This window comes from Eubalaena glacialis, chromosome 15 (assembly GCF_028564815.1).
Source record: "Eubalaena glacialis isolate mEubGla1 chromosome 15, mEubGla1.1.hap2.+ XY, whole genome shotgun sequence".
In the NCBI taxonomy this organism is placed as follows: Eukaryota; Metazoa; Chordata; class Mammalia; order Artiodactyla; family Balaenidae; genus Eubalaena; species Eubalaena glacialis.
Window position 1 is genome coordinate 84,235,294 of NC_083730.1, and position 548,889 is coordinate 84,784,182.

Consider the following 548,889-nt stretch of genomic DNA (forward strand, 5'->3'; position numbering starts at 1 on the left):
CCCAATCTCCCAATCCATCCCACCCCATCCTCCCGTCTTGGTATCCATATGTTTGTTCTCTACTTCTGTGTCTCTATTTCTGCTTTGCAAATAAGTTCATCTATACCACTTTTCTAGATTCCACATACATGCGTTAATATACGATATTTGCTTTTCTCTTTCTGACTTACTTCACTCTGTATAACAGTCTCTAGGTCCACCTATGACTCTGCAAATGGCACAATTTCATTCTTTTTTATAGCTGAGTAATATTCCATTGTAGATATGTACCACATCTTCTTTATCCATTCCTCTGTTGATGGACATTTAGGTTGCTTCCATGTCCTGGCTATTGTAAATAGTGCTGCAGTGAACATTGAGGTGCATGTATCTTTCTGAATTATGGTTTTCTCTGGGTATATGCCCAGGAGTGGGATTGCTGGGTCTTATGGTAGTTCTATTTTTCTTTTTTTAAGGAACCTCCATACTGTTCTCCATAGTGACTGTACCAATTTGCATTCCCACCAACAGTGTAAGAGGGTTCCCTTTTCTCCACACCCTCTCCAGCATTTATTGTTTGTAGATTGTTTGATCATGGCCATTTGGACCGGTGTGAGGTGATACCTCATGTAGTTTTGATTTGCATTTCTCACTTCTCTTTTTTAAATTGAAGTACAGTTGATAGACATGTGGCCAAGTTGTCCTTACCATCTGCAATTGACATAGAGCCAACTGCCAGACATGTCAATGAGACCATCCTAGACCATCCAACCCCAGTCAAGCCAGCCCAGAATGGAAGAATTATTCAGTCAACCCACACAATTTTAAGAAATTTTAAAAAGTTAATTGTGTTAAGCCACTATGTTGGGGGTGGTTTGTTACACAGGGAATGCTGATACACAAATACTCAGAATGTTCTTTAAAAGGCTTGTGTAACTTAAAAAAAAAATCATGTGTCTAGATCATTAGAAATTGCAGTAATAGGATTTCTGAGTCATTTCCAGGATACCAGAAGCCTATCAATTGCTTACTGCTGCATGAAGACTTGTCCTGTATTGACCCTCTGAGGACAGAAATGAGCCACATGTGCAATGGAAGAGAACCCTGATCAAAGGAGAGTGAAACCAACTCTCATAGGGACTCAGCTCCGACCTCCTTCAACCCTGCAGAAGGCTGGTGACTTAGAATAGTTCCCCAAAATGCCACTCGTGGTTTCTTGGCCCCAGTGCCTACAAGACCACATCACAAGCTATTAACTGCATTCATCCAGTGCGTGAATGCAAACTGGGCAAATCACATATGATGGAGACATGTGGGTAAGGAAGGCTAGCTGTTCAACTGTCCCCATCACTGCCTGGAAATGCTTGGGTCATTAGGGGGTGACCTTGATGTTGGCCCCATCATTGTGGCCCATGGCTGGTAGCCATCAGCAGGTCTGAATAGGAAGCATATGCCATTTCAAGCTCAAAGAAGCAAATGTGTATAAACTGAGAGTTAGTCTCTGTCAAATCAAATCAACTCAAGTTTATTAAGTGCTTACCACATACAGATGGACTCTGTTTGGGTGGTGGGAGTGAAGGGTTCTACCTGTTTCTGCAGCTCCTATATTTGACCAATATGGCATTTCAGAAGAAAACAATACAAACGTGGCAGAAAGGGATGCAGGGGTGAAAAGTTCCTGAAACAAGCCTTTCTTTTCCATTTCTATGTGACCTAGGATTGACTGCTTAGAGTTTGAGAATGGCAGTATGTGGCTGAATAAAACAAAATTAAAGTGGTAGAGATAGTAATTGATCTTACTTTGGGAAATGAGAAAGGGCAGTACCCAAGGTCAGCAGCGAGTGACCTTGGATAGCTCATGCCACTTTTCTGTTCTGGTGTTGCCATCCCTATAATGGGGCAGTGCCAAAGGAAACAATGCAAATAAAAGGGTTTTGTGGGAGTTCCCTGGTGGTCCAGTGGTTAGGACTCGGCGCTTTCACTGCTGTGGCCCTGGGTTCAATCCCATAAGCCTCCCACAAGCCACGAGGCATGGCCAAAAAAAAAAAAAAAAAAAAGTGCTTTGTAAACCATGAGGTGCTATACAAATATTAGTTATTCCTACTGATGTCCTAACATGTTATTTTGTTATTTTTTTGGAAAAGGTAATATACAAGGTATAAAAGGCATGGTAAAATAAGTTTTCAAACAGTGTAAAGGGTCCCTAGTCCCCTAGTGTCAATTTTTTGTGCCTCATTTAGAGATATTCTAGATGTATGCATATATACACAGTAAAAAAAAACCCACACACACACAAACACACACACACTCACACATACTTCCCTTTTGTTTAACACAAGTAGGTGTATACCATACAAAATATTCTACACATTTATGTTTTGTTGTTTTGTTTCATTTTTTAATTTTCTGCTTTTTGGCTTACCAACAGGTCTTTCTTCCCCTCAGCTTTTTTGAGGTACAATTGACAGATAAAATTGTATATATTTAAAGTGTACAACGTGATGGTTTGATATATGTAGACTTTCCAAAGTGATTACTGCAGTCCAGTGAATTAACACATCCGTCACCTCACATAGTTACCTTTTTTCTTTTTTTTAACAACAGGTCTTAAAGATCCTTTCAGATCAGTGTAAAGATCTATGTTGAACAGCTGAGAATATTCCATATTCCATTGTATTTGGGACACCCTACAAGGCATTTATCTGTCTGCCGCTGATGGAGTTTCTATTCTTTGTTCCAAACAACACTGCAGTGATTATCCTTGTACATTCATCCTTTCACCCTTATTGGGCGAAGGGGAAGGTGCAGTGTCACTTTTGATAGGCACTGCCAGCTTGTCTCTTGCAGATGGTGACTTTTACAATAGTCAGTTATTTCTCTAATCAGGAAACAGGCAGTAATCTGTGGTGCCAGCTCCCTAGAAGATTGCATTTGATGAAACCAAGGAGATTAGTTTATTTTTCCCAGAGAGCCAGCTTGGGCCATCACTATTTCAAATAGCAAAGTGGTTTAGAGTCCAGATGTTGGAGACAGACTGCCTGGCCTCAAATCCCAGCTCTGTCATTTAATGAGTCTAAGTTTAGGCAAGGTGACTTACACTCTCTGTGCCTCAGTCTCCCCATCTATCAAATGGAAATATAATAATCCTGTCTACTTCATAGGGTGAATGCAGGGTTTCTCAACCAACCTCAGCACCACTGACATTTAGGGCTGGAAAATTCTCTGGTGGGGGCTGTCTTGTGCATTGTAGGGTGTTTAGTAGCATCCCTGGTCACTACCCACAGGATGCCAGTAGCATTTCCCCTTCAATTGTGACATCCAAAAATGTCTCTCAAGATTGTTAATGTCCTTTAGGGCGAGGCAAAATTCTCCCCTCCCGACAGGAGTCAATGGATTGTTGTGAGGATTAAATGAGTTATTATGCAGAAAGAACATAGAACAGAGCTGGCACACGGTACCTGCTATAGAAGGGACTGCAATTATTATCATCATTAACATTCTCAAGTCCTGGCTTACCTTATAGAAAAGAAATCGTTTTGATAATATGGGAGCTTAAGTAAGACAGTGGGTATTGTTAAGTCTGTATGTGTTCCACTTCCAAATAAGAATCTAAGTCCCTCTTCTAAGATCATAGGTCAGCAATGTCAGTATTAATTATAGTCTGATCCCTCTGGGGTTCCACTGTAGGGCTCACAGTATCCTGTAGCAAACTAACAAGATCACATGCTAAAGGCCAGCTCAGCTGTCACCGGTGCTGCACGCATCCATTTTAAATCCCATCCTGCATTCTCCAAATGGTGCATACCTCACATCTTTGGCTATCCATAAATCTGTGGACCCTGAAATAACAGGCTGCCCAGGAAATTCACCTCCCAAAAAGAGGGTGAATGAAAACAGAAAGGGAGAACCAGGAAAAACAAATGGCTGAGTTTCTTTAAATTTCTGGCTCTGCACAGCACAAGCATTTCCAGTGAAAAATAAAGAATTCTTTCTTTTGTGTCTATTTCAGCCGGCATCCAGCTTTTGCCTTGTGAATAATGTCACCGCATCATTATTCTGTCCCACAAGGTAAAACAAAATGAGCAACTTAACAACCAGAAGTGTGCTTGTGTGGAGGAAATGGCTCATTTAAAAGCTTTTCAAATAATGTTGCTGTGTTCCCTATTTTGTCACACCCTCCTCAGTTTTTTCAAACCTATGGGAACGTAGTTACTTTGCACACAAGGTGTGTAAATAATGCCCTCCTGGAAGCATCATACCACACACTTTTTCTTTCTTTCTTTCTTTCTTTTTTTATCGCCTTTAGTCTTTTGGGATTCCTGGAGTGTCTACAAATAGATTAGCCTCTAAGAATTCTGAGTAACCATGGTTAGAAAAAAAACACTGGTTTAATTAGCGATGGTCCTATTTTTGAAATTACATCTGATCTTTTTTTTTTTTTCAAGTCTATGCAAAAACTTGAAGAGGATGGGTTTGGCGGGTGCACGTTAGTTTTGATTTGAATTAATTTTCATGCTTTTGAAAGAGAAATCAAGAGTATTGAGTGAATAATGTATCATCATACATTAAGCATGTTCAAATGAAGAGAGCTGAAAAGAAATGATTGCAGAAAAATGAATTGCTGGAAATACTGGATCATCTGATGTGTGCTGCTGTACTGAGTGATCACAAATCACTCTTCCCATTTCTGTTTTGCATGGCTATATCACTTTTTCATCTCCAAATCCTCAGACTTGATTACTCATTGCTGTGATGAAAATTAAAGGGCTGTGTGGCTCATTGAAGGGTCACTGAAAATCAGAAAGCAAGTATAGAAACCACAGGACTGGATTCCCAAGTTTGAAAGTCTTTCTCTATATGGTTTCTCACTTGATGCTTCTTTCATTTCTGAAATAGTGGTTGAAATGGCCACAGCTATTTTTGAAGTATTTGAGCAATACTTCTCTATATCTGAACTCTTTCAGGACAATGTTCTTCACTGTCTTCGATGACAACTCCCCAATGACACTTGTTGGTTTTGTTTAAACGGCTACCTGAAAATCATTTGGGGTGGGGGAAGCATTCAAAAATTCAACTTCTATTGGATACAATGTTAGTTCCTGACTTCAGCATTTGTCTTTAAAGAATTCTGAATGCACACAGAAATCATAGGAAATGCACTTTTTTGGGGGTTGTGTGTATTAGTTATCTATTTAATTAATTAATTAATTAATTTTTGGCTGTGTTGGGTCTTTGTTTCTGTGCGAGGGCTTTCTCTAGTTGCGGCGAGCGGGGGCCACTCTTCATCGCGGTGCGCGGGCCTCTCACTGTCACGGCCTCTCTTGTTGCGGAGCACAGGCTCCAGACGCGCAGGCTCAGTACTTGTGGCTCACGGGCCCAGTTACTCCGCAGCATGTGGGATCTTCCCAGACCAGGGCTCGAACCCGTGTCCCCTGCATTGGCAGGCAGATTCTCAACCACTGCGCCACCAGGGAAGCCCATGTTATCTATTGCTGCATAACAAATTATTGCAAAACTTAATGACTTAACAAGAGTTAGGAGTCTGGTACGGTTTAGCTGATTGTCTCAGGCACAGGGTTTCTAACAAAGCCTAATAAGGTACATTGACCAGGGCTAGAGTCATATCAAGGCTTGATTGGAGGATGATCCTCTTCCAAGCTCACTCACATGGCTTGTGGGTGGCCATCAGGTTCTCGCTGTGGTTGGAGACATCAGTTCCTTGCCATGTAGACCTCTCCATAGGGCAGCTCACAACATGGCAGCTAGCCTTCTTCAAAGCAAGTGAGAATGGGCAATCCAATACAAAAGGCACAGTTTTTGTAACCTAATCTTGGAGTGAAAACCCATAATTTTTTCCAACTTTTTGTTAGAAGGAAGCCACTGGGTCTTGCTCATATTCAAGTGGAGGGGATTTCACAGGGTCTGAACACCAGGAGAACAGGATCATAGGGGGTCACTTTAATGGCTGCCTTCCACACTATTTTGTCTTTTTTTGGGGGGGGGCGTGGGATTAGTTCCCCGACCAGGGATCAAACCCAGGCCCCCAGAAGTGGAAGGTCTGAGTCCTAACCACTGGACTGCCAGGGAATTCCCACACACCATTTTGTCTTACGGTGCATTATCCTGGCATTTTCATCTAAAGCTAAAGCCCTCTGACATCACAGTTGTTGTTAACCATGTCTTCAGAGATCCAGAATTCAGATGAAGGGTTTGCAATAAGTGATATTCCTTCATTTTGGGTGGTGATCCTCCTTCCACAAAGAAAAAAAGGGGGCTCTATAGACTAGAATCAACAGTAGAGGTTCCCTTGGTTTCTATTTTAATATAAAAACAGAAATCAAATTTTTTTTGTTTTTTTTGTTTTTGGCCACACCGCATAGCTTGTGGGATCTCAGTTCCCTGACCAGGGATTGCACCCGGGCACGGCAGTGAAAGCCCAGAATCCTAACCATTAGGCCACCAGGGAACTCCCGAGAAATCAAATTTTAATGATAAACTCTCAAACATTCCAGGTGTGGATGTATTATAAACTGGCACAGTCACTTCGGAAAAGAGTTTGACGGTATCTTTAAAAAGTTAAATTTAAATTTACCATATCACCCAACATTCCATTACTAGGCATCTGCTCAAGAGAAATAAAAACATATGTCTACATGAAGACATATGTTTACAAATGTTCATAGCAGCATTATTCATAATAGCCCAAAACTTGAAACAATCAAAATGTCCACCAACTGGTGAGTAGATACACAAAATGTGGTATAGTCATCCCTCAGTATCCTCAGGGGATTGGTTCCAGGAACCCCATGGATACCAAAATCCGAGTACGCTCAAGTCCTCTGTATAAAATGGTGTAGTATTTGCACATAACCTATATACATTCTCCCGTATACTTTAAATCACCTCTAGATTACTTATAATACCTAATACAACGTAAATGCTATATAAATAGTTGCCAGAGCTTGGCCAATTCAAGTTTTGCTTTTTGGAACTCTTAGGAATTAAAATTTTTGGGGGGGAAACTCCCTGGCGGTCCAGTGGTTAGGACTCAGCGCTTCCACTGCCAGGGGCCTGGGTTCGACCCCCGGTGGGGGAACTAAGATCCAACAAGCCGCACAGCGTGGCCAAAACAAACAAACAAACAAACCAAAAAACAAAAACAAACCAAAAAAACCTGTAAGAAAAAAAATTTTTTTCGGGCTTCCCTGGTGGCACAGTGGTTAAGAATCCTCCTGCCAATGCAGGGGACACAGGTTCGAGCCCTGGTCCGGGAAGATCCCACATGCCGCGGAGCAACTAATCCCGTGCACCACAACTACTGAGCCTGCGCTCTAGAGCCCACGAGCCACAACTACTGAGCCCGCGCACCTAGAGCCCGTGCTCCGCAACAAGAGAAGCCACCGCAATGAGAAACCCGCGCATCGCAACGAAGAGTAGCCCCCGCTCACCGCAACTAGAGAAAGCCCGCGCGCAGCAGCAAAGACCCAACGCAGCCAAAAATAAAATAAATAAAATAAATAAATAAAATTAAAAAAATTTTTTTTCGATCCATGGTTGGTTGAATCCAAGTATATCCATACAATGGAATACTATTCAGTGATAATAAGGAATGAAACCCTGATACATGCTATGACATGGATAAACCTCAAAAACATGTCAAGTGAAAGAAGGCAAAGAACACATTGTAAAATCCCATTTATATGAAATGTATACAGCAGATAAATCCACTGAGACAGAAAGTAGATTAGTGGCTGCTGGGGCTGAGGATGTTCCGGGAGTAACTGCAAATGGGTAAAAAGGATTCTTTTGGGGTGATGGAGATGTTCTGCAATTAGTTGTGATGGTTGCACAACTGAGCAAATATAGGGAGAATCACTGAATTGTACACAAAATGGGTGAATTTCATAGTATGTAAGATATATTTCAATAAAGCTGTTAAAATATAGTTTCAATAATAATAGGTGAAAACTTCAGCTTTCTCAGCATAAATGAAATCAAGTTTAGCTATGTCAGCTTCAGGCCTTCTTGTTCTACTTTCTTTTTTCCTTCTATCTGTGTGGAATTTGGTCCTAACATTGAATTTTGGGACCTTGGTCCCAGATATGGCTGTCAAATCATTAAACCAGAGAAAGTTGATTGTATTTCTATTATGGTCCTTCTATTTTTTTTTCCTCATCCAGTTTTTTAGTCTGTTTCCTTTGGGTTAATTTTTCAAGGATTTTGCAACTGTTGGCTTAAAAGAATGCTCTTTCCCTCCTCAACCTCCTTTCTACCTCAGATGGAAGATGAAGTTGATATCCCACTTTTCAACTGTTTGCAGAGTATGATAATCATTTTTGCCCAACTATCTAGGAGATTTTCAATTTGGCTACTGGAGGCTCATGGCTTAATCATTTTCTAAGTTTCTCTACGTCTTTACCTTTATTTGACAATTCTGGGAGACTGAGGTACATGTTGGTGTTTCCTCCCTATCATTTCCTGAAGTAATTTCACTTTTTAAAAAACTAGATTCTTCACCAAGGGAAACAAAAGTTACCTAATCGCTTCCAGTTTAATTGCAACACAGTAAAAAAATAAAAAGAAAGAAAGAAAGAAAAGAAACACGGATTACTGTGCTGGCTACAAAGCTAAGTTAAAGTAAAACTTCTAAAGGGGCCAAGGTCTAAAGTTCGCACATTCTTGTGAGATCTGTTCTGTCTCCACCGAAGGAAACCCCATTACCAATAGCTCTACCAATCATGTACACTTCTTTTTGAGTCTCATGAAGCAGGAAAAAGAAGTTCAAAGTGAGGGAACATGGGTTCAGATGAAGGTCAGATACCCAAAAGAGTTTTCTGGTCAGTGGTGCCGGGGTTGGAAAAGCGGGGAAAAGGTAATCAGATGTGGGTGGCCCCGGGAGGTTGTTCGATTCCTACCCTGTTGGTCTTGGCAAGGAAAGACAGGACGGCCTGTCTTTGACACCCGGCTGACACAATGAGAGCCTACTGTGTGCCAGGTGTCGGGGATACAAAGAAAACTATGGGAGGCTTGTGTTCCAGGTGCTTTATAGGTAGCAAGACAGTCTCCGCCTTGAAGACACTCGCAGTCCATTTTCGAAGTTGCATCAGGTGGGGCAAACACGGATTCTCCTAGCAGCCTGAGAACGGTGAACGCTGCGCGGGTGAGGGGCACCCAGAAACACTGCGTTTGGGTTCTCTACACTAGGCCGGCCCTGCACGCGAACACAGACACTCCCTCTCCGAAGGGCAGACCCGCCTCGAAGAGGGCGGATCCGGGCAGGGCCGGCCGCCGCCGGGCCCTCACCCGACCCCAGCGAACGCGGCCCTGCGCGGCGCCCGCTCCTCACGTGTCCCTCCCGGCCCCGGTGCCGCCTCACGTTCTGCTTCCGCCCGACCCTTCCGACTTCCGGTAAAGAGTCCCCATTCCGCACCTCCGCGCCCACCCGGCGTCGCCGCGCGGCCCTTCTGTGTGTCCGACCCCTGATGCGCTCGGCGGCCGCAGCTCCTCGGGGTCCCGCGGCGGCCATCGAGCCTCGTCGCTTCGCCGCGGCCAGGTGGCCCGGGAGGCGCTCGCTCCCGCGGCCGGCGCGGCGGGGCGGGCGGGGCTCCGGCAGCGGCGGGGCTCCGACACCGTATCCCTCCGCCGCCCCTCCCCCGCCCAGCCCCGGCCCCCCTCCCTCCGGGCAACGCTCGCCTCCCTCCGCCTCAGACTGTTTTGGTAGCAACGGCAACGGCGGTGGCGCGCCACAGCCCGGCTCCCGGCGGCTCCTCGGTTTCGGCGGGCCTCCCCGCCCCTTCGTCGTCCTCCTTCTCCCCCTCGCCGGCCCGGGTGCCCCCCCCGCCGCGCTGACCCGCGCCTCCCCGCTCGGCGCCCGCGCGTCCCCGCCGCGCTCCGGCGTCTCCTCGGCGCGCCCGGCTCCCGGCTGTCCCCGCCCGGCGTGTGGGCCGGTGTATGGGCCCCTCACCATGTCGCTGAAGCCCCAGCAGCAGCAGCAGCAGCAGCAGCAGCAGCCCGCGGCCGCCAATGCCCGCAAGCCCGGCGGCGGCGGCGGCCTTCTCACGTCGCCCGCCGCCGCGCCGTCTCCGTCCTCTTCCTCAGTCTCGTCGTCCTCGGCCGCGGCTTCCTCCTCCTCCTCCTCCTCCTCGGTGGCGGCGGCGAGCGCAGGCGGCGGGCGGCCGGGCCTGGGCAGGTGGGTGTCGCGCCCCAGCCCCCTACGCTTAGGGGCCTGGACCAGCCTGGGCCTCGCGTCCCCTCCCCCGCGGCCCGCACCGCGGTCCCCGCCCCGTGACTGCCTGGGCTGGGGGGCGGGGTGGGCTGGGGGCCTTCAGTGGGGGTGGCGCTCCCGTCTAGAGCCTGGTGCGGTAGGGTGAGGGGGCGCCGCGGAATCCCTCTGGGAATGTCAGGCGGTGTCCATCCTCCTGCAACATCCCCACCCCCTCTCCCAAACGGTCAAGATGGAAGGACTCGGCAGCCTCCCCCTCTCCATTTAAGTGTTCGGGAGGCTTCACAGGTCTCGGCGATTGTCAGCCCTCGATCACCTTCTTTAAGGCTCCTCCGCCCCCAGTGGGGGGGGGGGATGCTTGGGCAGCGCTCCCACCTCCTTTAAATATTAACGTGGAAGGGTCTTTAGGTTTAGGTTGTCTCCCGAAACTTGCCAACTCCCCCGTTTGGGAATAACGGGGGGGGGGAAGTTAGGGCAGTGTCCCCCCCCGCCTGTTAAAGGGGCAGCCACAGTCTCAGCTGGAGTCATGAGGGTCTGTGCAGTCTCCTTACCCATGCCCTTCCCTGCCCAGGGAGAGATCGAAGGACCGGGTGGAGGTGGGTGGGCAGTGACCCCCGCACCCGTTCCCATTTAAGTCTGAGGCGGCGGCGGGGGCCCCAGAGCTCCGCGGGAATCGTGGGACTCTGTGCAGTTTCCCGCAGCGTTCCGCCCTCCCCCACGTGCGGAAGGGATGGGGGAGTGCCCGACCCCCACCCGGCCTCCCTCCTTCCCCCGCGAGGCCTCTCTGGCGCGCGTGGCGGCCGAGCCGCATTGCTGTTCCGAGGCCGCGGAGGAGAAGGCGCCTTTGAATAGTGGTGGGCGAGGGCCGGCCCCAGGCGCGCGGCAGAAGCTCAGGCCGGACCGGGGACGTAGCGGGTGTTGGCGGCAGGGGGCGGGCACGCTGTGTGTTTTTTCCCAGTCCTTGCCCCGATTTATAAATTTCCAGAGAAGAGGGATGTCAGTAGGAGGCACGGTGGGGTTCCGGAAGGCAGAAGTGCGGTGTTTACTTGCGTCGTCTCCCCCACTTCCCTCTGACCCAGGTTTGTGGTACAGACTGGGGGCTCACGTCGCCTCAGCCGACCGGGTCTGGCTCTGGAGGCCTGGTGCGGGGTGCGTGGGGGTGTGGGGGTTGTCAGCGTTTCGCGAACTAAGAAAATGCTTAGTGTTCAGACGGGGCAGTAAATGTCAGTAGATTGCATTCCATTGTGGCCAGTGTCCTTAACTTGGGGAGTGCCGCCAGAGATCACCAAGGGCAGGCCAGTCCACTTCCCCTGTGCCCCGAGCCCATCCGTGTTGCCAGCACTGCCGTGCCTCCCCTTAGGCCTAGGCAGGGTTGGCAGGCTCGGTGATGAGTCCTCCTTAAGTAGACCTCCTGGCTTTAGCAGGTGGTGGGATAAGAGTATTTTTTGATGCAGAGTTTTCTCTTTTTCTTTTTCTCTTTTTTCAGAGTTTTCTTTTTGAAAACATGTTTTTAGCAGTCCATTTCCAAAGAATTATCATTTATGGCAGGATAACTTATCCATCAAGATGATTCAGAGCTGATTTTTTAAAAATAAATTTTAAAATTTTATTTTATTTTTGCAGCGGTGCCGGGCTTCCCATTGCGGTGGCTTGTTGGGGAGCACGGGCTCTAGGCACACGGGCTTCAGTAGTTGTGGCTCGCGGGCTTAGTTGCTCCGCGGCATGTGGGATCTTAGTTCCCCGACCAGGGCTCGAACCCGTGTCCCCTGCATTGGCAGGAAGATTCTTAACCACAGGGTCACCAGGGAGGCCCCAGAGCTGGTTTTTTAAGGAATTCTGCCTTCAGTGTGGGACAGTCAGGAACATTGGTTTTCTTGACTTCTACCCTCCCCCCCCCCCCCCCCCCCCGCCCCCAACTCTCAGTTTCGCCTTTGAAGCATCTACAATTGCTACCTATCAAAACTAGTTCAAATGAAGTGCTTATTTTCCCAGCTCTGTCCACATACGATTCTGTAACTTCAGTTCCCCTTTCCAGTGGCATCCATAGTAAAAAACAATTTTGGAAAAAATTTAAATATAATTTTTATGAAGAAGGATGCACTGTTTTTTCCTTTTTGGGATCAGATAGAAATCTGGCAGATATATTCAACTTGTTTAAATAATTAAAAATGAAAACTAAGGCTTTTAGGTTGCATCAGTTTTCCTTAGGCTTAAAAATTATAACAGAATTTGTTCCAGAGTGGCTTGAGTGATCAAAAATATTTGGAATGTTTTAGTACCACAGATCTTTTTTGTTCCTTGAGACTTCACAAACATTTAAGATTAGATTCTTGCTTGCTTTAAGTTCTTTTCTTTGAGTCATAAATTGTATGTAGCCCTTATTCTTTTTGATGAATATGCGAAGTTTCGTTTAATGTATTGGATTCATATAGTGTGAAATTTTGTTCTTGTACACGTTCTTTAGTTAATGTACTTGTAGAATTCCTTTCCATTTTTAATCACTGTTACTGGGTTCTTTATAAACCAATTACAGTTTCTAGAGTTTCTTCACTTATGCTTGTGTGTATCAGCAGTTGAAATGTGTTTCTGGGACCAAAGGTGAATAAAAAAAAATGCAGCATTGGGTTTGCCATGTTTAGAGACAGCAAAATATTCTTGAAAGTCTAGAAATTCACATGTCTGCTTTAAATAATACAACATTTCATCATATTTGACTTTTGTTGTTGTAAATAGTGGATTTTCATGGCTTTCAAAAATTTATTGTCTTTAATTGTCATATGCTTTAGAAGGTGGCTGTTTTCTCTTAGATTAATGTAAGCACAGTGTTAAAGTGTGAACAGAATTTTACCTTAATCCAATTCTTATTTTTGCTGCTTTGATTTTTATGTGGTTTTAGTGATTGTGTATGTTATTTTGTGTTCAGCTTTTTTCTTCTTAGCACTGCATTATAAATTTTCTTTTTAAAGTTTCTGCTTAACCATTCTATTGTGGGGATTTGGGTTTCCACATTTTTGCTATTATAGATGGTGGTGCAGTAAACATCTTTATACTAAGAGCTTTTTGCTTCAGTCTAATTATTTCCTTAGAGAAAGTTCCCAGGAGTGGTTTTACTGGGTCAGAGGGCTTCAAGTTTTTTATGGCTCTTGCTAGCTGTGCCATAATACTCTTCAGGAGACTTGTGTGAGTTTCCAGTGCTGAAAAGGTGGCTCTTTTATAGAACGGTTTTTTGTAGTTTGTCAGACACTTTGGGGGATTTTGAAGGGAAAAGTTGCATTTACTGTCAAGTGCATACATAATTAAGTGCTTTTATTAATTACCTGTTTATCTTTCAGTTCGGTTTCTCTGAGGATTTAATTAAATAATGAATGTGAAGGTGGTTTGAAAACTGTTAACTGTTAATACTAATGAGGATACATGGTATATCTATTGTGCTGATACTTCTACTAAGTAGAGGAATGACAGTCCTGAGGAACTTATTGTAAAACTTTGTTTTGTTTTTGGTTAACCTTCCTCGTTCATCTAAAAGTATTTTTTATTAGCTACTAGTATAAGATCAAATTATTTTTTGGTACCTTTTTTTGTAATTTCATAGCACTATTGGGAATTACCACTGGTTAAGCCGTATCTCTTTCTGTTCCATGTTTCCTTCCCTGTTAAAAAATATATATATGTGGTGCATGTGTATGTATCCATAGATAGATAGATAGATGTAGATACAGGTTTATAATCCTATTACTGTATTCCAGACCCTAAAATAATACAGTATTAGAATTTCTTTGGATACAGGATTAAGTGTGAATGAAAACTTTCTTAGTAATTTTCAGCTTAGTACTTTCACTGCTTCTTTCTCTTAAGGCATTGCAACTTAGAAATTATGCTGCAGTTCATTGTAATTGTTCATCATGCTTCCATTTAAATATTGGTGAGATTTTTGTCTCTTTAAATTAAGTTTCTTACAGAAGAGCCTAAAAAAAAACTACATTCATTCAATACATAAATTTATTGAAAATCTATGAAAAACGGAGAGGTAGGTGCTTGGGATATATTAATGAATAAAAGGAAAGATAGCTGCCCTCCAGTCATTTACATTCCCGTGTGGCAATAAATGAGACATTAAATTAGCAAACTGTATATATTAGCAAACTGTACATATTAGTTAAGAGCCATAGGATTAGAGGAGAGCAGATTAAGGATATGATATGGGAGTGTGGGGGAAGGGAGTGGGTTGCAGTTTTAAATGGGTTAGCGGAGGCCTCTTGAAGAGATAACATTTGAGCAAAGTTTTGAACGTGAGGTAGTTAGCCATTTGCTTTTAACCTAGATTAATTAATCATATGGCCCCATTTGTAATTTATAAGGTTTAAACTGTATCATCCCTTGCTAAGTCATTCTTTTATGTGGGTATTGATGATAGTCAAATTTGAAATTAATCCAGAGGTAAACTATAGATGGCTGTTAAAAGAGGTACCTTTTTGTGTTTCTATTGGGCTTTTTAATTTTACCTAATCAGTTTAATTTTCATCCCAAGTACCTAAAGAAAATATACGTTAAAAAAATTTTTATTGCAATATAGTTGATTTACAATGTTGTGTTAGTTTCAGGTGTACAGTGAAAATACGCTGTTTAAGATTGGGCAAAAACCTACAACAAATTGCTTATCTTTGACAAAGGTAAAAGTAAACCTATAGTTGCTTAAAGATTTTGCATTTTGAAAAGTCAACGCATTGCATGGTATCAGTCATGGTGTTTCTTTTTTGGTTAAATGTAAACTTGTATTTTCTGTGTTTCTATACTTTTTACGCAGGGGATGTTAACTCATATCATAGCTATTTAATAGCCATATGTTTCAGCTTTAAGGAGTTTTTTTTTTTTTGTCTAAGTAGCTACAGCTGTGTTAGTACTTATTTTCACCATTGCAAAGTGTTTACCTTGAAAAGGATTTTAAGTTTTTATAAGATTTTTTCCCTAGAATTGTAATTTTCTATTTTGGCTAGATAATAGTAGTATTTTGATATCATTTTAAAGAGTTAAGCCTAAACAAAACTCTCTCTTTGTAGCTATTTCAAATGATTGTGACTTCAGTGGAGATACAGTTTACTAACAGGCCTACCTGCTACTGTATTTTTTTAATTGAAAGTACTTGCCTTTCTTTTTTTTTTTTTTTTAAGCCTATCTGGGTCATCTGTGAGTGTTAACCATACCAAGATTTAAGAGGTCCATATTTTTTAGCAAGAGTGTCATTAAAATAAAAGTAGATTGCTCTTTCTTCTTGAGGTCTTTTTGCCTCCTTAGATGTTAGATTTCAAAAATAAGGATGTGTTGGGACTTCCCTGGCAGTCCAGTGGTTAAGACTGTGCTTCCAATGCAGGGGGCACGGGTTCTATCCCTGGTTGGGGCACTAGGATCCCGCATGCCGCAGGGTGGCCAAAAGGGAAAAAAAAGGGGGGGGGTGAGAGTGTTCATCAGAAAATTTACTCATCAGTGAATATGAAGCTGGTATCAAGCTTTTGAAAGATTGTAGCACCTAAATCTAGAATTTGTAATGTAGACACTTTTGATCCCATAACTTTACTAACATTACTCATGATTAGAAACAGGTTGACCTATATCTTAATGTGTTTTTTTTTGTATCTTTAAAGTATACTTTTCTACTCAAAACTAATTTCTTTTATATATATATGTGTGTGTGTGTGTGTGTGTGTGTGTGTATATATATATATATATATGTATATGAAATGTAACACTTTGGGGCATACAGACATGTATAGAATGTGGTCCACACTGCTTATATTATAATAGAGATAAGAGCTGTACTTAAACCAGTGTCCAAAACAGATTCTTTCTTCAAATTAATAAATTGAGAAAGTCTTTGTATAAGTATTACCTCATTTGTATTTGAAAGTTCTGTCTTTTATCATTTGAAAAACAGTATGCTTTAAATACTTAATGTAGAAGAGTGCACAGAATTTAAAAAAAAAAAAAAAAAAGGCCAAACTCCTTTAACATTAAAATCTCTCACAGTCTTTCCTTTGAGATAACCACTATTAGAAATTTGGTGAACATTTTTTCCAGACTCTGTGAAAATGAGATCATATGGTACCTACTGTTTTGGATTCAAGAGTATATATTTTCCTTTTAAAGATTTATTTTTTCCCTAAAACTGTAGAATTTTAGAGCATAACAAAATAACAAAGTCTTGTCTTAAAATAGAAGGGAAAAAATTTTAAGCTTTGAGAGGTGAGGGGACTTGCCCAAAGCAACGTATTTGTAGAATTTCGTTACATCCTTCCCTTTAAATAAACGCAGAGATAAACAAGATCATACTGTTTGGGACTTCCCCGGTTGTCCAGTGGCTAAGGCCCCGAGCTCCCAATGCCTGGGGCCTGGGTTCGATCCCTGGTCAGGGAACTAGGTCCCATGTGTGCGCTGCAACTAAAACCCAGTGCAGCCAAATAAATAAACAAATAAATAGATCATGCTTTGTATTTTAAAGAAGACACAGCCACAGACAGTCCTTGCCCTTCAGGATAGCTTTTGTAACCTTGAGTTTGGCTGGATAAAATAGAATGTCTGGTTCCTTATCTTTTAAAATATATATATAATTTTGTACATATGTGGTGTGAAATCTACTTAAATGTGAAGTCCTTGGTTTTGTTAGTTGTAATTGTTTAGTATTGTTGTGGATCTGGGGGCTTTATGAAAATTTGCCACAACTATTAACCTTAGGTTTTATTTGCTAAAAATTATTTGCAGTTGTAGTCATGTGAAAATTTGAAATTCCCTTTAATTTAAAATAATACTTAATGTAGATTGCTTGTACTTTAAGCCTTGAAATTGAGTCAAGTGGCCATACAATAACAATTTCATGCCATGATTAGTAGCTAAATGCATTTTGGGAACTGGATAAAATGGCATGCTGTAATGGAGTCTTTGTAATTCTCACCAGTTTGTGGTATGTGGCTTATTTTTATTAAGAGTTTCAGAACTTTAGAATGTTGTCCTCTTGAAAGTATTACCTTGAGAGACCTTAACAGTGTTGTCAATGTCAAATATTTTTGATTGCCACTTTATGTTCATATTGCTTTTTATAAGTCATATGTTAAAAGATACTCTTAGCAATAATTGTTGTAAATGGAGTATCTTGATTATAGTTTTATTTTTATTTATTTTAAAATTTTATTTATTTATTTTTAAAAGTTTATTTATTTACTTATTTGGCTCTGCCGGGTCTTAGTTGTGGCACGTGGGATCTTCATTGTGGCATGTGGGATCTTTAGTTGCGACATGCATGTGGGATCTAGTTCCCTGACCCGGGATAGAACCCGGGCCCCCAGCACTGGGAGCGCGGAGTCTTAGCCACTGGACCATGAGGGAAGTCCCAGTTTTAGTTTGAAAGAAAGAAAAGGCTGGTTTTGAATCAAATCGTGCATTCTTCTTTTGGGGCTCATAAACATTTTTTGTGGACCTTGTGTAGTTATCTCCTTTTCATTCCTGAAACACACTTGAAAATCAGGTAGAGAAAAAACTTAAGGTTGAAGCTTGTGCAGATTACAGAAAGGGGAGCGCTTCGGGGCCTTTTTCACTTTATACGTGATTCTGCTTAGCTTGCTTTTTTGATTTACAGATTGCCAGCAAGTAGAAAGGTAAAACTTTTAGGGGCAAACACACTGGTAGCGATGAGAAGTAATAATAGTATGATAGAAAGTTAAGAGATGGGAAAATTATAAAAAAAACACACAAGAGCTCAAAAGTTTACCATCAAAGGCTGTAAGTGTATAGCTCCATGCCTTAGTAGACCCCAGAGGCATTACTGTTCTATGGCATAATATATTTAATTGATGTGCTCATAATGGTGACTCATAAGACAAGGTTAAATTGTTTTTCATATCTTTCAAAGAAGTTATTTTTCAAAGGTTAGGTGATGACCCCTTAGTAGATTGTAAAATCACTTTAGTGGGTCATGACAAGCATTTTTAGAAAAAATGAAAAAAGAATAGAAGATATTACAGTGCATTGCATTTTAAGGGTAAGAATTGTTTTAAGGAACTTCTGTAATGTATATATACTGTGTTGCAATTTAAACTGTAATTTTTCATTGGTGTAGTCAAAGTCACTGATTTAGAGGCACCAAGATGCAGTAAAAGGATTGAGGAAGGGTTTTGCAATTTTTTTCTACGTTAGGGTTGCCAGATTTAGCAAATAAAAATACAGGATGCCCAGTTAAACTTGCATTTTTTTTTTTTTTTTTAAGAATAGTTGATTTACAATGTTGTGTTCATTTCAGGTGTATGGCACAGTGATTCAGACGTATATATTCTTTTTCAGATTCTTTTCCCTTATAGGTTATTACAGAATATTGAGTATAGTTCCCTGTGCTGTACAGTTGGTCCTTTTTGGTTATCTATTTTATATATAATTTAATTTTAATATATAATAGTGTATATAGGTTAAAACTCGCAAACTCGTAATTTATTCCCCCCTCCCCCCAACTTGCATTTCTGATAAACGACGACTGATTTTTTGGTATAAATAGGTCCCAAATTGCATGGAGCAAAATTATTATTTATCTGAATTTCAAATTTGACTGGGTATCCTTTATTTTATCTGGTAACCCCAGTCTGGGCTAGAATTGGGATTCACCCCCTGGTGACTAAAATTTAAGCTCTCTGAGGGCAGGAACTTCATTTTGTTCACGATTGTATCCTAGTCTACTGGAACAGTGCTTGGCACTTAGTAAGTGGTCAAATGTTTGAGTGAATGAATGGGCAAGTTACTCTCAGGCTCAGTTTCTGTACTTATTAAAAGGGGGAAATAATACCTTCTTTAAAAAGTGAGATACTAAATTTTTATTACATGTCATTCTTGACACATATTAAGCTCTCAGTATTTGTTTTGGCGCGCCACGTGGCTTGCAGGATCTTAGTTCCCTGACCAGGGATCGAGCCTGGGCCCTTGGCAGTGAAAGCGCGCAGTCGTAACCACTGGACCGCCAGGGAATTCCCTCAGTGTTTTAGAATTATACAGATCTGGAGTTGGAGGTGGCTCTGCTGAGTTTTTACTTCTCATTCTCTTTACTGATGAGGAAACTAAGGCCACAGAGATTATTTGCCGGAGTTCTCCCATCATCTTTGGCTGCATAACTGGCTTTGGAATCTTGTTCCCTCTTCTTTGTAATATGTTTCTTAAGACTTATTTTCAAAATTTGATACTCATTTAGTAATCTAAGAAAAGATCCACCTATCCAGAAAAAAATTTTCTAAGTATTTCAATTAGCAAAGGGTCTACTCTGCTATTTTTTTTAATTTATTTATTTTTTATTTATTTTTGGCTGTGTTGGGTCTTCATTGCTGCATGCGGGCTTTCTCTAGTTGCGATGAGCTGGGGCCACTCCTCGTTGCAGTGTGCGGGCTTCTCACTGTGGTGGTTCTCTTGTTGCGGAGCACGGGCTCTAGGCACTCGGGCTTCAGTAGTTATGGCATGCGGGCTCAGTAGTTGCGGCACTCAGGCTCAGTAGTTGTGTCTCATGGGCTCCAGAGCGCAGGCTCAGTAGCTGTGGCGCACGGGCCTAGCCACTCCGCGGCATGTGGGATCTTCCCGGACCAGGGCTCAAACCCATGTCCCCTGCATTGGCAGGCAGATTCCTAACCACTCTGCCACCAGGGAAGTCCCCTGCTCTGCTATTTTTTGTTTTCTGTCACATTTAAGTGGAAGAGTGTCTCTTTAGTCCTTTTAACTTAGGAACTTGAATCCAAAATGAAATTCCTCTGTTTCTACCAGGCATTCCTTTCCTCTGTGACTATCCTTTCTTAATCTTGAACCTAGCTGGCAAATAGGTTTCACTTTATCTGGTAATTATGATTGATTGTTGTGTTGTTTGGAGGATTCTGAGATTTTGTTTGGCTTTAGAGAAGAGATGTAGGTAGAGAAGGGAGTGGGTTGAGTCTTTATCATGGGCACTGGAGGGATTTGCTGACTGTAGCTTAGCAAACTTTCTGATTGGTCTCTTTATGCCTAGATACTTCCTATATACTCTATAGCCATAAGAATCCTCCCCCCGACCCCGCCCCCTAGCAAAAAAAAAAAAGGAATCTCCCCCAAACATCTTTCATTGTGTACTGTTTCTATTAAGAAACTTTTAGTGGCTCTCATTACTAGCTGAATCAAATTGAGACTATTCATGAATAGTTTTAGTCAAGTCCCTCCACAGACTGTGCATACTGTATTCTCCAGAATAAATCAAATTATGTCAATCTAGTCATCTTGCCCTCTTAAGCATAAGATTTTGAAGGCTTAGCAAGATCTTTTCTTGCACAGTCTCTCACCATATTTACCCTAGGAAAATGGGATTCTTCCTGTGCCCCTGTAATTTTTGGCAAGTATCATTCCTATGGCATTCAATGTACAGTGTCTCTTTTTTCCCCCATAAATTTATTATTTATTTATTTATTTATTTTGGCTGCGTTGGGTCTTTGTTGCTGTGCGCGGGCTTTCTCTAGTTGCTGTGAGCGGGGGCTACTCTTCGTTGCAGTGCAGGGCTTCTCATTGCGGTGGCTTCTCTTGTAGCAGAGCACGGCCTCTAGGTGCGCGGGCTTCAGTAGTTGTGGCTCATGGGCTCTAGAGCGCAGGCTCAGTAGTTGTGGCGTACAGGCTTAGATGCTCCGCGGCATGTGGGATCTTCCCGGACCAGAGATTGAACCCGTGTCCCCTGCATTAGGCGGATTCTTAACCACTGCGCCACCAGGGAAGTCCCTCCAATGTACAGTGTCTTGCATTTAAGTGCAGCAGCTCCTCCACTTACAAACTTTCTCCTTAGGATGAACTCTGAGATTAGGAGCAGAGCTACACCACAGATCAAAAGTGGGTTCATCCCACCAACAGATGGCCTTTTTTTTGTTTTGTTTTTTCATTTTTTGGGGTGGTTTATGGTCATTTTGCAGTCAGCCATTCTTGTCATTTTAAAATTCTCTATGTGTTTACTGTGTTTGAGTTTAGTTTATCGTTGTTAAAGCTGTCATTTTCAAAAAGTGCAGCAGCAGTGAGTACTGATAGTGCCAGTCAGAAGAAATGACTTAATTATGGTAGAAATGAGAGATTTTTAAAAATTATAAGTAGTAGGAAAATGATGGCTTGGGATGGGACGAATTATTCTGAAGGACAAAGAGCAAAAAGTACCATGCATATTTAGTCAGTAATAATCAGCAAAAGATAAGGAGAATTAGTGGATGAAATGGAAAAACTTGGAAGTTTGCAGCTAGTGGTGTTAATTTGGGAGAAGGCTAAAGTAGTTAAAATGCTATTGCTGAAATTTTTGTCAAGACCTACAAACAGTGCTACAGGTTCACAGTACTTTGAATAAAGAGTCTAAGGCATCTCCAGTGACGTTGGAAAAGATTATTAAGAGGTTGTCTTTTGGGAAAAGATGCCAAATAGAATGTTCGTATATTGGGTCTATAAGCGTTCAAACTTCCTCCTGTCCATTTTGGACTTAGGATCACGTGGATGTACAGAGGAAACTTTAAAAATTTCATTGTTCAATGTGCCGTGATTTCGCTTAAATTGCGAGACAGTTACTGTGATAGATTGTATTTTAATTAGACGTATTGAAATATAATGTACAAAAAGTAAAGTTCACCCTTTTTAGTGTATAGTTCTTGAGTTTTGAAAAACGTACAGTCTTACACCACCACCACAATCAGAGTATCATCCCATAAATTTTCCTTGTGCCTCTTTTCAGTCAGTCCCCTTTCTCCAAACCTGGTAATCAGCGATCTGTTGCCTAACATTATAGTTTTGTCTTTTCTAGAATGTCATATACATGGTATTATACAGTATACAGCCTTTTGTGTTTGGCTTCTCTCATGTAACATAATGCTTTGAGATTCATTCATGTTACTGCATGTTAACAGTTTCTTCTTTTTTTCTTGCTGGGTAGTATTCCATTGTGTGCGTGTACAATGTTTGTTTATCAAGTGATGCACTTTTAAGTTGTTAGCAGTTTTGGGCTATTATGAATAATGCTGCTGTGAATATTGATGTACAGGTTTTGTGTGGTCATAACAATTTCATTTCTCTTGATTAAATACCTAGAAATGGAATTGCTATGTTGTATGGCAAATGTTTATTTAATTTTAAAAATAATTGCCAAACTGTTTGCTAAAGTAACTGATTTCTAATTGCTCTAATTTCTTGGCAACACTTGGTATGCTAGTTTTTAGTTTCAGCCGTTCTGGTGGCTGTGCAGTGGTATTTCATTGTGGTTTGAATCTGCATTTCCTTATGCCTAATGATATTGAACATCTTTTCATGTGCTTGTTTGCCATTTGTTTATCATCTTTGGTGATGAGAAACTATCAATATTTGGGATCTAACTTGTTTGAAAGTAAAGGAGCTTCTGTATTTGCATTGCCTGCCTTCTAGATTTAGAACATCTTGAGGACAGGGACGAGTGCTTTGTACCACTTTGTATACTTAGTAAGTGGTAAATTCTTTATTAACTGCATGAGCACTGGTCTCATTATTAAGCAGACGAGTTTACCCTGCCAAGGAAAAGTTGTCATCTCAAATGGAACATGGCATTTATTTTATAGGCATACCATAGTTAAACTTTTTGAGTACCTCCTGTTTGCCAGGCTCTGGGGACACAGTGGTGAAGAAGCCAGATGAGGTCTCTCCCTTCCTGGAGCATACGTACTAGTAGGGGAGACAAGGCAGAAAGTTCACACCTTTGCTTCCCCTTTTAGCATGCTTCTATCTTACACAATATGGGAAGTCTTTTAGATGAAGGGGGAAAAAAGCTTACTGCTTTATCAGAAGATAAGTCCTCTTACGAGTAGTCTAGTATGTTGCTAAGGGTCTTATTCCTTTCAATGGTTTTGGGATAGCCACTCACTAGTCACAGAAATCAGTATGTTTGAGAAGCCTCCTGGTCTAAGCTTGTGAAAGCTGACTAGGGTCATAATTGAAAGGGAGAGGGAAAACTGTATTTGAGTGGACCCACCATGAGCTTGTTCTGCTAGGGCATATACATACATTTTACATATATATAATATATATACTTTCTTTCTCATTTGATTATCACACAGTCCTGTTAGATAATCTGTTGCCCCATCCCATTTTACCCATGAGGAAACTAAGGCCCAGAGACGCTAAGTGACCTGTTTTAACTTTACTCAGCTAGAAAGTGGCAGAGATGGAATGACTTACTATTGTTGTATTTAGGATCTCTGAAAAGGTGTATGCAAGTGAGAATAGAAGAAAACTGGTGATGGATTTAAGGAATGTTAAAATTAGTTTCTTACTTTAATTGACCAGAAACCTGAGTCACTAGCTTCCCTGGGTGAAGGAATGTAAGTCAACAGGCTCCTTAGGATGAAAAGTGGAAAAGAAAATGAGGAATTTGCATTTGTGACAGATAAGGAATTTAGTTATTCATAGTCTGTAAATGTTATATAGGAAGTCTGCATTAGTTTTAGCCCAATCTAAAAGGTTAGAGAATAAATGAGAATTCTTATTTATTATTAACACCTTTTTTCCTGTGTAAAACATGTTAGAAAAAACTAGCATTTCTGAACCAAATGGAAGCCATTTTTCTGAAGAAAAAAAGTTTAGATATGTATGTATGATGTGAAAACAGTTTATGAAGAGCTTTCTGTTTATATAATGATGGTTACCATTTATTTTGTGCCTGTTAGGTTTCAGGAACTGTGCCAAGTGCATTACTTATATATCCTTTAATCCTTACAACAGCCCAGCCTGTCAGGTTGGTAGTGCCATATCCATTTTAAAGATGAGGGAATGGCACTTCAGAGAAATTAAGGAACTTGCCCAGGGTCAAAGGGCTAGGAAGCGATGAAGCTGAGATTCTAACCCTGTAAGACTTCAGAGCTTTTGCTTTTTAGTAACTGTGCTCCACTGCTTCTAGGCTCTATGGCAAAACAAAAGCAGATAAAAATCAATGAAGAAAACAATTCAGTCATCATTGTGAGCCATAAAATGGCTTCCACTACCCATGCCTTAATCCTGGCAGTTCTATTTATAAATGAATCTGGTTCCAAAAGCTTAAGATTTTTATTTTTAAATGTGTAAACAATGTTATAAATGGTGGCTAGTTTTCTGCACCTATTTTATCAGATAGTTGTTACCCATAATTAATTTGAACTAAGTAGTAGTGTACTGTATTGTGGGTTAAGAAGGCATTTTTGGCTTGATCTAAGAATTCCAACACCACTTAACGATGTTTCTGTAGGAGAATTAGAGTGCTAGAACCCACTTCTCCACTCTCCCTGTCTTAGTCAAGTTGGAGGCTATATAGCCCTGGGGCTAGAAAAACACACTGAATAAGACTTCAGCAGCACACATTAGTCCTCCAAAGAGAAGGGATTAAATAGTTGAAGAAATGATACCTATATTTTGTGGCTTTAGGGAAGTTCCTGGCTATGCTGCAGTTATTTCTATGGGCCAAACAATCATGTTAGGCAATCATACATTTTATTCTTTTTTAAAAAATATTTATTTATTTATTTATTATTTTGGCTGTGCTGGGTCTTAGTTGCGGCATGTGGGATCTAGTTCCCCGACCAGGGATCGTACCTGGTCCCCCTGCATTGGGAGTGCGGAGTCTCACCCACTGGGCCACCAGGGAAGTCCCCATTTTATACTTAATTTTTGCAACACATTAATTTTGCCCACCTGTTTAACCTAGCCTTCCTTTTGCTATTAGATTTAAACTCTACTTTTTTTGGGTAACCCCTCTGCTCAAAAATCATCCTATTCCCAAGCCTAAGATCCTTTTCACTCTCAAGGCTTTCCATCATCTAACCCAGGGGTTGGCAAATGTCTTCTGTAAAGAGCCAAATAATAAATCTTTTAGGCCTTGCAGGCCACATGTAGTTTTTTTGCATATTCTTCTATTTAAAAAAAAAAAAAAACAAACTTTCTAAATGTAAAAAGCATTCTTAGCTCTGAGCCATATAAAAACAGGCCACAGGACCATGGACATTTGCCAACCCCATTTTATCTTTCCGGTCATGTTTTCCATCAACTCTTCAAAACGTGACCTCCATTTATATCAACATGGTCTCCTTTTCTCATTGCCTCTGCAGGTATCAAGCTCAGCCTCTACTGCCTGCCTGCCTGCTCTTCCATCAGTATTCTCCTTTTCCACATCCTCATACTTATCCTCTAAGATCTAGTTCAAATCTTCCGTAAAGCTAATTCTCATTTATTTTTCTTTTTATTAACTCTTGTAGAACTTAGCTTGTCCCATATGTTAGCTTTCTTATTTGAGAACATGTTCCATGTTTTTTCATAGTAGCTTGCTATAAACTACAAGAATAAAAAGATTCACATTTTCCCTCAAACAATTTTCTGGTGAATATCTAAAGTTACTATTTCTTTTCACAAGACAGTCTTCCTTCTATGTGGCATCCTATACTCCTCCGCCAAATCTGAATTTTAGAATTGGAAGCTTGCATTTGAGATCATCATGACTCATCCTCTTTATTTTGGACAGGAGCAGGAACTTTAAATGACTTGTCCAGAGTCGCACACAATTTATTTAGCACCCTAGGCCTTTTCTTACTTAGTGGCTTACAGCAGATTATTTCACTTGTGCTTGAGTTTCTGCCTCTGTGAAATGGGGGTGATGAGGATTAAATGAATTATATGTATAAAGTGCTTAAATCAATGCTTGGCACGTGGTAAGTGCTCAGTAACTTTCAGCTGTTACTGTTAGCATGTTTGAAAATCAGTAAAGGGCTTTCCTGGTGGTGCAGTGGTTAAGAATCTGCCTGCCTAATGCAGGGGACACGGGTTCGATCCCTGGTCCGGGAAGATTCCACATGCTGTGGAGCAACTAGGCCTGTGCCCCTCAACTACTGAGCCCGCGCTCTAGAGCCCGTGGGCCACAACTACTGAGCACATGTGCCACAACTACTGGAGCCCATGTGCCTAGAGCCCGTGCTCCGCAACAAGAGGAGCCACTGCAGTGAGAAGCCTGTGCACTGCAACGAAGAGTAGCCCCTGCTCGCCACAACTAGAGAAAAGCCTGCGCGCAGCAATGAAGACCCAACGCAGCCAAAAATAAATAAGTTAAAAAAAAGAAAGTCAGTAAAAACTACCTGAGCAAATCAAGGCTGAAAACTGCTTGTTGATGGGTTTGGGGTAATGCTATATTAGTAGACACAGTTTAGCATTTTGTTGAGCTTGTATGCATACTGTTGATTAATTCAGTAAACGTTTGAAGCTATCAGGATGGGATAGTTAAAAGATGAATGAAGCATCTCTGCTTCCAAGTTAACCAGTGAGTGTAGTGGGGGAGGGCAGGATGCAGGTAGTATAAACTGGTAGCACTGAGAAGCGAGTAAATGACTGACTGCTTTGGGTGGGTGGTGAAGAAAGTGGTGAGTATTGAGATGGATCTTAAGAAATGATAAGCAGTTTCCAATGAGGCCATGGAAGAGAAGAGGAAGTTCCAGGCAGGGAAAAGTTTGTGCCAAATTACAGAGATGCTTGTAAACATGGTTGTGGGTTGAAAAATTTGGTTCACAGTGTGGTAGAAGAATTGGAGGAAGTAAGTATTGAAAGCAGGGAGACAGATTTGGAAGCCCTTGTAGTTAGAGAAGAAACGAAGTGAGCTTGAAACAAATGCTAATGAGAATTTTTTTAATAAGAATTTTTTAATAGAAAATTTCAACATAGATAAAAATAGAACAGTTTAATGAGCCTATGTATCTGTCACTCAGTTTCAACTGTTATCAGTGAGTGATTCATCTTGTTGCCCCTTATTCCCCTCTTCCCCATCATCACTTGTAGTCTTTTGAAGGGGAGTGAAGTTGTTTTGAGGCCCTAGGAAAGATTAATGACCAGTGGGTAAAACCACTGGGAGAGAGAGTAGAGTTCACTATAAGGAAGCACTCTTGGTGTATTAGAGGGGATGGATGCTTTGGAAGGTAGATAGCACCTACTCCTGGAGAAGCTCAAAGAGAGGACTGGAACTGCACTGTCCAGTATGGTAGCCACTATCCATCCGCATCTGGCTATTTACATTAAAAAAAATTTTTTTTTAATGTGGCCTGCATTTTAAATTTGATTAATTAATTTATTTTTGGCTGCACCACACGGCATACAGGATCTTAGTTCCCCCACCAGGGATCCAACCCGTGCCCCCTGCAGTGGAAGCGTGGAGTCTTAACCACTGGACCTCCAGGGAAGTCCTGTTATTTACATTTAGAATTAAGTTAATTAAAATTTTAAAAACATCAGCTCCTCAGTCACACTAGCCATATTTCAAGTGCTCAGCCACCACATATGCCTAGTGGCTACCATATTGGGCAGCATGGATATAGAACTGTTTTTTTTAATTCATTATAGAAAGTTCTGTTGGACAGCACTGAACTTGAGCACCCAGGATTCCTTTTTTTTTTAAATGGCTGTGTTGGGTCTTCGTTTCTGTGCGAGGGCTTTCTCTCGTTGCGGCAAGTGGGGACCACTCTTCATCGCGGTGCGCGGGCCTCTCACTGTCGCGGCCTCTCTTGTTGCGGAGCACAGGCTCCAGACGCGCAGGCTCAGTAATTGTGGCTCACGGGCCCAGCTGCTCCGCGGCATGTGGGATCTTCCCAGACCAGGGCTCGAACCCGTGTCCCCTGCATTGGCAGGCAGATTCTCAACCACTGCGCCACCAGGGAAGCCCCAGGATTCCTTTTTATCCGAGTCTTCCAGAGCTTTTGGTATGTCTAGGTCGTATCTAATTGTGCATGGCTTTATGGCTAAGCCCCCTTATCCCTTCCTCGAAGTAAAACTTCATTTGAAGAATTGTCCCCGCCCCGCGCCCCCCCCCCCCCCGCTGCACAATTCTAGTGTGTGCTGTAATATGAGGAAAATAATTGTATTAGCTAACAATTATTAAGCAGTTAATAATGTGCCAGGCATTGTTCTTAAGCCAAGTTGTCTATATGGAATATCATTTAATTTTCACAACCTAATGAGAAGTTATTATTATTTTTTTTGAGAACATACTATTTTTGTCACCATTTTGTAGATCTTGAAATTAAGACACAAAGAGCTGAAGTCATGAGGTTAAGGTCACAGAGCTGGGAAGTGATAGGGCCAGAATTCGAACCCAAGGAGTTTGCAGCAAACTGAAATAAGTTCTTGTGGGGATGGTTCTTGAAACATTGATTCTAGATGATTATGTGGCTGCATTAATCTGGCGGTTGTTCTGTGTGAATTTAGAGTTGCCAGCCCTCAGTTTGCTAAAAAAACTCTAGCTTTTTATTATGTTTGGGTTGTCATGACCTGCTCCCTACTGCCATCTTGTTTGACTCATCTTTTCAGTGAGGAAGTAGTTATTCAATAAGTATTATAGAATTTCCCTTTCTAATAAAAAGACTGAAATGGGAAGAACAAAATGACTCACCTAATTGAGTTAACTTTAAGAACTGGAATTAGATTTCTAGTTTTTAGTTAATTGTCCTTTCTCTTGACAGCTGTAGTTTTTCTGTATTAAAGAGAGAAATTGAATTAGTCAATATTTGTCATAATTCACATAAATTATACTATATACTTAATTTATTCAACAATTCAGAGTACTTACTTTGTGCCAGGCTCTGTTCTTAAGCCCTGGGCACTCAGTGGTGAATGAGACAGAAGTGTTTGCCCTCATGAGGTATATATTCTGGAGGTGAGGGATGGACAGAGACAGAAAGAAAATAAAGGAACATGTAATAAACAAAATTTCAGTTATTAAGTGCTGTAATATACTAAGTATTAGTTACTTAAGTACTAAAACAGTGATATAATAGTAGTTGGGGAGCTACTTTTGATGGGTTGGTCTGGATAAGCCTCTCTGAGGAGGTGACATCTAAGTAACAAGAAGCAGTCAGCCATGTGAATATTTGGGGGAACAACATTATTCCAACTCTACTGGAAGGGAGTTTGAGGTATGTAGTATTCTTACTATGCCAAAGAATATCAGTTGTATCCATACAAGTAGTCTGGTTCTAGAAATTTGGATCAGTGAAGTATTTTGACTGTGTACATTTGTCACGCAGGCTTGTTCAAATAGTTGTAGAAAATGGTGAATGACATGTATAGGTGCCGTGTTGAAAAGTGGTGACGAATGACCAGAATGGTGAAAAATGAAAAAGTAAACAGTTCTTCAATTACATTGTCTGTTGGCAGTACCAGTAGAAATTGCATGTGTTCCCCCCACCCACCCCTGGCCCCACCACAAATTTTGAAACAATAATGGAAGGGAATTTTATTCTTAGATTATTTAATGTGTTGCAGTTATCAGGTGTGCTCTTGGATTGTTTATATATATTTTTTATTTGATAATTCCAGTGGTGAATGAGACAGGTAAGGTATACATATGAAAATATGTTTTTAATTTTCTGTCCTAGACATAACCTCTGAAGTGTAAGCAGCCGAAGGCAAGGCTGTGTTCATCTTGCTTAGTCAGTAAATATCTGTTAAATGTAAAGTTTTAAAAAGCCACAATTTTTGAGTGCTTCCTCTGTACCAGACTCTTTGTTTTTAAATTTTACAACCTTAATGAGGTATAATTGACACACAGTAAATCCCACATTTTAAAGAGTACAATATAAGTTGTAATAAATTTTGACCAAATGAACGTGTATCTTTTGCATATTATTTGATCCTCAACAACCTTGTGACCTTTCTTATTATTTCCATTGTACAGATAAGCAAACTGGGAGCCACAGTGGTTAAGTAATAACCTTTCTGGGGTCACAGTAAGTGGCTGAGCCAAGATTTGAAATAGAGTTGTCTGAAAAGTGGCCCTTTGCCTTTTAGTATGCTCTCTGTTTTTCAGCACTGCACTCTGGAGTCCTAGTGCTTTCGGTTTCCCTTAGTCAGGGAATGTCTGAAATCTTTATAATTTATCCACAGTCCCTTCTTACTTGTTTCTTTTGCTCTTGGTGTATTGATGTTGTCCTTTGCAGCAAAAAAGAGTTTTAAATCTTGATCTCAAGTCCCGTTTATCTATTTTTTCATCTGTTGTTTGTGCTTTTAGTGTCATATCTGAGAATCCATTGCCAAATCCGTTGAAGATTTATTCTCATGTTTTTTGCCCTAAGAATTTTATAGTTTTAGCTCTTACATTTACATCTTTAATCCATTTTGAGTTAATTTTTATATATGATATGCAGTAGGGGTCCAGATACATTCTTTTGCAGGTGGATATCCAGTTGTCCCAGCACTATTTGTGAAAATACTAATCTTTCCCCATTGAATTGTCCTGGCACTTTTCTCAAAAATCAGTTGACCATAAATGTAAGAGTCTATTTCTGGACAGTTAATGCTATTTCATTGATCTGTATGTCTTTGCTTACGCCATTACCATGCTGTCTTGATTACTCTAGCCTCCCTAGATTATTTTGAAGCAATTCCTGACATCATGACATCTCTTCTGTAAATATTTCAGTATAGTATCTAAGAGAATGGAAACCATTATCACATTTAAAAAAATCAACATTAATTCCTTAGTATATTTTAATGTCCCATTAGTTCAGGTTTTCCCTTTTTTGTCTCTTAAAAGAAAAACAAAACTCCTTTACTGAGGTATAATTAACATACAGTAAAATTCACCAATTTTAAGTGTATAATATAATGAATTTTTAACTTCACATTTATTTGGTTATAATTTACATACCATCAATTTCATTTTTTTTTTTAATACTATGTTTATTTATTTATTTTTGGCTGTGTTTGGGTCTTCGTTGCAGTGCATGGGCTTCTCACTGCAGTGGCTTCTCTTGTTGCAGAGCACGGGCTCTAAGCGCGCAGGCTACAGAAGTTGCAGCATTGTGGGCTCAGTAGTTGCAGCACGTGGGCTCTAGAGCGCAGGCTCAGTAGTTGTGGCGCACGGGCTTAGTTGCCCTGCGGCATGTGGGATCTTCCTGGACCAGGGATCGAACCTGTGTCCCCTGCATTGGCAGGTGGATTCTTAACCACTGCACCACCAGGGAAGTCCCTCAATTTTTTTTTTTTAAGTTTAAGTTTTAGGGTTTCTTTGGATCTGCCTTTAGTTTGGGGGGGGTGTGGCAGGTTTTTTGAGGTATAATTTACATACAGTAAACTCATCCTGTTTAAAGTTCTTTTTAGTTTTGACAAATGTGTATAGTCATATTGTCAATAACACAATTAAGATATACTACCCTATAAAGTTCCCTCTTGTGCCTTTATATTAATTAAATCCCCTCCCTTGACCCTCAGCCCTTAGAATCATTGATCTGATTTCTACATCTGTAGTGCCTTTCCAGAATGTCATGTAGATGGAATCATGGATTATGTAGCTTTTGGTGTTTGGCTTCTGCTTAGTCAGTAAACACAATGCTTTTGAAATTCATCCATGTTGTGTGTAGTATGTATCAGTAATTTGTAACTTTATAACCGAGAAGTATTCCATTGTTAAGGATATGCTACCACAGTTCGTGTATTCATTCACTAGGTAGTGGACATTTGGGTTGTTTTCAGTTTTTGGTTATTATGAATAAACTAGCTACTAACATTCATATTCATTCCTCTTGTATAATTACCTAGGAATGGGATTGCTGGGTTTTAAAAGTATGTTAAACTTTATAACAGACTGCCAAACTCTTTTCCAAAATGGCTGTACTGTTTTCCATTTCCACCAGCAGTGTATGAGAGTTTCAGCTTCTTGGTATCCTCACTAGCAGTTGGTATTGTCAGTCTTTAATTTTACCCAATAAATCTTATTTGGTTAAATGACTGTATAAGCCTTTTTTGCCCATTTATTGGGCTATTTGTCTTTTTTAAAAATATTTATTTATTTATGGCTGCATTGGGTCTTTGTTACTGCGTACGGGCTTTCTCTAATTGTGGAGAGCGGGGGCTATTCTTCGTTGCGGTGCATGGACTTCTCATTGCGGTGGCTTCTCTTGATGCAGAGCATGGGCTCTAGGCGCACTGGCTTCGGTAGTTGTGGCTCGTGGGCTCTAGAGCACAGACTCAGTAGTTGTGGCGCACGGGCTTAGTTGCTCCGCGGCATGTGGGATCTTCCCGGACCAGGGATCGAACCCGTGACCCCTGCATTGGCAGGCGGATTCTTAACCACTGTGCCACCAGGGAAGTCCAGGCTATTTGTCTTATTAATAAGTTTTTTGTATATTCTGGGTAGAAGTCCATTATCAGACATATTTTGCAAATACTTCCTTGTCTGAGGATTGACTTTTTATTTTCTTAACAGTGTCTTTTAAAAAATTCTTTATTGGAGTATAAGGTTTTTTTTTTTATACCGATAACATACATTTTACCATCCTAACCATTTTTTTAAAATATTTATTTATTTATTTATTTGGCTGCACCGTGTCTTAGTTGCGGCACTAGGGATCTTCATTGCTGCATGGGGGATCTTTTAGTTGTGGCATGTGGGATCTTTAGTTGTGGCTTGCAAACTCTTAGTGTCGGCATGTGGGATCTAGTTCCCTGACCAGGGATCGAACCCAGGCCCCCTGCATTGGGAGCATGGAGTCTTAGCCACTCTACCACCAGGGAAGTACCCCAGAGTATAGTTGATTTACAATGTTGTGTTAGTGTCAGGTGTACAGCAAAGTGAATCAGTTATGTTGAATACATATACATATACCCACTCTTTTTTAGATTCTTTTCCCATATAGGCCATTACTTAACAGTGTCTTTAAAAGCACAGAATATTTTAAAATTTGATGAAGTCTGATTTGTCAATTTTTTGCTTTTATGGTTTATATTTTTTCTGTCTTCTCTGAAACCTTTGCCTAACCCGAGATCATAGAGGTTTACAACTATCATATGATCCAACAGTTCCACTTCTAGGTATTTATCCAAAGAGAATGAAAACACTTGAAAAGATATATGTACCACATGGTCATTGCAGCATTATTTACAATAGCCAAGATATGGAAACAATCTAAGTGAAATATATGTATACAATGGAGTATTACTCAGTCATAAAAGAGAATGAAATGTTGCTGTTTGCAACAACATGGATGGACCTCAAGAGCGTTATGCTAAGTGCAATAAGTCAGACACAGAAAGATATTGTAGGATCTCTCATATATGTGGTTATCTTAAAAAAAAACAAACTAAAAAACCAAGCTCATAGATACAGAGAGCAGATTGATGATAGCCATAGGCAGGGGGTGGGGGGTGGGAGAAATTTTTTTTAAGTTTTATTTAAACCTTTTATGATTAGGTCATTGATCCATTTTGAGTTAACCTTGCTAAGCTTTCTTCTAGTAGGGTTGTTTTGGTAGATTCTCTGCATAATAATCGTGTTGTCTTTTATTAAAGACAGTTTTCCTTCTTCTTGTCCAAACATTGTGCCTTTTATTTCTTTTTCTTACATTATTACGTAAGCTGGAACCTCCAGTTCGAGTGTCTCATCATTTTATTTTTCTTTTACAGTTTGTTCTAATAAGGGCTCACGTGAGGTTCACAAGTTGTTTGCTATGTCTCAGGTCTGTTTTAATCTACAGTTTACCTTACCTCTTCATCATTTTATCCTGGGTGCTTTTGATTTGGTGGTCACTACAAAGTCCTTGTCTTTCTGGAACTTGCTCATAGTATTGTCATCAAATGTACATTAGTAAAATACCTTAATTTTTTTTTTTCCCCAATAGGTGGATCGACCTCAATTGAATTGCATTGTAAGACCTAAAAATAATTAAATGAGAGCAAGAGTACTTTCATGACATTTCTCAATTATGTGTACATTAAACTTTCGTGGAAAGTATATAGTGCTAGTAAGTTTCTTGTAGAAGTACTAGTTTGTGTAAAACAGCAGAAGACTTTATTTTTTTTTATTTTTATTTTTTAATTAATTTATTAGGCTGTGCTGGGTCTCCATTGCGGCGCTCGGGCTTCTCCAGTTGCGGCGCAATGGCTGCAGAGCGTGCAGGCTTAGTTGCGGTATCGTGGGATCTTAGTTCCCCGACCAGGGATCGAACCCGGGCCCCCTGCATTGGGAGTGCGGAGTCTTAACCACTGGACCACCAGGGAAATCCCCAGTAGACTTTATTTTTAGATTGCACTTATTGACATTGCAGCCACATTTTTTCAGTTCAGAGGTCAGCAAATTCTGCTTGTAATGACCCAGATATTTTAGGCTTTATGAGTCGTGTAACTTCTCCGTTGCATATTGTTCTTGGCTTTTTTTTTTTTTTTAATGCTTTAAGAACTTAAAACCATATTCACTCAAAGCCCAGACAAAAGCAGGTTTGTGGGCTGTAGTTTGCTGAGGCTTGATTTAGAGAATTATTACAGATGGTCCCTGACTTAGGACAGTGTGAAAGCGATAAGCGTTCAGTAGACACCCTACTTCGAATTTTGAATTTTGATCTTTTCCCAGGTTAGCTTTATGTGGTATGATACTCTCTCATGATGTTGGTCAGTGGCAGCGAGCTGCAGCCACACGATTACGAGTGGTAAGCACTTACAACCATTCTGTACCCATATAATCACTCTGGTTTTCACGTTCAGGACAGTGTTCAGTAAGTTACATGAGATCTTCAACACTATGATAAAATAGGCTTTGTGTTAGATGGTTGTGCCCAAGTGTAGACTAATGTAAGTGCTCTGAGCACATTTAAGGTAGGCTAGGCTAAGCTATGATGATCGGTAGGTTAGATATATAGATGTATTTTCGATTTTCAGCTTACACCATAGGTTTATCAGGACATAATCCCATCATAAGTTGAGGAAGATCTTTACTTTGAAAGCTTTCATGTTCATTTTTTTCTTTCTTCTTTGACTGGGCTTGTTAATTCGTTAAATATTTATTGTGTATATCATATGTGAGGCACAGTTCCTCTGTGCTAATTTTGGTAGATGGTAAAAAGATGGACAAGATCCTGTCTGCCAGTCTTGGTTATTTAGCTTTCATTTCATCCAAGAGCTCCTGATTGAGGCCACAAATGGGTTTTGAAATCCAGGAGTTTCTTTGGCTACGTAATGTGCCTTTTGGGATGGCATCTGTTCTGGTACCTCCTAATTTTCTCAAAGGCATTGGCTGCTGACCACACGGTTTTCTCTAGTGTGGGGCTGTGACTCCCTGGAGGAGCCATCATTATCTGCTTTGCACAAAAGCACCATGTTGTCAGGTGATGGCCCTGAGTAGTGGGCATATGATAGGTTCACTGGTAACTATAATGCAGAGCAGATTATGCTAAATTCGAGTCTAGAGAGTTGAAGAGAGCACCATGTATTTGATTGGGATGGCATAATCCAAGGAAGGCTTCTTGAAAAGGTGGCATTTAAGGCTGGGCAAGTTTTTTTATTACAAAAATTTAAAGATATTTTGGACAATAAAGCAGATAGAAGTTAATGAATCATTCACAGTTCCTAATTTTAAAAAATTTTGTTTATAAATAACTTTAGAGTTATAGAAAAATTGTAACAATTGTACAAAGAATTCTTCTATACTCTTCACCTATATTCTTCAAGGAACTTTTCACTCCATTTTTTCATTTTCTCTCTCGTTAAAATTAATACATACATATATAATTAATATAAAATTTAAGTAGTTTTATTAAACATATGAGAGACGTGCCCCTTAGTTCTAAATACTTCAGAGTGTATTTCCTAATAACAAGGGTATTCTCTTACAAAACCACAGTACAATTGTCAAAATAAGGAAATTAATATTGTGCCAAATTATTATCTGTTGACCTTATTCAGATTTTACTAATTGGTCTTCTAATGTTCTTTACAACCCCCCCCCCGCCCCCCCAAAAAAAATCTGGTCTAAGAACCAATCCAGGTTTATATGTTACATTCAGTTGTCATGTCTTGTTGGTCTCCTTTAATCTGAAGTAGTTCCTTAGTCTTTCGTGATTTGACACTTGGATATTGCAGGTTATTTTGTAGAAGTCCCTCAACTAGGGTTTGTCTGATGTTTCCTCATGATTAGATTCAGTTTATACATTTTTGGCGAGAATACTGCAGAAGTGATGCATGTGTTCTCATTGCCTGAGAGGAGGTGAATGATGTACATTTATCCCGTTGCTCATGCTGTTAACTTTGGTCACTTGATTAGGATGGTGCTGGGCTCCTTTTCTACAAAGTTATTTTTCACTTTGTCATTAATCAGTATCTTGTGACGAGTTGCTTTGTGATTATGTAAATATCCTGTTTCTACTTTACTAGATTAGCATCCATTGGTGATTTTTGCCTGAAACAGTTATTACTGTGGTGGTTACCAAATGGTATCCTTCTAATTCCATCATTCCTTCTACATTTATTAGTTGGAGTTCAGTTGTCAGGTTGATACTATGACAAGGAAATGGAGCATGAGACAACTCTCTAGGTGAAGGAGCAGGGCTCTGGGTCAGGATGGTACAGATAATTTCTGTGAAGAGTTCATCTCCAGTGGCCCAGGACTTATGTGAAAATGGCACACAGAGTCCAGCTGGAATGCCTCTTCCTTCTTCCTGATGAATTGACCTTTTTATCATTATAAAATGTCCCTCTTTATCTCTAGTGATTTTTTTTGTTTGTTTGTTTTAAAGCCTATGTTGTCTGATGTTAGTATACCCACTCTAGCTTTCTTGTTTGATGCTATGTCTTTTTCCATCTTTTTACTTTCAATCTATTCAGTCTAAAGTATCTCTTTTATAGACAGTTTGTAGTTGGATCTTCTTTTTTTTTTTTTAAATCAAGTTAGCCTATGTTAAGCAATGATTTTACCAATTTACTCTCAGTTGCCTTTGACCACAGTCTGCACTGTTTCTGAGAGCACTCTTAGGCATGAACTTCTCTACGCACTGTTGCAAATGAATTTCATTTGGAGCTTACCTTTTTTTAAAAAATTTATTTTTTTATGTTTGTTTGTTTGTTTGTTTATGTCCCCTGTGTGGCTTACGGGATCTTAGTTCCCTGACCAGGGATTGAACCCGGGCCCTCGGCAGTGAAAGTGCAGAGTCCTAACCACTGGACCGCCAGGGAATTCTCTGTTTTTTAAAATTGTGGTAAAATATACATAACACGGAAGTTACTGTTTTAACCATTTTTAAATGTGTGGTTCACTGTCATTAAGTACGTTCCAGTTGTTGTACTACTACCACCTCTATTAAGTTCTAAAACATTTTCACCCCCAAAGGAAGCCCTATACACATTAAGCATTTGCTTCTAATTCCAACAGTCCCCCAGCCCCTGGGATCTACCATTCTACTTTCTATTTCTATGAATTTGAGTACTCTGTGTATCTTACATAAGTAGAATCATGTAATAGTTGTCTTTTTGTGTATGTCTTATTTCACTTTGCATGTCTTCAGGGTTCATTCATGTTGTAGCATGTATCAGAACTTCATTTAAGACTGAATAATATTCCATTGTATGGATGGTACCACATTGTGTTTATACATTCGTCAGTGGACATTTGGTTTTTTCCCACCTTTTGCCTTTTGTGAATAAAGCTGCTATGAACATTGGTGTACAAATATATGTTAAAATCTCTGCTTCCAGTTATTTTAGGTATACATTCAGAAGTGAGATTCCTGGATCATATGGTAATCCTACGTTTAGTTTTTTGAGGAACTGCCATACTATTTTCCACAGTAGCTGCACAGTTTGGCATTCCTAGAAACAGTGTACAAGAGTTCCAGTTTCTCCACATTTTTGTCAACACTTGTTATTTTCTGTTTATAATAGCCATTGTTTGTTTGTTTATAATAGCCACGTAGCTCATTGTGGTTTTGATTTGTATTTTCCTAATTACTAGTGTGATTTGAGCATCTTTTCATGTGCTTATTGGCCAACTGTATAAACTTCTTTGGAGAAATGTCTATTCAAGTCTTTTGCCCATTTTTGAACTGAGTTGTATGTTTTTTTTGATGTCGAGCTGTAGGAGTTCTTTATGTATTCTAGATATTAACCCGTTATGAGATGTATGCAGGTATTTTCTACTGTTCTGTGGGTTGTCTTTTTACACTCTGATACTGTTTTTTGCACAAAAGTTTTTAATTTTGATGAAATCCTTTTTATACATATTTTTTCTTATGTTGTATGCCTTTGGTGTCACAGTTAATAAATTATTGCCAAATTCAACGCCGTGAAGATTTTCCCTTTTTTTTTTCCTAAGAGTTTCATAGTTTCAGCTCTTAAATTTAGGTCTTTGGCGCCTTTTTTTTTTTGGGGGGGGCTGCATTGGGTCTTAGCTGCGGCAGGTGGGATCTTTCATTGCAGCGCGCAGGCTTCTCTCTAATTGTGGTGCATGGGCTACGTTGCCCCGCGGCATGTGGGATCTTAGTTCCCCGACCAGGGTTCAAACCCGCGTCTCCTGCATTGGATGGTGGATTCTTAACCAGTGGACCACCAGGGAAGTCCCCAGAATCATTTGTTGAAGAGACCTTCCTTTGAATGATCTTGACCCCCTTGTTAATAATCAATTGCCTGTAAATATGAGGGTTTATTTCTGGGCTCTGTATTCTATGCCATTGGTTTTTATGTCTGTCCTTAGGCCAGGACCACACTCTTTCGATTACTGTAGCTTTGTGATGAGTTTTGAAATTGGGAAGCCACACTTTGCTTTTGATTTTTGTGTTTCTTTAAATGTATAACAATTTTTCCTGCACATTTTGTTTTCTTCACATGCCATTATTTGTTGAAGAAACTGTCATCTCTTAAGTCAAATTTACCACATTCTGGATTTAACGGACTTGTAACCTCATGGTATCAGTTAATTTACTCTTCTACCCAATGTTCCCTGTAAATTGGTAGATCTATACACTTGATTAAATCCAGGCTTCCATTGTGTCATATCCGAAGGCTTTTTTTTTGACTTAAGGAAATTGTAAAAAGCAAGAAGAATGATATAATGAACCCCTGCACACCCATCACCTGGCTTCAGCAGTTACCAACTCATGCCAGTCTTTTTTCATTTATAGCCCCATCTATTTTCTCCCTCCTGTATTATTTTGAAGCAATACGAACTCTTTATTATTATTTTTGTAAATTTCTTTATATTAATTTGACTAGCATTTTGAATCACATTTTAACCTCATGTTCAGTGGTTATTGGAAATTTAGAATCCTGGATATTGTTGTTTTGCTAAATCTGATCTGTCACATTATAGGTATATTTAGGACTAAGATATGATCTTAGCTTTTTTTGAGAGTCTTTTTTTGTTTGTTTTTTACTGTATGAAATATTAGAATGCTTTTCCTGAAATACTAAAGGAAAAGAGTAAAAGTCAAGCATAATCTGAGTGGATCCAAAAAAGAAAAAAACAAGAATGAACGTGGGCTTTACCAGTTTCAGAGAATGTTACTGTGGTATGCTAACATTCCCTTTGGGTGTCCACCCACCTGGTAGATCAGTGGAAATCAGTGGTTTCTATACTGATTTTGTACCACTTTTATATCACTCTGAGTCTTTTATTTTCCTTACTGACCAGTTTGTTCTACTAAGTAAACTGTATTGTTGAAACAATTGCTCTTTATTAGTCAAAGATACAACTGTACAATCAATAAAAAAATAATGTGACTTCTGTAACAGAGTTTTATGTTTTACATTCTTTTAAATAGTATTGTGGGGATGCTGCATAAGTTTAAGGGCACTTAATTCGTATCATTTGCTTAAGTCTTTTAACTGTGGCATCACAGCAACCACTAGGATAAGATAAAATGGCAAGACGTAGCCATTATTTTATAGTCTTTGACGGGACTTCCCTGGTGCTCCAGTGGCTAAGACTCCATGCTCCCAATGCAGGCGGCCAGGGTTCAATCTCTGGTCAGGGAACTAGATCCCACATGCCGCAAGTAAGAGTTCGCATGCCGCAACTAAAGATCCCACACGCGGCAACGAAGATCCCGCATGCCACAACTAAGACCCAGTGCAGCCAAATAAATAAATAAACAAATAAATAAACAAAATCTGTTTGTCTTTGGCTGCAGACTACAAAGAAATAGAAAAACAGTACATTCAAATGGTATTTGAAAGATGTAGAAATTGGGTTAGGCTTTATTGTCAAGTTTATTCCTTGTGATACAATGTCAGAAAGGCAACATAACCTAGAAATGAAAAGTCTATACTTTGGATCACCTGGTTTAAATACCAGCTCTACTGCTCTTGAACTGGATGATTTTGGTCAAGATATTTAGCTGCTAAGGTACAGTTTCCTTACCTGTAAAGTAGGGGAGAGATTTGACATAATGCTTACCATAGTGTCTGGTTTGTAATGTTTTATAAATGATAAATTATTGGTCGTATTCCTTAGACTTCAGGAATTTCTCTATCTGTGCTGTGTGAGAGGTAGAATGTTAGAAGTGGAAGGAATCTCAGGTGATTTGATTGAAGACATTATTTTCTTTCTTTCTGTCTTTTTTTTTGGCCATGCCACATGGCACGTGGGATCTTCCCCGACCAGGGATTGAACCCACGCCCCCTGCATTGGGAGCACGGAGTCTTAACCACTGGACCACCAGGGAAGTCCAAAGACATTACCTTCTAGATGAGAGAAGGTAGATGAGAGTTGGAGACAAAATCAGCTGACATCAGAGTGCTAATATCAGTCCGGCTTTTCTGAGAATTGGCACCATTCATACTGCTGGGCTTTTTCACCTGAATTGTGCTTCTCTTTGAATGTTTGAAGTTTGTGGCTTTATTTGAGTGTTGTGATTATTTTATTAGAATGAGATTCCAATACTGTTACTCAAGAGTAACTAATTTTACTTTATTAATTTTTTTTATCATTTCATAAAGGGCCTGATTTTTTCCATTGGAGCAAGCCTTACAGTGTATTATGTTTTCTAAGTTCACTTGAAAATAGAGTTCATGTTACTGGAAATTACTTGACAGCTGATGTTGGTGTACTGCACTATTTCAGAGGGAGGGGTTTGGCAGGGAAAGGCACTTGCTATATAGATCCTGACAGAGGCACTTATTATTTAAAGTGAAAGTTTTTTGAATGATTCAACTTATTTTCAAATGTCTTTCTGCAGTTGTAAACACAGTACCTATTTTTAGAGGTGAGGGAAAAATATGGGCAGTAACTTGATGTTAGTCAAATATGTCAGTTAAATCAGGAATATAATCTATATTTTGCTCCTGGGTAGCTTTTTATAACAGAGTGAGTGGTTACTTTTGGAGTAGAGATTATTATATTTGGTATTGGTTATTTCTTTAAATAGGTTGTTTTTATTTTTACTTTATTTCATTTTGATTGTGGTCACATTTCTTTCCTCCTTCCTCCCTCCCTTGACCCCTACCTGTTCTGGGCCTCTGAGCCAGCAAAGCGCAGCGAGAGTCATACTTATGTAGCCTTTATACTTAATATTAGATGAGCCCTCCCCACAGATAGCCTGTGTGTTTTTGGATGGAATTATAAGATATTTCAAATTTGAAAAAAATTTTTAGCTTGTTTAGCTTGTTGAAATTTCATAAATATAACATTTAATCTTTTCAGAGGCCGAAACAGTAGCAAAGGACTGCCTCAATCTACGGTGAGTAACTTTAATGTTACTTGTTTGGAAATATTGATAACTAAAATGTGATTTCTAAACCACAGACCAAAAGCCAAGGCCAAAAAATACATAAATAAATTGCCTTCTATCTCAGATAACCTTTGCAGATTAATACGGTTAGCTGTAAGACCATTAGCTATATCTGTTGGGGTTTTTTTTAATATAAATTAATTTATTTATGGCTGTGTTGGGTCTTCGTTGCTGCTCACGGGCTTTCTCTAGTTGCGGTGAGCCGGGGCTACTCTTCGTTGTGGTGCGTGGGCTTCTCGTTGTGGTGGCTTCTCTTGCTGCAGAGCATGGGCTCTAGGCGCGCGGGCTTCAGTAGTTGCAGCGTGTGGGTTCAGTAGTTGTGGCTTGCAGGCTCTAGAGTGCAGGCTCAGTAGTTGTGGCACATGGGCTTAGTTGCTCTGTGGCATGTGGGATCTTCCCGGACCAGGGCTCGAACCCGTGTCCCCTGCATTGGCAGGCGGATTCTTAGGACTTCCACCTGCCACCAGGGAAGTCCTGTCTGTTGTTTTTTAATGGTGACTCCATGTGTAAAATGCAGAATTATCTGTAAATTATATTTTTATTTTTCATGCTTAATAATAACAACTCATTTGTTCTTTTATAAATGACTAAAGGCAAATATAAATGATTAATGAGATAAATGGAACACTAGGACTGGAGTTTTCAAAACTTTGGGGTTTTGTTTTTGAAATAATGTGCTATCTTCTATTTCTTTCATTTTTCTCCCTGGAAAAGGGCCTTCTGGTTTTAAATTTTGGAACTTTATCAGTGAAATTAAACTGGGCACAAAGGACAGAAGGTGCAAGTTCCACAAGATGCAAGAAATACAAATGAGAAGCTGTCACTATTTTTTGAGACTTCGCCTTTATTGTGGACAGATTTTCTTCTTTAGAATCAGGACACATGCTTATGTAGTGTGTAATAAGGAGTGATGTGGTTTATTATACCTTAGAGCAATATCATTGATTCAGATATGCTAAGAGAAGATAGTCAAGGGTCTTCTACAGAGGTTCCCCTTCCACCCCATTTATTTTATTTTGTTTTTTAAGCATAGGATTGATTGATTGATTTATGGCTGCATTAGGTCTTCATTGCGGTGCACAGGCTTCTCATTTCAGTGGCTTCTCTTGTTACGGAACACGGGCTCTAGCCGTGCAGGCTTCAGTAGTTGTGTCTCGTGGTCTCCAGAGCTCAGGCTCAGTAGTTGTGGTGCATGGGCTTAGTTGTTCCGTGATATGTGGGATCCTCCCGGACCAGGGCTGGAACCCGTATCCCCTGCATTGACAGGTGGACTCCCAACCACTGAGCCACCAGGGCAGTCCCTACCCCATTTATTTTTTAAGGTATATTTAACCCGATTTAGTGTACAGTTCTGTGAGTTTTGATGTATACAATTGTGTAACCACCATCACAGTCAAGGTAATAGAACAGTTTATCACCTCCAGAAATCCCTCATGCCAGTTTGTAGTGAATTCTACTCTTCAGTCATTGACCTGTCTTCTGTTCCTGTGGTTTTGTCTTTCCTTATATATGGAAGTTCACTTTTGCTTTTTTGTATCGTGTATAGTCAAAACATTGTTAGTTGTTATGACTGATTTCACTTTTGAAAACTTACACTCCATAAGGAGGCAAAAGATTGTAGTAAACCAAATCTCCCTTTAATGAGTGTAAGGTATTATAAACCTAACTAAATATTTTGTAACAAAAGAAGTGTTAACTTTAATATATATACAAAGATAAATAATGAGTTCCAATAATGTTTTTTCTTAATATTCCAGATTTCTTTTGATGGAATCTATGCAAATATGAGGATGGTTCATATACTTACATCAGTTGTTGTAAGTTATCAGAGTATTGGGGAGAAACTGCCTTGTGAGTGGAATAAAATAATTTCATGAAGTTAAAATGTGAATGATTCTCAAAGTAACATTTCTTAGGTTATGTTTAATCAGGATGATTTAGAAAACAGATGAGAACTCTATTCAAGCCATTGCAACTCACTATAAAAGCGTTCTTGTTAACCCTGCTGTGTACGAAATAATGTTACTAGTTGATTGTCTTTAGTGCATTATTTTGTCACTTAATAAAACTGGAGTCAAAAATACTAAATTTCACTACTTAAACTTATACTGCAGACTCTGAGCAAGGCCTCCTGAAGAATTTTGAGAATTTGGTGTATTAATGTTTTAAAATTTTTTTATTCTGTCAGTGGTTACCTAATATGTTGAATGAAGCTATTAAAAAGCAAAATGAAAGCAGTTATCCCCCATGACTGCATAGCACAGTGTTTCTTTGATAAATTAATTGTATGTTTTTAGGGATCCAAATGTGAAGTACAAGTGAAAAACGGAGGTATATATGAAGGAGTTTTTAAAACATACAGTCCTAAGGTAATTTTTACTTTTTTTCTTTGTTTTAAATGTAAAACCCCTTGAATCATCAACTACTGTATATGTTTGTGTGACTTCCTTGTAGTGTTTATTAGTTTCTGATTTAGCAGTTTATAGTTGTGAGGCAGGTATGTTTGTCACATTTTCATGCTTAGTACTTTACCTTTAATATGCTTTTTAAAACCACTTTGAATGATTTCGCTCTTCAGTTTCAAGTACTGATTACTTTATAGACGGGTTTGTGTATTCAAAAAGACTTCTTGCTCTTTTTGCTTATTAAAATATTTTTGTCTTTGCAAGTATTATGGACTGGAAGAGTGATCTGGCGTTTCATTGTTTTCCTCTTTACCACTATTGTGCTTAAGACAGACCATGGTAGTAAAGACCAACTTTTAGATGAGAGGATTTTTGAATATTGGAATAGATAGTAGATCATATTTCTGAGAAAAAGGTATGATTATAAGGATCTCTTGAGATAATTTTTTACCAAAGGCATATAAGAAATAGTACCTTGATGTGCTAAAGAATTCATGTCAGATTTTATTTTATAAATATTTTGAATATTTACTTATGTTATTCTTTCTAGTGTGATTTGGTACTTGATGCTGCGCATGAGAAAAGTACAGAATCCAGTTCGGGGCCAAAACGTGAAGAAATAATGGAGAGTATTTTGTTCAAGTGTTCAGATTTTGTTGTGGTACAGTTTAAAGATATGGACTCCAGTTATGCAAGAAGAGGTGAGTTTTGATTTCCTAAATATGCTTTATGGTTTATTAGATATATTCAGGCAAAGACTCTCTGCACTGATCATACAGACTTTTCTTTTTTCTTTTTCTTTCTTTCTTTTTTTTTTTTTAAGAAATAAGGGCTTTTTTGATTAAGACAAATGGAAATATTAATGCACTTTTGCTGGAAAATATTTAAAACCTCGGGGGAAGATTCCTTGGTACTTTTGGTAGGATAAATAATGAGAGTTTGTATTCTATTAAAAAACAGTTTGTAAAGAATTTTCTAAAGTTTTATGATCAAGAATGCTACTGATTATACTCAACTAAAAATTTCTTGTCCCATTTGACTTACAGTGTTTTAGTTTATACGTTTTTAGTTTTATAATGTTTATAAATAATACTTATAGTTTTACTATGCTTGTTGTTCTATAAATAGTTTTTTAATTTGTAAAGAAATCAAAGCACAGGGCTAAGGGAGAAGGGCAGAGAGCTATGGATAGAAAATGATTGTCTAATGAAGTTGAAAGACGTAAGGAAGTAGAACACGTATACTGGAAGAAACATTCAGAGTATGGGACTATGTTTTAAGAGTATAAAAGCAGTGATGTAGTTATGTTAAAATTTAGTCTGTTTCAGGTGTCTATTGAGGAGGAAAATATGGGCATTGCTGTTACTCATTTGGAGAGCATACTCCGCAGTATTGAGTGTTCAATAACACATTGAAAGGCTCTCCTGAGCAATTTTGAAATTGGTTCTAAAATTCTCAAATGATTTTTTTTGGGGTGGGGTTCAAATTCTGTAGTCATTTCTATTGCAAATTATAACAGCAGTTTTTGATTTTCGTTATTCAGTCTATACCAACAGTTGTTTTCATTGTTGCACTGATTCTTCTATGCTGTTATTTAGAAATTACAAGCCTCCAGAAAGTTAAAGCCTTTCTCTTGGACCTCTTAATAAGGTTTTCACCTTTAGTTAGATTGCTTTTTCAGAAGCTAGCCAGGCTAGGTACTCTGAAACTGCTTTTGCGTTGCTGATGAAAGCACTGTGTCCTGATCTTGTATTTTCCTAAATGTCTGTGTCTTTGATTCACAACTCTTTGTCTAAGAGTCCTTCAGTGGCCCGTACAAGGAAACAAGTCTTTTTTTAGTGACTGCCTTTGGAGTTGATTATGTTTATGTCCAGGAGCACAAAATTATTTATATTTATACTTACACTATTGAAGTATTTCACTGTTTTAAATTTAAAAAGTGACTTGGATCATAAGTCAAAAGGAAAAATAAAATTTTAGTTGAATTTATCACTTAGCACTCTGGAAAAAGTATTGGCAACAACAGCAACAGATGTTCCCTGGTCTATTGGGTACCAGGCCATTTAGCTAAAAGCCATTCACAGTATGCTTTGGTTTTTGTTCTTAAAGGGAATTGGCATTTCCCAAGTTTGGAAAGGTAAATATTACTTGAAGACATGTATAGTATCCATCCCATTCATTGATCCTCTTAAACATTTATGTCTTTAAATTTTTACTTTATTTTGTTTATTATTTTATTATGCCTTTATTTCTCAGGTAATTTGTGTTTATTGTAGAAAGCCAAGAAAATACAAATCAGAGTAACAGCTTTGACAGCGTTCAGTACACTCATAAGGGGATGAATGTATTTTACTATGTACATAAACAGTTTTTTTGATGAGGACATCTAGTAGTGGAGTAATTTCTGGTATTTTATTTAAAGACTGTAGTGGTTTAGTGAATTATACAATTCTGTCCAGTGCATAGTATCCTGAAAATAGTATTAAGTCATGTGTTTAGGATTTCAGTTCTCTTAATCCTGATTCTTAACACTATCCTGGCAGAAGTTGCCTCTATAAAAGTATTATTTTGGAGATACTATAGAGAAAAATTTTTTAGAGTAATTAATTGGCATGATTTATTGTGAAAATTAAGGCACTTAGTACTGCTTTTAGATTTATATTATTTTGTGTTAAACACATACTCAGATTTCTAGTCTCCTTGAGTAAAGGAAGGTAGGATTTAACTAGTGATTCTTAGTGCTGGTTTCACATTTTAGTCTCCATGGGTTTTAAAAATTGCCTAGTTCTGACTTTTGGAGATTCTGATTTCATTGTAATTAGCCTGGGTGAGGCACTGAGTATTTGATTCTGAGGTGTAGTCAGGCATGTGAGCCATGAGTTGCATACGATAAGATCCTAAGAATGGCTCTGTTCTGGAGGTCATGAGGATTTGTACTTTCTTTCCTTACCTCACAGTGCCCTTTCTGTCTCAGAATTGTAGATTATCTTGAATAGTCCCCACTGGTATCAGTTTGATACCACTTTGCTACGTTTTAAATGGGTAGATGGATTGAGGTTTTTTTTTTTTAAGGATTAATGGAAGTGAATGAGTGATAAGAACAAAAAAACTAATATTACATCGTAGCTTCCTAAAAGAAGAGGGAAATTTGTTTCCTTTCTGAGCTTTTATCTTATAATTCTATTCTGTAATAGTACTGTCAAAATCTTAAGTTGATCATACGTAACTAAAATCAAGTTCTATTCTATGTGTTGGACTCTGTGCTAAGCATTTTATGTGCATTTTTTCATTTAATCATCACAACTTCTTTCTGAAATGGGTGTGATTATTATCCACATGTTGTAGGTGAGGGAACTGAGACATGATTAATTAACTTGATAAAGTGAGGACACAAACCCAGATGCTCTCTAACTCCAAGTCATGTTCTTAAACGTTGTCCTATAGTGACATAAATTATGTGGTCTAATTTATTGTTTAGCTGAGCTGGTTCAGAATTAATTTGGATTTACCTTAAAGGATTTCCCCACAAATAAAGCCAAAAGTAAAAAACAAAATTCTCATGCAGTATAAATATGCAGATTATTATATTGTTCAAAAATTCTTTTCCTTTTTTTTTTTTTTAAAGTCTTTTTAAAAAATTTTTTTTAATTTTTGGCTGTGTTGGGTCTTCATTTCTGTGCGAGGGCTTTCTGTAGTTGCGGCAAGGAGGGCCACTCTTCATCGCGGTGCGCGGGCCTCTCACTATCGCGGCCTCTCTTGTTGCGGAGCACAGGCTCAGTAATTGTGGCTCACGGGCCTAGTTGCTCCGCGGCATGTGGGATCCTCCCAGACCAGGGCTCGAACCCGTGTCCCCTGCATTGGCAGGCAGGTTCTCAACCACTGCGCCACCAGGGAAGCCCCCTTTTCCTTTTTAAATGTTTGGCTTTCTTTTGGGGAAAACTTCTTAGAGTTAGTAAGGTCAATGTGGCTTTTAAGTTTTTAATGCTAACTTCATTGATTTTAATAAGGTTTAAAAGTCATTCATATACACATGCAAATGAATAATAGGCGTAGAAATAATTGATATCTTAGAATATGGTGAATAAGTTTCATCTGACCTCTTGAATGTTGTACACATACCAGTTTGATTTATGGGCACAGTGAAAAGTAGCTTTACATCTTGCAAGCCGTGGGTTCATGTTGCACATGTGTAATTAGAAGAGACCATCAGATTATCACTGGAAAATTAGTGTGTGTTTTATCTTTTATTTGAATTCCAGTGCAGACAGATCTGGGATGCTCTCATTTTCCCCTTTTCATTTTGCCATCTATTTTTTAGGGCATTCAACTGCCTTTGTGTCTGTCTACCTTGGAATTGGCATATTGTCGCTACTCGATTTTTACTTGGTTTTCTGTCTCCTTCCAACTTCCCTTTCTCATCTCCTTTTTTCCTTTATTCTCTTTCTGCTCTTCCTATTGCTCCTTTTTTCATATTTTGCTCTTTGATTTAATACCCCAACTCAACTGTATTTTAGTTCTGTGGCTTCTCTTCTTTTGTACTTCCTTATTCCATTCTCTCTCATGCTTCTTTCTACTGCTTCATTTCCTTTGTACTATTCTCAGCCTGTAGAACAGAGATCAGCAGACTTAAAGCCAGTGGACCAAATCGACTCATCAATAAATAAAGTTTTGTTGAAACACAGTTATGCCCATTCATTTATGCATTGTCTGTGGCTGCTTTAATGCTACAGCGATAGAGTTGAATAGTTGTAATAGAGACTATATGGCTTTCAGAGTCAAAAAATGTTTACCATCTGGCCCTTTATAGGAAAAGTTTGTCAAGTCTAGACCTAGATTATTTTCCCTACTGCATTTCAGCTGTTATGGTTGTTCAAAAATACATATTGTACCAGCTTTAGTGAAATAACACAGAACATATTTTGTCTCAACACTCATCCTTTGACTCTAGATTCATCTAGTACGGTGTAATTTCATCTAATTCCTTATTTCAAGTTAGATTTAGTCTTCAGAATCACTTTTGCTTGCCAGCTCCTTTGTCACAGTAAGTGAAAAACCATACATGAGAAAATTGGTTATTGGGAATGCTCTCTATCATCAACTGTCTGTCCCCTCCCCCATCTACAGATTTATCTTCCCCCTTGCCATCATTGTTCTCTTTCCTTTGGCTTTAGTAGAGGAGATATCTCACTTCCTGTTTAATCCCAGCTTCTCCAGTCATGCCCTTGACTCTGTCCATTTTACCATTCCTGGGTTCTTGCTCTTTTATGTCACCTCTCTGTGTCCAGACTCTTCAACCTCTTCCTTTCCACTTACTCTTTCCCTTTAGCCTGACAACCGGTTCAAGTCCTTCTCATCCTAAAAAGGATCCTTTTTTATCTTGAATTCTTCTAATTACTGTTCTGTATTCCTTTCTTATCCAAACTTCTTAACTAGCATTTTCTACTGACTCCTCCCATGAGGAGTAGTCTGCCTTTTATGCTCACAACTTGGAAACTTCTGAGGCTACCAGTAACCTCTAGTTGCTAGATCTTTTGGACTGTTTCAGTCTTTACTGCTGCATTTGACACTGTTGATTTCACCCTCCTTCAGAAGCTGCTCCTCTGTTTTTCATGGGTCTTATTAATCAGTTCTTTCCTGCTTTATTCTTGGGCTTCATTTCTGTCACACTGCCCTTCAATGTGTTTGTGTTCCCCTAGTGTTTCTTTTTTTCTTTCTTTTCTTATGACATGAACTTTTTTTTTTACTTTTTTTAAAATTTTTTTTTTTTTTAAATTTTTATTTATTTATGGCTGTGTTGGGTCTTCATTTCTGTGCGAGGGCTTTCTCCAGTTGTGGCAAGCGGGGGCCAGTCTTCATCGCGGTGCGCGGGCCTCTCACTATCGCGGCCTCTCTTCTTGCGGAGCACAGGCTCCAGACGCACAGGCTCAGTAATTGTGGCTCACGGGCCCAGTTGCTCCACGGCATGTGGGATCTTCCTAGACCAGGGCTCGAACCCGTGTCCCCTGCATTGGCAGGCAGATTCTCAACCACTGTGCCACCAGGGAAACCCGAACTTTTTTTTTTTAATAATTTTTTTAATTGTAATTATTTGCTTGAGTGTCTCTGTCTCACTTTTTCCCACCCCTTTTTTGTTTGTTTGTTTGTTTGTTTTGGCCATGCTGCACGACATGCGGGATCTTAGTTCCCCGACCAGGGATCAAACCTGTGCCCCCTGCAGTGGAAGAGCACAGTCCTAACCAGTGCACCACCAGGGAATTCCCTGACATGAGCTTTTAAGGTTTAGTCTCTTTAACAACTTTATTTATTTATTTTCTTTCTTTTTTTTTTTTTTTTAATTTTATTTTTTTATTTTTGCCACGCCTCGCGGCTTGCAGGATCTTAGTTCCCTGACTAGGGATTAAACCCGGGCCATGGCAGTGAAAGTGCCGAATCCTAACTACTAGACCACCAGGGAACTCCCTTTCTTTCTTTGCCCAGTGCTCTTACCCACATGTCAGTCGCTTATATACTCTCATAATATCAACTATCACATAGACGCCTCCTCTCCATCATTGCCCTTATACCATGTTGTATTATAATTAGATGTTTCTGTCTCCCCCATTATGAGTTCTTTGTGTACGGATACTGTATTTTTTTCATCCTTGGAGCCTAGTATGGTGTTTTGTCACACAATATGCTCTCAATATAAATGTCTTTTTTTTTTTGGGCTGCATTGGGTCTTCGTTGCTGCGTGCAGGCTTTCTCTGATTGTGGCGAGAGGGGGCTACTCTTTGTTGGCTGTGTACGGGCTTCTCATTGCGATGGCTTCTCTTGTTGTGGAGCACGGGCTCTAGGCGCGCAGGCTTCAGTAGTCGTGGCACATGGGCTTCTGTAGTTATGGTGCACGGGCTTAGTTGCTCCGCAGCATGTGGGATCTTCCTGGACCAGGGATCGAACCCGTGTCCCCTGCATTGGCAGGTGGATTCTTATCCACTGCGCCACCAGGGAAGTCCCAGTAAATGTCTTTTGAATGAATGAAATTAGGGCCTTCATATACTTTTAAAGAAGCAGTTTCATGCAAAGAACAAGAAAGCCATAAGTGGTCTTATGTCTACAGCCAGGCAGCAAATGCTTACTGAGCTCTGTAATGTATTCATTGCTATGCTAATTGCTATAGACAGTACAGAGAAATTCAAGACCTAATATATTTTGGGTCCCTTTTGAGAACTTAAGGATGCTGTATACCCTCACCCTACACAAAATGCATACACAGAGACTTCTACATTTAATTCCGTGGTGTTCACTGTTTCCTAGGGAGTTCATGTACTCCATGTTAAGAAGCTCTGCTCTAGACATTTTCAGAGTTGGAGATACCAAAGCATGTGAAAGAATTCAGGAAAAATGGAAAGTTGAAATTGGTGGCATTGAATCCCAAATGGAGTTCAGAGACATGAAAAATTGTGTATGTTGTAGTAGTTGGAGGAAGTCGAGTTGTGAATGTGTGATTAGAGAGCAGTGAGAAATAAAACTGTACAGATTATTTTATTCTGGTGTTGCACTGTTTTGTTTTCATGTGGTCATCCTGTATGTCTGATAGGGTGGGGTCCTATGAGTAACAAAGAGGGATCTTTTCTGAAGGGCATGACATTAGGAATGCCATGTCAGTCATCTAAGGAAGAGGCAGATCCCAGAGCAGGATATGGCCTGAGAATCCTTAGATTCTGTGTTCCAGATTCATTCCTGGGTGGTGCTCTAGTATGGCGGGGCTGGCCACAGCCTTGCAGCTGAGTAGGCACATTCTTGGAGCAAGGAGTGCAGTAGGTTCTATAGATGGTCAGGAGGTGCTAACGTTGGACAGGCAGGCAGCTCTAAAGCTGGAGAAGTGATTGGGATCGACAGCCTGCCCTTTGGGCAGGAGGTAGGATAGGCCCTGTGGTAGGCAGGCAGGTGGGGTGATAGATAGGCAGGTGGTCTGTGGCTGGGGGCTGTCCAGGAAGCTGAGCAGGAAAGCCCTGTCAGGGGGTTGTCTTGGGCCTGTGGGCTTTGGGAGTAGCTTTTCTAAGTAAGTCCATGTTCTAATAGTCTTGTGTTAAAACTGTACCATTAGAAAGTTTACTGCCTCAACCTTGCTGTGGGCTAGTTAGAGAAGGATGTATGTCCATGCCGGGGCCAAATAGTAAGTGGAGATCCATCAGCATTTACTGAGGCCAGTATGGAGGTGGCACAGAGTTTATTGAGATTAAAAAAATTAAACAGGTATGGTGGAACAGGTGATGGAAACCTAAACAGAGTAGTTTGAGGTACGTAATAGGGAAGTATTGCATGCTAATTAAAATATATGCTTTCATTTATTAAAATTTTATCTCTATGTTTTTAGAGCATACAGAAATTATCTGCTATATTCTTCATGTTTATAACTCTTCTATTTTTAGTTTTTCAAGGAACCTCCATACTGTTCTCCATACTGGCTGCACCAGCTTACATTCCCATCAACAGTATAGGAGGGTTACCTTTTCTCCATACCCTCTCCAGCATTTATTATTTGCAGACTTTTTGATGATGGCCATTTTGACCAGTGTGAAGTAGTAGTTTTGATTTGCATTTCTCTAATAATTAGTGATGTTCAGCATCTTTTCATATGCTGTTGGCCATCTGTATGTCTTCTTTGGGGAAATGTCTGTTTAGGTCTTCTGCCCATTTTTTGATTGGGTTGTTTGTTTTTTTGATATTGAGTTATATGAGCTGTTTGTATATTTTGGAAATTAAGCCTTTGTCCGTCTCATCATTTGCAAATATTTTCTCCAATTCTGTGGGTTGTCTTTTCATTTTGTTTATGGTTTCCTTTGCTGTGCAGAAGCTTATAGGTTTGATGAGGTTCCATTTGTTTATTTTTGCTTTTATTTATTGCCTTGGGAGACTGACCTAAGAAAGCATTGCTACAATTTATATCAGAGAATGTTTGTCCTGTGTTCTCTTCTAGGAGTTTTATGGTGTCATGTCTTGTATTTAAGTCTATGAGCCATTTTGAGTTTATTTTTGTGTATGGTGTGAGGGAGTGTTCTAACTTCACTGATTTACATGCAGCTGTCCAGCTTTCCCAGCACCACTTGCTGAGGAGACTGTCTTTTCTCCATTGTATATTCTTGCCTCCTTTGTTGAAGATTAATTGACGGTAGATGTGTGGGTTTATTTCTGGGCTCTCTATACTGTTCCATTGATCTATATGTCTATTTTTGTGCCAATAAAAAAGGTAGCATTCCTGAACTCCCTAGTAGGTAATTCAGACAAGTCCAGGACATTTTCAGGAAGACAGTTTACTTGGTAGTATTGTCTAATGCAAGTATACCCAGTTACTGTCTGATTTTTTTTTTTAATTTTTAAAAAAATTTTTATTTATTTATTTATTTATTTATTTATGGCTGTGTTGGGTCTTCGTTTCTGTGCGAGGGCTTTCTCTAGTTGCGGCAAGTGGGGGCCACTCTTCATCGCGGTGCGCGGGCCTCTCACTATCGCGGCCTCTCTTGTTGCAGAGCACAGGCTCCAGATGCACAGGCTCAGTAGTTGTGGCTCACGGGCCTAGTTGCTCCGTGGCATGTGGGATCTTCCCAGACCAGGGCTCGAACCTGTGTCCCCTGCATTGGCAGGCAGATTCTCAACCACTGCACTACCAGGGAAGCCCTACTGTCTGGTTTTAGTATTATTTTTTCTCTTGCTCTGCACAGTCTCAGTGGAGTCTTATGAACACCAAATATATTAAAAAACTAGTAATAAAGCAGGGCAATAAAGGAGTGTGGATAAATTGTCTCCACCTTAATTTCTATTCCATCTGACTGTAAATAGAAATTGATTGCTTTTTTACCCAGATCAGACCTGGCAAATAGTTTTAAGTGAGAATGTGCACTTGAACAGTTGGTCTTCTAACTTACACTACAAAAGAACAGTCTGAAAAAAAAAAAAAAAAAAAAAAGAATAGTCTGAATCTGTAAAATGTTTTATATATCTGCCGAGGAAACAGAATGGTGTTTGTATAGCTGTTTAAGAATTGGAATTAGTTTTGTCTACTAACTTTTTCTTAACCTATTGCCAAACACTTTTGCTGTGAGTTTAAGAGTTAGTTGTAAAAAGACTACTGTATTGGCTAATAGTATTGGAAGACAGTTCCCACATTCTGTTTTCTGATTCCTGAATATTTCTGAATTTACCTTGGATTTTTTTGCCCTAAATCTTCTATAAAATCACTTTCTTTCCCCTTTCCTTTCTCTGTCTTCCCTTAACTTTTGAGATGAAAACAGTACCGTTTATTAAAAAAAACCCTCAAACAAAATCAGACCATTTCATTCTTTTGGATGGCATAGGCTAAAGGCTCCTCCTCCCCCCTCAAAATGGGGTACTGAACCAGAAGCCTAATGGAGAAGCTGAAAACAGAATGTTCACCTCTGGATACCACTCTGCAAAGTGTATCTTTCTATTGAGGTCTTTGTTAGAATTTTGTCTGACCTATTTTGGAGATAATGTAGGAATTAGAAATCTAATGTTCTGTGGCATCTTATCACCTTGTTTTTTAAATACAGCAGGCCTCATGAAGTGGACTTCGATTTTTCTCTTGTTCTTCTCTGTTACATTAATCTGGCTTTGCTGTAGAATTGGTTGTGCATTTGATCCTGTGGAGTCTTGACTACTGATCTTCATTCAGATCTTTCAGAGGAATCTGGTTTGTGGGTTTAAATTTTTTTCCCTGGTATTTGGTTGATTTTTTTTTTTTTTTTTAAATGAAAGCTTCTTTATTTCTTTCTTTATTTTTGGCTGTGTTGGGTCTTCGTTTCTGTGCGAGGGCTTTCTCTAGTTGTGGCAAGCGGAGGCCACTCTTCATCGCGGTGCGCGGGCCTCTCACTATCGCGGCCTCTCTTGTTGCGGAGCACAGGCTCCAGACGCGCAGGCTCAGTAATTATGGCTCACGGGCCCAGCCGCTCCGCGGCCTGTGGGATCTTCCCAGACTAGGGTTCGAACCCGTGTCCCCTGCATTGGCAGGCGGATTCTCAACCACTGCGCCACCAGGGAAGCCCTGTTGTGTCATTTAAAGCTTGTGTTTCCTTATTTATTTTCTGTTTGGATGATCTGTCCACTGGTGTAAGCGGGGTGTTAAAGTCCCCTACTATTATTGTATTACTGTCGATTTCTTCTTCCATGGTTGTTAGCATTTGCCTTATGTATTGAGGTGTTCCTATGTTGGGTGCATAAACATTTGTAATTGTTATATCTTCTTCTTGGATTGATCACTTGATCATTATGTAGTGTCCCTCCTTATCTCTTGTAACAGTCTTTATTTTAAAGTCTATTTTATCTGATAGGAGTGTTGCTACTCCAGCTTTCTTTTGATTTCCATTTGCATGGAATATCTTTTTCCATCCCTTCACTTTCAGTCTGTATGTGTCCCTAGGTCTGAAGTGGGTCTCTTGTAGACAGCATATATGTGGGTCTTGCTTTTGTATCCATTCAGCCAGTCTGTGTCTTTTGGTTGGGCCATTTAATCCATTTACATTCAATGTTATTTTCGATATGTATGTTCCTATTACCATTTTCTCAATTGTTTTGGGTTTGTTTTTTATGGGTCTTTTCCTTCTTTTGGCATTTCCTGCTTAGAGAAGTTTCTTTAGCATTTGTTGTAAAGCTGGTTTGGTGGTGCTGAATTCTCTTAGCTTTTGTTTGTCTGAAAAGCTTTTGACTTCTCCATCGAATCTGAATGAGGTCCTTGCTGGGTAGAGTAATCTTGGTTGTAGGTTTTTCTCTTTCATCACTTTAAGTATATCTTGCCACTCCCTTCTGGCCTGCAGAGTATCCACTGAAAAATCAGCTGATAACCTTATGGGGATTCCTTTGTACGTTATTTTTTGTTTTCCCTTGCTTTTAATATTTTTTCTTTGAATTTAATTTTTGCTTGATTAATATGTGTCCTGGTGTGTTTTTTCCTAGGGTTTATCCTGTATGGGACTCTCTGTGCTTCCTGGACTTGGGTGACTATTTCCTTTCCCATGTTAGGGAAGTTTTCCACTATAATCTCTTCAAATATTTTCTCAGACCCTTTATTGTTCTCTTCTTCTTCTGGGATGCCTATAATTCGAATGTTGGTCTGTTTAGTGTTGTCCCAGAGGTCTCAGAGATTGTCTTCAATTCTTTTCATTCTTTTTTCCTTATTCTGCTCCTTGGCAGTTATTTCTGTCATTTTGTCTTCCAGCTCACTTATTTGTTCTTCTGCCTCTGTTATTCTGTTATTGATTCCTTCTAGTGTATTTTTCATTTCAGTTATTGTGTTGTTCATCTCTGTTTGTTTGTTCTTCTAGATCTTTGTTAAACATTTCTTGTATTTTTTCAATCTGGGCTTCCGTTGTATTTTTGAGATTCTGGATCATCTTTACTATCATTACTCTGAACTTTTTTCAGGTAGATTGCCTATTTCCTCTTTGTTTATTTGGTCTTGTAGGTTTTTACCTTGCTTCTTCATCTGTGACGTATTTTTTTGCTGACTCTTTTTTTTTTTTTTTTTTTTTTTTAATGAGTGGGATTGTGTTCCTGTTTTACTGGTTGTTTGGCCTGAGGCTTCCACCACTACTGGGTAGAGCTGGGTAGGTTATTGGGTAGAGCTGGGTCTTGGTGCTGAGATGAGGAACTCTGTGAGACCTCACTCTGATGAATATTCCCTGGGGTCTGAGGTTCTCTGTTAGTCCAGTGGTTCGGACTCGGAGCTCCCACCGCAGGAGCTTCTGCCTGACCCCGGGCTCGTGAATCAAGATCCCGCAAGCCGTGTGGGGCAACAAAAAAAAAAAAAAAAAAAAGAATTAAAAAGAGAACAGTAACAAAGTAAAAAATAAAATTAGACTAGGAAACTAACAGATATGTTAGAAAGAATGTAAAAATAATAGTATAGATGAATCAGCAACCAGAAGGTTCATCAGTACCGCAGTAGTAAAAAAGAGAATGAGGGAAAAGGAAAAAAAAAAAAAAGGGTTGGGGGGAAGGCCTTGGCCATGGAGAGCAGGGCCTAAACAAGGGCGAGGTTTGGGTGGTGGGCGGGGCCAATGCTCAGGACCCACAGGGCTGGAAAAGGCCCTGTGGGGGGTGGGGCTTAGGCTCAAGGAACAGAAGGGGCCCAGGCGTGCCCCCCACCCCTGGTGTCAGGGCAGGGGACCTCACCTGGGAGCCCAGCAGCCTTCCTGGGCTCGAGTGGGCAGGGCAAACGCCCTCCTCTCCTCTCACCTGCTCCTCTGGTCTGATGTCTGGGAGGGCCCCTCCCGCCTGCCTCTCCTGATCTCTTGGGCCTCCCTCCTATGCCCCCAGGACCAGTGTGGCTGCATGGGGGTGGAAGGGAGGGCCTTGGAGGGCAGGGGACTGGCCTGGGAGCTCAGCAGGTTCCCCTGCCCCCAGTGGGCGGGGCAATCGCCCTCCGCCCTTCTCCTGCTCCCCCTGGATGGCCCCTCCCGCCTTCCACTCCTGATCTCCCCGGCCTCCCTCCTGTGCCCCCAGGACCCACGTGGCCTGGATGGGGCTTTGGAGGAGGGGAACCGGCTTGAGAGCTCAGCAGGCTCCGCTGCCCGAGTGGGCCAGGTGATCGCCCTCTGCTCCCTTCCCACTCTTCCTGGAGAGCCCCTCCTACCTGCCTCTCCTGATCTCCCTGGCCTCAGGGGCACTGATCTTGTTTGGCCTCCACTTCTTTCCCCTTGGTCCCCCTACGTCCTACTGGTTCACTCTGGGGTTCCTCCTGTCTCCTTGGGGGTCAGAGTTCCCCACCAGCAGCCGGCAGGCGCCCTAGTTGTAGGGAGATGCTAAGTCCACGTCTTCCCACACCACCATCTTGACTCCTCCCCCCAGCAGCATTTTAAGTGATAAAATTTCTGAACAATTTCAGCTCAACTTTTGATTTAGCCAATTTAAGGTTTTAAGAAAATTGCTTTTCAAATGTTAAATTACTAATTACAGTGCCTTTATGTTACATAAAGAGCCTAGTAAAACTAAGGTGAAATATTTTATCTTAAAAATGTTTTATCTGAAGTTTTAACTAGGGAATCCAATTTGTACATCTTACAGAGTTTATTAGTAGGGGAAATAAGAACTATTGCATATTTATTTATTTATTTACTTTTGGCCATGCTGTGCCACATGCATGCATGCAGAATGTTAGTTCCCGGACCAGGGATCGAACCCTTGCCCCCTACAGTGGAAGTGCAGAGTCTTAACCACTGGACCGCCAGGGAAGTCCCCAGAACTACTGCTTTTTAATATTTAAGTAGGATATATTTTTCTCTCAGGAATATTTTTTTTATCTCATTTTATCATAGTACTATATAATTTTGTAATTCGTTTTGTATAGGAAGAATATCAGGTTTCTTCATTATTGATGCATTCTGGTGCAGATTGGCGCTGCCTAAATAGAGCTTCTGGGTCCAGTTACTTTATTCAAACTTGTGATAAAGTATATTGTAACATCAAAAGCATTTGTATGGTTGTTTACTGTGGAAGCCCTGTATCCTTTGCACTTTCTGAATGGTGCACCGATCGAGATGTCTGTCCTGTTGTTTAGTCATATTCTAGGCTTTTCCGTTGGTTTTCATCAGAGGAACAGAAACACAAATTAATTTGCAAATTGTATTTTTAACAAAACAGAACTTAGGTATTTGCTTTTCCACATCAGTTGATTCTTTCCAGACTTTGGTCAAAGGGGTACCTAGGTCAGATCTCAGAAAAGAACAAAAGAAAATGATTTGGGTGGTTTGGTTTGATTCTAACTAGAAAACCATAGAGTCTCTCTTTAAATTTTTAATTAATTTATTTTTAACACAAGGAGTGATGTTTGGACTGAAAATAAGAGACTCTTAACATGATACACTGTACTTTTCCTTGGAGCTGCTTGTTGCTCAGGAAAGAACTTCTTCACGTGGCGTACTGTGTTTCTTAGAGCTCATTATTGCTGCTTTTCCTCTCCTGTATTTGCACTTTGGAAGCTGACATCCTTGAGCTCTCTTGCCTACTTCAGCTGTTCCAGTAGTCTCCATCTCAGTTCTCTTGCTCAGGCTCTGTCATTTCTTCCTTGAATGGTAAATTTACTTTGAGTTTCAGGACTCAGAAACTTTCTGTGATGATCACAGTCAAAATAACTATTGCTCTAGGCTATATTGTTTTGTTGTCAGACATCTCATCCCTTGTTAAAAAATCTACAGTGACCACTGTGGCTTACAGAATAAAGTTGGGATGCCATACCTTGGCATTCAGGGCCCTCCCCAGTGGAACTTCTCTTTTTCAACCTCATCTCTCATTATTCCCCAGTATTAATCCACTTCTTGACCTAAGGTGGCATTTTCTGCATGCTAGATATTCTTCTCTCCATTTTTGAGCTTGGTTATCTTACTGCTGGATTTATTCTCCACTCTGAATATCTTCCTTCCTAACTAGAATTTTAGATACTTTTTCAAGACCAAGCTCAAATCTCCTTTCCTCTTTAGTCTTCCCTGACCTTCCCAGCTCACTGTGGTCTGTTTTGATTGCCTATAACAATGGCTTCTAAGCTTTACTACATTTTATTTTCAGCACAGAATAGTTTGTTCCCCCCACCCCCAAGGAAATCTCATGCTGAATCCCACTTATAAGGCAGTGGGGGGGGAGGGGATTGGGAATTATCCTAGAACCTTATTTATTCAGCTTTTGCTCTGTCTGCTCAGGTACCTTTAAGAAATCAGATTTCATGGAGCACAGTTGAAAAATCAGTTGTCTTACCCCATGTACTGAACACTCAGCTTTACAAAGCAGTGTATATCTTTTTGTGAGTGTATTTTGTCTCTCCCAATGCATTATAATTTTCTGGAGTTCAGACATCATGTTTATAGAACCTAGGGATGTGTATACCCTGTGGTATCTAGCATAATGCCTTACAGATATGTAGTAGGTACTCAACGTATACTGATTGTTTCAATTGATATTTTTAAAGTTTTATAGGTCTTTACACACACTACACCCAAGCCAGGGAAAAACTAGTAGTTTTTGGTGTTTCTTTTTTTTTCTTTCTTACATAGACATTGCCATAGACAACTGGTAATTACCACTCATTTCCAGGAAACTCAAGAAAGCAGTTACTCCTAGCCAGACTAAAAGCAGCTTTCCTACAACATGACATATCCAGAGTGTATTTTTCTGACAAAAGGTTGCTTCTTGTAGGCATTTTAATACCCTTTTGAAATACAGAAAACAAAATCCCAGGTGCTAACTTTGAAAACAAGGCCCAAATGATTCTGGTACAAGTGAGAAAAGTCAGAAGCACAGGTAAGGGAGTGAAGTATTAGAACATGCATGCGGGCTGTTTTGAAGGTCTTTTAAAGTAATTAATTTGCCTTAGTTGCTGTGTATGTTAGAAATGCATACATACTTGAATTTATGTCAAAGGACACAATGTATTCATTTGTGAAGAACAGTATGAAATCAACTTTACTTCGGTTCAGTTTGAAATCACACGAGTAAAAGATACCACACCTTAGAGATTAGCTTATTTTATTTTAGTGCTAACCAGGGTAGAAATAAACTCCTTTCTACTTATGGGTCACAAAACTCATTTTCCTTGTTCAAGTACCCTAGAGGCAAAGATATGATTAGGTAGTTCTCTGTTTGGAAAAATGACATTCTTTTCTAGTAAGGTAAGAAATTATTTTTAAAATTATTGGAAATTTTGAGTAAAATGCGGGGTGCAGGTGGTTGGCCTATTGTTCTTAATTTTGTCGTGTTGGTCTGTCCTGTTCTGTGGAATGTTGTTAGGTGTTGTATGGATTTGCTCACCAGTGTGTTCTCCTTTATTGTAACATCTCCATCTACTAGAAAGTCATGGTTTTGCCATTATTGGCTTTTATTTTATTTGCACAAAAGCCTTTTTTTAAAAATTTAATTTAATTTTTTTGGTTGTGCCCTGTGGCTTGCAGGATCTTAGTTCCCCGACCAGGGATTGAACCAATGCCCTTGGCAGTGGAAGTGCAGCATCCTAACCACTGGACTGCCAGGGAATTCCCCCAAGAGACTTTTAAAGACAGGTGTTTGGTCAAGAATTCTAGCTGCTGGGACAAGAAGAGATTATGAGCAGGGGAGGCTTTGTTGCCTGTTCGTAGGGGACATGTGCTACAGAGATGAATCCTAATTTTCTGTCCTGACCCTATCATGTGTGAAGTCAGGATGACCTATGTTTTGTTTTTCAACACTTTATACTAGTTCTTCCTGATTCATTTTCTCCTTTAAAGCTTAAAGTTGAAGAAAAAACTGACTTTTGTGGATCTAACCTCAAAGACTTGAATTTTGTGGATACGTAACTGTCATCATATGGTGTATCAAACAAACCACTTCCAACATTTTAAATATTAAATAGTTCTGCTTAACAGGCCCAGAATTATGATTAGAAAATAGTTGTGGTTGTTCAAAATGAACATTATCCACTTCTGCATTTTTTAATAGGCAAGAGCTATTGTCTGATTCATTTTGTAATATAATTATAACTTCTTGGTATTTAGAACAGAGGGGTATATACATTTGGAATGTATTTAAGTTTCCCATAGTTTTGTGGCTAAGACCCTTCTTATATCTTCAGATGTTAGTTTGCAAATGATAGATTTTGCAAAATTTTATTTTCAAGTTGATCATTTGGAACAGAACACTATTCCTGCAGAAATTTAGCTCTGTTACTTCAATATCATTCATTTCCATCTTATTTTAGCAGCCTGCTTTCATGACTTTGTCATCACTTGTAACTGCTTCTCTTCCAGAATGCCTTCCAAGATCTACTCTGACCATAGCCACCTTGACCTTTACTCTTCTACTCCTTTTCTTGTTACCTCTCACAGGGCTCTCTGACCCTTCCCTGGCCTTCCATTTTTAAACTCCTCTCTGTCTACTCCTTCAGCTAAGTAAAGGAGTGTGGCTGGGGAAAATACCATTGTGGTGCTTGTTAGTTAGGAATGTAGGGTTTCTAGCTCTTGGCTGGAGATTCAGCTCAGCAGACCCTTTTCTAACCTGTTTCTGCAACCCTAATTAATGACTACCGCCTCCAGTTCCTTACTCTGTTTACCTCGTTTCCTTTATCCACAGCAGAATGCTCTTTCTTCCTGCTTTTTAGAACACATAGCCAGTGTTCTTAACCTGGATCCATGGATTTCCAAATGGTTCATGGATAAGATTCAGGGCATTGATGAACTTGGGTGGGAAAAAATATCACATCTTTATTTTCATTAATCTTTGATTGAAATGGAGCGTTTCTTTCCGTTATTAATGCAGACAACAAACCACTAGTGTTAGCAGTATCTGTGACTTCCACGCCTATAGAATTCAGTTAATTTCATATCACTTGTATAGATTTGGATTTTTTTAATTAATTAATTAATTAATTTGGTTGCGCTGGGTCTTAGTTGCGGCAGGCGGGCTTCTTAGTTGTGGCATGCAAACTTTTAGTTGCAGCATGCATGTGGGATCTAGTTCCCTGACCAGGGATCGAACCTGGGCCCCCTGCATTGGGATCGCAGAATCTTAATCACTGCACCACCAGGGAAGTCCCTAGATTTGGTTGGGTTTTTTTGGTTTTTTGTTTTTAATTTTAAAATTTTTATTTTTTTTTAATTTTTTTATTATTTATTTTTGGCTGCGTTGGGTCTTCATTGCTGCACACATGCTTTCTCTAGTTGCAGTGAGCGGGCTTCTCATTACAGTGACTTCTCATTGTGGAGCGTGGGCTCTAGGAGTGTGGGCTTCAGTAGTTGCAGCGCGTGGGCTCAGTGGTTACGGCATGTGGGCTCTAGGGCGCTCGGGCTTCAGTAATTGTGGTGCATGGGGCTCAGCAGTTGTGGCTCATGGGCTGTAAAGCGCAGGCTCAGTAGTTGTGGTGCACGGGCTTAGTTGCTCCGTGGCATGTGGGATCTTCCCGGACCAGGGCTCGAACCCATGTCCCCTGCATCGGCAGGCAGATTCTTCACCACTGCACCACCAGGGAAGCTCTCCTTTGATTTTCTGTGTATTTTTTGCATTTAAATCCATAGGCTTCCTGCAAATGCTGAAGGGGTCCATAGATCAAAGAAAAAGGTTAAGAATCCTTAATCTAGAGGCTCCCTGTGCCCCATTTCCCTGCAGTTTTCTCTTTTTTTTCTCTCTCTTGCCTGAGGACAACACCTCCACTTGTCCCTTTGCTTTTGTTGTTCCGTTCCGCACACCCTGGGCCCTTACTGTGTTCATTATTCCCATCTTATTTGTTTATCCTATTCTTTAATACTGTGTTCTTTAATATTATCTGTATAATAAAATACATGGTTTAGTATATATTCATAGTGTAAAAACTTACATAGAACGTAAAAGTATAAAATAAAAAGGGTAATCTCTCCTCTGGCCTCAAATTCCATTTCCCTGGGGGAATCCTATGGACTTTTGTGCAATTCAGAAAAATATTATTTTTAACTCTACTCTAGTCTGTATTAGAACACCTTTTACTTCCCCCTAAATTATATTTTAGCACTTTACACGTTAGATGCTAAAAGATTTACTCCACCTCTGTAATTATTCTCCCTTAGCTGGGAGCTTCTGCAGGAAAAGACGGGGATTGTGTCTCAGTCAAAAATGAATCCCCAGCTCATCCAAACTGAATGACCAGCACGTACATTATCAGTACTCAGCAATGCTAAAATTGAATTAAAAATGGCCTCTTAGTTGCTAGGTTGGTACCCACTGTAACTGATGCTCTGTTGTGTATAGATTGGTCCATATAAAACTCATGGTACATGATGAGAAAATATTTTTTTATTTTTTTAAAATTATTTATTTATTTATTTATTTTTGGCTGTGTTGGGTCTTCGTTTCTGTGCGAGGGCTTTCTCTAGTTGCGGCAAGCGGGGGCCACTCTTCATCGCGGAACGCGGGCCTCTCACTATCGCAACCTCTCTTGTTGTGGAGCACGGGCTCCAGACGCGCAGGCTCAGTAGTTGTGGCTCACCGGCCTAGTTGCTCCGCGGCATGTGGGATCTTCCCAGACCAGGGCTTGAACCCGTGTCCCCTGCATTGGCAGGCAGATTCCCAACCACTGCGCCACCAGGGAAGCCCAAGAAAATATTTTTTTTAATTGTTGAAAAATGTCACAGTATTAATAATTGATCAGAACAGAACAGTATCATTGAAATAAGTTTTTTTATTTATCTGGAATTTCAGTGTTTGAGAAAAAGTTTAATTGAGAGGTGAAATGGGTAGCTGAGGATTTTGGTGAAGACTTTTCTGAAAGTACATTTGAGGGCTTCTGATGTCAAGTCTGATAATGATTTTTTAATTTCATTCACTTTTATGTCATTTTGTAGTTTTAATTTTAAATTTATTTTTATTAACTTAAAGCATGTCACTAGCACATTACTTTTTTCACCACTATTCTGGCCATTTAAAAAAATCTCAGACAATTTTGATTTTTCACAGTCCTAATTGACTGAGGATATATTGATAGAAGAGGAAAAGTTGAGCAGAGAACATTTATTTCCTGGGTGTGGGGCTGAGGAATGCCTAAGAGAGAGGCTGCGCATTGGTTGAGACATTTCTTTCTGATTACCACCAGGTGGCAGCACTGGCTCAGAACGACTGGGTTTCTGCCCTGAATCAGAAGGAAGGGAAGGTTTAGAGGCAGGGGACAATATTATGCCCTTTCCCTCTGTCTCCCCCTTTCCCTAAATTGGATGTCATAAGGCAGGGAATGAAGCACATCTTCGTTATATTTTATTATCTGATCATTTTATTGTTTTTTTTTCTTTCTGTGCTTGTAGTTCCTTCAGAAACAGGTAACGTTTTTCTGCCAGTCACATTGTATTCTTGCTTCTTGCTTTTATAATGCTTTTGCTTCTTATCATAGAGGATAATGGAAAATTAATATATTCTGACTTTATGGCATTGGAAAATCTGCACACAAATTCACACAATTGCAATTAGATTATAGCCAGTTGATTTTCTGAATTTTGCAGAAATCCTGGCAATAACATTTTACTATTTAATACCAACAATGATTTTTCAAAAATCCGAACATGGCTGTTAATAAAATAACATATTGAGGATTTACAGTAGTAGATACTGGTAATAGTGTAGAATGGAATATCCAGGTCTCACTTCCTTCTAACTAATGATACTATGTTGACCTGAAATACAGTATTTAGGATCAGGCTTTTCCCCGCCATCTTGACACTTTAGCCTCATTTTGCTGATTCTCTACTTCTGCACATCTTATGCACGTCTTTCCCTAAACCATTTGCTCATCTTTATTTATTTATTTTTTGGGGGGTATTTATATCAACTTTATTTCAACTTTGCATATTTTTTATGACATGTGCATTATTGTTTCATCGCTTTCAAACCTGCCTCATGTTTTTCACAGTTAACTTTGATTTATTCTTGTGAGCAGACTTGAATCAAAGCACTACATTTACTAATGATGGTAGATTCTTCTGAAGCTCTTTTTTATAACATCTTTATTGGAGTATAATTGTTTTACAATGGTGTGTTAGTTTCTGCTGTATAACAAAGTGCATCAGCTATACATATATCCCTATATCTCCTCCCTCTTGCGTCTCCCTCCCACCCTCCCTGTCCCACCCCTCTAGGTGGACACAAAGCACCAAGCTGATCTCCCTGTGCTATGCAGGTGCTTCCCACTAGCTATCTATTTTACATTTGGTAGTGTATATATGTCCATGCCACTCTCTCACTTTGTCCCAGCTTACCCTTCCCCCTCCCTGTGTCCTCAGGTCCATTCTCTATGACTGCGTCTTTATTCCTGTCCTGCCCTTAGGTTCTTCAGAACCTTTTTTTTTTTCTTTTTTAGATTCCATATATATGTGTTAGCATATGGTATTTGTTTTTCTCTTTCTGACTTACTTCACTCTGTATGACAGTCTCTAGGTCCATCCACCTCACTACAGATAACTCAATTTCATTTCTTTTTATGGCTGAGTAATATTCCATTGTATATATGTGCCACATCTTCTTTATCCATTCATCTGTCGATGGACACTTAGGTTGCTTCCATGTCCTGGCTGTGGTAAATAGAGCTGCAGTGAACATTGTGGTACATGACTCTTTTTGAATTATGGTTTTCTCAGGGTATATGCCCAGTAGTGGGATTGCTGGGTCACATGGTAGTTCTATTTTTAGTTTTTTAAGGAACCTCCATACTGTTCTCCATAGTGGCTGTATCAGTTTACATTCCCACCAGCAGTCATTTGCTCATCTTTGAAAAGGGACTTTCTTTGGGGGAAATTTTTAAATTAAGGAATATCATTCCTTACTAATAGATACATACTTTTGTGTTTTCCCTGCCCCGCTTTTCTGCCCTGAAAGGAAAATGTGATGCTAAGTAACATCCTGTGAACAGTTAATTCCTTTATAAGGTTGGTATTGTAAACAGAAGGTTTAAGATGAAAATGTAGCATTAAAAAAATTAGGTTGTTTAATAATGGCCTCTTAATACCACCTAAATTGTAATTAGCAGAGTATAGCTTGGTTCAGTGAAGTTTTAAATGCTTGCTTTTTCACATTGGCTCCCTGTTCGGGATTCTTTTTGATTTTGTTTAAAATAATACTGATAGAAATATATTTAAGCTATTTTTATTGTATATTTCAGTCTTTCAATTTGAGGACAGCTTGGCTCAGTCCCTAGTCTTTCCTAAATACTTTGACATAACACACGTACCCTCCAATGATAAAAGTCCATTTATGTGATCTGTTAAAAAAAAATCATCTATTGTTCTGGGTTTTAATTTCTTGAATAAAAAAAATATTTAATGCTGGGTTTCCATCTAAGTAAATGCTTTACTCATTTAAATACATGCTTTTCAAAAACTAGTGTGATTAAAACATTAACAGGATCTTAAATATGAATTAATAATCCCACTACTTCTTGTAGAACAGCGGTCCCCAACCTTTTTGGCACCAGGGACCAGTTTCGTGGAAGACATTTTTCTAGGGGTGGGTGGGGGATGGTTTTGGGATGATTCAAACGCATTACATTTATTGTGCACGTTATTTCTATTATTATTACATTGTAATATATTATGAAATAATTATACAACTCACCATAATGCAGAATCATTGGGAGCCCTGAGCTTGTTTTCCTGCAACTAGATGGTCCCATCTGGGGGTGATGGGAGACAGTGACACCCAAAGTGTGTTGCTTATGTCCAGTCTACTCTGTGATCTCGTTTTGGTTGCTGTCACTGCAGAAAACCCCGCTTCAGAAAGATAGGATGTTGGAGATGGAAGCAGGCTTTTCAGTGCTTTTGTGGCAGTCTCAGGATATTGCACCTTGACTTTAATAATCCAGAACGTATGGAGATTTGAAGTTGTCTCAGACATACTTTTAAGGCCACTGTCATTTGCGATCTCAAGCAGTTGATCCTCTTCTAGCACGAACAAAGTTGATTCACCTCGTTTATTCACAAATGGGTCGCGGATCCATTCCTTCCCAGTTCGGGGGTCTTTTGTGTTTGGGAAGTAATGCTCAAACTCTTTTGAAAGCTGAGATAGGTGATTATGCACCAGCTAGGAGAAAGAAGACCCTGGCTCAGTTTCTTTCAAAATCTCTGCTAATGTTTGAAACATGTCAAAAATCCCAGTGTTCACTTGTTGCCCCCATAATTCCAATTCAGCTTTGAATGCAGCCACTTTATCTGCCAACTTGAACACAGTTATTCTCCCTTCAAGTGACAGATTGAGTTTGTTGAGCAGGTTGAATATGCCACACAAGTAAGCAAGTTTTGCGACCCATTCTGTGTCACTGAAATGTGCTGCCAGTGGTGACTGTTTTTCTAAAAGAAATCTCTGGAGCGGCTCTCATAACTCAAAAACTCTGGCCAGTGATCTACCTTTAGAAAGCCATCTCACTTCGGCGTATAAGAGAAGACGTGTGTGCTCTGCGTCCATCTCCTCACAGAGTTGCGTGAACAGACGTGAGTTAAGGGCATGTACTTTAATGTGGTTGATCATTTTAATCACATCCTGCAAAATGTTAAGTTCAGGTGACATTTTTTGGCTAGCCAGCATTTCTTTATGGATGACACACAGTGTATAGACTCACATTCAGAAGAAACCTCTTTGATCCGACTAGTGAAACCAGAAAACCGTCCAGTCATGGCAGCCGCTCCGTCCGTGCATATACCGACACAAAATGACCAGTTGAGTTTTCCTGATGTGTAATCATTCAAAGACTTGAATAGTTCTGCAGCTGTGGTGTTGGTTGGCAACAAAAGTGCACATAACATATCGTCACGCACATCCTCCTGAAAATTATATCGCACAAAAACAAGCGTTGTTGCCTTGTCTACATCGGTAGACTCGTCAACCTGGATTGTGTACCACGGCGACTCATTAATCCTCTCTAACAATTGTGCCTCAACATCCTCTACTATTTCATCAATTCATCTAGTTATAGTGCTAGCCGAAAGAGGAACATGTGCCACCTTTTGAACTGCAGCCTCTCCTAAAAGTTCACGACAAATGTCCTTAGCAGCAGGCAGGATCAACTCTTCACCAATAGTAAAGGGCTTCTTAGCTTTAGCAATGTGGTTTGCCGCTAAGAATGATGCTCTCAGTGCAGACACATTTGATGAAGTGGTGGCCTTCAGTAATTGCTTCTGTTCTTCGTGTTCATGTTTTTTTCTTTTGAAAAACTCCAAAGGCTTGTCTTTTTTTTTTTTTTTTCTTTTATAAATTTATTTATTTATGGCTGTGTTGGGTCTTCGTTTCTGTGCGAGGGCTTTCTCCGGTTGCGGCGAGCGGGGGCCACTCTTCATCGCGGTGCGCGGCCCTCTCACTGTCGCGGCCTCTCCCGTTGCGGAGCACAGGCTCCAGACACGCAGGCTCAGTAGTTGTGGCTCACGGGCCTAGCCGCTCCGCGGCATGTGGGATCTTCCCAGACCAGGGCTCGAACCCGTGTCCCCTGCATTGGCAGGGGGACTCCCAACCACTGCGCCACCAGGGAAGCCCCAAAGGCTTGTCTTTTAATGCAGGGCGCTTGGTCTCCATGTGGCAAAGCAGTTTTGAAGGTTTCATGGCTTCGTTGGATAGCTGGTCACCACATATTATACAAGTGGGCTTGGAGAATGTGAATCACCTGTTGCAAGGAACCCATAATTTAAGTAGGACTCTTGGTAATTTCTTTTCAGTGCAACTTTCTTTTTGTTGGCAGTCTCAGAGTCTTCTGCTGTCTCATCATTGGGTCTTTCCCCCTTTTCAAAGAAGCTCTCCAGTGATGTTTGTTTTCTACTCATTTTGGCTAGGGTTAGCTTGTGGGCTTACCAAAACTGACTGAGACAAGTGCACAGTGCGGGAAAGAGGCGCAGATGGAAGTGGTAATTAAAATAATGGGCGGGTCACGCACGGACTAAAATAAGTGTCGGATTCTGACTTAAAGCCTGCCACCAGATACAGCTGTACAATTGAAGTACATCAACTCACTTGCCCCTATAAAGCCTGCCACCGGATGCAGCTTAATTGTCACTTGCCACTCACCGACAGGGTATTGATATGAGTCTGCAAGCACTTATGGTCTCTGTGCAGTCAAACCTCTCTGCTAATGATAATCTGTATTTGCAGCTGCTCCCCAGTGCTATCATCACTGCCTCAGCTCCACCTCAGATCATCAAGCATTAGATTCTCGTAAGGAGCATACAACCGAGATCCTTCGCATGCGCAGTTCACAGTAGGGTTCGTGCTCCTATGAGAACCTAACGCTGCCGCTGATCTGACAGGAGGCGGAGCTCAGGCGGTAATGGGAGTGATGTGGAGTGGCTGTAAATGCACATGAAGCTTCTCTTGCTCGCCTGCCGCTCACCTCCTGCTGTGCAGCCTGGTTCCAGTACCAGTTCATGGCCCTGGGGTTGAGGACCCCTGTTGTAGAAGATAACATGACTGGTTTGTAATTTTTCTGTGGTCTAGTTTTCTGTTCTAATTTTGTGAGAATTAAAGTAGGGAATTTCAGCCACCTAATGTAAGTCATTATTTGATGTTTTTCCTGGAGCATTTCACATTCTTGAAAATACATATGGCAAAATCAGTTTTACCAAGAATTTCTGTAACTTTAAGATGATGTAGAGTAGAACTTGACTCAGGCAAGTGTCATATAAAGCCAAGTTTTTAGGGCCATCAGTGGCTTACAGCTGAAGATGGCATTATGAAGATAACATCAGTGGTTAGAACCTCTTAGCTTTTCCAAAATGCAGTCATCTTCCAGTGAATGCTAATCCCACTCCCAGCTGAGGCGTGCTGCTTTGGGGATCCCCCTTGGTACGCTCTTGGCTCTTATATAATTGCTAGCAACGGGTGCCATGCTGCCTGATAGAGCTGGCAGCTAAGCCCATAGGTGCAGTTATGCTTTTATTCCCTAGTGTGCATGAATACACACCCATATCCACTTATCCACCTGTAGTTTGAGATGAGAGGAGGTAAGAGCTAGCTAGGCTTATTATAGTGCCATGCCTAAATTTGCTGGCTCAAGTTTCTTATTTCACCATCACCTTGCCCACTGGGGAGCCAGTGACAGTTATAGAAACAGTACCAAATCAAAAATCCGTCTGGAATTATCTCTTTTGAAGGAGACACAGGTGTCGATTTTTTCCCTTCCTCCTCCTCCTTGATGGCAGCTTGAAGTAAGGGTGAGGGTATGGTGACTGGGAGCCAGTACTCTCTAGCAGAGCCAGATCAGCAGAAGTATTACTCCGCAGCCCTGTGCTAGGTGATACCCTATAGGTCCAGACATCTAAATGTAAGCTGGTATCTCCAAAGCATTTCCTAACACTGTCATTGCCCAAGTAGACCTTTATTTAGCTGGGTCCTAACTTCCAACTAGAGATTTTCTTTTCTGGACAGCAGCTATGATATAGATAGTTCCTGTCAGGTGAGCATACTAATGCCATTCTGCTCTCACAAGCTAGTGCTTCTCAGTAACATTAGCAGAGGAGGAGAGGATACATTAGGTGAGAAAGTATTGACAGGAAGTCCAGGTAGGCCTGCCACCTGAACCTTCTGGGGACAGATAACACTGTGGGGCCTGAGCTTTGTATTGGAGTGGCTCTAGGGAAATACGGGTTCTGTGTGGGGGTGGGTTACTTCGAATGGCTTTAGTTACTTAATGGCAATGGTATGTTAGGATACTGACCCCTGCATGTAGACGTGGATTTGGAAAGTTAAAAGATCAACATACGTTTGGCTGAAGGAGCTCTGAGGGCATATCTAATTACTGGGTCTGTTAAACAAAAGATATCTTGTTTTAGATGGATTGACAGAAAATTTCTGGATCAATTCTGAAACATAAAGCAATTATTTTTAATACAATTTATGACTTGTGTGAATACATTATAACATTTCATGTGGCTTAAAATTATATGGGTAAAACACACCTTCACCAGTAATCATCTGTGATGCCATTTAATGAATTAAGTTTTTTGAAGGTTATAGTATTAGAAGCATTACACATCTGAAAGCATACTGTTAATGAATGCTATTCTTTCTGTATCAGAAATTCACTTTTCATAATTATCTTTTAGCATACATCTCTGTTGATAAATCCATGTATGTATTCACATAGCCCATTGTCTGGTTGTATGATCTTTCAACCAAAACCATCCTTTACAGATGCTTTTACTGACTCTGCTATCAGTGCTAAAGTGAATGGTGAACACAAAGAGAAGGACCTGGAGCCCTGGGATGCAGGTGAACTCACTACCAGTGAGGAACTGGAGGCTTTGGAAAATGATGTTGTAAGCAAAATCTTTTCGATTAGTAACGCTATGGTCATGTGATATGGTATGACATCCTATCACTTGGTTTTAATTTAAGTATGTTGTTGTGCATATATTTAAAGTAGCAGTTTTATTGTGTAAATAGAGACTTCGCCCTAGGCAGTATATACAGAAAAATGTTTCTTTGGGATGCTTATGAATTATTTGTATGTTTTTAAAGTAAGTCCTAATAAGCAACTTAAAAATTTAAATTGGAAACCATGGGAAACTAGAAATGCTGGCATGTTTTGCTTTGAGTACTCTGCAGAATAAGGCAGCCTAAGAAAAGTGGTGTCTTGTCTGTTGACTTTACCTAGCGGTGAGGTCAAAATGTGACTTTTAGGCTTCTTGTCTGTCAGAGAGGCACTCATTATTAAGATATATTGTTAGATTACATTAGAATTAAAGCAATAAGTAAATTTCTTTGTCTTAAAATTGGGAACATTCTCTACAAAAATCTATTTCCAGAAGCCTCTTGGCATATATTATTTTTACTTTTCGCACAACACATCATCTATAAATCAAATACTTAATAATGATTCTGTCATTAGGATTCTGTAAATTCTGTTTCTAAACTGTGGAGATACAAGCAAAGTCTCTTGCCAAAAATGAGTGTTTAGATAGTAAAATTTGAATGGGATGGGGGACTTCCCTGGCGGTCCAGTGATTAGAACTTTACCTTCCAATGTAGGGGGTGCGTGTTTGATCCCTGGTCGGGGAGCTAGGATCCCACGTGCCTCATGGCCAAAAAACCAAAACATAAAACAGAAGCAATATTGTAACAGATTCACTAAAGACTTGTAAAAAAGTGGTCCACGTCAAAAAAAATCTTTAAAAAAAAAAATTTCAAAGGGATGAAGAATCTTTCATTGAATATTACAGAAAAGTCTTATTTAACAAATCTGCGTTTGATGTTTAAGTCATTGTCTAGTTGCAAAACTGGAAATACATAGTCAGCGTATCATTATTAATTTTCAAACTTTTTAAAGAAGCATATATAACTGAATGTGAAGGTTCTCAGGTTTGTGCAGCACATCACCTCTGTGGAGGATATGGAAAAGCAGGCACTCTTTTTTTTTTTTTTTCTAATTGATAGCGAAGCAGTTAAATTGATAGACGCTTTCTAGAGAGCATTCTGGCAATGTTTATCAGAATTTAAAACACACATACACTTTATTTATTTAATCTACTCTGGGTCTTAGTTGCGGCACGCGGGCTTCTTAGTTGTGGCATGCGGACTCTTAGTTGCGGCATGCATGTGGGATCTAGTTCCCCAACCAGGGATCGAAGCCGGGCCCTCTGCATTGGGAGCGTGGAGTCTTACCCACTGGACCACTAGGGAAGTCCCCACACATACACTTCGGACCAGCAATTCTACCTCTGAGAATTTATCCATAAGACTTTCAAATAATTATGTATGAGGATGTTTTTCACAGCATTTTATTCTAATAGTGAAAAATAGGAAACATCCTAACTGTCCATCAATAGGGCATGGGTTAAATAGATTTATTGTACCTCCGTTCAGTTGAAGTACTGTATGTCCACTGGAAAGAAAGATATTCTGGGAAGATATCTAAAACTTATTGAAAGAAAAAGCAAGTTGCAGAGAATTTTCAAAAAAGAGAGCTGATGATAATAATCATATTCTTACATATGCACAGAGAATGTCTGGAATTATGCCCAAGAAGTTGTTAATGGTGGTTATCTGTGCACACTGGGATTGTCAGATTTTACTTTTCACTGGATGTCTTTCTGCACTGTTTAAATTTTTTACATGGAGTATATACTAAAAGAGCATATTTTAAAGCTTCCATAGGTAACTGATTTCCTACCCACATGTGTTAGGCCGAAGTAGTTGATTTAGTGGTGGAATTACATTATAGTTTTATCTGGAGTAGCACAGAGGGAGCCAAGGTTAATGGGTGACCTTAGAGGCAAGTTTTAGTCTTGAAATTGCCATGAACATTGCTCAGATGATGCTGTGCCCTCTTCTGACGTGGATAATGATAACCCCTTTCTATCAGTCAGACCTGATGATCAGTCAACTCAAAGAGATTTCAGGTAAATACCTTGTAGAAAGGTCACCGTTAGGGAGTAGGGAAAGGAGAGAACCCTGACCTGAGGCTATTTTATGAAGTAACTAAAATGTTCTGAACTTTTACTAATAACATCTCAAATAATTGTTTCGTATACAGTTGACCTTTGAACAGCACAGGTTTGAACCACACTGGTCCACTTATATGCATTTTTTTGCAATAGTAAAGACTGTAGTAATGCACTATCCCAAGGTTGGTTGAATCTACAGATTTTCGACTATTCCTGGAGTCAGTGACCCTAACACCCCACCCCCTGAATTGTTCAAGGTTCGACTGTAGTTATTTACCAACTTGTAGGGGCTGATGTGTAGAAGAAAGTTTTTCCTTAAGACATTTTTAAAGCAAATTTTTGCCTGTTTTTTAATTTTGCTAGATTTTGCTTGAATAGTATGAGATATTGTTAATGTAGATATTGAGTATAACTGAATTAAAGAAGACAAATACTTTGTCATTTTGAAAAATGAGCTTCATTTTCTTCTAGTCTAATGGATGGGATCCCAATGATATGTTTCGATATAATGAAGAAAATTATGGTGTAGTGTCTACATATGATAGCAGTCTATCTTCATATACGTGAGTTTTAAAAGTTTGCTTTTGTTTTAATACATATTTGCCTTTGATTTTCATCAACTTAAATTATGATGTTGAATAAATGTTTCTGTTGGATTTTAAGTTAAACGATTATGTGAAAGAATTATCCTTTTACTACCTACGCTGATAAATTCCCATTAAAACAGGGAAATATAGTTTACTTATACCCTAATTTTTTGCTCTAAATAAATTTTGTTTCATTTTTACACTGTAAAAACTCTAAATTGGTAAGTGCAGAGGTCATGGGGGAATAGTCAACTTAACCAGTTTTGGAAATGTTATATTCCTCTAGGGAAAAGGTAACAGAAGAAAAATCAAGTTTTGATTTATAAATAAATAGATGACTGTAGCTCTCTTACAGTTTTACCAGCATTTTAAGCTCTGAACTCTCTTAATAGTTGATTGTGACAGATATGTAAACTATGACTTAAAGAAACTCACTTTGCTTTTTCTTTTCGTCATGTTCCAGGGTGCCCTTAGAAAGGGATAACTCGGAAGAATTTTTAAAACGAGAAGCAAGGGCAAACCAGTTAGCAGAAGAAATTGAATCAAGTGCCCAGTATAAAGCCCGGGTGGCCCTGGAAAATGATGATAGGAGCGAAGAAGAAAAATACACAGCAGTTCAGAGAAATTCCAGTGAACGTGAGGGCCACAACATAAACACTAGGTATTTAAAGGAAATCATGATGCAGTATTTTGGATACACAACTCAAGGTCTGTGTGAGAAGGTGTATTATTATTACTATATTTCATCTTCCTTTAACCTAGCTTAGGTAGAGAATGCAAATGGAGTTGGTTTCAGGTTCTGTTAGAGAAAAGATTACAGTAATCTTGGAAAGTATTTTTTGAGCATCACCTCTGTGGAGCCAAGTGTTGGATATACAGTGATGAGCAAGTCGAGGTCTGGAAGAGCTTGTTAAGGAATAATGAACGGGTTGTGGGGGGAGTACATATAATTACAGTTCATTATGATTTCCTAGATTAGAGGGGTGGTCAAAGTACTAGAAACATGCAAGTGAGGAGGAACTAGCATAACTTCGTGGGGTGAGAGAATGCCTAACAGAGGAGGCGATGTTTTGTGATAGGATAGTAGATCTGTCTGCCACTCAAAGAGACATAAAACAGAGGAGTTCCTTGCATGGTGAAAGACAGGTGAAAGAACTTGTCCAGTTCAGGGAAAACCTAGTTGTTTCATATATCTGGAATACAGGGTGTATGTTGAGGCTGCAGTGGTAACAGTTGGTGATAGGAACTGAGGTAGTGAAATTCTTCCTGTGTCATGTTAAAAAGCACACTGTAGATAGGGGATGGCATGAACCAACTATGGGACATTGAGAACTGGCTGAGACATAGAGATCAGTTATTGTATTGAAATAGTTCAAGTGTGAGAACTTGGTAACCAATGAGACCAGAACCAGTGATAGAAAGGTTAGAAAAACCAGGGATGACCCTGAGTTTTATTTGATAACCAAGCAGATTGGTGGTTGTACTGGTAATGGCGGTAGAAAACATGGAGCAAGCTTGAGGAGAGATAGAGTGAGTCCATTTGTGCAATTTACTGCATTTGAGGGGCTCACAGGTCTTCTATGCATTTATTCATAAACATGTTGAGAAACACCTGCTACATACCTGGTAGAATAAGATACACATTCTGTCTTCAAGGCACTCACAGCTTAGGAGTCGTGATTTGAATTAAAGTGTTCAGGGAGAGATGTTGAGACTGTGAGACTGACAGTGTGGATTTGGGGGATTGATGTTGAAGCCATGAATAACTAATGAACAGCCACCAAGAGAAGAGATCACAAAGAAAACAAAGTAGAGAAAACCAAGGAAGATCAGTTTCAAGAAGACAGATGATGATTGATAGAAACAGCCATAAAGAGGCCAAGTGGATAAGAATGAATACACATCTGTTATATTTTGTCCTTAGCGGGATTATCTGAGGGAAAGGAAAGGCCAGAGGCTAGAGCTTAGAGTAAGATGGAAGAATAGGGGTGTCTGGAAGTGGGGCCGTTTGGTTTTAAGTGTTTAACCTTTTAATAACAAGCATTCCCTTCTGCCTAAATTACTTTTAGATATGTTTCATTGGCCTGGTATCTATTAGGATAAAATGATTTAAAGGATCTCTCATTTTCAGGGAAAATAAATATATTCCTCCTGGACAAAGAAATAGAGAAGTCATATCCTGGGGAAGTGGGCGACAGAATTCACCGCGTATGGGCCAGCCTGGATCAGGCTCCATGCCATCGAGATCCACCTCTCACACTTCAGATTTCAACCCAAATTCTGGTTCAGACCAAAGAGTAGTTAATGGAGGCAAGTATTTTGACCAAATTTGTCAATGTCATTCATCAAATACAGTTTTCTGAATATTTACAGTTTTACATCGTTGATAAGAACATGCATACCTTTAATGATTTCTGTGGAGTAGTTTTCACTTAATTTAAATTTGCCTTTGTGGATATCAAATTAGTAAAATTAGTATGTTATTGGCATATACAGCATTTAGCATGATGAAATACTCATGTATTAAGATAAAGTGCTAAATGTAACCAAAGACATTCACTTGGCCAAAAAAAACACTTCACATATGTGAAGAAATTGGAAACTTTGGGTAGGTTCTCAATTTTAAAAATACTGGATGATAAAATTATTTAGATATAGTTTACATGGAAAATCCCAATCTGTGTGAAACACTCAGTGGTTAATATAGATTCATTTTTATGAACTGTTTGTTTATATATTTATATTCTGCTTACTTCAAGAAAGGATTTGAGGTAACTTGCAATACAAGACACAACCAAGAGTCATGTGAAGATGGTGAAGAAAAAAAGTGCTTAAAAAAAAATAGAAACAACTCTTAGTGTAAGGGTGAATATTGTAGTTTAGCTTAAGTAAAATACAGAAACTTGCGTCTTTGGTAGGAAGATATTTTTTTCTATTCTACCTCTGTATCTAGGTTAAATATAGCTCACGGGTCATGGATCTCTCATACAAGTCAGGGGTATTGGACACAGCAGTGCCATAGACTGTATGGAACCATGGTAATTAATAATACTGTTGGGGGACTTCCCTGGCAGTCGTGCTCCACTATTTACAGTAGCCAGGACATGGAAGCAACGTAAGTGTCCATCGACAGATGAATGGATAAAGAAGATGTGGCACATATATACAATGGAATATTACTCAGCCATAAAAAGAAACAAAATTGAGTTATTTGTAGTGAGGTGGATGAACCTAGAGTCTGTCATACAGAGTGAAGTAAGTCAGAAAGAGAAGAACAAATACCGTATGCTAACACGTATATATGGAATCTAAAAAAAAAAAAAAAACAAGGTTCTGATGAACCTAGGGGCAGAACAGGAATAAAGACGCAGACGTAGAGAATGGACTTGAGGACACGGAGAGGGGGAAGGGGGTAAGCTGGGATGAAGTGAGAGTGTCATGGACATATATACACTACCCAATGTAAAATAGGTAGCTAGTGGGAAGCAGCTGCATCGCACAAGGAGATCAGCTTGGTGCTTTGTGACTACCTAGGGGGGTGGGATAGGGAGGGTGGGAGGGAGACGCAAGAGGAAGGGCATATGGGGATATATGTATACATATAGCTGAAAAAAAAAATAATAAAATGGGAAGCTTTTTAAAATTTATCAGCCTAAAATTAATTTTATCTTATTATTTGAAAGTAGTTATAATGCCAACTCATGGGATTCTATTTATATTACTATTAAAATTGTAATTACTCATGGAAAAAAAAAAAGACTCGGTGTTCCAATGCAGGGGACGTGGGTTCAATCCCTGGTTGGGGAACTAAGATCCCACATGCTGTGCAGCACAGCCATCATCATCATCATCATCATCATCATAATAATAATAATAATACTGGTGGTGTGTTAGTTACTAACTCAGGGCTAACAGTGGACATTCAATTTTAGGTATTTAAGTTTGGAAAGTTAGAAAAATAGAGAACACTAAGTTTCCAATTTCATTTGTTTTCATTGAGTCTTTCTCCAGAATTCCTCTCCAATGAACACTCTTGAGTATTCTATACATTTGTATTGGGGGTGAAATTTCTTTGCTCACTGAGTAAAGAATTTTAGTTGTTCATGAACAGAATTTTCAAAATAAAAAACCTGAAAGGGGCTGGGAAATGTATGATACTCAAGTGTGTGGAACCCTATGGAGAGGAGACCTGGACTGTTTCCTAAGATTAAGGTAAGTGATATGTCATGTTACATGTTAGCTGTATTTTGACCTGTGCATATCCCTCAGTGTCAGTTTATTTGGTGATGACTGCTTTGTAGTTGCATTGTTTATTAAGCAGTCTCTTAGATGAATGTTTAACTGCATAAATTATTTAGAAGGTCCCCTTTTTCTAATTTGATAAGATTAAAATATGTGTTTTGAAAAGGCAATGAATATTAACCTGTCACTCCTGTGACTCTAGAAAATAGTAGAAGTAATGTTGTATTTCTACTTAAATGTACCTGCTTAATGAGATTTCAAACTCAACCTTACATTAAAGTATAAACTAGATGAAAACCACAGACAGTTTATAAGAAACCAGCATTTTTAATGAGATATAATAGCTGATGTGTCAAGCTAAAACTTTTAATTATAATCTTATTCCTGAGTTTTGTGATTTATTGTGTGAAATTATCTGGTGTATGTTATACTCCTTTTAACAATTGATTACCAAGAAACAGTTATAGAAGCAGAATTAGTAGGCAAAGTCTTAACTGTCTTCTTCAGTAGTATGTGTAGATCCTAATTAACCCTTTGGGAACGTGTATTCATTTAAACAGACTTAATTTTAAGGAGGTTAAAGTAAAATGTGAATTTATGTCAGTTAAGTTATGCTAAAACTTATCACAAGTCAAATGACTGTCCTCAAAGGGTTAAAATGTACAAGAAATCATTTTTGTCATTTTACTTTTTTTTCTGTTTACTTTTTTCCCTCATTTTTTTCTTTAGTTTTTATACTTTCCTTCATATCATTTGTTCTGTCAGGTGTTCCCTGGCCATCGCCTTGCCCATCTCCTTCCTCTCGCCCACCTTCTCGCTACCAGTCAGGTCCCAACTCTCTTCCACCTCGGGCAGCCACCCCTACACGGCCGCCCTCCAGGCCCCCCTCGCGGCCATCCAGACCCCCGTCTCACCCCTCTGCTCATGGTTCTCCAGCTCCTGTCTCTACTATGCCTAAACGCATGTCTTCAGAAGGTACAATACCACAATTTGTTCATGTTTTTGTTTGTCTTTGTTTAACTCCTATGTGAGTTTATAATTACAAAATAGTTTCCTCTTCATTATTTAATAACCTATAATTTCTGTGTTTTAACTTCAGTTTATTAAAACTATTTCTATTAACCTTTTGTTCATTAGAGAGAAATTTGATAAATGCTGTGTGAAGCTATGAACTATCCTGAATTGTAAGAATGAGGGTTTTGTCTCTGCCTGGTAATGATGCTCTTTTACAGCCCAGGGCCTTCTCCCTTCCACTTTACAGTGTATACAGTGGTTAATGGTAAACAGTGAATTTTCTTCATCAGTCTTGGACTTTTTGTAGAACCTATCATTTTATAGCTCCTTGGCCAAGGTACTAGTGAATTTGCCTGTTGGCCATAGGCAGGAGTGATGGTTTAGGGGTCCTTTTTGAGAGAGACATTACATGTAGCTGCCTTTGTGTGTTTACTCTTAGATTACAATACAGAGTTTAATTTTGTGTTTGGGGAATTAAAAAAAAAAAAAGTTTTGTAATATTTCATAGTGAAAGTCTTTAATCTGGAAGAAGTTCTTGATCTAAGATAAAATTTTTATCTTAGAAAGCTATGTATGAATCTTTAGGGTTTTATTTATTTATTTATCTATCTATTTATTTATTTCCCTTGTCAATAAAAAAGAATAAAATCCTGTAGTTCTCATTCATTGATGCTAAATCCACCATTGCTACATATCAGATACATGGATGTGTTGTAGAAAGGTCACATTTTAATCTAAATGTCGTGCATAAGTAAAAAACCTTTTTTCTGAATGATAATGACCTTTGACATTATTTCGGAGTATTTGATATGTTAAAATTTTAATCTGATTTGTTCATTAAAATTACAGTTGATATTGCTTATGTTGAGACTAATACAGTTTTCTGGCATAAAATGCTTCCCTGGAGAAAACTAGTTGGCTGTTTTTTAATAAATTGTTGTCATCCAGGCAGGGAGGTCATGTGATCTTGACTAAAGCAGCTAACCTTGTTAGCTGTTGAACAGCGTGTTCAACAACATGTTGAAAGCATGTTGAACAGCATGATTTTCAAGGTGACTTCCTTATTCAGAAGTGCCTGTGATGGTGGCCTCTAAATGAAAAGCTGCATTCTGTTGACATATTTGTTGTGGTCTATTGTTTGCATAAGTGATGTTCATGAGAATATGTTAGATAAAATAGAACTCATTAGTGAGTGTGAGCGTGTTCACGACAGTTAGATGTAAGGACTCACACAAAAGTACACCTTCTGCATATTCAGGGATGCTGTGTTATTCAGTTTTTGTTTTTAAATAATTTGAATTAAAATATGTTTTCTAGTCATGTAGTTAGGTGACACTGAAGCATTTTTAAAATGTGAACTTCAAAATAAAACTATTAAATATAGTGGTTTTCTGTGTTTAATATAGAGAATATATTTTGTTTCTGAAAGAATTTTACATATTGCCAAAGACTGAATTTTTTTAAGTTAGAGTTTGATTTCATTGAGCTATGCCAGCTGTCTTTCTTGGTCTTTTTCTGTAAAGGGACGTAAAAATTATGTATAAATATGCAAATACCCAGTTCTTAACTCATTCTTCAATATAAATTGTATCTCCGGTTGAAAATTATATAACATTAACATTCTTTGTAAGATCGTGCCCATGATTGAATTCCTACTGAGGACACAAATTAATTTGACATTCTAAAGAGTTTGGTAAGGGACTTCCCTGGCGGTCCAGTGGTTAAGACTTCACACGTCCACTGCAGGGGGCACGGGTTCAATCCCTGGTCAGGGAACTAAGATTCTGTATGCCACGTGGCGCAGCCAAAAAAATAAAATAAAAAATAAAGAGTTTGGCAAGGTAAGGGTAAGGGGCCTTGGCTTTGGCATTAGGAATGAGTTTTGCCAGTTATCACTGTCAGGTTTCTATGGTAAGAGTCATTGTGTCCACTGTTTTCGCCTGACAGTTTTGTTTGAATGCACAGTAGACTTCTTTATAAATAGAAATTGCTAATGGGGTGACAGAATTGATAGATGTGGAATTTTGACAATTCGTATAGTGCAAATTTCTTCCCCAAATGTCAGTTATTCTAGTCTATAAGTCATGCTTTCACAGTAGAATTTTCAGTTCACAGCCTGTTAAGTATGAGACACTTCCTACAGGTGAGGACTGTTGTAAGACATGGGTCGTGAAATTGTTCACCATGGCAGAAGAGGTAGATAAATTAAGGTTTTGGAGAAATTTAAGAAGGAAAATGTGCATCTTTTTACTAGTACAAAGACATATCGTGGTCAATAGTTTGTTGTTTAAAATTTTTTTCCCCGAATTTTAGAGGTAATATATTGTAGAAAATTTGAGGGAAAAGGCTAGAAGTGTATGTTAAAATAAAAATTATTGCGTCATGTAGCTATAACTCTATTAACATTTTATTATATTTATTTTTATATGCCTACGAATAATAGCTATAGATTAAACAAATTGCTAAGATCTTTGAAGAGTTATGACATCTTATTGTTTGATTTCTTACCACCAACTGCATCCCTCCCTTTCTTTAAAAATAAAGGGAAATAAAATAAAATTTATTTGTAAAATTTTATGGCATTCCACAAAATAATTCTGAAAGAGTATGGCCAAAAATATATGTGGTGTTTGTTTCCTTTTTCTTAACCAAGAAGAAATGAGAGAGAGAGAGGGAATGTGTGTGTGTGTGAGTGTGAGTGTGTGTGTGTGTGAGAGAGAGAGAAAGAGAAAGAATGGTCTATGTGTATTTAGCAAAAAAGTAGTACTGATGGACATTGTGGCATTCATGTGATGTTCACGGTTTCTTTCTTAGGGCCTCCAAGGATGTCCCCAAAGGCCCAGCGACACCCTCGAAATCACAGAGTTTCTGCTGGGAGGGGTTCCATTTCCAGTGGCCTAGAATTTGTATCCCATACCCCACCAAGTGAAGCGACTGCTCCTCCAGCAGCAAGGACCAGTCCCGCAGGGGGCACATGGTCATCAGTGGTCAGCGGGGGTAGGTAACACTTGGCTTGAAGCATAATGACAATGTTCATTTTGTTATTCTACTAGATGTAAAAAGGGCTGAGCTTGAGCTATGTTTGAGGAACTCTAAGTATATATATGAAAAATAGTGGAGTAACGAGGAATTGGGAAAACTATTTTTTTTTCTGGGCTCTACCACTTACCATATGTTAGGGCAAATCATGTGATCATTCTGAATTTCAGTTTTCTCGGTGAGTAATCTTTAGCTAATCTACTTTATGGTCTTGTGATGAAATTCATGTGGGGTTCATAAATAAGAATATACTTTATAGTTTTATAAAGTACCACTCAAATGGAAGGCAAATATAGTACATAACATTTGGAAGGATCATATTTCGTGTCTTCTTAGCAACTTTGTTATTGATTCATTCCACAAACATTTATTTTGGGCTTAAGGTGCTGTGTTCCCCCCCCGTTTATTCATTCCATACATTTTTATTGACATCCTACTTTATGCCAGGCAGTATTCTGGGCCCAGGTCCTTGTGTTTCTGTAGCACCAATATATGGCACTAATTCCTGACCATATTTCCCTTTTAAGGACTAACAAACACGGGGGCCCAAGTTTTATCTGTGATTAGTCTGAAGAATGTGCTGATGGCAGCTATAAAAGTGTGAAAAATATACTTTGACAGGATCTTACAATTAAGTTAAGACTGCTTTTGCTACTTAATATTGATGTTTTGCTTCCATGATAACTAGAGTTTGAGCATGCGATGATTGTGGTTTTCGGTCATAATCTATCTTAATCAGTGCATAGAACTTATAAAAGAAAAAGATCTTTAAGCTTAAACAAACAAAAATATACCCAGCTCCATTAAATATCTTTAGTTGGTACACATTGCTCACCTTCATATTGGTATAATTTTATTGTAAATTCCTTTGAACTTTCTGTTTTCTTCTTTGGTCTTCAATTACAAGGAAATGATTCAATTAACAAAAATAGAATTTCTAAAATCTTTATTTCTTTAGTGTACCATTAATTGTTTGACATTACTCAGATGGTCTGGAAATGAATTTTGAAAGTGACAACATGATTATAGAAGTGAAAGAGTAAAATCACAGTTTTGGAGATACAGAACTGTGTTATAGGTTTGCTCTTTATACTAATTAGAAAAATGACAGTTGTTGAATAATACTTTCCTTCCATGACCCTTTTGACTTAAAAAAGTAAAGAACCACTAAAGTGAAGCAAATTGAACCATTTTTCTCTAAATCTTTGAATCTGAATAGGTTTATAATGGCATATGAAACCTATTAGATATTTATTTTGAAGTCATGTGGAATTTAAACCCCTCCTTGGATTAGCTTCCCCTTTGAGCTAAATTGAGTTCCCAATTTCCTTAGTTACTGCAGAGTGGATTTTGATGTGGTAAGAAAGAGCATGTAGGATTGGCTGCAAACTGCTAAAAGGTGTTTGAGTTTATTATTTGAAGGAGGGCCAAATAAGCCTACTTCTTAGGGATTTCCCCCCCCCGACCACCACCACCACCTATTTTAAAGAAACAGTCTCACTTTTTAGTAGAGAATGTTATCTTTATCCTAAAAAGTAGCATTTTTCCTGCCTTAGAAATCCAGTTTCTAAATTCATTTAAAATACTTTGTTTTAGAATTAATATAATTAATTAGGAGGGAAAACTACTGTTGGACATAGGTATTAGTAATTGCTTTCATTCTTCAGATATTTGTATTGTCCATCATCACTGCTATTCCTGAGACTTTGGAAAAGAAAACAGGGTGATGGGATAAAAAGTAATTGGGGAGGAGGTCAGATAGAACTATTTTACCTAGATCTTCAGAAAAGCCTTTTTGAAGAAGTGACATTGAACTGAGAATATAATGGGTAACTTTTCTCTTTCTTGTAGTTCCAAGATTATCCCCGAAAACTCACAGACCCAGGTCTCCCAGACAGAATAGTATTGGAAATACTCCTAGTGGGCCAGTTCTTGCTTCTCCCCAAGCTGGTATTATTCCAGCTGAAGCTGTTGCTATGCCTGTACCAGCTGCATCTCCTACGCCTGCCAGTCCTGCATCCAACAGAGCTGTAACCCCATCTCTTGAGGGTATGTAAGAAAGGGCTTCCAGATCCACAATGACATTTGTGAAGTTGAGTGTTAGAGGTTTAAAAGTTTATGAAAAATGGCTATGTTGTTTTATTCATAGGTATGTATCAATATTTGAGGGTACATTTAAAATTTTATGTAAATGAAGTTGTTTAAGTAATGCTACTAATTTCATATGTTATTCTTGAATGTGTGTTGTTAAGGTAGTTTACATTCCTGGATAGTAAATGTCAATATAAATAAAATTATTGGTGTTTCATATGTCTGCAAAATTGGAAAGCCTCTGTTTAAATGTTCTTTTCCAAAAACATAGGATCAAATTTGTTGAATATTTTCCCCTTTTACTTCTATAGCTCCTATCTAACTTTGAGTTTTTGTAAAATATTATTTTCTAGCTAAAGATTCCAGGCTTCAAGATCAGAGGCAGAACTCTTCTGCAGGGAATAAAGAAAATATGAAGCCCAGTGAGACATCACCTAGCTTCTCAAAAGCTGAAAGTAAAGGTTAGAGCTTTAAAAAGTCTTTGGGTATAACTGTAGAAATAAGAAGGAATATGTCTTACTCTCATGCCCAATACAGAGTATTTTTGGTCAGTACTTTTTCTTAGGATTGTGCATATTTAAATGCATAATTTAACATGTCAAAATCTATAATTAACATTGAAATTTTTATTATTTTGATAATAGAGTTTATTTTCATTTCTAACATCCCATCCTAAAAGAATTTTAAATTAAAGATTAGAAATAAATCTGGATCTAACACTTCTTAATTTTACAGGTATATCACCAATTGTTTCTGAACATAGAAAACAGATTGATGATTTAAAGAAATTTAAGAATGACTTTAGGGTAAGTATCGTATTGACTAATGAATTAGAATTTAAAAAAAATTTTTTTAAGCGTTACTAAAAATTCTTATATCATCCATTTACAAAAATGCATTATAAAAAAAAAAAATGCATTATATATACACCCAGAAAAATCAAACCATGTGTGTAGAAAGCTAAACATCTTTTTCTTTTTTTTTTCCTTTTTAATTTATTTATTTTTTGGCTGTGTTGGGTCTTCGTTGCTGCACGCGGGCTTTCTCTAATTGCTGGGAGCAGGGACTCCTCTTCGTTGAGGTGCGCGGGCTTCTCTCATTGCAGTGGCTTCTCTTGTTGCAGAGCACAGGCTCTAGGTGCGTGGTCTTCAGTAGTTGTGGCACGTGGGCTCAGTAGTTGTGGCTCGCGGTCTCTGTAGCGCAGGCTCAGTGTTGTGGCGCACAGGCTTAGTTGCTCTGCGCCATGTGAGATCTTCCCGGACCAGGGATCGAACCTGTGTCCCCTGCATTGGCAGGCAGATTCCCAACCACTGTGCCACCAGGGAAGTCCCTAAACATTCTTAAAGTTGTCTTTGCGTATTCTTAAGGTTGTCTTTGCATATGCTTTAAGTGAGGTAACTAAAATCATGAGATTTGGTAAGAACAATACAGATATTAAATGAAAGAGAATGTAATTCTGACGTCGGAAGTCACCATAACATAAGTTATTTGATATTCATTTGACTACTTTATTCAGTGACAGTAGAGCAAGGCCAAGGCATTGATTATCTGATGTGGCATGTGGAAGATGTACTGGACCCTGGTTTTACAAAAGAGTTGCAGATTTACACTTCATGCACAGATGTATTGTGGTAGACATCCTTCTATAATATCATTTCTCTCCCTTAAGACTTGCTGGATGTACTCTGATCTCTCCTGGATGACCGTTTCATTCTTTTGCACAGTATTTACTGTAACATATTGTGCATATCAAGGTATATTTTGAGACCAAATCAAGAAATCATCCTGAAACTTAGCTTCTTAATGGGGGAAAATCTGATTATCAACCTTTGAAAAAAGACTTAAAAGATGAATGGATCAAAAGCAAAAAGCAGCCTTTTCCTAGCCTGTGTTCTAGCTTCCTAAAAATTAATAAGTTTTCGCCAGTAGCTTCATTCCTGACTTTTTGGCACCGTTTAAAATATTAAATATTATTTCATACTTTAGCACATTTATCTATTCAGCTTTAATGCTATTAGCAGTTGTAGATTTAATTTTTAATTTTTTAAGCTATAGTTAATGCATGGACACAATACAAAGAATGCCCAGTGACTGAATGCCCAGATGCCCACTACCAGCTTAATACATCAAGCACTCCAGCACAGTTAAAGTCTCCTGTGTACTTGCCCACCTCAGCTGCATCCTCCTGCCAGAGCAAAGGGTATCTTTCCTTGCAGTTCTTCACACTGCATATGAAGAGATCCCTAAGCAACAGATGGTATTATTTTGCATAATCTTCAGTTTGATATAAATGTCATGTTCTTGCCCATACTTTTATTTCTTCAGCATTATTTTTTACAGTCAGTCATTCATTCCCTTCTTATAGTACACTTGAATGAATTTATTATGTTATGAAGAAAAGAAATTTTTTTACTTTGAAGCATATTAGAGAGTATGTTTTTTGTAACAGTTTTATTGAGGTATAATTTGCATATCATACAATTTAGCCGTTTAGAGTGTACAATTTAGCAGTTTTTAGTATATTCACAGGGTTATACAATCATCACATAAGCCCTTAGCAGTCACTGCTTATTAGTTTTCAAACACTCCTCCCCCCAACCCCCATCCTAAACAACCATTAATCTGCTTTTTGTCTCCATGGATTGCCTGTTCTGGACATTTCATATGAATGGAACCATACAATAAATGGCCTTTTGTGAGTGGCTTTTTTTCACTTACCATCATGTTTTCAGGATTCATCCATGTTGTAGCCTGTGTCAGCACTTCACTCCTTTTTATGGATGAATAATATTCCACTGTATGGATAGACCATATTTTATTTATCATCAGTTGATGCCTCTTTGGGTTGTTGCCACTTTTTGACTATTACGAATAATGCTGCTATGAATATTAGTGTACAGTTTTGTGTGGACATATGTTTTCATTTCTCTTGGGTATATACCTAAGAGTGGAATTTCTGGTTCATCTGGTAACTCTATCCTTAATCTTTTGAGGAAAACTTCTGGACTCTTTGCCAAAGCAGCTATGCTATTTTACATTCCCGTCAGCAGTATGGGAGGGTTTCCGCTTCTTCACATCCTTACCAGCACTTGTTACTGTTTGTTTTTTTGATTATAGTCTTCCTTGTGGTATGTTGTGGTTTTGACTTGCATGTCTCTGATGGCCGATGATGTTGAGCATCTTTTTAAATGTTGATTGCCCATTTGTTTTTTGTTTGTTTGTTTGTTTTTATCTTTCTGCACATTTTAGTGAAGTAATTCATAACTACTGATTTTATTAGGAGACATATGTTGATGAAAGCATCCCCAAACCATCACTCATGAAGATCATTGCCTGCCATTTTTCACAAGAAGTTTCAGCCTTATACATAAGATGTTTACATATAACAGAACTGACATTACCACAGTATATTATACATCAGTATTTATAGTCACAATATGGACATAAATGTCAGCATCTATCAAATAATGATAATTAGATATCTATGTGAATGTCCTTTTGCTTGTATTTCCTTCTATTATTAGACATACTAAATAATCAACTAATTATAAAGTAATAAATGGGACAGGCAAAATGCCAAAAAATACTTCTAGTTATAAATTAAGGAAAATACAGTCATGATAATTCATTGCCCATTTGTATGTCTTCTTTGGAGAAATGTTTATTCAGATCTTTGCCCATTTTAAAAATTGAGTTGTCTTTTTATTGAGTTGTAAGAGTTCTGTATATATTCTGTGTACAAGTCTTGCATCAAATGTGTGGCTTGCAATTTTTTCCTCCCATTCTGTGGGTTGTCTGTTCACTTTCTTGATGTTGACAACTAAAGCACAAAATATTTTAATTTTGATGTAGTCCAGTGTATCTATTTTTTCTTCTGTCCCTTGTGCTTTTGGTGTCATATCTAAGAAACCATTGCCTAATCCATAGTCATAAAGATTCACTCTTATTTTCTTCTAAGAGTTTCAATTAAGGCTGTGATCCATTTTGAGTAATTTTTTTTTTAATTTCAGTGTAGTTGATTTACAATGTTGTGTTAGTTTCAGGTGTATAGCAAAGTGATTCAGTTACACATATGTGTGTGTGTGTATATGTATTCTTTTTCAGATTCTTTTCCATTATAGGTTATTACAGGATACTGAATATAGTTCCATGTGCTATACAGTAGGTCCATGTTGTTTTTCTATTTTATATATAGTGTGTATCTGTTAATCCCAAACTCCTAGTATATTCCCCCGCTCCTTCCCCTTTGGTAACCATAAGTTTTCTGTGTTTGTGAGTCTGTTTCTGTTTTGTAAATATGTTCATTTGTATCATTTTTTTAGATTCCACATGTAAGTGGTGTCATATATTTGTCTCTGACTTACTTCACTTAGTATGATAATCTCTAGGTCCATCCATGTTGCTGCAAATGGCATTATTTCATTCTTTTTTATGGCTGAGTGTGTGTGTGTGTGTGTGTGTGTGTGTGTGTGTGTATACATACACACCACACCACATCTTCTTTATCCATTCGTCTGTCGATGGACACTTAGATTGCTTCCGTGTTGTGGCTATTGTAAATAGTGCTGCTGTGAACGTCGGGATGCACGTATCTTTTCATATTAGAGTTTTTGTGTTTTCCAGATATATGCCCAGGAGTGGGATTGCTGGATCATGTGGTAGCTCTAGTTTTAGTTTTTTAAGGAACCTCCATACTGTTGTTCTTAGTGGCTGCGCCAATTTATATTTTGAGTAATTTTATTATTTTTTTTTAAAATAAATTTATTTATTTATATATTTTTTTGGCTGCATTGGATCTTCGTTGCTGCGTGCAGGGTTTCTCTAGTTGCGGCGAGCGGGGGCTACCCTTCACTACGGTGCGTGGGCTTCTCATTGTGGTGGCTTCTCTTGATGCGGAGCACAGGCTCTAGGCACACGGGCTTCAGTAGTTGTGGCACACGGGCTCAGTAGTTGTGGTGCACGGGCATAGTTGCTCCGCGGCATGTGGGATCTTCCCGGACCAGGGCTTGAACCCGTGTCCCCTGCATTGGCAGGCGGATTCTTAACCACTGTGCCACCAGGGAAGTCCCAATGATCTAGGTTTAAATCTTGCCCTCTGTACAACATTTGAGGCATGTTGTCTGCATCTCCCAAGCCAAAATGGGATAATTGTAGAACCTACTTCATCGTGTTCTTGTGAAAATTAATGAGATACTGCCTGTAAAGTGTTTAATATAGTTCTTGACACATAGTATATACTCAATAAATATTAATTTTTATTACCAAAATATAGATGAACCAAAGTTGTACCGGCAATCACAGGTTTCTTTTTCTCTGAGTCACATAAGAATTTTAGTTTTCCCATAAAAATGTCCATTCTACCCAAAGCAATCTATGGATTCAGTGCAATCCTATCAAAATTCCAATGGCTTTTTTCACAGAAATAACGCAAACAATCCTAAAATTTGTATGGAACCACAAAAGACCTGAATAGCCAAAGCAGTCTTGAGAAAGAACAAAGCCGGCGGTATCACGCTGTCTGATTTCAAACTGTATTACAAAGATACGGTAATCTAAACAGTATGGTATTGGCATAAAAACAGAAACAGATCAATGAAACAACAGAGAGCCCAGAAATAAACTCATGCATATATAGTCAATTAATTTATGACAGAAGAGCCAAGAATATACTATGGGGAAAGGACAGTCTCTTTAATAAGTGGTGTTGGGAAAACTGAACAGCCACATTCAAAAGAATGAAACTGCACCACTGTCTCTTTTTTTTTTTTTTTTAATTATTTATTTTTTGGCTGCGTTTGATCTTCGTTGCTGCGAGCAGCCTTTTTCTAGTTGTGGTGAGCAGGGGCTACTCTTGTTGTGGTGCGTGGGCTTCTAATTGCGGTGGCTTCTCTTGTTGCGGAGCACGGGCTCTAGGCATGCGGGCTTCAATAGTTGTGGCTCGCGGGCTTCAATAGTTGTGGCTTACGGGCTCTAGAGCACAGACTCAGTAGTTGTGGTGCATGGGTTTAGTTGCTCCGCAGCATGTGGGATCTTCCCGGGCCAGGGCTTGAACCCATGTCCCCTGCACTGACAGACAGATTTTTAACCACTGTGCCACCAGGGAAGTCCTGCACCACTGCCTTATACCATACACAAAAATCAACTCAAAATGGATTAAAGATGTGACAGTAGGATCTGAAACCATAAAATTCCTAGAAGAAAACATAGGCAGCGAGCTCCTTGACGTTGGCCTTAGCAGTGATTTTCTTATTTGACAATAGAAACAAAGGCAACAAAAGCAAAAATAAACAGCTGGGACTACGTCAGATTAAAAGTCTTCTGCACAGCAAAGGAAGCCATCAACAAAGTTAAAGGGAACTACCAAATGGGGAAAGTATTTGTAAGTCATATATCTTATGAGTTAATATCCAAAATGTATAAAGAACTCATACAACTTAAATAGCAAAAATACAATCTGATTTTAAAATGAGCACAGGATCTAAATAGACATTTTTTCCAAAGAAGATGTAAAGATGGCCGACGGGTCCATGAAAAGATCCTCACTAATTATTAAGGAAATTATTAAGGAAATGTAATGATTAAGGAAGTTATTAAGGAAACGTAAATCAAAACCACAATGAGGGGACTTTGCTGGTGGTCCAGTGGTTAAGAGTCTGCCTTCCAATGCAGGGGATGTGGGTTTAATCCCTGGTCAGGGAGCTGAGATCCCATATGTTGCGGGGCAACGAAGCCTGTGCACCACAAATAGAGAGAAGCCTGCCCGCTATAACAAAGAGCCCACGTGTCACAACTAAGACCCGATGCAGCCAAATAAATAAATAAATAAACAAATATTTTAAAAAAACAAAACCACAGTGAGGTATCTCACACCTGTTAGAATGGCTATTCTCAAAAATACAAAACAAGAAATAACAAGTCCTGGCCAGGATGTGGAGAAAAGGGAACCTCTGTGCACTATTGGTGGATAAATTGGTGCAGCCACTATGGAAAACAGTATGAAGGTTCCTCAAAAAATTAAAAATAGAACTATCATATGATCCAGCAGTTCCACTTCTGGGTATTTATCCAAAGGAAACGAAAACACTAACTCGCAAGATATCTGCATGTATGTGCACACACACAATGGAATTACTCTTCAGCCATAAAAAAGAAGAGTAGTTGCCATTTTTGACAACATGGGTGGCCCTTGAGGGCATTATGCTAAGTGAAATAAGTCAGAGAAGTTCAAATATTGTATGATCTCACTTATTTGTGGAATCTTAAAAAAAAGAAAAGAAAACAAAACCCAAACTCATCAGTACTGATTGGTGGTTGGCAGAGGCAGTGGGTGCAGCAAAATGAGTGAAGGTGGTCAAAAGGCACAAACTTCCAGTTATGAATAAGTCATGGGGAAGTAACGTACTGCATGGTGACTGTAGTCAATAATACTGTATGGTATATTTGAAAGTTGCTAAGAGAGTAGGTCTACATAGTTCCCACCATAAGAAAAAAATTTTTAACTGTGTGGTAATGGCTGTTAACTAGACATTGTGATCATTTTGCAATACATATGTATATTGAATCACAGTGTTGTACACCTGCAACTAATACGATGTTATATGTGAATTATTTCTCAATAAAAGGAAACAGTGGTTCAATTTTGAAAAAATAAAAAGGAGAATAATCTCAGTTTTCTTTTATGTTTAGTATATTGCAGATAGGAAATACAGAAGAATGTTCAAAAGCATGAATTGTGCCTTATTTTCCTCATTTATAAGATTGCGCTAATAGTATGTACATCAAATAGGGCTGTTATAATGACTGAATGATGAGTTTGTAAGTAGTTTAGAACAGTGTCCAACCCATAGTGAGTACTGTAGGTATGTTTGCCATTATATGAATAACAACATCAAAAGCCTTATTTTTGCCTCGCTCAAAGACCCTTGTGACAAATATTTAAAGTTTTACGCAGTACACAGTTGGTCCCTTACGCATACAGCCTCTACTAAACATTAAGTACCTATATTGTGACTTAAACTCCCACTGTGTCCAAATGTTGCTTTCACCTTCTGCCGTCAACTACTTGGAGACTTTATATTGGTGATGCCGTGAAGCTTGAGAAGCCCCTGAGATGTGTGGTGCTGCTTGCCAGGATACCAAGGGCTCCAGTAGTGAGACTTTGACAGTGGTCCGCCTTTCCTGAGGCTGAGGAGGTAGTTTGTCTCTCTAGTCTTGCAGCCCCTTCTGCTGTACAATTGCTCTTTAGCTTATTCTCACTGCCTAGGGCTGCTGCTTGGATTTATTCTCATTTCCACCATGGCTCCTTCTACTTGCTGCCCTTTTCTTCTCTTTTTCTTGTCATTTCCTTCAGCTATTCCTGTTTTCTTTCTTCTGTGGAGTAGGGCATCTTAAATCATCATCAGACAGTAGTAGCATTGACTGCTTCTGTTCTGCAAACTTAAAAACCCCATCACTTATTTTACTAACATTTTTGTCTTCTGCTCTTCTTGTTGGTGCTTCTGTTTTGTGGTTTCCTCTATGGGTTACAAGGTCTAACTGACGTACATGTCTAGCCAGGTCTCCCTCTGAATCCACCTACTTCAGACTCCAACTCACCACTTCTCAAGGTCAAGCCCAGGTCTTAGTCCAGCCGCCATAATGGTCTCTCTACACTCTTACTTGGCTTCCTGCAGTTCATTTTCCACAAAGCTGCTGTGCTCATCTTTGTGAACTATTAATCTTCTCAGTCTGTACCTGCTTAAAATTCTTCAGTGACTTCTTATTATGCTGAGAACTAAAAGTTAGAGTTCTTAACATAGCTTTCAAGTTCCTTTATCATCTCGTTCCTCCTGGGTGAATTTGTCATTTCTTGACTCATCTTGTGCCCACCAGTACTTTTCTGTTCCACAGCGGGGCCATCTTCTCCCTTTCCTATGGGTCTTTAAACATGCTGTTTCTTGTACTTAGACTGTTAGTCCCTTTTCCAAACTCCCCCGCAAACCCCCAATATCTTTCACACTTTAGACTAGATGACATTTCCATTGAGAAGCCTTCTCTTTCCGTGAGTTGCTTTTTCCCTTGAGATCCTATAGCATTTACCCCAGTTTGTCAAGTGTCTAATCTCATCCAGATGGAAAGCTTTGGGAGGATAGGAACTATTTCATATTTCCATTCCTAGCACACACAATTTCTGACACATGGTATGTACTCAGTAAATATTTAACTTTTCAGGCTAGGACATTTGAGTGCTTAGATGACTGTAGTTGTGTTGTATAGACATTTTGTTATTGTTGCCTTATAATGAAAACATTACTCGTAAAGTACGAAAAAAGCCTTATTCAGTTTGTGCTCGTGGAAAAACATTGATTACTAGAGTTATTTAAAATATTTAAGTATAATTATTTCCTTTATTTAGTTACAGCCAAGTTCTACTTCTGAATCTATGGATCAGCTGCTAAACAAAAGTAGAGAGGGAGAAAAATCAAGAGATTTGATCAAAGACAAAATTGAACCAAATGCTAAGGATTCTTTCATTGAAAGTAGCAGCAACTGCACCAGTGGCAGCAGCAAGCCGAGCAGTCCCAGCATTTCCCCTTCAATCCTCAGTAACACAGAGCACAAGAGGGGACCTGAGGTCACATCCCAAGGGGTTCAGACTTCCAGTCCAGGATGTAAACAAGAGAAAGATGATAAAGAGGAGAAGAAAGACGCAGCTGAGTGAGTAAACCTGGAATTTAGCACGACTGTTATTTACTTAACTTTTCCTTAAGGTGTCCAGAGCCTTCCAACTCAAGAATCTATCTAGACTTTTAGACTGCTTTATAAGTAGCTCTCAACTTACAAAAAATTGGTCTAAACAAATGACATCTTAAGTCAATTAGGTCATTGCACCCTATACTCTTCTTCCCTCCTCCACCGTTTTTCCACCCTGTGGCAAAAAAACCCTATGCATAAATTAAGAATGGCTTATTTATAAATGTACAGGGAGTTGAAAAATCCCTGGCTTTGGGACTGATATCCCCTGTATGCTAGTCAGTACCCACCTCCTGGCTGTGCTACTCGACTAAGAACTTCCACTGCCAAAAAGAGAGAGAAGTCTCTGGTGCCCCTACTTGGAATTCAACGTGTTTTCCCTCAAAAAAAAAATAAGTTTTAGTTAATAGTTAGATTTGTTAAGATAGAATTAATTCTGCACATCCAATATATTATCAGTTAAATGGGCTTTTGTGGGCTAGTCTTGGAACCTAACCACACCACCATTGATTTATTTGTTCTGGGTTCCATACAACCCAGTTACAGATGAACTTTTGGAATGCAAATGTTGATAAGTCAAGGAGCACTTATTCTTAATTTGAGGCAAAAATTTTTTATTAGAATCATGATTTTTCCCAAGATATTTCATATAGGAAACAATTTATCACATAAAAAATACTGCATGCTAGAGAATTGGTATATTAAGGATTGCTTTTACGGATATTTTATAAGGGGCTACTGTCTTTTCAGTTCAAGTTTTGTTGATTGCTTTTGAGAAAAGCATTCGTATTACACTTTTTAAAAAATTTGTCCTTTTTTGGCTAGTAATTATCAAAATAAGGGGTGGGAATTATGTATATGTGTGTTTTAATGAAGAGAATTAGTGATCTTCTAGTGAGAATTGTTTAAATGTTTAGCAATTTAAAAAAAAACTGTCAGATATAAAAGACTTTACAGTAGCATAAGTTGCATGCAGATTTCACTGGGCTTTATTTTTTTTCCGGTGTAGGCAAGTGAGGAAATCAACGTTGAATCCCAATGCGAAGGAGTTCAACCCGCGTTCCTTTTCTCAGGTACGTTTTTCTCTCTCTCTTTGAAATAATCTAGCCTCTTAAAAAAAAAAATTATTAGTAGTAATATTCCCTTTCCCATACCTGCCATCTAAATTCAGTTATAGTATTCTAAAACAACTTTTAGTTTAAGTTCTTTTTTCTTCTGTAGTCATTAATGAATATTTTTGAGCCATAGGAAAAAATGCTAGTTTTGTCATCAATTAGATGTGGTCTGGAGCAAATTTTTTAATCTTTCTGACTCAGAATTTGAAGATGGTTGGCCAGCGAGGCTCTCAGGTTCACAGATATACAGTTATTATTCTACTGACTTTGTAAGATGATGTGTTTATTTTTTAATTTTTAAAAACAGTCTCCAGTTCCTTAAAAATCACCACTGCTATTTTTAATAGCATTGTTGATTAATTGGTAACAGTAATCAACCAATAATACTTGGTAATTGGTAACATAACCAAGTATTTTTTTTCTTTTATTTGAAACATGTGGAAGTTTATTTTCTGTGAAATATTTTCATTAAGAGGTACTACTAATCAACAGTGAGTAAAACTGAGAAAGATGGGGGGAATCAGTCCTCAAATTGCAGTAATGGTTAGCTTTTCACCTTAAGGTAGTTGATTTTTGTTTTTGTAGCCAAAGCCTTCTACAACCCCAACTTCGCCTCGTCCTCAAGCACAACCTAGCCCATCTATGGTGGGTCATCAGCAGCCAACTCCAGTTTATACTCAACCTGTTTGTTTTGCACCAAATATGATGTATCCAGTCCCAGTGAGCCCAGGAGTGCAAGTAAGTCATAGAATTTGGTGTTCATTTACCCTCTCTAAGTTATTTGTATTTGACACCAAGCACTCTGTAGGTATGCAGTGATTTGAGGCAGTGATGGTATAACAGAGGTATTTAAAAAGTGGAAGCTTGCAGTGTGGTGTGTTGTTAGTATAAGGACCTAAATCTGAGAATGTTTCTGGTAAGAAAGATGATTTAGATTTACTGTAGTTTGGGGTTTGTCCTTTTAGCTGTGGGTGTGATTTTATTTTTTAATGACTCATAAAGAATCAGGAAACCTCAGAGCTAGCTCTCTAGCAATATGCAACTAAGAGAGAGTGGTAAAATACATTCTTAATATCTTGAGAGCCTAATCTTCAGTTTTTGTTTTTGTTTTTTTTATTCCCTTAAGCCTTTATATCCTATACCTATGACGCCCATGCCTGTCAATCAAGCCAAGACATATAGAGCAGGTAAAGGTGAGAATAATCCTGCCTGTATTTGCTTGTAGTCTGCATGCTGCATGAATTAAATAACTCAATTTATAATGAATAAATATTTGTGGTTCAGTTTTGACTTTCAGTGAAGCTGTTCATTGACTTCTGGTGCTCAACGTTACATCAGGTATTTAGATGCATTTTTATGAACAAAAACAGGAGGAGAAAATACCCATCAGTTGTGAATTTCAGGATCCTCTTCACAAAAAATAATTTAATTTTGAAGTTTTCAATGTTAAATTTGGAAAGAGGGTTTGCTACATTAATTAACTGGTCGCTGACGGTCTTGTTTTATATAATATATGATTTTTTCCCCCAAAATTTAGAATTTCTTTTTGAGCAGAGATGGCTCACTTCAGAAACCATCAAAATGCTATTAGAGGAATGTTTCCTCATCTTTAAAATGAGAGTGTTGTATAATCTAGTATTCTCTGTGTAGAAGAGCCTTCATAGAAAAAAAACACATATTTATCTTAAAAGGAAATTTCTTAATGTTGAAAAATGCTAAAGGGTTCCCCTCTGTTGCCATTTAGGTAATTGAGAGCAATTATTTGCTATAATTTTATTGAGAGTAGAAAGTAGAATGGTTAATATAGTAAAGTCATTTCTCAGTGCCCAATAATTACCCCCATCACGCAAATTTCACTTCTTTTTTTCTTTTCCATTATAATTTATTGCAAGGTATTGACTGTAGTTCCCTGTGTTGTCTGTCTCTTTCATATATGATAGTTTGTATCGGCTAGTCCCAGGCGCCTCATGTGTCCCCACCGCGTTCCCCTTTGGTGACCATAGTTTGTTTTCTGTGTCTGTGAGTCCGTTTGTTTTGTAAATAAGTTCGTTTGTATCATATTTTAGACTCATATACGTGATATCGTATGATATTTGTCTTTCTCTGCCTGACTTCCTTCACTATTGGTATGTAATCTCTGGGTTCATCCATGTTGCTGCAAATGGCATTATTTCATTCTTTTTAATGGCTGAGTAATATTCCATTGTGTGTATACCACATCTTCTTTATCCATTCATCTGTTGATGGACATTTAAATTTAAGTTGCTTCTGGGACTTCCCTCGCAGTCCAGTGGTTAAGACTCTGCGCTTCCAATGCAGGGGGCGCAGGTTCAGTCCCTGGTCAGGGAACTAAGATCCCACAAGCTGTGTGGCACAGCCAAAAAAAAAAAAAGTATGATATCCTTTATCTTTCCTTAGAACACTGGAACCTATTGGAAGAACTCTACCTTAGATCATTTAAAGTTATCTAGTTATAGGGTTAATCTTAGTCTGAGGACCTGCCATTTCATTTCTGCATACTTCGTGTGTATCATATATAAAAGTATGGATATTTTTGTTAGATAGCCAGAGTCTGTTATCACACTTTATAAAAATAAACAGTAATTCCTTTTTATCATCTAATAACCATCATCATCAGATTACCCTGACTGAGCCAAGAATATATTTTTACAGTCCGTTTGTTTTGAATATGGATCAAAATAAGATCTTCACATTATTATTATTATTTTTTTTTTAATGAGATTCTTGTCTGCTTACATTCTTTTTTTTTTTAATTTATGTATGTATGTATGTATGGCTGTGCTGGGTCTTCGTTTCTGTGCGAGGGCTTTCTCTAGCTGTGGCAAGCGGGGGCCACTCTTCATCGAGGTGCGCGGGCCTCTTACTATCGCGGCCTCTCGTTGCGGAGCACAAGCTCCAGACGCGCAGGCTCAGCAATTGTGGCTCACGGGCCGAGCTGCTTCGTGGCATGTGGGATCCTCCCAGACCAGGGCTCGAGCCCGCGTCCCCTGCACTGGCAGGCAGACTCTCAACCACTGCGCCACCAGGGAAGCCCAAGATCTTCACATTATTATATTTGTTACATGTCTTTGTGGTTCCCCTGCTGTTTTTACCCCTGCTGTTGCTTAGTGGCGGAAACCAAATATTACGTAGCATGTCCTGTATTCTAGATTTGTCTCTTTACTTCTTGTGATGTCATTGTTTACATTCAGGTTTAACTTTTTTACGGGAAGAGATAAGAATACTTGATAGATATTTGTGAGTACTCTATATTGGATCATTCGAGAGCTGTACAATGTCTGGTCCTACTTTGAGTTATGGTAAGATTTATTAAGGGCTCAGGTGGTGATAGCCTGATCCTCCCCTCCCCAATCGTAAAGTTTTCTATTAGTCTTTCATCTAATTCATTAATGATTGATACTTAACATCATCTTTTCATTGGGCTGTGGTTCTCAAAGTTTAGTGTACATTAGAATCACTTAGAGAGTTTGTTAAAAACACCAATTGCTTGGCCCCATCCCCAGAATTTCTAATTCAGTAGGTTTGGGGCATAGCCTGAGAATTTACTTTTCTAGTGCAATTTATAAAAAAACCAATTCCCTAGTGATCCTGCTGGTATAGGGCCATACTTTGGAAATCACCGTAATTAGGAGTTTGAAAACAGCGATTTCTGAATTTCTAGTATTTCTTCTCCGTTTATTAGCTAGAATCATTCTGTAAGGGACTGTTCTTTTTAACGAGGGCTGTTTGGGTATCCTGAAATAGTTTGTACAAGAAAGTTATGAATACATGGATTTTCATATAATTTTATATATTCATTGTATTTCAGTCAATTATTTTTTTTTTGCTGCTCTCATTGTCCCATCTTTGATCGATGGTAATCCCTTCAAGTTGGCTCCTGTGTCCTTTGGGTGCTACTCATTTGTCTCTGATAGCTTCCTTTCTGCTACAAATACGATGTCTCAGGCTAATCTTCTAACTCTAGACCTGGATCAGTAATCCTCCAAGCAACCCTCATTCTCTTTGCTGGGAAATAGTATTTAGAAACCATTTTCTGGTCATTGGATATATTCATTGCTATTGAGTTAATAATATCTGTCTTTGAACAAATTACCACAAAGCTTAGCTGCCTAAAACAACAAACATACATTATTTCACTTAGTTTCTGAGGGTCAGGAGTGCAGGAGCTACTTAGCTAGGTGGTTCTGCCTTAGAGTCTCTTAAGAAGTTGCAGACAAGATGTTGGCTAGAGCAGTGGTTATCTGAACTGGGGCTGGTGGATCTGCTTCCAGATTCAGAGCTGTTGGCAGGATAGTTCTGGTCATAACATGGCAGCTGGCTTCTCCCACAATGAGTATTCAGAGAGAAACTGACCTAAATGGAAGCTACAGTTTGTTTAACAATCTAACCTTGGAAGTGACATATCTTAACTTCTGTCATTTGCTATACAGATCAAGCAGAGCACATCTGGTGCATGTGGGAGGGGACTGCATAAGGGTGTGAATACCAGGAGGTGGGATCATTGGGGGCCATCTTAGAGGCTGGCTTATTTACATTTTCCTATAACGTGTATTAGATGTTTCCAAACTATTTGTTGTCTAACTCCTGGACTACAGAATAAAATTTAAGATTTCTTTAGTATCTGTTTCACTAAGAATTCTTTAAGTGCCAATTTTCAGAGTCAGGAGTTGCTACCCTTGTTACTTCCAAAATACCGTTCTCTATAGTCACTGAGTTATGTCCACAGTTTGACACATAGGTAGGTTAATCTGATTGAGTTCGTTATCATTTGTAAGGATAGTTTTTTTATTAATTTTATTTTTTGTGTGTGAAATATATATTTTCAAAGTGGAAATTACATAAAAAGATTATTCAGAGAAGTCTTGCTTTCATCCCAGTCTCTTCATTTGTCCTTTCCTCATCACTTCCATCCCAGATGTGGATCATCCCTTCCATCACCAGCAGGTGATCATTTAAAGTTACTTTCTATGTATCCTTACAGTGTCTATTTTTGCAAGTATACATTTGTTTCTTTGCAAATAATATGTTCTATTTTTTTTAAATGGTTCTATTTAGATATATAGTTGACCTTTGAACAACCCGGGGGTTAGGGATGCTGACCCTCTGTGCAGTCAAAAACTGAATATAATTTATATTCAGTCCTCCATGTCCGCAGTTCTAGATCAACCGACAGTGTATCGTTTAGTGCTGTAGTACTTACTGTTGAAAAAAATCTGCGTATAAGTGACCCACACAGTTCAAACTTCTATTGTTCAAGGGTCAACTGTAATTTGAATGCCATAAAATTCATCCCTTTGAAGTATACAGTTCGGTGGGTTTAAGATATTCTCGGAGTTGCCCAATCATCACCACAGTCAATTTTAAAACATTTTCATCACTCCAAAAAGAAACCTCATACCTTTTAGTAATTGTTCCCCTCCCACCCCATGTGCATATACACTCATACCGTAGACATGCTAATCTACCTTCTTTTCTCTGTAGATTTGCCTATTCTGGATATTTCATATGAATGAAATCATATTGAATGCAGTCTTTGTGACTGGGTTCTTTCACTTAGCATAATGTTTTCAAAGTTCATCCATGTTGGAGCATATATCAGTACTTCATTCCTTTTTATGGATGAATAATATTCCATTGTATAGATACCACATTTTATTTATCCATTCATCAGTTGATGCTTCTTTGGGTTGTTCCCACTTTTGACTATTGTGAAATAATGCTGAACATTAGTGTACAGTTTTTGTGTGGACTTATGTTTTCATTTCTCTTGGAGTGGAGTTAGTGTTGAAACTGCCACACTGTTTTCCAGAGTGGCTGCACCATTTTTTATTCCTACCAGTAGTGTACAAGGGTCCCAATTTCTCCACATCCTCACCAGCACTTGTTGTCTGTTATAATCCTAGTGGTTATAAAATAGTATTTCATTATGGTTTTGATTTGTATTTCCCTAGTGACTGATGATGTTGAACATCTTTTCATGTGTTCATTGACCATTTGCATATCTTCTCTGGAGAAATGTTTATTCACATATTTGACCTAGTTTTTAATTAAGTTATTTGTCTCTTAATCACCGAGTTGTAAGAGTTCTTTATATAGTCTGTATACAAATCTTTTATCAGATACAGGATTTACAGGTATTTTCTCCATTTTATGGGTTGTTTTTTTACTTGCTTGATGGTGTCCTTTGCAGCACAGAAGTTTTAAAATTTTGATGGAACTTCGATTTATTTGTATTTTTGTTGTTGCTTTTGCTTGTGGTGCCATACTAAGAAACCATTTCCTGACTCAAGGTCACAAAGATATACTGTGATTTCTTCTAAGAGTTTTATAGTTCAGCTCTAACATTTAGGTTGTGATACATTCTGAGGTAATTTTTGTGTATAGTATGAGGATGGGGTCCACATTCATTCTTTTGCATGTGGATATCCAGTTATCCCAGCACCATTGGTTGAAAAGACTGTTCTTTCCTCATTAAATTGTCATGACATTCTTGTCGACATTTATTTTTCTTCCCTCATACACAAAACGAAGCACACTATATGTACTGTTCTGCACCCATGAGTTTTTTTGTTTGAAGACATCATATTCCTAGAAATTACTATATATCACTGTATCAAGATTTTCCTTATACTTTTTTTAATTGAGTTATCTTACTGAGTTGTAGGAGTATGGGTTAATATAATTCCTTTTTCTGTATTTCAAACATTTTCTTGTAGTCTCTGGCTTATTTATTCATTTTGGAGTCCATTTGATCAATTTTTCTTCTATGGTTGTGTTTTTGTTTCCTATATTTGCATACTCCAAGGTTGCAAAGATTTTCTCCTGTGGTTGTTTTTTTCCTAGAAGTGTTATGATTTTCTGCTGTGATTTACCTTTTGATTTTTTGGTTTATGGTTTTTAAGATTTTTGCCCACTCATGTATAGTAAAAGAATTCATATGTTTTCTAGAATTTATATAACTTCCTCTTTTTTACATTTAAATTTCTGATTGATTTGGAAATTACCTTATGCACAGTGTAAGGTATGAATCCAGTTTATCTTGTTCCAAATGGCTATCCAAAATTTTTAACCAGTTTTATTGTTCTGTAATTTACATACAACAAAATGTCTTTCTTTTAAGTGTACATTTTGATGAAAACTCTACTCCAGTGCCACCCACTCCAGGCAACTACTGATCTACTTTCTCTTACTGTAGATTAGATTTGACTTTTCTAGATATTTTTTATTTAGTAAATGGAATCATGTATTGTATTTTTTGCATCTGGCTTAAACAACATAATAATTTGAGAATATTTCATATTATCATCTGTATCCATTTATTCCTTTTTATTGCTGAAGAGCATTCCATTTTTATGATTATACCACAGTTTACGCATTACCAGTTGATGGGTATTTGGATTATTTTCTGTTTCTGGCTGTTCTGAATAAAGCTGTTAAGAACATTTTTGTACAAGTGTTTGTGTGAACATTTGCTTTCATTTCTCTTGGTTAAATATCTAGAACTAGAATTTTTGAGTTGTATGGTAAATGCAATTTTAAATTAATAAGAAACTGGTAAATTGTTTTCCAAAGTGATTGTGTCATTTTACATTTCAACTGATCAGCCATGTATGAGAGTTACAATTGCTTTGCATCCTTGCCAGCAATTTTCTGGCTTATTTATTTATTTATTTATCTGGTTGCACCAGGTCTTAGTTGTGGCAGGTGGGCTCCTTAGTTGCAACTTGTGGGCTGGGCTCCTTAGTTGTGGCTCGCCAGTTCCTTAGTTGCGGCATGCGGACTCCTTAGTTGTGGCATGTGAACTCTTAGTTGGGCATGCATGTGGGATCTAGTTCCCTGACTGGGGATCGAACCCAGGCCGTCTGCATTGGGAGCATGGAGTCCTATCCACTGCACCACCAGGGAAGTCCCTTGTCTGTCTTTTTAATTTTAGCCCATCTGATGAGTGTGTTACGCTACCTCACTGTGGTTTTAATATGCATTTCTTTAATGATTACTGATAGTGAACATCTTTTCATGTGTTTATTGGCTGTCTCCTTTTGCAAAGTGTCTGTTCAAATCTTTTTCCTTTATTTACTTTTGGTTTGTTTTCTTACTATTAATTGTAACCGTTATTTATATATTCTGGATACAAATCCTTTATCAGGTATAGGTATTATGAATATTTTCAAAGAGCCTGTGTTGTTTATTTTGATGAAGTCCCATTTATCATGTTTTTCTCTTATGATTCATGCTTTGTTATAACTAAGAAGCCTTTGCCTGCCCCAGGTTGTGAATATTTTTATGTTTCTTCCAGAAGTTTAATACAAGTTTTAGCGTTTACAATTAGGTGTATGATCGACCTGAAGTTAGTTTTTGTGCAGGGCATGCAGTTCGGTGTTGTTTTTTTTTTTTTCCATGTATATATATCCAGTTTTCCCAACACCAGCCTCTGTTTTGCTGTTAAATTATCTTGGCATCTTCATAGAATTCAGTTGTCTGTATATGTGTGATCTATTCCTGAACTATTTTGTTGTGTTAATCTGTGTATCCTCATGCCAGTACTCGCTTTTTGATTATTGTTACTTTATAATAAATCTTAGAATCAGTTCATGGAAATCCTCCAGTTTTAGTCGTCTTTGTTAAAATTGTTTTAGCTATTCTAGGTTCTTTACATTTCCAAATAAACTGTAGAATCAGCTTGGAATTATCTGTGTCTGTATCTGAAGATCAGTTTGTGGGGGAATTGACCCCCTTTAACAATATTTAATTTTCCAATCCACAAGCATGTTGTATTTCTCCATTTATTTAAGTGTTCAATTTCACCAGTATTTTGTAGTTTTCATTGTATAAGTTTTGCATTTGTTTACTTAAATTTATCACTTAGTATTTCATATTTTTTATGGCATTGTAAATTTTTCAGCATTTGTTTACTTAGTATATAGGGATACACTAGATTTTTTACTATCAACCTTGTGTCTTGCCACTTTGCTAAACCCATCTATTGTTTCTAATAGCTTCTTTTTAGACTTACTTAGACTTTTCTGTGTACACAATCATAATCCAGTCAGTATATCTGTCTTTTTTTTACCGTACTGCACTGGCTGGGTCTTCTAATACATTACTTACTGAATAGAAGGGATGCATTCCTTACCATGCCCCTGATCTTAGGGGTGAAACAGTATCTTTCACCCTTTGGTATAGTGTTAGTTGTGGTTTCAGTTCATAACTTGCTGAGGATGTTTTTTGTTTTGTTTTGTTTTTTAGTGATGAATGGTTATTGAATTGTGTCAAATACTTCAGCATCTCTTATGCTGATCATATGGTTTTTCTGATTTGCTATGTTATTTTGAAGAATTACATTGATTTTTTTTAATTGAACACCTCAGTGGCTTTTTTTTTTTTTAAATACATTTATTTATTTGTGGCTGCATTGGGTCTTCGTTGCTGCGCATAGGCTTTCTCTAGTTGCAGCGAGCGGGGGCTTCTCTTCATTGCGGTGCACGGGCTTCTGGTTGCGGTGGCTTCTCATGTTGCGGAGCATGGGCTCTAGGCACGCAGGCTTCAGTAGTTGTGGCTCGCAGGCTCTGGAGCGCAGGCTCAGTAGTTGTGGCACATGGGCTTAGTTGCTCCACGGCATGTGGGATCTTCCCGGACCAGGGCTCAAGCCCGTGTCCTCTGCATTGGCAGCGGATTCTTAACCACTGTGCCACCAGGGAAGTCCGATTGATTTTTGAATATCGAACCAGCTTTGCATTCCTGGCACCCCATTTATACGCTTAGTCATGGTGTATTATCTTTATATGTTTTCCTGGATATGACTTGATAGTATTTTATTAAAGAGGTTTTTGTCTGTGTTCATGGTGGATGTTGGTCTGTAGTTTGCTTTGCTTTGTAATGTCTTTGTAGGATCTTGATACCAAGTTAATGCTGGCCGTCTCATCTAATTTACCAGATTTAATGGCATAAAGTTGTTCATAATATTCCTTTATCTTTTTAATGTCTTTAGGATCTGTAGTGATGCTCTGTCTTTCACTTCTGGTATTGATAATTTATGTCTTTTCCCCCTTTTTTATTGATCAGTCTTGTTAGAGACTTATTGACCTTTTCAAAGGCCAGCTTCTATTGGCTTGGCCAAAAAGTTCCTTCGGTTTTTAAGTAAAAATAAGACACAGGGAATTCCCTGGTGGCCCAGTGGTTGAGAATCTGCATTTGCGGGGGACACGGGTTAGATCCCTGGTCCAGGAAGATCCCACATACCGCGGAGCAACTAGGCCCGTGCACCACAAGTACTGAGCCTGCGCTCTAGAGCCCGTGCTCCGCAACAAAAGAAGCCACCACAATGAGAAGCCCGCGCACCACAACGAAGAGTAGCCCCCGCTCACTGCAACTAGAGAAAGCCAGCACGCAGCAACTAGGACCCAACACAGCCAAAAATAAATAAAATAAAATAAGTAAATTTATTTATTTTAAAAAAAGACACATTTTTCATTTTCACCAAGAACTTTATTTGAACAACATATTCACCATTTTGTTCCACTGCCTTCTGCCATTTTTCAGGCAACTTCATAATTCCAACTTCCCAAAACTTTTTACCTTTTTGAGCAAAGAACTGTACCAGGTGCCTTTTACAGTCTTTGAGGGAATTGAAATTTTTTTCCATTAAGAGAACTTTGTAAAGACCGAAATAAATGGAAGTCCGAAGGTGCAGTGTCTGATGAATACAACAGATAAATCAGAACTTCCCAGCCAAGCTGAAACAGTTTTTGCCTGGTCATCAAAGAAACATGTGGTCTTGCGTTATCCAGATGGATGATTACGCTTTTTCTGTTGACTAATTCGAGATGCTTTTTGTCGAGTGCTGCTTTCAGTTGGTCTAATTGAGAGCAGTACTTGTTGGAATTAATCGTTTAGTTTTCCAGAAGGAGCTCATAATAGAGGACTCCCTTCCAATCCCACCCTTTACACAACATCACCTTCTTTGGATGAAGACTGGCCTTTGGTGTAGTTGGTGGCGGTTCATTTTGTTTGCCCGACGATCTCTTCCATTCCACATTATTGTACAGTATCTACTTTTCATCGCCCATCACAATTTGTTTTAAAAGCAGAACGTTTTCATTACGTTCAAGTAGAGAATCGCATGCGGAAATACAGTCAAGGAGGTTTTTTTCGCCTAACCTATATGAAACCCAAGCATCAAAGCGATTCACATAACCAAGCTGGTGCAAATGATTTTCATCACTTGATTTGGACATTTTGAGTGTATCGGCTATCTCCCACATGGTAGAATGTTGATTGTTCTCAATTAATGTCTCGATTTGATCGCTATCAACCTCAACTGATCTACCCGACCGTGGAGCATCATCCAGCAAGAAATCTCCAGCACAAAACTTCGCAAATCACTTTTGACACGTTCAGTCAGTCATAGCACCTTCTCCGTACACTACACAAATCTTTTTTTGCATTTCAGTTGCGTTTTTACCTTTCTTGAAGTAATAAAGCATAGTATGCTGAAAACGTTGCTTTTTTTCTTCCATCTTCAATATTAAAATGACTACACAAAAATTCACCAATTTTGATAAGTTGTTTTAAAAATGCATGCTGATGTGACAGCTGCCACAATACAATCTAACAAAATTGTTTCGAGTGAAGTTATAGGCAGCTAAGCGCTACTAGAGCCATTGTACAGAACAAAACCAAACAAACTTTTTGGCCAACCCAATACTTTCATTGATTTTTCTCTTTATCATTTCCTTTCTTTGTTTTCTTTGGATTTAATTTTCTGTTCCTTTTCTAGTTTCTTAAGGCAGTTGCTTAGATCATTGATTTTAAAACTTTCTTTATTAGAATAGAAGCATTTAAAGCTATACATTTCTGATCATTGCTTTAGCTACATCCCTAAAACTTGATGTGTTCTATTTTCATATTTCATTCAAAATATTCTCTGTCTTATGATTTCTTCTTTGACCAATGGGTTATTTAATAGTGTTTTGTTTTGTTTTGTTTTTTAACATCTATATTGGAGTATAATTGCTTTACATTGTTCTGTTAGTTGCTGCTGTATAACAAAGTGAATCAGTTATACGTATACATATATCCCCATATCCCCTCCCTCTTGCGTCTCCCTCCCACCCTCCCTATCCCACCCCTCTAGGTGGTCACAAAGCACCGAGCTGATCTCCCTGTGCTATGCGGCTGCTTTCCACTGGCTATCTAGTTTACATTTGGTAGTGTATATATGTCAGTGCCACTCTCTCACTTCATCCCAGCTTACCCTTCCCCCTCCCTGTGTCCTTAAGTCCACTCTCTACATTTGTGTCTTTATTACTGTCCTGCCCTTAGTTTCATCAGAACCTTTTTTTTTTGTTAGATTCCATATATATGTGTTAGCATATGGTATTTGTTTTTCTGTTTCTGACTTACTTCACTCTGTATGACAGACTCTAGGTCCATCCACCTCACTACAGATAACTCAGTTTCATTTCTTTTTATGGCTGAGTAATATTACATTGTATATATGTGCCACATCTTTATCCATTCATCTGTTGATGGACACTTAGGTTGCTTCCACGTCCTGGCTATTGTAAATAGTGCTGCAGTGAACATTGTGGTACATGACTCTTTTTGAATTATGGTTTTCTCAGGGTATATGCCCAGTAGTGGGATTGCTGGGTCACATGGTAGTTCTATTTTTAGTTTTTTAAGGAACCTCCATACTGTTCTCCATAGTGGCTGTATCAATTTACATTCCCATCAACAGTGCAAGAGGGTTCCCTTTTCTCCACACCCTCTCCAGCTTTTATTGTTTGTAGATTTTTTGATGATGGCCATTCTGACTGATGTGATGGCCATTCTGACTGGTGATACCTCATTGTAGTTTTGATTTGCATTTCTCTAATGATTAGTGGTGTTGAGCATCCTTTCACATGTTTGTTGGAAATCTGTGTATCTTCTTTGGAGAAATGTCTTCTGCCCATGTTTGGATTGGGTTGTTTGTCTTTTTGATATTGAGCTGCATGAGCTGTTTGTATATTTTGGAGATTAATCCTTTGTCAGTTGCTTCTTTTGCAAATATTTTCTCCCATTCTGAGGGTTGTCTTTTCGTCTTGTTTATGGTTTCCTTTGCTGTGCAAAAGCTTTGACGTTTCATTACGTCCCATTTGTTGTTTTTTTTGTTTTTATTTCCATTTCTCTAGGAGGTGGGTCAAAAAGGATCTTGCTATGATTTATGTCATAGAGTGTTCTGCCTATACTTTCCTCTAAGAGTTTTATAGTGTCTGGCCTTACATTTAGGTCTTTAGTCCAGTTTGAGTTTATTTTTGTGTATGGTGTTAGGGAGTGTTCTAATTTCATTCTTTTACATGTAGCTGTCCAGTTTTCCCAGCACCACTTATTGAAGAGGCTGTCTTTTCTCCATTGTATATTCTTGCCTCCTTTATCAAAGATAAGGTGACCATATGTGCATGGGTTTATCTCTGGGCTTTCTATCCTGTCCCATTGGTCTATATTTCTGTTTTTGTGCCAGTACCATATTGTCTTGATTACTGTACCTTTGTAATATAGTCTGAAGTCAGGGCGTCTGATTCCACCAGCTCCGTTTTTTTCCCTCAAGACTGCTTTGGCTATTTGGGATCTTTTGTGTCTCCATATAAATTTTAAGATTTTTTGTTCTAGTTCTAAAAAAATGCCACTGGTAATTTGATAGGGATTGCATTGAATTTGTAGATTGCTTTGGGTAGTATTGTCATTTTCACAATATTGATTCTTCCAATCCAAGAACATGGTATATCTCTCCATCTGTCTGTGTCATCTTTGATTTCTTTCATCGGTGTCTTATAGTTTTCTGAGTACAGGTCTTTTGTCTCCTTAGGAATGTTTATTCCTAGGTATTTTATTCTTTTTGTTGCAATGCTAAATGGAATTGTTTCCTTAATTTCTCGTTCAGATTTTTTGTCATTAGTGTATAGGAATGCAAGAGATTTCTGTGCATTAATTTTGTATCCTGCTACTTTACCAGATTTATTGATTAGCTCTGGTAGTTTTCTGGTAGCATCTTTAGGATTCTCTATGTATAGTATCATTTCATCTGCAAACAGTGACAGTTTTACTTCTCCTTTTCTGGTTTGGATTCTTTTTATTTCTTTTTCTTCTCTGATTGCTGTGGCTAAAACTTTCAAAACTATGTTGAATAACAGTGGCAACCTTGTCTTGTTCCTGATCTTATTGGAAATGGTTTCAGTTTTTCACCATTGAGAACGATGTTGGCTGTGGGTTTGTCATATATGGCCTTTATTATGTTGTGGTAGTAGTGTGTGTTTAATTTCCAAATATTTGGGTATTTCCATTTTTTATTTTTCATTCCATTATGATCAGAGAACAGACTGATATGAAATGCCATTTTCATCATATATTAAGTGTCCATGTGTAGTTAAATCTATATCTGGATTTTCTCTTCCATTCTGTTAAACTATCTATCTGTTAAGACTACTTTCCCATCCATCCACTCCCAACATTGATTTTCCCCCCCTCAGGTTTTCTTGACTTTTTTCTTTCTTGTTTATTTTTCCATATGAACTTGATATTCAGGTTGACTACTAAAAAAAAATCAGTTGGCTTTTAAGAATGTTTTTATTACTGAAAATTTCAAACATATACAAATAAGCAGTTAGACTAGTACAGTAGTGTAAAAGTACTCATCGGTCAGCTTTAATAGTTAGAAACTCATGGCCAGGACTTCCCTGGTGGCGCAGTGGTTAAGAATCCGCCTGCCAATGCAGGGGACACGGGTTCGAGCCCTGGTCCAGGAAGATCCCACATGCCGCGGAGCAACTAAGCCTGTGCGCCACAACTACTGAGCCTGCGCTCTAGAGCCCACGAGCCACAACTACTGAGCCTGTGTGCTGCAACTACTGAAGCCCCTGAGCCTAGAGCCTGTGCTCCGCAACAAGAGAAGCCACAGCAGTGAGAAGCCTGCCCACCGCAACGAAGAGTAGCCCCCCCTCGCTGCAACCAGAGAAAGCCCGCGTGCAGCAACGAAGACCCAGTGCAGCCAAAAAGAAAATAAATAAATAAATTTATTAAAAAAAAAGAAAGAAAGAAACTCATGGCCAATTTTGTTTCATCTACAGGACCTCTCTCCTCTCAGATTGTTTTGAAGCATATCCCGGATACACCATTTTATTTGTAAATACTTTATTTTAAAATTCTTAAAGATAAGGGGTCTTATAAAAACAAACATAAAACATTACAATACTGTTATCACACCAAAAAGACTTAACAAAGTAATTCCCTTATACTCTCAAATTTCTGTGGCTATTTTTTAAAAATATATTTTTTTACAGTTAATTTGTTCCAGTTAGGATCCGAATGAGATTTACAAATTGCATTTGTTTATCATGTTTAAGTCATTTTTTAAAAATTGTTTTACGTTGTGGTAAATTTTTATTACGGCAGTTTTAAAGACATGTTTTGTTCATTCATACCCTCACAGAGTTGTGGACTCTTTCTTTTTTTAAACCATAGTTAAGATACCATTTTTCACACCTAAAAAAATTAGCAGTTATTTCTTCCTATCATATGTGTAGAGCACAAGTTTTTCTTACTGTCTTATGAATTTTTCTTAATAGTTGGCTTGTTGAGCCACAATCCAGAATCCACACTTTTCATTTGATTGGTTTCTCTCTCTTAATGTTAACTCTCTCTTATAGGTTTCTCCTTAGTTTTTTCCCTTTCTATCTTATTTAAATCTAATTTGTTCTGTCCTATATTCTTTCCCACCATCTGAATTTAATGGATTGTGTCCCTGTGATATTGTTTAAAGTGTTCCTCTGTCCCCTGTAATCCTTGTGAACTGATTGTAGATAAGAAAGATTAGTTTGTATTTTTTAAAACTTAACCTGGATTGTTTCATAGATGATGTGTGTACTTTTATTAGGAGTCAGTGTCTTACCTCTGTCTTTTTTTTTTTTTTTGGATAGTAGGAGTAACTTGGCTGCCTTATCTATCCAGGATAACTTTTCATACCAGTTCTTCTCTGTTTTAGCAGCACTGACAATCACTGTCTAGCGCTAGATTCATTATTTCATTAAGGATTGCAAAACGGCATTTTCATTCTGTCATCTCTTTTTCAATTATTAGCTGGACTATTTCTATAAAGAAAAACTTTACCTTGTCAAACTATTTGGTTACCGTGAGGTACAGTTTGTGAAAGAAAGGCAGCTAAACTGCCCATCATTTCAAGGCAGTTCTCAAAATAATGAGTTCGTTTCCTGTTATCCCTAAAGGTTGACCAGTGAGGGTTTGTTGTTGTTGTTGTTGTTGTTGTTCTATTAGTATGAACTCCTGGGTTTTAATCTTCAGTTTGCCAATTGGCATTTTCATTAGAACCACATTAAATTTATAAATATATAATTTAGAAATTAACTTAGAGGAGAATTGCTATCTTTATATTGTCTTCCTATCCACGAACAAATGATGCCTTTCTGCTTGTTTAAATCTGCTTCTCTACCTTCAGTAGTTGTTTTTTTTGTTTGTTTGTTTCTTTTTTTTATTTATTTGTTTTTATTTTTGGCTGTGTTGGGTCTTCATTGCTGTGCACGAGCTTTCTCTTGTTGCAGCGAGCAGGGGCTACTCTTCATTGCGGTGCACAGGCTTCTCATTGTCGTGGCTTCTCTTGTTGTGGAGCACAGACTCTAGGCACATGGGCTTCAGTACTTGTGGCACGTGGGCTCAGTAGTTGTGGCGCACAGGCTTAGTTGCTCCGCGGCATGTGGGATCTTCCCGGACCAGGGCTTGAACCCGTGTTCCCTGATTGGCAAGTGGATTCTTAACCACTGCGCCACCAGGGAAGCCCCTTCAGTAGTACTTTTAAGTTTCTCTTAAAGGTTTTATGTGTTTCTTCAGTTTTTTGCCTTAGGTTTTTTTTTTTTTTTTATTGTTAATGTAAAGTGGGTTCATCTTTTCCATTGCATCTTCTATGTATATGAAGGCTATTTGCCATCTTTATGTTAATCTTATATCCTGCTGCTTTACTCTTCAAATAACAGGGAAAATTAAGGACTTGCTTCTGAAATGCAGCCATAGATCATATAAGGCATATCTTTCCTTCATGATAGTAGTGCCTTTTTGCACAAAACCACCTCTTTGTCTTCTTGGTGCGTAATGCAGTGTTATCATTTTTGCGTCCTGTGAGAAAAATTGAGTTGTATTTGAAAATATGCTGAAGTCAGGAACATTTTGGGACAGATATTCTTTGTGTGTGGGGTTAGACTGGGGTGGGGTCTGTGCATTATAGGATGTTTATTAGCATCCCTGGCCTCTACCCATTAGATGCTAGTAGTATCCTCCCCTTCTCTAATTGTGACAACCAAAAATGTCTCCAGATGTTGCCAAATGACCCTTGAAAGGCAAAATTGCTCCCAGTTGAAAACCATTGACATAATGAAATGGCTGAAGTATGGCCAGTCTAAACTGTGGTTTAAGATTAAGGTAGATTCAGTTTGGGTGGGTGGGGGGTAATACAACCATAAAACCAGGTATATCTCTGTATACTTTATCTTTTAAAATTTTGTTCAAGCATTGTTTTTTTGTTTTGTTTTTTGTTTTCTTTTTTAATTTTTAGTTTTTGGCTGTGTTGTGTCTTCGTTGCTGCGCGCAGGCTTCTCATTGTGGTGGCTTCTCTTGTTGTGGAGCATGGACTCTAGGTGTGCAGGCTGCAGTAGCTGCAGCACATGGGCTCAGTAGTTGCGGCTCGCGGGCCCTAGAGCACAGGCTCAGTAGATGTGGCGCACAGGCTTAGTTGCTCCGCGGCATGTGGGAATCTTCCTGGACCAGGGCTCGAACCTGTGTCCCCTGCATTGGCAGGCGGATTCTTAACTACTGAGCCCCCAGGGAAGTCCCAAGCATTGTTTTTATAACTAGAATTTTTTATTTTTAAAAATCAGTAAACTTGAATAGCTTTTTGAAAAAAAATTTTAATATGTGAGGGTTGTAAAGTATGAAAAGAAATAGTGATAGTGAGTAAGTTAAGCTTATTTAGCTTAATTAGACAAACTTTCATGTGATAAAAATGATATTTGAGTTTGGGGTGGCTTTTCTTTACTAGAAGGGTGTGCTTTTTCAATATGTGGGAATCTCAAGATTAAATTCAGAACAATATTACCTAATTGGTTTTCTCTGTTTTCAAGTTTGCTTTTCTGACTAGATAACACAGTGTATAACTAGCTCTCCTAAGTATCAGCAACAGTCATTAAATTTTTAGCAAAAAATCTCAAATATTTTTAAAAAAAGACAAATTCTGTCTCTACATTAGCAGTTACCTGTGTAGTCAGTTTTGATGATTTTGTGAACATATGAAGTTACACATTCTTTGTGTCTTGCTGTAAGCAGTGGTTCACAGCTTCTTCCCTCAAGTGGCTTGGTTAACATAGCACCATAAACCCATCACAGACAAGAGTCAGTGCTGTAATAAACATGTGAGGAAAAGGTACACAGAGCATGCAGCTAGCTCTTTTGTGGGGGACTGGGAAAGATGATACAGAGGAGATGACAGTTGAGCTAAATTGTTAACTAGAGCTTTAATGGAGCGGATTATAGGCAGAAATTTGTGTGGAATAATAAAAGACAAAAAGTAATGTTTTAAAAGAGCTATTACAATTTTTTAAAAGCGCTACATGGTAGTGTGTGATGCTGTGTTTGAGAAAGCAAGAGTTCACTGGTAGGAAATTTAGAAAGATGGAGTTAAGATAAGTGTTGGGTCTGTTTTGGCTTTTTTGTTGTACTTTTGTTTTTCTTTGAATAAAATCCAGTGCCCTTCTCTAGCAATGGCATAATTCAGTGTCTCAAACAGGGATTATATGAGAAGTATGAGGGTAATGTTGTTTCATAGTGCTGTAAGAGTCTTGTAATTACAGGGACTTGATGAAATCTGGGGGTCATCACAGAGTATCTCTCTGAGAATGTTGCTTTCAAGCTGACACTTGATGGACAAGTAAAAATTTTCCAACCTGGCAGTAGGGGATTGGGGTTTGAGTCTGAGGAATAGCATATATGATAGGAAAACAGCCCATAGTGGCTGAAGGGGGATGGGTGTGGTATAACATGGCATCGGAGAGGTAGGCTTTGACCCAATCATGCAGAGCCTTATGGACCATGTTCGTGTATTTTATGCTAATAAGGAGCTGCTGTGTTCTAATATTACGTCGTTTTTTCCTGCAGTACCAAATATGCCCCAACAACGGCAAGACCAGCATCATCAGAGTACCATGATGCACCCAGCCTCAGCAGCAGGCCCACCAATTGTGGCCACCCCACCAGCTTATTCCACACAATATGTTGCCTATAGTCCTCAGCAGTTTCCAAATCAGCCTCTTGTTCAGCATGTGCCACATTATCAGTCTCAGGTAAGTCTGATATGACCTAATAACTCTTAATTGTTGTTCCATTGAAGTAACTTTTAGTATGGTAAAGGGGTTTTTCCTTTATATTTTGTGCTATGCGTTAACGGTGGGGTAGGCAGCTAAGGATTTGGGGGTCGTTTTTAACCTAATAGAAAGTTGCTGATCGATGTAAGTGTTTCAAAGGCTAAATCCTTTGTAGCCAAGAAAGGATTTAGAATTTTAGGAGTTGTTTCTGGAAACCTGGAAAGCATGGAGTTAAGACATAACTAAAATCTACTTGACTATATCTGGTACTTTAATGTTTTTCTCTTTATTTTTTGTTTGAACACAGCATCCTCATGTCTATAGTCCTGTAATACAGGGTAATGCTAGAATGATGGCACCACCAACACATGCCCAGCCTGGTTTAGTATCTTCTTCAGCAACTCAGTACGGGGCTCATGAGCAGACGCATGCGATGTATGGTAGGAAGCACTTTGTTTGTCTTTTTCAGTGTGTGTGACTATTCTTACTGTGTTTTTAAGCTCTGAAAAGATGCTCTGTTTAAGAATAACTCTGCCTTTTATGACATTGAGGGTCAAGAATCTAAAGAAAAGATGAATCCATTTCTCTCTCCGACCTGCTCTATAAGTCTTGGCAAATCATTTCTACTTTGAAATTTCTCTCTGTTCCATTGTCTCTCTTTAACTAAAATGTAATAATGTGTGTAAAAGCATCTTTTGTGGAGAAAGGTATCTTTCTCCTCTTCCTCATCAGTAACATCATTTGGTATACCCTTCCTAAGGCATGCAAGAAAGTTTTACCATAATGAAAGCAAGAAAACATTCTGCTTCACTCCTTACCCTGGGGGTCACTGACATTGCATATTTTATTGCTATTTGTTACAATGCTACTATGTTTCTGCATCATGCTGTATTTCAAGTGGTCGGAATTGTGTAATATTAGATCTGCTTTTGACAGATTCATACTTTAAATGAGTATACAGTGATAAAATGAAAATGAAAAGTATTCTATATAAAATTAAACGATATATATGAGTAATAAGCTGAAATTACCATCTTAGTTTTGTGGCCGGAGAACTTGGTGCAAGTCAACTTTGCAACTGTCTAAAGTAATAAAATAATATTGTTTTCAGTGTTAGAATTTAAAATAAGATTTCCGCTTATATTTTGTAATATAGAATTAATGGGTCGTCCCATATTATATTTTTCAAAATGCACCTTTAATTAGTACCAGTTTTATTAAGATCTAAATTTTGTTCTGAACTTTTCTGAGGACTCCTGTACTGTCATTTAGGTTTTCCCATTGGCATTTCAGTTTTTTGGAGAGGGAAAGAAATTTAAGTTTATTCATACAATTGAAAAGTGAACCACTATGAAAATGAAATTAATATTACATGTAACTACATGGACATTTCATTTTTTAAACCTCTTTAAACTTTTTGAGTGACTAATAAGAATATAAAGGCGTTCATTTTTTTTTAACTTTAGATAACAGTTTATAACATTTTGTAGGTTTATAGGAATAGGACTCAGGCAGCAACAATCATTCTTGTCACCTAGAACCCACTGCTAATGTTTTCTTTCTGGAGGCATGCTCCTTTACCACTGGTTCACAAATGATAGGAATTTTACATGATTAAAGGCTTTTTTTCTTTAATAAAATACTTGTCAGATCTTAATTTTCCACACTTAAAATTTTCTCTTGTTGATTATGCTCTTTAAATTAAAATGATGTGATTGCTCCATTTTGAAAAACATTTCTTTCAAGAAGCCCATCTATAATTTAATTGAAAGATTGACATACTGATTTGGCTTATGATTTTGGTTGTGATCTCCTATCATTGGCTTGTCTTTGGTTGTCTTAACCAGGACTAAGTATGTGTGAAAAGGCACCACTGATTTATCACACTAACTTTTATGCAATTTGTATACATTTCAATAATTTTCCAGTTTGCTAAAGTCTTAGGTGACACAGTTTATTAAGATTGTTTATTATACATATTATACATTTCTGAATACATCTTGACGTAACAAGTGGAAAAAACATTTCTTTCTTCCCATTTTCTGGGATACTCCCCTTGGAATAAGATCTGAAACTTGAGTTAAAATTTCCATTGCTTTTAGAGAATAGCTATTTGTGTGCCCACACCTTTGAGACATTGTAGTAATACTGTGATGTCAAGCAGAATCTTTCTCCTCAATGTATATTCACTCACTACCAACATCTGACTTTGTCTGTTGATTGGATGTTCATTGGTTTGAAACAGCCAGTACAGTAAATACTGTATTTGAGGCACTAATGGTTTTTATAACTACCTTCCCAGAATATTTCCATTTGAAAAGCAGTTGGTCTTGGACCCTGAAGTCCATTCAAGTGTGGGTAAATAGTAAATATTGCAAAGAAACAAAATACTAGACCTAATGTCCAGTGAAATCTGGAATGAATTAGTCATCAAAGCTAGTTCTTTGATACCAGGAGAAAGTTGCTCAACCAAATCTGAATTACTCTCCTGCAGTTTACACAGATTTATTATATTTCATTGATGTGTGTTGATGAGGGCAGCTAGGGGCAAAGCTGTAGATTTGCTATGATTGTTGCTGGTTCTGTTTTGGATACTTCATACCCTAAAGAGAACACTGGGAAATGAATTGGTTTGTTCCTTACCACAATAAGCCATAATTTAATCTGCTGTAGCAAGCTCATTAATTCTTCAATAATTTATTTCAGTTATTTTAGATCTTCCAAATCCAATTATGCCAAATATAGACAAATTTTAAATACGTTATTTTAAACTATAAGACAAAACTTGCATAGAAATGCTAATTTTATATTCATTTCCCTTGAACAGTTTATATTTTATATTCCGAAAGGAACCAAATATTTTGAGTATGAATTATATTTATTCTTAAGCTACATCCTATCTAGGTTTTTTTAAACTTTTAATGCAAACAAAAGAATATGCACCCAGATGTTAATGACAATTGTATGTCACCTTTTTGTCATTCATTAATTGTTATGGTCATAGCAAAAGCCTTTGCGAATAGAAATGACTACAAAATGAAAGCCTGGTTATTGTTTTTAAATTTTTTGGTGTATTTAATATAAATATGCTAACAGATCACTGAACATTTAAATTATTAGGAGATACATTCTAAGAATTGTTGACCTTGTACTCTTTCTAGATATCTTAGGAAGGACTTTGATCACAAACTTCATCTCTTTGACTTTAACTTTAACTTCACTTTCATCATTGCCTCTGCCCTCTTCCTCCTAATAAGTTACTCTTTGTTTCCTTAACATCTAGTCTTATAATTCATCTCATTTTGTTTCATTCATCTAACTTTGTTTTCCCTTTTAGAAACAGTAATAATGAAATTTTCTCTACTCAGAAAGAGTTAAATCCAGAATCCTTTTTTTGGTTTATTTTTGGTAGTTTAATGCGGATAAATTCGAAAATACAGTAGGCAAAAAGATTTAAAATGCACCTATTAATCTTCTCCCTTTCAATCACCGGTTAACATTTTGGTGCATATCCTTCCAAGTGTACTTAGACACACACACGCACACACCTTTATGTAGACAGTTTAATAAGAAATGATATCGTACTCTTGTTTAATATTATGTTTCTGAATTTTTGGATCCATTACCAGATGCCTAGTAAACACCTTACAGAATAAGGTGTAAGGTGACATTTCTATTAATGATTTGCAAAATTGGATTAGTCTTTTAAATTAAACTTGGTAAATATTATTTTGTTTTGGTACATTATTTATATCAAGGTTGTTCAGTGGAATGCAATGTTGGTCTTTTTATTAGATAATAACTTTATTCCGTTCATTTAAGTAAGTGAGCATGTGGTACTTGACAACCCAATACAGAAGAAAAGTGTCTTTTGCTTCAGCCCTATCTTATTTAATTTTGTAGTGATGTTTAAAGTGCTTGTCATCTCTTGTAAAATAAGAAAAATGAGTTATGCATGAATACAAAAAGAAATTACTAAATATGTCAACCTTTCCAGAAAATTAGGAAAATGCACACCTTAAAAGGCTAATTAACCTTTCTATTTCCCAAATTCAGCATGTCCCAAATTACCATACAACAAGGAGACAAGCCCTTCTTTCTACTTTGCCAGTGAGTTGGGTTTTTTATACTAATTTTGATTGAACAGTAAAACACTTTTTAAAGAATACATGTTAAGGGAGTAGACTTGTTGAGCAATCTTTTCCTTGTGCCAGACAAAATCATTAAAAATATACATATATGAAAATAATTCAGAGTTTTTAAAAAGGAAATATAACCCAGCTTAAGAAAGCTGGAGTTAATTTAAAAATTGAGTTGTTTCAGAAATTAATTTTTGCATACCAAGCAAACATGTGACTGTTTTGGAAATGCCTAATACTCTCCTTGTTCAGAGAAACTTTTCCCGAACAGCCGTTTTTAAAACAAAGCAAAGCAAGCCACCACAAGCTTAAAACATTAGGGTTTTTTTTTTAGTATCCTGGTAAGAAAAAATTTATCCTTACAAGGATTTTTAATTGAATAGGGTTGAAATACTAGGGGGGGAACGTTTCTGTATTTTCAGTCTTTGCATGACTGCAGGTTTATGATATTCAGGTAGCAGACACCTCATGGATGTCTTGAGTTTAAGCAGGAAAGCATGACCTAGCAACTACCAGAGATTATCTTTGGCAACACCAGCCCCCTCTCACCACCAGTGGAAAGGTGAATGATTGCTCCTAAATGGAGAAAGTCTGAGCAGGGATTGCTTTTGGAAATGAACTCGTAAGGTTTGTTTTCTCTATTTGTAGGGAAATTTTTAAATAAGGCTTATTCATGGGCTTTTGGTATTTGGATGGGAAAGTCACTAACTTGCAGGAATCCTTTAGAAATGTATGACAGTATAATATATGTCACTTTATGTGAAATACTATATTCTAGGGGATATTAAGGATTAAAATTTTATGTTAGAGACTAAATTTTAAATTATTTTAGAATGACTGAATGTCTGAATATACTAGATGCCAAATTTTAAAAAGCATTTAGAAAACATTTTGACTTAAATTTTCATTAATTGTGCCTTGACTTGGTATCCAAAAATAAGTGCATACATATTATTTATTTGGTGCTAGGAAATGTTAACAAATTTAATCCTTTAATAGATGCTCTTTAAAAAGGAGTCTTGCTGTATATGTAACTGTTAAAGGGAAACTATGTATGTGGTATAGTATATAAAAGACACTGTCAGTAATTCTATTATGTACTCAGTTTGAGGTCTCAAATGTAGTTATCCTCACCATCTTACTGTCTCTGTTAGTAGTTTTGGAGTCAGTTTCCTGGTAAGTAGCTAAAAGGTCCTTAATCATCACACCTAAGCATTAACTGCCTTAGCACAACTTTCCCTAAAAGAGAATATCAGTACTTTTAAAAGAAACTAACAGTGGGGCTGCTATTTGTAATTTAATTTGCTGTTTCATACCCCACCCCCACCCCCTTCTAAGCATTTTGTCCTGGTTTGTTTGATCTAGTTGCCTTTTATTCCCCTTTTAAAGAGTTTTCAACTTTTCTTTACTTCCTTTTTTCTGAATTTAACATCAGATTTAAAAGTTGGGAGATTTGTTTTGTTTCATTTTTAAAGGTTTGCTGTGCTGGTGTTCTCTCATGTCTTGTGCATCCAAGGTCAAAAATGACAAAACCTAGTTATTAAATTAGGTTTAATTTAATAACTTCTATATTAAATTAAATGCACATCTCTATGGACTGCATTGGCTTCAGTAAGATCATGGCTTAAGAAATGATTTTTGGATTGTGGTTAGTGTTTTGAGGATTTGACAAATCACATAATTAGAGTTTTAAACATTTATATCGAGGAACACAGTGAGCGGGAAACTTCTGGACTGGGTCTGGCCCAAAAAATTGTTATTTCTTTGATTAGCTTGAACTAATCCAGGTTTCATGAAGGCAACTTAGGTTTTATAAATAGAAGTTTAACTGATGGATAGCTAAATCAGAATTTGGAAGAAAAATCACTTTATTTTTAACCTCTCTGGAATCTTTAGCTAATGAGCATGTATAATAAAAGCAGTTAAATGATAGGCTTAGCTCAGGAAAGCCCAGAATTTACTGCCTTTCACGCTCCACTTCTCCCTTTCCCTAATTCTCTTAGATTTTTCCCCTCATTTACTCTATCTTCGTTCCTTTCTCTTATCTCTCTCTCCCCCCTCCACTCTTCCAGCCTTCCCCCCTGCCCCTCAGCCTTTTAATTTCCCTCTTATCCTACTTGTCTTTGTCTCCTTCTTAACTGGCCTTTCAAGGAACCAAAGTATATTTTTGTTGTTTTTACTATTAAAGTGTATAAGTTCCACATTTTCCCCAATTAGCTACTCAAGTTTCATATTTGAAGGAGGAAAAGAATTCCTGGGTAAGGTACTTGCTTAGCAAACATCTTTAAGCAAGATGATGAACAAAGGAAGATATTTCTAATCAAACATCCTCACATTTTATTTGTTAGCCTATGATGTCTGTTTAAATCTGCTTAATTTTTTTTATAATGCATTGCAGTTTATTGGTGTTCAGATAGGGAAAGGATGGTTTTTTTAAACAAAAGCCTATGTAGATGCATTCAGCTTGGATTACTTGAAGTATTTATGCTATGAATGCAAATGACATACAGATTAGAATACTCTATCTTATAGCCTTTCAGTATTGGTAAACTATCACAGAGATGCCTTTTTTAAATGCATAGTAAAAAATACTTCCATCTTTAATTCTCTCCAAATAATTTCAAGATTTTAACATTTTTCTAATTGATGAATAACTTAATTATGAGACTTCATGGGTGTAATTATTCTCTTTGTGATGGCCATGCTTTTTTATGTATGAATATTAATAAAATAGCACCCAGCTAGAGTTGATTATTGTTACTTTTTATTTCCTTAATACTTTGCTTAAAAGGTAATTAAAAATGAAATTTAAAACTTTTTGGTACAAAAGTTTCTTGAATAAATAAGGTTAAATAAATAGAAACTCTGAGATTCTGTACTCTATGAAACCTCATAAATAGAATTTGGATTCGGGAATTGCATTCCCCCAGACAGATTAGAACTGTTACAAATGAAACATTTAAGAATTTATAGTAGGGAGGATTTTAATGCAAGTGGCTTGAAAATAAGGGAGCATGAATGACTCTAGATATCACTATTCAATAAAACTTTCTGTGATGAAGGAAATGTGCTACAAATAATGATGTCCAATCAGTAGCCACTAGCTACATGTAGCTGTTCCAATTATTTAAAAATAAATTTGAAAAATAAGTGTAAGATTTTTACAAGAACAAGGGTTCAAAATTTATCTCAAGTCTTTTAGACTAAGTCAGTGCCCAGACAGTTTTGGGGGTCAGAAGCTTAACTTAATGAATATGATGGTGAAGAATGGCCTTTTAATAAGCCAATGAATTAGAAAAAAAGACACTGACTACTTTCATAGATTCATGGGACTGTGAAACTCAAGAAAGCTGTTAGCACATTATTTTTCCCATGTCCCAGAAAACTGTCACTGACTTCTTGAAAAACACCCAAAGAATACGTTGCCAGTTTTCCTTGTTAATATGTTGCAGTGTATGTTAACTGTTACAGCTAGGGGATTTTCCCAGTGTATAAACAAAAATGCTTTGTTTAATCTAATCTGGAAGTTAACTTAGTATAGATGCCCACTGTGGTGTTGGCAGTGGATGCACAGGTGATGCTAGCACTGCTCTTTGCCTCACCCTTCTCTCTTTAAAGGATACATATACAGTTGAGGAGATGACCAGTTGGGCTGGAATGTTGGTCCTTGGCCCTACAATGTCAAGCATTATAGAATTGTTTCCTGTGCCTAACCCTCTGCATAACATTTACATTGGACGCATCCAGAGTCATCTATGCTGGTAACTCTCAGCAGCCAGCCTGTTAGACTGCTGTTGTTAGGGTACCTGATCCCAAAGCAGTGTTTGCTTCTCCCCATCAGTCCCCTATATGTAGCAGCATACGAAGAATGTGAAGAACTATTCTGGAATTGACACATTGACTTCCAAGAGGAGATACATCTTGAGAACATTGTCCTCAGCTCATTGCCACATCATGGTTAGATTTGTATCAGTGTGCTATCAGTAATCACTGGAAGCAATGAACCCATCTTGTGCTTTTGATTCTCAAATTGCTGTTTGGGGATGACATGAACAAATGAATTTATACCTCATCTCCCTGTTTTGTGCCAAGGTATGGTCTGTGCTGAGATTCACAAAGAATTGGCTTTGGGTTCTTAGCTATAATGAACACATTTTTATTTAAACTAGCTCATCGTATTTCCTTTGAGGTTACTCTAGCTAGTAAAATTCTTTTTAAAGGCTAGGATGCTTTGAAGGGAATTCGTTTTTCTACATAGTTTAGGTAATCCCATATACTAGATTTTATAAAGCAAAGGTGAGAGATCTTGAGCAGGGAGGCCCAGAGAATGAACTGAGTGGCAGAGTGGCTTCTATGATCAGCTGAGAGAGATTGTGGTCATTTGGCCCTGAAGATAGAGCCCTGACCTTGCCACACACCTTATCCAGCCCCTTACTACAGCCCTGGTATAGTCTGTGCCCACGGGATACTGCATCAGGTCCAGGGCAGTAGCATGGTGAGGTTAGCCAGATGATGGCCTTGAGCTAAATGTGTGTGTGTAAGAGAGAGAGAGACAGAGAGACAGAGACAGGTCGCAGAGAGGGGATTGTTTGAATTGTTTCTGTCTATGCTTTTAAGTTGCCTTTTCAGGAAACCTAGTGACTGTTTTAGAAGTAAATTTAAACTAATTAGATTTTGATATAATGTGTACAGCTATGTTATATGAATAAAATGCTAGTCTGACTGTTAAGCAGTAACTTCCCATTTTTTTAAGAAGCGGGTGGTTTAAATGGAGTCAAATATAGAGATTGGTTAGGCATTGAGCATCAAGAAGACTGTGGATGAGCTGAAAGTTGATGAGGCATAGAGGAGCGATTAAGAGCATGACACCTGTCAATTATACACATTTCTTTTCCTTTCACTTTAGTTTCCACTGGCTCCCTTGCTCAGCAGTATGCGCACCCTAATGCTACCTTGCACCCTCATACTCCACATCCTCAGCCTTCAGCTACTCCCACTGGACAGCAGCAAAGCCAACATGGTGGAAGCCATCCTGCACCCAGTCCTGTTCAGGTAAGGAGGCACTGAGAGGCCTTCACCAGAATTGCTTCATCGTTCTATTTATTGAGTGTTTTCTTCAGTGCCAGGCAAGATGCTAGGTACCACGTGATCAAAACACCGAGCAGCCCTGCCTCATGGAGCCAGTGTACAGCTCTGCAGGCTGTGCCCCCAGGTTTAAATCACCTTAAGGTACATATTGAGAATAAGGTGATGGGGTAAGTTCTGGAAACTTAACCAATATTGAAAAATCTAACATAAAGTAAGGAATTGGCTTGGGACTTTTAAAAATCTCATTTCTAATGTTTACATGAGGAGGGTGTTTGTTGTTTTTGTTTTTTCCTATTAGCTTCTTTAATTATGTTTGTTAAGAAGGTGCTTAAGGAGCTCTTTGACATCTGTCAGGCCCCTGAAGCAGTAGTCCTGTTTTACCACTGCTGGTTGAGGGCTTGTAGGCTGAGAATCAGGCTTGCAGCCCAGACAGGAATGTTTGTGAACAGGAGGCACCCCCCACCCCAGCCCTGCTTCTACTCCCTGTATATTCTCTGGTACCTGCCATTGCCCCTCATCTTAGATAGGCCCAGAGGGAGCCTGTTGTCATATGCAAAACTCAGCTTTGTGTGTGACCCTTAAACTGCTCTTCCTTAAAGAAGATTTTCTCAATTCTTTCCTGTTACTTTGCAGCACCATCAGCACCAGGCCGCCCAGGCTCTCCATCTGGCCAGTCCACAGCAGCAGTCAGCCATTTACCATGCGGGGCTCGCACCAACCCCACCTTCCATGACACCTGCCTCCAATACACAGTCGCCGCAGAATAGTTTCCCAACAGCACAACAGACCGTCTTTACGATTCATCCTTCTCATGTTCAGCCGGCTTATACCAATCCACCCCACATGGCCCATGTACCTCAGGTAAACCCGCTTTAGCCAACTTTCTGTGAAGACCAAGTAGGAAATGAAGGTGGTCAGATAAGCAGCAAAGAGCCAGGTGCTCTTCAAGCCAGGAACCCCTGTGTGTGATGCCATTTGCTTGTCTCCTTTTTTCCACTCAAATACATGTGATCTGGCCCTAAATGAATGTTTGTGTGGTTTTGTAATGGGATCAGTGAAGTTGCTGATTGGTCAGTCTTTTAACGTTTCCCAACTGAGACCTTAAAAATATCTTTGACTCTGGAATGCAACCTAATTCTTTCCTTGCTGTATCTGCTTTGCTATGTTTATATAGCTTCATTGCTATATATACGTATACATATATATATTCTCCCCCCCCAACACACACACATACACACACTCACACACACACACACACACACACACACACACACACACAGGTCTGGCAAGGAGGATGGGATTTCACAAATTCTCAACTCTGAGGTGACTACACTGGGCCTGACCACTTGAATGTTAGTCCCATGAGTTCCTAATCTGTACTTGTTTTCCCTGGCTGTTCCTACATCCGCTTTGACCATATGTTGTACTTCTTGAAAGGGCTTGGCCTTGTACGTTCGTGCAGTGTAACTTGAAGCTGGAAGCACCCAGGTGTTCCCATTTTTCTTAAAGAGCAGCCCTGGAAGCCCTTTGGAGCTCACCTCCAGCATAAGCTTCTAAAGGTTGAAAGGTGTGGTTGCTTTCTGCATCAGCTGCTGACAAAAGTCCAATGCAATCCAGGGCCAATTTGGATTGTCTTAATGAGGAGAAGGAGTTGCACCGAAGTTGGGCTCCAACACTGTCCTTTTAGGCCCTCCCTGGAGCTGTTAAGGGTGAATCGGCTGTATTTGTTGTCTCTTTTTGCTGCTTTCATAACAGAACTCTCTTCTGGGTCTCAGTTAGACTGCCTCACTGAACTCTGTTTCATGTCAAGCAGTGCACCACTGAGGCTCTGGTGTGGTGGGGCTGGAGATGGTGCTCAGTTGGAGCTGACTCTCAGGAGGCGGCCTTGTAACTAGCGTTCCACAGCTCTGGGAAGTTTGGGCATTCTCCCCAGCAAACGTGTAGGTTCTGTAGTGTGGCGCACTGCAGTGGATGATTTGCTTTTGATGGTGGGGAGGGGAGCCGGTTTGGTCAGGTGTGGGGCAGCATGGTTTGGCTGAACCAGGAGCTTCATGAGACCAGGGGGCCTGTAGATGTCTAGCAGAGGCTGGTGGCTAAGTAGGTATGTGAATTTACATGTAAGTTGGGGTTCCTAAAACCTCACTTTTGTGCTTTTGTGCTGAAAGAGCAAAAAGGTTAATATTTGCAGGGAAGCCCAGATATGCCCTGGGTCCCTTTGAACATGTAAGAGTCAAAACAGCATTTCATTCAAGGCTTATCCTGGTCTAGAACAGTGCACAGCATGGGAGGCAGGAAACGAGGGCTCTTCCTGGCTCTGCCAAATCCCTGCAGAGCTGCGATCCAGCTATTTGGGCTGAGTAAAACCTTTCCAGCTTGACAGTGAGACCAGGTTGAACTCACTATCACCTGGTACAGAGAGACACTGGGCTGGACCAGATAATTTTAGATTACCCCTTCCCACCTCACTGGAGCCATTCACTGCAGCTCCTGCTGCTGCCCTATCGGCGTATCTTTCAGCAGAGCAAAGGGGCCTGAGTCTTTTCTCACTGCCTTGACTCATTGTTCACTGAGGTGTGCTGGTGAGCAGGCAAGAAGCAGAGGGGGAAAGGCAAAGAGAACCTAGAACAGAAGTTAACAGTCCCTGCTTATAATGTAATAATCTGCTTTCTTACTTGAAAGAGATGTTACCTGTAAAACTATTCAGGCCCCACATGGAAGCCAGAGTCTAAAGCATCATTGCAGGTAGCCTCCTATTAATTTGAGAAAGCTGCGCTTGGATCAGGGATCTTTGTGAAGACCTTGCCCCATACATAGAATCCAGTCCTCAGAAATGTTGAAGGCTAGGACACTGGAGCCCTGACTTTTACCCAGGCTCGCTGGGTGCCTGCTCCCTCAGCCTTGCAGGATCTGCCAAAGGGTGAAGCATGTCTATAGGTCAACTGAGGGATCCACTAGGGAATGTCCCCAGAGGAAAGAAAGGGCCCTGAGGGCCCACTGTTGCCCTTTCCTGAGAGCCCCAACCCAGTGAAAGGGACACAGTTGACATGTTGTTTAAGCTGGAGATGTTGCCTGTATGCGTAAAAGAGCTCTCTGTTTCAGGCTCATGTACAGTCAGGAATGGTTCCTTCTCATCCAACTGCCCATGCGCCAATGATGCTAATGACGACACAGCCACCCGGCGGTCCCCAGGCCGCCCTCGCTCAAAGTGCACTACAGCCCATTCCAGTCTCGACAACAGCGCATTTCCCCTATATGACGCACCCTTCAGGTGAGGCGTGTGTGTGCAGGGGCCGCCGGGCACCCCAAAGCATTCTGCTCGCACAGGTCGAATGGCAGGCAGGGCCAGCGCTTCAAGCCCCGCATCTGAGAACTAGCAAGCCCGTCAGAGTGTACACAGTAGGGACTGTGATGATCAGTTCAGTGTCAGGGCCTGAGGCTTCCGGGAGCCTAGTCTGTGTGTGTTCTCATGGTATAAAGGATTTGGCTTGATGAGAAGCAGCAGCAGCAGCATTCCGTGTAGCTGATGCATGCTTAGGACTCAGTTGGCCTTCCTTGTTATGATAGGTTGGACAGGGCAGTGTTTTCCTTTCTGAGTCCCAACAGTCTGACACATGGGGGGTTACTACCATGGCAGAGTTTGATTGTAGCTCTGGAGACTACTACTGATGAGAAAGTGCTGTGTATGGATTGGTTTTGAGTATAGTATTAGCTCCAGTCTATGCCCTGACAGGTAGAGAATGCCCCGTGATTGTGCTCTAATACTTGATGGTGGCCATGGCGATATTTCACAGTCTAACCTGTTATTCTGAAAGCAGTACTGGTGCTTGGCTATTATTTGGGGAGGGGATATGTTAAGGCCTTTTTTGTACCCCATGAGCAACAACTCTTCTGGGAGTTTTATCTGAAATGGTTTTATGTCTGACTGGTTTGTTTCTACCCACCACCTACCTTCTCCCCCTTTTGGTACAGATGCGGGGGGTGGGAAGGGTAAAGAGTGAATTAAATTTTGAGTCTTGTTCAGGTAGCACAAGGATAGCTTACAGACATGTGCTGCAGAGACACTAGGCTAATGTGCGGTGTTGCCAGTTTTCTGTTTAAATATTCACTTTTCTTTTTTACAGTACAAGCCCACCACCAACAGCAGTTGTAAGGCTGCCCTGGAGGAACCGAAAGGCCAAATTCCCTCCTCCCTTCTACTGCTTCTACCAACTGGAAGCACAGAAAACTAGAATTTCATTTATTTTGTTTTTAAAAAATATATGTTGATTTCTTGTAACATCCAATAGGAATGCTAACAGTTCACTTGCAGTGGAAGATATTTGGACCGAGTAGAGGCATTTAGGAACTTGTGGGCTGTTCCATAATTCCATACGCTGTTTCCAAGTCCCGCAAGTACCCCAGCTCTGCTTGCTGAAACTGGAAGTTATTTATTTTTTAATGACCCTTGAAAGTCATGAACACATCAGCTAGCAAAAGAAGTAACAAGAGTGATTCTTGCTGCTATTACTGCTTTAAAAAAAAAAAAAAAATCAAGACTTGGAACGCCCTTTTACTAAACTTGACAAAGGTTCAGTAAATTCTTACCGTCAAACTGACGGATTATTATTTATAAATCAAGTTTGATGAAGTAATCACTGTCTACAGTGGTTCAAGTTTTAAGTTAAGGGAAAAAAAACTTTTACTTTGTAGATAATATAAAATAAAAACTTTAAAAAAATCAAAAAATAAAAAAAGTTTTAAAAACTGATATCAAGTTAATGTGTGTTTGTATGAGCTATTTCCATTATAGGATACTGAATATCAGGGCAGGAGGGCTGACTCTGCTATCTTAATACCCTCGAAGGTTAGCTGTCAAATGATTTTTCTTCTTCACCTTTAGTTCTGGTTCAAGGTATCTCTAGAAAAAGACAAGACTGAGAGATGTTCTCTTTGGTGGCTAGAGGTCTGCTTCAGAAGGAGGAAGGCCGGCCAGAGTTGGGCAGTGCCGAAAGTCCACATCCTCACCCTGACGCTGATTCTGTAAGCTTCCTTTTTAATATCTCCTGAACCCAAATGAGTTAGTCAGAAGTTGTCCTGATTCAGGCATCTGTCTGTTTTACCAGTAGGGGGCAGGAGACACACACACACCTGTAATAAAGAAATCCAGAGGGCTGAAAAGATGCAGCGATGTACAAAATAGCGTACTCCTGTAGACCCCTAAGCATTTGTTAATGTCTTCAGTTTGTGGGAGGAGGACAAACAGGAAAAGCAAGTGTTTTGCAGAGACTATAGTCATAATAGATAGATAGAGCCTTTAAATACTGTGGTACCAAATCAAGATTCTGAAAACTTTGTTTTAATTCACATGTAGCAATTTGTACATTTTAGCAAAATTTGCATTCTTCAAGAATAAGTTACTTATACAGTACATAAACAATACATTAAAATTTGCCAAATACCTTCTGCCTATAATGATACAAGATGAATCCATTTTCTGTGTTGTCATTACAATGTGCTGCTTATTCCGCTAAACACTGGATGTCAGACGTGTCCTTGTTAAGAGTCAGTGGATAATAAACTATCAAGTTCCTCTAGCCTGTGGGAGATGTTAGCGCTCACATGACATTTGTGATAACAGACTTAGCCCTGAATAATAGCATAAAGGAATCTAAGGCAACCCTCAGGGACGGGTTCAAGGCCTTGATTTTAAGTTAAGAAACTGTTATGTAAAAATAGTGTTTTCTGGTTTAAGATTTTAATGATTGCTATTCCTTTCTCCTACACGGTCCAGAAATGATCAAAGGCAGAAGATTTATACCAGATAAAGCCATATGGATTGCTGGTCTAAAATTCAAGGCAGGTTAGTTGACTTAATTCTTTGGTGCTGGTGACTGTTAGTTTGTAAAAGTTCATTGAAGTCAGGCGAAGGAAGTGGTGATGCTGGGAGCAGTTAAGCCATCCTTGTTGTCTGTAATTAGAGACAACTGGAGGGCTTGTGATGCTTACTGTCCAACTGGCACTCAGAGTCTGGCTCTCAGTAGAGGCTGCTGGCTTGGCCTCTTGCCGCCAGCAGTGGTCACATTGAGGCTGGAAAGAGGGTGGTGGAATGTGCTATGACTGCGGTGGGCTGGCTGCAGCCGTCAGGGTTGCTGCCTCACTGCCTGTGACGGCATCAAGCCCAGGGACCCACTGCTCCCGTTCCTCCAGCTCAACCTGCTCTAGCAGAAAGAAAAGGCATTGACTTAGTGTCGCTTCTTCCCAGGCCATGAGGGGCCTTTTTGTCGGAATGTATTTGAGCTGTCCTGGTAACTCAGACACATTTAGTAAAGAAATGTTTTTCGTGAACATTTTATACTGAAGCAGTCTGGAAGTGGGTGACTCTGTCACAGATTCTGAGCTTGTACTTTGTAGCCAGTCGGTCAGAGCTGCTGGCTTGCTGTGCCTGGCTTGCCTTTTGGCACTACCTGAGAATTGTATGTTGAGAGACTGTTAAGAAGTGAGTGCCCCTGGCTTGTGGATATCATATCCCAGATGTTTGTTTACCCTTCTGGTTGGAGGGAGGGAACTTACTTGTTTGGTTCATTGTCTGCTTGGCCCCTTTCCTGTGCAGAAAAGGGAAAATCTGTACCAGTGACTTGTCAGCATTGACTTTCTATGATGAGCTTTCTCTTGTAAAAGAGAAATCCAAAACAGTGCTTAACTCCTGGTCTACACTTTGCTTAGCATTCATTAATCAGACCTGCTTGATGTGTAGAAAATGTGGCCCTTAGAAATAGACCATAACTCTAGATCAGGGTTGGTTATGCTTTACCGTCTGTGAAAACACCCAGGACTGTTGGTTTTATCTGTATATATAAGGTGGGGGGAGGGGCATGCCACACAGCTTGCAGGATCTCAGTTCCCTGACCAGGGATGGAACCCACACCCCCCTACAGGGGAAGCACGGAGTCCTACCACTGGACCACCAGGGAAGTCCCAGGAGTGTTGGTTTTAAAAGTGGAAGAGAGGTGGCTCCTGGCCTCCCTGCCCCTCCCAAAGTCTGACCTCTGACCTCTTGGAGTACAGAGAATGGCTGGAGGGAACAGACACACGCCTCACCCCAGATAAGGCAGGCAAGTAGTTAGTTTAGGCCAAGGTTTAATTTTAGCTTTTGACTGATGTATCTATAAATGTTAAGCTGTGCTGAAGTCCCAGTTTCCTAGAAGCCACTTCGATGAGCCCAGCGGCTATATTGAACGGCTCTGCTCGCACCCAGAAGCAGCTGACTCCACTCGGTCACTGCCTCCCTTGTTTCTGAGCCTCTGCATGAAAGTTCTGGGAGGAGCCAGCCCCCTATGAATTGTATCACTTGTGAAAGGCAAGTACAGATGGAGATTTGACTGCAGGACCTCCCTGCATGGTAGAGGTTATGTGTGCCTATGTATACATGCACACACATGCTTCATCAGATGAAGCAGTGGTTACTGCTGGAACAGAACACTGATTGTGGGCTATTAAAGGAGTTTCTCATTAGCTGTGGCACCAGATTCCTAGCTTCCATTTTGGCTCAAGAATGAGCCTAAAACCTTGTGGGATAATTTAATAAGCCTTTAGACACTTGGAGGCTCTAAGCCAGCCCCGTTGGTGAAGGATTTACTAGAAAGGGCCCAGCAGCCCTTTTTTCCTTTTTGCTTGCCCCTCCCTTACCCCTCAGTTTAACTCTCACCATAAAGCTGCTGTAAACCAGAATCCAGTTTTTTATTCATAAGGCACCAGGGTGGTATTGTTCCTTGCCACCCTCCTATTTCAGTAATTGCCTGAATTTCCCTGAAAGGGTGACACACTTCACTTCTCTACATTTAGGAAGGACAGTGGCTCCTCAGCAACAGGTGACTGTCCTGAGGATGCAATAGACAAGGAAGCCAGGCATGCTGGCTCGAACCAGGAACTGGTCAAGTAGGATTTGCATAGCTGTCTCTGACTACAAAAATCGCATGGGTATTAGTTCAAACAGTGCAATGAAATAAGCAGTGGTTTAATTTTGAAACCTGAATCGTTTGAAAAATTAATCTGAGGTAAAAATGTTTAAAATCATTTTTGACCTTTAGCTTGTCCATCTGCCAGAACTTTGTCCTAAAGTTGAGAGTCGAAGCAGGATAGGTGTGGTCACCTGTGGCTTGGGTACAGCAGACCCACCACGTGGACTGAAGCTATAACGGGAAAAACCACAGGAGAATCCAGGGCTTGTTAGTGTTTTGGGCTCCCTGATGGGCCCCCCTCCCCCCTCCCCAAGTAGAAAGTCTGCCAGCTGGGACAGTGTCAGTGAAAAAGAGAACAAGTTTCCACTGCCAACTCTGGCCCTCACCCCACCGCCCCCTCTAAGAGTGATGGGGCCTGGTCCTAGGGACCCCGGGCAGGAGCTGGCGACATCCACGAACAAGAACTACATCTGTAAACAATAAGGAGAAAGCCAGGTGAGAATGGAACTTCTAGGAGGCCCTTTAACAGGCCTAATTGAAGGGTCACATCCAAACTGGAATGAACAGTTAACAGTGTCCCTTAAATCTCTCTCTGGAAGGAAGGAAAGAAAGTTACGTTCAGAAGTTCACATCTCTGCTTGCTTGTGCTCCTCGGGGGCCTCTGGGAGGCCTGTCAGAGAGGCGTGTACTGATTGTCTATGGCCCGCAGGTGGCTCCGGGAGGAGGAGTCCATTTCATAGTCCGAGTCCCGGGCTCGACTGGTGGGCTCGGGCTCCAGGTGCCGCAGGCTGTTGGCCAGTTCCTCAGGCGAAGGCACCAGGTGGAAGATCTGCTCTGGGGGTGAGGACCGGCCTGGGAGACCCTCTGGGCCGAGCCACCGTGGACAGCCAGAAGCGCTAAGGTGGGGAAGGCCCAGCTCTGAATCCCAGCGAGAGAGGGAGAAAGGGAACAGGACAGTGTTGGAGGAACCTGGGGGACAAGTGACCAAGAGAGAGACCACACTGTCAGTCTTAACGGGGTGGAGGCAAGTGTTGGAAGGACACAACACGAGGTCTTGGTTCCCAGTGCCACCACCCCCTTTATCAAGGGGCATTAGGGTCACACCTGGCGGCTGGGAGACGACTACCACATAGCTGGACAGCCGGACGTCACAGGCAGCCCCGCACTCGAGTGGGATGGGTGAGCGCTGGAAGTGGTGGAGCATGTCCACGACCGAGGGGAAGTGGAGGTGTTGCACGCGGCACTGGCCCCGCTCGGTCAGTGACAGGCGCAGGTGCTGCAGGAGAGGAGGACGGTAGGCTCAGGCATTGGCCCCTAAGGGCCTTGAACCTGGCCAGGGTGCAGCCCACCTGCCTTGCCCCATACCTTGGCTATGCCCTGGAAGTTGAACGTGAGCACGTACTCCCCACGCCGAGTCTCACTCTGCCGTACCAGGAACACTCCGTGAGCGTCAGGACCCTGCAGCTGAACCAGCTGAGCTGCCTTCACTCGGGAGATGGGGCCATGGAACCAGGGGTAGCAGGACAGGAAGTGATCTGTTTTCTGGCAGGCTGGATCCAGCAAACCCCCAGGAGAAGCACCTGATAGAGAAGGAGATGGGTGATGATGATCCTTTGTGTGTGCCTTATGTCCTGGGCTGAGTTCTGACATACCGGAGGACAAAGGCCCTGACCCCTCACCTTGGTTCAAGGAATCTGTGCTTCCCCTTGGAGAGTTAGATGTGCCGGGCTCTAAGGCTGAGGGAATATGCATCTCGGGGTCTGTGCTGAGTCTGCTGGAGAAGGGTTGGGGTTAAGAATCTGGGTAGGTCAGGAGGAGCAGTAAAAGCTGTGCCAGGAGTGGGGCCCTAGGGTCTCACCCTTGGCCTGCGCACTCCCGGAGCTCAGCCATCCATGAATTCAGCTGCTGCTCATCTCCCACCTCAAAGATGATGTCTGTCCGATCCTTCACCTGGCAGGGAGGAAGGGGAGAGCTGTGTGGGATCCCTGAGGTCTGTGTCTATTCCTCCCGGGTGTGGAAAGCTGTCACTCACCTTCAGCACAAAGGTGTAGAGGTTGTCAGGCATCTCGAGACGTGTGCATCGCCGAATCTCCTGGATGCTGGAGCAGGCTGCTTGTAGCTTGGGCTTTGAACTCTAGGAGACCAAGGCAGACGTTCAAGGCCTGTCCCTGATGGCCCTTCACCCACCCAGACCTCTGCTCTTTTCCACAGTCTCCCCAGGGGCTAGCTTGCTGAGTGCATGCTCGTGGTGCTGCTGAGCAGGCACCCCAAGCCTGGAGTGGGTTCTAGCATTCTGCCTTTCTGGAGCCTGCGGGGGGCCCTCTGTAGCCACAGCACCATCTCCCCCGACCCGCCCCACCCCACCCCCACACACACACACAGAGCTCCCCAGCACCCGATGTGGCCTAAGGGCCAATCTCTGCTTCACCTGGACCTGTGGACATTCCAGCTCTGACGTGTCTGTTGGCTGACGCCTGTTTCTCTTCCCACTGGTGGAGCAAAACCCCCCAACCCTGGCCAGTCACAGTGGCTGCTGGCCGCCTCATCGCAGTAAACCCAGAGAGGGGACGTGAGGGTATCCAACCCAAGTTCCCTCTGTGGTGCTGGCTGACTCTGCCTGGGGGCCCAGGACTTTATCATACCTTTAGCTCCGCTCCTCCCCTCCATTGGCTCCCCACCAGTACGGGTCTCTCCCAGCCTAACAGCAGCCTTAGGAAGCAGATACTACCACCACATCTTAAAAAGAAGAAACTCAAATCTTGGAAGTAAAGTCATTTGCCTGAGGAAGTGGCGATCAGGTTGTGAACCCTTATCCAAAGCATACAGCCTACTTAGAACCTCAAATTCCCACACCTAGCTAATCTGTCCTGCCTTCAAGTCTTAGGACAAGGAGGGGGTTGGCAGAGTAGCTTAGCTATGGGCTCTTGGGGCTCTTTTGCCAATGTGCCCAAAGGGGCAAAGCCTGGCATGGCTGGCCTCAATTACAGCCAGCCAGAAACCCACACAAAACCTGGGGCCCAGCAGTCTCCCATGACATTGAACACACGTGGGGTTCAGAGTGGGTGGGAGATGACCCCCTACCCTTTTGCCAGCAAAAGGGTCCTTACTGAACCTGGCTGACCCTGCAGATGTTTGTTCCCAGGGCCCAGGAGCTCTCATCGTTTTCTCGGAAAGGAGATCACCCCTTCAGTGCCCCCATCTCCTCCACTTCCTCCTGTGATAAAACTGGTAAGATTGTTTCTCTGGGGTCATGAGATGATCGATGGCTGCTTCCAGCAGAGGCCGAAAGAAGATAAGAGTGTGGGGGAAGGAGCAAGATGTGGGGAATGGACAGAGGAGACCCAACTGGGCCCTCCTCCCTCCAGCAGCTTTTCCTAAGAGCCAGGAGACAGACAGCAAGGCGCACCTGGAAATACCACAGCTCCCACCAAGGCAGTACCGGCTGGGGAGGAGGAGACAAGAGGCAGGAGCAAAGGTGAGTTCCAGGCACAGTGGCTTTGGCGGACCTGACCTCCATGATGGGCTGACTTTTCAAAAGGTGGTGCAAGAGTCAATCCTCAAAGCCATACGCTTAACCATGCTTCAGACACACAGGTGCCAGGGTTCTGATAGAAGGATGGTGACCCCAGGACTGGGCAGCCTGGCAGGAGAGGGTTGGTCAAACTGGGGCTCTTCCTGGTCCAGTCCCACCCCCAGAAGGTCTTGGAGCTGCCAGTCCTGCCCTGGTGGTTGGACACAGCAGTCTGGGGAGAACAACTCTGGGAACAAGCTCAGAGAGGTTGCACAACTAGTAAATCCCAGCCCTAAGTGACCAGCACCAGCCAGGGCATCTTCACCCTTCAAGTTCTTGTATGTCCCCCACGACCGAGTTCCTCAGCCTGGGAGCCTCGCTTGGCACCTACACAAGCACTGGACATGCTGGAGCGCGTGGGAAGCAGGGCCTCTGCTCTCCCAGCAGCTTTCACTGTCAGCCAGCCCCTCTGTCTCTATTTCCCGTCTGCAAAACGGGTTAGGTGCAGAGGGCTCCTTCCTTCTCTTGCTTTTGCAGTTGGCCCTGCCTGGACCCCCAGCCTCCCCACTGGCTCTGGGCCCTCAGCATCACTGGGAGGAAGCAGGCCAGGCCGAGAGGGTAACAGGCCTCGCCTCCCTTTCAGTTCCGCCCTGGGCCCTGGGCCTTGCCCCCAGTGTGAGTGCCAAGATTACTGGCAGAGCCTGGTTTCACTCTGAAAGTGGGGCCCTCCACGCCAGCTTCACCCCCAGCAGCTGAGGAACCGCTGACCTGACAGGCAGTGAGGAGAGCATTCCCCTCCTCTCCCCACAGCCAACCCTGGCCGCACAGATGGTGGCCAAACTCGTCCTGGCTCCCCTCTGCCTGCTGGCTGAGCGTGATACGGGTTCTTTGGTGTCTTCACGGTGGCCCAGGCTCACACAACTCCAGAGGCTGAGCTGGGGGCTGAACCCCAGCCTGCCAAGGACCAGAGCCAGTGCATCTAACCTACCATGCTGCCTGGTGGGGGAAATGCCAGGGGCTCTGCCCAGATTGGAGGGGCAATTGAGAGCACAGGGACAGACATCCCCACCTATGGCCACAGCCCTAGCTGGACAGTCCAGAGCAGGACTTGTGAGCGCTGGTCACTGTGTGGATGGACCAGTGGGTGCCTTTCTGACTGAAAAATGTGGTGGAACTGAGCTGTGGTGGAGAGAGCCGAGCCCGAACCGCAGCTGCAGGAACACTTGGGGCTTCAGGTTCCCCTCCTCTCACACATCCTCTATTCCACCTGCAGCGCAGAGCAAGCCAGGCCAGCAGCTGCTCTCTGGACCCACCTCAGAGCCACACTGCTTGGGTGATCAAAATGACCAGACCATCCCAGTGTTTGTAGTACAGGCAGTAGACTGTCACCCGCCACGTCCTGCAGCATCCCTCCTGGGGAGCTGGTCTTCTCCTTCTTAGCTCCCAGCATCCAAAAAGCCAATGGCCACTGGGCCTCCAGTGGTAATCCATTTCTTTCTTTGCTCTGGCTGCTAGGAAGCTCAAAGACAAAGATGTAGACCAGCTCTGACGCTGTCCTCACAGTAGGGCTTGCGTTTCTAGAGCTAACTAACTTTATCCAGGCTTTTTAATTTTTCTTATTCTTCTAGGCACTAGGGTTCAGACTTGACCCTACCCTTCTTGTATAACCTTGGACAAGCGACTCAGCCCTCCATGCCTTAGTTTTGTCATATGTATGTATGGTGGAAATATTTAATAGTCCCTCTCTTTTCACAGGGTTGGTATGGTGATTGGGTGAACTATTGCAAGTGAAAGAAATACCTGATAAACAGCTGTTGTTAAATTTCCAGGCTGGGGTCTGAGGCCAGCCAAGATGGGAAAAGCCTGCTTGGGTTGACTGCAGCGTTACAGTGCTCCTGTGTCACGTACGGTACTACAGCTTCCCCTGAGCACACACCTGCTTCCTCCCAGCCTTACAGACCCTGTTTGTGATGTGCTCCCTTTCTACCTGCAACGAAGTTGACACATAATATAACCTCCCTCCCTACATACATACCCTAAGTAAGATAAAAGGGAAGTAATGGAATGTAATTGATACTAAAATAAAATGTATTTCACTGTGACTATGCATACACACAATGAACTACTCAGGTGCTTCTGGGTTTGAAGAGATCAAGGACATGAAGGTGCCAGAGGGTAGGGTGAACCCTGAAAGGACAATTAGTCTGTTCAGTGGACATGGCGGGAAGTTCCACGTGCTTCTACATAAGACAGAGCAAAATTCTGGCCCTAGGTTTGTTCTCGTGCTTTTGGAGGGCGTTTTGGTCAGCTCTGCCTAGCCCGCGGGTTCATCCGGTCCGCCTCAGCTCCCACTGTCCAAGGACTCCTTTCTCCCGTGGCAGGGGGCCGGGGGTGGGCGGCCTTTGGGCCTCGAATCTGCCTGGAGGGGATGAGAGGATGACTGGGACCAGACCTGGTCTTTCTCTGGAGGCCCTGCCTTCCCTAAACCTGCTGCCACTCCCTGTGTGCTCAGGGGCAGGGATGGCCCATCCAGAGTCTTCCAGGGCACTGGGCTGTACCCTGCTCTGCCGTGTACTCATGGCCATTCATACCCACAAGACCCCGGCAGAGGTGCCGGTGCCCCAGCAGGAACAAAATACACACAGGATCACAGAGCTTCTGAGAGAGCTCCCAGAGAAGGCAGACAGACAGACACCCAACAGGCAGGGAACAGTAAGGGCCAGGACAGGCGGGTGGGAAGGCAGTGAGCTTCCCAGGTGCCAGGATGACCCTGGCAAAGGCCCTGAGGTGGGGAAGCACAAAGGCGCACTGAGGTGGTCCCCACGGGACCTTGAGGCTGTGGGAGTCTGTCGGCTTATTCTAAGGTGGAGCTGTGGAGGTGGGCAGCTGACGCTCACATTAAATACTTGGGCAGAAGCAGGCCAGCTAGTTGGGCCAGACCCCGCTCTTACCCGCCGCCTCTGTGGGAGGCTGGAGGGGAAGACAACATCCAATTCACACCCAAGCAGTAAAGGGCCTGGCACGGAGGGTCCCATGGTATGGGCAGGCTGAGCCCTCACAATGGCCTTATTCCATCCACTGTAGGGGCCTTTATCCTTCAAGGGAAAGCCTTGAGGGGAGACCTCCCACCACCATCTGGAATCCCCCAGGCCACACCAGCCCCTTAGCAGTCTTGCCTCTCCCAGGGTTTTGGGACCCTCATTCCTGTCCTATAAAGAGCAGCAGTGGGACAGGAAGTAGGACATAGTGTACGGCTGAAGGTCTAGGTCCAAGCCACACTCCTCTGCCATGGCACTCATGCCCTCAAGGTAGCATCCCCGTGGCCTGGAGGCAAGGTTAGACGAGCCCTAGCTCCACCACTTATACTACCTTTGGGATCTTGGGCGTGGCACTAACGGCAGCCTCAGTTTTCTCTTTGGTAACGTGGGGACGGTAAGCAGACTCCAGGAGGAGGAGGATGGGAGTGCAGTCTTCGATGGGGGGCTGAAAACTTAAAGGCTCAGAAGAAATTCTAGATCCCAGTCATGGATGACTGAGTCCCCCAACCCCAGGCCACAGCCCAGAATCGATACTGCCTATATGGATGAATGAATGAACAAATGGACGAAAAAACATTATGGGAAAGGCTTAATCATGTCTTACTGACTGTATCAAAACAACCTTAAAAAAAAAAAAGAGAGAAAGAAAATACCCTGTCTTGTTCCAAAAATTTTAGTCGGGTTATAGGGATACTCAGAGTGGGAAGGGAGACAACTGCTAGAACACAGACCAGAGTTTCACTTGCCACCAATTTGATTCTGAGCTTCCTGGCAGCCAGTGCAAAGAGGGATTCCCCAAGAGAAGGCAGCTTCTTGTGCATGGAGAATCACGTGCACAGTAGTCCATTAAAGGCTCTGAGAAGGCCTGAAGCAGAGGAACCTGAACCCATGTGTTCCCCAGACTTTGGCCACCCTGTGTCCTGCTCAGAAGCCTCTCTGGGGTCTGCACAACCACCGCAAGCAACATTGCCATCCTGATTTTTGGGAATTAGACAGTCCTGGCTTGAGTCCCAGCTCTGCCTCATCCTCCATGGACAAGTGACTCACCTCTCCTAGCCTCAGTCTCCACTTTTGTAAGGTGGGGTAATAGTGCCCCTACCTTCCATGAGAATTTGGCAATACAGTGTGTGCAGGGTATGGAAAGGTCCCTGGGGACACGGCACAAGGTGGGGATGAGCACAGGGCCTTAGGAATGCAGTCTTAGGAATACCTGATCTGCTCAGAAGCAAACAGCCCCTCCTGAGGAAGCTTTCAGCTTTCACAGCTATCTTTCCACAACAAGACCATGAACCCAAGGCGGCCTCCCTGCTCCCTTTCCATCTTTGTGTCCTCTGCAGGGCATAGAGTTAGCGGCTTTAAATGTTTGCTGAGCACTCTCCAAAGTGGAGAAGGTGGAGGAAAAGGCACTGGAGGCTAAGGGTACGGCAAGAGCTAACATCCAGAGACCAGAAAGTACAGCCAAATCCACAAGATGGTAGGGGAGTTGGCTGTGGCTAGAAACGGTACTAACAGACCCCCTCACACCACCCTTTAGTGAGCACCTACTATGTACCAGGCACTGGGGCCTGGGCTATCCATCCAGGACGCCTTTGAACTGTTGAATTCAGAGGCCAGCACCATTTCCAGAAAGTTCAAATTTCAAAGAAAAGAGCATCATATTGAGGAACGGAGGTGCCAGGACCAAAGAAGTAGGAAGGTCATTGTTCCAGAGTGGAGAGCAATCCTTGACATAACTATGGTGATACTTTGAGACCATCCTGCTCTGGGGCACCTGTCTGAGGAACAGTGGTGGGTGCCTCCCATGACCCCCCTCAACAGCCCATGAGGCTGGTGTTTTTATCCCCACTTCACAAATGAGCCAAGGCTAAGAAACCTCCCGGAGGGACTGGTCACAACACAGAGGATGCACAACCAGCGGGCCTGGATCCTCTGGAAGTCAGCCCGGCATCCGTGTTTAACGTGGGCCCTGGGTGCGTCTGGAACCCACGGCATCTGAGGGGAAGGCTGGGCAGGGGGGCCACACCCACTTCCCTCCCCTGCCCCCCTTTCCCCAGGCACAAGAGACTTGGAGGAGGGAGGGCTCAGTCCATCCCACAGCGGCAGAATGGTGGATGCTGGGGCAAGGGCTCTGGAACCAGCCGGACTGGGGGCAAAGGGGGCGCTCACAGGGGGCCCCCACTAAGCGTGAGGCGTCAGAAAACGGTGACACCCTGAACCCCCTGCGAGATGGGCAGCATCAAAATTGAGTTGCTGTCCATCAGTCCCGCCATTGCTACTCCCAGACACATCCAGAATACAGCTACTTCCCATCCCCCTCCTCTGCTCAAAACTCTCCTGTGGGCCCCATCTTGCTGGTCCTCACCGTGGCCCGTGAGATGCTGCATGACCTTGTTCTTGTTACCTCCTCAGTCTCATCTACTGTTCCTCTCACTCACTCCGATCCAGCCACACTGGCCTCCACTGTTCCTGCGATGTACCAAGCACACTCCCACCTTGGGGCCTTTGTACCTGCTGTTCCCTCTGTCTGAAAGGCAGTTTGCCCACATTTTCACAAATCGGGCTCCTCTCGGATTCAGGTCTCAGCTCAAGGGTCACCTCCTCAGGAAGGCCCTCCCTGACCAGGTGTCTAAATACACAGAGTCACCATCACAGAACCCCTTTACTTCCTTCACTGCACTTATCAACCGGTGAAATGCGCTCTGTGGGGACTTGTTCTTGTGGCATCCCCGGTACCGAGCACGGTGCCTGGTAGGTTGTAGATGCTCACTTTCATTCCTATACAAATATTCATCACAGGCCCTTTGTTTGCCAAGTTATCGTGAGTGCTGGGGATAAGTAGCGCCCAGGATATGGCCCCCACTGCAGACCGCCCATCGCCACGAGGGCTCTGGAGGAGTGGCAGGGATACGTCAAAGCAGGGTGATCGGGGCGAGGACGGAGGACACGGGTTTGGGCCTCCAGAGGCTCAAGCCGGCCAGGGGAGAGGACTGGCTGAGAGGAAGGCTCTGGACACCTCACGGAACACATCAAGCTCGTGTTACAGATGGAGGAACGGGGACCCTGAGAGGCAAAATCACTTGTCCCCAGCCACGGAGAAAGAAGCCAAGAAGAGCTGGGACTCGGACCCTCGCCTGCCCAGCCCCAGAGCCCACACCACCCGCCCCCATCCAGCCCGTTCCTCCCAGCTCATGTTCTCTCCCACCACCCGGACTGACCCAAACTGCGGGTCTCAGCAGAGAGAACCTCCCCTCCTCCAGGGAGCCTTCTCTGATCACCAAGTCGTGGTCAGTGCGATTCCTGTGCCTCTCCCTCGGCACGGGGCTTATCAGCCCTGGCCATAATTTCCTGAAGGTGCAGCTGCCCCCACCGCCTGCCTGGGAGTTCCTCGGGGGGTGGGGACAGGGCACCAGGCCTTGTTCCCAGCTGGGGCCCAGCACCGGGTCCAGCCCAGAGGAGGTACTTGGAGAGGGTTTGTCAGATGGATGGGTGAGTAGCTGCTAGGTGCCTGGGGCCCCAGCCCTCATGTCTCGGGAGCAGGGGCAGATGCGGGGGGTGTGGTGAGTTATCTCACCCCCTTGTTCCCCGGCTCCCTAGGGGGCAAACCGAAGGCAATGAGCCCGTTCCAGGGGCTGAACAAATGTTGGAACTACCGGCCACAGGTCACTTCCTTCCTCTGCCCCCAACCAGAGCCCCGCAACACACACACACACACAGGCCCTTCGAGTGCCTGCTTCAGCCGCTTTTTCTCCGCATGAGCCTGAGCAAATCACTTCACTTCTCTGTGCTTTTGTTTTCTCATCTGTAAAATGGGGGTGATGTTGGAGTGCACCCCCAGGGCTTCTGTACGTGAACCTGCCTGTCGCCCTGAGTACACGGGAGTCTCCCAGGTCTCCCCCTTGGTCTGCTCCCTGTTGCCTCAAGCTCCCTCTCCCCGCGGGGGAACAGGAAAGGGATGGGAGAAGCTTCCATAAAAGCCACATGGATCAAGTCAGCTTCCCCTTTCTGGCAAGTGAGAGCCCGCCAATGCCAGAAGCAGAGCTTCTCCAGAGCCGATACTGACATGGTGAGACATCCCCCAAAACATAACCACCCTGCTCCGAGTCGCCATCATTTCGCCTCCCTCCTCTGGGTGGCAGCCCCAGATCCCACCCTGAGCGACCAAGCCTGAGGGTGGGGGCCTGCGCCCCCCACTATCGGACCCAGAGAGGCCCTGTAGGAGGGGTAGCCAGCCAGAGATGCTGAAACAGACGGGCTGGGGGCTCGTCTGAAGCCCCACCTGCAGTGAGCTCCCCCTCAAGCCTGTAAAAGTCCCCCCACCCCGACAGGTCTGAAAGACAGACTCTCAGTGACACAGACACAAAGCCCCCTCTGAGAGAGATGGCGACCACCCCCCACACACACAATCACAGTGACTGGGACACAAAGCCCCTCTCAGATGCTGGAGCAACCATCCCCTCAGAGACAAACTCCCAGAGACAGAGACCCCCATAGAGAGAGACAGCCCCGAACACACACACACAACCAGTCTGGGATCCCCTGACAGCCACGCAAACCCCTCCTGAGACGCGGGTGTCCTAGTTCACGCCGAGTGGCTGAGTGTGGATGACCCAGCTGTGAAGACGGGCAGGCACTTCCGCTCTGAGGCCGGCCGGGTGGGGGGGTCCGTGGCTTAAGAGGGACCACACCTGGAAGTCCCACTCCCTGCACCCCGTCACGGGCATGGATGAACTGGCGAACCAAGGAGCTTACGGACCCACCGGCACCTTCGCTAGCTGACCTCGCCTCCCCCCTCAGGGTGACAGTGGTCCAGGCCACATGGCCCGGCCTGGGGAGGCATGTCCTGGGATGGGGCCTTGCAGAGGCGGGAACAGAGGAGCCAGTGCCACCACCCTCACTAGCCGGGCCACATGCCCACAGCTCCTAGGCCTCTCCCCGCTACACCTTTCCTCCACGCGGGGCACCACTCCTGGCCAAGACCTTTGGCAAATTAGGACCAACCACTTTACAGGGCCTGGAGCTGCTCAGCAGCCAGCCTCCATCAACTCCCCTTCCGTCAATTACCCGCTGCCCTGCCTGAGACGGTCTTGAGGACAGAGCGGTGTCTCTGTCTGGGAGCGCTGAGCTGGCACTTGGGCCTGGGCCGACCGGGGGTCCGGAGCAGGGTCGGGGCCCAGCCAGAACCCCACCCCCACCCCCAGACCCCCGCCGACTGCAAACCAGCTGCCGCCAGCCCACGCCTTGAGCGACCACATCCTGCTCCCAGCATCCCGCCAGGAATCCGCCCTGCCCCACGCGGCCGAGGAGCCGCAAGGCCCGTGCACCCCGTCCCCGTCCACCTTCACGCAGGCTACGCCTTCCTCTTGTGGTGCTGCTCCAGCTACCTCGGTGCCAGGACACCCCGGGCCTCACGTACCGGGCTCCCCGCCACGTGCCCAGGCCCCGAGCAGGAAGGGGCACGCCCGGCCCCGAACCTGGCACTGCTCCCCAGGCTTTCCTGCTGCACGGGAGGGTGTGCTCAGTGCTCTTGAGGGGAAAGCAGAGGAGCACCTGAGTCTCACAGGGCCAGGGGTCCCGGAGCTGGCCGGCCCCCCAGGGCCTTTTGCGGCGGGCCCACCTCCCGGCCCCTCTGCGGAGCCAGCCCGGTGGGGGAAGCCCCTCGCCCCTGCAGCACAGCCCTCAGCTGCACCCTGGGCCCCGTGTCTCCTCCACGCCTGGTGAGAGTGGAAAAAGATGTGGTTAAGAAACAACAAATAACCTCTGTCACCGGCCTCCGGTAGGGGAGTGCACCGGAGGGAGGGGGGGGGTCTCGTCACCACCAAGATCCCCAAAAGCCCCGACGGTGGCCACCGCCTGCCTTCGAAGAATGATGATTCAGAAGAAGAGGTGAAAGCGAGGGCCTCTGGGGCTCAAGGAGCTGCAGGGACGCCAGCGAGGCTCAGAGTCAGCTGAGCAGAGCCTCGGGCTGAGCTGACAGGGAAACCAGGGTGAGAGCCCAGGAATCTCCACCCTTCCAAGCTCAATCTGTCGTGAGCTGTTGTCATTATCCTTAGCCCACGTCTAGTGATACGCCTTGACGCACAGCATCTCACTGACACCAAAAAACAACAGGAAACTGCACCAGCCACAAAGAATAAAAGCTGGCTGGATTAAATAATTAAATGTGAAAAATAAAACCAAGACAAAACTGGAATAGAAGAACCTAAATAATTATCTGATCCCAGGGTCGGGGAGGCCTTTCTAAGCAGAAAAAGCAAAGAACAAAATCATAAAGGAAAAGATCACTGTATTTCACTGCCCAGACTTAAAAACCTCCATAGGCCAAGAAACTCAGGACCAGTTGAAAAGCCAAATGGCAAACTAGGGAAATATTTGCAACGTGTGACAGAGTGCTAATGTCAGTGTAAAGAGCTCCTGCAAGTCAACAGGAAAGAGGCAGGCAGTGCAGCAGAGGAGCACACAGAGTTAATGGCCTGTAAGTCACAGAAAATGTCTATGACCAAGAAACATTGGAGAAAGAGTCAAAATCCACAGGGACAGAAAGTAGGATCAGTGGTTGCCAGAGGCTGGGGGGACGGGGATGGGAATGGGGACCGATGCTAACAGATACTGGGTTTCTTTCTGAGGGGATGGAAATGTTCTGGAATTGGATAGAGGTGATGGTTGCACACACAGTGAGTATACTAAAAACAACGAATTGCACTTTAACATGGTGAATTTTATGTTATGTGAATTATATCTCAGTGTTTTTAAAAAAGAAAAATGGTTTGTTCCATTCATAAGCAGAAAGGACAAGATAACCACTTCACCTAGAAGTTGGCAAAGGTTTTTAAAATAATAGCCAGTGTTAGCACCACTATTTGAAGATAGATGGGTATAACCTTCCTAGAAGACTATTTGGAAAGGATATATCAGAAGCATTAGAAATAGCTAGTGAGCACATGAAAAGATGCTCAACATCATTAGCCATCAGGGAAATGTAAATCAAAGCCATTCACACATGCTAGGGTGGCTACAATCAAAAAGATAGATAGTAACAAGTGTTGGTGGGACTTCCCTGGTGGTCCAGTGGTCAAGAATCCACCTTCCAATGCAGGGGGTGCGGGTTTGATCCCTGGTCAAGGAACTAAGATCCTACATGCCGCGGGGCAACTAAGCCTGCGCGCTCTAGAGACCGCACGCCACAACTAAAGAGAAGCCCGCTGCCGCGACGAAAGAGCCCACATGCTGCAACTAAGATCCGACGTAACCAAATAAATAATAAAATAATAAAAACAAGTGTTGGTGAGGATGTGGAGAAATTGGAACCCTCATACATTACTGATGGGAATATAAAATGGTGCGGTACTCTGGAAAACAGTTTGGCAGCTCTTCAAAATGTTAAACGTAGAGTTACCATATGATCCAGCAATTCCACTCCTAAGGTATATACCCAGGGAAAAATGAAAACATATGTCCACACAAAAACTTATTCACGAATGTTCGTGGCAGCACTATTCACAATCGCCCAAAAGTGGAAACAACCTAATGTCCGTCACTGAGGAATGGATAAACAAAATGTGATCTATTCATACAATGGAATATTATTTGCAGTAAAAAGGAACAAAATACTGCCACAGGCTACAACACGGACGAACCTTGAACATGTGATGCTGAGTGAAAGAAGACAGTCGCAAAAGACCACATATTGTCTGATTCCATTTATATGAAAAGAACAAACTAGGCAAACCTATAGAGACAGAAAGTATTGATAAATTAGTGGTTGCCTGGGGGTGGGGGAGAGGAGGGATGCGGAGTGACTGCTGATGAGCACAAGGTCTCTTTGAGACGATGAAAGTGGTCTAAAATTAAATCGTGGAGATAGTTGTTCAGCCTTGTAAATATACCAAAAATCACTGTACCCTTTAAACTAGTTAATTTTATAATTTGTAAACTATATCTCAGTAAAGCTTTGAGAGAAAGAGAAAACATGAGAAGCACTCACAAAGCCTTCCACCCAGCACTTCCCTTCTAGGAATATGCTTCTAAGGAAATAATCAGAGATGGGCAGCAAGATTTACGTACAAGATGTTTGTCACAAGGTTGTCCAGTTGAGCAAAAAACTTAGAAGTGATTGAAATAGGAGTCTAGATAATCATAGACAAATATATCATGGCCTATCTGTGTAAATGAAATATCGTGCAGCCAGTATTTTTTTTAAAGACATTCTTGAAAAATATTTAAGAGAACAGAAAAATGTTCAAGACATGTTAAGTGACAAAAAAGCAGGTAACAAAAAAGTAGGATGAGTGTCAGTCCCACAAGGGCTGGGGGTTTTGTCCAAAAGTTTCTGCCTATGTTTCCAGCATACCTGGCACACAGAAGGGGCTCCCTAGCTAACTGCTGAATGAAGCATTAGTGAATGTGGACGGAATTGCAATTTGGGGGAAAAGTTAGAGAAAGAAATACAAGACAGAAGATTACAAAGACATCTAGTGAAATGGAAATGCTCGTTCTCTCTGGGTAGTAGGATTGTGGGTGGTTTTTCAGTTACTGTTCTATAATTTCTGCCATGAGCTTTATTAATTGAAAAAAACAAAACCAGAAACACTAGGAACTCAACCGTGGAGGCCCTCGGTAAGGTAGACAGTTTCCTAGATTACACGAAGATTTGAAAAGAGACACAGCGGGGCCTCCCATTCCAGACGGTTCCCTGGAGAGAGGTTTCTCTCTCTGCTGCGCCATGGACTTCAGACTGGGCCGCAGTCAGGATTCAGGTCAGGCCCAGGAGGGGAGGATCAGCCACAGTGAGGGAGGACCCAGAGGCCAGGTGCCACCGTGATGGGCCCCCTCCCCCGTACGCCGTCACCCACCGGTGCCAGAGGCTGAGCAGTCAGCGGGGTCCACGGCCTGAGGAAAACAGTGGCCTCTTCCCCAGCCCAGAGGGGAGAGAGGAAAAAGGGGTGTGGGGCCCCAAAAAGGAAGCTGAGGCGGCCCCTCCGGCCTTGGGGAAGGAAGCTACCTCCGCCTCCACCCCCGGGGAGGGCCAGCGCTCGGAACCCAGAGATCTCTGCTGGTGCCTTTTGCTTTCCTTTTCCATCCGCAAAGAAGTGGGTGGGGGATTTCCAGCAGGCCCGCCTGGTGGGCCCGCTGTCGGCTGGTGCCCGGTCCAGGCTACTGGGAGTGCTGGCCAGGTTGTTGCCCATCCCAGGGAGGGCATCTGGGGACCCACCCCTGGGGTCTGGTGACTTCCCACGCAGCAAGCCCCTTCTTCCGCCTCTCAGGGAGGAAACACATCATGTCAGGCCCTCCCAGAGCCTATTTTCGACTCAATCACCCAGCAAGGCCAGTACTGACATTCCACTTTCCAGAATGGGAAACTGAGGCTGAGACAGGCCGAGTTCTCAGCCCAAAGCCACGTAACACGGACACAAGAGCCAAGATCTGAACCCAAACCTGTCCATCTGCCCTTCTCCCCGGCCGCCAAGCCCACGGCCCAGACTCTGCAGCTTTGTGTCCCAATACCCAGTCCCCCAAACAAAGGAAAACAGAAAAGCAACTTCCAAGAAGCTGGCGACAGCTAACAGGCCCCGAGGAGCAAGGGCGTGGGGTGGAAGCAGCCCCCAGAGGCTCCGAGGTGGGGGGGGGGGGTGATGATAAATGACTGTCGTTCGCCACCCTCCCCCTGTTGGATTCGGGGGCACTTTCCAGTCTCTGGATTCACAGAATTTGAGCTGAAAGGAAGCAAGCCGATACCATCTGCCCGTGGTTTCAGTGTGGTTGGGGGTTTCTTCTAAGCAGCGAAGTACTTTTCAAAAAACGACCTTACACGAAAGCCCAATAAGGGGCAGATGGGGCGGCTGTGTGTGTGGCTGGGGGCCCCACGGGAGCCACGGGAGCCCTGCCCACCACCACCCCCTCCTCCCTACCCCCACCAGCCCCGGAAAGCCCGGATCAAGCCCCCTGGTTGCCCATTTCACAGCTCAGAGAGGGGCAGGGACCAACCTGGGTCACTAAGCAGCCCGGGGCAGAGCGAGGACAGAAACCCCACTCTCACCCTGGGAGCCTTCAGCCCCTGGTCCCCCTGGGAGAGGGTGGGATCAGGGAGCCACTGGCCTCCAACGCACCTGTCTCCCCCTGGGACATCAGGGCTCTCGCCGGCCCACGAAGACCTACCGGGCTGTAGGCAGAGGGTGGGCAGTTTCTCGGGCTGCTCAGGGGCTAAACACACCCCCTGGCCTTGGCAGGCCCACACCGGCCTCCATTCCTGCTCTTCCATCTCCCAGCTGTGTGGCCTTGGGCAGGTCTCTCTACCTCTCTGTGCCTGTTTCCTCATCTGTGAGATGCCTTCATCACTGTTCCCGCCTCCCAGGGTTTGTGGTAATTGCATGGGATGTGTCAAATGTAGTGCCCATCGTGCTGAAAATGACTAATAAAAAATAACAACAACTACATGGGACTTCCCTGGAGGTCCAATGGTTAGGACTCTGCGCTTCCACTGCAGGGGGCACGGGTTCGATCCCTGGTCGGGGAACTAAGATCCTGCATGCCGCTCAGCCAAAAAAAAAAAAACTACAGCAGCTAAGACTTGCTGAGACCACCTGCGCCGGGCACGGCTCCCAGCACCATGCGGACAGCAGCTAGTTCACCATCGCCCCGATGTGGGTGCCGTCACTCAGCTCTTTTTACTTGAGGAAAATGAGGCACAGAGAGGGTGAAGTGCCTTTCCCAAGGTCACACAGCTCAGAAGGGGCAGAGGCAGGACTCAGGCCCAGCTCTGTCCGGGCCCCAGGAGGCTGCCCCTCCCGCCCGCCCGCCCGGCCGCTTCCTGCCCAGCACTCCTCTTCCTCCTCGCGCTCCTGCCTCCGAGAGGAAACCGCCAGGGCCCCCGGCGGACGTCCCTTTCTTTCTGCTTCCTCTTTCCCACACTTGGGGCACGGGCTCCGGGCTCGGGCCCCCAGGGTCCAGCAGTGTCTCCTTCTGTGTCTCAAAGCCTCAGTGTTCTCATCTGTGAAGCAGGCACAGTGGCCATGCCTACTTTGCAGAGTCAGGGGAGCATTGAGGGGGCTAATTCGGCACCACGCTCGCCCACGGTCAGTGCTCAGGACACTCAGCCCCTTCATCAGCCGGGCTGCTGGGAGCACCTACTGCCCACAGGCTGCCCGGCCACACTCACACCCAGGCCCCTCACCTACCCAGTCAGCACGTACTGTATCCGCAGCCTCCCCTACACGTGCAGGCACTGGGACCACCCCCATTTTACAGATGAGGAAACTGAGGCCCAGTCACTTGCCCAAGGACAGCTCAGAAGGAGCAGAGGGGGAACGGCTCTGAACCATATTGCCCAACTGGCCCCCGGCCTAGGTCAGCCTAGGTCAGGCTCTCCCTAGGACCAGCAGGTCCAGCCACTGCCAACCAGACCACTTCTTCCTGGGGGTACTAGAGGCCTGTGGTACAGGAGGGGAGCTCAGGGATGTGGGGTGAATCCCCTGTGAGTCCCCGCCCCCCTTCCTCTACCTCTTCTCTGGGCTGAGCAGCAGAGGCCAAGGGCAGAGCACACTGGGTCCACCAAGTCTTACATGCTGGGTGAGAGGGGTACTGGCCAGCCCCCTCTGGGCCTCAGTGTCCCCATCTTTAAATTGGTGGCACTAGAAAAGATGGCCGCAAGGAGCCTTTCCTGGTCTGAGAACTCAAAACAGACGCACCCCCCCCCACCCCCCCCAGGTAGGGCCACTGGCTAAACACCACCAGCACCACCACCCATGATAATAAATCCTTCTGGAGACCTGCTAGGCACCAGGTGCAGCCCGAATACCTGGGTCCCAACCCCATCTCAGCTGCTCAGAGCTATGTGACCTTGGGCAAGTCACCTACCTTCTCTTAGACTCAATTTCCCCATCTGTGATATGGGGGTAATCACAACAGCACCCTCACAGGCCTGCTGTGAGGATTAAATGAAGCCAAGGCAGTAAAGTGCCTAGTATGTAACAAGTGCCAAATAGACGCTGGCTAAAAAGGCATTTTTTCAACAACAGCTACTAGAATTCCATCATTACCCCCACTTTAAAGATGAGAGAAGCTGAAGCTCAGCCCCCGGACCCAGTAGGGCTGGCAGGGCTTTAAGACCATCTCAGCCAAACCAGGCTTGGACATGTGGGGAAACTGAGGCCCAAAAGAGCAAAGGGCTGGTCCCAAGGCCATGGCCAGCCCAGATGTGCTCCATTTGAAAATGGACCCCCAGCTCCCGGCAAAGCTCTGCCCTAAGGCCAGCCACCCCGGGCCTGGTGGCTGGTCCTGTGATCTCTCCCTGACCCTGGGACAACCCCCCGACCTCCCAGTCAGGCTCTCCCTCCACAGGGGCCAGGCTGGGATGCACGTCGAGTGATCCTGGCCCAGCACTGCCAAGTCCACCAATTTATAAGAGAAACCAGAAACTGGGTTCTTATATGAAATCTTTCCATTTTATGGTTTTTAACTATTGGCAACCAATCCAACTTTCTTGTTTTTAACTGCTGAGTGGGATGGCACGTCTCAGGCCTGGCCGGCCGGAAGCTACTGCTCTGCACCCCGTGGCTGGAGGGAGGCCGTTCACAGTGTGGCTGGGGGCTCAGGAGCAGGGACCTGTTGGATCAGGGGCTCCGATCTCCTTAGCAGCATGATCCTGAGCAAGTTTCTTTGCCTCTCCCAGCCTTGGTTTTCTCATCTGTCAAATGGGCCAACAAGCTTGACCTCATGGGAAGGACTTGAGGTCAAGTGTTTAGGGCAATGCCTGGCGCACAGTAGGAGCCTACTTAAGGTAGTAAACATACTGTTCCCCCATCCCAGCCTGGGCTCAGAGATGCCCAAGGAGAGGGAGATGCCACAGGACAAGCGGACATGGGGACCAGAGGGTCTTCCAGGAGAAGAATCATGCCACACTCTCCCGAAGGCCAGAAGAGCATAGGCAGCCCCAGAGGGCTCCTCTAGCCCACTCCTACTGCTGGGTAGGTGTCCCAGCGCCTCCGGCCCTAAACCTCCAAGTGCTCCCACTGTTCTTCGTGTAAAACCTAAAATCCTCACCATGCTCCATAAGGCCCCAAGTAATCCAGCCCCATCACCTTTCCAACCTCATCCCTCCTTCCTCCTTCTACTCCAGCCCCTGGCCACCTGGTTGTTCCTCAAAGTCTCCTGGTTCGTGCTCACCCCAGGGCCTTTGCACTTGCCATTTGCTCAGCCTGGGACTCCTTCACCCAGATCTTCCAGGATCGGCACCTGCGCTCATCCCAGATGTCACCTCTTGCCAAGGGGCCTTTGATGACCACCCCCCAGCCGAGGCAATCCCTAGCTTCCCCCGAGGGCCAGCGCGCAGTACAAGGAAGGGTTGCCCCACCTCCCGTCCATCTGCAGTGATGTCACTGAAACCAGACTTCAGACTTTGGGAACTAGTCACACATGTCTCCTCCAACCGCCCTCCAGCCGCCCACTGCAGCAGCCTGTGGCCTCCGCTTACACCCCGCCTGTCGTGGCAAGCTCCCTCCCACCACAGCCCTCACGGTGACCCTCGACCCTTGGCTGCTGCTATCACCCCTACTTTACAGGTGACTAGACTGAGGCTCCGAGCGGGGAAGTGACCGGCCCAAGGTCAGAGGTTCTGGTCAGAGGCGGAGCTGTGACCCAAGTCCAGGTGAGGCTGACCCATGAGCAGCTGGCCACCTGGCCTCAGACTTCTGGGTGGCGTTAGCTTGGCTGAGGCCCGAGTGATGTCCCTGGGCAGCTGCCCGCTCTCAGTTCTCGTCCTCCAAGCCTCTCCCCACTCTGGGCAGCAAGGGCTTCTCCAAACAGGTGCTGAGCACCCTTCAAGTGACAGAGCTCGGGTATGAACCCAGAGCTCAAGCCCTGGCTGTCAAACCTTCCTTTGCCTATGTTTAAAGCTGCTCCCATAGACAACTCCAGGGTCAGAGGTTGGAGGTCAAGGCTACCCTCCAGGCAGGCACACTCAAGACTTCTAGTCTAGGTATCCTTGGACCAGAGACTGGACGCTCCAAGTCACTCCAGGAAACATTCAGGAAGAGCCCCAGACTGTTCCAAGCACAAAGGGAAGCTGTCAGCAGCCGACGGAGCTGGGGCCTGCAATGTCAGGCCAGGCACTCTGTGGAGGGGATGGGAGAGGCCCCACCAGGGCTGCTCACTTGGTGGGGGACACCCCAGGTCACACAGTGACCACCAAGCCTGTGGCAGAGGCCCAGGCGGCCTGGAGAGAGGGGCGAGCCTCAGGGACCCAGCTGCCACTCCGGGTCCCGCTTCTCCAAGGCCAGACACCACTTCTGAGCCCTGAGGACTCTGACCAGGGCCCCACCCTCAGAGTTCCCAAAGAACAGGAGCCTTGATCATGCATCCCAGCTGGGCACTAAGGGCCCAAACCAGCACTAGAAATAAATCTGCATCCTTAGCCCCCAAATCATTTCACTACCATGACAACCATAATAACAAGGAGGGCCAGTAACAGTGAGCCTTCCCTGTGCCAGGCGCTCAGTAGATGTGCCCTCCCAGTTATCACAACAGCCACACAAGGTGCGAACTCTGAGTAGCTCCACTGTACAGAGGAGGAAACTGAGGCCCAGAGAGGTGACGTCACTTGCCTAAGGCCCCAGAGCTGAGAAAGGAGCTAATCCATTGTTTGAACCTGGGTCCATCTGACTCCTGACACTGGGTTTTCCAAGATGGTTTATTTTAAGCAGCAGCAGTTGTTTTTAAAGTTTTATAGGGAACCCCACCTTATCATGCAGATAAGATCATGTGTCTGGGACGTTATTTGCATTTCATGGTGTCGGAGCCTTGAGACGTTTTAAAAACGAGTAAAGTTTTTATCTGCACTTGCGTTTTTCCAAAGGCTTCGTGTTACACTTGGAATAAAATACTGACTCCTCACGGGACCCTCTACCCGCACATCCTCCCGCACGCCCCATCTTCCCCGTCTGTGCTCCCAACACACTTCTGTTTTTCTTTCTTAAAAACATGCAAAATGCTGGGGACTTCCCTGGTGGTGCAGTGGTTAAAACTCCATGCTCCCAATGCAGGGGGCCCAAGTTCAATCCCTGGTCAGGGAACTAAATCCCACATGCATGCTGCAACTAAGAGTTCACGTGCCACAACTAAGGAACCAGCGAGCCGCAACTAAGGAGCCTGCCTGCCACAACTAAGACCCGGCGCAAATAAATACATAAATAAATAAAAATAAATATAAAAAAAAAAAACATACAAAATGCTTCCCATCTCAGCACCTTTGCCTATGCTGTTCCCGCTGCCCAGAGATTCTTATCTCAGTATTAAGATCTCAGTTCAGAAGTCACCTCCTCAGTGGGAATTCCCTGGTGGTCCAGTGGTTAGGACTCTGTGCTTTCACTGCTGAGGGCACAGGTTCAATCCCTGGTCAGGGAACTAAGATCTCAGAAGCTGCGTGGCGCAGCCAAAAAAAAAAAAAAAAAACTCACCTCTGCAAGACTCACTGTTAAACTTTAGTGATTAAGAGAGTGTGGTGTTAACATAAGAATAGACACATAGGCCAGTGGAACAGAAGGAGGGTCCAGAAGCACACAGATATACACTAGATTTAGGATGAAAGTAGCATTGCATGCAATCCAATAGGAAAGAGAGAGTCACATCAGCATGTAGTGCCAGAAGTGGAAGAATTGTGACCCCTACCTCACACCATACACAAAAACTAATTCAGGATGGATCTTGTGAAGGCCCATCAATATGATTCAGCCCAAACAATAAAGCTTCTAGAAGAAAAGACAAGGGACGTCCCTGGTGGTGCAGTGGTTAAGAAACTGCCTGCCGGGACTTCCTTGGTGGTCCAGTGGTTAAGAATCTGCCTGCCGGGACTTCCCTGGTGGTCCAGTGGTGAAGAATCCGCCTTCCAATGCAGAGGATGCAGGTTCGATCCCTGGTTGGGGAACTAAGATCCCACATGCCGCGGGGCAACTAACTAAGCCCAAGTGCCACAACTACTGAGCCCACGCGCCCTGGAGCCCTCAGGCCACAACTAGAGAGCAGCCCGTGTGCCACAACAAAAGATCCCACATGCCTCAACAAAGATCCCGCATGCTGCAACTAAGACCCGATGCAGCCAAAAAAAGAAAAGAAGAAAAGAATCTGCCTGCCAATGCAGGGGACACGGGTTCAAGCCTTGGTCTGGGAAGATCCCACATACCATGGAGCAACTAAGCCCGTGCGCCACAACTACTGAGCCCATGTGCCACAACTAATGAAGCCCGCGCACCTAGAGCCCGTGCTCCGCAACAAGAGAAGCCACCGCAATGAGAAGCCCGCGCACTGCAACAAAGAGTAGCCCCCACTCGCCGCAACTAGAGAAAGCCTGCGTGCAGCAACGAAGACCCCAACGCAGCAAAAAAAAAAAAAAAAAGACAAGACAAGAAAGATCTTCATGACCCTGGGTAGGCAAAGATTCTTTAAATGGGACACAAAAAGCACTAACCATACAGGAAAGCAACCGATAAACTGGACTTCATTAAAGTTAAGAACTTAGGTTCATGGGACTTCCTTGGTGGCGCAGTGGTTAAGACTCTGCACTCCCAGTGCAGGGGGCCCGGGTTCGATCCCTGGTCAGGGAACTAGATCCCGCATGCATGCCACAACTGAGAGTTCGCATGCCGCAACTAAGGAGCCCACGAGCCGCAACTAAGGAGCCCACGAGCCGCAACTAAGGAGCCAGTGAGCCACAACTAAGACCGGGTGCAACCAAATAAATAAATAAACTAGTAAATAAAATAAGTATTTTAAAAAAAGAACTTAGGTTCATGAAAAGATTCCATTAAAGGAGTAAAAAAGACAACCACAGAGCAGGAGGTCATATGTACGATACAAAGAAAGTGCATTCAAGTGTGCTGAAGTACATTCAGGTATAAAAACTTTTATAAATCAATAAGGAAAGGACAGACAACTCAATAAAAATGGCAAACACTTGAAAAAAGAGTCAATCCCAATGGCCAATAAACACATGAAAAGGTACTTAACCTCATGAGTCATAAGGGAAATGCAAATTAAAGCCAAGATTTGAGATACCAGTATACATCCACTAGAAGGGCTGGAAAGAAAAAAGACTCATACACTGCTGATGGGGATGCAAAATTGTGCTGCCACTTTGGAAAAAGTTTAGAAGTTTCATATAAAATTAAACTTGCACTTCCCATATGACCTAGCACTTCTAGGAATCTACCGGAGGGAAATGGACGCGTATGTCAATACGAAGACCTAAGAGCAAATTTCATTATAGCATGACTTGTAAAAGTCCCAAAGTGGAAACAACACAAATATCCATCAACTGGTGAATGGATAAATAAACTGTGGTACATCCATACAACAGACTGGATTTACTCAGCGATAAAAAGAAACAAACTCTGATGCACCCAAGAGCATGGACAAATCTCTAGAACATGCTGGGTGAAAGGAGCCAGACACAAAAACCAATATACTATACGATTCCATTTATATGAAGTTCGAAACAGAGAAATGCCATCCATGGGGGTGGGAGTCGACGTGTATGGGAGGGGAGGGGTGCTGACATGGAAGAGGCATGAGGGAGCCCCTGGGGCACTGGGCCACCGGGTGTACTACCACAGGGACACTCGTGGAGCTTCAGACACACTTCACACGCCTCAGCGTGCGCATGTGACTCCACAATGAGGTTTGAAAGGAAAGGTACTTCACATAAGGGGACTCCTTGACAACACCCCATCCCAACCCCCAAATCAGGGCCCCTCAGTTATCCTCCCAGAGGCCCCATTGCTTTCCTTCAGAGCACAAAATACAATTGATAATTTCATGTTCATTTGTAGGTTTAGTCCTTCAATAGCCCCACCAAGACGCCAGCTCCCCTAGCACCTAGTGTGTGCCTGGTACAGTGTAGGTGCTCAACAAGTATCTTTTGAATGAATGAATAATCGTTTGGTCTCCTCCACCCAGACCGTGACCCCTCAGGGCTGGGATCTGCTTTGCTCACTCTCTAGACCAAGGCCCTAGGACATAACAGAACCACAAAGAGAAGAGAAAGGAAGACCACATGGTCCCATCAACTTGACACATCTGGTCAAAGATGGAGTCCGGCAGGTGTGTAGACCACAGTGACCTTCAGCCTCAACTGCACCACTGGAATTAAGTGGGATGCGAAGGAAAAAGACAAAAAGATTTAAACTTGAAAGAAAATAAGACATCCACAAAGCATGGGAGGCTCCAAGGAATTCCACGACGGTTTTGAACTCCCTAGGAGAAATCCTCCTGTTTGTCAGGGTCAGCTGGGTCAGGGGTTTCAAGGACCTTGGACCAGGCTGCCACTAGCCCACATGATGCCCATGTATGGTGTCCCTGGACATTCTACAAAATCCCTGACCAGTGCTCCTCAAAACTGTCAAAGCCATCAGAAACAAGAAAAGCCTGAGAAACTGTCACAGCCAAGAGGTGCCTAGGGAAACATGACAGCTAAATCTAGCATGGTGTCCTGAAGCAGAAGAGGGACATTAGGGGAAAACTAGTGGAATCCAAAGGAACCTCGGAGTTCAGTTAACAGTAATGTACCAATGTTTGTTCCTTAATTATAAGACGGATGTACATGGTACTGTAACATGTTAACATGAGGCAAAGCTGGGTGCAGTGTATAAGGGAACTCTGTACTATCTGTAAACGGAAAATGATTCTCAGAGGAAAAAGTTCACTTTTAAGAAGGCGCGCTTTCCGCCGGGCACTTTGTGGCCGCCTGCTGGAAAAGTGTCACCACCCGTACCCACGTAACCACGTGCGCGGGGTCTTACCTTGGGCGGGTCGAAGAGCTCCAGCAGGCGGTCCGCGCCGTCGGGGCCAGCACGCCGCAGCGCCAGCCGCCCCCTTTGCCAGCGCGCCCCGCTGTCCATGGAGGCCTCGTCAGCCAGGCTGTACCGCAGCGTCGCCTCCTTGAGGGCCTCGGGTGGCGGCTCCCGGGCCAGGCTCCAGGGCAGGAGCTTCCTGGCCAGGCCGGGCCTGGCCGGGGCCTCGCCTGCCTCCCCTGCGGCCGCGCTGGGGGCCGCGGGCAGCTCCCCGGCCGAGCGGTGGCGGAAGATGTGGCGGAGACTGTGGCGCAGGTGCTGGAGGGAGCAGGCGGCGGCCGGCCGCGGCGGGGCAAGCTCCTCCGAGCTGCGGGCCTTGGGCAGGCCGGGGGCGGGCACGGGGGCGGCGGGGCCCGGCTCGGCTGGGGACGCCTCGGCCTTGGCCGGGGGCCCGCGGCCAGTCTCACGGTAGTCGCGTGCGGGGGCGGCGGCCCGGGTGCCCGACAGCCCAGGCGCCCGGCCCTCGCGCACCTCGCGGCAGAAGTAGCGCTGGAAGAGGTCGGTGAACTGCAGCGACACAAGCTCGGCGCGCAGCGGCGCGTGGTGCGGGTGCTCGCGGGCGAAAAGCCAGTACTGCCGGGCCAGCTCCCGGGCTGCGGCCACCGCGTGCAGCTCGCAGAACTCGCTCCAGCCTCGCGGGGATGGGGCCGTCGCCGCCGAGGAGGCCGAGGATGTGGAGGAGGCCGAGGAGGACTGCAAGGTGGGCCCGTTCATGGCGGAGACCAAGGTAGAGCGGCCGGGCTGAAAGACACAGTGGGGAGTGAGTGACAGAGGAGGGAGCGGACGGGTGAGCAGACACCCACTTAAAGCCACCGCCAGACACGCTAGTCACCAGGCACGTCAAAAAGTGAAAATTACTGTTAATACCCAGTGCCGGCGAAGATGCAGCAAAACGGGCACTCCCTTCAGTGTTGCCGGTACTGTTAGAGGTACAGCCTTTTTGGAGGGCAATTTGGCAGGATCATTTTCAGACCTAGTAATTCCACTTATAAGTATTCAAGGAGAAATAGTTGCCCCCATGCGCAGAGAGGCATGTACAAGACAATCCCCTGCTAGGCGTTTCCTGCCCCAACATTTATAACAGGAAAAAATAAATACAACCTAAAGCCCTATCAGTCAGAGACTGGTGAAATAAACTGTGGTACATCTGCAGGCTGGAATATGCTTCAGCAGTGGAAAAGAAGGACGAAGATCTATGCTACCACCTTGGGGAATCTCCAGGGCACAGCATTAAGGGAAAAAAGCAAACCACAGAGCAATACAAACCGTGCGATCCCATTTACGTGAACACACAAAGCAAAACTACCAATTCTTATGTGTACATAAATGTATTTAAGTGGTGGGCAGGAAAGATGTGGCTGGAGCAACACCATCCAGAAACAGTGGTGACCTGTGGGGAGGAGCCAGAATCGGGGGTGCAAGGGGGGAAGTAACCAAGGAAAACTGTTACTACTTGTCTCTAGAAAATATGGCTAAGAACATGGCGCCTGGAGCCTGGACTCAAATCCCAGCATGAACCGCTTACTAGTTGTGTCACCTTGGGTGTGTGATTTCTTTCTGCCTTGCTTTCCCCATCTGTAAAATGGGGACCATGACTGCACCTACCTGATAGGAGTGTTATGAGGATTCATTGAGTTAATAAATGTAAAGGCCTTAGAACCTAGGAAAAGCCTAATAAGGCTTGTAATGAATGTTACAATAAGAGTGTATTATTAGTGTCAATGAAAATAAATATAGGTAAATATGGGGCTTTCCTGGTGGTGCAGTGGTTAAGAATCCGCCTGCCAATGCAGGGGACACGGGTTCGAGCCCTGGTCCGGGAAGATCCCACATGCCGCAGAGCAACTAAGCCCCTGCGCCACAACTACTGAGCCTGTGCTCTAGAGACCGCGAGCCACAACTACTGAGCCCGCGTGCCACAACTACTGGAGCCCACGTGCCTACAGCCCCTGCTCCGCAACAGGAGAAGCCACCACAATGAGAAGCCCGCGCACCACAACGAAGAGTAGCACCCACTCACTGCAATTAGAGAAAGCCCGCGCGCAGCAACAAAACCCAACGCAGCCAAAAATAAATAAACTTATTTTTTAAATAAATAAATATAAAACAACGAATAAAAAGGGATAAATTAACAAGACTCACAAGGAGTGCAAAGGTACTTCCTGTTCTGATGGGGGAACGTCAGAACAGGCAGACCCTTGCCTGCTCATCCCAACTGGGGCTCCCACACAATCAAAACGCAGAAGCCCCCTACCCTCTGCTGTCCACGGTGCTGAACCCTGGACCTCTCTAGTTACCATCAGTACCGTCCGTCCTTCCAACTAAGCCTGGCTGGGCCCGGGCCCCTGCTGGGGACCACACAGTCATGGCTGCTCATTCACACACACACACCCCCACCCAAATATTACTGAGGGCCTACTGTGTGTCAGCCACTGTGCTAGGCCCTGGAGATGCAGCAGTGAACCAGAAAGAAATTCCTGCTCTCCTGCTGCTACATTACACACACACCCACACACCCACACACACAAGTATTGGCTGTGTGCCTCTGACTGGACCTCTCTGAAGCCCTGTTTCTTCATCTGTCAAATGGGGAGCAGCACAGTATCTACCTCCTAAGATGGCTGCAAGGAGTCCTTGAAAGGGGACTCAAGGTGAAGATCTGAACCTAGAAACGGGTTCTTTCTGCCACACCCCACTCCACATCTCCAGGCCGTGGTGGTGACCCTGCAGCCGATCACAGCAAGACAGCCCAGACGGCACAGAGTGGGTGCCACTGTACCATCTGGGAGGGTGCTGTGCACACACTCGACGTTTTTGCATATCACAGGGTCCTTGGCACCTATACACCGTAGGTACTTTGTACACAGTGGGCAGAAGGGAAGGGAGAGGGGCCACATGTGCCCTTGGCCACCACGCTCTGCCAAGAAATCCACCCCTGTTGGTGAAGAGGAGGGTTTTACCTGCATGTGTGGGCGACCTGTCCTTGGTTAACCCCTCGGCCACCCCACGCCTTGACACAGGTGAGGCCAGCACTGTCCTCACAGGTTGGGGAAACCAGATTCCAGACCCAAGCTCCTGTCCCATCCACGAGACCCCGTGTGATGTGCCCTCACACCAGCTGCCTCTGGACAACTGCATCAGGTGACCCTTTGCCCTGCCTGCTCCCAGTCTGCTTCCAATCTCACTCAAGAGAAGCCTTCCCTGAGCTCCCTGGCGACTGAGTCCAGAACTTGTCTTTCAGCACACTGGTCACGTGCTCTCATTCAATACCAATGATTGTTTAATTAGTGACTATCTCCCCACCAGACACTGAGCTCCACTCGCCAGGAGCCACTCCCAGCTCCATCCCCAGTTCCTAGCATGCAGCAGGAGCCCAACAAATGCCTGCTGAATGAATGAATGTAGGAATGCAAGAGGTCGGCTGGATTTGCAACCTCTGGCTCCTCTGGCAGATGTGTGGTGGCCAGCACCCACCAGCGACCACCTCTCGCTGGGCCAACCCACCTCCTGGGCACCCAGGCCTATCCCTTTGCCTGGAACACCTGACCCTGTCCACCCATGTACATCAGAGTCCTGAAGCCCAGCTGCAGGACCAAACCCTGGTAAGAGCCTTCTCAGAACAGCTGTGCCTGCTCCCAGCTCCCTCACCGCCCAGGCAGTGGCTGGCAGCCCTCCTCACCAGGCCCCCTATTCCAATTCTCCATAATAGTGGTGTGTACTCAGCACGTGCTATACCTCAGGCGTTCTTCTAACTGCTTTTGCAAAACATCAACTCTCCCAAGCTTCACAACAGTACTAGGAGGTAGGGCCAGTAATTGCTCTCATTTTACAGGTGGAGAAACTGAAGCACAGAGGTCCCACAGCTAGCAATTAATGGAAACCCCAAACACAAGGCCCCCCAAAACACCTGATCAATGCCCAAATGCACACCACAAGGAAGACTCACTGCCCAGTCAATGTTTATCCAGAGGAGGGGATATAAAGGTCTCATTCAGCTCCTGCTGGAGTCAGGAGGCCTCAGCTCCTCCGTCCAGGCCATAAACGCACCAGGTGGTTGGAAAATAGCCACAGGGCGAAAATTTTAAAACAACAATAAATGACACTATTTCACGCTTTCTATGTGCCCTGTTCTGTGCTAAACACTTTGCATTTATTCACTTGTTTATTCCCCACCAGAGTGGGCATTCCTAGCATTATGCCCATTTTATGGATGAGAAAGCCAAGGTGTGGGAGGAATGGCTTGCCCAGGGTCACGGGGCCCTCGAGGGGCAGAGCTGTGATTAGAACCCGCACGCTCTGCTGGAAGCGCCAGCTATACATGAGCAATACTGCTCACTGCCCATCTCCCTCAGCCCGGGGTGTCTGCCCCCAGCAGGCCGAGGGCCATCGCACTCCTGCGCACTCTGCAGGGCCTGGTCAGAGCCGGTGCTCCAGAAATAATAGTTGCATGAATTAATGAACTCCTAGGGTGGAGGCGGGCTGCTATTTGACAGTCGTACTCCTGGAATCATGCTCCTGACCTTTGTGGACTGACAGAAAAGGCTGAGGGGCTCCGAGAAACCCACCACCACAGATGACCTCTCTACGGTGGAGCTACCAACCAAATCTGGGTTCACATCCTAATTCTGCCTCTTCCTCGCTGTGTGATGCAGAAGAGAGGGCTTCCCTCTCTGAGCCTCAGTATCCCCATCTGTAAAGTGGGCTAATGTTCTTGGCATTCACTAGGAGCATTCTAAGAACTGATGTCTGAGGGGTGCTTGGCACAGGGCTCAAGAAACAGGTGGCTGTTGCTATTTTATTACTATTATTGTTAGAAGAGAGGAGCGCCTGCTACAGAGAATGTCAGGCCTGCCTGCTGCAAGAAGCCACAGGCAGAGCCTGGCTTCATGGGCTAGGCCAGGCAGGGAGGGTCACGGGAGCCTGAACACAAGGCCTTTTCAGGGGTGAAGCACTGCTCAGGCAGCTCCGGGCAGGAGCTCGAGGCAGGAAGTCACCAGCCAGAGCACTCAGCTGTGGCCTGTGCCGGGGAGGGGGCCATGCCTGGGAGGTTTCCTGGCCGGGGCAGGCAGCCAGGCCACAGGAAGGTGGTCCCCTCCTTGGGCCTCGGCCCAGGTGGAAGCATTTATTGAGTGTTTACTATGCGCCAGACACAGAGGAAGAGCAATTGATCAGATCACACCAATCCTGGGAACAGGGCCTAAAAGCTCTTGGTAGGAAGCAACTACTAATCACCTGGGGGTTCCCAGGAGCCCCCAGGCTTCAGCTAGTGGGTACAGGGAGTAGAGGGATCTTTGGGGCATTTCTATCCCCTCCGACACCCCACAGGAGCATCTGGGAGCCTGGGCGGCCAAAGGGGTGAACAGCCTTCCACAGAGAGGGGCCTGCAAATCCAGGGGGTCCCTCCCACCTCCTCATCCTGGGCTTTTGGGGCAGGGAGATCTGCTGGGTAAGGGAGTCGGAGTCCAGGATTTCCCAAAATCCCACAGCAGGGTGAGGGACAAGGATGATGTGACGTGGAGCAGGGAGATCAGACTGCATCCCAGCAACCCCCCGCCAAGTCCCCACAGCAAACACATGGAGATGGAGGCGGCTACCTCTGTGCCCATCCTGGGGCTCACGTCAGGGCGGGGGTGGGTCTGCCTTTCAGGACCCCAAGTTTAGAACAATTGTGTCCACAGAGTCCCTGCTCAGGGCAACCTGGTAAGGGCTTTGAAGGCATAGCCAGTACCTGGTGTCCCCTGTTCAAGCATATACATCCTACACCAAGCCGGGGAGAATTCAGGCTCTGAACAGCTGGGAATCCTGGCTCTGAGTTGTGGGGCTCACTCTAACCCAGGACCCCAGAGATCGACGCTCATCAGCCTCTCCTCTATCCAATCACCCTGGGTAATAATGTAATCTCGGGAAGCTAATATTTCCTGTTTAATTATCAGGCCCAGGTGCAGAGAAGGCCTTTACCCACCTGTGGGAATTTCACCTGCCAAGGCTTGGGGAGAATATTTTAAATTGTGATAAGTGAAGTTAAAATGAGCCAGTCCAGAGCCTCCATCCTCCCCCAGGTCCACAGCTCACAGATGTTTGGGCAGGAAGTCTTATACCTTCAGAGGGAGACACCTCCTCCAGGGAGCCCTCTAAGTTCACTCCAGGCTGCTGTAAGTATTTCTGCCTTTCCTACCCACAGCACCAACTTCTCCAGGAGCCCAGACCACCCCCCTCCTCCCCGTCCAAGGAGGCCCAGAGAGTTGAGGGGATTCCAACACACACTGCCTGGCAGGAGGCCCACTGCCCTTTCACACCACTCGAGCTGGCCAGACTGTGTAGAAGCCTACAGGCAGTACAGAGCAAAGGTTCTGGGGCCCTGGGGAGGCTGAGCAGTGGGTTCTGCTCTAGCCCATCGGGCAGCCAGGGGGCCCTGATGCACTCTCGCCGGGGTCACCTAGTGCCTGAGGACATTTATCACACCAGCACAGTCTGCCAGAACAGGAAATGTCCTCTGGCTTCCTCTGCCCCCACCCTCAGCCTGACACCCTGGCCAACAGCCTTTGGGAGGTGGGGAAAGCCAGGGCCACCGAAGAATAGGCAGAACTCTCTAAGCCACCCCCATCCCAGCATGTGACTTCTTCCTTTAACTGCCCCTGGGTTGAGGGGAGAGAGGGGAAGCCTCTCAGTCAGCTCTGCACACCCCACGCCCCCAGACGGTGTTGCTTCCTCAGGGTATCAGGACGGGTGCCCTCAAGCCCTCCTGCTCCTGCGATGCTCTCCCCACACTCATCACCCTCTCGGGGCCTCTCCTCCCGCGAGATGACACCAGAGTGCCAGCTCTCTAAGGACAGATCCCATGCCGAAGGCCCTCTTTTGTGTCCACTCCCCTAATTGCATTTCCAGTTCCCCAGCCCCTCAAGGCCAAGGCCTCCCCCTCAGACACCCTTGTGAGTCAGCTCCCGGGTGAGCAGGGCACAGACTTCCTCCCTCCCAGGCCTCCCTGGGGACCCATGGGGCAGTGGCAGGCTGCCCTTGGCCAGCCGGGATGGGGGCCCACATCCGGGCAGGCCCCCAGGGGCTCCAGGCCTGGTTCATGAGGAAGCCTGCAGCCCGGCCCCCCTAGCCGACCCCTGACAGGGTGGCGTGGGAGGAAAAATCTTCCAGCCATCTGCGCAGCTGCCGGGTTTCCGGGCGGGGCGGGGCCGGGGGACGCCAGGAGGACTTGCTCTCCTGGGGAAGTGCCCCTTGCCCCTGCTGGGAGGAAGGATGCTGGGCTGAGCAGCCCAGTGGTGGCCAATGGGACCCCGGAGCCCCAACTGAAGAATGCTGGTCGTCCAGGCTTTGGGGCCCAAGTAAGCGGGTGTCCAGCTGTGGTTTGGACCTGCCCAGTCCCCGAGGGACCTCAGGCCCCGGAAGCCAGGGAGCTGAGGCACAGGGCTCCTGGGTCCAATTAGGACTGACTCAGCGAGTGACCCCAGCTGAGTCACTTCCCCTGGGCAGCCTGCCCGCCTCAGTTTCCTCAGGGAGGGCGGGTAGCTGGGAACAGGGTCTGGCTGGGAACAAGCCACTTGTATTACACCTCTGGACTCTCCAAGGCAGGCTTCTCTGTCTGCCAGATGGAAGCAGCTTCCTGCTCCGCCCAAAGATGCTGAACACCCGGAGCCCCTAGGGCCCATTTTCCCAGGAAACCTGGCAATTAAGTGCCAGCCCCCCTCTTGGGCATTAACAGCTTAGCTCTTATTGAGCACTGACTGCATGCCAGGCACTCTGCATGCCTCTTCTCAAAACAACCCTATTAGTATTCTCATTCATAGATGAGGAGACCCATAGCTCAGAGAGGTTAAGGGACAAGCCCAAGGTCACACGGCCATAGCAATTATACCCAACACAGTGTGAGTCCCTACTCTGTGCCAGACTCATATACTTCACATATGCACTCACATGCAGGCTCATATACCGGGGAGAAGCTGGGACTCTTGGCCCCCGCTGGGCAGGTGCGCCCCAGAGAGTTCAGGTAACTTGCCCAAGGCCTCACAGCTAGAAGCTGGCAAAGCTCAGATTTGGCTCCAAAACCCATGCTGCTACTGGGAGAAGCGAGAACTGAACAGAAGAGACCTCTCATTTTAATAATAATAACAACAACAATATCTATTATTAATTGAGTGCCAAGGCCAGCACTGAATGCTTTATGTGCCCTGTCTCCCCCACTCGGCATGGGCAGCGCTGGAACTAGCAGCTGGGAGGTCCCTCCAAGTGTCTCCAGCCTTGCCCCCCTCTGCCCTCGGGGAGACTCCATCCAGGAGGTGGCACAGCCAGATCCAGATATCCAAGGGTCCCCACAGGCTGAACTGCTGCAGGGCTACCCAGTACCTGCTGGGCCCAGGCTACCGCCATATCTGGAGTGGTTCTACAGGATCTAATTTGTATTAGAGAGTTCTGTTTATTGGAGAAGGATCAAGCCCAGGGTTCAGAAGAATGGGGGGGTGGGGGGGGTGGGGGGGTGGGCGCGGGTGGATCTGGAAGGAAAACGAGCAGAGCTAACATCCACAACAAACAAGATAATAACAATCTCATCCTTATTACTATTCTTCCTGCTGACCAAGCCACGCTAAATGAACACTTTGTGAATTCACTCATTCGTGGTTCCAATGACCCTAAAGAAGTAGGTACTATTATCACACCCATTTGACAGATGAAGAAACGGAGGCTGGGGTGGTTAAGCAAGGCCATATAGCCAGGAAGCACCATCACCTCATCCTGCCTGGGTCTCCAGAATTCTTCTCCCAAACACTCAGGAAACCCCAGAGCTGCACGTGCAGGTGGTGCTCAAGGGATGCTGATGAACAAACATTCCACAGCCAGTAACAATAACACTAATGGTGGTAATGATGAAAACCACCACCACCACCACCACCACCACCACCTGGAATTGAACCCTTTCAATGCCAGGCTTATTACATACCCTACCACAAACCTATTATTACCCCATTTCACATAGGGGAAACTGAGGTTCACAAGTATCACTTGCCCATGCCCTCAGCTGGAAAAAAGGCAGTGAGGGAATGGAACCTAAGCTTCCAGGACCCTCCTCTGCCGCTGCTGAGCCCCTGAAGGTCCTCAGACGCCAGAAGCTGATACTTTAGTCCAGCCCCTTCCCAGCTGGCTGCCTCTGTGGCCCACGGGGACTCACACAAGTTCTAGGAATGTTCACCCTTTGGCTCAGAAGGATTTTTCCCTCCCAGAGGGGGGTTGTGGGAAAAGGCTCAGAAAAAGTGTATTAAAAACCCTTCCAACTTCCCAAAACAGGCCCTGGCCTCTCATCTGCTGACCCCAGCCTGACAAGGCGGCCTCAGCCGGCTCTCCCCCCATTAGAGCTGGGTCTCTGGCCCCCGCAGGCCCCGGAGAGCCTCCAGGGCTGTTTCCGCTCTGGCAGCCAGGTCAGCAATGGGAAATCCAGATACAACTCGCACCCACAACCCCGGAGATCCATACACCCACAGCTCTGACAGGGGCCTCAGGGTTGGACTGTAAATGGGGATGGGCCAGCTGCCCCAGCTGAGCCTGGCAGCTGGTGGGTGTCAGAGGAGGCTCATCTCCCAGGCCAGGGGGTGCGGGTCAGATCTCTGCCCCTCCTGCCCCCAAAGCTGGACCTTGGCCCTTCAGACTTGGCCTTGCCAGGCCCTCTGTTCCGAAGCCCCCCGCCTGTAGCCCAATTTCACTTCCTCCCACTCGGTCCGGCCTGGCCATTCCCCTCCCTGGAGGCCCCCAGCTGCAGGCAGTGACCTCCTCACCTACATCATTGTGGCCCAGGAATGGGGAAGAGAAACAGGAGAATGAGGAAACTCAGGAAAAAAAGTGGAATGGCAGGCAGGCCCCCCCCAGTTCCTCAAATGCAGTCCCCATTGCCCCGAAAGCCCCCAGGAACAGAATGAGGGAAGGGAGGGGATTTCTGCACCAGGCATTAAGGGCCTCTGAAATACCTTCCCAGCCCTGCTGACCTATTAGGCCAATGACCTGTGTCCCATTTTTTTTGGTGGGAGGATTCCCCTGGAGCCCCAGGTCCAGGGTGGGAGGGTACCAGCCCAAAGAGACCTGAGCTGTGAGAGCCCTAACCCTTTTGAACCCCCAGATTCTACAGCATGGGGTGCCTGGGCCACCCCACCTCCCTGATGCAGGGAATGGGGAGAGGGGCTTCTGGAATGGGGGGGAGGGCTACCCTCTTAGCCACATGGCCTGGCCTGGGAGAGTGGGGAGGGGCCTGCGCCCCACTCCAAGAGGACTCTTCCATTCTCATGGGCTCAGTTTCACTACTTTCACTTTCAAGGTACCAAGCCGGGCCGGCCCCCCCCGCCCCCCCCCCCCGCCGCCACCAGGCGCAAGTTGACTGGTTGGGCTACGTTAAGAGGCGGACTGGGAGTATTAGCCATACCCTCTCTCAGCGCCTCCCCCACTGCCTCAGCTACCCCCATTACATCCCCAACACGTGTGTGGCTGGGGGTGTCGGCTGGCAGGGTGTCGCAGGAGCTGGGGAGCGGTCACCCCTGAACACCTCCATCTGAGTTAGCTTCAGGACAATATTTTAGGCTGTTGTGGGAGTGCACAGATACTGGGCAGAACTGGACACGGGGCCTCCTCTTCCCCCATTAAAGCCCTCCCAGCCCCGGCGGAGGGGAGCGCTGGGAAAGGCGGGCTTACCTGAAAGAGAGGGGGTCCGGGCCCGGCCGGCCCATGGCGTCGCGCGCCCCCGGACCCCCGAAATCCCGAGGGGGCGGGAGGGCCCCCGCCCCGGGCGCGTTCTCTCCCGCGCGCCGGCTCCTGGCTCGCGGCTCGCTCGAGCGGGGCTCAGGCAGGAAACCCGGGCTCGGAAAATGGCCAGCGCCTCATCATTTCCGCCGCCAGCGCTTGACAGTTGCGGGAGGATGCGCCTCCGGGCCGCCACCGGGGAAACTTTGCTGAGGCCGCCGTCTCCACCGCGGGCCGCGACAGTCCGGGCGGGCGGCCGGGCGGAGGCGGTGGCCCGAGCCCATGCCGCCGCGCGCCGTTATGTAAAGAGGAACCGGCTGTGCGAGCGGAGCCCGGCGGGGGAGGGCGGCCACGGCAGGGGCGGGGCCAGGGTGGGGCGGGGCCACACCAGGCCCCGCCCCAGTCCGCCCGCGAGCCAGACTTGGCAGGGGGCGGGGAGAAAACAGGCCCAGGGGCGGGGCCAGCCCTCGCCCCGCCCATCAGTCCTGCTCCTCTGCGACTAACCAGGTCCTGGGGTCTCAAAAGCCAGCCCGGGGAGAGGCGGGGCCTTGTAAAGCCACGCCCACAGATCACCCACCCGATTTAGTATCGCACAACCTAAAGAAGGGAATGAACGGCAGGAGGGGCGGGGCAACCTTGGCCCCACCCACCTAGCGCCAGGGGCCACCGGGTGCCTCCACACTGCGGGGGCGGGGCCAGATGAAGGAAAGGCGGGGTCTGAGGGCGGGGCCGGGCCGAGGCGCCTGGCCTCGAGGGGGCGCGACCCTGCCGACTCCCTCCTGCAGGGCCTTATCTGCGCGCGCCGGGCCGGTCAGTGCAATAGCGACCGCAGCTTTCATCATCAACCGGGGAAAGATCCCAACCCCGCCCGGCCCCGACTATCCGCGACTGTACTGAGCAGACCCCCATAGCGCCACCCTCAGCTCTGCTCTTGTCGCAGCCCATGCCCCTATAGACTGGCCTCTATGGGCCCATCCGTCCCCCAACTCCAGGAGTGCATCTTTCTCCAGGAAGCCCTCCCAGATCGCTTGCTCCCATAGCCTCTGGGCCTCCCTCTCTGCTCTCCCCGGGGCTACTTTCATTTTATCTATGAGCCTTATGTGGGGTGAGGTTCACAGGGGGGTCCCCACTAGCCTGAGGGGGAGCATACACCCAGCCAGCCCTTCCCCCAACACATGGGAGGGGGGGGGAGAGAGGAATGTCTGCTCTTCTCTCCCTCCCACAACAGGAAACAAGTCGCTCACACCCCCAGCTTGCAGGAGCCACATCACCCCTTTCCAGACAGCACACTCGTCCATTCCCCTGCCTCCCCCCTCTTACTAACCTTGGGCAAATGACTTGACTTCTCCGTACCTCAATTTCCTCATCTATGAAATGGAAATAAGAGTACCCATTTCACAGGGTCGTTGTGAGGATTAAGTGAGTTAATGCATTAAAGCACTTAGCAAGGGGCTCTGCCCAAGGGAAAACACTGCTGCATGAGTGTTTGTTAAACAATCAGGCCTGAGTCCTGCTGTTGGAGCTACAGGAAGGGGTTCCCCCAGAAGATGGGGATTTCCAGATTTCACCCAGATGGCGGAAGGGGGCCTGTCGGCTGTAGGATCCTTAGAGTTCAATAACCTTGAAGTAACTGGCCACAAACATGTGCTTTCCACAAATATGTGTGTCAGGCATTGTTCTAGGTGTTGGGGACACAGCATTGAACAAGACAGACAAATATCCCTGCCCTCATGGGCATCCCTTGTCCTCAGCTGACATTCTTTGAGGGGACACAGAGCTTAAATAAATAGGTAAATGGGATAATGTACTATGAAGATGACGAAACAGTTACAGGATGGAGAGCGCTTCCCAGGCTATCTTAGACTGGAGGCTTGGAGGACCTCCTGAGGAGCTAATATTTGGGATGAGACCACCTCTCCCCTCCACCCCACGATAAGAAGGATCCAGGAGTGATAAGGAACAGCAAGTGCAAAGATCCTGAGATGGGAATAAGCTTGGTGCATTCAAGGAAAGTCAAGAAAGCATTGGTGATGCCTAGACTGATAGATGGGAAGAGATGAAGGCAGGTCCATCACATGGAGACTTGAAGGTCCTGGTGGCAAGTTTGGGAATTATTTTGGGAGCAGTAGGGAGCCATGGAGGGTTTTGCACAGAAGGACCTGTTGAGCTTTGCATTCGAGCTGCAGTGTCTGAGTTGGCAACCCATTAGGAGGTGCCCCAGTGATGTTCACACAGCAGCTGAGGATGGGGGGCAAAGGGAGTAAGTTATCGGGGAAGCCTAACCTGATCGCCCCATATTATTATCTCTTTCTTATACTTGGGGAGACTGAGGCCCAGAGAGAGCAATTACTTGACTGCAGTCACACAGCTGCCAGGTGGCGCCAACAGAGCAGCCAGGTACACAGCAGTTGTCAAATGGTTGCTGAAATCTGCCAGCCACAAGCACTTTCCCTCTCACAGCAGCTCTGCTGACTTAAATGGAGACTTGTGGCTCTTCCCCTTTTTAATCACAGTGCAAGCCTTCTCTCGCGCCAGATTTCTCTGCGCCCCAAAGTGGTTTCCTTTCTCGTTTAATTTCTTCTCACCACGCGTCCCCTCCAGAGTCCAGTTTCTTGTTTCAATGCTCACCGCGATCGAAACTTCTCACTCTGTTTTTGTTTCTCCTTAGAAAGGCAAAGGGTTTACAGCGAATACCCCTCCACCGCCTTGCCCTAGATTTGAGAGCATCACGGCTCCTAGCAGCGATTTCATCTTCTCCGCGGGTAGGCTGCCCGGCCTTGGCTCCTCCCACTTCACAGGTCATTGGGGCCCAAAGGGAGAAAGAGGTTTATTCGAATTCCCCGGAAACAAGCAAAGCGGTCCTGGGGGAGCAGACCGCCCTTCCTTCCGGCCGTGAAAAACGCTGTTTGAGCGCACCTACTGCCTGCCAAGTCAGGGGTCAGAGACTCTCAGGACTAATAACAGTAACAAAACAGTAGTCAATAACTATTAGTAAATGCTTATTCGGACTATTAGTAGTGATATTAACAGCTGATATTAATAACAAAACAAAAGTTAGCCAGTACAGGGTTAATAATAAAAGGATCGATAGGGACATCCCTGGTGGCGCAGTGGTTAAGAATCCGCCTGCCAATGCAGGGGACACCAGTTTGATCTCTGGTCTGGGACGATCCCAAATGCTGCGGAGCAACTAAGCCCGTGTGCCACAACTACTGAGCCTGTGCTCTAGAGCCTGCGAGCCACAACTAGTGAGCTCGCGAGCCACAACTACTGAGCCTGTGTGCCACAACTACTGAAGCCTGCATGCTCTAGGGCCCGTGTGCCACCACTACTGAAGCCCACGTGCCTACAGCCTGTGCTCTGCAACAAGAGAAGCCACCACAATGAGAAGCCCTTGCACCGCAACAAAGAGTAGTGCCCGCTGGCCACAACTAGAGAAAGCCTGTGCCCAGCAACGAAGACCCAAAGCAGCCAAAAAAATAAAATTAAAATTAAAAAATAAATAAATAAATAAAAGGATCGATAACAATAAATATAATAATGTAACAATAATTATTAGGTCTAATTAATAATACTGTTAACTATTACAGGATTAATAGCAAATATAAAATAACAATAGGATATTAGTGGTAATAATATAATAATAATAGTTAGGTCTAAGGTTAATAGTATTAATAGTAGCTTATAATAATAATGGTGATAGGATTAATAATAATAAATATGAAATAACAAGAGAATAGTAATAAGATTAATAATCAATGTAACATCATATTAACAGTTCTAGGACTAACAATAATAGCACTTAATAGTATATTACATATTAATAATAAATATAAAAATAACAGGGACTTCCCTGGTGGCGCAGTGGTTAAGAATCCCCCTGCCAATGCAGGGAACATGGGTTTGAGCCCTGGCCCGGGAAGATCCCACATGCCGCGGAGCAACTAAGTCCGTGTGCCACAACTACTGAGCTTGCGCTCTAGAGCCCGCGAGTCACAACCACTGAGCCCAAGTGCCACAACTACTGAAGCCCGCGCGCCTAGAGCCCGTGCTCCACAACAAGAGAAGCCACCGCAATGAGAAGCCTGCGTGCCACAATGAAGAGTAGACCCCGCTCACCGCAACTAGAGAAAGCCCACGCACAGCAACAAAGACCCAACACAGCCAAAAACAAAAAAACCAACAAAAAAACCAATAGGCTAGAATAGGATTAATAGATGCTAATAGATATAATTACAATAGCTAATGATCTAGGATTAATTATAATGTGATTAACAGTTTTTGAGGCTTGCTTCATGCCATGTATTGCTCTCTACCAGTGCTGACAGATGGAACTTTCTGTGATGATGGAAATGTTCTATCTGTGCTGTGCAACATGGTCACCACATGAGGCTACCGAGCACCTGAAATGTGGCTAGTGTCACTGAGGAACTGAATTCATAACTTTATTTAATGTTAATGAATTAAAATTTAAATAGCCACACGTGGTTAGTGGCTGCTGTACTAGCTCTGAATGTTTTACGTATGTTAACTCATTTAAATCTCACATCAGCCTTGGGATAGGTACTATTATTATTATTATCCCTATTTTATGATGAAGAGACTGAGGCACTGAAAAATTAAATCATTAGCCCTGATAAGAGTCTCTCCCCACTTCAAGGGCAGGAAGCCATCGTCTGAGGGGGCCCATAATTAAGAATGAAGGCTCTAGGGGTCACTCAGACAGGTTTAGAATTGAGTGTTCAGCATCTTCTTAGCTGCGTGATCACTTAGACTCTCTAAGCCTCAGTTTCCTCATCTGTAAAATGGGAAAAATTACAATTACCTCATTGGGTTGTGGGGGAGAATTTGATGCATTAAGAGCTTGGGAGGTTGGGTGGCACTTCCGCAGAGCATGTGCTCAATAAAGAGTGTTGATTATAATCTATAATTGGATGTGAGTCATACATCCCTCAAGGGTTGTGAAGAGTGGTGGCCACACATGAGGACACTGAAGCTTGAGAGTCAAGACTGTTGCCCAGCCAGTGAGTGGAGGCCTTGGTGTCCGCATCTGTAAAATGTGCTTCTGCAGAGTGTTCCCTCCCTACTGAGAACAAGGTCTGGGCTGCAGGTGGGGAGGGGGCCTGAGTGGCTGGTCTGCTCCCTAGCTGGGTAATGACTGGTATAATTGCCTGAAAGTTTATATCCCCCCAAATTCATGTTGAAATCCTAACCACCAAGGTGATAGTATTAGGAGGTGGAGCCTTTAGAGGTGATTTGATCATGAGAGCAGAGATGTCAGGAATGGGATCAGTGCCCTTGTAAAGAGACCCCCTAGAGAGCCCTCTCTGCTTCTGCCATATGAGGTTACAGCTAGAGGACACCACTTTTGAATCAGAAACCTGGCTCTCACCAGTCACTGAATCTGTCAAAACCTTGATCTTGGGCTTCCCAGACTCCAGAACTGTGAGAAATAAATGTCTGTAGTTTATAAGCCACCCAATTTATGGTATTTTGTTACAGCAGCCCGAACAGGCCAGGACAGAACATCGGTACCGAGAAGCGGGGGTTCTGCTGTAAGAAATACCTAAAAACGTGCCAGCAGCTTTGGAACGGGGTGATCGGCAGACACTGAAAGAGTTTGGAGGTGCGTGCTAGAAAAAGCCTGCACTGCCATGAACCCACCATTAAGGGTGGTTCTGGTGAGGGCCCAGAAAGAAAAGAGGGATGCTGCAGAGGCCTGTCCAAGACAATGGAAGAATGACCCCACAGGCCTTTCGGAGCTCATCAGGGCTGCCCTCTCATCACAGGCCCGGAGCGCAAGGGCCTGTGTGGGAGGAGTATTTCGGAGGAGGGGCCTTCGCTGCAGGGCTCCGCTCTCCACACAAGGTGGGGGGACTGGGCACCGCTCCCGCAGGCCCTGAGCAGTGCAGCACGCGCTGCAACTAGCCAAGCTGTGGGGGGCATGGCTGCCTCCACCTGGACGTCGGAGGGGCTGTGGAGGCACCAGCCAGCCAGAGGGCCGCCAGCCAGGTGGAGCTACCTGTGCGATGTTCCAGCCCAGGAGAGCCCAGCAAAGCCATGGGAGCAGCATAGAATCTTGGGGCCCAACTCCTGCCCAGAAAAGTTCCGGGGGCAAGAACACCACCCCGTGTGTCCAGAAGGCAGGCCAAAGAGGATTATTCTGGAGCCTTAAGGTTTTGGACTTGCTGGGGACCTTTCTTCTTTCCTATTTCTCCCTTTTGGAATGGGAGTGCCTGTCCTATGCCTGTCCCGCCACTGTCTTTTGAAAACACATAACATGTTTGACTTCACAGCTGGGAAGGAATTTGCCTCAGAATGAATCATACCTTGAGTCTCACTCATAACTGATTAAGGTGAGACTTTGGGCTATAGACTTTTGGGTTGATGTTGGAAGGAGTTAAGCCTTTGGGAGCTCTTGGGATGGAATGAATGCATTTTGCATGCGGGAAGGACGTGCATTTGGGGAAACCGGGGGCAGAATGCAATGGACTGAATGTTCATGTCCCTCCAAAATGGACTAAGACAGCTGGTGCTGGAGCTTTCCAGGCCTGGGTTTTTATCCCAGCACTACTGTGTTACCTCTAGCAAGAGACTTCCATTTTCTGAGCCTCGGTGTCCCCAGTCTGTAAAATGGGCATCACAGTAGTGGGTAAAGGAAAGTGAAATTGTGTAGGACATTTAGTCCTTAGTGGGCACTCAGTGAATGCTCTGTATCTGATTGTTATCGAGGGATAACTGGATCACACTGGGCTCCTCACCGTTCCTCAAATATACCTTCATGTTCCCACTTCAGAGCCTTTGCACTGGCTATTTCCTCCGCCCAGAATGTCCTTCCACCAGATGTTTCCATCCCTCACTTCATTCACGCCCTGGAGGTCCCTGACCACCAAACCTGGAACAGACCCCTCCCCACTGCTGTCACACTCTATCTCTGGCTCTGCTTCTTTTTCTTGAAGCACCTCATGAGGACACTCAAACAGCTTTGTTGGGCGGCCCACGTGGTGAGGAACTGAGGCCTCCTGCCGACAGCCAGGAAAAAACAGAGACGCCCTGGCAACAGGCATCTGAGTGCACCATCTTGGAAGTGGATCCTCCAACCCCAGTCAAGCCTTCACATGAAGGGAGCTCAAGCCCATGTTTTGACTACAACCTCATGAAAGATCCTGAGCCAGAAACACCCAGCTAAACTGCTCCTAAATTCCTGAAATCACATGAAATAATAAATGTTTACCATCTCAAGCCACTAAGTTGGGGAGTAATTTGTTACATAGCAATAGTAAACTAATACAGAGCTCAAGACAGCTCTAGGGGTGTCCAACCACCACGTTCCCCACCCATCAAGGTCCAGCTGAGGCTGGAAGGTTCAGGAAAGGGCATCCTTGGCCAGAAAAGAATTATGAAACTGGGCCCTTCCTCTTTCCTCCTCGGCTGTCAGAACTCTCAGGGCTAGATTCCTGGGCTGGGGTCTAATCTGCTGAGCCCAGGTGCCTGATGCCATCTACACCCCCTGCTTCCTTGCCAAAGATTTAGTTCCCTTTTCTGTCCTCCCAGTGCTTTCCAGTCTAAAATTGCCCAAAGTCCCTGCCTAAAAAAGGAGTCCAGTTTTTATAATCTGGACTCCTTCTCCAAAAGTGTGTGTCCAGCTGAGACCACCACCGGCAATATTATATCTCTCCAACCCCTCCCCACTGTGAATGGTTTGCTATGAATTTCCCTACTTTTCAGATGATGAATCTGAGGCATAAGACAGTGAAAAAAGCCACACAACTGGCAAGTGATTGAAGCAGCTGGTCTAGACTCAGGTCTATCTGATTGCAGAACCGCAGCTCTTTAACTACCTACTATACCCAAGTAATAATAACGGTGATAGTAAAAACAGAATTAACTATTATGAGAGCAGTATGTGCCAGGCATCATTTTGAGGGCTTTCTATGGGTTTAACGATCCCAGCAAACCATATGGAGAGAATGTTGTTTCCCTCCATCTGACAGAGGAGGAAACTGAGGACGAGAGAGGCGAAGTATCCTAGCCGGTAAGTGGCCCAGCACTGATTTACACTCAGGCTCCAGAATTCAGACCTTGATCAAAATCGTCAGCGCCGGCCCCGCACCCCACGCCCACCCCAAGGACCCCCAGCCCAGGGAGCCGCGAGCCGCCCCCTCTTCCGCCCCGGGAATCTGGTTTCTGAGGGGAAGTGACTCAGTGGCCTGGGGCACCGCAGATAATTATTCACTTCCAATCCCGGTAATTAAAGGTCCTAATGGCTCTGCAGAGGACGTACAACCTAGTTACTCCAGCGATCCCCACCCCTGCCCGGGGATCAGCGTGGGGCGCACGAACTTCCCGGGCACGAGTTTGGCCGGAATCCCAGGCGGCGACCTCACGGGCTGCAGCGAGTTTGCTCGAGGCTCTGGCGCCCCCTGGTGGCCCTGGGTGGTGGAGGGCTGGGGAGCTGCTTCCTGGGCAGCCTTAGGCCCCCCAGTCGAGCTGGTCGTCCACCTCCTGGACCCCCTACGAAGAGTAGCCCCCGCTCGCCGCAACTAGAGAAAGCCCACGCAGCAACGAAGACCCAACGCAGCTAAATAAATAAATAAATAAATAAATTCATAAAAGTAGCATCAAAATGTTAACTAAAGTTACAGACCTCAAAGAATTGAAAACAGGTACTCAAACAGATACTCGTACATGAACGTTCATAGCAGCACTGTTCACAATAGGCAAAAGGTGGAAACAACCCACATGTCCATCAATGGATGAAGGGACAAACAAAATGTGATCTACCCTCAGCCATAAAAAGGAATGAAGTACTGACACATGCTACAGTGTGGATGACCCTTGAAACATTATGCTGAGTGAAAGAAGCCAGACACGAAAGATCATATTGTGATTCCATTTGGATATGATTCCATTTACGTGAAATATCCAGAATAGGTAAATCCATAGAGACAGAAAGCAGATAGGTGGTTGCCAGGGCCTGGGAGAGGGGAAGACATGGAGAGTGACCGCTGATGGGCACTAATGGGCATGGGGTTTCCTTTTCGGGTAATGAGAATGTTTCGGAAGTAGACGGAGGTGGTGGTTACACGACACTGTGAATGGACTACGTGCCACTGAGTTGTACTTTAAGGTGGTTAATTTTATGCTATGTGAATTTCATCTCAATTTTTAAAAAAGTAAAGAAAAAGTGTTAGCTAAAGGAGTGAGGATTTGGAGGGAGTTTGGAGATGTGCCCCTCCTATTTCTCCTGTTCCCCACACACCCCCATCCCCCCAGGCTGGTTTTGACCCCAAAATGGGCTGCTGGAGGCTGGGAAGTTGCTCTCTTACCCCTGTCCTGGCAGAAGCTGGGGATGGTCCCACTCCCACAGAGGATGTACGGGAGTGTGGGCCACTGCCCACCTGCAATCAGCCAGGCTGGCTCCCTGATCCCAGTGAACGTGCTGTGGCCATGTGACCACTCGCCAGCATCCAGTAATTGAGCCTGGCCTCAGGGTGAGCCAAAGGAGCCACAGGAAGCTTGTCCAGCAGGGGCGCTAGAATCAGAAGTGGCCGCAAGGCAAGCAGGTCCTCTCTGGAGAGTAAGACCTTGAGATACATAGAGAGGAGCAGAAAATGGCTAGAGGGTAGGAAGAAAATGGAGCCACAGGGTAGGAGGAACCTTGAGGGCAGAGGCTGCTGGCTAAGGAGGCTGCTGTCCTCTGCTATGAGGGCTATCAGGACCATTAACTACCCAGATTGAAAGGGATTATCTTCAGAGCCTCAGGCTGCCCGTCACTTCCCTTCAGCCACTGGGGAATCAAATCACCTCAGGCTATTCCCAGGCCAAGAGTTGGACTCTGGGGCCAGCTGCCTGGGTGCACCTCTGGGCTCTGCCATGTATGCTGGCTGTGTGACCTCGGGCAAGTTACTTCGCCTCTCTGAGGCAGTGGGAACCACAGGGCCAAGGAGAGGAGGAGATGAGAGGAGAAGAGTAGGGAGGGAAGTGTTTGGCAATACTTTTTAGAAGCAGAAGCAGGGAGCTGAGGGCAGAGGGGTGTGCAGAAAGCAGCTGAGCCCCACACTTCCATTGTCCCCAAGCTGGGCTCCCTTCATTGCTGAGATGGTTTCCTACAATTGGTAGCCATCAGGGTGGCTGCCTGACTTACCCTTGTCATGGTGGTATCAGGTAGCACCTGATTTTCCATGCAATCTCAGTTCAAGATGTTCCCTGGGGCTGATCTTCCTCTCTCACCCCCAATGATTGGTTCAAGGATGGGCAGGTCAACCCACAGACCCAGTGAGAATCAGTTTCAGGCTTGGGCAGAACAGTCTGATAAGAAAATGACTCATTCCATTCTCTTGGAGCTGGGAGGACATGAGCTCAGAGCTTCCAGGGGCCATGTTGCCCGAGAATGAATCCTCTCAGAGCAAAGCAAAACCCAGAGACTGGGAGAAACTGAGTCCTGACGATAATGGCTTTGCACCTAGATCCAGCCATACTGGAAAGCAATTACTCTTAGACTTCTCAGCTATGTGTCAGTTAATTCTCTCTTTGGCTGAAACCTGTTTGTGTGCAGCTTTTAGCCACTTGGCAACTAAGAGAGTCCTTCCAAGCATCTATGGGTCCTTCCAGTAACCATATCACCCACAGGTCCCTCATGGGCCACTCATGCCTGAAATAGGAGACTAGGATATGGTCCTGGGGTTGACTGGAGCACCAGAACATTTCCTATATGCCCTATTTCCCACAATGCCCTATATTTTGATTCCCTTACCCCAAATGACACATTTCCCAGGTAAGGACCTAGTTGTTTTAAAATTTTCTATTACTCAAAGATGTTTGAACTGCCAACCAAAACTTGTGAGCAGGAGAAGGGGATAACACCTAACAATTATTGAGCACTTACTACATGCTGGTGCTGTTCTGTGAGCTTTATATTATTACTCAGAGGGGCAGCAAGGCGTAGACTCAAATTCCAGGCTGCCTGGATTCAAGTCCACTTGCTCATGGTGTGAGTTCAGGCAAGCTATTTCATCTTGCTTTTCAAATTTGTAAAATGGGGATGGTAAAATTGTTCCTATTTCTAAGCATTTTCATGAGAAGCAAAACACACAGCAAGTGCTCAGTAAACATTAGCTATTATTCTTGAAATCCCTCATAACACCTTATGAGATGGGGCACTGTTACTTCTTGTTGTTTACAGATGAGGAAACCAAAGCACAGAGAGGTGAAGTGACTTGCCGAAGATCACACAGCTTGAAAATGGCAGAGTGGGGACTGGAAGCCACTTAAAACATTAAATCCATTAATTTCCAGCTCAAAGCATGGTCACAGGTTGCTTTATGAGTCTGGGGCTTCATAGGACAATGCAAGATCTCCCCCTGCCCTTCTGTAGTCCCGGATGTGGCTCAGGGACCATACCCGTCAGCCTCCTCTCCCTTCAGCCCCACCTGGCCAGAAAACATACAGAAATATACACACTTAATATACATACCAAAGGCAGCCATTCGGGCCTTCTGGGAAGGGGTGTAATTTATGTCTTGGAAGGGGCTATTAGTCCTGTGAGTTTTGCTAGGGCAGTACTGGGATAGGTTTCTTTGGACTTGAACAGGAGGTGGCCAGGTGGTTAGGAATAGGGGCTTTAGAGTCCAATAGGCTTGGGCTGTAGTCCTAGCTCTGCCCCTTCCTGTGTGACCATAAGCACGTCACTCCACTCTCTGAGCCTTGGTTTGAGGATTCAATATGAGGGTCTGTGTAAAATGAACTTGGCCCTGGGCCAGTATGCAATACATCTTGGTTATTAATAAGGAACAGGTGAAACTCAGAGGAGGTTTAAATTGCTCCTTTGGGAGAAAGCATTCAGGAACCACCGGGGGATCTGTGGACCTGTGGCAGACAGGAGGGTTTGGGGAGGGGGGATGAGAGGCCCCATAAATGATAGAGGGGAAGAGGAGTCCGCAGTGCCGCCTTTTTTTGTTTTTGGCTGCGCAGCATTCGGTATCTTAGTTCCCTGACCAGGGATTGAACCTGTGCCCCCTGAATTGCAAGTGTGGAGTCTTAACCACTGGACCACCAGGGAAGTCCACAATGCCACCTTTTAAGGCAGGGCTCTCAAATCCTCCCTTTGATGCTAGGGAATGAGATAGCAAGAAATCCCAGGTCTCCACGCCTTTAGCAAAATTCGTTCATACTCAGGACCCTGGCTCTGGGCTGGTGGTGCACAGGTTTTGTCCCAACAGAGGAGGGGGGCCCTTGAAGTCAGGGGACTCTGGCCCTTCCTATCACTCCCCCTTCCCCATGACCCTCCCAGTGTGTGGCCTGGGCTGACGTGTTTGTGGTGGAGGACAATTTCAGTTCCTTCTTGGGGCTGGTTGGTCCTGCCCACTTCTGGGGTGGGGCAGCCACTGTGGAAGGAAACTCTGCCTCAGACCCTACCTTGGACCACTGTCTTCCCCAGCAGGTGGCGAAGGGGGGGGGGAAGGATCAGTGGAAAGGGTTGGGAGCCCAAGATCTGGATGCAAGATGGCGGGTCCTATGGGCACCTGCCTGGGAGGACCGGTTCAGGCCGAGTCACGTCCCAGTCACCCAGCACCTACTATGTGCCGGACACTGTGCCAGGAGCTGGAGATGCTGCAGTGAACAAAGCAGACAAAATTCCCTGCCCTCAAGGACCTACCTTCTCCTGGTGGGAGGAGGGGGTATCACAGGTTAGGCAGAGCCATCAAACCCAGGTATGCTACCTACAGTTGGTTTCTCCCGGTTCTTCTACCTCATGTACCTTCTCACCTCACCTCATTTCCTCAGCCTCCTGAGAAAAGCCCACAGGTTTCCCTGATCTCACCTCTCCTCTCGCTCTCTTTGCTCCAGCCACACTGGCCTCCTTGATATGTTTCTTGCCTCTGAGCATTTGCATTTGCTGTTCCCTCTGCCAGGAGTGCTTTTCCCTCTGGATATCTGCATGGCTTGTGCCCTTATTTCCTTCAGGTCTTTACTGAAAAGCAGCTTCTCCACGAGGTCTTCCCTGGCCCCTCCTAGCTAAAATGGCAACTCCACCATCCTCATTCACAATTCATATGCTCTTCCCCTGCTTCATTTTTCTCCTTGACTCTTAACTTCACCTAATGTACTGTACAAATGTTGCTTTATATTTTCCCCTCTCTGGTAAGGGAGGGCAGGAGCACTTGTCTGTCATTTTTACAAGATAATTTATTGAGGTGAAATTTACACGACATAAAATTCACCATTTTAAAGTGAACAGTTCAGTGGCATTTAATACTATGTTGTGCAACCATCACCTCTATCTAGTTCCAAAACATTTTCATTGCCCCCAAATATAACGCTGTACCCATTAAGCAGTCACTTCCCATTCTCCCCTCCTCCTAGTCCCTGGCAACAACCCATCTGCTTTCTGTCGCTATGGACTTACCTATTCCGGATAATTCATACATGGAATCACACAGCATATGGTCCTTTTGCAACTGGCTTCTTTCACTTAGCATCATGTTTTCAAGGTCCATCCACATTGTGGCATGCATCAGTAATCCATTCCTTTTTATGGCTGAGTAATTTTCCATTGTATGGATGTACCATGTTTTATTTATTCACTCCTCTGTTGATGGACATTTGGGTTGTTTCCACCTTTTGGCTACTGTGAACGGTGCTGCTATGAACATGCATGTACTTGTCTGTCTTTTTAACTTGTATCCCTGGTGCCTCAGAAAGAGTAGTGCTCAATAAATACTGGTTGAAAGAATGACTGATTGGAGGAAACAAAGGCATCTGACTCAGCAGGGTGGGGTTGGGGGTCATATGCCTTCCCAGAAGGGGCGATGGCTGGGCGAAGGCTTGAAGCACCAGCCCTGGAAGGGGACCAGCACGTGCAAAGGCCCAGAGCATGGTGCATTCTGGGAACAGAGAGAAGCATCTGGCCGAAGCTGAGGGAGTGGGGATAGGAAACCATGCATGAGGAGGCTGGAGGGGGAGGCAGAGACCAGGACTATAGGGCCTTGTCACTCAAGGGGAGGAGTTTGGACTTGCTCCTGAGGCAGTGGGGAGCTATGGAAAGGCTCTGAGCAATGGAGTGCCATGACTTGATTTGACTTAAGTTTTACTAGGATCCCTCAGTGGAGAATGGACTCGGAGGGCACAGAGGTCAGAGTGACAGAAGGGAGACCCGAGAGAGGGCTACTGCCGACATCCTGCTGAGAGAGAGATGGTGGTGGCTTGGGATGGGGAAATGGTGGCTGAGATGGAGAAGTGACAGACTCGAGACATGGTTTGCAGGTAAATCATCAGGATTGGTAATGGTAGCCACAACCCAGTTCTAGTTGTCAAATTCCCCTTTCCAGTCCTTCTGAATCACTGTCCCAAAAGGTGGAAACAACCTAATGTCCATTACAGATGAAAGGATAAACCAAATGTGGTACATCCATACAATGGAATACTATTCAATCATAAAGGAATGAAGTACTGATAAATGCAGTAACACTGATGAACCTTGAAAACATTATGCTAACTAAAAGGAGCCAGACACAAAAGGCCACATATTGTATGATTCCAATTATATGAAATATCCAGAATAGATAAATCCATAAAGATAGAAAGTAGACTGGTGGTCGCCAGGGGCTGGCAAGAGGGGAGAACGGGCAGTGACTGCTAATGGATGTGGGGTTGTACTTTGGAGTGACAGACACGTTTTGGAACCAGGTAAAGCTGGTTGTTGTTCAAAATTGTCAATGTATCAAATGGTACTTGAATCGTTCATTTTATTTTATTTTTTGCTGGTGACTTTTAAAATTGGGGAGCTGTATCTTTTTTTCTTTATTTTCAGCTTTGTTGAGGTGTAATTGGCAAATAAAATTGTAAGGTATTTGAAGTATACACTGTGATGATTTGAAATACATACACATCAAGAAAGGATTCCTCCCATCTAGTTAACTAACATCCATCACCTCCCACATTTGTGTGTGTGTGAGAACATTTAAATTCTACTCTCTCAGCAAATTTCAATCATACAGTACAGTTATCAACTAGTCACCATGTTACACATTATGTTCACTTTAAAATGCTTAATTTTTTTTTAATGAGAATTTCACCTCAATTAAAAAAATAAATGATAAGGACTCCAAAAAAAAAAAAAAAAAGAAAAGATGCCAGGCTCTTGATCTCAGATTTCTGCCTTTTTTGCCCCTGTCAACCCTTGCTTCTAGCATAAGGGGCTCTGAGAACCAAGACTCATAGACTTCTGGGAAAATTTCCCCACACCAAGGCCCAAATGCCCATGTGCCTGACATTTTCCTTATCTGGCGAACATCCAGATTTGGGGAAATTCCAGTTTGCCTTTCCTGTCCAAGAAATTATGGCACCATCAGGTACAGCTGGATCCAGGGGCTCAGATGATATCAGATATCATCATGTATCTGTCTCTCCCTATGCCATGGGTCTTGGCCCTACTTGCCTCTGTCCTGGCTTCACTATCAGGCAGGCTCTAGAATTCAACCACTTCTCTCCACCTCCACTGCCCCCACTCTGCTCTTAGCCACTATCATCACTCACCTGGCCTACTGCAAGAGCCTCCTCCCTGGTCTCCTGGCCTCTACCCTTGCTCCCTACAGTCCATTCTCCCCACAGCAGCCAGGAACCGCGTTGAACCTAAGACAGAGCATGTCCCTCCTCTGCTCAAAACCCTCCCATGACTCTCCATTCCTCTCAGAGTAAAAGCAAAATCTTTTCCACGATCCACAAGGCTCTAAGCAACCTGGCTTTGCCAATCATCTCTAACCTCATTTCCTACTATTCTTCCACTTGGTTGATCGGCACCAGCCCCACTGGCCTCCTCCCTGTTCTACAAATATGCTCAGATGGTCCCACCTCAGGGCCTTTGCACTTGCTGTTCCCTCTGCCTGGGACATCCTTCTCCCAGATATCAACATGGCTCCCTCCCTCACTTCCTTCAGGTCTCTGCTCCTCAGAGAAGCTTTCTCTGACCACCTTGTCTAAAATTGCACTCACAGTCTTTCTATCCCACTACCATGGATTATAGTCTTCCTAGAGAGAATCACTTCTAGATCTCATCTTATTTGTTTGTTGATTGACTCAAGGACAGCACCTGGCACAGTGCCTGGCACACATAGGCGCTTAGTGAGAGGCTGTAGAATGAATAGATCATCCTGGTCTGTCCTGTTTCTCTCCTGCTCTCAGGCCAGGACTGGACAGTGATTGAGTCCTGGAAGGTGGTGGGGACGAGATAGCAAGAGCAGGAAGTAAAGACAGCTCTAGGGAGGTGGAACTGTGTTATTTTGGATAGAACAAAATGAACAGCAATTCCTGTTTATTGAGAGCATCTACTGTGTGCCATGCACTTTATATACTATGATTGTCTTTGTTTGACAGATGAGGAAACAGAGGGCTAGAGAAGTGGATTGATTTCTTTAAGGCCTCACAGTGATTAAATGTGACTTACTGGAACTTGAACCCAAGCCCGCCCAACTCCAGAACTTTCCCTCTTCACCTGGGGCCAGGGGTAGGGTTGCCAGGAATCCTGTCCATATAGAACAGTCCTGTATTGACTTTGTCATGACGCCTGAAATGTCCTGTATTCATCTTTTTTCAATGAATCACACGTTTTCAGCAGAGTTATTTTTCAAATTTAGCTGGGCGTTAAATTTGCTAAATCTGGCAACCCTAGCCAGGGAGGAGCTCGAACTCCAAACCTAGAGCTTGCTTCAGCGAGTGGTCTCGCCCAGGACCCCGATGCTTTTTCTGGACGAATTCGCCCCCTATACCTACCCCTGAGAGCGCGTTGAGTCTCCGGGATCTAATCTTCTTTCCCCCGAATAGGACACTGGGAATTCCTAAACCGGTTGCTGTTCCTTTAAGAGTGGTTTCGAGGGCGGGCCCACAGGGTGTGGCGAATCCGGGGGTGGGTCGGGGCGGGGTTGTCCAATCCGGGAGCGGGGTACGAAAGCGGGGGCGGCTCCGGCTCGGGCTGGTTGGGAAGGGTTAAAGAGGCGAGTTTGTGGGTCGCCGACGGTCCGGCTGCCCCCGCCTCCTTCCGTCTGATCTGCGCTCTCCCGCGGCTGCGCCGGCTCGGCCGCCCGGGAGACAAAGCACCGCCGCTGCCGCCGCCGCAACCGAACAGGTCCCGGGCCATGGCCGGGCCGCTCCCCGGCTCCGCGTCTCCCGTCCCGCCACTGCTGCCGTCACCCTAGGCCGCGCCGTGAGGTAAGGCCGGACTGGCGGGGGGACCTTCGGGCTGACCTGCGAGGGTATGCGGGACCGGGCTCGGGCCGCCATGGGCCTCGGGGTCCCCCAGCCGTCTGGAGAGATCTCTGCTGGGGATATGTCCATTTGCGATTCCACGCCAGTGGTACTTTTCCCATCAGGGACCCCAGCTCCAGGAGGCGAACTTGGCCGATGACCCTCCAGCCCCATAAAAGATCGCCGCCGCTGCGGGAACTCTGAGGACTAAAGCTCCACTTGGCTCCCACATTCTGCCGTTGACCACCTCATCCAGGGCTCTGGGGGTCCTTTAAGGAACACACCACACACAAAAGGATAGAGGGCAGCTAGGAGCAATGGCCTGGGATGGCGGTCCTGGCTTCCTTGTGGCCCCTGCCCAGGGCAGCGCTGGACAGGAACTCTTCAGGGTTCTCAGTACATGTTTTTCTGCCTGTACTTGCCACACCCTCTCCAACATGCCCACTGCTCGGCGACACTTGTGGCAGCTGGATCCAACTCCAGGACCTGTGGTTCTGGCTTCTTTCCTTGAAAAGAGTGGCAAAATGCCATGCCTCAGTTTCCCCAGAGTCCTGGTTTCTGGGCAATCTGTGTCCTTGGAGACCTGGAGCTAATTATTTGCCTTTTTGACAGCTTCTTGACTGAGTGTTCACTACCTGCTCAGCATTTTGCAAAATTTCTCTTCAGGATTAATCTTTTCAATTCCGAGAGGGATGGAATGTTAATATAGATGAGGCTGTGTTCTCAAGGCCCATCCAGCCTGGACTGAAGGAGGCGAATTGGCTCTGGGACCAGAGAGGGGCTGGGTTGGTCCCCGCCAGCTTCCTGCCTGGCCAGGGACTGTTGTATTAGCAGCAGTGCCCACAGCGGACTCTGAACTTCTTGGAAAAGAGTACGAGCAGGGCGAGATAAGCCGGGGACCAGGCCCTCCCAGAGGCTGGAGACTGTGCCCTTGCTGCTTCCTGCCCTCCCCTCCTTTCTTGCTGGGCTGGAGGAGGCAGGGCCGTGGGCAGAGAGGGGTCCTGTGCTGGCTGGTGACCTTGGGCTCAGGGTGGGGTGGCTGCGTGGAGGGGGAGCTGCTGAGTGTGAGGGAAATTGCTCTTCCTTTGGCCTTAATGGGTGGTGAGACTCCAAGATCAGCCCCTTTGGGCTGGTTGCCTAGAGCATGAGATTCTAGGCACAGAATTGTACCTTTGAGCAAGTTACTTAAGCTCTCTGTGTCTCAGTTTCCACATCCATGAATGTGGGATGGGGAAAAGACTCCTCATGGGGCTGTTGAAAGGTTTACGTAGATAACTGTTTGATTCATTCTACAGGTTTTTGAGCACCAACTACATGCCAGGCACTGGAATTCAGACAAAGAACGTCTGCCCTCCTAGAGCAGGCAAAAATGACCCAGGTAATTTCAGGCTGAGGTACGGGAGAGTGACTAGGGGGGTCTCTTGTATACAGAGACCTCCTCCTCCTTGAGGAGGTGATGGTCAAGCTGAAACTGAAGGATGAGGAGTTGGCCTTGTGACGATATGGGGAAGGCATTCCAGGTAGCGGGAACAGCCAGGGCAAAGGCCCCTAGGTGTTTGAGGAACACCAAGGAGGCCAGGGTGGCTGGAGCCGAGTGAGCAAGGGGGAAAGAAATAGGGGAAGGGAACTTGGAAGACATGGGGAAGAATGAATTTTATACTGAGAGAAGTAGGGAGCCATGGGAGGGTTTAGAGTAGGGGAGGGGTGTGATCGGGTTTAGTTTTAATAGGCTCCCTCTGTGGGGAATGGATCCTCTGGGGGGCCAGGGGAGGGGCCTAGGAAGGAGTTATGATCTTACCCTGAACAACATGGACAAGGAACGGGCAACGGTGGAGGAAGGGAGACCAGTGAAGAAGCTACTGTAGCTGTCCAGGCGAGCCACGATGGGGGGCCTAGAATGGAGGTGGCAATGAGCAGAGATTAGGCCACTGATTTGGAAGAGGTGGGGAGGGGATCAAGTGGACTTGATGAGTGATCAGATGTGGAGGTGGGGGGAAACCAAGGGCCTTTTGCCGAGACAGAGAGCACTGAGGGGAGCATTTGGAGAGGCTGAGAAGAACGTCATCAGCTACCCCAGCTAAGCATGTACAATGCCTGGCGCCGTGCTTAGCGCTTCTATGTAGCCACTGTGTCATCGTCACAACAACCCTGACTTAGGTGCTGTTATGATCCCATTTTACAGATGTGGAAGCAGAGGCCCAGAGGGGCTTAAAGCTTGCCCGGGGTCACACAGCCTGGACACTACAGAGCTGACATTTGAACCCAGAGAAGAGCAAGCCGAAACCAGAACTGAGCAGAGGGCAGGGAAGTGAGCAGTGGCCTGAGAGGTAGGAGGGAAACGGGGCGAGTAGGGTGGGTGGTTCCTGTGAGAAATGGGGCTGGGGTCCACATGGGAGTTGTTGGGGGGGGTAGGGAGGAATCCCTCCCATTTTGCAGAGAAACTGAGGCTCAGAGAGGGGAGGCCCATGTCTGAAGTCACACAGCTCAGGGATGTAGAGCAGAGATTAAACACCCTGAGTCTTCAGGGGTTGTGGCCTTGGTCAGGTCAGCTGCTAGGTCAGGACAGGCACTAAATCACAGCTCATGTTGCCTCTTCCAGGAAGCCTTTCTTGACTGTGTAGGCTGGTGAGATGAGGTGGATTGGGTTGGGAGCAATTGCCTCCTCCGCCCTGGGTCAGGTTGCCTGTCTGGGCCCCACTGTGGCTAGCTGCTCCCTGGAGAGCCACCACCCATATCTCATTCCTCCAGGTCCTAAGGCACTGCCCAGGTTGGGGAATGAACATTAACTGAGCACCCACTGCATTCCAGTGACTTTATATACTTTCCTTCTTGAACAATGTGGCCAATGTCCTATGTAGAGTGAGATTTTGAAGCAGGAGCACAAGGTACATTTGCAGAGTGGCCATGGAAAACCCAAAGGGAGGGTGTAGCCACCTTGGGGACCCATGTGCCACCTGAGTCCTACCTGGCCAGTGTTTCCTTCATCATATACTCCTTGGAGGAAAGTGGTAAAATCACTGTGGCCAAGTGCATAGAGTTAGATTCCTCTACTTCAAATGGGTGCACAATGCTCTCCCCCCAGCCCCTCCCTATAAGTGTGGGCCAAGCCCTGGGCCCTTTATCTGGATTATTTCCTAACAATCTTTTCTGCCACTGTGACTGCATCACCCACCTCTCCCCTTCCTCACTCTGCTCCAGCCTCACCAACCTCCTCAAGCACACTAGCAGGTTCCTACCTCAGGGCCTTGCACTTGCTATTCCCTCTGCTTGGCATGTCCCAGGGGCTCCCTCCCTCACCTCCTTCAGGTCTCTGCTCAAATGTCACCTTCTCAGTACAGCCTTTCTTGACACCGACCCCCCCCCCACCACCGCCTTTAAAATCAAACACTCCTTTTGTCCTTAACACTCCTTACCCCCTCCCTGTCTTATATTTTCCAGACCACTTAAGACCATCTGGCCAATCTGTTAAAGCACAGATAACGTACTTTATCTGTTTGTTAACTGTCTGCTCCCTTCACCTCTCACTAGCACGTCAGCACCAAGAGGGCAGCAACCCTCTCCATCTTGTTTACTGCTAGTGCCTAGAACAGTGCCTGGAACACAGCAGGTGCTTAATAAATGTTTGATGAATGAAGTCCCTACAGTCCTCTGAAATAGGTTCTGTTCATCCCTGTTTCATGGACCCGCAAATCAAAGCTAAGTTATGAAATCAGCAGAACTGGAACCTGACCACAAAAGGTCAGCTGGTCTGGAACCTGGGGATGATGGAAACAGCAGCGGCTGAAATGAGGCCTGGGTTTGAGTTTCAGCTCAGCCCAACTTGCTTTTTGGCCTTGGGCCAGTGACTAACCTCTCTGAACTTTGTTTCCCCATCTGTCAAACGGGGGTAACGCTAGTCCCTGCCACCTAAGGTTTGTTTTGCGATTAAATGAGTTAATATATATAAAATGCTTGGCATGCCCTAGGAATCCTCAACATTATTTGGGGGAGGTAGGACAGCAGGAGAGTTACCAGCCTGGCTTCTGGGGCCAGTCAGACCCGGGTTCGAGTCCTGGCTGTGCTCCTGAAGAGTTGTGTGAGTCTGGGCAGGCTGCTTCTGGTCCTTGAGCCTCAGTTTCCTCATCTGTGAAACGGGGGTGATGAGTGCTTTGGCAGCCGAGGGTGGTGTGAGATCACCCGAGGCGGTGGCTGCGTGAATAACCGCCGCCCCGGTGGGGACAGGTCCCGAGCCCCCAGGCCCCGCCGCCATGAAGCTGAACGAGCGCAGCCTGGCCTTCTACGCCACCTGCGACGCCCCGGCCGACAACGCGGGCTTCCTGTACAAGAAGGGCGGCCGGCATGCGGCCTACCACCGCCGCTGGTTTGTGCTGCGCGGCAACATGCTCTTCTACTTCGAGGACGCGGCCAGCCGTGAGCCCGTGGGCGTCATCATCCTGGAGGGCTGCACCGTGGAGCTGGTGGAGGCGGCCGAGGAGTTCGCCTTCGCCGTGCGCTTCGCTGGGGCCCGGGCCCGCACCTACGTGCTGGCGGCCGAGAGCCAGGCCGCCATGGAGGGCTGGGTGAAGGCGCTGTCGCGGGCCAGCTTCGACTACCTGCGGCTGGTGGTGCGCGAGCTGGAGCAGCAGCTGGCGGCCGTGCGCGCAGGCGGCGGCCCAGTCCCGCCCCGCCAACCCCGCGCGCTCCCGCCCAAAGAGAACGGCTGTGCCGTGTGGAGCGCGGAGACGCCCGTCGCCCCCGCCCCCGCCGGCGCCGCCCCCAGCCCCCGGCCCGGCCCTGAGCCCCCGCCACTGCCGCCCCGCCGGCGGGCCTCGGCGCCCAACGGGCCTCTCGACTCGGCCTCCTTCGCCCAGCTGCACGAGTGGTACGGGCAGGAGGTCAGGGCGCTGAGGAGCCAGTGGCTCCGCAGCCAGGCCCAGCCCTGAGGATGGGGCTGAGGGCCGGAACCAAGGGGAAGCGGTCAAGGGCAGCCCTGAGGTCAGCACTGGCCCTGGTTCTGGTGCCACTCCAGCCCCAGGCCCTGCTGTGACAGGCCCAGCCCTGAGACACGGGGACCTGGCCCTGAGGGCAGTCGCAGTCGGGCTGAGCCCGGAGGTCCCTGCCTGGTCTGCTCTCGGGGACTCAGGCTCTGAGAAGATGCTGGGTTCTGAGGGGTGCTTTGGGACCTCTGTCATTCAGAGAAAGCCCAGCCGTGAGGAGGCCATCGTGCCTGATCCTCAGGAGAATCCAGGCCCTGGGTGATCCTCAAGCAGCCGGAGGGCGGGTTTTGTGGGAACTGTAGCCCCCAACCCAGCCCTGCAGGTGCCTCGGTCGCCTGCCTCGAATCACCTAGCAGAGGCGTGTTGCTGGCAACAGGCCTCCACTGGGGCAGCTGGGACCTGTGAGGATCTGTGGCCTGGAAGGCACATGCCCAGTCAGCACTGGTCCAGAGGCTCCAGACTGGGCCTCGCGCGGACGGGAGGCCGGGCTGTGCTACACCGCACCTGGGCCTGACCCTCTGGCTCCAAGGCCCGCCGGAGGAGCTGCCTGCCTGCCGGCCGCCGGCTGCCTCCATAAGCGTGGGCTTTCCTGTGTGCCCAGCACCATGAGATGGCCTGGTCCCCGGGGCTCCCGGCCCGGAGTGAGGCCGAGGCAGGACTTTCCCCCGGGGCCTCAGCCAGGCCTCGAGGTGGTGCTCCTGGGACAGTAGCGGCCCTCTGGCCTTGGGCCATGTCTGTGTTCCTGTGGCAGCTCTCACGCTCTCCCAACACTCCTTAACCACATCCTCTGTCTCTTCCCGAAGCCAGCTCTCCCACCCCCAGCCTGGGCCGGGGCCTCTCGGGAGCTCGCCTGACCTTGTCCAGGCCTGGGCTGGGCAGCTGTGGCCTGAGCTGACTTTCCAGCAGGTTCCCCTCGGGAGGAGGGGCCATGAGCTGACTCACAGCCCAGAAAGGGCCCAGGTGCCAATCTGATAGGGGCAAAGAAGCAGCTGCAAAGCCGTATTTGGCTTCCAGAACCCTCTCCCTCCATCGCAGCCCCTCTCTGAGCTCACAGACTCAGCCCCCTTCTCGCCCACGATATTCCAAGAGGGAGACCAGGTCTCGCTTTGCTTCGAGACCAACTTCTGTTTTTCACTCACTACAGTGGCCATTCTTCATCCAGGGAGAATCTCGGGGGGCTGGGACACCCCCAGCCCTCAAGCTGGGTCATGTTTACAGTCCTCAGTGCCCCCAAAGTGGGACCCCCTGAGGACACCCCTGCCCTAATCTTTACTTCCCCTGAGGCTCCCTCTTGGTGACAGACAGACTCGGCCCTTAGCCCCTTCCTGCTGCCTTTGGAGTCCTTGGGGCTTGGGGAAGAATGGGGGGCTGTCTGTGTGTCTGGAATCACCAGCTCACTGCTGGCTCAGTTGACTGGAGCTTCAGTTTTAATTTAAATACTTAGGGTGTTTTTTTTCCTAGCAACAAAGCTTGGTGTTTTCACTGCTTTTGTTTCTTGTTGGCTGGTGGGAAGGGATAGGGTGCCCTGGTTCTGGGTTTGGCCAGTGAGGGAGGGGGGGATAGTTGGCACTGCCCCCAGGGAGAGGGCAAGGAGCCTTGGCTGGAGACAAAGGAACCTCAAGAATCTCACCTGGTTCTTTGCCTTCTCCCTGGCAAGCCCTGCTCTCCTGCAGGTGCTCTGGGGGTCTTGGTACGCTTTCCATGCCCCTCTTCCTCAAGTCCTCAGTGGTGGGGATGGGGATGGCAGCTCTTGTCCATAGGCTTTGGGTCTCAGGGGGTGTTAGGAACTGCCCAGTACCCATGTCCTGGCCAGACCTAGATGGTGTGGTGAGGTGTTGGCCCCAGTCCTGGTGTAGGTTTACAAGCACTAAAGGTACAATCTCCCCCCACCCACCCCCAAAGCACAACCTGCGGTCAGGCTGCCTCCGGAGTTGGGCAGGGGAGAGATATCAGGCAGCCTGGGAGAGGGCTATAAAGGCTAAAATAAAATAAACAAAGGTTTGTCAAGTAATGGCTGGTTATATCATTCTTTTCCCCCCATCAAAGTCCTGGATTGATTTGCCTGGCAGAGCCAGGAGCAGGCCCTACAAGAGAAGTGACTAGAGTGTGCTGAGTGCTCCCTGGCTGATGCTCTGTCAGGCACATTCTTACAACCTCTTATGGCAGATACTGGCCCCCTTTTACAGATGAGGAAACTGAGGCTCAGAGAGGTTAAGAAATCTGCCAAGTTCACACAGCTGAAAAGTGTCAAGAGCAGGGACGTAAACCTCTGGAATCCTGTGGAAAAAGGCAGAGTCTTTGAGAGGAATATGAGGAAATGGAGTCCCAAAGTTCCTTTTCAGGGGGGGGAGAGAAGGCAGGGGTAAAGGTGAGGATAAAAAGTCAAATGTGGGCTGAAGGCCTGACACTTGGGAGGGATGCCAAAGGGAAAAGCCAAAATTTGGCTCTTCTCACTGATCAGTTCCTGGTGGCTGCCTCCGGGCCTGGAGTGCGGAGGATTCCGGCACCAATGCTAGTTCAGAGGGAAATATCCTGTGATTGATTAGTGATGTCTGCTGTGAGCAAAGGGCGGATGGTGGCAGTATTTATGCTGTATATCTGTTATCTCAGACTCAAGTGTGTTTGCTGGGCTAATGGAGGATTTACAGATGGGAAGGGGCTGGCCCAAGGTCATCTAGTATGATAGACTAGGCCCTAGGTCCTCTTGATGTGGATCCAGAGCTTGGTCACATGTCTCTTGCCAGCCTGGAAAAGTCATGCACATTCAGGAAAATGTGGCTTAGGATGAGCAACCTACAGTCCTCGGTCTGCAGAACAAGTTCAAAGAGCAAGAAAAATACTAAGGTCAGGGAATCATGCTACTCGTGAGCAACCAGTACATGCTGAGTAATTCCTTCCACCTCTCCTGGGACCACAGCTGACAGACGGGGTTGGGGAAGTGCCTCCCCACATAGGCTGAGTCAGGGTGCTGCCCGTGGCATTTGTGACTGCGGCCACTGCGAGGCCTGAGGCACAGAATGGGGGAAATAGCCGGAGAGGCAGCCCCAAGAGGGAGGGTCACAGGTGAGCCCTCACCTGCCCGGCTTCTTACGAATGAAACGGGGAGGGGTGACAAGTCAGTCAGTACCTCAGTGGTGTGCACCCACCTGCTAACAGTGTTTCCTCTTGACCCCGGGGAGGTGTTCGGGGCATGAGCCTAAGGAAGACCACAACATCCCAGGAGTGTGACAAAGTTGAGGAAGTTGTCTTCACTTGAACAGTGTTTGGAGGATACTGTATGTGTTCAGAAGGAATATTCTGAGAAGCCACTTGGGGTAGGGGGTGAGAACCTCAAGGAGGGCAATTAGGCCAGAAGTTATGGGCTCACTGCCCAACATCCTTCCACGCTAAATGATTAGTCAAATTCTATCAGTTGTGCTACTCCCATTTGACATTCAGGGACTGGCTAAACTTGACCTGCTAAAGAATGGCTGTGTGTTGGGGGTGGGTGAAATGAGTGAAGGGGGTCAACTGTATGGTGATGGATGACAACTAGATTTGTGGTGGTGATCACTTTTAGTGTATATAGATGTGGAATTATTAATGCTGTGCACCTGAAACTTATATTTAAAAAAAAGATATATACAGGGAATTCCCCAGTGGTCCAGGGGTTGGGACTCTGTGTGTTCAGTGCCGAGGGCCCGGGTTCCATTCCTGGTCAGGGAACTAGGATCCTGCAAGCTGCAGCCAAAAAAAAAAAAAAAAAAAAAAATATATATATATATATATATATATAAAAAGAGTGAAAGGGTGTTCCTGCTTCTAAAAAGAGACACAATGAAGAGCTCTGGGAGTAAGTTATGTCTGAAGCCTGGAGCCATGGTAGCCATCTTGTGATCATGAAGTAGGCCACGTTAAGGAAAATATCCCCTGCTGAGTTTAGCACACACTTGAAAATATCCTTGACCTGCTGAATCAATGGACCTGAGAACCTGCCCTTCTTCTGGAAGTCTTGTTGTTTGAGGTAATAAATGTGTAAAGCTTTGAGGGGGACTTTTTTTGTTATTTGCAGTCAGAGGCTTCCTAACGGATAAGCTTGAGTGACTGCAGCTGTTCCCTTTAAGAAGCATGGCTCTGGGTAGCCAGCCACAGACAGGGCTGTTGTCAGCTCACTGGGGTGAAGGTTAGGGCTAGAGTGGGATTCTGTAGCACAGTAGAAGGGCCACTGTTTTCCTCATCCTTTCCATGGATGCCTTCCTCTCTCCTCTTCTGAGTGGACAAATATTGAAAGAAGAGCACTCTCTGCCTCCCCCACTTGTGGCTCAGTATCTTGTATGTTCCTCAACAGGGCTGTTTTGTCTCTACTCTGGCTAGATCTGGAGCCAACTGTCCACTCCCCCCTCACCCAATCCCTCCCCAGATCACCTTACCTCACCTTACACAAACTTTGTTATGGAAAAGGCCCTGTTACTTGTCCCAACTTCTAAAATCGCAGCATTCAAAATAACTCTTCCACGGCGGTAAAACGATAAACCGCTTAAGCCCAGCTGCAGGTTTTGCATTTTCTGTTGAGGACTGGGCCCATGAACTGTTTTTCACTCAGGGTTTCAAAACAGTTGCCCACTCCCGACAGAGGGGTCAGAGCTGCCTCGGCTTGGTCTACCCGTGCTTGGGGCCGTGGCTCTGTCTGTTCTTGCCAGGTGCAGCTCTGAAAGCACTTGGGCACCGGGGCTGCTGCCACTGCCCTCTCTTCATTGTTCAGGGGCACTATGGTCATTGTTTCTCTAGTTATGGGGCCAAGAAATCCTGGGGTGGCGCAAGTAGGCCCCCTAGACTGCAGCTCCTTGAGAGCAGGGACAGGTCTGCCTCCCATGTGCCCCCAAGGCCTGGCACAGTGCCCGGCACAGGTATGTCAAAAATTGCCTCCTGTGCCCATTCAGCTCACGTGATTCTACCCTCCCTGACCACAGCTGCTTGGGCAGGAGTTGGTCCCGAGACACAAGCTGAGCCAATCAGGGTCCAGGGAATTTTGAATCGGCGGGGAGTGAGTGTTGGGGGGGTGTATGGATGGACAGACTAAGTTGGGTATGAGGCGGCCTTAGAGAGAGAACAAATGGCTCAAGATAGACTGCAGTGTTCCGAAGCCTGGTTGAATTTCCTGCCTTTGGGTTTCACAAGGTTTACTCTGGATCTTCCCAATAAACTGTTTGCACATCTTTAAGTGGATCACAATTTCTTTCAACCCAACAGTTACCGACTACACCAAGACACCCAGTGAATGTTTGTTCTGTACTCCTATGCTCTTCTGTTTCACCAGCATACTTCGTAGGGCCTGGCACACACAGTGAGGCCAAACAAAGCAAAATGAATTAGAACTGCCTCCCATTTACTGAGACCTATGATGTCTGAGTCAACTGGCGGGGGGGTAGTTCTTAAAATGCAGATTCCTGGGCTCTGGCTCCAGGAATTTTGGTCAGGAGGTTGGAGCAGGACCCAGGAATCTGCATTTTGAGTAGGAAACAAGGGATTTTAGAACCATAGCTTAAGAAATGCTAATTTAATCTTCAAAGAAACTTATAAGGCAGTGTGGTAGCCAGCCTCCCTGATGATCCTTGCCTTCTGGGGTACACACCCTTGTGAAGTCCCTTCCCACACTGAATAACGGCAAAGCTGTGTAGCCAAGAGGTTACTGTGGAAGCGACAGTGAGGCTTCCAAATCTAGGTTATAGAAGACACCACAGCCTCTGCCTTGCTCACTCTTAGCTGCCATGTTGTAAGGACGCTCAAGCAGCCCCGTGGAGAAGGCCACTTGCAGAGGAACTGAAATGCGCAGCCAACAGCCAGCACCTGCTCACCCACCATCTGAGTGTGCCTTCTTGGGAGTGGATTCTCCAGCCCCAGAACAGCCTTCAGATGACTGTAGCCATGGCTGACAGCTTAACTGTAACCTCATGAGAGACCAAGAAGCCAGAGCCACCCAGTCAAGCCACTCCCAAATTCCTGACCCACAGAGATTGTGAGATAAACGTTTATTGTTTTAAGCCACTAAGTTTTGGGTTGTTATGCAGTAATAGACAACAAATACAGGTAGATACTATTATGATCATGTCCATTTTACAGATAAGGGAACTGAATCTCATTAAAGGGTCCTCAGGTTACCTAATAGTAGAGAGTCAAACCCAGGCCAGGATGAGTTCAAAGCCATTGTTTTAAATAACTATACCCTAGGGGGCTCGAGAAGGTCACAGACCATTAAAGAGATCAACTGTTTTATCCCTCTCATTGTTGGCCAAGGTAGGGTGGTCCCTGCCCCGTCTCTACTGCTCTGGGGTTTGGAGAGGTGGCTCCAGCCTCCTGGGTACCTGCAAAGCAATACACACCCTGTGCTTTAGCTATGGAGCTCTGGCCTTTAGAGTGATTTCTAGGATAGTCATGCCAGCAGTCATGGGCCAGTCAGCCAGGTGAGGTCTGGCTTTTTCATTCACCAGGAGATGATGGGAGGTGAGGCTGCTGGCCCGATGCGAGCAGCTTAATTAGGAAGAAAAGGAGGGCAGGGGTGGGAAGCAAGGACCGCAGAAGCCTGAGGTCAGGGCCTGCACTGGGAGTGGGCCTGGCCACTCTCCTTTGGTCTGCCATCTCCTCAGGCACATGGAACCTCCTAACCTCCTGGAAGTGCAAGTCTGACCACAGCAACCCCCTGCCTCATACCACCCATGGCTCCCCAGTGCCCTCAGGAGAAAGGCCTATTTCCCACCATGCCCCAGGGGGCTTCAGGATCTAGCCCTTGTCCCTCTTCCTCCCTCCACCTCAAATTCTAGCCTCCTTTGGATTTGTTTCCCCATGTCCTTGTCCCTGTCCCATGTCTTGCCATCTATTCCTTCTGCTCTCCTCTTATGCTTCTCTAAATCCTATTGTCTTTCAGGTGTCAGCTGAGATGCCCCCTCCTCCAGGAAGCCTTCCGGGATCCCCCTATTCACGCTCTTGGGGTGTTTCCACCATTGAAGCACTGAGCACACAGCAGGTACTCAATCTATACTTATTACCTGGATGAACAGTCGCCAAATTGCCCCCAGCTCAGCTCTCTCCTCCCTTCTGTTCCCTGATCTAAACCTGCCTCTGCCTGTAAGGCCTTCCCTGCCTTCTCATTCCTCTCTGGTCTCTCTACTCTTGCTCTTCCATGGTCCCTAGTTCAGAATTCCACATTTCTGTGTTTTTGCTGCATTTTCCACTTCAGATGGACAGCGACTGCAGACACAATGTCAACACCAAAGCTAATGGTCCAGAGGGAGCGTTGGTTCCCAGAGCCCAGGGGGCACCTACTTCTACAGGCTCTTAGGTGGCTTGTGTGTGTCAGATGAGGCTTCCTCCTCCACTCCTGCCCCCACCTACAACCCGCGGCCACATCCTGAGGATTTCTGACTTCTGACCTCCGGAGCTGCAAATCAAGTGTCCAAAGGGCCTGTCTTTGGCTTTACTTTGGAGCAATTAGTTATCCTAACCAAGGAGGAGGTCACTCATCATTTCATTCCCGCCGCAAGGACGTGTGGAAAAACTGGGGTGATCAGAAGGTTTCCAGACAAAGAGGAAAGGTCTGTCTTGGGATGCCACGTGCCCTTGGCTCACGGGTGAATAATGTTTAATGCCACTTAGGGAACTCTCTTGACATTATTGGTCAAGAAAAAAAAAACCTCCTGCAGCTTGATACACAGAGAGACTCACCATCACGGGTTGAAGGAACCCAACCCCAACTCATGAAAACAGTAATACTGAACCCTTATGTGCCACACACTGTCTTATGTGTTTTACATGCATCATCATTCCTGATAATGACCCTTTGAGTTGGCTGCTGTGATACCCCCATTTTACAGATGGGGAGACCGAGGCCCTAGTTATACAGCTGGGAAAGGGGCGCTGCTGTGTTGGTCACCAGAAAGCCCCTCTTGGCATTTTTCCATCAGGAGTCTAGAGGCACCCACCACTCACACACTCCACTGAGGTGGGCACAGCTTGTAAACTGGCTGGTCTTAGGGCCACGGCCTGTGGCCCCCGATTGGGGCAGGGCACAATCTCAGCTCCTCAGATCTAGACCCCAGAGTCTAACCAGCTTCCACCTGCTGCAATGAGTGGAAGGTGTATTCCAATCCTTCCATCTTCCTTTGTTGGAGCCCACAGCACAATCACCAACCAAGATGTCCACAGGACCTGGGCAGGTGGTGCAGGTGCAGACAGAGGCAAATCATGGGCACGTGTCCTAACGGGGAGGGCCACTCCTCAGCTAGCTGCTGTCATGTTGGAATTTGGGCCCTGTGTGGCCAGATCTTATTGTTTTCCAGTGAAGCCAGTAATCGTGAGTTTTAATGAAATTAGAACATTCTTTAACACCATACACAAAAATAAACTCAAAATGGATTAAAGACCTAAATGTAAGGCTGGATACTATAAAACTCTTAGAGAGAACACTCTTTGACATAATCGCAGCAATATCTTTTTCGATTCATCTCCTGGAGTAATGGAAATTAAAAAAAAAATAAACAAATGGGACCGAATTAAACTCAAATGCTTTTGCACAGCAAAGGAAACTATAAACAAGACAAAAAGACAACCCTCAGAATAGGAGAAAATATTTGCAAACGAAGCAACTGACAAAGGATTAATCTCCAAAATATACAAACAACTCATGCAGCTCAATATCAAAAAAACAAACAACCCGATCAAAAAATGGGCAGAAGACCTAAATAGACATTTCTCCAAGGAAGACATACAGATGGCCAAGAGGCACATGAAAAGATGCTCAACATCGCTAATTATTACAGAAATGTAACTCAAAACTACAATGAGATATCACCTCACGCCAGTCAGAATGGCCATCATCCAAAAGTCTACAAACAATAAATGCTGGAGAGGGTGTGGAGAAAAGGGAACCCTCCTACACCGCTGGTGGTAATGTAAATTCGTACAGCCACCATGGAGAACAGTATGAAGGTTCCTTAAGAAACTAAAAATAGAGCTACCACATGATCTAGCCCACTCCTGGACATATATCCAGTGAAAAACATGGTTCGAAAGGATACATGTACCCCAGTGTTCACTGCAGCGCTGCTTACAATAGCCAAGACATGGAAGCAACCTAAATGTCCATTGACAGATGAATGGATAAAGAAGATGTGGTACATATATACAATGGAATATTACTCAGCCTTAAAAAAGAATGAAATGATGCCATTTGCAGCAACATGGATGGACCTGGAGATGATCATACTAAGTGAAGTCAGACAGAGAAAGACATATCATATAACATCGCTTATATGCGGAATCTAAAAAATTGATACAATTGAACTCATTTACAAAACAGAAACAGACTCATAGACATAGAGAACGAACTTACGAACTTACGGTTACCAGAGGGGGAAGGATGGGGGGGAGGGGTAGATTGGGAGTTTGGGATTGACATGTACACACTGCATATTTAAAATAGATAACCAACAAGGACCTATTGTATAGCACAGGGAACTCTGCTCTGTAATAACCTACATGGGAAAAGAATTTGAAAAAGAATAGATACACGTACATGTATAACTGAATCACTTTGCTGTACACCTGAAACTAACACAACATTGTTAATCAACTGTACTCCAATATTAAATAAAAATAAAAAAAGAATATATTAATACAAAAAAATCGCGATTTTTATGTGACAAGCCCCCATATTTTCATGGTGGCAAATGAATTTAAAAACCAGTTTTTAAAAATACCGTTTCGTAAAACACCTGAGGGCCAGATCTGACCCCCAATTTGTACCCACAGCTCCAGAACAAAGCAAGCAGGACACCCAGATGTTATTATACAATTCTGTATTGAGCGACGCATTTATTACAGAACGTGTTCCTTTTTTTTTTTTTTTTTTAATTTAAACAAAGTTCATCAATCTCTCATAGAAACAGTCTTGTGGGTTTCTGTTCTGTGTTTACCGTTATAGGACGTGAACCTGACAAAGTTGTTCACAGGTCTGCTAGCTTTAAGTACAACAGGATTTCCGTGTTCAAAAGACTATACTAAGTGCTTAATCAAATCCCGTCACACAAAAGCCAGATTTAGTCCTCTAAGGATTGCAGTCTGCATATAAGCCTGGATTTCAATGCTGCGTGGGTTTCAACAGTAAAACGTGGTGTGTCCCCCACGGTTGCCTTAATTGGGACAGGTTGGCTAAAATGAGATGTTTCGTTTGTTCCAGATTTGATTACTCTGAAAATTGGTCACTGTTTCCTATTGTCAAAATATAAAAATACCTTCATCTGGATAAAAATGTATACAGTGGAAAACTCTTCAATGCATAGCCTGGGTGTATGGAAAAGGAGGTTTTCCTGCAGGGTTTGCATTGTTCTTCATTGATTGGTGTGGAGACTGCAGCCTGGGCTGGGTGCATGAGAGTTGAGATTTCTGGAACACCCCTCAAATGACCCCTTCTGGTCACTGGATTTTGCTGGCCTGGGTTTCAAAATGTTCGCTGCATCCTTGAAACCCCTGTCAGCCATCTTTCCCCCTGGTACTGGGTTGGCACCGATTATGACCACCTTTTCATTGTCATTCTGGATTCAGCTGGGAAGTCACCCAACTCAACCTTCCCACAGAGTTTGAAAAAGTAAAAGAAATAATAACAGGAGAGATTCAACAACCAATATGGTGGCTGTTCCATCCAAATTGGGAACTCTTCCCCTAAAAACCAGGATGATGAAGACACTGGAGGGTGGGCTTCTTTGAGTTGAGGGGTTGAGTCTGTGTTCTCAAAAAAGGTCATGTGTTAGAAGGCAGGAAGTTGGACTTGAGACAGGGATATGGTGGTCATGCTGAGGTGAACTCAACCTTTTAGCTTCATTCTGCATAAACCTGGAGGTGCAGACGCTTTCCGGAAAGCATCAGGGTCAACTTGAGAAAGATGATGATGAGAAGGGGAGCTGGGGTCTCTAGTTGGATGAATCTACTTTTTGGTGCTGGGTGCTGAGCTGGGTGTTTGTGGGATGACCAACGCTGTTATTTTCTTAAAACACAAAGAGGGGAAGATGGCGGCCACAGTCTTGCTCTGGAAAGCCAGTAGGGAAACTTCCTACACTGTGGCCACGATTCAGGTTGGGGGATGGTGTCACTCTGGTTCGAGCGCCACACTCTAATCACCTACTCCCATACCTGGCTTTCCAAAGGATTCGGAACCATCTTGTCTACAGACGGACGAGATGGATTGTCTACCCCCTGCGGTCCACAGGTTTCTGACAAGAGGGAGTGTAAGCAGTTTGTTTTGTACCATGTTACATCTCAGATAGGATGGTCGGCCACAGCCCACATCTCTACAACATTTACAATGGCATGGGACATTCTGTGTTATCAAGGTTGCAAAACAGACCACCAGAATGAAACACATCCTCAACGGCATCAAGGTTTTCATTTAGAGTCTTCTGGACTTTCTCTTTTCAACATGGTTTCTGGAAGGGCAGTAGCAATGGACTGTGTCTCACAGACAGACATGGGAAACAACCGTGGTTCAAGGGTTATCTCAATTTTGGTCAGTCTTATAGTGTTTTGTGATGGCTTTGAACAACTGTCTCCTTTTAATCTCATCTAGTGGCAAAAATGACACAACTTCAGTGTATACTTCGCAACAGTTGTGACGGTATCCTGATTTCATAACTCTCTGTAATATCAAAACAGCATCAGCTGGGAATAAATTCCAAAGGATCCTTTATTAAAATATCTAAAAGAGGTCTATAAATATTTACTTTTCTAAAAGAGTTTGGAGTTTCCAGGGGAAAATGTGGCGCCACTTTGCTTCTGCCTCCTGTAGAGGGGCCAGAGTGGAGAAGGGGGTGCTCCCCGGGGCAGGGGCTGCTGAAAAGGGGAAGCAGAGGCACCTGCCTCACCTGCTCACTCACGACTTCACAGAACCGGGATCACAACGAAAAATGCCAAGCGGCGCGACGCTGCGGTCCACGTTGTGATGGCTGAGCGCCTCCCTTCCTTACCCCGCCCTGTCCGGGAGAGTGCGTGAGTGAGGGGGAAGGTGGCCCCCGCCGCGAGCCCCTTGCCTCCACCTTTAGAACTCCCACTCCAGGGCCTCCTCGCGATTGGCAGCCCTCTCCAGCCGGTAGATGATGCTGTTCAGGTTGGCCATCTTCTCGTGCCGCCGCTGCAAGTTGGGGTTCACCTTGGTGCTGGGGTGCAAGGCCCCGGTTGCGTCGGCAGTGGGGCTGGCACTCGGCACTTTGGCAGGGAGGGTGCCGGGTGGGGATGGGGAGATGGGGGCTGAAGAGGAAGGAACAGGTGACACAGACATCATGAGGCCCGGCGAGGAGGCAGCTGAGGGTGAGTTCAGCGACACCTCTAGGCTGCAGCGTGAGGACTCTGAGGCCGACTTAAAACTGAGAGGGTCCGGGTGTAGCCACTCCCCGCCCTCGCTCTCCTGGAGGGGCTGTAGCGAGGGGCAGGCTGGGGTGGTCCCGCCTGGAAGAAGGAGCCCTGGGGCTGCTTTTGGGAGTCCGTCGTTACCCAGAGGGTCAGGATGCACCTCTGTGGGGGAACCTTGGCCTCTGTCCAGCTCCTCTGAGTCCTGGCTGCCTGCCTCTTGCTCAGCATCCTCAGTCTGTTCCTGTTTAATCCTCACTTGCGTCTTGTCCTGGGTGGTCAGGGGTGTGATGCTCTCCTCGGGACCCTCCTGAAGCTTTAGTTCCTTCACGGTAGGCTTTTGGTCCTCAGCCTCAGAGTTGGGGCTCTGCGGAGTGGGGTCTGGGTGGGAGTGGCCTGGCGGTAGGATGCCAGGACCCCCACTGGGGTCGAGATCTGGTTCCTCTTGGGTCCCCTCCACCAACATCTCCCGGCGCATCCGGGACCTGGGGCAGAGACGGCGGTGAGCAAGGGGCTGGACGGGGACGGCTAACCCTGGAGTCAAGTCACATGAGTGGCCTTCTGACCCCACCCACTTCCCTGGGGGCTTGCTAGGCATAGGCTTCTCCACATGCAGCATCTTAGTAAGTCCTCTCAACAGCTCTGCAAGGTGGGTGCTATTATTATCCCCACTTCATAGAGGAGGAAACAAGGCTCAGAGATGTTGAATGACTTGCCCCAGGTTTCACAGCCAATAAGTGGCAGAACCAGGACTTGAACTCAGGATTGTAGGATCCCAAAGCTCACAATCTAGACCTGTGCTGTCCAGTGCAGTGACCACTGGTCACATGTGGCTCTCTCATTATTAAAGTTTTTATACTGATTACATGTTGAAATGGTTATATCTGTATATACTGAGCTAAATAAAATATACTATTACATTAATTTCATCCGTTTCTTTTTATTTTTTTTTTAATGTGGTTACTAGAAAATTTTATATTATATATGTGGCTTTCATTGTATTTCTATTGGACAGCGCTGTTTTAGAGCATTTTTCAAAGTCAAACCCAGATCTAGCTTGTGGCAATAACCCCCTGCTTCTTTCCTGGAGAGACTCTTAGACATCAGCCCAGAAGGGGAAACTGAGGCACACAGAATAACTTGTCTAGGTCACCAAGGCACACAGAGGCAGAGCTGGGACCAGAACCTGGGAACCCTGAACTCCAGTCCAGAACCCATCCTCTCTTCACTTCAATGGCCTCCCTGTTGTCAGAGGGAAACTTATATATTATGTTTTAGAGCAGGAAATGATAGGAATGGGTCTAACTCCATTAACTATTTTCCTAATAGCATGAGGTCCAGAGAGGTCAAATCACTCGTCCAAGGTCAGAGAGCGACAGGGCTTCCTCAGCATCTATCTTCAATGCTGTAGCCCTCTGCCCTTTTTTATTAATGACATCATATATTATATTAATACCATTATTTAATAATATTAATAATAAAGTACATGTTACAGATAAATAATACTCACATTTATAAATTTTAATTATAAACATCATAATGATGGGTGCTTATCATGTATCAGGTGCGGGGCCAAGCACTTTTGCAGGTTATTTCATTTATTTTTCATAATAACCTTATGAGCAGGATACTAGTCTCACTCCCACTGACAAAGATTACAAGGCTCAAAGAGGCACTGGGACTGCTACGGTCACACAGCCAGCAAGTAGTGCAGTTGGGCCCTGAACCCAGCAGTCTGGCTACACTCTCCTGCCTCCCTGGCTCCCTGCCCAGGTGGGGGAATGGGGCCCCATCCCAGGATCCTGACCCTGGAGGGACTGTGAAGGGTGATCTGGTTCACTTCTCTCTCTCAGTCCCTAATCCCTCCACAAAGGTGGCCTTGCCCACCTTCTAGGAGATTCTGTCATCTCCTTCAGTCCCCTCTAGAGGGAAAAGCTGCTGGGACCAGGGGGAGCGCTAGTCGTTTCCGGTAAGGTGGACTCTGAGAGTGTTTTGGGATGGCTCAATGCCTGAGCCTCTGTCCTTAGAGCTTCCAAACTGTAGATCAAGTATAAATATGAGGCTAATAGTCATTTACACCATAGTAAAAATTAGTCTTTTTCTTCAATTCCTGACTCCCAAATCTATAGCAGGTCCTCCCTGGTAATTTTTTCTGAAAACATCCTATTGTTCACCTTTCCTAGAGCTCACTGAAGGTTGTAATGATACATTAATATAAGTACTCATTTAATAGTGACCTTCCCTGCTAGTCTGTAAGAGATGCTAAGGGCAAGGACTTTGTCTTGTTCTCTTTGGTGCTTGGTACAGAGTTGGTGCTCAATAAACATTTACTAAATGAAGTAATGTATTCTTCTACAATTGTAACTCTTTGAGAGTGGTTTCTTTTGGGAGTGGAATTCTCTCTGCTCGTTCAAAGCCCAGCTCAAAGGCCACCTCTCTATAAAGTTTTCCCTAGGTAGAATTCCCTTTTCCCTCAGCCCCTTATTCATTCCTGTTTTACCATTTATTAGGTTGTTGCAAAATTATCTGGTTTGTGATTTTAAGCTCCCTAGGGCAGGGATGATAGCTTTGAACCCCTGTATCTCCTGACCCTAGCTCACTGTGCATACATGGCAAATATTTGTTGAATGAATACATTGAATAATAATGGAGGGCTCAGTTCCTGTGGGAAACAAGAGGGGAGAGAATGTCCCCTGGGAGGGAAGGAGGGCGTGAGGCTTTAAGGACCTATGTCATTTGCTGTTTGGCAGGCTCTGGGTCTGAGCAAGATTAATAAGCAATATTTTACAAAGTATGTACGCTTGAAGTGTTTCATTTGATCCTCAATTCAGCATTGTGGGGTTAAGTATTAGGTTCCTTATCTGTAAGATAGGGATGAGACTCAGAAAGGTACAGTGATTTGCCCAATAACACACAGCCAAGGTGGGACTTGAACTCAGGTCTGTGTGATGCCCATGCCTGGGCTGTGGAGAGAGATTTCAGGCATTCCACCCTTCCAGGCTCCTCCTTCCTCTTCTCTCTTGGTGATCAAGAGACTCTCCTCTCTGGCACCACAGAGGCACCAGAGACATTTCTTGCTTAGGGGGCTTGGTGGGGCGTGCCTCAGAGATGGTCCTTGAAATCCCATCAATCCTTCTCTGCAGGGCTCTCAGGAAGCCCTTCTGCGGTCTCCTTGGGAACTGCTGGACCCAGTCAGTGCCCTCAGCCAGCCCTGGGACTAAATTCCCCGGGCAGCCCAGCCCACTGCAGGTCAGCTACTCCTAAGACTAGGGACTGGTGAGTGGGAGGAGGCACCATAGAAATAGGAATTACCCATTCCCTGAGGTGGATGGTGCCCAAGGGGCTGCCACAGGGGTTTCCTTTGGCCTTAGGAGTGGGAGAGGCCAAGAGCCCCAAATCGGGGCTCTGACACAAGGTTCAGTGGGTAGTTTGGGTTCCTCAGGTCTGTGCCCCAAACACCATTCTCTGTCCCTTCACAGACGCGGAGCAAGCTGGGTGAAGTCATAATAAAGACAGTGACAATAATAATGTCAACACCTACCACATACTGTGTGCCAGGTATTTTATGTAAACACGTTAGCCCATCAAATCCTCAGGACAACTATATGAAGTAGATCCCATTATGGTTCCCATTTTATAGGTTAGAAGACTGACGCTCAGGGAGGTGAAGTCCCTTGCCCAGGCCTCACAGCTGGAAATGGTTGAGCTGGGATTTACCAATAGATCCAGGTCTGCCTATGTTATAAAGCTAAACACCTAGCAATATGGTCCTCTTATCTCCCAGAGGCCATGCTGGGCTCCCTCCAGGCCCCGGGACAGGGAAGGGGGTCCGGCTGAGACCCCTGCCTACCCTCCCAGTGGCCACCCACTCAGTGGCCCTACCTGTAGTTGTGGAACCAGTTGATGACGGTGTTGGTCTTGAGGTTGAGCTGGAAGGAGAGGAGCTCGATGGTCTGCTGCGAGGGGTAAGGCTCCACCTGGTAGGCCTTTCTCAGTGCCTCCTTCTCCTCAGGGGCCAGCACTACTCGGGGCTTCTTGATTTGCAGGAGGCTCAGGTCCTGGGGCTGCAGGCAGGGGCTGGGGCACTCGGAGCGGGTGGCTGGAGACTCACTGTCTGAGCCGGTGCTGATGAGGCCGTACCTGCGCTTCAGGTAGGCTGGGGCGGGCGGGCGGGTTGGGGAGGGAGGGGGGGAGGGCTGAGAGCGGCCGACCAGAGGCCCATTGCTACCCGAGCTGAACCAAGCATCAGCCAGCGGTCCTCAAAGCCCTCCATGCCCCAAACGTAGGGGCCCCCGCCCAGTCTCAGCCTTTTCTCCTTTCTTACTCTCCTTTCACTTCCTCCTAGTGAGACGCTCGCCTACTCACACCTGGTCATTAGCACTCTAATTGTTAACATATGTAGAGGGTTCGCCTCACAGACAGGAAGGAAGTGCTCGAAAAATGGTGCTCTGCAGCATTCTCTTGATTGTCAGAAGTGTCCCTGAATTTCACTACTTTTGTTGGGGGCAGGGGCAGGACATTAATTTTAAACGAACATAGTCATTGCATGATGCGTCTCAGCCTCAAATTGTCAAAATGTAGGGGAAAAAAGGCACACCTCAGAATGGAGGAAGTAAGGCATTAGGGTCTCATTTAATCCTCACAGCAATGCCCTGAGGTAGATGCTGTGACTCTTACTTTCAGATGAAGTAGAATGAGGCACAGAGAAGGGAAGTAACTTGCCCAAGGTCACACAGCCAGGAAGTGGCAGGACAAGTTCTCAACTGTACAGCTGTCTGATGCCAACAGCCAGACTTGGCACTGCCCCATGTGCCGCTTACAGCTTGGCTTGACCCTGGGCCCTCATCATGAACTGCCTTGGTGCCCTGGATGACAACTTTCCAACTCCTTGTATCTTATCTCCCAACTGGACCCTGAGCTTTTTAAGATCCAGGAATCCCTTATTCACAGCGTGATACTGGGAGGGCACAAAACAGGTGCTCAATGCCAGCTCACTTTTTCAGGGATATAAAACAATATTAGACCATGTAAGAATCTGCAATTTCTTGTCCACTTCCACAAGGGAGGATTCTTGTTTGCTGGGTCAATTCTGTGCTTCGTTGTGTAGAAGCTGGGTAATGGGCAAAGGAGGTAATACAATAGGGAGGTGATGCAGAGGATGGAGGGATCAGAGAGAAAGGGGGTTTTGCGGAATATACAAAAGATTTTGGAGTAGCTGTCGGTGTGGGGAAGGATGCTGAGAGAGATGGGGTATTGGAATTTTCAGGGGAAAAGTAGTAAATGTTTTAATGGCTTGCAGTTATATTCTGTGGAATTACTATTTCTCGTAGCCCCACACCACAGTGAGAATGGACTCACTGGGACCCTGAGTTTATCTGGGTTAGAACGAGATATGGTTCCAACGGGAAAACTTGAGGCCAGACGCAGAGTACCCAGTGCTTACCTTTTTTCTCCAGCTTCTTCATGTCCCTCAGCTTCTCCACATTGTGGGGGTCATTGAGCCACAGCTGCATGCGCACAAAGGGCTCCCGCCCCTTCAGGCTCAGCTTGTGCCAGGGTTTCGGTCGGGACAGCAGGTCAGACACGGAGCCCTGTGTCAGCCCCAGGATGCTCTCCCCAAATAGCCGCTGCCCTGGAGACAGGGGAGGAGGGCAACCTGTAACCCCCAGGCTGGGCAGAGGTGCTCCCAGGAGAGACAAGAAATAGGCCAGAAACATGGGAGAACCCAGGGGATGTCTCCACTAACTCAGAAGGGAGGACTAGACACATGGGGGAACCCACACCCAGTGTGTATCTGGAAGAGACCTTTCTGCAAAATATGAGATGGCGGCGGGCAGACAGCTACCGAACGAAAATGCTTTCATAATTTAGATGTTCTTCACTCCTAGGGGATCCCTGAAATTGTCTGCAAACTTCATGTGTACAAATTAGTATCACCTTGTCAGAGAGTAATTTGACAGGTTTTATCAAAATGTCAATGTGCATATCCTCTGACCCAGCAATTCCACTGCCTGGGATTTATCCTCCAGTTGTATTTGCCCAAGGGCACAAAGACACATACGGACACAGTTTCACAGGCAGCAGGAAATTGGGAACAAGCAAAATGCTCATCAGTTGGGTAAAAAATGTGGGGCATCCATGGCCTGAAAAATTTTGCAACAGTGACAAAGAATGCAGGTGGTCTATTCATTCTAAACTGGAAGGGTGTCCACAAACAGTGTTAATTTTTAAAAAGCAAGTATAAGGACAGCCTGTGTGTAGTTTCATCTATCTAGAAAAAAGAAAAGAAGAAACTAGGTGAACATATATTCTTGTATGTGTTCAGAAAGTGTCAAAGAAGGGGGAGGCAGGGGAGATTTTACTTTTTTATTTAAATTTTAATTCTTTTTTTTCTGTACTATTTGGTATTTTTAAATAAAGATGCCTTATTTTTATTATAGAAATTGTAGTGAAAAGTTGGGGCTTGTGTGTATCCCTCTGGGATGGGGGCTTGACTCCCATTTGAGACTTGGAGGAGTTTGTGATTCAAAAAATTCAAGAATCCAGATTTCTCCTCTGTGCCCCCAGCACTGGATCAGGATTGTGTTAGAGTCTCACTCTTACTGGGACTCTCTAAGTCCTCCTGGAAGGAAGTTTTGAAAGCTGTGGGCTCAGGATTTTAGGTCCTTTTCAGACCCGTATTGACCTCCCTTGTGTCCCACTCCAGAGACCCAGGTCAGAGTCAGATGCCTCCCAGAGGGTCCTGGATGCCCCGGGGCTGACTGGCACCTGCAGGCAGGACCCCAGTGCCTGGGATCTCACTGCCGCCACTTTCCTTAAGGCAAGTAGGAGCCAAGCGGGGCGGGAGGCAGCATCCCTGACTCCCGCCACCCGGTACCTAGGTTGTTGTCTGTGAGGACCTCTTTGACCCTCTTGGTGATGGAGTACGTGTCCAGCTCGGGGGACATGGCCACAATCTCCTGGATGCCCCCTGTGGTCTGGCTGCCTGAGTACATCTTTCCACCCAGCGAGGAGCTGGAGCGTCCCTCCGGCTGCTGGTTCTCCTTGCTGCTCTCCAGTGTCAGACTCAGGGGCTCCTGGGATGTCTTCTCCGGCGGCTCCGTGGGACTAGGGGGTGGGGATGGCGAGGACCTTGGTTCAGTGGGACTGGCTGTGGGCCACAGAGAGACAGAGAAGGCGGTTACTGCAATCTGGCATTGACATACATGGTTTGGGCAGGCTTGTTTGCTAGAGTCAAGGGTTGGCAACACCCCTTTTGCAACCACCATAGTAATATCTCAGGCAAGGACCATCCTGGATGTGAAAACTAGCAGATGAAAGTTAGATGAGGAATAGGATATCCACATAGTCCCAAAGTATCTCCCCACAAGATACTTATTAATTACAAAGGGAAAAATAGTAACTTTACGGTACAGCTACCTGCCAGACACCACCTTAACCAAGTGATCAAAGTTAGCATCACCAATCATAGGACAAATAAACAACTGGTGCCTCCTGATACGATGTACTGAGAAGGATACAGCATCACTTCTGTGATATTCCTGCCCAAAGTGCACAGTCTGAATCTAACCACGAGGAAGCATCAGACAAAGCTGAACTGAGCCAGTCTACAACATAACTGGCTTCTAGTCTTGAAAAATGTCAAAACTGAAAAACAAAGAGAGGCAGAAGAATGGTCCAAACTGAAAGAGACTGGAGAGACATGACGACTAACTACAAGTTATCCTGAATCTGATCCTGGACAGGGAAAAATAAAATTATATAAAGGTGATTACTGGGACAACTGAGGAAAGTTGAATATAGATGGTGGGTTACGTAACAGTATTGTTATTATTGTAAAATTTCTCATGCTTGGGAAATACTTGTTGGAAACATTTAGGGGTAAAGGGACATGATGTCTTCAATTAATTTCTCAAATGGTCGAGAGAGAAAGAGCACAAATATGGCAAAATTAGCAACTGGTGAACCTGTGTGTAGAGGGTCTAGGAAGTTGGTTGTTCTATTGCTTCAACTCTTTGGTAAATTAGAAATTACATCAAAATTGAAAGTTAAGGAAAAAAAGGAGTTGGTAATGACCTACAAGTCCAACTACTGGGCATCATCTAAATAAAATACAGTGAGTCCCTGCAGCAATTAATGTAATGAAAAGGTGTCCACATAAGATGAGTAAGTTCTGGGATCTGATACACAGCATGGTGGCTGTAGTTAACAATTCTGTACTATATGACAGTTGCTGTGAGAGCACAGCTTTAATGTTCTCACTATAACAACAAAATGGTAATTATGTGAGGGGAAGGATGTGTTAACTAACCTTACCATGGTAAACATTTTGTAATATATACATCTATCAAATTGTTACATTGTCTACCTTGAACTTACACAGTGTTCTATGTCAAATATATCTCAATAAAGCTGAAAAAAGAACAAGAAAAGATGTCCACAGTACCTTGGCATGTTAAAAAAAAGTGAGTTTTAAAACCACATTTTTCATTTGTCAAAAGACATTTTGTGTGAATGTATATTTAAAAACCACTTATAAGTTATCTTGGGTGGGATGACTTTGTCGAACCTCAGTTCCTGAATCTGTTAAATGGGGCTGTAAAACAAATAGCGCTACACTTGCAACTATCCTACTCAGGGCCTGGAGATCACTCGAGATAATGCGGATCACCTCTTGAGGAATCAGTCACCCACTGGACTTTCCAGCGTGAGCTGAGCCTCCGGACAATCCAGGGAGGGCAGGGGACGTGCCTAGGGAGGTGCCCCTAATAGGGAGGTGCCCCTAATAGGGAGGGGTGTCTAGGAGTCCCTGTGCCGGTCCACAAGGTGCCTTCCAGCGAAGTAGAAAAAGGACCTCTTCCTCAAAGTATTTAACTGGTGCCTGATGGAAATTTGTTAAGATAAACATAAAAATGTATGATAAATAGGAAGTAAAGGGAGCCCCATAACTATCCTGCAGTGGCTTTGATTCTAGAAAGGATATCCTGAGCCTCTCTCTGCTCTAGATGGGTTCTTCCTTCCCTGTGGACAACAAGTAGATCACTCTGATCAGACCACTCTCATGCTTCAGAACCTTCAATGGCTCCCCATTGCCCCTTGCACAAGAAACGTGTACCTCCTTGTCCTGGTGTTTAAGGCTCTGGACTCTCTTGTCCCTGCCCACCTCGCAGACCTGGAGCAATTCACAGTCCCCTCAGTTACCCCTCTCCCCACAAACCTCCTAGGCTCTTCTAAACCCCTGTGCCTTTGTTTAGGCCAGTCTTCCCACTCTGAAAGCCTTCCCCCTAACCTTGAACTTCTATGTGTCCTTGAAGACCCAGTCCCAAATGCCCCTTCGCTGAGGTGTACACCTTTGGGGTCTAAGAGCACCTTGACTACACATTGTCACACTTCACTATAATTTCTTGCTTGTGCCAGATCTCTTCCTTACTAGATACAACAACAACAACGGTGATGATGACGACAATAATTCATGAAGCTTGTTTTTACTGAGCACTTAATGCCTAGCTTAGTGCTATGTGTTTTACACCCATGATGTCAAATCACATTCATAACACCCCTAGGAGGTAGGTATGATGGTATCCCCTTTTACAGATGAGGCAACTAAGGCTCAGAGAGGTCAGGCAATATGTCTAAGGTCACAGAGTGGCTAGTGGCAAAACCAGGACTTGAGCTCAGGTATGCTTATGCCCGACATGGTCTTCTCATCCACTAAATACCAGCCCCTGGAAGGCAGAGAACATACGTTAGTCTTAGAGCCTGGGGAGGCAGGAGGTGCTTTTGAGTGAATACATTTCAGTCAGGACCACTCAAATCTCTGTTTCCACGAACCTGGGGTCCTGGTGTCCTGATCTGTGGGTAAGCAGGGGACAAGATGTCCACCCTCATCTGCACTTACCTCCCTTCCCAAACCGTGTATGATTCTGCCTCCCAGCCTTTGCTTTTGCTGTTTCTTATGCCAAGAACACTATTCTTGATTGTCTTTGCCTAACTCTATCCCTACCTCAAATCCTTCCATTACAAAGAAAAAAAAAAAAAAAAAAAACCAAAACAATTAGACATTGGGGAAATACCAATAAAAATTATGAGATACCACTTCATACTCACTAGGATGGCTACAGTAAAAAATGGAAAAATAGCAAGTGTTGGCTTGCTGCTGGAATGTAAAATGCTGCAATTGCTATGGAAAACAGTTTGGAAATTCCTCAATAAGTTAAACATAGAATTACCATGTGACCCAGCAATTCCACTCCTAGATATATAGCCAAAGGAATTGAAAACGGGTGATCAAAGACATGTTCATGAATGTTCATAGCAACATTATTCACAGTAGCCAAAAAGTGGCTTACCCCTCCAATGGGATATTATTTAGCCATAAAGGGGAATGAAATTCTGACACAAGCTATAGCATAGAAGAATCTTCAAAACATCATGCCAAGCAAAAGAAGCCAGACACAAAAGACCATATATTATCTTGATTCCATTGATATGAAATGCCCAGAACAGGTAAATCCATAGAGTCAGAATGCAGGCTTGGTGGTTGCCGGGGGCTGTGGGGGAGGAGGAAGTGGAAGTGACTGCTAATGGGAATGGGATTTCCTTCTGGGGTGATGAAAATGTCCTAGAATTGTACAGAGGTGATGGTTGCACAACACTGTGAATGTACTAAATGCCACTGAATCGTATACTTAAAAAAATGGCTAAAATGGTAAAAAAAAAAAGGATTTGGGACCTTTCACAAGTGTGGGCTCTGAGGTGGAAACCCTAGGAGGCAGGGGAGTCTAACAGCTACCAGTCTTGCCTTCTAATCCCGGCTCTGCCACTAACTGGACAGTGACCTTGGGCAAGTCACTGTGCTATTCAGACCCTCAATTTCTTCTTTTGTAAAACTGAAGGACAAATAGTCCCTCTGGTCAAGATTAACACAAGGATTAAAGAAGAAAACACTGTAAGTGGTTAGCACTGTGTGTGACAAATGACCGCCGTCATTATAACAGTTGTATTAGTCCTCAATTATAAAATATTATAAAATATTTCAAAGCTATAGAAATGTACAGAAAAGTCCTCCCTCCCTTCCCTGGGCCTATCACCTTAATAGATGTTAACACTGCCCTATTTGCTTCAAATTTCCCTGTTTGTTTTAAAGAAAAAAAGGAACAGAGACAGCCAGAGCCCTCCGGTCCCCTCCCAGTCTCTTCCTGGCCCCTCCCTGCCCAGAGCAGCCCCTCCTCGAAGGCAGGTGGGTGGTGGCACCTTTTTTCATTTCTTGTCTGTGGGCATTAACTTCTAAAACAAACACCATCACTGGGAGGTAAGATTTTGTTCCCTGACATTATGTTTCAGGTACTATTCCTATCGATACCCATTGATCTGGTTCATTTCTGTGAACCTGAGATATGGTTTTTGTCCTATTGACCAATCCCCACTTTACAGATGGACAAACTGACTGAGCTGAGGTCCTCGGACTCGGAGTCTGGCCTCTCTTTGTTTCTGCCTTTCTCTGGTCTCAACAGGCAGGTCAGATGTCCTGTCCTGGCAGCCATCCCCCTCATGGCCTGGGTAGGCATCTCACCAGGGCCTTGATGGATCTGCCCACTGATTGTCACTGGGGAGGGAGATTGAGCTCCTTGGAGTCCCCACCTCAGGGCCCCAATCCCTCTACTCTCAGGCTCTGTAACTTTGGGCAACTCTCTGAGCCTCAGTTTCCTCACCCAGGAAAAGTTCAGACTCCACCCTGCCTGTGCATCATTAATGGATGGATAACAGCTGCCCAAGGCCCTGTGCTAAGAATGATTCTGAGGCTGCATGCTGGATTGCTGGGAGAAAGAGATCAATCAGCAGACTCCTGACGGGATGGGAAGGAAGGTGGGGCTCCCCGTGCAAAGTATTTTTTCCACTTGCTCCACGCACCCGGGCGCCACCTAGAGGTTTAAAACCAGTGCCTGTCTGGCTGAAGGAAGGATGAAAGGGGAGCAGGGACACCAACTAGGAGCAACCTGCACTCTTTCTGGGCAGCAGCAGTGGCGCCGGGGCTGTGGGGACGCGGAGGGGGGCAGACCCGGGCAGTGAAGCCACTGCACAAACTGGAAGAGTGAGGGCTCTTGGCACTTCTGGGGCCCTGTCTACACTCACCCTGGGAGGCGCTGGGCTGCTGGCTGACAGCCTGGCCGAGCTGGTCCGAGAGCCACAGCTGCATGCGGATGAAGGGCTCCCGCCCCTTCTGCGTCAGCTTGCTCCACGGCTTCGGCCGGGACAGCATGTCACTCACACTGCCCTGTGACAGACCCAGCACCTGGGGATGGGCAGGGCAGGAAGGGTAGGTCAGCAGGTCCCTGGCCATCCCCTCCACCACTCTCCCCAAGAACCTTAAGGCCCACTGTTCACTCCTGTTCTGAGAGGCCAGGGCTGCCTTCATGTGTTCTTCACTCCCCAGGTGCCTGCTGTGTGCCTGTGCTGTACCCCCCACCTGCAGTGCCCTTCCTGATTTCCCTCCATCTAAAAATCCTGCCTCAGGACTTCCCTGGCAGTCCAGTGGTTAAGGCTTCGCCTCCCAATGCAGATCCCTGGTTGGAAAACTAAGATCCCACATGCCGCGCGGCCAAAAAACCAAAACATAAAACAAGCAATATTGTAACAAATTCAATAAAGACTTTAAAAATGGTCCACATCAAAAAAATCTTAAAAAAAAAATCCTGCTTGGACTCTAAGACCCCTTAAGTGCCCCCTCCTCCAGGAAGCCTTCCTGTGTCTCCCATTCAGGTCATTTCTCCTTTCTCTGAGCTTATGACCCTTTGCCTGCTCTTCTGTTATGGCCGGAGGTGATGTTTAAAACTACTTAACATGGACTTCCCTGGTGGCACAGTGGTTAAGACTCCATGCTCCCAATGCAGGGTGCCTGGGTTCGATCCCTGGTCAGGGAACTAGATACCACATGCATGCCGCAACTAAGAGTTCGCATGCTGCAGCTAAGGAGCCCATGAGTCGCAACTAAGGCGCACGCTTGCTGCAACTAAGACCTGGCACAACCAAATTAATTAATTAATTAATTAAAAAATAAATCTACATTTTAAAAAGAAATAAAACTACTTAACAACTGGTACCAACCAATCAGGAGACACCCCCCCCAAGCTAGGCTGAGCCTTAACCCTTTAGTGGATGGACCATGGGAGGGATGGAGGGTACCCGAGCAGGGTGGGGTAGGTGGCTATTTCCTAACCAGATGGAAGGGTTTCACAGCTTTAACAACCGCCTTACCCTTGGCTCCCCTTCCTCCAGTGCCCAGGGACAGCTGGAAACAGGACAAAGGGCTTTTGGGTTCACACAGACCTGGGTCCGAATCCTGCTTCTGCCCAGTTCTTGCCCACGTGCACGCACACACTCACACATGCATTCTTTCCAGACCGTGGACATGGGATGGGGGTCCTCCCTCCCCAGGTCCCACGCTCCAGGCCCTGGAGCCTCCGAGGGTGGGCCCCGCCATCTTCACCTTCTCCCCGAAGATCCTCTGGCAGATTCCATTCTTGGCCAGCTTCTCCTTGACCTGGCGCGTCAGCTCCAGGGTGTCCACCTCACGGTACATGTAGAGCTCGTATTGCTCGGGGGTCAGGGGCGGCACGGTGGGCTTCAGCGTGCGGGGCACGTAGGCCGGGTAGTAGGCCAGTCGCCCGCCGCTGCCCACCTCGGGGCTGCCCCCCTCGGCCTTGAGCTCACCCACCCTGGGGGGCTCGTCCTCGCTCCCGGCCGCTTCATCCTCGGGGGCCGTGGGGGCCTCGTCCCCACGGGGCCAGGCCCGCCCGTTGGGCTGGCCGGAGTAGCTGGAGGAGGAGGAGGAGAGTGAGGGCGAGACGGAGGCGTAGGGGCGGCTGAGGAGGCCGCGGTCCGAGGCCCAGTGGTGGTCGAAGTAGCCGGCATCGCCGATCTCTGACTTGACCTTCCGGATGATGCTCTGCACAAAGGCGGCCGGGGACAGGACCGTGAGGGATGTCTGTGTGGCACTGCTGCTGGTCCCTCCACTGCTGACACCGCCGCCGCCGCCACCACTCTCCTCCTGCTTGACGTGGGTCGGGGCCCCGTTCTGGCTCACGGCGGCCAGCGAGGGCCGCTCTGGGGGCGAGGAAGGCACCGAGCGGCCACGGGGGCCGGCCTCCATCTCCAGCAGGGCCTGCTGCTGCGCTTGCATCTCGCGGCGCGCTTGTTCCAGAATGTTCTTGATGGCATCTTCTGAGGTGCTGGCGGGGGCTGTGCCATTGGTGATGCTCAGTGGGGCTGTCGAGTTCTTGGGCTCACCTATGGGAAAGATGACAGGGTGGCTGGAGGCCCATGGTCAGGGCATGGATTGAAGGGCAAAGATGTTCACAGCACAGTATTTATAGCAGCAAAATGTTGGAGGCAACCTCTTTGTCCAACAGCTGGGGATTGGTTAAGTAAATTAGGGTCCATCCCTATGACAATATTAGGCAGCCATTAAAAATCAGGTGGACAAATTATACTCCAATAAAAATGTTAAAAAAAAAAAAAGAAAAAAACTTACAGAAAAAAAAAATCAGGTGGACAATGAGATTTTAGCACATGTGGAGAAAGTGCTCATGGGGATAATATAACATTAAAGAAAGACTTGTCTTTTGCATATGCTGTGATCCATCTATGCAGATAAAAGCAAGTCCCAGAAGAGGACACACAGTATAACCTGCTTTCTAACTGAGCTGCAAAATAAGCAATGTATTAGTGAAAAATCTTTTTTTTTTTTAAGAGTGGTAAACAAAAAGGAACAACAAAACAGTGTTTCCCTCTGCCCTCTTAGTGGCCTTTCCCATGCTGAGGTCCCCCCACCCCTGGACCAACCCAGATCAACACAGCCCTTCCTCCATTATCTGGTTGTGCAGTCTATACCCTAGTGGATCCTCACAGCCCCAATTTTAATTTCCAATTAAAAAGCAATAGAGCAATGGAGTATTATTCAGCCATAAAAAGGAATGAAGCACTGATACATGCTACCATATGGAATAATCTTGAAAACATCATGCTAAGTGAAAGAAGCCAGACACAAAAGGCCACATATTGCACGGTTTCCATTCCTATGAAATATCCAGAATAGGTAGATTCATAGACACAGAAAGTAGACTCGTGGTTCCCTGGGGCTTAAGGGAGGTGGAGAGTAGGGAGTGACTGCTAATAGGTACAGTGTTTCCTTTTTGGGGTGATGAAGATGTTTTGGAACTAGATAGAAGCAGTGGTTGCACAACATTGTAAATATACTAAACACCACTGAATTGTTCACTTTAAAATGGTTAATTTTATGTTATATGAATTTTACCTCAATTAAAAAAAAAGTAGGGGCTTCCCTGGCTGGCGCAGTAGTTAAGAATCTGCCTGCCAATGCAGGGGACACGGGTTCGAGCCCTGGTCTGGGAAGATCCCACATGCCGCGGAGCAACTAAGCCCATGCGCCACAACTACTAAGCCTGCGCTCTAGAGACTGCGAGCCACAACTACTGAGGCCCGCGCGCCTAGAGCCCGAGCTCCGCCACAAGAGAAGCCACCGCAATGAGCAGCCCGCGCACCGCAATGAAGAGTAGCCCCCGCTCGCCACAACTAGAGAAAGCCCGCACACAGCAATGAAGACCTAATGCAGCCAAAAATAAATAAATAAATATATTAAAAAAAAAAGTAATACATGCCTATTGTGGACAGCTAAGAACGCACAGAAAGTTAAGATGAAAATAAAAATCCCCTCTAATCTTTCCCCCAGAGGCAACCACATGAAATTTTCTCATGTTTTTCCTTCCAATCTGTTTTCTAACAACATTCATGGGATGGTCACACTTGATATGTGGGAGTGTGGCCTGGTTTGCCCTCACTTGGTGTCAACATGAGTATTTTTTCCTATGATTATAAGTTCTTCCATCTTTAATGGCTGCATATACCACTGAGGAAATAACCTGTGCTTTACTTACCTGATCCCCCACTGCTAGACACTTAGATTGTTTCTAGTTTGTCACTGTTGGAAACAACGATAAAGAGATAGCTTGTATATAAATTTCTGCCCCCATTCTGGACATTTCCTTTGATCCCCAAAAGTAGAGCTCTCAAGTTAGTGTCAACCACATTCATTTCCTTCCCAGAGGACTGCTAATTGCTCTCTGCTTAGCCTTCACTCTTGTCAGGGGCACGGGGGGATAACCTGGCACTCTTCCTCTTGTTGAACTCTTCCCAGACCCTTCACAGGAAACCCCCAACTATGCAAAGGTTTCCCTCTATGATGTTGCCTTTTTAATTTCTTTGCTGCCTTGTTTCTGACCCCCCAATGGGAGAGCACTGTACAGGGAGTCAGGAGACCTGGGTTCTCCTTTGGTCTCTGAATAACTGTGAGTATGTCTCCTCCTCTTTGGCTTCAGTTTTCCTGTTCAGTGGAAGAGTTAGATTAAACTGTTTCTCATGATTCTTTTCACCCCAATATTGTGTCTCATCTATATGTGTAAGCCCTATCTAGCACACAGTAGGCACTTAATAAATGTTTGGGACCGGTTTCATGGAAGACAGTTTTTCCATGGACCGGTGGGGGGATGGTTCAGGCGAGCGATGGGGAGCCATGGGGAGCGGCAGATGAAGCTTCACTCGCTCACACGCTGCTCACCTCCTGCTGTGCGGCCCGGTTCCTAACAGGCCGCGGGCTGGTACCGGTCCACATCCCGGGGGTTGGGAACCCCTGGTGTACACAGTAAGGGCTCAGCAGATTATATGGGTGGAGCAGTGTAGGCTCCCAGCAGGGTAAGCCCCTCTCTACCCTTTCCAGGGACCGGGAAGGGGAGGCATCTTGGGAAACTCTTGGCTTCCAGCAGCAATCAGAGGCTTGGGAATGGGGACACTTGCTCCGAGTCGCCACCATGGGGCAGCAGACAATGTAAAATGGAGTGGGAGTGCTGAAGCCAGCATCCAGTTCTAAGTCAGCTGTGGTCTACACTGTGTTGTACTACATCATGCTGGGTGCAGGGATGTGACTAGGTCCCTGGCTGCAAGAATCCCCCAGACTGGTGGGAGGGACAGCCACATCAGCAGAGTCATTTGTAACATGAATAAATGCAACAACGGAGACATAATAATGATAATGTAACGAGGACAGCTAACTTTTCAGGGGCACCTTCTACATACTAGACCCCAGTTGAGTGCTTGCCAGGCCTGATCTCATTTGATCCTCACACAACCTTAAGAAGGGAGTACAAATACTGTGCCCATTTTAAAGATGAGAAAATGAAGGCACAGAGAGGCTAAGCAATTTGCCCATGGTCACACGGTTAATAAATAGCAGAGACAAAATTTGCAGCCAGGTCACTCTGGCTCCATTGCACCAAACAATACAGGTCATTATGGGGGATCCAAGGAGGGGTGGTATCTAATCCACCTGGATGGGGATGAGGGGCTTCCTGGAGATGACTTCTGAGTTGAGTTGTAAAGTATAAGCAGGAGTTGGCCAGATGAAAGGTGGCTGGGGTGAGGAACAGGGGCACAGGGAACAGGAATGAGGATAAGCATGACTATAAATAGTTCATGAGAGAGGCACGGAGGGGTCAGGAGGAGTCTGAAGACTATAATAGGGCCTGTAGGCCTTGTTGAAGAGTTGGGATTTTATCTGAGGGTAGTGGGGAGCCATGGAAGGATTTCGAATAGTGATATGACCATGTGTGTCCTCTAGAAAGATCCCTCTGGCCTCTGGGTGGAGAATGAGCCAGAGCATGGCCTAGAACGTCATTGGCAAGACCAGTAAATAGGCTACTGCAATAGTCCCAGCAAGTGATGATGGTGGCTCATTAGGCTGGTGGCAGTTGGGGTGGGGATGGACAAGCTTGAAAGAAGCACTCAGAAGTTAAGTGACCCCTGGATGGGGTAAGGGTTAGGGTTAGGGTTAGCGTTAGGGTTAGGGTTGTTGGAATTTCCAGGAGTGGATTAACTCATCTAGGAAGAGTAAGAAAGTCAGAGGGCCTGGGGTGGAGCTCTGGGGGAACCCCACGTTTGAGGGGTTGATGAAGAAAGTGCACTGTGATAGGCTAAATAATGGTCCCCCAAAGATATCCATCTCCCAATCCTTGGGACCTGTGAACATGTTACCTCACATGGCAAAAGGGAGTTTGCAGATGTGATTAGAGTTAAGAATTTTGAGATGAGGAGATTATCCTGGATTATCCGGGTGGACCCCACATAATCACAATGGTGCTTATAAGAGGGAGGCAGAAAGATGAGAGAGAGACAGAGACAGAGACTAAAGATGCTATGTTGCTAAGGTGAAGGAAGAGGCCTGGAGGCAAAGAATCTGGGCACCCTCTAGAAGCTGAAAAAGGCAAGGAAACAGATTTTCCCCTACAGCCTCCAGAAAGAACGCAGCTGTAGCCCAGTGAAGCTGACTTTGGACTTCCGACTTTCAGAACTGTAGGACGATAAATTTATGCTGTTTTTAACCACTGAGTTCTGAGTGTGGCACCCACTGGGGAAGCGTAGGAGGCATGGTTTGAGAGGTGGGAGGAAGCAAGGGGAACAGTGTCCCACTGGGAACTAGAAAGTAAGGTGCAAGAAGGAAGGTGAGACCGGTGGTCAGGGGGTGAGGCTCAGGCCCCTGTGCTGGACAAGCTCCTGTGTGAATACTGGTCACTGTGCCTCCTGAAAGTTGAGGACATCTGGACAACCCAGACCAGGACTGCCAACAGAACTCCGCAGTGAGGGCAACGTTCCGGAGGCGTGCTGCCCAACGTGGCCGCCACTCGTCACCTGTGCGATGTGGCTACTGCGGCTGAAGAACTGAGGTTTTAATTTCACTTAATTTTAGTTAATTTAAATGGATATAACCACACGTGGCTTGTAGCTCCATACCGGATAGGATCTGGCACTTTCCAGGCCTAGACCTCACTTGGCTGCAGGTTTGGAAAGAGGCAAAGAGGTTCTGACCTGCTTGGAATCCCCTCTGGAGTGGACGAAGGGGGACAAGGCCTTGCCTCCTGCTCAGAGCAGGCCCTGGAGGCCTCGGGCCTCACCTGCTGTGGTCACACTCACCCCCCTTCTGTGACTCGATCTCCTTCTTGGCCTGCTCCAGGATGCTCTTGATGGCGTCATCAGAGCCGGTCTCTGGTGTGCGGATTCTCGGGGTGATACTGCCTGGGGGAGGAAAGGAGGCATCTGCTGTGGGGACCTGCATGTTGGGGGTCAGTCCCTGGAGCTGGGCAGGGTGACAGGCTGGTGCCCTCCTCTGAGGGCCAGACCGTGTGTGTGTGGCAGGACCACCACTTCGCTAGTCTGTGTGACAAACTGTGGACCTACAAGTGATTCTAGCTTGAAATAATAATAACAACAACAAATCCCACTGACGGCAGCCACCATCAAAGCTAACAGTTCTCAAGGAGTTACTACACGCTTTATGCTCATTTAACCCCCCCATGAGGCTGACAGATGGGGAAACTGAGGCACAGAGCAGCTAAAGTGGATTGCCTGAGGTCACTCAGTAGATGAATGGCAGAGCTGGACACAAACTCAGGTGTTTGTGAGGTCAAAACTTGGGCCCTTCCCATGGATTACCCTAAAAACTGAGTCTGGCAAGGTTGGCAGTCACCCAGGCTGTCTTACGGATGGGTAAACTGAGGCTTGGAGGTGCTCAGCGGGTATCTGCCAAGGCAGCCCCTGGGGCCCAGACTTTTCCCACCATTATCAGCCCGAACGGCACCACAGCGGCCAGAGGGGGAAACTGAGGCACAGAAAGGCAGAGTCACTTGCCCCGAGTCACACGGCTGTTGGGTGGCAGACCCAAGGCTCTGAACCCCGAGCTGTGCTCTCAGACCCCAGCCAGCCCCACGCCCTGGGCTGGGTCGTGGAGACCAGGTCTGAACCTGTGCGCCGCGGATGGGCCCTCGGCCGGCACTCACCTCGCTGCCGCACCTGGATGGTCCTCAGAGCCAGCACATTCTGTTCGTCCGACAGGAACTGCTTCATCTTGATGAAGGGCTCCTTGCCCTTCACCGTGAGCTTGCGCCAGGGCTTGGGCCGGGCCAGGATCTCACTGACTGAGCCCTGGGACAGGCCCAACACGTAGTGGCCAAACACCCGCTGCCCGATGTTGTGTTTGAGCAGCTGCTCCTTCACCTGGAACGCGATCTCCGCCGTGTCCAGCTGCTCCTCCTCCGCCCCGGCCCCCGCTGTGGCCACGCCACCGCCACTGCCCTCCGCTGGCTCAGGACCCCCGGGCGGCTCAGGGCCAGGGGCTGGGGTGGCAGGGGCCGGGGGCGGCTTGGCGCCATAGAAGGCCGGGGGGAACACCAGCAGGCCTCCCGCCTCCCCCTTGAAGGCGGCCGGGGGCATCATGTGCTTGGACAGCAGCGTGTCCCCTGCCAGTCTCTCCCCTGAAGCCAGGCTGGGGAAGGGGGACAGCGAGAAAGTCCGAGGGCCATCAGGGCCTAGGCCAGGGCCCAGCAAGGGCTGTCCTGGGCTGGGGGACAGGGGGTCTTCGGGCCCTGGTGGTGGTGGGAGCTGTGGAGGGGATGGGTAGGACTGCTCCGTGCCCAGAGAATCCTTGATGGCATCATCCTCTGAAGGGTCTTCCTCTAGAACACCAAGGCAGACAGACAGAGGAAGAGAGGAGAGACAGAAAGACAGAGAGGTAGACAGTGATGGGGAGAGACAGAGACAGGGAGAGAAATAACAGAGAGACACAGAGATAGGAAAACAGAAATAACATGGGAGAGACAGAGACAGACAGAGAGAGTGAAAGACAGAAAGCGACAGAAGGACAAAGAGATAGAAAGAGGGAGACAGAGAAACAGTGAGAGACAGAGAGACACATACAAAGAGACAGAAATTTGGAGGGAGAGGAAGGGGGCACAGGGCAGGAGGGAGTGGGGACAAGTGCTATAGGCGTCCAGCAGCGCGAGGCGCCAACACTGGCTGTTTCTGCCACACACACACTCCCTGCCCCCTTCTCTGATCCCCAGCCTTCAAGGCTTGGGCCAAATGCCAGTTCTGGGGAGCCCCCCTCCCACCGTCAAGCACATTAACTGAGCACTCTTTATGGGCCCAGCACCTCGCCCTGGGAGGATTAACCCCCATCCCAGAGCAGGACAGCCCACTTCCTGGGTGCTCGCCCGGCACCCCTTGTCTGTGCGTTTATATTTCCCATGCTGCTAACTTACTCCACCGCACAGGGCCCATTACCGCCCCCATTTCACAGATGAGGAAATGGAGGCAGCACACAGAAAGTCTCAGCTGGGGCCACATGGCTGAAAGGTCATGAAGCCACTGTGTGGGGAGAAGGGGAGATCTGGGGGAGACAGGCGTGTCTGCAGGCCATTCCCAGTGGTCTGCTGTAGGGGGTGCGGTGTGAATGCCCTCCTTGTCCCCTGTGACCTCTTCCTGCTGCTCTCGAAGGCTAGGGCATGAGCGAGCCCTTTGGGGGACCTCAGGAGGGCCTGAGTGTGTCCCTGAGTGTGGGCGTGGATGTGGGTGGCACCCTGTGGGACAGCTGCCTGCTGGCTTAGCTGTGGATGGCGCCCAGCTCAGCCCCTGGCACCCAGGAGGCACTCAATCAACATGGCCGCCTTTTATCCATCATCCTCCGGCCCGTGTGGAAGGCAGTGGTCTGAGTGCATGGAGGAGGCCAGAGACCCACGGGCAGCTCCCACCCCGGCCCCTCAGCCCCAAGAGCACCCCTCCTCCCCTACCAGGGCTGGCCAAAAGACCAGGCTTTTCCAGAAGGAATTTCTGCGCAGGGAAGAATGTCTCCTTTGCCATGAGCAGGGAGTCTTCGGGCTTGGCCATGCCCTGAGGAGACAAGAAGCAGGGCTGAGAGGGCATGGCTGGTGCAAGGCTCTCAGGGGCAGCCTTCCCTGTGGGGACACTCACCTGGGGGAGGCTGCAGGTGTTGGCGGCCAGCTTCATGGCTTTGAGAATGCTGCCAGAGAAAGCAGAGAGAGTGTGAGGCCGGCCAGTTCCCCAGGCCGGGGGAGAGGCACTACGACCTGCTACCTTCCCTGATTGAGAGCAACCACCCCACCCCCCAGGACCCCATGTAACATGGGACCCACTGGACAACAGGCCTTAAATAGTGGGCTTGTGAACTGGTCTGCTGTCACCTGGAGGAGTGTGGCTTGAGCTCATCTGATTAAGGCATCATCCCCCCTGCCCAGTTACAGCCCCAACAAGGCTATGTTTTCCCACAGGCAGCTCTTGATGACAAAGGTCCGGGCATGACACCCAAGGTGCCAGGGGAGAGTTGACAAGGGTACCACAAAGTGGGGTCTGGTGGGAGGGAGGAAGATGGTGAACTTTGCCGAGGGCCCCTTGCTATCTTCCCAGGCAGCCCCCAGTCAGGGAAGAGGGCTTGCGGGGGGGGGGGGGTCTATGGAGCCCCGCCCCACACAGTACCTCAGCTCTGTTTTAATTTCTTCATAGTCAGACTGTGCCTGGAGCTTCTCTTCCAGCTTCTAGAAGAACAAAGATGGTGAGGCCGGTCCACGTCCTTCTGCCTGGGGACTCCCCGCCCATCTCCCATCTGCCCACCTCCTCCCCAAGACCTACCTCGATGGCCTCGGACTTGGCCGTGAGCTGCCGCTCCAGGTCTGCAATCTGGCTGGCGGACGCCTCCTCCAGCTCCTGCAGCGAGTTCTGGAGGTGTTGCACGTCCTTCAGCAGCCGCAGGATCTCCCGGTCCTTGGAGGCCAGGGCGGCCTCAAGCCGAGGGCCCGAGCACAGAGCGAAGTTCACCTTATCCTGGGCACAAACAGGGGCTTGGAGGGGCCGGGAGGTGTGGGGCAGGGGGCTGCAGGGCTGCTGTGCTCCCTGGGGTGACTCAGCCCCTCTTACAGGCCCGTGGCTTTCCCCTTCCCACTTCCGAGCCTTTGCTCAGGCTGGTCCCACCTGCCTGGATGTCTTTCCCTCTTCTTGCAAAGAAATAAGGAGGGAGAAGGAGTGGTCAGAGAAAGTGTTTTGGAGGAAGGTACGTCTAAACTGTGATGAAGTTCAAGAACAAGTTAGTGATTTGGAAAATTGCTTGGCAGCTTCTGCTAAAGGTGAAAATTTGGTGCCCTAAGTCCTGGTGGAATATATGCAGGAGAAATGAGGGCACTTGTGTACCAAGACACAGGATGTGAATGTTCACAGCAGCCCTCTCTGTAATAGCTCCAAACCGGAAACCCCCCAGATGCCTACCCACCAGAAAGTGGACAGATTGTGGAATACTCACACAACAGAATACTAGACAGCAACAAAAACGAATAATCTACATTTACTTGCAACACAGCATGACGACCCTCCCGGATATATCATAGAGCCAAAGAAGCCAGACACCAAAGTGTATGCGTGATTCTATTAAGATCAGATATCAAAACAGGCAAAACCCATCTGTGCTGTTAGAAGTCAGGGGGAGTGGCACCTGGATGGAGTCACGAGGGAGGCTTCTGGGTGCTAGAATATTTTATTGGTTTTTTAAAAAAATTAATTAATTAATTAATTTATTTATTTATGGCTGTGTTGGGTCTTCATTGCTGCGCGCGGGCTTTCTGTAGTTGCGGCGAGCGGGGGGCTACTCTTCGTTGCGGTGCGCGGGCTTCTCATTGCGGTGGCTTCTCTTGTTGTGGAGCACGGGCTCTAGGTGCACGGGCTTCAGTAGTTGTGGCACATGGGCTCGGTAGTTGTGGCTCACGGGCTCTAGAGCACAGGCTCAGTAGTTGTGGCGCACAGGTTATTTGCTCTGCGGCATGTGGGATCTTCCCGGACCAGGGCTCGAACCCGTGTCCCCTGCATTGGCAGGCGGATTCTTAACCACTGTGTCACCAGGGAAGTCCCTAGAATGTTTTATTGTTGATCTGGATGCTGGTTATGGGCTGTGTTCACTTTGAAAAATTCCAAATGTTGTACACTTATGATATGCACATTTTCCCTTGTGGATGTTATACTTCAATAACACATTTGTTAAAAAGGAACAAAAAGAGCCCGCGTGCCGCAACTACAGAGCCCACGCGCTCTGGAGCCCACGTGCCACAACTAGAGAGAACGAAGAGCAATGAAGAGCCCGCACGCCGCAACGAAAGATCCCGCGTGCCGCAACTAAGACCTGACACAGCCAAAAACAAAATAAATAAATATTAAAAAAAAAAAAGAAAAAAAGGAACAAAAAAGAACTAGTCAGTTGGGTGAGGAAGTGGTAGTTATAGGGTGTTCCTGGCTGAGAGAACAGCAAAGGTTTGGGTTTCTAAATTGGGCCCAGGTCCCACTCCAGGCAGCAAGAGACCCACAGGATTAGACCTGAGACCTTGCAGCCACGAGCCACATTAGGGTGATTCCTTCCTCATCCTAATTTGCCACCAGCCCCAAGCCCCACAACTTCTTCAGGTTTTAGGAAATGGCCCCTTTGTCCTGGCTGAAGATGAAGAGGTTTCTCTTTGAGGGCACCTGAAGTCAGGCTGCCCTTGAGCTCAGTTACAAATGAATCTAAGCAGCGTTACGAAGAAAAAAAAAAACAAAAAAAACCTGACCACTACCAACCCCAGCTTTCTTCTATGGAGGTAAATGCCAATTAAAACAGGAAGCGGATGCCATTAACACATTAAATTAATTAGCATCGAGCACCACTGTTGTGCTCAGAAAAGCTCACCCCCCAAACCAGCAAAGTTCCTCATGGTTGATTAGCACAGGCATTTGCTGGCTTCCATGGGGGTTAATTAAGAACCACTGGCAAATTCTCTCTGAGGCATCCTCATGAGCGCTCTCGCTCTCAGTCTTTCTTGTGTTCGTTCTCTATGTCGTGCAGACATCAGGCACGTTGATACATACACACTGTCTCCTGGGACACGGGCACAGGTGCACACACCTACGGACACAGCACACACTGACACATGTACCTGCGGGGATACTCATGCTGACAAGCACACGCACGGAAATGCACAGGCATCAAGGAGACGTGTCACCATCACACGCAGAGACATGTATGTGCTCAGAGGCCACATGCTCACGTGGGCAAAAACACCCTGGACATACCCCAAACACACTAGTAATAGTAACACTGCCTTAAATATTTACTGAGCATAGACTATAAACCAAGCACCATGTAATCCTCTCAATAACCCTATAAGGCAGGTCCTATTTATACAGATGAGGAAACTGAGGCACAGTTAGGTTAAGGATACAGTTATTTGCCCAAAGGTCACAAACAGACACACATACACAGTAACACACGTTCAGAGAGACTCATTCCAATATTTAAATAGAAAGACAGATACAGACACACAGGTCTATGTATCAGGGTGTCAGGTGAAATGAAAATTATGCCGGCCACTTCAGGTTCATGAATGGAGACTGCAAATCACCCTGGAGCAGACCTGTTATTATGTAAGCAATCATGAATTTCATTCCTTGATATCTGGAAAGAAATCTGGAAAGAAGGTGGACCAATTTACATAAGGAAGCCAGGCTTTCTGGGAGAGGAACAATGAAGACTCTTATTACATGACAGAAGGGTAGGTTGGGGTGGCCCTGATTAAAATCCCTTGGCAGGAAATGTCCCCAGGACCCAAAGGGGCACCAACCTGGAGGAATGAGAAAGATGTACTGACTAACTGGCTTAACACAGGAACCTCAGGGTTGATGACTAAAGATTGGTTCTTTGTAACATGTGGCTGGTTGGGAAACCTCATTAGAATCACCCTGATATGTTTTAGGAACCCATGGCTGATATGAGTGTCAACCTCAGCTCTTGGTAAGCAGCCCCACTGCTGTCTGGGAGGGACTGAGAACCAGTGGGGCATCCCTGTAGCAGTCCCGCACATCTTCCAAGCAGTGTGAGACCAGTGGTCAACAGCAACACCTGGTGGCAGCCACCAAAACTGCATGGCTGCTCTATTGATCAAACACACCCTCCTACCCACTCTTGCTGGGCATCTGGCAACTAAAATGATCCTTTTTGGCCTGACTAAATTCCAAAGTATATGGAATCAAGGTATATGGAAGCTTGACCTTGAAAAGTTAAAAGAGTTGTGGCTGTTTTTGACCCTCAGATGGTGAAGCAAGTCACAGTGATTATATTTAACTACACACTGACCTTGGCAATTAAAATGCTATGCCCAGAGTATGCACACAGAGACCCACACCCATTCATGTGCACAATTTCACAAATGCGCATGGTCCACCCACAAAATGTCACCCACATATTCAAACCCACAAACCTGGCCTTTCCCAACCCTTCCCCGTGGCTCCTCCACCATCCTTACCCCACTGGGTCCCTGAGGAGAGCAGCAGGCCAGGCGGATGGAGCTGTTGACGGAGGCAAGTTGTTCCCGAAGACTTTCCACCTCCCGCTGGGCAGCCTCGGCTCGCTGGGAAGGAAAATGGGGCAAGTGTGGTTAAGAGGTGAGCGGGGCCACACTGGATCCCACCCTGGCCCTCCACTGCTTCCCTGCACCATCTCAGGCAGCAGCTGGGAAGGCAGGTCTGAGGGCCTGGGGTCCTCCTTTCTGGGTCCTGGACCCTTGAGTTGGCTCTTGGTTTCCCTGGTGTGTATCCAAGAGGAGCTAGAACATTCCCTCTTCACTAGGGCAGGAAGGGAGATGCTGTCTTGATGGAACTGGCAAGTTTTCACACGTTCCCAGGCCACTTCTGTCTGCCAAGTAAACTTCAGGCCTGGCTAGTCAAAAGGCCAGAGTTTGTCCCCAGCTCCTGTGCCATATGGTGTCTGCAGAGGTGGCTCACAAGCTGTTGCAGGCCCCTGGGCAAGTTACTTCCCCTCTGAGTCTTAGTTTTCCTTTTGTGAAATGGGGGCAATGAAACTGTAGAGGAGTGTTGAAATACATCTAAAATCAGAATGCCGCAGTTTACTAAACTGAATCTTAACTCTTCAAAAATTTCTAAGAAAAAAGCCTGGAAGGAAGCATCCAAATGTTAACAATGTAGACTTGTGGCCTGGAGAGAAATCTGTACTTTGTCTCTCTTTCTGGTTGTATGACCTTGGGCAAGAAACTTCATATCCCTGGCCTCAGTTTCCCTGTCTGTAAAATGGGGATTATAAGAGCAACTATCTCATAGGGTTGTTCTGCAAGTAAGTGGTTTGGTAAAATACAACTCATTAGGTATCTCATCTTGATGCCTGACACATACAAATGTGTCAATAACTGGTTTACTTTATTAACAACAACAGGGTGTATGGGATCTTGAACTATGGAAAATTAAAAGAGTTGCAGTTGTATCCTGACCCCCAGCTGGTGATGCAGGTCATAGCGATTAAGTTTAACTTACACACTGACCTTAGCAATCAGGATGCTGTGCCCACTATACGCGCACAGAGATCCACACACCTCCACGTGCACATTTCATTGATTTATGTTTTAACTGATTTGTTTGTTTATTGGTATCCTGCCTTGTTCCAGGAATGGTTTGAGTTAGGAGTCAGTTTTGTTTTGGGAAAGGTTTTGGGTGTGTGGGGTTGTAGAGAAAACATTTTTATTTTTCCACAAAGGGCATTCTGAGCAAACGTGACTGAAACTTGGGATCTGGGCTAAAAGACAAGCCTTGGAGCGAATACATGACTGATTAACTAGTGAGAACTCCAGAAAGATTCACCTCCTGGGAGATGTCTGTTGACATTTCAAGGGGGGATGAGACCCAGACCGTGGAGACACCCCCTGGGTTGTAAAGCTGGGTTTAAAGCTACTAGTCTTATCTTCCCCTGGAGAGAAGTATTTATATTCCAAATGCTAGAAACCCAGGATCCTGGCCCTTCTGTTCATCATGATACTTGGGAGTAGATTTGTCTCCCTTTCTCAGAAGGTCCCTCTACTATACAACCACCCAGATTCATATTTGGGTGGTTCCTTGCCTACAGCACAAACTCTGGTGCAGGTAGGAGGATATCTGGATCTCGTCTGGTCACCCCAGGGGAAGAACTGGGGCAAACTGGCATGGTTTTTACTATACAAATAATAATGATCTGCTCTGCTCCAGAATCCTCTTGTTCACATTTAGGATAGTATTAATAAATACAGATATTAAAGACTAATATGATGACATTTACTTTTTTCTCAATACTCTACAATGAGCAAGTTTTAGTTTTATACTCAGGAAAAAATAAACATTATTAAAAATGCTTCCTATTCAAACTACTCTAAGATCGCTCTTCTTAAGCGTATTTGATTGGCAGAGATCCAAAAGTTTGACGACACACCGTGCTGGTGAGGCTATCGGGAAACGGGCCTCTCAGACCTTGCTGGACGGAGTGTGAACTGGCACAACCCCATGTAAGGCAGTTTGGTCACATTTGCCAAATTATAAACGCACAGCTCTTTCACCCAACGGTTCCCCTTCTAGGAATCTGCCCTATACAGTGGCTTGGGTATGTATGAAATGATATCTGTAGAAGGTTATTCATTGCAGTATGGAGGATGATGGTAAAATACTGGAAATACCATAAACGTTCATCAATAGGGTATGAGTTAGACCAGAGGTTGGCAAACTGCAACCTGCTGCCTGTTTATGTAAATAAAGTTTTACTGGCACACAGCCATGCCCATTCGTTTCCATATCGTCTATGCTTCACTCTACCACTGCAAAGTTGAATAGTTGTGACAGCGACTTGCAAGGCCAAAAATATTTACTCTCTGGTCCTTTATAGAAAGTTTGCCTTCCCCTGGGTTAGATGATGGTGCGTCCATGTAGTGCAATACGACGCAGCTGTGAAACAGAAGGAACTGCTTTATATACAGATACGGAACAAGCTCTAAGACACATACACGGAAAAAGTAAGGTTCAGGAGGGTGTACCTAGTATTAATAAGTATTATTTTTTTAAAAGATGCTAATTATTCTCTTAAGGATATGCATACCAATGTTGTGATGATTTCTTTCTTTTATTTATTTATTTTTGGTCACAGGGCATGTGGGATCTTAGTTCCCCAACCAGGGATTGAACCTGGGCCCCCTGCATTGGAAGCGTGGAGTCTTAACCACTGGACTGCCAGGGAAGTCCCTCATTTTTGTTTTAGAAAGGGGTAAAAGTAGGTATTCATGGGCTTGTGAAGGGATCTCTGGGAGGAGACCCCAGACACTGTAACAGAGGTTGCTAGGGAGAGGGGAACTGGGGGCAAGTTCAGGGAGGGGAGATGGAGTTTCCCGGCTATGCCCTAATGTACCTTTTTCAGTTTTGAACTAAGTAAATGGATTACCTGTTCAAAAAATTAACCTAAAAAACGTTATTCTTTTCCAACCTTCCTCTGCAGGAGGGGGCACCCTGTCCTTAGGTTGGCACAGCCATGCATCTGGACCTTTGCCTCTGCTGTGCCCTCTCAAGAGAACAGCGCCTGGGCTTTAGAACCCAGCTGCAAAGTGTCCTCCTAGGAGGCCTCCCTCAACCACCCCCAGGGAAATGACCACTTGCCCTGTCACACTGCTGACCCCTCCTGGCCATGCCCCTGGCTGCTGGTGTTGCAGGGGACCGGGGAGAGATGCAGTAGGCCTGCAGGGCTCCAGACCGGACCCTTATGGCCACATCTTACCTCCTTTCAAAGTCCTGCCCAACTTTGTCCCGCAGATGGCAACACATCTGAAGCCAGAGGAAGGCAGGACGCGGGAACCCCATTTATAAATGTGAAAACTGAGACTCGGAGAGGCTGAAGGACTTACAAGGACCCGGGCTGGGACTAGGATATGGGTCCCCCAGGGAAGGCTGGGGTCCACACAGTGCCTGCCTGGTGATCGAGTGAGGAGGCTGGTGGAGACGCCATGTGGGGATGGAGGGAGAGAAGCAGCCCCGGGCTTGTCCCTCGTCACTGCCCCCGGCTCTATGGAACACAGCTCCTCACTCAGTCTGGTTGAGAGAGACCCATGTCCCAGCTTAGCCTGGGGATGGGCCTGGGATCTCTGGTCACTGCTCTGCCTTCCTCCCACGGGGAAGGGCACTTGTCATGCTCTGCAGGCTGCTTTCTGGCCTTTACCAGGGCCGTCCCGTGCCTGGAATCCATCCCTCTACAGTCTCAAGTTACTTGTCAGGTCTCGGCTCCATGACCCTTCCTGTGGGATGTCTTCCCTGACCCCTGAGTCTGGGTCTGGTGCCCCTTCCCCAACCGTTGCTGCCTGCATCACCCTATTTCTGAGTGTTCTGTCTGTACCCCGCCCTCCTTCCCTGGGAACTCAGGGGCTGGGTCCCAGACAGCTCCCAGCCCCAGCACTCAGCATGGCATGTAGTTCAATTAATATTGATTGAGCTCAGCTCCCTCCTCTCCGCCTGGCCCGAGACCCCCGCCCCGGGGAGAATGAGCCCCCAGCACACGTCTCCTCACCTGATTAGCTTTCTCCAGGTTGGTCATGATCAGGCCGACTTCATCTGCCCTGAGACAGAAAGACGAGGCCCTGAGGAAGGGATTCTGGCAGCCACCAGGGCCCCCGCCATTCCTGAAACCCCCCAGCCCCTGCCAACCCAAGGGTCTCACAATGGCGGCCTCGAGAAGGCTGCCTTCCATCCTTCCTACTGGAGAGAAACCAAGCTGGGGGTGGCGGGGAAAGAATCCAGGCTGGGGGGAAATGAAAACGGGGCCTCAGCACTACACCCCTTCCAGGCAGCCTGGCCTCCCATCTCCCCCAGGGGTCCACTCTCCGAAGGTGCCACAGAGCTACACCTCCCAGCCTTTGCCTCTGCTATGCCTTCCACCTGGACACCTTCCTCAAGAGAACAGGGCCTGAGCTTTAAACCCAGCTGCAAAGTGTTCTCCTAGGAGGCCTCCCTCAACTACCCTCATTTATTTTGCTGCCTCCCCACTCCCCTGGGTTGCCAGTGCCTAAAGGATCAGGACAGGCCTCATCCACCTCGGCTGCCCCTCTGCCTAGCAAGGGGTGGGGCCACAAGGGGCCTGCGGGGAGCATTTGGCGACTAAAAGCCACACATATGCTACACGCATGTTCCAGTTCAAGGCCTTCTTTGCATAAGCTGTTCCCACTGCCCAGAGCACCTTTCCAAGCATTCTTCATGTGGCCATCTCCTTCCCATCTTTGAGATCTCATTCTGAAGGTCATCTCCTCGGGGAAGTCCTCCCTGACCACCCTGGATAATAGGACCCACCCCTCCATGTTATTCTCTCTTGCTGCTCCTGGTTTTTCCCTTCATAGCATTTACCATGTGGTCACAACAGTGTCAGGCATACAGTAAGTGCTCAATAGTGTCTGTGAATGAAAGACTTTATTCCTGTACATCAGCTAGTGTCTGTCTCCTCTCCTTGACTGAGGACAGGCCCATGTTCTGGTGTTTCCTCCAGGGACACAGCATAGCACTAGGTAAACAGTAGGTGCTAAATAAGTGTTTGTGGATTAAGTGATATCTTAAAGCCTGAAGAAATGTTGAGTCCAGAGTAATTAAAGTGAATGACACTTGGTCCTGAGGGTTGGACTGTGAAGTTGGGGAGTGGGGACAGCCCCTGGAGGCTGCGGCAAGGCAGAGGCCCATGACTAGCGGTCTGCTTAGCTGGAAACCCAGAACGTCCTTTATAGTCTGTGCTACACGGATGGCACCACAAATAACTGCTGAACAGCTGTGTGCCTATGCGGGTGTGGAGCAGAGAGTACTTAATTAAATGGGTGTCTCAGGCAGAATCAGAGGGAGAATATCAGAAAGAGGAGGCATGTCTAGAGGGTGAGAGGGAGGAGGCATGTCTGGGAGGGTCACAGGGAGGAGGCATGTCTGGGAGGGTCTGAGGGAGGAGGCATGTCTGGGAAGGTCAGAGGGAGGAGGCATGTCTGGGAGGGTCAGAGGGAGGAGGCATGTCTGGGAGGGTCAGAGGGAGGGGGCATGTCTGGGAGGGTCAGAGGGAGGGGGCATGTCTAGAGGGTGAGAGGGAGGAGGCATGTCTGGGAGGGTCACAGGGAGGAGGCATGTCTGGGAGGGTCAGAGGGAGGAGGCATGTCTGGGAGGGTCAGAGGGAGGGGGCATGTCTGGGAAGGTCAGAGGGAGGAGGCATGTCTGGGAAGGTCAGAGGGAGGGGGCATGTCTGGGAGGTCAGAGGGAGGAGGCATGTCTGGGAAGGTCAGAGGGAGGAGGCATGTCTGGGAGGTCAGAGGGAGGGTCACAGGGAGGAGGCATGTCTGGGAGGGTCACAGGGAGGAGGCATGTCTGGGAGGGTCAGAGGGAGGGGGCATGTCTGGGAGGGTCAGAGGGAGGGGGCATGTCTGGGAGGGTCAGAGGGAGGGGGCATGTCTAGAGGGTGAGAGGGAGGAGGCATGTCTGGGAGGTCAGAGGGAGGGTCAGAGGGAGGAGGCATGTCTGGGAGGTCAGAGGGAGGGTCAGAGGGAGGAGGCATGTCTGGGAGGGTCACAGGGAGGAGGCATGTCTGGGAGGGTCACAGGGAGGAGGCATGTCTGGGAGGTCAGAGGGAGGGTCAGAGGGAGGGTCAGAGGGAGGAGGCATGTCTGGGAGGGTCAGAGGGAGGAGGTATCTTTGGGAGGGTCAGAGGGAGGAGGCATGTCTGGGAGGGTCCGAGGGAGGAGGCATGTCTGGGAAGGTCAGAGGGAGGAGGCATGTCTGGGAGGGTCAGAGGGAGGGGGCATGTCTGGGAGGGTCAGAGGGAGGAGGCACACCTCAGCAAGGCGTTCACTTACTTGGATGCCGCCTCCTCATCGTATTTCCGCCGCAGCTCCAGCAGCTCTGTCTGTGTGGCCTTTAACGCTGGGAAAAATTAAAGTGCCGGAGTAAGGCCCTCCACCCCCAGGGAAGTGGAACCCACTCCCCTTCTCTGGGGCCCGGAAGGCAGAATGAAGCTTAGGGTAGTGAGGAAAGATTTTTCTCTCAGAACTGGTGACAAGTAGTGAGTTTCCTGCCCCTAGAAGGGCTTTGAGCTGGAGGGAGGGCTGTGGCATGGCCAGGGTGGGGAGGGCAGATGACATGATTCTCTATGAGTCTGTGAAGCTCAGGGGACCCAGGTAAGTGGAGGGGGGCAGTCTGTCCCAGGACCTGGGGTATGAGTCCCCTAACACCTTTAAGGTCACTCCAGGACCTGGGTGGGGTCATCCGTCCATTAGCTCACCCACCCTGAGGTCCAGCCCTGGAAGTGAGGGGGACGGGGAGGAGCAACGAAGTCAATAGATACATGTATATTATAATAAATGAGGGATTTCTCATAAAATTCCAGATTTCTGATTTCTCTAGCAAAATGGAAGGGACTGACTATACTGGGCAGTGCCTGGCTGGGGCTCGGCAGTGGCCACCTCTTTAGATCAGGCCGGGGTTCTCGTTTGACCCACACCCCACCCTTCCCTACTGCATTCTCTAATCCAGCCAGCTTGGCTGCATGCCCGGCCCCTGTAGGCACTGCATTTGCCACCCCGGATTGAATTCTATCTCAAACCCTCTCTCCACAGTAGTACGACCCCCGGGACTGGGGATCTGATTCCTGCTGGGTAATGTAGGTCTTTCCTCTCCCTTCCCAAACTCCTTTCTTGCCCTCCTGATTCTAGAACACCTGACCCTGTGTTCAGTGTCACTGCCCCCTCCCACTCCCCCTGGGCCTCCTGGTCTGAGTGGCTGGGGCGCTGCACGAGGGCAGGGGACATGTGCCAGATACACACCTGAATGTAGGACCTTGATCTTCTCCTCGGCTTCCCCCAGTCTGGCTGCCAAAGTGAAGGCCTGTACTTCCTGAAGGCCCCTGTGAAAAGACCTGGTGTGTGGACCGGCCCATCCTGGCTTCCTGTCCCCTTTCCCACTCCCTGTAAAATCTGCACCTCCGTCTTTTTAATGAGTCCTTAAACATGACACTCAGGCACTTGGCTGCCCTGCTGTTTTGCTGACTGTGTGGCCTCCATTAGAGCTGGTGCCCAGTTAAGGTTCTGTAGCAGCCAGTGACCTTGCCTCTCTGGGCCTCAATTTCCTCATGTATAAAATGGGTTTCTGATGGAGTCTGCCTCAGAGAGTGTTGTGAAGCACGTTCAACGTGGTGCCCAGCACCCAGAGTTCCCTCAGTATCACTGGTTACTATTATTTCCCCTTGAGAGGCACTTTTTTTCCCTTTTCTGTGGCGGGAGTTTGGGAAGCCCCGCCAGCCCGCTGTGATCTAACTTGGGTGTGATGCAAGCATCCCAGCAGAGAAAGAGGACCCCTAGCCGTGCTGGGGGAGGGTTTATGCAAAGCCTGAGCCTTACCTTGGCTGGCTCAGTGACTCTAGGGAAGGAGCCCCGTTTACCTTGATCTTATCCTGCCCCCTCCCCCTCGCTCACTCCATTCCAGCCACACTCCCCTCACACATCAGGCACTTTCCTACCTCAGGGCTTTGCACTGATTGTTCCCTCTGGCCCTGTATACCTGCAAGCCTCCCTCATCTCCTTACGGCTTTACTCACCTCAGTGAGGCCTCCTCCAACACTCTATTTAAAACTTCAGCCCCCGGGGACTTCCCTGGTGGCGCAGTGGTTAAGAATCCTCCTGCCAATGCAGGGGACATGGGTTCGAGCCCTGGTCCGGGAAGATCCCACATGCTGCGGAGCAACTAAGCCTGTGCGCCACAACTGCTGAGGCTGTGTGCCACAACTACTGAAGCCTGCACGCCTAGAGCCCGTGTTCCGCAGCAAGAGAAGCCCCCGCACCACAACAAAGAGTAGCCCCCGCTCTCCGCAACTAGAGAAAGCCCGCGCGCAGCAACAAAGACCCAGCGCAGCCAAAAATAAATAAATAAAATAAATAAATTTTAAAAATCAAAAATCAAAAAACTTCAGCCCCCATCTTATCCTCTCCCTCTTCTGCTTTATCTGTCGTCACAATGCTTATCATGTAGCACACCACTTATTTATCGTTTTTGTTTGTGTTTTCCTCACTAGAAAGTAAACTCCAGGAGGGCAGAGAGTTTTGTCCATTTTGTTCACTGCTGTTCCCTAGAACAGTGGCTGGCACACAGTAGGTGGCTCCATAAATATGTGGAATGAAAAAATAAGTGAATGACAGAAAGGATAAATGTAACGATCATCATAAAATTGTCCTAGAAAGGCCCTAAGAATGCATATTTTATCACCACTGCACCAATTGTAAAGGCAAACATTTACTGACATGTGCTTCTCCCTGTGAGCACTGAGCTAAGCGTGTACAGCTGTCATTTCATTTCATTCTTATGGCAGACTAGGAGGTGACATTGCCTGTGACCGTCAGTGTTATACGTCCATTTGGCTGGGCTATAGTACCCAGTTATTCAGTCATACACTAATACATGTACTGCTGTGAAGGCATTCTGTAGAGGGGGTTAACATCTACAATCAGTTGATTAACTAAAGGAAAATATTTGCAATAACACAGGTGGGCTTCATTCAGTCAGTTGACGGTCTTAAGAACAAAACTGAGGAAGAAGAAATTCTGCCTCAAGATGGCAGCACTTACACCCACCTGACAGTTTCCAGCCTGCCGGCCGGCTCGACCAATTCAGACTTGCCAGCCTCAATCGTGTGAGTCAAGTCCTTGAAATACAACTCTTTTTTTTTTTTCCTTAATATTTATTTATTTGGCTATGTTGGGTCTTTGCTGCGGCACGCGGGCTCTTAGTTGTGGCATGTGGGATCTAGTTCCCTGACCAGGGATCGAACCTGGGCCCCCTGGATTGGGAGCGTGGAATCTTAACCACTGGACCACCAGGGAAGTCCCAAAATACAATTCTTAATTTAAAAAAAAATTCTACTGGTTTTTCCTCTGGGGGACCCTGGCCAATATACCACCATTAGCCCCATTTTCCAGATGGGGAAACTGAGGCTCAGTGAGGTGATGTGACCTGCCCAGAGCTGGCCACTGAGCTGCTGACGTGTGGCTTGAACCCAGGCCTGCATCTCCATCTCCAACCTGCATCTGGATTGCCAAAGGGTCCTGGGCACGGGTGACTTTCCAGGTACCCCCTCCCAGACAGGTGGCGCAGCGGGAGCCTGCCTGTCCTTCCCCCACTCACTTTTGTTTCTCTGCCTCATTTCTCTGCAGCAAAGTTTCTGTCAGGAGGGCTTTGCTGGGAATGCCTGGGAGGCGGCTCCCCTCAGTCAGCGTGGGCCCAGCCGGCGACGTCCCCTCTCTCTGTTCTGGAGGGAGAAAAAGAGGGAAAACCGCCCATTGCTGAGAGTGGCATGACAGCCAAAGCTGCTTTCTGCAAACCAGATCGATCAACAGTGCTGGGAGAAGAATCAATTTCCCAAACTCAGCGTTGGAGAGAGCGCAGCTGTCAGGACCTGTTGTCACTGCGATCAGCTGGGTTGAGCCTTGGTGAGTGCCTGCACAAGAAAGTTAAACTCCATCGTGCCGGCCCCAGACAGCAAACCCAGAGGCTTCCTTTGCCCTCTCAGACCTGTTCCTGCCTCCTTGGCCTTCTGTATGATTAAAAAAAATCATGGTAAAATATACATAACAAAATTCACCATTTTAACCATTTTAAAGTGCACAATTTAGTGATATGTAGTATAGTCAAAATACTGTGCAACCATTATCAGTAATTCCAGAACACTGGCATCACCCCAAAAGGAAACCTGTCCCCATTAAGCAGTCACTCCCCACTCCCTTCCCTAGCCCCTGGCAACCACTGTTCTGCTTTCTGTCGCTACGGATTTGTGTATTTTGGATATCTCATAGCACTGGAATCATAACACCTATCCTTTTGTGACTCGATTCTTTCACTTAGCATGTTTTTGAGGTTCATCAAGGTTGGACCATGTGTCAGTACTTCATTCTTTTTTTATGGCCGAATAATATTCCATTTCATGGATATACCATATTTTGTTTTTTCCCTTTCATCCATTAATGGACATTTGGATTATTCCCACAATTTGGCTACTGTGAACAGTGCTGCTATAAACATTTGTGTACAAGTTTTGTTTGAGCACCTGTTTTCAATTCTTTGGGGTATATCCCTAGGAGTGGAATGGTTGGGTCACAGGGTAACTCCAGATTTAACTTACTGAGGAGCCACCACACTGTTTTCCCTTCCCCAAAATTGATGGCACATACTCAGATGCTCAGTCATCGCCCCTTACCTGCAGGTGCCCTGGGGCAGGGCCCACGTCAGGTCCATCTTTACAGGCCCCGTGGCAGTTCATTTGGGGATCAGTGTGTGCCTTTGGCACCGAACTCATGGAGAGAGAGTTGCTCAGGGGCCAGCCATTGAGGGTGAGTGGCTCAAGAGTTCCAAAATTTGGTCTCCCAACCTTGGGTCCAAGTGACTCAGTTAAATCCTGTCCTAGTTTTTAAGTTTCTACTGTGATCCTGGCACAGGAGGGTGAGTGTAGAGCTGGGTGGTTTGTAGAGTGAGCCCCTCGAGAGGCTAGTACAGCAGTCAGCTTATAATACACACACACACACACACACGTGCACACACGTACTGGGAACGTTCCAGGTGCCTAGGCCACAACAGTGAACAAAAAGGCAAGTTTTGACCATCATGATGCAGAATAACAAGTGTCCTCAAGGAGAAACACAGCCCAGGACCAAGGTCAAAAACTTCTGTTCTGATTCCCCACTTGGCCACCTGCGGCTTCTGTGACTCAGTTTCCTCATCTGTAAAATGAGGCCAATGACACCTCAGAAGATTGATGCCAGGAGACAGTGAGATGCTGTGTGAAAGGCACACTGCACAGAGCAAATGCTCTCAAGAGGCAATTTCCACAACTACTATTATCCTTACAGAAGGAAGTTTGAACCTCAGAGGGACCTCAGAGGAAGGAGTGACAATTTTGCTGGGGAACCTCAGAGGCTTCACAGAGGTGTGTACATATGAGCAGGGGCTGAAGAACTGCCAAGTCTGCCAAGTCCTGGCTTGTCAGCGTGGCTGGAATCGTATTCCAGGTGCAGGACCAGAGTTGGCAAAGTGCTGTTATTTTAGTCACTGTAAATCTTCCCCAGAAGACCCTGCCTAGGGCCAGGCTTACAGCAGGTGCTCTCTACGTAATGTGGGGAGGGGGAAGGGAGGAGGTTGTGAAATGGGGGACTGTGAGAGAGAGGTTGCTTCCTGAGAAGCGACTTTGTGTCATGCCTTCATTTGACAGGCCTCAGCCCATTTTATCTTCACTACATGCCAAATCTGGCCCACCACCTGTTTTGTCAATAAAGTTTTATTGAAACAAAGCCATGCCCACTCATTTACATACTATCTATGGCTGCTTTCACCCAGAGTTAAGTAGTTGTGACAGAAACTACATGACCTGCAATACCTGCGATAATTACTTTCTGGCCCTTTTCAGAAAAAGCTTGCTGACCTCTGAGGTAAATCCTACTCATTCGTTCCTTAGACAAGAATCCCTTCACCTGACTCCCCCAATTCTCTGCTCAACTTTTTCCCCAAAGTCTTTCTCACCAACTGACATACTATATATTTTACTAACATTTATTGACACTCAGTCCCTCCCTCTAGAATGTCAGCATGATGAGAGCAGAGATTTTTGTCTGTTTTGTTCCTGGCTGTGTCCCCAGTGCCTACGACAGTGCCTGCAGGTCAATGAACATCCAAAACTTGGATGGTTACCAATGGCTTTCGCCTGCTATTTGCTCCTCCCTATGGTAACCTCCTACCTCACCTTCCAGAGGTAACCACCATGCTGAATTTTGTTCACCATTCTCTTGCTTTTAAACATTTTTATCACAACATATGTACACCCAAACACTATTATTTTTAGCTTTGCTAGTTTCTTAACTTGTCTCATTTGGGGCTGAGACAGTGCTGTGTTCACTACATCCTATTTCCCTCTCCTCCTGGGCACACAGCCAGACTACATTTTCCAGCCTCCTTTGCAGCAGGGATGTGGCCAAATGATGTGCGTCACTCCCACAACCTCAATGTGATCCTCCACATTCTTTCTCTGCCTGTTGGCTGGGTGTCAACATTCACTGTGACTCTGGATGTCGAGCATTGACGATGGCAGGACTACCACAGCCTGGGTCCCTGAATGACTGCGTGGAGCGTCCCCTGCAACTTCCCCTCCCTTCAAATATATTAAGCCTCTGAGATTTGGGGTTGGTCTGTCTCAGCAGAACTGCACCTTAACCCATCCCACATCTAAAATTATGATAGAGTTGAGTTCCCTGCCCCCCTTCCCCCGCAAGGGTGGCCGAGTTTGGCTGCCAAAGATCCACAGCCCATTTGTTTATTATGGACATCCTGTGAAAACCTTATCAGTACCTTTGGGGCTGAGGAGCTCAGGGTGTCTCTTCCACGAAGTGTGGAGCTCTCGCCGCGGCTGCCCGCTGAGGTCGAAGCTGGGGGACTGCAGTCTGTCGTCTGGGCTGCGTGAAGCCTCAAACACAGGCACGGGGTCTGCACAGAGAGAGGAGGACAGGGGTGGTGGGAGCCCTGGGGGTCAGGGGGTGCCCCGGCTGAGGCCACAGGGCCAGGGAGCTTGGGTGGGAGGAACCATCCACAGGAGCCATCTGGAATCGCTCTGGTGGCTTAGGGGAGCAACGTGGACTTTCTGCTTTATGAGGGAGCAGATCTCCAGGCACCTGCTCCGGAGAGCGTGTGCCATCCCCATGGGTGTGGCTGTCCTACCCAGCTGGGAATAGTAATAACAATTATCATAATAACTTCATTTTCCTGATTCTAGATGCCATCTGTGGTGGCCATGAGATTGTGTCCTGCACACCTCCAACCACAGGGAACATCACTTAGCAATGACCCTAGCAGGCACACTCTGAAATCCATCAGTTCAAGCCTAGCCTTTTCATGGGACTTCCCAGACAAGGCCTGCAGGCAGCGAGGATAGAGGCAGACCTGCTCCTGGGGGACACAAAACTGCTCTGAGGGCTGAGGACCGGCCTGTGGCCTTCCCCAGTGCTTCCTTCCTTAGGCTATAATGTGGTCTGGATGCTTCCACCCGGTTCCCCACCTCTCCTAGCTCCCTCCCTATTTTCTTTCACCCGAGGTTCCCTAATAGCATCTTTGCACATATAACCCTTGGGGTGCTTTTCAATGGATCTGGGCCAACACACCATCATTTGTGACACTTGTGGCCGATTAAATAATAGTTTTTCCGGGGGCGAGATATACACCTGGATATAAGATGTCTCCGTATTTCCCAATAGCTATATTGAGGACTCCAGGTCCTTCCACCTGGAATTCTGTCCCCCCTCCCACCCTGTCACCTAGCAAGCACTTCCTCTTCCTTCAGATCTAGAATCCAACACCTCTTCTTCCAGCAACTCCCCACCTGGGGCAGGAGGTTGGTGCAGCATCTTCCATGTTACAAAGCCAGTCCCTGGGAAGAGGTTCCCACGATGCACCCAGCATCCCCTGGAGGCTGGTCTGGATCTAACTTGTTTTCACAGATGAGGAAACTGCTCAGAGAAGCCAGGTGACTTGCTGAAGAGTGGAGGAGAGACTCAAGTCTGGGTCTCTTTCTCTGATGCCACAAAGACTTCCTGTCCCAGTGGTGTGGATATTTCGACCCCAGTAGCTGCAGGTAGTTAGGTGTTCATGGGGTCCCAAGAAAGCCAGGGCCTCCTCGCTTCAGACCAAGGGGTCTGGTCTGGTCCACATTTTTTCTAATGCTCCAGAGCCCTCTCTCTTCCTGGTCCCTCCTTTGGGATCTCCCACCAGCATCTGCTTGGCCATTGCTCTCTGCTGGTGTGGACCCTGGAGTCAGATGTCCCTGGTCCTGGTCTAATCCATACTTGCTTCTTAGGATTGCTGTGTGACCTTGGTAAATGGCGCTACCTCTCTGTGCCTCACCATAAAAGTACCGACCTCGTGGGCCTGTGATGAAGATTCATGTAAAGTGCTCAACACAGTGCCTGGCACTTGGTCAGCTCAGGACAAATGGAAGCCCTCACTATTATTCCTGCCCTTCTGAGTGCAAGCCACACTGGCCTTCTTCTCTCAGTCCCTCAAATGCACCTTCCCACCCCAGAGACTTTGTACGGGAGGGAGCCTCTGCCAGGAACACCCTGCCCTCTCCTATCCCTTTCAGCTAGTTAATGCTTACTCATCTTAGCAACTCAAATGCCAACTCTTCCAGGAAGCCTTCCTTGACCAGTCGGTCTTCTGGTATGAGCTCTCCCAGCTGCCTGCACCTTTCCTTCACAGCACTCACTGTACTTCCAATTTTCATTGATTTGCAAGTGCACCTAATTATACCCGCTGGACTGCAAACTCCACAACAAGGCAGGGCTGGGACTGCATCTGTTCTTGCACCTCCACTGGACCCCTTGTGGGTGAATGAAGCCTGACCCACAGTCCAACCCAATAAACATCTGCTGATGGAAGAAACAGGGCAGAGCCTATACTTGGGGACCTTCAGGTCTGGCTGGAACAAGGCCACCTCTGCATTTTATCCCTCTTCTCCCGCCTGTTTGTTTAGGTGGTGGGAGGCTCAGACAATGGGTGTTTGTGTCGAGGTAAGCAGGTGCATGGGAACGCTGCTGCTGGCTTTCCTCTGTCAGCACTCCCCCACGCCCCGTCATTAGGCAGGGGCTGCTCAGCAGGGTATGCCATTATGTCTCCCCGGGCTGATGTAATTATACATTGACATAATTAACCCAGCAAGCGCATTAGGCAGGCCAGCTAAAAATTCATCTATAATTATTTGTTGTGTGCATGCTAATGAGTCCATCTGCACTGCCTTTGTACAACATGGACAAATTAATTTACAAGTCTGGATTTTTTAATAAGTTCAAGGAAACGCTTCCTATTGTGTCCTGGTTTTTGAGAAAGGAAGAAAAAGGCGACAAGCGCTTGCCAGGGTCAGGGAGGTTAGATAAACACGGGAGGCTGCAGCTGAGAGCGGCATGGAGGGCTCGCTCTGGTTCCAGGGAGGTGGGAAAGATCCAGCTCATGGCTCCGGGGCCGGCTGGCCAGGAGCCTGTCCAAGCCAAAGGATGACGCTCGGGTGAAAAAGGATGTCATTTACCCCATTCCCAGGGATCAGAAATTGATGTTTGTTCTGCTCGGAGGCCCTGCGGTCATCCCTTGATGCCCTGTGCTCTTTGTCCAGGGGAAGCTGACCGCAGGTGGCCTCCTGGAGAGACTGGAGGAGCTGGGTGGCGAGTGGACACTCAATACGGGGTCAGCGGGTTCCAAGGCTCTGTCTCTTTGCCTTCATTTGCCAGTACAGGGTAGAACATAGTGGTTAAACTCTCAGCACATGAAGTCCAGCGCTGGTCTTGAGCCTCAGCTTCCCCACTTAAAAAGTCAGAAAATATTACAGTTTCTACTTCTCAGAAGTTACTACTGGGAAGACTGAAAAAGATTACTGAGAGAGGCAGCATGATTTAAGGACTGCTGGTGTCAGCTCCAGCTCTGAACTGGCCATGTGACCTTTGGACAGTTAGTTAACCTCTCCAAGCCTCCATTTTCTCATCTGTAAAATGGGGCTGCAAGGACTGGATGAGAGAATGTGTATAGAGATTTGCACAGTGCTGGGTGCACAGTAGGGCTTGATAAGTGTTGGCTGCTGTTATTACCCTGAGAGGGGGCAGCATACTGTCCCGTGACGTTCTAGGAGCTGCTGTCTACATGGCAAAACTCCACGGAGACTCAGGACAGGGTAAGGCCTCATATACTCTCATCAGTGCCTGGGAGACTCAGAATCCAGTAATCCTGCGTTGAGCTCCACTCAGGGACTCAAAGGCTCCAGCTTAGAAAGTCACACTGAGGAGGGACAATTTGTCAAGTGTCCAACACCCCTACCCCAGTGCACAGTTGGGGAAAAGTGGGGTCCCGTGACTTCCCTGAAGTCTGCCAGTGAGTTGGTGGTAGGGCCAAGATGGGGCCTTGGGCCTCGGCCTTTTCCTCCCACACTGTGCTTCCTCCTAGATCCCCAATTTGAGAGAGGAAGTCGGGGGAAGTGCAGATGACTCAGCCAAAGTGAGGCTGTGGCCAAATCCTAACAGCCGGAGCACTTTAAATCGATTAGAATTCATACAGTCTTCACCACAACACTGTTAGTAGGGCTGTTGTGTTCCCATTCTATAGATGGGGAAACTGAGGCATGGGGGAGTGAAATCACTTCCCCAAGGTGAGGCCCAATAAGGTAGATGCTGCTATTTCCATTTTCCAGACAAAGAAATGAAGGCCCAGAGAGGAGATTCCATGTGCCCAAGGTCGCCGAGCTCAGAAGTGGCAGGGGTGGGATTTGAACCCGGAGTGCCTGGTGACTCTTTGTAGTGGGCTAAGCTGCCTTGAGGCAGGGCATGGGGGATTATTAGGCCAGAAGCACGAGAATGAGGGCTCTGTTCTTGGCCTTGCCACAGGCTTGCTGTGTGACCTTGGACAAAGCATCAGACTTCTCTGGGCTCCAAATTTCTATTACAAGTATCCCTGAGGCACACACTCAATCAACATTGGTTATCACCAGATAGGGGTGTGGTCCTGTCAAAGTGAGTGCTTTTGGCCCTGGGCCTATTCCTTGGTGCTGGGATGCTCAGGGAGGGTGATTATTAAACGCCTTCATAGCTGAACTTGACACTTGAGGTTTGAACATTGTGAATTCTCCAAATTCCCAAAGCCACTCTCAGATAAAGGGGGAGAGGGATAGGTTGGGAGGCTGACGGTCAAATCCTGGCTGTGACAACTTTAGGGAAAGTCACTTAGGTCCCCTGAGCCTCAGTTTCCCCATCAGTAAAACAGGGATAACAACAGGACCTACTGTAGAGGGCTGTGCAGGGACTCCATGAGCACGCTGAGCCCCTGTGACAGTGCCTGGCACCTAACAGAGTCTAAGTGAGCGTTACCCTTATTCTTATGACTTGTGGCAGTGTGGGATGTGCCATCCAGCTCTCCCTTCAAGAAAGAACGTCCTGCGAGGAGTTGGTGACAGTCTCCAGGCGCTGCACCTTCGGATACACTGCAGTGTTTGTTTGGAGGCCAGGTTTCCCCAGGCCTTCTCCCAGCCAATGACTGAGCAAGACAGGGACAGTAGGGCTGGGCCACTCCTGCCGATGCTGGAAAAGGCAACCTAGTATTATAGACTAAAATGTTTTCCCCCAAACCCATATGTTGAAGCCTTAACCCCTGATGCAACTGTATCTGGAGACAGGGCTTTAAGGAAGTAATTAAGGTTAAATGAGGTCGTTAAGAGTGGGGCCCAATCTGATAGGACTGGTGTCCTTACAAGAAGAGGAAGAGACACTAGAGCTTTCTCCCTCTGCACGTGCAGAAAGGAAAGGCCATGTGGGGACACAGTAAGAAGGCAGCCATCTACAAGCCAAGAAAAGAGCTCTCCCCAGAAACCAACCCTGCTGGTACCTTGATCTTGGACTTCCCAGCCTCCAGAACTATAAGAGATATAATTCTGTTGCTTAAGCCACCTAGTTTGTGGTGTTTTCTTATAGCAGCCTGAGCAGAATATTGCATCCTGCTTTGGGGCTCCTGTTAGTTTTAGCTTGGCTGAGACTTTTTCAGACCTGCACTGCAGTTTGAGGTTCCTCCTACCAACCCTCCTTCCTTCCCTCTCTCCCTTCCCAGGTGTTAGACCAGCATCACCAAGTGAAGGCTCTCCTGGTCTCCTCCTCTCCCTGTCCTTCATTCTTCACAGGCATCTTCCCCAATAAATCTCTTGCACATCTGGTGCCATCTTGGCATGTGAATGCTTCCAGAGGACCCAAACCAGTATGTGATTACTCTTCTGCCTCTCAGAGCCTCAGTTTCCTGGTCTGTAAAATGGGGATAGTCACAGTGCCTCTCCTGTGGAGCTGCAGCTAGACTCTGGAGTCTGGGGTGTGGAGCCCATGTTGAGGTGCTGGTACATTCCACAGTGGTGAAATCTAAAGTGGGCAGAGCTCACAGGGGGACCTATGAGTCCATGCACCTGCTTCACTCAGCAAGAGTTTGTTGAGCATCTATCTGTGGGGGGCACAGTAGTGGCCCTATGTGTAGCTGACATCCCCGTCAGATAATATGGATGGGGAAAGGACTTATCTTAAGAGCATTAGGAAGTGACATGTTCTAATTCGCCTTTTTCAAAGGCTTATCCAAGCTGCTGCAAGAAAAATGGGCTGTAGAGGGAGCCAGACAGGAGGGCTACTGCAGTAGTCCAGGCAGCGATGCTGGGATCAGGGCGGTGGCAGGAGGAGTGGGGGGAAGTGCTCAGACACAAGAGGTAGATAGGAAGAACTGATGGGGTGTGGTGTTCTAGGCTGAATAGCGTTTCCCCAAACTCATGTCCCTCCAGAACTTGTGAAACTGACCTTATTTAGAAACAGGGTCTTTGCAGATGAAATCAAGTTAAGATGAGGTCGACTGGATTAGGGTTGACTAATCCAATGACTGGTGCCTTTACAATAAGAGGAGAGGACACAGAGAGACAACACACAGGGAAGGCCCTGTGAAGAAAGAGGCAGAGATTGAAATGATATGTCTACAAGCCAAGGAATGTCAACGATGGCCGGCCACCACCAGAAGCTAGGAGAGAGGAATGGAACAGATTCTCCCTGTGCGCCTCCACAAGGAACCAACACTGCCAACACCTTGATTTTGGGCTTCTGGCCTCCAAACCCGAGAGAATAAATTTCCGTGGCTTTAAACCATCCAGTTTATGGAAATTTGGCATGGCAACCTCTGAAAACTAATACATCGTGTGTACTCTGGAGGTTCAAAGTCCAAAATCAAGGTGCTGGCAGAGCTGTGCTCTCTTGATCTGTTCCACGCTTTCTCCTAGCTTTTGGTGTTGCTCGCAATCCTGGGCATTTCTCAGCTTGTGGTGGCATCACTTCAATCTCTGCCTCTGTCATCACTTGGCCCTCTTCTCTGTGTGTCTCTCTCCTCTTCTTGTAAGGACACCAGTCATGGTGGATTAGGGTCTCACCCTAAGGACCTTCCCTTATCATGATCACATCTGCAAAGACTCTATTTCCAAATAAGGTCACATTCACAGGTACCAGGGGTTAGGACTTCAACATATCTTTTGGGGGCACACAATTCAACCCATAATACATGGCAACTGGCTGGATACCAACTGTGGGAAAGGCAGGACTAAGGAGCTGCTAGACTCCAAGTCTCATAGGAAGGACGTTCTTACTTAAGCCTAACCTACTTCCCTCCTGCTGCACCCATTTCACCAGTCGTCCAGGAAGACAAGTGTGCTTCATAAGACAAAGCAGCAGGTGCTGGGCTCTGATCCTCCTGTATGTTCATCCTCTCCAACTACTGAGGAACAGGGCGGTGGGTTGAGTATGGTCTCTCTCTGAAGAGTGCATAGCAACGATGATCACTTACTTCCCCAGGCATATTCCATTCTTTATCTCCTCCCCACAGAATTCCTAGACTTTACAGCGCGTGGGTAAACTCATTTCTTCCCAACTCCCCCATCTGGGAGAAATCCACGGAGGTCTGAGCTACATTGCTGGGGATTGAGTTAGGTAGAAAAAAAAATATTAGCATTCAGATGACTAGAAGATTCTGCCAAGTTACGCATAAGTAAAATGCTCAGCTGGGGTAGCTGAAACATCCAAGGGCTTCCTGCTTACTTTGTCCAACTGGTATTAGTTGATGCATCAGCTAAACGTCACTGGCTGCTCTTACAAATACAAAGTGAAAGAGACAGAAATGACAGCAAATCTTTGAAATGTTGGGAGGAGGTTTCTCAGAGAACCTGACAGTCACAGGGGTCTGGGGGCATCTAGCTTTCATCCCTCAGCAACCCCTTTCTCCCAAGGCCTTTCACATAGTAGGTGCTCAAGAAATGTCGCTTGTTTTAAGCATCTAAGTTAGTGGTCATTTGTTACAGCAGCAGGAGGAAACTAATACAGTCTGTAATTCAGCCATTTATTCATTAGTACCTTTTTACTGAGCACCCGCTATGTGTCAGATACCATTTCTTTGGTTGCTAGATACTTCCTGAGCATCTACTTAGGGAAGTTTCTGGGCCCTGGAGATACAGCAGTAAATAAGAGGAAATTCCTGCCTTCCTGGGGTTGACATTCTAGAGGGGAGAGATGGACAAAGGACAAATAAACCAACGGCTGTAAGGGGGCTGAGAACAAAAACAGCAGGGTTGGGGGAGAGAGTGGCCTGAGGTGTGTGCTTGGGGGCAGTGTGCTAATTGAGGCAGCCTGGTCAGGGAGGCGACATTTGAGCAGAGCCCTGAAGGAAATGAGGAAGCCAGCAGGGGGCTGAGAGAGAATAATCCAGACCCAGGAAGCACCAGGAGAAACAGCTCCCATTAGACCAAGACACGCTGGCAGACCATCCTGACCAATCCCCCTGAATTACTGTCCCAGAAACACAACTTAGCTTCATCTTCACAACAACTGACCCATTTTACTGATGAGGACATGGGGCTCAGAGAGGCTGGTGATGCCCAGGTAATTCTTGGTGCCAGCTTCACCTCTCCTCCCTGTAGGCTGGTCTGGGTGCTGGTGGGTGGTGATTGGGTTCAGAGCAGGCTCTGGCTCTTCAAACACTAGTTTCTGGTCTTCATCCTCCCAACTCTAGCAAACATTCATTCTGGGGCAAATGGGGCACCCATATCCAGGAAGCTGGGGTAAAGAGCAGATGAGATGCCCACCCAGCATCTTGAGCCAAAAGCTCCAGGGAACTGACATTTCTTCATCCCCACCACCCCCCGCACCCTGACATACACCAGGTGCTTTGCAGATATTTATACCTCATTTAATCATCAAAACAACCTCATGAGACATTGCTATCCTCCCCATTTTCCAGATGAGAAAACTGCAGCCCAGCAGAGGGAAGCCACTTGCTGAAAGAGGCGGAGCTGGATTTGAACCCAGGGTGGCCCAATCGTCAAATGCTGGTGACTCATGTCACACCTTAAGCTGCATCCACCTGCCCCCCAAAATATTACCAACTTGATATCTGTCCTTATGTGATTTGATGTTTTTAACTTAAATATATTTTAAAGGAATATTTGTTTCACTATTGTAAGTAGATCATTGGGATTCTGTATCATAAAAAAGGTGTTTTAACCATTAAAATAAATACAAAGGAAAAATCAAGAAACTGATGTTATTAAATTCTAGTTACATCCCCATTGCCTGCTCAAGACCTTGAGCTTGAGGCCGGCTCTTCCTTGGTTAAAAGGAGAGATTCACAGGTGTTCTATAGGCATTTCAGATGCTTTAGCACCTGACTGAGACTTTCTCTGGAAGGAACAAGAAAGGTGATACCTGGTGCGCAATGTATTCAAAGTCTGTGTTGCGCCAGGTACACCAAGGCTGCTCCCTATGTCAGGTGACCCCACTTTGGGAAGCACGGGGTCCCGCTGACCCCCAGTCTCCAAAGCGACCTGTGTCCCCCTCCAACGTCTGGCAAGCCGCATACCCCAGTGTCAGGAGAAGCGACAGAATATCCCTGTAGCTCCTCATCTGGAGCCAGGGAGCCTGGCTTTCTGCCGGGCTCAGCGCTTGCACTGGAAACCTTTCAGCCGAGACACGTGGCTGCCCAGAGCTGTGAGCGGGACTTTATTTCCCCCACTTCACTCCTGCAACATACACACTGTCAGTATACAGACAAGGGCAGTGGCAGCGGGAATCAAACGGCTTTAGATCCAACCTGAATAAAAAAGCCCAAAACAGGGGACCCCAAATCAGAAGTGTTTGACTACATATCCTTTGGATTAATTAAGCACGTTGGCAGACACGGAAGATCAAATATGAACCATCCGAGGTGGCAGGTCCTGATGCGCATGCGGGGAGGGGGAACGTCGTCAGGAAGTAGAGTGCCTTTGTCTTACAGCCGTCAACTCGCTCTTCATGCATAAACTGCTTAATAAAATGACTAATTCATTTTGGTTACGTTGGATCTAAACCCCTAGAGAATACTGCCAACGGATTTATAATATTTTAATCTCACACCAGGCTTTCCAAAGCCGCTGTAGGAGGAGATGGATAGAACATCATCTATTCCATCTTCTACCACTAGCTGATGCTGTTGGTGTTTTTTTAAAAAAGTGTCTATGGGGCTGTGTGGGAGAGTCGTGAATCTAGGGAAAGCTGTCTCATTCCTCCCACTGTGTCCATCTGAAGGAAAGCGGTGCTCAGAGCTTTTTTTAGGAAAGCTGGAGCCGCAAAGGCTGTCCGAGAGGCTGTTTAGAAACGCATATATGCAGAAGTATGCGTGTGCCCCTCCAAAGTATCTCTGAGACAGAAGCCTTCTCCCATCTGGGCCCCGGCTCTGGGCGCCTGTGTGGGCAGGAGGTTCAGGCTACTGACGGCGGCAGCGAGCCTAACTTTGATCCTTTAATCCTAACTTTTTGATAGCAGATGGGCTGCCCAGCCCTTGTATGCAAATGGGGACCGTGCTTTCTTCCCTCCATCGCTAGGGCTGGCTGCTTCGGGGTCTCCCGGCTTAAGCACGGACAGAGGGGCTGGAGAGGGTCTTCCTTCTTGGCACTGGGTGGTGATGTAACAGTAACACCACCACCAACAGCAACGGCAGCCACTGGTCTACTGAGCATTTACTGTGTGCCAGACACCGGCTTAGGATTTCGTACTCTTCACCTTGCTTAATCCTCCCAGAGGTACCAGAAGGTAAGTGTGCTTTTCCAGAGGAGGAAACAGAGGCTCAGAGAGGTAGAGCCAGTTACTCAAGGTTACCCATCCAGGGAGCGGCAGAGCTGGGAGTCAAACCCATGCCCATTGTAATAAAAGCAAAGCTTCCATAGACTAAGCTGCACAGGAAGCTCCAGGCAGGCAGGGACAGTGTCTGTTTCGCTTAACATTGTGCCCCTGGTGTTGAGTAGAGCGCCTATCAAACAGTAGGAGCTCAATGTCCGTTGAATGAATTGCATGGGGCTACTACTCTGTGCCAGGCGCCATGTTAAGTGTTCTCCATTCCCACTGAATCCACCCAATGGGCCTATACTTAGGTGAGATCATTATCCATATTTCACAAGTGGGGAAACTGAGGATCAAACAAGTCAGGTGTGACACAGGATGCACGGTGGCAGAACGGGGACTGGCCCCACCCTGTGAGAGGGTCCTTCAGCCTAGAGTCCTGCTAGCGTTCCTCCTGGCATCTCTCTGCCCCCTGAATTTGGAGCTTTGTGACTCAATTTCTCCTCAACAAAAGTACTAGCCTTTGGAGCCCTGGGCCAGGAGGACCAGGTGTACTTGTCTGTGAGGGGTAACGTTCTTCCTCCAGCTAACACATCTGCATTTCTGCAAAGGGCTCATCCTCTCACCCTAGAACCTCTCAACCTACTGGCAGCAAAGACCCTTAGCTGTTTTTCACTGTATTTAGATGTCAAATCTCTAATGTTTTTGTTCCAACTCTTTCAATTTTTTTGCCACACCGTGCAGCATGCGGAATCTTAGTTCCCTGACCAGGGATCGAACCCGGGCCCCCTGCATTGGTAGCATGGAGTCTTAACCATTGGACCGCCAGGGAAGTCCCCCAACCCTTTCAATTTTAAAATTAATCCTGCATCTGGGTTTGGAGCCAGGGATCAAGATTCAGGCTCCACTACCTCTCTGCTGTGTGACCTTGGGCAAGTGGCTTGACCTCTCTGATCCTGCATTGCCTCAGCCACACAGCAGGGCAGGATGGCAATACCTACCTCCAACGGGCAGAGGGGATAAGTGAAATCCTTTCTGTAAGGGGCTGAGCGCACTGCCTGACACACAGGGAGCACCCAAGAAACCGCCCCACAAGGATGGTAGCTCATCGTTTAAATTCAAAGGCTGCTCTCCCTGAGGCACCTCTCCTGGCCTTCCCACCTTGAAGCCCTTTTTCTGCTGGGTGTTCTGGCCGTCTGTCTTTGGGTCATGTGGCCCCTGCTGGACTCCAAGGGCAGGGCAGGACTCAAGTTTGAGTTCCCACAGGGCTCAGCACATGGTAGGTGCTCAGAGAATAAGCTGATGAAAAGCCACAGCTGAAACGCCTGTCATCCCTTCTGAAAGGGAGCAGCCGTTTATTGAGCACCCACTGGGTACCAGCATCATGCTGGATGCTTTCTTTTAATCATCTTTCAACCCTTAGCTGCCAGGAGTGGTAAAAATCAGACAGGTGGCCAGGGGGAAAGGGTACTCCTGGTAGAAGAAATGGCAGAGGCAAAGGTGTGGCAGAAAATGGGGAGACAATGCCTTTTGAAGTTAAGTACCATCTCTGGAAAATCTGCTGTTAAACTTTTCCTTTTTTTATGGGTTAAATAACCTTTTATGTTACCCTTCTGTGCTCCCCTGAGCTCAACAGGACCAAATGGGCAGAGGCATATACAGGGAGGAAGGGAAGGAGGTGAGGGCAGCCAAAGACAGCGATGGGTCTCTCATTACACTAAAATCTGTATTGCCTTTATCTGCAAAGGTGGCTTATCCACTAGATGGCAGTAGAACTAGTCATTTGGGACAAACACAATGTTAAATTCTTAACCCCCCTTTCTACTTCCATCACCATATATTTCAAATGCTTCAAAGATTCAAATTTCTAAAAATTCAGATCACAAAAGTACTTAAAAAATCCTACAACCTTCAGGCGAGAGGGGGTTTTTAAAATATGACAATAAATCCAGAAGCCATAAAGCAAAGGTCTGGTAAGATTTCCTACTTTCTGCAAATATTTTTTGAATGCCTGCCGTGTATCACATACAAGAGACATTGTAAACAAAGTTAAGAAACAAAAGGCAAACTAGGGGAGAAGATATGAAACACATTTACCAGGACAAAGGTTAGTATCTCTAATATACAAACAGCATCTACAAATCAATAAGAAAATGATCTCTCTGATAGAAAAATGGGCTAAGGGTACATGAATCAGTGATTTACAAAAGAATAAATATGAGTGGTTCATAACATGTGAAAAGATATTTAGTGTAACTAATAAACAAAGAAGTACAAAATAAATCAACAAGGAGGAAAAAAATTCTTATTCTTTCTGACCACTTTTCCTGGGTTTGTGGTCAATATGTGGCTACAATACATTCTGCTTCCCAAGTTTTCTTCCTCACTCTTATAACTACAGTACAGTACCAATACGCCTTGCATTCCCAAGAACTCCAAATACCCAGTGTTGGGAATGGGGTTCAGTAAATTACAATACAGCCACACAAGAGACTGTTACACAAGAGGAACCAAAGTTACTCAGAATTTGCAATCACACAGAGAAATACAGATGCTTGTAGTGGGTGAAAGGAAGCAGGATTGAAAATGGTACATGCAGAATGAATGACCATTTTGAAAAAGTACATGCAGAAAAGATCAGATAGGAAAACAATAAAATATTACCACTGCTTTTCTAGTAGGTAGTTTTCCCCTCCTATTTCTGTATTTTCTGAATTTGACAGTAGGCATATGCAACTTTTATAATTGTGGAGAAAAATTTAAAAACCCTAAACATTGGAAAGTATTGTCCTACTGCACATTCAGTAACCCTGTAGTGTAAACCTCTCACCCCACGTCCTTGATAATTGACAGAGCTGTATGAAATCCACAGCCAATGCGTGTGACTCACGTAACTTATACCCTGATGTCAGCTTTGCAGTGGGCTGCTGATTATCCAACCTGCCAAATGCTTTCATGTATAGGTATAGAATCCTCACATTGACTGATGAACAGGTTCTATTATCCCTCTGCTAAAGACACAGAAACCAGAGTCAGAGAGGTTCAGGCTCCTGCCCAAGGTCACACAGCTCAAAAACATCAAGCTGAGAGTCCCACCCCACTGTGTCTGATGCTACAGCTCGATCAACCTAAGCTGCCCAGCCTTGCCTCCTGAAAGGAGGAGCAGGGAGAGAAATGCCTGTGAGGAGTTGCCATCTCCTGCATCAGATTTTAAAAAACCAAAGTAAAGCAAAAAAAAAAAAAAATTTTTTTGGGGGCACTCACCTCTCCCTTCTTATCTCTTCAGCAGTGTTCCTCTGCCTGCCCTCTTACTTGCTCTTTCCTTGTTTTCTTTTTAAATTTTTTTCTTTTTGCTTTTAACTAATCACTCAGTTAATAAGTTAGCTCTCTGAAGCTTGGGTCGGTACCTAGTGACTCTATGAACGCAATAAAGAAATCAGCCGTCACCGGTACAGAAGTCAGAAAGGTTTAAATCAAATCATCCTCTACAACAATGACATTAATTATGCTTTTAACACGTTTTACTGCTTTTTTTCCTCACTTCACGCCACATCTGTGTGAACAATATCCAAAAGATTTACGGTTTTCTTTCATAATTACAGACATACAGGCTGCACACTTATCAAAATACTTGCTGAGCAATCACGCTATATCGCATTCTCTGCCAAAGATTTGTGTTGGCAGCAGTCACTCAAAACAAAAATGTTGAATCAGGACTTGTGTGGCTTCGGGGGGGAGGTGTGGAGGGGAAGTATTTCGACAAATAATTTGCCTGTCAAGAAGTATAAAAACAGGAGAGTGTTCATCCTGGCCAATTTTCCAGGACTGTTATTTTTATGGAGGGGCTGGGGCGGCGTGTGAGGCAGGAAAGCTCCGAGCACCAGCAGCACATCTGACATTTGGTTCTTGTGTCTGAGGATACAATTTAATGAGAACAAAAATATGTCCTCCTAATTCCCCTAAGAAATCATTAAAACATTTTGTTATTCTTAAATGTCTTGAAAATGAATTAGAGCCCTGAAGGGGCTGTTCGTATGGTATGTCTCCATCAGTTAAGGCTCCTCGTTCTCTAGCTCGGTGACAGCTGGGGATGTACGTCCCCCCCACCCCTCCATTTCTGGGGAGTAGATTTGGGAAATCAGACACGTGGAGTCAGCACTAGGCTTGGAATGACCGTTTGGGGAGAGGGGCAGGAGGGCATGGGAACTTTCCAGGAAGTTCCATGCCAATCTTGGGAGCGCTCACGGTCCCTGACTGGCACTGCGGTCTGGCCTCGTGGGTTAACATATTTTCAGAAAGATGAGGGTCCCATAGCGAACCCCACAAATGACGCTCTCTCCCACATGGGGGCTGTAAGCCCCTTCTCACCCCCAAACACTCCCCTGGGTTTGAGACAACAGGTTACTTGAGTGATGATCCGTTTACCTCTGCCACCAGAATGCAAGTTCTCTGAGGTCTGGGCCCGTGTCTGTATCGGCAGGCTGATGGCTATGTTCCCAGTGTCTAGTGAGTGCTGGGCACATAGGAGGCACTCAATAAATGCCATCTGAGTAGATAAACATGTGACAAGCAGAAAGCGCTAGTTGAAAAAGGTACCTTTTCATTCAAATAACTCTTCTCCCACTTTCTGCGTCTGAATCTTATTTCTAATTCATTCAACAAACAATTATTAGCTGCCTACTGTGTACTGGATTCAGGGTACACAGGTTTACTATGACTCAGCCCCAGGCGTGGAGAATTTCACTTGTCCTAGGGACACATAGATGATGATAAGAACAGTTAACACGTAGCAAGTGCCACTATGTGCCATGCACGCTGAAGCCTCCCAATGACCGTATGAGACAGACTCTGATATTATTCCCAATTTATAGAAGTGAAGACTGAAGCTCAGGGAGGTGAATTAATTCGTCCACAGTTACCCAATGAGTAAGTGGTACAGGCAGGATTTGAACTGGGGTCTGAGCCTGGAAACACAAGCCCATCTCAGTGCTGCCCCCTGGTGCTTTGGGTTGCATAGTCTCAGCAGCGAATGACAGTGGAAAGGTACTATGAGGCCCGGTGGAGAAGCTGGGCATGTGGACTCGTGGGAGGTATCTCTGGGGTCTGTACTGGGTCACCCTCCACTGTCATTCGCCACTGAGACTGTGCAACCCAAAGAATTGAAAGGAGTGGGAAATAAGAGGGTGTATTTTTCCCAATTTTTTCCCAGATAGCTCTGATAAGGGTGGAGACATCATAAGCAAAAAGGCTGCAAGGAATGGGGCGGCCTCTCGGTCTCTCGGCCACGTGCCTGGTGTGGTCCTCAGTAAGGGTGATAACGACTAGGGCTGCAGACACAGCTGTCGTGGCCTCATACCACAGGGCCATGTCCCGGCAAGGGAGGCACAGAGCCTGGAGGGCTGTGCTGTCTGGTTCCAGCCATTCTTGCCGCCAAGGCATTCTGACTGAGAAAACCCATGTGGCCATGCTACCTTCCTGCGAGTGCAGAATCAGGGCAGAGCACGGGACTGGAGCAGAGCGAGTCGAGTCTGCAGGTGCCTCTGTAGTGGGCTGAATGGTGACCCAAAATATACATCCATGTCCTAATGCCTGGAACCTGTAAATGCGACCTTTTTTGGAAAAGGGTCTTTTGCAAATGTAATTAAATTAAGGATCTTGAGATGAGATCATCCTGGATTATCTGGGTGGGGCCTAAATCCAATGACCAGTGTCCTTATAAGAGAACAGAGAAGGGATTTGGGACTCAGAGACACAGAGGGAAGAAGGCCATGTGCAGACAGAGGCAGAGATTGGAGTGATGCAGCCACAAGCCAAGGGACACCTGGAGCCACCAGAAGCTGGAAGAGGTAAGGAAGAGTCCTCCCCTATTGAGATACAGTGTGTAACGTGAAGGATGTAAGTTACTCAGCTTTCTGCTCCCTACACCAAACAGTGTTTGTCTTCGGAGGGAGCACAGCCCTGCCGACACCTTGATTTCAGACTTCTGGCCTCCAGAACTGAGAGAGAATAAGGATCTGTTGTTTTAAGCCACCCAGTTTGTGGTAGTTTGTTACATCAATGGGAAACTAACATAACCTCCCACGAGTAGCCAAGTTGTGACATGAGCAGACATTCTGGAAATAGTTGTTGAATGTATCAAGAGCTGAGTCCCATCTCTCCCTGGCTGTGAGGCATCAGGCACTGGACTCAACCTCTTGGTGCCAGGGAGACAGGGACTGGTAGGGCCTGTTCCCTTGGGGCTTGTAACATGCAGAGGGTAGAGCACATGCAACTTCTACACCTGGCCGGTGCTTCTCTAACTGTGATGTGCTCCCAGATCCCCTAGGGAGCTTGTTAAAATGCAGAGGCTTCAGTGGCCCGAGGTTCTGTATTTCTAACGAGCTCCAGGCGAAGCCAATGCTGCTGGTCCGTGGACTACACTTTGAGTAGAACAGGCTGGAAGACTTCCCTCACCACGCAGCCCATGTGCTTTTGGAGGGGAAGCTTCACATCATTGTTGCTGTATTAGTTTCCTGGGGCAGCCATAACAGAGCACCACCCACTAAGGTGGCTTAAAACCACAAAAGTGTTTATTCTCTCACAGTTCTGGAGGCCAGAAGTCCAAAATCAAGGTGCTGTCAGGACTGCGCTCCTTCTGAAGGCTCTAGCAGAGGATCCTTCCTTGCCTCTTCCAGCTCCTGGTGGTCTCAGGCATTCCTTGGCTTGTAGTTGCATCACTCCAAACTCTGCCTCTGTCTTCACATGGCCCTCTTCCCTGTGTCTGTGTCCCAAAACTCCCTCTCCTCTTCTTATAAGGACACCCTTCATTGGATTTAGGGTCCTCCCTAAGTCCAGGATGATCTCATCTCGAGATCCTTAACTAATTACATCTGCAAAGACCCTGTTTCCAAATAAGGTCACACTACGAGGTTCAGAGCGGACATAAATTTTGGGAGGACACTATTTAAACCACCACAACTGCCCAAGACAGATGGAACGAGGGACTTTCCCATCCCCTGCACAAGGATCTCACAAACAACCTTGACATCAAATATAAATGACTTTGCCTTCTCCATGGCTCAGCCTAGAGTGGGATCTCATTTTCTTCTTCATAAACCCCCAGCCCCAATCACCCCTGATAGCACTAATTCCTGCAGCTGTGTGGGTGAAGGGAGTTAGCACAGTGGAGTCTTCTCCCAGCTCCACCATTATTAAGCAAATCACTACATTCTGGGTTCCCATCTCTAGGTCAATAAATGAAAACGCTGCAGAGGACGGGCCATTTTAAAAAAGGGAAACTTTTTGCAGAAGTATATCTACATATTTAGGTACACAGTTGAAGGCTCTCAAGCTGATCATACCTCTGTAATCCACACCCAGATCAAGAAGCAACATCTCCAGCCCCCAAAGGCCCCTCCCAGGAACTATCACCCCATCCAAGAGAAACCACTCTCTTGACTTCTAACAGCACAGGTGCCTTTTTTTTTTTTTTAGGTGAAATTCTGTAACGCAAAATTTACCATTTTATAGTGAACAATTCAGTGCCAGTTAGTACATTCATGATGTTGTGCAACCACCACCTCTATCTAGTCCCAGAACATTTTTATTCCCCTAAAAGGAAACCTCATACCCATTAAGCATTCACTCCCCATTCTCTCCTGCCCCCAGATCGGTAACCACCAATCTGATTTCTGTCTCTATAGATATGCCTATTTTGGGTACGTCATACAAATGAAATCATAAACTGTGTGACCTCTTGTATCTGGCTTCTTTCACTCAGCATCATGTTTTTAAGGTTCATCCACTCTGTAGCATGTGTCAGTACTTCATTACTTTTTATGTCTAAATAATATTCCACTGGATTGGTAAACCACATTTTATTTATTCATCCACTGATGGACATTTGGGTTGTTCCCCCTTTTAGCCATTGTGAATAGTGCTGACATTAATTTTTGCCTGTCTTCATATTTTATGTAAATGGAGTCATACAGTATATGCTCTTTTGGGTTTGGTTTTTGAGGAACATCAAGTTTTTGAGGTTGGCCGTGCCATGTTGGAGGAAACATTTGCAGTCTTTCCTCCAGCGCCCTCTGCTGGCAGAGAACACTGGGTGCCTTCTGCCCCTTGTGGCAAAGGGATGGGGGTTCTGGTGGGCAAGACACTCGGCTCCCCAAGGAGATCCAGGTGGGAGATCTTACCAGGAGCCCCCCAAAGCTCCCTGGCTGATGTCGGAAGGCAGAGGGGTAAGATGGAGGAGTCGTGTGGGGACACATCACACCAGACTGGGTGTAGACCCCCTCAGTCCCTACAGTTCCTACCCGTGGAGGGCCTGGCCTCACCCAGGAGTCTTGGCCTGTCCCCAGATGCCACTGAGAGGAGGCCCCTGTGTAACAGTCCTAACAGCAGTTTATTTTTGTTAATTATTCACTCATGGAGCCTAAGCATTTCTTACCTGGTGCTTCAATTAACTGCTTGTAAACGCTCAGGAAAGCGGCTTCGGCCTCCTGACTTCTCTTACTAAGAGCCACCACCTTTGGAAACAACAAGAGAAAGAATCACGTGTGACCACGGCATCTGTGTCTAGAAGCAAATTTGATCATTTTCTACATGTGCAAACATGGGATTGGGGGGAGGAAGAAGGGAAATGAAGAAGGGAAAAGTATGGAGTAGACTGCCAAAATTCAGGTGATGGTGGCTGACTCCTTTGCCAGAGCAAGTTCTAAATAAATAGCCTTTGCCTGTTAGAAAAAAAAAAAAAAAAAGTATGGAGTAGAAAGTCTGGGTTCAAGTTTCAGCTCCACTGCATCTGGCTGTGTGACCTTGGGCAAGTCACTACCCCTCTCTGATCCTCAGTTTCCTCATCTGTAAAATGGGGGTAAATAATAGAAACTACCTCTTAGGCCTGTTGTGAGGATTAAAAGAAGCTATATATAAGTGCTTAGCACAGGGCCTGGCACAACAGTAGGTTATTAACAGTTGTTACTATTATTCCTGTTATTAAAGGGCAATGTCGGAGGTTCAAATATGACACGTTTTGTAGGAAAGTGGGACTCATCTGGGGAATATGTCTTGCCACTGAAAATTAAAGAGAAATTGTTGAATCTCTAGTAAGATATCAGTTTCAACAAATGTCAAGAGTGACAGTTTGTGAAACAGTTCCTGGCATACCAAAGGTGCTCAATAAATGCCTCTTGACTGATGAATACACCAAATGACTGGATGACCAGTGGTGAGGAGCTACTTTCATGCATTCGTTCTCTTGCTCACGGACTTTTATTGTTCTGCCAGTGAGACTCTGTAAGATGTGTTTCTGGGGCTCAGCACCATCTCATCCCTCCGCTCCTGGCTGTGAATTCTGAGCTCCGGCCTCACAGCTGCCTTGATGCTGGCTCTTCTTGGCCAGTCCCCTTGGCATTAGTCCTGGGCCTTCCGGGCATACTTCTGGACCAAGCTCCTGGCACCCACAGGTCACCATCCCTACCTCCTTGAGGACACACTGGGCTGGCATCCCCCTTTGGACTGGAACAGAGCTTTATTCCCCCTGGCACTGACATACCTCTCCCTCTGGTGCCAAATTGCTAAATGATGACTCTATCAGAGCATCTACTTGTCAACACCCTCTTTCAGAGCTGGGCTTTTCCTATGAATCCCAGTAACGCCATTTGGGGAAGTGTCTGTTACTGAATTCCTCCCCTCAAAGTAAGCTCTGTGAGCGTGTGGTCTGGTGCACAGAAGGGGCTCAACATAATTTGTTGAATGAACAAATCCAAGTGGGTAGCACTGACTCTAGATCCTGTCTGTGACACCATTGTAGAGAAATGGCAGGGCCCAATTCTGAGACAGTCTGCTCACAGAGGTGATCAACCGAGGCACAGGTCCTGGAGCCAGGCTGCCTGGGTTCAAATCCCAGCTCCACCACTTATTATCTGTGTGTCCTTGAACAGGTGGGTCACTTCAATCCCTGTGCCTCTACTTCCCCACCTGTAAAACGGGGATAATAATATGACAGCCTCCCTCAAAGCGTCGCTAGAGGATCAAATGACTTAACACAATGTAAAGCCCTTTGCAAAACTCCTAGCATGCATTAAGCCCCACAGACATGTCATCTCTTGGTATGATCAACCCCTTCCTTCTTGCCTGTGGGGACAGGTTCTGCCCAGTGCTGGATGATAAACTTCAGCTGTGCTCATCTCTGGTGTCCTATGAAGACCACCTGAGAAAAGCCTCGCCTCCACACACAGCAGGGCACTCTGGGAAGAAGAATTTGAAAACCATAGCAGTTTCTCTGCAGCTTCCAATATGGCAGCCATGAGCCTCATGTGGGTACTAAGCACTTGAAACGTGGCAAGTCCAAATCCAGATGTGCTGTGAGTGCAAAATATGCACCGGATTTCAAAGACTTAGTTCAAAAAATGAGAATGTACAATAGCTCATCAGCTATTCTTATGTTGATTACATGTTGAAGTGATAAAATTTTGGGTATGTTGGGTTAAATAAAATATATTATTAAAATTCATTTCACCTGTTTTCTTTTACTTTTTAAAATGTAGGTACCACAAAATGTAAAAGTACACGTGTGGATCACATTATATTTCTATTGGACAGCATGGCTTGAAGGTTTTACAAGGCCCACAGAGAATTTTTTATTTAAGAGAGGTGGAGAGAAATATATGGTGGACGTTGAGCAAGTGATTTTGAAAAGGTCAGTTACAAAAGCTCTTTAAGCTCTCTCGTTGTTATTCTGAGAGCAGTCTCTGGTCGCTTACCTTCCAGAGTGAATGACAGTCTCTCATACATTCACCAAGCATTTGCTGAGCACCTGCTATGTGCCATGAACTGTGAGCTGAGAACTCAGCCATGAATAAGGCAGCCTCAAGCCCCACCCTTAGAGGACTCACAGCCCAGCGGGGAGACAGACATTAAAGCAGAGTCCCCAGACAATTCATTAATTACATGTGCTAAACGCTTCAAAGGAAAAGCACAGGGGGGCTTGAGAGTGTGTAAGTGGGGGGAGACTGACCCAGTTTGATGGGTGGAAGGAACATCAGGAATTATCTCCCCAGAAGGGGAAGATGGTGATGGACAGAAATAATGTTCTAGAATCTAGGCAAAGGGAAGATTTTTATTCTTGCTAAGATGTACAAAACACAGTTCCTGCTCTGGGGACTCACAGCTGAGTGGGAGACACAGCAATGCCAAAGAGGAACCGTAACACAGGGGGAGGTGATGCAAACACTGGAGTCTCCAGATTAATGTGAGGAGGGGGCAATTAATTCAGAGTTTGGGGGGACATCCTTGATGCACTACTAATAATACTAATGTAATATTCAGAGTTTACCATGTACCAGATGCTCTTACTATTCATAATCATCCCTCTCCATACACCAATCACTGAAGGTAGCTGCTGTCATTATCCCCATTGTACAGATGAGGAAACCAAGACTCAGCGAGGTTAAGTAACTTGCCCAAGGTCACTCAGTAAGTAAATGTCAGAGTGAGATTCACACCAGGTCTGGGGGTTGAAATTACTGTTCTGAATCCAGATGTGGGCCCCTTTCTCCTGGATAGAAAAACCATCCCAGCCAGTGGGGACAGTCACTCGGACCTCATTTGGATGCTGATGCCTTGAGATGCTATCTATGGCTGTACCAGGTCAGGTGCTGCTATGCTGCTGACCTGAGGTCCAAGAAAAGCCATGAGAAACAAAAGCAATTAATCTCCTGATCCCTAGATGGAGAATTATCAAAGATGAGCCAGCACAAAGTCTGAATGCTTCATTTTACAGTCGTCCATGCTCAGCATGTGTGGTAGCTGGAGTTTACGATAGGCGTAAGAATGTTCTATTGACTTCTAATTTATTTCTTTTCTTTCTTTATTTTTTTGGCTGTGTCAGGTCTTAGTTGAGGCACGTGGGGTCTTCGTTGAGGCATGTGGGATCTTTTGTTGTGGCACGGGTTCTTTGTTGCGGTGCTCGGGTTTCTCTCTAGTTGTGGCGTGCGGGTTTTCTCTCTGTAGTTTGCAGCACGTGGGCTCTCTGGTTGAGGCGCATGAGCTCAGTAGTTGTGGTGCGCCGCTTTAGTTGCCCCGCGGTATGTGGGATCTTAGTTCCCGACCAGGGATCGAACCTGCGTCCCCTGCATTGGAAGGCGGATTCCTTACCACTGGACCACCAGGGAAGCCCTGCTATTGACTTCTAAAAAGGAATTCAGGGCAGAGGTGAGGGCAAGTCACAGAAGATCCCTTTATTGTTTCCCGGTCCCTATGCATAGCACCCTCTACTATCCATTCATGGTGCTTATCAGTTGTGTATTGATTATCTGTACGACTGTCTCCTTATAATGTCAGCCCACCCCATTAAAGCTGTGCTGTCCAAAACAGTAAGCACTAGCCCATGTAGCCAGTGAGCACTTGAAATGTGACTATTCAAATTCAGATGGGCTGCACGTGTAAAATATGGGATTTCTAAGTCTTAGGAAGAAAAAAGGAATGTAAAATATCTCAATAATTTTTATATTGATTTTATGTTGAAATGATAATATTGTGGACATATTGGGTTCAATAAAATATATTAAAATTAAACTCACCTATTTCATTTTACTTTTTATAACGCAGCTACTAGAAAAATTTAAATTACTTATATCGTTTGCATTCTTTTTTTTTTTTTAATTTATTTATTTATTTTTATTTTTTTGGCCGCGTTGAGTCTTTGTTGCTGTGCGCGGGCTTTTCTCTAGTTGCGAAGAGTGGAGAGCGGGGCCTACCCTTCCTTGCAGTGTGCGGGCTTCTCATTGGGTGGCTTCTCTTGTTGCAGAGCACGGGTTCTAGGCACACGGGCTTCAGTAGTTGTGGCATTTGGGCTCAGCAGTTGTGGCTTGCGGGCTCTAGAGCACAGGCTCAGTAGTTGTGGTCCACGGGCTTAGTTGCTCCACTGCACGTGGAATCTTCCCAGACCAGGGCTTGAACCTGTGTCCCCTGCATTGGCAGGCGGATTCTTAACCACTGCGCCACCAGGGAAGCCCTATCGTTTGCATTCTATTTCTACTGGACAGCGCTGTTCTAGATCAAAGGTTAGGAAACTATGGCCCTTGGGCCAAATGTGGCCCTTCATCTGTGTGTTTAAATAAAGTTTTATTGGAACACAGCTACAATCATTCTTTTATGTACTGTCTATGGCTGCTTTCATGCTATAATGGTGGATGGAGTTGCATAGTTGTGACAGACACTCTGGTTGCAAAGCTGAAGACACTTACTCTCTCTGGCCCTTAACAGAAAACATTTGCTGATCCCTGCTTTAGAGGTTCACCTAATGGCTGGACAATATTTTCAAAAGCAGAGATCAAAAAACATCCTGGAATGGCACTAGGTCTGAATTAGTTCAAGTTTAGGGCTTCCCATAGTAAATATGACTCTTGAAGACAGTAGTCATTTGGATGTCCTGCCTCGTTCAGTCTTGTTTTAGAGCAACGACCCTGCCTACTTCTAAAAGGCCAGGCCTGATGGCATCAGGGCCTGATCCAGTGCTGGGCCCAATGTCATGAAGCATCTCTTGGCCTCAGTTTGTTCATCCATCATGTGGGAATAATACTCTCCATTTGTCTAAGAAGCTGTTGGGGGAGGAATGGGCTAACATGTGGTAAAGAGTCCCATGGAAGTTGGAAAAAAGCTTTCTAATAAAGCAGATAATTCTTCTTCCAACCATACAGGATGTCTTTTCCAAGAGCTGCAACTCTAATGTATTTCACCCACGTGCCCAGAACAGGTGAGCTCGGCCTAAATAAAAGGCCATGTGTTTCTGCCTCATGGCTGGGTCCTACAGTGTAGAAGGGCCAGAGAAAAGGGTCCAGAATGACAGATTTGGCTTGTGACAGGCAGATCTTTGAAGGCCATCTGGGGGAGGAAGAGGAGGAGGAGGAGGTGGCGGCCAGCTACAGACACCAAGAAGGTCACCATCAGAAATAGCTCAGCGTCTGATGGAGCAGGCGGCATTCACACTACCCGAAGTAATATAAGGGGTGAAAATGTGTTTGGTCCCCCGAGTATGAAAGTTAACAGGTGTAGAACTGGTTAAGCCAGAGGAGAGGCAAAAGCCTGCTCTAGCTGCCTAGCATTTGTCTGTCAGGTGGTTAAAAAATGGCAAGTTTGGGGGCCCCCCGAGGCTGTGCTTCCATGACTGTCTGAGACAGCAGTGACAACATCTACTGGCTACTGAGAACAGCTCTGTGCCAAGCTCTTCACAATGAACAGAGTTTCCAGAAACTGAATCTTTATTCTGTGTTCAGTGCCTTATCTTTGGAACGTCTGCATACAGCTCTAAGACGTGAGCACTGTTATTGCTCCCATTTTACAGGGGAAGAAACTGAGGCTCAGGGAAGCCAAGTCACTTGGCCAAGATGCAAGAACTAGTTATTGATGGAGGTGGTATCTGCGCCCAGCATGCTCTCACTCCAGGGCTCAGAACTGCAACCAGAGACCAGTGTTTCTCAAAGTGTGCTGCACAGTCCCCTGGGTGTGAAAAGAGGGAGGGACCTGTGATCAAGCCTGTACCCACTTGCTTTCTCCATGGATTGCACAAAATCTACTAGCACACTGGATGCTCTGACGAGAGCTGCAGAAGAAAATGCTCTTCAACTCAGCTTAGCCCAGTGTTTTCCCAAATGCATTTGGTCACGGAGCTTTTTCATCAGAGAATAAACTTAGAAACTAGGGTTCCGTGAAACACACTTTGACACAGCTTCCCTCTACCACTGGGTCCTGGGCTCTGGGGAGGGTGGGGCACGGTGGTTCTGAGAGATTGAGTGGGGGGGTCTGATGCCACAGGAATTCTGGAAGAAACTGAAGAGTGATGGGCAGTTGAGAGGTGGGTGTTCAGAGGGTCTCATAATCAGTACCTCAGAGGAGGAGGCAGAGGAATGAGATGGAGGAGAAAAGGCATCAGCCGAGGATGGCCGGGGACGGGCGGGCGGGAGTGTGCCCTTTAACACCCTCTGAGGCCTGGTTCTCCTTCTGGGGAGTGAAGATCCGGGGGTACATGGGGAGCAAAGAGGAGCAAGAAGAATGAGGGGAGACAGAGGAAGGGGGAAGAGCGTGAGGGTTATGCAGAGAGTGAGGGGCATGGAGAGCAAGGGGGAGCAGAGAGCTGGGGTTCACAGACACTGAGGGGAGCAGGCAGGAGAAGGGGGTCATGGAGAGTAAGGGGGGCACAGACATGGAGGCGGATGGAACGAGGGCTCAGAGTGAAGGGAGCAGGGGTGTGGAGCACAGTGCGGGGAGCACAGAGAATGAGGGTGGCCGCGGCCGAGGGCTGTGCAGAGGAGCAGAAGGAAGCCCTGGCCGCTGCAACGCAGCGGAGTGACTGGCTCAGATGGGAAGGGGCTCATGGTCACTGCTCAGGGGCCGCCGCAGCGGAGTGACTGGCTCAGATGGGAAGGGGCTCGTGGTCACTGCTCAGGGGCTGCCGCAGGGGAGTGACTGGCTCAGATGGGAAGGGGCTCATGGTCACTGCTCAGGGGCTGCCGCAGGGGAGTGACTGGCTCAGATGGGAAGGGGCTCGTGGTCACTGCTCAGGGGCTGCCGCAGGGTCTGGGGGAGGTGATGGTCCAGGTCCAGGGTGGTGCTGGAGAGGGGCAGAAAAGAACTGATTCGAGAGATGATTAGGAGGTAAGTTCTTAATCCAGGACATGGCTGGGGCTGAAGGTGGGGAGGCGCATGGGGGTGCATTTAGCCAAGAGGGAGGAGCAGACTCAGGGAGACACACTACAAGAGCAGTCTACAATCAGCTGAAGATCTTTCTGGCTATTGCGTTGAGAAGAATACATGTATTTTGGACTGTAAAGATTGCAGCCCAGGATGGGAAGAAGGTAGAAATTTCAAGGAGGCTCAATCTTTCTAAGTTCTCAAAATGGGTTACCTTGTGAGGTACTGAGCTCCCCAACAGAAGAGGCATCCAAATACATGGCCATCTATCTCTGAGGATATAAACGTACTCAGGGAGATTTATACATTAGGGAGCTTTGGCCAAACTATCCAGAAGGCGCACATCTTACTCTGAGTCTATGGATAAATCCCTTTTACTTATAGTAATATTCTGATGTTCTACCACTTGTAAAAGGTGATGACAATTACCTTGTTTGGCTGATATGAGAATTATTATTATCAACAGTAACGGTGACTACTGAGCATGGACTCTGTCAAGCACTCTGCTAAGTGTCTGACAAATACTAACTCATTTAATCCTCACAACCCAGGTTGGGGGGGGTGTTACTGCCCATTTAACAGATGAAGATATCAAGGCACAGAAGGGCGAAGGCCATACCATGTGGGAGCTGGGACTCACACCCAGCTCAGTCAGACTCCAAAGCCCATGATCCTAACCCCCACTTGGGGCTGAATCTCTGGTAGGGGTTTGTGGAAGGGGCTGGAATATCTGAAAGGGCTGAAGGAGCCAGGCCGGCAGGTGGGCAGGGGACAGTGAGGCCAGGAGAAGCCAAGTGCCTGGGTCTTCAGCAGGACCTGTCTCCTCTGCCTCACAGAGTGTGTTTGCTGGGGGCCTTGTTCCCAGGGGAGCACTAATGCTCTCTCTCTGCCGTATGTCATTGATGTGACTGAGCAAATGAAAATTACACTTTAATGTCAGGGCTTAAATAAGAAATAAGAGTTTGACTCTTGTTTTTGGTAGCTGTTGTTGAGTTGGGCTCTCTCGGCTCCTGTCTGGACAGGGCAGAAGGCTGGCACCCTCTCTGGCCTTCTGAGATCTCGGGGACATTCCCAAGGGAGGGTCAGAGTGGTCCCAGAGAGGCCACATCCTAGCTGAGGCTCAGGAGCCAGCAGAAGCCACTTCTAGAGCCTGACGGGATGGAATAAAATTAACATATCTGGTCACCGTTCAGTGTTTTGAATTCTCAGGTATAAATCACAAATTCATTTTAAATCGTCAGATGTAAGACACTAATTCAAATTCAAGCTTGAGCTCTGAGATCCCCTCTTCCAGGGCTGTAGGTCCAGCTTCTAGATCCTCCTCCCAATGCCTCAACCTGCAACAGCGATGGACACAAGCAGGAGTTCAGTAACTACAATAAAAGCAAGCGGTATTTACTGAGCACCCACTATGTGCACGCCCCAGGGGAGGCATCCTGCCCCCTCCACAAGACCCTCAAACACATATTGAGTGCTGTACATGCATTAACTCACTCGATCCTTGCAAAACTTCCATGAGGTGGGGGGACTGAATTGTGTCCCCCCAATGTGACTATATTTGGAGATAGGACTTTTAAGGGGGTAATTAAGGTTAAATGAAGTCTTAAGGGGATTGGTGTCCTTATAGGAAGAGGAAGAGACATCACGCATGCAGAAGCATGGACAGTAAGAAGGCGGCCATCTACAAACCAAAGAGAGAGCTCTCACCAGAAACCAACCGTGCCAGCACCTTGATCTTGGACTGCTAGCTTCCAGAATTGTGAGAAAATAAAATTCTGTTGTTTAAGTCACCTAGTCTGTGGTATTCTGTTACGACAGCCTGAGCTGCCTGTCTAGCTCCAGAAGCCGCCATCTCATGGCTGGGTTTGTCAGTTCTTAGGTCTGAGCCCCACCAGGGGAGAGTGGGTCTGTCTATTCACACAGCCTCGCACACAGTAGGTGCTCAATAAATGTCTGCTGAAGAACGAGTGTCACTGTCTATGTGTCATCCTTGGGGGTGATTCTCAGGCTGGAGAGGAACTGATAGCAGTGGGGCTCCCTCTTTAGAGATGTCCGGAAAAGTACCAGGTACCCCGATTGGTGCTCGTGTTCTAGTTAAGGGAGAGTTTGTGCTTTGTCCCGACCTCCTCTGAACACCAGGCACTCACCCATCAGTCAGCATCTGATGACAGGCCCGTGCTCATGCTAACTTCTCACCTGGGTGTTGTTCCATTTCCCCAACCAGATTGTGAGCATCCAGAGGGCTGGGACTAGCTTTTTTTTTTTTTTGGCATTAAAAAAAGTGAAATAAAATAATGCATGTAAAGTGTTAACATAGCGCCTGACACATCACCGATGTCCAATAACTTCATTTTCTCAGCAGGTATTTGTCGAGCATCTTCTAAGGATGGGGGCTGTTCTAGGCACTGGGTATTCAGTACCAAGCAAGACTGACCCAAACCTGTACCCTTGCAGAGCTGACACTCTAGAGGCAGAGGCAGGCAATAAAAGAAATCATGATACAGAAAGTGAGAAAGTGATCAAGTACAAGGGAGGAAAATAAAGCTAGGAGGGAGATAGGAGTCTGGGGTAGGGATGTGTGTCCTGCCTAGTAGGGCCAGGGAAGGCCTTGGGAGAAAAGAACAGTTGAGCAGACTTGTAGAAGGGGAGGGGGTGTGTCATTCAGCCATCTCAGGGAAGAATATTCCAGGCTGCTAGAATAGCAGGTGCAAAGGCCCTGGGGCAGAAATATGTTTGCCTTGTTTGGGTAACAACAAAGAGGCCAGTGTAGTGGGAGAAGGTAGGGGAAGGGGACGAGAAGAGGTCAGGGATCAAAGGGTAGGGACAGAGATTTGTAGGTTATTGTGAGGACTCGGGCTTTTTCCCCGAGGGGAATGAGTAGCCACGGGAGGGTTTAGAGCAGACGAGGGACATGGTCCACGTATGTTTTAACAGGATTCCTCTGGCTCTCGTGTGGACAATGGACTGAGGGGGGCTAGGGTGGAAGCAGGTTGACCAGGGAGGCGGCTACTTTAATAGTCCAGGCGAGAAGGATGGCATTTCAGAGCAGGGTGGTGTCAGTGGAGGTGGGGAGAAGTGCTGGGGTTCTGGATCCATTCTGAAGGTCCAGCCACAGGATTTGTTTCTCAGAAACACAGAGTAGATGTGGGGTGAGGTGAGAGGAAGAGGGGTGTCAAGGACATTTCATGGTTTGGGGCGTGAACAACTGGATGATCTTGAACAGCTGCTGCTGTGATTTTCTCCTCCCTCGCAGTCCACAACAGGACAAGTCAGGAGTGGGCACTAAATCAACAATGACTGAATGAAAAAATGAATGAATGAGATAAGGAAGGAACTTAAGAGGCTCTCTGAGCTAATCCTTCTGAACTACAAACAAATAAAAACCCGCGTCTAGAAGGATGATGGAGAATGACACCCATCTATGCTGCAACCCAAACTATGCTGCAACCTTGAAGGCTCTGTGGAGATCTCTTGCAGGCTCTCTGATGGAGTAACACCTAGTGTGAGGCGACAGAGGCCCAGGATCTGCCCCAGAGGTCCTGGCATCTCAGGGAAGCTGTCAGCAGCGTGGGAAACAGGAAAAGCTGGACCTGGGAGTGAGCGGACCTGGGTTCTGGTTTCAGCTGGGGCCTCGTGTCCCTGTTCACCTTTGGGCAAGTCACACCCCCTTTCTGAGCCTCAGCTTCCCCATCTGTAAAGTGAAGGTGCTGGGTTTTAGGTCTCTAACTCAAATTCACTCAAGCAGACAGACAGACAGACACTCTCCTCCCCACACATCGATCTCCACCCCACTGGGATTTTAATCAAAAGCAGTGCAAGGCCTTGGAAGCCCACCCAGGCTTGGATCGAGGGGTGGGTCTGCTGGGAGAGCAGGAGGGAGGAAAGAAAAACACCATGCAATTTTATTTTAATATTTGTAATTATTCCCAGGCTAAAAATAAGGCACAGAGCAAAGTGTTTTCAAATGTCGGCATTAATGAACACTTTTTATCCAACATAATGCGGGCCCCCAAATGCATTTATGTCAGGCTCCCTGAGATCTCGGAAGCGGTGCCCCACGCCAGGTTGGCTTTCACAGCTTGGAAGCGGCGCAAAAATGAAATGTCCCACAAGCGCAGGCTGGCAGGCCTGCTATTAGCAACAGTATAATCATCAATTATGTCCAATCACAAACTACTGATTTTATAATTATCAAATGAAGTTCTAACTTCTCACCTCCGCTCGGTGGCAACTAATATAATCTCTCAGCTCAAAAAAGGAAGCTTTTTTCTTTTTTTTCCTGCTCTTTCTTCTGGGGAAAAGAATTTCCAGGCCTCCACATAAGACTGCATTTAAATTGCTTGTCACTCAAAACAAAGGCAAACCACTCATTTGTAATTCACCAGCCACCTGAACAGACTGCCTGTTTTCCTTTAAGCATCCATGCACTGAAGCACAAAGATCATTTTTTCTATTGTTAAAATTGTATAAGCCGGGGCTTTTTTTAGCAGTGAATACACAATTTCACTTCTCTTCCGAGGGCTCCCAGCATAAAAGGGACAGGACAGGAGGCTTTCTTTAGTGCCTTACAAATAAATTTTGCTTTGGGGTATTAAAAAAAAATCAACTCGGGCTTCCCTGGTGGCGCAGTGGTTGAGAATCTGCCTGCCAATGCAGGTGACACGGGTTCGTGCCCTGGTCTGGGAAGATCCCACATGCCGCGGAGCAACTGGGCCCGTGAGCCGCAATTACTGAGCCTGCGCGTCTGGAGCCTGTGCTCCGCAACAAGAGAGGCCGCGATAGTGAGGGGCCCGCGCACCGCGATGAAGAGTGGCCCCCGCTTGCCACAACTAGAGAAAGCCCTCGCACAGAAACGAAGACCCAACACAGCCATAAATAAATAAAAATAAATTTAAAAAAATTATTAAAAAACAAAAAAATCAACTATGTGCTCATATAATGAGTCGAAAAGCTATTAAGGCCATTTATATATGAGGGCAGGAAAGAAGTTACGTTTCCCGTCCTGCCCAGGGTGTGGCCAGTATATGAAGTCAGATGATTGAGATTCATTCTCATGGGCGCTGGAAGCATCTGTGTTCAATTTCCTCTTTTTGGGAGCTGCCGATATCACAAACGTGGCTCCGTGCTGATTGGCATTCGGCTGGCAGGCTTCAAGAGCAGAAGCAACCCAGGGGTGGGTGCCCCAGCTTGGACCTTGCTGTTCCAGGCAGGCTCTAGCTGTGTGCCTGACTTTCTGGCTACCTCACCCCAGAGGGACAAGCCATGCACGACTGTCATGAAGCCCCTATATGCAACCAAATTCTGTGGCTCAGCCTTTGACAACCAGGCCTGTTTTGACAACAGCTCAGTTTTTCTCTATAACTGATTATGATAATAATACTTTCCAATTTTAATCTAGAGCTTTTTATAATTTACAAAGACCTTTCACAGGAATTAATGCCTCTGAGCCTCCACTCACTCCCAGAGGTGGCTCTGGCAGGGAGGATGGTTCTTGTTTGAGAGGCCCAGAGGGGCTGATACGGCAGTCCCACGTCACACAGGAGACGTCAAGGCAGTGTGTGAACCCGGTCTCTGGATTCAGAGCCAGCTGTGCAGCAGAGAATTTGGGCCTGGATTTGTGCAACTTCCCACCTGAAGTGGGAGAGTAGCTTCCATTTTTGGTAAATTAGAACAGACTCAAGTTCAACCCCTAAAATGTCCCCTTCTCACGCCTGAATATGCTGTGTTTTCCTGAGTATAAGGAATGGGGCTCCCGCATGCCCACCAGAAGTTATTCATAAGCCACAGCCAGTCTTTTCTTTGCAATAGCCATGAGGACTAACAAAGATTCCTGATTTAAAACAACAGTGAAATTATTCTGTATGATACTGTGATGGTGGATACACATTATGCATTTGTCAAGGAAGATTGTACAACAGAAAAAGTGACTGCTTAATGTAAACAATGGACTTCAGTTAATAATACTGTATCAGTATTGGTTCATCAATTGTAACAAATGTACCGAACTAATGCAAGATGTTAATAACAGGGGAACTGGGGTAGAGAGCTCTATACTTTCTGCTCAAATTCTCTCTAAACCTAAAACTGCTCTAAAAAATAGTCCATCAATTAAAAAAGAAAAAGAGAGTACTGAACACGTATAAAGCAGGTACTAGGTACCAGGCACTGCTCTCGGTATTTATCACATTAACACATTCAATCTGTACAACAGCCCTATGAGGTCAGTAACATTATCTTCCTGATTTTACTGGTAGGGAAAACAAGATGTCAGAGAGATCTACCTTATTCAAAGTCACACAGCAAGTGGCAGAGCCAGGATTCATACTCAGGATACCAGAGCATGTGCCCTTAGCCATGAGACTAATGGAATTATCACTGGGTTCTCTCCAAAAGCCTGCCCCCTTTCGTATGGGATACTGTCGTGTGTGAGCGTCCTACCTTGATCATGGGTGTCAGACAGCATAATAAGGGTCATGAATGATGGGTCCAGGGCCAGATACATCCCATGGACATGTTTTCTTGGACCCTCAACTGTTTTAAAAAATTTGAGACATAAAAATTCATCAAGTTACATACTTAAGATTTGCTCATTTTACCATATGTAAATTATACCTTCATAAAGTACTGTGAGCATGAAAATGTATATATTGAGGCAGCATTTAAAACCGAGAAGAGATCCAAATTGCTGGCTTTTCTTGGAAAATCAGAGGATATGGCCAGCCTGGGACCACGTTTCCACCAACAACTGCTGCCTGGGGCCAAGCAGCAGCCTTCCATTGAGATAGGCCAGGGGTCGGCAGTTCACCTCGGGCCTCCCGTGCACCTGCAGTACAGGTGTGGGACCCCGTCGGCACTGGCGTTTTCACTCTGGCCTAGACTTGACACCCCTTTTCCGCTTGCTTTGCTTTCTCCACATTCTTCTTGAGTTCCATCAGCCCCCAACTCCACCCTTCAAATAGTGATTTCACAGGCATGTGAAAAACAGGAGTGCTAAGCAGGTGTCCTGTACTGGTCCTACTTCTCGCTTCCAGGCAGCCCCACATGGCTGGCAAACTTCCCTTCCAAACTGTAACAAGATCCTGTGTGAGCCCTCCACCCCGAATAAAAATGGTTAGGCCCTCCCAACTCAAGTCTACCTGGGACCAGAAAAAAGGGCCATTTAGAGCATCTGGATGATTCTGTGCCTTGCTAAATGGTGAGAAACTCATAGGCAGAGTTGGGAAAGACCAGCAGGGCTTGGCTACTCTGTGTTCTGATGGGAATGGTGGTGCTAAGTGGGCCACGGAGGAGAGGGGTGAGTGAGGGCAAGAGGAGAGCACAGAGACGCACACAGCTGGGGCTTAATAAAGGCCTGTGGATTCAAGGAAGGGCTGGAAAGCACACGGGCTTTGAAGTCAGGTTCTGAGTGACCTAAGCCTGAAACCTGCATCTCTGGCTGTGTGACTTTGGGCAAGTCACGGAGCCTTCAGTGCCTCAGCTTTCTCAACTGTAAATTGGGTACAATGATGTGACGAGCTACCAGGAGGATCAAATCAGGGAGGAGAAGCAGCTGGCAGGGTACCCGCCCTGCCAGCACTTAATGATGAGTGAACATCCTTCTTTGACCTCTCTCTGCCTCGGTTTCTCTACCTAGAGAGTAGGGACAACAAGATCCAGCTTCTGTGTGGTGACACCAGCAGTTAAGATATGCTTTGTTCACCATTAAATACGGAGTGAAATTGGCCAAGCCATCCATAGACGGTTCTTGGATTTCTGGGCAAAGGGATCTGAGGGTGTTAGAAGTCGGTGCTAATGGGCGGAATGTGAAAGGTGGAAACTGCTGGAACGTGAGGGCTGGAACCAAATCACCAGAGTGTGGGCTGAGGGTCAGCAATGCCAAGAACCACCCCAGCCAGCCTGGCAACAAGCGGCCTCTGAAACACAGGGCAGGCCAGGGGTCTGTGCACCAGGCCCAAACGACCCTGCTCCTGCTGTGAGCTGGCTCGTGACCCTGACCTCGCCTCTGAGCTCTCACTGCCCCAGGCTCTGTCGACCATGTGCCGCGGTGTCCTTGCCCTTGCAGGGAGGCCTGCAGGGGTCCCAGGTGGCTGCAGTCTCCCCTCTTGAGGCCATCCTGGGAAGTTCTCTGAAATGCCAGAGCAGAAAAGCTAAGTTAAAAGAGCATGCATGCCCTTTATGGAGAGGCGGCCACCCAAATGCCACTGAAGCACCACCTGCCCATGCTTTTAAATATAGCATCGTCATTTCTGGATGTCTCTGTGTAGTGTGGCTCAAGACAGCTCCATGAGAGCCTCAGCTGGACACTTGGGGCACTACTCTGTCTCCTGCCCAGTTTGTGCAGCCAGGAGTCATGGGCGCAGTTTCCTGAAGTGGGCTGATTCGATTTCCAGTCGAATTCGATTCCCAGTTTCCCTACTTCCTTGTGGCCTTGGGCAGCCACTGGCCTTCTCTGAGCCTTTGTTTCCACATCTGAGGATTACGATAAGGATTAAAGGCGATATACACAAAAATTGCTTAGCTCACAGCCTGGCAAACAGACAACACTTAGATGTTCGTTTTAGTATTATTAATTATTATGATCCTCGATGTGCTAAGCACTATGCGAAGAAGAATAAACCACAGCCCCAGCCCACAAGTCCTAGAGTAAGAAAGAGACAGGCCATAGAAAAGGGCAGAAGACAAGCAGCTTTTTGAGGAGGGGGAGTCAAGGAGGGAGGGGTTTATTCTGCAGGGGCATTGGCTAGAGGAGGGCTTCAAGGAGGAGGTGGCACTGGCTTGCAAAGGACGAGCAGGTTGTTGAGCTACAGAGGAGGGAGAGAGGGTGGCATGTGCCAAGGTAAGAAATGATCTGATGTAATCAGATGACGCTCATCACTCCTCCCTCTAAGCCCAAGGCTGCAAATGTGGGGCCCATGGTCCAAATCCCGTCACGCACGTGGCTTTGTTCACGTTTAAAAAATGTTCATTTTTAGCCAACATTTAAAGATCAGGAGATTTTACATAAAAATTGAGATTTCCAGCTTGCCGGAAAAATGAGAAAATGTGGCCACAGAGGGCTCTGTTCCTGTGTAACAACAGCATAAAAAAAGGAAACAGTGATAGTGACAAACAATAATAGTGAATATTTACTGAGTGTTTAAAGTGTGCCGGGCACTGCTTTAAGGGCTTTACACACGCTAAGTCTCAAAATCCTCATAAAAGCCCTATAGGGTGGGTGCAGTGATGTGCTGGTAAAGATTTAACAACTGGTTATCTGGTGGGAAAAAAAAGGGTCCTAGTTTGTAGTGTTTGCCAATTTCCATGGTGCAAATATTCCCACCATGGCGGATTTCAAGCTACCAATGTCACTGACCACCCGAGGAGTTTGCTCTGTGAGTCTCTCCAGCACATCAATGGTAGGTGTAGTTTCATTTCTACTTCTCAGATGAGGAAATGGAGGCACAGAGAAATCAAGACACTTGCGCAAGGTCACAGAGCTAGGAAAGCGAGCAGAGCAGGGGTTTGGAGATAGCTAGCCTGGCTTTGAAGTTTGTGCTCTCAGCTCCCACAGTGCATTGCAAGATCAGACTGTGTGGTCTGCCCGAGCTGGGTAGAGGCCACTCCTGAGGTGGCACACAAAGTCCCCGCTTGCCTCAGTCCCCACTCCTCTCTGTTGTCTCACCTGTGCCTGTGGGGCTCACTCAGCTTACCTGCAGGGCCCCTGTGGGCAACTGAGCTTGCAGCCTTGCTTTGGGGTATGAAATGTCATGTGGCCCCCAACTTTTCCCTCTGCCCTTCTGGGAACCCCATCAGGTACCTGAACACAAACAGAAGACACCCAGGGTGGGGGACAGCCAGCTTCTTTTGCTCTATCCCAACTCCATCCCCTGGCACCTGACAAAGTGGAAGAGCAAACCTTGTGGTTCAAACGCTTCTCACTTTTTTTCTCATTCTCTCTTTGCCAGGATCACTAACAGCATCAATTTCATGGAAGCAATTTCTCTGTTCCCCTCCTTGCCTCCTGCTATCCCATACAACAAAACGTGGAAACAACATGATTTACAGGGGGAAATACAGCAAAACTGTTCACCTTAGGTTGGAAATGCAAACGATGCTCTAGCCCCTATGCTCTGTTGGGAGGAAGGCCTTCCGTTTATCAGGGGAGGGGGGCTTGGATGGGAAACCCCACTTTCTTTGCTGTTTCTCAAAGACAGGCAAAGCCCCCTCAATCCTCATCCTCCCAGCTGGCAGCTCAGGATGGCAGCAAACAAAGGAAAGGCATATGTTTGGTGGGAAACGTGGAAATAATCAAGTGTGAGTGGATTCATGTAAGTAATTTAATTACCTCGCACAGCTATGAAATCACTTGGTTTCCGCTTCCATTATTAATGACGAATGTTAACTATCAGAGGACATCAGCTATGGTTTCCTGACATACTGGGGGAGGGAGGTTTAGGTGTCACTAGGCGGCCATACCTGGCTTGTCACTGATCAGGCTGGTCCCTGCCTCTAGCTGACCCCACCCCCATCTTGGAACTGACTGGGAGGTATATTATACACCTCATGATGGAAACACCTAGCACCACCTACGAATAGACTTGCCAAAACACTGAACCTGAATATGATCAAGCCTCTAGATCCAATTACCCATGTACAGCAAATATAGAGGACAGAGGAACAGGTCAAACCACACCACAGGGACACAATCAGCAAAATCCCAGCTACAGGTGAGGTGACTTGCCCAAGGTCCCACAGCTAGTGGTGGGCTGGGATTTGGACCCAAGCTCATGAACACAGTACTCTCCTGAGACCACATGAGAGGCCAGAGAAAGTGCAGCTGGGCTTCCAGAGGGTGGGACAAGGAACCAGGACAGTCCAGAAGCAAGTAGGGTGCTTCTACTGCAAGAGGCAAGTCCCTTGGCCCTGCCCTCTCTTGAGGTCAGCTTTCTCGGCTTCCTCAACCAGTCCCACACTCAAACTCCTGAGATAATGAATACTGTTGGCCAGCTTGAGACCAGTGTCAGCCCCTGGCACAATCAGCTGTGATCAGGGGAATGTCTTCAAGAAAAATAGCCCAGTTATTTCCACATACAGATCAGAAAAAAAAGATGGGCAGGGTGCTTACAGATTAGAACATGTAGCAGAGGTAGCACGACCAACTTGTCCTAGTTTGTCTTGGACTTCCCCAGTTTTAGCCTGAAAAGTTTTACACCTGAAGAGCTTCTCAGCTTTAAAACCCAAAGTTTTGCATCTCAGGTACCCCTCAGTCCAAGGCCTGTGTAACAACAGCATAAAAAAAGGAACTGACTGGGAGGTATATTATACACCTCATGATGGTGTATAACATCTATTGGTTGTGTATAACACAACCAATAGACAGTTGGTTGCCATACTTAAGAGGCACATCGATCAGTCTCAATGTGTGGGCCCTGTGTGAGTCCTGGTATACACCATAAAACAATTAAAAAAAACTGAGGAGCCAATAAGGGACACTGAAGCATTGCCTGGATATCTGATAATATTAAAAAACTATTGTTAAGAAAAAAAATTACAACTATGTGTGGTACGAATGTTAAGTAGACTTATGGTGATAATTTTGCAATATATACAAATATTGAATCATTATGCTCTATACCTGAAACTAATATAATATTATATATCAATTATATCTCAATTAAAAAAGAAATTAGTGTTAAAAAATTTTTGGATGAGATGATATTGTGGTTATGTTTACAAAGAGATTCCTTATTTTTTAGAGATTATACACTAAAATATTTACAGGTGAAATGATACAACTTGGATTTGTTTCAGAATAATCCAGGGGTGCAAAAGGGAAGTGGCTATGAGTGAATAATCATTGAAACTGGGTCATGTGGCTCATTATTTTATTCTCTTTAACTTTCATGTATTTGAATTTTTCCATAATAAAGAGGAGAAAGAAAGGAAAGAAGGAAAGAAAGGAGGGAGGAAGATAGAAATGATTGTAGGAAGATATGCATTCTCTGAGTCAAATTCAACCACTCAAAATTTATAAATTTGATCTTGTCTTTTCTGTAAAGGGCCAGAGAATAAATATTTTTGGCTATGTGGACCACATGGTCTGTCGTAACTATTCAACTCTGCCCTGTACAGTGAAAGCAGCCACAGACACTGTGTGGTTGTGTGCCAATAAAACTTTATTTACAGGGGCTTCCCTGGTGGTGCAGTGGTTAAAAACCCGCCTGCCAATGCAGGGGGCATGGGTTTGAGCCCTGGTCCGGGAAGATCCCAAATGCCACGGAGCAACTAAGCCCATGCGCCTCAACTACTGAGCCTGCGCTCTAGAGTCTGTGAGCCACAACTACTGAGCCCACGCGCCACAACTACTGAAGCCTGCGCATCTAGAGCCCGTGCTCCGCAACAAGAGAAGCCACCACAATGAGAAGCCCGCGCACCACAACGAAGAGTAGCCACCGCTTGCCACAACTAGAGAAAGGCCGCGCACAGCAACGAAGACCCAACGCCGCCAAAGATAAAATAAATAAATAAATAAATTTGTTAAAAAAAAAAAAGCTTCATTTACAAAAAAAGGCAGGGAGCTGTATTTGACCCATGGGCTATAATTTGCCAACCCCTGGTCTAGAAGGATATCAACTGGGTTCAGTTCTACTACTTACTTGCTGTTGTAACCTTAGGAAAGTCACCTAGCCTTTCTGTTGTGACCTAAGGAAAGTCACCTAACCTTTCTGAGTTTTCTCCTCTGTAAAATGGGGATAATAACAGTAACTACATCAGGCCAGGATTAAGCCAGAATAGAGCTGGGTCTATGTCAAAGTGAGCAGGTCCTCTAACAGCAAGCTGTAACTGATTTAACACATCCTGCTAGAATGTTTTGTTCACCACTTAGAATAGCATCTGGCATGCAGTAGAAGCCCAACAAACATTTGTTGGAATGATGAATGATTATGTTTGTCCCCATCAAGTGAAGCAAATAGGGATGGAAGAACATGGTCTTCTTACTCCTTTTCAAAATGTCAGGGTCTCCTCGCCTTATACACTGAAAAAGGAACATTTATAACAGAGACATCTAAGTCCTACTTCACACTATGAGTCAGCTCCTGAGAAGAACTTCCTAAGAGGCTGTGCAGCCGAGTATGCTTAAGCATCAGAGACATTTCAGGGTGACAGCTTCACTCGAAGGCGTTGTCCAGCTTGGCCATCCCAAGCTCTGGTGATCCATGTCACAGAAGCAGCAGACTGCTTCACCTACCCCTCAAGGGCTTGGCCAGAGACTGAAACATGCGTTGGAGGCCCCATGGAGGAGCTGAGCCAATGTGGGAAGTCTTCAACCAGTCTTGGTTGCCATCTTGTTTGGAATGGGAATAATCTCTCAACCACTGGAGCTGGGCTCACTGGGTTTTACTCTCCTCTCACAGAGAACATGTGGGGATGTGGGGTATATAAGGTCTTGGTGCAGGCGAATCACGTGGAAGAATGAAACAAGATGGCGCCAGAGCCTGGCTTCAATGAGCAAGAACTGGAAACAACCCATTCTCAGCATAATGAATTTCTTTATCTTGACTTCTGGGCAAAATATAGATGATTGGGCTGGTTGAGATCTGTACACCTTTGGGGCTTTCTAAATCCTGAGGTAGATGGTCATCTACCTTCTCTGTAAGAATCACTCTACTACTCTTCCAGGAGCAAAACCCCAAATGTCTGCAGGAAAGTAGTAGTAACTCCAGTATGTGAAGTGGCCAATCGAAGGGGTTAGATGAGAGGGAGAATCAGGACTGTGTGAATGGACAAAATGATAAGAAGCTGAATTAGGCGACGGTAAGTTGCGAGTCTGTGACCTTCCTTCTTCCCCTGAGATCGGCTACAGTGGCTGATGTCTGCACTGAGGCATTTTCCTGTCCATGGTTGATGTACCAGGGGCAGACACTGAGCTAGGCCAATGATCTCTGTTATCCTAACAGTTTAAATTTGAGACTGGTTGATTTTGATTTGTCCAGGTAGTTAGCTCCAGTGACTTTGGGGTGAACCTGGGGACTGAGATGGCCATTATGCGGGAGCCACCTTCCATCTACCATGTGTGAGAAAGCCGGCCCAGAGAGAGGACAGGATGAGGAACCTCACCCCTTTGCTTCTGAGCTGTTTTGGTTCCTTGTCCCACGCTCTGGAAGCCCAGCTGTGCTTTCTCCAGCCTCTCATGTGGTCTCAGGAGAGTGCTGTATTCATGAGCTTGGGTTCAAATCCCAGCTCTACCACTAATGGTGGGACCTTCAGCAAGACAACTCACCATGATGAGCCTTAGTTTCTTCATCTGTAAAATGGGGGAAATACCAAAAATACCCCTGCTACTGAGGATTAAATGACACAACTGTGCATCTGGCATACAAAAGATACCCCATAAATATCACGTAGCTAATATTATAATAAATTCTCCTCATCTAGGCTAGCTAGGGTGGATTTTTGTTTCTTGTACCCCAAGGTTTTCTCTTAAGATGGACCTCCAGCTGCCCTCGACATTGACGCCTCCCACTTAGAGGCTCAGGGTGGGGTAGGCGTCTCCTTTCTTGCCCCACCAAGGCCAGAGACAGAACGTAGACTGAGACAGAACACAGGAAGAGCTGCTGCGTTGTTCCTGACACCTGGGCAGCCCCAGCAGCTGCTGTTCCCCCACCCTACTCATTGCAAAAGCAACAGGCGAGGCAAACAGATGGCTTTTTTCCTTTCCCAAGATGGGAAGAAAAGGAAAGGAGATGAACAGATTTCCACTGGCTAGGAGATCAAAGAGAAATGGCCATTTTCGCTGATAAACTTCACTTAAACACCATCCCTGCGCCCAGGCACACGATCATCCCGGGGCAGGAATGGGATGGGGCCAGCTTGCTATTGCCTATTGATGTAGCATTAATTTCTTTTTGTTTCCCGCTCTGGCGTACACCCGACTCAAGGTGAGAGAACGCAACTGGGCTGCGACTTCTCAGATTGATTGCGTTTCTCTGCTAGGTCCGTTTCATGGTTGGTGACTTTGCAGCAAAGCAATTATCACTGTGGAATGCATAATGGCCTAATTAATAACTAATGTCAGGTTGGCCTCTGAGCCATGATTATACCTTAGCAAGCCAACTTTTTTTTCTTTTAAACATTCCGAGAGAAAAATATTATTATAATTGACTGGTTAAATCGTCAAAGTGTCCCTACCCTGTGGACACAGGGTGTAGTAGGAAGCACGTAAAGCCTGGAATAAAGAGAGGTGTTCTGCCGCCAACTGGCTGTGTGGCCTTGCTCAGCATCTGAGTATCTCTGCACCTGAACATCTGCACCTATAAACAGAGCCACCTTTCTGGAACTGAGTGGAATTCTTGGAACCTGGGGCAGTGTAGTTCTTGTTTACTACTGTATCCCCAGGGCCTGGCACACAGTAGGTGCTTAATAAATAATGGTTAAGGGTAAGGACTCTGAAGCCAGACTGCCTGGGTTCAAATCTTGTCTTTGCCCCTTACTGGCTGTGTGACCTTGGGCAAGTTACCTAATCTCTCTGTGTCTCATTCTTCTCATTTGTAAAATATTGATAACAATATCTACCTCATAGGGTGGTCACGGGGAATAATAAATTGGTATCTGTAAAGTGCTCAGAATGCTGCCTGGAACACAGAAACAGCCATAGCAATGTTTGCCAATTACTTTGCGTCAACATTCATTTAATAAATACTTATTCAGTATCTATTGTGTGTCAGGCACCATGTGAGACCCAGGAACATAACAGTCTACAAAGTGCTCCTTCCTTTCTTTGGTTAAGTGGTAGGAACAAACGTTATTTGAACAATTAAGCAAATAAACATTACAAACTATGCTAAGTATTGTGAAGGCTCCTATAAGCATATGTAACAGGAAAGCTTGATTAAATCTGTGGGGGGCCCACAAAGGTTTTCCTGAGGAAGTAACATTTGAACAGCGATCTGAAAGACATGTAGGCATTAGGTCAGTGGTTCTCAGGGGGACACTGTCTGGAGCCATTTATGGCTGTCCCGCTGAGGAGAGAGGTGCTACTGGCATCTCGTGCGCGGAGGCCAGGAATACTACTGAACACCCTAAAACACACAGAACAGCTCCCCACAACAAAGAATCATCCAGGCCAAAATGTCAATAGTGCCAAGGCTGAGAACCTCTGCATTAACTGGACAAAACAGGTGGAGAAGAAGCCTCAAGAAGAGGGAAGAGCAGGTGCAAAGGCCCTGAGGTGGGGGAGAGTGTACTTCCAAAGAAGAGCATAAATGATGCAAAGAAAGAAGGGGAACAAGGTGAGAGATTGAAGGCAGAGGGCCTCGTAGCTGGTGGTCAGGGGTCTGGATTTCACTCCAGGTACTGGTAGATGTTACTGGAGGGTTATGCACAGGGAGCCAAGCTGTGTGTGGTCTGTCTTCTGAAGAGCTCACCCAGGCTGCCGGCAGAGAGGGCTGGATAAACTAATCTGGAAAACAAGAGGGCTGGATTCTGTGATGCCTGAGTCATTTTTAGGAGAGGCAGAGATGTCAACAGCCCATGCCCACCCGCTGAGAGTGTGGTTCAGAGGGCAGAGAGGCCCATAATCCAGGAGGCACAGGTGTGAGGATAGGGACCTAGAGGATCAATATTTGGCTGGAGCCTTGAGAGACAAGCAGGGATTTTTCAGGGGACTTATGAAGGAAAAGCATTTTGAGAGATGGGAACAGAATGTGCAAAGGCTCAGAAGGCCAGCACAACAGCTCTGCTGAGGATAAATTGGGGTCAAATTGTCAGGAGGTGGGGATGGACACAATGACCCTTCTTCACGCTGGATGCTAGAAAGTTTTTGCTGTTCTTAGGAGGCAATTTTTTTGACAATTATTTTTGCAATTGTTGTAGGAAAAAAAAAAGCCTAAAGCAGAGAGATTTAAAAAATCATTTTTTAACTTGAAGCTACTACTTCAGATCCAGAATTTGAATCCAGGTCTCACAATTATGCAGAACATAAAAAAATAAAATCTTTTGGGCATTTCTCTTGAACCAGTGCCAGCCAGGCCACAACCTCTGGTCCTCTGGCTTCTTTAAGACCCTCTCTCTCTCCCTGTCTCACCCCAGGTCACGGGGTTAAGAGCTGGACCTGGCACCCCTGGGGCCCAAAATAGACTTCTTTACTGCGCAGGCAGATCGGATCTGCATAAACCGAAGCTCCTGGGCTGTTCACACCACCTCCTAGCTGTCCGACCTCCATGCCTCAGTTTGCTTATTTCTACAACAGGCATAATTATAAGTCCTATCCCAGAGGGTTGCAGCAATGATTTTAAAAGTTAGTATGGGGGAGACCTTCAAGATGGCGGAGGAGTAAGATGTAGAGATCACCTTCCTCCCCACAAATACATCAAAAATACATCTACATGTGGAACAACTCCTACAGAACACCTACTGAACGCTGGCAGAACACCTCAGACTTCCCAAAAGGCAAGAAAATCCCCACGTACTTGGGTAGGGCAAAAGAAAAAAGAAAAAACAGAGGCAAGAGAATAGAGACGGGACCCACACCTCTGGGAGGGAGCTGTGAAGGAGGAAAAGTTTCCACACACTAGGAAGCTCCTTCACTGACGGGGACAGGGGGTGGGCGGTGGGGAAGCTTCAGAGCCACGGAGCAGAGCGCAGCAACAGGGGTGCGGAGGGCACAGCGGAGAGATTCTCGCACAGAGGAGCGGTGCCGACCAGCACTCGCCAGCCTGAGAGGCTTGTCTGCTCACCCGCCGGGGCGGGCGGGGGCTGGGATCTGAGGCTCGGGCTTCGGAGGTCAGATCCCAGGGAGAGGACTGGGGTTGGCGGCGTGAACACAGCCTGAAGGGGGCTAGTGCGCCACAGCTAGCCAGGAGGGAGTCTGGGGAAACCGTCTGGACCTGCCAGAGAAGCAAGAGACTTTGTTTCGGGGCGCGAGAGGAGAGGGGATTCCTTCCCAGTGTGCCCACAGAAGGCAGGGCACTGCCTAAACAAGTTCCAGAGACAGGCGTGAGCCACGGCTATCAGCTCAGACCCCAGAGACGGGCATGAACTGCTAACCCTGCTGCCGCTGCCACCAAGAATCCTGCCTGCAAGCACAGGTCACTATCCACATACCCCCGGGAGCCTGTGCAGCATGCCACTGCCAGGGTCCCGTGATCCAGGGACAACTTCTCAGGGAGAACACACGGCACGCCTCAGGCTGTTGCAACATCATGCTGGCTTCTGCCGCCTCAGGCTCACCCCACATTCCAATTATGACTACTGTACCCCTCCCTCCCCCCTGCCTGAGTGGGCAAGAGACCCCTAATCAGCTGCTGCTTTAACCCCCTCTTGTCTGGGTGGGTAACAGACTCCTGAGGGCGGCCTACACACAGAGGGGGGGCCAAAACCAAAGCTGAACCCCAGGAGCTGTGCAAACAAAGAAGAGAAAGGGAAATTTCTCCGTGCAGCCTCAGGAGCAGCGGATTAAATCCCCACAATCAACTTGATAAACCCTGCATCTGAAGAATACCTGAATAGACAACCAATGTTCCCAAAATTGAGGCGGTGGACTTTGGGAGCAACTGTAGACTTGGGGTTTGCTTTCTGCATCTAATTTGATTCTGGTTTTATGTTTATCTTAGTTGAGTATTTAGTGCTTATTATCATTGGTGGATTTGTTAATTGGTTTGGTTGCTCTCTTCCTTTATATATATATATACACACACACATATATATATAAATATATATATACACACACATATATATACATATCTTTTTTTTTTTTAAATTAATTAATTTATTTATTTTTGGCTGAGTTGGGGCTTTGTTGCTGTGCGCGGGCTTCCTCTAGTTGCGGCGAGCGGGGGCTACTCTTTGTTGCGGTGCCCGGGCTTCTCATTGTGGTGGCTTCTCTTGTTGAGGAGCACGGGCTCTAGGCGCACGAGCTTCAGTAGTTGTGGCGCGCGGGCTCAGCAGTTGTGGCTCGCGGGCTCTAGAGCACAGGCTCAGTAGCTGTGGCGTGTGGGCTTAGGTGCTCCACGGCATGTGGGATCTTCCCGGACCAGGGCTCGAACCCGTGTCCCCTGCATTGGCAGGCGGATTCTTAACCACTGCGCCACCAGGGAAGCCCTATATATATATCTTTTTTCTCCTCCTTTTTCTTTTTTTGTGAGTCTGTATGTGTATGCTTCTTTGTGTGATTTTGTCTGTATAGGTTTGCTTTTACCATTTGTCCTAGGGTTCTGTCTGTTCTTTTTTTTTTTTCTTTCTTTCTTCCTTTTCTTCTGAGCGGTGTGGCTGGCAGGGTCTTGGTGCTCCAGCCGGCTGTCGGGCCTCAGCCTCCGAGGTGGGAGGGCTGAGTCCAGCACATTGGACCACCAGAAATTCCCGGGCCCACATAATATCAATCGGCGAGGGCTCTCCCAGAGATGTTTGTCTCAAGACTAAGACCCAGCTCCACCCAACGGCCAGCAAGCTCCAGTGCTGGACGTCCCATGCCAAACAAATAGCAAGACAGGAACACAACCCCACCCATTAGCAGAGAGGCTGCCTAAAGTCATACTAAGTTCACAGACTCTCCAAAACACACCACCGGACATGGCCCTGCCCACCAGAAGGACAAGATACAGCCCCACCCATCAGAACACAGGCACCAGTCCCCTCCACCAGGAAGCCTACATAAGCCACTGAACCAACCTCACCCACTAGGGGCAGACACCAAAAACAATGGGAACTACGAACCTGCAGCCTGTGAAAAGGAGACCCCAAACACAGTAAGTTAAACAAAATGAGAAAACAGAGAGATATGCAGCAGATGAAGGAGCAAGGTAAAAACCCACCAGACCAAACAAATGAAGAGGAAATAGGCAGTCTACCTGAAAAAGAATGCAGAGTAATGATAGTAAAGATGATCCAAAATCTTGGAAATAGAATGGAGAAAATACAAGAAACATTTAACAAGGACCTAGAAGAACTAGAGAGCAAACAAACAATGATGAAATAAATGAAATTAAAAATACTCTAGAAGGAATCAATAGCAGAATAACTGAGGCAGAAGAACGGATAAGTGACCTGGAAGATAAAATAATGGAAATAACTGCCTCAGAGCAGAATAAAGAAAAAAGAATGAAAAGAATTGAGGACAGTCTCAGAGACTTCTGGGACAACATTAAACACATCAACATTCGAATTATAGGGGTCCCAGAAGAAGAAAAGAAAGGGTCTGAGAAAATATTTGAAGAGATCATAGTTGAAAACTTCCCTAACATGGGAAAGGAAATAGTCAATCAAGTCCAGGAAGCACAGAGAGTCCCATACAGGATAAGTACAAGGAGAAACACACCAAGACATATGAATCAAACTATCAAAAATTAAACTCAAGGAAAAAATATTAAAAGCAGCAAGGGAAAAGCAACAAATAACACACAAGGGAATCCCCATAAGGTTAACAGCTGATCTTTCAGCAGAAACTCTGCAAGCCAGAAGGGAGTGGCAGGACATATTTAAAGTGATGAAAGGGAAAAAACCTACAACCAAGATTACTCTACCAGCAAGGATCTCATTCAGATTCAACAGAGAAATTAGAACCTTTACAGTCAAGCAAAAGTTAAGAGAATTCAGCACCACCAAACCAGCTTTACAACAAATGCTAAAGGAACTCTCTAGGCAGGAAACACAAGAGAAGGAAAAGACCTACAATAACAAACCCAAAACAATTAAGAAAATGGTAATAGGAACATACAGATCGATAATTACCTTAAATGTAAATGGATTAAATGCTCCAACCAAAAGACACAGGCTCGCTGAATGGATACAGAAACAAGACCCCTAAATATGCTGTCTACAAGAGACCCACTTCAGACCTAGGGACACATACAGACTGAAAGTGAGGGGGTGGAAAAAGATATTCCATGCAAAAAGAAATCAAAAGAAAGCTGGAGTAGCAATTCTCATCAGACAAAATAGACTTTAAAATAAAGGCTATTACAAGAGACAAAGAAGGACACTACATAATGATCAAGGGCTCAATCCAAGAAGAAGATATAACAATTGTAAATATTTATGCACCCAACATAGGAGCACCTCAATACAGAAGGCAAATGCTAACAGCCATAAAAGGGGAAATCGACAGTAACACAATAATATTAGGGGACTTTAACACCCTACTTTCACCAATGGACAGATCATCCAAAATGAAAATAAATAAGGAAACACAAGCTTTAAAAGACACATTAGACCAGATAGACTTAATTGATATTTATAGGACATTCCATCCAAAACAACAGAATACACTTTCTTCTCAAGTGCTCATGGAACATTCTCCAGGATAGATCATATCTTGGGTCATAAATCAAGCCTTGGTAAATTTAAGAAAATTGAAATCGTATCAAGTATCTTTTCCGACCACAATGCTATGAGACTAGATATCAATTACAGGAAAAAAACTGTAAAAAATACAAACACATGGAGGCTAAACAATACGTTACTAAAGAACCAAGAGATCACTGGAGAAATCAAAGAGGAAATTAAAAAATACATAGAAACAAATGACAATGAAAACACGAAGATCCACAACCTCTATGATGCAGCAAAAGCAGTTCTAAGAGGGAAGTTTATAGCAATACAATCCTACCTCAAGAAACAAAAAAAAAAAACCCTCAAATAAACAACCTAAGCTTACACCTAAAGCGATTAGAGAAAGAAGAACCAAAAAAGCCCCCAAGTTAGCAGAAGGAAAGAAATTATAAAGATCAGACCAGAAATAAATGAAAAAGAAATGAAGGAAACAATAGCAAAGATCAATAAAACTAAAAGCTGGTTCTTTGAGAAGATAAACAAAATTGATAAACCATTAGCCAGACTCATCAAGAAGAAAAGGGAGAAGACTCAAATCAACAGAATTAGAAATGAAAAAGAAGTAACAACTGACACTGCAGAAATACAAAGGATCATGAGAGGCTACTACAAGCAACTCTTATGCCAATAAAATGGACAACCTGGAAGAAATGGACAAATTCTTAGAAAAGCACAACCTTCCAAGACTGAACCAGGAAGAAATAGAAAATATGAACAGACCAATCACAGGCACTGAAATTGAAACTGTGATTAAAAATCTTCCAACAAACAACAGTCCAGGACCAGATGGCTTCACAGGTGAATTCTATCAAACATTTAGAGAAGAGCTAACACCTATTCTTCTCAAACTCTTCCAAAATATAGCAGAGGGAGAAACACTCCCAAACTCATTCTACAAGGCCACCATCACCCTGATACCAAAACCAGAGAAAGATGTCACAAAAAGAGAAAACTACAGACCAATATCACTGATGAACATAGATGCAAAAATCCTCAACAAAATATTAGCAGACAGAATCCAACAGCATATTAAAAGGATCATACACCATGATCAAGTGGGGATTATCCCAGGGATGCAAGGATTCTTCAATATACAGAAATCATCAATGTGATACACCATATTAACAGACTGAAGGATAAAAGCCATATGATAATCTCAATAAGATGCAGAAAAAGCTTTTGACAAAATTCAACACCCATTTATGATACAAACTCTCCAGAAAGTAGGCATAGAGAGAACCTACCTCAACATAATAAAGGCCATATATGACAAACCCACAGCAAACATCATTCTCAATGGTGAAAAACTGAAACCATTTCCTTTAAGATCAGGAACAAGACAAGGTTGCTGCTATTACTCAACATAGTTTTGGAAGTTTTAGCCACAGCAATCAGAGAAGAAAAAGAAATAAAAGGAATCCAAATCAGAAAAGAAGAAGTAAAACTGTCACTGTTTGCAGATGACATGATACTATACATAGATAATCCTAAAGATGCTACCAGAAAACTACTAGAGCTATTCAGTGAATTTGGTAAAGTAGCAGGATACAAAATTAATGCACAGAAATCTCTTGCATTCCTATACACTAATGATGAAAAACCTGAAAGAGAAATTAAGGAAACACTCCCATTTACCACTGCAACAAAAAGAATAAAATACCTAGGAATAAACCTACCTAAGGAGACAAAAGACCTGTATGCAGAAAACTATAAGACACTGATGAAAGAAATTAAAGACGATACAAACAGATGGAGAGATATACCATGTTCTTGGATTGGAAGAATCAACATTGTGAAAATGACTATACTACCCAAAGCAATCTACAGATTCAATGCAATCCGTATCAAGCTACCAATGGCATTTTTCACAGAACTAGAACAAAAAATTTTACAATTTGTATGGAAACACAAAAGACCCTGAGTAGCCAAAGCAATCTTGAGAAAGAAAAACGGAGCTGGAGGAATCAGGCTCCCTGACTTCAGATTATACTACAAAGCTACAGAAATCAAGACAGTATGGTACTGGCACAAAAACAGAAATATAGATTAATGGAACAGGATAGAAAGCCCAGAGATAAACTCACGCACATATGGTCACCTTATCTTTGATAAAGGAGGCAAGAATATACAAGGGAGAAAAGAGAGCCCCTTCAATAAGTGGTGCTGGGAAAACTGGACAGCTACATGTAAAAGAATGAAATTAAAACACTCCCTAACACCATACACAAAAATAAACTCAAAATGGATTAAAGACCTAAATGTAAGGCCAGACACTACAAAACTCTTAGAGGAAAACACAGGCAGAACACTCTATGACATAAATCACAGCAAGATCCTTTTTGACCCACCTCCTAGAGAAATGGAAATAAAAACAAACAAAAAAAAAACAAACGGGACCTAATGAAACTTCAAAGCTTTTGCACAGCAAAGGAAACCATAAACAAGACGAAAAGACAACCCTCAGAATGGGAGAAAATATTTGCAAACGAAGCAACTGACAAAGGATTAATCTCCAAAATATACAAGCAGCTCATATCAAAAAACAAACAACCCAATCCAAAAATGGGCAGAAGACCTAAATAGACATTTCTCCAAAGAAGATATACAGATTGTCAACAAACACATGAAAGGATGCTCAACATCACTAATCATTAGAGAAATGCAAATCAAAACCACAATGAGCTATCACCTTACACTGGTCAGAATGGCCATCATCAAAAAATCTACAAACAATAAAAGCTGGAGAGGGTGTGGAGAAAAGGGAACCCTCTTGCACTGTTGATGGGAATGTAAAATTGATACAGCCACTATGGAGAACAGTATGGAGGTTCCTTAAAAAACTAAAAATAGAACTACCATATGATCCAGCAATCCCACTACCCGGCATATACCCTGAGAAAACCATAATTCAAAAAGAGACATGTACCACAGTGTTCACTGCAGCACTATGTACAATAGCCAGGACATGGAAGCAACCGAAGTGTCCACTGACAGATGAATGGATAAAGATGTGGCACATATATACAATGTAATATTACTCAGCCATAAAAAGAAATGAAACTAAGTTATTTGTACTGAGGTGGATGGACCTAGAGTCTGTCATACAGAGTGAAGTAAGTCAGAAAGAGGAAAAGAAATACTGTATGCTAACACATATATATGGAATCTAAAAAAAAAATGGTTCTGATGAACCTAGGGGCACGACAGGAAAAAAGACGCAGACGTAGAGAATGGACTTGAGGACACGGGGAGGGGGAAGGTTAAGCTGGGACGAAGTGAGAGAGTAGCACTGACATATATACACTACCAAATGTAAAATAGGTAGTGGGAAGCAGCTGCATAGCACAGGGAGATCAGCTCCGTTCTCTGTAACCACCTAGAGGGGTGGGATAGGGAGGGTGGGAGGGAGACGAGAGAGGGAGGGGATATGGGGATATATGCATACATATAACTGATTCACTTTGTTATACAGCAGAAACTAACACAACATTGTAAAGCAATTATAGTCCAATAAAGATGTTAAAAAAAAAAAAGTATGTGTGGAGGACTTAGAAGAATGTCTGAGCACACAGCATATACTGAACACACAGTAGGGTTTGGCTGCTGCTGTGGGTTGTTACTAGTAATAGTATTCTCACAGTCTGCAGAGTATCCGAGGAATCTGCTGGTTCATCATCAGCCCTTTCTTAACCCAGTTTTTGGTCTGACTCAACAGGAAAAAGGACGGTGATAACAAGCACCATTTCTTGAGCACCTATTATGTGCCAGGCATAATCTCATGGAGTCCTCCAAAAAGAACCCTATTAGGGAGGGACAAATATTATCCCCATTTTACAGATGGGGGAGATGATGTCATGTGACCTGCTCAAGGTCACACAGCAGGTAGGAGGCAGAGCTGGGGTTGAGCTCAGGCCTCCCTGGTTCCTAGAGCCTGGGTGTCTAAACCAGCTGGGCTTGTCTTCCTGACACCAGTTCTGCCTCCTCCTCTTCTGCTAATGGTGTCATGTCCCACTGACCTCTGGAGCCTGATACCCAGGCCTTCTATCTCCATCAGCCACGTGAAGGTCAGGCCCCCACTTCCAAATTCTTTCAAACCAGCCCTCTCTTTGCCACTCCTCTGCCTCAGGCCAGGACATCATTACTGCTACATGTCTCAAGTGCTCCAAATCCTGACTTCTGAGTCAACCCCCTCCCACCCCACTTACCTCCAAAGGGGTCTTTCTAGAAAAGCCTTCTGGTCATGCTGTTTCGTAATCAAAAAAGACTCCTGGGCACCTCGTCTACCCACAAGACGAAGTGCAGACTTAACTCGGCATTCAAGGCCCCTTTGTCCTGCCCAAGTGTGTTTCCTAGCCTCTTCCTCTCCCCTGCCTCCCTACATATCATAGCTTCAGATATGTGGCACTGCTCACCAAACAGCTACTGGGGTACTCATTTTAAGCCTTCTGTGTGCTATGCATTGAGCTAAGCACTCCAGACATGACCATCTCATTTAATCCTCACAATTAGCCTGATCACTAGGTACCACTTTATTGATGAGGAAACAGGCTCAGAAAGAGGGGAAGTGACTTGCCTAAGATCACCCAGCCAGTGGTCAAACTGGGACACAAACCCAGGTCTGCCTGACACCAAGGCAGCTTGTGCTCTTACCACCACACCTTGTTCTCTGTGTTCCATCCTGCCGAAGTCTTCCTAACCTGAGCTGGGACTTCACCTCCTCTTGGAAGTCTTCCCTGATTGCTTACCTACAAAGTAATCACTTTCTCTTTGGCACACCTGGGACATGTTGCTCTAACTTTACATTTGCTTTTTTTCTTAGTTTTTCTTAGTGGGTGTGGGCTCCTAATGGGTGGCTTGGCCTCCGTGTTGGACAGAGCTCATTTCTTCCCTTAGTCAGGCCAGCACAAAGAAGTACACAGAGTAGGAGCTTTATAACACCCGCCAAATTGTTAAAATTCTTCCTTGCCCTTGTTTTGCTGCTCCTTGACTTGACAGGCCCCTTGAAATTCATTTCTTGTTCTTTTGTCCAAAATGTACTAATCCTACTGTTTTCCAGAGTCCATCCTATTCCCCAATAGCTAATGAGGTAGTTACTTCATCCATCAGGGAGTCCACAGTGCAGCAGACAGGGTTATGTGCTCTCTTAGCCCTGTTTTTTTTTTTCTTTTTACCCTCTTGGGCACACACGTTAGACTATATCTCCAGCCTCCCCTGAAATTGGACATGCCCTTATAATTGAGTTCTGGTCAAGGAAATGTGGGTGGAAACGATGTGGCCACTTCCAGGTCTGTCCCTTGAGAACCTTCCCCATGTACTGACTAAGTGAAAGGGACTCTGGGATACAGTGAAGGCAGAGCCAGAAGACAGAAGATGTCTGGATCCCTGAATGGTTGCGTGGAGCAGAGCTCCCTTGCCTCATTAACCAGCACTAGACTGTGATGTGAATGAGAAACTTCCACTATGTTAGATGTTGTTGCTACAGGAATGAGCCACTATGACTCGTGCAGACACACTGGGTTCAAATCCCAGCTCTACTTCTCAGTTATCTGATCTTGGTGTCTCAACCTCTCTGAATTTGTTTCTCCTTAGGATTCTCTAGAATATCCCACAACATCCCCGATGTCAGATAACCAGCCCTGAGTGCGGTACCCAGTAGGTGCTCAAGAAATGGAAACCCCCTCCCATTACGGCAAGGCCTCTGCTTAGTACTGGGACATAGGATTTGGTTGATCTTAATCTTCACTGGTCTCCACTAATATTTGGCTTTATGTATTTTAATTAAGTGTTATTATTTTGTGCTTGTGCTGAGAATGATTTTATTAGAGGGCAGTTTATAAACCTTGTGGAGGAAATAAATAAGAGACTTTTGTCTGTCACACTGTGGGCTCCAAGGCCAGGAGGGAGGTGGATGGAGAGAATTTAGGAGGTGGCCTTTGAGGGTGGGGAAGCAATGGAGGCCAGTGTGCCAGGGTAAGCCTGACTCAAAGTGATACTGCGCTTGGCAGGGTAGAAGGGAGGGGTGGGTAGAGGTCTGGGCACAGGTGAGGGCCTACTGACTCTGGCCAACTCTCCCAGGCTTTCAACCCTGCAATTCTCACTTCCATCCTCCCTCAGGGCATTTGCACAGGCTGTTCAGTTTACCTGGCATGCTATTCCTGATAAGTATATATTTACTTGCTGTGCAAGAGTCTGAATTACATCTCTCTTCCCCCAGAAGGTCAGCTCTGGAAGGGAATGGACTTTGTCTTATTTGCTCCTGTGCCTAGAACAGTGCCTGGCACCCAGAAGGTGCTCTGTATATACTGGCTGAGTGAACAAATGAATAAATGAATGAATAATAAAAGATTCAATCTCTCCCACTCCCTGTACACCTAAATGCAGGAGCCAGCAGGCTTTTTCTGTAAAGGGCCAGATAATAAATATTTTTGTCTTTGCAGGTCATACAGGTTCTGTTGCAACTACTCAACTCTGTGCTCTCTGCTGTGGTGGGAAAGCAACCATGGACAATATATAAATGAATGGGCATGGCTGTGTTCCAATAAAATTTTATAAAAATAGGCTTTGGCCCGAGGGCCATAGTTTGCAGACCCCTGTCCTAAAGCCTGCCTTTTGTACCTCTGTTCTCACTTGTACTTCCAGTGGTGTGCTGGGGCTGACCTGTAGCAGCCTGCAAAAGCTGATTGTTAAATTTTCAGTTTTGCAAGCTGGTTGTTAAACATGGCCATAATTAAAATTTTAAATCACATAAACCTACAATTATAATATATAAATTGTATTAAAAATGATGGTACTACAACATGGATGAATTTTGAGGACACTCTGCTGAGTGAAATAAGCCAGTCACAAAAAGACAAATACTGGACGATTCCACTTATATGAAGTACCTGGAGTAGTCAAATTCACAGAGACAGAAAGCAGAATTGTGATTGCCAGGGGTGGGGAATGGGGAGTTATTGTTTAATGGGAACAGAGTTTCAATTTGGGAAGATGAAAAGTTCTGGAGATGGATGGTGGTGATGGCTGCACAGCAATGTGAAGGTACTTAATGTCACTGAACTCTACAGTTAAAGATGGTTAAGGTGGTAAATGTTGTGTGTATTTTACCAAAAAAATTGGAAGGAAGAGGAAATACATATTCAATACTCATCAATTCCTAATTATTTGGTGATATATTACTACTCCCGGTGCTTCGAGGTTATGCATAGCTATTGTGTCTGTGTGGTGGAAATGTTATATAAGATGCTACTGCACATCTCTTCTCAGCTCCAGGCTGGCAGCTTGAAATTGGCCCTGGCAGCAGTATTTATACCATGGAAGTCAGGGCTCCCCAGATAGCCAGCTGCTCATCCTTTACCAGCACACCACTGGTTATTTCCACGTGTCTGTCTCCTCCACTAGATGGTGAGCTTCTAGGGCAAGAGCGTCTCAAACATCAGAATCACCAGCAGAAGCTTTTAACATCCTGATGCCTGAGCCTCAAGCCAGACCAAGAATGCCAGCCACTCTGCGGTGGGACCCGGATTTCGGCATTTTTTAAAGCCCTCAGGGCAGCCAGGGCTCTCAGGTTGAGCGTCTCAAACTTCAATGCGTACACGAATCACAAATCACCAAGTTACTGGGGGATTTTTTTTTTTTTAATTGAAGTATAGTTGACTTACCAGAGGACCTTATTAAACTGCAATTCTGATTCAGGAGATCTGGGAGGTGGGGTGGGGGGCCAATGAGACTGCATTTCTACCAAGATTCCAGGTGATGTGGATGGTGCTGGCCCATGGACCATTCTCTGAATAACAAAGGGTTAGAGAAAGGATGCTTCCTTTCAGCTGGGTGACCATGTGGGCTTTCCATGCCCATCCCCAGGGATAAACAAGGTGGGTGTTACAACAACCCATTTTATAGAACAGGAGACTGAGGCTGGAGGTAAAGCGACCTGCCTAAGGTAACACAGCTAGGGAGTGGTGGTAGGGCGTGGACCTGGTTTTCCGAGACCCCAAATCCACTGCCTTTGTCTTCCTTCACCAGCTGCTTGATTGGAGCCACTCTGGGTAAGGGGATTACATGGATCTGAAACAACATAGGGCACTTCCGTCTCCTGGCTGTGTGACCCCAGGTGAGTTTCTCACCCTCTCTGGGTCTTATTCCTGGCACTCAGGAAACAGGGAGGGTATGACTGTGATACTGGATGCCTGAGGGCCTCTTGAGGGGTCCGCCTCATAGAGGATGCCACGACCAGGAAGGTTCTTTCTCCAGTGCCTAAACTTGGGGATGGCACTTCAGGGCCCCCCTTCTCCCTGGGCAACAACCCCAGTGGGTCAAGCAGTCCAGCCCTCTGCCTCAGAGCTAGGACAAAGGAAGATAAGACTGGGGTCTTCCTGGGTGCAACTGCATTTTGCCTCAGCAGCATTTAGCATATCCATAATTAGTTAATGCAGTGTGGGATGATTTCAAAACCATAATCATTGTGATAATCAAGATAATCACAGCCTCTGACTCTGATCTCAGTTTTCTTTACATCAGGCATTGTTTTAAGCCTTTACATCTATGACCTCATTTGCTCCTCACTCTCACACTATGAAGTAGGGGATATTAGGAGTCCCATTTTACGGATGAAGAAATCAAGGCATAGAGAGAGAAACATAATTTGCCCCAGGTCACACAATTAGTAAGCAGCAGAGTAGGGATGTGCTCCCGACCACTGCACTATATTGTCCTTCAAATAATTTACGTGCATGATGCAAATAGGCATGTCTCTCACTGTGTTCTGGGCGCCCCTGGGACAGGGGCCCTGTCTGTCATGTTCCCTGTTGTATCCCCAGGGCCCCACACAGGGTCTGCACAAGAAACAGTTTCTGAATGAGGGAACGGGTGGGCTGGTTGAATCTCTCCCATCCCACATCCCGGCCACGTGAAACTCAATCATAACCGTGACTTTCATTGGCACTGAGGGGTATGTGTCCAGCTGTCTCTCTCATTAAGGCTGTGAGTGCCATGAGGCAGCAACGGTATCTGGAGCTGCTCACTGCCACATCCCTGGAGCCTGGTACTCACCCTGGTATACAGCAGGTGCCAAATAAACGCTGCTGAGCGTGAAGGTCTCAGTGGAACTGGAAGGGAAGCAGGAGTGTGCATGTGTATTCTAGGGTTGCTGGATGGAGGGCAAGGGGCAACAACACTAAATCATGATGCAACGATCCCATTTCTGGGAGGTTTATGTCGCATTGAGCTCTTTACCTGCGTGAATCCTCATAGCCTCCCCGTGTGGTGGGGACTGTTACCATTCCCAGTTTACAGCCAGGGAAACCAAGGTTCACCGAGAACGCTGGCAAAGGACGGAGCTGGGATTGGAACCCAGGTCTGTGTGGATCTAGGCTCATGTCATTTCTACTCCACATCACGGGAGCCGGATGAATAACCTGTGTTCACCCTGTTACCCTCGGTGCTTAGCATGGTTCTTGGCACACAGTGGTGCTCAGCCTTTTCTTGAGCACAAGTCAATAATGTTCACCACTTAGCCCGAGCACCTAGTACCATGCCTGGCACACAGCAGGTGCTCAAGAAACATCTACTGAATGGATGCATGAGTGACTGCGCGAATGGCCACTCGTCCCACGCCGGCGTCGTGCTGGCTGTTGCAGCAGCGTCTGCTTTGATCGCCACTACCCCCAGGCAGACACGAGTGCTGAGAGACACTCGGTGCCGTGAGATGGATGCGCGCCCGGCGGCCGCATCTCCCCACCGACTGGCCCCGCACGGCCTTCCATAATGCAGTCCATTAAAAGGCTTGTAAATTTTCATACACGAAAGCCTACCATGGCACCAGCACAGACTAATTGTTGTTAAATGTGTGGGAATGTTACCACCATGCTGCTGGAGCGATCACTCTTCCCAGCTCAGCCCGGCCCATTCCTCTGCAGGCAGAAAGCTTACAACACTCGCACAAGGCCAAAAAGCAATTCGTGTCAAAAAGATCAATAATATAAAAATAAAGCATGAGAACTCTAGTTAAAGGGAATGTCATATAAATATGTGGTTCACGTCCATGATTCCAAGATTAAAAAAATCAATCAATATCGTTCTTTAGATGATGTTATTTCTAATGAGAAATACCCGGAACAACTGCAAATAACTGCTTAACTGGGGGGAAAAAGCATTAATAATTTACTTTATAAGGTATATGATACCAAATGAAAGAGGATTGCTGCTGGTTCTTAATTTGGTTGTAATATGGCGTGACAGGTTCAGTGATGCTTTGGTGGGTTCTTAATATTAAATTCAGAAGGATGTTCGGGTTTTACCCCTAGCTGGGCAGGGCAAAGCCAGAGGAGCCAGACTGGGTTATGGGAGCCAAGGAGACCTGCATCACCAAGTTATTATGTCACCAGAGGAGGCTGTGGGGAGTGTATGTGCAGGTGTGTGAGCAGGGAACAGTAAGGGTGGACAGAAGTCTTTCTTACTGCATCTTGCAAGTGACACCCTGTTTACTGAGCTCTTGCTATATGCCAAGTCCTGGGCTGGGTATGCAGACCTGGGTTTGAATCCCAGCTCTCCGCATGGGCTGGGCTTCCCTGGTGGATTCTGCCTGGATAGCTCAGCAAAAACAAAAGGCACAGATCTGGCTGAACAGAGGTCCTTCCCAACCATAACTACCTGCAAGTGTCCAATTCAGGCCCTCAATCTAGAATCTATATTCTCAGCTCCTTCTGTACCCCACAGGATCCTTGAGGAGCTCTGTTCAGCCCTCGAAGCTGAGATCTGCATCTTTCCCCCTCTGCTCTGCTGGTGAAGAGCTGTGTGAGCTTAGGCAAGCAGCTTAACCTCTCTGAAACCCAACTTCTCACCTGTAAGAGGGGACAATACCAGTGATGCCTCCCTCGCCATGCTGCTGAGAGGTGGTGATGTGTGACAGGCATTGCTAAATTCTCGATAAATTTTGCTGGCTGGTATCCCAGCCTGAGCTACCACCCACCACCATGTGCTGGGTGCTAAGCCTCACTTACCTCACCTGAGAATGGGTGAGAGCAGAGGCTTCCTCACTGGGCTCGTGGGAGGAATAAATGTGATGAGGCAAGTTTCAGCTCATCAGCTAGGAGTGCTGACTAATCTTCAAAGAGCACTCACTATGTGTTAGGTTTTGTTCTTGGGGCTTTTCAAGTATCAACTCATTTAACCCTCTCATCGACCTTATGAGGTGGGTACTATTATTATCTCCATTTAAAAGCCAAGGAAGCTGAGGCCCAGAGAGGTTAAGTGACTTGCCCAGGATCACAGAGCTGGGAAGTGGATAGGCTAAGATGCAAGCTCATGCCAATCTAGCTCCAAGCCCATGCTTGTTCCCACTGCTTATCTTTCCTGGTGGGTCCCACTGGTCAGCGAGGCCATTTCTCCCTGGCCTTGTAGGCTGGTCAGGACTGCACGTGTCTAACATCTGTTGTGGCCCCAAGGGGGTCCCACTTACAAAGAGATGGTCATGCCAGTGCTGGAAGTGACAGAGAAAGGGTCATCTGGGGAGTAAGAGAATTATGACATCAAAGACAGCTGAAAGAGCAAACCATGTTAAAAGGCAAAAAGAAAAAAAAAAGATCCTGTAATTAAACTTCAGCTCAAAGGGAAGGGCAAGAGTCCTGCGGGCAGATGCGGAACAGGAGAGGAGCACAGGGACCAAATTAGGACACGGCATGCAGAGCTGGGCGGGGGCTCAGGGCAGGGAGGGCCGAGCCCGTCTCAGGTGATCTGAGCTGTGAGGATGCCCCCCATGCCCTTCTCACGCAGCTCAGCTTCAGGAATGGAGACTATAAACCCCCGGGGATCTTGTCCTGGGTTAGAACCCCCTTCCCCACCCACGACTGCCTGTGAGGGAGAAGCAGGGAGTCCTCAGTGTCTAGGGCTGGGACAGATGGTGGGGGCAGCCGATGATGACTTCAGGTTCTGGGTACTCAGTAAATGTTTGTTGAGTGAATAAATGACTTCATGGACTCAACCGATGATCTGATCTATCTCCTGGTAAATGGCATCTTAGTCCCGTCTCTAAGCTCCTAAAAGGTGGTCACGCTACACGAGCTCCCCTCTGATCCTAAGAGGACAGGGAGAGAACATTCTCAGGCCCGAACCAAACACACCCACCACAATGAGAACAAATAACTCGCTGGCCACTCAACAGAGAATCCCACTGAACCTCTTGCAATCCGATGAGCTGCCCCTATTTACAGATGAGGAAACAGTGGCTCAGAGACATGAAGTCACTTGCCAAAGTCACATAAGCAGTGTTAGGGTGGGACACAGACCCTGGATGTCTGACCTCCACACTCTCCCGCCTCCCCTGGGGGTCAGAGGACACTTCAGCCTCCTTGGTTCCCAAACTGCTCTGTCTCAATCAGGCCCAGATGAATGTGTCTGTTCCAACTCAACAGAAAGCGTTTTCCATCATGCAGGCCATATCCCCTTCAAGGTGGAAGAGGAAGGAAGCAGGGAAAAACAATTTCCCAGCAGTGGCCTTGCCATCTTCTGGCTGGGCCACTGCATACACTCCTTAGAAAAGTTTCACCTCTGATTTAGCATAAGAACACTTTTAATTTAGATGTTTTCGTCTCTCTCTCCAAGTAAAAATAAGTTTAAAATAATGACTGTAATAAATGAAGGTAATTAATTGTAGTTTGTTCCTTTACTGTCTAGTCAGCTTAATTTTACCTTTTCAACTAATAATGAGAAAATAATTTTTGTGCTCGGAGGGTTAATGATATGTAACTGCAAGAACTGCTAATTGCATGTTGCAATCCATCCATCAACAACCCCATCTGTGCGACTTGATTATGTTTGCTAAATTATTGCTTTGAATTATCTTTCATAAAGCAACTTTTGTAATTAGCGGGGCTTTCGTCTTGCTCTTTTCTCTGCGCGCAAGGATATTCAAACTTTGGCCATTTCAAGCTGTCTCCATTAAGCCACCTTCTCTGGCTGTCTTTGTTTCCCTGAGCAGGGGGAATCAAGACTGTCCTTTAAGCAATCAAGGCGGAGAGGAAAAGCTTCCTTGATTCACAGCAGGGCAAATTCACTTCCTCTCCGCCCCCCTCCCACCAGCATGAAAAAAAAGAAAAAAGAAAGAAAGAAAGAAAAAGAAAAAAAGACCCTCACACATACACAGTATGAAAAGATAAAAGGATGCTCGTATGCTGTATTCACCAGGGCTGGTGGAGTGAAATTAAGGAATGAACTTGAACATGTTATATTTCAACAAGAGGCCCACACTGGGGAAGAAGGAATGACGGGCACGATATTCAGCCTTGGCGTTTTATGGGTTAGTTTATATGACTCTGGAAGGTGTTTGCCTCAGGGAATATTCCTGGGAGGTGATTAATGCCCACTTGGGAATCCTCAGCTCTGAGCCCAGAGCCTGGTGGATGGCGAGAGGGAAGCGGCATAAAGGATGAACCCTCATTAAAAAAATTAAAATGAAAATCCAATTTGGATTATAAACGGCCTATGTGTGTGCAGTTTGTTCTGGACGAAGGAGATGCTTTTTATTAACACCTTTCTTTGCCGGCGTTTCTCCCCTGAGGCGCTGGGAGGGACATGGCGGCCGCAATGGATTAGTCAATAGATCATGAAGAAAGCAGGGGTTTCGGGAATAAAACTCCAGACAAATGTAGTCTTTTTGGTACATTAAAGGGACGATGGAAAACCCTCTTAAAAAAATTAACGAAGTTCCTTGAAGATCCCCAGCTATTAAAATGGTGTGTATTCAACATGCCACATGGGTTTGGAAATGAAAATTCAGCTTTGCCTATTTTGGCCCCACTAAGACTCTCTCCTCCTGCACTAACTGAGCACCAACTGTGTGCCAGACATCATGTCAACTGCCTCCACCCTGCTTAGTTCTTAGAATCCTTACTGTTAGCCTCACTTACGAGAGGAGGAAAGCTGCAGCTCAGAGAGGTGGAGGAACTTCTCCCAGGTCACACAGCTAGTATAAGCAGCAGGGCTGAAATTCAAGCCAGGCCCATACGAGTCTGATTCACATGTGCTTTCCACCATGCTGCACTTGGGTCTTCCCTGGATCACTGCCGAAATCTAATGTTTAACTCTTTCTCCTATTGGAAAGATGGCATAAGTCATGCCTGCTTCCTATAGGGATAGAAAACCCCCTTCTTTTGGATAAAAAGCCTTGAACACCTAGTTAGGAAAGAGGCAGATTCCAACCCAGGCATAGTGGAGGCCAAATAAACCTGTGTTGAAGGTGACTGATAATAGGAATAATAAAATAATAAGACTTCTAATACGCAAGGTAATGTCCTAAGCACTCCATGAGTATTGACTTTGTTCTTCCTCAATCACAACCCTATGAAGTAGGTATAATTATTATCCAGTTTTATAGAGTATGACACAGAGGCACAGAGAGGTCAAGTAACTTGCCTAAGGTCAAACAGCTAGTAACTGGCAGAGGCAGGATTCAAATCCAGGTTGACTCCAGAGTCTGTGCTCTTCACTCCCTAGCAGCTCTCCATGTACCGGGAATTACATTAAACTCTTTCCTTTCATTATAATTCAGTTAATCCCCAAAACAACATGAAGAGATCTGCAGTGCCTTTATTCCACTTTAACATATAGAGAAACTGAGGGTCTAAGTAGCTAAGAGAAGCTCTGCCACACCAATCCAAGCAAGGGGATGGCTGAGACAGTGACGCTCTACACAAGACACTCACTGCCTGTCTTTGGGCTGGACAGAGGGATCAGCTGCCTGAGAGGGCTTGTGTGCTGAGTATTTCTCAGGGGACCATGAGCTGGCAGATGGGGGCCTTTTTTTAAAAACATAAAGCCATGACAACACATTCCCAACATTATTGCTCTTCTTTCTGGTTTTTTTCTACCCCTTCCAGCTCAGGCACCTTACAACCAAATGAATCAATACCGGATGGCCCTATAAATAAATAAGCACATCAGTCAACTCAGTAATAAAATGAAAGGATGAAAAATATGGAAATCAGCGACATTTGTGTAAATCCAGTTATTGTTTACTTTAATATTGCCTTATGCGCTTACACAGTTCCGAAGAGACAGATTTAAAGTAATGTGGCACTTGGCAGACGACAGACTTAAAATGCATCTCCACTGGTGAGCTCTGAGAAGGGCCTATCCTTCCAGGGTCCTGCCTGAATACAGGGGAAGACGGAGAAGAGCCCCCTGAAGACAGAACATTGGAGAAATGGCCCTCCCTTCCACTCTTCTGACTCAGTGTAATTCCATTCTTTTCCTAGCCTACCTCCTGCACCAGCCAGACAAGAGGACATTCTCAGAATCCTGGTCACAAAGTCAAGCAAAGAGGAGAAACAGGGGAGGTTCAGCTCCATCCCCGGGATCCAGGAAGGCAAGAGAAACAACTGGCTGAGGACAGCTCAGCTGCTGCCAAAGGAACTACGGCCCGATGGGTTGGCAGGAAAGGATGTGAAAAGTGTAGATTTTATATCCTCAGAGGATGGGTGGTAGGGAGGATTTCAGAGCAGGCAGAAATCCCATCAAATAGAACAGAGAACCCATTCTTATCATGATACCATGGCTGATCAGGAGGGCATGGGGCGGTTTGCAATGGGGGTAGAGAAGTTTCTCTGCTGCTGGCATCCTCTGGCAACTCCAGGTGGGAGAGGAGAGGGAACTGAGAAGTATTTTTGTGACATGCCACAGGCCTTGGGTCTTACCTCAGCTTGGAAGCTTTTTAATACAGGAGCCACCATCTCTCTGATTTCCTGTAAAAGAGATCAGCGAAGAGTTCACCGTGGTGCCAAGTGGGATACCCCCATGGCCCCTGTTTGCAGCTCATTGTTGCCCCCCAAATCAGTATTTCCCAAGCGTGTCCCGTGGGACCTGCACTCCATGAGATTTCATAAGGGTTCCTCATATATACACCTACAGACAGACACAAACACACACCAAGGTGCCAAGCCAGATCCGACTAGGACACATCAAGCACAACATCAAGTTTCTTCCCTGCAGGACATTTTGGAGCCTTTTATATAATGCACAATGGGAATTTCTGGAAGAGGGAGAGAGGAAGTAGCATTTCCCAAATGGATTTGATCATGGAATGCTCTTTTATGCAAAGTACCTTGCGGGACTGGTGGTCCATCATGGGACATTTTTTGGAGCAGGGGCTGGAAAGGCTCCACACCCAGGGCCATGTCACCAAAGCTCCTACATGAAAACCTCTGTCCTTTAGGTTGCTCGGGAGATGTCTCCCTAGGGTGCCATTTCTGCTTCCCCACCCAGCTGCCCCCTCCAGCAAAGACTGCATTTGGCATTTTAGCAACACCACTCTGCACGGTCGCTCCTTCCTCACCAGAAGGTGGGGTTTCTGGGGGCTTGGTGGGGTCACCTGCCATGGCACCCAGCTCAGAAGAAAGGCTCTGTAAATGTTTGATCAACTCTATGCCATTGGGCTGTCTTCAGAAGGCAGCCTCCTCTTTCTGGACCCTAATTTCATGGCTTTCTCAAGTGACCTTGAGGTTCCCAGCCCCAAGGGCATCCCTGGTGGACTCCCATGAGTTCTCTCCAGCGTGCAAGAGGGATTAGAACCGAGGGTACCAAGATCCCAACCATAAATGTTCCAGTTCCCTCTGAGACCCACTGGTGACTCCCCTAACCACTGTCTTCTATGGCCCACAAGAGACCCTCTTGGGAGGAGGAGCTGAGGGGAGCTGGAGAGAATGGAGAGGGAGGGGGTAGCAGACAGAAGCAGGAAAGGAAGAGATGAGCTGAAGAATACATATTTCAGGTGAAGAATAAAATCCCTTAACTATGAAATAGGATTGTGTTGTTTCTGGCCCTGGAAAAAAATCCTTCTTCTGGGTCCTGGCTATGCTTTCCTCACTGATTTGTGGCCCCCCAGGGCTTCTCAGAGCCACTGATATACTGATGTATGCAGGGGATCTTCAGGAGGGATGTAGGGAGTGCGTGTGAACCTAGTGGATTTATTTGATCATAAGGAACCGTGAGTGCAAGGGCTGAGCGCAGAAAACGAAACTTAAGAAAACCTAGATTGTGGGTTGTAAACTCAAATGCCCACAGAGGCTGGAGGAAGTGGACAGGAGGGAGACGGGCTGTCCTGTGGCAAATCTCAGGGGAGCACAGCATCTTGGTAATGTGAGCGGCGGCTGCTCGGCTGTTTCTGATGACTGCCACTTGGGCGTGGAGCATCCACGTGGCCAGATCTACCAAACAGTCTCAAAAGATATCGGAAATCCAAGCTTTGGGGTGAAACCAGAGATGCTAAACATCGACAATTTACTGTAAAATTTGAAAGACCTTTACAGACCAAATAAAACACATCAACAGGAAACCTCTGGTCTGGGTTCAGGAAATGTCGGTATTGGAAGGGGCTCAAAAACCATCTCCAGTCCCCTGAATTTACAGAAAGGGACACAGAGGCCCCGAGAGGGGCTGCCTTGTTCAAGGTCCCAAAGCAAGTGAGTGGCGCAGTTGGGATTTCAATGCAGGTCAACAGACTCCCGAAACAGGCTCTGTTCACAACCCCACACTCAAATGAATTTAGGGGATTCAAATCTGAGACCCATGGTGGGGGGGGTGGGATTTTGGGCCAATGCCAGCCATTTCTAGCAGCCCACTGCCCTGTCTGCTTAACCCCTGGGGGAAACTGAGCAAAGGCATCAGCAGGAGGTGAGCTGGGCACCAGCCAGATGATGTTCTTAAATAAAGTCTTGGCATGACTCTCCCCCATCAGGAGAGGCTAGTTCCAAAAATGAGAATTTTCAGAGGCGCGACTATAATAGGAATGGAAACTTATTCCTTCTAATTACATAATTGCATAATTATGCAGTATTAAAATTATGTAAGCCGAACTCAGAGGCTTAAAACCTGGCCTGGATTTCCCTCATCACCTGGGGGCTCCCACGTGGCCTGGGGGAAGGAGGACAAAATGGTGGGCTGTGAAGATCTGTGGCCGTTTCATCTCTGCTTCCCAGAGATTGGAGAGTCAGAGGCAAAGCTTCTGGTTCTCTCCTTCTGGGCAGAAAAACTGGTTTAAAGACCAAGCTGTTCTCTGTTCTAAGAGGGAAAGGAAGGATGCTCAGAATCTCCCTATGCCTTCTTAGCTCCCAGTCAAACCCAGGACTTAACTTGGCCTTTCTGAAGCCATAACATGGGAGACACGCTCAGATCTGAGACTCCTGCCCCTTCTACAAGCGCACTCTCTCTCAGCTCTCAAACCTGATTCCTCCCAGACTTGCTCCACGGACAAGTTCTAACTAGATCCTACTTCCCACTCTTGCCTTGAAGAACCAAAGATATTTATGACTGGTGTGAGGAGGACTTCACAGCTAAGAGACTGACCCCTCTGCACTTATGTGGCCTGATTCCTGGGTGGGCTTGCTTCTTCTCCATCTTTACATGGCCTCCATCAGTAAGATGGCAACAGGACCCGTAGGTGATTCCAATAGGCAGAGTGGAATCAACATGTCCAGGTCTGATACCTCTGGAATGGCAGACCCTGTCTGGCCCTCCTCCAAGATCCAGGGCACCTGAGCAGCCTGGGACAGAGAGCTCAACCCTCTGTTGACCACAGAGAAGCACAGCAGGCTTTGGGAATGGGCGGGGTATCTGTTTCCTGTAATGGCTCTGATGTGTCACATCCCTGCCAACATTATATGGAGTCAGAAGGTTTTCTTTTTCCTATTTGTGTTTATTTCCATCACTAAAAAAAAAAATTTGAGAAGCAACAGGGGGCCTGACAGAGGAGGAAAAAAAATTCATACATTCACCCTTGTGAAGAAAGAAACGTGTCCATTCTCGTCTCTTCCCCTGGGGGACTCTTACATCGCAGGGGCTGGCCATTACCTGGACCACCCTCATGGCAGCTGGGAAAGACAACGCTGGTGGCTGGAGTTGCAAAGGAGGAGGTGAAGGGGGAGAATGAGGCACGTTTATGGGCAGGCGGGGGAGACAGTTTCAGACATGGAGATCAAGGGAAGGACCAGAGAGGGTGAGACAGTCTACAGCCATCACCTCCCGGACGCCAATGGGAAAGCAAAATAAAATCAGGAACTCTAGACAAATTGTCTTTGCCGTCAAGGCCAAGCATTTGACTTAGACATTAATGTGAGGGGAAAATGGATGTTGCATAGAGCCCTCAAAAACAATGACTTCCATGGAGAAGCGTCCTGCTCTTATTCTAGACAGCACCAGTGAGCACCGCTATGCTGAGAAACACGGAAAGGTTGAGGGTTGTAATTTTTCTTCGTGGCTAATTAGCTTCTTTTCTTGTTAGTCACTTATGTCTATAGTTTTCAAAATACAGTTTGAACAGAGAAAAATCTGCATTCCTACTGAGTTAATTCTATAATAGCAACTATACTGTACCTCAGGTACATTTTTCTTAAATTCCCGGCGGAGTTCAATTAAATGTTTATGAGAATGTTCACTCTCCTCCTGCCGTGCAGACAGCTCGGAAGCGACGGAATTAAGCTCCTTCTGGAACAATAAAAAAAAAAAAAAAAGAAAAAAAAAAGAGAGAGAGAGGGAGAGAGAAAAGAAAAAGATTTTTTTCCTCCTTTTCCTTTTTAATCATCGTACAAAACAGCATTCCAAACAAGTTTCCTTAACTTACAAAAAAGCTGAGAAAAGATAGGATATTGACTCCTGGCACAAATGAATAATTTACAAAACTGGGGATGCAACCGAAAAAAATCCAGGACAGCTTTTTTTGCTTGTCAGAAGTCAGGCCAGATCAGTAATCTCCCATAAAGTTGGGTGGAGTTGTTTTTTTTCATTTCTCCCCTACGCCTCTGCCCCACCTCTTAAATTTCCAAGGGAGTGATGGCATAAGCTTGTCAGTAACTGTAGAAAACATCTCCAAACGGTGTCAAAATAGTAAAGTGCGGCATATTGTATGGGCATATTATAGTGTAAGAAAGTGCTGTCGACAGCTTTCATATATCAGAGGTGGGAACTGTTCCAACTATGACTTACACTTAAGGGTTCATAAATACGCCTTTTAAGATATAGATGGCTTTTTAATTTCTGTAGATTTTGGAAAAATGACGGTGCCAATAAGAAGCAAGATGACCTTTTGTGTATCCTGCAGTAAATTATCTAAGGTTCACTTCAAGTATAAGAAATATTTCATTGAAGACTCCTGGATTCAGAAGAAAAGGATTGGAAGCAGCCTTGCCTGCTTATGTGCAATGAAGGTTTCAGACCAGGTTTTTACAGGATGAACCAAGGAGGGAAAAAAAGAGAGTGAGAGATGGAAATGGGGGACGCTCCAGCTCACACATGACAGACAATGTCTGCTGGTTGTACATGTATATTTGATCACCCCTCTCGCAGCTTTCTTCACTTTAACAGTGGCGGTTTCACGAGGGGAGAATAATTCACCATGAGTTGTCATGGATTTCATTTGCATAATTCAAGAAATGCTCTGTTTATGTGGTCTGCTGCTTTCTTGCACCATCCCGAGATGGGCTTTTTTCTGGACGATAACTAGAGGAGCATTTCTGTATATATCACCCGATTATATCTGTAGCAATCAAGCCCCATAATTTCCTAAATCCGGTGATGCAATAAATTTCTGCAATCAGATTTATTAAAAACACACAAGCAGATGCAAGAGTGTATTTCTAGGGTGAACTCTTTAATCTAACATATGTATGATGAGGCCCGGCACCGTGTTGAAAGACCCCATTTGTCATTGCTAATACGCATTCATCTTGCACACACAATGAAACACTTTTACTATTAGATAATGAAATAAAAGTACTATTAACCCACTGCAAATCCTTTTCCCTCTAAGAGACGAAATGCATGGTAATCGTCTTATATCATGTCTGAGAGTCGGTAAATCTGCTCAATAGCAGTTCACCGTAGCACCATAAACCTCGCACCCATCGAAGGCTGGAGCGCATACCCCAAACCCAGGATAAGTGTCTCTGCCTATGGAGCCTTTGGGAGAATCGGGGAAGGAATTTCTATTTCTGGAGAAATGTCTAACCTCTTTGGAGAATCATAAGACTAGAAGGGAGGAAAATCGAGGCAAGAAAGTAGCCATTAAAATAGAGGGGCAAGAGACTTGGAAATGTGGTGCTCTCCAAGGTGCTGATATCAATTCTATGCCACAGCACCGGGTACACCAACTCCAAGGTGCAGGGCTTCCAGTCCAAACGTCCCATTGAATTTTTGAGCCAGGTAAGGAACAAGGTGTCATGGGAGAGAAGAGAGAGAAACAGAAACAATTTCTGACAGTCTGCCAAGGTGACAGAGAAAATAAGGAGACTTTTGGTTTATCATCATTTAAAAATAATTGTAGTTTTCAATAAAGAAACCACAATTGACCATGACCAAAATATCGAGTGACTAGGGAGAGACCTGTGTTGGCAGCAATGGGACTGACCAAAGGCAGACAAAACCAACTATGTGGTGCAGCCCGGTGGACAGACCCTCGCTTGGCAGGAGAGAAGTAACTGGAGTGTCATGGTCAATTTGAATGGTGGCAGAGTGCTCACAGTTTTTCTTAGTTTTTCTCATCCGTCTTGAAGATAAAGAGGTGATTTTTACATGGCTACAGGACAAACAGAACTGGGACTTGGGTTAACATCACACGGCTTTGAATGATCATATATCTGACACAATGTTCTTATCTCTGGGATACTGCCTCTCCCAGCATCCCAGCAACCTGGTGGGGGCTGAACTTTGACTCCTTATTTAAAACATCAAACTCAAGTTCCAAAAGGAAATCTCAGAGCAGGTTAAGTCCAACTGTCCGATGTGCTATACCAGACAACGATGCCGTGCGACTGCACTGGCTCCCTCCACCCTAACCTCCCAGGCTGCTGGTGGGTACAAATCTGTCTGCTGCATCCACACTGTAGACAGAGCAGAGGTGAGACCAGATGGGGAACATCAGCAGGCTTCCAACCCCAGCCCCACAGAAGCCCAGCTCTTGGGGTCTTTCCTGTTCATCCCTAGAGGAGCAGACGATGGACATCATGACTGATGTCCATGTTCTTCTTACCTTTGCCTTACATCTATGCTCATCCTTCAACTCTGAATTCTTTCCACATTTCTATGGTTAGTACACTAACAACACCAACAACAATAATAGTAACTAATCATAACTACCATTTATTGGGTGCTTATATGTACCAGGCACCATGCTAAGCTCCTTATATACATCATCTCACGTGACGAGCACATTAATATGTTTGTAAGGTTAATTCAAGCAGGGACTAAGAAACAAATTACAGTCCTATTAATTCAGCTGTGAATTATCTCCTTGGTGGATTATAAAGGCAAAATTGTAATGCCCTACTCTTCACAGGGTTTCTGCTCCACTTCCCCACTGGCTGGGGGATGTTCAGGGAGCTTGTTTTAAATGTTATAAATGTGTAAAGCATCAAGCACAGTACTAAGTGTTCAAGAAATGTTGGCTGATACTAATTTAGATAAGCTGAGAGCTCAAAGGACACCCCACTAGATCAGTGATTCTAAGAGTTCTGGATTTCACAGGTAAGTAAAAATCTCACACCCCCGCCCCCCAATAAAAGGATGACAGAGTACTGACAAGTTTTACTCTATCAGGCAAAGACATTAAAAACCACTCCCTCCCACCCTAAAAGATAGGCTATTTGAACATTAACAGAGCAAGACAGCCAACGACAGAATTGACATGTCTTTTAAAATAAACACATTTAAAATAAAAAAGCTCACAGCACTGTATTTATTTTGAAGGAATATAAAAAACTCTCATAAACATAAACCAGCACCAGTCTGAAGGTGAGTTTTAGAAATAAGTGTCTGAACCCCTATGCACATACACAGCTAGCAGGGCCTCTTTGATGATCAAGCAGAACTTGGGATCCTCTCCCACCTGGCCCCCAGCCCCCAGCCCTAGGGAAGCCACGATTAACACAGCCCCAGACTTTGGGCCAGGCCCAGGCAGGGAGAAGACTCATCTGATTAACTGGCCATCAGCAGCAGACAGACAGCCCGGAGCCCGGCGCAGACCATTCAAATAATGATCATCATAAACAGCCCATTTGCAACTAAAAAAGAAATAATTTTAATGAGCTTGAAGCAGATGATAGATGCAGCTGAGGCTCGGGCCAGTGTGCAGAGAGAAAGGAAGCTGGGACTGAGCTGCACCCAGGACTAGGACCAGCAGGAAGAGGCTGGGGCAGGGAAGAAGGGCTCTTCTGATGGGACCTACAGCCCCGCTGCTTGCCCACGGCAAATGCCCACTGCCCGGGGAGTGGCCCTAGCTCTGAGAGCGTCTGCCATCAGCTTGCTGGGCACCCTTGGAACTTCCAAGGCACTCACAGTCTCAGAACATATGAGCCAGAAGGAACTTTCAAGGTTGTCCAGTCCATCACTGTCCGAACTTCAACCATTCATACTACCCCTCTGCCTGCATTTTGCCATATTGATATTCCACATGAATTACTATTTCCATGATATTTATCTTCAAACTGACTCTTCTTTCTTTTTGTATAATTTTAAGTTCAATTTTAAGCTCAAACTTTTACACCCTTATAACCATTGCCCAGGTAGATACACAGAATATTCACACTCCTAGCACCTTGGAAGGGTGCCTTGTGCCCTCTCCTAGTTAGTACCCGCTTAAGGGTAACTATCATTCTGACCCTAGCATCTAGATAAATTTTGCCTGTTCTTGACCTTTACATAACAACCCCTTCTCTTTTTAACCTAAATAAGTACATTTGAAAAGGAAATTCTTTTTATCACTAGAGGACACTATGCCATAAACAGAAGGTAGTCTTTAAAATAAAAGTACAATGAAAACAAAGCATTGCTGTTTGTCTTTGTTATAAAAGGAGACTGGCAAGTGCTGGAGAGGTGTTAAAGGTAGAGACTTTCTTCTTGTTCCAATGAGAAGGAATGAATGACCACTGAGAAGGGATAACTGTTCCTCCTGACACAGGTCAATCCCTTCTAATGTCAGGTCTACTTACAGTCATCTCATGTCCTAACAGTGGGGGTATGTCCCACACTTTAGCTAACACTAACTGAATCTGAGTCTCCCATTTTAGAGATGAGGAAACTAAGGCAAAAACAGCTTAGGCTACCTGCCCAAGCCACACAGCTGATTAAGAGGCTGGATTTCCTCAGAGGGAAGGTAGCTCTTGGGTGGGGAAGGAAAACTGTTGGTTATCTATGGGGAGAGCAAGTTGAACATTCTCAGTTCAACTGTGTTTCCTCAACCAGGAAGGACTGGGAATCGTACAAGAATACTTAGTTTTGAAAGAAATTTAACACATGATCTTGACCTGAAGCGTCAATGATGTACAAAACTTTGAGCTAGCTGCTATATTCTTACAGGGGAAATACACATCTGAATTGTGCATATGCATGTCAATTCCCCCAGCATGTGCTCACACTCTTCTCAGCTCCAAAGACACCCTCACACTCAGACACGTCCCCCTAATACCAACTCTGAGAAGAGACCTGAAAACGATGCAGTGATTGCTGGGGATTAGGGGTTAAGGAAGCAAGGACCTCAGGTGTTCCCATATTTTGAAGGGGTTTCATGAAAGGAAAGAAACTCTTCCTCAACATGTCCCTCCTCTGCTCAAAACCCACCTCTGGCTCTCCACTGCTCTAGGACAATCGCCATACTTCCTATCTAGGTGTCACTGGGCCCCTGCGAGTCCTTCCCATCTTCCCATCTCTTTGTTTCCTTCCCAACCAACCTTCCTGCCTTGCAGGAATCCAAAGGCCACAGGGTCTCCCAACTCCATGGCTCAACAGACTTCATTCGTTCAGCTCAAATGATCTCATTCTGTCTTTGCAGCTGATCTTACTCATCCTTCGTGCCTCGGCTTAAAAGTCCCCTCTTCCAGGAAGGATTCCTGAACCCTCCCCTCCAAGTCTGGGCATCTCCTTTGTGCCCCTGTTATACCTTTCTGATATTTGCCACCCGATGTTGCCTTTTCAAAGGCCTAGAACTTTTTCGCCAAATGAAACCTTACACAGACATTCCTCATAGAAAACAATAGCTCATGGCTAACATTTATGCCATACACACACACACACACACACACACACACACACACACATGTTAGTATTTATGGAATGTGCTAAGCACTTTATGTATATTATCTCCTGTAAGGATATATGGATGAAGTGGCAGTTGAGATTCCAGGCCAGGTCTGGAAAACAAGGATGACCAGTGATTATGACTTTCAATACAGTCACCAACTCCCCCCAACACAAACCTGGAAGTCTGCTTTCTCTTTACTGCAGGGAGATGCAACTAGAGATGTTGTACATTCAGCCATCCATCTACCCATCCACCCGTCCATCCATCCATCCATGATCTCCAGTGTGCTAGGCATTAGATAAGGGGAATCAGATACAGTCTATATCCTCCAAGAGCTCAGAAACCAAATAAGACAAGTTAGGGCATAAATAATTCTGGTAAAAGGGACAAAGGCCATCATATTAAGACATCACCTCCAGAGCAGACTTGGAGAAGAGTGAAACCCTAACATATGCCCTGAATTGCCTTTGCATGGGTATGGAAACTGATGGGGCAAGGGAGAGATAAGAGTTTTACCTACTTCTACTAATTAAATCACTGTGTGGTTCCCAACTTGGGCAGGGGTTGCCAGTACCTAGTAAGTTACCCAGGCTGGAAGCCCTTTATCCAACATCCATCCAATCACCCAACCAACCATCCATTTATCCACTCATCCATCCATCCATCCATTTATCTAACAGATCATCTATCTTCCAACTGATCATCCATTCATCTATTCATCCAACTGATCATCCAACATCCGTCTATCCAATCACTCACACTCAACCAGTCATCCATCCATCATCCATCCATCCATCCATCCATCCATCCATCCATCCAATCATCCATCCACCCATCCCCATCTAATCATCCATCCAACTAACTACTGAGCCCCAAATCTGTGCTAGTTACAGTGTTAGGTACTGGTATACAGAAACTAACCAACATAGCCCCTGTCCTTGAGGAGTTCACGGTGCAGTGGAGGAGACACACAGGTCAATTCCAACACTGTGTGCCTAAGTACAACATGAAAAGTATGAATAAAGTATGATGGGAACACAGAGAGCAAGGCGACTTGCTGTGACTGGGGTAAAGAGTCACCAAGGTGGGAATGTTTGACCTGGGGTCAGGGGATGAGCTGGTTAAGAAAGCTAAGCATCCCACACAGAGGAAATGGGATTATTGTGACAGCCCCCTAACTGGCCTCTCTGTTCCTGCCTTTAGTTTTCTTCTTAACATGTATCACTATCAAACACACTATATATTTTATTTACTAGAATGAAAACTCCATGATAGCAAGACAGAGATTTTGGTCCTTTCCTCCTTATGCTCAGTGCCTAGAACTGCTCCTGTTACATAGTAGGCACTTTAGAAATGTTTGTTGGTCAAATAAATGAATGAATAAATGCTATGTGTCAGAAACCCTGAAAGAGCCTCATTTGTCTGGGGAACAATGACCATGTTCAGGGATCACAGACCTGTGTCAAAATTCTGGCTCTGACCCCTCACTAGCAGTGTGACCTTGGACAAAATACTCAACCTTAGTTTCTGTGTCTGTAAAATGGGGATAAAAATTTGTGCCCAAAGTGTTATTGAGAAAACCCTTGAGAACCAGATTGTAAGCAGGTAAAGTGCTTGGCACAGTGTCTAGGATCTTCATTGCTCATATTCCCTCCAATGAAATGTCAGTCCCTCATGGGTGGGGACTGTGCCTGTCTTGCTCACAGCTGTAGCCACAGGTTCTAGCTAAATGCCAGATGCATAAAGGCACTCAAAAAACACTTGTGAATGAATGACTGTTAGTAGATATAAGCATGAGGAGTCCTTTGTGGCAGGAGCAAGATGGGGCCCTCTTGCTGTTTGGGGGGGGGCAAACATCCCATTCTGTATCTCAGGTCCATGGAGCCATTCAGGGCTTTGCCATCAGAGTCCCAGGCAGACACCGAGGAGGAGGGTTTCTGGGGATGCAGTGGACCATGATGGGAGTGTCGCCTTCAGAGTGGCCTCAGAGGCTGGCTCTAGGAGGGGGCCGGGAGATGACCTGGGACGAAGGGCACATGCTGGCCTGCCATGAGCAAGGAGATAAGACGGATGGCTCTGCAGCCCACTGAGATGGATAACTGAGCCTTGGCCGAGAGACAGACCGGGTTACCAGAGCCATCCATCACTCCCGGCACCATATGTAAATTTCAGGTGCCAAGATGTAGGGCAAATTATCTGAGGGCCCCGGCAAGGGGCGGTGCCTATGAGAAACAGTTCTCAGCCAAGCTGGCTTTATTGAATTCCATCATCTGGGCCAGGGTGATAGTTCACACTTGGGTCACAGAGCCCGTTGAGAGGACTGTGTCCAAACCATGAGGCCTGGGTGTGTAGGCGAGGCTGCCAACAACTTCTTAGCAGACTCCCAGCGCAGTGATAACAATAACATAACAACTGTCCCATAGAGGGCTTACTAGGTCCATGTTAACTGGCATACAAAAGTTCATTTTATTTTCCCAACAGTGTTTGGCATGCAGTGGATTCTCTAGAAACATCTGCTGAGGGAGCAAATGAATGGTCCTATGATGCAGGTGCCATTTTACACAGGGTACCTGCAGAGAAACAAAGCCACTTGCCAAGGTCACACTTTCTTCTGCATTCTTTCCTCTGGATGCTCATGGGGCTACCTTTCCCTTACCTGTTTGTCTCAGACAAGGACTCATGTGGCCTGAAGATCAGGAGCGTGGCTGGGCCTTATCAGTCTGTCTGTCCATCTGTTTGTCCATCTGTCCATCCATCATCCATCCAGTCACTCACTCATTTACTCAACTATAATTTAAGTGCCTACGATGTTGCCCAGAACAAGTCAGACCCAAGTCCTGCCCTCACAAAGTGTTTGGTCATGGAGGGCACATAGGCAATTAAAATTGTGGTCCACAAGGCCTTCCTAGCAGCACCCAAAGTTCTGGCTTCCAGAAAATCCAGCGGCAATTTGCTTTCAGCTGGAGGCAGGCCAAGAGCCCACATTCGGCAGGCAGAGCGGGTTCGAGTCCAGACGTTCTTACTTACTGGCTCTGTGAGTCTGGGCAGACCCTTGACCTCTCTGCATCTAGGATTTACTGCTGTAACATGAAGTCATGGCATGCCTTCTCTCTTAGGGGTGCAGGCAGGATGAGAGGCCTGTGGCTGGCAGGGGGTCCAGGGTGCAGGAGGTGCTTGGGTGCTCAGGGGCCAGGGCTGGCGCTTGAGGTGGGACCACTGCCAGCCCTGAGCCCTGAGAAGCCAGCAACCTTCCCTGCCCTGGTACTAGGCTGAGGACCAGGGTTACAGTGGGGACATTTCTCTCCTCAGCAAATACTGTCAGCTTGATCCAACCATTTCTCATCCTCTCTACTGCTGCCACCTGGGTGACCATAGGAGCCTCCTCACTGGTCTCCCCACTGCTGCCCTCACCCTCCTACAGTCCCTTCCCCACCCGACAGCCACCGGGATACTGTTAAACCCAAGTCACATCCTGTCCCCCCTCTACTCAAAACCCTTCCACACCTCCCACCTGACTCTGCATCAAGGCCAAAGTGCTCACCTCGATGTCAAGGTCCCGCGTGACTTATTTCTGTCCTCACATCCTTCTACTCCCTCCTCACTCACTCTCCTCCAGCCACACAGGATCTTTGCTGGCTCTTGAACACATCAAGGACATTCCTACCACAGGGCCTTTGTACTGGCTGTTCCCTCTGCCTGAAATGCTGGGTTTTTGTTTTTGTTTCTGTTTTTATTCCACATGGGTCTTTTCCTTTCCTCCTCCAGGTCTCAGCTCTTACACCGCCTTCTCACGAAAGCCTGTCCTACCATCCTATTTAAAACAGCAAGCACCTCCTCCCTACCTCACCCATTCTTCTCTCTCCGCTTATTTCTCTGAACGGCACTTGTCATCAACACATTTATGTGGTTACTGCTCTATTTATTTATTGTCCATTTCCACTAGCCACTCTCCTTGAATGTCAGCTCCAGAAGGACATGGGCTTTGTTTGTTTGGGCCACTGCTGTATCCCTGATGCTTGGTACATAGTAGGTGCTCAACACTTGTTGGTTGAATGAATGTATGACTAAAGGAACAAATGAAAGATGTGCTGGCCAATCCTGGCACCAAACCTCCCCCCGCCTCACACTTGCACCCCGCCTCCAAGGCCCCCCCCGCCCCCGCCAAGCATCAGCCAGGAAAACAAGCCAGTTCCTGCTGCAGACGGGACCTGGAGGTGGCTGTCCTTGAGAGAGGATGCCAATCAAACACCTAATTATCTCGCCACGAACCCGGGAGCCACATCTGATCACTTCCTCCTGCCCTTGATTGCTGCTTTATATTCCGGAGTTCTCAGATGTAAAACCTTGGGGCACCAGGAAAATAGAGTAGCCCCGCCCCCACTCTGGTGGGTGTCAGGTGAGGGGCCAGGGACCCCACGTACCCCCTCTTAGGGCTAATACATCTGGTCCAGCTGCATGAGCTGGCTGGGCAGCTCCTCTCTGTGCTCTTCCCTCTCCTCTGTTAAAAAAGGGGGAGGGGGTCACATCAAGAAATCACTCGTTCACTCATTTCAGTGTTTATTGAGCACCTGCTTTGTGCCAGGCACTTGCTAGGGGCCACAGTGGTGGTTACTCATCATATCACAGGAGCTAAGGGCTTGCTACGTGGTGTCAACTTCTCATGCCTTGGCTCAGCTCCTCTCCTAACCCCTTCTGCAGATGGGGAAATTAAGTCTCAGAGAGATGATATCACTCACCCAAGATAACAGTCGGGCAAAAGCAGAGCTGGGCCTTGAATCCTGATCCCCTCTTCTCCAAACCATGGCACCAACGCTGAAGTCTGTGCCATTTTAACATCTTTTTCAAATTCATTTCTCTGAGTAGCCTCTTTTTTAAGGTGGGGGAGGAGACTGGGTGTTGCAAGAAGCTCTGTGGAAACCTCAGAAAGCTGTGGAAAAATTTACTGGTGCACAGGGCTAAGGCACACAATCCAGGTGGGGAAGGAAGCGCCTGCTCGGTGTTAGGTGGGGGTCTAGGAGCCTCGTGGACCTCAGTGGTGGGAGACAACGGTCACACAAGTGCTCAAGCGGTGTCCTGGGGAAAGCGCACAGGGAGAGAGCTGCAGCTAACAAAAGAATATGGGCACCGGGCACCTGGGGGAAGGCATCGGAGGAGGAAGGACCCATGGGCAAGGGCGTGGAGGGTGGAAAACCTGGGCTGTGCTGGGGAGTGGCTGACCACCTAGATGCGTATTAGGGACTCATGGGGATTGGGGTTGGAAAGCCATGAGGCCAAGGCAAGAAGGAACTGGGAGCCACAGAGGACTGCTGAGCAGAAGAGGGGCACTTGCTTCAGGCAGCTCTGGGAAGCCTCACGGGCAGGAAGGTGAGGGCAACAGGCAGAAGAGAGAGGTGATGGATTTTAGGGACCCAATGGAAAGGAATTAATGCCATTTGGCAACTGGGAGGATCAGCCAGAGGAGGCTGAGGGCAAGATGGAGAGAGAGGGCCCTCAAATGAGGGGCAGCTGGGCACACTAAGGAGGGCTTCACACCAGGAGTCCTTGGGCCCTCCATCGCTTGTCCCCTAATTTGCTGTTGACTTTGGCAAGTGACAGACCTCCCACTGCCCACTGTTTTATTGGTTAAATGAGGCCCAGGATGTCTGAGGGGGTACTGAGAGGACCTAAAGAAATTTGTAGATACAATTTCTCCCTAAACAAATGGGAGGAATTAGTGTTTAATAAATGCTCTGGGGAGTCTAGTTTGTAAGTATGAAGACAAATATTTTTTAAAGAAAAATATTTTGTAGGGGTGACAAGGAGGAAAAGAGAGCCAGAGTTCAAACTAAATGCCCCCCATTTCTGCTGTTGTTCCTAACCTGCAGGGGTACTCCTTTAAAGCCAGTCCTAATTTGGCTGCGACTCACATGCCACGACTATTCTTTTTAGGGTTAGAAGACATTTTTGCCTGAGTGATGCCATCTCCAGGAGGGAATCCCAGATTGAATGGGGGTTGCCCAGGCAGGGTCACCTGAGGGTCCCTATGAGCCTCCTATTAATCAGACAACCCCATGACTGAGTCCCTTGTCCCAGTGTGTCCCCAACACCTTGATAAAAAGTCTAATTGGCTGCTTCCCATCCAGGGTGCGGGTCTTATTTCACATCAAGCTGCATAAGGTCCTTGATATACAATTCTTCCACTTCCAGTGAAAGGGAGGGAAGGGAGGAGGGAGAGGAAGAGGAAAGACTACATTTTATTTTTGAATCAACATCCCTTTTTATCTACCTATATTTTATTAAAATGTTTATCATCCACATAATGTGAAATTCTCATGGAGCCAACTTTAATTACCTGAAACTGCACCCAGGACCCCCGACTGCCTTCTTGGCACAGTAAATAAAGTGATGGGCAGGAATGCTACATGGCCAGGCACTGACCCAACCAGGAAAGTTCAGGGACAAGACACTAATCCTTTCTGCAAAAGGGGGACTTCCCTGGTGGTCCAGTGGTTGAGAATCCACCTGCCAATGCAGGGGACACGGGTTCGAGTCCTGGTCCAGGAAGATCCCACATGCCGCGCAGCAACTAAGCCTGTGCGCCACAACTACTGAGCCTGTGCTCTAGAGCCCACGAGCCACAAGTACTGAGTCCATGTGCCACAACTACTGAAGCCCGCGCCTAGAGCCCGTGCTCCGCAACAAGAGAAGCCACCGCATTGAGAAGCCCACGCACTGCACCGAAGACCCAAGGCAGTCAAAAATAAAAAAATAAATTATAAAAAAAATTTTTTAAGAAGGAGGTGTCCTTTCCTCTCCCCCAAACCACAAAAGGCCATGTCCCAAAACAACACAGATGAGACCCTTCTCTCCAAATGCTCTCTCCCCAGACCCAGGGAGACTTTCATCTCTGTATTTGGAGGCATAACAGAATTTCCCCCTATCTACAGACACACAGACAGTCTGTATAGAATTGAATTTTTACTGTACTTATTGACTAAGAGAAAACTCGAGAATGACACACTGGCCTATCCTAGACCAGGGACTTTCTTTCTCTAGGGCCTAAAGAGGCCCAGGACACAGGATACTCATATTCCCAGCATTGGGCCTAAATGAAGACTTAGGAATGCAGGCTGGGTTCGAATCCTGATCCTGCCACTCTCTAGCTGGGAGATCCTAATGCCTGAGCCTCAATTTCCTGATCTGCAAAATGGGTATGATGCTTGTGAGCATCATCTCAGCTAGAGATGGGGGTTGGACACCAAGCTGAGCTACCTAGAAGAAGTACCGAGGAACAGTGCAGATCACTGGGATGGTAGCAGCTCTGCAGCCGTGGGTTCAAATTTTCCCTGTTACACTTGCTAGCTCTGATCTGGCCACGTCACTGCACTTCTCTGGGCCTCAGTTTCCCCACCTGTAGCATGAGGATAATAATAATACTAAATGAATCTCAGGCACGTCTCACTCTTCAATATGTCTAACTGTCCAGAAATAATAACCGCCCCTGCCGCCGCCTTCGTCCAAGCTGCCATCGTCCCTCGCCTGGACTATTTCCGGGGCCTCTTTCCTTCCCTCCCAGCTCCCACCCTTACCTGCTACAGTCCAATTTCCAGGCAGCTGCTGGAGTGTGCTGTTCAAAACGTGAATCAGCTCTTGCCTCTCCCTGGCTTGAAACTCTTCCATGATTTATTTGCCATGGGCTTAGAGTGGAATCCAGACTCCCCCGCACTGGGGTCTACAGGGTGTGGCCACCCTCAAGGTTCCAGCTTTATGTGGGCTGACATCTCTCCTCAGCTCAATGCACTCCAGCCCCTCCAATGGCTTCTATCCTCCAGCATGGCAGCATCTCTCCCACCACTCAGGGCATTTGCCTGGGCAGTTCCCTTTATCTGTGATCCCTTCCCATCCCCCTAACTCTGGCACCTCCTTAGTGGGGTCCTCCCTGCCCTCACCCCAAACTCTAAAGTAGATCCATCCCCTCCTTGCTCCTTTTTCACAGAGCATTCACCAGCATTTGCAAAGACAAACTAAAACTAAAAGCTCCAGGAGGGCAGGACTTGTGTCTTTTGTTCTCTGTATTTCCAGCACCTGGGCCTATGCCTGGTGTAGAGGGAAGCTTAATAGACACTTTTTGAATGAGTATTCGCTTCACTGAGTTTCTTTGCACATCAAATGAATATAATGAATATGAAGAGACTTTGATAGCCAGAAATGCTTCGCACAAATAAAACAAAAATAACAATTCCTTAAGAATGGAAATATCTTACTCTGGGGCTTAGAGGCAGGAAAGAAAGAGTGAGAATAAGGAGGAAAGAGAAGAGAAAAGCAAGAGTGGGAGAAAATTCAGGATTAATGAGGTGGAACTAGTGTGTTCCCCCCACCCCCAAAGGCCGTTTGGAGTGTTCTCCCACCACCCCTGGGAGGGTGCACTGACGCCTGACATGTTAGCACGTCCTGATATTTTAGGGCCTGGGAGAATTACTTGGATGAAAATTCATTCACATTTTAAAGCTGTATTTTCACTGTGTAAACCGCAGCAGTGGGGTCCCTTCAGGCAGATCGGATCAGGGCAGGTGGTGGGAGGTGGGTCGGCCTGGCTGACGCAGCCGGTGCTCATCCATTCCGCACCCGCCTCCGGAGACTGCAGACCAGCCCATGCTGCAGCACGTTCCTGTCGATACGAAGCACTTGTTCAAGGAGGGGGAAGCCATCTCTGCCCTCACACAAAACAGGTCACTGCTGACATTGAACCTGATGTTGTTTTCAAACCACACTTTCTGAAGGAGAGTGTCTGTTGTTCTTTCCAGGAAACCTCATGTTGCTTACATCCTGCTCATCAACATGCCGATGGCATTCACTGCTTCATTCATTCATCAAACATGCATTTGAGTGCCTACTCTGTGCCAGGCACTGTTCCAGTCGCTGAAGATCCAGCAGTGGCTGCAGTAGACAAGGTCACTGCCCGTGTGGTACTGACAGCCTAGCACCTTATCTTTCACGGACGAAGGTGTGGAGTCAGGGTTTACATGGCATTTATACAGCCCTGGGGACTGGACAGAATAACAACAACAATAAAGATAACAATAAAGGAAGGAGATACTTTTTTGCCCATACTAAGAGGCGGACACCATGCTAGGGGATTTACGATCATTCTTCTCTGAGCCTTACAAGAGTCCTTCAAGAGTCATGTAACTACTCCATTTTTTTGGTTGAGGAAACAGGCTCAGAGAGGACAGGTCACCTGTCCTAGGTCACAGACATAGTAAGTCACAGGGCTGGGATTTGAACCTGGGCACTCCTGGCTCCAGAGCCCATCCATGCTCTTCTCCTGACCCTATAGTATACCTCGACCTAAATCCACAGCACAACTTCTGGTGCTTCCCTCTCGGTCCTGAGACACTATGTACTATCTAGGTGCAATATTCCAGGACACATGCAGCCCTGAAGCCCTAGCTTATCCCAGCCAGGTATGAATAAAAGAGTTGAACTCTGATCAATCCTTGGAAAGGTTCATTGAGAACCTAGAACATACTGAGCACTGATCTTGAACTTCCAAGTACTGCACTGTCCAATATGGTACCCACTTGCCTTGTGAGGTTCTTTAAACTTAGTACCTCTAAATGAGTTTAAATGAAATACAATTACAAATTCAGTTCCTCAGTCTCACAAGCCATATTTCAAGTGCTCAACAGCCGCAGGTGCTAGGGGCTACCATATTGGACAGTTCAGATATACATCATTTACATTAACATAGAAAGTTCTATTGGACAGCACTAACTTTAGAACATCTAAGATGTGCGGTTTTGTCTCATGAGTCTCATGCCCCCACCTGCCATTCATCTCTTCAAGCTCCAACGGCTCCCAGAATTCCCAGTCCAAACCCTGATTGAAACTCAGGACCAAAAATGCATACTCAAATCTCCAGAAGACACGACTAAATGCTGGTGAGGATGTGGAGCAGTTGGAATGCCCATACACTGCTGGTGGGAATGTAAAATGGTACAGTCACTTTGGAAGACAGTTTGGCAGTTTCTTAAAAAGTGAAACATAAGTTTGCTTTACAACCCAGCACTTCCACTCCTCTACCCAAGAGACTTGAAAGTGTATGTTCACACAAAGACTTGTACATGCATGTTCAGAGCAGCACTATTCACAATAGCCAGAAAGAGGAAACAACCTATATGTCCGTCAACTGGTGAATGGATAAGCAAAATGTGGTCCATCTATACAATGGAATATTATTTACCAATAAAAAAGAGCAAAATACTCATACCTGTTACAACATGGATGAGCCTTAGAAACATAATACTAAATGAAAGAAGTCAACACAAAAGACTACATACTGTATGATCCCATTTATATGAAATGACCAGAAAAGGCAAATCTATAGATACAGAAAGTAGATTCATGAAGTCCTGGGGCTAGGAGTGCAATCAGGAAGATCTTTTTGGGGCGATGGAAATGCTCTAAATTTGGACTGTGGTGATAGTTGCACAGCTCCATAAATACTAAAAATCACTGTTGCGTACACGTATAATAGGTAAATTCTATTGTACATAAATTATACCTCAATAAAGCTGTTTTTAAAAAAGTGAAAAGAAATCAGGAGGTGGGGAAAGCTATGTTCAGCTGCCTTGTAAAATCATAAAGCTCATGCTAACTTTCCTTTCAGAGCCCTCTTCATCTTTGCATTGGACCATCATGCCAATAAGGAACATTTATGGACAAGTCGCTGGGTATCAGGCTCTGTGATCAGCATTTTACATGAAGTGGTTATGAGTATCCCCATATTACAAATGGCAAACCTGAGGGCTCAGAGAAGGTACTTGCCTGGCTTAAGGATACAGCGTGGTGAACCCAGGGTTCCAACCTGGGTCTGTCTGTCCTGCCTCTCACAGTCCACAGGACGCTGCATCCAATTTGCCCAGTGATGCTGGAGGGAGCTCAGAAGAACAGACTCCAAGCTGTGCCCCTGAAACCTCAAGCTGGTGGCTGGTGCCCGTTCCTTGTGCCACCTGACACTCCGTTGGCCGGGACTCATGGTCAGTTTTATTTGATTTCTATTCTAAAGCACTGTTTTGTGTGTTTCTTTTTTTTCCCCTAGGGGTTTATAAACTCTGCCTTTTCTGTATCAGGTTGAAACTTAGAATACAGGTTGTCAGCCAACATGCCAGGCATTTTTCTAAAAATAACCCAAATTGGTTAAGCCATTTTTAAGCGATGGAACAGTCAGGGGAGGGAAAAAAAGTTGTTGGGCAGGAGGAGGGAGGAATTTTAAAGGTGGTCTCAGATGCTTTTTTTGAACAGCTTTAAACTAAAGGTCTTGTCTGATTGAGATGGACATGGACCAGTGACCACAGCTACAGACCATGGGACAGAATGTGGTTTCCTCTGGTGCCTCAGGCCTCAGATTGGCTGCTCAGGGTGGGCATTTCCTTGTGTGTGGGTCACCAGAACATCTCATGTAGAGGGATGAAGAGGAAAGGACAGAAGGGGTGAGGGGAGAGGGGGAACAGTAGAGAACAGGACTTTCTTTAGGAATTGGGGGGCCATGGGAAGGGGGGACCCAAAGGGCAGACACACCAAGGGTGGAGTTTGCTGTGCTCTCTGTAGCAGGACCACTAGGTGTTGAGGGTCTTCTCAAAATGGACCTGCCCCATTAAGTCAAACTCACCTGAATGCACGTTCATTCAATGTGCTTCAAGCACCTACATCAGGGAAGAGGCTGACCTGTTCCCAGCAGACTTCACAGGGCTTACAGGTGCGGGCCAGGGTGATATCAAGAAATGAAGGGCTGGGGGGCATAACAAATGGGAAACAAGTGTCCCAGAGAAAGGGGGCAGCTATACTCAGCTCTGGCTGATTGGTGCCACAAAGGATTGTGGGCTCAGTGGGTCGGAGGGTTTGATTCTACAGAAAAGCCCAAATCCAGATTTTTAATTTGAAAATCTCCTGATTTTTAATTGTTGGCAACAAATTCAGAAAAAAATTTAACAACGCAGTCTGTGCCAAACAAAACAGATTTACTGGGGGATTTGGACCCTGGCCTGCCAGTTTGCAAACTCCAGTCTAGCCTGTTAATTACCAGGGATGAAGAGAATAATAATAACAATGATGGCTTACATCTACAGTGCACTTATGACGTGCCTGGCCCCGTGCTAAAACAACACTGTGAGGCGGGTGCTGTTATTATTTCCTTTTTACAGAGGAGTACATCGAGGTACAGAGAGGTTAAGTCATTTGCCCAAGGTCACACAGCTGCGGTGGCAGGGCTGGATTCCAGCCAGGAGTCTGGCTCCAGAGCCTTACAATTTCCTCGTGGTTAAAGCAAGCTGGGTGGCCAATGGTATGACATGTCCATGACATCCTGTGGAATCTGAGACCCCTGGAGATGAGGGGGTCCTTAACATTCCAGTTCATTACCCCCACCTCTTACAAACCTGTCCCCCAGAGAGTTTGGGGAGGCTGACAGCAGCCTCCAGAATGTAGGTTTCTGCTCACTGGTCACTCCATCCTGGGACTGCCCCAGCCAAGCTGGTCCTAGAAGGTCTTCAGGAGGATGTGTGCTGCTTCCCAGATGGGTGCCACCCGCTGTGTCCGCTGCCCACTGGAGTCAGCTCCCGCAGCCCCCAGAACCTAAGGAGAGGGGCAGAGCTGACTGCCCTCTAGCCAGCATGAGGTCCCCAGGCCTGGCTGGCTCGCTGCCCCCCACACCTCCAGTTCCTTCCTCCCAGGATCCCAAACAAGGAGCCTGTTCACAGCAGAGTGCTCATTACCATTTGCATCCCGCCTTTATCCAGCAGATGTGCGCTGTTACAATAGCAAGAGAGAAAATAGAAAGAAATTTCGGAATTTGTTCTCCAAAGATATTCAAATTAGTTAATCAAGGGGCTTCTTACTGCTTCTCCTCTCCCCCCTCAACAGCTATCCATGAAGATAATTGATCAGCTGCTAATAACTGATTACACTTCACAAGTGTTTTCTTATGCCCATTACCAGAGTGTTTAAAGACATTTTGTAAAATTCTAATTATTTCAAATTGTTCCACTGTAGAAAACACCTTGGAGCAGTCAGTTGTTGGCTATGCCTGGGATGCTTGTGCTGGGTCAAAGGGTACTTGGAGGCAATGGTCAGGGGCCTGGGTAATCCCATACCCACCTCTCTCCTGGACTCCTGCATCTCTCTTCCCTCCCTCTAATCCCTTCTCCACACAGCCACTAGGATGCTGTACTCCAACCACCATCCCTTAACGGTAAGCCAAGTTCGAACTCCTTAGCACACACCTCCTTCATTTATTCACTCATTCATTTTGTCATTTAACACAGCAGTTCTCCAACTTTTGTTGTCTCAGGACCCTTGTATACACTTAAAAATGACTGAGGGCCTCAAAGAGCTTTGTCTACATAGGTTACAGCAATCGATATTTACCGTGTTCAAAATTAAAACTGAGAAATTTTTAAAGCACAAGCATATACAGGCACACACTCCATTAGCTGTCAGAATGATGACATCATCACACATCCTGTAGCTTCTGGAAAATTCCACTGTGCATTCTCTCACAAGGCACGTGTTTGATTAAAAGCTGGGGTGCTGGGCTGTGGAGGTGCTATGAGTGCAGGAGTGAAGCAGATGGAGAATTAATTCAGGCTCCCACAGAGATGCACATGGACACAGGCAGCTCGCCTCCCTCTCTACTGCCTCCACTCCGCCAGGCTGCAGGCCTGGGATCAACCACCCTCAGAGGTGTGTCTTTGTGAAGATACAACGGATCTGTGGATCTGCTAATAATGCCAGGCAGCTCTCTGGATGTCCAAGAAAGACGAACTAATCTAGTGGTCAAAAACATCAGAGGGGGAAAGATGTCAAAGGAATGTCAGGGTTAAGTGGACGCCCTGGCTTGAGCAGTTGGGGTCGTGGGGAGGGGCAGTGGTGGAGGAATGTCCACCATGAACATGGGGAGAGCCCCTGACCTAGGAAGCTCAGTGACAAGAGTGTGAGAGTGTAAATGAACAAGAAGCTCAAGGGACGATCCTTCCTGTGACACTCTAAGTTGACTATGACGGGCCAAGTGGGAATCTCTGCCTTCATCCCCTGCATTTCTAAGTGATAACTGTTGAATTAAAAAGAACAGGTGACAGAACACTCTATGACATAAATCACAGCAAGATCCTTTTTGACCCACCTCCTAGAGAAAGGGAAATAAAAACAGAAATAAACAAATGGGACCTAATGAAACTTAAAAGCTTTTGCACAGCAAAGGAAACCATAAACAACACCAAAAGACAACCCTCAGAATGGGAGAAAATATTTGCAAATGAAGCAACTGACAAAGGATTAATCTCCAAAATTTACAAGCAGCTCATGCAGCTCAATAACAAAAAAACAAACAACCCAATCCAAAAATGGGCAGAAGACCTAAATAGACATTTCTCCAAAGAAGATATACAGATTGCCAACAAACACATGAAAGAATGTTCAACATCACTAATCATTAGAGAAATGCAAATCAAAACTACAATGAGATATCATCTCACACCGGTCAGAATGGCCATCATCAAAAAATCTAGAAACAATAAATGCTGGAGAGGGTGTGGAGAAAAGGGAACACTCTTGCACTGTTGGTGGGAATGTAAATTGATACAGCCATTATGGAGAACAGTATTAAGGTTCCTTACAAAACTAAAAATAGAACTACCATACGACCCAGCAATCCCACTACTGGGCATATACCCTGAGAAAACCATAATTCAAAAAGAGTCATGTACCACAATGTTCATTGAAGCTCTATTTACAATAGCCAGGACATGGAAGCAACCTAAGTGTCCATCAACATATGAATGGATAAAGAAGATGTGGCACATATATACAATGGAATATTACTCAGCCATAAAAAGAAACGAAATTGAGTTATTTGTAGTGAGGTAGATGGACCTAGAGTCTGTCATACAGAGTGAAGTAAGTCAGAAAGAGAAAAACAAATACAGTATGCTAACACATATATATGGAATCTAAGAAAAAAAAAAAGGTCATGAAGAACCTAGGGGTAAGACGGGAATAAAGACACAGACCTACTAGAGAATGGACTTGAGGATATGGGGAGGGGGAAGGGTAAGCGGTGACAGGGTGAGAGAGTGTCATGGACATATATACACTACCAAATGTAGAATAGATAGCTAGTGTGAAGCAGCCGCATAGCACAGGGAGATCAGCTCGGTGGTTTGTGACCACCTAGAGGGGTGGGATAGAGAGGGTGGGAGGGAGGGAGACGCAAGAGGGAAGAGATATGGGAACATATGTATATGTGTAACTGATTCACTTTGTTATAAAGCAGAAACTAACACACCATTGTAAAGCAATTATACTCCAATAAAGATGTTAAAAAAGAAAAAAAAAAAAGAAAAGAAAAGAAAGCACATTCCCATGGGAAAAAAAAAAAAACAGGTGAAATAAGAGTGAATAAGCAAAGCCACAGAGTGGGAGAAGGTTTGTGCAATTTACCTAATAAAGGATTGTGTCCAGAATCCAGAACTCCTAAAACCTCATTGAGAAAAGGAGAAATGACCTAACAGAAAAATGGGCAAGAGACTTGAACCAGCCCCTCCCCAAAGAGGAGATCCTAATACCAACGAGCACATGAGAAGATGCTCAACCTCACTGTCATGAGGGAAAGGCAAATTTAAACTAGGAGATACTTCTACATACCCACCAGAATGGCTGAAATGAAAGACAGTACCAAGTGTCGGCAAGGATGTGGGGCACCGGACCTCTCATAGACTACTGGTGGGGTGTCAACTGATATCTGGGAAAACTACTTGGCAGTGTCTACTAAAGTTAAACATACGCTGCCCTATGACCAGCAATTCGACTCCTGGGCACCTACCCCAGAGAAATATGTTCACCAAAATAGAGCCTCACTATTCAAATCACGGTCATGGACCAGCAGCATTGGCTTCACCTGAGAACTTGCAACAGATGCAAAAACTCAGGACCCCCCCACCCCTTCTGCTGCCCCCGCCCCATCAGACCTACTGAACTGGGGGTCTGTACTGTAACAAGATCTTGAGGTGATTCATAAGTACCTTAAAGTTTGAGAAGAACTGGTCTGCAGTGTTCATAGAAGCACTATTCATAACAGCCCCAAACTGGAAACTACCCAAATGCCCATTAACAGTAGAAAGGATAAATCTGCAATATATTCACCCAATGGAATACTACATTACAGCCAGAAGCAGGAATGAACTTCAACAGCAAACAATATTGATAAATCTTATAAAAGTAATGTTGAGCAAAAGAAGCCAGATGCAGCAGAGTACACACTGTATGATCCCCCATTTATACAAGGTACGAAAACAGACAAAACAAACCCATGCAAATCAGAAGTCAGGAGAGTGGTTGCATCTGGAGGGCAATGGAAGGAGTACAAGAGATGCTTCTGGGTGGCTGGGGATGTTCTGTTTCTTGATCTCAGTGCTGGTTCTACGGGTATGTTCAGTTGTGGCCAGTCATGGAGCTGCACCCTTACAATCTGTGCACTTGTCTGAATGGATGTTCGGCGGGGGAGGGAGGGAGAGGGAGAGGCAGGAGGAGGGAGGGTCGGCTATTTTCCTTCCAACCAAAATACTCTTGAATCTGCCCATGTCTTGCCATTTCTGCTGCCACCAAGCCCCCATCACTGCTTGCTTGGACTACTGCAGTAGTCAGTCACGGCTCTTCCTCTGTCCCTCCTTCCCTATGATCAGTTCTGCCACAGCACCCAGGGGTGCTTTCACAAACATGAATCAGATCCCATTATTCCCACGCTGAAAACTCTGCAGTGACTTCCCACTGCTCTGGAGGCTGAGGTCTCAGATTCTGCACAGGGCTGGTGTGATCTGGCCCTGCCCACCTCTCTGCCCTCACGTCTCTTGCTCTCTGTGTTCCAGCCACTCTGCCTTTCACTAGCCAAGCATTAGACTACCTCAGGTCCTTTGCATCTGCTGTTCCCCTTGTCTGGACCTCTCTTCCTCTAGATTTTCCTATCACTGCTCCTTCAGGCCTTCCCTGACCATCAGGCCTAAATGGGACCTTGTTCTTATTCTCGCTTGGTCCCTGCTGGCTTCCTTCACGGCACTCTTGATATGCCTCTGTTTGCTTGTGTCTTGCCATCCCCTCTGCTCAACACTGATGGCAGGGTCCATACCTGTCCTGGCCTTCGCCTGTGACAGCACCTGGCATACACCGTGCCTGTCTCCTTGGGCAGAAGGAAAAGAGCTGGCCTTCCCTCCCACTGCTTCTCCTCCCCATATTCCACAGTCCTCTTCTTCCTCCACCATTTCTCACCCACTCTTTATTTTTGACGTTGTGGATACTTTGTGTTAGTAACCTATTTAGTGAGGTAGAATATCCATTAAGAAATATGTACACAGTAGGTGCTCAATAAATACTTGAAGGAATAAGGGAAGAGAGGGGCTCAAGCACTCAAAGACATATTTACCAACCATTCCCAGGCACCTCTTGATGTTCAGTTGTCATTGATTTTAATGGCTGTGCCACAGTCTGACTGGCCCACTTAAGGTTTTGAAAATATGTCCTTGAGGGACATAGGAAAATGCGACCAATGCCAAGTTTAAAAATACTCAGTGAAAATACTAGATCAATAGCTTTCAGGTTGTGGGGTGACTGGCAGCTGTGCCCACCCAGTGCTGTTGGACCTATGCCCCTCAGCCAACCTGAGCCAGGGGCAGCTTTGCCCTGGGAAGTGGGGTGATGTGGCCAGTGGGGGGCCTCAGTGAAAGGTCTGGGGGTCACCTGGGCCTTCTGAGAAGGACTGGAAATGGCTTTCAGAGGCTCCAGCCACCCCCAAGGGCTCAGTCCTGGAAATAGTGGGCTGTCTCAGAGGGTGGGATGATTGCCAACGTTGCCAGCACCTGTCCTGCACCTACTTCACGGAAACTGTGAAAATCGACTGTGAGTCCCTCATGGCAGATGAGGAAACTGTCAAGACCCCCAGGGCTAACTTGAAGCGTTCCAAGGGCTAGAGGTGGGACAATCTGAGGATCAAGAAGGAAAGTAATTTCGATGGACTGAAATCCATCAAAGGGGATGGATTAATAATAGCAGGAGTTTATAATAACACCAAAAACAAAAACAAAAAAAACCCCTTCACTGGTCACATTGGAGCATGCTGGGGAACCAACTCATTGCTTTGAAATTTGATAAATAAAAGGGAAGAATCAAACTTGCATTTTTGCCTTTCCTGCAATCTGCACCCCAGAGTGGCCAAACAGCAGAGAAGTTTCTCTCAATAGATACATTCCAGCTAGTAAACAGGAAGGAATGACAGAATTAGAGCACTGCCAGCTGGAGGCCCCTGAGGAGACCTGAGTTACCCCGTTGAACTCTGACAACACTCACTCATTCCACCAAACACCTACTCAGTGCCAGGCACTTTTTTCATTTAATCCTCAACTCTATAGGGTGATATTATTTCCCTGTTCATACACAAGGAAGCTAAAGCACAGAGAGGTTAAGTTACTCACCTAAGAGCACACAGCAAGTGAGAGGCAGTGCTGGGATTTGAACCCAGGTAGCCTGGTTCCAGCATCCAAGCATTTAGTCACAAGCCTCTACTACTTCTCTGAAAAAAGCTCAGTAGCATTGTGGGTGGGAGCTTGGGCATCAGGGAAGTACGTGGCCAAAGCCATCAGCAGGGCCTATGAAGGCTTCCAGGAGGCAGCACCAATTAATGCCTGCCAGGTGGATGTGACTCTATTCATTTTATAGTGTCGGCTAAAGAAGACTCAGAGGGGGTGTGTGACTTATACCAGGTCACACAGCCAGGATGCCAGGCCCACTCTTATCACTGTCATCCCCCACCTCTGGGATGGACCTCTGCAGGTTGAGCCCAGTAGTGAGGAAGCAATCCAGTCCTTAGTCACATGGAGAGGGGGCCGTGGAAGCTGCTTACAGCCAAAGCCCAGTGCAGACATTGTGTAGAAGACTGATGCCTCAAATGACCCACCCCAGCCTGTCTTGCACAGACAAGGCCAACTCCAGGTACCATCAACCTGGGGGGTTCCTCTCAGAATTGGGGGCACCCAGGCTGGTGAGCCCTAAGGCACCCCAATTCCCACCCAGATCTCTACCTTAACAGCAATGGGAGCCATTGAAATGCGTTTAAGTTTGAAGATAGGGAGAGAGAGAATAAAGCAAGGAAGAAAATAAGGGGGGTGTGGGGGGGTAAGCTGCAATTTCAACAGAGTGGCCAGGAGACATCTCATAGGAAAGGTGACTTATTGGCAAAGCCCTAAAGAGGCTGGAGAGTCAAGCCATGTGATCATCGGGGGGAAGAGCCTTTTACTGAGAGGGAACAGCAAGTGCAAAGGCCCTGAGGCAGCAGGAACATGCCTGCCGTGACTGAGGAGGCCTGGCGAGCAAAGGAAGCATGGGGTCTGACGCAGTTTTCACAGAATCCTGCTGCCTGTTGTGTGAATATGAATTCCTAGCCAAGGGCACTGAAAACATCCACAGCAGGAAGCAGGGAGCACAGATAACATTACCAAGAGTAAAACACGAGTGAACACCTAGATAGCTCAGGCTCTGTGCCCAGCATGTTCTAAGCACATTTATGCATATTAATGCATGTATACCTCTCAGTGACCTGCTGCTACACACGATCACCATCGCCACTTTACAGAGGAGAAAACAGGCCCAGAGAGGGCAAGGTTGCCCAAGGTCACACGGTTGGCATGTGTTGGGGCTGGGAGGCAAATCCAGGGACTCTGGCTCCGAATTCCATCTCCTTACTCTACACAGACATGAGGCCCACTCCACAGAGTCCCCGCCTCTCTTACAGTGAATTTGCGCCTGGCTGGGATTTGCTCAGTTCACTTGGTCCTGTCCAGCCACAAGACCTTTGCTCATGCCATTCCCTCTGCCTGGAACACTCCCTTCCCCTCTCGGCCCCACTACCTACCTCATGCTCTGGGTCTCAGCTTCAGTGTCACTGCTTCCAGGAGCCCCTGTCACTGCTCAGGCTCGCCGAAGCCTCTCTGAAACGATGGTCTAACAGCACCTCGTCTTCCCCATCAGGGCCCTCATGACACTTTCTATGCATCTAGGTCTCAACTGGAACGTCCACTGCCCGGAAGGCAGGGCCTGGGTCTGCCACCTGCCTTCCCTTTACCCTCGGCACCAGCCCAGTACACATAGTCAGTCCCCGTAAGCGTTACCTGGCTAGGCCCTTCATGGTGACAGTAGCAACTCTTAGCTGATGTAGGGGGAGACAAATAAGAGGGCAAGAGAGAAAAGACAGAGACAGAATGAGAAAGAAAGGGAAAGAGAGGAGAAGAAGAACCAAGAGGGAAAAGAGACACAGAGGAAATGAGAGAGAAATTCAGAGACAGGGAGAGGGAGAGAGGGAATACACAGCTCCTTAACTGCCCCGACATCACGGACAGCAGCCAGGATGGGCGCTGTGGAGTAGACACGGGCCGGCAGGCAGGTAACGCTAAACCCCCCACTCTGTCCCTCCTCTCTGGGCTGAGCTGGTGACCAGGCCCCATTACAGAAGCTGTGTCCATCGGGAGCCAGGCCTCTGGAGAGGGATCCACTATTGAGCCTTGCAGGCTAATGAGTTCAAGGGCATTACTGAGTGTAAGAGGCCCCCTGCCCTCCCTTGCAGGGCTCAGGGAGCCACTGACATCCTGGGCACTGCCATGGAGGGCTCTGGGCCCAGCAATGCCATAAAGAGTGCCTCCTTTCAGCCTCACACTGGTAATGATAACCGCTAATAACCATGGGTGGCACAGACCAGGTTATCGTTTATGTGCACAATCTTGCCAACACTTGTTACCGTCCACTTGTCACCATTTTACAGACGAGAAAACTGAGGCACAGAGAGTTGCTATTGCTTATCTAAGATCAGCTTATTTTAGTAAGTAACAGAGCCAATATCTGCACCCAAATCTGATTTCCAAGAATCCAAGTTCTTCCATTCTACCAGCATTTTTAAATAGTAAAATTTTTACACTACGAAAGTAATACATATGATAAAAACTGCATTAGCACAGAAAGATTTAATGTTAAAATGTCTTCTTTCTTCACCATTATTCTGTGTCCTTTCAAAGATATTCCATTCATATTCAAGCAAATATGTAAGCATAATCTATCTCATCTTTTGCTTTACTCAGATACAGCATGCTACATACCATGTTCTGCAACCTGCCATTTTCACTGAATTTATTTTGCTTTCTCCTTTTATCATAAAGAGTATCTGTCTTCTTTTTTACAGCCATGGAGTATCTTTCTGTGTGGAGATAATTTATTTTATGTATCTGATCCCTCACTCATGGACACTTAGGTTATTTCCAGGCTTGGTTATTACTACTGATGCTGCACCAACACACTGAGGGCTTCCTCTTGGTTGCCCCTGTGTGGGTGCATCTAAAGAACAAGTTCTGCGATGAAGAAGGGCCGAGTCACAGTGCGGGCACATCTGTGTGATAGATGCTGCCAGCTTGTCCTCCGAAGGGGCTGCATTGATTGTTGCTCCCACCAGCCACATGAGGGATTCGCTTCTCCCCACAGCCATGCTGAGACTACCAGCCACACTTTTATCACAGGATCAGGACAGCGGGGATGGGAAAGGGAAAAGGAGAAGGGACACGCACAGCTGGAGTGTTTCCAGAAGAGGATGACAACGGGTGACAAGGAAGATGTCAAATGTGCTGGGGACTTGCTCTGTGATTTCAGAGAGGTCACTTGACACCTCTTTCCCTGGCCTGCAATTCTCCTTGAGCCAAATGACCTTGTTAGTCACAAATGTTCACTGGGGGTGTGGGTGTCCCCGAATGCCTTAGACCAATGATCATCGCTGCCATACAGCCCGTGCCAGGTACTGTGTATGGGCTGATGCGTATCACCTCACTTCATCCTCACGGTCACCTTGAGAGAGAGGTACTATTATCAGTAGCTATCTGCAGACTGGGAAATTGAGGCTCAGAGAGGTTCAATTGCTTATCCAAGGTCACACAGAGCTAAGAATGTGATGACCCTGGGATTCAAACCAAGGTCTACTCAACTTCACGGTTCAAACTCAACCACCATGCTATCCTGGCCCGAGGCTGTCTGGCTCTCAGCCAGGTCACCAATGAGCTCACCCTTTCTCCTGAGACCCCATTATTGCTTCTCCCTTTGGCCAGACCCTGCAACCCTGAGTGTTCCTTGCCTGGAAGTTTCCTAGTGACCTCAAACTAGCTCCTCTAACTGAGAGGACTGGAGCCTGAGCACAGCTCTATGCCCATAAGAACGAAGCGGGAGCTGCCACCAGCAGCCCTGGAGGCCCAAACATCAGGCCTGCCCATGGAGGTCACTGAAATTTCTCTATTTATCCCCTGGAGAGATGACCTGGCCCTGCCATTCTTGGCTATCGAGGAGCCCAGGTGAGTCCCCACTGGAGGTATATGTCCATCCATCCATCCATCCACTCATTTATTCATTCACTCAACAGATATAAATATCTGTTGAGTGCTCTCCATTGATGTTAAGAGCCCAGGCTCCAGAAACCAACCTAAACTTGACTTCCAGCCTCACACATCTCTTAGCTGTGTGACCTTGGTCAAGCCACTCAATGTCTGTGAGCCTCAGTTTCTGCATCTCTCAAATAGGTATAATTATTACCAACCTCCCAAGGTAACTGGGCAGCTTAAAGGAGGAAGGTGCATCTGGAAGTGCTTGGCACAGGATATGGTCAGTCGGTGGTGAACAAATGGCAGGTGTTATTCTGATAATTACTGAACAGGACTGACTTCTTTCCCTGCCATGGAGGAGCTTGGAGTCACCTCCACTAGCTCCCCCAGAGCATCCTTGCAGGGGCATTTGAATGTCTGCCCCTGGGTGGGATCAGAGGCCAAGTCCCTTGCCCACTTTTGCTGTGGTGATCAATGTCAGCTTTCTGATCCCCACAGGACCTTCTTGGCTGACGCCAAAGTCAAAGCTGCCACCACCTCCATCTCCATCCTCCACTCTGATCGTTCTAAAATTAGCTGGCAGTTGCCAATTCCAAGCAGAGCTGGCTTCTGGAAAGCAGGAGGCCTTGGCTCTGTCACCTGAGCCTTTGTCTCCCTCCCAATGCATAATAAATGGTCGGTCTCAGCCACCCTGTGGACGGTCTCAAGTTTACAGCTGTTCCACCATCAAGGACGCTGGGGCTAATGGCTCTGAGACTAGAGATCACTGGAGAGCGCCAAGATGATGGATGCACGCGCCCAACGTCAGGATGCTGGCTGCCGGGCCACATGTAAAAGGGAATGCCTAATTTGTTCATACCCACAATTACCTGGAGCCTGCTCTTCAAGTATGATTGAGTACGGAAGGGTTCCCAAGTGCGGTCTCTGTTTGGAGGAATTAATTATTTCAAGTGGCGCCAACCTTTGAGCTCGGTTGCTTGGATAACCTCCTCCACTCCCCCAACCCTGCTCCACCTCCCACCCCCCCTGCCCATCAACAGGGGCACATCCCTGATTAGGTCCTGCTGGATGTGGAAGAAAACAAGAAGACTGAAAACACAGGCATTGACAGGCAGAGGGTTTTGGAGATTGGTTTTGCTCCCCACACCCTGCCCTGAAACATCTTTGCATCAAGCCCTCACCCTTCACACTTTTACACAGACGTCCACAAACGCCCCCCATTCAACTCCCCTCCTCCCAAGATTATGAGTGTCCCATCAGACATAATCCAGTGAGCCAGTGGGCCATTGCACCCCTGCTGAATTACAAGGATTTCTCCTGCCAACCAAATATTTCATCCAGCTGTAGATATCATGAGGAAACGGCAAACAAAGAGAGAGATTTAATAACTGGAAATAAGACTAAGGATACAGATAGTTGAATTTTTTTTTGTATTGCATCTAATTGCAATCAACAGTAGACATCTGACACAGTGACAGCCTCAGCAAAATTGCTGCTGAGAGAACAGAATCTTTGTCTAAAAATAATCAGACATTCTGTGCACCACTGTTTGTTATAACGGTAATCGATGCTGGAGGCTTTGAATTCCATCAATTTATAGATCTGCGCCGGCCTGCCTGGCAATGGGGCGCAGTGCACTGGGGCCCTCGCTGGTGCGGGCAGTGCTGGAGCCCGGTATGTGATTAAGATAAGCCCCGATTTCTTTCATACATTCCTTATCAGGGTCTAATTCTCCAGCAGGTAGAGATGTTCACAACAGTTAAAGATTAGTGCAGCTTCTCAGACGCCAAATTTGAGGGTATTGATCAATAAATCAAATCAGGCCAATCAATCGCCCAATCAGGAGAGTCTAGCCAGTGCATTATTACCGGCGCCTCCAAGCCAAGGCTTTTCATGGGTTTCATCAAAACAGCCTCACCTTGGCTTCCCGCCAGCTGCTGGCTTGCCTAATAGACTCCACAGCCGAGAGGGGCTCCTGCCCAGCGGAAGAGCAATAAATTTCTCATCAAACAGCCAATAGAGAAACAAGATGAACATCTGTTTTGCTGCAATGAAACTCCTGTGTTCTTCAGAATGTGCAAACCGCCTCTGACAGACCACCCTAAAGGCGGCTTCCCTGGCACGCGGCGGGCCCACGGAATATTCCACTGGTTATTTCAATCAGGTAATTTAAGGAGACTTTTGCATTCTTCTCTCTGCAGCTGCCGGAGCTCTGCAAAGACTATTCCGGCACAGTCGATAATAAATGCCATCCTGGGACCCTGTAGTATGAAGGCAATTTTATGATACCCATTATGTGGCAATGTAACTTCATTAAAAGCTGTTTATTCCCTCTAAGCATTTTAAGCACTTTCCCTCACCCATAAAGGAGGAGCCAGGGAGGTTATTTTTACAGATAGATTTCTAGGCCATATTTCTTCCCTCAATAACATGGAGGAGACTCGCCCACTGCCCTTCTCACTTCAATGAGAGGGGGCAACCTCGGGGTCCTGGTGAGGTCTCGAGTTTTCCCCAGGACCCAGGCATGAGGCCGCCTCAGCTGTGGGCTGAAAGGTCCAGGAGAGGAGAGACCTGGGAGGCCTCAATCCCATCAGACCCTCACAGGTCCTTTGTGCTGGGACCTATAAGACAGGGATGAAGAAAGTTCTGGAATATGCCAGCCGGGAATATGCCAGCCAAAGGCAGCATTTTCCAAACTGGGGGTCCCTCAAACCTATCCTTTGATATTTCCACATTGACACAAATCCAAAGAAGTTATTACTTGGCCTGTTGTGAAGGCCCAAATTCTCAGGGATAGCTGGCAGGTGAAAGTTCATCTCAGAGCCCAAGATTCGAATGTGCATATGTCAAGGCTTCTTTGGCAGAGGTCTGCAGACTCCGGGCTGAGAGAAGTGATTCTCAAAGGTTCACGAGATTCGTTTCCCTCCCTTTAAAAGGGTCTGCTCATGTCATGAACTGGAGGAGGGGTGTAGTGGAAGATGGCATTTTGGCCTCCATGATAGCAGTGGAAGGAAAAAGGAGGGGAGTGAATGCTTCTGCAGTGAAGAGCAGCCTGCGAGTACCAGAAAGATCATGGGCACTGCCCGTTGCACTTTGTGCCCCCGCTTTGCCATCTGTCAAATGGGGCTGAAGATACCCACCCTCCAGGGTCTGCTATGAGGGGGAAGAGATGATGCCAGGCACAGAAAAGGCCCTGTTCATTGAGTGAGGATGAGGGTTCCTGAGGACCCCCTTTATTTGGATGAGCTCACTGTCCGAGTAGAGGAAGGTCACTGAAGCAGAAGGTCGTGGCACAACCGGATGAGTAGGTGGCAGACCTATGCTGGGGCCGGGGGACTCTGGGGGCTGGAATTCTGTCTGAGGCATAGTGGGGTCCAAGAGAGGGTCTGGAAGGTGAACACACAAGGTGGAGGGGAACGGTTGGGTGAGGCACAGCTAACGTGGTGGGATTCAGAACCAGGATGAAAACCACCCCTGGGCACCTGACGATCAACCACGTAATACACAGAACCACAGGAAAGAGAGTAGTAAAAACAACGATGATTTTAATAGTAGTAACAACTAACCTATCAGCCCAAACTCTGTGCCAGTCACTATTCTAACTTGTTTAATCCGATAGTACAATTATTATCCCCATTTTGCTGATTAGGAAACTGAGGCCCAAAGAAATAAAGTTAGTTTTCCTGGGGTCATACAGCTAGTATGCAGAATTAATAATCAATATTTCTTGAGTGCTTACTGAGTGCCAGAAACCGTTCCCTGCTCTGTGCATTTTATATGCATTCTCTTGATTTAGCTTTATAATACCCAGGTGGGTATTGTTATTACTTCCATTTTACCGGTGAGGAAACTGAGGCTCAGAGAGAAGTGACTTAAGCTGATCGACAGGGGTGGAGCTGGGACTGGAACCCCCTCCAAAGTCCTTGAAGCCTTTGGGGGCTCTTTCTGGCCTCCCAGGGGCCTCAATGGGCTCCCTCTGGGGCTCTGAGATGAGGAGGGGAGTCTGTGGCTCTTCAGGAGGCTCTCAGGTTCCACCGTGGCCCCATCCAGTCTATCCTCTGTGCGGTAGCTGGAGAAGCCTTTAAAATGAACTGTTCCTTCCAAACTCCCCTGATTGGCTGCCCACAGCTCTGAGCAGGAAGACTTCACAGGGTCTTGCATACTCCTTGCCCAGCCTCCCTCCCAGCTTCCCCTGGCCCTGTGCTGGTCAGTGACAACCTTGCTGTCCTTCCCTGCCTCAGAGTCTGGGCTCCTTCCCTGAGCCTCCACTGAGCTCTAAGACGTCCCTCCTTCAGGACCATCCCTTGGTGCTCCCAGAGCCCCTGCATTTCCCAATCAGAGCCCTCGGCACAGGCATAAATAATTCAGCTTCATTTCAAGTGACCATCTTATAAATTGTCTGCTTCTCCCATTGAACCCCAACTCTGTTTTGTTCACTTCCTTATACCTGGCCACATGGTAGGTGCTTAAGAAATATTTGTTGAATGATCAAGATGGGGATTCTTGCCCTCCCAGGGTCTCCCAAGGTGACACAGTCCACGTGCGGCAGAACCACAGGGCGCCCAACACCCCATGAAAAGAACCCAGGTACCGGCTGAGTTTCCAGTGGCATTCCCCTCCCCCATTCCAACCGTGTCTCCTTCAAATTCACTCTTAGTTCTAAACCACATTCCCTGTTTTAAATGTGGGGAGGAAGTAGCTAAGTCTATGGATTTGTGGGGGAGGAAAAAGTAAAGAAAGATTAAGAAGGGACAGGGTCATGTCTTAAGCCAAGGAAGCTGTGGAACAAAGACGACCCAGTCAGAGGACTGAACTTGTCAAACCGAGAGCAAACTATAATCCTGCCAGGCCATGGGGCTGTCCGCCAAAAATACAAATCTGCACGGGGATCTCTCATACAGAGAAGCCACAGTATATTAGATTTATCATACACTCCAGCCAAGATGTGTTGCCGAGATTTTTCGGGACAAGATTTATTACACTGGCTGGTTTTTAAAATGAAAGTGAAAAGAGGATATTCTGGCAAAACTGCAGGCTGTTAATGGGGTGAGAATCACATAAAATGGATCATCTCTGAGTCTCTTCCTCTGTATGCACAAACAGACCTTTGCAAAAACCCCGGGATTTCCATAAAAAAAGATGCTCAACCCAATGTTTTTACACTGACCTGCTAGTTGACCTTGGGTGAATTACTCTCATACTTTGGATGTGTGTTTCTTATTTGCAAACAACAACAGTATCACAAAATAGTAGCTATAATTTACTGGTTGATTACTATATGCCGGACACTTTGCATGGGTTGATTTTTTGAAATCATGCCAACAACCCTTTGAGCAGTCACTATTTTTATCCCCATTACACAGATGAGAAAACTGAGGCTCAGAGAGGTATAGTCACTCAGTCAGTGGCAAAGGCAGAGTGTAACCCACAGCTGGATCCAGCCCCAGTCAGAAGCCTCCCGCTCTGCAAAGTTAGCTCTACCTGTTCAGATGAAAGCTACAGGATAAACTCAGACCTCATCATTCCTGTTCTCAAAACAGAGATTCCAACAAGGAAGTCCCAGCCACCTTCCAGTCCTGGTGGTGTCTGCCTTTTCCAGAGAAAGCTACAGAAAGAAAAATGGGCAATTTTATTTTGGTTTCTCAGGATCTCGGCAGGTCCAGCTTGTGCCAGGTAAATGTGCGCCCTGCTCCCAACGGGCCCAAATCATTCCAGAGGCATAAGCCACAGGGATGCTGGCATGCCAGAGGGGACAGAAATGAAACGATATGGAAGCTTCTCAGGTGAGGTGTCACGTGTGGCTGAAGGAGCCAGGATGGGGAGGACCCAAACTCTTGAACAGTGGTTCTCAATTGGGGGTGATTCTGCCCTCTGGGGAACATTTGGTAATGTCGAGAGATACTTTTGAATTGTCACAACTAGGGGGTATCACTGGTATGTAGTGGAAAAAGGCAAGTGATATGGCTAAACATCATATGATGTACAGGACAGTCCCCCAACAGAATTATCCAGTCCAAAATGTCAATATTGTGTGAGGTTGAGGAATCCAGATCTGCAAAGAGCTGGAGACATTTACCCTGGAGTACAGAAGACTCAGGGAGGGGGGGAGTTGTCACATATTTGAAGAACAGGAGAGAAGCTCAGATCTGTGTGGGCAAAGGAAGTTACACGTGAACAGGTTTCAGGTTAACAAAGGGAAGACAGCCTTGATGGTCAGAAGTGAGCTCCTTGACCCCAGATGTGCCCAAGAGTAAACTAGTCAACTGGTGGGCTTTGTGGAAAGACAACAAAGCCTGGAACGGGGGGCTAGGCACAATGACCTTTCTTTTTCTGTCCAAACCTGACACTGGATAAAGTCCTCAGGAGAATCTCAATGAAGTTTGAGGTTCCTTCTGGAACCTTCCATGGATTATCTCATTTAACCCTGCTTGAGGCTCAAAGAGGTAAAATCAATCACTTGTCTGAGGTCACAAAGCCTGTAAAGGAGGCAAGACAGGATTTGAACCGGAGTCTGTCTGATCGCAAAGCTCATTAGAAAGCTACTCCTCAAACTCAACAGTTCTCTTAAGGTGAAGCACAGCTCCCTCCTTCCCCCACCGCTTTGATTTAGAATTGGTTAGAAAACCCGGACCCAACACTGGAGACCTAAGTTCAACAGTTCAGCCCTCTCTCATGTTAACAACACAAAAACATGTTCCGTAAGTTGCCCAACCCCCTGTTCATTTTTTTCTTACATAAAAACACTGCAACCAGCAGTGAAAAGACATTGTCGCAAGTGCACACTTTAACTGATGTCCCCCACCATTCAGGAACAGGATGAAAGAAAACGCGCTTTATTAATAGGTCCTCATGCTAATTAGCACAATTTATTGTCAGGAGGCTGCCCCTGCCTTCCACAAATGTTACAAGTGCGGACAAAAAACTTTTGTCGCAAACCCAACACATATTGCCTTGTGACCAAGACTGCCAAGCCCACCACAAAGGGACAGGGAAAGCACGTGGCTTAAAGAGGCCACTCGGAGGCATTGGATTTCACTCTACAAATTTATGACGTAACTTGACCATTTCTCAGGGATAAGAAAGACCAGAATATAAATGTGGGCTGTTTCTGCACATAAAAACGCATTTCTCACCACTTTGAGAAAGTCCCCCTAATGACGGCAAAGCTTTGTGGAAAAGTGGAAAAAGGTGTGGGTGAGGGGTGGGGGGGGGCTGGGGGGAAAACCTTAAATGTTTAATATTCAATAAATGTGTCAATTTTACATACAGAGGCAAATGGGTCTTTATTGAGGAATTGGTAAATTTCCTCCGAGAAAAGTAAGTGCATTTTAGCCTTCAAGGAGTCCCAGCTGAATAGAAATGGAATGTGATTTGTGATAAAACTCAGCTGCTCTATAAAAGACGTTAAATAAATGTTGCTGTTTCACCAGGGATATACAAAATTGATTGCATTATAGACTGATTCTAAGATGCTGCATCCCTGTACGGCCCCCTCATCAGCTTCCGTGTGTGTGGGAAGCTGCTTTCAGAGACAATTTAGACTATGTTACAACTCCTAGTCCTCATGCTGCAGCAGAATTTTCTAGAAATGCAACATTTCCCCCTCATACTTTGTTTTAGATTGAACCATAGGAAACTGCTGATGTTTGAAGATTTTTGACTTCCAAAAAAAAATGACAATTCCCTCTATATTTACTTACTATTTCTGATGGACTGGCCCTATCATCTTGGGGAAGCCCACTGGCACCACTTAAAGGGAAATTTGGTTGCTGTCTAAGGTTGGGGATGGAGGGATCACAGCTCCTTTTGTCTGCTCAGCAGAGGATATTCTGGGTCTGGGTGAGAATCTTGCCTTTCCTTTAGCCCAGCTGGGTAAGCTTGGGAGTATCTACTGCCATTTCTGAACCTCAGTTCCCCCATCTGCAAAATGGGTACAACTCCACCTTTTGCTCAGGGTATTTGAAAAATCTAATGGGATAACAGATGGTAAACTGGCAAATGTTCACAACCAGCTAATTATTATATTTGTTGTGTGTCTAATCGGGGGCTGCAGGTGGGCTATATGAGGCAGACAGTACATTTCAGGTGAGAAATCAGGTTTCAGGGATTGATGCGTGGATCCAAACTGATCAGTAAGGCTTTCCAGAAAGTGGGAGCCTAGACTCACTCTCTCAAACATGTCCATATGTCCATGCACCTCCATGCCCACTGCCACCAGCCTGGTCCAGTCACTGCTGACTCCCACCCGGTTGGCTGCAGTAGCCTCCTCATAGAGTTCCCGGGCTCCACGCCTGCCACCCTCCCACCATCTCATTTCCCCACAAGCAGCCAGAGAGAGTGTTTCAAGATACAAACTGGATGCTGACACTTTGCTGCCTAAAACCTCCCCAGGCGGGCTTCCCTGGTGGCGCAGTGGTTGAGAGTCTGCCTGCCAATGCAGGGGACACGGGTTCGAGCCCTGGTCTGGGAGGATCCCACATGCCGCGGAGCGGCTGTGCCTGTGTGCCACAACTACTGATCCTGCGCGTCTGGAGCCGTGCTCCGCAGCGGGAGGCCGCAACAGTGAGAGACCCGTGCACCGTGATGAGGAGTGGCCCCCGCTTGCCGCAACTGGAGAAAGCCCTCACACAGAAACGAAGACCCAACATAGCCAAAAATAAATAAATAAATAAATAAATAAAATTTTTAAAAAAGCACCTCAAATCCAACACGAACTCATGATCCTTACCCTCAAACCTGGCAAAAAAAAGAAAAAAAAAAAAAAATCTCCCCAGGCTCCCCATCCAATTTCAGATAAGATCCAAACTTTCCAGCTCAGCCTGCAAGACCTATGTGGTCAGGACTCTGCCCTCTCCTCCAACGCATTTCCCCCTATAGTCCCCTTACTTTGCTCCCGCCATTCTGCCCCTTTATTCTGTGACTGGAAACTGCCAAACACACTGGCCACAGGGCCTTTGCACTTACAATTCACACTACCTGGATGCCCTCTCCTTTTGGTCCTTTTCCCAGTTTGGTGGTTCCCAAAGCGTGGTCCTTGGACCAGCAGCAGCAGTGTCACCTGGGAACTTATTAGAAATGGTAATTCTTGGACCAGCTCCAGATCTGGTGAATCAGAAACTCTGGGGGAGTTTTGGGCACCCAGCAATGTTTTTAACCAGCCCTCCAGGTGATTCTAATGCACACTCAAGTCTGAGAACCACTGGCTTAGCTCAGTCCCACCCCTATGCCAAGGTTCAGCTTAGACAATGCTACTGCAAGACCAGCACCCCAAGACAAGGTCAAGTTCCTATGGTCACTTGCCCCCACTTCCCACTCCTCATTTCTATGAAGTACTACTGCAGCTATGATGTAATAATCAATTGTTTCATGTCTGTGTCTCTTCATAGCTAGACTAGAAGTTCCACGGGGAAAGATACCAATATGCTCTCAGCACCTAATTGTGCCTGGCACAGAGTAGGTGCCCAGTAACTATGTGTTTGCTGAGCAGATGAATGCATGCACAAAGGAACAAATGAATGAGTCCTGGAAAAGTGACAGATGTTCATAAAGAAAGTAACCCCAGGAATCCTATTCTCCATATACCAATCCATGGAGTATCCCCATTAAGTGTCACCCTGGTCAAGTCAGGAGCCAAGCACAGTGAGGCATGGAAATGAAAAGGTAGGAAGGGAAGAAGGGAGGAAGAAAGAATGAACAAAAACAGCAGAGAGAAGACTCCCATCCAGGGGATGAACAGCTCAGTGGCTAAGTCCAAACACCCCCCAAGAAGAAGAGCAAACCTTCTTTCTCTCCTTCCCCAACAGCAACCGGCTGTGCAGAAAGCTTCCAAATAAAATCCTGGAGACTGATAAGATTGCAAGCAGAAAATCTGCCCGACAGCTTGGAAGATCCCAGTCCTGCCGTCATCCGAATCTTTGGGTTGAGACACTGAGTCTGTACTAAGCCCTGAGTTCACTGGAAGCTTCTTGGTGCTCCAGGGTAGTTTGCTCTGCTCTTCCTGGAGCTAAAGCTGGAAGAGAAATCATTTCCTTTCCTGTAACTCAGAACAATTATATTCTCTTAACGCAGACATCTGGCTCACTGCTGCTCTCCTTACTTACGTTTTCCAAATGCTATCAGTTCTGGGAAGATCAATTATTACTGAAAAGTCGAGAAACGCTCACTGGTTATTTGCACTGATTTGGTTGACAACATGCAGGTTCCTTATGAACTACGAATGTCCGTGGAGGGGACAGAGAGGAGAAAAATGCAAGACTCTGAGACAGCTTGGGCTTCGGAGCCTCCAACTGCAGAGACCTCAGGCGGCCTGGACGCATTGCCCAGGATGGGGGACCCTGAGCCGCCCTCCCAAAGCTCCCCCAGACAAAGCTGTTTCCATAAAGACAAATGGGTAGCCGGCGTTGGCCAGCGCCGCAAGCAGCCACGATGATATAATTGGCCTGTTACTGCATCATCTTTAATCAACAGGATCCGGAGTTTCCATGGCTTGTACAGCCCAAATCTCCCCGGCAGCCAAGAACCAGCAGGTTGTTAAAAGGCCCGATAGTTCTGCCTCACTAATGGGTGCCTTGTTCCCTCAACCCTGCTGATTTTTTAAATAAACCTAAATTCCAGTAATTGTTTAGTGTTTATTTTTATTTAGCTCTGGTTCAGATGCTCTGTGTCTCTCTGACAGAAATTGATATCTGGCTCATGGTGAGTTTTATTAAAACACACACACACACTCACAGACACACAGAGGCACAGACACACACACACTCATGCCTTTGCCGCGCGCCTGTTGGGAAGCCGTTTATTTACTTGGTTATTTATCTGGTGGAGGTGTAGACCCACATATCTAGAGTGGGAGATGGACAGAAGGACAATCTGCCCAGCTCTGCTTTCTCCCTGGCTCCTTCCCAGGGAAGTGGAGATGGACCCTGCTCATCTTTCACAAGGGAGCCCTGCTCTTCACTCGGGCAATAGACAAAGGTGACGCTAGGCCTCTAATTGCGGCTGCGTCGCTGGGAACACCTCTGACTTCTCTGGTGTCACTGTGTCCACATGCTGAAACAATTCACCAGAGAGGGCACCTCGTGCCTTTCTTGTATGTTTTCATAATAAACAGGACCCACAAAACTGCCTGGTTGCCTGTGTACAGCGGGGACATGGGCTGAGGTTTCCCTGCACACCCCGGAAACCCAGAGGCAAGATGTTTCCTAGTGCTTGCAACTGGGCCAGAAGGAGACTACTCCACCCTCACACAAGAAGCCCCTCTTTCCTTCTGGTACATCTCAGAATATTCTAGGTGATTCTGAGTTTAAAGGCTGGGGTTTTTTGGTGCTTGTCCTTTTTGGGGGGCTTGTAAGCTTATGCCATGCCGCTCACGGTAACCTCACTGCAAAAGGCTCATGCATCCGCTTGCAAAATCACTGCAAACTCATGACCTGAAAATCGGGCTTGCCAAGGTCAAGGGATGTGAAAGGTCAAACTGGAGACTTTTATGCCCACCCGCTGCCACACCCAGACAAACTGTCTATCAAACTGGGAGCTGTCCCAACTTCGCTATCTTCTTCCCACCCCCCCCAAGTCGAACCAACCACTGATACCTGTGAGGTCGACTCTGGGGCTATTGCCAGCATCCATTCCCTCCTCCTGACACCAATGCCATCTGCTGGTTCAGACCCATGAGGCTTCACTGGGCAACCATGGAACCTCTCACTGGCCTCTTCCCTGCCTCTTCCTCTTCTCCAATGATTCCCAGACCTCCACTGGAGTCACTGATCCCAGACACAGGCCTGATCTTGTCACTCCTTGGTCCCTTCTAGGGCCTCCTCCTGCTTCCTGGGAGATGCCCAAATAATTCCCATGGCATTTATGCTCCTGTCCTTTCCTGTTCCCTCTCCCCAGGCCTTCACATCACACTGGGCCTGAGGTCAAGGACCCACACACTGAAGATGGACAATCTGCTATTTTCATCTTTCCAACCAACTAGACAGAAGAGGAAATGATGTCAAAGTTCCTCTTTTCATCACAGAAAGGGAAGACTGGAATCAGTGAGAAGTTTTTGCAGTGGGTACAGAGGAATGCTGAAAAGGCCCATGTCTTGTCATCAGGTGTCTTACCAGCTGTGTGTCCTGGGTGAGTCATCCTACCCCTGTGATCCTGGCAGTGGCTGTCATGTTATTAATAATCTTATCCTGGGAGACTCGGGTTGGATGCTTGCTGCCATCTCTCACCACTGTGGGGGGCTGTTGTTGGCATCTCCATTCTTGGAGGTGGTTACCTCAAATTCTACACCCTCGATACCCCTTCCATTGGGACCTTCATGTGCCCAGGTCTGTACCTGGAATTCGACTCTGTCTGCTGCAAGCTGCCACAGACAGTCTCTAGCAGGGCCCGGGGGCCAACTTGTGCCCTCCAGACCATGCTGTCCTGCCACCGTCCACACCAGCAGAACTGCATTTCTCTGTGGAACCCATATTCCAATAACTGTCCCAGTACATACGGTGTGCACTCGGGTCTATTATCAGCTAATGAGTAAATAATATTCTGTTCTAAATCCAAAAGCACTACTAGATACCTGAGGGGGACTAATGGGCATTTTAAGACCCCTTTAATCACATATTAACGTGCCGCGAAGCAGGCTGCAGAGCCCATATGCCAACCACCCTGCGACTGAGGAGGCTTCTTCCTTTTAAATAAAGAACAAAGCAGAGGAAGAGAGTGAACCCTCATCCTCAGGTCTGGTCAAGCCAGGCCAACAGCTGGGGCTGGAGAACTACCCCAGAGCTGATCCGCTGTCTTTGGGTTAGATGGATATTGTCGAAGCTGCTCCTCCTTCTCTGGGATGTGGTAGGGAGTGGGGGTGGATTAGTGTCCTGGGGCTGCAGTCACAAAGTACCACCAGCCTGGGGGCTTCAAACAACAGAAACATGTTCTCTCACAGCTCTGGAGGCCAGAAGTCCCAATCAATGTGTCGACAGGGCCAGGCTCCCTTCTGAAGGCCCCAGGGGAGGCTCCTTCCTCGCCTCTCCCACTTTCTGGTTGTTGGCAGTCCTTGGTGCTGCCTGGCTTGCAGCTGCATCACTCCACCTCCGCCTCCGTCACCACAGGGCATTTCTCCCTGTGCGTCTGGCTCTTCACATGGCCCGTGAGGACACCTGTCATTAGACTGAATGGGCCCACTCTAATCCAGTCTGATCTCATCTTAACTAATTATACCTGCAAAGACCCTATTTGCAAATAAGGTGATATTCTGAGGTTTTGGGTGGATGTGAACTTTTGGAGGACGCTATTCAACCCAGTACAGTGGGGAGGGTCTGGGTGTGGTAATAGAGGAAAGAGGCTCAGATAAGGAGCCTTAACTCTGAGACAGCATAACATGGAGCTCTTGCCATTTTGTGCCCTCTCCCCCTCACTGAACATTCCAGAAAAGTTCAAGCACCCAACCCAAATTCCTCCCACTGATCCATCATGTCATATTAGCAACTTAGTTTCTTATTAGCCACTTGCCATCGAATCACATTAATATTTGTTTTCCCTAATACAATGCAAGAGTCTTCTCAGATTAGCAACTTTCTCATCACATTAGTGGAAACAACTACTAATACAATACAATCCGAATATGACACAGTCTGATGGAGAATTGCTAACACAATCCGACTCTCGTCTACCTCGGCGCGGGAATGCTGGTCTGTTGTTGAGCAATTCAGGGACACGCTGAGACAGTGAGGCCCTGGTGAGCAGAGCTATGAGGGCCACCACCCTCCACAGACTGGGTGAGGTCTGGGTGTGGAGGGGGTCCGCTTTGGCAGGAACCAACTTAGAGGGTCTATCCTGTTTCTAAACACTCTCTGCTCCCATAAGAAACATTCCAGCTTTTCTCCTAAACATCCCAGCAACCCTGGGATCTGCAGGGAAAGGGGGACAAAGAGGAGAGAGGGGTCCATTATACCTTCTGCAACCCAGTTCTCCGCAGCTCTAACCTTACTGGTGTGAAGGTCTGCGTTGCCAAGGTTAATTCATCAAGGATGTGTGGACACAGCAGAGCTCCAGCAATGTGAGGAGCTAGCAAACCAGGTTGTTGTGCTGACAAAGCCACAGGGAGGGTGGGGGTGAGGGTGACACTGAGCTGGCGACAGGCTCTCGGGAAGTGGTTTAAGGAAAACCTCACTCAAATCAGCCCGGGCTCTAGACTGGCTTGGATTCAAATCAGTCAGCGCCGTGTCCTAGCTGGGTGATCTTGGGCATGTAATGTAATTTCTCTGTGCCTCAGTTTCCTCCTCTGTAAAATGGGGAAAACACAGGGCCCATCTATGGGGTTGTTGTAAGGAGTGAATGAGATAGGAACAGAAAAAACCTAGACGCTTTCACAGTACTTGGCACATGATAAATCTGCCTTAAGACACAGTAATGGCGACGACTGCAAGCCCAGTGTGTCAAGTTCATCCACACATTTGAGTGAGCTCTGGGCTAATGCTATGAAAAAATTAAAAGTTGAATATGATACAATCTCTCCTGTATCATCTCCCTGGGAGACAAGATGCAGAGCCAGGGGTCGGGGGTCATATCACAAGAGATCTTCAAGTCAAACCAAGGAGTCTGAACTTTATCTTGATGGAAACTGGGAGCTGTGGAAGCAAAGGTCCCCAAGTTTTAGCAGAGCCGAGGGAATGGAGGCCTGTGGGGAAAGGAGACATTACTTCCTCGATGCCAAACCACCTGTCATCTTACTGGCTCCTTACGTCCTGGCAGAAAGAGAGATTGAGGGACTGCAAGAGATGGAGATAAGACAGAGGCAGGGAGAACTGAGAAGGGAGGAAGCTGAGTTTGGGCTTCCAGGGACAGTGCTCCTTTTCTTGCTCTCTCTGCCTGCCTGTCTGAGAGACTGGCAGAGCCCCCAGCCCATTCTAAACTATCCCAGGCAAGGATGCTGAATAATTCCCACCACCTCCAAACGGCACTCCACGTGGCAGCCAAAGCCTGCTGCCAAGAGGCAAGTGGCCAAGATTCTTTTCCAACAGAGACATCCCCTTGCCAATCAGAATGAGGCCGGCACACGTCCCAGAAAATCGGACTGTTGCTGTCCCATCAAGCCAGATGACACCGTCAGGACTTCTTGACCCTGCCCACTGTCCAATCCTTGTCCCCAAAGCCTCCCAGCGAGGAATAAGGTCCACACCACAAGCAGCAAACACCTGCCTCCTCCACGGATCCACCTGATGAGAGCGCAGCCTCTGGAGTCAAAACGCATGGGTTCAAAGCCCCGCCTCTCAGTTGAGCAGCTGTGCGACATGGGGCAAGTCACAACCTCTCTGAGCCCCATCTGCATCCACACAATAGGGTTCATAACAGTTTCTACCTCATAGAGTTGTTAGGGGAATTAAATGAGATCATATACTAGAAGTGCTTGCCCAGTACCGAGTGTTCAGTCAGTGCTCAGTAAATGCTCAAATTCTATAAGATACCCGAAGATATCTCAGCTAACCAACAATATCAGCTATCCAGAATGAGGCTGGGGACCAGAGAAGTAGCAGAAAAGTCCCCCAAGCAATTAAAGTAAATGTCAGAGTCAACACATGGAAAGCCCAATCATGAAAACCATTTTATATAGTATTAGTAATACTGTAGTCCTGTAATTAATATAATAGTAATACAGTAATTAGTAACCACCACTACCAAGCATTGGGCCTAGCAAATTGAATACATCTTATCATTTAACCAGTGATGTGCTAGTAAACTAGTAAACAGTGGTGTGCTTAAAAACCAGCTTTCTAGGAAAAAAGGCAAAGTTCTGATGTGTTCCATGGTGTAAATTCTCCCAGCATGTTCAATTCCAAGCTCCCACTGTGATGTCACCACCCCTGGAGCCGGAGGGAGGCTAACGGTCCTCACCAGCCAGCTCCAGTCACCACTGCATTGACCATCCCTATGTCCCTATTAGGTAAGTTCTAGTTTAGCCCCATTTTCTAGACAAGAATAACAAGGCTCAGAGACACTTATCTCCTTGCCCAAGGTTCTGCAGTGAGACGCAGCACAAGGGTCGCGTGCAGATCCGTGTGGGTTTCAAAGCTCATGCTCTGGCCCAAGCCGCCCCTTCCCCCCGCCCCGTTCCCACCTCGGCGTAATAATACTGACTCTCTCGCAGAGAGGTGACAGCACGAGTGTCCCTCTTCCCAAACCCTCGTGTTTTCTGTGCCCACCTCTGTTCAACCACTGTTCAGAGGTCACTTTTCAGGGGAGGTGACTCTGGTATGGCTCTGGAGAACCTCCTGCTGTCTGACCAGCTGTGACCCTCCGTGAACTTCGCACTTCTCTCTTCCCAGGCAGTGGAAGGATGCACCTTCTCCCCACTCCAGACAGCTGGAAACACATGCTTTTTTAACAAATAGCCAATAGGCCCATATCCCCCATGTCCTCACCTCCCTAAATAGCCCCTTAGGACATAGGGGCCCTGTTGGCAGCGCCTGTGCATTCCCCCTGCTTCTCAAACTTGAATGTGCGCAAGAATCACGTGGGGACTTGTCAAAGGTCAGATTCTGATTACAGGTCCAGCGTGGGGCCATGTCCCTGCATCACTAACAGGATTCAGGTGACACCGATGCTATCACTCCACGGCCAACCACACTGTAAGTAGTGAAGGTCTGAATTCCAAATGTTCAAATCCCCAGGCTGCTTGTGGGACCCCCGACACTCCTCTGCATCTCAAGGTTTTAGAAATCTTTGAAGCAATCATAGCCTAACCACAAACACCTTGGAGTTTGCCCAATTCATGTGGCTCCTTCACGGTCACTTTCTGTGATTAGCTTATTCTAACTCTTATTCAACAAACACAAGTATTCACTCTATACCAGGCCTGGGATGGTGTTGGGAATATGAAAAGACCCAGTCTCTGCCTCAGGGAGCTGATGGACTCCTTCATTTGGCAGAAAAGTGCCTACTACATCCTTCTGCTGGGCTTCCTGCATCCATGCCCACGGGGCTGTGCTGGCATTAACTGATGGGGCACCTTCAGTGCTCTGGCTCAGGGCCTCAGAGCCAGGGGAAGTTTGTTTGCCCAGTCCGTGGACATGGCCGGGCCTCCGAGGGTCTCACCTTCAGCCCACAGGACTCTGGGCTCTACTCGCATACCCACTGCAGACCTGATGTCCCCTCTGGGAGGCCACGGGCATCTCAGATTTCCTATGACCAAGAGAAAACCCTGGGCTCCTGCCTGCTCCCCACTCTTTCTCCCAGTGTCGTAACATCTCAGGAAATGGCATCGAGTCCACCCAGATTCTTTCATTCCATTCTGCCACATTAAATCATCCACCAGCGGGTCCCATCAGCTTCACTTCTAGGGAAGCCGAAGCCGTCCTCTGCCATCACCCAGCCTCCTCTTGGCCACCCACTTGCCGCCATAACACTTTCACAGGGAGCCCTGACAATGCCCTGGGATTGCGTCGCTCCTCTGTGTCCCTCTCCATCAGCTCCCTGGGTCAAAACCTCAGGCCCCTTCATTTGGGAAAGGAGGCCTGCAAACCTGGGTGCAGCCCTGCTCTCCATCCATATCTCACAACGCCTCCACACTCTGGTCACAGGAGCTCTCAGACCCCAGCGCAAGCCTTTCTGCCACACGTCACACGTGTGTGCACATACAGATACATACACGCCCAGACACAGACACCCACAGAGATAAAGAAGCACACATCTCGAAACACAGATACACTCCACACTCCACAGACACACCTAGACACCCACACACTCATACACAAGCCGACTTCGACACACACCTCACACCCAGACATACACCTCTCTTTCTATGGCTGACTCCTCACCCTTCGAGGTCCACTTAATAACCCCCTCCCCCTGCTCCCCTACTACAGCACACTATTGATTTTCTTTGCAGGATCACAATTTGTGATTTTGTGATTCTTTTATCTTATTGGTTTACATGCTTTTTGGCTGTCTCCCTGGCCTCTCCCAGACAGCCCATGCCAGGAAGTCTTGGACATTTTTCTTTTCTGCATTGCTGTAGTCTCAGATCCCAGCATACAGTAGGCACTCAATAAGTACAGAAAAGAAGAAGAAATAATCCCATAATCCTTTTCCTATTTTAAAAACGGGGCTGCACTTACACGTTTGTCTATGGGTTAAAATGTCCTGGAAAAGCAAATAAATGTGGAACGACCAGGAGAGAGCTGAAAGTTCAGGAGACTTACTATTCTATTGCCATCTTTAATGCCTCCCTTAAAAATGTTACATGTATATTGCTTATAGAATAATGCATCTTTGAAAATTAATATTTTAAAGTGGGTTACCCCAGTGGTTCTCCAAGTCGGCCCAGCATCCTGGCAAGAGATGTCAGGCTGGGCTCCCAGGTGGTTGCTGTCAACACCCTCCTGGGTGGGGGTGAGGGGGCTGAACACCAACTGTGCTTGAGAGCCAGGGGTCCACACCGTCCTCCCCAGGCCTAAGGGGAAGGGGCCTGGGTGGAAGCCTCACGTGGGCCTCATTTCCCGAGCCCTCTATCTTCACGGCCAGCCCATCTGTCAATGAAGGAAATTAAGTTTGTCCAGGGCTGGATGTTCCTAGAGCCACACGGCTGGCTCTGAGAACCGAGAGGACAAGGGCAGAGATTTCCGCTCATAGTTTGACAGTTTTTTCTAGACTCTTTGCAGGAATGGAAGCTGAGCAAACTGGCCTATAATCCTGAAGTATGCCCTCACACTGGTTTTTATTTAATAGAAAGTTGCATATTACACACACAGCCCTGTTCATATTATAATCTCACAAAATTTCCCTTAACCTGAAGGATTTTTAAAATTTTGTAGTAAGATTCACAGGACCTCCACTGCAGCCTTGCCACATCCTTACGAGGGTACTTCAGGCTTTCAAAACAGCCCTTCCCTCCTCAAGTCTGGTTCCCTTCCCAACTCCAGACTGTCTTTTCCACCCTACCCAGTCACATAATGATGTCCTTTCTCCAAGTGTCTGATCTTCTTAGAGAAGACAGGGATTTATAGAAGAAAAAAAAAACATAACAAAAAAACCCAAAGGGGCTTCCAGTTTGTCCTCTGCCCGCCCCCAACCCTGCCAGGTCCTTCCTATTTGTAGGATGGGAAGAAGAGGGGATTGTCTCTGATCCTCTGTTTTCACCTGACATAACTGAAAACTTTTTCTATTAACCTGTTCCATGGATGGCCGTCTGCCTTGCCTGTTCTCTTTGAACCTCCCTGACTGCATCTCCATGGAATCATGTTGGTCCTTTGCACATATCTATAGGGATTTGGTCTAATTTGGTCTTCTGAAAGTCCCATTTGCCTTACCGATCCCTGGACAATCTCAGGTTGAGATAATGTGGCATCTCACACACCCCTCCCCACCACGGTTCCAGGAACAGTCCTTGAATATTCTCTTCGAAATGCACCTCCTGGAATATATGTAGCTGTTGTTGAAGCCACAGGATTACTATCCCTGAGTGAGCCTTCATCCTCCCAACTCCCTCCTATCAGCCTAAAAATGACTTACAAGGCAGAGAGGGCAAATATACAGCGTGTGGCAACTGCCACTTCCCTTGCCTGTGGCAGACATTGCTAATGGATTGGCCACGCCTACTCTGCAATCTAACCCACCAATGAATCTAGTCAGTTAGACTTCTACAGTTGAGCTCAAATCAAAGCAATTCTTGAGCCGGAAGCGGCCACGCAGGCTGAGCGCAGTCTGGCAGAGCTCGCTGCCCCGCGCCGCAGCGCATCGGAACACCTGCGGGCCCGGGTACCGCTCGCCCGCGCGCCAGATGGCCGTGCGGGTGCGTGAAGGTGCAGGGCAGCACTGCCGCCTCGCCCGCCGCCGCGCTCAACTCGGCCGGCACCTGCCTGGACCAGCGCTGCACCGGCCAACCTGCGGGCGGGCGGGAGGCAGGGGGCATGCGTCAACCCTGCCGGCGCCCTCGAGGGGCCTGGAAACCCCAGGACTCAGGAAGCGCCCTCCCTCCCCTCGGGGGTAGGGGCGAGTCTGGAAACCCACCCCAGGACTCGAGAGGCATCTCCTGGGACCTTGACTCCCGTGACTTTCTAGGTGCCTGGACCCTCCCCCCATTTGCCTGGGACTATTTGCCTCACTCAGGTCGGTCCCACCTCACTTACAGGCCCAGTGACCCCAAACTTTTTCCCATCAAAACTTGCCCTGCTGCAGAAAAGCCCTGGGATCCTGTGGTTACAGTACAGTCCCAAGACCCCCTCAGAGGGTGATAATAATAAAGGCACTTACAGTGCATCTCTGTGTTGAAGAAAAAAAAAATTCTTACCCATCCTTCATCCTCCACCATTCCTTGCTCAGACGTCTGCAATATCCTTTGAACTTTATCTTCTAGTTTCTCCTCAAGTCTCTTTACCCAGAGTGATTTTTTTAAAGCTTCAATCTTTCAAACATAAACCAGATTCTAGCATTTCTCTACTGCAAATCCTCTAATGACTTCCACTGCAATTAGAATAGGATGCTAACTCTATCCTGTGCTCAAGCCCTGCATAAGCTGACTTTGTTGGTATCTACTTTCAGCCTCTCCCGACTAGAATGTGAATTCCTTTAAGGGAGGGAGTTTGGCTGCCCACTTCAAGGTAGTGGCTCCAGTGCCTAGAGCAGTGCCTGATGCATCAAATGTCTGTATACTGAATGAAACTGTCTTTTGCTCATCCAGAATGTGGTCTAGGACTCCTTCTCAATGTGGCACTTCAAGAAGCCACCAGTGAATTCTCAGAGTTGGCATGCAAGACGCAGCCTGCTTTCAAAGCCTGTCTGGGTGGGTCTACCCACCTCCAATTATCTGGGAATGAGACAGTATAAAAATAAATCATTTTAGCCCTCCAGACCAGCTGACTTCCTTTCATTACATGTAGTAAACTTTTTAGTCCTTACTCTTTGCAGTAGAAAATGTTTTGGTGAGGCAGAGCTTTGGGCCCGACAGGGCTGCTGACAGGGTCCCTCAGCATTGGGCATCCAGTGGCAGGGACCTTGGGGAGTCTGTGAGGAACTTCATTCATGTTTTAACCGATGCATCAATGAGGCTGTCACTGCAGAGAAAGATGCTTAGGAAAGTCAGGCCATGCATTACTGCTTCCTTGGTACATTACTTTTCACAACTGGCTGAGTCACCACAATGGCTGGAAACAGGTTCTAGAAAAACTACTGGAAAGCCCAGGAGTCCCAGAACTGGAGGAACCACTGGGAAGAAGAGGGAAAATATTTGGAAACTGGGAGCCCAGACGGGGGTGAGTTCTGGGCGCACTGACTGGTTTCCCTGTCCAGGGACATCTTGGAGCCAAAGGTGAACATTCTCGTGCTCCCGCCAGGTTTCTTGGGGAACGGGGATGACGGCGGGAAGAAAAGAAGATGAAGGCAGAGAAGAGTAATTAGTGCTATTAATTACATCTCAACCACAGCCTACGTTTCTGCCCCGGGATTAAAGAAACATTCATTTGGAACAACTATTAAGGTCTTAAATTCAGTGCTTCACAAATCAGGGCAGTGGAATGAAAATTCTTTCTCTGTAGGGACCAGGAGGCAGAGAGCAGAGAATTTTCTATCCAGGTGGCTGCAGCCCAGCTGGAAAAGCCAGTGCTTGTGAGCCTGGGAGGAAGACCATTCACTTGTTATTGTTGTTGGTGAGTTTTTTTTTTTTTTTAAGCTGCTTCAGGCAAGGACGTGTTCCAAATGTATAATCTAATGTGCTATAAAAGTCACTAATGTGATTATACTTTTATATCATATTAGAGAAAATGAATACTAATTCAATACCAAACACTAATTCGGTAGAACCCCAAATTGCTGAGAGGCTGCAAAACATTTACTGTGCTGAACTTTCTGGCCGGTGCCTGAGAGAATGCAGTGGTGTTTCCAGGAGTTAGGCAAACTGGGTGGTCATACAGGTCGGGGTCTGCTGGGGTCTGTCTTCCCTGTGCTGTACAGATGCTAGGGTGGTTTGCCGGGAACACACATTCTGTCACCTCAGGAGGGACTTCTCAATGCTCAGAAGAATTTTTCAAATCATAAGCAACGCAAATCCGTTTGGATTTCTAAATTAAGCGTGTTGTTCAATAGCACTGGAAGATGGGAGACAGGGAGCCTCTAAATCCGAGTTAAGGTTGAGAATGGTTTCTCAGAAGTAAGACTGCTAAGGAACTATGGCCTAGCAAGTTATATTAATGGCCAACGTTTAACTGAGTATTTACTGTAAGATAAGCACTGTTAAACTTTCCTCCCATTCATTCTTTTAATCCTTAAGATGATCTTCTGAGGTAGGAACTTTTTTATACCCATTTGACAGGTGAGGAAAATGGAGGCTCAGAGAGGTGAAGTGACTCATTCAAGGCTACACAGCCAGTGAGGAACAGAGCTGGCATGCTAGGCCAGGCTGATTCCAGAGCTGCATTCTTAATCATTCAACTTAATTGTTACTAGGTAAGAAAGTCTGGCCAATTGACCAGACAATTACGTGCATTATCTCATGTTAATCTTGAGGCAACTCTTGGGTAGATTTGTTATTATTCCTATTGTACAGCTAAACAAACTGAGGTTCAGAAAAGTGATCTAACTTGCTTAATGTCACACACTACATGCAAAGTGACAGAGCCAGGACTCATAAACACTGTACTATACAACTTCCCAAGTCCCCAAAACTAAAGCCACAATCCTCAAAGGGAGGTCTCGTCCCCTGCCCAAACCTCTGTTCAACAGCCCCTCTCACACGAGCCTCCTCTGCATTTTCCTGGAGACTCTTCTCCCACTTATGACCTGGGAGTCCACGGAAGGGCCGTTTGGATCAGCTGCCAGAACAATTCTCATTCCGTGGAATCTCTCTTGCAGGATCCCTGACTCCCTGTTCCCCCCACACCTCCATCTCACAGGGACGCTGTCCTGTTTTATTATCACACACCACCGCATCTCCCCATCCTGGCCAGCCACATCCAGAAATGCAGGGCCAGAATTACGGCGCATCCGCTTGTCTTCATAAATAATATTTTGCAATTTCCTCGTCCAGGGGCATGGATAAATTATTCTTCTGCATCAAGGTTACGATGATCAAAAAGGTGGCCCGGCTGGCCTTCCTCCAGAGTGGGGATAAAAGGGAGGCTCTGATTACATCGAGGCGCCAGGCTGAGGCGGGAGCCCCGAGTCCCGGGCTTCTGTTTTGTGGCTGCATGGCAATCAGATATCTGAAAATGCATGAACTCTGATTTTAAGGTCCTGCTGGAGAAGGGACTGACGTGACAAGCAGATGTGACTTTCACATCGTTCATGGGGGTTGACAGAAGGAGCCTTCTGATGACAGTGCATTTAGCACTGTTTTCCTGTTCCCTTCACTGAGAGGCCCCACGTACCCAGCCACGATCATATACGTACACGTGAGCACACACACACACAGACACACACTCTCTCCCAACAGCAGGTTTTATAGGCTGAACTGTGTTCCCCGAATTCTTACGTTGGAGTCCTAATCCCCTGGACCTCAGAATGTAACCTCATTTGGAGACAGGATCTAAAATGAGGTCATTAGGGTGGGCCCTAATCCAATATGACTGGTGTCTTTATAAATAGGGGAAATCTGGACACAGACATGCAGAGAAGGAGAATGCTTTGTGAACATGAAGATGGCCTTCTCCTAGGGAAGGAGAGAGGCCTCAGAAGAAACCAACCCTGCCAATACCTTATCTTGAACTTGTAGCCTCCAGAACTGCGAGGAAAGTAAATTTCTGTTGTTTAAGCTGCCCGGTCTGTGGTGCTTTGTCATGGCAGCCTCAGCAAAAGAATGCATTGAGATAGACTCTGAAAAAATCTGGAACCAAGGTATCAAATGGATCCTACTGGAATGAAACCATCAGTAGTATCTGAGGCTTATTTGTGTTCTTAATTATATAACCTGCTTATGGTCTATTTGCCACCACTAAAATAGAAGCTCCATGAGAGCACCATATCTGTCCACGACTTTATCCCCCAGAAGTTAGAACAGTGCCTGACTGATAATATATTTGTTGAAGGGATAAGTAAGTGAATAAATGAATGAATGCCAGAAAGGATGAATTTTGCTTCACGTGCCACCATTTTGAAGGATGGTAGCCAGAGATGCCTCTTAAAATAGAATGCAGTGGCTTACCCCAGCAAGAATATCCCTGCACACCTTGGGTTGCTTCATGAGATGCAAAAAAGAAAAAGAAAAAAAGGAACCTTTGCCCCAGTTCCCGCCACCACCAATTTTTAAGTGCTCAATAAATATCCATTGACTGACAAACAAATGGCAACAGAAAGCCCAATTCTTGCTAACCACTCAGAAACATCCAGTGAGATGGCCAGACCCAACCCGTTAGCATCTGATGGTGGGAGTGGGCCTGGCCAGCCTTCTGCAACTTCTCAGCCAGCCAAGAGATCTCCCACCCTCCTTGGGGAGGCCAACAGCACCAGACCCCTCTCTAGCTGAATGGCAGCACTGAGAGCTGGTGACAGACACAGTCCACCACTCCCCACACATGCTCGTGACACCCCACCCAGTCTCAGCAAGATGGCACCAAGCTACAGCCTTCTGCCCCCACCCCTGTCACCCGCCCGCCGTGCATCCAGTAGGTGCCCAATTCTCACTGCCCTCCCAAATCCAGACGGAACTGCGAATTCACCCTGTCAGTGCTGTATATCACTTTGAGATATATACCATATTAGCAGAAAGAACTGAATTATATTGCATTCATGATGCAATTAAACACTTCACTAGGAATCAATGTAAAACTGATGAGGCCTGAAAGTAGTGCATATGGCTTAGAACATTATAAAACATTACCTTCACTCAAATCCTTTTCAGTAGCAATTTAAATCTTCTTACAGTTACTGCTGCCAATGGTAAACCATCTACTGATTCATAACAGCGCATGGTAACGAATGAATTTTTTTAAAAATTTATTCAACTACTAAATTACCCATGAATCCGGAATAGCTGACAGGAGTAATCTGAATTATTATTAGCTCTGCAAGTATTCTGCATTAGCCAATTTAAAACCACGGTTCTCAGGCAGGAACCAGTTAGTACAGCCAGAGTGTTAAATGACTGCAATAGTTCTTCATTTTACTGCTGCTTACATTTAAAGGTCAAGAGATAAAAATTACATATGACTCCAAACATAGGAAGGGTGTTTATCTTTTTCTATGAATCGGGTCAGTTGTAAACTTTAAAAAACATCTGAGATGCAATTGTACAAACTCAAAGGCCTTTGGGGTATTCAGAAATCAGAAGGCTGGTCAGGGGGTGCATTTTTCTCCCTCCTCCCTCACTGCCAAGAAAGATGACATGGCCCCTCTTCCTTGTGGCTCTGAAACTTGCTCCCCCAAATAATCTAGTCCCTATTTTTCCTCTCTGACCTTCACATACCCCCAGGCTCTTCCTAGCGCTTGGGTAGCTCTGGAAGGATCTCGAAGCCACAGCAGGAGAAAGTCACAGGAGTGGGAGCTCCGTCCCCACCAAGAGGGCATTTGGGTCAGCCCTCTGCCTCCCACCTGGGGCAGCAGAAAGACTGAATCTTCCAGGCCCCTACTCCCTTCCCTAAACTGCCTTCCTGTTCATGCTCACCGTCTGTTGGGTTTTTTCCCTCCTCCAAAAGCCCAAGGGAAAAACCAAAGCGAGAGAAATAAATAAAGAAGCAGCTTTCTTCAGGAAGCCAATGTTATCAATGCATGATTGAACAAGGACCATAAAACACCAGCCTCGTTTCTCTGCATTGCTCTGGCAAGATGAGCACGTGGGTTTTGAGCTCAGCAGAAGGAAGAGCTGGGCAATTCAAGGCATGACTCTTCTTCTTCTTTTTAAAATTTCTTTTCTTCGGGGAAGAGTTTTTTTTTTTTTTTCTTTAACCACAGAGTTGATTTATGCTCATCATAAGAAATTCAAATGACAGAGAAGCATACAAAGAAAAACGTTTGACAGCCCTGTCTTTCCACTTTGTATTCAGCTATCAAACGAATAATAATTAAGCACCTACTGTGTGCTGGGGCACTGGTGCTACAGCTGTGAACAAAACCACTGGAAGACCGTGGGGTCTACTCCTCTGGGTTTTTCTCTACATGTCAACTAACATGTACATTCATAGGTAGAATTTTTCTCAAAAGTGGGATCCCATTCTACTACTTGCTTTATTCACCCAACAAAGTGTCCTGGACACTTTAAACTGAAAGGTACAATTCTACCATGTGTATGGACCATGTATTTGCCTAAACCTGCGAGGACATTTTTTGCTAATATGAACCATCTTATAAATGAACATTATTCAAGCTACCAATTAAGGGTGTGCCCAGCCTTATGCCAAAGTGGATGTTCAAACTGGCTGTTCAACCCGTCTGGGCATTTTAAGGGTGAGATGGTGTGAGGGGTGAGGCACTCCTGTGGAAAAATCCTTTCAACAGGCAAAGAAAGTATCTGTGTCCCACACTTCCCTCAAACGATCTTTCATGCACAAGCTGATTTCCATGGATTGATGTGGCTTTAAAATATGAGCACTCACAAGCTTACGAGCAACAGCATGAAGATCTGCTATTTGCAGGCTGGTGAATCCACCTTGGTGGGTCGGACAGCAACTACCCGATATCCTCTGCGTTGCCAGGAGGCCCCCAGTTAAACCAGAGGATCTAACTGGGGGTGACCTGCCTCCGGGGCGACATCTGCTGATGTTTGGAGACACTTTTGGCCATCTCAGTGAGGGGAGTGTGTACTCCTGGCACCTAATGGAGACCAGGGAGGCTGTAAAACATTCTTCAATGCACGGGATGCCTCCGCCCACCACGACAAAGAACTATCCAGCTCAAAATGTCAACTGTGTCAAGTTCAACCTTGCTTTAATCAAAGTCTGGGTCATATGGTTGAGTGACCGGGCTTTGGACAGACCTGTATTCATGGTTCAGTTAAGCCATTTACAAGCTGTGTGACCTTGGACAAACGACCTAGCCTCTCTGTACTGCAGTACTATTAGTGTCCTTACCTACTTATTAACAGTGTCTACTTAGGGTTCTTGGGAGGGTTACATGAGATAATTTGTGTCAAGTATGCAGTGCAGCATCACTTATTACTACCAGTATAATTATCATTATTATTATTAATTGTACCAGCAGCAGCAACAAAAGCGGTATTTTTTTTTTATTGTGGTAAAACATACATAACACAAAATTTACCATTTTAACCATGTTTTAGTGTACAGTTCAGTGCCATTAAGTACATTCACATTGTTATGCAACCATTAGCACCATTACCACCATCCACCATCCACCACTTTTTCATTTTGCAAAACTGAAACTCAGCACCTATTAAACACTAACTCCCCAACCCCTGGCAACCACCATTCTACTTTCTGTCCCTATGAATGTGACTCCTCTAGGCGTCAATCATATAGTAGGATACAGCGGACTCATACAGTATTTGTCCCTTTGTGACTGGCTTATTTCACTTAGTATAATGTCCTCAAGGTTCAGCCATGTTGCAGCATGTGACAGGACTTCCTTCCTCTTGAAGGCTGAATAATAAATTCCATTGTATGGATATACCACTTCTGTTTATCCATTCACTCACTGATGGGTACTTGTGGGTCTGACTCTGGAGTCAAAGCTCTGACTGTCATACTAGACTGCCACATAGCACTAGACTTGGTACTAACCCTCTCTGACTCTGCTGACTCTTCTGTAACATGGGATAATGAAAGAAGCTACTGGCAGCTACCCCAAACTGTTCCAATTCCCACCTGCCTCACCATCTGCATTAGTTTGCTAGGGCTGCCATAATAAAGTACCAAAGACGGGGCAGCTTAAAGAACAGAAATTGCTTTCTCACAATTCTGGAGGCTGGAAGTTGCAGATTGAGGTGCCGGCAGAGTTTGTTTCTTCTGAGGCCATTCTCCTTGGCTTGTAAATGGCCATCTTTCCCTTGTATTCATATCGTCTTCCCTCTGTACACAGATGTCTGTGTCCTAATCTCCTCTTCTTATAAGGACACCAGCCACACTGGATTAGGGCTCACCCCAATGACCTTATTTTAACTTAATTACCTTTAAAGGTACAAATAACTACCTATCTCCAAATATAACCACATTCTGAAGCATTAGGAGTTAGGACTCCAAAATATGAATTTTGAGAGGACATAATTCAACTCATAACACCATCTTCTACCAGAGGCTGGGAAGCTATAGCGTCTTATTTCCCAGACTCTCTTGCAGCTACAAGTGGCCACTGAGAGTTCTGGACAATGTAATGAAGATTAAATATCCCTCTGGAGGGCTTTGCTTCCTAAATTAAAAAGTGAAATCCTCACTGGAAGTAAACCTTTTGCCCTCTGCCCCTTTGGCCTTCCCTTCTTTTTCCTTCTTGGCCTGTAGACATGAGACCTGGAGGAGGAAGAGACATCTTGCAGCTACTGAAGATGAAAGCCAAGATGGTGGAATGGAAAGACAGAAGGGTCGCCTACCTGTGAACTTTGTTATGTGAGAAAAACAAACCCCAAGATGTCCTTCAGGAGGTGAGTGGATAAACTCTGGTACATCCAAGCAATGGAGTATTATTCAGTGCTAAAAAGAAATGAGCTATGAAGCCATGAGGAAAATTAAAATGCATATTACTAAGTGAAAGAAGCCAATCTGAAAAGTTTACATACTATGATTCCAACTATATGACATTCTGGAAAAGGCAAAACTCTGGAGACAGTAAAAATATCAGTGGCTGCCAGGGGTTGGAAGGTGGGGAGGGATGAAGAGGTAGAGCACAGAATATTATTAGGGGAGTGAAAGTACTCTGTATGATACCGTATTGGTGGATACATGTACATCATTATACGCTTGTCCAAACCCATAGGAAGTAAAACACCAAGAGTGAACCCTAATGGAAAATGGACTTTGGGTGATAATGTGTCCATGTAGGTTAATCTATTGTAAAAAATGTACTACTCTGGTGTGAGATGCTAATGTGGGAGAATGGGCATATGTGGGGTCAAAGGGGATATGGGAACTCTCTGTACTTTCTGTTCAGTTTTGCTCTGAATCTAAAACTGCTCTAAAAATAAAGTCTACTTAAAAATAAATTAGTAAACCTAATGAGTTTAAGGCACCATTAGCTGAGTTTCCAGTTATTTGCAATCCAGTGCATTTCTTAAAGGAGCAGAACCTCAGAGGGCACTGTGGTCAACGGCTGGGCCCTACAATGGTAGAGAGGTTCTGGACAGAGGACAGGGTACCCATACTGGAACCAGCAAAGCCTGATCAAACATGGTATGAGATCAGAGATCCTGCATGGGCCCTTCTGCCCTCATGCTCTGATAACCTGGGGGAAGGTGGTTGGGTTGGTGAAAAAGAGAAATGTTTATGGCTCAGAAGATCTCCTGGCAGAGGAGGAACTCAAACTTGAGATCAGGAGGTGGGATTAAAGATGGATGCCAAGCTGCCCCCAGGGCCTTCCTCCCAACATCATCCGTCCCCAAGATCCCAAAAGAAGACTCTGCTCTGCTTATCTCAGGGGCACAGAAACTTCCCATAGGGAAAAGTTGTGACCAGAGAGCCCAGTACCCAGTTTACTCAGAGACAAGAGAAAGAGCTGCTTCCATGGCCCACATTCCTCCCCACCCCACACAGGCTGTTGGATAAAGATCTTTGGAAAGGCCCAAGAATTTTGCCCCCTGTTGCCTTCAACAACTCCACTCTGCGAAACAGGATTCAAGCACAGCTCCACGCATGGGGATGGGAATAAGTTGGGGCATTCATTCATTCATCCATTCATTCATTCATTCATTATCTTTTAAGTATTCAGGGGTTTCAAGCTGGACAGTGGGACTTCAGAGATGAATGGGGTGGGGGCATGACCTAAAGGTCTTCTCAGCAAAGCGCAGGAGAGGGAGGTGCACAAAGTCACCATTATGTGTGCTGTCCTTCTGCAGAGCGAAGTTCAAGGATGGCTCAAGAAGAAGCAGGGTGGACGTCTGGGGGTCCTTAGTTAGTCTTCTCATGCCCAGTGGGGAACCAGTAAGTCAGTAATTCACTGAGTATTTATTAAGCACCTTCTGTGTCCCAAGTACCATTCTGGGCATAACCAGGGGTGGGGGTGGGGAGACATTTAGGGCCCAGTCTTGGCCTTCAAAGACCTCATGATCTAACAGGGAAGTATCGCAAGGCAGTCTGGGCACCAGGCAGTGGTGGGTTCACTGTGAGATGTGAGAGTTCAGAGAAGGCAGAGCTGGTCAGAGAAGCATTTTTGGAGGCAGCGGCCATGCTACAGCACAGCCATGAATGCCAAGTCAATTCAGACAAACAGACTCTGTCAGGGACACCAAGCAGGTACCAAGGAAATGCAAAGAGGTTTTGAGCAACGACTAGTCATCCCAAGCCTGAGAAGGGGAATTACATGAGATGCTGATGAAGAGGGAAACTGAGTCCTGAGAGCATCGAAGAATATGTCCGCACACACATCCCATGCCACGGATGCCGGAAGGCAGGTGCTGGACAGCTGCTTAGCACGCGCATGCACATTGATGGAGAAGGTACCAGGCGCCAAGGCCTCCGGAAGAAGTGGGCTCCAGCTTGGAAAGGAGGCATTGTCTCTTTAAGTGAGCGTAACACTGTATCATCCTTTCTCTTCCTATTTTGGGTTTTATTAGCAAAGCAGTACAATGTTTATACTAGTGGGTATTACATTTGCCAGAACAATTACAGTATGACAAATGGTACATCAATGTAATCCATCAACCTTGCCAAGACAGGAATCCTTTACTCGGGACTGCCATTAATTCTGCGCTCCCGTCTCTGGGGTCCTGGGCCCGAGTAACCATGACAACGTGGACGACGCCTGGTGCAAATGCTCGGGCTCCGTGAAGGATGGGTACTCCTTGGTGTGCTGGAATTTAACCTCTGACACCCGCATATTAGTCTACGCGGAGGAAGAAATTAGAGTTTGGGGCTGGAAAAATCCAGGGCACTTGGGGGAAGAGGTGTTTTTTCTCCATCATGGCACAGTGCCTCGGAAGTGGGGAAGGATAGACACCTACGGGTTGTGTGGCCAGCCTGTCGCGGGTTGCTGGATATCAGCTCCAAAGCCAGGAGCAAATTCAGGCAGGGATGTGTCAAGTCTCAGTAGCAATGGCAGCTTTTAAGGAAAGCAGATGGGGACTCGGGGCAAAGATACAAAGGCATTGAGCATCTGGAGAGAGGGGAGAAGGGGCAGTTGTTTTTTGATCTATACCAAAAGCCTCAGAGATTCCAAAAAAGCAAACACCTCCCTAGGCACATGGAGGAAAGATGATATGGTGCACACCTGACCCTCTGACTGGTCTACTCCAGCCCCGAACAGTTGATATATAATTTCTTGACCCTGGGCTCCCCCTACCTCCCCCAGCTGTAGCTTCTCAGAGCAGCTAAATCTCGATGGTTACACACAAGACTGCAGTCATCAGCTGCAAATTCACCAAGAGTTTCAGGGTTCCTCGATTCATCCTAACCAGCAAATTACGAGCTGGGAGCAGCTTTATAAAATATGAAACGACTGCTGTCAGTTTTTCCATCAGTTCTACATATTTTGCTGTTAACAAAAGGAACCGATAACCACTTCTCACAAGGAAAAACAAGAATAAAATCAAAGGCCCCTAATGGAGACAATCTCCAAAGTGCAACAACATAAGCCCATTTCTTTCTTTCTTTCTTTTTTTTTTTTCCTTCCCTGACAAATCAATCTGGCCATGGTCCAAGGATACAGGCAGACAGACGGAGCTACCTCACCTGTTTTATTAAGCCATTACCAGGATCATTTTATTCCCATTTATAATGTTCAATACATGGTCTGAAGACTTTTCTAATATAGTAATTAGATGGAACACTAGATAGATGGATTAAATTGGGACGATATTTTATGCTATTGTACATTGCTTTGCAATATTCTGCCTGGTTTCTGAGACACCAAAGTGTGAGCATGTGTGTGTGTGTGTGTGTGTGTATATATATATATATATATATATATATGTAAATATATCCCTTTTATTTTGGATGAGAAGGCTGTACTTTGCATGTGGCTCATCTCAGCATGAGCCTTCCCATGGAAATCTGATGGAAATGTATGAATCCATGCTAGAACTCACCAGGAAATCCATCCTACATTCCATCCCCCTGCCCCCAAACAAAGGTTGCCCAAGTATCCTCACTGTTGTCATGGTCACTGCAGCTGACGTTCACTGGGTGCTTACTAGGTACCAGGCATGGAGCTGAGACCTTGACATTCATCAGGAGGTCACATAACTTGGGGGCTAAAGAGCACAGGCTTTGAAATTGCCCAGAGCTAGGTTTAAGTCCTGGCTCTCCTACTTACTTGCTGTGTGACCTGGGGGAAGTCACTTTACCTCTCTGAGCCTCAGTTTTCCCTACCTGTAACATGGGGATAATATCGGTACCCATCTCTCAGGGCTATTCTTAAGATACTTAGATGATGCTTAGCATGGGGCCAGACAGAGAGTAAGTGCACAGTAAATGTCATTTTTATTATCATCTCATTTAGCCCAAGGAGATGGCATCATGCCTCTTTTACAGATGGAGAAACTGAGGCTTAGAAAAGGGAAACACTTTACCCAGGTTACCAAATAGGTGGTAGGCGTGGGTATCTGTGTCCAGAGCCTGTTCACTTAACAACCACAAAAGACTGTCTCATTTGAAGGGAGAAGAAGGGACACTTCTACCAAGAAGTGTGTGTGTGGGGGGGTGGAGGGGTATTGAACTAAGCCCATGAGCCCCTAATTTGTACCTAAGATATGGACTTAAATTATAATCTTAATTCTCAGGGTCTAAGAAATCTAGACTTTGGTGATCAACAAAGAAGATCTCCCTTCATGTGCCCTCTCCTCTCATCCCGTGAGATGACACAAAACGTGAAACCAGAGAAATGAGTCCTGCAGTGTCACTGGAGCCCACTCACTACTCAGGCACCATCCCCACATGGGAAAACTGAGCCACTGAAAAGTCAAACCTGGAACATCATAAAGAGATACGATGCAACCTTACAGAGTGGAACACTGACACTCAGAGAGGTGGTGTAACCTGTCTGCGGTCACATATTTTTAAGGTCCCATTAGGGACCCCTGCAGCACCGGAGCCTCTGCGGAGTGTAACAAGGGCTGCAGATCCTCCCAATTCCAATTATGCAAACAAACAAATAAGCAAACAAACAAAAACCAATCCTGCCCTCCTTGTTCCCCTGCCACCTCAGCTCACCTGTGCTGGGGCTATATTTAGCTGCAGCACTTTTTCCAGTTTTGTGTGTAAATGGAGAACATCAACTGGATGAAACCTATTAGTATAAAAGAGGAAGACGCACCAGCCACAAAGCTTGAACCTGACTGCTTCTGAAGCCCTGTCTTTGCCATGACCAGGAAAATAAAATTACCCTCCGTACACATTTTTCTATATCAAAAGAGAGTTCTTGATTTGACAGGTGGTACTATAACTCATTAAATAAAAAGAAAACTTGGATAAAACCCCCCAAATCTCTTTGTTGCCAGCTCAATCTACGGTACTGATGGGAAAGTGAGACTTGCCTCCACCCATCAAGAGACTCCTGGATCTGCTGTTCTCACTCCTCTGCCCAGGAAATTGGGCCCCTGTGTAGCCCTACATGGGTGTTTGGAAAGTTGTTAAATGGGTTTCCAGCTCACCCCAACTCTTCTGCTGCTCTTGCAAGTACAGTCAACACAGAACACCTCAACACTGGAAAAATTTCTATAAGGAGCAAGGTGAGGGATAGGAAGCTGAAGCAGAATAGGGATGAAAAAGAACAGAGAAGTTACTGGATATGCCAAATACTGACATTTACTCTGGGCCAGGCCCCATGACCACATCATTGCTTCTCTCAACCACTCCATTCATATCCCCATTTTACAGATAAGAAAATGGGGGCTCAGAGAGGTTAAGTGACTTACCCAAGGTCACACAGCTAGTTCAGGGCAGAATTGGAATCTGAACCCAAGTCTGTCTGATTTTAACATCTAGGACCTGTAAGAATGAAGAACCCTTTGGCAGACTGAAGGTAGGCCCACACTTTTGACATAATAGGCAGTTTCTTGGGGGAAAATTGTTCTTCTGAAATCTCATCCTGTTTGAAATGACCTTGGGAAGCTCAGCCCTGTGGAAGGAATGGACAAGCCTGTGTGATGCATATAACCATCTCTTTGTTCATACACTTCGTATAATAGATTTTCTTACATCAGGTTTTCTTTGCCACAATACAAAAGCCTCCCAAGGAAGGGGAAGCAATTGGCTGGCTCTGAGATGAGGTGGAGAATTGGATCAGATAAAGCCAGGAACTCCCACTACCTTAGAAGAGCACTTTCTGAGGATCCAGGAGGCTTTGCCCCAATGCAGAACTAGAAAAACAACAACTTCAGTAGCCATGACCTCAACTGCCAGTATTTCTGAACATAAGCTCTCTTCTTGAACCAGCTGTCCCAGGGCTCCTTTCCTGGATCATTGGGTCTCCCAGGGAGGAAAATTTCACAACTGCCCAGAGACCCACTACACAGATTGTTCCTTCTGGAGTCTGACTTTGGTGTTTCTTGCTGCAGCCAGACCTCATTTCCTTATAGAAATATCTGTGGTGATGACAATGCTACTTTATCTAGCCTACCATACAGACCCTTTGACTCTTAGTGGCAAGAGGGGGTGTTGTGATTTTTTAGATGAACAAATTAAGGACCAGAGATGGGGAGTGACTTGTCCAGAGTCACACAGCAAGTGAGGGTTGCACTTTTCCCCAGCATGAGCACTGAACTCTTCACATAGGGCCCCAAGGGGTAGAAGGAGATTCTTGCATCTCAGGAGGGGCTCCATCCCCCACCTAGGCCCCCAACCCTAGGAGTCATCCTTAATCACTCCTTTCTCCTCCATATAATCTATCACCAAATCCCCACCATTCTGCTTCCTAGATGTCTCTTGAATCCTGCCCCTCCATCCCCACTATCCCCACAGTCGTGCTCACTGGGCCCTTCACAATCTCTTGCCTGGATCATGGGCCCGGCTTTTCCTTGAGCTTCTACCTCCATGCTGGGCTCCTCTAAACTCTTCCCCATGCAGCAGCTCAAGAAATGTTAGTCACTTGTATCATCATCTTGTTCACCAAGGAGATGGCATCACGCCCATTTTACAGATTGGGAAACTGAGGCTTGGAGAAGGGAAATACTTAACCAAGGTTGTCAAACAAACAAGTGGCAGGCACAGGTGTCCGCGTCCGGAGGCTGCTTACTTAACCACGTCTCCTTTGAAGGGGAGGAGAGACACCTGTACCCAGAAGGTGCCTAAACTCTAAACACCATTCTAAAATCTAAACCACAGTACTCCCTGCTCAAAACCCATCTGTGGCTGCTACTACACTTGAGATAAAGTCTGGCCCCCCCACCATGAACTCATGGACCTGCCCACCTCCCTCTCCCACTGAGCCCTGTCCTGACTTAATGCTCCAGCCCCATAGCCCATCTTTGGGTATCTCACCCCCAATGCTCTGCCCATGCAGTTCTCTTGGCCACAAATGCCATTTGCTATTCTTCCCTCACTGGCCCTGCATGTCCACTCTCTGTAGTCTACCCCAGGCCAGGGAGGCAGAAAATGTCCCCAGAACACACACCTCCTCTCTCTGCTCCCCAAACCCTCTCCTTTCTTCTCCCACCAAGCACACTGGGACCAGTCAGACCAGCAGGATCCCTTTTGTCTCTGAAGAGAGCCTCCAGCTGACAAGAAGGAATGTCATATCCACGATCTTCATTATTTTATCCCCCTGTTGTCCTTCCTCCCCACTTCCTCGGGGATCCTGTGACTCAGGAAAGGCTGACAACCTGCTGGAGGTCACACAGCATCAAAACTGGGACTTGAGTCCAGGTTGGGTTGTCTTGGGTCAGGTGCTCCACAAGAAGAACCTGAGATGGGGATTCTTGGCTGGAGATTCATGGAGGGAAGGTGCTCAGCAGGAAGCTGGAGGGAGTGAGGGAAGCAGGCAGGGGCAGGGGGAGAAGCTGAGGAGAGAGGTGGGCTCAGCAGGAGTCCAGTATCAGCCTGATCCCAGGGGGAGCTCTGGTGGGTGAATGGTACCACAGGGAGGTCCTGCCTTGAGGGAAGGCGGCCAGGCTGTTGGTCCCCTGAATCAGTCAGTCAAAGGCTGTAGGCTGCCCCCAGAGTAGGGTGGGATGTAACATCTCTGGGCAGACAGCTCCTAGAGGCTGAGACTCCCTGGAAAAAGGGGGCAGCCGGGAGCTGCTATCAGCCAACTCACAGCAGCTGGCAGTGCTGGCTGGTAAAGGGATCAGGGGGTGCCACCAGCGACATCCCCCATAGATCTATGACCCTCCTTCTTCCTAAACTTCAGCAGAGAAGGGTGGCAGGATTGAGGATTCTTTGCCTAACCCAAAGCCAAACGGTAGCAGTCCATCTCCTGGAAGGGAGACCCTGGGGGCTGCTGTGGGGAAACTGAGGTTCAGAAAGGTTAAGCAGTCTGACTGAGGCCACAGAGCATTTCATCCCATTTACCATGGAGCCATTGCCTTCTGTAATAATGAAGAGCTGACAGGCAGCCTCTCTGCTGTTCTTCCCCCTCCCTTCCCCATGCCCCTACCCATACCCTTTCCCCACCCCCATGTAGCTGTCCCTCCCTTTGCTGGCTCCCCAGAGCCAGGGTGCTGGATGGAAACAGTGACACCTTGTCAAACAGGCTTTTGATAAATGCAAATCTCTCTTAATTTGAATTTAATTATCAATGAAGTGAGCGACTCCCAGATCGCTTCTCCCCATCAGAAACTGGCAGATACGTCTGTGCGCAGAGCGAGACTGGCATCTGCTGGTCCTCATGCCAAGCCCCACCTGCCTGGCCATGGCTGGTTCTCAGGGAGAAGGGGGGAGGGGGTGGGACGCAGGAGTCCCAACAGCTGGAGCCCCAACCTCTGCAGATTTCTACAGTTCACAAATGAGCCTTTCACAGGGCACCCAGAGAGGTTTTGGACACTTGTATGAAGCCCCACAGCAGGGCTGGACCCTGGTTACCTGACAGTATTGTGGCCAGAACTTGTTCTACTGACCAGTAGCCATCATCGGGGGTGGGGGGTGGGTGGCCCTGCACCTCCTTGGCCTCATGCTCAACCCTAAGCAAATTCTGGAGAGAAGATGCCAATCAACAATCATTGGGCACTTACTGTATGCCAAGTCACACTAGTTCATTCCTTTTGTGCAAAACAGCCAGCTCCATAGGGTGGGTACCCTGATAATCTTGGCGTACGGACATGGAAACTGAGAAACTGGCTGCTGGCCCAGGGTTCTCCCAGCCCGTAGCACTGAGCCTGGGCTCTCACCATGTCAACATGTACGTACCTGCCACAATCAGTGTGGGTTTGGCCTAGAGGGCAGGGGGATAACGGGTCTAAGTAAAGCAGCTCAAACTGTGGGCAAGAGCCCGAAGGTAGAATCTCCACCTTAAAAATTACACCTCATTAAAAACAAAAATACAAACAGCAACACCTATGCTCTGGCAGCCCTGCAGCCAGCATGTTACAGAGATGAGCTCACTGACCCCTGTGAGAAGCCCCATTTTACAGATGAGGAAACAGAGGTGCCCAAAGCTTGGGCTCCCTAAAACTGCAGCAATTTTTAAAGTCAGACAAAAAATACAAATCTCTGTATACAAACGAGGAAATCCAGATGAGTCAAAAATAGCGATCGCTCAAAATCCCACCACCATCTACGAGTACAACAACCTCTCCGGGGTTTCTTCAGAATATTCTAGGAAAAAAAAGTGGAGGGGGACGGTTGGATAAATGAGACCAGAACAGCAGGATGCTAACAATTGTTGATGCTGAGTGATCAGAAAAAGGAAGTTCATTGTATTTTTCTATTTCCATGATGTTTGAAATTTTCCATAATGAAAAGATTTTTAAAAATCTCATCACGCAGGAACAATCTAGTAATGTTTTGGCGTCTTCCCTTCCAGACCTTTCCCTCCCCCAAAGTGACTGACTTTAATTCAATTTTATAATAATTATAATAACAATAATATCAGCAGAATAGAGGAGGGCAATGGGACCACCTTGGATCCTCTCTCACCTCTGGCCCTAAGCTGCCCCCCACTGCCCTTTAAGTAGGGGATTCTTGGATCATATCTTGACCCCACTTCACCCACCTGGGATCTTTAGAGTAAGACCCTATAAATTCCTGCACTACCTTCAAAGGCATTGGATCTTGTCCTGGGAGACAAGTGCCCTGACAAATAGTGCTGGGTCCTGGAGCCAGGCTCCCAGAGGTCAGATCCTGGCTGGCACTTACTTGCTGGGTGACCTTAGGTAAGTCTCTTAACTTCTCTGAGCCTTCCATGTCCACCTTAAAATGAGTTAACAACTGTGGCAACCTCATGGCACTGCTACATCAATTAAATGAGATGATGTAGGCAAAGTGCTTGGCATGTGATGAGGGCTTCATAAATTTTCCCATCATTTTATTTTTGGACAAAATCCTCCCAGCCCTGCTGCACGTGCAGCTTTTCCTGAGGCTGCTTGAATTCAGGCCTGATCCCCTCACCACCAGGCCTTGCCTGCTGTCAGCTTTAGCAAGGTCAGCACGGCAGCCCTGCTCGCCCATAAGCCCATGACCCAAAAGCTGAGCTGCTGCTCTCCTCCATAAACCCACTCCTCCCCCAGGCATCCCATCTCAGGAAAGGGCAGCTCCATCCTTCCGGTAGCGCAGGCCAGAAAGCTTGGAGTCATCCAGGACGCCTCTCTCTTCCTCTTACATCCCACATGCAACCTATCAGTGAGTGCTATTGGCTTGACCTTTAAATTACAGATAGAATCATATCCCTTCTCACCCCTCCATGGCCTTCTCAGCCCCCCTCACCGCTTGCTTGGATGACTGCCAATAGCCTCCCTGTGGGTGTCCCAGCTCCAGCTCACACCGACTTGAGTGTATTCCCCATATGGCAGCCAGAGCCGGCACCCACATCGATGACCTCCCTCCTCTGCTCCTAACCTTCCATGGCTCCCAGCTCACTCAGAGTAAAGGCCAAACTCTTTACCAGTCTCCTTGCTCTTCCTTTAACCAACAGGCATTAATTGTGGTAAAATACACATAACATAAAATTTAACATTTTAACCATTTTGAAGTGTTTAATTCAGTGTCATTTAGTACATTCATAATATTGTACAACCATCACCTCTATCCAGTTCCAAAACATTTTAATCACCCCAAAACCCGGTAAGCACTCATTCCCCCTTCCCCCTCCCTGGCAACCACTGATCTACTTTCCGTCTTAATGGACTTGCCTATTCTGGACATTTTACAGAAATGGGATCATATGATACGTGGCCTTTTGTGACTGGCTTATCTCATTTGGCATGATGTTTTCAAGGCTGTAGCATGTGTCATTCCTTTTAATGGCTGAATCATATTCCACAGTATGGATAGACCACGTCTTAGACCATCGCCCGTTGATGGACACTGTGCTGTTTCCACCTTTTATTATTTATTTATTTTATTATTTATTATTTATTATTCCACCTGGTTATTGTGAATAATGCTGCTATGAACATTCGTTTGCACATTTTGTTTGAACACCTGTTTCAATTCTTTTGGGTATATTCCCAGGAGTGGAATTGCTGGGTCATATGGCAATTCTATGTTTAACTTATTGAGAAACCACCAAACTGTGTCCTGCGGCTGTACCACTTTATATCTTGCATTGGTGGTTCCCTCTGCCAGGAATGCTCTTACTCCAGATACTCACGCTGCCTTATTCAAATCCTTCATGGGCCCAAATGTCATCTTCTCAGTGAGCCCCTATTTAAAACTGCATTAACTATACCCTCACTCTAGCCTCCTGCCCCCAGCACCGCATCTCCCTTCCCTGCTTTTTTTTTTTTTCTGTATCACTTATTAAAATGGACTAACCACACATTTCACTTTTCTATTAGTCTTACTCTCGCTCTAGAATGTCAGCTCCAGGAATGTAGGAACCTCCTCTGTCTCACCACTGAAACACCAAGGCCTGGCATACAGCAGGTGCTCAATAAACAGCCCCCAGAGCAGTCTTTATAGTACACAATCTAACCCCTGCCACTCCTCTGCTCAAAGCCCAGGATAGTTCCTGTGGCCCTCAGGGGGGCCTGCCCTACTTTACTCTCCAGGCGTGTCCCTGTCATGTCCCCACACATGCCCTGTATTTAGGTCACACTGAACTAGCTGCAGGAACACAAGCACACATGGTCCTTCTGCCAGGAGTTTCCCTTTCCCACCCAGTTTTCCTGGCAAACCCTTCTTCATCCTTCACGACACAGCTCAAGTGTCACCTCCTCCAAGAAGGCTTCCCTGACCTCTCCAGCCAGAATTCAGTTGATCTCCCTGGGTGTCTTCTTCACAAGTATACCAGAGCCGCATTACTCTGAGTACATACTTGATTCAACTACACCATCAGCTCTCCTGGGTCTCCAGCTTGTGGGACTTCTCGGTCTCCATAATCACAGCAGCCAATTCCTTATAATAAATCTCTTTGTGCACGTGCACGCGTGCGCACACACACACACCCCTTGTTGGTTCCATTTCTTTGAAAAACCCTGACTAATGCAGGTTTTGGTACTGAGAGTGGTTCTGAAGGAAAAGAATTTTAAGGATGAGTTTTCTGAATTGATTCTGGGGTTTCTGGTATTGGTTCACTAATCCAATTAGATTTAAGGATGCTAATGACTCTATTTCCAGTAAAGACTACTGACAGTCCATGGTGGGAACTGTTTATAGAAATATGCAAAATAACACCACTGGATACTCCTAACCAGCCACTTATTATTTATTTATTTATTTATTTATTTATTTTTGGCTGCGTTGGGTCTTCTTTGCTGCGCACGAGCTTTCTCTAGTTGCGGTGAGCGGCGGCTACTCTTACTTGTGGTGCGTGGGCTTCTCATTGTGGTTCTTTTGTTGCGGAGCATGGGCTCTAAGCACGCGGGTTTCAGTAGTTGTGGCTCGCAGGCTCTAGAGCGCAGACTCAGTAGTTGTGGTGCACGGGCTTAGTTGCTCCGCGGCATGTGGGATCTTCCCGGACCAGGGCTCAAACCCATGTCCCCTGCACTGGCAGGCGGATTCTTAACCACTGCGCCACCAGGGAAGTCCCTCCTAACCAACCACTTATAATAAGCAAGGATCTGAGTGACTGTGTATATGATGCTTTCAAATATTTTTGGCAAACTAATATAATGAGGTCTGCTGGTTACTCCTAATGTCACTTGACAAAGTGGGGAAAGAAAAGGATGAGTTCAGGGATTTGAATTCCCAGCTCAAGTGCCACATAAATGATCTGAAAGCTTTTATGTGTGCCCTGAAGGAGACCCTTATCACCTGTAGCGGCAGGGCTGATACTGCTAAAAATCAAACCCGGAATCTCACCTCGCAACTCGCTGAATAACAATGCAAGTTGAACTGCCAGCCTGTGGAGTGTCTACTGTTAAAGTGAGGGCATTGACTGGGAAAGAATGAGATCGTGCAAGTCAGAATGGGGATGTATAGGAAGATCCTGATGCATTTTGGGACTCTGAACCCCTAAATTCTTTGCCAGTGAAGGAGGACTCCTCACCCGCAGCGGGAGTAGCTTCTCCATCCCGCGTCTGCGGGGATCAAGCCTGCACGGCCCGAAGAAACGGTAACGGCCCTCCCTGAGGCAGCTGCCAGTCAAGGCAAAGCTGATTCTCCTCAGGATCCACCCCTGCCTCTTTGCTTCTTTGCTTCTAGATCTGTAACGAGACTCAAGTCCCAGCACGCCCCTAAAGGTGAAGTACAAAATGTGACCCAGGTGGACGTGAGCTACACTCCAAAAGAACTACTTGAGTTTTCTAATTTATACAGACACAAATCTTGGGACTATATGTGGGAATGGATATTAAGAATATGGGAGGGGACTTCCCTGGTGGTCCAGTGGTAAAGAATCCGCCTTACAATGCAGGGGACACGGGTTCAATCCCTGGTCAGAGAACTAAGATCCCACATGCTGCGGGGCAACTAAGCCCATGCGCCACAACTAGAGCCCACACACCACAACGAAAGATCCCACGTGCCACAACTAAGACCTGACACAGCCAAAAAAAAAAAAAAAAAAAAGAATGTGGGATAATGGTGGAAGGAACATAAAGTTGGATCAGGCAGAATTTATTGATATGGGCTCACTAAGCAGATAGTCTGCATTTAATGTTGCAGCTCAGGGAGTTAGGTAGGTCTCCGGTTTGGTTGGTTGGTTGGCTGAAATATGGACAAAAAAGTGGCCCACAGTGATGGAGCTGGAAGTACTAGACCTGCCTTGTTTTACTGGAGAGGAAGGGAATCCAAGGCTTGGGGAGACTGGAATGTTAGAATGGATTTGTCATTTAAGACCTACTTACCCACACTGATTGGCGGGGCGGTATGTGTCCAGAAGACATACCTTTCACCACAACCGTGAGAAACAAATTTGCAAGGGGAGCCCTGGCAGTCTTGAAGAGCTCTGTGATTGCTGTTCTCTGTAGGTCAGACCTTATGGTGGGAAATGCAGTCATGGAATTGGGAAACCTAAGTACAATGGGAGTAACTGGATCTCAGGGTGGCAGGGCTAAGTGGTGGCACTCAACTGCCAAAGGTAAGGTGGGCACGGTCATCATAATGGGCAGCAGAGTTAGGGCTGCAATCAGAACAGTCTGACTCACCCAGACCTATGGCGTTGCCTAGGTGATCACAGTGTTCCTATAAGTGATAGGAAATGTACCAAAGTCTTACTTAATCTGGATAAGCAGAAAGTTCTAGGTCTCATGAATAAAAATTAACCTGAATCATAAAAAGAGAGAGTCATGGCCCCTCAATCACTTCCCAGACACAGAGCCCCTTGAATGCAGGGGAAGCCAGGTTCCCTTGAGGAAGGACTCTGGTACACTACTGAAAATTTATAACGTGAAATTTTTCTCCAAGCCTTCCCCAAAGGGACTGATGGCCTTTTACCAAGATGACTTTGCATTAGGTTAAAGGAAATAATCAAACCTTTTGGGGACAGCTTATGGAGGTCAGGTGATTGATGGAGCTGTAGCTCAGGTCTGTCTCACAGTGGGCCCAGTGGGTCCCCAAACCCATCTTGTGGTTATTTCCCCAGTTTTGAAACATATAATTGGAAAAGGTATACCCAGCAGCTGAATCTCCACATTGGCTCCCTAACCTGTGAAGTGGGGGCAATTATGGTTGGAAAGGCCAAGTGGAAGCCACTAGAACTGCCTCTACCTAGGCAAACAGTAAACCAAAAGCAATACTGCTTTTTTGGAGGGACTGCAGAGATTAGTGCCATCATCAAGGACTTGAAAGACGCAGGGGTGGTGATTCCCACCACATCCCCATTCACTTTGCCTACCTGGCCCGTGCAGAAGGCAGATGGATCTTGGAGAATGATAGTGGATTACTGTAAGCTTAACCAAGCGGTGACTCCAACTGCAGCTGCTGTACCAGAGGTGGTTTCATTGTTTGAGCAAATCAACACATCCCCTGGTCCCTGGAATGCAGCTATTGATCTGGCAAATTATTTTTTTCTCCGTATCTATCAGTAAGGTCCACTAGAAGCAGTTTCCTTTCAGCGGAAAAGGCCAGCAATACACCTTCACTGTTCTACCTCAGGGGTAAATCAACTCTCCAGCCCTACATCGTAATTCAGTTCGCAGGGATCTTGATTGTCTTTCCCTTCCACAAGATATCACACTGGTCCATTACAGCAATGACATCATGCTGACTGGACGTAGTGAGCAAGAAGTAGCAACTACGCTAGACTTATTGGTAAGACTTGTATGTCAGAAAGTGGGAAATAAATCTGACAAAAACTCAGGGGACTTCCACCTCAGTGAAACTTCCTGGGGTCCAGTGGCATAGGGGATGTTAAGATACCCCTTCTAAAGTGAAGGATAAGTTGTTGGATTTGGTCTCTCTTATAACCAACAGAAATGCCTAGTGGATCTCTTTAGATTCTGGTGGCACATAGTTCTCATTTGGGCATGTTACTCAGCCCACTTACCAAGTGACCTGAAAAGCTTCTGGTTTTGAGTGGGACTCAGAACAAGAGAAGAGTAAACATCAGTCAAGGACTTTACCTCCTCTTCTGGGGAAGGGGTTAGTGCATTTTTGGTTGTTCACAGGACAGTTGTATTGTGTTAGATGGAATCGTGACCTTGTTATCTTCTTTATTTAGAGATTAAGTATGGTTTAAGGAGATGCATATGGAGCCAAGTTGACAAGGAGTGGACAGGTGATGGTTAATTTTATGTGTCAACTTGACTGGGCTACAGGATGCCCAGATATTTGGTCAGACACTGTTCTGGTGTGGCTGTGACGGTGTTTGGGGATGAGATTAACATTTGAATTGGTAAACTGAGTGAAGCAGATTGTCCTTCCCAATGTGGGTGGGCCTCATCCAATTAGATGAAGGTCCATACAGAACAAAAAGCTGACCCTCCTGCTAGTAAAGGCAAACTCCTCCTGCCTGACTATTGAGCTGGGTTACTGCTTTTTTTCTGCTCTTGGATTCAAACTGAAACATCGGTTCTTCTTGTGTCTTGAGCCTGCCAGCTTTCAGACTGGAACTTAAACCATCGGCTACTCTGCTTCCCAACTGCAGATCTCGAGACTTAGCCTCCATAATCACGTGAGCCAATTTCTTTTAATAAATCTCTTACACACACACACAATCCTGTTGATTCTGTTTCTCTGGAGAACCGTGACTAATACATTTCATACCCTGGTGGCTCATTTGCCCTCTATAGATGTGTTTTGTTTAGTTTCTGCATCTTAAATATCAGGGATTTTATAAAAACATTCAAAATTCCAGAGTCTTTTTAAAAACAGGAAGTTCTGACCACACTGTGCCTGCATTCCTGCCTGGCAATCATCATCATTTAGAACTGTTAGACTGGGCATCTACTCTCTAGTTAGCCACAGTTTTCACCACTCCCTATAGCCTCGCATCTGCTTTCTGCCTCCCTCAATTATCTTACCCACTAGGCACCTGCAGAAATCTGAGTTTTCAGTTCCTGCTTCACATGTTCCCTCCCCTCTAGACTATGAGGCCTAAATGCAGGGACCATAAGTGTGTTCACCAATGCACCCTCAGCATCTGGCACAGTGTCTACTACAAATCTAGTACACAAAATACATTTGCTGAATGAATGAATGTTCCTTGCATCCAGGACTAAAAGCTAGAAGTGCCCCAAGGCATGGCAACAATAGCTCCCTTCCAAACACCCAGCACAACTTGAGAGGTATTGGGGGATCCAGTTACGGTAGAGTGTGGAATTAAGTGTCAACTCTGAACAGGCTGGCAGTTCCTCAAAAAGTTAAAAACGGAATTCCCATATGACCTAGCAATTCCACTCCTAGGTACAGACCTCAAAGAACTGAAAACAGGCGTTCAAATAAATACAGGCACATGAATGTGCACAGCAGCACTATTCACAATAGCCAAAAGGAAGAAACAACTTGTGTCCATCAGCAGATGAATGGATAAATAAAATGTAGTATATCCATACAATGCAACATGATTCAGCCATAAAAAGGAATGAAGCACTGACACAGGCTACAACATAGATGAACCTTGAAAACATGATGTCAAATGAAAGAAGCCAGACACAAAAGGTCACATATTATATGACTCCATGTACAGGAAGTGTCCAGAATCAGTAAATCCATAGAGACAGAAAGTAGATTTGTGGTTGCCAGGGGCTGGGGGGGTGGGGGAATGGGGAGTGATTACCAGTGGGTATAGGGTTTCTTTTTGGGGTGACAAAAAAAATGTTTTGGAGCCCCATAGAGATGGTGGTTGTACAACACTGTGAATATATTAAATGCCATTGAATTGTTCATTTTAAAATGATTAATTTTATGCTGTGTGAATTTCACCTTGATTTTTTAAAAAAGTGTTGACTGGAGCCAAACTGTCCAGGTTCAAATCCCAGTCTGACATTTGCTAGCTGTGTAAGCTCCACCCCCTGAGCCTCAGTTCCCTTGCCTATAAAATGGGAACAAAAATCGTACCACCCTCCATGGGTTTTATGAGGATTAAATGAGCTAATGCATAGAAAATACATAAGATCCGGCATATCCTAAGTGGTAAATGTTAACTATTCCTGTTATTACTCTGGGGTTGCTGAGTTTCCTCAGGTCCTTCAGGATTGGGTCAGCCAGAGGCATAGAAGACTCCTGGGGGCCCAGCAGGGCTGGCCAGGACTCCCAGACCCCATGGCTACATCTGACATCCAAGGAAGGGATCAAACATTTCCTGCCCAGAGGCTATCTATCTAGGAAGAAATAAAACTGTAAATATCAAAGCCAATGCATAACCTTCCTGGGCTTCTGTTGCAACTTCCTTTCTTAAATAATCATTGTTTAAAAGAAGTAGTCTGGGATGGTAGGGTGGGGTGGGGACGGGTTGATGGGTCTTCCACTCCATTTAAAGTTCACTGCACGCACCGACTTGTGTCCCATATCAAATATCTGCAGCCACAAGGAACTAGCCAGTGGCTGTTTGCTCTCCGGACGTTATTTATTGCTGGTGTAAATTGGCAGGATCTCCCCCGGTGCATAACTTTTTCCCTGACTTGTTTCTTTCCAGAAGATCCCAGACTAGGGGGCCAGCCTCACAGACGCCAGCAGAACAATCTTCTTTCAACAGCATTAATTATCTGTATGGCTTTCCATAACAACAAAAGAAAAAATCTTGACCCCACTGCCTGCCAATATTTAAAGCACTAGGAGAGGGAAATCTTTTTATCTTTGCATCTCCCAGAGCAGTCTGGTTTGATAAAACATCCTTCCCATTCCCCCCCTCCCTTTTTATATTCCGAACTTTCTGGCCTGATTAATTCTCCCCACCTCGGTAAAGGGCTGTGTATACTCCTGAGTGTTGACTTGATTTTCTTCTATAAAAACATCCCTGCAAGAAATTAAAACAGCGTAGCCCATTCTTGCTCCAGAAGCTACTTGTAAAGAGTCTTATTCCTCACTAATGGAAGGGGGCGGGGGGCAATTAAAAGATCTGTAGGGGAGGACAAGGGTGGGGGGAGAGAATGTGGAAAATGGAATATGAGTTGAGAAGATTTCTTTATTTTAAATTAAAGTTAAGGATTAAAGGCATCAGGCTTTCAAGAGTTATCGTGAAAGGCTTTTTAGCAGTCCCAAGTGGATGGGCCGTAATCTTCTTTTTAAATGGCTATATTTAGACCACAGCGCACTCAGGCAGTGGAACCAGAAACTTCCAGCAGGGGACTGCATGCAGGATGGAGGATGGTGTTTTAATATCAGCTGTGGAAACGAGATTTAACCACCTAGGAGTGATTTGGTTTTGAGGAACACGTAGCACTTGGAAATAGCACGTATAATTTAAGTATCAGTGGACGGGGTTCATAGCAAGAGTTGTGCCCAGAGTAAACCTAAGAATTTTGGGAAGGCCAGGCCTCACCTCAAATGCCCCTCCATTCAAGCGGTGTCTGATTCACAGCTGTATGACACCTCTGATGAAAGCATCTGTGGGTTATAACTTATACAGAAGTTTCTCGATGTGAGAAATTATCTTAAAACCCTGCCTCTTGTAACAGATCAATCCGTGGATAAAGTAAAGCAAAAAGGAATTGTTTAAAGGAAACACATTTATCTCCTTCTCTGCCTCCCAGTTTAAGCTCCATGATCATGTTTACTGAATCTAATTTGACTGAGTTCACCTTTATAAAGGATATTTGAGATCAGGCTATACTACATGTTTAATCAATATGGTAATGAACGATTCATCTCAAAATATAAGATACCAAGTTAGTTTTTTTAAACAATTTAACAAGATTTTTTAATGTCTGAAATGAAACACCAGTGTCGATACAGCACAGGAGCAGAACCGTTAAAAGTCTGGTGGGCAACAGGCGGGAATCCAGACAGAAGAATTCAGTAGAACAAGAAACCTTTGGGCTTCTGAGACAGCGGGACCTCCTGGGCTGGTTTCAGTGTGGTTTGGTTTTTGTTCATTATTGGAAGCATGAGTAAGTGTTCAAAAATCAAAAGTGACAAAGACCCAACCTGCAAAGCAACATAATCCTCTCCTAGGAAGCAAAAACACGTTTCCCACATTTCCCTCAAATTGCAAATCAAAGCAGACCCCGACATATCTTCTTTAAGCTAATCTCCAGCAGCCTGGTAACTTTAAAGGGGTTTAAATTAGACCAAGTTTTTTTTTTTTTTGGTGGTCACTCCCTTCCTTATAGGATGCTGGAGAGAAGGTGTCTAAAGGGTGCTAGGCAGGGCTGGGGTGGGTGGGAGCTAGATTTTCCTTCACCTACAAGATTCTACCAGGCTTCCCCATTCCCCTGTCTTCTCAACAGCCCAACACCTAGCAGGGGGCCTGGGAACCAACAGAGTTAAGAAGATTTGCAGGGACTTTTTGATGTCCCCTGCAGATGCTGAACCATAGCTATCTGTGGTTTTAAGTGTAAGGAGTCACGATCTAACCCACAATATTTCCAAGTCTATGCAATAGCTAGTGAACCCGCTAGAAGTCTTATAAAGCACATCTAAATGCACCAGCTTGTCATTCATTTATTCTTTTGTTTATCCAACACATGTTTACTGAGCACCTACTATGTACCTGACCCTGTTCATGGCGCCAGGGCATATGGCAATATATAGGAAAAGGGAAATGGTCCCTTGTCTTTATGGAATTTAGAGAAGCACAAGCAAGCAAGCAACTTCAATTCAGTGTTGGAGTTGGGTGATGGGTATGTGGAGATTCTCCACACTATTCTCTTTTTGTGGACATTTGAAATGCTTCATAAGACAGCTTTTAAAAAAAAAAATAGTAAATGCTATTTATTTGATCAATTTGTTCACCAGACAAATATTTGTTAAATGAGACCCAAGGGTCAGGCACCATGGCAGGAGAACAAGACCAAGGGGCTCCTCACCTTCAAGGAACTCAGTCTAGCAATGGTGGCTTTTCCCTATTAGATGAGTGAGGACAGTTAAACCTGTCTGAAGAATTTGTGGGGATTGGAGGGGCACTCAAAAGACCAACACAACCTGCCAGCTCAGTGGGAACATTCAAGGTGACTGTGTGCAGAGATTCTAAGAACACCACTTTCTGGATTAAAGGAACACTGTAGATGGGGATTGGCAAGCTGTGGTCCATGGGCCAAATCCAGCTCACCTCATTTTGCAAATAAATTTTACTGGAACACAGGCATGATCATTCTTTAAAGTCTTGTCTACAGCTGCTTTCACACTACCATGGCACAGTTGAGTACTGCAACACAGACTGTATGCCCACAAAGTAAAAAATATTTACTATCTGGCCCTCTAACGAAAAAGTTTGCCATACTCTGCCCTACAGTGTTCTTCACAGAATATTGTTGATAAAACTGAGAAAGTTTTTGTGAATTAAATCCCCAATCTGCCTTCTTTGGTGCCCCAAGTTTTTCACACACTGAGTTTGCTTAGAGCTGTAGTTCTCTGCCTTGGCTATCACTGGAAAGCTTTTAAAAACCCTCATGCCCAGGCCATACACCAGACCAATGAAATCAGACCCTCTGATGGTAGGTCCTGGAAAAAAAAGAAATCTGGATTTTTTTTAAAGCTCTCTTAGGTGATTCCAATGGGCAGCCATGGTTGAGGACCCACGGCTTAAAAGGAGAGACATCAGCTTGGCGTTAAGTTTTCAAGGATGAATGCAGACTGTTGATCCAATGCAGTAGCCCCATAGAAGTTGGCCCACCTCTAAAACCAGCTGGATCCATGGGGAGGGCCAGTTGGTCCTGGATTGACTCTGATGGTAACACCCAGTTGGGAAAGCAGGTGGGCTACAGGCAGTGGTGTGCTGGTAATTATTTAACAACTGGCTCCCCAGGGAAAAAAGCTCTGAAAGGTGGTGCTTGCCAGTTTCTATGGTATAAATACTCCCACCACGGCCAATTTCAATCTACCAACTAGACATCACTGAAAGCGGGGCTAGGAAGATATATATGTACAGTAGTATTACATTATATAGTATGTCCAGCATACAGATACGATAGATGTAAATAACCTCAAGAGTACATAATAGTAAAATATGTAAAATGATTTGGAAGTGACAAGTTTTGAGTATTTACTACCGTGGTTTGAAATAAATATAATTTATTTAACTGTAGTTAGGTTACGTAGTTTAATTCTTAATAATGTCTTGCAAAAGTCCTGGAAATTTAATATTTGGTTCTCCTGAGCTGGTACAAGGTGGTTCTACCACAGTGGAGGCATACCTTGGAGATATTGAGGGTTTGGTTCCAGACCACAATAAAGCAAATATCACAATAAAGCAAGTCACACGAATTTTTTCCTTTCCCAGTACAAGTTATGTTTATACTATACTGTAGTCTACTGAATGCGCAATAGCATTATGTCTAAAAAAATGTACATACCTTAATTTAAAAATAATGCTATTGGAAAAATGGCACTGATAGTCGTGCTCAACGCTGAGTTGCCGCAAACCTTCAATTTGTAAAAAATGCAGTATCTGTGAAGCGCAATAAAGCGAAGTACAATAATATGAGGTATGCCCGCAGTCACTTCAAAACTCAGAAGGTCAAGAGTTGGCTGGTAGTTACTAACGGAATTTACATGGGAAATATAATAAGGTAAAGGAACTGAAGCTCGCTGCTTCCTGGCAGGATGACCTTGGGAATGTTGCTTCCCTGAGCCTCAGATTTCTCATTCTATTAAATGGGGTTATTATAATATGGGCTCTGTAGCCAAGATGGCTTGGAGTAAAATACTGCTCTACAACTTCCTAGCTGTGTGGCTTTAAGCAAGTAACTTCAGATCCCCTATCTGTAAAATGGAGATAATTATTGTATCACCTGATGGGGGTTGAAGGGTTGAAAGTGCTCTTCTAGGTAAACAGTATATGGCATGTGGTCAATAATCAATAAATGTTAGTTCTCATTATTATTGTACAGGTTTGTGTAGAATCACATGAATTACTTCTTTATTGGGTGCTAGTGGCAATCATTCATGCTGTTTGCCAAATATTTCTGTCTCCCTCTCTTCTGTCTTGGCTACTTGTTGAGTGAGATCATATGACTAGTTTGGGCCAATGAGCTGAAAGCAGAAGTGATGTGTCACTTTCCAGGACGGAGTGTTTTATTGTTGCCACAAGACCCTCTGAGAAGTTCATCCTTTCAACATAGTGAATAGACATTAGAGCGGACAGCTGCTCCATTAGCCTGGGTGCCTGAATAACTGTGGTGAGCAGAGCCCACTGCCTACCTGCAACGGACATGTAAGCCAACGGGACTTGTCATGTGAGCAAGAAATATGCCTTTGTTGTGTTAAGCCATTGAAATTTGGGAGATCTTTTGTTACTACAGTATAATATAGCCTATACTGTCTGATACATTGCTAAATAAATGGTGTTTATTACTACTCTTAAGAATACCTCCATTGTCTCCAAAACTATAAATATCACCCCAAAACTCTCAATCTAGATCATATGCCTCTAACAGGAAAACTTTAACTAGTTCAACTCATTGGCAAGGTGTAGGGAACAAAGCATGGTATTAACTGTCCAAATATATGTTTGAATCTCCTACTTGCTAACTCTGCAATCGCAGGCCGATCACATCAGTTCTCTGAGCCTCAGTTTGCTGATCTGTGACATGGAAATAATAACGAGGATCGCATTTGCTCTTGCGTGACCAGGCAGTTGTGCAGCTATAATGACAGTGTGCGTTGCATAAAAACAAAAAGCTATCATCACTGGAAGAAATTACAATCTCTGACTGTGATAAAGTTAGGTTATTTCCATTGCTCTTCTTCAAGCTCCCAAGAATTCCAGTCAAGTTTTTGTTTTGCTTGTATTAACCACCTCTGGATCTAATTCAAAGTGAACAATATGTCTGGTCTCCTCCTTCAGGGATCCTGCCCAGGACTCTACATCCTTGAGCAACTTCTTTCTCTCTCTCATCTTGCCCCGAATCACCAACATTCTGCCACATGCCTTGGCAACCTGTCCCAACAATCTCACTCCTTCTCAGAAAGTTCCTCCTAAAGTCTTCCTTAGCAATGCTTACTCTGGGGATTTAATTAACACTGGTACCTATATATTGACTTATGATCAAAATGCAGAATGAAATCTATATACCCAAGTAATGTCCACAAACCATTTAGTTAACAACAGAATGCCCCTCAACTGCCGACTTCTTAAACCTTAAGGGGGGAAAAAAAAAGACTCTTAATTTCATCACTTTGTCCTTACCACTTTTCAACGTCGAGCAGGCTTTGGCATTTCCTAATTATGAGCACAGCCTAATTCAATCAAGATTCCACCACTGCTTTTTCAAATGTTCCAACTGATGCTGTGAAAGCAACACCTTTCCCCCACTCCCCAAATAAATTAAACCTCTGTATTATACTCATTACTTAAAATTCTCTGTAGATGAATTATTTTATTTTAAAAAATCATAATTACACACATCTACCTGTCAAGTGAATAGGAGTCATATACTGCATGTCAGCAGGAACTAAGAGTTAGGCAGAAGGCCAAGAAAGGGGTGGGAGGATTCGGCCTTGGTTTCTCCATTAGCAAGCAGAGACCACGGTGTGCATCAAACTGTGACTGACGACAGCCAGTGACCTGCAGATCTCTGCCAGAAGAACAGGAGGACATTCGTTCATTCATTCCTTTATAAATCTTTATTGAAAACTTACTGTGTGTCCGTCTGTGAACAGGCAGACCTGATCCCTGTCCTTATGGAACTTATGACACAAAACAGATAATCATACAAATAATTACCATTGTGATAAGTACCACGAAGGAAGAGAGCAAGGGCACCAGAGGTTATAATAGGAGCTATATCATCTAGTCAAGAGGCAACAAAGACCTCCTTGAGGAGATGGCACTTAAGCTGACACCTGAAAGAGGAATAAGAGTAAGCCAGAGAAAGAGCGGGGGACAGAAAATGGAGATATGCTATATTCATGGATTGGAAGACTCAATATTGTTAAGAAATTTCATTCTCTCCAAATTGATCTATAGATCCAATGCAGTCCCAGTCAAAATCCCAGGAGTTTTTGTTTTTGTAGAAATTTATAAGCCAATTCTAAAATTTATATAGAAATTCAAAGGATAGATAATGTCCAAAGAAATCTTAAAACAGATAAACAAGGTTAGAGGGCAATCTATCCAATTTCAAAGCTTACTGTGAAGATTAATAAAGTGTGGCACTGTTGTAAGGATAGACATATTGATCAATGAAACAGACTAAACAGACCCACACAGATGCTCATCTGATTTTTGAAAAAGGGCACCAAAGCAATCTAAAGGGAAAAGGGAAATTTTTTAACAAATGATGCTGGAACAACTGGATATCCGTATAGAAAAAAAAAAGTGACCCTCAAATCCTTACCTCATACCATACAAAAAAATGAATTTGAGGTGGATCAGAGAGCTAAACATAAATGCTAAAATAACAAGGCATCTAAAAGAAAACATGAGAATACATTTATGATTTGGGGGTAGGCAAAGATTTATTAGATAGGACACAGTAAGAAAGAGTATTCCAGGGGCTTCCCTGGTGGCGCAGTGGTTAAGAATCTGCCTGCCAATGCAGGGGACACGGGTTCGAGCCCTGGTCTGGGAAGATCCCACATGCCGCGGAGCAACTAGGCCCGTGAGCCACAATTACTGAGCCTGCGCGTCTGGAGCCTGTGCTCCGCAACAAGAGAGGCCGCGATAGTGAGAGGCCCGCGCACCGCGATGAAGAGTGGCCCCCGCTTGCCACAACTGGAGAAAGCCCTCGCACAGAAACGAAGACCGAACACAGCAAAAATAAATAAATAAATAAATAAATAAAATTTCTCTTAAAAAAAAAAAAGAAAGAGTATTCCAGACAGAGAAGACAGCATGAGCAAAGGCCCTGGAGAAGGAAAGAGTTTGATTTTTTTAAGAACTGAAAAAAGGCCAGCATGGCTGCAGTGTGCTGCGTGAGGAAGACAGTGGTAGAGTTTAAAACGCCAACTGCCACAATGATCTTTATAAAAATCCTGCACTTTAAGAGATGAAAAGACAAGCCGCAGACTGGGAGAAAATATTTGCACATCATATATCCGACAAAGGATTTAACTCTAGAAAATATAGAGAACTCTCAAAACTCAACAATGAGACAAACAAACAACCCAATTAAAAAAATGGGCAAGATATTTTAATAGACACATGACCAAACCAGATATACAGTTAGCAAGTAAGCACATGAAAAGATGCTCAACATCATTAGTTATTAGGGAAATGCAAATTAAAACCACAATGAGATACCACTTCACACCAATTAGAATGGCCAGAATTGAAAAACAAACAAATAAACAAAACAAACAACCTGATAATACCAAGCGTTAGGGAACACAGAGAACAGCTGGAACTCTTCTACACTGCTGGGAGAAAAACGGAATGGCACAGCCACTTTAAAGTAAAGACTGGCAGTTTCTTAAAAAGTTAAACATACGCTTATCAAATGCCCCAGCAATCCCACCCCTAGGTATTTACTCTAGAGAGATTAAAAACTATGGTCACACAAAAACCTGCACAAAATGTTTATAGCAGTTTTTTTCATGGTTGCCAGAAACTGCAAACAACTCAAACATCTCTCAACAGGTGAATGAATAAACAAACAGTGATATAACCACACAATGGAATATTACCCAGCAATGAAAAGGAGCAAAGTACTAATACATGCAGCAGCATGGAGAAATTTCAAATGCATTATGCTAAATGAAAGAAGCTAGATTTAAAAACATACACACACACACACACACACACACACAAACACACATTATCTGTATGTATGTATTGCATCATTCCATTTATATGGCATTTTGAAAAAGGCAAAACTTCAGGGATACAGAGCAGAGCAGTGGTTTTCATGTAGAGGGGATGGCGGAAAGGTTTGAATATAAGGGAGCACCATAAAAGAATTTTAGGGGGTGAGTTAACTGTTCCAAATTCTGATTGTGGTCAAAGCTCACAGAGCTGTACAAACAAAACAAAACAAAATTACCCTATGTACGTTAAAAATAAAACTTCACCAGTCATCTCATCTCCTGCTCAAGCATTTTGCCAGGTTCCCCACCACCTACCGGAGAGAATCAAAAGTTCTTAGCCAGATGTCCAAGGCCAGGCTTCTCCCAGAGAGTACTCTATACCCATCTGTGCTCCCTCTGCAACTCCAGCTGGCAGAAACTTCAGGGCTCCAGGCCTCAGGGCCTTTGTTCATGCTGTTCCCTCTGCCTGGAATCCTCCTTCCCTGGCAAACTCCTATTCGTTTCCCCAAATGTGGCTCAAACGTCACCTTCTTGGATAGTCCATCCAAAGCGTCTAGCGCTGAGGTTGGGTCCACAGAAATGCAAAATGCAGCCAGGGCAGGCAGACTGATGTGGTTCAATGTCCAGTACTTAACGAGGTGGTGGCCAAATTACATTTTAGATCAAAGTGTCTATATTCCAAAAGGGTTATCATGTGGGAAAAGCAAGAGAGGCAAGGAACATCTGTCCAGCTTTTCTTAATATGGCTTATTTTAACCTAAAGAAAATGACGAACTGGAAACTCTCATGAGACGGAAGTCCAGACAGGGTCCAGCTACTCAAGAGGGAACCAATCCTCAAGTTCTGCCCCTTTGGGGCCTCCAAAGCACACAACTCATCCTAAGTTTCCCCCATGCCTCCACGTCCCTGTGTCACAAGTCCACAGTGAAGAAGCAGTTCCTTCCCCACGCCCAGACAGATGAAGGCAATAGCGAAGCCCCAGAACGCCACTTAAGAAAGATTTCTTAGGCTGTGGCTCTGCGAGTCAGAAATTTAAAAAGCGGGGTTTCAGCATCATGCAATTAATGCAGCAAACATTGATTTCGGCACCATAAGAGGCCGGTTCATTAATTCCAGATGCTCCCACCAGTCAAACCAAGGCTCGGCTTCTTTGCAAGATGAGGCAAGTGAGAATACTGAATTTTAAAATTCCTTTCTGCAGCAACCTTTATTACCAAACAGAGCATAAAACCCACCCACCCAGACTGCTTAATTCTTCCTAAATAATTAACAACACCTGCTCACCTCCCTGTTTATGCAGGCAAAACTCACAACGCTGCTCGGCGCCCAAGTGGTCTCTCCTTCTTATGACAGGAGAGACCAGTTAGCCCTCAACCTCGGCCTCCCCCACCCAGCCCTGAACAGCCAGTGTACTTGCTTAGTGGAATATTCCTCTATGCCTCCCAATACCAGATCTCTTGACTGGATTAGATTTTTCTCTGAATCACCTTTGAAAGGTAAAGACCCAACAGGGACTTCCTGATAAAGATATCTGGGGGCTCTTTGAGGTGAAAAGGAGAAAAAGATGTCCCTTGGGAGAGACATTTTCCTTTGGAGGAGGCTTCTGCAAGTTGAAACCTTTCTTTTCTTTCCTTTCCTTTTTTTTTTTTTGTAAGGTAAATTTCCCTTCAGGGGAGTTGGTGGATTTAGCAAGACTCAAACTCTATAATTCAAGCCCAGGAAGGTGCAGGAATTGACCAACCAACTATTGGGTTTTCTTGTTCATCAAGAGAGCCTTGCTACTCAGTGTGGTCCACTAAGGTGGCTCATCATCCCCTGGAGTCTGTTAGAAATGTGGACTCTTGGGCCCCATCCAAGTCCTAGTGAATCAGAACTTGCATTTAAACAAGAATCCAAGGTGATTCATGTTCATGTGAAAGTTTCAGAAGCACTGGATCAGGTGGTCTGTTTCAGAGAAGTGATAATGAGGAAGAACCATTGCCATATCTGCAAGGTGAAAGTAAGAATACTTTCTGCTTGGCCTGCCCCAAGCTAAGATGCCCAGCCCTGCTATTCCAAGAACCATTATAGCCCTCAGATAAAACCTTCCAACAAGGCTGCCAGCCGAGGTCATTGGGCCACTGACCCAATCATGACATCCTGGCATGGTTCAGAAAACCCCAAACCACAAAGCCCTCAGTACTATCCAAAGGGTGGCCCCTGGACCAATAGTATCAACGTCACCTGGGCACTTGTTAGACATGCAGAATCTCAGGACACTCAAGGCCTACTGATTCCCCAGGCATCACAGAAGCTCTCCAGGAGAGTCCTATGCACTCTAAAGTTTGAGGACTACCGACTGAGATCTCTGAACCTCATGCTGATATCTGGCAGCCACCAGGCTGTTTTGAGGGACTCCTTCAATTGGACTCCAACTCAACTTGGGCCTTGGAGATGGCGGGGAGACCCACCATTGTTTTCTAAATGAAGAAGAAGTTGGGGGGAAAGAATAAAAGTGAATAAATGGTTCCCAGTGGGTCGTTAACCTGTTACAGGGTTGGGAAAGTGATGAGGCATCTGGGATCCAAGTTCAAAGCCACTGCTTTGAACCAACAATGAGTTTCTCTGGCGAGAGGCATCAACAGGCCCGACCCCTCCCCTCACCTGTACCCCATTCTCTCAATTTCTTTATTCAAGAGCAACTCAGGGATGAAATAGTCTTTTGAATGTGTGGGTTCCCTCTTCGCCACCCCCCTCCAGCCTTCTCAGTTATCCTGGTGAATGCAGCGAAGATTTCATGCACCAAATACCATCCTGCTCCAATTGTCATTTCAGGATTCGCACCATTTTAATGAATGCCAAAACTGTTTTTTCACTTGATAGAGCCTGACACGACCAACAATCACAGATTAGAGAGAAACTTCTTGCTTTTCAACAAAGGTTAATAAATAGTGACAGCATTAAGTCTATTCTGATTAACTATGCTGAAAGATATTACTGCTGTTTGTAACATGAAATCATTATTGGATTAAGCACAGCATATAAAAATGAAATGTGAGTTTTAATCTCAAACACAGACATGCAGGCTGCTCAGATAAAGGCGAGGTAACACGCAGAGGCTCATATTAATTTTTAAGTTGCTCTGATGAAGGGATATTATCTGTCATTTGTCTGGTCTGGATTTGATGGTCCCTCGGTGAACTCTCTTATTGCTCCCCCTCCAAAGATGCTAAGAGGCAAATAGCAGTGATACCCCCCCAACACACACACCCTTCACTAAGCTGTACCACACTGAGTGGCTGAAAAAAGCACGGCAGGACCCAAATAGGGATTGATGGACCACAAGTGGCTTCACTCTTTTGGGGGTTCTTTGACTTCAAAGACCTTCCCCAAGAAAATGCCAATCCCAAGTAAGGGGACGGGTTGAAGATGCGGGAGATCCACCCCGGTTTTCTAAATGAAGAAGTTGGGGGAAAGGAATAAAAGTGAATGAATGAGAACTCCCCGGCGGTCCAGTGGTTAGAGCTCCGTGCTTCCACTGCAGGGGGCACAGGTTCGATCCCTGGTCAAGGAACTAAGATCCCACAAGCCGCGTGGTGCGGCCAAAGTGAATAAATAGCACCCAGTAGGTCATTAACCTGGGACAGGTTTGAAAAAGAAATGACATCCAAATTCAAAGACACTACCTTGCCCCCTTCCCCACCATCCCATCCACCGTGGACACTGAAAATGCCCTGAGGTGCATTATTTTGAGATGTTCTGTACATTCATTCATTCAGCACCCAGACTGTGGTCTCTAAATACCATTTCCTAGTAAAAGGATCCAGGACTCCCTGGAGCAATGTCTGCATCCAAAGCTGGGGTGAGAAATGTACACAGTGAGTCTGGAAATCTTCCCAGAAAGCAAGGAGACTGTCCAAGACTACTGGAGGAGTCCAAAGGATTCAGGGGTCAACTTTCAGAGGTCCCCACGCACCAGAGACTGGACAACCTGAATATGAGTAGAGATAATAACTGAAATGGATGAGGACACTCCAATGACACTTGCATCCATGGGTTTATAACGATATTTTAAAAAACTCTTATTGGCCACTTTTGGGGGACACTGGGGAAGCAACTCTTTATTTTGAAAACTGGCAAATAAAGGGAAAGAATTAAGCATTTATCCTCCCTTTCCTGGACACACTAGCCTTCAGGGTGAGCAAATAATTGATGAGGGCTGGTTTCTCTGTAGAGAAATCTTCCAGCTAAGAAAAAGAAGAGGGACAGAATCAACCTATCAACATTTTGCAACCCCTAATGAATTAATGGATACAGGCAATGATTATCAGTGGGTGTAAAACTCAGCGGATGAAGAACTGATGGGAAACCTGACAATGGACGGATCAGGCTGACAGCTCCAAACTCCACAGATCAATCTCAATGACACAGAAAAGGAGACAGCCAGACTTCACGTACCTCCTGACAGAAGGGCACACCACCGCCCATGACGTGGTCTTGCCAAAAATATTGAACCAACATCTGGTCAAGCCTCTGAGGCTACCACCAGTTCACAGGAAACCCAGGGGATGGAGGCGTATTAAATGACACCTCAGGGATATGCTCAGCTAGATCCAATGGAGAGAAACTCTATGGGATGAAAGCCTTCTTCAGCAAGAATAAAAGAATAAAAGAGAGGAAGAGAAGGAGAGTGAGAGGAAGGTGGGGCAGAAGTAGAGAGGGGACAAAGAAAAAGGGGGGGGACACAAAATAAAATATGAATCGATAAGTCCATACTGAAACAAATTAATAATTGAATAGATAAATAAGTGGGGGAGAAAAGAAAAGCTCTTCAACTAATAAATGTAGAGGTAATGATGGAAAGAGAAAATCACCATTTGGCAAACACCGCAGTAATAACTGTTTCAGGCAAGAAGCATTGATGGATCTAAAATTAGTGGGCAAAAGAATTAGTAACAGTATTTACATTGTCTCAAAGTGTTTTCCCACAAGATAGTTATTAATTACGAAGGAAAAAACCCCAGTAAGTTCACAGCAGAGAATCCCAGCAGACAAAAGTGACCAAAGTTAACATCACTACTAATGGGACAGATGGTCACCATGTGCCTCCTGATATGATGCATGGAGAAGGACACAACATCACTCCTGTAGCATTTCTGCCAAAATGCATAAGCTGAAGCTAATCATGAGTAAACATTCCCAAATCAAGGGACAATCTACAAAATAAAAGGCCAGTTCTCATCACAAGTGTCAAGGTCATGCAACCACAAGAGCACTGTGTATTACAGTAGAGAGAGGCCCCAGATTCTCCTTCACCGTGACACAGTCCCTGAAAAGTCTACTTGAGATTTGTGCATCAAACAGTTCTTCACTTAGTCCCACAGGGTGTCTCCCTGCAACCCAGCACTGAGCACAGAAATACTCACTGAATGAATAATTCAATGAATAATAATCAGCTTAAACCAAAAAGGATTTTTACTGGCTCATATGACCTGAAAGTTTCAGGTCATCTGACTTCAGGCATGGCTGTATCCAGCAACTCAAATGATGTCATCTCATCCTACTTACCTCCTGGCTCAGCTTTCCTCTGTGTGGGTGGGCTTTGTTTTCAGCCAGGGTTCTCCCTTGGCAGCTCTTTCACCAGCATGGCAACTCCCAGGGAAAGAAAGCACCTCCTTCCCAGTAGCACTAGCAAAAGTCCCAGGATTCACTCTGTTTCAACTGAATTGGGTCCATGCACTTTAATCTGTTCCATATTAAAGGACTAAAGAAACATGACAATTAAATGCAGTGCATGATCCAGGACTGGATCCTAGACCAGAAAAGGATGCTAGTGAGCAATGGGAAAAATTTGAGTAATATCAGTACACTAGATTATAGTGTTGTATCAATGCTAATTTCCTCATTTTGTAATTGTTCTGTGCTTATGTTGAATGTTTACGTTACGTTATATTAATGTTAATCTGGGTGAAGGGAATATGGGGAATTCTCTGTATTATTCCGGCAACTTTTTGTAAATCTTTTTGAAACAATTTAAAAATAAAGGTTAAAGAATAATATTTTTAAATATTCCCTAATTACCCTACCTCCAAAGGTTCCCTCCAGACAACATTTCAGAACATCTCTTATTGCAGAGCACTTAGAATTATAAATTCACTTATTGCTTCTTTGCTGAATGCAGTCTCTCTTGCTGGTTTGTGAGCCATCTGAACACATGGCACTTTCCTACCAGAGGGAATCACTATACTTTCTTTACCATCCCCTTCTTTTCCCATGTAGTTTTTATTACTTTCTATAGTTACATATTCATCTGCACTTGGCTCATTCATTCATCTGTCCAGCCAATAAATATCTGAAGGCACAGGTGTGCCAGGTAAAAGCTAGATATTGAGAACCCAGCAGTGATCCAAGCACACAAAATTTCTACTCTTACACAGCTTTACTCTGTCTCCACCATCAGTCTGAAATCTCCAGGGCATAGAGCCATACCTGCTTTGTCTCCTGCTTTGTCTCCAGTGCCTGTTACATAGTTAGCAATCAAAAAGTGCCCACTGAATGAATAAATGGATGAATGGCAAACACACCACCACCACCTCCTCCAGCAGACATTGTTAATTGATCCCAGAACTCTTTCCCATTGAGCCTGGCCAAACAGGCATGCAGTGCATTTGCCTAAGTGCACAGAAGAAGCCTTGGTTAGCATCTGTTTTAGACAAGAAGAAACGAGTGGCAAAAGGCAGGAAGTCACTGGTCTTAGAGCACTGATAAAATCCAGTGCCCTGACTTCTAGCCTCTGCAGGTTCCACTGTCCCACGAGGTAGGAGACATTTCCACAACAGCAGTCAAGTTTTAGGCAACTGCTGGGCCTCATTAGATCTCACACCAACCTCCTTCCTGGCCCCTCGTTCTCCTCTCCTGGTTCAATCCAACTCAGGGGGGCAAGCACAGAAACATTCCCCCAAAACAGGGTTACTGTGCCCATGTTTCAGAGAGCAAAGAAACTTACATGAAAGTGGCCTCATGAGCTGAGGAATCCTGCACAAAGCTTAATTCTGCTTCAGACACCCAGGGACCTCCTGAAACAGGGACCATGGAGAGCTTGCCCATCGCTATGCCAGGGTGTTTGGCACTTAATTATACTTTATTTTCTATTTTCCTCTATTTGTTTCACGGCTTTACAGCCAACTTAACCCTCTCCCCACCAAACCATGAGGTAACCAATAGTCGCAGTTACAGGGAAGTTCCACCTCTGAAAGGCAAACACGTCCCAGCCCCTCTCCGAGCCTGTTTTCCCATTTGAAAATGAAAGAAGATGTTGTGAGGTCAGAGTGCCCTGGGTTCAGATCCTGGTTTGACCACTTCCTCTGAATGTGGGCAGGTACCTAATGCTCCCTGCCTCAGTTCCCCCATATGTGAAATGGGTCGATGCTGTGAGGATCACTAGGGAATGTGGCTGGAAAGCACCCAGCTCAGAGAGCAAGTTTGAAAGACAGTAGATGTTACTCCCATCTAAATTCCCCCTCATTTCTCACCTTGTGGGAACTTCTAGAATCACTGGCTTCTCCATTTCACTGGGTGAGCCTTGGGGGTGCTTGACAAATATTCCCGGAGTTAAATTTAGCCTTGAAGTGGGTGGACTTTGTACAGGGTGTCTGCCCAGGTGAGCACCCCAAAGTCAGGGATCCAGCTGCCTTGGACACCTTTGCATTGTCACTGCCTTGGGTGCTGCCTGGCACAAAGGGATTTTGTGTATAAGACCATTTATTTGCTTTTCATTCTTACATAGTTTTAATATCAGGCATTTGTTTTCTCGTTGAGGTTTGCAGGTCCCACCCCAGGCCTTTCTGCTCCCTGCACTCTCTGGCCCCCACCTGAAGAATGGGCATTTTGCCTGCCATGCAGACGCCCCCGTCCCTCCAAACTCTCCTGAGCCAGAGAGGATGTCGTAAATATGGTCGCAGCTGTGACATCAGGCCCTGCCCAGGTGAATCCTGCAGCTCCCTGGAACTCCCCAAGGCAATAAAAGAACTTAGCTGGGAACATGGAGAAAAGAATTATAAGTGACGTCTGCATGACATCTTCGCCTGACTGAATTAGGCAAGGAATCTGAGGAAAGGGGTATGTGCCCCAGTCAAGTGTCAAAAAGGTTTCCGCAAAGGAGAAACTTACGTGGCCCAAGGACTCGTATGACCCACATCAGGTGGGTGGGCTAGTGAGGAGTCTGTGGGTTTGGCCACAAAGGAGGAGGCTTGCCTGGTCTAACCAGGCCCTGTGGGTGATTGAAGGGAAGAGGTGAATGACACAGAAGAGTATACATTCGGGTACACCAGTAAATGTTACAAAGAGCCTCAGTTTTCTCACCTGTAAAACGGGGACAGAGTGCAGATTCAATGAGATGGTGTAAGTCAACACTTAGCACAATGCCTGGCTCACAATTAGTACTCAGCCAAAGGAGGAGGTGCGATGTATTATAATTGCTTCTGAATTTCAGACACAACAAATGGGCCCTGATGTACAAAGCTCTCCATCAACCATTTTACCTGAGTTGCTGGCCAAACAAAGCCCAACAGCCCCCCTTCTGCCACAGCCTCGCCCCTCCCAGTCCCCTCCCCCCAACACTGGACAGTAGCTGGTCCCCCATCTTGCCAGAGGTTCCCACACCTCCCTGCCTTTGAGCCTATGAACTCCTGGAACAGAAAAGTGTTTCCCACCCCTCCCCCTTTCTGTCACGCGTCAGCATTTCTTTCATTCAAGGCCCTTCTCTTGGAAGTCTTCCAAGATTGCCTCCATCAACATCCATCACCCGCTCCTTGGCACTCCCATGGCACTTTGCTCCTCTATCAGCAAGTAATACAAATTATTAGTTGTTAATATCATCACTGCAATCAGAGCTGCCATTAATTATCACCAAGAAATATTCTCAATTAATCCTCTGAATTACCCCATGCGGCAGGTATGCTCTCCCCACTTTACAGAGAAGGAAACTGAGTCACAGAAAGGTAAAGCCACTCACACAAGGCCACGTAGCCAGGAGGTGACAGACGCAGGCTTGAATTTGGGTCTGTGTAGCTCCAAAGTCCTCACTTTTCTCCATATGAGCGCCGGAAAAGGCAGCTGAAGAGGTGGGAACCCACGTGCCCCATCTTGAGGGGACAGGGGGAGTGTGGTTGTGAGTTACAGGCCCTGGAGGGGGCAGCAGAGCTGTGCACGGGCATGCACACACACGTACACACACACACAGCTTCTTTCTGGCTTCCCCGAGTAGCCCCCTCCTGAATTTCAGAACATCTCCCCTTCGCTGAGTCACCTTCCTGGGAGGAGGGGGAGAGAAATCAATATTCTGTTGCCTATCAACTCAGTTATCAGATCAACCAGCACTGGCCACCAAGGCCACAGCCAATCATTCCAAAACCCCCAAACCCCATTTCATTACAGTTATAAGAACATTTCCTTTTAATCACCCCCAAATATTTCTGAGGAGGCAGAAATAAATAAGACTGCCTGGGAGAAGACCAGACGCATCTTTACATGGAAGGGCACAGTGCAGCGTGCAGGGGCAGCAGGCCCTGAGCTCGGTGGGGACCGTACGACCCTCAGCATGGCTCCTGGGTCTATTCTGGGGGCAGTGATGGGCCGCTCACAGGGCAGATCACCAAGGGTGGCTACTTAGAGGAGAGCAGGTCACAAGACATGACAGCAAAAACCCAGCCAGGAAAAACACCAAGACAGAGTCCTGCTCACCCTCTGTGTGAGACAAATGGCACCCCCACCCCTACCCCTTCCTTCTAAAGAGGCGTCAACATTCCCTGAGGGCCACACTGGGCTGCAAACTCATGTGGTCTCAAAAAGGACAGCCAACGTGAAGAGCAAGGGCTGAAATGGGAGTCAAGGTGAGTGGGGTGGGGAGCCATTCTGTGATCTTGAGGGGGTGTCTCTGAAGCTCACTGTGCTGCTATTTCCTCCTCTAGTAAATAGGAATGGAGTTTATAATCCCTCTCTACCTGGTGACTCTGAACACAGCACGGTAGTAATGATAACGGTGAACAGTCAATGAGCGCTTGCTGTGTCCCAGGCCCTTTCCTTAAACCCACTGTGTGAATGATCTCATTTTACAGACAAGGAACGAGTAGCACAGAGAGGTAAAGCAACTTGCCCCACGTCACACAGCCAGAAGGGCACAGAGCTGGGATTTGAACCTGGGAAAGCCCAGCTTCTGAACTGAGCCCCTTCCCCCTTTCCCATCTCCTCACTGGCCTCCTGAGAGGTCCAAGTCTTTGGGACCCAATTACAAATGAACAGTTCAGCAAGATGAGTCCTGGGATTCCCTTTGGACCCTGCTGACCCATGACCTCCCATGAGCCATCCTGGGATTTGGCTTCTAAATTAAATCCTTAATGCCCCAAATCCACTAACAAGCACTTATTAGGCACCTCTCAAGTTTTTTATATTATGTACAGGGCAGGAGAGAGAAAGGTAAGAAATGAAACTGGCCTGTCAGGGATTCTGGCCTACTTGATGTGAACACAATGCAGCCAGAATGCAGCTGAATTAGATACAAAGCAGGAAAAAAGATGATTGGTGCTCCGAGAGAGAGAAAAATGCAAAAAACGATAAGGGCAAAAAGAGAAGAAGGCTATAGATAGAAGCTATGGAGCTCAAGCAGGACTTGAAAGGCAGGTAGGTTTGGGATACGCAGAAGAGAGGAGAGCACTCCAGGTGGTCAGAACAGCTTGGGCAAGTGCAAGGATCCAAGTTGGTCCAAGTAGAGTGACTCCTGGGACTTTTGCTAGAGCTACTAGGAAAAAGGGGCTTTCTTTCCCTGAGAGTTGCCATGCTGGTGAAAGAGAGCTTTCAGGGGAGAACCCTGGCTGAGAACAAAGGCCACCCACACAGAGGAAAGCTGAGCTAGGAGATGAGTAGGATGAGATAACATTTGAGCTGCAGGATACAGCCATGCCTGAAGCCAGATGACCTGGAACTTTCAGGTCATGTGACCCAATAAAAATCCTTTTTGATTTAAGCTGGCACCAGGTGAGTTTCTCTCATACAAACACAAGAGTCCTGCCCATTACAGTAGAGAGTGGCCCCGAATTCTACCTCACTGTGACATAGTCCCTGAAAAGTCTATTTGAGATTCACACATCATCAGTTCTTCTCTTTCACTTGAGTCCACAAGGCGTCTCCCTGCATCCCGGCACGGAGCACAGAAAATATTCACTGAATGAATGACATTCCCCCCACAGTCAATGCTTACCTGTCCGTCAAGGTCATATTCACTGCCTCGATCCCATTCCCTGGTCTTTGAGGTGTGGGATAGTGTCTCAGTTTTCTGCCATCACCCTACCTCTGGCCATCACAATCACAGTTAAGCGATTAACTCCAGGAAATGTTCCATGCACCCACAGCTATGCAAAGTGTGCATCCCTGAAGGGGAGGTGCCTAGATCAGGCCCCCTCTTCTGTGGGAAGCTGCCACGTTGTGCCCGAATCCAATCACTCCCTTAGCTGCAGTAAACTCGGGAGCATGATCCATCCACCCATCCAAAGAGCATTTGTTGAGCAATTACTACACACCAGACACCTTTTGCTTAAAGCCTCTGAATGAGTCTGGTTATAGAAATGAGCATGGGGGCAAAAACCCTGGGGAGTTTCTCTTCCATGAAACAAAGAGGTTCTGCCCACACAAGCAGATAAGACCCTGAAGGTAAGAGTAGTGTCCCCCACTAGACGGGAAACTTACAAACTTATCTGCTGCCAATAATAATAAAATGTTTTCCTCCTCCTAAAAATACCCCCTCCTTGCAGACTTCAAGACATCGAATTTGAACCTTCTCGATATCTCTGTTAAACTGGCAAGGAATGTTCCCTTGCAGAAAGATGAAATAAGAATCATAGTAATAACAACAACCTTCTTAAAAAACCGTTTACCATGCCAGATGCCAGGCTAAATGTTTTAACTACATTTAACTACATTTTAACTACATATTCCTTTGAACCCTTGCTACAACCCTAAGAAGTGGGGAATTGGAGGCTCAGAGAGGTTAAGTAACTGGCCTGAAGTCACGGGGCAACTGAAGGAACCAGAATTTCTACCCAGATCTGGAAGATTCCAAAACATCTCCGGGCCTCAGCTTTTTCCTTTGTAAAGTAGAAATAAGTAGGACTTACTTCAAAAGGTTTGTACGTATACTAGATGAGATAATGCCCATAAAGTGTTTTAGGACACAGCCTTACTCACGTGAAGGGCTTTGCCCAGCCAAATGGAGTATTTCATCATCAGTGTGCCCCTGACATGGTTTAAGGCAGGTGGGCTCAGGGCACCATGCGGTGCCAGGCCGGGGGAAAACAGCCCTCTGTACTCGGCTCTCCCCTCTGCTGTCTGCTGCCAATGCTCAGATGTCAGTTGCCTTTTGACAAGTGCACAAAACAGTTTAGGGTGCCCACAGCCACAAGCCCAAGCTTGCTGGATCCACCCCGGCAGGGAGAACTGCCAGGTGGCTCTCTTGCCGGTTGGCTCTCACCCCTGGCTGCTGCCCAGAGTGACTTAACCGAGTCTGTACCCGCCTTGCCAAATCGTTGGAGGAGAGACAGCACAGCATTTGACCCAGCCCACCCATGCAGAACACCCACCCCATAACCCATGCCATGACACCCTGGGCACTCCCAGCCAGATGCCTGGCACACAGCAGCTGCCTGTTGGCATAGAGTGGGCAAAGCTGCAGAAAGAGTGGGTTACAAGTTGTGTTTAAAAAAAAAGAAGATGATATTGTGTGCTGACGGGATATTTTAATCTGGGTTCAGGCATTCCAGAAATAACAATGATAGCTCATGCTCTACAGCGCTTAATCTAACCTTTTATGTAAAGTAAGAAATTTAACCCTCACAACATCTCATGCAGTAGGTACTATTGTTAGCCCAATTTTACAAGTAAGAAAACTGAGGCACAGACAGAATGACTTGCCCATGATCACAATGCAAGTAGGACACAATGAACCCAGCTGTCAGCCCATGTAAAACTGCTGTGTTCAAGAAAGGCCCCAAGGTAACAACTGAGAGACAGCCCTGAGGCTGTCGGGCACAATTCCCATTTTACAGATGATAAGACTGAGGCTCAGAGAAGCTGACCAACACACTCAAGGCCACACAGCATTTGAAGCCAGGCTCCCGAATTACATTTCACACTACTTCCTGATTATACTGAATTTTGCACAGCACCTGGTTTCTACTCTGTAAAATCCAGCTCTCTCATACCAGCCACCCTGTCCTGCATAGGGTGATACCACAAAAGACAAATCCCAGTAACAAGGAGGTGAGCTGGAGGGAGACAGGGATTAAAAAGTGGTTCCTCCGGCCCCGTGGAGAAGCTCTCTGGCCACCAGGTTCCCTCAGGGGGTGGGTTTTCTGCCCTAGAGAAGCGATTATAGCAGGTCGAGCCCTGTGGGTGGCAGGGGTCAGGGCTGCTGTGGCCCCTGCGGAAGCTCTGATCACCTCCAGGGCTAGGGCCGGAGTCCCCACTACCCAGCTCGGGGCAACCAAGCCCAGGGCACCAGCCTACCCCCAGGCCAGACCAACAACTGTCAACCAGGGGCTCTCATTGCCAGGCGTAGGCACGCCTTGAAAAAGCACATTCTGTTTCATAAAATAACTTTATATTTAGAAAGCAGCACCCAGAAACAAAGCATCCATTGCTCATATGGCCCAAGCTGCAGGGGTAAAGCTCAACAAAACCACAGCGGGAGCAGAGTGGGTTCAAAACGGCGCCATCCTCAGAGGCACCTGGAGGTTTCCTGAGTCTCTGACTGGAGTCGGGGCCAGGTGGGAGTCTGGCAGCCTGTCAACAGTGCTGGCCCACTGTATTCTCGAACCCAGGAAGGTGTGTGACAGGCTGAGTTACCCAAAGACAGCTCTGCCAGGGACTCCAAACGGGAGAGGATGGGAGAGCGCCACACACACACCCTCGACATGTTACATTCTCTCACATGTGTGCACGCACACACAGCATGGCTTACGCTCTCACATGCAATGGGTGCTCACATGCAACATGCCTTCACGTGCAACACACACATGCACACAACACGCTCTCACACAACATACTCGCCCACGAGACACTCTCCCCTACACATGTGCATGTGTTCAAATGCATGCTCACACACTCCTATTACACACACGGTCATACTCACACATGCACACACACGGCTGTATGTATGCACACAGACCCACACAGACCCACAGTCACGCACCCATGTGCCCCCCCAAGACGCTCACACACATCCGTGCACAGATAGAAAAAGACACGCAGGGCCACAGAGAAACATGCCCAGACCCAGACCCCGCCACACCCATGACCACCTCCCAAAGGCACAAGGACAACACAGAAAGACACACACACAGACAAAGAGTCACACCCAGTCTCGCACGTGGACAGCCCCCGCAAAGCCGTAATGCACGCAGAAAAAGACACACGGAGACCCACACCCGCCACACACACCTGGCTGGACGCATATAAGGGCACAGGGACACATACACAGTCACAGCCTCCTGCTCTCACGCCCACAGGTCCTGCCCACCGATGGCAGGTCCTGGCGCTTACCCTGGGCAGGGGTGTCCAGACACAGGCGGCAGCGCTCTTTCCAGCCCCAGCCCGGCAGCCTGAGCCCACTCCAAGGGCCTGTCACACAGCACCACCGGCAAGTAAAGAGCGAATGTGCAAAAATAAAGCCGAAAGGCTGCGATAAAGCAGTCCCCTTCCCACAGGACTCCGCGCTGATGCAGGTTCTGCTCTCTGCAATAAACATTTTCATTCTAATTTTAAAAGACATTAGCATTACCTCTTTGGCTCTCCATCCAGCCAGACGGTACCTCGCCTGCTGGGCCACCCGCTGGCCGCACTGGGCAGCAAAGGGACAGACGCAGGGTCCCAGGCCTTACGCCCTAAGCCTACAGGTCACCCGGCACGAGGGGTGCTGACCAGGGGCCTGCTGGCCACCTGGCTTTTATTTTACATCATCCTTGCAGAAGCCCACTGATGCTACACCCAATAAAGCGAAGAGATATACCCCCAAACTTCCTCTGGAGAACTCTGTCTCGCTCCAGCCGGGATCCCTGCGGATCTGGTCGTGTCATCCAACATGAGCACCACACACTAGGAAGGCAGCTTTCAAATGATGGGTATGCCCCCTGACAAATGGGGGGCTCGGTGTGAACTGGGGCACCGTCCTCCGCCTCCCACCCCACAACTCGCCCTGCCTGCAAACTCGAGCCTCACCTCGCACCTCCCAGCAGTGACTCAATCTGGATTTCCAGGCTTGGCAAGGACTTAAGGGAGGAGGGAAACCACAGGCTAGTTTGTGAAAGACAGTGAGCTATTTTTATGAGCTCAGAGGCCTAGACCCAAAATACAGCCTCCAGCCTAAGCTCTTGCCCCATCCTGCTCACCCTTAAGGTCCCAGGTACTCTGAACAGGTGATTTCTGCAAAGCCACCTCCGAGGCTTTGCCCAAGCTGTTCCCTCCTCCTAGAACACTTTCCTGTCTCTTTGCCAGAGCTGTACCTGGTGATCCTTCAGGTCTCAGCTTCCAAGTCACTCCATACCATATTGTTGGGGCCCCAGGGATCCCATATTGTTCCATGTTGAAAGGGGCAACCCAGTTCCTGCCTTCACTGAGCTATAATGTAGGTGGCCTCCTTCCAGAAGTTTCCTAGGCCTCCCAGACTGTGTTGAGCACCTCTCCTCAGCTCCCGCGGGCTCCGGGGCTCCCCGCTTAAGGGACTGCTCTTCCCAAGCTGGTTCCACCCACCTGTCCCTGGGTCTGTCTCCAGTAGCTATGGGGACTAGGGACTCCCCAAGCGCAGGGGGCAGTCTGCCGTGTCCCTCCAGGTCTCCCTGCACCGGGCACAGCATTAGCCCAATAGGTGGCTGCTGAGTGAGTAAATGAACAAAGCCCTCGTGCTGGCTGAAGCACCATGGCTCACAGTCTTCCTCCTCTACATCCAAAGACAGAAACCAGGAAAGGGAGACCTAAGTAAGTCCTTGCTAGAGAGAGGATGTGACATTGGCTCTGGCTCGCTCGCAGCTCTTATCTGCTCTGCCCTGGGGCTGGGGGTACAGCCCCCTCCAGCCATTCCCAAATGTTTCCACATTACTATGTTAGCAATCAAGGCTCCACAGGCCCCGAGCATAAAAATGTGGGATGAAAAAGAGAAATGTCAGCAGATGGCTCACAGCAGCCTCAGAGCCCTCCCTCTGGGGCCTCTTGAATCTTCCTGCATCGGTCCTTTACTGGGTAGTCCCAATGCCACGGCCTGGCTCAGGCCCCCCTCCCCCCACACAGGTCTGGATGACTGCAGTAGTTCCTCGCGGTCTCCCTGACTCTGCTCTTACCCCCTCACAATCCCTCCTCTCCAGGGTGGCCTGAGGGCTCCTTGCAAAAGGTAACTGGCTTCCATCACTGCCACTCCAGGCTCAAACCTCTCCATGGCTTCCTGCAGTCTTAGAATTAAACCCCTAAATCCTCACCCTGAGCCTCCAGGAAAAGTCCAATCTCTACGTGGTGGCCCAGGAGGTCCCGCCTGACCTGACATCCACCACCAGCTCCAAGCTGACCTTGATCTCCAACTGAATGAGTCACCAGTCCCCAGTGTCCCCAGTTCTCATCCTCTGTGCCAGTGCCCATGATGTTCCCTGTGTCTGATGCTGTTTCCTGGTGTAAAAGAATGGCAACCCTAATTCCCTGCTTGGGAAACACATCCTTCCAGACTTGCGGCAAAGAGTTTCTTTGAGGCTCCTTCCCAGCTCCTGACTCTAAGCCCCTGCACAGCCAAGTACCCAGTGCCGAAGAAACCTCCATCTTGTGCTGTCATGGGTGGTCTTCTCTCCCTGGTGACCCTCTTGAGAGCAGGAGTCCCATTTTATTTATCTAGAGGCTACCCAGATCTGGCCCAGAGTAGACACATTAATATGTATTAGTGATTACTGCTATGATGAATATATTTTTCAAGCTCCCTCTGTGGCCTGGTGCCTTGCTCTAAGCTCTCGTATTAGTTTGTTTCTAATAAATCAAGCCAAAAGGAAAGATCCAGATGCCTCAGCTTCCTCTGCAACTCCCCACGCTCCAGTCTGAAGGTGGAACGCTTGAGGATTAGCATGTGAGCAGTGGAAGGAAGGCCCTCCTACCAGAAATGACACAGGAAGTGGGGGAGATGACAGGGCTCACCACCCCAAGAGAGGCACCTGAGTATCTGAGTACATGATCCGTCCAGAACAATGTGGGTCTTCATTCCAAGGCTACCTTGTGGGTCTCAGGGGACTCACACAGGTCTGAGGCTCCCACATCACCTTCCTTGGGCTCCTGTCAGCAGTCGGGACAGGGTTAGCATGAGGTAGGCTATGTGTGCTTTTAAAGACAGGTGGGACCCTGAGGAAGGGACAGGAAAGACCCCCAGCACAGGGTCCCTAGGGGTGCTGGGCTCTGCCAGATGGGTTGGCAAGACCCTACTTTTAGGACTTAACACTTTGTCTTGAGGCCAACATCTACCCTCGTCTGGCTGGGTCTCTTGGACAATTCCAGCTCCACTCACACACCTGCCCAATGGCTGAGCTGCCCCTGCTTTCTGGAGGGAAAGAGGAGGCTGGAGACACAACTAAACTGGGAAGAGGGACAGGTGAGAGGAAGGCTGTGTGGCCTCAGGCAAGTGACTTTACTTCTCTGAGCCTCAGTTTCCTCATCTCAAAAATGTAAGTAATAAAAGCTTCTGAGATCCCACACAGGGAGTACCCAACATGGGGTCTGGCCTCCCACTCTGCTCCATGCATAAGGGTCATTATGGCGATATTTTGGGCAAACCCAACTGGCTTCTGAAGAGCAGGAAGAAAGGCCAGAGGGGAAGAGAGCAGCCCAGGGAGGACAAAGAGCCTTGGCCCAGGCAACTGGGGAACTTGAGACCATGGTCCCCCCTCCCTATACCCAGAGAGGTTCCACTTTGGACCTTCTGGGCAGCTGCGGGAATGTAAACCAGGCTCTGGCTCTGGTGATGATAATGCTCTGAGTGTCAGGCAGCTCTTGGTTCTCCACACTGTGAGGCGAGGCTCAGTGGCACGGATAATTCAGGGGCTGTCACTCATCCATGAGACACTCTTATCAGGTGTGGCCGAGCCCCTCAAACTGTCTCCTGCCCCTGATTCACTGCTAGCTCTATTTGGCTTTGGGGGTTGTGAAACTTCCCGGCCCCTGCACCCTTGCTGGAGGAAAGGGTGGGGTGGGAGCTCAGGTCCGGCACCCTGGGGACAGCTCACGGCTCCAGCACAGAACAGACCCACCAGAGCTACCACGATTTGTGGGGGGGTTCCCTCCAGCCCAGTTTCAGTGTCAAGCGCTTTAGACCAGCATTTCCTGCCTCTGCACAGGTCTGGAGTAGTGTGTCCCCTATTATGGCTTCAAGATCTTGAAAGGGGGCAATAGTGTTCAAAGCAGACAAAACAGAGGTTGTGAGTTCCCTGGGGTCATGGAGAGCAATAATAATAATAGTAATATCAATAAAACATTAATAATAGTAACAGCTCTAACTTACTGAACACCAGCTTTATGCTGGACCTTATGCTGGGTCCTCCACCAGCATTCTCTCATTTACTCCTCAGTACGGCCCTTCAGGAAGGTAGCATTCCACTTATCTTACGAACGAGGAAACATTTAAAATGGTGAAGGCACTTGCTCCATTATCCTATTTTACAGACTAGGAAACAAAGACCCAGAGAAGGCAAGCCACTTGCTTGAAGACAGACAGCAGTTAACAGACCAGAATTTAATCCCAAGGCTACCTGACCTTCATGCTCTTAGCCACAGCTGTTTCCTTCCCAGCAAAATCCATGCCAGTCATTCAACAAACAGTTGCTGAGCCTTTAAGAAACTCCAGAGAGTGGCTGGGGAGACTACAGGTAACATGATGAGTCCCCGCACCCTTGCAGGTGACCAGCTAACGGGGGAAAGACAGACACTGAAGGTTCCCTCACTCCCAAGGGCGGCAAGCGTCAGGTAGGGAACTGAGGGGAGACTTTATAACAAAGAGAGTCTACCTTCTCCCAGAGATCAAGAGAGCCCTCCTGGTTAAACATGATGCTTTCTAGGCTGCACAAAACTTCTGGTTCTGAGGGGCAAGACAGACATTTGCTGGACAATCACATAAATCCTTTCTATCACTTAAAATGGTGGGTGCCACCAAAGGGTCAGGCGCTGTAACCAGGGCCCAGCAGGAAGACACATATCCCTGTCCCCTGTCCCCACAGACCCTCCAAGCAGGAGGCAACAGCAAAAGTTACTTTCCTGGTGGAAAAGCCAGGTTCCTGGCATGACCCTCACCTCCTCCTGACAGCTCAGGCCCCCCTAAATTTCTGACCTCCCAGCCACAAGGAGGAGGCTGGGGCAGCTCACGTGAGACCCAGACAGAGCCTCTGCTTCGCCTCTTTCATGTGTCTCTTGGAATTATCGATTCTGCCACTGGAACGGCCAGGATAATTTTGCTCAGCTTCAGATACCTGGTTCTCATGAATTCCTTGGCCAGAAGGTTATAAAGTTTCCCCTAAAGCATGGGGAAAGATTAAGCCTGCTTATGGTTAATAATACACTGTACCATGTCCATCAAGCTGCCTGTCTGCTATTGAAAGTTTGCTATTAGATACTTATTTAAACAGCCTTGCAAGTCTTCCGAGGAAAGTGCAGTTATGCATTTTTCCCCTCCTTGCTGGCGCGAATGGCTACAGATAAACATCAATTCGCTCCTGCAGATCACAGTCACAGTAAATAAATTTTTCAGGAAGCTCGAGATCCGCACAAAGGCTCCGCCAAGCTCCCATTTCACACAACATCAATGTTTGGCCTCCAAGAAATAAAAGTTCTAAGGTGTCTGTCACTAGGGCAAAATTATCAACTGTCATGTCACTTTTAAGAGAGAGAATAAGGAGCATTTTAAGGAGACATTTCCTCCTGCAGGAAAAAAAAAAAAAAACATAGATGGACAGTCATTACACCCACAAACTAACCATTGGCACTTTCCCCCTAAAAGCCCAGGTGTCCATCCCCCAAACTTCTGGCCCTTGACCCACTGCCTCTGGGCAAGCAGAAGTAGCCACAGCTCAGAGCAGCCACTTCTGGCTGAGTTCAGTGACTTCAGTGACTCAGGCTTTGGGTTATTTTTACTTTGTCAAAGTGGGTTTTTTTCCCCCCACTACTTTTAGAAGTGGCAGACGAGGCTTGTCTATTATAAAATATTTGTTGCAAACACACACACACACACACACACACACACTCTCTCTCTCTCTCACTTGCTCACCACCCCACACACAGTTCCCGTCTGTGTGAAAATCTCAAGTGGCTGTGGTGTGTGGGACAGGAGATAGGGAAGCTGAGACACCCTCCTGAGCAAACCAGGGTTATGTAACGCTCTGGGCCTCGTACTCAGCACAATTCTGCTGGAGTCAGGAACCCGGAGGAGATGCCATTTTACAGATGGGGAAACTGAGGCATGGAGGAGCCTAAGGAAGGGAGACGGAACCACAGAAGTGGACTTGGACATACCTGCATTCAAATCTCAGCTCCACCACCTACAGCTGCGTGGTCTTGGGCAGGTAACTTAAACCTCCTGGAGCCTCAGTTTCCTTATGTGTAAAATGGGGACGGCAGCAGTCTCCAGTGCACAGGATCACTGTGAAGATTAGCTTCTAAATACATATTCATTAGTTTTACGATAAAGGGCTCAGACCCTTCTATCCAATCGCTGGCAGGAACCCAGGCTGGATTTGAGAGGAGAGAGCACTGTTCTTGGAGCACCACATCCAGCCCTGATTCTAAGCTTGTAACTTCAAGTCATGACTGTCCTCTCAGTCCCAGATTCTCTGTCCAAACAATGAGACCCTGGACTCACGAGTCTCTAGCATTAAAATCCTTATGTGATGTCTTCACAACCACCTCGAAGAGAAGGTGCTGTTATTATCCCCAATTTACAGAGAGGAAAACTGAGGCTCAGGGAAAAGCAAGTTGTCAAAAACCAAGGAAACTCGAACAACCGCACACCTTAGCTCAGCCCCGTTCAGAAGCCTCTGCTCCTCCTCTCAAAAGCAGTAAAGAATCCAAGTCTCAGTTTTTTCCGGCAGCATTTAAGACTAACACTTGGAGCCCCTTTTCCTGCCCACGGTTGAGGGAGTCATCCCCACACCCCCTTCCCACTTCCCCAAAGAACTCCTAACAAAGCTCAGAGTGAGAAGGACACGTGCTTGCAGCATTTTCTGAAAACGTCTGTACTGAGCTGAAGAGCGTTCCCCACGCCCACACACAAATTCATGTCCCGACTACGGCCAGAACCTCCGATTATGACCTGATTGGGAAAAAGGGTCTTTACAGATGTAATTAGAAAGATGAGGTCGTACTGGATTAGGGTGAACCCCAAATCCAATGACTATTGTCCTTATAAGAAGAGGAGAGGACACACAGAGAAAGGACAGCCATGTGACAATGGAGGCTGAGATCGGAGTGACATAGCTGCAAGCCAAGGAACACCAAGGACTGCCGGCCACCACCAAAAGCTGAAAGGGATAAGGAAGGATCCTCCCTTAGAGCCTTCAGAGGGAGCGCGGCCCTGCTGACACCTTGATTTCGAACTTCTGGCCTCCAGAACCGTGAGACAACAAATTTCTGTTGTTTTTAAGCCACCCAGCTGGTGGTAATTTGTCATGGCAGCCCTAGGAAACTAATACAATGCTATTCTATGAAAAGTGCATAAAACCATGGGTGACAATTGTCTGGGCTTTGGGAAAGTTCCAGGCTGGCTGGGGTAAAAAATCAAAATGGGCCCTGTCAGTTGGGCTACCAAGATGAGGTGGCCCAATCCTGTACCCCTCAATGGCCCCATGGAGTTTCTCCCTGTACTAGAGGGGCTGCACAGGGAGTACAGGCCATCCGGTTACACTTGACCTTGGCCAGCAATGACCCCAGCTGTGTCTCCTCCAGACCTTCGTGGAAAGGGAATGGCTGAGTCAGGAAATTTACCTTGGCAGCTTTCGTGCTGTAAATATCACTTCCCTCCCTGAACAGTAACACCGAGGCCAACCTCCCAGAATTATTTACTGCCAGCTGCCTCTTACCGAGGCCATTCTCTGTTCCAGCACTGTACCCAGTTGCCCTGCCCCTGGCTGGAGTGGACTCACTGACTCTTTTGGCAACCTTCCGAGGTGAGTCTAAAAGAGTGACCCCTTACACTGGTGTGCAAATTGAGGCTGCAAGTGGCTCCAGTTAGCTAGGACATGGCACAGCCGGACACAGACCCCAGTTTGTTGGACTCCATCACCCGTGCCCCTAACCCAGAAGACAAAGAAGGCGGTAACATACAGAGGGGCCTTGGCACACAGTAGGAGCTCCATAAATGCTGATGCTTGTTTTGGAACCTTCAGTTTGGTGATGGCACTGTTTCTCAGCACGTCCCCTGAGATAAGCGAGAGAAGGGAAGAGAGCCCCAAACTAGTCTTTACAAGGAAAAGGAAGGAAAACCAGTAGTCGGTATCTGTGTTAAGCAGATTAGACTGTGGCACCTCTGAAACAACACTGGACTAAATAAGAGAGTTCTATCTTGAACACCAGGGGCCTTGTCCCCCTGGGAATACTCACGAGCTCTGGGTAGGGGTGGGGGCTCGGGGGTTTTGCTGTTCCCTGTAAGGCGCTGGCTCAGGGAGCTTTTCATTTGACCCTCACTGAAGCCAAGGATGCCAAGAGATGGGGAAAGGGGAAATCACCCCTATGTTACAGAGGAGACCATAAAACAGAGAGGTAAAGGGGCCTCCCCCAAGTGGCCCAGCCCAGAACCCAAGTCAGAAATCCAGCTCACCCAAAATGCCCCCTTATCTGGCCCCTTGCCAAGCTCTGTCACTTCCCCATCAGACATTCACCAATGTCCTGAATCTATCCACTTCTATCCAAGTCCACTCCCACAACTCTGCTCCAGTCCCCAGTGATCGCTCACCAAGATGCTGCAGTACCCTCCACTTGGAGGCTCGCCTCTGCCCTCCTCCACTCCACACAGCTGCCAGAACCACTTTTCTCAAATATAAGTCTATCTGCACCATTCCTCTGCTCAAAACCCTCCATGGTTCCCCATCATCCTCGAGATGCAGTCCAAATTCCTTACCCACCTATGAGTCTCCCTGGGATCCCTCTAGCCTACTCTGGGCTGTCTTAACAGAAAAAGATACTGAGGGCCAGAGTGACTGGGTTCTGCTTTATGCCTGTTTAATGTTAAAGTATTACCATCCTGGTTACAGTTCCCCAAAAGCACATGCACACTCTAACCTCTGAGACTTTGTACCTGTTGTTCCCTCTCCCTGAAATGTCCTTCCATCCTCTGCTTCCCACTCACCTGGCAAAAGCCCAGTCATCTTTCAGCTCTCAGCTTAGGTGCTGCCTCCTGCAGAAAGCCTCCCGGGCCCCCTGGATGTCCTCTAATATAGCATGTGCCATCCTGCTCAGGAAACCAACAGCTAAGCAGAACTCAGGTCCAGGAGATCACATGCCCCAAGGAGCCATGTCAGGGCATATAATTCAGGAAGGGGGCTATGCTCCTTTCGGCATACTCTGCTCAGAGCTCTGAACCTCAGGGCAGATAGATCAGAGTTCCCAATTAGACCTCAGATACTGCCAGTGGTTTTTGTTTCCTACAGTGTGTTATGTTTTCTTATTTAGTCCTCATTATTATCCTCATTTCTCAGATGAGGAAAGTGAGGCTTGGAAAAGAGAAATCACTTGCCCCAGCTCACAGTCTGGTGATGTGCAAGGCAAGGACTCCACTTCAGCGTTGCCGGACCTTGCTGCAGAATCTGTGCCCTTGACCACCGCATCACGGGGCAGAAGACGCCCTTGAAAACAGCAGCTGTGCAAGACAAATCAAAGGAACTATAATCACCACCACAGGATGCTAGAGGTGGGAAGGACTACACCTCCACCTGGAACAACCCCAGTTCCTTTTCCATCCTGTGCCTCAGTCTTCCCACTTGTAAAGCGGGTATAATAACACCAATACTGCAACATCCTCGCATAAGGCAAAGGAATGGGGTGGGGAGGGGGTCATGACACCTGAGGTCAGCAGGTCACTTAGGAGCAGCCAGGTGGGAAGCCTAGGTTTACTCCTAGCCACCTCTCCCCTACAGAGCTGTCAGTCACTTAAGAGGTCATCCACAGGGCCCAACTAAGTGGTCAGACATCATGTGACTGTGCATGAGGGAAGCGAGCTTCCTGGCTCTGCCCAGCATCCAACCCGTAGAAACTCAGAGGTGCATGTCTAGAGGAAAGAACTCAGGGTTTGGGGCCAGACACTCTCAGGTTTGTGTCCCACCTCCACCACCTGCCAGCTGTGAGTCTTCAAACAAGTCCCTTAACCTCTCTGAGCCCGTTTCCTTCCCTGTAAAATGGTGACGTCACATCCATCTACTTCACGAAGCTGCTGTGAAAACTTGAGTTACTGTACCAGAGCAGGGGTTCAGCCCACTGTATCTCTCATAATTAATCAAGTGCTTTCAGTCCCTCATTTTTTTACATTGAACTTCTTATTGTGAGATAATTGTAGATTCAATGCAATTATAACAAAGAATACAGAGAGATCTCCCATACTTTTCAGCTACTTTTCCCCTTGGTAATAACTTACAAAGTTGTAGTAAAAAATCACAACCAAGATACTGACACTGACATAGTCAACATACAGAACATTTCCATCACCATAAGGGTCCTCACACTGCCCTTTTATAACCACACCTACTTCCCTTCCTGTTCCCATTCCTAATCTGTTCTCCATCTCTGTCTTCTCAAGAATGCTATATAAATGGAATCATCTAGTATGTCATCTTTTTTGAGACTGGCTTTTTTTACTCAGCATAATTCCTTCAAGATTCATCCGAGTTGTTAGTGTATTGATAGTTCATTCCTTTTTACTGCTGAGTAGTGTTCCATGGCATGGATGCACCATAGTTTGTTCAACCACTGACCAGCTAAAGAACATCTGGGTTGCTTCTACTTTGGGGCTTTTATGAATAATGCTGCTGTGAACATTCACATGCAAGTTTTTGTGTGAACTTCAGTTTCCATTTCTCTGGGATATGGTCTTTCATTCTTAAACCCCTACATTCATATAATTTCATTCATTCAACCAAGATTTACTGAGCACCTACTATGTGCTGGAGCTGTTCTCGGTGCTGAGGACAGAGCAGCAAACGAGGCTGACAAAGGCCCCTGCCCTCTCAGGTAATACAAAACTGAATAATTGTGCAGACAGCTTACAGCAAAGTCCACTCTACAACAATACACACAGAAATGGATACAGTTCTCTGATTCATGATAAAATCAGCAGACGCTCCCATGAGCTAGGTCAAGCGCTAAGCACTTGAGTGCATTTTCTCAAGGAAAAAACATTATCTTCTGGTGAAACCTGCACTGCCTCAAGATGAAGCGACAAATCAAGGGGCCAGAACACTCTGTGGCAACTCTTCATTCAGGGTGTTTTCTTTAGGAAGCTCCTTGTCATACTGGAACGAGCCTATGATGTTCCCATTTCATAGGCCTTAGGAAGCACCAACACCATCACCTGACAGCCTGAATAACAGTGAGCAACATTTTCTGAGAATTTACTGCACATGCATCACCACTTTTAATCCTCATAAACCATAAACTACTCCCGGAGATAACAGCACTACTAGCCCATTTTACAGAAGAGGAAACTGAGGTTACAAGAGGCTAAGCAACTTGCCAAAGGGAATACAGCTGAGAAGGGCAGAGCCAGGATATGGACCCTCAAGGACAGAGGAAGGTGATTTGATGACCTAAAAAAGGAGTGCTCTTCCTCTCTTGGTTCCGCACCCACTTCTGTGATGTTAACTGTTTCCCTCTCCGGGGCACCACACACCTCATTAAAGGCCCCGGGCAGTGACAGTTTCCAATACAAATTGGACAGTTCCTCATTAACTATGAAAGACCTAAATGCTGATCACCTCAATCAATATGTTCTAAGCTCTCAACATTATAAAAAGAAATAATCAGGTCAGCTGAACCTCTTCCCTGTGATCAAAATGTTTCTGTCCTCAGTGAACCTTTGGCTACTCAATTCCAAACACCAGTGGGTTCAGCATTTTCTCCATCATGAAATAAACTTCATCTCAAGTCCTGAACTCCTGACATCCACTGCTCTTGTGACAATAAAAATGCCAGCAAAGATACAATAGGAATATTTAACCTCCAATGTCACCAATGTCTTCAGCAGCTGCAGAAAGCTTGTTCTTGCTCACCAACAGGGGATTGGCAGCTAGGGGACGATAACTGGGCCCATTCTCAGAGAGGCCCCAACATGGCACTGTGTTGCTTCTGGATTAAGTAGAAGGAACCCAGGAATTATGCTGCTGGAATAAGGCTGGGCACAAGGTAGGAACCTCTGGCTTCTCTGTCAGCTGCTTCTGTTCCTCGATTTCTCATCTCATGCGGTTAAGACATCTCCCAAACCAATGCTTGGCACAGAAAGGCTTTCTATCCACATTCACTCATTTGACAAAAAGGCACTGAGCATCTGTTTTGTGCTGGAAGGTGGGAAGACGGCAGGGAGCAGGAAGACTTCTCAGACCTTACAGTTCAATGAGGTAGATAGACCCCAACACAAAAAAAAACCCAATACACAATTACAAATTGAGATAAATGCTGGGAAGACAACCCAAGGGTGCCGACAGAAGAATAAAGGAGGAAAACGTGTTTTACCAAAAATGGTCAGAGAAGGCCTCTCTGTGGGGAGACAGGAGCTGAAGGAACCAGCCAGGGGAAGAGCATCCTGGGCAGAAGGAATGGCATGTGCACAGGTCCTGGGGCACAAACAAGCTTAGAGGAGTTCGGAAACTAGAAGCATTTAGGGAAGTCTCTAGCTTTATCTCCTTTCATGCTCCCCTTCTCACTGACTCAGTCCCATCCATACTGTCTTCCGTGATGTTCCTCAAGCCTTCCTAAACACATTTCCCCTTCAGAGAATGCCCAGAACCCACTCCCACGGCTTTCTGCGTGACCCGCTCCAGATGTGTGCTGGTAAATGCGTAACAACCAGATCTCTGGGAAGAAAGCTCGAATTTGTGGCATTTGCCAATTTCTGTGGTGTAAACATTCCCACCCTGGCTGATTTCAAGCTACCAACCAGATATCACTGAACAAGGAGCTGGGAAGAGATGGGTGCAACTGGCTCTCGTGAGCCTGTGCAAGCCAACTCCAGCACACCACTGGCTTGCTCCCTCATTTCATTCAGGCCTTTAAATGTCACCTCTTGAGACAAACCTGTCTTAATTCCCCCCATCAAAAACAGCACCCCCCACCATCCCCATCCTCTGCCCTGTTTTACTTTTCTTCCCCTCCTCTCACACCTGGTATTCATTTGTTTCTCTATCACCTGTCTCCCCTGACTAGCAGGGCAGCTCCATGAAGGCTGGGAATCACTAGTGTCTAGAACAATGCTTGGCACATAGCAGATGCTCAGTAAACATTAAGAGATAGAAAGATGATGAGAAGGCCTGCGTGTCTGTGCTGTGGTGGCATGAGGAAAAGATGGGGCTAGGTCTGACTGCCCATGGTCTGGTGACTCTGATGTGGACATTGACTTTCCCCTGGGAAGCTTCTGAGCCACTGGGCAATGAGACTGATTTGTGTTTTAAGATGTCCCCTTTGGATGCTGGGTGGGGAGAAGCGCAGAGCAGGTGAAAGCTGAAGCTGGGAGCCCCCTGAAGATGCTTCAGTGGCAGAGAGTGGAAGAGACCAAGAGACACCTGTCAGCCGCATTCCAGAAGAAGAATCCTCAGGACTTGGGGGCGGGTGGGCCGTGGGGACCCTAGCTGGACCCTGAGGCCTCCCTAAATCCCTGGCACACAGCAGGAGCCTCTCCAGAACGGGGTCACCGGGGAGCCTGGGTGACGGCGGGCCCAGCAGGCCGTCTGCCAACGCACCCACCACGTGATTCCTCATTATACAGTGCAGTCACTGCTGCCAAGCCTTCGGAGCCACTCTCATACCGTTTTGCTTTTAAAATAGAAGTTTCCTGTGAAACTGCAAATAATTCATTGCCAAGAGTCCTTAAAACGTACACAGGTATTTAAAATGCTATATAATCAAGTTCGCAAAAATATAAAGTGTAAGCGTTAAAATACTTTAATGTTCTAATTAAAACCGACCACTTACGCCCTGGCACTGACTCCTGTTTACTATTTCCGTAATAGCCGGTGGCCTGATCTGGAAAAAAAAAAAAGTTTTTTAATTGGCCTTAAAAAAAAAGAAGAAAAAGTTAAGTTTGCTCTATCCAGTGATGCACTGAAGAAACTAAAACTCACACTCACAAAATACCCACAGGTTGCCAAACTGCTAAGGTATGGGGGGGTCTGGGCATCTGTGGGTCCACCCATCCTGCTCCCCTGAAAACAGGGAATGGGCAGGAATAGGAGAAAAGAGAGCAGAAAACCTTTAAATCTCAGGGTTGTGAGAATGCCCACAACCCCAGAAGCCACCAACCACCCCACCCCACCCCACCCCACCAATTAGGTCCTCACTATTGAAGGCCAGGAGGGCAATTTTACGTATTTGTGAGGTTTAAGGAGATGAGTCAAGGCTCCATCTGCCCCACAAACCCTGAACTCTATCGAGCACAGCCATGATGCCTTTGCTGTTCCCTCGCACTTCCCCTTGCAAAGGTCTACTCAGTCTTCCATTCTTGGCTCAAATGTGACCTCCTCAAAGAAGCCTTCCCTGATTATCCCCACCCCAGTATCCAAGGAAATTGCCCTGTTGTCTGGTCTGCTCTCGCTGTTCGTCTGTGCCCAGGGGTGGCCTGTCACCCTGCCCCTAGCAAAGTCACCTTGAGCGTGTTCAAGGTGAGCGTGTTCAACATGAGCGTGTTCTCTGGACCAAACGTGGGCCGCCCTGTCGATGGCAGCCCTTGACTGGTTGCTGGACCTCTCCTCCCAAACTTGGCTCCCAACACACGAATTCCCTTTCTTGGCACTGAGCACCATCTGTAATCATATATTATCTGCCTATTTTCTTGTTCAGCGCCCCCTCCTCCTCTATGCTATAATTTCCATGAGATCAGAGGTATTATAGGTGCCCAGGGTCCACCTGTGTGCACACAGTAGGTGCTCATTAAATGGCACAGAAAATGGTCTCTTAGCTCCCACTTGAACCTCAGTCTTTTTTTAAAAAAATGTCTCCTATGCTTCCTATTTGGCTCATTCATTAACTCATTCATTCATTCAACAACATCTCCCCTTTACCAAGGACCCACTTTGTGTCAAGCCCTGGAGATACCACAAGATGCAATGACCCTGGGGTCCCCCAGCGCCCTTCACCCCAAAGGGTTCTGCTTCCTTTCCCATCGGCTCCCAGTCCCATGGACCTGTCAGGCCCTGGGCCTTGGACTCTGGCCCCTGAAAGTCCAGCTCCAACATCTCTCTCCACGGGCTCCTTGACCTTCCGATCCCTGGCCTCCTGGTCCTTGTTCTCAAAGAGCTCTCGCACCTGCACCCTCCTTCCTCATTCCTGCCCTACTTCTGGGCTGCATCACTATTCACCTGCGTGTTGGCTGCTCCCTGCTCCCACCCAGTCTGACACAGTGGTTCTCAGCTAGGGGTGACTGTGTCCCCCAGGGGACATTTGGCAATATCTGGAGACATTATTGATTGTCACACTTAGGGTGGAGGCAGCTGGCAATTCAGTGGGTAGAGGCCAGGGATGCTGCTTAACATCCTACAATGCATAGGACATCCTCCCACAACCAAATGGCCCAAAATGTCCATAGTGTGGAGGTTGAGAAACATTGTGATAAAAGGATCTTTTAAGCACAGTTCCAAATATCTCACTCTCAAGGTGCTCAAACACCTTCTATAGCTCCCTATGGCCTACCAAGCTATCCAGCAAGGTCCCTTCATGACATTCAGGATCCTGCATTCTCCCAACCTAATTCCCACATCTCTCTTTCACACACAAACCAAGCTGGCCTGCACAGTGCTTCCCAGGCTTGACCCTAGTCATCCAACCCCGGGGCCCTTGCCCATGTTGTACTCTCCTCCATCTGTCAGTCTGTCAAGGCTTCCAGCTTTCAAGGCGTGTATTAAATGTTCCCAGGATCCTTGGATGATCTAACCTCTGTCTCTCCTCTGTGCCCATGCCCTGGGCTTCAATTTCCCCTGGGCCACCTGTTACCCCTGTCCATTCCAGTCACTACTGTTTGTGGGTTCTCTAAGACTCTTTGGGAAACCTGGTCTCACTCATTTCTCCCCGCCAAAGTACCCAACACAGTACCTGGTATATAGGAGGTGCTCAAACACCTCTGCCCACTGAAGTTTCAAATCCAGAAATGTCCCAAATGCAACCAGTTCAGGTCATCAGCCTTTTATTTGGACTGATTCCAATCCCTTTAGTTTCGCCCTATAATGTACTGTGATTTCCACTTTCTCTCTTTCCCCTTCATCTCAGCTCGATGCAGAAGCCTGAAATGCTCTGTCCACAATGTGAGCAGAGACAAAGATGCTACCAAGCTACCTGCTGGCCCTGCACAGACACCCCCCAACCTGCCTGGGGGCAGTCCTGCTCTTTTTTTTTTGTTTGTTTAATTTATTTTGGCTGTGTTGGGTCTTAGTTGTGGCAGGCGGGATCTTTCGTTGCGGCGCCGGGCTTCTCTCTAGTTGTGGCACGCGGGCTTAGTTGCATGTGGGATCTTAGTTCCCCGACCAGGGATTGAACCCGCATCCCCTGCATCGGAAGGCGGATTCTTTACCACTGGACCACCAGGGAAGTCCCAGTCCTGCTCTTTTGCAGTTGATTTCAAATGACAAGATAAAACATTCTCAAAGCTGAAAACCTAAAAACCTCCTTAAGAAAGCCAAACGCAAAAGTCGCCTATAATCTCCACCACCCAAAGAAAATGCAAAAGAGATGTAGGAACTCTTCCACTCAGAGGTGAGGGAGCTGGAATATGTATACACCACCTCCTGAGACTGAGTGCTGTTCCCGAAAGTTACCCAGAACTTCTGGCCTGCCCCACTCTCAGGAAAGTGGTCTTAAGGTTTTGGACATAAGCCCCCAGGGGACAGAGATACATCACCAGCAGGTAAAAGTTTGTCAGAGGACACTGAAAAGTCCCAGAGGACCGGTATCAGTGTCAGCTAATCTGCTTTTGCATCTGCCTCAGGCTACACAGCAACCGACCTCCACCCCAACATGAATTCCTGCTGCTTCTAGCAACTGTCCCTCATTTTCATTTGGGGATCTCTATCCCATCCCATACCACTCCCTTCCAGCTGCCGTGAACATCTGCTTTTTTGGCAAGCTAGCGTCAGAATCTCCTTCTTGTGGGTGGAGAAGCCCCTCCTTACATAAGTCTTGGTGGGAGGCTGAGTCGCTTTCTGTTGCTTGCAATTAAGAGTCTTGGATGGGGTTCCTCCCAGACTCTAGGGATGAAGGTCGAGACCCAGGTCTAGGCCAATGAACAAATCTCATCCACCTGGCCGGGGAGGCTCTGCTTGACTGATTTACAAAAATTACACACTAAAAAAGAAAAAAAAATTACACACTATGTGCTGCTCAGCTCCAGTTTTTATCCACATGACAATGTACTGAGGATGTTTCCCTGGGACAAAAAATATCAACTGGTCTTTCTCTTCTTAAAAACACTTCCCATACTTTAAAAAAAAATGAAAACAAAATCAAATGAACTTTGCTTGGAACGATTTGAGACACCCCTTGAGAAAGCTGGAATCCAGGGGGTATTTGCAAACCTTGGCTAGACACTCTGGGTAGACGGTAGTCAAAGGCAAACCAGAGGATCGTGCCCCACAACTGCAGTAGCTAATCAGGACTGGTGACACGGTGGCTACAGCTGGTCCCTGGGTCCCAGACACTAACTCCATTTCTCAAAAATGCTGCCATAACCAGGGGGCCTTTATTATTCATTTTGTACTTATAACTAAAATAGCTCCTATTTTTTGAAGAATTACTGTGTTGGGAGCTGCACCAAGAACTCAACATCCACAGTACTGAATCTTCACAGCAACTCTATGATAGCTACTATCAACAGTATTTCCATTTTAAAGGTGAGAAAAGGCTTCCTTGGTGGGGCAGTGATTAAGAATCCGCCTGCCAATGCAGGGGACACGGGTTCGAGCCCTGGTCGGGGAAGATCCCATATGACGCGGAGCAACTAAGCCCGTGTGCCACAACTACTGAGCCTGCGCTCTAGAGCCCGCGAGCCACAACTACGGAGCCCACATGCCACAACTACTGAAGCCCGCGTGCCTAGAGACTGCGCTCTGCAACAAGAAAAGCCACCGTGATGAGAAGCCCGCGCACCGCAACAAAGAGTAGCCCCTGCTCGCCGCAAATAGAGAAAGCCCACGTGCAGCAACGAAGGACCCAATGCAGCCAAAAATAAATAAATTTAAAAAAATAAATAAAGGTGAGGAAACTAAAGCTCAGAAAAACTTACCAGTAGTTTGTTGAGTGCTTACTATGTACCAGGCACTGTTCTGAGTGCCTTACATTGATTCATTTCATTCATTCCTTCAACAGATATTTGATGAGCACCTGCTATGTGTCAAGCTCCATTTTAGGTGCTAGGAAGACAGCAGCAAGCAGAACAGACAAAAATCTCTGCCCTGCTGGGGCAGCTATTTTAATGGGAGAAATCAGTAAACAAGTAAATGGTTAAAAGCTATAATATGATCAATCACGTTAAGTGCTAAGGAAGAAAAAAAACATATAGTGTGGAAAAGAAGAATAGGGTGTGTGTGTTGTGAAATTTTAGTTAGGGTGGCCAGAGAAGGTTTCCCTGAGAAGGTAACTTTTGAGTAAAGACAAAAGTGAAGGAGCAAGCTATGCCGACATGTAAGAAAAGAGAGAAAAGCAACAAGGAGAAGGCCAGAGATCACCATTCTTCCCATTTTACAGATGCAGAACAGAGGCCCAGAAAACAGACTTAACTCAAGGTCACACAGCAAGCAAGTGCATGCGCCAGGACTAGCATCAAGGACTTCTGACGCTAAATCAGATAGTTCTTTTTCCACTGAGATCCCTCAGTGAGCAATTACTTGTGCCACGCCTAAATTAAGATGCTTGTGAGAGTGTGCCTGTCACCAAGGAGAGCTGGGAAGTGAGGCGGGCTTCCTCCCACACAGTCCTGAATCCACGTGGACACTCCCAGGCCTGTGCACACACACAGGTGGGCATGCAGGCCCTTCTGCCTCCCCAACAATGCAGGCACAAGAACAGTGTCGCTGAGGGATGTGCAATGGTTAAGCTAATAAATAAAGCTGCCCAATCGATGGTTCCTGGAGCAGATCACTGGGGAATGAGAGATTGCTACTTGTGCTGGGAAAATCCAGCTTCTCAAAGACCCAGCAAGTCCACAACCTCAACTAACAGCAACAGGTAAGATGAGCTGAGCTGGAAAGAGAGGGGTTGGGGCCTGAGAAGGGGCTGGAGCCACCAGGTACAGCTCTGTGATCGTAGGCAAGTGACAGGCCCTCTCTGAGCCTCATCTATAAAACAGAGGTGGTAATACCAGTCCTTGCTCCAAATGCCACTGCAAGTCCATCCTGGTGAATGTCACAGCACATCACAAGCGGTATGGACAATTCTGACCAGGTAACACATGCCTGTGGCATAAATTCAGAGGCTACAAAAGGGTACAGAGGAGAAAGTCAACCACCCACCCAGCCCATGTCCCCCTGCCAGGGGAAACCAACCACTGTTGGCAGTTTCTTATGAGTCCTTCTAGAAAGTTCTATACCAACAATTATTCTCACTTGCTTTTATGTGCAAAGAGCAATTTGTCTGAGGTCACCAGCTTGCAAAAGGCAGTGCTGAGACTGGAAGCTCCCATATCTATCTGACTTCACAGCCCAAGTCCCCAACCTCCGTACCACCCTGCTTCTAGCTGTTGCAGTCTCAGGAAAAGTCTGGAAGACCAGTCCAAAGACAAGCAGGGTTCTGCCACAAAGAATCCCTCCACTCCCCTGGGACCAGGCCACTGCCGGCTTGGGGCTACAGCCCTCTTGAGGCCAGGCCAGGGCCCCAGCTGGCCCAAGCACCACATCCTCTTCCTTAGCCACCTGGCCACAGACCAGAATTGCTGAATCTGTCCCCTTCTCCCCACTCTACCCTGTGTCCCTGGTCCACACCCTCATCACCACTCACTGGGTGGTACAGTAGACCCCTCAGCACAAGTCTCCCATTTCCTACAGCCCACTCTCCTCAGAGTGACCTTTTCTAATGCAAAACTTGAACAAGCCACTCCTTTGCTCAGAACCGTTCCAGGGCTCCCCATGGCACTACAGATACACCCAGTCCTCCTCCCGCCTAAGCCAGCCCCTGTTTACCTGCCCAGACTCCTCTTCCATCTCTCTCCCTCTTGTCACCCACTCATCTGCCACCTGGCCTTACCTGGCTCCTCTAACACGCCAGCCTCCAGGCCTTAACCCTTGCTGCCCCTCCTACCTGGTGCTCTCTTCCCATTTCTCTTTACTCAGATCTTCCTTGACCACCACTGAAATGAAATGATCTTGTTATTTTTCCTCAGAGCTTCCTCACAAGACTTTGCATGCTTTATAATTATACGCCTTGTTTTTCCTTCACTGCCTGCCTCCCCCGGACCAGAATGTATACTCTATGTGGGCAGGAATCTTGTCTCTGTCAATAACAGCTTCATCCCTGATGCCCAACGCAGTGCCTGGCACACAGTGTGGGCTCAACCGTTTGTTGAATGAATAAATAAAATGACCAGAAGCAATATCCTCCATAATGAACCTTCCATGCATTCAACCTGCTCACTGGCTCACTTCCACACCATAGTTTTGAAAATCTCAGAGGACAGGGCTGGAAATCCCAGCCCCCCCTGGTGGTAAAATGCCTTTGCCACCCCCAGGCTATCACCGGGACTCCCTTTGTCTCCTCCCTTCTTCTGTGCTGTTACATTAAGCAAAATTTCTCCATTGGCAAATAAATGCTTTTTCCATCAATAACCATGGATGACTAAATCAAACCTTTAGTTGCTGTTCTTATCTCTTAAACAGATCCATGGATTTCCCAACTAATCAGAAGGTGAATCAAACACTGCCATTTGAGGTGGGAGATAATCTGGTCAATTTCTTCCAGGAGGAGGGATCAGGGTGGGAATTTGCTTATGGCCCCCAAAAAACAAACACTCTTGTAAATAAAGCCGGCCTCCATCCTGTCTCCACAATGCTACTCTTATTGAGTGAGTCAGGTGTTTGGCTGATTAAAAATTGATCCATTTCAAAATCTAATCAACAGAATAGGATTCTTTCATACGTTATCAAGAGAGCTGCTGACATCGAAAACCAAACCTGTTATTAACCCATGAACTCCGGTGACCCGCTGCTCGCCGCTCCGCAGGACCGTAAATTATTCAGTGGTCCAAGACCGGGGCTGGCGAGCCTGATGGATTTAGACGAGGGCGCAGTCCAGGGGGTTCAGGTCAATGGCGTGGCCCCATCGGTCCCTGGGGGCTGGGTTCCAGACACTCAGGGTTTTCGTATCATGACTGTGAATACATTACCCCTGTCCACCTGGGCTCTGCCATGGCTATGCCTTTGACGGAAAAGCCTGTCTCAACTTCCCAAGTAGGGAAGGCAGGCTGGCCCAGGCCTCAGGGAGCTGCAGGGCTGGGGAACGACATTATCCCTAAATCTCAAGTTAATAAATTATTTTCTTTGAACTACAGAAAAGGAAAAAATAAACAAAGACAAGGGGGAGCCTGGGTGCATTTTGCAAACAGTTAGGAACAGGCAATACAGTCAGTTCAAATATTTTACCTCCTCATGCAAGGAAGAGCTCTGTTGCAATGGGACTGTTTAAAAGAGGAGATGAAAAAAGCCAGCCATTGGCTGTTTATGTGTCTGGCGGGACCCAGAGGGGCCACGGGCTTTCTGCCAACTTCTGGACTCTTTGACCTTAAATTAAAGCCTCATTAAGAGTCATATCTTATAAAAACAAGAGCAGAGCAAATAAAGGATTTTTTAAAAGGACACATACCCATGCCAAAGTTTCCATCCTGCTAAGCAAGCAGGAAATCCAGTGGCAGCAAAGGCTGTACTTGGCATTATTTTGGGGCCCGTATTCCACAGCTGAACTGATTAGAAAGAAGGATTTAGGAGGGAAAATGTAACAGTCTCAGGCAGGGTTGGAAGGAGACGGGAAACTGGGATAAGAAATCTGGACCGTCTGCCAAGTGATAAAGGGGACTGAGGCAAGTCACTTCCTTGTTCTGAACAAGGAGACCCCAGAGGAGTGTAGATGCCATCATGGGCTCCTTGGAGCAGTTGCTGGGAGAACCAGCAAGGCTCTGTGGGCTGTGCAGGCAAACACGGTTCAAATCCCAGCTCTGCACTTCCTGGCTATGTGAGCTTGAGAAAGTGACTCAATCTCTCTCAGCCTTGGTTTTCTCATCCATCATATGGGAATAACAAAACAGCTATGTATTTTAAATTCAGCTACGTATTTTAAGGTAATCTTTGTATGGGAGGCACATGGGAATTACTCAAATGCTCAACGAATGGCATCTGTTGTTTTTGTTGTTAATATTATTGCTATTATTATGCCAGCTGTTCTGCACTCCTTGGAGGAGTATATGATAAAGTTGGTGGTAAATCAGCACCCTCCTCAACTGCACTATCCCAACACAAATGTTGAACCTTCATAAAAATGATTGTGACTTTCCTCTCCAGCACACCAGGCTTTAGTGGGAACCCCAGAAAGTACCTACACAATGTGTTTAAGCTTGAAGGCCCAGGTCCTGGGTTCAAATTCCAGCTCTGCCACTTGCTGGCTATGTGACTTTGGGAAAGTGAATTCACCTCTCTGAACCTCAGCTTTCACAACTTCTAAAAAATGGGATGATTATAATATGGATCTCATGGAACTAAACTCACTTATTAGCACAGTTCCTGGCACATAGTAAACCCTCAATTAATGCTGGTTATTATCGTCATCATCATTATTATTCAGACTCAGTTTTCTACTTGATCAAGTGATTATTTTGTTCATTTACTAGTGAAACTTGAACCTGGCAGGCACCTCTTGCAGAGTGATCCTGGGCAACTCACTCCACCTGTCTGATTCCTAACCAACAAGGGTAAATAATGAAAACTATAAACTCCAAAAGACAAGGCCCCCATCTGGCTTGGTAACAATACTATTCCCTCAGTCTTTAGAACAATGCCCAGGCTACAACAAGCACTTAGAGAAAGAAAGAAAGAAAAAGCACTAATTAAACACATTTGCTTGATGAGTTCTTTCCCAGAAAATGTCTGTGCCCAGCACAAGCTGTCAGCACCAAATGGACGTACAAGGAAGGTAAACACCTCCCTCCCCAAACCCAGACCCAAACTCTGAAGACCCCCTTGTTGCTAGAGGAAGCACCTGGCCCACACCAGCCTAAACAGCCTGGACACTTCGGCTCTGCCCCAGAGAGCATGCAGGAGGTCAGAGATAGGCTGTCTCCCCAGCCAACAAACTCTTACAGACCACCAGGAATCCTCTCTTAAATAATAATATATTTATAAATCTGAGGCCCCTTCCGACCTCTTCTCAAAGCAAAAGCATCCTCTGAAGGCCCCAGGACATGATCATATTGATCTTGTCTGGGCTGTAATTTTGTGGCTTTGAGTTGAGCAAACAGGGTCGGCCTACCCAGCTGGCTGTGGCCTCGTGGCTCCGGGGTGCCCAACAGCAGCTGGGATGAAAAAGAAATCAGATCTATCCTCCAAAGTTGGGGAGAGCAGCTGCTGCAGGCCAGGCTAAGGGCGGGGACAGGAGCTGCTGGCGGACATCTCCTCCTGCCCTCAGGCCTGGCCTGGCAGCCTCTGAAGGCCCACGGGAACGGAATGAACGGACCATGAGTCCCTGAGGCTCTGGTCAGGCAGGGACATAGCGAGGGGTGCAGTTCTGAGTCCAGGCCCTGCCCCTTGGCCAGGTTGGACCTTACCTGGCCAGATGGTGGAGTCTCAGGAGGCCACAGGCCTGGGCCCAAGGGGCACTGTGCTCCCAACAGCGACAGTCAGAACCTGGCAGACACTTTGAGCTGAGACAAGCTCTCAGGCCATCCAGGCCCTCCCTGCTGCTGAGGCTGCCGTCTACTGTTTACCCGCCGCCTGTTTTCCTCATGACAGGGCTTCCAAGAAGTGCAGAAAGAAATCAATGCAGCTGGTCCTGGTGCCCACTGCCCCCACCTTTCTCTCCCGCTGCCAAAGTTCAGCGCCGCCTCCTGTAAAGCTGCGGCGGGCTCTGAGCTGGGCTGAGGGGCAGCCGGAAGTAGAGACCCCCCCCACCCCAGTCCCTTGCCCAGGCTGGAGGCCTTGGGCAGAGGTGTCCCAGGAAAGGCCAGTCGAGGCCAAGCCTTTATCTTCACCCACAGGAGAGAAGTGACCAGGCAGGGAGCAGCAAGGAAGAGTTTTCCCTGCCCCACCTTCCACACAGCACATCACGAACACAGTAGAGTAGGAGTTCACCCTGAAGTCTTGGCTCTGAGTCATCTGGGGCCTTGGTTAAAAATTCAGACTCTCAACCCAGCCTTGGGGACTCAGTTTCAAGAGATCTAGTGGGGGGCCAGGATTGGGCACTTTAACAAGCCCCTAGGTGATTCAGCTGAGGACCCAAGTTTGGGAAACCGTATTTGTGTGCTAAGATGCAACTTCCAGAATGCTAATCACTGCGATGCTCAGAAGAGAAAAGAACTGGAATTAAGAGGATAGCTAGATAAAATACAGGACACCCAGATCAATTTGAATTCAGATAAACAACAAATATTTTTTAGTATAAAAATCTCAAATACTGCATGGGATATACTTATATTAAAATTTAATTGTTGTTTATCTGAAATTCAAATTTAACTAGGCATTATTATCATTTTTTAGTTTTTGCAAAATCTGGCAGCCCAAACTGAAAACCATTTACCATTCCACACCAAAGAACTACTGACATAAACCACAACTCATCCACATAAGAGACTATTTATGGCCACTAAAATGGATAGTAGCAGTCAACACAGCACTTGCCACATGCCAGGCCCTCTTCCACATGCCTCACATTAATGAATTCATGTAATCTCCAAATAACAGAGGCCAGCATCATTATTGTTCCTGTTTGACAGAAGAGAAAACTGAGGCACAAAGAGGTGAAGTCACTCAGCCAAAGCCACATAGCTAGAGAGAGGCAGAGCCACGGATTAAACTAAAGGAAGTCAGATTCCAGTGTTAAGTACAGATTTAATCACTTTACTGCTCTGTAATGGAAGAATAAATGATAAAAGACACACTAGACCATGTAATCTAGCATAAGGTAGAATAATACTTACACCTGATTTCATTCCATAAAATTTATATATAAATTATAAATAAAGGCATTAGAAATGGTTATTAGAAGGTCACACACAGCTGGCAGAAGTACAAACTGGTACAATCACTTTGGAAAAACACCTGGCATATACTATACTGAAGCTATGCAAATAACTCCCTGTAACAGTAATCCATTCCCTGATATATACCGTGGGTCTCCACCAGAGGCGATTTTGTCTACCCCTGAGGGGACATTGGGCAATCCCTGGGGACCCTTTTGACTGTCACAACTTGGGGGATGCTACTGGCACCTAGTGGGCAGAGGCCAGGGATGCTGCTAAACATCCTCCAATGCTCAGGACAGCCCTCACCACAAAGAACCATCCAGTCCCAAATGTCAACTGTGCCAAGATCAAGAAACCCTGATTTATACTCAAGAAAAACACATGCACCCGTTCACCCAAGAGACACTCGGGAACCAGTGTTCCTAGAAGTGCTGTTGGTAGGAGCCCCAAATTGGAAGCCACCCAAGTGCCCATCAACAGGAGAAAGGATGAATAAATTGTGGCCTCCTCACACAACAGAATGCTAGATGGGAACGGGAATGAATGAACTGCAGCTACACACAACAACGTGGGTGAATCTCAAGAACATAACGTTGGTGAAAGAAGCCAGACGCAAAAGAGCACATGCTAGGTGATTCCTTTTACATAAAGCTCACAAACAGGCAAAACTAACGCGTGCTGTTAGGAGTCAGGATGGGTCACCCCTGGGGCATGGGTTGGCAGTGATAGGAGGGGCTTGATGGGGCTTCTGGGGTGGGGGACAGGGATGTTCTATTTCTTAATCTGAGTGATGGTTCCATGTTTGTGACAAGTCGTTGAGCTGAACACATATGATCCATGTCCTTTTCTGTATGTTTGTTACAAAAAGTCCAAAGAAATCGTGATAAAAGATTTATCTCAGAAGCGGGTGATTTTTATTTTCTCCTTTTTGCTTATTTGTTCTTTCTACAATTTCCACGTTGAACGTGTCTTACTTTAATGAATGAGGTCAACAGCAAATATGTTTGTTTATTCATCAAAAATTTGCTGACCCCTGTGATGTCATCCCTAGCATGGGGCCCTTGGGGTGGCAGTGCGGGGAGGTGAGGGCATCCCTGCCCTCAAGGAGCTCACAGTCTTGGTGGGGGTAGGGAGAGGATGTAACTATTGTACAACCCAGGTCTGGGCCACAGCCAGCCAGCAGTCGGGTATTTCATCTGTCCAGTACAGCGTTTTAATCAAGTTGATTTCCCTGCTGCAGGGCCAGATATCCTCAGCTGTCCGGCACCCCTGCTCCCCTACCAACCTTCCTCCTGCTTACCCAGAGCTGAATCCATCATTGATGTTACCTGCCTGCCCCTGTGCTCGCGGAAGTTGGCCATTCCCCGAATTAGATACTGCAATCAGCACTGTATTATGATAGAAAGATGGACAAAGGAAACAAAAAATGTATAGGGATGAAGAGGCTGGGGGGCTGGGGGACTTGCTTTTGACAGAACAGAAACACACATGGACAAAATACCGCTACATAAATAAAGCAGGTTTTATTTGTGACCAAGCTTGGGGTTGAGGGGTTATCAACCAAGAAGTCTTAAAGAGAGGTGATGGGCCATTAGAGAAGGTCAACCAGGGTGCATCTGGAGAAGTGAGCAGCAGCTAAACCTTCCTGAGGACTTACTATGCGCCAGGCGGCATGCTAAGCAAGTGCTTTACCTGTATTGTCGTCACTAAACCCAACGACCCCACTGGACAAATGGGAAAACTGAGGCTCAGAGAAGTGACAGGGTTGGCTCACTTAGGACGGCAGAGCTGGGATTTGAACTCAGACCGAGCCTGACTCCAGATCTACATTCTTTTTTTTTTTTAAGTATTTGTTTATTTATTTATTTATGGCTGTGTTGGGTCTTCGTTTCTGTGCGAGGGCTTTCTCTAGTTGTGGCAAGCGGGGACCACTCTTCATCGCGGTGCACGGGCCTCTCACTGTCGCGGCCTCTCTTGTTGCGGAGCACAGGCTCCAGACGCGCAGGCTCAGTAATTGTGGCTCACGCGCCCAGCTGCTCCGCGGCACGTGGGATCTTCCCAGACCAAGGCTCGAACCCGTGTCCCCTGCATTGGCAGGCAGACTCTCAACCACTGCGCCACCAGGGGAGCCCCAGAGCTACATTCTTAGTCATGAGATTTCCCCCCCTCCCCTCCCACAGGACAGCCACGGAGGCACCATCAGCACCCCTTCTCCTCTCCTCTCAGGGGTCTGCCTGGAGCTACCAGAGCCCTGAGAAGTCACACAAGTCAGGAAAGAAGGGAACAGAGTTGAACTGGGAAAGGCAGAGCAGGTGAGCTACAAAGCACTGCTGCAGGGCCCTGCTGGGAACGCAGTTGAAAATACCAGCTGCTCCAACCAGCATCGCCTTTAATCTCTTCAGAAAATGGATGCTGCTCCTGGGTCCCCGGAGAGCCCAAAGTTTGGGCTGAAGGCTTTCTGGAAAAAAGCTGTTGCTGGCGTCTCCACAGTCTCCCCGTGTGACGTCTGACACTCCACCGCAGCACTGGCTGACAAGCGTCTTCAAAGGACAGAAATCGGCAGCTTTGCAGTCTTTTCATACAGATGTCATTCACCCACAGGAAGCGCTCTCCCCGTGCATTGTGAGAGTTATTTTGGTTTAAGGAAGCCAACCCCAGAGCAAATCCAAGAAAGAAATCAAAGAAAGGGAGGGAAAAAGAGCAACTCTGGCAAAAATGAGAAAAAGTGGCATTTGGGTAAACTGCACACAAAACAATCTTTTCCAAGATGATCTTTTTTGAGATCAAGGATGAGGGGGGAGAACTGTGCTGAATGTCAGCAGGTGTGGTTGGCTCAGGAAGATGTATGGGGCTTTGTGGGTGTCTGCGGGCCATGTTTAAAGAGTAGGCAAAACCCATTCTCAATGAGCCAGACTTGCTGGGCTTACATGTGACTGGGGAGGAGGGTAGGTGATCCCTGCTAGGGGGTCCCCACGGGCTTCTCTGAAGAGAATCTGAGACCCAAAGGGAGAGAACATCCCACATCTCCTGATGCTCCACGTGGGAGCTTATTTCTCTGGGTGGTTTACTGACACAACCGTGGCTGAGGCACTGCCCAGCCCCTCTCAGAAAGTTCCTGTGTAAAGGGTACATTCAAAACCCCGAAGTCAGGACTTCTCTGGTGGCACAGTGGTTAAGAATCCGCCTGCCAATGCAGGGAACACAGCTTTGATCCCTAGTCCGGGAAGATCCCACATGTCGTGGAAAAACTAAGCCTGTGCTCCACAACTACTGAGCCCGCGTGCTGCAACTACTGAAGCCTGTGTGCCTAGAGTCCGTGCTCCGCAACAAGAGAAGCCACTGCAATGAAAAGCCCACGCACCACAACGAAGAGTAGCCCCCGCTCACCGCAACTAGAGAAAGCCCGCACACAGCAATGAAGACCCAATGCAGCCAAAAATAAATAAAAATTAAAAAAAAAACAAAACCCGAAGGCAGTGCAATTCTGCCCAGAGCTGTGTCCTGGCACACCATGTGGCCTCCCTCTGTCCCCTCCTCCTCTGCATGATGTTTTTCAAACAACAGGGTACATCCTGCACCACCTGGCACGTCTGCACCAGGCCAGGTGGCAGATGTGGCATGTGTCTGGTTCACCTTGTAGAAACTTGGCCATGCAGAATGGACTGGCCGAGAGTTTCCAGAATGCTGTGTAGGGAGAACTGTTTTGGGGGTATTTCTGATTGTAGGTGGTAGAAATTTAATCAAAGAGCTTAACCCCCCACCCCAAAAAATCCAAAAAACAAAAACAAACAAAAACAACAAAGTGGGCTCCTGTAAATAAACTATTAAGAGACAGAGAAGGTGGCCTCTGGGATGATTCAACCAGGGTCTGTCTCTTTCCATATCTTGACTCAGCCTCTCCTTCCAGGCTGGTTTCATTCTGTCCCCATGAGGCTGTCTGCAACCCCAGCTACAGACAGCTCTGGGGTTCCTTCCTTGAAGCATCTCAGCTAGAGAGAAAAGAGAGACTCCCCTCTACGCTTCAATTGAATAATCATGGGGACACTCTAATTGGCCCAGCTTGAGTCATGTGATGTCCCCTTGAGTCATGTGACCAATCACCTTAGCCAGGGGGATGGAGTACTATGATTGGCAGCTCCCCCTCCTCTCTGGGTTGAGTCACATGACTGAGGGGAGGAGGTAGGAAGCAAGATAAGGCCACCACAGGAATGGTGAGGAGCAGGGGTATATCTGCTACATGCTGAGCAATGGTATCTGGCTGCTGCCTGATTTTGTCATCCCATGAGCACCCAGCCTGACTTCTCCTAGTCCATTATCATGAGAGACAGACTCACGACAGCCATTTGGATCACAAACAGGAACATCCACTGGGCACTCATCAGGTACCAGGCGCTCTGCCAAGTGCCTTCCAATGAATAATCTCATTGGATCCTTAGAGCAACCCTCTGTCATCCCATCTTACAGTCGGAGAAGCTGATGCTCAGAGAGGTACAGGGGCTCAGCCAGGATCACACAGCTTGTAAGAGGGAGAGCTGGTTGTTGAAACTGACTCTAGTAGACTTCAAAGCTACTGTTCTTTTTTTTTTACTGAAGTATAGTTGATTCACAATGTTGTGTTAATTTATACTGTACAGCAAAGTGATTCTGTTATACCTATATATATACATTCTTTTTCATATTCTTTTCCATTATGATTTATCACAGGATATTGAATATAGTTCCCTGTGCTATATAGCAAGACCTTGTTGTTTATGCATTCTCTATATAATAGTTTGCATCTGCTAATCCCGAACTCCCAATCCATCCCTCCCCCACTCCTCCTCCCCCTTGGCCGCCACAAGTCTGTTCTCTATGTCTTTGAGTCTGTTTCTGTTTCATAGATAAGTTCATCTGTGTCATATTTTAGATTCCACACATAAGTGATATTGTATGGTATTTGTCTTTTTCTTACTTCACTTAGAACGATAATCTCTAGGTCCATTCATATTGCTACAAATGGAATTATTTCCTTCTTTTTCATGGCTGAGTAGTATTCCATTGTATATATGTACCACATCTTCTTTATCCATTCATCTGTAGATGGACATTTAGGTTGCTTCCATGTCTTAGCTACTGTAAATAGTGCTACAATGAACATTGGGGTGCATGTATCTTTTCAAATTATAGTTTTGTCCAGATATATGCCTAGGAGTGGGATTGCAGGATCATACAGCTACTCCATTTTTAGTTTTTTGAGGAACCTCCATACTATTTTCCATAGTGACTGTACCAATTTACGTTCCCACCAACAGTGTAGGAGAGTTCCCTTTTCTCCACACCCTCTCCAGCATTTGTTATCTGTAGACTTTTTAATGATGGCCATTCTGACTGGTGTGGGGTAGTACCTCATTATAGTTTTGATTTGCATTTCTCTAATAATTCAAAGTTAATGTTCTTAATATTGACCTCATTCTGACCCCCAGAGGAAAACACTTAAAGGAGTCAAGCTCCCCTAGAGAGGCACAAGGGGATTTACACGCTGGGATAGAGGAAGGTCCCCAGGTACAGTGACCACAGAATGGCAACCTCTAGCACAGAGATACTTGTCACCTGTACAGAGCTAAACCCCGTTCATCACTCACCCAGGGCCTGGCACCAGTGGGTACTCAACAAATGTTGGCTGAACTGGATCCAAGCCCAGGGAAAAGTTAGGATGGAGAGACTCCCCAGGGGGTGTTTGGACTCTGGTCTCTGTGACCAGGGAGTGACAAAGTGGGCCCTGACTCCAGGGCAAGTGACAAGTGTCAGATCACATGAGAAGCAGAGGAGCTGCCAGACATTCTAAAGAAGAATCCCAAAGGAGAAACTCAACCTTCCACTACATTGAAAGGACTTTCTGTCTAGCATTATGGGAGACAAGATAACCTGAAAATGCTCACACTACAAAACACCCAGAAATAATGGATAAAATATACCAACATCCTTTAAATATACAGGTCAGTTCAGTAAGAGAGTAAGAGAAGTTCTCAAGGGTCATAACTAAAGAGGAAACAAAATCAAACTGCTAAGTATGTGAACTGATACTTCAGTGCCCTTGGCAATGAAACGGTGGAACAGGTGCCCATCTTAGTAGTCCAGAGCCCTTCACCCTCAGTGAGAGTGGGTCAGAACACGTCTATCCACTAACACAGAAAGAAAAGAACAGTAGAATTTGATCTATCTTGGCCCTGCCTCTAGACTGGAAAACCAAAAAGTAGTCTTCCCTGGTAATTCATAACCACAGGTCTGCCCTCACATGGGTTTGGAGGTCAATTTTATACTACCCTTCAAGTTCTCAGACTTGTGTACACCATCACCACCTGGATACACAGATTGCTGGGCTCCACCCCCAGAATTCCTAATTCAGAAGATCTGGAATGGGGCCCAAGAATTTTCATGTCTAAGTTCTCAGGTGCTTTTGGTCCAGGGACCACACTTTGAGAACTACTGCTGTCAGCCAAGCAATTAGCATTTAAAAAATTCATTCTCTCTAGTAATACCCCTGGACATTAAGCAAAAGCGAATACAAAATCTCTCTAGAGCAGGAGTGAGAAAACTATGACCTGCGGGTCCAAATCGCACCCACCTGCAGGCCAAATCCAGCCACACCCATTAGGTTACTTACTTCTGGCTGCTTTTGTTGCACAACAGTGGGAGTTGAGTTGTTGTATCAGAGACCACAGCCTGCAAAGCTAAGAGTATTTGTTATCTGGCCTTTTACAGAATATAGCTGGCCAACTTCTATGCTAGAGGTAACCCAGGCCACACAAAATTACCAGATTCAATCCTACTAAAGATGAGCTTTCAATCCAAAATTACAAAACACCTGGGGAAACAGTCTACTCTGTGTGAGAATCAATACACACAACTAGCAAGATCAGATCTAAGAACTTCAGATAAAGGAGTTATTATATAGACTATAAACATAACAGAGGGGCAGAGCCTACACTTAGCAACTCTTAGGTCTTCAATCAAGTGGGGTCTACTGTGTGCCAAGCTTTGGGCCAAGTGTTTTACATGGTCCAAATCCTTTTCACATGAAGAGCTCCATACCAAGTATGAGATCAAGGCTCAAAGATGTCTCTTCACTTGCCTAACTTTATACAGCAAATATGAAAGACAGCCAGGATGAAACCCAGTTCTAGAAGGTTCTAGAACCTATGACTCGCTTGCACTCCACAACAGGGTGATCTACAGTAGGGACTGGGAGCTCTTAACTTGGAGTACCTAGCTAAATATGGAGGACCTAACAACCCCCTGAAACTACAATATATGCAAAATGCTATGTGTCTCTAGCATAGAGAGGATCCATAGCTTTCATCAGATTCTCAAAGCTGAAGAAGCCCAGAGATAGTCAGATCCAAATGCAAACCTTCTCTCCACACCATACCAGAACCCTGTTAATAACTAACATTTCTTGTGCACTATGCCAAGCACCATTTGAACTTTGTAAAAATATGCTTGTTTAAATCCCACACAATCCTATGAGGAAGTACTTTTATCATCCCCATTTTACAGATGAGAAAACTGAGGCCACAGAGGGGTCAAGTAACTTGCCTGGGGTCCCACAATTAACAAGTGGCAGAACAGGGACCTCAGAGTGGAATCTACTCACCTGCACGCTTAACTCCTGCCACACTGTCTCCTGCTGCCTGTAGTAAGCAGCCCTCCAGTTCTGAAAGCAATCACTTGTCTATACAAATTTGGAGGGCCTGGGGTCTTTCCTGTCTACCCTGGAGCCATTTCTACATGCACAAAAAACAAGAGGGTACTTCTACCCTCATTTCAGAGCAAACCTCCTTCCTAATCCCAATCTTCATGTCCAGAAGAATATTTCAAGGCCAGCCAGACATGAACAGGACACTTCTCGGAGTGTGAGCATTCCCCTGTCCCCCACCACCTTGCCTGGAGCCAGCCTAGACACCAACTACCTACTTGGCTGCTGCCTTGCTCATCGACAAAACACACATTTACCCAATTTTTCAGAATGAGCAATATTTACTCAACAGCCCAGAATGGCTCATATGGAACTATTAAACCCCACTGCCTCAGTCTGCAGCGCGATAATGAATCAGTATTTTGGAGCGATTACGATGCTATTAAGAACGTGTGAGGCACAGAATATCACTGTGCAGGGGCAGCCGCCAAATCCCCTGGACTCCCTGCCTACCAACCTCTCTCTCGGGAATTCCACCATTCCAGAAACCAGCCTGCCTGAGAGCCTCCAGCACCCCGCACCCCCACGCGGGCCGCGCCTGAGTTATAGGAACACAAAGCAGATGAGAAACATAAGCCTACCATTTTGCAGAGGGCGGGCACCGCTATGCCAGCCCTCGTCCGGGATGTGGAGAGCAACGGTGCCCCCCTCCTGACGGCCCTGAAGGCCCCAGAGCCCCCTATTCTGGCAGGGCCTAGAGTTTCAGCACAGCATTTCACAGACTCAAACACGCACAAATATTGGAGAAAAAATACTTGCTCCCTCAGGCTGCATGCCTGAAGCAATGTTGCATTTGGTGTTTTTTGGGTTGTTGGGTTTTTTTTTTTTGATCTTTCTCTTTTCACAAGCCCCTAGGTAAATAATAACTGGCAGAAAGTAAGCATATATTTGAATGTGGTGAGGCCCTCCCCTGCCCCCCTCCCCATCTGCCCAGGAAAAATGGCTCTATTCCTGTCCCTACCTTGACCTGCTCCATCCTACAGACTGATGAATTTTCTGGATGCCTGGAAAGGCCAGGCATGCACTTTCCAGCCAGGGGACAGTGGTGGGTGCATCTGAGTCTCCTTGTCTAGCCACTTCTCCCACCCTAGGGTCCAGGCTCTCAAACCCCTCCAATTCTCCTCTTTCACCCGTCCAATGCCCACTTTACCCAGTAACGGTTCCCCTCTGTTTCAGGATAAAGACCTCAGCAGGGCCTACAAGCCCCATCTGAGCCAACCCTGTCTACCCTCCCCAGTCACACCCTACCTCTCTGCCCCTCACTCTGTGCTCCAGTAACACTGGCCATATTTCACTTCCCAGAACCAGAGGTGTATCTTCCCACCCCAGGACTTTTGCATGTGTTGCTCCCTTCCTCTGCCTGGATGACCACAGCCTCTCTTCACTTGGCTAACTCAGGAGTCCTTCCTTAACTTCCAGATTAAATCTGTTATACCATATCATCATTCCTAGCTCATTTCCTCCACAGCCCTTCACAGGGTTTGCAATTTCAAGTATGTGTGATTATTTGATTAATGTCAGTCTCTTTAGGAATTTCACTTCTAAACACTGTGGAGACCATCCGGGTAGACAGCATGTCTGTGTTGATCACTAGGGCATCACTAGGGCATAGCCTGCGACCTGGCACATAGTAGGTGCTGGATAAATACAGATGACTGATTGGCTAAATGAATAAATCCCTGAGCCCCAGCCCCTCCCCTCCTCTGCTTCCTAGACTGGCTGTCTCTTCACTGAGCTGGACCCCATAGCTTTTCAGGCCTTTTCTACATGGCCCTGTCTTATCTACTGCAAAGTGTCACGTTCACACGACAAGTACCAGATATTTAATCACAATAAAATGTTCACGGACCCTCAACCAGAACGGCCCTGTGCCCTTCCCTTGGCTTGGTTGAGTGTGAGTGTGTGTGTGTGTGTATGTGTTTGTACACATCTATATTTCCACACAAGAGTCTTCAACAGAAATGTACACCCCAGCACAGGCAGAAAAACACATACATGTGAATGTGTCCATCACATTCATTCAGCACGAATTAAGTGAGAACCCACTGCACGCCAGGCACGAGTGTTGGAGGAGGAACAGTGAATAAAACAGACCCGCTAGGGGCCACACAAGAGCCTGCTATGTGTTAGTCCCAAGTTAAATGCTTCAGGCAAATTCACTCAACTAATCCCAACAATACTTCCTGTGAGAGAGGCATTGAGGGTCCCCATTTCACAGACAAAGAAGCTGAGGCACAGAGCAGAAAGCACTGGCCTGAAGTTTCATTGATAGGGGCAGAATTTGAACGCAGGTCTACCTGACTTTGGAGCCAGGTTCTTGGCCTTGAGAAAAGGGCCAAAGACATAAAACCAGAAATACAACTTTTTTCCATCACCCCAGTGTTTTAAAAGCAAAAACACCTAGAGATGCCCAGGGACATGGTCTGGCTGAGGGGAGAGTGATCCATTCACTTCAGGGAATATTAGGCCGGTAAAACACTTGTTCTGAAAACAGCAAAATGATGTGGAAAAGGCCAATGTCAGTATTAAGTGAAAAGACCATGAAACAGAATCAACCATGGTTCCGATGGTAAACCAGGAAGAGTAGACGGAAGCACACTGAAGTGCTAAGGGGGCTGGGTTATTGGCATCTTCTTCCCCTTCTTTTCTTTTTAAAACCCTCCACGTGGCAACATGGCTTTCATAAGACAAAATTAATTTTTAAAATCCCTTCTTTTCCTTTCAGTCGCGGGATTCTCTGATAATCCTTCTGTGGCCAACGCCTCCCTCCTTACCCCACAACCCAAAAAGCTTTCCTCAGCTCCTCTGGTCCCCTAACAACTCAGGAATGAAAATAGGTAGGAAAAAGAAGGCAGAGCAAAGGAAGCCATGGTGTTGCTGTGTGCAGGGATTCTAGGGATGCAGAACTGGGAAGATGTGTGTGTGTGTGTGTGTGTGTGTGCGCGCGCGCGCGCGCGCGTGGGTGCACCATTGAGTATATGTGCACGTGTGTGCATGTGACTGCATGTGCATGTGCCTGTGGCTGAGGATGCCATGGGCCTGTGGCTCTCCAAGCAGTCTCACCAACCAGAGCCTGGCCTCCACATAGCCACAGTGGGGAAAATTCCCGAAGCCACCCCGAGAAAGGGGCAGCAGGGAGGGCGTCCCAAGGCAGAGAAATAGCAGGTGTCACCACTTGCTCTCTTTCTAAGGTCTCGAGCTCTTCTTGGAGGAAACATAACTGTCATTTCCCTTCATCTTTATCACTGACACCTGGCCATCTAGAGGATTAATTTGATAATAGGAGAAAGGGGGAGCAGGCGTTAAGCCTCTCTCTCTGCTTCTGAAGGCAGCCGCAGCAGCCTAACTCTCTCCCTGACTCTCAGAGAAGCAGCCTTGTCTTGTCCACACTTTACAGAGGCCATGGGCTCCAACAGAACCTTCCAGAGTGGGCTGGACCAGAATGGTCCTGAGGGAAGTGGAATTTGCTCCTCTCAGTACCTTCAAACCAAATTCAACCCCTGCTTCCCAATGGGGTCCCGCAAGTTTAGCAGTTGCTCCCCAAAACTTTCTAGGAGCAACAAAAGTGTTGTGCCATCAACAGATGTTTATCGAGCATCTAAGATGTGCCACGCTCTGTGCTTGTGACAAGAGTCAACAAGACAGACACAAATGCTGCCCTCGTGGGTCTTAAAATAAAAAAACAAGGCAAGCAATCACAATGAACTGTGATGTAATAATTATGGGGGAAGCCCCCTGATCCTGCCAGGAGGTTCAGGAAAGCCTCCCAGATTAGAGATGTAAAGGATGAGAGAAATCTGTCAGGTAGAGCAATGACAAGAGAGTTCCTGGAAGGCGGAACAGCATATGCAAAGGTCTGGAGATAAGAAAGCATAAGGCATTTGTGGACCTCATAATAATTAAGTCTGGCTGGGGGAACTGGTCGCAAGGAAGTGTAGTAAGAGATGGAATGGTGGAGGTAGGTGAGGATGGGAGGTGGTGATCACGACAGGCCTGGTAAGCCAAGGTAAAGGACCTCATCCCCTAAGCAGTAGGGAGCCACTGAAAGTTTTTAAGTGGAGGAGAGGGTGTGGTGACCTGATTTCACTTTTTTATAAAGCTCACTCAAGGCAGAGTTCAGGGTCTTCAACTCTTGGTTTTGACCTCAGAATCAAGTAAGGGCATCTCCATCTGACCTAAGTCACTGCCACCTCTCTGCCATGATTTCCTGGGGATGCATGCCTTCTACACAAAGTCCTGCGACCTGCCAAAAAGACCACATGAGTTGGGATTGAGGCCTGGGGTTCATACCCCACACATCACCTCTCCAAACCTCAGTCTTCCCATCTGAGAAACAGAGAAAAGACTCAACCTTCCTCCTCCAACTGGGAGGATTAAATGAGCTCATACCTGTCCGGGGCTCAGCACGGTGCTTGTTGCTGGGAAAGCACTTCATAAATAAGCTATTGAAATGTTTCTTTTCACCCGTTTAGAGCCCCCTTAAGCACTGGGACAGACTTGCAGACCCAGGGCCCACAGGTCCAATTTGATATTTATGAATAGGCAAACCTGTTGTGTGCCCAGCATTTAATTACTTTCAATTTCTTCCCTGCATTTACATCTTAAAAGAATGTTCACAAAACCCAGGTTTCTGGCTTCTCTTGAAAACCCGAACCATCTGCTTAAACCCACTGCAGCACGGCCCCTCAAGCACCCCTGAAGGCACGACCAACATCTTCCACCCGAGCTCCAACTGTCAGACCAGCTGGGGGGTGACCTCAAGGTGGGAAGTTTCCCAGAGCTCAGGGCTAAAGATGCTAAATCTGGGTAGGGGGCAGGCAGGGGAGGGAGGGGTTGCCTGGCAGAGACCACCCTCTGACAAAAAGGCCCCCCCTCACTTGCCTTCTCTTTGGTAACATCCCTTCCAAGTTATCCCTCCCTTCCTCCAACATCTAAGGAGCTTTGCCCTCAAAAAAAAAAAAAAAAAAAAATTCCAGCTCCTTGCTGTGGCCCTCAAGGCCCTGTGTGATCTGACTCCTGCCATCTCTTAACTTCACCTGCCACCTCCCCACCTCTAGGAGGCAGAAAGCTAAGACTGGGGGGATCCAGCAAAGTAAGAAGAGGTTGGAAATAACTTGCCCCATTTTGCAGATTGGGATAACTGAGGCATAAATAGGGCCCTTGCTGAAATCCAAAAGGTCCAGGAATAAGCCAGTAGTCCTACTCCCTTCACTAGCAGGGCTCGGCTATCCCTGCCTAGCAGCCCCTCAACAGAGGGGCCCTGGCCTTATCAGGACACTTTCAGGGCATGGTCCTCTCCCACCTACGACCCACCATGCTCAGTGGAGGTCTGCATATTTTTTCAGAAACAAGGCCCGGTTCCAGAAATGGAAAAGTAACCCTCCTGCCCCAAAAACCCTGCAGAGGGGCCTCCTCAGCTTATGAGCCGCCTCTCCAGCTGGCCAGCGTGGCAGGTGCCATTATCTGCAAGGATGGAGCAAAACGTCCCCTCGGGCCCCACCCTCTCAGCTGCCCTCCCTCTACCTCCTCTTGTACCTGCAATTTGAGAATTGCTCTGTCCCTGTCTCTCTCTCTGCTCCTCTACTGTGTTCTCCCTTCCTCCCCAGCCAGGGAAATGGGGGTAAAAAATCTCCCAAGATCCCCAATTTAAAATAAAGTCAGATCCTTTTCTCTCCCCTTCCTCACTACCTAATGACCACACTTGTGTGAAGTTGATGCTCTACATAACGAAAAGAGAGGCCTCCTTGGAGAGGGTACAATCAGACAACTTTTAAGATCACGGAGCATTAGACCATTCCCAGCTGGGTTTACTAATCAAACAGCCAAATCCTTCCTAACCAGCCAATCCCTGCAGGGCAATTAAATCCTTCCCCTTTAAAACACTTGCCACACTGTCTGGGGACAGAAAGAAAAATTTGCAAAATTCATTTGATAAATTAGCCAGGGAAAAGAAAGGAGTGAATCAAGCTTTGTTCTTTTCATTTTTTTTTAATTATGGAATTCACAATGCCTGAATAATGTTTAATAAGAACTATGAAAATTCCTAACAGTATTACAACACAACACAAAAGAATTAACCTGGTTACCGTGAAAAATTGCATATTTAATTAAGAACAGAGAGTTCAAAACTATCCAGAGATTTCAAAAGTGCTGTTGCCTGAGGGGCCAAATTACATGCTTCCAGGGCTGCTAACGGAGTTAGCGCGTTCAGTCATTACCCAGGCGTTCCCATTAAGTGACTCTGGGCAGATGACATCAAATTCATTTCAAAAGCACCAGGAACTGAAGCATTCACTTGGGTAGTTTAAGGGAAAGCAACTATCCTGCTGGTACAAATCAGACCCCTTGTTGATAAAGGCAATAATTAAAGAATAATGTTAATTAGCTGCTTTTATTTGAAGGAAAGTATGGTAGTTGGAGCGCTTCCAGGCTGTTGAGGTGGGAGTCGCTCTTTCTGGAAGAAGGGGAGGCTGCTGGTGAGAATGGGGAGCCTGGGGGCCCACAGAAAAAGAGAAAGATGGCAGGGGCTGGGGGGGGGGCCAAGACAGGGCCAGGTAAGGAGGATGCTGGCCTGGGCTGCTGGAGGCCTGGGTACCCATGTTGGAATCAGCCTGGTCACCCCAAGGCCTTCGAGAGGGCAGCCTGGAAAGCAAGGGAAGATGGTACTGCCAGTATCTTGGGCACTGTCACCATCAGGTCCGCTTCCATCATGGCAGACTCTGGCCAATGCAGATCTCCCTGTTCAGCTACCTCCTGTCATGCCCACTCCCCTCATTCAGCCATCTCTGTCACACCCACTCCTCTCACACAACTTCCTGTCACACCTACTCCCCACTTGGCCACTTCCTGTCATACCCACTTCCCTCATACAGCCTCCTGTCTCTCTTCATGGTTTGTCACACTCAGCGCTGAATCACCACCACCATCCTTACTATAGCAGACTGTTTTCCCAAAGACGGCCACCACAATATCTCTCATGTTCTTCCTGCACTATGACCTTGACCTTGACACTCCTCCCATCGAGGGAGGATTTGAACCTGGTCCTTTGTAGCTGCCCTTTGAAACTGGGTGGTCCTTTGTAACTGCCTTGACCAACAGAGAAGATGGAAATGACATTAGTGACTTCCAAGGCTAGATCATGAAAACCCCTTCACTTCACCTCGCTCTCTTCAGGACACTCACCCTTGGAATCCAGCCAACATGCTGTGAGGAAGCCCAAAGTAGTCCACAGAGAGAGACCACATGGAGAGGGTACATGTTGGTGTTCTGACTGGTAGCTGAGGTCCCGGCTGACAGCCAGCATCAACTACTAGATGTGTGACTTGTCGAGTTACCCCCAAACTTTGAGTCTTCCCAACTGAAGCCCCAGATATCACGGAGTGATTCAGCTGGGCTCTGTCCTAATTCCTGACTCAGATTCTGACTCACAGTATAGATAATTGTTTTACCCTAAGTTTTGGGGTGGTTTGTTACACAGCAGTAAACGACTGATACATTAACACAAAGTCACACATTTTAAGAACTGCCCTCATCCCCAACATCTCTCTTTCCTCACAGACCCACTGAAGAGGCCCAGCACGAGAAACAGATTGGTGGATCTGACCACCAGTGACAAGAACTTCTCCCAAAGAAAGCAATAATTAGCCTCTACCTAATGCCTCTTTATTGAGTCAGCTCTCAATAGCCCCCGAGGCCCACAAGCGCTGGCTGTGTGTGGCGACAGGAAGGACTCAGCAAACCACAGGGTCTAGTGTGGAGGGGAGAGAACACAGGAAGCACCATAGTGTGGAAGACAAACTGAGACCCCAATGCAACTGAGGGCTCTTCCAGGACCCACGGCTGGTTCACGGCAGAGCCAGGCTCTGATCCACCTGACTCCAGGGAAGTGGTTTGATTCTCATTAGCAAGGTGCTTAATTAGGGCAGCTCATCAGTATATCCCAGAGAAACAAATTATGCTCTGGCCCAAAGCCACTTACCTGTTAGCAGCTGGGCCAGCCCCGACCCACCAAAGGGGCCATCCTAGGTAGGACGCAAGGGAACGTGCACTGATGGGGCAGCTGGGCCAGCTCCAGGGGCTCGGGGACTGGGAGCTGGGGGGGCTGCCTTCCTTGGAGCGCCCCACCTTGGAAGCCAAGTGGGAAGCAGGAGCTGGGCCTGGGTTTCTCTCCTCCCCGCTCTGGGGAGGCAGAAGGCTTCACCCACCACGAGATGCCAAGATGTTCTGCTCTGCTCAGAGAGTCATTTTTTTCCAGAGATAAATTTCACAAAGTAGGCCATAGGCCGAGGGACCAACCCCCTTGCTTGCAGAGGCTGAGGAGAATACCCTCCAAGGGACGGTGCTAGTTCAGAGAGGCTCACAGGCTGCTGGCCCAAGGGGCCCAGGGTCCAGCAACCCCAGGAGGTGAAGGGCAGTAAATAGGCCTGGCTCCTCCCAGAGTACCTGCATGGTCACCAGCTCTGACCTCGGCTCCTGGGACCCTGACACCCCAGCTGCTTATCAGCACCCACTCCCGGGAATCCTGGCCCACGCCTCCACTCCTGCCAGCCGGCACTGTTCACCGCGAGCAAGACACCACCGTGTTAAGACCTTTACAAGGCAAACCTGCATATACAGTAGCCCCTTCCCAGTTGTACAGTCTCTGTTTTGGGTATTCACAGAAGTAACAAGAGGCAGGAGAGCCTACAAACACAGGAGGACCTCTAGAATCAGACTGCCTGACTCTGCTGAGTAACCCTGGGCCAGTCACTTGACCTCTTTGTGCCTCAGCTTTCTCCTTTGCAAAATGGTAACATTAATAGTGTCTACATCATACAGCTGTTATGGGAATTAAATCATTTAAATGATGGTATTTAGGGAGCACTTAGAGTTGTGCCTGGCACAGAGCCACTCTTGATAAGTGATAAATTAAAAAACAAACAAAAAAAACCAAAAAACAAAACTTCAGCACTCCTCTCATCCCTGAACGGTCATGTAAATTCTGCCCATTTTCTGGAATGGCTATACTGAGACCAGAGAAGGCAGAATCATCTCCACACCAGTCACAAAGTCAGCACAGCTGGTCCCTAGAGTAAGGCTGCTAACTCACATGCTTATGGAGGCTGCACAAGGAGCATCAATGGGACAACTGGGCCCACTGGGGGTTGTGCAAAACGGGATACTCACTCTCCATTCCCACCCCCATTACACATCTCAGCTGACTGCTGCCCTGTTTGAAATGCAGGCCCAGGGATGCTAGCTCTTCTGCTGAAGAGAAGCCAGAAAACTGAGTTTTAAAAATGTGACCTCTGATCAGGGCACCGGGCATTCAGCATTCACCAAGTGTCACACCAGTTACTGCAGCTGCAATGTAGAGTAATGAGCTCACCATCTGATGAGGGAGACCAACAAGGAACCAGGGAGTCATCGGGTGGCCTGAAAAGCAGCCCAGGCCAGGGATGCCCAAGCAGGAGCTAGAGGATGGTGCCCAACTCAGCACAGAGTCAGGGAAGGAGGGCTGGGCCCACCAAAGAACAAGGGGAACAGTATTCCAGGCAGAGGGAAAAGCAAATGCAAAGGCTGCAAAGTATGAGGAGTATGGCAGTTTGGGGATAGGGAGGATATACGGGTTTGGGGAGCAAGACAGAGAGCTGAGGCTAGAGACTATGCAAGCAGCTGGTAGAGTTTTAGAAGCCAGAAATTCCTGGGGCAAAATCCCATCTCTACTGGGGAAAGGCTGTATGTGTATGGGAAGCCTCTGAACTTCTCTGGGCACTTGTGGGTTAGCATGTTGCTCTCACTGGAGCGGATGTGCAGCCCTTGGATGGCCACAGAGAAGCCATTTGGAAAGCACCCTTTGAAGAAAGACAGTTCCTTAGCTGTTTGCCTCTGTGCCACAGCCTGAAATCATCACTCCCACTATTGAGGTTAGAGGTAACAGGGAGCAAGCATGACAGCAGGTGACAGAATAACATTTATGGAGCGCCTGGTACATGCTAGGCTCCAAGCTGAGCCCTTCACAAAGATTATCTCATTTCCTCCACACTACAACCCTATGAGGTGACTATTATTGCTACCCCCATTTCACAGATGAGGAAACTGAGGTATGAAAAGGGGCAGTCCCTGGCTGCATCACACAGTGGTGAGAGGGAAGCCAATCTGTCTGTCAGGAACCCACTCTGACCCTGCACCAAGCTACCAACCTTGGGTTTTCCCCTCTAAGGGATCAAGCTGGGGCTAAGGAGACAGGGCAGGTGCAGCAGCCAATTCTGAGGAGAAGTACCTGCCAGCTGGTCCTGCATTACCCCGAGTTACCTCTAATGCAGCAAGATCAATACTTGGGGGGCTGTGCTTAGCTCTGGGGAAATCATTAAATGCTACACTAAACTAGTCAAAAAATAAGTGCATGGCAAGGAGACTGAAAGGAGCTGCTGCTTGGGAGCATGAGCACACGAATGCATACACACACACACACACGAAGGCGCGTGCATGGACAACGACACACACATGAGTGCACACACAGAGTCACCCACACGTGCATGCAGACACAGAGGCGCATGTACAAAGACACTCAGAAGGACACAAAGACATACTCAGACACATACACATACAGAAACATGCTAATATACACACACAAGGACAGACACACATAAACGTGCAAAGACCCACAAACATACTCAAAAATACACACAAAAAGATGCAGTGTACACACATAAATACAGTCACATGACATTCACATCCATCCCGTTTATTCACTTGACTGATACTTTTTGAGGGCCTACTATGTGCTCAGCCCCCAGCTGCTAGATCTTGGGGACAAGCTGCTTTGTGCCCTCATGGAGCTTAGAGTTCACAGAAGGAGGCAGTAGTTGATCGATAATCAGAGCTATGTGTGATACCCGCCGTGGTAAGTAAGTGCAGTAGAGATGGGACCCAGCATCTCAAGGGGGAGTGGGGAAGCTGCCCTGAGGAATTGACAATGAACAAGCTTCCAGGGTGAGGGAGGAGTTGACGGGGGATGTGAGGGAACAGGGTCCCAAGCAGGGGGAGCAGGTAATGCACAGGGGGCTGTGGTGCAGAGGAAAATGAAGAAAGACGTGTAAGTCTGCAACATGGAGGGCACAGGGAATGTGGCTCAAGATCAAGGTCAAGAACAGTGGACACACTAGAATTAAGCTAGTATAATTCTGAAGGTGATTCTGTTAAGCTACGATGTATACGGAAAACCATAGAGCAACCACCAGAAAAACCCTCAAGAATATAGTTAAAAACCATTAGCGAAATTAAAGTGCTACATTAGAAAATATTCACGCAATGCTAAAGAAGGCAGAAAAGGAGAAACAGAGGAACAAAAAAGACATGAGACATATAGAAAACAAAAAGCAAGTTGGTAGATTAAATCCAACTATATCAATAATAATATTAGACGTGAGTGGATTAAACAATCCCATCAAAAGGCAGATTTTCAGACTAGATAAGAAAACAAGATCCAACTACATGCTATTTACAGGAGACACGCTTTAAATTCAAAGACACAAAAAGACTGAAAATAAAAGAATAGAAAAACATGTATCATACAAACAGCCACTATAAGAAAGAAAGTAGGAGTGGCTATACAAGTATCAGATAAAATAGACTTTAAAACAAACAAAAATGTTACTAGAGATAAAGAGGGATATTTTATAATGGTAAAAGGGTCAATCCACCAGGAAGATATAACAATTAAACACATATATGCAACCAATAAAAGAGCACCATAACACATGAAGCAAAACTGACAGAAATGAAGGAAGAAATAGATAATTCAACAATAATAGAGACTTCAGTATCCTACTTTCAACAGTGGATAGAACAACTAGACAGAAGATCAAGAAGAAAACGGAAGACTTGCAATACTATAAACCAAGTATGCAGGGTAGAGACCAGCTGTGCTAAGCCCAGAAGGTCATGCTGGGACCTCTGCCCCAAAGGCAATGGGGAGCCATTGTGAACGGTTCTTAATAGGTTTTTAATAATCTCACTAACTTCCATGTGGCAAAAAGAGTGGGGGAGGTCAGAGTCAGTACAGGAAAGCAAACTGGGAGACCAAGGTCCAGGGAGAAGTGATGGGGCATGATGGGTTGCTGGGTGGCTAAGTAGATGAATGGATAGATGGAAGGATGTGTAATTAGATATATGGATGGATGGATAGATAGATAGATGATGAATGGGTAGGTGGATGGATAAAGTCAGTAGGAATAGAAAGTAGACAGCTGGATAAATTGCTGAGTGGGTGGATAAAAATGGATAAGTGAGCAATCTTATGAATGAACAGATGAAATAATATTGGATGGATGGTAGACAGTTGGACACCCAACCCCTGCCAGACTTCCAGTGTGTGGGTGCTCGGAGATTGGACAAAACTAAAGGGTGAGAAAAGTCCTATTTATTGTGTACTCCAGCCCACATTCCCAATAATCCCCCAGGTAGACATCCAACCCCTCTTCTACCCAATAGCATCCCCACATATGATGGCCAGGACATGGCTCGACAGAGCACCCACCCGCCTGTGGCCTGTGCTCTGATACCCACACCATCTCAGTCACCTCATCTTTTCATGGTCCTTACTGTTAAGCAACATTTGGTAACATGCTAGAAACCAAACCCACAACCAGAGTGCAAAGAGCCCTTCTCAGAACATAACTCAAGTCCTGCCCCACCACCTTGCACCAGTTCTACTTCTGAGGAGAGGAACACAACACCCCTTGCCCACTGCATACCTGCCACGAGAGGCCTCCAAAACACCAGCTAGCCATTTGCACAAGGGAAGCAACCACCCCCTTCCTAAGGAAGCACAGCTGCCACCTTGCTGGGGGCATCAGGTATGTCCCCATGGAAAACTTCTCCCACCCACCCCCCGACCTTGAATGACATAGTCCTCAAAACACTTGTACACCCAAAGGCCTCTCAGCACTAAGACCCTCTCTGGGCAGAGAAAACATCAGATTGTCATAGAAGCTCTCTTTTACCTATTTTCCAAACGTTCCCTCCCTTCCTTCACTGTTCCCTATCAGGCGGAACCCAGTGGGAACCAAACATACTCTGGATCCTGTTTCTCCACTGCTTTAAACCCTCAATGTCCTCTCACTTCCCTGAGAATATAATCCAACTGAATACAACCCCCTACCGTGGTCTACAGGGCCTACCTCCTTCTCGGACTTCATCCTGTCCTCTACCCTCCCTTCCTTGACCACCCTGTCTCAGCCATACTGGCCTTCCTTCAGTTCCTAGATGTGCCAAGTGGATTCCCACCTCAGGGCGTTTGCACACACTGTTCCTGTAGCTATGAAGTCTCTTCCACCTGAACTTTGCCTGACTGGCTCCTCATTGTTCAGGTCTCAGCCTAAATGTCACCTACTCAGTAACTACCCTGAATAAACAGGTTCCTCCTTCATCTTGATTTTAGTAGCATTTGGTCATTTCTTTCCTCCATTCTTTCTATCTCAGTAATTACACATTAATTTATTTAGCTTACCCCTCTATACCCAGCACCCGATACTGTGCTGGGCCCATAGCACATACTAGATAAATATTTGCTATTTGATGAATACATATCAGGTTCAGAGCAAAGACTGGCCAGACTAGATTCAAGTGCTTTGTGACACTGGATGGCCCCCCTCTGGCCTCAGTTTTCTCATCTGAAAAATGAGTAACACTAGTACCTACTGCAAAAAGTTGTTGTGAGGACGAAATGAGAGAATGGGGTACTGACAAGCCAGGAAGTAACTCCCAGCCCCGCACTGGGGGAGGACAGAAAAGTGAGGAGACATCTGAGTCCCAGGGGCCATTCCAGAAGCAGCTGGGCCCCAAGTCTTTGCTTCCAGAAACCAGAGCGATAAGTTAAGTTCTACCATGAAAGGAAAGAGCTTATGGAGCCAAGTATGAAATGTAGAGTGTGGGTGATACAGCCACGGAAAGAGGGTTTAGCAGTTAAAAATAAGATTTAGCAGTTAAGAAAAAAAACTAAAAAACTTTTTTAATAAAGCCTACAAGTCTATCCCCTTCTTTCTTTATCAACGACACGATTTATTGATCGAGGAGGCCATATCGACTAAATAAATCTTGATAATGACCAAGGCAGCAATCAATACCTGCTTATTATCAGCCCGGGCCGAGAATTTCATTTTGCGAACACAGGCCGAACCACAGGGCGCGCCACACAGCTCTGGACTCCGGCGGGTAGGCCAGGGATGGATGGCTGGGTGGTGTTCATTTTCCAGGACAGGAGACAGGAATCTTTCTTGTGTTATTAATAACCTCCCACCTGCCACCCTACCCCATGCCTCTCAGGCTTGTGGGTCTGGATTCACTTCCATGAGTTGACGATGAGCTCTTTTAAGATGTTTAAAAAACAAAGGGGAAAACGCAAGCATAATGACTATAGGTGGGGAACCCTGAGAGGGGAGCAGGGAGTGGGGGGACTGGCTCTGGAAGAGGCACCTCTGGCCCCTAGTGAGCGAAGGGCAGGGACATGAGTGGCCAACAGACCTGCGTCCTGGGTTAGAGTTCAAGCTCGGCTGCTTGCTGACAATATGGCCTTGGACTTAACCATCTGTGCCTCAGGCTGCCCAACTGTAAAAACGGGATAATAGTAGTTTTCCTGTCCTAGTGTTGTGAGAATTAAACGAGATAATATCTGTCAAGGGCTCTAAACACTGTCTAGCATGCAATAAAGGTTCAAGAGCTATTTGTTAAAGAACTGTCAGGCCTTTCTGTGCAGAGAGCTTCCTTCTGAAGCTCCAAAGCAAATGCCAGGCCTGTCCTTGCTAAAGCCAGCCAAGGGGCATTTGGAGAGGCCTGACCTCCCATCCAGTGCCTCTCTGCAAGGATCTAGTCCACCTTGCCGCTGGCTGGTGAGGACCAGGAGGTGAATAACAAACAACAATGATCCTGACAATAATAATAAAAGTAATAATAGCTGCTCGTTTCCTGGGAATGAACATATTCCAGGCCCAGTGCTAAGGACTTGACATGCTTCCACTCATCAAACCCCCACAATGTCCCTATGAGGTAGAGGCTGTGTATAATTCCCATTTTACAGATGAGGAAACTGAGACTTAGAAAAGTCTAGTGAATCACCCAAGGCCTCCCAGTTAGGAAGCAGCAAGGCCAGGGTCCAAAGTGAGGTCTGACTACTCCAAGCCCATGCTCAAATCATTTCAGGTGCTGCTCCCAGGGTACCTGAAATTCAACAGGAATTACCTCAAACTACCTCACAGCATCACCGTCATCATCATCATAGTTATTATTATTGTTGGTGTTGTTGTTAATAAAGACAATGATTAATAACAGTCACTATCTTGGAAAGGCTTACAGCATGCCCAGCCCTAGGCTGTGTCTGTATTGGTTTGTCGCTCTTTACTTCTCACAGCCTTGAAGCAAAGTACTTCCATCTCCAAACGGTTATAATAGAGAAGCTTTATGAGGGCAGGGACTTGGTCTGTTTTGTTCACTGCTGCACCCCCAATACCTCACATTGCACCTGACACGTAGCAGGTGCTGAATAATTTTCATTAAATGAATGAATGAATAACCTGTCTCGACAACCCAGGGAAGCTCCATTTTAGACAGGAAAACTGAGGCCCGGACAGAGTCCTTCTGCCACAAAAGGAAAGGGGAGACTCCGATCCTGACCTCTTGCCTGACTGTAAACTAGGAGTCCCAGGGGATGCTGAGCAGGAAATCCCCTCAACTCTAGTGTCGCTGTCCAGAGACCTTGATCCCTCTTTGATGCCTGCTGGGTTGATCAGATGGGCCCATGAACCAGGCTTTGGGAGAAGAATGTCATCTGGGTCCAAAAACGTGTTAACTGGCTATCTGTGTCCCCCATAACAGCCATCTCACCGGCTGCAGGGACCTGCTTTGAGTTGTCTGTGACTGAGGCCACCAAACCACCACTGATGGTCCACAGTCTGCCAGAAATTAATTAATGGATTTATTAATTAGGATGGGAGCCACCTCCCAGGCTGGAATTGGGGTCACCAGTTTCTAAAGCGAGACTCGCAGAGCTAAAGATAAACCCTTGTTCACTGTGAGTCTGAGGCCCGTGCCCAATTCCCAGTCACAGAGTGAGAGACTTTCAAGAGCTAGTGATGGGTGAAGAAGCTGGGGATCTGGGAGGAGCTGGGTCCCCCAGGACCACCCCCCAAGGTGGAGTCAAGGCAGCTGCCCTCGCCTCACCCTTCCTGTGGTATCCATCCATTCCATCATCCAAATATTTATTAAGAACTTACTATGCCCTTGCCCTCCCCAGGGAGGAATGTAGATGGTAAATAAATGAACAAATAAATACGCATTATCACATCAGGTAAAGCAGATGGCGGTAAAGAAATGGGGGGAGGCTATTTTGGAAAGAGAGCTTAGGGAGGACATCTCCGAAGAGGTGATATTTAAGCAAAGGACTGAAGGGACTGAGACAGAACTAAGGAGATGTCTGGCAAAGCATTTCCCAGACAGTGGGAACAGCAAGTGCAAAGGCCCTGAGGTTGGAATGTTTGGTGTGTTCAAGGAACAGTGAGGAGGCCAGAGTGCTTGAATAAAAAGGGGAAGAGTGGCAGGAAATGAGAGTGAGAGATAATGGAGGGGTGAAAAAGGGAAGGGGGGACCTAATCACACAGTGGGCCAGGTAAGAACAGGCAACCAGGAAGAGACAATGCTGAGAGTAACACCCCCCAGGCTCCCAAAAAGACATAAAAGATACCTCAACTGAGCACTTCCTATGTATTAGGTGCCTTAGGTAGATGTCCAAACCTCATTTCATCTTTCCTGTAGGGAAGTGTGATCCTCTGAGAAGCAGACACAAAGGCAGGATTACAAGACAGAGAGATTTATCAGGATCAATGCCTGCACCTGCAGGAGGGAGCCAGAATGAAGGAGAGAAGGAAGGAAGGGAGGGAGGGAGGGAAGAAGGAAGGGAAGTTGGTAGGTAGGTTGGCTGGTTTGTGTGAAGCATCCTAGACTGCGAGGAGTCTGGAGCCTGCAAAGGAGTCCTGTGTGTCCCAGGAACAGGTCTGCTTTTAGTCCCTGCTACACTCAGCTCCTGGCTGTGGCACTTGTGGGGTGATCTCCAAGAGCCGTTATCTGGTGCCACCTGCCAATCACACTCCCTATAGTCAAAGATCTGCAAGGTGCCTTCTCATGGCCGCCACTGGAAGGTACCATTATTATATCCATCTTACAGCTGAGAAAACCAAGTCCAGAAAGGGGAAATAACTTGCCCAAGAGCATGCAGCTAGGAAGGAGCAGACCCGGGATTTGAATCCTGACTGCCCCGTGCGTGATCACGAGATAAACAGAGGATGGTGGGGCGCGTTTTGCAACAGAGCAAGAATTGGGCTTGAATACCTTGTTAAAAAATAAAAGCAATACCCAAGGCTTTTATGGTGTTTGACAGTTTACTAAGTACCCATTGAGACAGATTCATTCCGGGCTACACATGCGCTAAATAATCTTATTTTATGCTTCATCCTTACTCCCAACTGACAGATGGCAAGAGTGAGGATGAAGGTGGGTCCAAGAGCCACTCAGAATCTGTGACCAGCCTCACTGCCTTCCTTCAATTCCTTGCATGCACTATTTTTCCACCCACCTCAAGGTCTTAGCACATTTCCTCTGCTGGGATGCTCTTCCCTGACCTTGTCCATGACACCTCGGCTGAAGCATCACTTATTCCAGGAAGGCTCCCCCAATGCTCAGACTCAGGCAGTTCTTTTGCCTCATACTGTCTCAGAATCAAATCCCCCTGTGTGACTGCACACCCGTCTGTCCAATGAGACGTGTATCCACCCCCCCATTGTCTGTAGGCTGGGTGAGAGCTGGCACTTTGTCTTCCTGTTCACTGTGATATCTCCGGTATATTATTATTACTTATAGTATTTATGCTATTTACTTATTATTATTTACACAGTTATTATAGTTATAACTTATACTGTGAGTGGTGACTATACATTTCCAGAGTGAAGGACAATAGCAGTTATTATTATTAACATTATATAGCACGTCTATGTCCTGAGCACGGATTTCACACTTCACGTGCATTAACTCACTTAATCCACAATCCTTAAGGAGGTGGACACTACTATTATCCCCACTTTACACAAGAGAAAACCGAGGCTCAGAAAGGTTAAGTGACTTGCCCAAGGTCACACAGCTGGTAAGTGGCAGAGCTGGGACTAGAGCCAGGCCTCCTGGCTCCAGAGTCCTCACTAAATGTCTTTGGGAATGGGAGACTGCAGGGCTTGAGTTTGCAGCCCACACTACACCCCTCAGATACCTGGAGCCCATGGACACTCATAATGGACAAGCACCCCAAGTAGGTGCCCCCAGCAGAGTGGCCTCTGAGTGACCACCTCACTCAGGGGTACCTGCCCTCGACCTGGCTGCCCTGGTGACCCCTGTGGTCCCCCTGTCTGCAGCACCCACACTCCAAACAGCTGGCTGGACAAGTCTATCGACCGTAATGGTTCCTGGGGAGCCCTTTACCCCGTCCAGTTTGAGCGACGGCGGCCCAGAGAGTCTTAAGCACTGCTTGGCTCCAGGCGTCTCGGGCAGACAACCAGCTCAGGCCAAAGAGGCTGAAGGATTGATTTTTTTTTTCTCTTTCTTTCTTTTTAATGACAAATGCGTATCCTGGAACTGCTGTTTCATCTGGCTGAACTGAAGGATGGCAGAGGGGGTGTATAGGGAAAGGACTGGGAAGGAGGGGGCAGCCACTGGCCCACTTTGAGGGTGACTGAGCTACTGAGGAAAAGCAGAGACAGAGGACTAATCACGTATCTTCATGAAGCTGGTCAAGGGCCTTTTGTTTTTTCTGGAAATGCCGCCTCTTCTGACACTAGGCACCTGGAGAAAGGCAGCCAGTGGCCTTGACAGCTACCCTCCTCATGACCCCTACAGCTGACCTGACCACCGCAGACCCTCAACCCAGGGCCTTTGCACCACCGTTCCCTCTGCTTGGCATGCCCTTGCCAGGTCTCCACCTCCTGCCAGGTGTGGCCAGAGCGCTTGATTTATATGGGATACTGGATATCTGAATTTCTTAGGTAACATCTCCTGTGTTTTAAATGCTGACAAACTTACACAAAAGTGTTTTTAAAATAGTGCACTAATCGAGACAGATACATCCGTTGGCCAGACATAGCTCCCAGTCTGCAATCTCTGTGGTCAGAGCTCCCAAAATACAAGACATCACATACAATATTAGTAATATATTAATATAGTAAGCCCCCAATGGAGTAAAAGAGAAGAGAAAAAGTGCCCAGTAATCTCTAAAACAAGCTTTCAAGGCCAGCAAGTTCCGGGATCCACTGCTTATTTGGTTTTCTCACCCCTCTCTTACTCTCTAAAAATACCAACAACAATAAGAAGTAAGACACGTAGGGAACAGTAGTTGTGTGCCCAGCACTGTGCTAAGCACTTTCACGTTTAAAGTGCTTTAATCTTTAAGAACAACCTAAAAGGTGAAGACTACTATTAATCCCATTTAGACACAAGGAAATAAGGCTCAGAGAGGTTAAGTGACCCATCCCAAATCACATAGCCAGTAGGTGATGGAGCCAGGATTGGAAGCCAGACAGGGGCCCCTCACCATCCTGGCTCCTCGTACTTTCCTCTTGAGGGAAAGAGTATAGAACAAGTTTCTAGAACTAAGTTTGATCTACCCCAATACTCTTAACTGAAAAGTGAAACACTTTGGCCATGCCACAGCCATCACACAGACCGGTAGACCAGGCTCAGCAACTATTGCCCTAAAGCCAAATCCAGCCCACCACCTGTTTTTGTAAAGTTTTATTGGAATATAACCATTTCCATTCATTCTTATTGTCTATGGCTATTTTCATGCCATAGTAGCAGAACTGAGTGCTTGCAACAGAGACCACAAAGTCTAAAGCATATTATTATCTGCCTCTTTACAGAAAAAGTTTGCCAACCCTGATGGCAGACCTAGATGGTTTCCTAAAGAGTCTAGAGAGATGCCACACCCTGAGAAGGTTATGAGGTCAAAACCCTCAGGGAAACACCATCCTTAGAGATGTGGAAGCACATTTGCACATTAAAGGGGAAAAAGGGTAGTGGAAGCTTCTTTAGGTATTTGGGGTGAGACCAAACGAAAAGAAGGAGCCAGCCATGGGAAGATCTGGAGAAAAAGAGTCCCAGGCAGAGGGAACTGCAAGTGCAAAGTCCCTGAGGTAAGAATGTGCTTGATGTGTTTAAGGGACAAAAAAACCATTGTGACTGGAGCAGAGTGAGAAGGAGAGAGACTGGAGACGAAGCCAGAGAGACAACAGGGGGGCAGATCACGGGAGCCTTACAATCAGGGGAAAGGACTCTGGAGTTTAAACTTTTAAGTATGACAGGAATAGATTGTTCATATCCTACCAAACACTACAAATGATTTTTGTGAATGGATCTGCAAGGCTTAGAAACCAAGAACTCCATCCTAGACATAATTTCTTGTCTCAAAAATTTGTTTAAATGGTCAATAGCTCCCCCTCACCGCCAGAACGGGCCCCCAGGTCGTTAGAAGACAATATGTTTAACTGGCACACAAAGTATGTCAGCATCCTTCCCTTTTACAGCAACTAGTACAGCAGACCAGATGCGCACAGCCAGGCCATGTGATGGATTAAGAAATGGGACACTTGGAATGTTGGGTGATTCACCCAGTGGTGCTAGAGGCTGCACCTTTTAGCTGCTCTTGGGGCCCTTCCTCTCCATCTACTACCTCCATCTTCCCCGACATCTTCAATATAAGCCACTGTCATTAATAAAGAACACCCCCAAGGCAGAAAAATCAAACCGAAGACTGAACCCTGAATTCCTAAGCCAGGAACAAAGGGAGGCCACCACCTCAGTCCCCCTCCCATGCTCAATCTCTGCCAGACTCAGTCTCTGAATTAGATAACTGGAAGCCACCAGAAATTCAGCCCTTTCAGAAAGCAACAGAGAAAACCACAGTTCCTGGACAGCCATGTCCACCATCATCCAGGACCAAATTTAGCACCAGCCGAGGTGCTCACGTTTGAAATCCCATCTGATGGAAGAAAGGTTACCACAACAGAATGTCAAGTTCGAAGACAGAATCCTCCTTTTAACAGAAGAGTTTTTTTAAAAAAGAAGAAGGAGAAAGAAAGAAAAAGGAAGGAAAAAAAAGAAAAAGCACCACCACCATCAGAAAAGCTGTTCCCTCTGGTCAAAATAACACCGTGCTCATCTGAAATAACCCACTGAGACGCTTATTTGCTTCTTTAGGCTTGTCCGTGGTTTCTCAATTTTCTACAGTGAATTCAGGTATGAATAAAAGAAACTTCGAGACCTCCAACAGCAAAAGCGGTCAGGGATGAGACGCTGCTCGTTTTTCTTCCAGCACTCAAAGAGAGAGCCCATTTTTGGGAAGCAATTTCTGTCGAGTTGAGAATCCAGAATTTTGGGATGCCCAGAAAAGACTGCTGGGTTCTTTAAATAAATTCTCAACACCTGTTTCTAGCTCCTTCTGCAAAAAAGGCCCACAGGGTGTGGCTTCCAATGAATTGGAGAGGCAGATGGAACAGGGTCACCCACTGGTTGGACTTGGAAGGGTCCAGGGGGCTGACCAATGGTTTGGTCGTATTCACAGAGCTGCTGCTAGAAATCTCCCCTCACCCCCTCTGCCTCTCACCTCTCCCTTTCCTCCCCCCAACCTCCCACAGCCCTTGCCTAATGCCAACCCATCGCACGGGCCTGGGCCTGGGCCACGCCAAGCCTGCTCTGCTCACGCTCCCCACCCCGGCAGCACTGCTATTACAGCAAAGTTTCCAAAGTTAGGATTCCGCCAACAGGGCTGATAGCTTATTTACTGCTGTCATCTAAAGAAAGAGGAATTTTGACACATTGTTAAATGATAGCACATTTAGATAAGTCAAGCTGTCAGAGGCTCTAATGGATGTCTAAACTCTCTGTGGCTGATATGTAAAACTTACGCACTTCAGAATATCATAAGGTTATAATATTTTAATCACATCCACGCTCTTTTCTAAACTTTGAGCAGGGAAAAACATTCCATCAAGTCCCATCTCCCAGGCGCCAAGAAACTGAGCCTTCCCAGAAGTTTCTCCAAACTCCTTACAAAAAGTCCAGCTTCTCTCACTCGACCCGTCAGTCTTCCTCCCTAAATGCTCACACCCCAAGCGGAATTCGCCTTTTCCTCTAAAACTCGTACTATGTGATCCCTCCACCCAACCTCTTTCCTCCCAAGAAACGTAGATGTGCATTCGGACTGGACACCAACTCTTGTTAACCCTCTTCGAAGCCAAAAAAAAGGTATCACAGGAGACTGGACCCAGAGCATCATAAAAAAAGTGGCAAAGTGAAGCAGAAAAAGAAAATCACAAAGGTATGAATCCAGTTATGACGATTATACACAGAAAAGCCATAAAAAAATACTGCATCAGTAATGTTCACCATAAAGCAATCTTATAACCAAATGAAATATGCCTAGCATCAACTCTAAGATAGAATTTTTTTTTCTTCTCGTTTCCTGGACTGCTAGCAGCAGAGGAAAAAAGAAAACAAAGAACAAGCAGAGAAAGGGGGAAGCAGTTTCAGGGATCCTGGAGTAGGGTACCAAATGTCACAGCATCTTTACCATCATCAGCCCTCAAGTCATTAAGACTGTTGACTGACTTCCATCCTAGGAAAACAGCCCCGCTGTGTCCAGAGATGGCACTGGAAGGAATAATAACCGGACTGCTTCTATATTTGAAAAATGTATACTTCCGGAGGGCTGTGCGCAGGCCGGTACAAGGTCATCTTTCTTGCCAGGATCAGGGTGGCGTCAGCAGCATGGTCTGGCCTGGGGACACAGGCCTCCTTTGCTGCCTCGGCCACTTTAACGCTCAGCAACTAGGCTGCATGAAACCACTGAATTGAAGCCACACACCTCACACTCATAAGCAGCTGGGCCACGTGAAGAGTGGGCCCAAAGCTCTCGGCCTGCACAGGGCCTGGGGTGGGGACCCACCTTTCCTACCCAGATCTTGGAACGAGCCAGCTGAAGTTTTCCTTTCTGGCTATCTCCCCTGTGAGAGGAAAGTGGGAAGGGAAAAAAATGAAAATAAAAGTATGGTGTAGGAGTCATTAGCATTATGCACAAGAGATGATCCCAGGCAAAAGTGCTTAGGCTCATAATCCGTTTCCAACAAAATGCCATCAGTAAGAATACAGGGGTTGCGGGGGGAGGTGCCGGCCTACCGGGCAGGGGAACAACTGAACATTTCAGGACGAGGGTGGGGACCACGGCAGATGTGAGGGCCTCAATGTTTACACTCGGCCACCGCTGCCACATTTACCTCTCTGCTCTCTAAAAGTGTGCAGCTTTTCAAACTCCCACAGGGACCCCCCCCACACTTAATATCCATGTAAATGAGCTTAACCCCTTCCCCAGAGCCTTCTCCTTTCGTGCCAGACACACCAGCCATTGTCTTAATGAACACACCTGCCCCTCCCGCACCCTATGTATACACCCTGTGCAGGGAGACGTCTTGGCCCTGTATCTCCATCACCTGAACGAGGCTCTCCACCATCCCCACCTTCATCCTTTCCAGTTCAAATCTGCTTTTCCACCTCAGCATCTTCTAAAACCCTAACAAAGGGTTCTCAGATCAATGACAGTCCAACTGGAATCAAGATTTGGGTGACTCCAACAGCTCCACAAAAGACCCCTGAGCCTGAGAAGGAGAAGAGTGAGGTTCAACACCCCCTCCACTCCAGCTCAGAAATCAGCCCCCTGGGAGCCGCACCCACCCCTCAGCATCCAGCCCCAGGTCTCACTCTACCTCCCCGTTGCAGCCCAAGCTCCCCGGATTGAAAACGAGTTATCTAATGAAAATTGTGTTAACTGACATTCTGGCCAACCGGGAGCAAATACCAGTGCTGCAAATCTCGCCGCGGAAATTTTCTCCAGCCCAGAATAACAATAGGACCCTGCAAAGGGCTTTCACCAGCCCTTCTGGTTCCTCTTCTCTTGTCTGCCACGTTCTTGTCATTCCTTATGTTACAGAACATCAATCATAAATAAAGACGCTGTCCCCCAGCCGTGCCCGGGTCTCATTTACAAACATTAGCAGGGAATACAATTACCATTGGCCTTCGTGCCAAGCCCAATGTGGCTGCCCAACTCTCTCTCTCCCGTTCTCTCCCTCTCTCTCTCTCCCCCCATCCCCCACTCTTCCAGAAAGGCCACCTTAGCATCATTTAAACCAGCAAGCACAGCTCACAGCCCTGCCCGCCTCAGCTGGCCACCAAACTGTAGCCCCAACTCGAGTGACGACCTGGAATTGCAAGGCACTCGCAGTTATTAACTGCATGCCTGAGTGCCCCGATTTTCTCTCCAGCTCAATGGCTTTGAGGGAGGGGGCCTGCAGGGAGTGAGGAGTTAGGAAGGAGGGGGGTTGGGAAGCCACCAGGAGGAGGGGGGTACTGGAACTACTTATCAGAAGAAACTTGACGACATTTGCAGGCGGATTAAAAAAAAAAAAAAAAGTGGGTCCCTTTTTATCTCCAGACTGATGCTCTCCCTTCTTCTGAGAATGTCAAGGCCAAGGCAGGATGCTTTAATCGCCCGTTATCAGCACCACTTCCCCGCCCCTTGTTCCCACCGCACCTTGGTGAGACTCCTGGGTTTGGGGGGCTTGTCTGGAGCATCCTGGGGCACCTGGGAAAGGACAGAGGCTAGCGCTGTGCCTCCAGCGCGCAGCTCTCTGAGATTCCACCCCCCAGCTCGGCCTCCTATTGGGTCAGCAGAGAATACCCCCAAATCTGGGGGAGACACACAGACTCCCAGAAAAAGGTGGAATGGGGATAAAGTGCCGGAGTTTGGGAGGGAGTCACCCTAGGGAGGAAGAGGGAAAGAAGAGAGAGAAAGAAAGAAGAGGCTGGAGAAAGGAGAAAAGAGAGGAGTGTCGGGGAGGAAAAGCAGGAGGTAGAAGACAGCGAGGGAATTTCCCATTTAAAAGTTCCCGTGGGCCCGAGAGCCCGGAGTCACCTGCTCTGCTCCGCTCCCGGTTCTCCAAGGCCCCCGAGGCAGGAGCGCAAACTTGCGCGCGCCCCGGGCCCATCTCCACCACCCGTCCCCATCTAGACTTGGAAAGAGGTCGGAAGCGGGAATAAGACAAGAAGCAAAGACGAACCCCTAGAACCCGGCCCTAGGAGAGGTCTGCCGGTGTAGGCGGCCAGTCCAGCGATGGTGGCTGTAGCGGCTGGGGCGGCAGCAGCGGCCCCCGGGTGGCTGCGCGTCCGGGCTGCGCAGCCAGGCGGGCGGTGGAGGTGCCGGCGGGCGACGGGGCGCGGAGCCGCCTCCTCGCCAACCCCGGATGCCTCCCCCCTCTCCTCCTCCTCCTCCTCCCAGCCCGCCAGCTCCCTCCCTCCCTCGCCCGAACCCGAGCCGGGCGCGGACAGGCACTGGGCGCGCTCCGCGGCCTCCCCGGGCGCCGCGAAGTTGGGAGGCGCGCAAAGTGCGGCGCAAGGGGGGTTGCCGGGGGTCCCGCCGGCAGCCCCCTGCCTGGGACCGCAGACCCTGCCTTCCCCGTGCCTCACTCCGCCGCTCGCCCGCCGCCTCGCTCCCCGGGCCGTGGGCTCGCTAGCGCTTCTCCATGGTCGCGGCGGCTAATCGATGATTGAACCGAACAAAGAGCAGCGGCGAGATCAATTCCTAATACCTATCGATGGGCAGCGGGCAGTCGAGCCCCGGCGAGCCCCAGCAGCCGCCGCCCGCCTCCCTGGGGCGCCCGACCGCCCTCCCGGGTACCTCCCCAGTGCGCCCAGGGCGCGCCCGAGGGCTCCCCACGGCCGCGCGGCCAGTGCTGCCCGCACTAACCTGGAGTCGCCGTAGATCAAATCGCTTCCAATATTGAAACATCGATCCCACATTGGCGGCCATCTTGGGGGCTATTCGAGACGCACACACACAAGAGTTTGGCTTTTCTCAATGGCTGCACTCAATATCCGGGCTGGACTCCCCCCAGCCCCGGGGCCGCCGCCGGCCGCCCGGGCCCAGCGCGCCGCTGCTCGGGGCCCCTCGGGCGCCCCACGGCCTCCTGCCACCCGCAGCCCCTCGGCGCCGCTGCGCCGCCGCCGCCGGGCCCGGGAGCCGTGCGCCCCCCCGACCCCCGGAGGGCGCGGGAGGAGCGCGCGGGGCGGGGAGCTCGGTGCCCGCCCGGGGGAGGCGGCCGGGGATGGGATGGGAGGGGAGGGGGGGGAGGCAGCCTCTCCAAGAGGCGCTGGCGCCACCGCTGCCCTGCCTGCAGCCGGCTCCCGGGCCCGCGGAGCGCTCGCTGCATCTCCCCCCCAAGTCCGGGGTCGGTGTGCCGCGCGATTGCACTTGACTTTGGGTTTTTGCAAACTTATCAATACAGACGTAACGTGCTGATCAATGCAAAGGGAAGTTTGGGGGGGGCAGCAGGAGGCCGGCGCGTGGGGCGCCTACCCCCGCCTCGCACCTGTCTATCCCCCATCCCCGGCACTGCATACTTAAAAAAAAGTTAATAGTTTGCAATGCATTTTTTTTCTTTTGCAATCGGAGCACACACAACACGTGCCTCGGGCTGCCGCCGCTCCTCCGCCAGCTAAGCTTCGCATCCGAGGGTAGCAGCCCGCAGCTCGAGCTGTGTAGACTCGCCGGCCGGCGGGCTTATGGGAGCCGGCCAGAGGGCGGGTGGTAGCTGCCCGGGGGCGCCACTGAGTTGTGGGAAATGTCACCACTGCCGCGCGCAGTTTCCACGCCATGATACTGTTATGATTACTACTAGAGAGCGGTGTCTTGGCCACAGCACTGGGTTTTTTCCTGGGGTCCTCTGCAATAGGGATTCTTGTTATTGTTATTATTTTCGGGAGCCTTTAGTCCAATTACATGGGCTCCTCACAACTTTAGAATGGGAGGCCGTTTTATTGTTATGATTATTAAAGAGGGTTACGAAACCTCTTGAGCCCTTTTCCACGCAGTGGGTTGGCTTTTATTGTTATGATATGTTGAGGGGGCCCTAGCCCAGCTCTGGATCATTAACAACTACAGAGGTTTCTGCTATTGTTACCATCATTATTCCAGGGTCCTTAGCCTAGCTGGGGACCCCAGGTCCTTTGCAGTATGGGCCTCCTTTATTATGATTGTCTTTAGCCCAGCTGGAGGGAAATTCTGGTCTTCTGCAATTTCTCAGACGCTGGACAATAGAGGTGACTAGATTTCTTTTACATTTTCCCTCTTTTTGCCTCTGTGCAAGTGAGAGGTCCCCAGTCTCTTCCCAAACTCCTACCCTCCCCCCACCCCAGGAGGAACTCAGACCTCCCAAGCCCCTCCATAACTAACACTTCTCCTGACCCTGGGGTCACTCTCCCTCTCTGGCATGTCCCCCTGCCAAATCCCACCCCAAAAGGGGGCATTTCCCCCCTTTTTCTCTGGGCAAAAGATATGCTTTTATAGACAGCAAACAGAAATTATATTCTCTTTTTATGACCCAGCTTGGACTTCTGACATCACTCTTGGTCTGGGACAATAGATCAATACAGAGGGTTATAAAAAAGATAAAGTTTAGAAGAGTTGTAAAGAAGAAAGAATCGTGATGGATATTTTTGATGATTTTCCAATATCTGTGTCTTGGAACACGTGCTTCAAGGCAATTAAAGTTTTTAATGTAATGTAAATAATTGTTTCATAAATGCTTCAGAAGAAGGTGTGCTCTTTCTGAGCAATCACTCGAGCTGTTTAAAAAACATAATGTGATTAAACAAGGATACAGTATTTCTGTTACCATCCCCATACATTTTCCATGAGGCCTGGGTAAATATATTAATGCACAAGTTGAAAGACTCGTAAGGCCAAAAGTACAGCATTCACCAAGATGTAATGAATTAGGCCTAGTTAGCAATTCCGAGTGGCCTGTTTCCTTGCCAGATTAAATTGCACGTGATATGTGGTTTATCTGAGCTCTCGATAACTTCACGTTTAAATTACAGTTCTCATTCTGCAAAATGAACTTAGGGAAATTTCATAACTATTGCATGGCAATTTTTTTTAATGGCTACATTTTCTCCTAAGCATCTGTAAAGCTTGCAGCTTCTTGTCTTTGAGTCTGTTTTTTTAAAGACCTGTAGTAGAAAATCTGGAGTGAGTGTGAAACCTTTCAAAGCAATTTTTAACAAATCAAGGTTTTGATGAAAGATTATTTTAAATTTATGTCTGACTTTGCAGTCATGGAACAAATTGACATCATGTACCTCCTGATATGATGTATGGAGAAGGACACAACACCACTTCTGTGGTATTCCTGCCAAAAGTGCATAATTTGAATCTAATTGTGAAGCGATATCAGACAAACCCAAATGGAGGGGTAATTCTAGAAAGTAAACAGCCTGTTCTCTTTAAAAATGTCAGTGTCACATGAAACACACAGAAAGACTGAGGAGCTATTCCAGATTAAAGAATGCAAAAGAGGGGACTTCCCTGGTGGCACAGTGGATAAGAATCCGCCTGCCAGTGCAGGGGACACGGGTTCGATCCCTGGTCCGGGAAGATCCCACATGCTGCAGAGCAACTAAGCCCACGTGCCACAACTACTGAGCCTGCGCGCCAGGCTCTACAACAAGAGAAGCCACCGCAAGGAGAAGCCTGTGTACCACAATGAAGAGTAGCCCATGCTCTCCACAACTAGAGAAAGCCTGTGCAGCAACAAAGACCCAACGCAGCCAAAAATTTTTTTAAATTTTAAAAATTTAAAGAAAAAGAAAGCAAAAGAGACTTGACAAGCGATTAAAACATATGATCCGGCATTTTCTTTTACTAGAAAGTGCATTAATTGGAGCCAATGGCAAACTCAGAATAAATCAACAGATTAGATAATAGTATTGTATCATGTTAGTTTCCTGGTTTTAATCATTGTACTGTGGGTATATAACAACATATCCTCATTTTCAGAGAGAACATTGAAGTATTTAGGGGTAAAGGGAAAGCCATCATGTCTGCAACTAGCTCTCAAACAGTACAGACAGAAGTAATATGCATCTATTTATTTATCTAAATCTATCTACATAGAAAGGATGATATAGCAAATATTGCAAAATGTTAACATTTGAGGACTCTAGAGGAAGGGTACACAGAAATTCTTTGTACTCTCCTTGCAACATTTCTGGGAATCTGAAATTATGTCAAAAGAAGAAGTTAAAAGAAAAATAATAAATTAAATTTATGCCTGACTTTGTCTCAGCTGTTAGGGACTCCTGGACTTCCAAATAAAAATTCTGCATGGAACTTTTCTACTTTCCTGACTGACGTAGGCTGCACCTTTGACCGAGCAGGAAATTGCCACAGCAAACATGCTTACTGAGGAGCAGCGAGAAAATCCAATAATTCAGATTGTTTTAAGTCTGTGATATTTTTAAATGACTTAATGCAGTAGGTCTCTGAAGAATTCTGACAATCTTAATGGTAGAAACTTGCAGTCCCACTGAGGAATGGGTTGCTACATAAATACTGAATGATCATGTCTTTCTGTCTGGGCTGAAACATATTAGCTTTGCTTAGTGGCTTATTGCTTTATTCAAAAAATAAATTTCAGCCGTCTCTCCCCACCATATTCCAAGCGCATCGTGCGCCTGTGCCTTATTAGACGTGGGGGCTTATGTTCCGACGGCATCTGTTACCATCTCGGGCTCAGCGATAATGAATTAAGCAGTTAAGTGTTTACCCCCTGAACGGAGTTAGCTGAGGGAATGATATTATTATGGGTGGTCCTTAATGAAAGACCAAGAAACCAGGAAACTCAGACTTTTTCAGCAAACAATCAGCCTTGGATTTGGGAACTAAAGTACTAAAATATTAAATATTTTTGAGAAAAGCTGTTTTGCGTGTTCTTAGCACATTCTCCCTGCCACAAACACACATGTACGCAGATATACAAAAACTTAAGCAGGTTCCTGGTTGATTCCTGATTGTCGAAGACCCACACATCAAGATAAGTATTTTTAAAATTACAATGGCAAAGAAGACACCCTCTCCCCACCCCAGAGGAAGCAGAGGGTGGCTTGGGGCAGCCCATCCTGAAAGCACAAGCAGACCGAGAGCCAGATCCTTTAGGAAATTCAAAAACTGTGCAAGAATCCCAGGGAAGATAATGGCAGGTCCTTAGCCACGAACATAATGATATGCGAAATCTCCAGCATCAAAGCTGAAACAAAAGAAAATGTCCTTCAGTAGCTCTGCACTGCCCACCGCAGCTGTCAGGCAGGAAGAAAGACAAGAAGAGACTCCAAATTCATCTGGAAGTTTTCTAGCCCTGGGAGAGGAGAGAGGGATATGGGAGTGTCTGGCTGACACCTGCAGGGGTGTGTCCCTGGAAGTTGGCCCATGGTTAGGTCTCAGATCCAGAGGCTGAAGTGACTGGCAACAGAACCAAGCCAGCAGTTCCTTATGTGCAAAACACTTGACACAATGCTGTCAACCACTACCATTATTAAGCACCTACTGGCTGTTGGACGCTTTATAAATAAATCATTAGCATAACATAGTGCTTAGCAGTGCGACTCTGGAGGCAGACTGTCTAGATGTGAATTCCAGCTAGCCACTTACAAGCTCTGTGACCTTGAGAAAGTTAGTTTACCTTTCTGTGCCTCGTTTTCCTCGTATGTACAACAGTGCTAATAACTGTACAAAGTGATAAAGATTAAATGAGTTAGTCTATGTAAAGCATTATGTAAATATGCTGTATCTAGTAGCTATCATTATTATTGGTCTCACAATAAACAGGACAGAGATTTGCATTCCCATATTGCAGGTGGAAAGAATGAGGCCCTGAGAGAGGAAGTGGCTGGCTCATGGTCACATGGTTGTGAAGGTGGCAGAACCAGCACTAATACCTGGGTTTACTCACATCAAGCCTAGGACTCTTTGCATTTGAGCCTCCTCTGCCTCTCATGGGAAGAATGAGTGGAAAAGGAGATGCCCAGAAAGCAAGGGCTGTAGCCTTAACTATGTGCCAACTCTCAATTACCAATTAAACTGGAGAGGAACAACGCAAGAGGGACAGGGTCCCTTGGCCTGATTCCCCTCCCATGTTAGAGACTAATTAAACAAATGATAGTATATTCATACTGTGCTGATTATTCTCCTTTCGTTCCCTTTCCTCACTCACTCTCCCCATCCCCTGCCCAATGTCCCAGAATCTGACCCTTATGGACTACATCTCCCAGGCTTCCTTGCTCTCTGGCTTCCAGCTGGGTTTGGACAATGGGAGGCCCTGGTAAGAGATAAGAAGGCAGGGGGAGAGAAAGGTTGGGATATTTAGTCCTGGCAGTGGCTGGGTCCTTCTACAGCCACAGCCCTTGTCAAGCTGTCCTTCTCCTGCTCTCACTGGGCCCCAGTAACTTCTCCCTCCTCACATCTCTTCAGATCTGGGGTGTTAATGGCTTCCCTCTCTTGCTAGCATCTGGATGCCTTAACATGCCCCAGCACACACCGCTGTAAATGGTCTCATTAAAAAAATTCCAGCTGATTTTTTTTTTTTTTTTTTTTTTTTTTTGCTGGGACCCTGACCAATACACCTACCAGAGAATATTATTCAATTATTAAGAAAGATGAGGGGTGTGTACATGTGATAAGGTGAAGAGATGTCTAGGATATATGGTAAAGTGAACATACGCAGGTTATACAACAGTATTATAAATAATCCCATCTTTGCTTAAAATATGTTACTTAGAAAAAAGTTAAGGAAAACTAGACATCAATTGGTTAACAGACATTAGTTGAGGAAAATGGTTTTAGAGGTCTCATAATTTCCACACCATCATCTTAATTTATTTTATGAGTACAAATTACTTTTATCATCAGGAATCTTAATTCAATTGGGGTGGAGGGGATCTGTTTTTTCCTGAGCCCCTGATTGATACACATACCACAATATCACATCCATTTGAGATGTCTATGAAAGAAGATCTGACTAAATAGAGAGATGTCCCTGTTCATGGGCTGGAAGCTGTAATATGGTAAAGATGTCATTTCTCTCCAAATTAATCCATAAATTTAAGACCATTCCAATCAAAATCCCAATAAGGTTTTTCACAGAACTTGACAAGCCCATCTTAAAATTCTTATGAAGATGCAAGGGCCAAGAATAGCAGGGGCAATTTTGAAGAATAATAAGATGAGGGAACTTTTCCTATCATATATCAAGACTTATTATAAAGCTTCAATAATAAAGACAGTGAGCAGAATGACTGACAAAGAGACTCAGGGGACAAAATGAAAAGCTTAGACACAGACTCACACCAATATAGAATGAACTTACACAAATAGATGGCAGAACTGGCATTGTAAACTAGTGGGGAAAGGATAGACTTCATTTTCAATATGGTGCTGGGCCAACTGGCTATCCAGATGGGAAAAAACAGATTGAGATCCCTACCTCACACTATACAAAAAGATCAACTCCAGGTGGAGGTGCCTGCAACTCTATGAATTTAAAGAAAGAAACTCAACACGTTCCTTTTTTTCCAAAAGCACAGAACATTTGAACTGAAAAATATATCCTTATTAAGCTGACTTTACTATGCCATGTCTGTTTTTTTTGTTGTTGTTGTTTTTGTTTTTTTTTAAGCATCCCAATAGCTCTGGTCATGTAATAGCCCAGGGTCCCTTTCAGAGCTGGATCTACGGCCAGAACCAGGACTGAACTTTCTTTGAATATCCCCGGAATGAAACACCACTTGGCACCTGGCAGCTTCCAGGAGATTTAGAAACATTAGCTAATTAGAGTTTCTAGAACTCTGCTCCCCACTGGCACAGGCTCTTCTTCAGGCACACAGCTTCCCTGAGCCCCTGAGAAGCTGGCTCCAGGGCAGAAATCTGCCTTCCAATTCTGCACCCCTATTTGAGCAGCAGAGTGTGCAAATTGGACAGTGACCTAAGTCCCCCAAAACAACCACAGAACTGAGGGCACCCATTTGGCTCTCCACCTTTCCCAAACCCCATACATCTGGCTCAAGTGGCCCCACTTGGCTTCATGCCCACTAGGGCACCCATTCCTCTCTCGGCTCCCAGGTCTATGAACTCTGAAGGGTCTTCCCCGTGTCCAGAGAAGAGCAACAAAGCCCTTCAGCACGCCCGCCCCCACCCCCACCCAAATAAAACTCCACAAAACTGGACCCTTAAAGCTTCAATGAAGAGTGTAGACTATTACTGCTGGCTTTCTTAAGGGGTGGGGCGTGGAGAGCTTAATGCCTTAAAATCCTTTTTGCTTCTTTCTTTCCCCAAAGTTCCCTTCATTAAAGCAACCGCTCCAATTTCTGTTTTTAATCTCTCTCCTCTCAAACAGCTCATCCGTCTTCTCTCACTCATTGCTCACTCTCAGTTTCAGTCTTCCCCAGCTCTTTCTCCCTCTTCCTCCATTTCCGTCCCCCCTCCTGCTCTAGTTTCTCCTCCTTCTTCAAATCTGAGGTTCTCACATTTCCTCTAGTCAGCAAAGTACCATCCAGTAGCCAAAAAGAAAGAAAGAATTCTTTTTCTCCTTAGGTAAGATGGGGAGATGTGAATGCTTACACTTTCCTTTTTGCCCCTGTCCAATCATCACATTGTCATCGTCATTGTCATAATGGTGCCTACTATGCGCCGGGGCCCTCAATAACATTCTAGTCAAATCTCACAATCTATCATGGCTGCGTCCATTTTACAGATTAGCAAACTGAGGCTCAAAGAGACAGAACAGCTCACCCAAGTTCATTCAACAGGACAATGGCTGAGCATGGTTTGGAGGCTGGGTGGGAAAACCTGCACCTTTTGGTAGCCTTGCTGTAAAAGCCTTGACCCTAGCTCTAGCTTTTCCTGCTGCCTAAGTTCAGGGCAGGAGGGAAGTGAATGAAGGTGCTCCTGGAAGATGCCATTCAGACAAATCAGAGCCAAGAGGGGTTGTGTTTGCCACCCTGGCAGCCAGTCCCTGAGATACCACTCCCTCAGCCTCCTTGGAGCTTCTGATGTCCTAGCTCTTGGCTCCCACGAACCAAAAGATGATCCACTTGGCCCCACAGGACCGAAAAAAAATGATAATGTTGCTGTTTATGACCTGCTTTCCACAAGCCCGGCTCGCTCTGCCCATTATCTAATTTCCTCCTTGTAACAGCACTTGGAGGTAAGTATGGCCATTTCCTCCCTTTAATAGCTGAGGAAATGGGGGCTCAGAGAGGGCAAGTGACTTGCCCAAGGTCACCTAGCATGTAAGCAACAAAGCTGGGAGTCAAATCCAGTTCTGTTTGATGCTGGGGCTTAAGTTCTTAACCCTGAACGCCACCCCCTTCCCTTTCTCAGCTGCCTCTAACTCCTCTGAGGGGCTTTGAATTCACTTCCCAGCTGGTGAGGGGCTGAGTCAGGGTTGGATCCCAGAGCTGAGTCTCCCTTGTATCCACAGCCTCCAGCCACACTCTCCAGAGCTCTGGGAGTCCAGAATGTAGGCTCTAGAAGCTCTCCTTTGAAGGCTGGGTCCCCATCGCTCCAACCCCAGAAACCTCTGTGGACTAAAGAACTCAGCATCTGGGGGAGCAAAGTCCCCCCAGTTCAAACACTCCCTGACCCAGGAAATAAATCTAGCCCTCCTACCATGACCCTTCTTGCTGCAAATCCTTGGTGTCCATCAGGATCCTTGGCAAATGTGCCAGGCACTGGGGACCCTGAGAGGTCATCTGTCCCAGCCTCCCACCTCCAAACAGTCTAGGAAAGAGACTTTAAAATGATCCTGAGGACCTCAGGTCTAACCTACCACACATGTGCCACACCCGCTTTTGCACACACACACGTACATATTTGCACATGTGCGCACACACACATACACACCTACACTCACAGACATTGTTTGCCTATACCCCTGCACACGCTCACATTGTACATGTTTGCACATACACACACGCACACATGCCTGCATGCCTGTGCACACATCTATTCACGCACATTTGCACACAAGCCAGAAACAGATTCTCTGGAACACACCTGTGTGCTCACACACAGGTTTGCACAGGCTGTATGCATGGGGGTGAGTATACTGTACAGTGGTGTGTGTGCCCAGTTGTACTTTCCAGGGTGGGGCAGCGAGGCCTCTCCTGGGACCTCCTGGAGCACGGCCTTTAGCAAAAGCCCCACCTGGTGGACACTTGGTGTATCCGCCAACCCCAGCTCCAAGCCTGAGCGCCCCTGGGACCAGAGTACGGCTCTGAGCAGCACCCAAGCTGGATGGCAATAAGTGAGTGAGCCCAAAGCTAGACTTTGGGGCACCCCCTGCCCCTTAAAGCTCCTTTCTCTCCTCCTCTCTCCTTCTCTGGGCAGCAATTTCTTTGGACAAAGGCAGAGGAAAGAGCATTGGGTCCAGAGGCAGGGATCTGAATCACTACTCTGCCACTTGCAGACACAGAATCAATTGCTATCTCAGGGTCAGATACCTAAATCGAGTCTGAAGTCAGACATGAGTTCAAATGGAGCAGCAACTCCTGGATGTCCCATTCCTAAACGTGTGTCCTTGGGCAAGTCACTTCCACCTCCTGAACCTGCTTCATCAACTGTGAAGTGGGGTAAAGCCCCCAGTGATGTGGTTGGAAGAAGCAACGACATAGTGGAAGTCGAGTCAGTTACTCTCCATCTCCATTCCTCTCAGACCGAATACAGGTATAATTTAGGGGCAACAAGAAGCAGGGCTGGAGTCAGAGGGACCCCAGTCCAAATTCTGATTCAAATCCTGGCTCTGCCACTTTTTAGATGTGGGGCAAGGCACTCCACCTCTCTGAACCTCAGTTTCCCCATCTGTACAATGGGGACCTCTTGGTGTTGTGGTGAGAATTAAATGAGATAGTGCATGCAAAGAGCCTGACATCAGTAAGCACTCCATAAATGTAGACTGCTATTAGCAGTGTTGATGTTTGGGAAAAATAAGTGATACTTAGAGGGGTGGGCAAAAGATGAGCCTCAGAAGCCCAATATAATAGCTATATAATTATAATTAATTATAACTTAATCCCTGTGTGCCAGGCGCTGTTGTAAGGACTAAGAATTAACTCATTTAACATCATAACAACTCCATGAAGTAGGCATTATTACTATTCCCATTTTACAGGTGAGGACACTGAGGCACAGAGATGATGTAACTTGCCTAGGGTCACAGAGCCAGTGAGTGGATTAAAATCCAGGCAGACTCCTCTGGATTTCTCACATTCCCTACTCCTGCTGAGCTGTCCTATCACCTCTAACCTCCCAGCCTCTCTTAAGTCTGGAAACTTCTCTACAAGATGAAGTCTGGCTTTAGAGGGCAAGTCCTCCCCCATGAGAGTCACTAACAGTCCCATTCTTCCTCCCAATCCCCAGGGAGGCAAATGGCCACAAATGCATTATGTGTATTCTGGAGGGCTATGGGATTAAGATAATCTCAGGGAGGCCATAAACACGACGGAAATAAAGCTAACTAAAGAGCATCTGTTAATCATGGGATCCTGTGTCAGGAAACTTGCATCTGAGGGAGGTTGCTAAGTGGCATGAAGGTGGACGGAACCTGGCTGGCAAGGCCTTGCCCCACTGCTGAAGCATCACTGCAGAGTGGAGGGACAGATGGTGGCCCAGACGAGAGACAAATGTAAAAGAGATTAGGTACAGGAAATTGTGCACTCCACATTTTATTTAAAAGTCAGTCACCGGGAAATGGCTGCCTGATGATGCCAGCAGTAGCGGAGTTAAGTTTTGATGTGGCATGGTGTTGGCAGGAGCCAGGACTTGGGGGTTCAAGAGCCATTGGCTATGAATCCTGAATCTGTGGCTGTCTGGCTGTGTGGCTCAAATCCAGGTGCTTAACCTCTCTGGACATCAGCATCCTCCTCTAGAAAATAGGAGGGATAATATCTACCTATCGTTGATGGTGTCATTGACCCCAATTCTTCACCTTTCCCTCTATTCATACACAGTGCCATGTGACTTAGCAGTGTCCATCCCACTGTGGGTGGGGCATATGTCCCTGCCACTGGAGCTTGGGTTTGGCCACATGACTTGCTTTGGCCAAAAGAATGAGCTGGAAGTGTTGGCGTGCCAGTTCTGAGCCCACATCTCAAGATATACATCTCTTGCACTGTTGCCTTTGCCAGGAAAGGAACATGCCCGGCCCACTGGTCCCAGGAGGAGGATGCAAGACTCAAGGGTAGGGAGGAGCCTGGCTTCCTGGATCACATGTGGAGGACAGCCTCCACCATCCAGGAACACCTGCCAAGGATTGTCCCATAGCTATGAAACACACGGCTCTCATGCTGAGCCACTGTGCACCGGGGCCTATTTGTTGCTGCAGCAAGTGCATCCAGTGCTACCTCACCGGCAGGCTGGACCCTGCACCCCTTCCTGAGCCAGTGCTTGGTTTCACCAACCTGGATTTTCCCCCACTGTCACCCAGCCTGGATGCCTTGGGGCTTTGTGCTCTCAGCCTGCTGTGACCTCCTGACCTCAGACTATGAGCTCCCTGAAATCAGACCTTGGTTCCCACTGAGTCCCTGCTTAGGGCATCCAACTGCCCTGACAGGACCCACCTTAGCCCACAGGTGAGGTTCCATGGTGCTCTCGCCAGCCTTCCTAGTGGCCTTCACCACTGGTTCTGGGTGCTGGGGTGCCAGCAGGTCTTGCACCCCAGTCAGCTAGAGTCATGATGCCATGTGGCCTTGGGCAAGTCACCTAGCACCTTGGAGGCCTCGTGTTTCACCTGTAAAGGGGAGTGCTGCTCCCTGCTCGATTTAAGAGTGGAGGCGTGAAGATCCAAATGGTGACAATTACGAGACCTGTAGAAATATAAGCTGTCCTAAGGTTCATCATTCAACGCTGACTCCTAAGGGGCATCACTGAGAGAAACAGAGAAGAGTCCCACTTCCTTTGCCTCAGCCCCGTCCCCGACCCTCACGCTGTTTCTCTTCTTTGTTAGAGTCTTGAACATCAACTTGTTTGGCAAGTTGGTGCTTCAAAAAATAAAAAAATAAAAAATAAAATAACCCAAGAGTGGCCCTGCCTAAAGAGATCCCTTTCTAAAACTCCATGTGACAGGTATTTCACAGAAGAGGACACTCAAATGGCCAATAAATACCTGAAAAGCTGCTCAGCCTCCCTAGTAACTAGCAAAATTCAAATTAAACCCCAAATGGGGTACCATTTCACACTCATCAGATTGGCTAAAATGTCAAAGCCTGATAATATCAAGTGCTGACGAGAATGTGGAACAAATGGATCTCTCATGCACTGCTGGTGGGGGTGTAATTGGTACAAGCACCTTAGAAAACAATCTGGCAAAGTCTAGTTAAGTAGAAGATACACAGGCCGCATGCCCCAGCAATCTACTCCTAGGGATATATTCACCAGGAACTCCTGTCCAAATGCATTGGGCAGGATATAAATGATTTGCATCTTTATAAATGATTGTTCATAATGGTAAAAAAAAAAAAAAAAAAAAAAGGCAAGAAGTAAAAACCCAAATGCCCATCAACAGTAGACTGGATACATAAATTGTAGTGGATTCACACAATGGAACTCTGTAAATGGGGGAAGTAAATGATTCAGAACCACACTATTCAACATGGAGGATTCTCACAAACAGTAATGCTGAGTGAAGAAAGCAAGTTCCCAAAGAACACAAACAGTATGATACTATTTATGTGAATAAAATAAAAGGGCAGGTAACACTATTCTACATTAATATGTTTCAATAAAGTGTAAACTCCCTGGGATGATCAACACCAAGTTCAAGATATAGAGTACCTTTTAGGGGGGAGAGGGAGGGACTGAGATTGGAGAGGGGGAGGTAGGGGCTTTAGCTGGTAATCTTTTATTTTTTAAAACCAGGTGGTAGGTATACAGATGCTCTAATATTATTTCTCATATCTGAAATAGATCAAAATGAATTTTAAAACACTGAGTGGAACAGAAGGTTGTTTGCTTTCATGAAAAAAGCAAGGACTATATTTGCTGTGTGACACCCAGCATGTGGCCCTGGGAATGCTTCGTTTTCCTGAATCTCCTTTCCTTGCAGGGCCACCAATAGGGTCTGAAATTGTAGCAAATGGATCTGATGCAGAGTGGGCATGCAATGATTGTTGAAGATGACTACTGATCATTTGAGTAAGTTCCAATCTCCATATGTCAGGTTTGGCTTTTTCTTGAAGACAAATTTTATTTGGGAAGAGCATATGTCAGGTTTCTTAAAGCAAGGTGCCCCTTGAGGTCCCCCAAAATATGAGTGTTGAGGGCAAGGGAGAAGCAGCTGCTCTCCTGGTGATTGCTCATCTTTGTAGTCAACATACATGCATATGGTGGTACCTGTGCTGAAAAGAGGTGCAGTCCCTGCCCACCAGCACACCCTAGACAAAGGCCCTGTGAATACAAGGAATGGGCTCCGAATGCAGGAACCCTTGCCTGGGATACCCATGGCCTAGACACACCATGAACTGCTCCACCTCTGGGGTCTTGCAGCGGTGTAAGGAAACGGGATTCAGATTCCCCTCTGTTCTCAACACCCGCAGACCCTTCTTCCTTTGTCCCACTGCTCTAGAACATCTCTTCCTACTCCAAGGTGGGGTGGAATGGAGGGGAAGGAAACCCACTTTCCTCCTTTCATCCAAGACATTTTGTCTTTTCCTCCACCCAGATATCTCACCCTTGATCTCCTCTACAATCTCCCCTTCTCCCTTCTTCTTCCACAAGGGACTGGGATGGTCAAATCCACCAAAAACTAGTTCTATTTTTCCATGACGAGCAGAAAGGGCTTGACTATTAAAACCTACTAGTGTAGCAAAGAATTAAAGGAACATAAGACAGTTACATGTACTTATCAACATGGTTTAAACATGCATATCCTTCCACACAAGTTCTTTCCTTTCCTACTGTATCATTCAGGGATCTGCCACAGAAACAGAACCAGGAGATGTACACTAAGAGATTTATTGCAAGGAATTGGTCTTTGTAATTGTGGGGCTGACTAGCCAAGTCTGATATCTGTAGGGCAGGCCATCAGGAAGGGCAGGCCAGGACTCTAGGGTAAAGCTGCTCTGTACAGGAGGAATTTCCGGGTCTTCGAGGAAGTCTCAGCTCTGCTCTTAATGCCTTTCAAACTGACTGAATCAGGCCCACAAAGATTACATAGAATAGTCTCTCTGACTTAAAGTCAACCGATTATAGACTTCAATCACATCAACAAAATATCTTCACAGCATCACCCAGATTAGTGTCTGAATAATTGGGCACTACCATCTAGCCAAGCAGACACATCAAACTGACCATCACACACTTCCTTTGTAAATCCTTGTGGCGTCCTCAAGTTTGGTGCTTGTTGACCAGACCATATTGTCACTGTGAACCAGTCACGGCTATTTCAGTTGGATGAACTTAAGCAAAAGAATGAATTTGTTGGCTCCCATATCTCAAAAGGTCAGGAATTTGGCTGGATACACCCCAAGCTAGGCCCTCAGCACAGCCTAGACTCTCTTTTGCTGCTTTCCATCTGCTTCTGTCTAGATGTTAGCTTGATTTTGCTCCTTTTACTCTGTCCACAAGTCTAAAACCATGGCCCTAGTAGCTCTGGAAGCATATCCTTATGGGGTCAAGGCCAAAGATGAAAGGGAAGAGGTTGACTGGCCAAGCCTGGGTCACGGAGGGTGAGGTCTGTTATTCATGGGCAGCAGGCAGATAGCACATGCAAGGACACCATGGGGAGGTTGTGAGCTGAGCAGCTGCCCAGGTGTGCACAACTCTGTACTTCCCAAAGTGTCATCTATGAGCTTCCAGATGTTTCTAGAGCACACACAGAACATTCTACAACTTGGAATCCCATGGGGAGGAAGCCCACCCTCTTTTAAGTGTCTCTCAATCTTTCTGATTGCTCCAAAAAACAAGCTTCACTTAGTCGCTATCATGTCTATAATGCTTCTGTCCCTGGAAAAATCTCAGCTCTCAGGCTCAGCTCCTCTGGCAGGCAAGAATTTAATTCATTACTTTACTCTAAATGTATTTATTTATAGGTAGCTATTTTCTGTTTATGGCAAAAGATGCCAGTTTTCCATTTAGAGCAGTGATAGAAAGTTTCCTTTTACAAAAACATTTATTTAAGTAAAAAGTGAGCCAGCCCAGAGAAAAATATTAAGTAAATAATAATATATGGTACATGGATACAGCAAAAATTGTGTCTGTGCATGGGAAGGATCAAAGGGTTGTGTTGCGTGATGGCCTTGGCTTTGACATTAGACAGCCCGAATTTAAATCCAGGCCACACTCACTATGTAAATTTGGGCAACCTACTGAAACTGAGTTTCATTTTCCTCATCTATAAAGTGGAGATGGTAATAATAATCAAAAAACTGCATAACCTACTTTATCCAAACCCCTTGGGACCAGATGTATTTGGGAATTCAAAATTTCTCAGATGTTTAGACTACCACATACCTTATATTACATGCAGAGCCTGGGCAGCACCGTGTGGCCCAGCACGCTGATACTTCTACAGAAAATGTATGACTGTTCACATCAAGTGTTGGGTTTTTGGGGTTTTTTTTGAAGTCTATACATTGCACCAGTCCTGGGCAGATTTTGCAGCCAAATGAGTTTGCTACAAACTTGAAAATAAAAACTTTCATATTCCAGAGGTTTTGGAAGAAGATTAATGAGACTTAAAGCACCTTAGTCAAGCCCATGTAGCGCTGTGGTAAAGCAGGGAACCACCAGAGCAGGGGCGGGAGGGTTTAGAGAGAGCAAGAGTGAAATGTGCACCAATCCCAAGAGAGATTATAAAGAGGAGATTATAACAGCTCCTGAAGATTTCTCAGAAATCTCCTCCCCCATGACCTGCCCCTTCCCTTCCTCCTCCTCCTCCTCCTCCTCTTCTTCCTCTTCCTCCTCCCTCTTCTTCATATTCTTCTTGGTGCTCCTCCTCCCATTGCCCTTGCTGGTGATTAGCCTAGGAGTGGACATGTGGCTAAGTTCTAGCCAATGAGATGTGAGGGGAGATCTGAAGTGCTTCTGTAGATGTCCCTGTGCCTAGATGTGATAGCTGGTGCAGTGGCAGCCATTTTAGGGTCATGATGGGAAGCAGGCTGCAGGTAAAGGCCACACAAAGAATGGCAGGGTAGAGAACTGATGTCACATAGCCACTGATCACACCAAACTTGGACTTGCCTACCTCTGCACTTCCTGTATAAGATAAAGAAAATCTATTACAATTTTAGCCACTTTAAGTTGGAATTATCTGATACGTATAGCAGAAGGGTATTAGTTTGGATATTAAAGGAAAGTATAAATCTGGAAGGTGAGAAAACGTGGGGAGTCTCAAGTTATAAGATGGCATATATGCAAGGCTGGGTTTTAAAGACTTTAATATTGGATAGATGACACTATGGGCAGGCAGAAGGGGGAAGTGAGAGAGCTAGTGTGGGCTGGACTGTGAGGATGGTTTCATGAAAGAGTTTGGGAAACTTCCTAAACTTCACTAAAAACTTCTTGACTCCATTTCTGTGTTCTCAGAGGAGGGCAAACAATTAAGCTCAAGCCCAAGGGCCCTTAAATTCCTTCCCAGGATCATAGATGTTTCCTCTACCAGAAAAGAAATCTAGGCTGAGCGGTTGGGAAGATTCTGGGTAGACGCAAAGCCTTAGCAGTGTTCTGGGCTTGTCTGGCCTTCAACGTGTGATTTTGAGAGTTGGAAGCGAGAAGATTATAACTCAGAATGGCACGCGGGTGTGAAGCTGGCTGCCTTGCCAGCTATTTGCCTGTATTTAAAACACATATGGGTGATATTTTTAAATATCTTTGCTGTGTGATTGAAAAACATTGCAGTTGCTACTTCGTGGACGTGGGTTTTTATGCAAACCCAGGGATGGAATGATGAGTGTATGTTGTACCTACGTGGGCTTTGCTGGAGAGAAGTAAGGACAGAATGGCACAGCCTGCCTAAGTGTCGGGCAGAGAATTGGGGCTGGGCCATTCAACATTTAACTTGGGTGTGGGCGCTGCTGGCAAGCTCCTCCGTTTTCTTTGAATCCATCCCTCCCAACTCTCCCTCCAAAGGGTTGGGGGTGGGGCTACTCCCCCAGCTCTGGGAGTGGGCATGTGACCCAGACTGGCCAATTAGATCACTCCAACCCTTTGGCCCCAGTGATTGGTTCAAGGGCAAGCCCCTGTCCTAAAGGCAAGCGAGTGAGACTCAACTGTGAGCTTTTCAGGAACTATTGGGAAAGAATCACTTCCCTCCTGCTCATGTTGCTGAGCTGAGAGGAGGTGCACCTGGAATTGCCCAAGGCCGTCTCTGTACCACCTGGGGAGAGCCTGATGGAAATAAAGCCAAGATGGGCGAAAAGAGAGCCTGGAGATGAACAGAAACCGGGATCCAGTCATGCCTGAAATCTACCCCCAGACTCTTTTTTTTTTTTTCCACTTTAAAAACAATTGTGGTAAAATATATTTAACATAAAATGTCATTTCAGCCATTTCTAAATGTACAATTCAGTGGCATTAATTACAGTCACAATGTTGTGCAACCATCATCACTAACTTTTTCCAAAATTTTCATCACCCCAAACAGAAACTCTGTACCCATTACGCGGTTAACTCCGCATCCTATTACGATTCCTAATTTAAATATATATATATATATTTATATAACATACATACAGTAAAATTCACCCTTTTTTCTGTGTGGTTCTGTGAGTTCTGACAAACACAGGTATTTAACCAGCACCACAATCAAGATCCAGACCAGTTCCATCCCCAGCCCCAAATCCCTCATTCTCCTTCATAATCTGCTCCCTCACTCCGCCCCCAACTCCACGCACGGCAACCAATGATCTGTTTTCTGTCTGTAAAGTTTTGTCCTTTCCAGAATGTCATATAAATGAAATCACACAGTATGTGGCCTTTTGAGTCTGGCTTTTCTCACTTTGCATAATGCATTTGAGATTCACCCGTGTTGTTAGTCTATCAGTGATTTGTTCCTTTTTATTGCTGAGGAATAAATACATTGTACGAATGTACCTCAGTTTATCCATTCACCAATTGAGGGACATTTATCCACCCCTGTACTCTGAATTTACTTGAGTCTATAAATTCCTTTTTCTTTTCTTAGGCTGTTCGAGTTAAATCTCGGTCACCTGCAACCAAAATAATCTTGACAATATATCAGAGAAAGCCACTTCCCCTCTCTGAAATTATTTCTTTCATCTATAAAATGAGTGTATTACTCAAATGGTTTTGAGGGTAACAGAAATCTTGACTCAAAATTGTCTGAAAGAAATAGATAATTATTATCTCACATACCGGGGAGTCCTGAGGTGGAGCAGATCTCAAAACGGGTAATTCTGGTAATTTGCGGTTCAAGTCCGGATGCAGGCATTTTCCAACCCTCTGCTCTGCAGTCCTCGAGGTTTTCTCCTCAGGGCAAAGCAAGATGGCGCCAGAGCTTCCACAGGACGAAGTTCACAGGAAGTTCTCTCAGAGGGCTCGGGAGACTTCCCCCAGAAGCCCCGCCCAGCGGATTTCTCCTCACATCCCACTGGCCAGAATTGAGTCACATGCTCATTCTTGAATCCGCTGAGAAGGGGGAGGGCTTACCCTGACTGGGGAGTGGGCTCAGCTTTCCCAGAAACAAGTGGCTTCGTGGGGAGGGGGCTGGGAACCTGAACAAAACGGGAGAAGGAAGATGGAAAAGGATGCTGGAGAAGCAACCGACAGTGTCTACCACAGAATATAACAATAGCTGCTCAGCTACCTCACAAGGGTGTTGTGAGGATCAAAAGAGGTATCCGTTCTTGGTTAATCTTCTGTGAAGATTGAGACAAGTTGTAATTCTCTTCAACTTTGCACGAGAGTGTGATACATATCTTCCCAAACCCAAGAGAATCAGATGACATGAGCACAGGTTGCAAACACTGAGATAGTTCCAGCTAATGCATTTGAATTAGTCACATGCTTCTGGTTGCAAGGGAGGGAAACATCTCTCAAATTGGCTTAAGCCAAAAATAGTTTATTAGCTTATTTAACTGGAAAGTTTAATGGTGTGATGGGCTTCGGGTACAGCTGGATCAAGAGCCTCTGAGGTTGAATTTTAGACATTATCATTTTCCTTCTCTGGACTCTGATTTCTTCTGTTGCCTTCATTTTCAGACAGGCTTCTCCCCAGGGTGGCCAGGATGGCTTCTAGCAGCCCAGGTGTCTGTCCTCGCAGTTTAACATCCCCAGGGAAAAGAGAGAGACTCTTTCCAAAGGTTCCACCAGAAATCCTGGGGAAAACTCTCACTGGTCCAGATCAGATCTGGACCCCTGAGCCAATCACCCTGACTCTGTTAGACCAGGCCCAGATTGCATGTCCAGTTCTACAGCTGGGGCAGGGTAGTGATGAGGGGGATAAAGCCACAAGGGCATAAGCTGGCCAAAGGAAAACCAAGATGCTGTTGTAATAAGAAAAGGGAATGGTATGCAGGCAAATACAGCATTGTTTCCTACTGATAGAGAAACTTACACCCAGAGAGGGTAAGACACTTGCCCAAGGTGTCACAGCAGTGGATCCAAGCCATGAACTCTAGCTCCTGAACACTTAGCCATTACACCAACCACCAGTGAGAGCCAAGAAGGTGGGTGAGCCTGTGGTTCCTATAATGCTCACTCTTTCATTCCTTGTCCTCTTTATCCAAGGATTCTTGTGCACTTTTCTCACCTTGAGGTTTTGTCTACCTTGCAGTTGAAACACAAAATGTTGGAGGAGTGCTATGGACTGAATTGTGTCCTTCCCCACCCCACAATTCATATGTTGAAGCCCTAACTCCTAAGGTAATGGTATTTGGAATGGTGCCTTTGGGAGGTAACTAGGTTTAGACAAGGTCATGAGGGTGGGGCCCCCATGATGGTATTAATGCCTTTATAAAAAGAGACACTGAGAGCATGCACGCCCCGCCCACCCCAACAGTCTCCCTCTCTCCCTCCCTCCGGCTCCCTCTCCCTCTCCCCCTCCCTCTCCCCCTCTCCCTCTCTCCCTCTCCCTGCCATGTTAGGACATCACAAGAGGTGGCCATCTGTAAACCTGGAAGAGAGCCCTCACCAGATCCCAACCATGATGGCACCCTAATCTTGGACTTCCAGCCCCCAGAACTGTGAGAAAATAAATTGTTGTTTAAGCCCCCCAGGCTATGGTGTTTTGTTATGGTAGCCTGAGCTGACTAATACAGGGATGAATTTAGAGCAATCAGCATTGACTGGGCACCTGCTGAGTGCCAGGCCCTGTGCAGGATACTAAAGTTCATTAGCTGGGTCTCAGCCTACAGAGAGTTTGGAATCTAGAAGCAGTATTAAAATATTAATGATGAATCCCTTCTACCTTTTCTATAAATTTGAGATCACTTTTATTTAAGAAAAGAAAATTCCAACTCAATCAATAACCTCCTTGCACTTTCTTCCTCTATCCATCTGTCTCTGGAAACAGACTAGCACGTAGACCACAGAACTTTGCATCCATCTCTCCATGGTTATTTCCATGCATGCCAAGAGAAAAAAAAAAGACAGCTATAAAGAGATATGGCAGATGCTCCTAAGTGCCCTGTGTTCAGAGCTTTTCATGTCTAACCTCATTTAATTTTCAGACCAGTCTGTGAGGCAGACATTATTAGTCCCATTTTCCAAATGAGGAAGCGGAGAGGCCCATAGAAGCAAAGTGACTTGCCCAAGATCACACAGCTGTGAAGTGAAGGTAAGATTTGAACCCTTTGAATCAGGTCTCTCTGATCTTAATGTCCAAGCTCTTAACTCCCATCAGCTTCCTTGGCTAATCAGTGCTATGGATGAATTCATAAAATAGACATTCATCCAAAGTTGAGACATTTTGATGACCTAGATTCCTCCATGATAAGGACAGCCACCACTGGGGAAGGTAGCTGTATGTGGATGGATACATTAAGAACTTTTATTGACTCTCAAAAAGAAAACAATGATACTACTTTTGTTACTCATAAGAGAGTCTCTACTCTGTGCCAGTCACTCCACATGTTTTAACTCTTCCCCTCACAGTCCTTTGAGATGAGTCCTAGCATCACTCCCATTTTCCAGATGAGAAAGCGGAGGCTCAGTCGAGCCAAAGCAATGGGTGAGTGAGTGAAATCAGGGAATCTCACCACTGTAAATCTTTGCAGGAGGAGTAAATGTCCCCAAACCCTTAAGGTTCTAGAATCTCCTGAGTCTGTATTCAAAGAGAAAGGAGCAAGATGGAAATTTAGAACAAATTTCTCTTGTCATAGAAGGAAGATGCTGAAAGTTCTAGGGAAATGCCATGAGATCCCCCCAGGTCTGGGGTTCTGTGGTTGCATCTGGGAACTCTGAAAGTTTCCCTGAACAGACTCAGAGCTGATGGCGCGGGGAGAGAGCAGGCTTATAAGGGACTCTCACAGGAAATGCAACAATCGCACTGTTGCGCCCTGTGAGAGCTGCAAACAGCATCCTCAGCAACAGGGAATATGGGTATGTGTACGCTTGAGCTGTTCTGCCACCTAAATGTGCATAATGAAAAAAAAACTTGTATAAAAATGTAATAAAATAGGTCTGTGAATTCAGCCTTAAAAAATCATGTGCATCTGGGTTTTGTCCTGAAGGAAAAAAAAATCCCATGACCAGTTTGGTGGAGTTGGATGAGAGGAGTGGTTAAACAGTTATTTATTATTTGATTTTGTGTTTTTCAGTAAGATAATACTTACTCATTATTAAAAATTCAAGCAATGTATGTGTAATGGTGTATAAGGAATGCTTCTAGCTACAAGTAACAGTAAACTCAACCAACAATGGTTTAAAAGATGAGTATTTATTGTTAATTACCAGGAAGCTGGAAGGTAGGAGGTTCTGGGCTTCGTTTAGGACTCAATGTCAACAAGAACTCAGACTCCTCTGTTCTTTCTGGCTTGCTCTACTCAGTGTGCTGGTGATGTCTCCCCTCATGGTCACAAGGTAGCTTCCACAGCTCCAGATATCAGGTCCTCATGTCACAGTCTCAAGCAGTAAGGAAAGGGGTATGATTATGCTAAAAAGAATCTTGTATTCTTTAATTAAAGAAAAAGATCTTTCCCAGAAACAGTCCCCTTCCTCCACAAAGTTGGATGGACCTCTCTCCAAACCTTAGCTCTCCCACTTTATCTCTCTGAGCCTCAATTTTCCCATCCTGGAAATGGGGATAATGGTAGCACCTTCCTCATAGGGTGTTGTGAGAATTAAATGAGAAAATACTTGGTGTATAGTAAGCATTCAGGAGGTGTTCTAGTATCTTCCATTTCCCTGTCAGGTTCACCCTTCTTAACCTTTCTCCAGCATATTTTGTGCTGCCTCAGGACTGCAACAACGGTCTCCCTTTTCCTCTGGCTTTTGGTTGATTTGGCCAATGGGAAGTGTCAACAGGAGATCAAGAGGGAAGAGAGAGAGGTTGGGTATTTATCGCCCTAGCTCCTTCTCTGTTGGATTGCTGAGGAAGGCTGTTTCTCTACTGATGGCCACAGCTGCTCTCTCTCTGCCAGCTGCCCCCTCCACGTTCTGGTAATGCCCAGGTGGTAACAGCTCCCTAAAGTTACTAGCCCCAGGGGGCTGCACCATTGCTTTTTCTAAACCTTTCCTCACCTTAATAAATAGTCTCTTTGGACTTTCCTGGTGGCACAGTGGTTAAGAATCCGCCTGCCAATGCAGGGAACACGGGTTCGAGCCCTGGTCCGGGAAGACCCCACATGCCGCGGAGCAACTAAGCCCGTGCACCACAACTACTGAGCCTGTGCTCTAGCCCGCGAGCCACAACTACTGAGCCCTCGTGCCACAACTACTGAAGTCCGCGTGCCTAGAGCCCGTGCTCCGCAATGAGAGAAGCCACCGCAATGGGAAGCCCGCGCACCACAACAAAGAGTAGCCCCCGCTCGCCACAACTAGAGAAAGCCTGCTTCATGATTAAGAATCACCAGTCCTGGGCTTCCCTGGTGGCGCAGTGGTTGAGAATCTGCCTGCTAATGCAGGGGACACGGGTTCGAGCCCTGGTCTGGGAAGATCCCACATGCCGCGGAGCAACTAGGCCCATGAGCCACAACTACTGAGCCTGCGTGGCTGGAGCCTGTGCTCCACAACAAGAGAGGCCGCGATAGTGAGAGGCCCGCGCACCGTGATGAAGAGTGGCCCCCGCTTGCCACAACTAGAGAAAGCCCTCGCACAGAAACGAAGACCCAACACAGCCAAAAAAAAATAATAAATAATTAAATAAATAATTTTTTTAAAAAAACCAACATATATGAAGACTTTAAAAAAAAAAAAAAAAAAAGAATCACCAGTCCACTTGGTCAAAAAGTTGGTCAAGTGGGATGTTTGATTGAGTTGGCTGTTATAATCATGAATTAAATCTAAATCCTTGGGCCTCTGGCCGTATCCTGAGGTACAATATCTTTTATGTGACAATGATTTTGAAAAAAAAAAAAAAAGACACAATTTTACATTCATATGTCCCGAACTCGTGGCTGCATATTCTTGACATCCTTCAGTTAAATGGAAAACACCGGGTTTTGAAACTGTATTGATTTCAGCGGGCATATATTATTTTACTGTAAGTACCAATGTCTGTTGTACTTAATATACAATGGATTAATTTAAAATGCATTAGTTTAATAAAAATGCATAAAATAGAATAGAATTGCATTAGCTTCAATAAAAAATTCAATTTCATAAATATTATCTCGTGTTAAAATGCATTGATTTCCAGGAAAATATATTGGTCAAAGGTAATTTACGTTGGTTTGAATGGAAATGCGCCAGTCTCCATACATATGTATTAGTTTAGTCAAACGTATCCAATTGTGTAAAATATCGGTTAGGCTGAAATGGATTCTGACCCTGTTTGTTGTTGTTGTTGTTGTTTTATTCTCTTTGGCTGAATAAATGTTTCCCATGCTGGCTTTAGTGTGGCCTAGTTCCTGTGAAGGAAGGCAGGTGGGTGAGCCTGAGGAACATTCTGGTAACCCACTGGTTTGTGAGTGGATGTGCTGACTTCTGCAGCATTTAAGACTCTCTTGGTGGCAGGTAAGCTGCATTCACCATCCCCACCAAGGCTGGGTGTGGGATATGAGCTGGAGATCCAAGCAAAGGGCCCAGAAGTAATATCTCCTGTCCTCATGAGGCTGATTGGAGCCACGCCCAGACTCAGAAAATGGCTGTAGGCCTTGACTAAGGCAGGGGGAGCTGGAAAGGAGCTGTGAGATGGGGGCAAATAGGGACCAGAAGCAGAAGGTGAACTAGACCCAGAGCTCAGGGTCAGCAGGACACAGGATCATAGGTGGGGCTCTGGGGTCTACCAGAGTTCAAACCCTAAACCTGCCACTTCCTGTGTGTCCTTGGCCAAGTCACTTAACCTCTCTGAGTCTCCGTTTCTCCCAGGCATTGTGTCAAACACTAAGTTCTCTCCATATACTGATTCTTTAATTATCACCAAAACTTACAGGTAAGTATCTTGTTCCAGATCACACAGCTAGCAAGTGGTAGAGCTGGAATTTGAACCCCGAATCGCTGCTCTCAACCACCAGATTGCCTCCAGTAATTGTATGGTGGCTGCCAAAGCAGGTGCACTGGGGTAATTAAGGGAGGTATCTAATCCCTATTCTCTGGCTTCCTAGGAATCTTTGGATAAGTGACTTTGCCTTTTTGAGCCTCAGTTCCTTCATCTGTGAAATGGGTATAATGATGATAGCGTCTATTTCCTACAGCTCTTAGCACACCAGAGACATGGTAGCAGCTCAACAAACAGCAGCCCCTCACCCCAACAAAAAGCATTCACCACATTTTTGTGGCTGCAGGACTTTTCAGAGCCTTTAATATGCTAATGTGAGTCCTGAACCCCTAAAAGGGGAATAAGTAGGCAGAACCTACCCAGGAAGAGGCTGAACTGGGAAGGTAAGACCTACAAAAGGGAGAGAATTAGAGATGGAGAAACTGCGCTGAGTCGTGTTTCCTGAAGTGTGGGACCCCTCCCCAGTGATATGATATGTGAGCTGCCTTTGCTCTCTTCAGATGGACAGTTTTCAAAACTTTTTATTTGGAAAAAAATTATAACAGAAGAGTTATAAGAAGAGTACAGTGAACTCCCTGAACTTCTCCAGATTTGCTAAATGTTGACATTTTGCCACATTTGCTTTATTTTTCTCTCCGTCTGTATGTGTATGTATATCTTTCTATATATATGTTTCCCCCCTGAACCATTTGTGAGTTAATGCAATCACCAACACAGTCCTTTACACACACAGATCAGTGTGTATCTCCTAAGAACAAGGTCATTCTCATACATAACTACTGTACACTTATCATATTCAGGAAACTTAGCAGTGATACAGTTCTAGAGTCTGAGTTTTAGATTCCATGTTCAAACTTCACCAACTGAAATGGTGAAATAAAATTGCACCGTATTCTATAGCAATTATTTTTCCAGTCTGGGACCTCATCCAGGATCACACATTGAAACTAACTGTCCCTTCTCTTTAGCCTCCTTTAATCTGGACCGGTGCCTCGGCCTTCCTTTGTCTTTTTTGAGGTTGATATTTTTGAAGAGTCCATTTTGGAGAACGTCTCTCAGTTTGGGTTTGTTTGGTGTTTCCTTGGGATCAGATTCAAGTTATGCATTTTTGGCAAGAACACCACCAAAGTGATGCTGTGTCCTTCTCAGTGCATCATATCAGGAGGCACCTGATGGCTGTTGTAAACTCTGACCTCTCGGATGGGTGGTATCTGTCAGGTTTCTCCACTCTAATTTTTTCCCTTCATAATTAGTAAGAAATCTATGGGGGAGATGCTATAGATAAGACTGTGCCAAGCTGAACATTAAAAACATTTTAATATTTAATATTTATGTATTTATTTTTATGTTACATTCTGTCTCTGCAAAGGAAAATTAGTGTTTCCTTTACAGTTGCACCATAAAGTTTCTTTCTTCAAAACACATATTTAAAGTAAAAAAGAAGGAGTCAATTTGAAGAAAAGTATAAGTGACAGTAGTGGTAGTTTGTGGATATGGCAAAATACTGTGAGGTGTGGTACTCAAATGGCTGTTTTAGAGACACAGGACAGTAAATTTTTGACCTACCAAGTATGGAAACAGCCATTGTTAGGAAATACAGGGTTATTCCTAACCCTGTATTTATGCCCCCAGGCATTCCTGGGGTCTTCAGAGCCTTGGAGTGTCTTCTATGGTGTCCAGTGTCCCCCAGGCCTATAGACCCTGCCTCCTGGCTCTGTCTGGTGAAGAACAGACTCTCGGGGGGTGGGAGGGGGAGGGGGTGTCCCAGCAGGAGCCCTGGGAGGTGGCCGGTGCAGCTGTCCAGGTAAAGCACCATACTGGCCTGGATTGTGACAGTGTCAGCAAAATGGACAGCGGGGGCATGTTTTGGAAGAAGAGAGGGACAAGGCGAAGGGGATTTCTTCCCTCAGGCCTGCCAGCTGTGGCCACCAGATGTGGGGTCCTGAAAGTGACTCAAGCCCCAGAGGCTCTGTCAACAGCCACAGTGGCTCCCCGGCCTGCATGGAACTGCGTATTCAATGTGGGCCGCGTACCTGGGAATCAGCCTCGAATTAACTGACATTGGGTTTGAGACAGACTGAGGAAATGGGCACCAGCAAACAGATGACTTGCGGTGGCTACACGGATAGACCTACATTTGAGGACCAAGAATGCAGAGTGCACATGGCTGGTGGGGTCAGCCAGGGAGGTGAGAGGAGGAATGGGGCAGGGATCCTCTGGACGTAGCTGGGTCCAGCAGGGCTGTTTGTGAAAATGGAGGGCTTGGGCCTGTGGCTTGTTCAGGTCGGGAGGCTGCTGGTCTGATAAGCTCCAACAATCCTTCTGCTCCTCGGTGAGGGCACTGCTGCCAACCAGCTGTGTGGCCTTAGGCAAGTTAATTGGCCCCTCTGATCTTTAGTTTCCTCATCTTTAACATGGGACTGACAATCCACCACTTTCTTCGTAAGGCTGGGGTGAGAACTAAACTATGAATGCATGTGAGTCATCTCTAGTACGATCATTTATGAGTTTCTTTATGGCTTGTGTGTAACTGGGTCACAAATTGGCCATACAAAGCTGGGTTCAAATCCCAGCGTGGCCACTTGCTAGCTGTGCAGCTCAGGCAAGTCTCATAGTCACTCTGACCCTCAATATCTTCATCTGTAAAATGAGGAAAGTATTAGGATCTACCCAGTGGGGTTGTCATGAGGGCTAAGTGAGGGGTTGATGCGTGGCAAGTGCTCAGGCCAGTTCTCAGCACATGATATTCACTCTGTTCATCCACGAGAGCCTCAGGGATTATGACTTTACTCACTGATTTTTACTAAACCCTGATTGGCAATAAAGAACAGAAGCTCAAAATCCAGAGTCAGACCTGGGTCCAAATTCTGACATTACTTTCTATGTGGCCCTAGAAAGTCATACTTCTTCTAGCCCTAATTTCATTCATTCATTTTCCCATTTATTCATGCAACACTTACTGAACAATGACCGTATGCCGAGCAATCTTTTAAGCCCTTGGCTTGTAGCAATTCGTGTGATTCCCACAACAACCCTAAACAAGGTAGGTTTATTATCTCCATTTTACAGATAGGGAGTCTGAGGCCCAGCGAGAGAAAGTCACTGCCCCAAGTGACGCAGCTGGTTGGTGTCAAAGTCAGGATTCCAATCTGGGCCACCTGGCCCCAGAGTCCATGCTCTCAACTTTTGGGGGCCAGGTTTCCTCTCTGCAAATTGGAGGATTTCCTTTCCTCCTATGGATGTTGGGAAAACTAAATGAGATCCGGCCTTTACAGGCATAGCACAGTGCCTGGCCCTCATGGAGGGTTCAGTAAAAGGGAGCTTTTATTTTGATTTATTATTTATTATTTAATTTTTCAGCTTGATACTTCTCTATGCCTTTGTACTTCACTGCCTTCTCTACTTGGTTCGCTTCAGATTGTCTTTCAAGCCTCCAATTCAAGGGTGACATCCTCCAGGAAGCCTTCCTTGACCTTGCTAAGTGCCCTCTGTTGAGTTCCCACAGCCCATGGGGTTACCAAGCTACAGTAGATCTGACCACATGGTCCTACAATTTTCCCCTTCCATCTAACATAGGGCAGAGGCTGTGCTTTCTCCTTTGTATCCCTGGCTCCTGGTACAGCCCAGAATCAGCGTGGATGCTTGCTCAGGGAATGGGTGCTCATTTGTTCAACAAAATGTTTTGAGCACTGACAGTATGTCAGCCTCTGGGGCATTAGCACATGGCTTTGTTGAATGACTAAAGGGCCCTCTCCAAGTTCTGTGCTCACTTGGCCATCTCACTGTGCCACTCCCCTGTGTACACCTGCTAAGGTAGCACTTTCTAGAAGACCTTCACACCCTCCTGGGAGTGGACCAGAGAAGGTTCCAGGCCCATGCCCACCAAGCGTGACTCCCCTCTCCAGTTCCAGATACCCAGAAGCCTGGCTCTCCTCCCTGTGTCTCCCTGAAGCCCCCAGGCCTCCCCTGAGCCCAGCCCCTCTCCTGAAATAGTTTCTTGTGGCTTCACGTTTCATCTCCCCAGAGCACAGGCTCATTTCTCCAATCTGCCACCGGATGCACCAACTCTCCAGGCTAAAAATACCCTTGACATTTCTGAAGGCCTGTTAGGGCTGGAGCTGCTCTCCTGAAGGGAATGAGTTTCTTTGCAAATCAATGCAGGTGGTGCAGCAGTCACAGGCTGAGGGCAGCTACCACAGTCCCAGCTTAGTTACACCCAGTGGATGCGTTTGCCTGCTTTCCTGAAATCCCTCCCTGACTCAGAGCTCCTGGAGACTAGAGATCAGGGCTAGTTCATCTCCATGTCCCCACACATCCTGGCCAGCAGAGGGGCTCAGTAATTGTTTGTTGAGTGATACATATTAGTTATGAATAGGGACTCTGGAGCCAAATTACTTGGGTTCAAATTCTGGCTCTACTTCTTACTGGGTGACCACTCTGCCTTCATTTTCTCATCTGTTAAATGGAAGTACTAAAAGCATCCAGCACATAGACTTGTTAAGAGGAATAAATGACTCACTATAGGTATAGCTTCTAGAGTTTGACATGGTGAGCACAATGTAAGAGCTGTTCATTATTAGCATTGAGATTATTGTCATCATCTTTGTCATCATCAGGAGTCTAGCTTTCCTTATCTCTCCACTATTTTCCTCTATAGTCCTTATTCTCAGACAGGTTCTCCCTCACAGTGGCAAAATGGCTGCCAGGCACTCAAGCTTACATCCCATTCCTCAAAAGTCCTGGTCTAAAGAGAACTTGTCTTTTCCTCCCCCAAAGTTCCAGCAGAAATTCTGGAGCGGCTTTCTTCAGCCTGGCTTTGCGCTTTGCCCTTTCCTGTAACAATCTCTGGAGCCAGGGAGATGAGCTGTCCTTATTAGCCAATCCTAGGTCATGTGTCAATCTGGGAAGCAATCACTGTAGCCAGAAGGATAGCATGCTCTGATTGGTCAGGTCTGACACCAATCATTGTGTTCAGGAGAGTAAAATGCTCTGATTGGTGGGCCTGGGTCACATGGCTATCAGGAACTAATCCTTGTATCTAGGGAGCTAAAACGCTCTGATTGGCCAGCTCTAAGTCATGTGCCCATCCCTGGAGCCAAGGGTTGAGGTAGACGTCACCCAAGTGCTTAGACTGTGGTGAGAGGGGCGGGGGCGCTGTTCCCAGATGCAGGAATGGACAGAGGGCAGGTGGAAACAACTGCCTCAGACTACAGCAACCCCAAAGTGGAACAAAGCCCTTTGTCCCTTTTCCCCAGAACATCTCCCACTCAAGATTGTCCTGGATGGTGGCTTTTACTGGACGTGACAGCTGCAATGGTGTATGTGTGGCTACATCACACTGCACACACAATTAAAGATTAAATATTAGATCTCTCGATTCTTAAAAGTCTTCCAGGCTTTCCCTCCCAGGGGCCTCAGAGAATGGCCCCTGCTTCTCTTCCTCTGGCTTGTCCAAAGTAAGAGTATCCCTATGGGCAGGCAGTTTGCATTTTCTCTCTCTCGGTCCACACTCATGTCTCGCTGCGTCAGGCCACACAAAATAGATTCTGAACAAACTTTCCTCCATCTTATCCTGTCGCTGGTCTCCTCTCTGCCTTTAGTTTCTCCTTCTGCACATTGAGCAACTATTCACTTGGCAGGATTTGTAAGTCCAGCCTCATTCATCACTATGAGGGTCTCCCCAGCATGAAAAAGTTGCATCACATCTTAGAGGTGGGGGGAGAGTTGGAATAAGAAAACTCTAAGAGAAATAAGCCCACAGGCCTTGGGTGAAGCCTCTCAGCTTCTCAAATCAGGCGAGCAGTTGCCTTATTTGATTAGGATTAACAGATTTTCCAAAGATAACCTATTTTGGTTTTATGATTCTATCTCTCCAGGCAGTGTTTACAATATGTATTTGCAGAAACAGAATGTATGTCAGGAACGAGGCGAGGGCCCTTGCTGGCGCTCGCATAGTCTGTCATAAATATAATATTAGGATGATGCCTGAAATTAATATGAATCATTTCCCAATAAATATAGTCAGTTAGTGAGGTGTTCCAGGATGGCTGATGGGAGATATATTTTGGTAAAATATGCTTTTTTTTTTATCAGTTGGGCACTGGGAATGGGGGTGCATGGAGGGCATAAATCTCCAAGGAAGAAGTATCCTTTATGATTATTCAATTCCACAGTAGCTCTAAAAGCCTAAAGTAGATTCGTATTTACAGTTCTGGAAGCACCTGGTTTTTATATATTGGGGGAAGAATTAGCATCAGGGCCTCCTCGTGGAAATCACTGACTTACGGGTGGGGAGGTGAGAGGACTCCGTGCTGGGATACTCCATAGGACTGAATTAATTTCACCTGTATTCGGGTGTGGAGCAAAGGAAGCTCACGAAGCAGGCAGACGAGAAGGAGCTGCTGGGAAGGCGGTCCTGGCTGGGTCCATATCAGGAATCTGGGGTGCATGGAGGGGTTAGGGCCCTTTCCTACTGGAAAAGGAAAAAGTGTGCAAGGGAGAGGGCTGAAGCTAGCTAGCTAAAGCTGACAGCGACAGAGGTGGATGTACCCCTGTCCCTAAGAGCTCGGGCTAAGCATAAACATCCATGTCTCATCCCACCTGCCCGGATCCTTTCAAAGCCTGGAGGTGGAAGAAGGAATCCTGACCTTGTCACTTGACGTTAACTTCCCTGCGTGAGCCTTATTTATTTAATTTTAAAGTTATCTTTGTTTTTTTTTCCCTGCAAACAAAAGTGATACAGGCCCACAATCCGTTAGCCAAAATTTTTAAGTCCAAAAAGCTCTGAAAACTGTGAGTTTTTATGGCTAACACATTTGGTAGCAAAACCTGATTTGAACGGATATGAAGCTATTTATAGTCCTTATTCATCCCACTTTGTGGGAACATTTATACCTTTCACGGCAGAATTATTAACGTGTTTGATTATAGGGGGGCTGCCCTAAACCTCGCTGGGAGTGTTAGATAAGGCACATGGACCTTGACGCCTTTCCCAGAGCCAAACGGATTCTGAATTCTGAAACACATCTTCCCCCAGGGTCTGAGATAAGGGATTGTAGACTTGAACTTGCTAGTTGTAATAAAAAAGTCAGATGACATAATGTAGAAAGTGAAAGCCTCAAGGAAACAGAAAAGGCTCCCACTTAAAAAGTGGGCAAAACATAAATATTCACAGAAGAGAAACAACTGGCCAGTTAACTTGGAAATAATTCAACTGCCCTCATAATTGAAGGCGGCAGACTGAAACCGTAATAAGCTTCATCGTTAGCAAATTAAAAAGAGGGAGATTGTCTGGTGCCGGTTGAGGACGTATGGAAAGACATTCCCATCCACACCGATGATGGGGGTGAATCGTTCAACTATTTTGGAAGACAACTTGGCAATACCCATCCACATTTCAAAAGTGTATACCCTTTAGAGGGACTTCCCTGGCGGTCCAGTGGTTAAGACTCCACAATTCCACTATAAGGGGCGCAGGTTCAATCCCTGGTCAGGGCACTAAATCCTGCATGCCATGTGTGACATGGCCAAATTAAAAAAAAATAAAAGTGTATACCCTTTGGAGAAGCAATTCTGCTTCTGGGAATTTATCTTGCAAGTATTAATAGTTGTGCTCACCTGTGCAAACATATTCATTCAAGGATATTCACTGCACCATAGATATAACAGCAAAAAGCTAGAAAAAAACCTAAATTTAGTGCTAAGTGTCCACAGCAGAGGATTGGTTAAATACACTTGGAGCATATAGGTAATGGAAGAGTAAGAAGCAGTTAAAAAGAATGAAACAGATCCATACAAACTGACTTGAAAGGATGCTCATGATACAGCACTCCAAGGACAGAACAAACTATGTAATTCTACAATTCAGTTTTCACTTTCTAAAAGTATTTATCTGCATACTATATGTTCACCCGTGCAAAGAAAAACCTGGGGGGAGGACATACCCCAAACTGTGGTTACACTTCTCTTAGATGTATACGGGGGTCAGGGCTTTCTCTAGATTTTATACATTTTAATACATTTTGTAATTAAACTAAATTGTGTGTAGTGAGGGAAAGGAAGTAAAATTTCCCCATAATTCCACCCTCTTACCCAGAGATTAGTTTTGCTAAAAATGTGCTTTTTCCCTGTTCCTAGCAGCATTATTCACAGTAGCTAAAATGTAGAAGCAACCCAGGTGTCCACCAATGGATGAATGGATAAGCAAAATGTGGTCTATCCATACAATGGAATATTATTGTCTTAAAAAGCAGGAAATTCTGACACATGCTATGACATGAATGAACTTTGAGGACATTATACTGAATGAAATGAGCCAGTCACAAAAAGACAAACACCGTATGATTCCACTTATATGAGGTCCTTAGAACAGTCAAACTCTTAGAGACAGAAAGTAGACTGGTGGTTGCCAGGAGCTGGGAGGAAGCGGGGAGACAATGCTTAATGGGTCCAGAGTTTCAGTTTTACAGATGAAAAGAGTCCAGAGATGGATGGTGGGGATGGGGGCACAACACTGGGAACGTATTTGATACCAGAACTGTACATGTGAAAATGGTTGAGATGGTAAATTTTAACACAATAAAAAAAATTGGTGTTCTTTTAGAATTTTCTCCATGAATACATCTATATTTATATTCACCCACCTGTGCATTTATTTTCTATACGCAACAATGAGTTTGTGCCATCCGAATTCGTCTGCAACTTTCTTTTCCCTTCTAATGCCACGTCCTGGCCATCCTTCCATGTCAGTGCCCGTGGGTGTCCCTGCCTGGCATGCCCTGATGTAAAGGCATCATCTATTTCACCAGCCACCCATTGATGGACATCTGGGCTGGCTCCAACGTGCGGGCCTTATGTCTTGAAAGATTTTTGTCAACCAAACTAAATTTATTAAGTAATAATTAATTCGTTTCCCCATTTTTTATTCATCAAAGATGCACAAACTACAGACCAGGGCTTCTGATTAGCAGGAGGCTCCTGGAGCCGAGAGAATCCCAGCCAAGGGCAGAGAAGGTGGGTGTCTGAAGGAACCCGGGTGGCCTATGGAAGACAAATGTGTGAATTCCCTTTGTGTGTCGGATTTTTGCTTTTTTAACACAGGAGCAAAGCCAGACCCCAAACAGACAGGGGAGGGATGGAGAGGGCATTGGGAGTGGAAAACTCTGGTGGAAGGGTTTTCAAGACAGGAGGAACAGCAATAACAAAGGCACAGGGGAAGGAGAGAAGATGGTTTAAACTTTCTGAGCCTCTGTTTTCCTCATCTGTATGATAGGCGTAGTCTTTCCTGCCTCCTCACAGAGTTGTTCTGAGGATTTGCATAGTGGCACATAGTAGGGCTTCAAGAAATCCAATAGATGGTTAAAACAAAAAAAAAACAACTGAGGTTTCCCTGGTGGTGCAGTGGTTAAGAATCCGCCTGCCAATGCAAGGGACACGGGTTCGAGCCCTGGTCTGGGAAGATCCCACAGGCCGCGGAGCAACTAAGCCCGTGTACCACAACTACTGAGCCTGTGCTCTAGAGCCCGCGAGCCACAACTGCTGAGCCCATGTGCCACAACTACTGAAGCCCGCGCGCCTGGAGCCCGTGCTCCGCAACTAAAGAAACCACCACGATGAGAAGCCCGCGCACCGCAACGAAGAGTAGCCCCCGCTTGCCGCAACTAGAGAAAGACCGTGCGTAGCAATGAAGACCCAGTGCAGCCAAAAATAAATAAATTAAAAATAAAAAAGTTTATCATTAAAGAAAAAAAAACTGAAAATGAGGTGGAGCTTCTAGCTTGTATTATTTCAACAGATATATACCGAGCTCGGGGCTGATGGCTGGGGGTGGAGAAGTGAGGAAGACCCAGGTGCTCCCCTCCAGGAACTCAAGTCCAGGCTGTTTTGTGTGTGAGGAAAGAACGATTTCCCACAGGGAAAAAGTGTGTTGTCTCAGAAACGGAACTGGGTGCTGGACAGGGCAGGCAAAATAGCTAGGAGAACGCAGGCTGGTGGTTGCCAGGAGCTGGGGGAGGGGAGGATGGGGAGTGAGTGCCTAATGGATGCAGGGGTTCCTTTGGGGGTGATGAAAATATTTTAGAATTAGAGGTGGTGCTTGCACAACACTGTGAATGTGTTCAATGCCACTGAGTCATACGTTTTATAATGGTAATCTTGCATTACATGAATTTCATGTCAATAAAAACAGAAATCAACTCAGGGCAACTTAGGGGCAAATGCAGGGAATGTGGACCCCAACTTCCTGGGATCAAATCCCAGCACATCCCTGCCTAGCCTTGTGAAGAGAAGCTAATTCCATAACCTCTTGGTGCCTCAGTTTCCTCCTCTGTTAATTGAGGGTAATAAACTTCCACCTCATAGGGTTGCCAGAAGGATTAAATCAGGTAATAGTTGTAAAGCTCTTAGCAGAGCCTGGCCCAAAGTAAGTGATCAATAAATGGTTGTTGTTGTTTTTATTATTACTGGTGAGGGAAAAGGTGTTCAAGGCAAGGGGAACAGCAATGGCAGACGCAGAGATTTAGGTGGAGATATGGAACAGGCTGTGAATAGCAAAATGTTTGGTTGGGCTGGAAATGCCTGCGGGTGTGAGGAGGGGAAGGTGAGACAAGCCTCTCTCTAGATTCAACTCGTCTGACCATAACATTTATTGCAAAGAATAAATATGTAGTTTCCATGCCATACTTCTTACCAGACAAGGAGAACAGCCATTCTGCCAGGAACTTGAATGTGTATGATGTTTTTAAAGGGACTGTGACAAAAGCAAGGTTTGGTTCAGTGGCAAATGTCCCATCGTTTCAAGTAACCTTTTGTGAGCGCATATGAACTATTTCTCTTCTGTCTTTATAGAAAACCAGTTATGCGTTGTTGCTTGTACAATAAATGGTTTAAAAAAGTACACATCGATGCCTATTCTGTTGTTTAGGGATGTTGGCAGAGCTTTACGTAGCAGGGTCCCATGGAGGGTATATGGAATGTGCACTTAGCTCCTTCAGAGGTTTTAGAAGCCAATCAGATTGGTGGTGTATTCCTTCAGGGAGGCAGCTGTGGGATGGGATTCAGGAATGGTGTGCACCAGGGGTTCTTAGAAAGTGTTCCTGCACAGTGGCAGGAACTAGAGAACTGGGAGAACTGGCCTCCTCTCTGGACCTTGCTCCAATTTACCATGCAGCCTTGAATAGGTCACCTAACCTCTCTGGTTTCAACAGGTCTCAACATCACCCCCCTCCCCAACTCTTATACTCATGCTATGATTATGAATCTGCTTCCACCGAAAGATAGTCCCTTTCAAGAGCAAGGAGAAGCTTCCATTTACCTTCTTGTTCCCAGTGCTTGGCATGGTATCCAGCGCAATTTAGGTGCTCCATAAATGTTTGTTGATTAAATGAGTGAATGAGTGAAAAAGTAGGTGAAGCTGTAAAAGGAAGAGGTTGGGTGTGGTTGATTTAAACTGGCACCACAGTAGCAGCCCCTGAGACATATTTTCCCAGCTTTCCACTAAAATACCTAAGAAGGCAGCAAGAATCCAAAGCTCACAGTGCTGACACCCAAGACTGACAGGCGCCTGTTGCCAGAATCTGGGAGGAATTTCCATAAATACAAGGCAGATGGAGCTGGGTTGAGATAAACAATCGGGAACCTATTCAAGTTTTAGCTTCTGAAACAGGGCACTCCTCCAGGGCAAAAGGAGGTAGGAAAATACTCAACCCCCTTCCCCACTTACAACCCCAGACTGTGAGACCCACAGTCTGTGCCAATCAGAAAATGGGGTGGTGAGAGGGGAGGGGGTTTTCTCCACTGTATGGGGTCAATTCTGTAGGCAAAGTACTCTTCCTCTTCCTGGCCTGTACTTCTACCATTTGGAGACTGAAGTTCACAGAAGGCAATAGGTCAGGGGGGATGGAAGGGAGGGAAGAATGTCAAAAGCATTTTTTATCCTGAGAGGAACAGCTTCCAGGAGTGCTACAGGTGAGGGAGGAACAGACACAGTGCATGCTGGGGACTGTAGTTTTTGATGTCCTCCCTTAGTTTTTGTTTGTTTGTTTGTTTTTGCTGCACCAAGTGGCTTGTGGGTTCTTAGTTCCCCGACCAGGGATCAAAACGGAGCCCTCAGGTTGGCAGTGAAAGCGCAGAGTCCTAACCACTGGACCACCAGGGAATTCCCTCCTCCCTTAGTTCTTTATGCCGTGGGACAGAAGGGGATCCCTTCTCAATGGGATGAACGCCTGGTTGACACTCGCTCTAGTGCTATGCAGAGAACCAGCCTTCCTCTCCAGGTGTCGATGATGAAGTGCTGGGGTCGGCAGAGAACCAGCCTTCCTCTCCAGGTGTCGATGATGAAGTGCTGGGGTCGGCCAGTACCTTAGTGGACGATGAGAGGTGCCGAGGACAATTCACACACACTGCCTATTGCCTCGACTACTCTCCTGTGTCCCAAGGTACTGTGTGTATTGTCAGGAATCAGATGCACATCTCTACGGAGCTCAGAAATAACACCTTGACACCCATGCCCACACCCAGTAGAGAACAAAAAGCACTATGAAGCCTCTAGACCAGAGGTCCAGGCCCCAGTGCCTTCAGGGGCCAGCAGGAACTGTGTGAGGATAAAGTAGTTCAAGTGTAAGAGGGGGTTGAGGAGAACCAGGGAACTGGGCCCCTTGATGTCCAGTTTACAGATGAGAAAACAAAGGCTCAGAGAGGGGAGTGACCTGTACCAGGTCTCAAAGTGATTTGGACCAGGGCGGCTTCTTCATTCTGGAAGCTTCCTCAGAGGAAACTCACAGTGTTGCTGGCCGTATCAAGAGGCAGGAGAGGTGTGCGTTTCTGAGGGATGGAGGTGGAAGAGGCCCCTAGCCTGGGGCTCCCGGCTCTGCCACTGGGCTCTTGGGTCTTGCCCCTCTGCCAGCCCCGCCATCCTTCTCTGCCTCACTCCTTCCTCGGGTCTGTCCTTGCATTTTCTCCCCCTTCACCTTGGCCTTCCTCCTCCCTCTGTCTATTTCTCCCTCTCTCTTTGTCCCTTCCTCTCTCTCCCACTCAACAAGCTCTTAGTGAGTGCCTACTGTGTGTGCATCACCGGGCTGGGCCCTGAGTGCAGCATAATTCGCTCATCTGGATGCCGGATCATGTTTCCCATTGCAGCTTCCAGATCTGCAGAAATCTGGTTTTACAGTAAAGAAATACAATGAGTTTCTGCAAAGCTAATGATAATTACCCTCCAGACACAATCACTCGAAATTAGCTGGAAAACTAACCCAGGCTTTGAACTTTGTCCCTCCTCAGTAATTTCGACTCTGAAATACCATCATTTATGCTTAAGAAAGAGCTAGTGAGCAGGATGGGAGACGTGGCCTTTTGCTAGGCGTGCAATAACTAAACAGGCTCAGACAAGGCAGGGTCGGGCAACCGCTCTGCAACGCCTGTTCCTCTTTTCCTCCAGAGTTCATCCCTGGTCCTAGCAGTTCTAGTTACAGCCGAGATTTCCTTCCTCTACCGAGGCTGCGTGAGCTGGGGGCTCACGTGAAGGAAACCTGAAGGCCCCATTCTAGGACCTTGGGCCATGCTTGCATTTACACCTTACACACAAAACTACAAACCCCTCTGTGATGGTTAATTTTATGTGTCAACTTGCCTAATTAAGCATTATTTCTGGGTGTCTGTGAGGGTGTTTCCGAATGAGATTAGCATCTGAACCCGTGGACTCCATAAACTGATGGCCCTCCCCAAATATGGGTGGGCATCATCCAATCCTTTGAGGGTCTGAATAGAACAAAAGGTTGAGGAAGGAAGAATCTGTTCCCTTCTTTGCCTCCTGCCTGACTGCTGACTTCGGACAACTCATTCCATCTTCTCCCGCCTTCCAACTGGGATTTAAACCATCGGCTCCCCAGGTTCTCAGGCCTTCAGACTCAGACTGAACTATACCCTTGGCTTTCCTGGGCCTCCAGCTTGCAAACAGCAGATCGTGGGACTTCTCAGCCTCCATTATCGTGAGAACACATTCGTCATGATAAATCTCCTTGTATACATCTACCAGTTCTGTTTCTCTGGAGAACCCTGACTAATACACCCTCCTCCCCCACCCCCTCTCTTCCCTCCACCCACTACCCAGCCTTAACCTTCTTTGGCAAAGTCATAATGTGCTATTTGCCCTGGGATTAAATTAAGCCCAAACTTCTGGTTCCTTCCACTACTGCATCATCATGCTACAGGGGCAGGATTAAGCGTCCTAGGTTGGTTTGGGTCCTCTCTGTCCTTTCTTGGTGAAAACCATCATTTTAATGATAACCGTCTTTAAGTGTGTGCAAATTATTTTATGCTTTATGCAGTAATCAAAATGATGCAAGACAGACATTATGTTGAAAGAAAGAAGCCAGATACGGTATGAATTCACTTATGTGAAGGGTAAGAACAGGCAAAATGAATCAAGGCTAAAATAATGATTCCCTCTGATGAGGCGGGGGTGAGTATTAATGGGCAAGTGACATGAGGGAACCTTCTGGGATGCTGGCCATGTTTAGAATTTTGAGCTCAGTGGTGGTTATGTAGGCATATACATTTGCCAGCATTCATTGAACTGGACACTTAAGATATGTGCTCTTTACATGCATTACACCTGAATTTTTAAAAAATACATGATGGTTAGTCTCTTTCCAATGCAAGTTAGTGCTAAAATTTCTCTGTTTTCTGCTGTCTTTTGTATTATTGGCTTTGCTTTATTGGCAGACGAGTATTGTTCTTTACTCCTGCCAACTTATTTTTTAAGGAACACTGTTCTTTTTATAGACTGCCCTCCCCCATCATGATATTACTCCCCCAGTATAGCTCATAATCCAGAAGGAAGGCTAAGACTCATACTCAAGTAAGAGTAATGGAGAGTTTCAGTGGGAACTGGGGGGAAGGGGGTGAGAATCTCTAAGAATGAATGTTAAGTATGTAAAGAATGTTCTCAGCAGAATTAGTCCAATCTAGTTGGAACATAGGAAGAACAAACTGGGATTCCATAAGGCTGGAGTCAGACATAGAAGGCTTGGATGCCAAGCTACAGTTTGTTGTAGTAGACAGTGGGGGAGCCACTAGGGTTTTTTGAGCAAAAGAGGAGCATGATCAAACCCATGCTTCCCAAAGAGAAATATGGTGGTGTGACCAAGATAAAGCAAAGCCTAAAGGCTGAGAAACCAGTTGAAGAGGATATTCACTGCTGCAATAGACCAAGCAGAGAATAATAGGGCTTGAGATAGCAGGAGAACTAGATGATAGATGCCATAAATAATATGGCCATTGGGTATAGAGGTCAAGGAAGAGAGAGGAGTTGATGAAAAGGAGGACACAAAGGCATGGAAGTTGGGAACATGGGATCTGGAGTGAGATCACCTGGGCTTGAATCCCAGCTCCCCCTAGGTACTAGCTGTTTGTTTGTTTTTTTAAATAAATTTATGTATTTATTATTATTTTTTTGGCTGTGTTGGGTCTTCGTTGCTACACGCGGGCTTTCCCTAGTTGCAGCGAGCGGGGGCTACTCTTCATTGCGGTGTGCGGGCTTCTCATTGCGGTGGCTTCTCTTGTTGTGGAGCACGGGCTCTAGGCACGCGGGCTCAGTAGCTGTAGCTCGCAGGCTCTAGAGCGCAGGCTCAGTAGTTGTGGCGCACGGGCTTAGCTGCTCCACCGCATGTGGGATCTTCCCAGACCAGGGATCGAACCCGTGTCCCCTGCATTGGCAGGTGGAATTCTTAACCACTGCGCCACCAGGGAAGTCCCTAATTATTTTCATTATCACCATAATTATTCAAGTTAATATTAAGAATGCCTAAAAGAGGGAGAGTGACGGGATGGGAAGATGATGAGTTCAGTTTTCTTTTCAGCAGAAGCTAAGAGGAAACACATGGTTCGCCATGTTCTCTTTTCCTCCTGCCATGAGACCCCTGACATCCCAGACAGAGGCCACTCCATTGGCCTGAATCTCAACAAGAGGATGACATGGAAAAGAGGCACAACCTTCCCACAATTTGCATGTAACACGAGTGAGAAATAAACCTATGTTGTTGTAAGCCATGGAGATTTAGGAGATGTTTGTTACTGTAGCATAATCCAGTCTCTCCTGACTGTTGCAGAGGGCAAATGAATTGCCCAGTGACCCCAATCTGTGATATTGACAAGGTTAAAGCAGAAAACTCCCATGGGTTCTTCCAGGAAGGCTTACAAATAAGACTGGGCACCAATCATTTCCATCATAACAACAATCACAGCATCAGACTGTTAGCACATGCCAAGGGGGATAATTTGGGTGGAGTGGGTAGATGCTCTGTACCCAGTATTTTACTGTTAAGGGCAAATTTGCAGAGATTTGGAAAATTGGGTTCTGTGTGGAGTAAACATACTGAACAAGTTTTCAGCTACAACACAGCTGAGCTCAAGGGAATGGGGTTTGATAGTTAGTGTCAGCATAATGAATTTTTTTTAAAAAAGGCTCCAGAATGTCTGCAAAACACTGTCAAGTCAAAAATTGTGCCTGTGGGTTTTTTTAAAGCAATTTCCCTAGCCACTCTGGCTAATAATATCTCATTTTGTTAACTCTGAAAGAAGGTCTTTTTAAAAATACTGTAACATGTCATTTCCCAGTGTAAACTCTTTCAATGACTTTCCATGGCCTTGACGATCAAGTTGAAACTCTTCAAATGACCTACAAGTCCCTTCATAATTGGGCCCTGCTTACCCACCCAGCTTCACACCTGGGCGCTCTCCCCTCACATGCTATGATCCCACCAGTCAAGGACTGAAAATTCCTACTAAAAGCTACACCCACTCTGCCTCTGAGCCTTTGCGCTTGCTGTTCCCTGTCTGGAACATTCTCCCAACCATTGCAGAAAGATTCAGTTCATGTGTAGGGTACCAGCAAAGCAGATGCTCCAAATGTTCAAAATAATTTAAATGTTTATTCTTCTCTGAAAAAAATATTGAACACAAGCAAAATCACAAGGGTTTTTAGAGTTCCCTTGCACTTATTTTGCTGTTTAGTATTATTTTTCTTTTGAGTCACACATAGGGCCCCATCATAAGCTCTACCATGCTTACTTCTAAGGTAAAGATCTTAACCGGACCTGGTTTCTGGCTATCTTGCAGTGACAGCAATGTTCATTACCAAAAATCAAAATGAAAATGAAGCAAACAAGCAAAAAGAAGAAAACATTAAAAACAAACTCCCCAAAACTACAATTCCACCTACTCAGAAGCTATTACTATTAACACCTTGATGCTAATGATCCTTCCAAACCCTCTTTTGTGTGTATACAAACATACGATGACTTTCTTTTTTAATGAGATCATACAGGGTATATAATTTCTTAACATGTTTTCTCATTTAATATATCACAGCTATATTCCTTGTTAATATATTTATCCCACATAAATTTATGGTCATCTAGTATGTCATTCATTCTCTCATTCATTCACTCAGCAAGTATTTGCCTAAAATTGTGTCTCTGAATGTATTTGACTGAGCCTCTATTATTGTATATAGGTTCTTCCCAACTTTTTACAGAGCACTGCCCTTAATATCCTCATAGCTAAACCTTTGTATATATACTTTGATTATTTTCTGGAAGTAAATTCTTAGAAGTGGAGTGGCTTGGTCCAAATAAAACCCCTTGCAGGCTTTTGATACTCTTCATCGGGCATATTTGGTTATCAGCAATAGACACCAACTTGAACTAGCTCAGGTTAAAGGTGGTTTATTAAAAGGACATGGGCCTCAGGCAGGCTGAGAGCAGAACAACTTGAGGGTTCTCAGCAAAGTACATGGCCTTTGAGTCTAGTGCTCCCACTGACATGACTCCACATCAACTCAATCAGTCTTTGTTTCAACTTCATCCAAATTCTCAAGAAAGAGGGAATCTGGTTGGTGTGGCCTCGGCCTACGGAACTGGCTATCCTGGGTCAGGGAGGCTCATCTGGAACTGATACCCTCCAATCCCATGAAGTGGATCTCAATAACAGTTTGAGAATAGAAATGTGTCAGCGGAGAAAACATAACCTCCTTTTCCTTTGTAAACAGATCGCCATTCTCAGAGCATTCTTTTGGTTGTAAGCGACAGAAACCCAGTTCAAACAGGCCTAAACATGAGGATTTGGAAGGGCGTTTGGAGGACTCATTAGCACCAAAGTGTTCATAGTAATAGCTTCATGTGACTGGGAAGTTCAGGCCTAGATCTGCCATCAAACACTGCTGAATCCAGGAGGTCTACTGCGTCACCAAGACTCTCTCTTTCCCTCTCTCTCTACTCTGCTTTTTTCTGCAATGAAGTTATTTGCAGGCCAACTCTTCCCACGATAAGATTACGATGGCCACCTGCAGTTCCTGGCTTATATCCCCAACAGGAAGGGGGCACTCCTTCCCATCAATTCCGGCCAAAGTTCCAGAGTTTACTCCTATTGGCCAACATGAAAGAACTGATCACCAAGGCCAAGGGAAAGGAATATCCGGTTTAGTCAGGCTTAAGTCCTGGGCCTGCCCCTCAGGCCAGGCAGTGGAGTCAACCCCACCTGAACCACATGAGAGTAGGGAGTAGGAGAGCAGTGACTCACAAAAGAAAATCAAGGTACTTTTGCTAAGAGAAGGGGGATGGTGCTGGGCAGGAAGCACCGACAAGTGTCACTGCAGAAATATAGTAGGGTTTTGTTTTCTTCCAGTAGAGGGGATGACCATTCTTTTCTTACTTCTCCCAGAGGACAAATAGGATGTTTTGTGAGCTTGTTGAAAGGAGCGGTGCTGTCCAATAGCACCTTCTATAATGATGCCATCCAGTATAGAAGCCATTAACCACAGTGTTGCTATTGAGAACTTGAAATGTGCCTAGTGGGATCGGAAAACTGAATTTTTAATTTTAATTAATTTAAATTTAAATCACCCCATGAGGTTAGTGGCTACTGTAATTGGATAACACAAAATAAAAGCCTGCTAAATTTTTCTGGTAGCAGTGTATAGAAACATGAGGTCTTCAGTGCATCGTGACTTCAGAAAAAGAAACTCTCCTGGCCTTGTCTGCTGGCAGGGAAACTTTCTGAGTCTCAGGGGTTTTTTCCATGAGAGCGATGGGAGGTCTGCGCTGTGTCCACGGGGCTGGCGGTGAACATGGTGCCTTGTAATGAAATAACTGAAACATCATTGTGACTGTAGAATCAAGGGTCTTCCCTCCTTATCTCCAAAGCGTCCGTGTTTTACATGAAAAAGCCTTTCTAATTAATAGGCCAGCCCCTCTTGAGTTTGATAAAAACAGAGGAGAAAAGGATTTGATTAACCCACAATCTTTTCAATTTGGCGTGTTCTGCATGAGTGAAGTGTGTTTTCTGCAATGGAGCCAAGCCGGGCCTGTCCTGGTTCACCGTGATAACATTCTTCCCTTTGTGCAGCCCCGATTTACCCCCAGCCTGCCAGGAGGGGCCGGTACAAAGAGATTCTCAGAGGTAATCACCAGCGCCGCTGCAAGGGTAATCTGGATTCTCATACAGACGGTGGCCGACCCGAAGAAGGAAAAGATGACAAAGGTTTCCATTGTCCCCAAGTGAGAGAGTTTGTTCAGTCCCGAGACCGAGGGCTGGAGGTTGGGCTGAGCAGCGATGGGAAGGACCATGCATGCAGAATGGTAGTGGGACACCCAAAGTCAAAAGGTCAGGGGCTGGGATGGGGCGGAGGAGTAGAGTCAGCTGTAGTGGTGTCCAGTGCGATGACAACCCGGTGTCTGCTGGCTCTCCCAGCTCCGGCTTGTGCCAGAGGAAGGCCTTGCTGCCTGGGGGGAAAGCAGGTCACAGAGCAATGTGTTCTCTGAATAAGGACCCAACTTCATTTTTCTCTTTGTCAACGCCGAGATGAGAAACTTCTTTCTCCTCCTTGCTGAGAGGGACAGGATAGGTGGCAGATAACACCTCTCTAGACAGGTGTGGTGGTTTTAAAACATGACTGCAAATCCTTAGACAGTTCTTGCATTGAGATGGGGGCTCTCTGTCCTCTCCACTTAAATCTGGATGGGCTTATGACTGCTTGGCCCCGTGGAATCTGGAGGAAGAATTCTCTCTGACTTCTGAGGCTGGGTCATAAAAGGCCATCGGCTTTCATCTCATTCACTGGAACCCTCATGCTTAGAGGCCTGAGCTACCATGTAAGAAGTCACCCAGTTTGTGGTATTTTGTCATGGCAGCCCTAACAAACGAATACTTCTTCAATCTTATTTGGTTGTTGTCAGAGGTTTTTTGGTTGTTCTTTTCCAGTATTTTATTATGAAAAATTCCAAGCATACAGAAAAGTACTCATGTACTCACCTCCCACATTCAACAATTAATTATGTTATGTTTGTTTTATTACATGTCTATCAACCTCTCCATCCTTCCATCCTTCTATCAATCCATCCTTTTTTTTTTTTTCAAAGTAAGTTGCAAGCATCATACACTCCATCCTTAAACACTTCCACTTGTATATCATGAACTAGAGTTCAATATATGTTTTCTCTTTCTTAGGTGAAATTGAAATACAGTGAAATGCACAAATCTTTTGTGTCATTTCATGAGTTTTGGCAAATGTTTAAAACATGTAACCCAAACCTCTATCACGGTACAGATCATCACCAAACCCAGAAAGTTCTCTCGTGTCACTTCCCAGTCAATTCCCACATCTGCTTTCCTAAGAGGATACCGCTGTCCCGATTTTTCTTAATATAGGTTAGTTTAGCCTATTCTAGAACTTCAGATATATGGAATCATATGACATGTACTCTTACATAAGGCTTCTTTCACTCAATATAATATTTTGATTGATTCTTATTTTAAGAAAGCCGTAAGAATTGGTCCAAGTGTTTTAGCACCTTGTTGAGAAAAATGAATAAGAAATAACAAATAAATCAAACAATGAATAGTAACATGTGTTCCACCCTGCTTGGTGCTAGACAGCGTGCTGGGTGCTTGGGATACAAGGCTGAATAAAGCACAGTCCTGCCCTCAAGAAGTTCACAGGTACCATAGCCAGAAGGAAAGGAAAGAGTCAAAACAAAAGTATAATTCTGAGTAATAAAGATAAGAACAGAGGAATGGAACAAAAGGAGTACAAGTTTCTCAAACTTGATTCCAGCAGTATTATTGTTTGATATTTTTCTTTAAGCCTATTCCTTTTATTTTACTAAGCTATTTCTGAAGTCACAGTGCCCTTGCTAATTTTGTCAGGTAAGCAATGTGTTCAGCTAAAAATGTTTTCTCTGACTCCCATGTAGCTAGGAGTGGTCAGGAAACTTAATTCAGGCCAATAAAATGTAGGCAGAAGTCTGTTCAGTAGATTTCCGAGAAAACTTTTTGCTTTCCTAATTTAAAAATTGATGATGATGATGGTGGTGGTGGTGGTGGTTATGGTGGTGGTGGTAGACAGACTCAGCTGGTACAGCCTTTTCCCTCTCCCCTTTCCCTTCTTCCTGCCTGGAATGAGAGTGCAATTCCTGGAGTACAGCAACCATTTTGAGGCCATGAGGATAAAAGCCCCATGCCAAAGAAGAAAGCAGGAAGTGAGAAGGAGCCTGGATCTTTCATACTATCCTTGGATAGCTATACCAGCCTCGGACTGCAGACGTCCAAAAATCTTGGAGATTGAAAAAAATTAACCCCTTACTTATTTAAGCCACTGTTGGTTGAATCTTCAGTTATTGGAAGCCAAATACATCCCCAATTAATACATTTGAATTTGATGGGCTGCTTATTTTTTTCCTAGTTTAATTCAAGTAAATGTACAATTATTCAAATAAAATTGCTTTGGGGTACCATCTGAAATTGACTCATATAAACCAGAGGAAGGTGATACTTTTAGAAATTCTGACCTAGTAGGGTCATTAGTTTTATTGAGCATTTCAGAATTTACTAAGATTTTCCTCAATGACTCTTTCATTTAATCTCCACTACAATTCCATGAAGTAGACAAGACATACTTATTGCCCACTTGCTATAAATGAGGGGATGGATGGGGGTGAGAGGTGTTAGTGCCTTGCTAAAGATCACATAGCTAGTCAGTGGGGAAGCCAGCAGAATCTCACAACGTTAATATCACAAATGTTGATTGAACATGAGGCACCAGACACTGTGGATACAATGGAGAATAAGATAGATAAATACAGTCTTTGCCCCTGGAGTAACAGGGAGAACAAACATTGAAGCGAGTGATGGCAACTAAATATGAACAATGGTATAGAGGAAATCTAGAGGTCTGAAGAAGCATGAAAGAGAGTCGCTGTCTTAATTTGATTCCCCCAAAGCAGATCACAGCTCAGAGTTGCCTCACTGGGGTGAGAAGCTGGAGTATTTATTTGCCACCTCTTCTCCCTTGTTGGTTGAGAGCAGTTCCTGGGGGCATCAACTCCCCAGCTTCTGGCCTGTCCCAAGCATGGGACAAAGCCCCCCAGGCAGGCATTTGGAAGAAACCCCTGTCTTGTACCAAATCTGTGTGCAGATGACCCCAGAGTGGGCGGAGATATGCGTACAGGCAATGACTGTCACAGGTACCTAATCTAGTGAGGGAAGCGATGCAAAATGGAACCTCTTATTTGCCACTTAATGCTGCAATCTGACAACATGAGACGATCCGTAAGACAGGCTGACTTAATGCTATAAAATGTGCAAATAACTTGACATTTGACCTCCTGGCTCATCCACAAGGCTGACCCAGGTTAAACCAAAATCCCATAGTGAGGCCCGGATTTGAGGCAAGATCAAAATACACTCCCTTCCAGAAACCTCCTCAGGAACCCAGCCTCCTATGAGAGACCAGGGAACCAGCAGCCAGTTTCCAACTTCGCCTGGGCTTCCTGCGGTGCGTGCTTCTGTCCTCGCTGACACACTGAATGTTCTCCCCCAAATTATTTCTGAGTTCTCCTGGCAGCGGCTCTGCCTCCCCCGCCTCCCCTCCCCTCTCCCTTTGGCAGATCTGTGTTATAAAATAAGAGGCTCGGGATTATGTCTGTCTGACAACTGAAGAATGAGCAACGGAGCAGATGCAGAGTCTTACAAATCCCGTGAATTATACATGGCCATCTGCAGCCTCGAGCCATCCAGGATTTCCACCCCACACCACAGCGTTCCATATGGAGTCATATGTTTTTAGTACTGGAGCCATGCTGTCAACGTCCAGCAATCCGTCATGTGGCACATGTGTGATGCAAGCGCCCAAATAAATGTTATCAGGCCCAGGAGTGCAGAGCAGAGGAGCACAGTGGCTCTCACCACCTTGTCTTCTCAGAAGGGCGGTTGCTTGTACAGTTTTTTGAAATTTTAACAAAATACTAAACAAATACTAAATCTCTTTTCTACCACTAGGAAGGCAAGTCTCCTACCCTCCACCTCACAAATGCCCTAAGAGAGGCATTTGCCCTGATTTTAAAATAAAATGGCATTTGCCCTGATTTTAAAATAAAATGTAAAAAGTCATTAGATTTAAGTTTCACGCCGGTGGATTTTAATGGATTCTTCGGGCATGGCGTCCTGGTTCCCACTACCTTCTTTATGAGAGCTTGGCTCCTCCCCTGTGGCCAGTCTGAAATCACATGACCCCACCCTGGCTGGAGCTGTCTGGCTCAGGCTGGGGCTCCGCCGAGTGCCTGGGCCAATCAGATTCTCTCATTCAGAAATTGGGATTCAGGGGCGCTACTCAGGCTGTGGTGGGACGACCTTAAGGAGGAAATCTGGTGCAGTGCAGAAGCCTTCTTGTGCCATGTCCATGAGGACATGAGAGGAGGGAGAGAACCTCGGCTGCAGAGAGAGAGAGAGAGACAGAGGGAAACAGAATGAATGAATGAATGAATGAACGAATGAATGAACATGGTAATCTCTTTGCCAGCCCCTTGTTGTTACTTTCTCTCCGTCCTGAGCTACTCTCTTACCCCTGTGTCTAAATTCTCCTTCTTGCCCAATGGCTGTTTCTTGGCTGAAGGTTTGTGGTGAGAGAGAAGGAACCTCTTCAAGGCCTCTGGGTCAGTCAGCCAAAAGATGGTGTGTCTGGAGAGAATCTCCCTGCCTCCAGTTGGGAGAGGCAAGGGATGGAGAGAATAGTGGCTAACACTTTCAGGGCACCAGGGAGGGGGCACTGAAGAAAAGACACCTTTACTGGGCCTGGGTAACCTTTCCTTAGAAACACCATGGGTGTCCAAGGAATTGAGAAGGTGATCCAGCTCTTGTTGTTCCAGTAACAGGAACATCTGGGCTTTGTGCTGTTTTGCAGATACCAACTTTATGTCCATAGGGGATGCCTGTTGTCTGGCCTCTCTGACATCTTTTTGTCCTCCTCTGGTAACAGCACCCTGATTTTCCTTTGGGAGACCACCCCTCTTCCACTTGGTGCATGTGGTTTAGTTGGACTGATGCTCTTCTCGTCTTAACCCAGGCCCAGCCCATTAGAATTACAGTAATGGTTTCAGGAAGGGACCTTTGGTCTAGTCCGGACCAATGAGAGTTGGCCTGAGACTTCTGCTGGAACTATTAGGAAAGAAGTACTCTCTTTCTACAGGAGTCACTGAGCTCGTAAGTTGTAAGACTGGAGCTGCTGTGGCCACTTTTGCCACTGCAAGAGGAGAAAGAGACAATACAGAAGAAAGGAGGGAGAAGAGATGGGAAGTAGGTGGAAAGAGGAATGAATGACAGCAGGAGAGGGAGAGATGGATAAAGTTCAGATGATACACTGTAAAGCCTGGATCCAGCTATGCCTGAAGTCCTTCATACTGGGACTTCTCATTTACACGAGTCAATAAATCCCCTTGTTTATGTAAGCCATTGAGTGTTAGGGTTCTGTCACTTGCAACTAAAGGAGTCATGAGTAATGCAACATCTTATACATCCCGAACCAGCACCACTTCCTTGAAGCTAAAGAGGGGGGAGGCTTTGGGAATAACCAGAGGATAGAGGGTTCTCTGGAGAGCCTAGTGCAGCCAGTGGTTGGAGGGATGGGAGGGGAACCACGCTGGGTCAATATGATGTGAGACTGAATCTTGAGAGCTCTCCCACATCATCAGGAAGCTGTCTCAGTAACCTCTGCCTCTTACATGTGTGAATAAATGTCCTGAGGGTGTAAAAACAGGTTCTCATGGCCCTGAGGAATCTCAGTTCCTGTAACAACAACAGCTGAGAAGACAGAAAAAGACCCTTGTAGGCCTCTCAAGAACCAGGACCAGTCCTCAAACGCCCCAAGCCTTTTGGTTGAGACACGCCTGGATCTGAATCTCAGTCCCACCACTTCCCAGCCCTCTTTCCTGAGCAAGCCCTTCACCCCTCTAAGCCTCAGCTCCGTATCTGTAGAATGGAGTGATGAGGGAACCCACCTTATAGGGACATGGTGAGGTGTAAGAGAAATAAAGTACCATCACCTTGGCCATATACACCATTGGGGGGCACCAGAGGTGCTTATAGGTTGGACAGAGATTAACAGTTTTTATTTCAATACTTATGTTTTTATTGTTAAGGTTACTATCTGCTTTTGGCAAGTGATACTGATTTTCCACTGATGGCAGTGATCTGAAGTTCCTTTTCAAATAAATTTATTGAAATAAAAAAGGGGGCCATGAAGAGTCACATGGAAAGCTGCTCAACATCACTAATTATTAGAGAAATGCAAATCAAAATTACAATGAGGTATCACCTCACACCGGTTAGAATGGGCATCATCAGAAAATCTACAAACAGTAAATGCTGGAGAGGGTGTGGAGGAAAGGGAACCCTCTTGCACCGTTGGTGGGAATGTAAATTGATACAGCTGCTATGGAGAACAGCATGGAGGTTCCTTAATAAATTAAAAATAGAACTACCATATGACCCAGCAATCCCACTACTGGGCATATATCCAGAGAAAACCATAATTCAAAAAGACACATGCACCCCAATGTTCATTGCAGCACTATTTACAATAGCCAGGTCATAGAAGCAAGTTAAATGCCCAATGACAGAAAGATGGATAAAGAAGATGTGGTACATATATACAATGGAATATTACTCAGCCATAAAAAGGAACGAAATTGGGTCATTTGTAGAGACGTGGACAGACCTAGAGACTGTCATACAGAGTGAAGTAAGTCAGAAGGGAAAAACTAATATTGTATATTAACGCATATATGTGGAATCTAGAAAAATGGTACAGATGAATTGGTTTGCAAGGCAGAAATAGAGACACAGATGTAGAGAACAAACGTACAGACACCAAGGGGGGAAAGCAGGGGCGGGGGGGGTGGTAGTGGGATGAACTGGAAGATTGGGATTGACATATATACACTAATAAGTATAAAATAGATAAGTAATAAGAGCTCTGCTGTATTAAAAAAATAAATAAAAATTTTTAAAAAGGGGGCCAATTTGAAGAAAAACATTAGGTCAAAAGTAGTATAGATGGCATTTTCCGAAATTGTGTAGGGGAACTCAAATGACTAGTTTGAGGAACACTGAGATAATGTCCAATGCCTGGCACATAGTAGGTGCTCACTAAAAGTGCATAGATTGAGATGAGATAGCATTTGACCCTGGCTGCAGGCAGTCAGGCCTTGACTGGATGTAACCATAAGAGAGGGAAGATGCCAGAGGTATGTGACCTTGTGGGGTAGATTCTCTTATGCCTGATAAAGTGCCAGATGCACAGTAGGTGACTCAAAGTGGTTCTTAAAGGGTAGCATGAATCTCAAAGGAAATGATTCTGAGAGAGGTCAGCCCCAGGGAAAGCCCTGGAACTTGGAACAGTGAATTCAAATCCCCTCTTTGGGTCTGGAACGCTTGCCACCTCAATGCCTGACCCCTCTTGACAGCTGTCATCACACCCAGCATGCAGGAGGAAGGGGAAGCCCCGGGCAGAGTCCTGCAAAATGAGTGCTTTTAGCTGCTGGAGGAGGTCACGGGGACTGACTCTAGTCGGGTCATCTTCTTGCTGGAACTTGGAGACAGATCTTCTCTAGAGGGGGGAGCTGAAGGGGTCCCAAACTTAGACGGCTTTTAGGGGGCCACACAGGGAAGTAAATGAATAAAGTTGTCAGATGTGAAACAACGATCCCTGGGGGTGGTTTTTCATCGGAAGGGACATATGCCCCACCCAAGGTGACAAATTCACTGAGTTGCTTCAGATCACATGAGATCCTGTATGTAAGTGCTTGGCACTGTGCCTAGCACCCAGACGGTGCTCAGGAAATGGTGGCTATCAATGAGGTATCACCTCACACTGGTCAGAATGGCCATCATTAAAAAGTCTAAAAATAACAAATGCTGGAGAGGGTGTGGACAAAAGGTAACCCTCCTATACTGTTGGTGGGAATGTATTGGTGGAGCCACTATGGAAAACATTATGGAGGTTCCTCAAAAAACTGAAAATAGAACTACCATATGATCCAACATTCCCACTCCTGGACATGTATCCGGACAAAAATATAATTTGAAAAGATACATGCACCCCTATGTTCATAGCAGCAATATTTACAATAGTCAAGACATGGAAACAACCCAAATGTCCATCTACAGATGAATGGATAAAAAAGATGTGGTACATGTAAACAATGGAATATTACTTGGCCATAGAAAAGAATGAAATAATGCCATTTGCAGCTACATGGATGGACCTAGAGATTATCATACTAAGCGAAGTAAGTCAAAGAGAAAGACAAATACCATATGATATCACTTATATGTGGAATCTAAAATATGACACAAATGAACTTATCTATGAAACAGAAACAGACTCACAGACATAGAGAACAGACTTGTGGTTGCTGTATATACATATAACTAAATCACTTTGCTGTACACCAGAAACTAATACACCATCATAAATCAACTATACTTCAATTTAAAAAGAAAAAAGAAATGGTAGCTATGATTACTGTTGTTATTCATGAGCCTAAAGGGGAGGTCCAGAACCAAAGACTGCCAAGTCCTAAGAAAGTCCAATGCCCTGCTGATTTCCTGACTCTAGCCCACAAAGGAACCTGGGAAGAAGAGGAAGGAGAGACCATTAAAAGAGTTGAAAGTGAGTGCTTCAAGAAGTGAGAGTTCAGGGTGAAGAGGAGTGGGACAGAGACAATAGCAAATACTGAGCATTGATCCACTCAACATCCCTCCTAACCTCCTTTTCCTTGCTTTTCTACTACAGAGGTTGAAAAACTGAAAAAGAAAAACTCTCACCTTCCCAGACTCCTTTGCAGTTGGGAGTGGTTGCAAGACACAATTCTGGGCTTCCCTGGTGGCGCAGTGGTTAAGAATCTGCCTGCCAATGCAGGGGACACGGGTTCAAGCCCTGGTCTGGGAAGATTCCACATGCCGCGGAGCTACTAAGCCCGTGAGCCACAACTACTGAGCCTGCGCGTCTGGAGCCTGTGCTCCGCAACGGGAGAGGCCGCGACGGTGAGAGGCCCGCGCACAGCGATGAAGAGTGGCCCCCCGCTCGCCGCAACTGGAGAAAGCCCTTGCACAAAAACGAAGATCCAACACAGCCAAAAATAAAAATATATAAATAAATAAATAAATTTATAAAAAAACAAACAAAAAAGACACAATTCTGGCCAATGACATAATCAGAAATCTGCAGGGGATTTCTGGGAAAGACTTTGACACCTTCCACCTGCCTAGAACACAGATGTGACTGATGACCTGAGGACCTACAGAAGCCATTTTGTGGTCATGAGGGAAAGGCAAAAAAAGGAAAGAAACATCTGACCTAATGCCATTGAGCCATTTAACCAACTGCTTACCTCTAGACCTCTGGCTATAAACAATAATTTAAAAATTATATTTTATGTTACCAGAGTTTGGGGTTTCTGTTACTTGCAATCATGTGCAATCTAAACAGATATAAGGACTATTTGACTTTTTCATCAATTTATCTGCAATATTTTGATAAACATTAAAATTAAATTAAAAAAATAGGTAAACAGAATGTTTATAACTGGCCACAGGGGTTGCATGGCACACACATGGTTCCTGTCATTTTTTGGTCAAGGCCCAGTTCCCCTTCTAGTCCCATGGTTCCTGGGACAAGTCCTCCCAGTGTCTTCAAACACCTCTTTGGCAGTTAGGGGAGAATGCTGCAGATGTAGTGGTCTCTTTGACAATCCCCCTTACACTCCTGCACTTTGCATCTTGACATTTATAGATTTTCACCTAATGCTGTAAATTAAGATAATTGTGCTGAGGTCCTATTAATTCAGTTAACTTTCCAGGACAAATACGAGCCAAAGCTTGATAATGGGGTGGAAGCCTGAGCTCCTTTCTATTGCTTACTCCTTTTTTTCTGGTAAAGCTACTGCATGAAGGTCTCAGAAATACTTTTCTGAATTCCCCTCTGCCTTACCTCTGTTTCTTTAAATAGAGGTGAAACCAAATAGTCAAGAATCAGAACTTTGCCTGTCATCTTTGACACCTCCCTTGTCCACTCTATCCTCAAGTCCTACCTATTTTACCTCCTCAAAATCTCTCAAGGCCATCTCCTTTCCATCTCCTCTGCTACCACCCTGGTCTAAGCTTCCATCAATAAGTTGATGTCATCCTCTATTCCAAACCCTCCAGGAACACCATCTCACTCAACATGAAGACCAATAGCCTACCAGGCCCCATGTGATCTGGTCCCACATGACCTCTGCAGCCTCTCTCTCCTCTACTCTTTCCCTCACTCTCCCCATTTCAGCCATATATGTGCAAGGCCCCCTCCTACCCTAGAAATTTTCCCTGGAATACTCTCCTACCCACCCATCCCCACGTTTTCTTTGTTTTTCCCAACCTTCCCAAATCCTACTGATCCTTTGGTGCTAATTCAGTCCCTCCTCCAGGAAGTCCTCATGGATTCCCACTGTTATAGAATGAGAACTCCCTAAGGGCAGGATCCAACATTCCCTAATGTAGCCCCAGCATTTCAACAGCTCCTGACACATAGCAGGTGCTCAATAGATGTTTGTTGAATGAATAAATGAATATTTATAGAAGAAAATAAACTAATGTACTAATAAGTTTATTACAAACTTATAAGTACAAAGGGGCAATGAGGGCTTTGATCACAGCTGTGTTTGGGGTGAGAGACTACCCTCCAAGGCAGCCCATACATGCTCTGTTAGGAATGTTTTGGGTTGAAGTAACAGTAAATTTAGCAAAGATGGCCAAAAATAAGAGTTGGTAAACTATACTCCACAGGGCAAATTTGTGGCCCCTGTGAATTTTTGAAAATAAAGTTTTATTGGAACAGAGTCACGTCCATTTGTTAACATACCGTCTATGGCTGATTTCATTATTCAATAGAGTTGAGTCATCACAACAGAGACCATATGGCCTGCAAACTTAAAATATCTACTATACGGTCCTTTATAGAAAACATTTGCCAAACCTTGGCCTAAAAGAACAAGGGTTGACTTTTCTCATGTAACAAGAAATCTGGAAGAGGAGGCTTTCAGGATTGGTTTGGTGACTGAGAAATACTCAGGGTACTGGGCTAGTGTCTCATTTATTCTCTTAGCCTTCCCCTCATGGTCATGGTATGGCTGCCACAACTCCAGGCATCACATCCTCACACAAACGCATTCAGAGGAGGAAATAACTGAAGGCTTAGAACAGAGAAATTCCCCTATAACATGCTTTCCTCTTATTAGGGAAGAAACTGTCTCAGAATCCTCCAGAGGTTGTCCCTTACAAGGAAGAAAAGAAGGGTGTACTGTCAGTGGGCAACCACAGTGTCTGCCATGACTTTCCCTCCCACTATATTTCTCTTACATTTGACCAAATGGCGTTCAGGTCAAATACGGAAATATGGTAAACCGAGACACCTTTCTTTTCCTTACAAGCACCAAGAACCCCATCCTGTATTAGTACATAGTAACTATCAGTTGTTGAATGCTTATTCTGTGTCTGACATCATTTCAAGCACTAATCCTTCCTTATTCCAACCCTATAAGGAAGGTACAATTATTGCCATTTCACAGGGGAGGCTGCTGAGGCACAGAAAGCTCAACTCACTGGCTCAAGATCACCCAGCTCGAGGTACACGGCAGAGTCAAGATTCGAACAAGCAATGTGGCTCCAGAACAGCTCACCGTGACCACTCCATGTGGCGAAAGCCAGTCCCTGGAATCCAGGGAGGGAGTTCTTTCGATTGTAAACCAGGAGGGGGCACATCCCGTTTTGCTTTGGGGACCACTTTTGCTTGTCAGGAGGCGACAGACCGAGGTACTATCTGCTTTGGGGCAACTGAACCGCCACCAGAAAAATGACCCATAAACTCGAGACAGAGCGCAGGCGTCCTCTGTGGATCCTGCCCTACTTCACATCCCTCCCTTAATTAATTAATAAAGGCCCGCGCCTCTCTCTGCCTCGCTGCTTCCCGCCCTCCCCATCCCCGCCGAGATCCTGTCTTTCCTCGCTGCAGCCCAGCCCCACGTAGTTCTCTGGCCTCTGCAGTTGCTCCTCGTGTGGAGCCGCCTGAAGAGGGAGACCTGACGGAAGGTACCGGCTGGATTTGCACAGCCCTTAAAATGAGGGCTCTGCCTCATTGAATCTCAGTTTTGTGAAGTCCTCATGCCAAGCCTGGCCTCTGCTCCAGATTCACCCCAACAGGCAGAGGTTCCAAAGAGAAGTACAGTCCCAGAACAGGGTCAAGTTCAGAGATGGGATTCTGAGCTCTAGCTAAGGGCACATTCTCTCCCTAGCTTCCTATTTGGGGACATATCATCTATGAACAGCCTGATTCTGGGATTACATTGTGTGGGAAAGAGCAGAGGCCCTACATTCAGACAGTCCTGTGTTCCAGTCCCAGCCCACCAATTCCTGGCCAAGGCATCTTAATCTCTGCGTTTCAGTTTCCTCTCCTACAAAACAGAAATAATCGCAAAAACTGGATGTTTGGGAATTAGGTGACAAGACATGGAAATCACTTAGCACAGAGCCTGGTACAAAGTATTGTGGTTACTGTCACTGGAACTGTTAGATTATTTTATGACTCTCCAGGGCACTTAGCACACTGCCCTTGGAGAAGCAGAAAACAGTAGGAGCTAAGAACACAGGCTCTGGATCCAGTCTCTGTGGCTTTAAATTCTGGCTCAATCATTTCTCAGCTGTGTGACCCTGCAAGTCACTCTACCTCTCTGTGCCTTCGTTGCTTGATCTTGAAAATGGTAATAATAATAGTACCCACCTCACAGGGTTGTTTTAAGGATTAAATAAGACAAGTAAAAGACAGAACAGCACCTGCACAGAGCTAGCACTCAATGAATGTTAGCTATTATTATTTTCTGACACTCACTAACTTCTCAGTAAATTAAAAAGCATTCTTTTGATGGTGGGATTTGATCAGTGGTGCGCAGGTAACAACTGACTCTCCTAAAAAAAGAGTGTATGCATGTGTATGTGTATATAAGTGCTTTTTATCATGAATTTTTACTAATGTAAAAAAGTGCAGCACAAAATCTACTAATAATATTTGTAAGAAATACTAAATTTTGTAATAAATAATTTCATTGATTTTTGCCAAACTATATCCATCATCCATCTGTGATTGCAAGTCAATCATGATTTGACAAATGAAGTTGCACCTCAACCATGAGTGTAATTCTGAGATGAATGTTGGTTGATTTTTCATTTACATTAATGAGTAATGTGAAAGTGAAACAATGAAGATGTAAGTTAGAACTTCACTTGTTCATGATGAACGATGTGAGCAACTTCTTTGCTCAATTGAATAATAGTTCTTGAATGCTGGGAGAATATTTCCCCCAATATTTAGCGCTATTCACAATGAAATGGGTACAACCCGACACACTTTAAAGTTTAATCTGCATTATTAACATTTTGTTCATCTCTTTATTAGGGCGAGACAATCAACCACACAAAACCCTGATTTATAGCAACTGCCGATTTCCGTGGTGTAAATATTCCCACTATGGCCTAATTCATGCTACCACTGCAAAGCCACTGAATGTGGAGTTGGGAAGAGAGGCACAGTGAAACACCATTACACAGTCGTTCCACCACACAGGTACAATAGACCAAATGAGCATAGATAATAGCAAAATGTTTAAAATAATTAGGAAGTGATGAGGATTGCATATTTATTACCTGTTTTTAATTTAATCTATTCAAGTGTGAGATTATATAATGCAATTTAAAATAATTGCTGTGTTTAACAACCAGCATGCAGAATTCCTGAAAATTTTACAATCAGCTTTCACCAGCCAGTACGAGCTATCTGCAGTACCCCACTGATTTTGATACCTAAGTCCCCAGAGGAAGTCTCAAGAAAGATGAAATGAGGAAATGCATTAAATAATTATTGGGCATGAGTGGGTTTTTTGGTTTGTTCGGCGTAAAGAAAAGAATTTCATAAATGAGGTGTTTCCTTACTATGTTACATTGTGTTTTTCAAGCATGGCCACAAAAATATCTCCTACTGCCAAATGCTCATCTAGAATCTTGCCACTACCCTATCAAGAAGTGGAGTCAATGTCCCCCACCCACCCACCCACCTTGAACTTGGGTGAGCTTGTGGTTGCCTGGATCAATACAGTATAGTGGGAATGGCTTCCATCCATATTTTATTTCCAAGACTAGGTCATAAAAGATGGTGTAGCTTCTTCCTTGTGAGCTGAAACACTCACCCTTGAGCCTTCAGCTGCCACGCAAGCAGCCTGGCTTTCCTGAGACCGCCATGCTGTGAGGAAGCCCCAACTAGCCTAGGCAGAAGACCACATGGAGAAGCCCTGGGACTCCATGATGAGAGAGAGAGGCTGATCAGCATCTAGCTGCCCCTAATTCCACTTGACTACAACTGCACCAGAGACTCTGAGCCCAAACCACACATCTGAGACCTTCCCAGGGCCTTGGAGCTACTAAAAGTCTATGAAGCTTTGAGGAGGATGTCAGTGGGAGTTAAGAAAAATGTTATTGGAAACTGGAGGAAAGGGAAACCTTATATGCTGGCAGGAAGTTTGTCACCTGCAGAAACGTGGAAAAGAAGAAACATGTGTAATGAACTCAGTGAAATAGAAGAATATTGAGAGTGTCATCTGGCTTTTTCTTGCTACCTATGATAAAACACAAAAGGAGAGAGTTGACTGAAGAACAAACTGTTACATATAAAGGAGCCAGGACCTGCTGGGCTCACAAACAAAACTGTTTCTCATTCCCAGTCTCTCCAGAGGGCAAAAAATTATCCAACTGAGAAAAGACCTCAGGCTTTTATTACCTGATTTCAAGACTTACGATAAAGCTACAGGAATCAAGACAGTGTGGTATTGGTGAAAGGATAGACACATAGATCAATGGAACAGAATAGAGAGCCCAGAAATAGACCCACTCATGTATGGTCAATTGATTTTCAACCAAGGTGCAAAGGCAATTCAATAGAGGAAGGATAGCTCTTTCAACAAACAGTGCTAAAACAAGTGGACACCTATATGCAAAAAAAAAAGAGAGAGAGAACCTCAGCCCATATCTAACTATCTATACAAAAATTAACTTGAAATGGATCATAGACTGAAATGTAAAACCTAAAACTATAAAACTTCTAGGAGATGACATTGGAGAAATCTTTGTGACTTGAGTGACGCAGATTTCTGATATAGGAAACAAAAACACAAATTGTAAAGAAAAAGCTGATAAATGGGACTTCATCCAAATTTAAAACTGCTCTTTCAAAGACACCATTAGGAAAATGAAAAGCCAAGGAGCTACATACAGGGAGAAAATATTTGCAAAATACATGTCTTATGAAGGACTGATATCCAGGATAAGAAGATTTTTAAAAACTCTCAAAACTCAATCTTAAAAAGAAAGTCAATTTTATTACAAAACAAACAACCCAATTTAGAATGGGAAAAAGACTATCTGTTCTTCACTGAATTGTCTTTGCACCTTTGTAAAAAAATCAGTTGTCCATTTATGTGTGGGTCTATTTCTGGACTCTATTTGGTTTCATTGATCTATTTTGCCTACCTTTATACCAATACCACACTGTCCTGAATCCTGTAGTTTTATAATAAGTCTTGAAATCAGGTAGTGTTAGTTCTCCAACTTTGTTATTATTTTTCAATGTTGTTTTGGCTTTTCTAAGTCCTTTGCATATGAATTTTAGAATCAGCTTGTCAATTTCCACAAAAAGTCTGCTGAGATTTTTGATCAGGATTACGTTAAATCTATAGTTCAATTTGAGGAGAACTGACATCTCAACAATATTGAGCATTCTGACCCATGAATAAGCTATATCTCTCCATTTATTTAGGTCTTCTTTAATTTCTCTCAGCAGTGTTTTGAGGTTTTCAGTCTACAACTCTTGCACATCTTTTGTCAAATTTATCCCTAGATATTTCTTATTTTTGATGCTATTGTAAATGGTATTTTTTAATTCCAATTTCCAATTGTTCATTGCCTGTATATAGAAATGCAATTGAAAAAAAAAAGAAATGCAATTGATCTTTGTATAATATAATCACCTTGTATTCTGCAACCTTGCTAAACTCACTTACTACTTCTGGTAGTTTTTTTAAGATTCCATCAGATTTTTCTACATAGATGATCATGTTATCTGCAAATTTTAATTCTTCTTTCCCAATATAATGTTCTTTATTCCTTCTCCTTGCCTTATCAAAGTGGCTATAACCTCCAGTACAATGTTGAACAGAAATGGTGAGAGCAGACATCCTATACCTCGCCTCACATACAAACATTAAGTCAAAATGGTTCATAGGCCTAAATATAAAACTAAAAAGCTTCCTGAAAAAAGAGAAAAATTTTGTGACCCTGGATTAAGCAAAGATTACTTAGATAGAATATCAAAAGTATAAGCCATTTAAAAAATTGCTAAATTGCACTTCACTGAAATTTAAAACTTCTACTCTTTGAGTAATACTGTAATACTGTTAATGAAAACACAAGCTACAGACTGGGAGAAAGTATTTGCAAGTCACATATCTGATAAACAACTTGTATTCGCAATATATAAAGAACTCTCAAAACTAATTTTTAAATGGGCAAAAGATATGAACATACATTTGTTAGGGAAATGCAAATTAAAACCACAGTGAGGCACCACTACATACCTATTAGAATGGCTAAATTTAAAAAACTGTACTGGATTGAATAGTGTCCCTCAAAAATTCATGTCCACTGAAAGCTCAGAACGTGACCTTCTTTGGGAAGAAAGAGAGGAAGAGGGAAAGGAAAGAGAGCAGACTTCAGATCAAATATAGAATCCAGGTGGGACTGTAAGTTCCTTTGCTAAGACACCAGAAAGATATAAGGCAGTACCTTACAGAGACTTTCAAGTACACAAAAGCCCCTCTAAAGATCTACAGGCCATGCCTCACAGATGCCTTCCACTGTACAATAAGGAGTCTAAGAACGTTAAGGGCATTGTTCTACAGTAGGCTCAATGGGAATCCAAGATAGAAAAGGGCTTATCTTGAAGACATTTGCTATTTTGGCTTTTCTTTAATGGCACAAACCTCAATAAGATTCATAGAAAACCCACGAAGTTTTTTTTAATAAAATTGTTCTGGTGGAAGCAGTACCAGCTAGGACTAAAAGGAACAGAGACAGTGCAAAATGAAATGGAGCCTTTGAGTCCCCAGACTTCTATGGGTAGGAAGCAAGCTGAGAAAACCACTCAGCTGCAAGAAAGTCTATGTTTTATGGGGGAAAAAAAAAGGATAGCTCAGAATCATACCCAGGGAGCAATACTAGGTCCTTAATCAAGAAATTGGCAAATTTACCAACAATTTGCCCAGCTGGATTCAGAATTGCTATGGACCTGTGAGTGCCTTACACTCCCATTTTCTCCCTCTTTGAATGGGAGCGTCTATATCAATCGTGCCCCCATAGTACGTCGGGTGTGGGAGGCAGACAGTTTGCTCTTTAGTTCACAGGTCTTCAGGTCCAGAAGGAAGGTACCAAGGAGCTATACCCAAGGCCTTGTATCTGAGGATCCTCATCTGTACCTGGACCTGATTAGATAATAAGATCCTGGGTCTTGATATTGAGCCTGATCCTGTAATGGCATAAAACTTTTGGGAGGTCTTGGAAGGGTGCATCTCGCATGTAGGAGGGATATGAATTGTTGTGTCCAGAGAGCAGACCTGGAAGGTTATATTTTTCAAAAATGGCTGCAACAGTATTTCCCAGCCCATATGCTCTTCTAGAACTTTCCAACTCCTCCATCAAGAGGTGGAATCTATATCCCATCCCCTAGAACTTGGGTCGGGCTTTATGACTGCCCTAACCAACGCAGTACAGCAAAAATGACACTGTGGGACTTCTGAGGATAAGTCACAAAAATACCATACATTTCTGCCTTGATTTCTTAGGATGCTCACGCTTGAAACCCAGCCACCATGCTGTGAGGGAGCCCAAGCAGCCTTTGAAGGGGATCACATGGAAAGGAACCAAAGTCCTCAGTCCAGTGCCCTAGCTGGGATCCTAGAGCCAGCAGTTAGCACCAAGACACCCGTATGAGTGAACCGTCTTAGAAGTGGATCTTCCCATCTCCAAGTGAGCTGCCTCAGCTGAAGCCCCATGGAGCAGAGACAAGCTGACCCCACTGAGTCCTGTCCAAATTGCTGATTTATGAGCAAAATAAATGATTATTGTTTTCTCAAGTCACTAAGTTATGGGGTGGTTTGTTACACAGTAATGAATAAACAGAGCCCTTACCTAGAGGTATTTTAAAATAGTATAGAACGGACCCTAGAGCCAAAGCAATATGAAAAAGATTGATAGAGGAATACTTTAAAAGGTAAAACTTCTGCATGTGAAACAAAGTCATAAACAACATTAAAAGGCAAAGTTAATAGTTTAGGACATTCACTTCTGGGTATATATACAAAATAATTGAAAGTAGGGACTCAGACATATTTGTATACCATGTTCACAGCAGCATTATTCACAATAGCCAAAAGGTGGAAACAACTCAAGTGTTCATTGATGGATGAATGGATAAACAAAATGTGGTATATGCATACAATGAAATATTATCCAGCCTTAAAAAGGAAGGAAGTTCTGACACATGCTACAAGACGGAAGAACCTTGACGACATCATGCTAAGTGAAATAATCCAGTCACAAAAGAACAAATATTGTATGATTCCACTTATATGAGGTTCCTAGAATAGTCAAATTCATAGAGACACAAAGAAGAATAGAAGTTACCAGGGGCTGGGGGGGAAGGGAAAATGGGGAGTTAGTGTTTAATGGGTACAGAGTTTCAATTTGGGATGATAAAAAAGTTCTGGAGATGGATGGGGGTGATGGTTGCACAACAACGTGAATGTACTTAATGCCACTGAACTGTACACTTAAAAACGGTTAAAATGAGGACTTCCCTGGCGGTCCAGTGATTAAGACTCCACGCTTCCACTGCAGGGAGTGCGGGTTCAATTCCTGGTTGGGGAACTAAGATCCCGCATGCTGTATGGTGCAGCCAAAAATTAAAAAAAAACAAACAGTTAAAATGGTAAATTTTATGTAATGTGTATTTTACCACAAAAAATGAAATATAACAAAGACAATTAGAAAACTGGAAAAATATTTGCAGTATATTTGCAAACATAACTGTAATATATTTCCAGTTTTTTTAGCATGGGAAAATGATAGAAACATGCAATACCAAATAAGAAGGATGAAGAAGAGGAGGAATAAAAAATGGCCAAAAAGCACTTTGGAAATATATTCAGTCTCTCAAGTAAGCAGTTTTAGTGAGTACATGGGATAATATCATATACAGCTGGTGAGTGTGTAAATTAGCATCTTTCTGGAAGGCAATTTGGTTCTATGCATCATATCTTTTTAAAAAGTACCCTACAATTGCACTACCGGGAGTTAATTCTAAAGAAGTAGTCAGATAAGATACAAAGACAGCAATACAAAATGGCTTATATACAGACAAAAATTTGAATCAACACAGAGATCCATGAAGAGGGGCGTTGTAAATAAATGCTGGTACATCCATGGACTACAGTGCAACCTTTAAAAAGGATGACGTGCTGCTATATTTATTGACATGCAGAGGTGTTCATGACATATTTTAAGTGTAAAAAAATGCAGAATAAGAAGCAATATGTTTAGTATGGGGGCGGGGAGCGCATGTGTCAGAATACATTAGAAGTCTAGAAGAAATGTTAACCATGCTCATTTCTGGCTGGGGGAACTCCAGATAATTTTTTTCTTCTTTATACTTGTCTGCGTTTTCTAACTTGTTTTTGGCTATGAGCATATATTACTTGTATCAGAAAATTTTAGAAAGACCTTTTTTTTTCACAACTACAGAAAAGCACAGCTGTGGTCCTGGCTGGAAACCGAAGATTCTGTTATGAATCCCACCGCTGTTCTCATCTGGGGATCTCAAAACACACCATGAAACATCTGCTGAGGTCCTGGTAGACCCTGAACATGTCTCGGTCAAAGTCGCCTTGCCTGGGAGTCTTCTGGAGGAGAGTCGTGGATCCCCATCCTCCCACACAACTCGCTCACCAACACTCCGCAGGTCCTCCATCACCTGGAGCATGTGAGCTAAGTTCCTAAGGACCCAGGTTCTCACTCTCAGCCCCTTCCCTTGCCTCTCCATGGCCTTGGGCTCCCGTTGGAGCACCTGCTTCATTGCTTTCTTCTGCTTCTTCATGCCTCAAGCTGGTGACACATGACAGCCTGAGTAGAGACGGTCACATCATGGCCCCCAGATGCCAACCTTCTCTGGGCAGAGTCTGATTCTCTGCTCTCTGGATACTGGAATGCTGGCGCCCTGGGAAAGCTGGGAGTTCCCATCCTGGACATCAAGGATGTCACAGAAGAAGCTTGGCTCAGGGAGCCAGAAAATGTGGTGCATCCCAGAACAGGTTCTTATTTGCCACGTGTGGGTTACAAGCTATGCAACCCAGCTGGTGACCTTTTCCTTCAACTTCTTTACCTGCGAAATGGGTATATTGGACTTCTCTCTAGCTATTCATAGAGGTGAGATAGCAACAATGATAGAAATAATAACAACAAGAATTATTTTAGCTGCTACTTTCTGAGAACCTACTATGTACCCAGCCCTGTGTGATACACTTGCAGACATCAATCAGCTAATCTTCACAATGTCACGAGATGGGGACTGAAATTGAACCCACTTGACAAGTGAGGAAACTAAGGCTCTAAGAGGTTAGGTGAGCTGCCCATATCGCGCAGCTAGGAGGCAGTACAGAGTGGGCTGAAGCTTCAGCTGCCTGTCTCCCATGCCCATGCTGGGACCACATTCTGCTCTGCCCTTCCTCTCCCTCCTCACTGCCCATTTCATGCCTCCCTCTGGTTTGTTTCTTCCTTTTGTTCCTCCTTCCTGCACAAACCTTAAAGTGAAGCACTGTGCTGGGCATGCAGAAGGTGCAGAGAGCGGGGGTCTGTTGACGTCTGTGCACCCTCTCAGCTCTGCTCAGTATGATCCTGCCCTCAAGGAGGCCGCAGACTAGAGCTTGGAGATGTTCCATCCATCATTGTGTATAGTGGCAAAACAATGGGCTATCCATCCACAGGGGATCGAATAAACAACTCACGTGACTTGCACAGTGGAAATCTCTGCAGCCATTACCAAGAACAAAGTAGCCCCTCAGAGGACAATATCTAAGATATAGTGTTAAGTGGAGAAAGCAAGAAGAGAAGGCATGTTTTAAGTGTTTTAAGTGAGCCCATTTGATTTCTAAAAAGTGTGTAACATCCTAATTTGATTGATTATTGTGACAGCATTTTTAGTGAGGTAAAATTCACAAAACAAAATTAACCATTTTAAAGTGAAAAATTCAGTAGATTTAGCACATTCACAGTGTTGTGCAACCACCCCCTCTTATCTCGTTCCAGAACATTTTCATCACCCCAGAAGGAAAACCCTGTTCCCATTAAACAGTCACTCTCTAGTCCCTCCTCCTCCAGCCCCTGGCAACCACTAATCTGCTTTCTGTCTCTTTGGGTTAACATATTCTGGATATTTCATAGAAAAGGAATCATGCAACATGTGGCCTTTTGTGTCTGGCTTCTTTCACTACTCATAATGTTTTCAAGGTTCATTCATGTCGTAGTAGGTATCAAACTTCATTCTTTTTTATAGCTGAATAATATTCCATTGCCTGGTTAGAGCTGTTTGTCCATTTATCAGGTGAGGGACATGTGGGTTGTTTCCCCCTTTTGGCAGCTGTGAGTAGTGCTGCTATGAATGTTCGTGTACAAGATTTTGCTTGAGTACCTGTTTTCAACTCCTTTGGGTATACATCTAGGAGTGGAATTGCTGGGTCCCGTAGAAATTCTATGTTTAACTTTTTGAGCAAATGCCAAACTGTTTTCCACAGCGACTGTACCATTTTACATCCCCACCAGCAGTGTGCAAGAGTTTCAATTTCTCCATATCCTTGCCAACACTTTTATTTTCTATTTTTTCTTTATAGCTATCCTGATGAGTATAAAGCAGTATCATTTCCCTAATGACTAATGACGTTGAATATCTTTTCATGTGCTTGTTGGCCATTTGTATATCTTGTCTGGAGAAATGTCTATTCAAGTCTTTTACCCATTTTTTAATTGGGTTATTTGTCATTTTATTGTTGAGCTGTAAGAGTTCTCCATTTGGGTTTTAAGGATATGCCTGTTTATGTATGTCCCTTCATTCAAACATTCATAATGTTTATCAAGCACCTACTATGGGTCAATCACTCTACAGTGGTAGACAAGGCAGTTAAAGATGCTTGTTTATAAGGAGCTTCTGGTCTAATAGGGAAGACAGAACAAAGGAAGCAAATAAATAAAACAAGATCTATTCAGATTGTGGTAAGTGCTAAGGAAAAAGTAAAGCGGGATGATGTGATAGATTGAGAGAAGAATTTCTTTACTCGGGGTGGCTGGGGGATGCCTCTCTCTCAGGAGGGGACATTTGAGCTGAGACAGAGAGAGAACAAAGAGCCAACCATTTGAAGATCTGGGGGAAGGGCTCCAGGCAGTGCGAATAGCTGGTGCAAAGGCCCTGAGGCCAAATGAGTTTGCTATATTTGAAGAACAGCAGGAAGGCCAGTGTGGCTGGAGCATAGTGAGCACAGGGAAGAGAGATGTGTCGATAAAATAAGAAATGTGGACGGAGGCCAGACCACGTCTAAAAGCTGGACACACAAAATAGACTGTGGCAGCTTCTGGGGCAATGTGGACCTTCCCTTTCTACTTTACAGATTTCTCTTGTGTTAGGTTTTTATAAAAAGCAAATATTGCTTTTGTGAGAAAAATTATTATCAAGAGCAATGTATGCCCAATATAGAAAAATCTAATATAGAAATGCATAAAAAAGGAAATTAAAATAAAAACTACCCAGATGGCCAGCCCCTAAAGATAAGCCCTCTGGTAGGGATTTTATTTCTCCTCAGAAAAGGCAACTTCATACCAAAGAGCATGTCTTCCAGTCTCTGTAGGGTTGCCCTGAAACCCTCCAAAAGGCCCTCTTAAGAAACACCCAGATCTCTAAATAGACATTTCACCAAGGAAGACATACAGATGGCCAAGAGACACATGAAAAGATGCTCAACGTCACTAATTATTGGAGAAATGCAAATCAAAACTACAATGAGGTATCACCTCACGCCAGTCAGAATGGCCATCATCAAAAAATCTACGAACATCAAATGCTGGAGAGGGTGTGGAGAAAAGGGAACCCTCATGCATTGTTGGTGGGAATGTATATTGATACAACCACTACGGAAAACAGTATGGAGGTTCCTTAAAAAACTAAAAATAGAACTACCATATGACCCAGCAATCCCACTACTGGGCATATACCCTGAGAAAACCATAATTCAAAAAGAGTCATGTACCACAATGTTCATTGCAGCTCTATTTACAATAGCCAGGACATGGAAGCAACCTAAGTGTCCATCAACAGATGAATGGATGAAGAAGATGTGGCACATATATACAATGGAATATTACTCAGCCATAAAAAGAAATGAAATTGAGTTATTTGTAGTGAGGCGGATGGACCTAGAGTCTGTCATACAGAGTGAAATAAGTCAGAAAGAGAAAAACAAATACCGTATGCTAATGCATATATATGGAATCTAAAAAAAAAAAAAAAAATGGTACTCATGAACCTAGTTGCAGGGCAGGAATAAAGAGGTAGACATAGAGAATGGACTTGACAACATGGGGTAGGAGGGCGAAGCTGGGGCGAAGTGAGAGTAGCATCGACATATATATATATACCGAGTGTAAAACAGTTGGCTGGTGGGAAGCAGCAGCATAGCACAGGGAGATCGGCTCGGTGCTTTGCGATGACCTAAGGGGTGGGATAGGGAGGATGGGAGGGAGGCTCAAGAGGGAGGGAATATGGGGACACGTATATGCATATGGCTGATTTGCTTTGCTGTGCAACAGAAACTAACATGGTATTGTGAAGCAATTATACTCCAATAAAGATCTATTAAAACAAATAAATAAATTAAATAAATTTAAAAAAAAAAGAAACACGCAGGTCTCAAAAATAAAAGCTCTCAAAGTGTGTACAACCTTCAGTCCAGCATTTCCACATGTAGAAGTGCATCTTAATGAAATAACTGGATGCTTGGACAATGTAAAAATGTTACAAGAATGGTGACTACATCACCATTTATAATTGAGAAAAACAGAAAACAGCTTAAATGCCCATTAAAGGGGGAAATGGTTGAATAAAATATGGGACACATCCATACAGGGGGACATTCTACAGCTGTTACAATAATGATGTGAATCAATATTTATTGACACAGAATGGCCTTCTGGTTATATTATTAAGCAAATAAGTGGTTATGAAACTATATGTATGGAATGACTCCCATTTGTTAAAAAAAAAAGAATATATATGTGTATTTGTACATGTGTATGTCTAAAAGTAGACCACAAAAATATACACCAACATGTTAAATTGTTATTCCTGGGTAGAGGAATTACAAGTGATATTTTTCTTTTTCAATATCTAATTTTTCCACAATAAGTGAATATTACTTTCAAAACTAAAAACTAAATAACACACCAGCTCGATCCCACCTCAGGGCCTTTGCCCTGGCAGTTCCCTCTGCCTGGAATATTCTTCCCCAGATATCCTCCATTTCTTCAAGTCTTTGCTCAGATGTCATTTTCTCCAGGAGCCTTCCTGACCATTTTATTTTAAGTTGTCCCCATACACCTCTCTCTCTTCCCTCTTAACATGCTGTATTTCCCTCTTTTATTTCATAGGAGAACTTATCAACTTCTAACCGAATTTGTAATTTGCTTATTTATTATGTTTATCATCTATGATCTCTCACCCCTCATCCTCTACCAAAAGGTCAGCTCCAGGAGGTAAAAAATTTTTGTCTATTTTGTTCCTTGTTGATTCCCAGAGCCTAGAACAGGGCTTGGAGCAGAATCGAGCTCAATAAATACTTGAGGAATGAATGAAATATAAACAAATGGTTTTCCTGCACGAAGACTTTAGTCCTCGCCCTTCTGGTTTTCACAAGTGGTATGGATGAGATGGATCTGGCAGGCTTGGTGAGGGACAGGTGGGAGAAAAGATGTCCTCTCCCTTTCCAGATTTCTGCTCCCGTCACTTGCCAGCGAGCAAACGTAGCTGCGCTGAGCCCTAACATAGCACCGCCCCCTGCTGGGAAGTTTGAAGAACTGCAGTGCTCTGCTGTGGCCCCAGATAACATTTGAAAAATGATTAAACCTGGGAAATTGGAAAGAAACCAGGTGGAAAGGTTATGGGGATGAAGCCCCCGTGTTTTTCTCTGGGCAACCAGATAGGTCTGTGGAGGCTTTTTCAGGCTGGAAGAGGGGCGGAGAAGGAAATGGGGCCCACTCTTTCAGCTGCGGGGTCCTGAGGGGTCCTGATTCAGGCACAGTTCACCTCTCACAGCGGAAGGATTGTGCTCCTGATGAGAAATTTGGCCCAGACTGACCTTAATGGATATCAGCCACAATTCAGAGTCAACTCTCCAGGGATCTTTTTGGAACTTCTGGCTTCCCTGGAGTCAGTTCAAGTACAGGGTTTTTCTTAGGTTTTGTTTACCCTGTACTCTTTTTATCCAACCCACCTCACAAAAGGAGAATTTCAAATCCAGTTTTTACCCAGACTTTTAAATGAATGTGCAAGTTCAGTTACAGAAAGAGGAAATGGATTGGTCAAGTTTGCTTACTGACTTAGCATTTTTATGGAGCAGTTACTGCTAGCCAGGCAGGGTTCTAGGTGCTGGGGATACAGCAGAGAAAAAGATAAAAATTTCAGCTGTCATGATGTTGATATTCTAGGGAGGAGACAGATGCTTCACCCATAAATAAATTTAAATATCTAATTTAAAACTGCGGTAAAGTGCTCTGAAAAGAGAACATGGTGAAGAAGAATAATGGGGTAGACTTCGATTTTGGGAAATCCACAAAAGAACATGATATTTAAATTTGAATTCTGCTGCCAGTAGTCAGGGGTCGTTTAGGGTGGGAGGAAATTTCCAGTCTTTCAACCTTGGCAAATTATCTCCCCAGAGAAGAGTAATTTGCCCATTTTAGTTAACTCTTTGCTCTACAGGATACAGTATTGCACAATGGCCTAGGATCAGAATTCTGGGTTCAAATCCTGATTCTGCCCTCTTCTTTAGTTTCTACTTTCTTGGTTCCACAGAGTTATTACAAGGATTTAATAAGATAATAGAAATAAGGCAACTGATACAGTGCCTGGCAAGTGGTCAGTACTCCAAAAATACCAATTGTTATTGTTAAAGGCTCTGAGAAGTTCTGCAACTGAGAAACCTATTTAACTAGACTCACTCTTTTGCTATAGAAACTTTTTGTTGTAGAGTATTTTGTATTCCACTATATATTTGGGGGGAAAATTATTTCAGTTATTTTGGAAGGAGTGGTGAGCAGACATTATTCATCGCCTACCCCAGATACATTTGCCATCTTTTTTCTTGCTAACAGAACTCTATGTTCAGGATTTGGCCAAAGAGACTTTGATCTCAAAGAAAGTAGGCCAGGCTTGATGTAGACATGGGCACCTTACTTTGTTCTGGCCCATGAAGTGTATAGAGAGTCTTCTAGGAGGCTTCTGGGAAAGACATTTGCTTCCCTGATAAGAAGTAGACAGGCTACTTGGATCTGTGGCTGCCATCTTGGGAACATGAAAGGAAAGTCAATAGAATCATGGGAAGAACATCAGGATCCTGGTCATGTCCAGCTACCAAACAACCCTGCAACTACCGATTCCCAAACTCCTTGTTGAAAGAGAAAAAGTCCCCCATTGGTTTAAGCTCTGGCTAATGGTTTTCTGTCACCTGCAGCCCAAAGCATACCTAATGGATCCAGGGGGTCCCAGCTCTCTGCTCAGAATGAAGATCAACCTGTTTTTTTCCATTTGTATTAATATTTGCTCTTTCACCCTGAGGACAGTCTCTGGGCATTGTACCAGGCAGAACCATTCCCTTCCCTGGGGCCTGTTCACCTTGTAAAACCATGACTCACTTCAGAGGCTCTTTTTGGCCTCACACGTTCATTCCAGAGTGGATTCCATGATCCATCCCTCTTTATCTTCCTCATCTTTCCTGTCTATTTTTGTCCTTTGTAAAATGCCCTGGGTCCTGGCCAGGATACAGAAATATTAGTACACAGTCCCCCTTAATCCCTCAGGCTCCTGTTCCCTTGTCCAAAGTCACCCAGGAGAATAGGGCAGACTTAGCTTTCTCTGTCTGACTTTTCCTGGGGAAATAGAACTGCTCCATTGTGTGTCCCAACCCCCAAATTCTCGCCTGTTCTCCTCACCACACATAACTCAAGGACCTTCTTTCTGTCTCAGAGGATACCTACAAAGGATGAATAGCAAATATGTAGCACATGGCACGCGCACACCACTCCCTCATCCGGCACCCATGGCAGACATTGCTAATCAGTCCCAGCACTCTTTCTTACTAAGCCAGGATGGCCATGCTCAGTTGAAGTTGGTAGGGGAGATCCTTAACCTCTCTGACATGGATGGTGGCGAGAGATAAAGAGTGACGTCCACCCTCAACTCAAAGAAGATTCCCCTGATGCCTGTCACCGTGATGCTCTCTTAGTGAGCCAGAGGGGACCCAGCTGGCCTGAAGCCTACAGGTAGGGGTGGGCATGAGGACCACTGACTTCAGTCCCCAAAGAACTGCATAGAAGTTTGCCCAGGCCTTTTACACATGTGTTCTGGACTCACTCCCAAGACCATCCTCAGTCCCTTTTGAATTCAGTTCCATGGAACAAGTCTATAGCAATCACCTACTATGTGCCAGGACTGAGGGTCCTGGAAAGATGAATGAATCCTGGTCTCTGTCCTGGAAGGTTCTGGAGAGACAGACTGACAAAATGATAAGCAGGTGCAGTGAATGCTGCAATAGAGCATCATTCAGCCATTCAACAAATATTGACTGAGTGCCTACTATGTGCCAGGCATGGTGCTGGGTACCAGGGGAAGATGGTGAGCAAGATAGGCACAGTCTCTACACTGTGGAGCTACAGCCCAGGCAGGGAGTCAGATGCTCGTCAAATAATCAGACAAAGAAATGCAAAATGCAACTGTGGTAAGTGAGAGAGAGAGGAGCCCAGTGCTAGCAACCTTCATCTGGGGAGTTGGGGAAGAAAGAACAAGTTAACTAGAACAGTGGTTCTCTAATGGAGACAATTTTGCCCCCCTGCTCCAGGGGACACGTGGCAATGTCTGGCAACTTCTTTGATTGTTATGACTGGGTGGCATCTAGTGGGAAGAGGCCAGGGATGCTACTCAACATCCTCCAATGCACAGGTCAGCCCCCAACAACAAAGAATTATCTGGCCCCAAATGTCAATAGTACTGATGGCATCCCTCTTTATCCCCCACCTCCAACCATGTCAGAGAGGTCGAGGATGTCAGCTCATCTCCCTTGCCAGCTCCAATTGAGCATGGCTGAATGAGGGAGAGTGCTGTGATTGATTAGCAATGTCTGCCATGGGCACCGGATTAGGGAGTAGTGTGTGCATGCCGTGTGCCTTGTATTTGCTATTCCTCCTTTGTAGGTATCCTCAGAGACCTGAGACAGAAAGTTCTAGGGCCTTGCATGGTGACATTGAGAAACTCTGATGTAGATAAAGAGGGGAGGGAAGTAGGGTCTAGGTGGATGGAAGAGTCTTTACCCTAAGAGAGTGGGAGCAATTTAAAAGTATGGGTGAAGGGACTTCCCTGGTGATGCTGTGGTTAAGAATCCGCCTGCCAATGCAGGAGACAGGGGTTCGATCCCTGGTCTGGGAAGATCCCACTTGCCGCGGAGCAACTAAGCCCATGTGCCACAACTACCGAGCCTGCGCTCTAGAGCCCACGAGCCACAACTACTGAGCCCATGTGCCACAACTACTGAAGCCTGTTCGCCTAGAGGCCGGGCTCGGCAACAAGAGAAGCCACCGCAATGAGAAGCCCGCACACAATGAAGAATAGCCCCCGCTCACTGCAACTAGAGAAAGCCCGCGGGCAGCAACGAAGACTCAAACACAGCCAAAAATAAATAAATAAATATTAAAAAAAAAAAAAAAAGTATGGGTGAAGACAACCGACTTTGAAAAGGTTCCTCTGGCTGCCATGTGGCAACAGTCCATGGAGGGTCAAGGACAGGAAGCAGGGAGGCTGTTGGAGTCATCCAGGTGAGTGGTTACAGGGATTCGATCAGGACAGCTGTGCACTCCCTGCAGTCCTGAGCTGAGGGAGGACAGAAGACTGGACATGAATTCAAGGAAGAAGTTTTGAATTTTGGTTGCCATTTGGGGCTAGACATTCTAAATATTGAAGTAAGACCGTATTTAGGACTAAATGACCACAGGACTGTCTTTTACCTAAGAATGAGCAGAAAAGCCAGGCACAGAAAAGTCAACTTTTCACCCAAGGATGGGCATAGGTTACCCTGAGAAATAGGATTTATGAAGACATTGGAAGGCAAAAACCAAGTTGCATTTTGTTCAGTGTTATCTCAATCCAGCCTTGCAGCGCCCCATGAGGTTGGTGTTCTTATCCACACAATTTCACAGATGAGAAAAGGGAGGTTCAGCAAGGAAGAGTCACTTGCCCTCCATCATCCAAGCAGCAGGCAGCAGAGGTGACATTCTATCTCACCTGACTCCAAGTGTCCCTCCTTCCCCAGAGCCAGGCCAGGAGACAGCAGGAGGAAAAGCAGAGGGTGGTCGGCGGACTTCAGCACCCCTAACCATCCTCAGACTCTTCACTGGCAGGGAACCCATCTCTCCCATCCTAGTAATAATTCTCGAGGTCAGTGGTTCTCAACCTGGGATAATTTCCCCCCACAAGGGGACGGGTGGCCGTGTCTGGAGACATTTTTGGTTGTCACAATCTGGGAGAGGGTTGCTTCTGGCATCTGCTGGGTGAAAACCAGGGACGCTGCTCAATGTCATGCAATGCCCAGGACAGCCCCTGCCCCATAAAAAAGAACGATCTGGCCCCAAATGTCAACAGAGCCAAGGCTGAGAATCCTAGTCCAGAATCAAAGCCCTGTGAACACCCGTGGCTGTGTCAGGAAGGCGCGGGGGCCCCAGCCCTGCCAAGCTGTGTGAGCTGAAGACATGTTGAAAGGTCCTTTACCCAAGAACCCCAGGTAGGATGAATAATGAGCTGGGAGCACGGCCTTAACACAGCTCCAGAGCGGGGCGCTAGTGACAGTTTTGGCTGTCATGATGCCACGGTTTCAGCAAAGGGGACTCGGACAGGCGGGCAGAGGAGTGTGGAAAAGCTGGTGGGGGAGGTCGGGGCAGCAGCTGTTGCTGGAATCTGGGCCTCACCAAGAGGAACAATGCCCCCGGAATGCCAGGCACGCCACCAAGACAGCTGAGCTTGCAGGGCGAGCGGGCGTGGGCAGCGGGCATCTGAAGGGCACCAGTAAAAATGGAATTGTCTGGGTGCCTCAGTCCCCCCACGCAGGCAAGGCAGATGACTGAGGGCTAAAAATACCAGGAGAGAAAAAGCCACCAGAGGGTTGTCTGGCTGCCTGGGACTGGATCTGACCTCTGGGCTCCCTGGGGGTGGTGAGAGCTCGGACCTGGATCCCTAAGGCCCAAAACTGGACCAGCAGTGTGAGGAAAATTGCAGTGGTGGAGTCTCACATTCGGGGTTCAAATCTGCCAGGCACTAGCAGTGAGGCCCTGAAGTGTGACTGCTCTTCTCTGAGCCTCCGTTTCCTCATCTGGAAAATGGGTCTAACACTAGTACCTCCCTCACAGTGTTGTGAGCATGAAATAAGATGATGGGTAAAGCTCTTAGGTCAGTGCCTGTCACACAGGGAGCTCTAGATAAGCGGGACAATAATGATTTGATTTCTCTGGGGACCTCAGTTTGGTGAGCTCACGGTACAGTGGCTGGGTGGTGGCCCCAGTGGGCAGGCCTGCTTTCCCCAGGGCCTTATTACCTACGCCCAAGGATCCAGCACAAGCCTTAATGTCCCCTCCAGACCCAGCACATGCCTGCTCACACTCAGACAGCTCATGTGTGTCCTTCCTACACCATGAGGTTGTCACTAAAGGCAGGAACAACTCAAACATGTCCAAGTGTCACAGATCATCTTCCCCCAGGAGCTCTGCCCGAGGGGCCTGGAGGGTGAGGTTGGGGCTGGCGTAGGAAACGAGGCTGGAAAGGTAACCAGTAATAACTACCCCCCCACACACACACATGCATGCGTGCACTCATGGCGCACATACTCTGTGCTGTGCCTGGCACCGTGCAACGCCATTCACACGAATTGCATGAGTGACTAAATGGATGGTACTTGGGACAGTTCCTGGCACAGGGCAAGCACACAATAAAAGTTAGTTGCTGTCATTAGCATCACAATGATCTAGTTTTACTTTAAAAACAAGCTTCTAAGGTCAGCACTATTGTTTCCCCCATTTATAAGTAAAGAATCTGAGGTTCAGGGCAGTTAAGTCACTTGTCCAGGGCGCTACAGTCAAGGAAGTGAAGCAGCTGACCTGGAACCCAGCTTTCAATGGACCCTGATGTACCATTCTGGTACATCAGGGTCAAGTGGTAAAATATCTTAACTATTGGGCCAAGAAGGGGAGAGTCCCTCCTCAGGTGGTGGGGAGCCACTGAGAGCTCGGGAACACGTACAGCTCATCATCAGAGCTGGGCATGGGGGGAAAGCATTGGAGTGGGGGGTACGTGGAAGGCAGGGGTGGAAAGGCAAGAGAAGAGCAGCCTCAAGCAAATCGAGATCTACTACCATAGGCCAGACCTGGGGCAGGACGTAGGGGAAATGGATTTGCAAGACCTGACAGGGGCAGAATAGATAGACTTTTTTGCCAGTGGGGCAGAATCAAGATGGCTGAGGATTTTGGTCTGGTCGTTTTAATTGACAAAGAGTTTGGTAGAGCGAGAAGAAACAATGAATTCATGCTTGAACATACTACCTTTTTTACCCCATCTCCCTGGACACGGCCGACGGCCAGCGCTCTAGAATAAGAGCTAACATTTACTGAACACTCACCGTGTGCCCAGAGTGTTCTAGCACTTTGCAAGTATGGGTTAATTCATTCAAACCTCACAAGAACGCTGGGAACACCTGGAAGTAAGGACCTCTATTACACGCATTTCACAGATGAAGAGACTGAGGCACAGTCTGCTGATGCCGCTTGCCCAAGTTGCACTCAGTACACAGTGGCTGCCCCATCACTGTGGCTGCCCCAACTCTGCTGGGCACAGAGCTTGTCTACCCAGGTCTGACTTGTTGGAGAAGCCACCTTCCCCACTTGGTGGCTCTCGCTGACACCTGGGGGCCCTGACACAGCAAGATAGGCGTTATCACTTGGTGACAGAGCCAGTCAGCCAGCTGGCTTTGGGATGGCAGGGCCTGGTATGCCTTTGTTCTGTTGCGAGATGGCTGACTTCACCACCCACCTTAAAGGGGCATCACGCCCAAGGCAAGGCGATCCGCTAAAACAGTTTGCTTCCAGTGATATCACAGTGAGCACATATATGGTACTTTCCTGTGCCAGGTTCTGTCTTAAATATTCACGTGTTACTAGATTAACTCTTTAATTTACTGATATTAATATATGTACTCATTTGATCCACTGAAGAGTTTTATAAAACAACCATACAGAGAAGAGCTTCCTTTTTACCTTAGAAGGGATATAAAGGCTTAGACTTGAATTCCAGGAGCTAAAGAGAAAAAAGTACTTACAAAGGAAACAAATTAAAAAATACCCCCCATCGGAGCTGGATTAAAACCTTTACATGACTCAAAAACAGCAAGGACGCCAACTCCCACCACCTCATATGAAATGCAAGATAAAAACAGTCTGAAATGGTCAAACCGCCATAAAAACATCTCGCGATGTTCTGATTTTCCCTGCGGTGACTATTTTAATCCTTTTTAAAAATATATCTAATCCTTTCCAAAAAAAAGTCTGTTGGGTTTTCCTTTGTTTTTTTGTCAACACCACTGCTCAGCTGGTGCTCTGAGCATGTATTAAGTATGTCCGCTGCATGATCTGGCTCTGCCACCAGCCTCTCGCTTGGCCACAGATGGGAAGACATGCATGCCATCCCCATCAGTGAGGCCAGGGTGGAGGACTTCTCAAAAGGTTTCCAAGGCGCATCGTGGAGTAGAAAGGTCCAGGTGGCTGGTGTGTGTGTGTGTGTGTGTGTGTGTGTGTGTGTGTGTGAATATCATTAATGTGAAAAAGTATATTAGTATGTGCATGTATGTGCGTGATATGATATTAATGCAAAAAATGTATATTTGTGTGTGCAAATGAGAGCAGTTGAGAGAGTGAGAGAGAGGGAGAAGCTGAGATGCAATCCTGAAATAGATCCTGGAACAGAAACAAGGGCAATGGTGGAAAAACCAGTGAAATCCAGATGAAGTCTGGAGTTGAGTCAATAGTAATGCACCAACGTCAGTTTCTTAGTTTTGACCAATGTCCATGGTAACGTAAGATGTTAACATTAGGGGAAACTGAGTGAGGGGGACATGAGAATTCTGCAACTTTTCTGTAAATCTTAAAATTAAAATTTTATTTTAAAAAAGTCTGGAAGAAATTTCCTGAAGTTCTAGAATGGCAAAACTAATCTCCAGTGCTAGAGGTCAAAAAACAGTTACTTTTGGGGGGTGTTGACAGGGATACGGCTCCGGGAGCTGGGACGTTTTGGGTCTTGACCTGGGTGGTGGTGACATGGTGTATGCATATGAAAAACTCACCGCACTGGGCACTGAACAGGCATGCACCTTATTACAGGTGTATCTCAATGTTTAAAAACCAAAGAATTGAAAATATAGTCTAAAAGACTTCACATCAAACCACAAACACTGGTTCCCTCTGGGGAGGATTTGGCTGAAGTGACAGAAAGGAAGATTTTTAATCAAAATATTTCTGTAGCATTTCAAACTGTTTTATAATAAGAATGTATTCATTCACATTGTACTAATTTAACTTTTTATGGACATGCACACAGAGAAGGGCACAGATCATAAAACTGCAGCTCGATAAATCTTCCCAAACATAACACATCTGTGTAACCAGCACCCAGATCAAGATACAGAACATTCCCAGTGTCCCAAAAGACCCCCCAATTACTCACTGTTTATCTCAAATTCCAATTTAACTGGGCATTCTATATATATATTCTTTTTTTTTTTTTTTTTTTTGGCTAAACCTAGTAAACTGCCCCTAGAGGCCCCTCACAGTTACGAACTCCCACGGTTCTGACCCCTAACAGCACAGATCCATTTTGCCTGTTCATCCATATACTGTTTTGAAATTTAAAATGTTAATGTTTACCTTAGAAAAATATGAGGAGCAGTGATCATCAGCAAAGTGGGAATCAAAGGCTTATAGGAATCCAAAGTCTCCTTACCCATCTCCCCTCATTCCAAGCCCCCTTTTGCCCACTGAAAACACAGTCAACCCAGGCAAAGGTGTTGGATCCAAGTTCAAATGGGGACTTAGACCCTGAGACACTCCATGTCAAGGCTCCAAACGGTCAGTGGAAAAGGACTATTCTTCCGTCAAGGACTTCCCCTCCCCCAGGTTAGACCACGTTTTCCAGGCCTGGGGAAAGGTGTTCCCAGGTCTAACAGCTAAGCACCCCAAAACAATCACAGTGGCTAACATTTATCGAGGGTTCACAATGCTCTATCCTATTTGACCCTCATGACAACCCTATGAGGCGATGCTATTATTTTCCCCATTTTACAGATAAGGAAACAGACTCAGAGAGGAGGAAAAATCCTGCCTGAGATCACACAGCTGGCCTGAATTCAAACCTTGGTTTATCTGATTCCAAAACCCTGAGCAGTCACACTCGGCCATCTCGAGGAGAATCAAAAGCAAATATCCTTCCTGTCCTCAATCTGGCAGATGACCAATTCCTGGGACCTGGGGTTTGTGGGCTGCAGCCCCCTGTTCTCTGGCTCCTTGCTTCCAGCATTGTCAAGGAAAAGTCTGATGCCATTCATATTTTTTCCACAGGAGCCTGGAGATGTGCCAGATTTTCTCTTAATCCTGGGAGTTTGTGAATTTTGCCCAGATATACCTTGGTGTGTGTTCTTTTCCTCATCCATCCCGCATGGAGCTTGGGAGTCCTTTCAATCTACAGATTCCGTTCTCTCCTCAGCTGAAGAAAATTTTCTTGTATTACTTGTTTAGTTTCAGCCCCTCCTTCTGGAATATTTATGGTTTGCATCTCTTCATTATTTTCCTCCAAGATATTCCCTGCACACCATCTTCCAAACCACTATGTGGATTGCAGCAGGGACCCTCCTTGTTGACAATTCATCTAGTTAAGTTCTTAGTTCAGAAATCAGGTCTTAAAGCTCCAGGATGTCATTTTTGGGTTTCACTGGTATTTCTCTATGTTTGTTTCAGTTTTTGTTTTATGTAGTAAGCCAATACATGGGTTCTAAAAAATAATCAAATTAACACACTGCTACATTTTCAAAACAGAAGATTATTGTGCCACAGGCAGTTGAACATAAATTCTTACTTTTCTCAAATTGAAGCTTAGTATGTATGACTCTCCCCTTACCCGAATGAAGTTTTACTGACATACATCAGGCCTTAACAACAGGACCCTGCACAAAGGGGGGGCACCAATAAATATTTAAGTAATTCATGTCCTTTGAAACTGGGGTCAAAATCATTCTTGCTTAAAAATAGTGTACATCTATTTACACTACTTATATTTCTTCCTTCTCCTCACGCCTTTTTAAAAAATTGTCAGTGGGTAATTTTTTAAATTACCATTCAATAAAATTGACCTTTTTTCGTGTACAGTTCCATGAATTTTAATACACTTAAGTTTTATTGTTGTAATTAATATTACTCAGCTGTTGCTCTGTTTCCTCCTGTGCTCACTAGATGTGGGGGGCAGTATAAAACTCTCCAGAAATGTCCATGTCCTAATCCTTGGAACCTGTGAATATGTTACCTTACATAGCAAAGGGGACTTTGCAGATGTGATTAAGAATCTGGAGGTGGGGAGATTACTCTGGATTATCCAGGTGGGCCCAATGTAATCATAGGGGTCCTCAGAAGACAGAAAGGAGGCAAGAGGATCAGAGAGGTTGAAGTCAAGAGACTGGAGTGATGCGTCCATGAGCCAAGGAGTGTGGGCAGGCGTTAGAAGCTGGAAAAGGCAAGTATGGATTCTCCACTAGAGCCTCCAGAAGGAATGCAGCCCTGCATTTTCAATTTCTGACCTCCAGAACTGTTGAGATTAATAAACTGGTGCTCTTTTAAGCCACCAAATTTATGGCAATATTTTTATAGCTGCAGTAAGAAACGAATCCACTAGGTTTGTTTTCTGATTGTTCTAGAATTTGCTATTCTGATTGTTCTGCCCAATGTTCTTCTCTCTGGCTTCTGTTCAGGTGGGCAGTTATTTTTCTCTTTGGCTGCATGGAACTTAGGTCTGGTTGCTGGGCACTTCTTAGCTGTAGGAATCCCACCAGCAGTAGAAAGCTCTCAGGCCCTGTGGGACTGTGTTCCTAGGCAAGGTGCCTTAGCCAAGCCAGCCTCGAGGGTAGAGAGGCCTCAGACCACCCACGAAGCTCCCTCCCCCGATGCAGGTTGAGGTTGATGCTGAATCGTACCCCTGAATGTCTACACAGACCCAAACCCCAAGTGTTCCCAGATTGCCACTCCCAGGGTCTCGTCCCAGGGCTCTGGGGGACTCCCCAGTGCTGGCCCAGCTCATTGACCAGAGGGGGTATTTGGGTCTCCAACAACAGAGCCTAAGGTCTAACCCAGGCTGTGGGCCCAAGTCCTGGCAGCCATGTGACTCCATGCCCTACTCAGGCCACCATGTTCCCAGAATTTCCCTGACATACGCAATCTCACTTAATCCTCTCAACAGCCTTATGAGGGGTTGTGTACTATTATGGTCTCCATTTTCCAGATGAGGAAACTGAGGCCCTGAGAGACTTATTACCCTGATTGAGACCCCACACCTCCAGCTATGGAGCCAGAACTCTCCCCCCAGCACCTTCTCCCAAAGGGTCAGTTGAATAAAATATGTTCTCAGAGGGCCCAGCTATATGGATGCCCTTCAGGGGCACCACCCACCTCTGGAGGGCCTGAGCCCATCCTCACCCCTGAACCAGGGATTCTCCACCCTCACCATGCATTCTACACATCCGCTGTGGCTGCAACAACCTTTTCGTTTGGCCATTTATAGCTACTGACTGCTCGCACAAGCGTTTTAACGAAAATCCATGGTGTGCCTATTAGCTAGGGAAACATTTGTTCTGGTGTTGTCAGAGAATCTTGGACAGAAAAGCTCTTTTTGACCTGTCTGTGTGCACGTGCATGTGTGTATAAGTGTGCATAAGTCTGTGTGTAATATGTGCCTCTGTGTATGTGCACGAGTGCATGGGTGTGTTTTGGTCCACACACAGACGTGTGGGCATGTGTGTGTGTGCGTGTGTGGGTGCAGGTGCCCACTCAAGTGTGTGTACCTGTGCCGTGCCCATACAGGAAAACACATTTTTTGTTATTAAAGATTCTGTTAGAAGAGGCTCCTGGGTAATTCTAACCCATGTTAGAGAGGTAAAAACTCACACCGTTTTTTTTTTTTTTTTGGTCATGGCAATAAATGATTCTTGGGTTTGCACCCCCAAAATTGAAAATTGTTTTTCACCTGAGAAAGGAAGTGAGTGATCACTGCCATTTACTGAGGACCTGCCTGGACCTCATCGCCACTCACCCTCTGGAAAATCTCATAAGGAAGGTTTTCTTTATGTGCTCAGAGAGGTAAAGTCACTTGCCCAAGGTCACACAGAGCCCACCAGTTCAAATGCAATTTTGTCTGACTTCCAAGCCTGAGGGCTCAATCACTCCACTCCATTGCCTCAAACTGCCTAAGGTTGAGTGAAAATGTTCTAACAATCCCTACTCAGGCCCTTGGCAAGGAAAGCAAAGTCTGTGTTACTTGTTTATTAACTACTTTGTTCATTCCTGGGGGCCAAGGATCTTCCAGTTTTCTCCAGCAACATCCACAAAGGTTTCAGCACATCAGAGTAACTGAGCACATATTTGTGGATTGATTTGGTTGATAGGATCTCGTTCCGGGGTGCTGTTTGCTGGCCTTGCCCCGAATCAGATTGTCCCTGGCATGGGCAGCCCGGGGGCTGGTTAGACAAAGGGTCTCCCTGCTGGGAACTCACTATTGCTCCCCTTGCTTCTGGAATGAAATCCCAAGGCCATACCACGTGATCTGCCCCGCCCACCTTGCTGGCCTCACTTTGTGCCCTGGCCCACACTCAGCTCCAGTCACACGGCCCTTCTGCTCCTCCTCGATTCCCAATCCATCCTCCTCTGAGGCTCTTGCCATCCCGTGGCCAGAAGCACTCTCCCCCAGTCTCTGCTCGGTACTACTACTCGGTACTACCGCCCGGCACTACCCACCTCTCTATTTCATCTCTCTGTAATATGTGTCACTACCTGAAATTCTCTGGGTTGCGCATTTGTTTATTTTTATCCATCTACCCGTTGCACACAGCGTCATGAGGGCGTGGAGTTTGTCACTCGGCGGCAGTCTCCCACACTAGCCCCGCGCATGGCGCAAAGCAGGCTCCACAGAGGGGGTGACCGCTGGCCCAGCCATCGGCCCTGGGGCCACACCACCAGGGACAGGACGGCTGAGAGAATGTTCTGCTTCTTAGAGGCATGGACTCTGGAGCCCGTCACCCACGGCCACTAAACAAGGCCATTACTTGATTCCAAGCCCTGACTTCTCACTCCTTGGATCCCAAGGCTGCCTGTAAGGCCACAGGAGGAAAACCATCCTGAGGGAGATTAACAACCACAGCGCCTGGCATTCTGAGAGCAAACGGCCTTTCCCAAGGCCCTTTAAGAGCTTGGACTCTGGAGGCAAATGAGCCTCAGATCCACTCCCAACCTCACTGCCTGATTCCAGGCAGTTCATTTTGCCTTTCAGCCTCAGTTTCCTCATCTGTGAAATGGGGACACTGAAAATAAGGTGGTCTCTACCACACAGGGTGATTAGAAATTTAAATTGGAACACAAGACGTGTACCCAGGCACTCCGTGAGAGCTGTTATTTCTTCCTTCCTTCCTTCCTCCCTCCCTCTATTTTTGGCTGTGTTGGGTCTTCGTTGCTGCGCGCGGGCTTTCTCTAATTGCGGCGAGCGGGGGCTACTCTTCGTTGCGGTGCGCGGGCTTCTCATTGCGGTGGCTTCTCTTGTTGTGGAGCACAAGCTCTAGGCACATGGGCTTCAGTAGTTGTGGCACGCAGGCTCAGTAGTTGTGGCTCGCAGGCTCTAGAGCACAGGCTCAGTAGTGGTGGCGCACGGGCTTAGCTGCTCCGCGGCATGTGGGATCTTCCTGGACCAGGGCTCGAACCCGTGTCCCCACATTGGCAAGCGGGTTCTTAACCACTGCGCCACCAGGGAAGCCCGAGAGCTGTTATTTCTTCAGTCAATTAACACATACTCGTTGAGCAGCTGCTGTGTGCCTGCCAGTCACGAGCTTGGAGCCAGGGAGAGAGTGGTGAGGAAAATAAAGAGGACCCACCCTCCTGAGCTGTCCACTGACAGTGAACAAAATAAGTGAATTGCATGGTACGTTAGAAAGTGGTAAATGCTGGGGAGAAAAACAAAGCAGAGAAAGGTCTCTGCAGGGCAGGGCTAAACGGCTATTTTAAATAGGGTGGTAGGGAGGTCTCACTGAGAAGGTGACGTTTGAGCAAAGACCTGAAGGAGGTGAGGAAGGGAGCCTTGCAGATGTCTGACAGAAAAGCATTCCAGGCAGAGGAGACTGCAGGTACAAAGACCCTGAGGTGAGACCCATGCCTGATAATGTTAGAGAATTTTAACAGTCTCCTCTCCCTGCCATTTTCCTTCTCA

The 548,889-nt window shown here is 45.9% G+C and overlaps 4 protein-coding genes and 1 long non-coding RNA gene across 21 annotated transcripts; 3 read left to right on the top strand and 2 right to left on the bottom strand.

Annotated features, from left to right (window-relative positions):
- Window positions 1–9,601: 9,601 nt before the first annotated feature.
- On the top strand, window positions 9,602–137,968 carry ATXN2 (ataxin 2). Of its 13 annotated transcripts, none has more exons than XR_009697385.1 (28): window positions 9,860–10,168; window positions 41,622–41,658; window positions 43,467–43,526; window positions 44,007–44,078; window positions 44,665–44,815; window positions 71,745–71,869; window positions 74,468–74,559; window positions 75,047–75,244; window positions 76,715–76,893; window positions 79,591–79,800; window positions 82,654–82,836; window positions 84,730–84,927; window positions 85,323–85,430; window positions 85,705–85,775; window positions 94,364–94,665; window positions 95,711–95,774; window positions 96,402–96,554; window positions 96,943–97,009; window positions 115,032–115,216; window positions 115,545–115,677; window positions 119,294–119,347; window positions 124,283–124,428; window positions 125,098–125,325; window positions 129,344–129,483; window positions 130,235–130,303; window positions 135,530–135,629; window positions 135,767–135,876; window positions 137,668–137,968. XR_009697385.1 is itself a non-coding variant. In XM_061170030.1 (26 exons), exons 1-25 carry the CDS (start codon window positions 9,945–9,947, stop codon window positions 130,266–130,268), a joined length of 3,414 nt encoding a protein of 1,137 aa, XP_061026013.1. In that variant the 5' UTR covers window positions 9,860–9,944; the 3' UTR covers window positions 130,269–130,303; window positions 135,544–135,652. The 13 variants fall into 13 exon arrangements, 8 of the variants coding, with proteins under 8 accessions (XP_061026011.1, XP_061026012.1, XP_061026013.1 ...); XR_009697384.1 differs by having other exon boundaries at window positions 135,544–135,629; XR_009697388.1 differs by having other exon boundaries at window positions 135,544–135,629; window positions 137,742–137,968.
- SH2B3 (SH2B adaptor protein 3) lies at window positions 129,899–168,800 on the bottom strand. Of its 4 annotated transcripts, XM_061170039.1 has the most exons (8): window positions 168,461–168,800; window positions 157,733–158,524; window positions 134,434–134,535; window positions 134,260–134,351; window positions 134,081–134,175; window positions 133,767–133,981; window positions 133,506–133,677; window positions 129,899–133,370 (listed from the first exon to the last, which is right to left on the bottom strand). In XM_061170039.1, exons 2-8 carry the CDS (start codon window positions 158,495–158,497, stop codon window positions 133,075–133,077), a joined length of 1,737 nt encoding a protein of 578 aa, XP_061026022.1. In that variant the 5' UTR covers window positions 158,498–158,524; window positions 168,461–168,800; the 3' UTR covers window positions 129,899–133,074. The 4 variants fall into 4 exon arrangements, with proteins under 4 accessions (XP_061026022.1, XP_061026021.1, XP_061026020.1 ...); XM_061170038.1 differs by having other exon boundaries at window positions 129,899–133,677; window positions 134,081–134,172; XM_061170037.1 differs by having other exon boundaries at window positions 129,899–133,677.
- Window positions 168,801–185,457: 16,657 nt separating this feature from the next.
- Window positions 185,458–200,325, top strand: LOC133075694 (uncharacterized). Of its 2 annotated transcripts, none has more exons than XR_009697391.1 (5): window positions 185,458–185,713; window positions 187,045–187,127; window positions 187,932–188,076; window positions 197,627–197,725; window positions 197,939–200,325. It is a non-coding gene; the product is annotated as an uncharacterized LOC133075694 (long non-coding RNA). The 2 variants fall into 2 exon arrangements; XR_009697392.1 differs by lacking the exon at window positions 185,458–185,713 and adding an exon at window positions 186,570–186,620.
- Window positions 189,921–192,736, top strand: PHETA1 (PH domain containing endocytic trafficking adaptor 1). The gene has a single exon (XM_061170047.1). The coding sequence runs from the start codon at window positions 189,997–189,999 to the stop codon at window positions 190,669–190,671; it is 675 nt and encodes a 224-aa protein (XP_061026030.1). The 5' UTR covers window positions 189,921–189,996; the 3' UTR covers window positions 190,672–192,736.
- Window positions 200,326–202,559: 2,234 nt separating the features above from the next.
- CUX2 (cut like homeobox 2) lies at window positions 202,560–464,893 on the bottom strand. Its single transcript, XM_061169679.1, has 22 exons — window positions 464,831–464,893; window positions 308,868–308,978; window positions 305,195–305,242; window positions 260,965–261,043; window positions 242,209–242,343; window positions 239,002–239,125; window positions 236,652–236,731; window positions 235,686–235,752; window positions 233,381–233,429; window positions 229,326–229,430; window positions 225,640–225,831; window positions 225,487–225,545; window positions 224,965–225,013; window positions 224,784–224,883; window positions 222,996–223,670; window positions 222,133–222,234; window positions 216,581–217,380; window positions 215,227–215,386; window positions 209,972–210,244; window positions 208,538–208,726; window positions 206,977–207,250; window positions 202,560–203,579 (listed from the first exon to the last, which is right to left on the bottom strand). The coding sequence occupies exons 1-22, from the start codon at window positions 464,891–464,893 to the stop codon at window positions 202,787–202,789; spliced, it is 4,527 nt and encodes a 1,508-aa protein (XP_061025662.1). The 3' UTR covers window positions 202,560–202,786.
- Between the last annotated feature and the right edge of the window lie 83,996 nt (window positions 464,894–548,889).

What these genes read in the sequence shown, in the direction of transcription:
- ATXN2 (XM_061170028.1), top strand. Translation starts at nt 9,945, where the DNA reads ATGTCGCTGAAGCCCCAGCAGCAGCAGCAGCAGCAGCAGCAGCAGCCC. An exon ending in GTCATCAGTGGTCAGCGGGG is followed by an intron (nt 82,837 to 84,729) that starts GTAGGTAACACT and finishes TCTTTCTTGTAG; the next exon opens with TTCCAAGATTATCCCCGAAA. An exon ending in CAGTGAGCCCAGGAGTGCAA is followed by an intron (nt 96,555 to 96,942) that starts GTAAGTCATAGA and finishes TATTCCCTTAAG; the next exon opens with CCTTTATATCCTATACCTAT.
- SH2B3 (XM_061170036.1), bottom strand. Translation starts at nt 158,497, where the DNA reads ATGAACGGGCCCACCTTGCAGTCCTCCTCGGCCTCCTCCACATCCTCG. An exon ending in TCTACACCTTTGTGCTGAAG is followed by an intron (nt 134,352 to 134,433) that starts GTGAGTGACAGC and finishes CCTCCCTGCCAG; the next exon opens with GTGAAGGATCGGACAGACAT. An exon ending in ACTTCCAGGGCATAGCCAAG is followed by an intron (nt 133,678 to 133,766) that starts GTATGGGGCAAG and finishes CCTCTCCTGCAG; the next exon opens with CACCTGCGCCTGTCACTGAC.
- PHETA1 (XM_061170047.1), top strand. Translation starts at nt 189,997, where the DNA reads ATGAAGCTGAACGAGCGCAGCCTGGCCTTCTACGCCACCTGCGACGCC.
- CUX2 (XM_061169679.1), bottom strand. Translation starts at nt 464,893, where the DNA reads ATGGCCGCCAATGTGGGATCGATGTTTCAATATTGGAAGCGATTTGAT. An exon ending in TGAGCTCCTCAGCCCCAAAG is followed by an intron (nt 239,126 to 242,208) that starts GTACTGATAAGG and finishes TTCTCCCTCCAG; the next exon opens with AACAGAGAGAGGGGACGTCG. An exon ending in ACCTGGAGAAAGCTAATCAG is followed by an intron (nt 229,431 to 233,380) that starts GTGAGGAGACGT and finishes TTTCCTTCCCAG; the next exon opens with CGAGCCGAGGCTGCCCAGCG.